This window comes from Cavia porcellus, unplaced genomic scaffold (assembly GCF_034190915.1).
Source record: "Cavia porcellus strain 051 isolate PalLab524CR breed Dunkin Hartley unplaced genomic scaffold, mCavPor4.1 scaffold_27, whole genome shotgun sequence".
Classification (NCBI taxonomy): domain Eukaryota; kingdom Metazoa; phylum Chordata; class Mammalia; order Rodentia; family Caviidae; genus Cavia; species Cavia porcellus.
Genome location: NW_026947510.1, coordinates 30,942,500 through 31,519,215, shown reverse-complemented (window position 1 = coordinate 31,519,215; position 576,716 = coordinate 30,942,500). Strand labels below are relative to the sequence as shown.

At 34.6% G+C, this 576,716-nt stretch overlaps 7 protein-coding genes, 1 long non-coding RNA gene and 4 pseudogenes across 10 annotated transcripts; 7 read left to right on the top strand and 5 right to left on the bottom strand.

Annotated features, from left to right (window-relative positions):
• Nucleotides 1-36,986: 36,986 nt before the first annotated feature.
• On the bottom strand, nt 36,987-59,034 carry LOC100725473 (vomeronasal type-2 receptor 26-like). The gene is made up of 6 exons (XM_013152958.2): nt 58,817-59,034; nt 57,964-58,261; nt 52,236-53,045; nt 48,429-48,653; nt 47,765-47,888; nt 36,987-37,876 (listed from the first exon to the last, which is right to left on the bottom strand). Exons 1-6 carry the CDS (start codon nt 59,032-59,034, stop codon nt 36,987-36,989), a joined length of 2,565 nt encoding a protein of 854 aa, XP_013008412.2.
• A 20,381-nt stretch (nt 59,035-79,415) lies between these two features.
• On the bottom strand, nt 79,416-98,395 carry LOC100725205 (vomeronasal type-2 receptor 26-like). Its single transcript, XM_063238278.1, has 6 exons — nt 98,178-98,395; nt 97,358-97,655; nt 92,094-92,903; nt 87,816-88,040; nt 87,128-87,251; nt 79,416-80,341 (listed from the first exon to the last, which is right to left on the bottom strand). The coding sequence occupies exons 1-6, from the start codon at nt 98,393-98,395 to the stop codon at nt 79,416-79,418; spliced, it is 2,601 nt and encodes an 866-aa protein (XP_063094348.1).
• Nucleotides 98,396-122,088: 23,693 nt separating this feature from the next.
• LOC100724935 (vomeronasal type-2 receptor 26-like) lies at nt 122,089-150,550 on the bottom strand. 2 transcript variants are annotated; one of them, XM_063238129.1, is made up of 7 exons: nt 150,330-150,550; nt 141,325-141,488; nt 140,513-140,810; nt 135,293-136,102; nt 130,551-130,775; nt 129,867-129,990; nt 122,089-123,483 (listed from the first exon to the last, which is right to left on the bottom strand). In XM_063238129.1, the coding sequence occupies exons 1-7, from the start codon at nt 150,336-150,338 to the stop codon at nt 122,582-122,584; spliced, it is 2,532 nt and encodes an 843-aa protein (XP_063094199.1). In that variant the 5' UTR covers nt 150,339-150,550; the 3' UTR covers nt 122,089-122,581. The 2 variants fall into 2 exon arrangements, with proteins under 2 accessions (XP_063094199.1, XP_003470612.1); XM_003470564.2 differs by lacking the exon at nt 150,330-150,550 and having other exon boundaries at nt 141,325-141,542.
• An 18,928-nt stretch (nt 150,551-169,478) lies between these two features.
• Nucleotides 169,479-190,940, top strand: LOC134473566 (scavenger receptor cysteine-rich type 1 protein M130-like). Its single transcript, XM_063238277.1, has 2 exons — nt 169,479-169,600; nt 190,609-190,940. The coding sequence occupies exons 1-2, from the start codon at nt 169,528-169,530 to the stop codon at nt 190,938-190,940; spliced, it is 405 nt and encodes a 134-aa protein (XP_063094347.1). The 5' UTR covers nt 169,479-169,527.
• LOC100724658 (ligand-dependent nuclear receptor corepressor-like protein) lies at nt 184,084-187,183 on the bottom strand (annotated as a pseudogene).
• A 4,627-nt stretch (nt 190,941-195,567) lies between the features above and the next one.
• Nucleotides 195,568-232,345, top strand: LOC106025033 (antigen WC1.1-like). The gene is made up of 15 exons (XM_063238128.1): nt 195,568-195,986; nt 206,552-206,866; nt 219,221-219,526; nt 219,602-219,919; nt 220,654-220,746; nt 220,820-221,134; nt 222,138-222,452; nt 226,889-226,930; nt 227,019-227,333; nt 227,522-227,554; nt 227,812-227,949; nt 228,924-229,016; nt 229,375-229,458; nt 230,499-230,648; nt 231,574-232,345. Exons 1-14 carry the CDS (start codon nt 195,869-195,871, stop codon nt 230,621-230,623), a joined length of 2,610 nt encoding a protein of 869 aa, XP_063094198.1. The 5' UTR covers nt 195,568-195,868; the 3' UTR covers nt 230,624-230,648; nt 231,574-232,345.
• A 19,584-nt stretch (nt 232,346-251,929) lies between these two features.
• LOC100734065 (antigen WC1.1-like) lies at nt 251,930-374,399 on the top strand. The gene is made up of 21 exons (XM_063238130.1): nt 251,930-252,160; nt 260,317-260,631; nt 266,704-267,009; nt 267,103-267,420; nt 272,725-272,817; nt 272,889-273,200; nt 274,314-274,628; nt 278,437-278,458; nt 278,909-279,201; nt 349,244-349,549; nt 361,109-361,429; nt 364,532-364,624; nt 364,698-365,012; nt 366,361-366,675; nt 368,876-368,917; nt 369,005-369,319; nt 369,539-369,571; nt 369,914-370,051; nt 370,454-370,549; nt 372,315-372,455; nt 374,175-374,399. Exons 1-21 carry the CDS (start codon nt 252,094-252,096, stop codon nt 374,306-374,308), a joined length of 4,290 nt encoding a protein of 1,429 aa, XP_063094200.1. The 5' UTR covers nt 251,930-252,093; the 3' UTR covers nt 374,309-374,399.
• LOC100734347 (tyrosine-protein phosphatase non-receptor type 11-like) lies at nt 334,029-349,179 on the top strand (annotated as a pseudogene).
• Nucleotides 374,400-379,749: 5,350 nt separating the features above from the next.
• On the top strand, nt 379,750-406,107 carry LOC134473533 (uncharacterized). Its single transcript, XR_010043825.1, has 3 exons — nt 379,750-379,826; nt 392,161-392,232; nt 393,600-406,107. It is a non-coding gene; the product is annotated as an uncharacterized LOC134473533 (long non-coding RNA).
• Nucleotides 406,108-415,764: 9,657 nt separating this feature from the next.
• On the top strand, nt 415,765-515,906 carry LOC100733221 (antigen WC1.1-like). 2 transcript variants are annotated; one of them, XM_063238126.1, is made up of 19 exons: nt 415,768-416,118; nt 441,093-441,407; nt 445,594-445,899; nt 447,089-447,403; nt 470,252-470,557; nt 475,626-475,940; nt 495,865-496,173; nt 496,256-496,573; nt 503,407-503,499; nt 503,573-503,887; nt 504,939-505,253; nt 508,435-508,476; nt 508,566-508,880; nt 509,057-509,089; nt 509,343-509,480; nt 512,008-512,082; nt 512,434-512,526; nt 514,322-514,468; nt 515,486-515,906. In XM_063238126.1, exons 1-19 carry the CDS (start codon nt 416,052-416,054, stop codon nt 515,602-515,604), a joined length of 3,936 nt encoding a protein of 1,311 aa, XP_063094196.1. In that variant the 5' UTR covers nt 415,768-416,051; the 3' UTR covers nt 515,605-515,906. The 2 variants fall into 2 exon arrangements, with proteins under 2 accessions (XP_023420688.2, XP_063094196.1); XM_023564920.2 differs by lacking the exon at nt 514,322-514,468 and having other exon boundaries at nt 415,765-416,118.
• Nucleotides 434,163-435,024, bottom strand: LOC134473532 (ligand-dependent nuclear receptor corepressor-like protein; annotated as a pseudogene).
• A 50,893-nt stretch (nt 515,907-566,799) lies between the features above and the next one.
• Nucleotides 566,800-573,930, top strand: LOC100732937 (tyrosine-protein phosphatase non-receptor type 11-like; annotated as a pseudogene).
• Nucleotides 573,931-576,716: the final 2,786 nt, after the last annotated feature.

The following is a 576,716-nucleotide window of genomic DNA, read 5'->3' as shown; positions in this document are numbered from 1 at the left end:
ATAGCGTGCTATGGATTTCAGTGTATAGATCTTTTACATCCTTTGTAAGAATGATTCCTAAGCATTTCACATTTTTGCATGCTATTTGAAGCATGTGATCTCCCTAATGTCTCTCTCAGTGAGCTTGTTGTTTATGTACAGGAATGATATTAGGCTTGAGTGTCAGTTTTGTATGCAACCATGGTACTAAATTTGTTTATTAATTCCAGAAATTTTTGTGGAGTTTTTGTGGTCTTCTAAATAGAGAATCATGTCATATGAGAATAGTGATATTTTAACTTCCTTTTTTCTATCCTTATTCCTTTTATTTCTCTCTTTTATTTAATTGCTCTGACTAATGCTTCAAAACTGTACTTAGTATTAGTAGTGGTAGTGGACATCCTTGTCTTGTTTCTGAGTTTAGACTGAAAGTTTTTTTTTTTTTTTTTTTTTTTTTTTTTTTTTATCAGTACGGGGGATCGAACTCACGACTGCACGACTGCCTGTTTGCAAGGCAGGCGCTTAATCCGCTGAGCTAAACCCTCAGCCCCTAGACTGAAAGTTTTAAATTTTTGTCCATTTATTATGATATTAGCTGTTGGTTTATCGTAGATGGCTTTTATCAACTTGAAGTAAATACCTTCTATCCATATTTTCTGTAGTATTTTTATCTTCAGTAAGTATTGAACTTTATCAAAAACAGATCTGCACCTATGGAGATGATCACATGATTTTTGTTTTCAATTCTGTTGCTATGATGTATTACATTTATTGACTTACTATGTTGAACCACTTTTGCATTCCGTGGATGAATCCTGGTTCGCCATCATATTTCATCTTCTTGATGATTATCTTGATTTTATTTGCTAGTGTTTCACTGAGGATTTTTAAATCTATGCTCATCAGGAAGATTGAACTGTAGTCCTCTTCTTTGGTTGAGTTTCTGGTTTTGTTATCAGATAAATACGTGCCTTCAGGAATGTGTTAGGTAGACATGCTTCCTTTTTAGTTTCATTAAAGATTTTGAAGGACAGTGATGTTAAATTTTTAAACCTTCTTACAGAATTCAGTTGTGAATGCATCAGGTCATCAGCTTTTCATTGTCAGTAAAAGTGTGATTTTATTTTCAATTTCATTAACTTGTATTGGGTTATTCAGCATTTTTTATTTTCTTGAGTTAGGTTTGGAATTAATACATTTCTAGAAATCTGCCCATTTATTTTTGTTTTCTATATTATGTGAATAACAGTTTTTAAAGTGCATACTGACGATATGAATTTCCACATGATCTGTAGTGATTTCACACATTTCATTCTTCACTATATTGATTTGAGTTTTTTCCTTCCTTTTTTGTTAAAGTTGGCTTTTTTATTCTTTCAAAAAACCAACTCTTTGAATCATTTATTGTTTGTATGGCTTTCTTAGTTTCACCTGCTTTAAATTCTACTCTGGTCTTCTGCTGTGATGTTTGTATCAAGGGCATTCATGTGGTAAGAGTTTGATGCCAGTCATCTTGCCTTAAAAGTCATGTAAAAAGGCACGAGGAAAATGTTATCTATTATAAACTTGTTCTGTATTAGGAACAAAGAAATTTAGAGGAGAGATAGGTTAAAATTTTACTTTCATTAATTTTCTTAGTAATGCAAAAATTTTAAAAATAGTGATAGCACAGAGAATGCAGAAGAGTGAGAATTAGAAATGACCTCTGAAGAGTACCAGGTGAGGGAAGAATGAGGGCATCAAAAGGTCAGTGGGTACAATTGATGCAAATGTGTATACACAGGGAAATATCACAGTGAAACCCACTGACTTGTACAACTAGTGTTCGTTAGTACAAAAGATAAAATGAAGAACATACCCATATACTTTGAAAAGTGAATATTCAATTATCAATATATAGCTAATTACAAATTGAAATTAACATTGATGATTACTGATTGATGATCAGGAAAACTTTGAAAATTATAATTATTACTGATTCATATCATTAATTCACAAGATAGATCTTCTATTGTTACTAGTCAAATGCTATTTGCTAATACATATGTATTACTTATCTTTCCATTGCTGTAACAAAATCCCTGACAAAGGCCACACACAAACTAAAGAGATGCTTATTTTTTCTCCTGAATCTGAAACCTCAAGTAGAATCTCAGCCAGTCTTGTTATTTGGGTGCCTGATGAGGAAGACACTGCATGATAGAAACCAGGAAGCAGAGAGAGGCTGGGAGGCTTATTCACAAACACCTATGAACCTGCACTAGGCTTCCACTCTCACAGTCGTCAGCACTCAACAGTGTTGCCCCCTTGGGGAACAAAACTTCAAAACACGGGCTTTCGAGGACACTCACACCAATCATAGTAACTTACTTCTAAAATATTCTAATATGTTTATGGTACAATGAAATTAGAAATGAATAAGAAATTTCCCAATCTATGGAAATAACAGAAAAGGCCCTTTAGGGTCATACAGTTTCTAAAACATGGGCTCTCTGAATCATCAAAAGTGGGGAAAAAGGAATCATGTAGATTGTACTTCTCCAGTGGTACATTTGTGAACTTAACACAACTGAGGTCAGAATAATCTCATTTCTAAATATACTTAAGAAGAGAGATGGTACAAATTTAACATTCCATAGAGGTAATTCCCTCTAACTGCTTCTTTGGATATTTTAAATGTATTTCTTCTAAAGAAGATAGCCATGCAGGATCGAACTTTTCAAGCAAATCAACACAGTAGAATAAAAGGCCTTGCAGGTTCTATAAAGCTTCAGAAGATTTGTGAGATTGAATAGACCTGAGCCACCTGAGACCAATATGTGAGATAAACTTGCTAAAAACTTTGAGAAAAGAGACACAAACCCACAACATGAGAATGTGCAAGAGTTCCAAAGGAGGGAGAAGGCAAAACATGAAATTCTCATTTTGAAGATATGAATACACGTTCTCTCTTGTACAGCTATGTGTTAATGTAATGAGGATTTCAAATATGAGCCTCCTTAGGTGAACAGATACATGAGTAGTATAGATTAAAGCAGAATTGGTCAAGAACAAGAGGATTCAAATTATCAAGGAAAAATTGGGGCTGAGTCAGTTCTTGAAGAAAATGAGACATTTTGTCAAATAAATTAAACACTGCTTTTGGCCTCTTCTACTTCCTCTTAGCTAACCTCTTATGCTTATACTTATGCTTCATTATTTCCTCATTTTGTTTTCTACAGTGAGGAAAATTGACATGCTGCTGGGTACCCTCCACTATACACTTTATGCAAAAAGGGAAATCCTGAGTTTAGTGCCCAACCACAGAACAAGTTCATATTATAGATCTTTCATAATAGGACTTTATAAAAATATCAAATTTTCATCTTTTAAAACTGATTTTTCTCTAAAATCTTACCATTTTGGACATTTCTGTGACAAGAGAGAGGCATGTGTTAGTTACTTTTCTCTCATTGTTGAGACAAAATAGGTCATCACCCAATTTAAAGATGTATAGATATATTTCTTACAGTTTGGAGGTCCATACTCAGTTGGCTCCAAGGAAGAATGGCATGTTTGATGAGCAGCTGTTCATGGCCACTGCAAACATCAAGTGAAAAAAAGGCAAAACAGAGCAAAGGATGCCCCCTTCATGTCCTTACACTATATGTCACCTCCACCCCCGGGCAGGTGCAGCACCCACACCACCAATCTCTGTGCTAGAGAACAACAAAGCAATCTCAAATGCTAAATTCAGCTGTATTCATGATTTCATGATCTTGGTGGCAGGGCTCATCCAACCACAAACCATAAAAAGGCAGAAGAAGACACAGAGTGAAAAAAATGAATTTTTTTTGAGTCATCACTATTGTGTATAAGATTTGCAACTCTTCTTTACATTCCATTGATCTATTATTTCTACAGGTGAAAAATTTGGTAAAGTTGAGTGACAGGAAATAAGTATTCAAGAAAGTAAAAGAAAAGCAGTTAAGAAAAGCAAATGAAAAAAGAGGGTAGAAACTGAGTCATAGAAGAAAACTTGCATATCTAAGCATGGAAGGCTACCAGACTGCTATGTCTGTCTTTGTGTAGCACTCCAGCTCCCTAGAGTAAGTCAATTCATTTCTGTAGAACTCGCTTATTTTGTAAAGAATATATTTGAAGGATGCAGAAACTACAGTGTGATTGTCAGTGTTCTGTCTAATCTAAGCAAATTGAAATAAGTGACACTGACCTGAGCAAGAATGATGACAGAAGTAGGGTGAATAGGGAAGGCATTAAAAGAGAGGAAAACTAGAGTCAAAATGCCTTCAAAGTTTTTGAAGTGGTTTTAAAAGTTTCCTTTTAACAAGAAACTTCAGACAAAAGCACACATCCACATTCACCAGTGAGTCCTCATACAAGGAACAGATTAAGCCAGTGATTCTTGAAGTAAGGCCTCCAGACCACCAGCATCAGCAGCCTCAGAGTATTCTTTGTTCTGAACAAGGCCTAATGAATTGTGATGTCAGGAAGCAGGGCACAGTAATCTGAGTTTCCGTGAATTCGCTAAGTGCTTCTCATCCATGGTTAACTTTGACAATTACTCAGTACAGTGTGATGATTGGAAGGCACAAATAACTACAAATAAGTTTCTGGTACTATTGTTTCAATCTTGTTTCAGGTAGATGGACTGTTTGTGCCGTTTTAAAAATCTCTACAGAGAAAAGATGCTTCTCTCACCAGGGCTTCTTCTGATCTGTAGTTGGCACTTCCATTCTGCTTCTCATTGGCTGTTTTATCACCAATGATGTTGGTGGATTCTGAAAGTCTAATTCAGTCAAGTCCTGTATGCTACCCTTGATTTCTCTTATCCTAAAAGGGTGTCTTTATACATCACATTTCCCTATTAATTGCAGGCTGTTCCTGAAGCAAGAAACCTCAATCAGTACAACACTCTTACCAAATTTCAGTGACCTCTGACACATTTTTTTCATGATGGACATTGTACATCTTCTTGGTATTCTGGAGTTCTTTCTTTTGTACAGCTAACATCAAAGTCTTCTCTTTGTGATATAATCATGAATCTCGTACTTACTGTACAAAGCACAGACAAAATGAATTGTATAGAAGGAAGTGTAGAGAGGGTTTGACTTGTTGAGAGTGAGTACAAACATTATTAGTTTTTCATTGGTTATTATTAGTTTCTCATTGGTCATTATTAATTTCACATTAGACTCTGGCTTTGTCAGGCATTAGACTCATCAATTAATCCTGCATTTCTTTGCTATACATTCCACTGTCAGCAGACTAGTGAAAATTGTAAAATTGTTGAATATTAATACAAATTGTAAAACTCATAGTATTTTCTAATAATGGAAATAAAATATATCATCACTGTGCTTTGAATTTAGATTTTTATTTAACTTCAATCTCAAATCTTCATTTGTTTTTCTCTGAGAATTTTGGATGGCTTTAAAAATACACCAGCACAATTTAAATGTATTGTCATGGATTCTGGCCAAGTGTTGTTTTCTCTTTCTGCTATACACTAGTATATTGTACGAGTGTTTTCTGTGAGGCACACACATCAGCAAGGCCATTCTTGGGCAGCTTATTTCTGCATCCGTCTCAATTTCTGTTTTGATACTCTGCTTCTATAATTCCATTTTTAGAGCCCTTTAAATTGCCTTACAGTGTAAGTGACTATAGCTACTTTATATTCCAGTAGATTGCATTAGTCAACTGTTGGCTATATTATATAAAATTTTTCATTACTTGCTATCACAGAAGATATTTCTCTTTCACATAATACTTGAAGCAGGTGAGCATGATTGGGGGAAAACTTTATTTAGTACTTTGTTTCATAAATAACTACTTTTCCACCTTTTGTCTGTGCTACGTCTAAAGCCTGGTCATACTCAATCAATCAAATGTTGGAATGGTAACAACAGGTGAATACAAATTCTTAGCCATCTAATTCCTGATTCCCATCTTAGTACTATTCTCATGTAAGATTGCTCAGATGGAGCCACCATAAAATCTAGAAGTTAACAACAGCTTTCACTAAGGCAGATCTTATGGAAAGAATTTATGTTTCTTGCAAGCTGTTTATTTACAAGAGAATCTGGCAAGAGTAGAACATAAAAACTCAGTTCTTACCAAGGGAAAATTTGCCTCTGGAAAACAAGGCTATGCTATGCTTTCACGGTGACTTAGTAATACATTGCCATGTATGGCACATATTGGTCTCATAATGAAATCATCAAAGATGATTTCAAAAGCTTCTATTGTACTGCTCTTATTTATATTTATCTGGCTTTAGTAACAAGATAATGCTGTTCTTCATAAAGTCTAACTGTGACAGATCTATAATGAGAACTTGTTTTGTGGCTGTGCACTTAACACAGGATTTCAATTGTTGAATATGGTGTACAGTGGATGTCACTTGGCAGCATGTCAATTCTCTTCATTCCAGAAAACAACAAAAATGAGGAAATGATGAAAGGGTAAACATCAACAAGTTCGCCATCAGAAAGTCCAAGAGATCAAAAATGTTTTATTTTGTTTGATAAAATGTCCCATTTTCGTCAGGTCCAACTAATTTCCAGTTTTTTCCTTGATGACAGGGATCCTCCTGGGCTTTTTTATTCTGCTTTTTTCTATATTGCTCACACATCGGTTCCTCTAAAAGAGCCTCAGACTCCAAATCCTCATTAAGCTTAATACTGAACAGTAAAAATTTGTGTATTTATGACTCAGGCATGAGAATTTCATGTTTTCTCTTTTCCCCTTCTCCTGGATATTCTCATAATATGGATTTGGGTTTGTTGTCTCAGAATGTTAACTACAAATTTGTGTTGTATATTGGTCTCAGCAGGATCTGTGACACACAAACTCATAAAGTTTCTGAAGATTCTGAGTCCCTGCAGGGTCTTTAATTCTACTCTGCTAATGTCTTTCAAATTTCACTTCTGTGTGGCTGTTTAGGATAAATGGAATTAAATGTCAAAAGAAGCAATTACAGAATAAGACTTCATTGGAATGTTAAATATATACCATCTCCCTTATTGAAGATAATCAAGATTAAGATTATTCCAACCTCAGCTGTATTAAGTTCACAAATGTACAAAGGGAGAAGTATGACCCTTATGACCTTAATTCCCACTTTTGATGATTCTGTCACTTCATGTGTTAGAAACTATTTTTAATTCTAAAGAAAGTTTTTCCATTGTTTACATAGATTGGAAAATTTCTCATACATTCTCCACATCACTGCATTATACATATATTAGATTGTTTTAGAACTATCTAAAGTAAGTTTCTATGATTGGTGTGAGCATCCTCTAAAAGTTGATATGTTAAAGTTTTGTTACTCAGGGAGGCAGTGCTGGGAGATACTTTGAAAAGAATGCACCCTTAGTATTTTGAAGATGGAATATCATTGAAGGCAAATATAGTCATTCACAATGTCCAATTAATTAAGCAGTAGTGCTGATTTAGCTCCCAGAGCTACATTTTGGAAACATTGTTTTTCATTTCCATATTAATTACACTAATTAACAAGTTATTATTATTAAATTGAACAGAAATTGCCATACATATCACTGATACAGAACTCAGCTGGCAAAACAGCACAGTCGCATTAATTCATGCTCATAGAAAAATCCTATTAGTACACTTGTTCCCCTATCACACAAAAAAGTGTACTTTCACCACGTTAACATTATTTTCCAAAAGAAAAATAGCATACAAGTAATTTTTTTTATGGAATCTCTGACCTAGAAGATAGAGTACAATGAAAATTTATTTGAATGTCCATATTGTTTTCCAGTGTTAGCAGATAGTAAGTCTTTTCAGCATTAACGTAATGAATTTCAGAATTTAACAACAAATGATGGGATTGATTGCTAGAGCCAGAAGAAGGCAATATGACTCCAGAAACACAACTTAACATGCCTACTAATTACAGAACAGCATTAGCTTCTTCACCTCCTCTCATTATTTCTGGTTTTGTCAGCTACACTGTTCTTGAAATATCCACTGTGCATGGTGCTTAGTCAATAAATATTTAATAACTCAACAAACAAGTAATTAGTTTCAAAATTATGTGGAATCAAAAACATTAGATTAGGTAAGTTGCTTGAGCCTGTGAAGCTTAGATTTTCAAGTTCTTGGCCCTCACACTGATATTCACTGCAGCACAACAAATCAGGGGGGCGGGACAGTGCACCCATTTCACACTCAAGGTTCTGGCGACCTTGTGAGTAAGGAGACCTTGCTCCCACTGCAGGGCTCTGCAGTCTGTGATAGTTCACTCCTCACCGAGGCCTTCCTTAATTATTCAAAGATTCATTTCCCAGCTTCTAAGAAATTGTTTTCCTATTTTTCTCTATTATTTTTCTCTCCATATCAGTTATCTCCTAATGTATAATGTAATTTACATAATTATTTGACTTATTATTTTTTCACTCATGTCAAAATGTCTCACCTGAAAGAAAGGATGCTGCACTGATGATGGTAGTATACCCTGGTGCAACCACTGGGCAAGTCAGTCTGGCGATTCGTCAAAAAACTGAGAAGGAAAGTTCCATGTGACTCAGCAACTCCACTTCTGGGCATATTTCCAGAAGAACTGAAAACATCATATTGCAGTGATATATTTGCACCCATTTTTCAGCAAGATAATTTGTAATAGCCAGATCTTGGAAACAACCTAATTGTTCAGCAACTCAGGAATGGATAAAAAAGTTGTATTATTTATATAATGGTGTATTACTCAGGTATAAAGAATCATCACACTGAGATATTTAAAATAAATGGATACAACTTGAGACCATACTCATAAGTCATATAAATCAAACTCAATGTACAAATACAATAGTCTCTATGGTATAAAAAATTTTAAGAGTACATAATATATTATGGTAATCATGGTTCCCCTCAAATTGCTTTGAAGTCTTATAATATTTTCATTCATTGGTTGGAATGATTTTATTCTGTTTTGTTTGATTTTATTATGTGTGATATAAACAGCTACTTTGAGGAAAACAAGTTTATGGCATCCATTGCTGATGTAATGTCATCTTGCTTTGTTGAATTCCTACCATGCTTTTGTTCTTCTGTTTCTTTTGGTTCTACCATGGTGTTTCTTATTGGATTTTATATGTGTCACAGTATAAAAAATTTTTTAAGGAAAATGAGATATCATTGTAGCTATTGTTCATTATTTGATTTTGAATGTCTTATAATATTTTCATTCTGTTGAATAGTTTTATATAATATCTTGTTATTTTTGATATTATTGTGTTTGGAGCTATGCTCAACTATTTCAAAGAAAAGAAACATTATGGTGGTACAGTTGATATCCAGTTGTCTTGTCATGAAGTGCTGTGTTGCTTGAAATGTTTTGTTCTGTTTTGTTTTGCTGTATTCTCTTAAAAATCAAAAGAAGTTCTTAACAAACTTCTAAAACTTTACTTCCAGAAAGATAATAGTGTTACAGTAAAGGCTCACAATTATTTAAGAAATTAAGTCTTCATATTCCATCAAAAACATTGAGAGATACGCTGGCTAAATGTCAGGATTACAATCAATTTTACAGGAAACTTTACACTTTGCACATTTTGATGATCATAGTAGATTTGAATGAGAAACAGAGTTCAGGGAATGAAGTAAATGGAAGATGGTAAACCTAAATGTGTAAAATTTTGTATATTCTTGTCTTGGACTTCAAGACTCTTTCTAGTAAAAGTAAAATTTTGTTACAATGCCTAAGAAAATACACAATAGCAAAACAACATATACATTATAATGACATAAATAAAAATGATGTGCAAAACAATGATTTCCACACATTACAAAAGATGTCAATAAAATATCTCAGAAATAAAAAGACTTTTCATCTATACAGCACTTTGCAACTCTGCTTATGTATTTAGGAATAGTCACATACTCATATACCATAAGTGGTATATAAAATGTATCTTGGAATCCAAATTTGCTTCTCATGTTTCCAGAAGTCACTCTTAAGGAGAAGAGTCCACCGATAATAAAATCCCCATCTTGATAGTAGCCAGGAGATCCATGTGCATTTAATGAAAGAATTGAACTCTTTTTCTGAAATATACAGACAAGTACAAAAAGAAGAGGAATAATATTAGATGGTTTCATATTAGGTAATAAGGTCTAGTTTAGCTCATAAACAAGTAAAATATATTCTATTGAAAATGTGTTATGTACTGAAATTTCTCAAAAATAAGTGAACAATCTGTATTACAAACCAGAGCCTCTCCAGTGCTTGCCAGGTATTTATAAAGCACCCGCTTTGGTCTGCTGTGAGTGTGGTAATATGTAAGGTTTGCTTTGTTTACTAGAAATAGTTATTTTTGTACCTGCTCAATCTTTAATTTTCTATCTATAAGTAGAGACCCTCAAGAGTCACAAGTCTCTGTTATTCCACTTGGTGTCCTGATTCTATAATAAGAAAAACATTTAATTAAAAACTAGCTCCAAATCATAGAAAAATCCCAGAAAGTTTGTATTTTCAGGGATTTCTGAGTTACTGCAGATGCCAAGACAGAGACTGAAACAACAATATTGATGTTAACTACTCTTGAACTAAGAAGCCTCATCTGAGTGATATCTTAATTAGTATCACAGATTTAATGAAGATGCAATTCACAGATCATAGGAAGGCGAGTATTAAAAGATGAGTTGAGTAAACATGTTTGACATTTAATTGTCATGATTGTACAATCTCTGACCAAAGAGGAATGTTCAGTGTTTTATTTTATTTTACAACAAAAAACACAAAAAAACATGGCCCAGATTTTGAAATCAACATCATATGCGATCAATAATTTTTATTATATGGCATATTGTTATCTTCAGTGTAGTAGCTCAGATTACAAGATACAGGTATGGGAAATGATCAAATGATGAAAGCACAAACCATAGTTCTAGATGAACGAATATATATTAGCATAATTATTTATCATACAAATTTATGTTTATATGTATCTATAAACTTCCCCTCTTTTTTCTTCTTTCCCCAATCCCAGTTATTGTTTTCTTGTGAGCAATTTCTTCCGCTTTCCCTTTCACAAAATCTATTGTACATTTTGTGTCTTATTTCCTCTTTCACTTTTTTACACTAAGGAGACAACACAAAGTTTACGTATACAGATCTGATTTATTTCACTTCTGCTTATGGCCTCATATTGCATCCATTTATCCATAAAAATATGTCTATGAAGTTCATTTTTTCACAAATGTGATTTAATTCTGTTATTTCTTTGCTGATTTTCTGTCTGGTTGATCTGTCCCTTTGTGCCAATGGTTTGTTAAAGTCTCCTGTTATAATTGCGTTATTGCTTATTTGATTTTTCAATTTTGTTAATACTTGCTTTCTATAGCTGTGTTCTCTGGACTTTAGTGCATATATATTTAACATTTTTATGTTTTCTTTTTGAATTTTCCCGTAAGGGAATTTTGATTTTCCCCTAAATAGAAGGTACGTAGTAACCTCCTATTTATACTTTTATTTAAAGATAAAAAAACATAAAACGGTACAACTAATACATAATTTCAACAAAATAAACAGTAAGAAATCACTAGTTAATAGATTAAATATTGTCATCTTAGAAATAGTTGTTCAAATTACAAAATTAAAGCATAAAAAGTGGACATTCAAACAGTGAGCCTGAAAACAGTTCTGTTCAATGATTCAACAAAAACTCAATAATATGGTTATCTATCTTAAACACTTAAATATACATGCAGTTATATCCTTGAGAGCACTTTCATTCCCTCTATTTTTTACAATAACAATTACACATTTTGGGTTTTATTGTTCCCACAGTTCTTATTACGTTTTTTGCAAGAGAATAAAACCAAATATGGGGGCTGGGGATTTAACTCAGCAGCATAAGCGCCTGCCTTGCAAGCAGGCAGTCATAAGTTCGATCCCTGGTACCGATAAAAACAAAAAAGACACACACACAAAAAAGTGACATTACAAAACAGAATCAAACCAAAAGGATGAACATAGTACATGTTGTAAAAGCAGAATACAAGGTGATCAACAATGGTTACCATACTGTCTCTTGCTATCTTACGAAGAATTGCCTATATCATCAGTTATAATAAAATTGAACAAAACAGTACAGAACAAAACCAATAATACCAAATCATTGGAGATATTACAGGACTTCAAAAGAAGATAACAGTCAAAACAGAATGAGCATCATAGTGAATCTTACTGTCTTCAAAGTAGTTGCCTATACCCTCAAACTTGATGCTATCACACAAAATAGAATAGAATAAAATTAGAACAAGATGGTGAGAGCAATACAGGGCTTCAAATTCAGTTAGTAGGAAATCGAAGTTGTTATTATATTATACCCTGCTGTTTTTTATTTTTCCCTTAGTTAAAAAAATAAAAATTAAATAAATAAATAAATAAATATGAAAAAAAGGAGATTGAGATAAAAGAGGACATAACAACACAAAAGCACAGGTAGGAACATAACAATTTAAGTAACATATTGTTTCACCACAAGATATCGTGACATAACAGTGGTTACCATAGTGTCTCTTTCCTTGAAATATTTAAGCATAACTTCATATACTGTAGCATCAAACATATCAAGTCAATGTAAAAGCATTCAAGGGAATGACAGTATTACAGGGTATTTAGAACCAACTAACAGAAAATGAATAATGCTTTCTATATTTTGTCCTTTTCTATAAATTTTGTGTTTGTATTATCACATATAATAAAATCCAATAAGATACAACATGTTAAGACCAATGGAGATAGAAGAACAAAGCTTGATGGGACTTCAAAACAAGATGATATTAAATCAGAACTAGCTATTATGATGTCTTGTTTTCTTCAAAATAGTTGTTCATACCATCACAGACAATAAAATCAAACAATCCAGAATAAAACTGTTCTAATTAATGAATGAAAACATTATAAAGCTTCTAAGCAATATAATGGCGAATCATGATTACCACATATTTTTATGTATTCTTATCATTTATTAATTTAGGGAAACTTCAGTATTTATACATGTAGGTTTGATTTATCTCACTTATGAGTATGGTCTCAAGGTGCGCCCATTTATTTATAAATATTTCAATGTGATCATTCTTTTTTTTATTTAAAGAGAAAAACAAAACTAAATGAAGCAAGACAGTAAAAGGCTAGAAGCAACACAGAGTTTCAAGAGAAAAATCATACAGTAAGAGTTCACCAATTAATAGATCACACGTAGTCAACTTACAAACAGCTGTCCAGATTACAAAATTAAAGCATACAAAGTGGAGATTAATACAGTGAGACTGCAGTCAGTTCTGTTCAATGATCCAAGAAAAACTCAGCAATATGGTTCTCTTTCCTACACATTTAAATAAACTTGCAGTTATACCCTTGAGATCACTTTGCTTCTTCTCTTTTTTACACTAACAATCGCGCATTTTAGTTTCCATTACTTCCACAGCTTTTTTTTTAACTTTTTCTTTGAAGAGGAAAAGAAAAAAGATTGAAAAAAAGGTCAAAAAACAAAAAACAAAACAAGACGGACCAAAGAAAACCCCATGTGACAAAGCAAAACAGAGTCATTTAGATCAGGAGTATGGATATAGCATAAAATGAAAAAAAAAATAAAGAAAATTAAAAAAATAAAGGGGGGGTTACTAGGTGATCAACATTGGTTACCATTATGCCTCTTGTTATCCTAAAAAGAGTAGCCTATATCAGCTAGTATAAAAGAATTGAGCAGAACTGTACATAAGACCAATAAAACCACATTGGAGAGCTTACAGGATTCCAAAGAAGATAATAGTCAAATAATAACAGGCATCATAGAATATCTGGTTGCCTTCCAAATGGTTGCCTATACCCTCAAACTTGATACTATTAAGTGAAACAGAATATAATAAAATCAGTCAGAACAAGATATGGAGAACACTACAGGGGTTCAAATCAGGTTAATAGGGAAACAAAATATTATTATAATCTATCGCACTATTTTTAATTTAATTTTCCCTTAGTTAAAAGATACTAAGAAATAAATTAATTTAAAAAAAAGAAAAGAAAAAATGGGGGGGAGACTGAGATTAAAAAAAAGAACGTATCAATATAACAACACCGGTCAGAATTGAAAAATTTAACCATCGTTGTGTTTCACCCCCAGATAGCTTGACATTAATAGTTACCATAGTGACTCTTTCCTTGAAATATTTGAGTCTAACTTCATATACTATAGCATCAAATTTATCAAGACAGTGTGAGACCGTTCAAGAGAATGAAATTGTTGCAGGGAATTTAGAACCAGCTAGCAGAAACCAAACATCAATTTCTATATTGTCTCTTTGTCTATAAAAAACTTGCTTATACTATTGCATACATTAAGATATAATAAGGTACCACATGTTAGAACCAATGGAAACAAATTAACAAAAACTTGATGGGGCTTCAAAACAGGATGATATTAAATCAGCGCTAGCTATTAAGCTCTTATTCTCTTCAAAATAGGCATTTGTAGTATCACAGACAATAAAATAAAAACACCCAAATTAAAACCATTCCAAGTAATGAGTGAAAACTTTAAATGGCTTCAAACCAGTGTGACTGGGAATCATGATTACGACGTACTTTCATGTATTCTTATCGTTTCTTATACTAAGGAAACTATTCTGTATTTATACAGGTGAGTTTGATTTATTTCACTTATAAGTATGGTCTCGAGCTGCATCCATTTATTTATAAATGTCTCAATGTGATCATTCTTTATAGCTGAATAGCATTCCATTGTATAAAAATACCACAACTTTTTTATTCATTCCTCAGTTGATGGACACAGGTTGTTTCCAAGATCTGGCTATTACAAATTGTGCTGTTATAAACATGGGTGCACATATATCACTGTGGTATCATGCTTTCAGTTCTTCTGGGAATATGCCTAAGAGTGGAATAGCTGGGTCAAATGGGGCTTCCAGTCCCAGCTTTCTGAGAAATCTCCAACTGACCTCCACAATGGTTGCACCAGTCTACACTCCCACCAACAGTGCAGGAGAGTTCCTTTTTCCTCACAGCCTCTCCAGGATTTGTTATTGGTGGTTTTCTTGATCTTGGCCATTCTTTCAGGAGTGAGATGAAACCTCAGTGTGGTTGTAATTTTCATTTCTCTAATCACTAGTGATGCTGAACATTTTTTCATATATTTATTTGCCATTTGTATTTCTTTATCTGAAAATTGTTTATTCATCTCCGATGCCCATTTTTGGATGGGGTCTTTGCATTTTGGGGGTCTGATTTTTTTTAATTCTTTGTATGTTTTAGACAGAAGTCCTTTGTCTGAGGGACAGTTCACTAGGATTTTTTCCCAGTTTGTGGGTTTTCTTTTCACTATGTTAGAGATTTTTTTCAATGTACAGAAACTTTTTAATAAGATGTGATCCCAGATATTGACTCTGGGAAGTATTTCCCATGCGGTTTGAATCTTGTTCATGAATTCTCTACCTACCCCTATGTCTTCAAGGTTTTTACTTAATTTGTCTTCCAATTGATTTAGTGTTTCTGTTTTAATATTTAGATTTTTGATCCATTTAGATTTTATTTTAGTATGTGGTGAGAGGTATGGGTCTAGTTTTAGATTTTGGCATATGGAGAGCCAGTTTTTCCAACACCATTTATTAAAGAGACTGTCATTCTTCCAGTGAACCTGTTTGGCCTCTTTATCAAAGATGAGGTGGTTGAGTGTGTTTGTAGTTGTAGTTGTATATTCTAATCTATTCCATTGGTCTTCGGCTCTGTTTTGATTCCAGTACCATGTTGATTTTACTACAGTTGCTTTGTAGTATAACTTCAAGTCAGGGATTGTGATGCCTCCTGCCTTGCCTTTGCTGCTTAGAACTGTCCTTGATATTCTAGATCTCTTCTGGTTCCAGATGAATTTTAGGATTGATTTCTCGAGATCTATGAGATATGTTGATGGTATTTTTATCGGGATTGCATTGAATCTGTATACCAGTTTTGGGAGAATGGCCATTTTCACAATATTTATTCTTCCTATCCATAAGCAAGGGATGTCTTTCCATTTCCTGAGATCATCTTCAATTTCATTTTTCAATGTATTATAACTTTCCCTGTATAGGTCTTTCACTTCTTTCGTGAGAGTAATTCCTAAATATTTCATTTTCTTGGTTGCTAGTGTGAAGAGTGTGGCTTCTCTTATTTCTCTCTCTGTGATTTTGTTGTTAGTATATAAGAATGCTATTGATTAATATTGATTTTGTATCCAGCCACATTGCTGAATTTATTTAATATATCTAGGAGTCTTTCAATGGAGTTTTGGGGGTCTTCTACGTAGAGTATCATATTATCTGCAAATAGTGATAACTTAACTTCTTCTTTTCCTATCTTTATGCCTTTTATTTTTCTTTCATGTCTAATTGCTCTGGCTAGTATTTCCAGTACTATATTAAATAGGAGCTGTGACAGAGGACATCCTTGTCTTGTGCCTGATTTTAAAGTAAATACCTTCAACTTTTGGCCATTTAGTATGATACTGGCTGTTGGTTTGTCATAGATGGCCTTTATTATGCTGAGGTAAAGACCATCTATTCCAATTTTTTGTAAGGTTCTTATCATAAATGAATGTTGTACCTTATCAAAAGCTTTTTCTGCATCTATAGAAATGATCATGTGATTCTTACTTGTGACTCTATTGATATGGTGGATTACATTTATTGATTTATGTATATTGAAACATCCCTGCATACCTGGAATGAATCCCACTTGGTAATGGTGTATAATCTTCTTGATGTCTTGCTGCATCCTATTTGCCAATATTTTATTGAGTGTCTTTGCATCTGTGTTCATTAGAGAGATTGGTCTGTAGTTCTCTTTTTCAGTTGGGTCTTTCTCAGGTTTTGTTACTAGAGTAATATTTGCTTCCAGGAATGACATAGGAAGGATTGCTTCCCTTTCAATTTCATTGAACAGTTTGAGCAGTGTCAGCATTAGGTCCTTTTTATATTTGTTGTAGAATTCTGCAGTGAATCCATCTGGGCCTGGGCTCTTCTTTGTAGGTAATGACTTAATTACATTTTCGATTTCATGAATAGAAATTGGGTTATTCAGCAGTTTTACTTCTTCTTGACCTAGCTTTGGTACTTCATATGCTTCTAGAAATCTGTCTATTTCTTCTGTGTTATCTAACCTTTGAGAGTAGAGGTTTTTGATATAGGTGTTGATGATCTTCTGTATTTATATTGGGTCTGTAGTGATTTCACCTTTTTCATTCCTTATTGCATGGATTTGAGCTTTTTCTTCCCTTTTTAAAATAAGGTTGCCTACGGGCTTATCAATTTTATTTATTCTTTCAAAGAAGCAACTCTTTGATTCTTTGTATTGTTTTCTTAGTCTCTATTGCATTGATTTCTGCTCTGATTTTTATAATTTCCTCTCTTCTTTTGGCTTTGGGCTTGACTTGCTCTTCTTTTTTCTAGCTATTTGAGGTGTAGCATCAAGTTATTTATTTGTATTTGTTCTGTTTTCCTGATGTGGAAACTCAGTACAATAAATTTCCGTCTGAGGACAGCTTTCATTGCATTCCACAGATTCCAGTAAGTTGTATTTGTGATTTCATTTGTTTGTATGTATAGTTTAATTTCCTCTTTAATTTCCTCTGTGACCCACTGATTACTCAAGAGTGTGTTATTCTGTTTCTATGTGTTTATGGGATTTTTGCAGTATCTTTTATCATTAATTACTAATTTCATAGTGCTATGATCTGATAACATGCAGGGGATGATTTCAACTCTTTTGCATTTCTTTAAATATGTTCTGTGAGCTAATATGTGGTCTATTTTAGAGAATGACCCATGTACTGCTGAGAAAAATGTGTATTCTGTTATTGTTGGGCAGAATACTCTGTATATGTCTATCAATTCCATTTCTTCACAGGTGTGATTCAGTTCTTTTATCTCTTTGATGATTTTCTGTCCTGTTGATCTGTCCATTGGTGACAATGGTGTTTTAAAATCTCCTGTTATAATTATATTACTGCTAATTTGGTTTTTAATTTCTGATATTACTTGTTTTATATAACTGGGTGCTTTGGAATTTGGTGCATATATATTTAAGATAGTTATCTCTCCCTCTTGAAGTTTTCCCGTAACCAGTATGTAGTGACCTGCTTTGTCTCTTCTGATCATTATTGGTTTGAAGTTCACATTGTCTGCAAACAGAATAGCTACCCCTGCTTTTTTTGGGGTTCCTGTTGCATGAAGTATTGTTTTCCATCCTTTGACTTTCAGTCTGTGAGTATCCTTTTGGGTTAGATGGGTTTCTTGTAGGCAGCATATGGTTGGATTTTGTTTCTTGATCCATTCTGCCAGTCTATTTCTTTTAATTAGTGCATTGAGACCATTTACATTAATGGTTATAAGTGTTATATATTGGTTTATTAGTGACATGTTATATTTCTGCTGCTACATCTTTATCTTTCTGTTCTATTTAATTGTCTGCTTTGTTAAGTGGTTTTTTTCTTAAGTGTATCTAGACTGTCTTTCAGTATTCTTTGCAGGATTGGCTTGGTGATCATGAATTTCTTCAGCTGTTCTTTTTCGTGGAAGTATCTTATTTCTCCATCAATTTTGAAGGACAGTTTTGCAGGGTACATCAGTCTAGGTTGGAAATCATTTTCCTTTAGGGTCTGAAATACTTCACTCCATGCTCTGCTTGCCTTTATTGTTTGTGTTGAGAAGTCTGCTGTAATTCTGATAGGTTTTCCTTTATAGGTGATTTGTCTTTTATCTCTGACAGCTTTTAATATTGTATTCTTTTGTTCGATTTCTGGAATGGTGATTATTATATGTCTGGGTATAGTTTTAGTTTGGTTATGGCTATTTGGAATTCTGTATGCCTCATTGATCCTGATATCGGTTTCCAATTTCATGTTTGGGAAGTTTTCAGCAATTACTTCTCTAAATATCCTCTTGACATCCTTTGTATTGTCTCCTTCTTTTTCATTTATCCCTATCAACCTGATGTTGTTTTTCTTTGCGTCATCTTGCAGGTGTTGTATTGTTATTTCTTGATTTCTTGTTATTTTTAAAAGATCTTTCCTTTCTTGTTCACTGGCTGCAATCTTGTATTTGAGGTCCGAAATCCTATCTTCACATTCATTCAGGCGATTTTTACAGCTTTCAATGTTGCTTTTGATTTCCTGTATATCTCTTTGCATCTGTTTTATATATTCTGTTTGTTTCTTATATTATTCATCCAGAGATTCTGTCCTTTTGTTTAGTTCCTCCAATATTTTAGCTGTGTCTTCTTAGATATGTTCAGCATCTCCTTCATTTCTTTTATTATTTCTTCTTTTACCTGATATACTATTTCTAGTTTGAATTCCTTCAAAGCTTGCCAGAGCTGCTTCTTTATTTCTGTTACTATTGTTTCAGGTATTTCAGGTATATGGCATGTATTTTCTTCTATGTACATGGCTCCTAGACTTTCTTGCGGGGATGGGTTGGCTGTTTGAGATTGCATTTTGGTCTTTCGTTTTGTCATTTTCCTATATTACTGTGTTTCAAGTGTTGTTTCAGAGTTTCTCCTGGTTGTGTTGTAAATTGACTCTTGTGTCCTGGGTTCTTGGGACTCCTCTGGTAGTAGCTCCCTCCTGGGGCAGTGGAGCTTCTGGATTAAAAGAGGCTTGCCAGGCTCCTCTCAGGTAGACCTAAAGCTTCCTCAATTTGCAGTTTCAAGGCTGGACCGGAGTCGCCTCCACTCAGCTGGATGTGCACCTTCCAGTCCCTAGAGGTTGTAGTATGGGCCCCGGGTGGAAGAGGTGGCAGCAGGGCCAGTCTCTGCTCAGCTGGATGCGCACCCTCCAGTCCCCAGTGGAGGCAGTATGGGTCCTGGGCGGGAGAGGCAGCAGCATGGCCGGCCTCTGCTTGGCTGGATGCCAATGTGTTCATTCTTTATAGCTGAGTAGCACTCCACTGTATACAATTACCACAAAGTTTTTATCCATTCCTCAATTGATGGACATTTAGGTTGTTTCAAAGATCTGGCTATTACAAATTGTGCTGCTATAAACATTGAAAATTTCCCCTAACTAGTATGTAGTGATGTTCTTTATCTCTTTGTATCATTCTTGGTTTGAAGTCACATTTTCTGCAAACAGAATAGCTATCCCTACTTTTTTGGGATGTTCGTGGTGGCTGAAATATTTTTTTTCTGTTCTTTGACTTTCAGTCTATGAGTTTCCTTTTTGGTTAGATGGGTTTCTTGTAGACAGCATGTGGGTGGGTGTTGTTTCTTGATCCATTCTGCCAGTCAGTTTCTTTTAATTGGTGAATTGAGACTATTTATGTTCATGGTTATAGCTGTTGTACATTTTTTTGTTGTTGACATACTGTTGCTGTTGGATCCTTACCTTTTTATTCTGTTTAATTGTCTGCCTTGCTTAGTGGCTTTGTTCTATGTGTATCTAAACTGTCTTTCAGTATTATTTGTAGGGTAGGTTTGGCGATCATGAAGTTCTTCAGCTGTTCTTTGTCATGGAAATGTCTTATTTCTCCATCCATTTTGAAGGATAGTTTTTCAGGGCACATCCGTCTAGGTTGCAAGTCATTTTCCTTTGGGATCTGAAGTACTTCACTCCACACTCACCTTGACTTCATTGCTTGTGTTGTGAAGTCTTCTGTGATTTTCATAGATTTTCCTTTATAGTTGATCTGTCTATTCTCTCTAACAGCTTTCAATATTCTATTGTTATGTTGGTTATCTGGGATGGTGATTATTACATATCTGGGTGTAGTTTAATTTTGATTATGGCTATTTGGGGTTCTATGTGCGTCACTAATCCATATGTCAGTTTCCATTGTCATGTTTGGGAAATTTTCAACTATTACTTCTGTAAATAGCCTCTTGATATCATTTGTATTGTCATTTTCTTTTTCATTTATCCCTATCAATCTTATGTTGTTTTCCTTTCCATCATCTTGCAGCAGTTGAATTGTTATTTCCTGATCCCTTGTTATTTTTAAAAGATCTTTCCTTTCCTGTTCACTAGCTACTGTCTTGTCTTTGAGGTCTGAAACTGTATCTTTACTTTGTTGAAGTGGTTTTGACAATTTTCAATGGAATTTTTGATTTCCTGTATATCTCTTTGAATCTGCTTCATATATTCTGATTTTTTTCTTATATTTCTCATACAGGGATTCTATATTTTTGCATTGATCTTCTGATTTTTTAACTATGTGTTCTTAAGATGTGTTCAGCATTTCTTTCATTACTTTTATCATTTCTTCTTTTACCTGGGTGATTATTTCCAATTTGAATGCCTATAAGCTTCCTGGAGTTGCTCCTTTATTTCAGTTGCTATTATTTCAGACATTTCAGTTGTATGGCTTATATTTTCTTCTATGTACATGGTTCCTAGACTTGCTTGGGCTGGGCTGGAGGTTTGAGATTGCATTTTGCCTTTTGTCTTGTCATTTTCCTTTTTTTCCGTGTTTCAAGTGATGTTCCAAAGCTTCACCTGGATGTGTTGGAAATTGTCTGCTATTCCTTTGGCTCCTGGGACTGAATGTAGGTTACTGATCATGGTCCAGTCCCTAGGACTTCCTGTGCCTCTTCTAGTGTTCCAGGAAGCTGGCCACTCTCTGAACCACTGTGGTTGATGGTCCAAAGCTCTCCCTGCGCTAGAGCCAATGTGCTGGAACTCACCTTCAGTGCCCTCTGCTCCCATGATTGAAAGAAGATGACTGTGTGTTGCCTAGTGGGGCCCATGAAACCTCCATAGCCTAATCTAGTGTGTCTTGAAGCTGGGCAGGAACTTAACCACTGGGAGAGATGATCTTAGACTCCTCCCGGGCCCACCCTTAGATCCCTGGGTTGAAAGAATGTTGCTGGGGATGGTTCAATTAGGCCTGGGATACCTGTGGAGCCTGGTCTAGTGTGGTTGGAAGCTGGGCAGGCATTTGACTGCTGGTAGTGATGATCTTAAATTCTCCCTGGACCTGCACTGGTGCACTGAAACTCATGTCACCAGTGTGCTGGAACTTACTTAGTGAGCCTCCAGCTCCCTGGATTGAAAGAAAGTCACTGGATATGATCCAGTTAGGCCCATGAAACCTGCTGAGCCTAGTGTAGTGTGGCTGGAGCAGGGCAGGCACTTAACCACTGGGAATGATTATATTAAATTTTTCCTGGCCCACACCAGTGTGCTGTAACATCTTATTTATTCTCAGCTCCTGGGTTAAAAGAAGGTCACTAGGGATGGCCCAGCTAGGCCCAGGAAACCTGCTGAGATTTGTCAAGTGTGGCAGGAAGCTGGATGGGCCAATATATAAAACTTTTACATCATTTGTAGGATTGACTCTTAACTGTTAATTTTTTGCATGTTATTGTAAAGCATGTGATTTATCTGGTGTCTCTCTCAGTGAACTTTTTTGTGTACTGGAATGATATTGGCTTTTGAATGTTGGGTTTTTGTGCAACTATGCTACTAAATTTGTTCATTAATTCTAGAGTTTTTTTCATTCTATGTAAAGAATGAGGTCATCTGGGAATAATGATATTTTAACTTCTTCCTTTTCTATCCTTATTGCTTTTATTTGTCTCTTCTATCTAATTTATCTAACTAATGCTTCTGGAACTATGTTAAATAGGAGTGGTAATAGTAGATATCCTTGTCTTGTTTCCTATTTTATATTGAAAGCTTTCAATTTTTGTCCATCTATTATGTTAGCTGTTGCTTTGTCATAGATGGCTTTTTACAGATTGAAGTAAATAACAACTTCTTTGATTTGCTGTTTTTATCTTGAATGCATGTTGAACTGTATGAAAAATTTTATGGGACTTATGGAGTGTATCATAGGCTTTTCATTTTTGATTGTGTTGCTATGATGCATTATATGTATTGGTATGCATATGTTTCACTACCTCTGCATTGTTGTATGAAGAGTATTTAGCCATGTTGTGTAATCTTCTTAATGATACGTTGGATTGTATTTCCTAATGTTTCACTGAAGATTTTTAAATCTATAATCATGAAATAGGTTGCCTTGTAGTTCTTACTTTTTGATTAGGCCTCCAGTTTTTTATTATATATATGCCTTCCAGAATTTATTAGGCAAAATCATCTGTCTTTAATTTTCAGGAAAGAGTTTGAAGAACACTGATGTTATTTTCTTTTAATTTCTTATAAATTTTAGTTTTGAATCCACAGAGGTACAGGCTTTTCATTGCTGGTAAATTTGTAATTACATTTTCAATGCCAATAACTGATATGGTTTATTAAATATTTTTATAATTTCAGCTTTGAAACTCATAAGTTTCCAAGAATCTGTTCATTTGTTTTGTGTTTTCTATATTTTGTGAATAACAGTTTTTAAACTACATACTGATGGCATGAATTTCCACAGAATCTGTAGCGATTTCATCCTTTTCATTGCTCACTGCATTGGTACAAGTTTTCTTTTCTTTTTTTTATTAGATTGGCTAGGGGTTTATCAATCTTGTTCATTTTTTCAAGAAATCCACTCTTTGAATCATTTATTATTTGTATTTTTATAAGTTTTAGTTGCTTTGATTTGTGCTCTGGTCTTCTGCTCTAATGTTTGTATCAGGTAAATATATGTGGTAAGAATTTGATGACAGTCAATTTGCCTTAAAATATATCTTAAGAGTTATTTAGGCATGAAGAAAATGTTATCTGTTAGAAACTGGTTCTCTATTAAGAAGGAAGAAAATTAGAGGAGAAACAAGTTAAAATTTTATTTTCATTAATTCACTGAGTAATGGGACAGTTGATAAAATTAATGCTAGCAACAGAGAAGACTGAAGAGTAAAGAATAGCAAGGGCCCTGAAAAATGCCCAGGTGAGGGAACAGTGAGGGCAGAAGAAAGGGGGGTTGATACAATTGGTGCACAATCTGTACACATAGGGAAATAACACAGTGAAACCGACTGATTTCTAAAACTGTCATATGTTTGTAAAAAAAGATAAAATGATGAACGTGAACATATATTTTGGACAATCAATATTCAAATATCAATATATAGCTAATTACAAATCGAAAGTTATTAACATAGATGAATATTGATTATCAGTAAGACTTTGAAAATTATAATTATGTAGAGATAAATACCATTCATGCTCAAGATAGTTCCTTTTTTGTTGTTAGTCAGATGCAGTTGATTAATAAATATATATTAATTATCTTTCTAACACTATAACAAAATTCTTGACAAAGGTCACAAATAGATTAAAGAGATGCTTATTTTATCTAGTGGATCTGAAGCCTCAACCTCAGCGAGGGTTCTTGATGAGGATGACAGTTGAAAACACAAACCAGGAAGCAGAGAGCCCTGGGAGGTTTACTCACAAACACCTTTGAACCTGCTCTAGGGTTCACGTCTAACAAGTCCTCAGCAATTAACAGTACTGCTCTCCTTTAGAACCAAATTTAATATACAGCTTTTGGAAGATACAGCAGTCATAGCAACTTACTTAGATAATTCTAAAATGTTCTAATATGTTTATAATATAATGAAATTAGAAATGTATAAGAAAATTCCCAGTCTACTGAAATAATAAAAAAAGTCCCTTTATGATCAAAAATATTTTCTAATACATGTTATCATCAAAAGTGCTGAATCATCAAAAGTCCTGAATCATCAGAGATGGGAATTAAGGAGTCATATGGATCAGATTTCTTTCTTTCTTTCTACATTTGTGAACTTAACACAACTAAGTTCTGCAAAATCATATTCTTAGATATCATTATGGAAGGAGATAGTATACATTAAAAACTACAGAGAAGTGCTACTCTCTGATTGTTTTTTCTGACATTAAAATTGTTTCTCCTAAAGTAGACTACCATGCAGGACTAAACTTTTCAAGCAGATCAGCACAGCAGAATTAAAGGCCCTGCAGGTTCACTGAAGCTTCAGAAGCTATGAGCTTAACCAGAACTGAGTCAGCTGATACCAATATGTAAGATTAACTTGTATTTAACACTTTGAGAAAAGAGACACAAATCCACAGCATGAGAATGTTCAAGGCATCCATATGAAGAGGAAGATTGGGAGATAAAACATGTAATCATTATTGCTGAGTCATAAACACACACTCTGTGTTTACAGCTATGTTGATAGTGAAATGAGGATTTGGAGTCTGAGTCTCCTTTAGGTGAACACATATATGAGTAGTTTAGATTGAAGCTGAACTGGGAAAGTACAGGAGGATTCATATTAACAAGAAAAAAATTCGATTTGAGTTTGACCTTGGAGAAAAAGACATTTTGTCAAACAAATGAAACACTGTTTTTGGATTCTTGTATTTCCTCATAATTGTGCTCTTGCCTTGATTCTTGTTTCATCATTTACTCATTTTTTTGTTTTCTGGAATGAAGGATATTGACATATTGCTGGGTACACTCCACTATACACTTTATGCAAGAAAGGAGCTCCTGAGTTCACTGCTCAAACATAGGACAGGTTAACATTCTAGATATTTCATAGTGGCATTTTATAAAAACCAATAAAAATTTCATATTTCAAATCTGGTTCTCTCTAAAATCTTATTAATTTACACTCATGTGACAAGATACAGAGAAGAGAGAGCAGGCATGTCTTGTTTACTTTTGTCTCATTGTGATACAAAACACATGATAACAAAAATTAAGGAAGGATTGATTTAATTCTCACAGTTTGGAGGTTTCAGCTCTTATGTACTTGACTCCAAGGCAGGATGGCATGGGTGAAAATCAGCTGTTCCTGAAAACTTCAAACAGCAGGAGAGAAAAGGCCTAAAGACCCATTTCTGTCCTTACACAGTGTGTGTCACCCACAACCAAGGGAGGTGCTGTGCACAAACAACAAATTCAATGTTAGACAACAAACCAGTCACAAGTGCTAGATTCAACTGTGTCCATGATTGCATGGAATGTAGCAGAAACACAAAACATAACAAGACAGAAGAAGACAAAGAAAGATAAAAATTAATTTTTCAGAGTCTTCTGCAATGTGCATAAGATTTGCAAAACTTCTTTCGATTCCATTGATCTATTATTGGAAAAGGTGACAAATTTCATACAGTTAAGGGACAGGAAAATAAAAAGTATTCAATAAAGTTTAAAAAAGGGGACTGGCAAGAAATGAGATGGAAAAAAAAAGATTAGAGACTGAGTCATGGAGGAAAAACTTCCTGATTTGAGCACAGGGAAAGCCACCAGGCTGCTATTTCTGTCTTTCTGTAACACAGCACCTCCCTACAGCAAATCATTTCTATGGATCTCACTCATTCTGTAAAGAGTATGTTTGAAGGAGGGAGAAACTACTGTGTGATTGTCAGTCTTCTGTTTAATCTAAATGGAAGATTGAACAATATAACACTGACATAAGCAAGAATGATGACAGAAGTAGAGAGAAATGGAAAAGCATAAAAAAGGGAAAAACTAGAGTCAAAACCTTTTGAAAAAATTTTTGAGTTATTTTTAAAACTTTCCTTTTAAAAAGTGACTTCAGTCATGTTCACCAGTCTTCATATAAGGAATAGATTAAACCAGTGGCTCTTGAAGTATGACCTCCAGACCATCAACATCAGCAGCCTCAGAATAATCTTTGCTCTATTTAAGGTCTAATGAATAATGAAGTCAGGAAGTGTGGCCAAGTATTCTGTGTTTCAGTGACTTCTTTAAGTGGTTTCATCCATGGTTAGGAATGAGAATTACTTGGTGCATTGTCAGTGCAAAATTAAAAAAAAAACAAAAAACAAAAACTAAAAATGAGATTTGTGTACTATTTTTTGAATCTTGCTTCAGGAAGATGGACTGTTAGTGCCATTTTTATCTCTACAGAGAAAAGGCGCTTCTATCACCAGGGCTTATTCTCTTCTGCAGTTGGCCCTCCATTCTGCCTTTCACTGCTTGTTTTATCACTCATGGTGTTGATGGATTCTGAAAATCTAATTCAGTCAACTCCTCCATGATACCCATGATTTTGCTTCTCTTACAAAGGGAGTCTCTATGTGTCATATTTTTCCATTAGTTCCATGCTGTTCATCAAGCAAGAAACCCCAATCACTATAACACTCCTAGCAAATAATCAGTGACCCATGACACAGTATTTTTATGGTGGACATTGTACATCTTAGTGTTCTTGAGGTCTTTCTTTCATTGCATTAACATCAGTAAAGTCTTCTCTTTGAGATACAAGCATGCATTTTGCACTTACTTTGAAGAGCACAGATAAAATTAATTGTTTAGAAGGAAAAGTAGAGAAGGCTTGATTTGTCAAGTCAGTGCAATCATATTAAACTCTCATTAGGTGGGTGAGTCAGAATTAAAATGTATCTATTTTTACAAATCTAGAAAACTATATTAATTTTCTATTATTTATTTGGAGATGTGAATTCCAGTGATTCTGCTTGTGGAACAGTACACAGTAAAACTGATCTAAATTACTGATAATTATGTTGTGTATACAAAACTGAAAGTTTGTTTTATGTTTCATTATTGAACTGTGTTTTTATCTTACAGTAAAATATCTGAGGTTTGAAATTTGCAAAAAAAAAGTGTAGCTACAGGAATATTTCCTAGAAATTTCCTGTGACAATGATTTGTAATTGTCACCAAATTAGAACATCAAAATTTATACACATTTTGTGTAATCTTGACTGACTCGAGTGCGTGATGTTATGCCCTATGGTTTTCAAAACCAAAATGTAATATCCCACAAATGGTATGTGAGGAATTGGAAAGAGTAAAGGTACAGAATTTTAGAATTAGTGTAAGGGCAGGAAATCTTAGGGACATTATAGTTTATTTAGAAAAATTTTGCTAAATTACAGTTATCCCCTTTCATTCACTATTTCAATGGAGAAAAAAAATTACAGAGAATTTGGGAGTAACTCAGAAATACACTCCAGATGCTCTTGTTGTGCTCTGTCTTAGCAAAAAGCTGGTAAGACATCAGGAGAATAACTTTGTCTACTAAGCTATAATTTCTGCATCACTAAATGAAAAGGAAGTGGACTTTTAAAAAATTAACTCCAAAGATGTGTCTTGTATAATTACAAGAATGTTAATCATCTTTGCACTAGTGATTTTTGTGACTTTAAGCACTAGTACATAGGTGGTTTTCAGTCACCAAAAAAATGTATTACTTAAAATTTCTCACCTTAGCACACTAAGAGAAGATGATATAATCATATATCAATGATATTCAGAAGATATGTTGCATATACTAAGGCAAAATTATTGTACCTTATCTCAAAATTATAATTGATCATGCTTTTTCTAGGATATATAAAAGAGATTTGACCCCTGCAACAGCATAGGTTCCCATTACATGTTGGTATCAGTGTCTAAAAACTAAATCTTACATTCAAAAGTCAAGAAAATTGCTGTTTATGTGTATTGACTTTGGAATATCCATGGCCCTGGATAATAATAAGATGTGATATATGAACAAAGGATTCAAAAGTTTCTAATTATGAATGGATTATTAATATGTGATTCCATATGATATGAAGAAATTTTAAATTGTATCACTCAGTTCAACTGAAACATTCACTGAATCTTTTCTTGCAGGTTCTGTAATGAATTGATGTGCAGTGCAATGGATTAATTTTAAATCTAGTTGCAAGCTCTTTCTGTGAGCACTATGACCTGTATATTAAGATTAAAAAACTGCTCAGACATGGGTGTTCAGATTGTGCTTATCAACACAGAGAAGGACAGGTAATTAAAAGTAGACCCACTGCTGGTGTGACATATTTCTCAGATTCCCACTTTTCCCTATAGTTATTTGATTCTTGATTAATGTTTGTTCAATAAGTATATTGATTTGAATACTAATCCGACTACCTCTGTAAGTCAATGTGTATCTCAATTGTTCTTAATTACTAGAATAACATAATAAAAAGTTGATTTTTAAAAAAAATTATTTAAAGAATTACTAAACAAAACACAGTGGGTAGAAATGATACGTACTTTCAAAGAAAAATAAACAGTAAGAAATCACTGGTTGATGTTTACATATTGTTCTCTTAGAAATAGTTGTTCAAGATACAAAAGTGGTGAGTTATATTAGTTTGACAGAAAAAAAAAAAACATGATTTGGTAGTTAGTTGTTTAAGCACATTATATCAGATAAAGCAAGAGATTATTTTGCATTATCTCTAAATTGTGATTGAAAATGCTTTTACAAGAGATTTGACTTCAAAAACCATATATGAACACTACCAAAGAATTACCAAAAATATATGGTGAACTGACTCTTTCAGTTTGCTTTTGCTATTAGTATTTACCACAGTAAAAATGTAATAGACAATCTCAGATGATCCTATACTTTCAAGATTCACTTATACCTCCAGATTTAATCCTGTATTCTTTTATTTTTGCAACAATTTCTTTTAATTTCTCTTCCAGACTCAAATAGCTATTTTCCTCTCTTTTGATTGTGTTTCTTTCATAGCAATTACTTTCCTACCTGAAACCAAAAAGGGAAGAGAATTACATTGGATTGAGGAATCAGGTGGTTGAGGGTCAGTGACAATCAGTAGATGGCACGATTTTCTCTCTGAGGTAAGAATTTTCACACAGCTTCCATTTGTGATGTTAGAGCACTTTTGAGGGAAGTACTCAGAACTTCCCTTTATTACGTGACTAAACTCAAGATCCGTCTTTTCTGCTATTAGCCAGAGAAAGAGGATGAGCTATAGCAGAGGAGAAAAATAGAGGTACAGTTCCCGACTACTCTGATTCCTTCAGTCTGTCAAGAGTACACAAAAAATAAATAAAGCTGAGAAGAAGATGAGAATTGAAGAATCTATGAGTGAAAATGCAGAAGGGAGAAAAAGTAGAATTGAGTCTTATCTCCAAACTCATGTAAATTAGAAAACAAATCACAATTTGAGTTAGAGAGCAGATTCCTACAGTGTGAAAATGGAAATCACTTCATCATAAAATACTTTCAATAACGCCTTGCACCATTAAAACAAAGGATATTAGAATTTTCAAAGTTGTTTTTCATCCCAGTTTACCAAAATTACCAGTGTGTAAAATACATCAAAGTTGCTAGTCCTTACTGAGCATTTGAAAATCTGAAAGTACAGAAGCACTAAATGACTTGGCTGACACCTCTAGTCAGCCCAGATGCTGATCTCTAGGAGTCTTGCTTTGCTCTAGGACCATAATGTTGAATAATGCAATTAAAATATTGAAAATATTCCGTGGAAAAAGGACCACTGACTGACATGAGATAGAGAGCTGAGAAACAGACCCATCAGGATATTAATCTGCTCACTGTGTATTTAAAATCTTCCAGGAGCATAATAATCTAGAAAGTGAGATGATAATCATTTGGTCTCAATACACACATACTCTAAGACTTGTATCAGTGGTCTAACTTTTCTGGAAATCATTTTCTTTGCTGACAATTGAAGATTAAAAATCAGAATGAAGAATGATCAGAATACATGGATAAAGGTCACATTTGACCCAGATACTCCCCTTGTTAGTATCCTCCTAGAAAAATCAAAATGATCACATTATGTTTGTAACAGCACATTTAATAATAGTTAAATTTAGGAAACAAAGCAAATGCCCTTCAACTGAGAAATGCATAAAGATGCATCCATTTACCTAGAAAAGTCTCTGCCATAAAAAAAGGAAATGAGACATTTCTAAGTAAATGAATGCAACTTGAAGCCATATCTTACATAAAATAAAGCAGATTCATTTGTGTAAATATCATGTTCTGTCTCTTATGAGAACGTGAAAGAGTAAATAAGGACCAACATGTACAATAGATATTAGTAAATGGGAAGGAATTTTTCAAAGAAGGGAGATGCCCTGGAGAGGCCTGCTTGGGCCTTGCCAGCATCTGTCTCTCAGTCCTGGGAGCACCATTGACAAAGCCTCTGTTGGGAGGAGGGAGGTGCCCTGCGGAGACCTGCTCAGAATTTGCTGGTGACCATCTCTTGGTTCAGGGAGTGCCGGGGATGCTGCTGCTACCATCTGAGGGAGGGAGCTATGCTGTGGAGAAAGTTTGGGGCCTGTCTTGTCTAAGCAGGTGAACTTCTTTCAGCCTGGGGAGTTCTACCACCGAGGAGGTGGTTACCTGCACAACATCTGATCCTCAGGAGAGTTTGAGATCCTTGCTCTGAGTGGTTGGGGACTCATCTGTCTTATGGCCACACTAGATTGGGCTTGGCAGAATTCAGGCCTGCCTCAACCGAGTTTGGTGGTCTTCTTTCAGTCCAGGGAGCATTGATGCAATAGGGGGGAGCTGCATGCCTTGGGGAGTCTTTAGACCTACTTGAGCCTCCCCTGGTAACATTCTTTTAATCTGGGGGTCTCGCTGACCCAGGAGGGATCAATGGTACCAGAGGAGTCCCAGGAGCCCAGGACATAGGAAACAATTTCCAACATGCCCAGGGGAAGCTTTGGAACAACACTCAAAACATGGAAATATAGGAAAATGACAAAATGAAAGACCAAAATGCAATCTCAAACATCCAGCTCATCCCAAGAAAGCCTAGGAGCCATGTACATAGAAGAAAATATATGCCATACACCTGAAATACCTGAAATAATAGTAATTGAAATATAGAAACAATTCTGGAAATCTTTAAAGGAATTCAAACTACAAATAATCTCACAAGTAAAAAGAAAAAATGATAAAAATAGTGAAACAGATGCTGAACACATCTAAAGAAATCACAGTTAAAAATTAGAGGAACAAAGCAAAAAGATAGAATCCCTGAATGAACAATATAAGAAACAAACAGAATAAATAAAACAGATTCAAAATACAGAAAGCCAAAAATTCCATTGAATGTTGTCAAAACCGCCTCGGTTAAAAGTGAATATAGAACTTCAGATCTCAAAGACAAGATTGCAGCTAGTGAAGAGGAAAGGAATGATCTCTTAAAAATAACAAGGAATCAGGAAACAACAATCAAAGACTCAAAGAAAAACAACATAAGATTTATAGGGATAAATGAAAAAGAAGGGGACAACACAAATGATAAAAAGAGGCTATTCACAGAAGTAATAGCTGAAAATTTCCCTAACATGAGAATGGAAACTGACATTAGCATTAGTGAAGAATATAGAACTCAAAATACCCATCACCAACACAAAACTACACCCAGACATATAATAATCAGCATCCCAGAAATCAAACATAAAAATTGAATATTAAAAGCTGTTAGAAGAGACAGATCGTCTATAAAGGAAAGCCTATCAGAATCACAGCAGACTTCTCTACACAAACAATGAAGTCAAGAACAGCATGGAGTGAAGTATTTTGGATCCTACAGGAAACTGATTTCCAACCTAGACTGATGTACCATGCAAAACTATTCATCAAAACTGATGGAGAAATAAGATACTTCCATAAAAAATAACAGCTAAAAAACTTCATAATCACCAAGCCAACTATGCAAAGAGTACTGAAAGACAGTTTAGATACACATAGGAAAAAACCCACAAAACAAGAAAACAAACAGAATGGAAGATAAAAAATGCAACAATAAAATGATAACATGTCAACAATAAACCAATATATAACAGTTATAACCAATAATATAAATGGTCTCAATTCACTAAATAAAAGAAACAGACTGGCAAAATGGATCAAGAAACAACATCCAACCATATGCTGTCTACAAGAAATGCATCAAACCCATAAGGAAACTCACAGATTCAAAGTCAAAGGATGAAAAACAATACTACATGCAACAAGGACCCATAAACAAGTGGAGGTAGCTATTCTGTTTGCATGCAATATGAACTTCAAACCAACAATGGTCTTAAGAGATTAAGAATGCCATTACATACTGGTTAGGGGAAAATTTTAAGAGGAAGAGATAAAAATCTTAAATATATATGCACCAAATTCCAGAGCACCCAATTATACAAAGCAAATAGTAATATAAATGAAAAATCAAATAAACTATACCACAATTATAACAGGAGATATTAACACACCATTGACATTAAACAGATCAACCAGACAGAAAATCAGCAAAGAAATAACAGAACTGAATCACACTTGTGCACAAGTGGACTTGATAGACATATACAGAGTGTTCCATTCAACATCAGAATATGCAATCTTCTCAGGGGTACATGGGGCATTGTTTAAAATGGACCATGTACTAACCCACAGAACATATTTAAATAAACGTCAAAAAGTTGAAATTATCCCATGCATGTTATCAGATCATAGCACCATGAAACTAAAAATTAATGATAAAAGAAAGTGCAAAAACCACACAAACAAATGGAAATTTAATAATACATTCTTGAGCAATCAGTGGGTCACAGGGGAAATTAAAGAAGAAATTAAAAAATATACCTACAAAAAATGAAAATACAAATACAACTTAATGGAATCTGTGAGATGCAATGAAAACAGTCCTGAGAGGAAAATTTATTGCACTGAGTTCCCATATCAGGAAAACAGAATGAATACAAATAAACAACCAGATGCTATACCTCAAACATCTAGAAAAAGAAGAGCAAGTCAGCCCAAAGCCAAAAGATGGGAGGAAATTATAAAAATCAGAGTAGAAATTAATGCAAGACAGACTAAGAAAACAATGCAAAGAATCAATGAATCAAAGTTTATTCTTTGAAAGAGTAAATACAATTGATGATCCCCTACCAACTTTATTAAAAAAGGAAAGAAAAATCTAAAATTCATGCAATAAGGAATGAAAAAGGTGAAATCTCTACAGACTGTGTAAATGCAGAAGATCATCAATGTCTGTTTCAAAAACCTCTTCTCTCATAGGTTCAGTAACATGGAAGAAATGGACAGATTCCTAGAAACATCTGAACTACCAAAGCTGGGTCAAGAAGATTTAAAACTACTGAATAACCCAATTTATATTAATGAAATTGAAAATGTAATTGTCCTTACCTAAAAAGAAAAGCCCAGGCCCAGACGTAGTCACTGCATAATTCTACAAGAAATACAAAGAAGACTTTATGCCGTCACTCCTCAAACTCTTCAACGAAATCTAAAGGAAAGCAATTCTTCCTAAATCATTCCTGGGAGCAAATATTACTGAAGTACTAAAACCTGAAAAAGACTCAACTAAAAAATAGAACTACGGGCCAATCTCCCTATGGAACACAGAATCAAAAATCCTCAATAAAATATTTGCAAACAGGATGCAGCAAATCATCAAGATGATTATACACCACAGCCAAATGGGACTCATCCCAGGCATGCAGGCATGGTTCAACATACATAAATCAATGAATGTAAACCACCATATCAACAAAGCCAAAAGTAAAAAATCACATGATCATTTCTATAGATGCAGAAAAAGCTTTTGATAATTTCTAACACACATTCATGATAACCTTACGGAAAATTGGAATAGATAGTCTTTGCTTCAATATGATAAAGGCCATCTATGACAAACCAACAGTCAGCATCATATTAAATGGCCAAAAACTGATTGCCTTTGGTCTAAAGGATGTACCTTATCACCACTACTATTCAACATAGTACGGGAAATACTAGCCAGAGCAATTAGACAAGAGAGAGAAGTACAAGGGGTAAAGATAGGAAAAGAGGAAGTTAAATTATCATTATTTGCAAATGACACGATACTCTACATAGAAGATCCCCTAAACTCCATTGAAATTCTCCTAGATATAATAAATAAATTCAGCAGTATAGCTGGATACAAAATCAATACTCAAAAATCAGTAGCATTCATATACAATAACAACAAAATCACTGAGAGACAAATAAGAGAAGCCACACCTTTCACACTAGCATCCAAAAAATGAAATAACTTAGGAATTAATCTCATGAAAGAAGTAAAAGATAGACATAGGTAAAATTATAATTCCCTGAAAAAAGAGAAAGAGAAAGAAAGAAAAAGAAAAAGTGAAAAAGAAGGAGAAAGAGAAAGATCAATGGATGAAGGAGATTTGCTTTAAGGAATTGGGACATACAGTGAGCAGAGATTTACAGTCCTAAAACCTACCGTTTGCAAGCAAGATGCCCAGGAAAGTTATGGGTATAATTTAGTCTGAGGGCAAAGGCCTGCGAATAAAGGTATATGATTGTGTAGAGGACAATAAGGGAAGGAAGAATATGTTTTCCCATATCCACAGATATCAGTAAGACAGGAAAAAAAAAAAAAACATTTAGTTTTCCATCACCCTCTTTGCTATCATTGCCCTATACAAATTTGCTGAAGCCCACTAACACTAGGCAAGCTAATCTGACTTTCTTATCGTATGTAGTATATATAAAATTGAAACAAGACAAACTCAATCATATATATATATATATATATATATATATATTTTTTTTTTTTTTTTTTTTTTTTTTTTTTTTAAATCGGAGATCGAACTCTCAACTGCATGCTTGCAGGCAGGTGCTTATGCCACTGAGCTAAATCCCCAGCCCAGTCATATACATATTATTTGGAGAAGAAATACAATTTTAAAAGCACATCAAATAAATTATTGACTCTATGTTTAAACTAAAGTATATCTTTAGAAAATTTCAGGAAGAACAATATCCATAGGAAAGTATACACAGGGGAATTCACATGCACTGGTATTTCTGAAGCAAGGAGGAAAACTGGATGCTATACAATGAAAATTATCTCAGTGACTTATGGATGATACTTACATTTCATATATCATAGAGAGTAAAATAAATCTGGCTACTTTTAAAAGACTGCTGCATGATGGGGTATGTTTAAAAGACATGCATTGATTGCTGCATGGTATAGCTATTTACAATATACTTCAGTTTAACATTTAGCATATATATGTATACACACAAATACATACAGACACACACATATGTGTATATATATATATATATATATATATATATGTATATGTCATCACTTACTCATGGTGATAAATTCCTTTCAGAAAACTGCATTTATGCCAATCAATCAACACATTTCTGAAAAATTCTATTCCTTCTGTCTACTCCATATATATTAGTGCTTGGGTCACCGAGGAATAGGCTGATATCATAAGTAATTTTTTATTTTTCTCAAAAATGTATTAATTGCAGTTTATTAGCAATGAACATTTAGACACAAAAATAGAGCTTCATTTTAAGTTATTTAAACATACATCTAATGGAATTGCATGCTGTCATCTGAAAGTAAGTAAACTGAAGATCTGGATAAATGGAGAAACACACGACATTATGACTTGGATCACAACAAAGTAGTGATGTCAGTTTCCCCTAACTTTTATTTAAATTGACATATCAATGCAATTCATACAATGATCTAGGCAGGCATTTTGAATACAGACAGGGCTATAACAAAATGCACGTGTGGTGTCACATCTAAGATAAATTTGAAAAACTGAACAGTCTACCAATCTGATTTTGAGATATTTCTTAGATACTGTATTCAAGGCATGGTATTGGCAGAGAGATAGACAGAGAACAGTACAAAAAAAAAAAAAAAGAACACCAGAAAACTCATATATGCACACAAAATCTTGGACAATAACATGAATAATATGTAATGTAGGAAAACTTCACCAAATAGTTATAGTTTAGGTCTAAAGTGACTTCCCCAAATTTAGGAGACAATCAAAAGTTTTTTTTTTCTTTGTAAATTGATTTATATTATAAAAAAGACAATGATAAGAGTTAGACAGAGGGGAAGCACAATTTTCAGCACCCATGGTATGTTGAAGTAATCATTTATCTCAATATAAACCTTTGTTATACTTGCTACAAGTTGCTTAAATATAAGGAAGCTGTGATTCAAGAAAATGTTTAGCAGACACACTGAAGATCAGTCAGTCAGCATTAGCATTGAACAGCTGACACCATTTATGTTGACTGTTAGTATCGCCTTCTCACTGTGATAAGGACATTGTTTAAAGAATAATTTCTGAAATGCCATACATTAAATTATTTAGTTCGATGTTATTGTTTTCTTTCATATTAATCACATCACTTAAATTTTAATTTCTCTTCCAATGGAAGGAACTGGTTAATGTAAGTTTTTCCTTGAAATATTATCTGATCTCAGAAGAATTACATAACACTTGGGGAGAAATATACAACCCAGCAATCCAGCACTGGAAGACAGGATTGCAAAAATTTCCAAAGCCACCATGGTCTTTCCTTTAGAGCTCAGGTAGGAAGGTATAAAAGAAATCCACACGCTACAGAAGACCAGCATGCTAAATGTGATCATTTTTGCCTCATTGAATCTGTCTGGAAGTCTCCTAGCCAGAAAAGCAAGAACTAAGCTCAGAAATGCCAGAAATCCTAAATAACCCAGAACACAGTAGAAGGCAACATTAGACCCTTCATTACACTGAAGTATGATTTGTTCAAACTCCGATTGTGTGTCAGTGTCTGGAAAGGGAGGAGAGATTATTATCCAGGCTGTGCAGATGCACACTTGAATGAGTGAGCAACTGCAGACTATAACATTTGAAAATCGAGTAACCATCCACATTTGCATTGAGTTTCCTGGTTTGACAGATTTGAAGGCGACAACCACAATGAAAGTCTTTGCTAATATAGCAGACACAGCTATGGAAAATACAACTCCAAAGAATGTTTGTCTCAGAATGCAAGTAACCGGACTGGGAAGACCAATAAATGTCAAGGAGCAAAAGAAGCAGAGGATTAAGGAAATGAGGAGAATATAACTCAGGTTCCTATTGTTTGCTCTCACAATGGGTGTATCTCGGTATTGGACAAAAAGTCCAAGAATCAGAGCTGTGAGGACAGATAAACTAATGGCTGTAGAGGCCAACGCAACTCCCAGAGTATCTTCATAGGATAAAAATGTCATGACTTTGGAGAGACACTGATTTCTCTGCATATTTGGATACTGGTCTTCAGGACACTTGACACATTGATCCATATCTGAAAGTGAATGAACATATTTTATTACATCAGGCCCTTCCTTACTATATGTGTAGAAACACTGCATCTTGAACTGTTTTTCCAATCTGAAGAAAAAAATCAAGTTATAGTCACTGAATTATTACATTGGAAGAGATGATGATTCTTGATCAGAGGAAATAACTGAATACACTTTGGAATCATATGAAATACAAAAATTAAATTTAATTGAACAATTAAAGAAATCAAGAATCCAGAATTTGGCAACTGATGAAGAAAAAACTTCAGACTTCATGAAAAAAAAATTTGATTGCAAATGGAGAGAAGAAAGCCTCTGATAGTCAAACTTCTAAGTGTGGGAGGCCATGAAGAGAAATTTTCTTAGTGTTTAAAGAGTATCAGCAAAAAGTATACCATTATTCATCTAAAAAACAAAATACTGATAGAAATAAGTTTCCTTGGACAATATACTTCCTCATCAGAAAATGTACTAATTTAAGTCTTTAAAAAAAAAAAAAAAAACCTTCACTGTAATTTCAAATGTAATATAATTGGGCACTAAACTTCTAATGTGTTTATTGCAATTCCCTTTGCTCAATCATTCTTAGTTTATCCATATTTTCTTTAAAGAAATGGATATATAGAAGTAAATATTTGTAGTAAATTTCAAAAGAAATAATGTAAGTTAAATTTTATCTTTTGAGCTTTGACATCACTTATTGTGATAGAAATGCAAAGGGGATTTGGCTGTTGTTATTTTTCTCTTCTTCAGGCAGTGTTTCACTGTGATGTTCACGCTGGACTTGAACACACTTTGTGGTCCACCTTGGCCTTCAACTCACAGTAATCTTCCTTCCTCGACCTCCTGCGTGATGGAATTACAGGTTTGTATCACTATGCTGGCCTAGAAGATGTTATTAATTAGAAAATAATTAAATATTTCACCAAAACTGTATTTCCCAAAATATTCCTGATTGTATGGAATTATTTATTGATTTAATTATATATTGTTTATAAACCTTGCAAAGAGTGATGTGCATTAATTGATAATTAGGAAAATGACTCTGTTTTGGTCCTTATCAAATATATCTAAAATTTGTCATTACCTGTACTATTATTTGATTTCTTATATATCCACTTTAACACGTGTATATTGTTCAGCTTTCCCATCTTTAGGACCAAATACATCACACATGCAAGTTAAAAGAACAACAGCTTAGTTTGCTCCATATATTCAGATGTTTCAATCCAGGATTGACTGAATTCAACACAAATTATTATAGTAGAAGGCAGCATAAAGCAGACATTTTCACTTCATAGCTGCAGTTAACAAAAGCAGAGGAAACATAGCAATTGGAAGATGCCAAGGGACAAGATTTAATGCTTTCACCCAGAGAGATTCAGAAGTGTAGTTTACTAATCTTAGTGCCTCTCATCCTGAGCAGGTTGACAGTGCATGTTAACTGATTCTTTCCAACTCTTGTCAACTTCATATTCAAACACACCTCTTTTAACCATACATAAACTTCAAGTAAACACAAGGTGGTTAACTCTACTTCCCATGATACAATAATCCTGGATACAACCAATGTATTAATTTTTTCCTCAAAATTTCAGCAATGCTTATGTTTTCTAATTCTCCTCATAGAATCAAAGTAAACTCTTAGCTCTAAAGCATAGAATTTTTTTAAAAAAAACTTAAGTATTCCCAATATACAAATATACAGGGTAAACATTCCAATTTCTGAAAGGAAAAAATAAGGAACTAGAAAAGAATGAGACCACAGCAAAACTGAAACCCACCAGAGCAAACGGTAAGTACTCTGACTCATGCCTGTTGATGAGGCAAGTAATGTGGTGATGAGGTATTAGTTCCAGAGTATTTTGTGGGGGAGAAGATCCTTCAATGATGACCTAGCACAGGGCTAGCAAACTTGTAGCAGAAGTGCTGCAGCAGGCTTTTTTTTTTTTTTTTTTTTTTTTTTTTTTTATCACTGAAAGCTCTGAGATGTTCACCATTACGGGCCTCCCCTATTGTTTATTGTACCTAGTATGGCCTTTTGGGCTGGCATAGCTTAATCTCAAAAGCTTTCCACATGTGACCCATATTCTTGGCCTCTTCGATGTGTTATTACCTCCATTTGTGCTTTAATTTCATTCCTGAAGCTTCATGCATCCACTTGTCAGGGATACAATGCCTGATATCACAGGCTGTCCTTTAAAGAGTAGGTTCCCCAGCAACTCTTGCATCCATAACTCTCATAACTCTTATGAAACCTGTGTTACATGTATGGCAGCCAGAGGAGTAGGCAGGAACCCTTAAACTGTGGCTGCAGTCGCCTCTGAATCCATGAGAAACTTTGAAAGACCAAAGTGAAAGCCTGTTAGAAGACCAAGGTTATATGCTGCCTTTCTTGAGCTGGAGGCCCTGGAATGCTCTTCACAGAGCAAAATTTGGCACTTTGGACTGTAGCCTCCATTTCCTTTCAGAAATGGAGTTTTGCTGATTCTTGCAATACTGCAAGTCATCATTCTTCCTATAATAGTACAAAATACTTGGATTCTTTTCTTTAATTAGTGCATATTTTCTATGTAAAACAGTTATATTCATTTTACAAAATGGCACATGTATATGACCTTTTTTTATTGCTTTTGATCCTTTTTCCCTCTCTCATCACTGTCTCTCCTGCCTCTGGTCCTCTTCTCCAAATAAAAATTTTGTCTTTGTGTTTCCTTCAAATTTTAATTTTAATTGTTTTTTATGTCTTATATAAGAGAAACCATGCAATATATAACTTTCTGTGTCTGAGTTGTTTCATTTAACATTATCATATCTCATCCATTTTTCTTCAAATAACACCATTTAATTCTTTATGATGGGTAATTTTAAATTGTTTGTATATACCATAGTTTCTTTGTACACACATCTACTAATGGCCATCTAAATTTGCCCATATTTTACACATTGTAAATTGATCTGGTAGAAACACAATTATTATTGTATCACCACAGGAATATGTCTTTGTTTTTTTGAGAATATACTCAAGATGAAAATATCTGGGTAAATTGTAATTGCTAGTTTTAGTTTACTCAGGAATTTCTATCGCAGTTTCCATAGTGCAAACCCTGGTTTACAATCCCACCAAGAATGCAGAGAGGTTGCCCGGTTTCTACAACCTCATATGCATTCAGTGTTTTGGATTTATTCATAGTCAATCTGACTCAGTCAAAATGGAATCTCAGAGGCTATCTTTCTTTGATTTTCCATAACACCTAAAACTGATACTTTTTTCAATTTCTTACCAGATGTTTGTAATTCTTTGAAAAGTGTCTGTTCACATGATTTTCTCAATTTTGAGTGGGTCATTCCTTTTGAGGTGCTATTTTTATAGTGCTTTGTGTGTTATCATTATTATTCTGGCACAAGTGTAGTTGATAAAATTATTTTTCTCATTCTCAGAAATGACTTTCAGTATTACAGGTTGTTAACTTGCCACGCAGAAGCTTTTTAATTTGATGGAATTCCACTTGTGTATTTTCTATATTCTTAAAGTTTTGTTCAGCAAATACTTGGCTATGCTTATGTCTTCAAATGTTTACCATATGTTATCTTCCACTGATTCCAAATATTCTACCTTTATATCTAGATCTTAGATGCACAATTGTTTTGCTATTACTACTGATTGAAATATATGTATCTATTAATTTCTTTCACAATAAATCTCCCTTAATTTCAAATTTACCAACGATTCATTCTGGACAAAAATTTAACATTTGCCTATGTTGTTCTGGTTTCATTTCTCATCTCGTTGTAAATCTATCTAAAATTAGGCAGCAGTTCCATGTGACGATGTGGATGTATTCATGCTTGGCATTCCTCTGCCAGGTGCGCTAATTTATAACTCTTAAATTTAGCTTTCTGAAAAGTCTCAGGACATGGGCAAAATATAAACAAATAATCATAAAGAATGTAACATACACTAACCCTAGGCCATTTTCCAGCGGAGTTTGTATCTGGATTCTTATGAGCCTCACCTTACTGTCTATATTCCTTTCAGCATTCTGTTCCAACCTCTACCCAGGACTCCTCTATCGGGGTTTGTTTACAATATCCTAGTGATTCTTTAACCCTCTTCTTCAAACCTCTAAAAGATCTGGATGAAAGCACACTCAAAGGCTTTGAAAGCACATATTCAACTCATGGTCATGGCAATGAATCCATTTTTAATACTATTTACCTATGTTGTTCTCATCCCTGATGTTTTCCTTTTCAGCAGTAATGGTGTGAGAATTTTGTCTCTACCCACACTCTTCTGCCATCAGGTTTCTGCCTTGAATTCAGCCAACCATGAACTGAATCTGTGATACCATAAGCATTAAACTTAGGCTCTTCTTAGTTGTGATTCTTGTGTATCATGTCTCAACATCTGGAAAGCTGCACAATAAAGTAAGCACACATATATTGAAGTTTCCAAAAAAAAAAACTAAAGAACACAGGAACTCTGAATGTAGTAAATTCAAAGGAGTGAAATCATGCAATTAATTATTACAATAAAATTTTCTCAACGTTGAAATAAGCATATCAATAATGATAGGAAGCTAATGGACAGCAACAATGTCCATGGCACCTCCATTTGATCTCCATTAAGTACCCAAAATTTTATGTGCTCTAAAAACCTTCCAAACTGGAGTGTTTCTCCAAAAGATTTTCCTCCTTCCTGGACATAAATAATACATAATTATGTACCTAGTTACTGAAACTTAAATTGGAATCACTTCATTTGAGTTTAACACCATTTCACATACCCTATGCAGTATATCAGGTTGTTTCCCTTTCATATATTGTGGATCATTTTACTTTTGAACAATTTCTTCTCATTTCACATGTTTATTGTATACTGTAGACCTTACTTAATCTTTCAGTTTCTCATATAAGGGATATAATATGTTTACTCATGTGATACTGATTTGTTTCACTTGAAAATATGGTCTCAAGTTGAGGAATGCAAGGAGGGTTCAACATACATAAATCAATAAAAGTAATACACCATGGCAACAAAGCCAAAGACAAAAATCACATGATCATCTCAACAGAAGCAAAAAAAAAAAAAGAACACGCTTTGCCTAAGTCCAATGCTCATTTATGACAAAAATGTACATAAAATTCTAATACATGGTCTTTATTCTGATCTGGTAAATCCATCTAAGATAAATGTATGCAAAATAGCTAAAAATTTGAGGATTTCATTCTCAAATCAAGAACAAGACAAGAATGTCCACTGTCACCTTTCTTATGCAATATAATTCTGGAAATAGTATAGCAATTAGACAAGTGAGAAAAAGATTAGGCATTAGAAAGGAAGAAGTCAAGTTATCATGACTTCCATATGACATGATACTGTACATAGAAGAAACCAGTAAACTCCCCCCAAAATTATCATTTTAATACATGCATTCATTGTGAACACAGAATTGAAAATTATGATGGAATTCATACAAACAGCAGGAAGAATTTGTGTTGGCAATACTCAAATATTAAGTAGTTGGAATAGTTCACTGACTTACAGTTATGACACGTACATGTGCTCTGCTGATGCTCAACTGCTGAAGAGCCCTTTATTTGAGAAGAGGCACCTGAGATTAACTCTAATTATAAAGTAAGAGTTCAAAGAGATACTTTCTCACATCACTTTTGAGATTAGTAAATATTTTGCTACAATACAGCTTTATTTTGGCTGAGAGCAAAAGTGAAAGAAGGGAGTATGGTTAAAATAAAAAAAAATACTCCAAGAACTATAATACTTTTACAAAGAAAATTATTCAAAAAATATTCATTTATGAAATATTTACTTACGAGGATTCTATGTTGAGCTGGGAAGAGTATCTAAAGCATTGTGACCTTAGGCTACCAGAAGAGTAATGATGTAGCTGTGTATAATATAATGTTCTTAAGACAAATTCTGATGTGACATTGATCTGGATTTTGTGTCAACTGTGTCTTATTACATGACCTTGGCAACTTGTATAATCTTTCTGAAATTAAATTTTTTGAAAAATTTTATTTAAAGAAAGACTAAACAAATCAGAAAATGAGTAGAAGTAATACATATGTTCAGAGAAAAAATAAACAGTAAGAAATCAGTAGTTAATATTTACATACTGTCCTTTTACAAATAGTTGTTCAAGACCCAAATGTGGAACATATAAAGTGGGAATTCAAACAGTGAGGCTGCAGACAGTTCTGTTCAGCAATCCAACAAAAAATTAGTAATATGGTTATCAATACTATATACTTAAATGCACATGCAGCTATCAATATATTCATTTATGTTGAGATTAAACAAACTCAACCAGGCTAAAATCATTCTGAGCAAAGAGTAATAGTATTGCTGGATTTCACATCATGACACTCCAGGATCAGCGCTCGGTATGGTGGTGTCTTTTAAAAATTTTACTTAAAGAAAGACTAAAAAAAAAATAGAGAATTGGTAGAAATAATACATACTTTCAAGGAAAAAAATGAACAGTAAGAAATCACTAGTTGATGATTACTGGTTTTCCTCTTACAAATAGTAAAGTGCAGCATATAAAGTGGGGATTAAAACAGTGAGACTGTAACCTGTTTTGTTCAACTATCCAACAAAAACTTAGAAATATTTAGCTCAGTGGCATAAGTGCCTGCCTTGCAAGCAAGCAGTGATGAGTTCGATCCCTGGTACCGATAAAAAGACCAAAAAAAAAACAAACAAACAAACAAACAAAAAAAAAAAAAAAACCCTTAGAAACCTAGAAATATGGTTATCAATCCTATACACTTAAACATACATACAGTTATCAATTATGTTGAGACTGAACAAACTCAAACAGACTAATATCACTCTAACCAAAGAATAGTACTATTGCTGGGTTTCACATTATGGGTTTTAAATCCTGATACACTATTTACAATATCTTCTGACATCTTATTAAGACTCTCCCTCCCCTTTCACTTCCCCAGGGTACACTGTGCATTTTTGGGTCTCACCAAACTCTTGGTTTTAAAATGGGGTGGCGCACAACCTGCTATTTACCTAAGTGGTTCTGAATCTTCTCTCTCCTGAATTTGATCTCTAATTGTGTTCCTTTACCTGTTAAAGCCTGTCTTTCCAACCTATCCATAAATACTGATCTAGTTGCCCTTATTACTCTATGGTTCTCTTTCACATAGAGCATTATTTTCTCATATTTGATTTTCAGTCCATGTGCTCTTTATCATGTTAATTATATTTCCCATAAATACCATCTTGATGGACCCTGCCTTCTGATCTACTCCACCTGTGGTTCTTTATTTTTTTTAATTTAGTGTATCAAGGCCATGTATATTAGCGATTATAACTAACCTTCTCTGTCTCATTTCTGCTAAGCTCTTTTTTTGCCATCAGTTGTCTGCTTATCTTCTCCATTCTGTTTTGTGCTGCATTCATTGAGGCTTCTCTGCCACTGTTCCTGGAATCCTAGTATTTTTCTCTCTCTCTAGAATGCCGTGAAGTATTCTCTATAGAGTTGGATTGGTAGTTGTGAATTTCCAAAGTTCCTCTTTTTCTTGGGAGCATTTGTTTCTCCATTAATTTCTAGAGACAGTTTAGCAAGATATATCAATCTGGGTTGGAGGTTATTTTCTTTCAGGGCATGGAATATTTCACTCCAGGCTCTTCTTGACTTGATGGTTTGTGTCAAGAAGTCTGCCATTATTCTGATGGGCCTTCCTCTGTAGGTTATCAGTTTCTTGTCTCTAACAGCTTTTAATATTCTGTTCTTATATTGAATTTCTGGGATCTTGATTATTATATGCCTGGGTATAGCTCTGTTTTTGATGTAGGTGGCTGGAGCTCTGTATGCCTCATACATCTTAATATCATTTCCTTTTCCTGTGTTTGAGAATTTTCCTTAATTATTTCTGTGAATAGACTTTGTAGTTCCTTTGTTTGTACCCCTGCTTCTTCATTCACATTCTTTATTCTCAAGTAGTAGATCCTCTTGTCATCTTCCAGCCTTTTCATTGTTACTGCTTGTTTCCTTGTTATTTTTAAAAAGATTTCCCTTTCATACTCCCATATTGCAAAACTGTCCTCCAGTTTGTATAATCTATCCTTAGTTTGTTTCAATCAGGTTTGCCATCTTTCCATAGAGTTTTTGATTTCCTGGTAATCTTTTGAATCTGCTTCATGTGTTCTATATTTTCTTTATATTCTTTATCAAATGAGTCTCTCCTTTGTTTGAGTTCCTCCTTTCTTCCATCTGTGTCTGGTTGAGGGGTGCTTAGCAACTTTTTTTTTTTTTTTGTCTTTTTCGTTTTTATCAGTACCAGGGATCGAACTCACAACTGCCTGCTTGCAAGGCAGGCACTTACGCCGCTGAGCTAAATCCCCAGCCCCTTAGCAATTCTTTTGTTACTCTTCTTATATCTTGCTTTACTTGGCTAAATATTTCACTTTTGAACTCATCTCTGAGGTCCAAAGATATCTCTCTATGTCCCCTGGTGCTGTGTCTGATATTGCATATTTGCTGTTCTCATTTTCCTTTGTATTTACTTGTCCTGGGCCATTGTTCTCAGGATTGGGATCTGGGGACTTTTTGTTGTTGCTTCCTCTTCCCATCTTTTTGTTTCTTCCAGGAGGCCCCAGTTTCTTTCTTTGTTTGTTACAATTCTTCTGAAGCAAGCTGGCTTGGTGACCCTTCCCACTGCAGTGTGCTAGTGAGTTGTAGAGATGGGCAGCACATGCTGGCCACTCCCATTCAGATCAGTCAAGCTGCTGAGGTCTGCACTGTATTACTATGCACCTCTTCCCCTCCAGATCAGTCAAACTTCTGAGGCTTCACTTCATTAGTGTGGTTAGTGTGCACTGCCACCATAGAGAATTGATTTTGGATAACCTATTTTGTCTCCGCCATGTCACATGGACCCAGGTCTAGCTCACTCCAACAATCATGTTTGGGAAGGAAAAACTGAATGAAGTCACTGCTGCTCCTTGTATTTGCCAGTCCTGCTTCGTCCCAGAATGTCATCCGCCAGAGCCCCCCTTCTGTGGAATGGCTCCACTCCTATCATTCACCACAAGTTGATGCAGGCTCCCAAACAGCTCAGTTGTCCATTCAACTGGCCGACCCCTGATCTTTGTGTGACTGCACCTCCAGTGATTTGAAGCAGGGGGACCTCAAATGGCTCGGCAAGTGACCCGCTGTGGTGGGAACACTGAACCTTTAGCTGTTCCAATAATATCACTGGGACTGTATGTTTGATTAGTTCTTCTCACCTTAGTTTCTTCTTGGGATGAGAGAATTCATCTCCCTCTGTTCAGGGCTCCCCATGCTGTATTATGTTGCATTCTAAGTTGACTATCTCAGAGAGCCTTTGTAACTGCTGTTATCTATCCACCATCTTTGCTCTCCCCCATGAAGTTCAATTTATTAATGAGTGAAATCTTTTATATATCTTGAAGTGTCATTTTTATTATAAACAATATAATGTTTTTACATTAAACATTATAGATTTTAATAACTCAGGAGGTCTTACTATTTGTTAGGTACAGTTATACTGTAGCTACAGTAAAGCAACTAATAAAAGTATGTGTAGTAAGAGAACTGAATTCAATAGATAGGCTGAAAGTATAGGTGAGCCACACACCATGATGCACACATGTGTTACCAGCTACACAGAAGGCTGAGGCAGAAAGAAAAGTTGACCCAGGATTTTGAAGCTACAATAAATAACATTATATGTAAAAATAAAATTAAATACATAAATAAATAACTTGAAATCAAGAAATTAGAATATTGTCAATTAATTATGTAAGTATATACTGAGGCATTACAGAGCCAGTTCACATTGTATTATCTCTACATTAAAAAATAAATTTTGGAAACATTTACCTGTTTTATTTGCAATCTCCCTATTAGGACAGGGAATGCAATCAAAGCAACAGAATGATTTTCCTTCCACAACGGTTTTTCTGAATCCAAGTGGGCAACTTGGGCTGCAAACAGCAGAAGGAGTCTTTGCAAGATGTAGGAGAAAGGAAATGTACTTCATAAACAGTAGCAGCAGACAGGTAGGAGTTTTCAAGAGAACTTTTGTGCAGTTTAAAAACTTAGCCAAAGATTAATAAAATTGTGCTTAAAATTTTGAGGGGGTACAAGTGATAAAGAAGGTTAATGGAATTTAGTGTTAATGGTAAACATTGTCTAAAACTTCATGATATTTATCCCCAAATACTCATCTTGCATCTATTTCTTAAGTCTGTTATTCTCCTTAGTATCAATGACATAAAATCTGTGATATCTATGATCTAAAATATAGCCTGAGTTGATTTTCTCTTACCTAGGCAACTATTTGATCATGATAAATACAGGCAATTTCCCTCATGACTCAAAAGTAATGCCTGATTCAGATCAGGTGTCCAATCATTACAGTAAACAAACAAATAAGGTGTTGTCTGTCTTATAGATTTCAAAGCTTTACTTAAATTTTGTGCTTTTTACACATTTTGCTTTGAGGATGGTTACCATAATGTGTACTTTTGAAGACAGTGCTTACCTCATTACGGTGTTCACCCCACATCATCAGTTTATCATTGAAGGATAAATGTGGAGCCTTATGTGATTCAAAGATGAACTCTCCAACTTTCACTTGAGCTTTAGTACCATTCAGCAAGGACTGGTAATTAAAGATGTCAAGCTTGGTTTTTGAAGTTCTCTCATTGACATTTTTCTGCCTACTGTTACTTCTTTCAAGTTGGGATTCTTCCAATAAAGGATGGAGCTAAAATTGAAAATTAGTTGTCAGAAATTGAGGAAACAAGGCATCAAAGCAGGAATAAACCTTATTATTTCAATAATATTCTTTCCCTCTATGTTATCTAATAAATTGCTTTTATTGGATTATATATCAAACTTGGTCCAGTAATGTGTGTGTGTGTGTGTGTGTGTGTGTGTGTGTGTGTGTGTGTGTATAATGTTTGTTACATCAGAAAAAAAATTAACCAACTTAAGAAACCTGATTCTATATGAAATAGCCTTTCTAACCAGAAATTAGGAAAATAGAAGCAAAAAATAAAAGGAAAAATGGAAATTTCACAAAAATATGAAATTTAACATTTGTGACATCAGAATAACAGTAAAAAATCTATCTTAACTCAAAATTGTAAAGACAGCATGAAAGAAAATAAAACAAAAGCACTTCCTTTTAAAAACAACTTACAACAAGAAATACATTAAGGATAAGGTAAAATCATAGGATACTACACTTCTAGGAACCAAAAATAGTAATATTTGCAATATTTTGAAATTTTGAATTGAAAAGAAAATTCACAAATATATTTTATAAGTCCATTATTATGCCCAAGAGGTAAAATGTGGAAGCAATTTTAAGTCTCACTTAGGAAATGAATATTTTTTTTAAAACCCACATATCTAAAAAGGAATATTATTCAGTCTCAAGAAAGCAGAAAATTCTGTGATTTTTGCATAATTTATGAACTCAAAATGACAGGAAATACATGTTAAGCTATCAGGGATTGAGTAATGTTAGAAATGGGTACATGCTGCTCAAATAGAAGAAACTTGTAGTTATACAAAGAGCTGGTACTGGAGACCTAAAATAAGCCTGGTATCTATTATTTTATTCATATTTTATATTTGAAATCTGATAAAAAGTACACACACACACCCCAATGAGTAACTATATGAAGCTATGCTAAGCTAATTAGCTTAATTTTAAAAGTGATTTCACAATGTCTACATATGCAGTGGACACCAAAAATTCACAGGGATTGTGCTCCCACATCATGCTTGGCTGTGAAAAGCTGAATTTCAGATATGATCAGCAAAATGCCTGTAGAAACTTTTATTAATATTTTAAAACTTATTGTATTATTTTATGTAGTTATGTACTTTAATTTAATAAAATACTATTTATAAAAGTATAGAAGATTCAGGGCATTGTGGTGGCATCTTAGAGCTTTTGGGGCTTTTGGAAGAAAAAAGCCAAGGACACTTTCTACAGCAACATGTTATCATGAGCAAATGCAGATGCTTCTCTCTGAGACAGGTTACAAGGCACCAGCCAGAGAGCATCAAAGAGAACTTAGTCACTCTCTTGCATTGGCTACTTGCAAACTTTATATGAAAAGCAATTACTGAGGATATTTATGGTTTCCAGTAAATTTCTGGGATTTCAGTGAACAGCTACTAGTTAGGTTGCAAGGAAAATATGACAAGGATTGAGGCCACGAGCTCTGAGCCACTTCACAGGGCTGTATTGTAGAAAAATGTGTTGATTCCCTGGAATATGCAAAATTTTGTCAACCATATCTCAGTGAAACTGGAAAGAAGTGAAAAGTACAAACAGATCTTTCTCAATTACATGCAAGCAAATGAAATGTAACAAAATAAACTGCATGCATTATAACTAAGCATATTTTAACAATTTGAAATTAAGGAAACTTATTTTGTTCAAGCATGAAATAATATTAAAATTGCATTCCCATTATTATAGATTTAGAATTCCTTGAAAATTTGGCATAAATATAGCTTTCATCACTTAGTAAATATCATTAACTATTATCAAATTTTTCTAATGAAGGTCGCAAACAAACAAGAATATGTTCCAGCTATCTCCACTTCAATTCAGTGCTTAGAAAAGGGTCTCTAGTCTAACAAGCTAAAAAGGAAATGCTGTAGAGCCATAAGCCTAGAAATAAAGTAGTATCTTTTCAGGTTTTCTCATGATGCACAAGCAAAACTGCAAGCATGTGCACAAAACCATTGAACTGCAAGCAAATAATTTAAATATTTATTACACTTTTATAAAATTTTAAGTTACATTCAAAAATTTAAAAATAAATTAGGAACAGTTTAAGTAAACTATAAATATGTAATTAATTTTAACAATATAGAAATTAAATTGAAAAGAAGTTGCATCAACTTCTATATTTCAGGTGATTCACTATTTAGAACTGCAAAATGTGGAACTGACTAGGGAAGAAAAATAATGAGTCAAGATATGTACACAGAAATCACTAATTTAAATGTGATAGTACAAAGGAATAGATAAAGAAGTTTTTTGTTTCATTATTTTTTAGGCTAACTGGTTTTAAAATTAGCTTGGAAAATAATTTTACTGGAATGCTTTTTTACTGGAAAACATTATCTTGTTCCCACGATGTGCTTGCATTATTTAACAATAAAGACAAAAATCAGTTTCACATCTATTGTTGTCTAAATTTAAAAACAAACAAACAAACAAGCAAAATGTTTAGAAGAAAGCTAAGGTGCTAAAGAATACCCTTCACTATTGTTAAGCAAAGAGACCACTCAAGGACAGGAAGAATAATGTGGAAAAATAAGTTAGAGTATTTTAAAATTAAGTATTTTTCTTAGCCATAAATGAAAATGAGAAGTCTATTCACAGAGGAGAACATATTCTCAGTGAAAATAATGAAAAGAATATGGTGAAATACAATTTAAACTTTTATAAATGAAAAAGGTAGCAAAAATATAAAATTATGCTGAAGAATGAAAAATGAATACATGAGAAAGAGTTCTGTTCTTGATAAATAAATGATTGACTGCTTAAACAGTTATCAGTACCTATGGTAAAGTGCCAAACAACAAGATAAATGAGAATGAATTATTCTTATGCTAGCCCATTTTCATGCACCAATAAGGATAATATTTAAACTATGAAGCAGATTATTAATATTTTAAAAGTATTTACTTTCCCATACTTACCTATTTGGACATAGATTTTAGGTGTCGCCAGAAGAACACAGGACAACCTTATCTTAGTTCACTAAGAAAATTAACACCATTGAACTTTTGCTAATAGGACAAATAGATTGTGCTGCCTCTTGCCCAATAACACGAAATAGGATAGTTTGGGATGCACCATTAAAATTTTAAAGCTATCAAAGGTTAAATCATGGGATATTGAAGTTATGAATAATGTGTATAACAAATGGACAGTCCTTAAGTGGTCTTCCATAAACTGCAATACTTAGGCTTCTTTTAATTGCCATAGTAAAAGGAGAGATGTTCCTGGAAATCATTCAGAAGTAATATCAGAGCAAGGCTTTGTTACACTTTAGAAAATCTAGCATTTTGATCTTGAAAACAAAAATGACAGGATATTTGAGTGTCTTGAAACAAGACTATAGAAGGAAAGAAACATGGGCTTCATACAAAGAGTGTAAGCCTACCTAGTTAAATGAATTAACTCATACTGCAAAGTTAAGTCAGTTTTATTTCTAACATAGAATTTAAAAAAAAAAAACAGTGAAAAAGACAGAAAAATAACAATTCATGGCACGTTGTCTAGGTATGTAGAAGAAAGAATTTTGGTTACCTGCCATGGATGAGGAGTCACATAGGCACTTTGGTCCAGTGGTTCTTCTTCAACTCTGAGTGAGAGTTCTTTGTGAAGAGCCTGGGCAATTACATACACAGCAGCATAAACATTGAAACTCTGGGGTGATGTGTTCATATCCCAAACATGGAGAGTATGAGTTTCCAGGCTACTATTTTGTTCACATTGACTCAATGTCTTGATTCCATCTTGATCCAAATATGAACATTCAAATAATGTAGACCAAACATCCTGGAGAAAGATATCATTAGGGTATTTTGCAGGCTGAACAGTTCTAACAAAATCTTTAAAACCGAGAATCTCTTCTGTGTGGAAAGAAAAAGATAATCCTCCTCCAAAATACTTGTAACTCTGACTTTGTTGAAAAGGTAATGTAGTTATATCCCAATCAGTAGTTGTGACCCAGATATTACCAAATGGAATAAAGCAATGGATGTTGTATACTAATCTTAGAAGAGAGTATGTGTCACCAAATGCAACACTGATGCTTGTAGACATGAATCTTTTAAAAAAGAGTTGCCTGTTTAGTGTATCTTTAGCAGGAAACTCTGGAACCCTTTCTGCAAATGCCACACACAGTCCATTGTTGTTCATTTCTTGTGTCATGTCCTGGAGAAATATTTCTCCCCTGATGTCATCTGGAACCACAAGTCCGACCCAGACCCAGCCAAAATGCAGCATGAGTTGAATGAGGCCCTGATACAGAGCTGCAGTGTTCGTAGGAAACTGGTAAATAGACTGGAGCTGGATATTTTCTCTGAGACTGCGGTCAAATGGACCATAGCTGATCTAAACAGAAAACATAGGTACTGCTTACAATAATTTTGAATATTTATTCACTAATGATTTAACTTGTCTTATCTGTTACATGAACTGTAATAAAACAATGGAGTGATTAAGAAGACCCATTTATCATATATAATAATTCTATAAAATTTCACTACTAATATTACATATATTCCTTTCTTTATTGTTTTAAGAAACTTATCCAATATAGAGCCATAAAAAGTGTTAATCACTTTGAGTTATGAGAAAGAAATAGTGAACATACTTTGCAAACCCAAAAAATCCTGTACTAAGTTCTACCATTTTTGGATCATGGAAATAAGTAACGTTTTGTGTTGAAGATATGAATATAAGCCAAATTATAGGAAACAAAATATACGAAGCATTTTTCAATTCACTAAAAAATGTTTGTATTTTGCTATGAATTCCTATGCTTTCCTTTGATGACTATGTTTTGTATGTCTAATTAACTGTCCCAAGATGAGACAGCTTGGAATACACCTAGTTATTTTATCTCTCATTTGGTATAGTCTCCCTCTAGTACCCTGTAGTTTCCAGCATGTCACAGCGCTGTTTACCTAAAACTCTTTTTATTAATTGTCTATGGAGCTATCTCCAATTATTTCTCAACTTTCAAGTATCTTCATTACTTTTCCCTTTTTAAGGCATAAAGTCACTGAATTTGTAACAGGTTAAATGACATGACTTATTCTCAGAATTCGTTTTGACTAATCTACCTTAAAAATTGATACTTGTGTTTTTATAGAAAAATCTTCCATATTCAGTTTTCAGAATCCCATTTCCTTAAGTAGTATGCTTTCAGAATATAAAGTATATTATCAGTCTTTTTTTTACCAACACTTACACTTCTCCTCAAGTTCTTAATATCAGAATTACAGGATTTCACTTTCTTTTTAATTTTTAAAGAGAAAAAGAAAATATAGAAATAAATTTAAAAAATAATTTCAAATCAAGCTAATAGAATAATTAATGCATTACGTATTTTTCTCTTCACAGCAGTTGCCTTGGTTACAAGATACAGGCATGAAACATTATCCAAACAATACTAGACAAAAGTCTGTTTTCAATGAATGAAGAGAAACTTATTCTATAACTGTTTTAACTATTTTTTGTTTATGTATTTCTTTTTCCTTTTCTCTCCCTTCCTATCACCTCTTCCCAATCAGCTTCTTTTCTTTTGACCTCCTTTTCTTCCAAGTTTACAATATGTATTGTTCATTTTGGATCTTACTCTTTCAGCTTCTCATACTAGGGAGAAAACACAGTGTTTCCACATGTGAGTCTGACATATCACCTATGAGTATGTTCTCAAATTTCATCCACTTGCCTAAATATCTCTCAAGTTTATCTTTCTGGCTGAATACTACTCCATTATATAGAATATAATACATGCTTTTTATCCATCAATTGGTCTATGGCATATGTTTTCCTTCCGAGATTTAGTTATTAAAAATTGTTCTGCTATAAACATGGGTGCAGATATATCTCTGTGGTAAATGTTTTTAATTCTTTTTGAAGAATAATCAGGAGAGGGGTGAGTTATTTTGGTCCCCTAATCCTAGATTTTATGCAGTCTCCACTGTGATTTCCACTGTGGTTCTACCATTCTACAATTTATGCAGTGGTACAGGAGGGTTTCTTTTTCCCCACAACCCACCTTACCAGCAGTTGCTATTGGCTGATTCCTTGATGGTAGAAATTCTTTCTAGAGTGAGATGGAATCACAGTGTTGTTTCAATTTGCATTTCTCCAATGACCAATGATTTTGAAGTTTTTGGCACATAGTTATTTGCCATTTGTATTTTTTTTTTATCTGTGAAGTGAATGTTCATCTCAGATGAGCAATTTTGAATTGAGATATTGAATCTGGGTTTGCCTGATTTTATTCAGTTCTTTATATGCTCTAAATAAAAGTCCTGTGTCTGAGATGCATAAAATCCTCAAGAAGATAATACAATATGACCAACTAGGACTCATCCTATGGATGCAGGGATGTTTTTATATACACAAATCACTCTAAAATCAAGAAAGAGATAAAGATGTCAACTATCATTGCTCCTGTTCAATATAGCTCTGGAAAAATTATCCAGAGCAAGCAACAAGAGAATTAAGTAAAGGAAATATGGAAAAAAAAAAACAGAAAAAGTTAAATTATCATTATTTACAGTTGACATGATACTCTATGTAGAAGACTCAAAAATCACCAAAAGACTTATATATTTAATAAACAAATTCAGTATTTTAGATGGATACAAAGCCAGCATTCCAAAAATCAGTAGCATTCTTGTATAAACACAAAGAAGGATCTTAAGGATACCATACCCTTCACAATAGAATCCATAAAATGAAATTTTAGGAACTGATTTAATAAAGGTGACCAAATAGCTATTATATTGAAATTTATATTACTCTGAAATAGGGACAGAAGAAGATATTAGAAAATGGTGAGATATCCCTTGTGCTTGCATAGGAAGAACCAACTGTGAGAATGGCCCTACTGTTTTGCAGCCTGTTATATAGAAATGCAGTATCATTCAAAATATCACTTTCATGCTTCATATAACTAGAGAAAACATTGCTAATATTTATTAGGAACCAGAAGAAACCTTGAATAACAAAAACAAAAACAATTCTAGGTAACAAAGGCAAATCAGAGGACATTACAATCCCTTACCTAAAAATACCCTACAAAGCTACAGTGATAATATCAGTGTGGTACTGGAAAGCATACAGATATGAGGAAAAGTGGAACAGAATATAAGATACAGGTGCAACTTCAAACACACTCAACCGCCTTGTCTTTGACAAAAGAGTCAAACATGTTCACTGGAGGAAAGGTAGTCTCTTTCACAAATGATGATGGAAAATACTATTTTTTCATATGTCAAGCATTAAAACTAAACCCACACCTATCACGATGTGTTAAACTAAAACCAGAATGAATCAAAGATCTAAATATTAGAACAGAAATACTAACTCTATTGGAAGTGAAAATGGGTACAAATATTGAAAACATAGGTGTTGGCAGAGCCTTCCTCAATAGGACCCAAACAGAAGGGCAATTACTTCAATGAATCAACAAATTGAATCTCATCCTAAAAAGCTTTTCCACAACAAAATAAATCAACACAGTGAAAAGGCAATCCACAGAGTGGGAAAAAACTTGTACCCAATTTTCTCTCTCTTTTTTTTTTTTTTTTTTTTTTTAGGAAGTACACATTCTCTGAATATTCTCCAAATTTGTGTCTCACCTCCAAATGTTAACCCATATAAAGGTGCTGATCATTAAAGTTCAATGTTTAAGTGTGCTTATATAAAAGTCTTCAAAATGATAATCTCTGTAGAGGCTAAACAACTGTTTTAAACCTAACTAGATGACTAAATGATGCCTTAAAAAGAGAGAAGAGAGAGAGAGAGAGAGAGAGAGAGAGAGAGAGAGAGACAGAGAGAGACAGAGAGAGAGAGAGACAGAGAGAGAGACAGAGAGAGACAGAGAAACAGAGAGAGACAGAGAGAGACAGAGACAGAGACAGAGAGACAGAGAGAGAGAGAAGAGAAATCATAAAGGCTTAAAATAAAGGTAAGCATATACTTTTCGGAAAAAAGCAAAGCCCTAAGAAACTGTATTTAAACAGATCTTTGTTGAAATAAGTCAACAAAACTGTCTTTATTTGTATTTGTCAGCACTCAAGGAATATGTGTTATTCATCAATTTAACTTATCTTTAAAATTCTTTCATATTATCTAAAAATTGTGAAAAATTTTTGGTCTTTTAGTGATTTTATTAAAATTATTAATGCTTATTCATTATTCAAATTAAAGAGTTTCATTCTTATGTTTTCATACCCGAGTAAGCTTCGCTCTGATTTTATACACTCCTCCACCATCTATTATCCTCCTGTTGTCTATTACTCCACTTTGTCACCTTCTTCTAACTTTATATAATGAGCTGAAAACTATATACATTCGAGAGTCATATGATAAAAAAGGCTTACTTTCTTTAATATTATTTGAATATTAGCATTTATTCAAAAGAACTGATAAAAAGGAAGAATTGTTTTGAATTAGAAGGGAAAGAATAAAAGTATTCCTCACCATAATATAAGCAAAAAATAAGATTAAAAATACACAAGAATAGAAATAAAATCGCCACATGAATAAAGAAAATAAAATTTTAAAAAGGAAAGATGCAACCTTAGGCTTAAAAAATTTTTAAAAATCACTCATATAGGGAGGATATGCAGATCCTCAGTTGTTGGCTGAGTCAATTACATTTCTAGATAGTAATGATTACTTTATTATGAGCCTTAAAACATGAATAAAATTGATTCAGATGTTTCACCACCAGAAAACTATTTAAAATGTTTCCCTGGATCAAACACACATTTCTGAACAAGATCTTGGGCTGAAACACTTTATAATAGAAAAATACAGAAAATAAATGTCTGAACATCATAAATCACTGAAAAACATTTTTGTAGAAAAATATTATGATGCAATTTGAAATGATGTTAAGTGATCTAACGAAAATTTTAATTACATTTATAGTTTAAAAAATCAAAAACCATGTGTGAATGAAATGTCTGTATGATATTTATCATGCTTTATACTTGCATAGGAAAACACAAAATTGAATGCTAACCTTAATAAATAGTATAAACTTTTATAAGATAGTGAGATTATATAGTATACTTATTTTGTCTATATAACTTTTCTTCAAATGTTTGCAAAGGAAACATTATTTTAGAGATGATTTATGTTATGAATAAATCACATTAGAAGAAAAATTTAAGCCACATGTAAAGATGTCACAACTTTTTATAACAACATAAATTGAATTACTGGGCCTTCATTACTGTCTGTTTTCATTTTGGCTCAAATGCCAGAATTTTCAATCTACCTGTGGAACGCTGTAAAGACTTAATACTCGGGAAATCTGGGTTGATATTCCTGTGGAGATGCCTCCTATCACAGCCACCAGCTTGTCCCTCTTCTCAGGCCTGCAGTTGTAATTAGGAACCGGAGGACTCTCTCCTGAAAGCAGAGACAGAGAACTCTCCACGGCCTTCATCTCAATGTAGTCAACGTTGAAGAGGTAGTACCCCAGGGACATATTGGATAGCAGATTAAAGTTCTTATTGATCTCTTCCACAGCAAAAACCACAGCCAGCAGCTGCTGATAGTGCTTGGTAAGTACCCTAAAATACAATGGTGAAAAGATAGTTTTCTATACATTTATTTCCAAGAATATTAATAATCTTGCAATAAAAGCTCACAATTATTTAAGAAATAAAGTCGGCATATTCCATCAAAAATTTTTAGAAATATGGTGGCTAGAAATTCAGAACTACGATCAATTTTACAGTCAAATTCACACATTGCATGTTTTGATAATCATTGTAGCTTTGTCTTAGAAACTGAATTCAGGGAATGAAATAAATAGAAAATGGCAAAACTAAAAGTGTAACATTTTATATATTCTTTTCTTGAATATTAGGATACATTTCAATAAAAATAACATTTTATATTACCCAATAAATACACAAAATAAATGACAACATACAAATTAAAATGACATAAATAATATGTCCACTACAGTAATGTCAACACAATACAAAATATGTCAATAAAATGTCTAACAAAAGTATATATTTATCAGCTGTCAAGCACTTTGCAAGTCTTGTAGGCATTTAAGAAAAATCACAAATGTGTGCATTTTCATAATGTAATACGTAAGGAAATCACACACTCACGCATGTACATACGGTAGAATGTTAAATGTATGTTGGAATTCAAATTTGCTTCTCATGTCTCCAGAAGTGACTCTTAGGGAGAAGAGTCCACCAATAATAAAATCCCCATCTTGATAGTAGCCAGGAGATGCAGGTACACTTAAAGAAAGGTTAACACCTCGCTCGTGAAATATAAAGAAAAGAGCAACAAGCAGAGGAAAAACATTAGATGATTTCATATTAAGTAATGAGGACTAGTATAACTGGCAGAACCAGAGAAATGAATTCTATTAAAAATCCTGCTATGCACTTTGGAACAGCATGTGTTCCAAACCAGAACCTCTCCAGTGAATGCGAGGTATTTATAAAGCAACCACTTTGGTCTGATGTGAATGTAGTAATATGTAAACTTTGTTTTCTAGACAGTTTTTCATGCACCTGCTCAAACTTCAATTTTCTTTCCATACATAGAGACCCTAAGGAGTCATAGATCTCTGGTATTCCATCTGGTGTCCTGTTTTTATAATAAGAAAAACATTTAGTTAAAAACAAACTCCAAATCATCGAAAACTCCCAGGGACTTTTTTTTTTTTTCAGGGATTACTGTAGATACCAAGATAAGTATTGTAAATTACAATGTTTACTTTAACTTCTCAGGAACCAAGAAGCCTCATCTGAATAATGTGTTTATTACTCCAAGGCATTTAATGATGAAACAAATCTCAGATAACAGGAAGGCAAGTATTTAAGCATAAGTTGGATAAACATTATTCATTTGATGTGTAATCATGTCATGATTGTACACTCTCTGGCCAAAGAAGAATTGCATAATATATTGTTTCTATTTGATTTTACAACAAATAATAAGAAAAACCATGGTACAGAATTTCAAAGGGGGGGGGGCTTGGAATTTAGTTCAGCGTCATAAGCTCCTGCCTGCAAGCATGTGGTCGGGAGTTTGATCCCTGGTACCAATTAAGAAATCATAGAATTTCAAAGTAACAATAACAGGAAGTTAAAAATATTTATTGTAGTGCATATCATTATCTTCAATGTAGTAGCTCAGATTACATGAAAGATGATTGCACACTGAAAGAGCAAATTGTTCTTTTGGATGAACTAAATGATATTGCATAATTGATTATGATGCATATATATGCATGCATGTATCTGTAATCTTTTCCCTTGTTCATCTGGGAAAATACCTAAAATGGGAATAGTTGGATCAAAAGAAACCCTCAAACCTAGTTTCCTGATGTATCTTCACCTTGACTTCCACAGTGGTTACAATAGTCTACACTTCTTCCAAAAGTGGAGAAGGGTTCCTTTTTCCCCATAGCCCCTTCAATATTACCTATTCATTGATTTCTTTAATGTTGGCCTTTTTTGGAGTGAGATGAAATTTCAGGGTTATTTTAAATTGGATTTCTCAAATGACCAGAGATTTCAAATATGTTTTCCATATATTTATTTGCCAGTTCTACTTCTTGATCTCAGAAGTAAGTATTCATCTCAGATGCCTATTTTTGTACTGGGTCTTTGAATTTCAGTTTCTGATATTTTTCCATTCTTTATATCTTCTAGATAGAAGTATTTGAGGGGCAGTTTTGTAAAATATTTTCTCAATATGTGTGTTGTCTTTTCACTCTGTTGATGATTTCTTTTGATGTGAAAAATATTTTTAGTAAGGTGAGATCCCAGCAATTTATTCTTTTAAGAGCTCGCTAAGAAGTTTGGGTTTTGTTCATGAACTCTCTGCCTAACCTGTGTCTTCAAGATTTCTGCTGAACTTTTCTTCCAGTAGATATACTGTTTCTACTTTAATATTTAGGTATTTCTTCATCTTTAATAATTTATTGCTTTATGATAAGTATGGGTCTAGTTTAATCTTTGGCGTGTGTAAAGAAAACTTGCCCATCGCCATTTATTAAAGAGACTCTCTTTCTTCCAGTAAACATGGCTTCCCCTTTGACAAAAATGAGGTGGCTGACTGTTTTTGTAGTTGTGTCTGCATATTTGATTCTGCAGTACAATCAGCTAGAGGAGATAAGTTTCTGAAAGTCAGACAGCAGTCAGATGGTTTTAGAGACTTTGGATGTGATCAGTTTTTAAACAATGCAGATACTCAACAGATAGACCATGGGTTATTTGAACTAACTTCAAACCTTTCTGCAGGAGGATACTGTACTCTTTCAGAGTGACCATTGTAGCAGCATGACCACATAAAAGAGTGCATAGAGTTTGCTGGTAACAGACCAGGGTCTCTGACTGAATGGAAAGTTGTTTGACAAAGTCTACACAATGAAGATGCATATTCTGTGACTCAGTGTTTCCTTTGAGGCCTCCTTCAAAACCTGAAACTGCACACAAAGGAATAGAGGATCAGATAGATCAGGCCTGTGTAATGGCCTTCTCACTACAACAAGATCAGTAGAATCAAGAGATCAGTACACAAGTCTCAGAGGGTATCAGTGATTTGGAATAGAAGACAGATTCTAACAGAGACAGATACCAGGATCAGCAGCTTCTGTCATGTCTCTACAAGCCCAACAGGGCTGACAGGCAAAGCTGCTCCATCAAGTGGAAGACAGTCTGCAAACAGTGACCATTAACAAAAGCAACCTCAGAAAATATAAAGAAAATGGAAAGAAAACTCCGGCTGCATTATTTTAGGATTATTTTTCTCTACAATTTTTTTATATTTCCTGTATAAAACCATTGATACAGTAAATTATAATTGAATTTATAAAAATTAAAGAAAACTGAAAGCCTTTACTCTAAAATCACAAACAGGACAAGGATGTCCATTATCACCACTTCCATTCAATATAATGTAGGAAATACTAATGAGAGCAATTAGAGGAGAGAGAAAAATAAAAGGAGTAGGATAGGAAAAGAATTAAATTATCATTATTTGCAGATGATTTAATACTCTACAAAGAAGACCCCCAAAACTCCATGAAAAAGACTCTTAAGTAAAATAACTAAATTCAGTAATGTAGCTAGATACAAAGTCAACACTCAAAAATCAATAGAATTTCTATACACAAAAACAACTCACTGAACAAGAAATATCACAACCCACACCCTTCACAATTATATCCAAAAAATGAGATACTTAGGATTTAATTTAACAAAAGAAGTAAAATACCTATTCAGTGAAATTATAATATCCTGAAAATAGAAATTGAAGAGGATCTCAGAAAATGGAAAGAATTTCCTTGTTCATGAATAAGAACAACTATTGTGAAAATGGTCATTCTTCTAAAATTTTATACAGATTTAATGCTATTCCAATCAAAATGCCCCTAGCATACCTCAAAGATCTAGATAAGGCATCTAAAAATTCACCTGGAACCAGAGAAAGACCTAGAATATCAAAGGCAATTCTGAGCAACCAAGGTAAGTCAGGAGGCATCACAGACCTGACTTGATCTTATGCTAAAAGCTATGGTAAAATCCATGTAGTACTGGAATAACATGAGACCTGAAAAACAGTGGAAAGGATGAGAAGATAAACTACAACTACAAACACTATCAACCATCATATATTTAAATATCACCCTATATATCAATCAATATTATACAAGAATGGGTCAATCATGATGACTGGAAAAAGATAGTTTCTTTAATAAGTGGTGCTACAAATACTGGCGCTCCACATGTCAAAAAATAAAACTATACTGAAGCCTATCACCATGTACTAAATTAAAGTCAAAATGTATCAAAGATCTAAATATTAAAACAGAAATACTAAATATGCTGGAAGAAACAGTAGGTACAATTCTAGAATACATAGTGGTAGGCATACAATTCATGAAAATATCACACTGCATGGGAAATATGTCCCAGAAACAATAATAAGTGGGATCCTATCTTATTAAAATTATTTGGATATCAAAAGAAATGTCCAAAGGAGTAAAAAGGAAATCCATTAATTTTGAAAATGTCTTAGCATACTCTTCCTCAGAAAAATGACTTCTGCCGAGAACATATGAAGAATTAAAATTTCAGATAACCGAAATTCAAAGATCCAACCAAAAATCAGCAACTTAGATGAATAAATAGTTCTCAGATGAAGAAATACAAATGTCAAATAAATACATGAAAAAATAACCAGCATCATTGTTCATTAGAAAAATGAAAATAAAACCACATGAAGATTCCATCTCATTCCAGAAAGAATGGCCAGACTATATAAAAAAAAATACTACCAACAACAAATGTTATGGAGGTTGCAGTGAAAGAGGAGATTTCTATCCTCTTGGTGGGAGTAGAGGCTGGTGAAACACTGTGGAAATCAGTCTTGTGGTTCCTCAAAAAGCTAGAATTGTAAGTCCCATTTGACCCAGCTATTCCACTTCTGGGCATATTCCTAGAAGAACTAAAAACATCATATCACAGTGATATATGTACATGCATGTTTATAGCAGCACAATATGTAATAGCCAGATATTGAAAACAACCTAAACGCTCATCAACTGAGGAATGAATAAAAATGATGTGATTCTTTTATACAGTGGAGTACTACTCAGACATAAAGAATGATCACATTAAGATATTTATAATTAAATGAATGCGACTTGCGACCATATTCCTAAGTGAAATAAATCACACTCACATGTGTAAATACCATATTGTCTCCCTAGTGTAAGAAATGCAAGATTACATAAGATACAAAATCCTCAAAAAATACAGTGAAATAATAAGAATCTGCCCAAAGTGGAAAAATATTATGTCAGATAAATAGGAAAAAGAAACAAAATGGAAAAGAAACTTATTACATTTGTATAAACATACTAAGGATAGCTCAGTTGATTGTTCCACAAGTTCTATGAGTTCTTGGAACAAAGCAGTTTATTCATAGGATTGGTACAATTTTGTATGTTTGTGTCTGGTGATCTGAGCAACTCTTTTGAAGACCACTATGTAAAATAACAACCTTGGTTATGTTCTTACCACCTTGTTTTGAAGGTTTATATCGTCATTGATTTGGGATGTATGCAATTCCTATTTATTTGAAATTTTGTCTTGTTTTTCTAGTAATGTATTTTGTTTGGTTTGTTTTCCCTGTAATGAGGAAAGTATAGGTATATATTTAGAGGCTTATACAAGCCAAGAACTTCTCCTAAACAGTTTATAAGAATCAATAGTATTATACGTGATGAAATGAACATCCATTTTGAAGAAAAACAGACCTTGTGGCATCCAATGCTGATTCTATATCATCATTCTGTAAAATCCAATAATGTTTTTATTCTTTGTTCAGAGGGGTTTTATTCTGTTTTGTTCTATTTAATTTCAATACACATAAGGTATGCACAGCTATTTTGAAGAGAAAAAGTGACATTAGGGTAGCCATTGTTCAGTTTCTTATTGTTAGGTTTTTGAAGGCCTGTAGTGTCTTCATTACTCTGTTTTGATCAGTTTTCTACTGTTATGTTTTGTATGAATTTATTGTGTGTCAATATATAGACAACAACTTAGAAGGAGACCTTTCCATTCTTCATAGATTTTGCAATTCCTGGTAGCCATTATTCTCCACTATTTCTTTGAGATCTTTTATTGAATTGTATACATACATGATGGTGTGGTGATTGTCTTTCTGTTCTAGTCTTTACTTAACATAATGATTTTCAATCCTGTTCTTGTTCTCAAATCACAAGATAGTATTACTTTTATGGTTGTCCATTAATTTTATAGATCTCTACACTACACTCTCCCAATGCCTTCATTCACTGAGGAACTTTTAAAACAATTCCATATGCCAGCGTTATGAACAGTTCTACAATAAATGTGACAGTTCAGGTATTTCCTTCATAATTTTGGGTATTATCTTTTTGAGATACATAGCAAGGGGGGTATTGGGAAATCACATGAGTTGCCTTTTCAGATTTTTAGAAAATATCCATAGTATTGTACATATAGTCTAAAATATTTATATTAATTTACATCCCTATCAACTATAGATGGATTTTTTCTCTGCAACTTTATCATCATTTTTATTGCTATCTTTTCTGGGAACACACATTTTTCTTAGGTCAAGATACAGTGTCATGATTATAATTTGTTTTCACTTGATGGCTAGAGATGTTGAACATTTTTTCTTCTATCTGTTCATCATCTGGAAAATTTCTTCCAGAAAATGTCTACTTGGATCTTCAGCCACTTTAAATGGATTATTGGGTTATTAAAAATGTGGACCTGTTTATTATTCAGTTGTTTTAATTTCTTATATATCAAATCCATGTCAGATACATATTTTGCAATTATTTCTTCCCATTTTGGAAGTTTCTTTCAGTTCTATTGATTGCCTATTGTTTTCTGTAATGCACAGAAACCACTGATATAATTCTTTAAGTTAATATTTTCTTTTGTTTCATGTTCCTGGAGTGATGTCCAAAGAATTTCTGTTAAAGCCAACATTTTGAATTAAATTTTCAATGAATTCTTCTAGCAGTGTCCTAGCTTCAAACCTCATCCTTAATTATTTCATCCATTTGGATTATTTATTTGCAATTAGTGAGAGACAATACTCTAGTTTCATTACTGAACAGATGTGTAACTCATTATTCCACCACCATTTATTAAACAGACTACCCTTTTTCCATGGTGTTTTTTTATTCTATGTAAAAATTCAGAAAGATATAAATGTATGGGGTTATTTAATAAATTTGTATTCTTTCTCTTTGTTTTTATGTCCGGGCCATACTGATTAAATTTTTATAGATTTTTTCCAAATTTTAATGTCAGTTAATATACAGTATTATTGTGTTTGCCTATGATTGTTTTTGCTATTTGAAGTGTTCTGTGATTCAGTATAAATTTTAGGAAACTGCATTCTATGTCTGAACAAAATAATAGATTTTTTTGTGAATTGTATTGACTCCGTGCTTGCATAATATTGATATTGTAATAATATTTATTCTTTCAATATACTAATATAAAATATATTTCCATTAAGAAAGCAACACTTGGCTAGGAGCTATGAGAATATTTCTAAAATTGTGCTGGTATACTTTGGAAGGTATTCAAAATTCTCAGACTGAAAAGACTGAAGATTTGAGAATAAGGCCAGCTGAAATTTCAAATTCAAAGCTCAGTAATGAATATATTTTATTTCCATTATTTCAAAATATTATGAATTTTTCAGTAGGTGCATCTGCATTTTGTATTAATATTCAACACATTTTACAATGTTCACAAGTTTCCTGAAAGTGGAATATGTAACAAAGATAGGCAGAGTTAATTAATGAATCTAAATCATGACAAATACAGTGTTTAGGTATTAGAAATAAAAGTTAATTTTCCGTATTTTCCAAAACATATCGTTGTAGCAAAAGCTTTAACTGACCCATATGTCACAAGCCTTCAAGAAAAAGACATTTGGTTAGCAGCTTCCAATAATTTGTTATTCTATTTCCTGTTTTATTTTTCTCTCCATATTATTTATTATCTTATAATATGTAATATAGTTTATATAATTATTTGATGTATTAGTTTTCACCTATGAAAAAATGTCTAACCCAAAAGAAAGATTACTGTTTCCTCCATCACTCTTGTGTATCCATGATACATACTCATTACAGGACCAAAGATAGTTCATAGTGGTAATTCTCACCACCATGTGGCTATTGAAGTGGACAAAAACATATTTCATAATGTTTTCCAATATCTCAAGTAGGCCAGCAAGTCTCTCTCTCTCTCTCTCTCTCTCTCTCTCTCTCTCTCTCTCTCTGTCTCTCCTCTCTCTCTTTCTCTTTCTCTCTCTCTCTGTCTCTTTCTCTGTTTCCTGTTTCCCTCTGTCTCTGTCTCTCTCTTTCTGTTTCTCTGTCTGTTTCTCTGTCTCCCTCTGTCTCTGTATCTCTGTGTGCCTCTCTTTCTTTGGCTTTCTCTATCTTTCTCTTTCTCTTTATCTTTTGCTCTGTCTCTCTCTGTGTCATAAATTGTCCAGCTGCCATTTAGCCTACTGAGCAGTAAGTTAAAAGTCTTTTCTATCATGGTAAATCATGTGACTAGTCTCTGGCACAGTGGCCAAGTCCTGTATTACTGGCACTGGGCTAAGACTTAGAAAATAGGATCGCTTGATTTCAAAAGTTCAAGACTTATTGTGCAACAAAAAAATACCTTGACTATAATCGAAGGAGAGGAGTAGAGAAAAGGAAAAGGAGAACGGGAAGGAGAGGGAAAAGAGGAAGAAAGGAAGGTGTTAAGGAAGGAGACAAAAAAGTAAAAAAGAATGAGAGGGTGAGACAGAGGAGTGGGGAGAGATAGAGAGGGAGAGAGAGAGGGGGAAGGGGAGAGAGGAGGGAGAGAAGAAGAAGAAGGAAATAGAAAAAAAATCTATCAATAAAGCAGATTTATTTTAATGAATTGGATTACACAGTAAACAGATGTTGAGGAGTCCCATAATGTACCATTTGCAAGCCATATGCCCACTTCCACATGTTGATTAATGTTCAAATGATTGGCATAATTCAACTTTCTGAAACACATTAATCAACATGTGGAAGTGATTACTCAACAGAATATCCATATCTATATCTATATCTATATCTATCTATATCTATATCTGTCAATTGCCACAGTAAAATGAGAGACATTCCTGAAAATAATTCAGAAGTAATTTGAGAACAAGTCTTACCAACTCTAGAAAATCTTGCATTTTGAACTTGATGACCAAAACGCAAGAATATTTGAATGCCTTAGAAAAAGACTATCAATGAGAGAAATGGACATAATATAAAAAAGAAAGTTGGCAACATCAATTAATGCATTCTGCACCATTTTTGCCAGTTTTATTTTCAATATGTGGAGAATTATTTAAAAAACAATGAATCAAGAGAGAGAAATAATTCATAGCACATTACTCTAGGTATGTGGAAGAATGAATATTTCTTACTTACCAGGGAAGAGCAGTCATATAAGCACCTTTGTACAGTGATTCTACCTCCACTTTGAGTGGGAATTTTTTTGTGAAACACCTCGGCAATGATATACAAAGCAGCATGAACACTGTAACTTTGGGGTTAAGTTGCCATATCCCAAACATGCAGAGTCTGAGTTTCCACGCAACTATTTTGTTCACATTGACTCAGTGTCTTGATTCCATGTTGATCAGTATATGGACATTCAAATCATGGGGACCACCCATCCTGGATAAAGATTTCATGAGGAAATTTTGCAGACTGAACAGTTCTAAGAAAATGTTTAAAGCCAGGAATCTCTTTTGTTTGGAAAGAAAAAAAGATAATCCTCTTCCAAAATATGTGTAATTAAGCATTTGGTGAAATGGTAATGTAGTTATACCCCAATTGGAAGTTGTGACCCAAATACTAATGAATGGAGTCTAGCAAAAGATGTTATATACAAATCTTAGAAGACAGTGAGTTTCACTAAATTCAACACTGATTATTGTTTATTGTGAATCTTTCGGGAAAAAAGTTGCCTGTTAAGTGTATCTTTAGCAGGAAACTCTGGAGCACTTTCTGTAAATGCAATACACAATTCATTGTTGTTCATCTTTTGCATCATGTTCTGGAGAAACATATGTTCCCTGATGGCATCTGGAACCAAAAAGCCAACCAAGACCCAGCCAAAATGCAGCATAAGTTGAATGAGGCCCTAATATAGAGCTCCTGTGTTCATAGGGAACTGGTGAGTAGATTGGAGCTGGGAACTGTCTGAGATTGAGGTCAAAAGGATCACAGCTGTTCTAAACAGAAAAATTAATTTCTGCTTAAACTAAATCAGGATATTTATTCACTTGTGATTTAATTTGTCTTATCTGTCATATGCACTGTTATAATAAAACTGAGTGAATGACTAAGAAATACAAATTTATTATATATCAGGAATCACTTAAATTTCACTGCTAAAATTTCATATGTTCCTTTCTTTATTGTTTTAGGAAATACAGGCACAAAATGTGTTCATCACCCTGAGGTATGATAAAGGAAATAGTGAATGTGCTTTGCAAACCCAAAAATTCCTGTACTTGGCTCTTTCCTTTCTGGATCATGGAAATAAAAGACTATTTTCTTGAAGATATAAATATAAGCCAAATTATTGAAAGCAAGAACATATGAAACATTTGCCAACTCACTAAAAATGTCTGTATTTAGTATGAATTCCTATCTTTTCCATTGACAGCAAAGTATGCCTACTTAACTGTCCCAAATGAGACAGATTAGAGCAAGTCCTGGTTATTTTATCCCTCATTTGATATAGTTTCCCTCTTGTACCTCCAGTTACCAGCATATTACACACTTGCTTTCCTAAAACTCTTGATTTTAACTATCTATGCTTCTATCTCCAGGCTTTTCTCAACTTTCTTTCAGATACCTTCATTACTTTTCCTTTTTAAAAGCATTATGTCACTAAATATCTAACAGGTTAAATGACATGGCCAATTCTCAGAATTCATTTTGACCAATTTGCCTTAAAATGTTGATACTTCTCTTGTTTTAGAAAAATCTTCCATATTCAGTTTTCAAGAGTACATTTCCTTGAGTAGTGTACTTTCAGATATGTCTTTTTATCAACAGTCATAAATCTACCCCAGGTTCATAATATCAGAAAAGATTACAACTAAGGGAATTCTCTTTTGTTTTTTAATTTTTGTTATTTTAAAGAGGAAAATAAAAAGTATAGTAATAATTTTTTAAAAGATTCAAATTCAGCTAATAGAATAACAAAAATTAATACTTGCATATTATTCTCTTCACAGCAGTTACTCAGGTTACAAGATATAACATAAAAAATTGTCCAAATCATATTAGCATAATACTTTGTTTTCAATAAATGAAGAGAAACTAATTCTATAACTCACTTAGGTATTTTTGTTTATGTATTTCTTTTTTCTTTTCTCTTTCTACATGTTCTCTTTTCACCATTATTGTTATTTCCTTTGAACACATTTTCTTCCAAATTCATAATTCTTACTGTTTATTTTGGATCTTAATCTTACAGGTTCTCACACTAGGGAAACAGCACAGTGTTTACACATGAATTTGACTCATGTCACTTATGACTATGGTCTCAAATTGAATTCATTTACCTATAAATGTCTCAAGTTTATCTCTCTTTATGGCAGAATAATACTCCATTATATAAAATGAAATCCATGCTTTTCATCAACTGATTGGTTGATGCATCATATGGTTTGCTTCCACGATTTAATCATTGCAAATTGTGATGGTATAAATATTGGTGACTATATATCTCTGTGGTATGATGTCTTTAATTGTTTTTGAATGATACCCAGAAGGGGGCTGAGCCAAATGAAACCTCTAATCATATGCTTTATGGAATCTCCATGGTGATTTACACTGTGCTTCCACCAGTCTACAATTCAAACAGCAGTGAAAGAGTTACTTTTTTCCAAGATACAAACCAGCAATTGTTATTGGCTGATTGCTTGATGGTACATATTCTTTCTGAATTGAGATGGAATCTCAGTGTTGTTTCAATTTTCATTTCTCAATTGACCAATGACTTTCAAATGTTTTTCACATATCTATTAGCCATTAGTATTTCTTTACGTAAAAAGCTGAATTTTCATCCCACATGTGCAATTTTGGATTGAGTTATTGAATGTGGATGTCTGATTTTACTCAGTTCTTTATATGTTCAAGGTATAAATCCTGTGTCTGAGATACAACAAATCAACAAGATTATACACCCTGGTCAACTAGGTTTAATCCTGTGGATACAATGATGTTTCCACACAAATCCCTCTAATGTCAGGAAAAAGATAAGGTTATCAATTGTAATTGTTCCAGTTCAGTATAGTTCTGGAAAAATTATCTGGATCAAGAGATAAGAGAATTAAATAAAGGTAATATGGATAGGAAATGAAGAATTTAAATTATCATTATTTACATTTGGCATGATGCTCTATACAGAAGACCCTAAAAACTTCACCAAAAGACTTGTCGATTGAATAATCAAATTCAGTAATGTGCCTGGATACAAAGACAATGCTCAAAAACCAATAGCATTCCTGTACACAAAGACACACATGAAGAAAGAAATTAGGAAACAATATCCTTCACAATAGCATTTGAAAAATAAAATATGAGGAATCAGTTTAAGAAAGGAGGGAAATCATCTATATTTTGAAAATTATAGCACTTTGAAATAGGAGATTGAAGAGGATATTAATAATTGAAATATATCTATTGTTCTTGAGCAGAAAGGACCATCAGTGAGAATGGCCCACTTGCAGTCTGTTATACAGAAATTCAATCTCAATCAAAATATCACTTGTATACTTCATATAACTGCAGACACTATTTCTAACATTCATTAGGAACCAGAAGAAACCTAGAATAACAAAACAATTCTAGGTAACAAAGGCAAATGAGTAGATATGATAATCCCTGGCTTAAAATTATGCCTAAAAGCTCCCATGATAAAAGCAGCATGATAATGGCAAACATGCAGAAATGAGGATAAGTGGAACAGAGGAGAAGATCCAGGTGCAACTACAAACACACTCGACCAGGTTATCTTTGACAAAGGAGCCTAACAGATTTACTAGAAGAAAGACAGTCTCTTTAACAAATCCTAAAATCAGAATGGATCAAAGATCTAATGATTAGGACAGAAATTCTAACTGTATTGGAAGAGAATGTGGGTAGAAATTGTAAAAACGTGTTGATAGAACCTTCCTGAACAGAACACAACAGAAGCAGAAATATTTCCAAGAATCAACAAATTGGATCTCACCTTATTAACAAGCTTATCCATAGTAAAATAAATCAACAGAGTTTAAGGATAACCCATAGAACGGGAAAAATATTGCACTCATTTGTCTCTCTTTTTATAACAAGCACACATTCTCTAAACGTTCTCCCAAATTGATGTCTCAGCTCTAGAGTTTAACCCATAGACAAGCACGAACAATTACACTTCAATGTTTAAAGGTGCTCATATTGAAAAATCTTCAAAATGATAATTTCTTTAGAGGCTAAACAATTGGTTTACACCTAATTGGTTTACTTAATGGATGGATTAAACAGAGAGATAAAAAGAAGTGAAACCACAAAGGCTTAAAATAAATATGAATATAAATAAAATAATATAAATATATACTTTTAGAAAAAACACATACGCATAAAGAAAACAATTTGCAAATTGATTTTTGCTTGTTGAAATAAGTCAATAAACTTGTCATTATTTAGATTTGCCAGCACTTCATGAAGAGCATGTGATGTTCATCAATTTAACATCTTTGTAGTGCTTTAATATTATCTTAAAAATAGTGAAAAAATTTTTGGTCATTTGTTAATTTTATTACTATGATTAATACTTATCACATACAAATTAAAGGATTTCACTCTAAAATTTTCATATCTGAACAAGCCTGACTTTAACCCTTCCAACTCCTCTACCATGTATTGTCCTCCTGTATCTCTATTAATCCCTGGATCTCCTCCTTCTAAATGTCTACACTGTGAATTTAAACTATATGTTTTTGAGATCATTTGATTAAAAAGGCTCTTTCTTCAATATTATTTGAACATTAGCATTTCTTCAAAAGAACTGATGAAAAGGAAGAATTGACTTGAATCAGAATGAAAAGAATAAAAGTATTCTTCATCATAATATAAGCAAAGAATAAGGTTAAGAATACACCAATAAAAAAGAATTAAACGTAACACATGAATAAAAGAAAATAAAATTTAAAATAGGTAAAAATGCAACATTAGGCTTAAAATTTTAAAAATACTTTCAATCAGAATAAATAGGGAGTAATGAGGATTCTCAGTTGTTGGCAAAGTCGATTACATTTCTAAATAATAATATTTATTATTAGCCTTAAAACATGAATATATTTGATTCAGATGTGCAATCATTAGAAAAATATTTACAATATTTTGAGATGGGTCAATCACATTTTTCCTAACAAGATCATAAACTGAAATAATTTATATTAGATTAATATCAATAATAAATATATGAACATAATAAATCACTGAAAACTTCGTGTAGAAAGAAATATCACGATACAATTTAAAATGATGTTAAATAAAATAAATGACTAATGAAAATTTCAATCATATTTATACTGTAAAAAAGTAAAAACAAAGAGTTAATAGGTCTATATTTTAATATGTGTAGAATGTTTCATACTTGCATAGGAAAACACAAAATTCAATGCAAACTTTAATAAATATTTTAATCATTCATATAACAGTGAGATTATATATTATCATTATTTTTCTATATATCTTTTCAACCACCTTATTTATTTTCAAAGGAAATATAGCATTAGAAAAAATTTCATGTTAAAAATAAAACATATTAGAGGAAATAAATTAAGCTATATGTAAATATGTAACAAATTTTTCTATAAATTGACTTTTCCTAGGCATTTATTACTCTATTTTTGTATTTAAGCTCAAATGCCAGAATTTTCAGTCTACCTGTCGAACACTGGAGAGACTTAATCCTCAGGAAATCTCAGCTGATATTCCTGTAGAGATGCCTCCTATCACAGCTTGTCCCTCTTCTCAGGCCATTATCGTTAGGACCAGGATGCATTCTCTCCTGAAAACAAAGACAGACAGGTCTGCACAAACTTCATCTCAATGTAATCAAGGTTGAAGAGGTAGAATCCCAGGGACATATTGAATAGCAAAGTCACCTAATTATTGATCTCATCCACAGCAAAAATCATGGCCAGATGCAGCTGATAATGCTGTTTCTTAAAATACAATGATGAAAGACAGTTTTCTAAAATTTACTTCCAAAAACAATAATAGTGTTGCAATAAATGCTCACAATTATTTAAGAAAAAAAGTCAGCATATTCCAGAAAAAAAAAAGAAATATGGGGGCTACAAGATAAGGGATGCAATCAATATTAATGCCAAATTTAGACTTTACACATTTTTGCCAATTACTGTAGCTTTTGACCAAGAAATAGAGTGGAAAATGGCAAAACTAAATCTGTACAAATTTATATATTCTTTTGATGGACATCAGGATACTTTTCAGTAAATACATTTTGTTAGATTACCTAATAGTACAAATTATAACCAAATAAATGAAAAAGATGTCCCAAACAATGATTTCCATATAATACAAAATATATCAATAAAATATCTAACAAACAAAACACTTCTCAACTGTAGAGCACATTGCAAGACTGACTATGCATCAAGAATAGTCTCACACTTGTGCATGTTCATATAGTTGTAGGTAGGAAAGTCACACACTTATGTATGTACAACATGTGGGATACAAAATGTGTCTTGGGATCAAAATTTGCTTTTCATGTCTCCAGAAGTCACTTGGGCAAGGAGTCCACCGATAATAAAATCTTCATCTTGATAGCAGCCAGGAGCTCAAGGTGCATTTAATGAAAGAGTAAAGCTTTGCTCCTGAGATATGAAGAGAAGACCAACAAGCAGAGAAAAAGTGTTAGATGCTTTGATATTAATGATAAGGACTACTGTATCTGACATAACCAGAAATATAAATTCTACTGAAAATGGTGATATGGACTAAATTTTCCCAAAAATAAATGAACAGAGCCTGTCCAGTGGAAGAGGGGTATTTATAAAGCTCCTACTTTGGTCTGATGTGAATATAGTAATATGGATACTTTGCTTTGTTTTCTAGAAATAGTTTTTCATACACCTGCTCAGTCTCCAATTTTCTTTTCCTACACAGAAACTCTAAGGAGTCACAAATCTCTGTTATGCAACATGGTGTCCTGATTTTATAATAAGAAAATCATTCAGTTTAAAAAAAATCCAAATCATACAAAACTCCCAGGGATTTTCTATTTTCAGGGATTTCTGAGTTACTGCCAAGACCAAGATAAGTACTGTAAAACTACAATGTTAACTTTAACTTTTCATGAACCAAGAAGCATCATCTGGGTGATGCATTTCTTAATGCAAAGTATTTAATGATGAAAGAAGTCACAGATAACAGGAAAATCGAATATTGAAGCATACGGATAAACACTGTTCATTTGACATGTAATCTTGTCGTGATTTTACACTCTCTGACCAAAGAAGAATTGCTCAGTGTTTTATTTTATAAACACAAAGTACTAAAAATGGTACGGAATTTCAAGGCAACGTAACAGGAGGTTAGCAATATTTATTAAATGGCACATTGTTATCTTCAATGTAGTAGCTCAGATTACAAGGTGTAGGCATGAAAAATGATCAGACAATGGATTCACAGACCATTCTTTTGGATGAACTAACATATTAGCATAATATGATATGATAAATGAATCTATAGTCTTTTTCCTTCTTTTTTATCTCCTTTCCCCCATCTCAATTGTTATTTTCTTGTGAGCAGTTTTTTTCCCCTTTCACTTATATAATACCTATTGTACATTTTGGTCTTATTTCCTCTTTTACTTTTTGAAACTAAAAAGACAATACAAAGTTTACATACGTGGATGATTTATTTCACTTATGATTATAGTCTCGTGTTGCATCCATTTATGTATAAAAGACGGAAATTTTTCCTTCACAGCTGAGGAGTATTCATTATATACAAATAACACATATTTTTTACCATTCCTTGTTTGATGGAAATTTAATTCTAAGATATAGTTATTACGTATTCATGGGTGCCTATATATCACTGTGGTATAATGTTTTCAGTTCTTCTCAGAAAACACCCAGAAAGGGAATAGTTTGAACAAATGAGACCTCCAAACCTAGTTTTCGGATGAATCTTCACCTTGATTTCCACAGCGGTTGTAACAGTATACCCTCCAACCAAAAGTGGAGAAAGATTCCTATTTCCCCATAATCCTGTGAGCATTAGTATTGGTTGATTTCTTGAATATTATCATTCTCTCTGGAATGAGATGGAACTTCAGGATTGGTTCAATTGCTTTTCTCAAATGACCACAAATGTCAAATGGTTTTTACATATATTTATTTGACCTTCGTATTTCTTCATCTCAGATGTGAGTATTCATCTGTGATGCACATCTTTGGATTGGGGCTTTGAATTTCAGTTTCTTACATTTTTCTATTCTTTGTATGTTACTGATAGAAGTTTTGCCTGAGTTGGTTAAAATTTTTCTAAGTATGCACATTGACTTTTTACTCTGTTGTTGATTTCTTTTGATGTCACATAATATTTTCAAAAATGTATAGTGGCCATTCTGTATTGAATTTCTTATCTAGAAGATAGAGTACAATAAAACATATTTGAATGTCTACATTGTTTATCAGTGTTACCTTATTAGTTATATATAGCATGTTAGTTATTTCAATATAAACACATTGAATTCCAGCATTTAAGAACAAGTTATGGAACAGCATGCTTGAGCCACAAGAAGGCATTATGACTCCAGAAACACAACTTAATATGCATCTTAATTACAGGACAGCGTCAGATACATAACCTCTTCTTATTATTTCTGGTTTGGTCAGGTACAGAGTTCCTAAAATATTCACTGGCGTGGTAGTTAGTAAATAAATATTTAGTAACTCAATGCACCAGTCATTACATTCAAAATTATGTGCAATCAACAGGATTATATCATGAAAATTTCGTGAGTCTGTGAAGTTTATATTTTTAAGTTCTGCCCCTCAATTTGATCTGCACTGCAGCAAAACAAAGCAGTGGGAGGACAGTTGACCCAGCTCACGCTTGAAGCTCTGGTGACACACTTGAGGCTCCAATGGAATGGAAACCTCACAGTCCACTACAGAGCTCTGCTGTCTGTGATGGTTCACACCTCACTGAGAATTTCCTTGATTATTCAAAGATTGTTATCCTATTTTTCTGTTTTTATTTTTTCTGCATATGAGTTATTATCTCCTAATATATAATGTAGTTTACATAAATATTTCATTTATTATTTTTTTCACTCATGAGAAAAAAACTTGAAGAAAAAGATTATGGCCTCCTCCTTCATTCTGAATATCATAACAGGAGCAAAGATAGCTATTGCATGGTGATGATTCCCACCAGAAGTGTCTACTGCATTGGATCAAAATATATTTCATAATTCTTTCTCGTATCTCAGGTAGGACAGAAAGTCTCTCTCTCTCTCTCTCTCTCTCTCTCTCTCTCTCTCTCTCTCTCTCTCTTCCTTTCTCTCTCTCCCTCTCTCTCTCTGTAATATTTATCTGCGTAGTAGTAATTTACCTTTTTAGCTATAACTTAAATATTTTTTTAACATGGTAATCACTTGTCTTATCTTAAGCAGATTGACTAAGCCCTGTAGTTCTGGCATTGTGCTGAGACTTAGTTAGGAAGATCACTTGATTCCAACAATTCAAGACAAATCTGTGTAATAAACAAGACCCTGTTTAAAATCAAAAGAGAGAAGACGAGAGAAGTGAAGAGGAGAGGAGAGGAGAGGAGAGGAGAGGAGAGGAGAGGAGAGGAGAGGAGAGGAGAGAGGAGAGGAACAGAGTAGAATATGAGGGTCAATGAAGAAAGAGGAAAGAAAGGGAAGGGAGGAAAAAGAGAGGGAGATAGACAAGGAAGGCGACAGAAAGATAAAAGGAAGAGAGAGTGAGAGAGATAAAGAACAACAAAGAGAGAGAGAAGAGAGAAGAGAACAAAACAGAACAGAACAGAATAGAAGAGGAGAGAAAGAGAGAAAGACAAAGACAAAGGCAATGTGAAAAATCAATTGATGAAGAAGATTAGGTTTAAGGAATAGGATCACAACTTGCGCAGAGGTTGAGTAGTTGCATAATTTTCCATTTTCAAGCCAGACTTCCAGTAAAATTATGTGCATAATTCTGTCTGTATGCAAACACATGAGAGTTAGGGTATCTCATGGCATATAGGGCATTAAGGGAAGGAGGAATATATTGTTCCATATCCAATAATATCAGTAAATTTTCCTTCACCTTAATTTCTCTGCAAATTCATGGAGCCAATTCAAACTCAGCAAACTATCTGATTTTCTGAGTCTATTTATTCAAGTGGAAATTTCATATTGACATACCCACAAAGACATATCCAGATAGCTGGGTACCCATGAAATAAGCAAAGCGACATATATGGCAGATATATTCTTTTCTTAGATTATAAAAATCACAGAAGATAACTTGCAATACCATATATATATATATATATATATATATATATATATATATATTTGAAGCAACACAAAATTTAATCAAATATTTATTATTTGGAGAAGGAATATATTTTAAATACACATCAAGTCAACTATTGATTCCAGATTGAAGCTAAGATATCTCTTTAGAGAATTCAGGGAAAACAGTGTCCTTAGGAAAATATACACAGGCAAATTCTCATGAACTGATATGTCTGAGGCAAGGTGGAAAAACAGGATGCTTTATAATATATATTCTCACTGTAACTTATGGATAGTACTTATATTTCACACCTCATAGATAATAAAATAAAACTGGCTACTTTTTAAAAGAATGCTATGTGATGGCCTATTGTTACCAGTCATGTACGGATTGTGCATGGTGTAGCTATTTTTAAAACATTTAATTTTGCTAATATTTAGTTTCATATATATACATTTATATGAGTGTATGACCGTCTAATGAATTCCCAGATTTTGATGAGTAACTTTCAGAAATTTGAATTTATACCAATTATTTGAACTCATTTTTGAAAAATTCTATTTCTTTTTTGACTCCATATATTTTAATACCAGGTATCAAACTGAGAAGCTGATATCATTTGTCAGTATATATTTTGCACACAAATATTAATTGCAGTTTTCTAGCAGTTAACACATAGGCACAAATATAAAGTTTCATTTTTAATTACTTAACTGTAGATGTATTGGAATTGCAAGCTGTCAACTGTATAATATCAGTAAAATGAAGATTTGGATAAATATAGAAACATACTACATGATGACTTGAGTCAAACCAAAGTAGTGATGTCAGTTTTCCCTAAATTTTATTTAAATTGGCAGGACCCATGCAATTAATAGGCAAGTTTATACCAGTTTATAGGTGTAGGCAAGCGTTTTGAATACAGGCAAGTTTATATCAGAATGTTTGTACCAGAATATGCGTGTCAGTAGCTAAGACAATTTTGAAAAACAGAAAAGTCTGCCTATATTTCATAGATGCTGTACTCAAAACATGGTATTGGCAGAGAGAAAGACATAGATGAGAGCAAAAACCACACAGCTCACATCTATGCACACAAAAATTTTGACAATGATATGAAACGAGTTTAATGTAGGGAGGCTTCATTAAATAGTTATTTTTTAGGTCTAAGGTGTCTGCCTCGCATATTAAGGACATCTACAGAAGATTTTGAAAAATGGATTTCTATTATACAAAAAGACCATGATGAGAGTTAGAGAGAAGGGAAGCACATTTCTGAGCACTCATAAAATGCTGAAATAAATCTTTTATTTAATCTCAATACAATACTTTGTTAGACTTGCTACAAGTTGTTGAAATGTAAAAAACTTGAGATTCAAGAAAATGTTGAGCAGAAACACTAAAATTCAGTTAGTCAGCATTAACATTGAACGTCTGATTCCATTTTTGTTTAGTGTAAATAGTGCCTACTCACCCTGACAGGCACCTGCATTAATGAAAATTTCTGAAATGCCACAACTTAGCTTATTTCCATGTTTTTGTTTTATATCACATTAATGACATTACTCAAATTTTAATTCCTTTTCTAATGGAAGCAACTGGTTCATGTAAGATTTTTCTTGAATTGTTATCAGATCTCACAAGTATCAAGTAACACTTGGGGAGAAATATACAACCTAGTAATCCAGCACTGGAAGACAGGATTGCAAAAATTTCCAAAGCCACCATGGTTTTTCCTTTAGTGCTCAGGTAGGAAGGTATAAAAGAAATCCACACACTACAAAAGACCAGCATGCTAAATGTGATCATTTTGGCCTCATTGAATCTGTCTGGTAGTCTCCTGGCCAGAAAAGCTAGAACCAAACTCAGAAATGCCAGAAATCCTAAATAACCTAGAACACAGTAGAAAGAAACAGTTGACCCCTCATTACACTGAAGTATGATTTGACCAAACTCTGACTGTGTGTCAGTGTCTGGAAAGGGAGGAGTGGTTATCAGCCAGATTGTGCAGATAATTCCTTGAATAAGTGAGCAAATGCAGACTATAGCATTTGAAACTCGGGTCACCATCCACATTTGTATTGAGTTTCCTGGTTTGATAGATTTGAAGGCCACAACCACAATGAAAGTCTTGGCTAAAATAGCAGACACAGCTATAGAAAATACAACTCCAAAGAATGTTTGTCTCAGAATGCAAGTAACTGGAGTAGGCAGACCAATAAACATCAGAGAGCAAAAGAAGCAGAGGATTAAGGAAATGAGGAGAACATAGCTGAGGTTCCTGTTGTTTGCTCTCACGATGGGTGTATCTCGGTATTGGATAAAAAGTCCTAAAATCAGAGCCGTGAGGACAGACAAACTAATGGCTGTAGAGGCCAAAGCAGCTCCCAGAGTATCTTCATAGGACAAAAATGTCATAATTTTGGGGAGACACTGATTCCTCTCCATATTTGGATACTGATCTTCTGGACACTTGACACATTGATCCATATCTACAAGAGAATGGTATTATTGTGTTAATACAGGAAATGCTTGATTATACGTGTAAAAGCAGGGTAAATTGAACTGTTTTAATTTTAAAGGAAACAAAACAAGTTATAGAAGCACAAATATTTCATTGGAAATTGATTAAACCAATGAATTTCTTGATTGGAGGATGTAACTGTACATTTGAATCCATATGCAATACAAAGAGTAACATTAAGTGAACAATCCAAGAAGTCAGGAATCAAGAATTTGGCAACAGATGTAAAATAAAAAGTGAACATTTCAAGAAAAAATTTGTTTCTGATAATCATAATTTTAATTGTGGGAGTCCATGAAGAGATATATATTTGATGTTTAGAAAATAAATGTGAATAGTATACCATTATTTGACAATTAAAATTTAACAATGAAAAAAATTAATTTTCTTGGACAATTTATTTCCTTATGAGAAAATGTAATCTAAATTTTTAATCTTCACTGTCAATTAAAAATCTGTTCAAATGTAAAATAATTGGACTCATATCTTCATATATTTGTTGCAATTTCTTTGTTCAAACATTCTCAGTTTTTCACATAATTTCATGAAACAGATATATTGAAGTAAATACTTTGAATACATTTCAAAAGAAATGAAGGAGATGTTATATTGTTTCTCTGAGATTTGACATCTTTTACTGTGAAAGAAGCATATAAGAAATTATTCTACTTCTGTTGCTTTTTCTTTTTGAGACAGGGTTTCTCTGGGCAGTTCAGGCTGGCCTTGAACTCACTTTGTAGTCCAGACTGGCTTTGAACTCACAGTAATCTTCCTGCCTCAGGCTTCCGAGTGGCAGGATTAAAGTGTGCAGCACCATGCCTAGCATAGAAGATGCCATTAATTAGAGAAAGAGTTACAAATGTCACTATGTGTATTCCACCACATTTTCCTAATTGTGTGGAGTTTTATAGTTATTTAAATATTGTTTATAAACCTTGCAAAGAACTGATGTGTATCAGTTGATCATTAGGAAAATGACTTAATTGTGGTCCTTATCAAATGTATCTAAGATTGGCCATCACCTGCACTCTTTGATTTCTTCTAATCTTTTTTAACACTTGTTTATAATTCAAGTTTTCCAATCATTATGATCAAATACATGACATATGAAAGTTAAAGCAAAACAGTTTATTTTTCTCCATATTTTCAGAGGTTTCAGTCCATGACTGACTGACTCCATGACAAAATATTATGGCAGAAATGGAGCATGAAGCAATCTTTTTATCTTCATCATTGCAGTTAAGGGAAGCAGAGGGACAATAGCAATGTGGACAAGTCCAGTGGACATGATTTACCAAAGGTCACACCTCCATAACTCACTGAGAGACACTTAGAAGCATAGTTTACGAAATCTAGGTGCCTCTCATCCTGAGAAGGTTGACAATGTACATTAACCGTTTGTTTGCCAACACTTGTCAACTTCACACTCTTACAAATCTCTTTTAACCATATTCAATCTTCAAGTAAAAAGAACGTAACTCTACCTGCCATGATACAACAATCCCAGAGACAATGTACTAATCTTGTTCCCTCAAATTTCAGCAATGCTTATCTACTTTCCACCTAGAAACCAGACAAACTCTTACTGTAAAATATAGAAAATTTAAAAATAAATCAAGTTAAGTATTCCCCATATACAATCATACAGGGTAAACATTCCGCTTTCTCAAGGGAAAAAATAAGGAGCTAGAAAAGAATGAGGGCAAAAGAAACTGGAAAACATCAGAGCAAATGGTATGTAGTGACTCTTGCCTGTTATCTAAGTAACATGGTGATGAGGTATTACCTCCAGAGTGATTGATTTGGAGAAAGGATTCCTCCCTGATGGCCTACCACAGGGCTACAAACCAGTAGTAAGAGTGTTGGAACAGGACTTTGGTTATCAATGAAAGCTCTAAAATGCTCCAAACTGATAACAAGCCAAATATGTATCTATAATTGTCTTTAGAGCCAGCACCACACATTCCCATTTCTTTTCACATCAGGTGATCCATATTCTTGGTTTCTTCAAATTGCTATGACCTTTACTACTGATTTAAATTCGTTCCTACAGCTTCATGGAACCTTGTGTTTGGGATAAAATGTCTGACTCCGCAGGCTGCCATTTGAATGTAAGTTCCCTGGCAACTCTTGATTTTATCACTTGTGTGAAACCTGTATCATATTTATGACAGCGGGAGGATTAAGCAGGTCCCCTAGATCTCAGAGAGGACAAGCTTCAGAGGCTGCAGTGGCTTCTGAATTCATGAGCAAAGTTGAAAAAGCAAATTAAAAGGACGTTAGGAGACCAAGTTTATAGGCTTCCTTTCTTGAACTGGATGCCCGGTGGTTCTCTTCACAGAGGAAAATTTGGCACCTTTGGACTCTAGCCTGCTGTGGATTGAATTTTGCTGAGTCCTGAAATACTTCAAGTCATCATTCTTCTTATTGCATTACAAAATACTAAGATTCTTTTTAAATCAATGCATATTTGTAATGTATAACAGTTTCATTCATTTTAGAAAATGGCACATGTATATAATATTTCTTTAACTTTTTAAAATTATTTCACCCTCCAGTTACTCACTCTATTACTTCTTGTCCACTTTTCCAAATGAAAAAAATTTGTTTGTGTATCCTACTTACATTTTTTATTTAAAAATTATTTCTCTTCTAAGAGAAACCATGAAATATATAATTTTCTGTGTCTCACTTATTTCACCTAACATTATCATAACTCATCCATTTTTCTGCAAACAACACAATTTAATTCTTTATTGATGAGTAATACTAAATTGTGTATACACAATACTTATTTTATACAAATCTATTGGTGGGCAACTAAATATTCCCAGAATTTATTCTTTGTAAACTGAGCTGGTAGAAACACAAACATTAATGTATCACTGTAGGATTCTTTAAATTTTTTGAGAATATACTCAAGATGATCTATTAACTGGTGATTTCTTACTGTTTTATTTTTTAATTCTGTTTTACTTGTACTCTTACACTGCTCTGTTTGTTTTGTTTTTTCTCTTTTTCCTTTTAAATAAAATTTTAAAAAAGAATACCTGAGTAAACTGTAATTGTTTCTTTTAGTTTATTGAAGATTCTCTATGGCAGTTTCCACGTGCCTGCCCTGGTTTACATTCCCACGAATAACGCAGAGGTGTTGCCCATTCTCTACACTCCCATAAGCATTCACTGATTTGATTTATTCATAGTCATTCTGAATCAGTCAAAATTGAATCTGATAAGATTTTATTTAAATTTCCATAATCACTAAAAATGATAATATATTGTAAACTTAATTGACATTTTTAATTTTTTGAAATGTATTGACTTAGATGATTGGTACAATTTTGGGTTGGGCCATTCATTGGGGATGGTAGTTTTTATAGTTCTTTATATATATTTGGTATTTGTCTTCTAGCTGAAGAGTAAGTGATAAAATTAATTTTCACATTCTGTAAAATGACTTTCAGTATTACAGGCTGTTAATTTGCCACATAGAATCATGTCAATATGATGCAATTCCATTTGTGAGTATTTTATGTTTTTTTAAGAATTCTGTTCAAGAAACCTTGCCTACACTTACATATTCAAAGGTTTACCGTATGTTATCATCCATTGGTTCCACATTTTATGATTTATGTTTTTAGATCTTAATGCACATCTTTGATATTAATGCTAAATGAAATATCTGGATTTACTATTTTCTTTCAAAATAAATCTTCCATTACTTCAGTTTTACCCATGGTTCATTTTAGAGAAAAATATCACATTTTACAATTTTGTTCTGTTTTCACCTGTCATTCTTATTGTAAACCTGTGTAAATTGGTCAGCAGTTCCATGTGACAATGTGGATGTCTTCCTACCTTGACATTCCCCTGCCAGGTCCATTAGTTTATACCTTTAAAACTCAGCTTTATGAAAAAAATCTCAAAAGATGGGAAAATAAATCCAAATAATTAATCAGACTGTACCATCCATAGCCCCTAATCCATTTTCCAGTGGACTTTGTAGTTAATTCGTATGAGCCTTTCTTTACGATGTATATTCTTTTCAATATCCTCTTCCAAACTCTAACCAGAACTCATGTATTGTTTTGGTTACAACAATTCAGCTATCAGGCTTGCTTACAAGATCCTAGTGCTTCTTTGAATCACTCCTCCAAACCCCTCCAAAAATCTGGAAGAAACCAGACTCAAAGGATTTAGAACCACGTGGTCATGTCATGGTCATGGCAATGAATATATATATATTTTTTAAAAACTAAGTTCCTATGTTATTCTCATCCCTGATGTTCTGACTTTCAGCAGTAATGATGTGAGCAGTTTGTCTCTACCCACACCAATCTGCAACCATGTTTCTAACTTGGAAGCAGCCAACCGCGGATTGAATCTCTGATATCGTGAAAATTAAGCCTAGCCTCCTCTTAGTCCAGGACCTTGTGCGTCACGTCTCAACAACAGAAAAGCTGTGCATTATAGTAAGCATGTATATAGTGAAATTTCCAAAAGAAAAAAAAAAAAAAAAAAAAACAGAAACTCTGATTTCAGTAAAGATTGAAGAAGTGAAATCACGCCACAGCTTATTAAAATGAAATTTGGTAAGTGTTCAAATAAGCATATCAACAGTTATAGGAAGTTAATGGCAGGCAATAATATCTTTGACACCTCCATTTTATCTCTAGCAAGTACCAAAATCCTACTGTGCTCTAAACAACTGCTTTCAAACTACAGTGTTCCTGCAAAAGCTTTGCCTTCTCCTTTACTGCTAGAAATACGTAATCATGTATCAAGTTGCTTAAACTAAAACAGGTATTGCTTCACTTGAGTTTATCAAGATTTTGCATTTCATATGCAGTACATCATGTGGTTTCCATTTCACCCATTCTATTTCTTTTTTGCTTTGGCACAATTTATTCTCATTTCACAATATGCATTGTACTTTGTAGTTCTTACTAAGTAATCTTTCAATTTCTAACATAAGGGAGATAATATGATGTTTATATGTGTAGTTGAACGAGTATGAGACAAGTATGGTCTTAAATTGAGGAATGCAAAGAGGGTTCACATACACAAATCAACAAATATAATATACCATGTAAACATAGCCAAAGACAAAAATCACATGATCATCTCAACAGATGGGGAAAAAAATGACATTGACAAAGCCTAATGTTTATTTATGATAAAAAATCTACGTAAAATTGAAACATATGATCTTTATCTCAATCTGATGAAAATCATGTAAAATAAACCAACAGTCACCATCATATTAAATGGATAAAAACTTGAAGCTTTCAATCTGACGTCAGGAACAAAGCACAAATGCCCAAAGTTACCATTCCTAAACAATGTAGTTCTGGAAATATTAGTCAGAACAGTTTAACAAGAGAGAGAAATGAAACAATTAAGGATAATAAAGGAAGAAATTAGATTATCATTACTCCTAGATGACAAGATTCTCTACATAGAAGACACCAATAAACTTCACAAAAAGAATTATTGATTTAATACATGCTTTCATTGTGAACATAGAATTGAAAAAATTTATGAAATTCAAACAAGAATCAAGGATAATTTGTATTAGTTTCCAATATTAGATACTTGGAAAAGTTCAATGACTTACAATTATGACATGCACATGTGCTTTGCTGATGCTCCACAAATACTGAAAAACCAGTTATTTGAGAAGAGACAACCGAGAGTAACACTCAACTATAGAGAACTTTTTTTAAAAAACCTTTCTCACATCCCTTTTGAGATTACTAAATATTGGGCTATATAGTGGCTTAAGTTTGATGTTTATAATCTTTTTTTTTTTTTGTCTTTTTGAGACAGGGCCTCTCTATGCAGCTCAGACTGGCTTTGAGCTCACTTTGTAGACCAGACTGTTTTTGAACTCCCAAAGATTCACCTCCCTCAGCCTCCCAAGTGCTGGGATTACAGGCATGAGTCACCATGCCCAGCAGCTGTGTATAATCTTAAGAAGATATTTATTTGAACTGGGAAAAGAATCTCAAAATTCATGATCTTAAGTTACTAGAAGAGTAATGAAGTACCTGTGTATAGTATGATGTTCTTAAAAGAAAGTCTGATGTGATATTGATCTGGATTTTATGTCAACTATCTCTTATTATATGATCTTGGCATGTTGTGTAATCTCTCTGAAGTTTAAATTTAAGTAGTAAATCTTGATTATTTTTGTAACTCTATATTTTTTGTCTTTTTCCTTTTTATCGGTACTAGGGATCGAACTCACGACTGCCTGCTTGCAAGGCAGGCATTTATGCCGCTGAGCTAAATCCCCAACCCCTTATTTTTGTAACTCTTGAAGTACCATTTTTATCATAACAAGACACTGTTTTTATATTACACGTCACAGATTTCACTATCTAAGGAGGCCTTAGTAATTGTTACTTACAGTTACAGTAGCCACAATAACGCATCTGGTAAAATTTACAGGTCGTGAGAGACTTGAATTCAATACAGATAGGCTGAAACCAGAGGTGAGCCACACATGATGATGCACACCTGTGTTCCCAGCTACACATAAGGCTAAGGAAATAGTTGAGCTGATCTCAGGAGTTCCAAGTCAGAATGAGTAACATTATATACAAAAAAATAGAATTAAATAAATATATATTAAATAAATTGAAATGAAGAAATTAGAATATTGGAAGCTAGCTATAGAAGTATATCCTGAGGCTTAACAGAGCCATATTCTATTATATCCACATTAAAAAGAAATTTCAGAAACATTTACTTGTTTTATTTGCAATCTCCCCACTGGGACACGGAATGCAATCAAAGCAACAGGATGATTTTCCTTTCACAGCAGTTTTTCTGAAACCAATTGGGCAACTTGGGTTGCAAACAGCAGACGGAGTCTGTACAAGAGACAAAGTAAAGGAAATGCACTTCATAAGCAAGATTCAGTAGCAACAGGCAGGTAGGGTGTTTTTAGCGGAACTTTTGCACGATGTGACAACTTAGCCAAGGGTTAATAAAATTGTGCTTAAAATATTTGAGGTGTAGATGTGATAAACAATGTAACAAGCAGTTAATGCACCTATATTCATTAGTATCCATGGTAAACAATGTGTACAATTTGATAGTATTCATCCCCAAATTTTCATTTTATATCTATCCCGTAAATCAGTCATTTTCATTAGTACCAATTACATAAACTCTGTTATCTTTCCGAACTAAAACATGGCCTGAGTTTATTTTTCTAATGATCCTTGTAACTATTTGATCATGATAAATACAGGCAATGTGTTCCATTACTCAAAATTAATTTTTGATTCAGATCAGGTGTTCAAACATTACAGTAAAGAACCAAATAAGGTGGCGTCAACATCATGGAATTGAAAACCTTACATAAATTTTGTACCTTTTATAAATATTTTTCCTAGGACAATCAACACAGTGTGTAGTTATGAAGGGTTTACCTCATTATGGTGTTCACCCCACATCATCATTTTATCATTGAAGAATAAATGTGGAGCCTTATGTGATTCAAAAATGAACTCTCCAACTTTCACTTGAGCTTTAGTACCATTTAGCAAGGACTGGTAATTAAAGATGTCAAGGTTGGTTGTTAAAAGTTTCTCCCTGAAAATTTTCTGTTTGCTGTTACTTCTTTCAAGTTTGGATTTTTCCAAGAAGGGATGGAGCTAAAATTGAAAATCAGTCATTACACTTTAAGAAGTAAATTATGCTAACAGGAATAAAGCATTTCTATGGTCTATTCCTATTTCTGTTCCAATACATTAATTTTATTGGATTACTGGTTAAGCTTCATTCAGGAATGTATATATTCTTAATGTTTCTTATGTCAGAAAAAAACGTTAACTAGCTTAAGAAATCTAAAATAACATTCTAACTATATATTAGTAAAGTAGAAATGAATACTAAAAGGAAAAATAGAAAATAAACAAACATGAGATTTAACATGTTCATTGCATGAGAATAATAGGAAAGTCTATCTTGATACTAATATGAAATGGTAGCATGTTACAAGATAAACAAAAACGTTTCCTGAAAATAGCACAATAAAAAATACATTGAGGATAAGAGAAAAATCTCCATACAATACTATACTTCTAGGAGCTAAAAAAGCAATAATCTAATTATGCAGTTATGAAAAGTAAATACATATAACCAGAAATATAATATGTGAACAATACAGACAGTTAAAATATAAATGAAAGTAAGATTATTTTAAATGATATATTTTTACACAGAAAATTTCAAAAAAAATAGAAGATACTAATATTTTAAAAGCAAAACTTGAAAACAAAAAAGTGAAAGCAATTAAGATGTATGTACTCATACCGACTCCCCGCAATGAATGTAATTATCATGAATTGCAATCATGTGTTAATAAAAATTTAACATTACAAAAAACAAGTATAAAATCTAATACAACATGTATAAAGTGACTTATAAAAGACTTCTACAAACACCTCTACACAGATTAGATAATCTATAAATAATGAATTACTAGACTCATCAATTTATCAAGATTATTATCAAAAGTAGAAAATATGAATATATCAATAAAAGAAGCAATAATCAAAATTCTCAAAGAAAGAAGGTCTCAGAAGAAAATTGCTTAATAAGTGAGTTTAAAACATCTTTAAGAAAAAGTTTTCCAAAATATTGAACTGAAGAGGAAACTCACAAATATATTTTATAAGGTCAGCATTATGTCCAAGAGCTAAAATTTGGAAGCTGTTTTAAATGTCACTAGTAAATGAGTATAATTTTTAAAAGACCCATGTATCGAAAAGAATATGACTCAGTCTCAATAAAGAAGAAAATTCTGTGATTTATTGCATAATTTATGAACTCAGAAAAATAGGTAATACGTATTAGGTTCCCAGGGATTGAGTAAGGTTAGAAATGTGGACATGCTGGTCAAAGAGAAGAAACCTGCAGTTATAAAAACAGTAAGTATTGGAGACCTAATATACAGCCTGGTGGGTATAATTTTTAAAATACTTTATATTTGAAATCTGCTAGAAAGGAACACACACACAAACCAGTAACTACACCAAGTTATAGATATGCTATTTAACTTAATTTTGGCCATTATTTCACATTTTCTACAAATGCAGTAGACACCCAGCATTCACAGGGATCATCATGATCTCAAAGCACCTTTAGTTGTAAAAACCTGAATTTCAGATATGACCAGAAAACTACCGTAGAAAGCATTCTTAATAATTTAAACCATAACTATACAGTTTGCTGCAGTTATTTAATTTAATAAAACACTATTAATAAAACTTGGAAGGTTCCAAGCGTTGTAGTTGCATCTTAGAGCTCTTCCAGCTTTAAGCATAACTAAACCAAGAACACTGGATACAGTAGCGTCTTATCTTGGGTAAATACAGATGCTTCTCCCTGAGACAGGTTACAAGGGAACAAAGAAAGAGCATCACAGAGAACTTAATCATTCTTTTGCAATGGCTGTTTGCAAACTTTATCTCAAAATCAATGGCTGAGGATATTTGTGATTTAAATAAAAGTGCTGGGATTTCAAAAAACAACTATTGTTAGGTTGCAATAAAATATTAGAAGAATGGAGGCCATGAACTCTGCAGCATTTCACACAGCTATATGGTAGAAAAAATGTTATTTCCCTGGAAAATGCAAAATTTTTCAACCAAATCTCTGTGACACTGGAAAGAAGTGAAAAGTACAAATCAATCTTTCCCAATGACATGCAAGCAAATGAATGCTAAGAAAATAAACTTCATACATTATAATTAAGCATGTTTTAACATCTTGAAATTAAGGAAACTTATTTTGTTAATAGATGAAGTAACAGTAAAATGTCACCACCATCGTACTATATTTAGAATTACTTGAAAATTTGGCATATAAATAGCTTTCATCACTTAGTAAATATTATGAACATTTAACAATTTGCTTACAGAAACAAAAGTTATCAGAAGGATAAAATCCTGAATTTTTCTTATTAAAATTGCAAACATGTATGTGTTCCATCTATGGTCACTTCAACTCTTAGAATATATTTTCACTAGAAAAACAAGTTAAAAAAGGAATAGGGTAGAACTATGAAACTAGAATTACAATAGTATCTTGTTTGATGATGCAGAGAGCAAAGCTTCAGGCATTCTTAGAAAAACTTGGAAAAACAAGAAAAAATTAAATGTTATTTCACTTTTACAAAATGATAATTACATATATAAATGCTTAAAATAAATTAGAAATAATTACTTTAAATCAAGTAAAATTATACAATATGTATTACATGTATTATAAAATTATAAAATGTAGGATACAAAATAGTAATGAAATTGAATAGAAAAATGCATAATCTCCTGTAGTTCTGATAATTCATCATTTAAAACTTCAAAATAGGGAAATAACCACTGCAGTGAAATAAAGAGAAAAGTATACAGGGAAATTCCTAATTTAAATTGATAATACAAAGGAGTTGATAAAACAAAAGTTTTTGGTTCCACGATTTTGATTAGCTAACTCTTTTTCCACACTGAAGAAAAATTAATTTGTTCTCAGTATAAGTTTGCTTTCGTTTAAAACACACAAAAATATTTTAGATATATCACTCCCTAAACTTGAAATAGAAACCAATAAAATGTTCAGATTAAAGCTAAGGTGCTAAACAATAATCTTCAATATTGTGAAGTAAACAGACCTCTCACGGGGCAGAAAGAAAAAAATGGAAAAATAAATTATTTTGAAATTAAGTATTGTTCTTATCCATAAAGTAAAATGAGAAGTTTTCACACAGAGGAGAAGATATTTTCAAGGAAAATAACTGAAAGCATACACTGAATCATAGTTGAAATTTTGATAAATAAAAAAGTAGCCAAAAATATAAAATTTTGCAAAAGATCTATACAAAAAGTGAACACACTAAAAAGTATTCTGTATTTCATAAATAAATGAATGATAGGTTATATAGTCATCTAAATCTAGAGTAAAGTGTCAAATAGAAAAAAAAATGACAATTAACTATTCCCATGCTGGCCCATTTTCATGCACTAATGAGGAAAACCTGTAAAGTAAAGCATATTATTAAATTTAAAAACATGGCCACCTTCCCATGTTTGCCTGTTGTGTACATAGTTCTCAGTGGTAACTAGAAGAGCACAGGAGAAACAATTTAGTTGTCACTAAGGAAATCAATACTATTGAACTTTTGCTAATAGATAAAATAGAATGTACTACCCATTGCTCAGTAAGATGAAACAGAATAGATTGGGATGTGCCCTAAATATTTAAAGCTATTAAAGTTTAAGCCATGGAATATTAAATTCATAAACAATGTGCATAATAAAGGAGCAATCCTTGAGTGTTCTTCCATAAACTTCAATGCTTACACTTCTGTTAATTGCCAGAGTTAAAGGAGAGACATTCCTGAAAATAATACAGAAGTAATTTGAGAACAAGGCTTTGTTACTCTTTATAAAATTTAGCATTTGGGGCTTGAAGACAAAAATGAAATAATATTTTAATGGCTTAGGAAACCATTACAGAAAGAGAGAAATGGACAATATAAACAGGATGAGGAAAGCTAGCAACATACATTCACCCATGCTTCACAGTTTAGTCAGTTTTATTTCTAATATAAGAAGAATTATTTTAAACGAAAAACAATGAATGAGTAAAGAGAAAGAACAATTTACAGCACAATGCCCAAGGTATGTAGAAGACTGACTTTTGGTTACCTGCCATGGACGAGAAGTTGCATAGGCAACTTTGTCAGGTGATTCTTTTTCTATTCTGAGTGTGAGTACTTTGTGAAGAGCCCAGGCAATGACATTCACAGCAGCATAAACATTGTAACTCTGGGGTGAAGTATTCATATCCCAAACATGAAGAGGCCGAGTTTCCAGGCTACCATTTTGTTCACATTCAGTAGGTGTAATGATTCCATTTTGTTTCAAAAATGGACATTCAAATAATGTAGACCAAACATACTGGATAAAGGTATCATGAGGGTATTTTGCAGGCTGAACACTTCTAAGAAAATTTTTAAAACCAGGAATTTCTTCTTTGTGGAAAGAAAAAGATAATCCCCCTCCAAAATATGTGTAACTATGACCTTGATGAAAGGCCAATTTAGTTATATCCCAATCAAGAGTTGTAACCAAGATATTACCAAATGTACTACTGCAATAGATGTGATATACAAATCTTAGAAGAGAGTATGTGTCTCCAAATACAATACTGACTGTTGTCGTTGTAAATCTTTCAAAAAAGAGGTACTTGTTAATTGTATCTTTAGCAGGATACTCTGGAATCCTTTCTGCAAATGCAATACACAGTCCATTGTTGTTCATCTCTTGTGTCATGTCCTGGAGAAACATTTCTCCCCTGATGTCATTAGGAACCACAAAACCAACACATACCCAGCCAAAATGCAGCATCAGTTGAATGAGGCCCTGATAGAGAGCTGCAGTGTTCACAGGAAACTGGTAAATAGACTGGAGGTGGACACTGTCTCTGAAACTGCGGTCAAATGGACCATAGCTGATCTAAAAAGAAAAGATAGTTACTACTCACACTAAATCAGGATATTTATTCTCTAATGATTTAATTTGCATTATCTGCTACATGTATTTTATAAAACAATTGAATAAATGTCTAAGAAATACCAATTTATTATATATCAGTAATCACATTTAATTCACTACTAATAATACATATATTGCTTTCTTTAATGTTTTAAGAAAAAAATCCATAATACAACCACAAAATGTGTTTATCATACTGATGTATGTTAAAGGATACAGTGAAGGTTCTTTGGAAACCAAAGGTTCCTGAACTAAGCTATCTATGGTGCTATCCACAACCATTTCTCCTCCTTCTTTCAAGTATCGTCATTACTTATCTATTTTTGTAGCATTAAGTCACCAAATATCTAACAGGTTAAATTACATGACTAATTCTCAGAATTCATTTTGCCTAATCTGCCTTAAAAGGTTGATACTTTTTTTTTTCCTAGAAAAATGTTTCATTTTCAATTTTCAGTATCCCACTTCCTTCAATAGTATACTTTCATAATATAAGATACGTTAGTCATCTTTTTACTAATGCTTCCATATCTCCCAAGTTCTTAATATCAGAGAACATTACAATTATGGGATTTCTCTTTCACTTTTGTTTTCATTTTAGAGAGCAAAAAAATATAGAAATAAATACAAAAGTGTTTCAAATCACGCTAATCGTTTCATAATATTTAATGTATTTCATATTATTGTCTTCACAAAGTTACTCAGGTTACAAGATATAGGCATGAATAACTGTCCAAAGGATATTAGCACAAAATTTTAGTTTCTTTGAATGAAGCGCAACAAACACTATAACTTTCGTAGCTATATTTCTTTATCTATGCCTCTTTCCCTTTCTCTTCCTACCTATTCACTCTCCACCATCACTTTGTTTTCATTTTATTCATCTTCATCCAAGTTTACCATACTTATTTTTCATTTTGGATCTTACTCTTCGAGCTTCTCATACTAGGATGACAACATAGTATTCCCACAGGTGAGTCTGATTTATCTCATTTTTTAGTAAGGTCTCACGTATAATAGTCTCAAGTTTTTTTCTTTATGGATGAATACTACTGCATTATATAAAATGAAATACATGTTTTATATCCATCAATTATTTGATGGGCATTTGATTGGCTTCTAAGAGTTAATTATTAAAATTGTGCTGCTATACACTTGGGTGCACATGTATCTCTGTTGTACATTGTTTTAATTCTTTTGGAAAGATACCCAGAAAAGGTCTGAGTCAAATGGAACATCTAATTTTATGTTTTATGGAGTCTCCAGCCCGATTTCCACTGTGGTCCTACCACTCTACAATTCAACTTACAACACAGGAGGGTTTCTTTTCCACCCATATCTCCACCAGTACATGTTATTAGCTGATGCCTTGATGATAGATAATATTTGTGGAGTGAGATGGAATCTCAGGGTTGTTTCAATTTGTATTTCTCAAATTACAAATGATTTTGAACACTTTTCACATAATTAGGAGTTGTTTTCATTACTTTATCTTAAAAGAGCATGTTCATTTCAGATGAGCAATTTTGGATTGAAATGTTGAATCTGGGGTTGTCTTATTTTACCCACTTTATGTATGCTGCAGATATAAGTTCTGTGTCTGAGATACATCAAATTCATGCTATGGATGCAATGGTGTTTCTATATACAGAAATCATTCCTAAATCAATATCAGGAAAGGACAAGGATGTCAAATATAATTGTTCTTTTTCAATATCATCCTGGAAATATTATGTGGAGAAAGAGACTAGAGAACTAAATAAAGGGAATATAGATAGGAAAGGGAGAAGTTAGATTAACAGTATTTTCATTTGACATGATTGATACTCTAAATATAAGATCCCCAAGTCTCAAAAAAAAAAAAAAGACTTGAAGATAGAATAACCAGATTCAGTAGTGTAGCTGGTTACAGACAACACTTAAAAACCATAGCACTCCTGTACACAGACTCAAAAAATGAGACTTTAGGGAAACCATAACCTTCACAATAGAATTCAAAATATGAAACATTAAGAATGGATGTAATAATGGAGAGAAAACATCTATATACTTTCATTGTAGCACTCTGAAATAGAACACTGAAGAGGATATTAGAAAAATGGAAAGATAGCCCTTGTACTTGGATAGGAAGTATCAGCTGTGAGAATGGCCCTACTTCCAGTCTGTTATACAGAAATGCAATCCCAATAGAAACATCACTTGCATACTTCACGTAACTAGAGAACCTCTGGTTCATTAGGAACCAGAAGGAACCAAGTATAATAAAAACAACTCTAGGTAACAAAGGCAAATCTGGGTACATTACCTTCCCTGACTTGAAATTATGTCACAAAAATACCATGATAAAATCAGCATGATACAGGCAAACATGCAGACATGAGGAAAAAGGAAACAGAATAGAGGATACAGGTGCAACTCCAAAAACAATGAAACTCTTTATGTTTGACAAAGAAACCAAACATGGTCACTGGAAAAAAGTTCTAGAAAACAGTGCTTGAAAATCTGCCTTTTTTAAATCCCAAAACTGGAACTAGACACATGCCTATCATCTGTACTAAACTAAAGTCAGATGGATCAAAGATTTAAATATGAGAAACGAAACACTGAATCTATTGGAAGAGAAAATGGGAAGAAACCTTGAAACCATAGGTGTTGGCAGAGCCTTGTGAATAGAACCCAAACAGAAGGGGAAATACTTCAAAGAATCACAAAATTGGATCTCACCTTAATAAAAAATTTTCCACAACAAAATAAATCAAAAGAATGAAAGAACAACCAAGAAAGTGTGACAAAATTGTACCCGTATTTGTATTACATTTTAAGAAGCACACATTCTCCAACTATTCTCCCAAATGTATGTCTCACCTCTAGAGTTAACCCATATACACGTTCTAATCCTAAAAGTGCAATGTTTAACAGAGCCAATATTGAAAGGCTCCAAATAATTATCTCTGTTAAGGCTAAACAACTGATTTCCAGCTAATTGGAAGACTAAATGTATGATTTAAACAGAGAAAGAAAGAACAGAAATCATAAAGCCTTAAAATAAACATAAAAATAAACTTTTAGGAAAAATGCAAACGTAAATAAATACTCAATATTCAACTTGATTTTTGATTGTTGGAATAGGTCAATAAAATTTTCTTTATTTGGATTTGTCAGTGCTCAGTTATGAATTATTTATGTTCATCAATTTATTTTATCTTTAGAGTTTCTAAATTTATTTTAAATTCATGACAAAATACTTTATGTGATAATTTTATTAAAATTTTAATGCTTATTAATTATACAAATTAAAGTGTTTCACTCAAAAGTTTTCACACCTAAATAAGCCTGGATTGACCCATCCACACTCCTCTACTCTCTATTTGTTCTCCTGTATCTCTAATACTCTTCTGGGTCACCTCTTTCTAACGTTACCGTTGTGAATTTTTAACTATATGTTTTCAGGACTCATATGATAAACAGACTTTCTTTTTTCAATGTTATTTGAACATTAGCATTTCTTCAAAACAACTTATGAAAAGGAAAAATTGTTTTAGATCCGACAGAAAAGATTAAAAGTATTCCTCACCATAGTATAATGAAAGAATAATAATAAAACTACACAGATAAATAAGAATTAAAATTAACACATGAAGAAAAGCAAATAAAATTTACTACCAGAAAAAAATGCAAAGTTAGAATTAAAATTTTAAAAATAGTTTCACTCATAATAATAAGGAGTAAACAAAGAATCTCAGCTGTTGGCAGAGTCATTTACATTTCTAAGTAATAATGTTTACTTTATTGTAAACCTTGAAACATGAATATATTTGATGCAGATATGCCACCATTAGAAAAATATTAACAAGAAATTACCGTGATCAGTCACATTTTTCAAAACAAATCACGAATTGAAACAGTTTATATTACGAAAATATCAAAGATAAACACCTGAACATGATAAATAACTGATAAGTGGGTGTAGGAAAAAAATGTCACCAGGCAATTTAAAATGTGAAACAAAAGAAATAATCTAATGAAAATTTTAAATTTTAAATAATTTTACACTTTAAAAGAGCAAAAACAATGTGTGAATTGAATATCTATATTTTAATATATTTGTCATGTTTTATAATTGCATTAGTAAACACAAAATGCAATGGAAACATTAATAAATAATATAAACATTTATATGGAAATGGGATTATATATTATCATTATTTTGTCTAAATAATTTTTCATACACTTCAAATATTTTCAAAAGTAACAATGTTTTAGTAATAATTTCATGTTATACATTATATTACAGGAAAAAGTTAAGCCATATGTAAAAAAGTCACACTGTTTTCTATAAACACCAATTGAATTTTGCTAGGTATTCATTACTCTATTTTTGTATGTAAGTTCAAATACCTGAATTTTCAGTCTACCTGTGGAACGCTGTAGAGACTTAATACCCGGGAAATCTGGGTTGATATTCCTGTGGAGATGCCTCCTATCACAGCCACCAGCTTGTCCCTCTTCTCAGGCCTGCAGTTGTAATTAGGAAATGGAGGACTCTCGCATGAAAGCAGAGACAGAGAACTCTCCACGGCCTTCATCTCAATGTAGTCAACGTTGAAGAGGTAGAACCCCAGGGACATATTGAATAGCAAATTCAACTTCTTATTGATCTCATTCACAGCAAAAACCATGGCCAACAGCTGCTGATAATGCTTAGTAAGGTGCCTAAAATACAATGACAAAAAGACAGTTTTAAAAGTTTTACTTTTAAAAGTGATCATAATCTTGCAATAAAAACTCACAGTAATTTAGGAAATAGAGTCAGCATATTCCATCAAAAACGTTCAGAGATACGGTTACTACAAAGTCAGGGTTCCAATCAATGTTGCAGTCAAATTTACACCTTGCACATTTTGACCATCATTGCAGCATTTGTCTGAGAAACTGAGTTCAGGGAAGGAAGTAAATGGAAAATGGCGAAAGGAAAACTATAAAATTCTGTATAATCTTGTCTTAGACATAAAGATAGTTTTCAGTAAAAATAATATTTTATTAGATTACCTAAGAAAATACAGAACAGAGAGACAACATACATATTATAACAACATAAATAAAATAGATGCACAAATCAATGATTTCCACACAAGACAAAGATGTCAATAAAATGTCTAAGAAACAAAAAAAAAATCTCAAATCTAGAGCATTTTACTAATATGCTTATGCATTTAAGAATAGTCTCATACATACGCATATTCAATAGGGGGGATGTAAAGTTTATGTTGGAATCCAAATTTGCTTCTCAAGTCTCCAGAAATCACTCTTAGTGAGAAGAGTCCACCGATAATAAAATCCCCATCTTGATAGTAGCCAGGATTTCCAGCTGCATTTAATGAAAGAATAGAAATTCTTTTCTGAAATATACAGAGAAGAGCAACAAGCAGAGGAAAAACATTAGGTGATTTCATATTAAGTGATAAGGACTAGTGTACTGATAAAACTGGAAAATAAATTTTATTGAAAATGGTGTAATGGATTGAACTCAAAACTAAATGAAAAGTCTCTGTTCCAAACCAGAGCTTATCCAGTGAATGTGGGGTGTTTATAAAGTACCTGATTTGGTCTGATGTAATATACTATAATGTAAACTTTGAATTGTTTTCTAGAAAGAGGTTTTCATGCACCTGCTCATCCTTTAATTTTCCTTCCATACATGGAGACCCTGAGGAATCACCAATTTCTGGTATTCCAGCTGGTGTCCTGATTCTCTAATAAGAGAAGCATTTAATTAAAAACAAACTCCAAATCATAGGAAACTCACAGGTACTTTTATTTTCAGGGATTTCTGAGTAACTGTGGAGGCCAAGATAACTACTGTTAACTACAATATTGATTTTAACTACTCATGAACCAAGAATACTCATTTGAATGATGTGCTAACTAGTACCATAAATTTAATGATGAAAGAATTCACAGGTAACAAAAAGGCGAGGATTAAAGCATAAGTTGGGTAAACAATGTTCACTTGACACTTAATTTTGCCATAATGATACAATCTCTGACCAAAGAGGAATGCCTGGGGCTGGGGATCTAGCTCAGCGGCATAAGCGCCTGCCTTGCAAGCAGACAGTCGTGAGTTCGATCCCCGGTACCAATAAAAAAGAAAAAGACAAAAAAAAAAAAAAAAAAAAAAAGAGGAATGTTCAGTGTTGGTGTTTTATTTTTATTTGTGTTTACAACAAAATCCATGGTACAGATTTTCAAATCAACATAATATTAGGTTAACAATTTCTACTGTATTGTATATTGTTATCTTCACTGTAGTAGGTCATAATACAAAATACAGGCATGGAAATGATCAAACAATGAAAGCACAAATTATTCTTTTGAATGAATTGATATAAGCATACTTATTTATCATGCATGTGTATGTATGTGTGTATCTATGATCTTTTCCCTTTTTCTTTTCTCCTTTCTCTCATCTCACTTTTTATTTCCTTATGAACAGTTTCTTCCAATTTCAATTTAACATTATCTATCATTACATATCTATTGTACATTTTGGGTCTTATTTCCTCTTTCATTTTATAAACAAAGGAGGCATTACAAAGTTTACATATGTGGGTTTGATTTATTTCACTTATGATTACAGACTCATTGCATCCACTTACATATAAAAGTCTCAATTTTGTCCTTTTTATTTGAGGAGTATAAAATCACAGCTCCAATGTACAATAATAATATATCATTTTATACACTACTTGGTTGGGATAAATTGATTTTGAAGATTTAACTATTACAAATTTTATTGCTAGAATCGAGTGCCCATATATTGTTGTGATATAACATTTTTAAATCTTCTGGGAAAACAGCCAGAAGGGGAACAATTTGATCAATTGAAACCTCCAAATCTAGTATTCTGATGACTCTTCACCCTGGTTTCCACAGTCGTTGAACCAGCCGACACTGCAACGAAAAGTGGAAAACGGTTAGTCCTGCCAGCATTAGCTATTGGGTGATTTTTTCAATATTTTCATTCTCCCCTAAGAGATATGGAATTTCATGGTTGTTTTAAATTGGATTTCTCAAATGCTCTGAGATCTCAAACAATTTTACCATTTATTTATTTGCCCATGGTATTTCTTCTTCTCAGAAGTGAGTATTCATGTCAGATGCCCATTTTTGGTTTAGGTTTGTGAGTTTCAGTTTCTAATATTTTTCCATTCTTAATATGTTCAAGATAGAAGTCTTTATTTGAGGTCAGTTAGCTAAATGATTTTCTCAGAATGTGCATTGTCTTTTCATTTTGTTGATAATTTGTTTTGATGTGCAAAATCATTTTAAAAAGATGAGATACCAGCTTTTTATTTCTTGAGGTGTTCCCCATGCATTTTGAGTTCTGTTCATGAACTCTCTTTCTACTCCTATGTCTTCAAGATTTCTACACAACATTTCTTGCAGGAAATTTACTGTTTCTGTTTTAATATTTAGGTCTCCTGATTCTTTTTTTTTTTTTTTTTTTTTTTTTTTTTTACTGTGTTGCATGATGACAGGCACGGGTCCACTTTTAGTGTTTGGCATGTGTAAAGAAAATTTTCCTAGCACAATTCATTAAAGAGAATATCTTTCTTCAAGGGAACACGTTTGCTCCTCTGACAAAGATGACGTGCCTGAATGTCTTTTTATTTGTTTCTGCAATGTCTACTCTTTTTCACTGATCTTAAGTTTGTTTTTTGACATCACCATGCTGATTTTGACACAGTAACTTGAAAGCATTATTTGAAGTCTATGAGTGTGCTACTTGAGTCTTTGTTTGTTGTCTTTCTTGCTCAAGATTAATTTCACTAGGGGCTGGGGATTTAGCTCAGCGGCATAAGCACCTGCCTTGCAAGCAGGCAGTCGTGAGTTCCGTCCCTGGTACCGATAAAAATGAAAAAGACAAAAAAAAAAAAAAAAAAAAAAAAAAAAAGATTAATTTCACTATTCTACATCTCCTCTGTTTCCAAATATATTTTAGCAATATCCTCTCTACATCTGTAAAATATACTAATGTTATTTTCATTGGAATTGCCATAAATCTGTATGAAATTTTTTAGAGTATGACCATTTTCAGTGTCTGTTTTAAATCATGATGAAGGGATCTCTTTCTATCTTATGATATCTTTTTGATGTCTTTTTATAGGGTGTGGTGTTTTCCAATGCACAAAACTTTTACATTCTTTGTAGGATTGATTCCTAAGTATTTCTTTTTTTTTTTTTTCATGCTATTCTGAAGCATGAGATTTCCTTAATGTCCCTCTCAGTGAGCTTTCTGTTTTTTCACAAAAATAAAATTGGCTTTTGTGTGTTGGTTTTGTATGGAACTGTGCTATTGAATTTTTTTTATTAATTCTAGAGGTTTTTGTGGAGTTTGGGGGGTTTCCTATGAGAATAATGATATTTTAACTTCTTTTTTATCATTACTCCTTTTACTTTTCTCTTTTGTGCAATTGTTCTAACACTTCCAAAACTATATTAAATAGGAGTGGTGATAGTGAATATCCTTACCTCATTTCCTATTTTATATTAAAATCTTTTAATTTTTGTCCATTTATTGTGTTAGCTGTTGGTTTGTCATACATAGGATTTTTCAGATTTATGTAAATATCATCTTTCCTGATTTACTGCAGTGTTTTTATAATCAATATATGTTGGAATTTATCAAAAACTTTTTTGGACCTAAGGAGGTGATCACAGGATTCTGTTTTTGATGAAGTTGCTGTGATGTACTATATTTATTGATTTACATTTGTTGCACTACCTCTGCAATTCCATGCATGAATCCCACTTGGCCATGGGGTATAATCCTCTTGATGACTCTTTGGATTCTATTTCCTTTTGTTTCTTGGGTAACTTTTAAATCTATTTTCATCAAATAGATTTTCATATAGTTCCCTTTTTTTGTTTGGGCCTCCAATATTTTTATCAGATGAATATATGCCTTTCAGAATATGCTAAGCAAAATCGCTTGTCTTTCAAGTTCATTAAAATCTTTCAGGAACACTCGTGTTATTTTGCTTTAATTTCTTATAATTTTCTGTTGTGCATCCAACTGGGTGTGAGCTTTTCATTGTTGGTAAATTTGTAATTACATTTTCAGTTTTATTAACTGACATGGCTTATTGAATATTTTTGAATTTTCTTGATTTCAACTTTGAAATTCATGTTTCTAGGAATGTGTCCATCTTTGTGTTATTTATTTTATGTGAATAACAATTTTCAAACTACATACTGAATGTGTGAATTGCCAGAACATCTGCAGTGCTTTCATCATTTTCATTGCTTACTAACTGGATTTGAGCTTTTTTTTTTTTTTTTTTTTTTCTTTCCTGTTTTCATAAGGTAATTCAGTCAAAGAACCAAATCCTCAAATCATTGATTGTTTGTGTTGTTTTCTTAGTTTCAGTTGTTTTAATTACTGCTCTGGTCTTCTGCTCCAAAATTTGTATCAGGGAAATGCATGTGGCAAGAGTTTGATGCCAGTCAAATTCTCTTAACAGAAATCTTAAAACATCCTTAGTCATGAGGAAAATATTATCTGTTAGAAACTGTTTCTCCATCAAGAAGAAAGAAACCAAGAGGAGAAATAGGTTAAAATTTTATTTTCAGTCATTCACTTAGTAATGGAACAGATGTTAAAAATAATGCAAGCAACAGAGCAGACAGAAAAGTAAAGTGTATCAAGGGTCTCTGAATATGAGGGAAGAGTGAAGAAAGAAGAAATGTGGGTGGATACAAGTGGTGCATAATCGGTACATAAAGAAAATACCCTGTAAACCCACTGATTTGTATACCTGGCATCTGTTAGTCCAAAAGATAAAAAAATGAACATAAATGTATATTGTGGACAGTAAAAATTCAACTATCATCATCTAGCTAATTACAAATTGAAAATATTAACATTGATGATTACTGATTGATCATAAGTAAAAATTTGACTAAAATGTAATTGTGTATAGATTAATACCAATCATTTGCACAATAATTCCAGTCTTGTTTCTTGTAGAACGCCGTTTTCTGAAAAGTACATACTACTTGTCTTTTCACTGCTACAACAAAATTCCTGACAAAGGGCACACACAGACTAAAGAGATAATTATTCTCATGGATCTGAAGCCTCAAGCAGAATTTCAGCCAGGCTTGTTATTTGGCTGCCTGGTGGGGATGACACTTCAAAACAGAAAGTGAGATCCAGAGAGAGACTGGGAAGTTCACTAACAAAAAGCTAAGAACCTGCACTAGCCTTTACCCCTCACCAGTCCTCAAATCTTAACAGTTACTGATCTGCTGGGGTACAAAACTTTAACTTACAGGGTTTTGGAAGATATAACGATCATACTAACTTACATTGTTATAAAATATTCTAGTATGTCTATAATAAAATGAAATTAGAAATGTATAAGAAATTTGCTAACCTATGGAATTAATCTAAAAAGTCCTTTATCATCAAAAATAGTTTCTCACACCTCAGAACCATGAATCATCAAGAGTGGGGATCATGGTGTCACGGATCAGACTTCTCACTTTGTACATTTGTGAGCTTAACACAACTGAGTTCTGAATAATCATATTCTTAAATATCATTATGGAGGGAGAAGGCATACATTTAAAATTGCAGAGAAGTGCCACTCTTTGATTGTTTTGTTTTTTTTTTCTAACATTAAATCCATTTCTCTTAAAGTAGTCTATGGGGAACTTTTCAAGCAGAGCAGCATAGTAGAATTAAAGGACCTGAGGGCCCTTTGAAGTTTCAGGAGCTATGTGAGACTGAGTAGAGCTGAGCCAGCTGAGAGCAATAGGTGAGATAAACTTTTATTTTCCACTTTGAGAAAAGAGACACAAATCCATAACACGAAAATGTTCAAGAGATCCATATGAAGGAGATGATACAAAACATGAGATACTCATTTCTGAATCATAAAAACACACTCTATGTGTAGAGCTCTCTATCTGTACAGTAATGAGAATTTGGAATCTGAGTCTCCTGTAGCTTAACAGATGTGTAATTTAGATTAAAGCTAAACTGGGAAAGAACAGAAAGAATCATGTTATCAAGGAAAATTTGGAAGTGAATTAGACCTTGAAGGAAATGAGACAGTTTGTCATACAAATAAAACACTGGCTTTGCCTTCTTTATTTCTTCATAGCTATGCTCTGTGTTTATGATTATGCTTCAACATTCCCTTGTTTTGTTGTTTTTTGGAGTGAAAAAATTTGACATGTTTCTGGGTACCCTCCACTTTTGCCAGAAAAGAAATCTTGAGATCACAGCACTACCACAGAACAAGTTCATATACTAGATCTTCTCAGTAGCACTTTACAAAAACTGATAAAACTGTCATCTTTTAAAACTGATATCCTCTAAAATCTTATCAATTTGCACATTTCTATGACAAGACACAGAGAAGGCAGAAAAGCCACATCTAGGATAGTTTGCTCTCATGCTGAGACAAAACAAAGGAAGACCAAAATTAGTGAAGGATAGGTTTAATTCTTACAGTTTGGAGGTATCAGTTCATACACAGTTGACTCCAGGCAGAATGACATGGCTGAAGGTCAGCTGTTCCTGATCACTGCAAACTGCAAGAGAGAAAAGGGTAAGAGAGTGCAAAGCATGCCCCTTTCCAGTCCTTACACTGTGGGTCAGGTATGACCCTAGGAAGTTGCAGCACTCACACCATCAAATTCAATGTGAAACAATGAATTAATCACAAGTAATAGATTCAGCTGTGCCCATGATTGCATGAGGGTTTATCTCCACAGAGAAAAGGTGCTTCTCTCACGGGATTTCTTCTGATCTGTAGTTGGCACATCCATTCTGCTTCTCACTGCATCACTCATGGTGTTGTATGGATCTGAAGGTCTAATTCAGTCAAGTCCTGTTCTACCCATGATTTCTCTTCTCCTACAAAGAGATGTGTCACTTTTATGTGACATATTTTATATGTCACATTTTTCCTATTATTTCCATAGTCATTTATATTTCCCATTTTTCCTATTTTTCCATCTGTTTTTTAAGCAAGAAACCTCAATTGCTACAACACTCTTACCAAATTTCAGTGCCCTCTGTCACATGCATTTCATCATGGACATTTTATATCTTCTTTATTGTCTTGAGTTCTTTGCTTTCTACTTCTAACTTCAAGAATGTCTTGTCTTTGAGATACCAACATGAATCATGGACTTTCTTCAAAAGCACAGAAAAAATTAATTGTATAGGAGGAAGGGTAAAGAGGGTTTGACTTGTCGAGGGTAAGTGAAAGCATATTAATTTCTTATTGGGTGGCTGAATCTTAATTAAAGTAAATCTATTTTTACAAATCTAGAAAACTAAAAATGTGAATTACATGTTATTTTTTTGATAAGGTGAACCCCATTGCTTCTGTTTGTGGTAAATATGTTCCACATTATTGGTAAGTATGATTCAAATTATTGGTTATTATGATCAAAATTCTTGGTAATTAGGTTGTGCATACAAAACTGAAAGCTTGTTTTCTGTTTTATCAATGAACTTTGCCTTTTGTCTTACAGTAACATATCAGAGTTTCCAATTTGTGATGAGAAAAAGTTGCAGCTACATGAGTATTTCGTAGAAATTTCCTGTGACAATGATGGGTCCTTTGTAATTGTCACCAAATTATTTAAACATCAACATTTTCTGTATTCTGAACTGACTCTGGAACACGGGATGTTATGCCTTATGTTTTTCAAAACTAAAACGTAAAATCCCACATATGGTATGCAATGAACTGATAAGAGTAAAGGTACAAAATTTTAGAAAGGTAATTAGTATTTGGGCAGGAAATCTCAAGGATATTATAGTTTAATTTTAAAAATTGTGCTAACATGTACTTTTCCCTTTCACTCACTATTCCAATGGAAAAAATTTACAGATAATTTGGAAGTAACTCAGAAATACACTTCACAGGCTCTTGTTGCTTTCCATGTCTTAGCAAAATCTACATGACATTAGGAGTGTATCTTTGTTTACTAAGCGATAATTTCTTCATTATTAAATGAAGAGGAAGTGTAAAAACTTCAAAAACAAATTTCAAAGACTTATATGGTATAATCACAGAAAACTAATGTTATTTGCATTAGTAATTTGAGTGATTTTAAGCACTAGTAGGTGGTTTGGAGTCATCAATAAAATGCATAATTTAATTTTCTGATCTTGGCAGAGTAAAAGCAAATGATAGAGTCATATTTCAATAGCATATGCAAGGTATTTTGCATATACTAATGCACAATTATTGTGCCTTATCACTAAATTGTGATTGATGATATGTTTTTTAAGAATATATAAAGATATTTGACTACCTACAACAAGGTAGGCTACCAATGCATATTGGCACTGGCATCTAAATCTAAACATTACATTGAAAAGCCAAGAAAATTGTTGTTTATGTTTATTGATGTTGGAATTGTCTATAGCCCTAGATAATAAGACATGATATATGGAAAAGAGATTCTAAAGTTTCTAAATATGAGCTATATATTAATGCAATTGAATATGATAGGAAGAAACTTAAATAGTATTGTCTTTCTGATATGAGAACTTAAAAGAGTAAATAAGGACCAAAATGTGCAATAGATGTTATGAAATGGGAAGAAATACTTCAAAGCAAAGAGGGGCTACAGCGGATGAATGGGGAAAGGAAGAAATGGAAAAGAAGAAAGTGACCTTTTACAAAGGATAAAATGGAAACAAAGTTTTGTGAATAAGGAGGGGAAGAAGGGTTTTTGAAAGAGAGAGGGATGCGAAAAAAGCAACCAAAATATATCTTGTACAAGTATGAATTCGCTATTAATTATATGATTATATATGTGGATATATATTTATATGTATCCAGAATATAGCAGTAATCTTAATTTTTTAAAGTAATAGAAACAAAGGAAAAGGACAGAGACTGATCCAGTTTTGTTAGACCCTTCATAGTTCCTATAAGAGTGCGTTGTTTTACAAATGAATGTGTCTGGCTTTTCAGCCCTTCCTATTACCTGTCACACAGTGTGACTATGCTCACCCTTTCACATGTGCTTCTACCATAATGTCATGTACTACACTGCCAGTGAACAAGAGAGCCCTTGTCAGAGAGGAATCTGGTGAGATCCCTTGAACTTGCATGTTCTGCCTGAAAACCATGAGCTAAACTATCATGTTTTTTTTTTTTTTTTTCTTTGTACGCTACACAGCACAGGCTTTTAGATATAGCAGTAGAAAATGGACAAAGAAAAGGCTTGTTTTTCTTAAAGTATTACTGTGTTTGATTGCTAGATTTTGACACATGTATATGCATGTACATTATTTTTTTAAAAAATATTTTAGCAGGGTTGTAGTTCAAAAGAGTTGTATGTTGCCTATTTCTGGTCTTAGGCCTAAGCAATGCAATCTATCTATTAGATGTTAAGTTATCTATTTGAGTTCCATGGTTCCATTGTAAATAATTTCTAAATGCAGTTTGTTCTCTGTATACATCTTATTTTTCTAAATTTTATATTATTCTATTGTTTCCACTCTGCTAATCAAAGAACATCACTGTCCTTATCAACGTCACACATATTGAGAATTACTATTATTTATTATCACTTTATGATACTTTTTAAATTAATAGTCAAAACTTATAATGTTATAATTTATAAATATTCACACCTTAATAATGTACTTACTATACGTATAATTGCATATGTGATATTATACTACATATTCTTGACCGTATTTTGCTTTTCATGTACTTTAGATTGGCATCATTTTCATGCTCATCTAATTTTTTATGTCAAACAGAGTTGATGTCCCTATTCTTGTGATTCTTTTTTCATCTCTTAGTGTGTGCTCAAATAACACACTTTTAGGATTTTCTTTGGAATTTTTTCTTGTTTTTTTATTTAAAGAGGAAAAAAAAAGAAAGGACATAAAAAACAAAGCAGTAAAAGGGTACAAATAATACAGTATTTCAAGAAAAAATATACAGTAAGAAATCACCAGTTAATAGGTTACACATTATCTTCCTAGAAACAGTCGTCCAAATTACAAAATTAAAGCACATAAAGTGGACATTTATACCGTGAAATTGGAGACAGTCCCATTCAATGATCCAACAAAAGTTCAGTAATATGGTTTTCCATCCTAAACACTCGAACCTACCTGAGTATATATCCTTAGTCCACCTTCCTTTCCTTTCTTTTTTACAATAACAATTAGACTTTTTGGGTTTTATTACTCCTGCAGTTCTTATTACTTTTTTTGAAGAGAATAAAACCAAATGTACCTAAGCAAAACAGAGTCAGTTATAACACAAGGGTGGGCATAGCACATGATGCAAAAAAGAAATACCAGGTGACCAAAAGTGGTTACCATTGTGCCTCTTGATATTTTTAAACTGAGTTGCCTGTATCATCAGGTATAATAGAATTGATCAAGACAGTACAGAACAAGACCAATAAAACCTACACTGAAGACCTTGCAGGACATCAAAAAAAGAATAATAGTCAAAACATAATGGGCATCATAGTATATCTTATTGCCTTCCAAGTGGTTGCTACCCTCAAACTTGATACTATCAAACAAAACAGAATATAGAATAATCAGACAGAACAAGATGGGGAGAGTAATACTGGGGTTCAAATCAGGTTAATAGGAAAACCAAGAAAGTTACTATAATATGTCCCGCTATTTTTAATTTTGTTTTCCCTTAATAAAAAAAAATGAGAGAAAATAGATTAATTTTAAAAAGTGGGGGAGATTGAGATAAGAGAGGACATTGTTACAGAACAATGCAGGGCAGAACTGAACCATTAAACCATCATTGTATTTCACCACCAAATAATCTAATATAATAGAGGTCGTCATACTGCCTTTTTCCTGGAATTATTTGAGTGTAACTTCGTATGCTATAATATCAAGCATATCAAGACAGTGTGAAGCCATTCAAGAGAATGCAAGAATTACAGGGTATTTAGAACAAGCTAATAGAAAACTAACAACCGTTTCTTTATTATCTCTTTGCCTATAAAGAATTTTGTTTATAATATAGCATATAGTCAAATACAGTAAGATACAACATGTTAAAACCAATGGAAACAGATGTACCACAGCTTGATGGGACTTCAAAACAAGATGATATTAAATCAGCACTAGCTGTTATGTTGTGTTGTTTTCTTCAAAATAGCTATTTGCACTATCATAGATACTAAAGTCCAACAACTCAGGTAAAAACCATTGTGGTCAATGAGTGAAAACATTATATGGCTTCAAACCAATATGATTGGGAATAATGATTACCACATATGTTTATGTATTCTTATCATTTCTTACACTAGGGAAACTACTCGGTATTTATACATGTGAGTTTGATTTATTTCACTTATGAGTATGGTCTCAAGCTGTGTCCATTTATTTATAAATGTCTCAATGTGATCATTCTTTAGAGCTCAGTAGTACTCCATTGTAAAAATATACCACAACCTTTTTATCTATTCTTCTGCTGATGGACACTTAGGTTATTTCCAAGATCTGGCTATGACAAATTGTGCTGCTATTAACATGAGTGCTCACATATTACTGTGTTATGATGCTTTCAGTTCTTCTGGAAATATGCCTAAAGTGGTATAGCTGGGTCAAATGGGGCTTCCAGTCCCAGTTTTCTGAGAAATCTCCAGGCTGACTTCCACAATGGTTGCACTAGTCCACACACCCACCATCAGTGCAGGAGAGTTCCTATTTCCCCACAGCCTCTCCAGCATTTCTTGTTGGTAGTTTTCTTGAATTTGGCCATTCTTTCAGGCATGAGATGAAATCTCAGTGTGGTTTTAATATGCATTTCCCTAGTGACCAATGATGATGAACATTTTTTCATATATTTATTTGCCATTTGTATTTCTTCATCAGAGAATTTTTTATTCATCTCAGATGCCCACTTTTGGTTTGGGTCTTTGAATTTTGGGGGTCTGATTTTTTTTAATTCTTTATATGTTTTAGACAGATGTTCTTTGTCTGAGGGGCAATTCACTAAGATGTTTTCCCAGTTTGTGGGTTTTCTTTTCACTATGCTGAGATTTCTTTTGTCATGCAGAAACGTTTAATAAGATGTGACCCCATTTATTGATTCTGGGAAATATTTCCCGTGCAGTTTGAGTCCTATCCATTAATTCTCTACCTACTCCAATATCTTCAAGGTTTTTACCCAATTTTTCTTCCAGTAGATTTAGTGTTTCTGTTATAATATTTAGATCTTTGATCCATTTAGGTTTTATTTTAGTACATGTTATAGGCATGGGTCTAGTTTTATTGTTTGGCATATAGAGAGCCAGTTTTTCCAGCACCATTTATTAAAGAGACTGTCGTTCTCCCAGTGAACATGTTTGGCCCCTTTATCAAAGATAAGGTGGTTGAGTGTGTTTGTAATTGTGGTTGTATCTTCTAACTTATTCCACTAATCTTCAGCTCTGTTTTGGTTCCAGTACCATGTTGATTTTACTACAGTTGCTTTGTAGTAGAATTTCAAGTCAGCGATTTGATACCTCCTGCCTTCCGTTTGCTGCTTAGAACTGTCCTTTCTATTCTATGTCTCTTCTCACTCCAGATGAATTTTAGGAGTGATTTTTGGAATTCTGTGAGGTATGTTGATGGTACTTTTATCGGGATTGCATTGAATCTGTATAAAAGTTTTGTGAGAATGGCCATTTTCACAATATTTATTCTTTCTATCCATGAGCAAGGGATGTATTTCATTTTCTGAGATCATCTTCAATTTCATTTTTCAGTATATTATAATTTTCCTTGAACAGGTCTTTCACTTCTTTCGTGAGAGTAATTCCTAGATATTTCATTTTTGGGGATGCTAGTGTGAAGTGTGTGGCTTTTCTTGTTTCTCTTTCCATGACTTTGTTGTTAGTGTATAGGAATGCTATTGATTTTTGAGTATTAATTTGATATCCATCTACATTACTAAATTTATTTATTATATCTAGCAGCCTTTCAATGGAGTTTTGGGGATCTTCTATATAGAGTATCATGTCCTCTGCAAATAATGACAGCTTAAATTCTTCTTTTCTTATCTTTACACCTTTTATTTCTCTCTCTTGCATAATTACTCTGACTAGTATTTCCAGCACTATATTAAATAGGAGACGTGATAAGGGACATCCTTGTCTTGTGCATGATTTTAAAGTAAAGGTCTTCAATTTTTGGCCATTTAGCATGATATTGGCTGTTGGTTTGTCATAGACGGCCTTTATTATAATGAGGTAATGACCATCTATTCCAATTTTCTGCAAGGTTCTTATCCTGAATGAATTTTGGACCTTATCCAATGTTTTTTTTTTTTTTTTTTCTACATCTATATAAATGATCATGTGGTTCTGACTTTTGAGTCTATTGATATGGTGTCTTACATTTATTGATTTACGTACATTGAAACATCCCTGCATGCCTGGGATGAATCTCACTTGGTCATGATGTATGATCTTCTAGATGATTTGCTGCATCCTATTTGCCAAAATTTTATTGAGGATTTTTGTAACTGTTTTCATTAGGGAGATTGGTCTGTAGTACTCTTTTGCAGTTGGGTCCTTTTCAGGTTTTGGTACTAGAGTAATATTTGCTTCTAGGAACCATTTAGGAAGGATTGCTTCCCATTCAACTTCATTGAATAGTTTGAGGAGTGTTGGCATTAGGCCTTCTTTGTATGTCTTATAGAATTCTGCAGTGAATCTGTTTGGGCCCGGGCTCTTCTTTGTAGGTAAGGATTTAATTACATTTCTGATTTCATTAATAGGTATTGGGTTATTCAGTAGTGTTACATCTCCATGACCTATTTTGGTACACCGTATGCTTCTAGGAATCTGTCCATTTCCCCTGAGTTATCAAACCTTTGAGAGTAGAGGTTTATGAAATAGATGTTGATGATTTTCTGTGTTTCTATAGGGTCTGTAGAGATTTCTTCCCTTTCATTCCTTATTGCATGAATTTGAGCTTTTTCTTCCCTTTTTAAAATAAGGTTGGCTAGGGGCTTATCAATTTTATTATTCTTTCAAAGAACCAACTTTTTGATTTGTTGATTGTTTGTATTTTCTTAGTCTCTATTGCATTGATTTCTGCTCTGATTTTTATAATTTCCTCTCTTCTTTTGGGTTTGGGCTTGACTTGCTCTTCTTTTTGTAGCTGGTTGAGGTGCAGCATCAGGTTATTTATTTGTATTCGTTCTGTTTTCCTGATGTGGGAACTCAGTGAAATAAATTTCCCTCTGAGGACAGCTTTTATTGCATCCCACAGACTCCGGTAAGTTGTATTTGTGTTTTCTTGTGGGCAGTGTTTAATTTCTTCTTTAATTTCCTCTGTGACCCACTGTTTACTCAAGAGTGTGTTATTCAGTTTCCATGTGTTTGTGGGAATTTTGTAGTATCTTTTATCATTAATTTCTAATTTAATAGCGCTATAGTCTGAAAGCATGCAAGGAATGATTTCAACTGTTTTGCATTTATTTAGCTATGTTTTTTGAATTAATATATGGTCAGTTTTAGAAAATGACCCATGCACTGCTGAGAATAATGTGTATTCTGTTGTTGTTGGGTGGAATACTCTTGTATATGTCCATTAAGTCCATTTGTTTGCAGGTGCGATTCAGTTCTTTGCTTTCTTTGCTGATTTTTCTGTCTGGTTGATCTGTCCATTGATGTCAATGGTGTGTTAAGATCTCCTGTTGGAATTGTGCCACTGTTAACTTGGTTTTTCATTTCTGGATTTTGGTGCATATAATTTTAAGATAGTTATCTCTTCCGTTTGGAGTTTTCCCCTAACCAGTATGTAGTGACCTTCTTTATCCCTTCTGATCATTATTGGCTTGAATAGCCACCTCTGTTTTTTTTTTTTTTTTTTTTTTTTTTTTTTTTTGGGGGGGGGTGTTCCCATGGCATGAAGTATTGTTTTCCATCTTTTGACTTTCAGTCTGTAGGTATCCTTTTGGGTTAGATGGGTTTCTTATAGGCAACATATGATTGAATTTTGTCTCTTGATCAATTCTGCCAGTTTGTTTCTTTTAATTGGTGCTTTGAGACCATTTACATCAATGGTTATAATTGTTATATATTGGTTTATTGTTGACATGTTATCTTTCTGCTGTTGCACCTTTACCTTTCAGTTCTGTTTAATTGTCTGCTTTGTTTAGTGTTTTTTTCCTAAAACTATCTATGCTGTCTTTCAGTATTCTTTGCAGGGTTGGCTTGGTGATTATGTAGTTTTTCAGCTGTTCTTTGTCATGGAAATATCTTATTTCTCAATCCATTTTGAAGGACAGTTTTGCAGGGTACATCAGTCTAGGGTGGAAATCATTTTCCTTTAGGATCTGAAATACTTCACTTGATGCTCTTTTTGACTTTATTGTTTGTGCTGAGAAGTCTGCTGTGATTCTGATAGGTTTTCCTTTCTAGTTGATCTGTCTTTTCTCTCTGACAGTTTTTAATATTCTATTCTTTTGTTTGATTTCTGGGATGACCATTCTTATGTGTCTGGGTGTAGTTTTATTTTGGTTATGGCTATTTGGAGTTCTATATGCTTCATTGATCTTGATATCAGTTTCCAGTCACATTTTTGGGAAATTTTCCGCTATTACTTCTCTAAATATCCTCTTGACATCCTTTATGTTGTTCCCTTCTTTTTCATTTATCCCTATTAAGCTTATGTTTTTCCTCTTTGCATCATTTTGCAGTTGTTGAATTGTTATTTCCTAATTCCATGTTCTTTTTAAAAGATCTTTTCTTTCCTGTTCACTTGCTGCAGTCTTGTCTTCCAGATCTGAAATTCTATCTTCACATTCATTGAGGTGGTTTTTACAGCTTTTGAAGGAGTTTTTGATTTCCTGTATATCTCTTTGCATCTCCTTTATATATTCTACTTGTTTCTTGTATTGTTCATCCTGGGATTCTATCTTTTTATTTATCTCCTTGAATTTTTACTGTGTCTTCTTTACATATGTTCACCACCCCCTTCATTTCTTTTATCATTTCTTCTTTTACCTGAGAGATTATTTCTAGTTTGATTTCCTTTAAGGCTTCCCAGAGTTGCTTCTTTATTTCAGTTACTATTATTTCAGGTATTTCAGTTATGTGGCATGTATTTTCTTCAATGCTCATGACTCCTAGGCTTTCTTGGAATGGGCTGGATGTTTGAGACTGCATTTTGGTCTTTCGTTTTGTCATTTTCCTATATTTTCGAGCTTCAAGTGTTGTTCCAAGTGAGGGAGAGAGGTCATCCAGGCTGGGATGGAATTCTCTGCCCTCTCCTTACTCACCGATCTCAACCAGAAGTCCAGTCCTGGTCCCCAGGCAAAGAAGATAGCTCCACCAGGCTGGGACAGGGCTCCCCGTCTCTCCTGGACACACTCCACCCGACAAGAAGCCAGATCCTGGCCCCCAGGTGAGAAAAAGTATTCGCCATACTGGGGCAGGGTTCCCCGCCTCCAATGGACTGGTTCAACAGAGAGCTGGACCTGGCCCCCAGGTGAAGAACAGTACTGCACCTCCGCGGGATCCACTGGTCCCAACAGGGTGCTGGATCCTCGTCCCCAGGTGAAGAAGACAGTTCTAGGCCTCCACTGGACTTACTTGACCCATCCTGAAGCCAGAGCCTGGCACTCAGGTGAAGAAAAGAGTTCACAGGGCTGGGGCAGGGTTCACTGCCTCACCTGACTCACTCATTCCACAGGAAGCTGGAGCCTGTCCCCCAGGTGAGGAGACAGTTCTGTGCCTCTGCTGGACTTAACTGTTCGACAGGAGGCAGGGGCCTGACCCAGAGTAGAAAAAGAGAGTTTGCTGGCCTGGGGCAGGTGTTCCCTGCCTCCGCTGGACTCACTTGTCTGACAGAAATGATTTTTTTTTTTAACATGGGATTGCTCTTTGCTTTGTCCCAGAAATGTTTGGAGGATTTTTATTATTTACTGGAAATATTTTGTAATACTAAGATGATTTTAAATTATGATAACAAAGTGAAGCATCATTTACAAATATAGAATACAATATAAAACAGTTTCCAAACTATTTTTATATTTTAAAAAGTTTTTTGAGTATGCAGATAATATTTGTATAATCATAAAAATGTAAATATAAATACTATGTATTTATGTAGTATTTACATAGTATGTAACTTTCATATGACAGTTTCTATAAAGATACTTATACTAAACATAATATAATTCATATGATTTGACATAGCTACATGTAGTATATATAAACACACCTGAAAACTGTAATAAAACCTGGTGGAAATAGTTGCCCTGAAGAGGAATTAAGGGATTGGATATCAGAGATCAACTTCAAACATTTATCATGTATTTATTGTTTGCTTTTGAAGTACACATATGTATTATTATGTCAAAAATAAAATACTGAGTGAAATTCTTCAATTGTTAAGTTTTATGTCCAGTTTAATCTTCTAGAATAAGTAGATAATGTTTTCACTTAAGCCTGGTCAGCTTTCTTACAGAAGTCACAAAGAATACATTGAAAAGACATGGAAGGTCGAAAGTAAGAGACCAGTAGATGGACCATCTCATTAATCCAGGTGGCAGAGATAGTGGCTTTTGGTATGCTTACACTATTGGAGTTAACAAAAGATGGTCAGGTTGGGGGAAAACAGTAACAGATATGACTGTTGAAACAGATGAATGAAGTCACATGGAGACAATGCAGAATCTATGAGTATAAAGTTTTCTATGAATTAAATATAGGTATCACCTATACAAATTCCAATTCAACTTATTAAAAGGTATTTCAACAAGTTTTGTTTTTTACAATATATGAGTGTGGAAAATACATTTACCTAACAACACTTTAAAGACCCTGCTTTAACTGTAGACTGTAAGCATACATACATAGGCATTACGATTATCATTATCTTCATACATCACCACACATAATCCAACAGTGAGTCTTGAAACAAAAATCAACAACTGATTTACAAAATAAATATTAGATTTTTTAAAACAAAAATAACTAAAATGTTAGCTTCACAAGCTACTGTTTAATTTTTTTGATCTTTGATCAAAGAGAGAAGCAAAATATTAAGACTAACGTATTTTTAATATGAATGTGATTATTATCAACATATGAATGGGTCCAAAATGTGAGTCTAATACACATTCTAAATGATAACCTCTAATTAAAATGCACCTTCAAATAATTAAGAACTTTTAAGGCATAATGAAGAATTCAAGATATCTCCATAAATGTTCTTACAAAATCAAAGGAGATACATTCATCTCTAGTGAAGGGCAGATGTAGCCCTGAAGATGTGAATTACAAGCAGCATAGAGAATCCCTCAACTTCACAGGGATTTTGGTTCTCCAGCTACATAGTCGGGATTCTTTCCAGTAGCCTGTGATGCTCTTTTCCACTGAAAGAGAAATTAAATCACCACTTTATACTACTTGATTTCAAAAGACTTTTAGAATACAGTAAAAGTAATCCCTTGATTTCACAATGAATTAACATAATTTAGAAATGATCTATGTTGCTGCTCTTAAAAAATAATTGGTGACATTATGTCAAAATAAAAACAAAATTTTTGAAATGAGTCATCAAGGAGCAAAAACATATTTCTAACATTGTCTCAATTTCTTTTACGTTGGGTTAAGCATGATTCAACACTACCAGTTAGAATGTCCTATCTTATATTTTAAGAGATAAGAATTACAGCATGAGAAAAGCAACAAACAGGTTGCAATATTCAAGCTATTGTGTGAGATATAAAATCAGTGCAAAGAAACTGAAAAGTAAATACCTTGAAGTACCATCAAGAAAGCAAATCTAAGCAAAACTCATTCATACATAACATTTTTATCTCTCAAAGCTACATTGACTTCAACACACACAGGAATCATCTTGAATGATTATAAAACTAAGTAAAACCATATGACTAAAAATACCTCCTGGCAAAATATGTTCTCTCTTTTTTGGTAATGGATGGTCCTGGTGGTATCCAATTGACTCTTTTCTGTCTCAACCAATAAGATTTTTAAATTCTTACATGTATAGTATTCCAGGTATCCTGCAAATCCGACTTGTTTTCAAGTAACAAGGAAAATCTTTCCAACCCCATCTGTCTCAGTGAGATCAAAATGTTGTCTTCTCTATTCAGAGAACTGATGTTTGCAGATACCGCTTTATTCACAGAAACCCCAGGCAGGCAATAGCATTTTTCAGTACTCAGATGTAGGTTTCTACATGTTTTCAACCTTTCAAGGGCCCAGGTTTGATCCCTTATAATCTGCTCAATGGCCTACCATTTCTCTAATATCATGATTTGAAAAATATCACACACACATTGTGTTTTATTTTCTGTTGGGGAGCCTTTTCTATCAGCCTGGCCACTATTGAAATGCTGGCTATCCCCCTCAGGATACCCAGTGCCTGCTGAAGATGGTATGTACACCAGACCTTGGGTAGAAGGGATGCTATGGTCCTATCCTTGTCTGGTTTCTGTTTCTAAACCTTCCCAAAGTTGATTTTCCTTCAGGGAATTTCTCTTGCTGGTTGGTTTCGTATATGTGGGTATTTTAATCACCTTCTCCCAGTGTCTGCTTTTCTCTGGTCATTGTGTTGGAGCTTCTTCCCCCACTGCCACCACCTACTTGGCTATGGTGAGGCTGTCTGTATACTTCATCTTAGTTTTGGGCTGTTCATATGTGTTTTGTAGAAATTAACTTTTGTGCCCCAAGCTTTTACACTTCAACCTACTAGACATATTAATTATAATAGGTTTTTAATGATTCAGAAGAAATTTCTGCACAAAAATTTTGTCATCATCAGGTAGATATCATTTTCTATCTAAAATAAGTGTCATTTACTATTCTCTTGTCCAGTAAGTGTGGCTAGAATCTTTAATACATCAAGGAGATGTGTTAATTTTAAATGACCTTTGTCAGCATGAAATACTGATGAATGGGCAATTATGTTGAGCATTTTAAAGAATTGTATTTATTGATAAATTCATTAATAAAGAATTCTTTTAAATTGACAATGCCAGAGAAGAGCACTGTGGCGCTCATGGGGAGGCATCATGAGTTCTACACCCTGACTGAGGCCAGTCCCACAGTGCTAGTGGACCCCACAGCAGAGGCAGCAATCTGAGCGTGTCCCTGTAATCCTTCTCCAATTCGTTATCTTGAGGAGGTGGTGGCTGCATAGTGATTTCCTGACAGTCTGTTCAACAATAAAGTGGGTTCAGAGGAAGGACAGCATATCCTTCTTCCCCCACAGTGAGAGTGGCCCTGCCCTTCGATGCCCATCCTCAGTGTTTTGATTCAGGCTTGGAAGGGAATACTTCCACCAATGATGAAAATCGTAACAGCTGATGGACTATTTAGGCCACTACATGCTAGGTGAAATCCTAGGAAATTTTAAAAATTTGCATTTAAATCATGACTAGAATGCCAGTGATGTCACTGGATCCTTCACAATTTGTAAGCAGGCCTAGGTTGGAATGTGAAGGTTACAGGTGTCACAAGGTTTAGTACAAGCAGGAGAGTATAATGTTTTGACTCTCCACATTCCTTTGTATCACAGGTGGCTGGTGGATCCTGAGAGTCATAACTGGAGAAGGCACTGTGAAGTGCAGTACAGTGAGCTGGTGGAGAACGTTATATTCTGGAAGGCAGACAGCAGTCAGTGGTTATGAAGGCTTTGGATGTGAATAAACAATTCAGCCACTCAACAGACAGACTATGGGTATTGTGGGCTAACTTTAACCTCCCTTACTGATGACCTTGTGTTTTCAGAGTACCCATTGTAGCAGCATGACCTCATACAAGGGTCAACTGTATTTGCTGGTAAGAGACCAGGGTTCTCTGACTATAGGGAAAGTTCTTTGACAAAGCCTACAAATGAAGACTGGGATTCTGTTACTCAGCATTTCCTCTGGGACTTCTTGAGACCCTGGAACTTTATACAAAGAAACAGAGGATCAGACAGATCAGGATGGTCTAATGTGCTTCTTGCTACAACAAGACCAGTAGATACAAGAGATCAGTGGCGCACAAGTCTCAGAGGGGATCAGTGATTTGGAGCAGAAGATTGATTCTGCCAGGGACAGATACCAGGAACAGCAGCTGCTGCTGTATCTGCACAAGCCCTGCAGGGCCCGCAGGCACAAGTCTCTCCATCAAGGTAAGACCGTCTGCAAACAGACTGTCCATAGCCGTAAACAAAAGGAGCCCCAGAAAATATAAAGAAAAGCCTGGCTGTGTCATTTTGTAACAAGTATTGGATTTGAATGGAACAATTTACAGTATGTCTTGAGAAGTAAAACCACAAAATGGAAGGAAGAAATCCTGACAAATACCATCTGTACCTCATTTTCCAAAGAATTTCACCCTATTTTTTCAGAGGAAAGGTGGTTACTTTGTCACAATTAAACCTTCTAAGTCCCACAACATTTTATGAATTGGAGTTTGATTTTACAAGTTAGAAATGCTTTGTTTTGGCATTTACAAAAATACTGACGTTTTAACCAAATAAGTAAGTCATAGAAAATTTTATGTCACAGTGACTATCGTAATTCCTATAAGTTAGTAAGGCAATTTATCATCTCCTCTAACTAGAGGTAAAGGTAATTAACTTAATCAGATATAAATATCAGCACCATAGTTTCTGAAATTTTTAACTTATATTTTATATTTTAATTTATATTTAATCCAACCCAACATGGAGTTTATAAAGGATTTTTTTTTAAAAATAGAAATAAATAATATAAATTATGTAATGATCTATTTCAGACCTTGAATTTTCTTTAATAACGTACATTCTAGAATTTGAGAACCCAAAATGGAGCCTTGATTGTATTTAGATAGAAAAAATAAGATTTGCATTTGCCTTCCAATAGCAAACATAACAGTAACTTCAAAACTGTCCACGTGAGAATTTAATCACTTGGAAATGTTGTGAAATGTTAAAGAATTTTGAAATGTTCAAATATTTAGGCTGGACTCCAGTGTATTGCACATCATAAACACATACCAATAATTTTTTAAAAAAATTATTCAATTCCTTTGAAGAACAACATTCTAGAACAAATGATGTGTTAATTAATTCACAACAATGTTAAATGCCTCACCGTATTGTGATCCTGTATATTTCCTGGCATAAACTGATTACTATTTGAAAAGTCACTGTTCTGTGTGGCGTCATGAAATGTAAATACCACACATAATAAAAGCCAGTTGAATTTATTTATATAATAAATTGCAGTTAATTTAATTACTACAATATTTGCACTTAATGACTAAGTTTTCCATTCTTCGAAGTTTTGCATCCCTCGTAGCCAGTGCTCTACACTTTTTCTTTGAGATCAACTTCTTTTTAATTGCATACATACATCGTGGTGTTCAGATTGCCTTTCTGTTGTAGTTTACTCTTAACATAATATTTTTCAGTGCAGTTTATATTCTACACATCATGAGATTTTGTTTTTATTTCTGTTGTTTATGTATCTCTACACCACACTTTCTCTACTATTTAAGCCACTGTGGAACATATATCCTAGCAATTATAAACAGGGCTACAGTAAACCTGGCAACTCATGTGTTTCCTTGATATTTCAGTATTATACTCTTCAGATATACATCCAGGAGCAGGAATGCAAAATCACATGAACTGCATTTTCAGTTTTTGAAGAATTATCCATAGTGTTGTACAAACAATCTATAATACTTATATTAGTTTGAATCTTAATCAACAATATATGAAATCCTCTCTGCAATTTTGTCTGCAATTTCTATTGCTTACTTTCTAACAACACACATTTTTCTTAAGTTAACATACTCTGTTATGTTTGTAATTTCTATTCCTTTGATGGCTAGAAATGGTGAACATTTTTTCATATATCTGTTGATAGTTTGGAAAATTTCCTTCAAAATATCTAGTCTGATCTTCAGCACAGTTAAAATGGGTTACTGGGCTTTGAAAAAAAACTTCACCTCTTTACCGGAAAACTCCATATATAAATTAGTTTCTATGATTGGTGTGAGTGTCCTCCAAAAGTTGGTATCTTTAAAGTTTTTTTTTTTTTTTTTTTTTTAACCCAGGGAAACCTTACTGTGAGATGCTGTGAACCGAATGCAGAATTAGTATATTGAAGATGGAATATCACTTGAGGCAAATATAGCCATTCACAATGTCAAATTAATTAGCAGTAGTATGGACTTAACTTCTAGAACCACATATTGGACACACTATTATTGATTTCCACATTAATTACACTACTTAACAAGACATTATTACTTGAATTAAACAGCAATTGTCATACACACCACTTATACAACATTCAAATGGGAAAAACTGCGCACAGTCTTATAAATTCCCGCTCATGGAAAAATCCTGCTTTTAGCACACTTTTCCCCTATCACACAAAAAAATATACTTTCACCACATTGATATTATTTTCCAATAGAAAAATGGTATGCTGGTAATTCTGTATGGGATTTCTGATCTAGCTGATAGAGTACAGTAAAAACTTATTTGAATGTGCATATTGTTTTTCAGTATTAGCCTACAATAGGTCAAGTCATTTCAGAATAAACAAGTTGAATTCCAGAATTTAAGAACAAATTATGAAACAGCATGCTTGAGCCAGAAGAAGGCAGTATGACTCGAGAAACAACTTAATAAGCATACTAATTACAGGACAGCATGAGATATATAACCTCCTCTTTTTTATTTCTGGTTTGGTCAGCTATATTGTTCCTAAAGTATTCACTGGGCATGATACTTAGTCCAAAAATGTTTAGTAACTCATTGAACAAGTCATTACATTTAAAATAATTTGGAATTTACAGGATTAGTTAAGGTAAATTTCTTGAGTCTGTGAAGGTTAGATTTTCAAGTTCTTGTCACTCTCTCTGATATGCACTGAAACAAAACAAAGCAGTGGAAGGACAGTGGGTCCAGCTCACACTTGAAGCTCTGGTGACACAATTGAGGCTCCATTGGAATAGAGATTTCGCTATCCGCTGCAGAGCTCTGCAGTCTGTGATAGTTGACTCCTCACTGAGGCCTTCCTTGATTATTTAAAGATTCATTTCCAGGATTCTAACAAATTATAATCCTATTTTTCTGTTTTCATCTTTTCTCCTTATCAGTTATTTTCTCCTAATATATAATTTATTTTACAAAATTATTTCATTTATTGTTTTTTTTTTCACTCATGAGAAAATGTCTCATGAGTGAAAAGGATTATGGCCTCCATTTTATTTCTGAATATCATAACAGGAACAAAGATAGCTATTACATGGTGGTAATTCCAACCATAAGTGTCCATTGCTTTGGTTCAAAACGTATTTCATAATTCTTTCTCATATCTCAAGTAGGCCGGAAAGTGTCTCTCTCTCTCTCTCTCTCTCTCTCTCTCTCTCTCTCTCTCTCTCTGTAACATTTATCATCTTAGTAGTAATTTAAAAGCTTTTAAAAATTGTTATTTAGTGTAACTAGAACCTACTCACCATGACAGGGACATACATTAAAGAAAATTTCTGAAATGCCACACTTTAGACTCTTTACTTCCATGCTGTTCATTTATTTCACTTCCATGCTATTCATTTATTTATTATAATTCCTTTTCTAATGGTTCCTAAGTAAATGGTTCATGTAGTTTTTTCCTTGAATTGTTCTCAGGTCTCACAAGAATCAAGTAACACTTAGGGAGAAATATACAACCTAGTAATCCAGCACTGGAAGACAGGATTGCAAAAATTTCCAAGGCCACTATGGTTTTTCCTTTAGTGCTCAAGTAGGAAGGTATAAAAGAAATCCACACACTACAGAAAACCAGCATGCTAAATGTGATCATTTTGGCCTCATTGAATTTGTCTGGTAGTCTCCTGCCCAAAAAAGCAAGAACCAAGCTCAGAAATGCCAGGAATCCTAAATAACCTAGAACACAGTAGAAGGCAACAGTTGACCCCTCATTACAGTGAAGTATGATTTGGCCAAACTCTGACTGTGTGTCAGTGTCTGGAAAGGGAGGAGAGGTTGCCAGCCACACTGTGCAGATGCACCCTTGAATGAGTGAGCAAATGTAGACTATAGCATTTGAAATTCGGGTCACCATCCACATTTGTATTGAGCTTCCTGGTTTGATTGATTTGAAGGCCACAAGCACAATGAAAGTCTTGGTTAAAATAGCAGACACAGCTATAGAAAATACAACTCCAAAGAATGTTTGTCTCAGTATGCAAGTAACTGGACTGGGCCGACCAATAAACATCAGGGAGCAAAAGAAGCAGAGGATTAAGGAAATGAGGAGAACGTAGCTGAGGTTCCTGTTGTTTGCTCTCACGATGGGTGCATTTCGGTATTGGATAAAAAGTCCTAAAATCAGAGCAGTGAGGACAGATAAACAAATGGCTGTAGAGGCCAAAGCTGTTCCCAGAGTGTCGTCATAGGACAAAAATGTCATAACTTTGGGGAGACACTGATATCTCTCCATATTTGGATACTGATTTTCTGGACACTTGACACATTGATGCATATCTGAAAGGGAATAAAATTATTGTGTTACATCAGGACACTTTTGATTGTATGTGTAAAAACAGTGTAACTTGAAAGGTGTTTAAATTTTAAGGGAAAAAAACAAGTTACAGAAACAGAATTATTTCATTGCAAGATGATTAAAAAAATGAATTTCTTGATTAGATGATATGTCTAAATCTATATTTGAATCCACATGAAAAACCAAAAGTAACATTGTTAGAACAATTAAAGAAGTCCAGAATGAAGAATTTGGCAACTGATGTAAAATAAAAAGTACAAAATTCAGTAAAGATATTTGTTACCAATAATCAAGGTTTTAATTGTGGGAGTCCATGAAAAGAAATATTTTTAATGTTTAGAAAGTTAATGTGAATAGTATTACAGGACTATTAAAATGTAACAATGAAAAACATAAATTTTCTTTGACAATTTATTTCCTTATGAGAAAATGTACTAATCTTTCATTTTAATCTTCACTGAAATGTTAATTAAAAATCTGTTCAAAAGCAAAATCATTGGACACTTATCTCTTCATGTATTTATTGTAATTTCATTGATCAAACATTCTTATTTTTCAAATAATTTCATGAAACAAGTAGATATATAGAAGTAAATACTTTTAATACATTTAAAAGGAAACGCAGGACAAGTTAAATTATGTCTTTGAGCTTTGACATCTTTTATTGTGAAAGAATTCTATAGAAAGTTTTGCTCTTGTTGTGGTTTTGTCATTTTGAGACAGGATTTCCCTAGTAGTTCATACTGGACAGGAAGTCACTTTGTAGTCCAGACTGGCTTTGAACTCACAGTAATCCTCCTGCCTCAGACTCTCAAGTGGCAGGATTACAGTATGCACCACCATGCCTGGTATAGGAAATGCTATTAATTAGAGAAAGTGTCACAAATTTCACTGTGTGTATTCTGCCACATTTTCATAATTGTATAGATTTTTATATTTATTTACATATTGTTCATAAACATTGCAAAGAACTGATGTGTATCAATTGATCATTAAGAAAAATGACTTCATTGTGGCCCTTATCCAACACATCTAAGGTTGAGCATTACCTGCATTATTGGATTTCTTCTATATCCGTTTTAACACATCTGTATAGTTCAATTTTTCCAATCATTATGATCAAATACATGATATATGAAAGTTAAAGGAAGAAAAGTTTACTTTTCTCCATATTTTTAGAGGTTTCAGTCCATGATTGACTGACTTCATGACAAAATATTATGCTAGAAGTGCAGCACAAATCAGATTTTTTCACTTCATCATTGCAGTTAAGGAAAGCAGAGGAACAGTAGTAATGTGGAAGATGTCAATGGACAAGATATAATACCATAACTCACTGAGGGACACTGGAAAGTGCAGTTTATTAATCTAGGTGGCTCTCATCCTGAGCAGGTGACAATGTACATTAACTGGCTCTTTCATATCCTTGTCAACTTCACACTCAAACTCATCTCTGTTAACTATATTTAATCTTCAAAAAAAAAAAAAAAGAAGAAGAAGAACAAGAACAACCTAACTCTACCTTCCATAATGTAACAATCCCAGATACAAAAATTGTACTAATCTTGTTCTCCCAAATTTCAGGATTGCTTAAGTTTTCTATTCTCCTCCTAGAATCAAGACAAACTCTCGCTGTAAAGCATAGACAATTTAAAAATAAATAAAGGTAAGTATTCCCCATATACAAGCATACAGGGTAAACATTCTACTTTCTCTAGGGAAAAAATAGGTAGCTAGAAAGAATGAGGGCAAAAAATACTGGAAACCCATCAGAGCAAATGGTAAGTACCCTGACTCACGCCTGGTATCCAAGTAACATGGTGATGAGATATTACCTCCATAGTGATTGATTTGGGGAAAGGATTCCTCCCTGATGACCCACCACAGGGCTACAAACCTGTAGCAAGAGTGTTGGGACAAGATTTTGGTGATCACTGAAAGCTCAAAAATGCTCAAAACTGGCGACAAGCAAAATATGTATCTATAATTGTCTTTTGAGCTCTTACCGCACATTCCCAATGTCTTTCCTCATCAGCTGATCCATATTCTTGGCCTCTTCAAATTGCTATGACTTCTACTACTATGTTAAATTCATTCCTATAGCTTCATTTAACCATGTGTCAGGGACACAATACCTGACTCCACAGGCTGTTCTTTGAGAGTAATTTCCCTGGCAACTCCTGATTTCATCACTTGTATGAAACCTGTAATGATATTTCTGTCAGCTGCAGGAGTAGGAAGGCCCCCTCGAACTGTGGCTTCACGGGCCTCTAAATTCATAGGCAAGGTTGAAAGAGTGTAGTGAAAGGATGTTAGGAGACCAATTTTATATGCTTCCTTTCTTGCACTCGAGGCCCAGTGGTTCTCTTCACAGAGGATAATTTGGCACTTTTGGATTCTTTAGCAAGCTGTGGATTGAGTTTTGCTGAATCCTGAGATACTTCAAGTCATCATGCTTCCTATTGCAGTGCAAAGTACTAAGATTCATTATTTTTTAATCAAAGCATATTTGCAATGTATAACAGTTGTATTCATTTTAGGAAATGGCACATGTAAAGTTTTTTCATCATTTCCCCCTCTCACTACTCACTCTCCTTCCTATTGTACTCTTTTCCAAATGAAGAATTTTATGTTTGTGTATCCTACTTCTTTGTTTTATTTTATTTAAAATATATTTCTCTTGTAACAGAAACCATGCAATACATAACTTTCTGTGTCTCACTTGTTTCACTTAGCATTATAATATTTCATCTATTTTTGTGCAAATAACATAATTTAATTCTTTATGATTGTGTAATACTAAATTGTGTATATACATCATACTTTCTTTGTACACACATCTATTAGTTGGCATCTAAGTGTTCCCAGATCTTATACTTTGTAAATTGAGCTGGTAGAAACATAAACATTAGTGTATCATTGTAGGACTCTAATTTTTTTGACAATATACTCAAGATAAGAATACTTGAGTAAATTGTAATCGTTTAATCTAGTTTATTGAAAAATCTCTATGGCAATCTCCACGGTGCCTGCCCTGGTTTACATTCTCACCAACAATGCAGAGTTGTTGCACATTGTCTACACTCCCATAAGCATTCACTGTTTTGGATTTATTCATGGTCATTCCGACTCTAAAAATTGAATCTGAGAGGTTTTTTTAATTGCCATAATCACTAAAAATGATAATATTTTGTAAAATTCATTGACATTTGCAATTTTTGAAATGTGTTGACTCAGGTGATTGGCACAGTTTTGGTTTGGGCAATTCATTGGATACGATACTTTTTATAGTTCTTGTATATATTTGTATTAGTCTTCTAGCTGAAAATCAGATGATAAATTTAAATTTCAGATTCTGTAAAATGACTTTGAGTATTACGGATTGTTAACTTGCAACACAGAATCTTTTTAATGTGATGGAATTCCATTTGTGAGTATTTTCTGTTTTAGATTTCTGTTCAGGAAACATGGCCTACACTTATATCTTTCAATGTTTACCATATGTTGTCTTCCATTTGTTCCACATTTTACGTTTTTATATCTAGACCTTAATGCACTTCTTTGATATTAATGCTAATTGATATATATGGATCTACTATTTTCTTTCACAATAAATATCCCATTACTTCAACTTTACCCATGGTTCATTTTGGAGAAAACTTTCACATTTTCCAAAGTGGTTCTGTTTTTACTTGTCATTTTCATTGTAAAACTCTCTACATTGGTCAGCAGTTCCATGTGACAGTATGGATGTGTTCCTATCTTGACATTCCCCAGTCCAGTCCATTGGTTTATACTTTAAAACTTATGTTTGTGAAAAATCTCAAAGGGTGGGAAGAATATATTCAAATAATTAGCCACACTGTCACATGTATGGCCTCTAGTCTATTTTCCAGTGGACTTTGTATGTGAATTCTTATGAGCCTGGTATTAGCATGTATATTCTTTTCAACATTCTGTTCCAAACTCTAACGAGAACTCACCTATTGCTATGCTTACAACTCACCTATCAGGCTTGCTTACAACATCCTAGAGCTTCATTAAATCACTCCTCCAAACCTCTCCAAATATCTGGAAGAAACCAGACTCAAAGAGCTTAGAACCATTAGGTCATGTGATTTCCATGGCAACGAATCCACTTTTTAAAAACTAAGTTTCTAAGGTGTTCTCATCCCTGATGTTCTGTTTTTCAGCAGTAATGATGTGAGCAGTTCATCTCTACCCACACCAATCTACACCCATGTTTCTGCCTTGGATGCAACCAACCATGGACTGAATCTCTGACATCATGAAAATTAAGCCTACATTCCTCTTAGTTCTGGATCTTGTGCATCTTGTCCCAACAACTGGAAAGCTGTGCTAATAGTAAGCATATATTTAGTGACGCTTCCAAAATTTAAAAAAAAAAAAACAAAAAACAAAAAACAAAAAACACACAGAAACTCTGAGTTCAGTAAAGATGCAAGGAGTGAAGTCATTCACAGATTATTAATATAAAATTTGGTCAGTGTTCAAATAATCATATCAACGATTATTGGAAGTTAATGACAAGCAACAATATCCTTGACCACTACATTTTATCTCTAGCAAATACCCAATTCCTACTGTGCTCTAAACAACGTTTTCGAAACTAGAGTGTTCCTGCCAAAGCTTTCCCTCCTCCCTAAACACCAGAAATACATAATCATATATCTAGCTGCTTAAACTAAAATAGGTATTGCTTCACTTGAGTTTATCATCCTTTCCATTCCATATGCAGGATATCATGTGGTTTCCCTTTCATCCATTCTAGTTCTTTTTTGTTTTGGTACAATTTATTCTCATTTCACCATGTATTCTGTACATTATAATTCTTACTTATTAATCTTTCCATTTCTAACATAAGGGAGATAATACGATGTTTAAAAGTGCTGTTTGACACGTATGAGACAAGTATGGTCTCAAATTGAGGAATGCAGCGAGGATTCAACACACATAAATTAACAAATACCATGTCAACATAGCTAAAGACAAAAATCACATAATCATTTCAACAGATGAAAAAAATGACCTTTTACAAAGCCTAATGTTTAATCATGATAAAAAAATCTACATAAAATTGAAATATATTATCTTTATCTCAATCTGATGAGAGCCATCTAAAATAAACCAACAGCCAACATCATACTAAATGGATAAAAACTTGAAGCTTTCAATCTAACGTCAGGAACAAAGCACAAATGCCCAAAGTTACCATTCCTAAGCAACGTAGTTCAGGAAATATTAGTCAGAACAAATAAAAAAAGAAGGAGAAATGAAATAATTAAGGATAGAAAAGGAAAAAGTAAGATTATCATTACCCCCAGGTGACATGATTCTCTACACAGAAGACACCAATTAACATCCCAAAATAATTATTAATTTAATACACATTTTCATTGTGAACATAGAATTGTTTTGGAATTAAAACAAGAAGCAAGGATAATTTGTGTTGGCAACACTACAATATTAGTTACTTCAATATTAAATAGTTCACTGACTTACAGATATGACATGTTCATGTGCTCTGCTGATGCTCAACAAATACTGAGAAACCGTTTATTTGAGAAGTGACAACTGAGAGTACCACTCAGATACAGAGAAAGTGTTAAAAAAAGAGCTTTCTCACAGTCCTTTTGAGATTACTAAATATTGGGGTATATAGTGACTTAAGTTTGGCTGTGAATAATCTTAAGAAGATATTTAGTTGGACTGGAAAAATAATCTCAAAAATCCTGATCTTAGGTTACTAGAAGAGTAATGATGTACCTGTGTATAATATGATGTTCTTAAGAGAAATACTGTTGTGATATTGAACTGGGTTTTATGTCAATTGTCTCTTATTATAGGATCTTGGGATGTTGTGTAATCTCTCTTAAGTTCAAAATTTAAGTAGTAAATCTTGATTATGTTTATAATTCTTGAAGTAGTATTTTTTTCATAACAAGGTACTGTTTTTATATCACACGTCACCGATTTCACTATTTAAGAAGGCCTTAGTAAATGTCACTTACAGCTACAGTAGAAATAAAGCATCTGGTAAAATTTACAGGTCATAAGAACTTGAATTCAATAAAGATAGGCTGAAACCAGAAGTGAGCCACACATGATGATGCACACCTGTGTTCCCAGCTAAACAGAAAGCTCAGGAAGATAGATGAGTTGATCCCAGGAATTCCAAGTCAGAATGAGTAACAATATATACAAAAAAAATAAATACATATATATTAAATAAATTGAAATCAGCAAATTAGAAATTGGAATCTAGCTAGGTAAGTATATCCTGAGGCATAACAGAGCAATATTCTTTTATCTCACATTAAAAAGAAATTTCAGAATCATTTACCTGTTTTATTTGCAACCTCCCCACCAGGACAGGGAATGCAATCAAAGCAACAGGATGATTTTCCTTTCACAGCAGTTTTTCTGAAACCAATTTGGCAACTTGGGTTGCAAATAGCAGATGGAGCCTGTACAAGAGGCAGAACAAAGGAAATCCACTTCATAAACAAGATTCAGCAGCAGCAGATGGGTAAGGTGTTTCAGCAGAACTTTTGCATGATGTGACATCTTAGCCAAGGGTTAATAAAATTGTGCTTAACATTTTTGAGGAATAAATGTGATAAACAGTGTTACAAGCAGTTAATGTACCTATATTCATTAGTATCCATGGTAAACAATGTATGCAATTTGATGGTGTATATCGCTAAATATTCATCTTATATCTATCCCATAAGTCAGTTATTCTCATTAGTACCGATGACATAAACTGTTATTTTTCTGAGCTTAAATATGGCCTGAGCTCATTTTACTAATCATCTAGGCAACTATTCAATTATGATAAATACAGGCAATGTGCTCCATTAATGAAAATTAATATTTGATTCAGATCAGGTGTTCAAACATTACAGCAAAGAACCAAATAAGGTGACGTCAATATCATGGAATTCAAAACCTTACATAAATTTTATACTTTTATAAATATTATTCCTAGGACAATCAACATAGTGTGTAGTTATGGAGGTTTTACCTCATTATGGTGTTCACCCCACATCATCAGTTTATCATTGAAGGATAAATGTGGAGCCTTGTGTGGTTGAAAGATGAACTCTCCAACTTTCACTTGAGCTTTAGTACCATTTAGCAAGGACTGGTAATTAAAGATGTCAAGGCTGGTTGTTGAAAGTTTCTCACTGGAAATTTTCTGTTTACTGTTACTTCTTTCAAGTTGGGATTTTTCCAAGAAGGGATGGAGCTAAAATTGAAAATTAGTTATTAGACTTTAGGAAGTAAAGCATGAAAGCAAGAATAAGACATTATTTCAATAGTATTCTTTTCCTATTTGTATTCCAATAAATTAATTTTATTGGATTATCAGTCAAACTTAATACAGAAATATATATATATATATATATATATATGCTTAATGTTTCTTAGGTCAGAAAATAAACCTTAACTAGCTTAATAAAACTGAAATAACATTTCTAACCATATATTAGTAAAGTAGAAATAAACACTAAATTGAAAAATGGAAATTAAACAAACATATGAGATTTAACATGTTCATCACATGACAATAATAGAAAAGTCTATCTTGATACTAAGATATCATGTTACAAGATAAACAATAACATTTCCTTTAAAAATTACAATAACAGATACATTGACAATAAGAGAAAATCGCCATACAATGTTATAATTCTAGGAGCTAAGAAAAGCAATAATCTAATTATGCAGTTAGAAAAAAGAAATACATATAAGATCAGAAATATATCATGTGTGCAATATAGACAATTAAAATATAAATGAAAGTGAGATGACTTTAAATGATAAATTTTTATACAGAAAACAAAAGAAATAAAATTTACTAAAATTTAAAAACAAAACTTGAAAGCGAACAAAAAAGTGAAAGCAGTTAGGATGTATATACACATACATACTCCCTACAATGAAAGTAATTATCAATGTGTTGCAATTATGTATTGATAAAAAGTTAAAATTACAAGAAACAAGTATAAAATCTAATACAGCATGAACTAGTGATTTAAAAAGACTTCTACAAACAGCTCTATACAGATTAGATAATCTGTAAGCAATGAATTACTAGACTCATCAATTTATCAAGATTGAGTCATCAAAAGCAGAAAATATGAATAGATCAATAAAAGATGAAGCAATAGAAGCAATAATCAAAAGTCTCCAAATAAAGAAGATCCCAGAAGAGATTTGCTTAATAAGTGAGTTCCACACAATTTTATGAAAAAGTTTTCCAAAATATTGAACTGAACAGAAAGCTCACAAATATATTTTATAGGGTCAGCATTATGTCCAAGAGCTAAAATTTGGAAGCTATTTTAAATATCACTTAGTAAATGAGTACAAATTTTAAAAGTCCATGTATTTTAAAAGGAAAATTACTCATTCTCAAGAAAAAAGAAAATTCTGTGATTTGTTGCATAATTTATGAACTCAGAAAAATAGGTAATACATATTAGGCTTTCAGGGATTGAGTAAGGTTAGAAATGTGGACATGCTGGTCAAAGAGAAGAAATTTGCAATTATAAAACAGCTTTTACTGGAGACCTAATATAGAGCCTGGTGTGTATAATTTTTAAAATCTTTTATCTTTGAAATCTGCTAAAAAGGAAGACATGCACACACACTGATAACTACACCAAGTTATAGACATGCTATTTAACTTAATTTTGGTAATTATTTCACATTTTCTACAAATGCAGTAGACACTCAACATTCACAGGAATTATGATCTCAAAGCACCCTAGGTTGGAAAAAAACTGAATTTCAGATATGGTCAGAAAACTCACTGTAGGAAGCATTCTAAATAATTTAAACAATAATTATACTATTTCTTGCAGTTATTTAATTTAATAAACACTATTAATAAAACTTGGAAGGTTCAGGGCATTGTAGTAGCACCTTAAAACTCTTTGGGCTTTAAGCATAACTAAACCAAGAACACTGGATACAATAGAGTGCTATCATGAGGAAATACAGATGCTTCTCCCTGAGACAGGTTACAGGTCAACAACCAAAGAGCCTCAAGGAAAATTAATCACTCTCTTGAAATGGCTATTTGCAAACTTTATGTCAAATCAATGTCTGAGGATATTTGTGATTTAAATAAAATTGCTGGGATTTCAGAAAACATCTACTAGTTAGTTTGCAAGGAAAATATGAGAAGAATGAAGGCCATGAGCTCTCAAGCACTTAATATAGCTATTTGATAGATACACATGTTGTTGGCATGGAATATGAAAAATTTTGTCAACCAAATCTCAGTGACACTGGAAAGAAGTGAAAAGTACAAACCAATCTTTCTCAATGACATGCAAGCAAATAAAATCTAAGAAAATAAACGTCATACACTATAATTAAGCATGGTTTAGCATCTTGAAATTAAGGCAACTTATTTTGTTCAAAGTTGAAACAGTATTAAAATGTCACGGCCATCATACTATATTTAGAATTACTTGAAGATTTGGTATATAAACAGCTTTCCCCACTTAGTAAATATTATGAACAGAAACAAAAGTTATCAAAAGCACAAAATCCTGAATTTTTGTTGTTAAAATTGCAAACCAAGTCTGTGTTCCAGCTATGGTCTCTTCAATTCTTCGAAGAAAGCTTTAGGAGAATAACAAGTTAAAAAGAATACTGTAGAACTATAAGACTAGACATGCAATCGTATCTTTTTTGATGATGCTGAGAGAAAAGCTTCAGGCATCCGCAAAAAAGTTGGAAAAGCAAGAAAAAATTAACAGTTTATTTCAATTTAAAATGATAATTACATATAAATACTTAAAATAAATTAGAAATAATTACTTTAAGTCAAGTAAAATATAAAATCTGTATTACATGCATTATAAAATTATAATATGTGATATAAAAATAGTACTAATTTAATTGAAATGAAAAATGCATAATCTCCTGTAGTTCTGGTAATTCATTAAAAACTGCCAAGCACTGGAGCAAAATAAAGAGAGAAGAATTATACAGAGAAATTTCAAATTTTTTGATTTGACTGACTCTGTCCTAGTGTGTCACATTTGGTTTTACTTTCTTCCAAAAAAAAAAAAAGTAGTAAGAACTGTGGGAGTAATAAAACGCAAAATGTGTAATTGTCATTGTACAAAAGGAAGTTCTCTAAAAGATATAACTGCATATATATTTAAGTGTATAAGATAGATAACCATATTACTGAGTTTTGTTGGAACATTGAACAAAACTGTTTGCAGTCTCTCTCTTTGAAAGTCCCCTCTATATGCTTTAATTTTGTAACTTCAATGACTATTTCTAAGATGACAATATGTAATTAAGTAGTGATTTCCTACTGTTTACTTTTTCTGAAATTCTGTATCACTTGTACCTTTTTTCTGTTTTTTTTCTTTTTTCTCCTTAAATAAAATTAAAAAAAATAAATGTGATAATACAAAAGAGTGGATAAAAAAGTTTTTTATTCCATGAATTTTGATTGGCTAACTGGTTTTCCACACTGAGGAAAATTAATTTGTTACCAGTATAAGTTCACTTTACTTTTACTTTTAACACACACACACAAAATATTTCTGAGCTATCATTTTATAGAGTTGAAATAGAAACCAATAAAATATTTAGAATAAAGGTTCTAAACAGTAATCTTTAATACTGTGAAGTAAAAAGACCTCTCATAGGGCAGAAAGAATAAAACGAAAAAATAAGATAAATTGTTCTGAAATTAAGTATTTTTCTTAGCCATAAAAGAAAATGAGAAGTTTGTGCACAGAGGAGAATATATTTTCACTGAAAATAACTGAAAGTATACATGTAAACACAGGTGAAACTTTGGTAAATAAAACAGGTAGCCAAAAATATAAAACTGTGCAAAAGATCTATACAAAAAATGAACACACTTAAAAGTGTTCTGTATTTCATAAGTAAATGAATTACAGGTTATATAATCATCGAAATCTTGTGTAAAGTGCCAAATTAAAAAAAAAAACCCTGATGACTATACCTATGCTGTCCCATTTTCATGCACCAATAAGGATAACCTGTAATTTATAAAGAAGATTATTAAATTTAAAACAGTTTCTACCTTCCCATGTTTGCCTGTTGTGCACATAGTTCTCAGTGTTCACAAGAAGAACACTTTACTGTTACATGTAGTTTTATAAAACAATTCAGTAAAGTCTAAGGACAAACAATTTAATTGTCAATAAGGAAATCAACACTATTGAACTTTTGCCAATAGGTAAAATACAATGTTTTCCCCATTGCTCAGTAATATGAAACAGAATAGTTTGGGACGTGACCTAAATTTTTAAAGCTATTAAAGCCTAAGGCATGGACTATTGAACTTATAAAGAATGTGTATAACAAAGGAACAATGCTTGAGTGTTCTTCCATAAACTTTAATGCTTACACTTCTGTTAATTGCCAGAGTTCAAGGAGAGACATTCCTGAAAATAATACAGAAGTAATTTGAGAACAAGGCTTTCTTATTCTTTATAAAATCTAGCATTTGGGGCTTGAAGACCAAAATGGAATAATATTTTAATGCCTTAGGAAACCATTACAGAAGGAGAGAAATGGACTTAATATAAAGAGGATGAGGAAAGCTAGCAACATGAATTCACCCATGCTTCACAGTTTAGTAACTTTTATTTCTAATATAAGGAGAATTCTTTTAAAAGACAAACAATGAATGAGGAAAGTAAAAGAACAACGTACAGCACAATGTCCACGGTATGTGGAAGAATGAATTTTGGTTACCTGCCATGGATGAGAGTTTACATAGGTAACATTGTCAGGTGGTTCTTCTTCTGTTCTGATTGAGAGTAAATCATGAAGAGCCCAGGCAATGACATTCACAGCAGCATAAACATTGTAACTCTGCGGTGAAGTATTCATATCCCAAACATGCAGAGGCCGAGTTTCCAGGGTACCATTTTCTTTACAATCAGTAAATGTCATGATTCCATTTTGATTCATATATAGACATTCAAATAATATAGACCACACATGCTGGATAAAGACATCATGAGGGTATTTTGTAGGTTGAACACTTCTAAGGAAAGTTTTAAAACCAGGGATTTCTTCTATGTGGAAAGAAAAGGATAATCCCCCTCCAAAATATGTGTAACTTGGACCTTGTTGAAAGGGAATTGTAGTTATATCCCAATCAAGAGTTGTAACCAAGATATTACCAAAAAGACTACTGCAATAAATGTGATATACATATCTTAGAAGAGAGTATGTGTCACCAAAAGCAACACTGACCCTAGTCGTTGTGTATCTTTCAAAAAAGTGCTGCATGTTAATTGTATCATCAGCAGGAAACTCTGGAATCCTTTCTGCAAATGCAATACACAGTCCATTGTTGTTCATCTCTTGTGTCATGTCCTGGAGAAACTTATCCCCCCTGATGTCATCAGGAACCACAAAGCCAACCCAGACCCAGCCAAAATGCAGCATGAGTTGAATGAGGCCCTGATAGAGAGCCGCAGTGTTCATAGGAAACTGGTAAATAGACTGGAGCTGGACACTGTCTTTGAGACTGTGGTCAAATGGACCATAGCTGATCTAAACAGAAAACATAGTTACTGCTTACACTAAATCAGGATATTTATTCTCTAATGATTTAATTTGTCTTATCTGTTACATGTATTTTTATAAAACAATTGAGTAAATGTCTAAGAAATACCAATTTATTATATATCAGGAATCACATTAATTTCACTACTAATAATACATATATTGCTTTCTTTATTGTTTTAAGAAACAAATCCAAAATAGAGCCACAAAATGTGTTTATAGCTCTGATGTATGATAAAGGATATAGTGAAGGTTCTTTGCAAACCAAAAGGTTCCTGAACTCAGCTGTCCATGGTGCTATCCCCAACCAATTCTTTCTTTCAAGTATGTTCAACACTTATCTATTTTTAAAGCATTAAGTCACTAAATATCTAACACGTTCAATTACATGACTAATTCTCAGAATTCATTTTGCATAATCTGCTTTAAAAGCTTGATACTTCTTTTTTTTTCTTAAAAAAACTTTCATTTTCAAGTTTCGGATACCACCTCCTTCAGTAGTATACTTTCATAATATAACATACGTTATTCATCTTCTTTACCAATGCTCCCGTATCTCCCCAAGTTCTTAATATCACAGAAAGTTACAATTATGGGATTTCTCTTTCACTTTAATTTTTTTTCATTTTAAAGAGAAAAATTATAGAAATAAAAATAAAAACCTTTCAAATCAAGCTAATCAATTAAAAATATTTAATGTATTTCATATTGTTATCTTCATAAAGTTACTCTGGTTACAAGATATAGGCATGAATAATTGTCCAAATATTAGCACAAAATTTTATTTTCTGTGAATGAGGAGCAGCTAACACTATAACTTTCCTAGCTATTTTTATTTATGTATGTCTCTTTCCTTTTCTCTTCCAACCTATCCACTCTCCATCATCACTGTTTTCATTCAAAAATTTCCATCCAATTTAAAATAATTATTGTTCATTTTGGATCTTACTCTATGAGCTTCTCATACTAGGGTGACAACATAGTGTTCACATTGGTGAGTCTGATTTATGTCATTTATTAGTAAGGTCTCATTACCTATAAAAGTCTCAAGCTTATTTTGATTTATGGCAGAGTAATACTGCATCATATAAAATAAAATACATGTTTTATATCCATCAATTAGTTAATGGGCATATGACTTGCTTCTAAGATTTAATTATTAAAAATTGTGCTGCTATGCACTTGGGTGCACATAAAGCTCTGTGGTACGAAGTTTTAATTCTTTTGCAAAGATACCCAGAACACGTCTGAGTCAAATGGAACCCCTAATTATATTTTTTATGGAGTCTCCAGGCTGATTTCCACTGTGGTCCTACCACTCTACAATTCAACTTACAGTACAGGAGGGTTTCTTTTCCCCCATATTTCCACCAGTAAATGTTATTGGCTGATCCCACAATGGTAGATATTATTTCTAGAGTGAGATGCAATCTCAGTGTTGTTTCAATTTGGATTTCTCAAATGAGAAATGATTTTGAATAGCTTTTCACATAAGTAGTAGTTGTTTGCATTACTTTATCTTAAAAGTGTATGTTCATCTCAGATGTACAATTTGGGATTAAGATGTTGAATCTTGGGTTGTCTAATTTCATTAACTTTATATATGCTGTAGATATAAGTTCTGATTCTGAAATACATCAAATCATCAAGAATATTATAAATCATGACCATGTAGGATTCATGCTATGGATGCAATGGTATTTCTATATACAGAAATCATTCCAAAATCAGGATAAGGACAAGGGTGTCAGCTATCATTGTTCATTTTCAATATCATACTGGAAAAATTATCTGGAGCAGGAGACAAAGATAACCAAATAAAGGGAACATGGACAGGAAAGGAGAAGTCAGATTAACATTATTTTAATTTGGCATGATACTCTGCATAAAAGACCTCCAAGACTCCAACAAAAGAACTGAAGATTGATTAACTAGATTCAGTAGTGTAGATTGGTTCAAACAATACTTAAAAACCATAGCATTCCTGTACACAGTCTCCCAAAAAGAGATTTTAGGGAAACCATAACCTTCACAATAGAATTCCAAAAATGAAATATTAAGAATCAATTTAACAACGAAGGCAAAACATCTATATATTGTCAATTATAGCACTCTGAAGTTGGACACTGAAGAGGATATTATAAAATGGAAAGATAGCCCTTGTGCTGTAATAGGAAGTATCAATTGTGAGAATGGCTCTACTGTCAGCCTGTTTTACAGAAATTCAATCCCAATAGAAACATCACTTGCACACTTCACATAAATAGAGAAACTTTTGGTTCATTAGGAACCAGAGGGAATCAAGAATCATAAAAATTCTAGCTAACAAAGGCAAATCAGGGGACATTACATTCCCTGACTTGAAATTATGTCACAAAAATGGCATGAAAAAATCAGCATGGTAGAGGGAAATACGCAGACATGAGGAAAAAGGAAACAGAATGGAGGATACAGGTGCAACTCCAAAAATACTGAGACACTTTATGTTTGATAAGGAAACAAAATGGGTTAACTGGAAAATGTCTCTTTAAAAAACAATGATGGAAAATCTGCTTTTTCATAACCCCAAATACTAAAACTAGACACATGCTTGTCACCTGAACAACACTAAAGTCAGATGGATCAAAGATTTAAATATGAAAACAGAAACACTAACACTATTGGAAGAAAAAATGGGAAGAAACATTGAAAGCACAGGTGTTGGCAGAGCCTTTTGAATAGAAACCAAACAGAATGGAAAATATTTCAAAGAATCACCAAATTGGCTCTCACCTTAATAGAAAATTTTCCACAACAAAATAAATCAAAAGAATAAAAGGAAAACCCACAAAGTATAAAAAAGTGCCCATATTTGTATTATATTTAAAAAAACACCCATTCTCCGAGTCTCACCTCTAGAGTTAACCCGTATACACGCTCTAATCATAATTTTGTAATATTTAACAGAGCTAATATTGAAAGGCTCCAAATGATAATCTCTGTTGAGGCTGAAAAACTGATTTCCAGCTAATTGGATGACTAAATGGATGATTTAAACAGAGAAAAAGAGAAAGAAAATAAATCATAAAACATAAACATATACTTTTAGGGAAAAGGCAAAAGCATAAAGAAATATTCAACATTTAACTTGTTTTTTCACTGTTGAAATAGGTCAATAAAATTGCCTTTATTTATATTTGTCAGCCCTCAGTTTTAATATGTGATGTTCATCAATTTATCTTATCTTTATAGTTTCTAATGTTATTTTAAATTAGTGACAAAAATTTTGTCGACGTGATTATTTTATTAAAATTATTAATTCTTATTAATTGTACAAAATAAAGTGTTTCATTCTAAATTTTTCACACCTAAATTAGCCTGGATTGACCCATCCACAATCCTCTACCCTCTATTTGATCTCCTGTATCTCTAATATTCCTCCGGGTCACTTCTTTCTAAGGTTAACATTGTGAATTTCAAACTATATGTTTTTAGGACTCATATGAAAAAAAAAGGCTTACTTTCTTCAGTGTTGTTTGAACATTTCTTCAAAAGAACTTATCAAAAGGAAAAATTGTTTTAGATCAGACAGAAAAGATTTAAAGTATTCCTCACCATAGTATAATGAAAGAATTAGATTAAAACTACACAAATATATAAGAAAAACCAGTAAAATTTAATACCAGAAAAAAATGTAAAGTTAGACTTCAAATTTTAAAAATAATTTCACTCCTAACAATGGTGAGTAAACAAAGATTCTCAGCTGTTGGGAGAGTCAATTACATTTCTAAGTAATAATGCTTACTTTATTGTAAGCCTTGAAACATGAATGCATTTGATTTAGATGTGCCACCATTAGAAAAATATTCACAAGAAAGTGCCATCAATTAATCAATTTTTTTTCTAAACAAGATCAACAATTGAAACAGATTATATTAGGAAAATATCAAAGATAAACACCTGCACATAATAAATGACTGATAAATGGGTATAGAAAGAAATGTCATGAGGCAATTTAAAATGATGCGAAACAAAAGAAATGATCAAATGAAAATTTTAAATTTTAAATATCTTTACACCATGTGTGAATAGAATATCTATATTTTAATATATTTGTCATGTTTCACAATTGCATAAGTAAACACAAAATTCAATGGAAACAATAATATAAACATTTATATGGCAATAAGTTTATATATTATCATTAATTTGTCTAAATAATTTTTCCTACACTTCAAATATTTTCAAAAGAAATAGTGTTTTTAAAATAATTTCATGTTATAAATCAGATTACCAGAAAAAATGTAAACAAGATGTAAAAATGTCACTCTGTTTTCTATAAACCCAAATTGAATTTTGCTAGGTATTCATTATTCTATTTTTATATGTTAAGTTTAAATGCCTGAATTTTCAATCTACCTGTGGAACACTGTAGAGACTTACTACCCGGGAAATCTGGGTTGATATTCCTGTGGAGATGCCTCCTATCACAGCCACCAGCTTGTCCCTCTTCTCAGGCCTGCAGTTGTAATTAGGAACTGGAGGACTCTCGCATGAAAGCAGAGACAGAGAACTCTCCACGGCCTTCATCTCAATGTAGTCAACGTTGAAGATGTAGAACCCCAGGGACATATTGAATAGCAAATTCAACTTCTTATTGATCTCATTCACAGCAAAAACCATGGCCAGCACCTGCTGATAATGCTTAGTAAGGTGCCTAAAATACAATGGTGAAAAAACAGCTTTAAAGATTTTACTTATAAAAATGATCGTATTCTTGCAATAAATGCTCACAGTAATTTAGGAAATAAACTCAGCATATTCCATACAAAATGTTCAGAGATACGGTGACTACAAAGTGAGGGTTCCAATCAATTTTACAGTCAAATTTACACCTTGCACATTTTGACAATCACTGTAGCTTTTGTCTGAGAAACTGAGTTCAGGGAAGGAAGTAAATGGAAAATGGCAAAAGGAAAACTTTAAAATTCTGTATATTCCTTTCTTAGACATCAGGATACATTTCAGTAAAAATAAAATTTTGTTAGAATACCTCAGAAAATACTGAATAGAGAAATAACATACAAATTATAATAACATAAATAAAAAAGATGCCCAAAACAATGATTTCCACACAGGAAAAAAGATGTCAATAAATATCTAAGAACCTAAAGCACATCTCAAGTACTTTACAAATCTGCTTATGCATTTAAGAATAGTATCAAACTTACGCATATGCAAAAGGGGGGATATAAACTTCATGCTGGAATCCAAATTTGCTTCTCAAGTCTCCAGAAATTACTCTTAGGGAGAAGAGTCCACCGATAATAAAATCCCCATCTTGATAGTAGCCGGGAGATCCTGGTGCATTTAATGAATGAGTAGAACTTCTTTTCTGAAATATACAGAGAAGAGCAACAAGCAGAGGAAAAATGTTGTGTGATTTCATATTAAGTGATAAGGACTAGTGTACTGATATAACTGGAAAAACATATTTTATTGAAAATGGTGTAATGAAATGAACTAAAACTGAATGTACAGTCTGTGTTCCAAACCAGACTTTCTCCAGTGAATGTGGGGTGTTTATAAAGTACCTTCTCTGGTCTGATGTGAATGTACTAATATGTAAACTTTGAATTATTTTCTAGAAAGTAGTTTTCATGCACCTGCTCAACCTTCAATTTTCTTTCCATACATAGAGACCCTGAGGAATCACAAATTTCTGTTATTCCACCTGGTGTCCTGATTATATAATAAGAGAACCATTCAAATTAAAAAAACAAAACAAAACAAAACAAAACAAAACAAAACAAAAAAAAAAACTCCAAATCATAGGAAACTCACAGGAACTCTGTATTTTCAGGGATTTCTGAATTACTGCAGAGGCAAAGATAAGTACTGTAAACTACAATATTGACTTTAACTACTCATGAACCAAGAAGCCTCTTTTGAATGATGTCTTAATTAGTGCCAAGAATTTATTGATGAAAGAATTCACAGGTAACAAAAAGGCGATGATTAAAGCATAAGTTGGGTAAACAATGATCACATGACCTAGTTAATATTGCCATGATGGTACAATCTCTGACCAAAGAGGAATGTTCAGTATTGGTTTTTTATGTTTATTTGTTTTTAACAACAAAATCCATGATACAATTTTTCAAATCAACATAATATGAGACTAACAATGTTTACTATAAGGTATATTGTTTTCTTCTATGTAGTAGGTCAGATTACAAGATATAGGCATGAAAAATGATCAAACAATGAAAGCACAAAGTATTATTTGGAATAAACTGATAGATAATAGCATAATTAATTATCATCCATGTATAAGTATGTATGTATGTATGTATGTATGTATGTATGTATGTATGATCATATTTCTTCTTTCTTTTCTCTTTTTTTCCCATCCCTCTTGGTATTTCCTGGTGAGCAGTTTCTTCCATTCTCAATTTACCAATATCTGTTGTACATTTTGGGTCTTATTTCCTCTTTCAAATTTTTATATTAAGGAGGCATTACAAAGTTTTGATATGTGGATCCAAATTATTTCAATTATGATTATAGTCTCATGTTGCATCCAGTTATGTATAAAAGTCTGAAATTTGTCCTTCTAGGTTGAGGAGTGTAAAATCACAACTCGTTTGTACAAATATAATGCTTTTTTAATACACTTTGGTTGAGGTTAATTGATTTTGAAGATTTAGCTATTACAAGTTCTGTTGGTAGAATCGTGGGTGTCCATATATTGTTGTGATATAACATTTTCAAATCTTCAGGGAAAACAGCCAGATGGGATTAGTTTGATCAAATGTGACCTCCAAACCTAGTATTCTTAGAACACTTTACCTTGATTTCCACAGTCGTTGAACCTGTTTATGTTGCGACCAAAACTGGAAAAGGCTTCCTATTTGCCCCTAGCCCTGCCAGCATCAGCTATTGGTTGATATTTTGGAGATTTTCATTCTCCCCAAGTGAGAGGGAATTTCATGGTTGTTTTATATTGGATTTCTCAAATGACCAGACATCTCAAACAGTTTTTCCATTTATTTATTTGCCCATGGTATTTCTTCTTCTCAGATGAGAGTATTCATCTCAGATGTCCATTTTTGGATTAGGTTTGTGAATTTCAGTTTCTGATATTTTCCCATTCTTTACATGTTTTAGATAGAAGTCTGTATCTGAGGATGGTTGGCTAAATTTTTTCTCAGATGTGTATTGTCTTTTCTCTTTGTTGATAATTTCTTTTGATGTGCAAAATCATTTTAATAAGATGAGATACCAGCTATTTATTTCTTGAAGTGTTCCCCATGCAGTTTGAGTTTTGTTCTTGAACTCTCTGTCTATTCCTGTGTCTTCAAGATTTCTATCCAACATTTCTTCCAGTAGATTTTCTGTTTATGTTTTAATATTTAGGTCTCTGATGCATGTTGATTTACTGTATTGCTTGATGACAGGCACTGGTCCAGTTTTAGTGTTTGGTATGTGTAAAGAAATATTTTCCCAGCACAATTTATTAAAGAGAGTATCTTTCTTCCAGTGAACATTTCCCCTTTTACAAAGATGACGTGCCTGAGTGTCTTTTTAGCTGTTTCTGCAATTTATACTCTTTTTCAATGATCTTAAGTTTGTTTTTCGACATTATTATGCTGAATTTGACACGGTAACTTGAAAGAATAATTTCAAGTCAGTGATTGTGATGCTTCCTACCTTGTCTTTGTTGCTCAAGATTAATTTCACTATTTTACATCTCTTCTGTTTTCCAAATATATTTTAGCAATATTTTCTCTACACCTGTAGGATATACTGAAAGTATTTTCATTGGGATTGCCACAAATCTGTATGAAAGTTTTTAGAGTATGACCATTTTCTGTGTCTGTTTTAAATCATGATCAAGTGATCTCTTTCTATCTTCTAATATCATTTTTATGTCTTTTTACAGATTGTAGTGTTTTCCAATGTATGGAAATTTTACATTCTTTGTAGGATTGATTCCTATCTATTTCTCTCTTTTTTTTTGTACGCTTTGAGAAGCATGTGATTTCCCTAATGTCCCTCTCAGTGAGCTTTCTGTTTGTTCACAAAAATTAAATTGGCTTTTGAGTATTATATTTGTATGAAACTGTGCTATTGAATTTGTTTATTAATTCTAAGAGGTTTTTGAGGAGTTTTGGGGGTTTTCTATGCAAAGTAATATGTCACCTGAAAAAAAAATGATGTTTTAACTTCTTTTTTATCATTGCTCTTTTTAATTTTCTTTTTTGTGCAATTGTTCTAACACTTCCAAAACTATATTAAATAGGAGTTATGATAGTGAAGCTTTCAGTTTTGGTCCATTTATTATGTTAGCTGTTGGTTTGTCACACATAGGTTTTTTCAGATTCATGTAAATACCATCTTTCCTGACTTCCTGCAGTGATTTTACTTTCAATAGATGTTGAATGTTATCAAAAATTTTATTGGAACTATGGAGGTGACCACGGGTTTCTGTTTTCTATTATGTTGCTGTGATGTATTATATTTATTGATTTACATATGTTGCACTACCTCTGCGTTTCATGCATGAATCCCACTTGGCCATGGTGTGTAACCTTATTGATGACTCTTTGCATTCTATTTGGTATTGTTTCTCACATTATTTTTAAATCTATTTTCATCAGATAGATTGTCATGTAGTTCTCTTTTTTTTTTTTTTTTTTTTTGGTTGGGCCTCTAGTCTTTTTATCAGATGAATATATGTCTTTCAGAATATGCTAAGCAGAATCACTTGACTTTCAGGTTCATTAAAATCTTTAAAGAACACTTGTGTTATTTTCCTTTTATTTCTTATAATTTTCTGTTGCGAATCCACCAGGGTATGGGCTAATCATTATTGGTAAATTTGTAATTACATTTTCAGTTTTATTAACTGACATTGCTTATGGAATATTTTTGTTTTTGTGTTTTCTTTACTTCAGCTTTGAAGTTCACATGTTTCTAGGAATGTGTCCACTTATTTTGTGTTATTTATATTAAATGAATAATAATTTATAAAACTGCATACTGATGGTGTGAATTTCCAGAAAATGTGCAGGGATTTTATCATTTTCATTGCTTACTGCCAGGATTTGAGGGTTTTTTTTCTTTATTTCTTTTTTTTTTTTCATAAAGTAAGCTAGGAATTTATCAGTCTTGTTAATTCACTCAAAGAACCAAATTTACAAATCATTGATCATTAGTGTTGTTTCCTTAGTTTCAATTGTTTTAATTTCTGCTCTGGTTTTCTGCTCCAAAGTTTGTATCAGGCAAATACATGTGGCAAGAGTTTGATGCCAGTCAAATTCTCTTAACAGAAATCTTAAAAGATCTTTTGTCATCAGGAAAATATTATGTTAGAACCTGTTGCTCCATCAAAAAAGAAGAAAACAAGAGGAGAAATATGTTAAAATTTTGTTTTCAGTAATTCACTTAGTAAAGGAACAGTTGTTAAAAATAATTCTAGCAACAGAGCAGATAGAAGAGTAAAGGATAGCGAGGGTCTCTGAATATGATCACATGAGGGAAGAGTGAGGAGAGAAGATATGTGGGTGGATACAATTGGTGCACAATCTGTACACAAAGGGAAATACCTTGTAAACCCACTGATTTGTATACCTGCCTTTTCTTACTCCAAAAGATAAAATCATGAACATAACCATATATTTTGAACAGTCAAAATTCAATAATCATCATCTAGCTAATTACAAATTGAAAATATTAACAATGATGATTACTGATTGACCATCAGTAAAACTTTGACTGAAAAATGTAATTATGTACAGATTAATACCATTCATTTACACAATAGTTCCAGTCTACTTACTAGTAGAATGCCTCTTGCTAATAAGTATATACTACTTGTCTTTCCATTGCTACCACAAAATTCCTGACAAAGGTCACACACAGACTAAAGAGATGCTTATTTATTTTCGTGGATCTGAAGTCTTAAGTAGAACTTCATCCAGGCTTGCTATTTGGGTGCCTGGTGTGGATGACAATTGAAAACAGAAACTGAGAACTAGAGAGAGACTGGGAAACACACTAACAAACAGCTAAGAACCTGAAGTAGCCTTCACCTCTCACCAGTCCTCAGATCTTAACAGTTACTGCTCTGCTGGTGTACAAAACTTTAACGTACAGTGTTTTGGAAGATACAACAATCATAGCAACTTACATTGTTATAAAATATTCTAGTATGTCTATAATACAATGAAATTAGAAATGTATAAGAAATTTGCTAATTATAGAAATAATAAAAAAACTCCTTTATAATAAAAAATAGTTTCTCAGACCTCAGAACCCAGAATCATCAAGAGGGGGATTAAGGTGTCATATGGATCATACTTATTCCATTGTACATTTGTGAGCTTAACACAACTGAGATCTGAATAATCATATCCTTAACATATCATTATGGAGGGAGAAGGTATACATTTAAAATAGCAGAGAAGGGCTACTCTCTGATTGTTTTTTTTTTCTGATATTAAATGCATTCCTCTTAATGTATACTACCAAGAACTTTTCAAGGAGAGCAACATAGTAGAATTAAAGGCCCTTCAGGTTCTTTGAAGTTTCAGAAACTATGTGATATTGAGTAGAGCTGAGCCAGCTGAGAGCAATAGGTGAGATAAACATGTAGTTGCCACTTTGAGAAAAGAGACACAATCCACGACACAAAAATGTTCAAGACATCCATATGACGGAGTTGAGGAGAAAAAAAACATGAGATACTCATTTCTGAATCATGAACACACACTCTATGTGTACAGCTATGTGATAAGTGTAATGAGAATTTGGAGTCTGAGTCTCCTGTAGGTGAACAGATGTGTGAGTAGCTTGAAATTGCCTACATGTTATCAACAAAATAATTGATAAATAAAATGTACACTGCTAATCCATAAAGAAATTCAAATTTTGCCTCACTTTCAGTGAATAGATAGCTCTTGATACGATAACGCAAAATAAGATTAAGTCAGATAAAAAGTTATATATCACATGAACTCTGTAGTATGACAACCTATAAAGTAAAATAAAGAGATATGTTATCTGTTAATAGGAAAATAAACTTTATAACTGGAGAGAACATCTGTGGAAGGATGTCTAAAACAGGGCAAGGAGGAAGAGTAAATAGGACCAAAATGGAGCATGTCAATGTAAGAAAATAAACTGCCTAAATGTAATGAGTAAATATCACAAAGTAGCAAAAGTTAACCATAATGTACAATCACCTGGAGGTATTAAAAGAACTAAATTGAAATAAATACTGACTACCAGATAGAAAAGTGGATAACAAAAACTCATTTCTCTCATCGATTGCTGGAGAAAGCATTTCCTGGTTTTGATATGATGCTTTTGTTTTGAAGGTCGTGGCCATTGGATCAAGCTAGGTGACTGGAACAGAGATATCTGCCTTCACAGCTTGCTGTGAATCAATTATCCTTACAAATAAAGCAATTTAAAAAAATAAAACTGTCTCCTCATATATAAAATTCAAATACAGACAGAGATTTTGGAGTAATAGGTGGGAAAATATATGAAATCTAAACAATAATCATAAAAATATGGTGAGTACATTAATATGATAAAAAACAGAGACTAAAATGAAAGCTATAACAATAATTAAAGAAAGACAGTAAATAAGGATAAAACCAAAATTTCTAGGGCAAACAAAACAATCTTAGGTAACTATGCCAACAATAATAGAGAGTCACAATGCCTGACTCACACTGACAGAATTAAGCGGTGAAAAAGCATCATAGTTTTAGATGCCATGTCTAAATTCCATATTTCTGTAATTGAATGACCAAGGAAATAGTACTGCAATGGGCAGGAAAAAATGACCACAACAGTGTTACAACATTAACCTCTGATTCATTTATAAAACACTATATGTAATGAAATCACAAGCATTCACTTCAAGTGCATTTTCAACTATATGGAATGAATGGATCAGAGTAAGGTGGGTGAACTGGTGTAGAAGAGTAGAATTTATTTTACATTGCATATCTACATGCACACATTTACAATCACATAATTATATACACCTTGGACAGAGACTACCATAATGCAGTGAAGTGGAAGTATCTCTTGAAATCTAAAAATCAACATTACTTCAACCAAGATAAAATTCTAACTGTACAAAATTTTGCAAATTTGTACTGACACTTTGTGACTCTTTTTTCTTCAAAGAGAGGTGGGTCTTCATGAGTGATTCAGTACTAGCTTTGAAGGCAGACAAGGATCCAACTGTGGAGATTTCAGAATGTGCCTCCTATGGTCAAATTTTTCTTTCATTTTGGGAACTTGAACTTGTCTTGTGTTATAGTAATTAACCTGCTGTTAGAAAAGCATGGACTTGTGATTGACTTTATTGTGAATTGTTTCCCTTGTACTTTCTAAGGCTCTACATGAGATATGGTCTCCAAACCATGTGTGTCCCGGTAGAGTTCCAGATACTTGTTTTTTTTTTTTTTTTTTTTTTTTGTATTTGATCTCCTCAAAGAAGGATAAGTGACATATGTACAGCAGTGGGTATTCTCCTTGTGTGTGATTGTTCTTCTTTAACTTTTCTCCCTTTTGTTCATTTTTGTCTATTTCAAGCATTTCCAGGCAGAAATCTCTGCTTCTCATCACCGGGAAACTCTGCTCTCCTAAGAGAAAGAACTTCAACTCTTCAGTCTTTATCCTGTGCCTTGCAATATCCAGTTCCTTTAGGTTTCACAATGTACTGATGACTGTTGTTCTCAAATTCTGATGGGCCAAAACATGTAGTTGCACTCTCAAAATGAAATACAAGAGTTGTTCTGATTACACTTTCATCTCTCAAGAAATCAGAATAGTCAATTTTTTTATCAGACTAAGAAGAAATCAGACACATTTGAGCATAATTTTTCTTAAGAAAGTTCCTTTTTGGAGCACATCATAGAAGTACATACTCATACATTAAGGCAGGTAGTTGACATGAGAATGTCCCACCTATTGTGAAATTTCAGCAGTCTCAAAGAGCATTAAACATTTCCTGAGTGTAGATCTTGTTACAAAAGCCTCAACAGAGAAATTTAAAGGTGCCCAAAGGTGCCTCAATTTTTTCAGTCCAGGGGTGAAGGTTTTCACATACGTAACATTTTTTGCCAGATATCTCAGAAACTATGTTTTAATTTCCCCAATTATTCCTGAAGGCACAGAAAATGTCTGATCACTTCACCATTTTATATTTCTTCCTGTTATTTCCTTTGAACTCTGCATCTGTGATGTTTGGAAGGCATGTACAGTTCTTACAGGTAAACAGTTATTTATATATATATATATATATATATATATATATATATATATGTTTTGTTAATTTGTTATTTTAAATAACCTTGGATAGGCTCTTACTGTGCAGTTTAGGCTAACCTTGAACACACTATGTAGCCATGGCTGACCTTCAATTCACAACATTTCTTTTGCCTCCCAAGTGCTGGGATTACAGCTGTGTGTCACCACAGCCAGAATGATTACTATTTTATTAATAACTTGACATTTATTTAGGCTTTTCTTATAATGTTTACCTGCTCAATTTTTCAAAATGTTTAATGTATTCTTGAAAGAAAATTTTATATTACTTGTATGTACATAGGAACAAAGGAACAAATAACATTTTAATGGCATAAAGTCTTTTAAATTGGTTAATTTTATCTACCTGCCCTGTCAATTACTAAGATAACTATGTTCTCTTGGACTTATTAAATACTGAAATGTATAATTTGAATCTTTTTATTCTACACATATTTGTTTAAATCACCATATATTCTTAAAGAATTAAAGTATTTTCATTATTTTTGGTTTTTAATATTGTTTTTAATTTAATTTTCTGATATTTCATTATTACTTTATCTTTCACTTTTATTTATGCATTTGTACTTTGTTTCGTACTGCACCTCACCAGGGTTTCATTTATTTCTCATACATATATTCTTTGTAGTATTTGTGTCTGTTCTTCTAATATTTTCTCCTTTTTGGACTTCAAAATTGAATAACATTCACACATCTGATATTAATCATGGACACAATGAGTAGTTTAGATTGTTTCCACAAATTCTTGTGGCTACAGCAAGGAGATGAATCAATTGGCAAAAGTCAACCTTTTCCTGCTATCTACAGCCACATTCCCTCCTGTGTCCTTTCCCCACCTTGAAGCCATTCCCTCCTATTCCACCCAGTGCCTTCCACTTACCAGGTTCATTCACTCTACCCAGACATGGCTCATTCTTTCCATACTTAATTCCTTTGCCACTGCTGTTGTTTCTCCATAGATGATTTAGGAGTGGGTATCCCCTCTTAATTCACGATATGGGTAGGAACAAAGAACAACAGAAATTTTGTCACTTCAGTAGATATAACTTGGAAATACAGTAAAAGACATTCTTAGTCAAACTGTAAGAAATATTATCAATTAATGCTTCAACTTTAGATACATAAAACTCAGTATCTCTTTATATCTGTGAGAGATCAGTAGTGTGGCTGCTGGTAGAGGAAACTGTAGATGTGGAAGATATTTCAAAGATAAGCAGACTCACCACACTTTTCTATAAAGTAGAGATCACACACCCACTTGCATCACTGTTAATCTGATATCTCAAAGGTACAGGATGTTTTCAGGGCAGTACCATACACATTCACATTTTTAACTACAGAAAACCAAACTTTTGCTATCAAAAGCAAGCAGTGGTTTCTTTTGCTTTTAGGAAAAAAGGTGGGTGGTAGGAAAGAATATTAAAGTTAACACTGTGTGTACTGTATTATGTAAGGCACTCTGCCAATTATCACAAATATATTTATAATTCTTTAAGTTTACTATGTGAACAAGGTTGTAGTTCACACATAGAAATTTAACTGAATGGTATACATCTTAAACTCTATCTGTGTTCCTGTGCAGAAACTTGAAAATAATCTGTTGGCCCAAGCCCAAGTCTTGTCTAAACTCTAAACTGACAAATTCCAACAAATCTGCGAGGTCAAATTGTTCACCAGAATCATTTATGGGTTTAAGAATTCAAACGTAGTTCAAGCAGTGACTGTTGCCTGTGAATAAAGTTAATGATCTGAAGTGGACAAAATTCCACTTTGTCTCTACTTGAGGAACATCACTTAGACCATCATCACCTCTCATATTTAAGCAGGAGTGTCAGTTTCAATGTAATGAGCCATTTCAAAATTCAGAAAATATAAATCTAGGAAAATAGGAGAAGTCTCTAGTAAGTAATGGCTCCAATCAGGAAGCAAAACAAAAGAGATAAAAAGAGATTTTTTTGGTTAGCATGGGTCACAGTAACCACAATGAAACACCTGGTTAATTCAGTAATGTTTGCACCCTGCTTGGCAATGTTTCTCTTCATTTCTACCAGCAAAACATCAGAAATTCTGACTATCCAAAATAAGTTTTTATCAGTGATTTTGTAGAAAAATGAAGTAGTAAAACATCCATCCATTATGCAAAATGGTGAAGAGAGGATGTAGGCATAGAATTAAGGAAGAAGAGGAAAAAGTTGAGAGAGAGATCAACACAGAATATGTATGGGATAGCAGTTGGAGGCATGATACCCAGCACACACAAGAACCATTAGCCATCCTACAAAGTATGTGTGATTACAGCATCAAACATGATACTTCTATTATTGAAGACTTGAAAACTTGGGCTTGTTCTTTGCAGATGTTACATTTCTGCTTACCCTATAATGATTTTCCCAGCACACTAAGACAAACAAATCTGATCCTTTTCTGCTCCAGATGTGTTCTATGACTCTACTGTGGCAGATCAGAAATTAACAATATTGTTTTCTTTCCTTCAATGGAAGGATGAAATTTGGGGATAAAAGTAAGGACATTCTTTGCTTAAGAGTTTTATCATTTAAGTGTAATCATTCTTTTATTCCCAACTTGAACTACAAGGTTATTTCACTCATTCAACACAAGCAATTAAATGATAGTAGAATAAAAAATTTAGAGATACTATATTTACTTAAAGTTCTCATACATCAGTGTTTTATAGTACAAATGTTGAGTATCCTACTGACACACTTCTTGCCTTATAACATGATGAAAAAAACAGCAATTCTATCGGAGACCTGGTCTAGATCCACAGTTTCACAAATGAGTGTATAATGATGTCCTAAAATAAATGAGAAAAGTGGCATAATTTTAGGGCTCCATGGGGATCAACCCTCTGCAGAGTTTGCGACACTGGGAGCTAAAACAAGGAATGTCTCTGGGCAGTCTGTATTTATTTTTCTGTGTTTTTTCATTCAAGGAAGGGATTAGAGTGGAAAATCCAGGAAACAGCAGGATCTTGGGAGTAGTTCAAAGTCTTTTCCAAGTAGCAGATTATGTTAATTAAGGAGAAGAATCTTGACTTTGAGTGTAATCCTGAGATGACTCCCAAAGCTTAGATGATTTTATACTAAGAAGAATCAATGGGAAATGTCAAATGGGCTTTACCAATAATACCATCTCTTCCTTTTATCCCATATGGAAATACACAAAACCTATCACTGTGAATGTGTGGTCCCCCAAACACATATACACTAACATAAAGGAATGCTCATCAGTGAGAAGTATAGAACAAAAGAGGCCTTTCTTCTGAGAATGCGGAGAGAGAAAAACAAAACACCCCCGTCTGGCTTTCTGTCTTGTGGACCAATGGCATGAGGGGTATATAAGTAGCCTTGGTTTGGGGTGGAATCTAAGGGGGCATTAGGGATGCATGGGTAGCCCATTGGTCTTTGGCACCATAGGTAAATTCCTAGGGACAGGGAAGATGGAGTCACAGGTAAATTCCTAGGGGTGGGGGAGATAGGAGCTCCTTGGTTCCACCTCTAAGGCTTCACTGCCTACAGTGTCCTGTCTGGGCCAAAACTCTCTCAACCAGATTCAGTTTTATATGTAAAATAACATCTGTTACTGCAAAAATTTTACATTCACTTGTTTTTGTGAAGCTACCATCTTGGTTTGGGAAATTATTCAAGTTTTCTACTTTAAAAGCACATATCTGAAACTAACAGAAAAGTTCAAAAAAGGTAGACAAGACTGTTTCTGCCTGAGTCAAGTGCCAAAGCTGTCATATAATTGCCAGAAAAACAGAAGTGTTTCAAGTGGTTAGAGAAATCTATTATATTCCATAAAATTGTTACTGATAATTCAAACACTTCATACAGAAAGCAGTCCACAATTTCACAAAACTCTGTTTCTTTTTTGTAGCTGGAATTTAACTCACATATTGGGACTTGCCATGCCAACACTTAAGTCACTGAGCTAAATCCCAGGCCTGCTATGTTTCCTTTAATTGGAGTATTGCCTGGAAATAATCTTAAAGTCATCCCATTCATGAGAATATATCTATCAGAATTGCCCAAGACATCTGCAAAACAACCTGATCGCCACACTCCTCAAGGGCCCAGTGAGAACTCAACCAGGAGCCATCTGACAGTAATAACTATTCCCAGAACAGACATGAAGAGAAAAGCTCACATGTGGGCACTGGGAAGAAGTTAGGACTGAAATTTGACCTTGATACATTTTATTCTAGATAAAAGACTCAGTGTGTTCTGGGGATGAGCAAGCAGGATTTCTTGGTATCATTAGAACCTGTGATTCTGAGGTGAGCATCAGAATGCAAAGTGCAGATCCCACGGATACAGACAATATAAATCATCCTGACTGATGGTTTATAGATTAAAGAAAATGCAAGCTAGGAAACACAGGGAAATCCTCCTCACCGCAGGTCTTTCTCCTTCCTGATCTCATCACTATCATACAGGTCCTCACTTGAGCCTCACATATGATACTCACTTGTAGATAAGGTAGTGACAGAGGTTCTGACAGAGAAAAATCTTATCTTTAAACACTATTCAGTCATCCCACCCCTTGAGGTCACTGCACTATATTCTGATCAACAGTTTCCACAACCTTCACATGCTTTCTTGACTCATCTCAAATTCTTGTCCAGGCCCTAACCTGGACCAGTATTACTATAGATTATGGTACTTGGTTAGGTTTACTAGCACTAAAGTTAGTACTGTCATACCAGACACATTTACCTGAAGTTTCTAATCCAAGAAAATTATTACTTGGTTTTCAGAGAAATACAGGTATCATTTTCCAGAAACTGCAGTGAGGATTGAATACAGATTTAATTGTTCACCATTTAGTGACTCCTTTCTACCCATTAACCCCACCTTTCCACACTGCAGCTTCCTGTTTTCTTTCTCCTTTGATCAGTCACAGGAAAAGTAAGAAAAAAATAGAGCTAAGTTTTTAGGATTAAATTTTGGATACATGTTTTAAAAAATATCCTGTGGCCAGGATTTGAATGGGTCCCCAAAAAGAACAAATCTTGAGTACGAAAAGACCAAAGGGAAATTCTTCTCATTACTGTTATCAGGTGCTCAGAAAGGTTAAGTCACAGCTTCAGCAAAGAAAGAAATTGTGTAATAGATACAGAATGATAAGCTTCTATCCTTAAAGGATTAAACTCAAATCTGGTATTACCTTGATGTTTTCAAAAACAGAGTTTTCACCAATATCTGGAGCCACAAACTTGAGAGGTTAGAAGCACAAGACTCAGATATTGTCCAGGGATGGAACACTTTTAAGCATGGAGATAGCTTAGTCACTAGCACTGGTTAGTGATTGGCCCTAAACTAATCAAATACTGTTTTTCTCTATATGTCTGTATAAATTTCCTCTTCTTATAAAAATCAGGCACAAAATTAGAGGCCACCCTACAGAATCATGTTTATGTTAGTCTGACTTTATCTGAAAGGTTACTATTTAAAATGAGGTAACATTCTTAGGAACTGGAATGGCAGGCATGTGAGGGGATGCTATTGATACCTTCCTCACTCCTCAAGCTCCCAAAATTAATACTCATTTACAGAATTTCAACTCCTGAACTGATGAAGGGTACTTACCACCCTACCTCAATGCAGCATAATCCTTGACCTTGTTGCCTGTGTCACAGTGAATAAATTTCAGGCCTATATGGTGGACTCTGTGTTCTGTGTTGTACCAGTACCCACCATGTGCTATTGTCCTAAGCCAGACACGGTTTCCCAGGCAGCCAGAGATGAATACTCACTCTGTGATAGGAATCAATAAAAAAGACAAACCATACCACCAGACACACTACTTTGTATTAACACATCCTGTAAATCATCAGAAGTAATCTAGAAACATATGTTCAATTCTCTTTCAGATTCACAATAGAACTGGGAACATAAATCTAGAATCTGCAAGGCCTCATCCCTTGACTGTCAATGTTACTCATCTGTCTGCTGTTAGAAGAAAATAGAGGAAAAAAACCCTTAAAACTCCGTCAAAAGTTTAGGGGACTGAACAGTGTCATCTCCTCTGTACTATTTTCCCAGCCACTTTTTCAATTATCTTAGGACATAAGGCCTCTACACTTTTCAGGCTGTATTTGAACTTATAGTCCTCAAGTCTGAGTCACAATGGTTCTGCCACACTCCTCTTCCTGATGATCCTGGCTGATGATCCATGTAATGAGGTGTTCTTTATTACTGATAATTTTTCATAGTTGTCTATAAATGATAAATTAGCATCAATTTTTTTTTACAAATGAGGATAATGGCCTCTAAATCTAAAGTGTATTACCATCAATGGGAACCCTAAATTCCTCAAATGCACTACTGAGGATTAGATAAAACACCTGGAGATATGATGGGGTGGTAAACAGCATAAAAATAGCCTTCTGAGATTGAAAGCCTACATTCTGAAATATAGTAATGTGAGAAAGAGTAAGATAAAAGTGGATCCCCAAGACCCAGTAAGGTGGAGTCCATGGAGAGAGAGAGAAGACCGGGACCACAACACAGAAAGAAGAAGAAGAAAGCAGAATTGCCTCCCAGAGACCTAACTCATAGCATAGGAGATCAACACAAACCTGCAGATGCATGGTAACGACTGGCAACCCCAGAGGCCTCTACAGAGAAATGCAACCAAAGAACAGAACACTGGATGCTGTAAATAGCAGTGGCTGGTGAGTTATACAGGTTTGACATCCTCCAGGAGAAGGCATTGGCAAGCGACCATTTTGGAAAGGGGCTAACTGAACTCAGAATCAGGCTGCAGTTTGGTTTCATCTAGTAGCTCCCAGCGTCAGGATGGGGCACACCCCAGTTCAAAATTGCAAGAGGTCATAGAGCTGAGTTCAAACTAGTTAGAAGATAGAAGGGAGCTGAGTGTAATCTGGCAGAAGGCACCTGAGTGTTGCAGGCTGAAAAGCTTGGGTCACAGTTTTGGAGCCAGAAGCAAGGCTTATAAAGCTTTTCTACCACCCTGCTGTAATTCTACTACTGGCTTGCTTCAATCAGTTAACATGGATCTGCGCTCTGTCTGCCCCTTCTATGTACCAGTACCAGCAGAGACATGCTGTGAAATTCACTTTTTTAATTACTGATTTTATTTTCTTTTTCTTTCTTTCTTGACTGTGTATTCTTATTTTCTTATGAATGTGAACAATGTTTCGAGATTTTCATTGCTATTTTATTTAGTCCTTGCTTCTGTCTCTTCCTTGTTTCTTTCCCTTTTGTTTTCTTCATTCATCTCCCAAAGGTTGTATAAACTTCCTTTATCCTCCACTCTTGCTTCTCACCTCCTTCTCTTCTTTTATTTCTCTATTTTCCTCATCCTCTTTTAAATTTTGATCCCTGACAGTAAAACTGCAACACTGAGTGGGTAATTAACCTATATAATTTTGTGTTTTGTTTAAGATTGTGTTACAAATCTACAAATCTTGTTCCTATGGTTAAAAGTAGCAACTTATTATTTACATGAGTTTAACATTTTCTAGGCAGTGTTTGATGTTTTATTACCAACTGTACTACTTAAATAGAGGTGCTGATAAAGTAGTCTTCTCCTAAAGTTTCCCAGTATCTATAAAGATATCGACTATGAGCAAATTGCAAGCATGAATGTAGGAGTTAAACTAATTAAAAACAACAAAAAATGAGATCAAATGGGAGTTAAACACAACCACAGGCCTACAGTTCATAAAAGGAAAATGCAGGGTTCAACAATGTGGGACAATTAGAAAGCCACCGCCCCCCTCGAATTGCTGAAGTGGTAACAGTAGAATTAACAATGCAAATAAATTAGACCCTAGAAAAAATATCAAATCAGAAATAATTTCTGAGATATATACTGAGATGATGGCCATAATGAAAAACATGGTTAATGAATCTATTATAGATATAGGTTAAAAAAATAGAGGAGCTTAGAAACATGATGGAAACCATGACCACCCAACATAACAAATAAATGTTACCAATGAAACAGATATCCAGGAGATTAAAACTTCTATTGGAAATGAAAAGCAAAGAAAGTGTTCAAAAAGAAAGAACAACTGGGATGGAAAATAAAAGAAAAGATTGTATGTATACGACTATAGATATATATGTATAAATGTGTGTGTGTGTATATATATATATATATACACACACAAGATAGATAACTACAGTACTAATCTCTATAAGTTCATCAAAAAGAACAGTTTGTGCTTTCATTGTTTGATTGTTTGATCATTTCTTATGCCTAAATCACCTGAACAACCACTTCTAAGATAACAACATAAAATATATTAACTAGTGTTAATTTCCTATTTTATGAAATTTGATATCTTGATTTAAAAAATATATATATTGAAAGTACACACAGCAGAATGAGCCAATGTACAACAGAATATCAGATATAAAATACAGGATTGTGGTTAAGAATGACAAAAATAAAGATTTCCTAAAAATAGCTAGGAACCATAAAAATTTGATCTAACAGCAGCTTGATGATTCAAAGAAGAATAACGTAAGACTGACTGGAGTCCACTGAAAATCACATAGCAAATAGTGTTCTGAAATCTATTTATAGAAGTAATGAAGTAATGGCAGAAATTTTCCCTAGCATGGGTAAATAATTTGACATCCAGATATTTGAGTCATATAGATTTTCAAATATTCATGATAAAAAGATCAACACTAGTGCATATAATAATCATAATTCCAGAATCTCATCACAATAACAGAGTACTAAAAACTGTTAGATGAAAGAATTCACATCAGAATCATGGCAAACTTCTCAACACTAACCCTGAACAGAGATCTAAGTGTTAAGTATATCAAATGCTTCCCAAAAAATACAAAAAAAAAAACACTCCTCCAACCCAGCCTGACATACCCTCAAAACTTTCCTTCAAATTTCAAGGAGAAATAAGATATTTCCAATACGAAAAACATCTAGAGAATTTCAAACCTCCAAACCAGCAATCAGGAATATAGTAAAGGAAATTCTAGAAAGAAAAAGAACACAAAAATTTCATAAGTCACAACAAAATGAATCCACCAAAAGGGCAATTAATAAAATAGGGGAAAAAAGAACAGGAACCAACAACAAGAAAGTAACATGCAAAGATAAGTCAATATATATCAGTAAAAACCATCAATGTAAATGGTCTCAATTCACCAATTAAACAAAACTGATTTTCAGTATGAATCAAGAAACAAGATCTAAAAATATGTTTAATTAAACATATTTAATTCAAAAAGAAACTTAAAGGCTGAAAGAAAAAGAATGAAAAAAAATTCCTCCAAGCATCATTACCCAAGAAAAAAATTAGGATAGCTATTTTGTTTGCACACTAAGTGGATTTGAAACCAAGACTGATCATGAAAGACAATGTCACTACTTGCTAGTCAAGTGATCAATCCAACAGCAAGAGATCGCAATCATAAATATATGCATCAAATGTTAGTGCACTACACTATATGAAAAAATACAATATGATATGGAGAATCAGACCATCACTGATACAATGGTAATGGGGTAATGGGAACCTTAATTAACTCACTGTGGCAAATAGACCAATTAGAAAAATTTGACAAAGAAATATTAGAATTGAACAATGAAATTAATAGATGTCTATAGAATGCTCTGGCCCAAAACAAAAGAATAAGCATTATTCTCACCTGCACGTGGGATATTCTCTAAAACAGACCACAAAGTAGCTCACAGCACACACTTAAGTAAATTCAAAGAAACTGTAAATACCCTATGCATATTATCAGACCATAGTAGAGTGAAACCGGAAACTCGTGGCAAAAGAAACTATAAAATGTTCATAAACATATGAAAATTGAATAACACTCCTTGAACAACCAATGGAACACAGATGAAATTAGAGAAAAAATTAGGCAGATTTACCATTAAATGATAATGCCAGTACAACATACCTAAACTTACAGCATGCAATGAAAGCAGCCCTACCAGATAAATATATAGCAGTGAATTCTCATATCAGAATGCAATCAAATAATCTAATTTTGAACCTCAAGCTTCTAGAAAAAGAAGAGCAATTCAAGCCCAAAGCTTGCATGAGGGAGAAAATTATAAAACTGAGTAGAATTTAATGCTACTGTAAATAAGACACAAATAATCAATGAACCAAAGTGTTAACTATTTGAAAGCTTAAATGAGATTGGCAAACACTTAGCCAAATCATCAAAAAAAAAAAAAAAAAAAAAAAAAAGCAAAGACCCCAAATATATACAATTAAGAATAAAATGGATTAAATCAAAACAGAAACTTCAGAAATTCAGAAGAACAGTAACTACATTGAGAAACCATTGTCTACTTACATGGAAAGCACAGAAGAAATGTGTTTCCTAATAACCTATGGATTACCAAAGCAAAAGCAAAGATATATAAAAATTCTATGCAATGAACCACTAATGAAATGAAGAAAAGAGATGAAAGAAGGTGTTAGAAAACAAACCTAAAACTTGTTCTTGAATAAGAAGAACAAATATAGTGAAAACTACAATAGATCCCAAATTAATATGCAGATTTAGTGCAATTCCAACAAAATTATCAATTGCAGCTTTCACAGAATTAGAGAAAACAAACGTAAAATGTATTTGAAAACAGAACACATAGCATAGCAAAGAAAATTCTGGGCAACTAAGGTAAGGAAACATGCATCAAAATCCTTGAGTTGAAATTATACTACAGTGCTACCTTGATAAAGAAAACAGCATGGTACTAAAAATAAAACCTACTTGAAGATCAACAGAAATGATTAGGAGATGCAGAAACAACTTGAAAACCATTCTGCCACTTTATATTTGAAAAAAGGGCCAAACAAATTCACTGGAAGATAATGTCTTAAATAAATACTTCATAAAAGCAGCATTCCAAAAGCTGAGGGTAAAAAGTAGATTCATATCTGTCTCCATATATTAAACCAAAATGGATATGAATCAAATATCCAGTATTGAAACAAGAAACTATACCTGCTGGAGGAAAACAGATGGAATTCTTGGAGACATAAGTAAAGGCAAGCTTTTATGAACAAAACCCTCATGACACAAGAAATACAAATAATGAAACTGATTTCATCTTATTAAAAAGCTTTTTTAAAGCAAAATGAACCATTTCCAGAGTGAAGAGACAGCACACAGACTAGGAAAAGCTTTTGTCAGTTCTTCTTCAGAGAAAAAACATATAGAACATATGAACAAATCAAGAATAAAATAACAACCCTCCAAAATAAAGGATGCAATCCAAAATAGGCATCTGAAATGCATAGACATTTCACAGATAAAGAAATATAAATATCATATATATGTAATTTTTCACCAGCACTGCTCATTTAAGAGATGCAAATTAAAATAACAATGAGATTCCATCTTACTCCAGAAAGAGTGTGTCTTATGAAACCAATCAATAACAAGTGGTGACAGGATTTTGGAAAAAGTAATTTCTCTACTATTGTTGGGAATATAGATTCCTATTGTAGAAATCTGTGTGTAGATTCCTCAAAAAACTAAAGCCAGTGGTTCCCTTTGATCTATTTATTTCTTTTTTTTGGTATCACTCTGAAAGAATTAAAAGCATCATTCCACTATGACATGTGCATATCCATAATTACAGTGGCACTGTTTGCAATAGATAAACCTTGGAAATAGTCTAAATCCCTATGAACTGGTGAATAGATACAGAAAACATTTTTAATACAATGGAGTACTATTTCCCATAAAAATTATAAACTGGAGAAATTTCAGTGTACATGGATACACATGGAGACCATATTCTTAAATTTAAAATGGTTGAATACACATGTTTAATCATCACATTGTTTTTCTGTTGGAAAAAGACAAAAAAGGGGGTAAGCCAAGATGAGTCCATCTGTCTCATAATAAGACACTAACTTTCAGTAGTAATATACGCTATATGTTTTAAGTGAAGGAAGTGATATATACATTAATAAAATAGAATAGTAACCTGAGAAATAATGTTACAAGAATACATCCAATTAATTTCTTACAAAGGTGTCATGCATTTCAATGAATGAATAAAAGATTGCCTTTTTTAATGAAGGAACCAGGTAACTCTAAGGGAAGAACACAAAAAGGAAAAATAGAAGCAGTCTTTCAATGTAAACCTTACACAATATAAACTCAAAATATAGTATGATTTTAATTGAAATATTAAACCAAAAACTTTCAAAAAAATCGCCAAGGGGAAAATCTGTATAAAGGAACAGAGTTGTACTTGAAAGCAAAATAGCAAGTCACAAAAGCAAAGTAAGTGGATTGCAATGTATCATGATTAATAGCTCTTAAAGGAAAGACAAGTGGCACTGAGGAAAAGAAAACACTGCAAAACATAGCTGTCAAACCAATATCTACAGTATGATTTAATGTCAAAAATTATCAGTAAAAAACAACAACAACATATCCATCCAGAAAATTATCAAAAGGCTGTAAGGGACACCCCATCAGAGTGGACAGGCAGATGGGAAGTTACCACCAGCCTCACATGAAAACATCCTATTTTATGACTGGAATGTTAGTTTTAATTTAAGATCAAGTTTTGAGTTATGACTCAAATCCAAGCTGCTTGTATGGTCGTAAACAAGACTCACGATGCCAGAAAAGCAATTGCAAGCATATATGAATGTCAATTTGACCCCAAGTGCTCACGATGGTGGATGTTCAGTCAGGGCTTTACCTAATCACTATCATTACTGCTCTCAGTATTGCCCCAAAAAGCTAGAAAAGAAGCTAAGGAAGGAAGGGAAGGTACACAAGGCTGTCACAATTGAAAAGAACAGTATTAAAAGATAGAAACATACAAATTTAGATCACCTTTTGTTCTCAAAAGTTTGAGAACTAGTGAGCTAGAAGCAGGTCCTAGTGGACCACAGATTCTCCCAAAGACAAAAAGGACACAAATGAGCAAATTTCCCAATATTCTTATGAGAGTGGACTCTCTTTTCATACAGTAACCATCTTCTATTTCATCCTGGCTTTTTCAAAGTCAGAGACGTCAACTTTAATGGTGATTATAGTATGAAATTATTCTTTCTGGTAAACTCAGCATAGTTTATAATTTTTTCGTGAAAATGCTAGGAAACATAATGATGTTTGTGGTAAACTGTGGACATTTTAAAACCCTTTTTGTCATGAAAATATTACTTAAGTGGTGCTTTGTGAGATTTGTAACACATTATTAGTGTTTCCATTATTTCATATAGAAGAAATAATCTTGACCTACAACGCACTTGAGTTTATAAGAACGGGTCCACTGAAGTACATAAATTTGTGCTTATTAGAATTAGTAATTAAATACAATTTAAAACCGTGGTACTTGTTTTCCATCAAGGCTGACTACAGGCAGGTATATAATAGGGAATCTCTGAGTATGTGCTCTGGAATCCTGAGATACATGGAAATGATGGGAGGAAAGAAAGCCAGAAATAGACACACTGAAGGAGAAATGCACTAGATCGTATGCAGTTTCAGGTTTAGAAAGGGAGGCTGGACTGCCTCTGGACTGAAGAACCTTTTAGACCCTACAGACAATGGGCATGGCCACTTTGGGAGAAGAGCTAAAGCCTGACAGAAACAGAAAGGCTCTCAATGGCACCTAAGCCTCTGGAACAGACTCATTTTCTCTCTCCCCATTGCAAAAAATAACAGTCAATGAGGTATTTACAGATCAAGACACTGAAGAAACTGAAAGCCAGCAAACAATGAGAAAGTGCAGCAACCTACAGAGCTTTTGAGGTTCCTGGTGAGGAGGATTGTGAAGGGTATTGAGAAGATGAAGAAATAAAGAGACACAGAAAACTGGGATCACGTTGAACCTTCTATAAATAACATTGTGGTGTTTATTTATAGATTTAACAAGACATATCATTGGCACCCTTTTGCATAGTAACCCACTGCTTGGATTGTGAAGGAGCTTGGTGTTTTCTGGGCTGCAGCAGTTTGTTCATGTGTTTTGCCCCAGGTGCTCTTTTTTCTTCCAGTGCATAGTGCCACATCCCTGTATACGGGATCATTACCAGCTTCAGTGGCTTTGTACTTGTCCCTCTTTTCTGTTTTGTATTTAGGAGCAACAAGTGGTCAGTTGAACCTTGAGAAGCTGTGTCTGGAGAATTCTGTGGAAGACACTTTTATTCTTAAACTCTTTCTGTTTATAGTAAACTCTCATTTAGTCTAAAGATTTCCAGCCCAAGAATTTTGAGTCCTGCATTTAGAAATTGAAATTCAGTAGAGTCTATTAATACATAGCAGTAGTTAGTTGCCAGTATATCTAGCAATTGTTAGAAAGTGTTGGTTATTAGAGTTTCCTTCACAGCTCATATTTACTATAGCATTTTTTATACCTCTTATAGTTGTGTATTGAAGACTAAGTTAAGGTGAGAACTGCTTTAAAAACAATTAATTAATTTAATTACAATTAGTCTATTGCTGTCTATCAAAATCAGTTAAGTTTTTCAGGAATACATTGAAACCTTGCATAACATCTCTGAGATCTTCTGTCACTAACAGTCATCTGGATGAGTCACAGCCATTGCTTGATTGGTTTCTTTCTGTTAAAGATAAAAGATCTTTTCCTTCTGGTGGCTCCTCTTAGGCACACTACACATTGATGATCACTTTCCTCTGTGATCTCACAATCTTCTTGATCAGAAGACCAGGGAATTTCTTAGTATAGGATTCAGCAGAGGTTCTCTTATGCCCTGGGTCTTCATTGACCTTGGAGGACTAGGGCCAAAATATTGGCTCTCCACTTAGCCTATCTTTCTAATTTTGGGTTTCAAATTTCAGTTATTGAACATCCAGACAAAAAGATTGATGACATTACAGTTTAATGTCCTAATGATCTAATTGCCATCAACTGGATAAAATACAAGGGAAGATTTTCTCCTCTCTCTTGTTGCTTTTCTTGTTTTCTGCTACCATGTACTGTTGTCCCTCTGCCTTGTGTCACTCTGGCTTGGAGCCAGATTATGGACCAAAAATCTCTACAAACACCAAAATTGTCCAATATTAATTTGGGGCTTTGGGTATTATATCTCAAATACAAGAAAAGTAACTAATAAAATGACCATAGCCCACTTCATAAAACAAAAGTAGCAGGACATTAAAAATCAGATAAACATAAAAATATCATAATGAGGACTTGAATACTCCTCTGTCATAATTACACCAATCTACTAAACAATGAGTTAACATCAAAATATTAGAGTCAAATTATAACATTAAACAAAGGATCTTAATAGTTTTACAATCAACAAAGAGAAAGCACACATTTTTCTTGACAGAACAGGTAACTTTCTCAAGAAGGACCACATACTAGGTCATAAAGCATTCTTAGACAAATACAGAATAACTGTATTATCAGGTCACTAAGAAATAAACTAGAAATCAATGAAAAACATACCACAGAAAGTATACAAATATTTGGAGGTTTCATAGAAATCATGGATGTAATTAAAATGCTCCCATCATAAATTAATAATGGCTCTACTGCATACTACAACTTATGGGAAACAATGAAAGCAGCCCTAAGGAGAAATCTGTGTCTTTAAATGTTCACATTAAAAAAATTTCAAATAAATAAAACATTTATATGCCTCAAAGTTCTAGAAAAACAAGAAAAATACAAGTACAAATGTGGTGCGGAGAAGAAACACTAAATATGCAGGCCAAAATTAGAAAAGCTGACACTAAAAATTACCAAACAAATGAACTAAAAACTCAGTTATTCAAATGGATTAATAAAATAGAAATCTTAGCCAAGCTGAACAAAAAGACTTGTATCAGTGCAATTAGATTAGGAAAAATCATTAAAAAGCTCATATGCCAGGGTTTCAACAAACCCAAATCAATAAATGTAACATTCCACATAAACAAATATAAGAATAACCATCACATTGTCTTCTAAATAGATGTAGGGGGGAAAAATAAGCTTTAATGAAATCCCCCAGACATTCATAATTAAAATCTTGATAAAATTGACTGAGAAAACTATACCTTAAATGTGTAAAAGTCATTTTTTACAAACCTTCTGAAAAAATCATTTTAAATGGAGACAACTGAAAGTATGTCCACTAAAATTAGGATCAAAACAAGTTTGTTTAATGTCACCGTTCCTATTTAATATTGTACTTGAAACGTTAGACACAGCACTTAAGCAAGAAAAAAACTAAGTAAATTTGAATAGAAGAGTAAGGTGACATAATTATTCATACACAACATCTAAAGAATTCTACCACGATGTTTTTAACTCATTAACAAATTCACTAAATGACAGGATACAAAATAAATATGCAAAAGTTAATAGTATTTCTCAACACCAAATGAACTGAAAAACAACTCACTAAGAATGGAATTCTGAATACAATGCTCATCATAGCCTCAAAAAATTTAAACACATGGATTGACTATAAACAAGAAAGTGAATGAGTACTATGGTGAAAAATTCATTGCTCTGAAATAAAAGATTGAAGAGGGGATTGGAAAACAGGAAGAAATTCTTTGCTTTTGAATAGGCAGACATCATCTTCAAAGTAGTCGTAATTCTAAAAAATGTAGAGATTTAATGGAATCCTAATCAAACATTATGAGCTGCTCTCTCAGAATTAAAAAAAAAAATGTTAATTTTATATGGAAACAGCAGTGACCCAGAATAGGCAAAGCAATCCTGGGAAACAAAAGCAACACCGAAAGTATTACCATCCCAGGATGCAAATTACAGTATTGAGCAACTGTAGAAAAAAAGCATGGTACTGCCACAGAAAAGACATACTGAAAACAGAATAGAATAGGGGACCCAAAACAGTCCCACAGCACCTTCCGTCAACGGATCTTTAACAAGTGGGACTGATACCATATATTGTGGAAAAGATAGCATTTTAAAAACTGTTGCTGCGAAAACTGGTTATCCACATACAGAAAGATGAGTCTTCATCCACGTCTCCCACCGTGCACACAGATCGTACTGAAATAGAATGATGTATAAATATAAAGATAAAAAATAAGCTATGCATAGATATAGATAAATATTGAAATAAATAAAAAAAGAGAGAGAAAAGGAGAAAGAGAGAATCACGATCTACTACAAAATATTGGTAAAACTAGTGCAATTAAGACATAAGTTTAAGCAAAGACTTCATGAGCAGGAGCCTAATAGCACAATAAATAATATCAAGAATCAGTATAGGAAATTATATTAAATTAAAAAGCTCCTGCACAGCAAAAGACACATTCAATGAACAAAGGGGCTGCTTACAGTATAGTAAGAGATTTTCATCAGCTATTTCATATACAAAGGAAAAATATCTTGAACATATAAAAGTTGAAAAAGAAAATAGACATCCAAAAATAAAAGATCCAATATAAAAATATACAATTGGAAAAAATAGACAATTTGCAGAAGAAATAAAACATCTTAATCCATTCATAAATGTTCAGCAACTTCAATTCTAAAATAAAGGCAAACCAAAAAACAAAACAAAAACAAAAACAAAAACAAAAACAAAAACAAAAAAAACACTGAGCTTCAGCTTTATGCTATTCACAATAGCCATTGTCAAGGATTGAAAAACAACACATTCTTGTGGGGAGATGGAGAAAAATGAATCTTTGAAATTATTGGTACAGATGTAAACAAGTGTGACTAGTTTGGAAATCAGTATGAAGACTTCTCAAGAAAATAAAGGGTAAATTGATTAGAAAAAAATGGAAATTTCATATACAGATAAATACTCTCTTGGGTATCTTCACAGATAGCTAAAGCCATGCTGCTATGTACATAAATACCCATGTTTATGGCAGCAAAACTTACAACACCAAAATGTAGAAAACTACCTATATGTGTATGAACAAATGAATGGATAAAAAAATATGGTACACTATTTAGGTATAAATAAAGAAAAATTTATGTCATTTGTAGGAAAAGGGTAGAATTTGAGACCACAAACTATTGAATGAAGTCAGTTAGCAAAGGTTAATTATTACACAGTATCTGTAACATGACTCACAATATAAACATTCTAAAAAGCTAAATTAAAACCTGTGTTAATAAACAGGGAGATAAGCTCTATGAATTGGAAGGAAATCTTAGAATCAGGTAGAAGAAGGGAAGAGAGGAAATCAAATAGAATAAAATTGATCAAAAATGTAGTATTTATATGTATGAAACCAGATAAATGTAATCAGTATCACCAACTCATAGTAAAAAAACTATGGAAGTAAAGCCAACCATAATGCAACATCATCATGACGTATTAGCCAAAGGAATATTAGCAATGTAAAGCAAAAAGGAAAAAAAAAAAAAAGCACTCCTAAGTAGAAAAGTAAATAGTAAGAACTCAAGATTTCTCATTTACTGCTGGAGAGAAGGCTTATTTCCTAGTTGTGACAGTGTGCTGTTGTTTTAGCATGTGTCAGCATTGGGTGAATCTAGGTGAAATGCACATGGGACATCTCTATTTCTGAAGTTATCTGTGAGTCAGTTAATATAAAATGTTTTTTTTTTTAAATAAAATAATATGTTTTATCTCATATGAATTTGAAATATATACATATATAGTTGTGCCAATAATGGTAGAGATTCACAATTCTTAATCACACTCATAGAATTAAAGAGAGAAAGCAAAATCAGTCTTAGATGCTTTGTTTTAACTGTCATGTTTCAGTGAATGCTAGCTAAGTTGGTAAAGAGAATATCCTCAACAGTGTTATCGACAAACTTAACTGCCATTTATAGAAAAAATACATTCAATATTTGTTTAATATAACACTTAAGATGCATTAAATACCTATCATTTTTCAGGCATGTACAAAGATATATATTTTATCTTAGTTCATCTTCACAACCTGTATTTTAAGATTACTCCTGAAGTTTTGCTTATCTGCAAAAATAGCAAATAAACATTTAAAGAGACAACATGTTGAAATATCTGCTATGTTTTTTGGTTGAAAGTATAGCTTATGTGAACTGATTCTCTGGGCATGTGATGAGAGACATCTTCTTTAGATATTGAGTAGAAGCCAGAAAAACATAGGAAAATTGACTGACTGGTTTCTATAGAAGTGGAGGGAAGAAAAACAGGCACAGAAATAAGACCAAAAAGGAAGAACCAGGAGAAGTAGGATTCCACTCTCCAGGCTGTGAAGAATGGAGTCAGGGCAAACACACATGTAACACTGGGGCTCATGTTTTAAATACTTGGTAATCTGTGAGTGCTGCATGTCCCTGGGGAGAATGCCCAATGACTGGGCAAAGTGTCTCTGCATGTTGTGATAGCCTTGGTGGTGAACATTTCTCTAAATATGTGAGGAAAGGAGAGGAGAGACAGATTGCCAATTCAGATCTTCTTTAGTAGAGCTTTCTGTCACTCAATCTTGATTCATGTTTCAGAAAAGCAAGCATAAGTCAGCTCACTTGTGGAATCTACACGCACTAGTACTTTTATATGTTCATCATTATAGTTTTCTCACATCTCCTGTGCATTTATAAAACTCATCAGCCTTTTTTTCTTTTTATTGCTAAGTACATTTTCATCTTTGTCCCACAATTATGCTGGCTGTTTGACCTTGCAGTCCTAGGACTCCTGAAACACAATCCCCATTTCATTGATGCACAGGGCAATGGAATTGAGCACTGCGCAGTTCCCCTGACTAATTCTATAGCTGAGTCGAGCCAGCCATTGAGCCAGACATCTGTGGCGGAGTGCAGAAAAAGCCACATATATGTGTATATTGATGTCTATGTCAGCCTAGGGAGCAGAAAGACACCTGATGTTAGAAGTTTTTATCTCAGAAATGGAGATATTGAAGATTGAGCAAGTAATTGCTGTTTGAAGTATAGAAAGTTTCCTCTTGATACAGTCTCTGATGATAGGTAAAACGTTAAGCAGAGCTTCTATTGGCTCCCAACAGGTGCTAATGTCAGGGGATAGAACTATATACCCTCCTTCCTAACTGTAACAGCTGTGTTAAGAACTGGAATTACTCTATGATCTGAAGAAGCTGAGGCTGCATTCTGCAGGCATAAGAACCAGGGTAGCCATGACTGTGCTTGGGTACTGCTTTCTCCAGGGAATTGCTTCTCTCATCCTCTGTGTCTCAGTGGGTGCTCAAGGTAAGCCTTGCCTCATTCCCTAAAACTTGAGGGATACACAATTAGATCTGAGGATCTGGGATTTTGATGCAGGATCTTAAAGAAGCCTCTCTGTTGATTAACTTATTTGGACTTGATATGATCCTTAGTGATATTTTATGCTGATTTTTCAACTCTAATGGTTTGGTTTTCTTAAGATCAGGAGTGAGATGTTGCAAAGATACAACATTGATTCTTAGAGTTCCCAGAAACTGTTTTAAGTTTCCCCAATTATACCTGAAAGCACAGGAAATCTTTGATCGTTTCCCAGCTTCCCTATAATGCTCACTGGCTGGAAGACGAAGTGAGTCTCCAATCTGATATTACAATTGTCTCCATTACTTTTTTCCAAAAAAGGGGGGAAGATGACGGAGAGCTTCGTTGTTAAATGAATGTGCAGAATTAAGACTGGCTGAGGCAGCTAGTCATGAAAATAACTCCCAAATTTGGCACTGGATTTGATTGTGAAAATCATGGTGACAACGAGGACACTGTTGTACTAGTATTCAAGCTTCTTAAGTGAGAATAACTTAATCACATATCTGAAGTGTTAGCTGGTCTCACTGAGGGAGGGGGCTGCCGCTGGATGTTTCTAATTCTCACCATTTCTCTTTCTACACTCTGTCCATTTTTCTTCTCTATTTCAAATCCCTTCAAGCAGAAATCTCTGTCTTTCATTTAGAAATTCAACCCTTTCTAAGAACAAGAACCTCTGATCCTCATTTCTTATTATTCATCTTGCAATATCTAAGTTCATTACTATATACATTTTTTGAAGTTAGGAGAATTATACTGAAAATAAGAAGAAATGTCACAGTACCTTTAATTCTGATCATGTGTAAATTATTATTGATTTTTCCAAGGCTTGGTGACCCACAAAGATAGAGGTGGACTCTTAAAATGAATCCAAAAGTTAGTATTCTGATTATGTGCTTGTCTTTCCAGCAATGTAAGCACTCAATATTTTATCAGGCTAAGAAGAAATTATATCATAGCAAACATAGCTTTCCTCAGAAAGAACAGTTTTTGTGGAAGCATATCATCAAAGCACATATTCATTTATTAACTTAGGTTGTTCATTGAGTTTGTCCCACTGAATTATGAAATAACAAAATCAGGATTATGGACTCAAGGGGCATTAAATATTTCCTGAGTGTAACTCTTTCTACCAGAGCCTCTACAGAAAAATTGAAGTGTACTAGCTCATTTTATATTTCTTTTGCACACTAAATCTGTGCTTTATTTGAAATCTTTTCTCAGTTCCTAGAAACAAACATATACACATACATTCACACACACAATTACACACACACATATTTGCACATTCAATTAGATCATAAATTCTTAATCATTATTTTACATTCATCTTACATCACTAACAAACAAGAATATATTCTTTCATTTGTATGGTTAGTAATATTTACTTTATTATTAAATTTTAACACATTTTATTCCAATTCTTGTCTATGTTTTCAATCAGAATACTGGCAAATTTCCTATGAACATGTACATTGCCCTAATAAAATGTCTTTGAAATTGTCTCTAATTAATGTATTTAGAGACCTCTAATTCATTCATTATGCCATTTCACAATGGTCTTGTGGGTCAATTTTAATCAATTCTAATCTATATCTCTTCCTATAACTTCCAACTTATATAATTTTGTCTAGTTGTCTACTCCACTCAAAAAATACACATCTCACCTTATCTAGTCCAAAAAAATCTTCATTTTTATCCCATTACTTTCATTCCTCCCACCCAAGACTTCCTCTGAACACAGCTTAGGCCAAATTGTTATAGTCTCCTCAATTCTGCTATTTCTGTCACATCTGTCATCAAAATTATCTAAATCGCCCCATCTTGGAACCAAAAATTTTTTTTCAAACATTTTACAGTTTTTGAAATTATTATTTTCAAAGAATCACTTTGAAACTTATTTTCTACTATATTTTCCTTAACCTACATTTTCTTTTTTTTTTTTTTTTTTTTTTTTTTTTCTTCCATCTACTCTTGCTGGAAGTATTTCTTTACTTTTCTGGATTAATTTAAAGTACCCTTTACTGAACAATTTTTTATTTGTAAAACTATATGTATAAATATCTATGTACAGCTTTATCAGCATTTCATTGTATAAAATTAATTTCCATTTTGATCTATTTTTCTATATTATTTCCTTTTAGACTCTCAAAACATTGTATGTACATCAGTTTTCAACTTATAATTTCAAATTTGAGGGAATTTTGATCTACCTTTATATTTGTATGAGATATAATTAACCCAGCAATATGAGCAGTATCTCATTGATTAGTTGGCATTTATTTAGTCAAATTTTATTAATGTATAGTATCTTCATTATAGAAATCCAAACATTAATGTTCATATATAGGAACAATAGCATGTTAACAATATAAGTAATGTTTTTTTTAAGTTTGTTATTTTTGTCTCCTTGATCTATCAGTTATTAAGATGTGTATCACCATGTTATGTTAATTTCTTTTTTAGCACTGGGGATAGACCTCAGCACTTTGTACTTACAAGGCAAGCACTTAAGCCACTGAGCTAAATCCATTGCTTCATTTTGGGTTTATTCACTTAATTATATATTTTGAATCTTTTTATTTTAATTTTAAATTAAGTTTATTAGTACATGTTACTGTACATAGCAATCAAATTTATTTGAATTTGTATACATACAGGTATATTAGGTATATTTTCATAGCTCTTTCTCTTCCCAATTCCATCTCATCCCTTTAACCCATCTTTCTTTATAAAATTTTGTTTGCATTTTATACTTTTAAAATCATTTTAATCTTTCTTATACATAGATTTATATGTTAAGAAATTACTATATTTTCAATCTTTGTGTATCTTCTTCTTTCTATTATAATAACATTTTGAAGTTTGTTTTGTTTTCTATTGCTATAGATTGTCCAGGTTTTATGTTTTTGTTTGTTTTGCTGGTTTAAATTTATTCCTAAATTTGCAGATTTTTGTTGCTTTAGTATTTAATATTTTTCTTACAAAGTATATTTGTTCTTGACATATCTATATTATTTATTGTTATCCAATTTTGTAGTTGCCTATTATTATTTATTATTGGACTAAATTATAAAGGCTTTATTTCATTATTTATGTAATTTATGTCCTCAACATACTTAGCAGTTACTATATTATTGTAATTTCAAATGAAATCACTCCCAAATTCTTCTCTCTGTTTGTGTCTCGTTTTCATTTTCCTCTTCACCAGTTACTTATCCACTTAGTTATTTTTATATTTTTTACCTCTGATTTTTAATAATTACTTTCCTCTGCTTTTTATTCATAATGTTTTGACCTAATCTGGTTTGGTTACTCTTTTTTTTAAATTTCCATCTACTCTATACTTAATTCACAAATGTTTATTTTAATAATTACTCTTTTAATTAAGTTCTACTTATCTTTTTTTAAAAAATTTGACTGTGTAATTCTCATAATGTGTTGTAGTTTTATGAGTTACTTAACCTTATTCTCTTTTTAAAATAATTCACATATAGCTCTATAGTTTTTGCCTAACAGATTTGCCTAAAATCTGTAATCTCAGTTTGTTGGAGTTCTAAAACCATTATTTTTTATTGGATCTCTCATTAATGTATTATTCACATAATTACTGAAATTATGTGTCAATAATTTTGAGTTGTCCATGATATAACAAAGGACAAAATATACATTAAAATAAAATTTTATCATAGATCAGATTAGGCAGAAGTATTTGTAGACACTGTGACTGCTATAAGAACGCATAACATTTTAAAAGAAAGCAAGTAGAAGAGTTCACCATTTTTGTGTGCACACATAGATTTTTCTTAGTTTATATTGTACCTTCTTCCCCCTTGATTATTTCTATTTTAAACATACAAACATTAGTGACTGTAGGAAAGAAAAGTTTAGAGTCATGATAAGTGCTGAAAAGATAATGTCAACTGATGAAAAACGTAAAGTAACTGTAAATTTTATTCAATTCTGGTCATAATGTAAGACTGTGCTATTAATTTTGGAAATTTCAGACTTTCTAAAAGAAATAAAATATGTACTGACAATATTATGCAAAAATTTCAGTATGACAGAAACAATTACAATTATATGCTCAGAGATTTAGACATGAATGTCATTAATGGTTTTAGTTATAATAACAAAACCTGGAAACAGCTCAACTGTTTTTTAGAAGGTGAATGAATGGACAAAAATTGTGATGCAGAAAAACTGTGGAAAAGTGTCTTGCAATGAAATAAATAAAATTAGTTTTAGATAAATTCTGCTGTATACACTTAGTAACACAATATTATGGGGTGCATATAATTTATCACAGTGAGGCAAACCAACACACCCATCAACTCACTTAATTATTTTTGATTATTTGTTTTCATGGCAAGAAATGACAAATCCTTTTAATTATTACCAGTCCCATGTATAGCATTATTTTGTTACCTATTGTCCTCATGATGCATTTTAGACATTCAAATATATTCATACTTCATACCTACTATTATCATTAATTATATTCCATTAGTTTTACAATTAGATTGCAACCATTTTTAGATTGATGCAATAAATTACAATTTTTCATGGTATGTTATTTTATTTATTATTTTGTGAGTTGTCAGAGATTCATTTCTATTAATGAGAAATGTTGTTTTGTAGTTATTTTATCAATTTATAATTGCCTTTCTTTTGACAATATCATTACATTGATATAGTAAAATAAACTCTAATGTACTCATTCTTGTAATATTAACAAAATTATAATTCATATGATATCTTTACTTAGTTACATGATTTGATTTTGCACTGAGGTTTTACTTTATGAATTCAATTTTTAATTTTTTTTTAATTTTTAAAATACATATACTGAGATACTATTTAACAAATATATTAAAATATAAAATGTGTACATATTTATGGAATATCCTGTAATATTTTCATGCGTATATATTTTGTAATATCTAATTCAGGTTAAACATAACATTATTCTCAAATACTTATCATTCTTTTATGTTGAAAGGTTTGAAAACTCTTTCCTATAGATTTTGGAACAACATAGTACATTGCAATTATCCATATTATTCTCAAGTTCACTAGAACAACAGAACTCCCATTTCTTTTCTAGAAACAGCTCAGTATCCACTGAAACTTTCTTAAGCATTCCCTACCCACTATACTTTCCAGCTTTTAGTGACCATTAGTCTTTCCACTTCCTTGATTAAATTTTATATTTCACATTTGTAATGAGTACACATAGTACTTATTTTTCTATAGCTAGTTTATTTCAGTTAACAACTACGTCTATGTCCATCCACATTGCTACATATGAGAGGATTGCATGTAATATTTAGTCCTGAAAAGGATTCCATTGCTTATATGTGATATGATTGAAACACATAGTGAATGTTAAGATTTTCAAAAATTACAGAGAAGAGCCCTGTACCCTAATTTTTCTCAAAATAATTCCCTAACTTTTTTAATGCACTGATTTCATTGCACTTCTGAGCAGTTTGGAAATCCTCTTTCATGAGTGCCTTCAGTTGTACTGTCCTGGCTGCTGTGGTATTTTTCATTACATTCAAAACATCCACCTTTCATGGTCATTCTGAATCTGGGAAAGAGTCAAATATCACACATTGCTAGATCTGGATTTTTTTTTTTTTTTTTTTTTTTTTTTTTTTTTTTGCTTTTTGACTTTACTCAGAAGGACAATATTAATCCATCGCTTCACTGGTATTCTATGTGTATTCTTAGAAGCAAAGTTATCTTCTTGTATGAATAATATAACTGTGGCTTTTTAAAATTTTCCATTTGTTAACTTCAGTACAGGTAATCTTTGACATTTTTGAATTGAATACATCAATTCTTTCAAGCCATTCTGAGATTTTTTTTCTAGCTTTATTGTAGTTTCATTCTTTCCGGTCCTATGGATTTCCATTTTGATTCACTGATTTAATATATTATGTTTTCATCCCTTAATTATTTTTCCTTTATATTTTATAGATTTTCCCTAGGCAGTTACTGTGAGGGCTAAAAAAGTTGTGATTCAATTACAACAAACTATTTTAAAAGAAAAGAAATTAAGATAACCATAAATAGACACAGAAAAAAGATGTAGAAACCTATGCACTTGTACTTCATTATTCCCCATATTTTGCATTTTATGTCTTTTTACATTTATATTTTGTTAATATATTAATATATTTATAAAATTATTATTTTTGCTTTAGTTTTTAGTGTTCAGTGTAAAAATATATTTTATACTTTTTTTGTGACTCTGGGGATCGAACTCACACTCTTGTACTTGCGAGGCAAGCGCTTATGCCACTGAGCTAAAGTACAGCTATTTTTAAGAAGACAAGACAACATAATAGCTAATGCTGATTTAATATCATCTTTTTTTGAAGTCCCATCAAGCTTTTGTTCTTCTGTCTCCGTCGGTCTTAACATGTGTGTTACTGGATTTTATTATATGTGATAGTACAAACAAAAACTTTTATAGACAATGAGATAATATAGAAACCATTGTTCATTTTCTGTTAGTTGTTTCTAAATACTGTGTAATACTTTCATTCTCTTGAATGGTTTTACACTGTCTTGATATGTTTGATGCTATAGTGTATGAAGTTATACTTAAATATTTCAAGGAAAGAGACACTATGGTAACTACTGTTATGTTGGGATATCTTGTGGTGAAACACTATGTAGCTTAAATTATTATGTTCTGACCTGTGCTGTTGTATTTCTGTGTCCTCTTTTATCTCAATCTCTTTTTTAAATTATTTTTTATTTTATTTTTTAATTAAGGGAAAAAGTAAATAAATAAAATAGCAGGATATATTACAGTAACTACTTTGATTTCCTATTAACTTGATTTGAAGCCCTGTATTGCTCTCACCATCTTGTTTTGACTGATTTTACTCTATTTTGTTTTGCTTGATAGTATCAAGTTTGAGGTTATAGGCAACTACTTTGAAGGCAATAAGAATCACTGTGATGCCCATTCTGGTTTGAGTATTATCTTCTTTTGAAGTCTTGCAAGGTCTTCAATGTTTAAGTTTTATTGGTTTTGTTCTGTACTGTTTTGTTCAATTTTATTATACCTGATGATATAGGCAATTCTTTTTAAGATAGAGGCATTATGGTAACCATTGGTGGTGACCTTGTGTTCTGTTTTTACATCATGTATTATGTCCATCCTTTTGATTTGGCTGACTCTGTTTGGTTATGCCACATTTGGTTTTATTCTTTTCAAAAAAAGTAATAAGAACTGTGGGAGTAATAAAACCCAAAATGTGTAATTGTTATTATAAAAAAGAGAAGCAAAGAAAGTGCTCTAAAGGATATAACCATATATATTTAAGTGTATAACATAATCATATTACTGAGCTTTTGTTGCACCATTTAACAGAACCGATTGCAGTCTCACTATTTGAATGTCCACTTTGTATGCTTTAATTTTGTAACTTGAGCAACTATTTCTAAGACGACAATATGTAATCTATTAAGGAGTGATTTTGTATTGTTCATCTTTTTGAAATTCTGTATTACTTGTACCCTTATTTTGTTTTTTTTTTACTTTGAATAATATATATATATATATATATATATATATATATATATATGCTATACTTATAATGTTAAATGAGAATTTTGAATTCCATACACATAATCAAAATTTCCCAAAAGCTTTATAAATTCTAATATTTTGTTCTTATAAATTATGATATCTTTCTTTTAATTTGAATAACTTCCTTTAGTAATTTCTTTTGGGAGGCTCTGGTTCATATATTTTATGACTTTTTATCTTAGGATATCTGTCTCTTCATTTTAACAGATTGCTTTGAAAGATGCAATATTCTTGGTTGAGAGTTGTTATATTTTTCTTTTAATATTGTCTAAATCTCACTCTTTTCTTGCTTATAAGATTTCTTTTCAGAGGTCCACCAGTAAGTGAACTGAGATATCATTTGTCCAATTTCATATTCTTTTCTCTTGCTGACTTGAAATTTTTCTTTCCTCTTTCTTTCTTGAGGTGAATGGGGTTTTCTTATAATTTAATGGGTGTGCTTTAAATTTGATTTTTATATCTGTAAAAAGAAAGTCATTATAAACCTTTCCCTATGTTTGGAGCTTTATGTTAACTCTTCGAGTAAAATTGAGGGTCTTCAACTTTGTCAAATTTATCTTGAACTTGAATAACTAGAATTTTTGCACTTTTACTGCTGTGCCTAATTTACCATAAGTTTTCTTCATTCACGTTTCTCCTCCAACTATAGTTTTGATATCATGTTTTTGGTATCATTATTTTTTTTCTTGTTTGATGTGTTTTATGTATACATCTTAATAATTTTACAGTTTTAATAGTACATGCTTGCAGTACATAGTGATTATACTCATTTTACAGAATCAGTACACGCATATAACACATCTCAAGGCATTTTTCTCTCCCCCTGACTCACTTTTATTTTGCCAGTATCAATTTCAACTATCTTTCTTTAAGTCCATATAAAGTTATTTACCACACATACAGATTAAGAAGCAAAATAATAGGTCAAAAATATATGAGACACAACAACAGTTATGCTATATCTATAGGCACTTTCAGATGCATAGTGCTTAACTTTAATAATGTTTTTCTCCAACTCTGCTTCCTATTATCTTTTTTATTTTACATTTTATTTATATATTGAATGTTTCATATAAAACAAGCCATGTGATATTTAAATTTGTGCATCTGATTTAATTACTTACACTATTATCTCTAGTGATTTCCTACAAATTACTCATTTATTCACCTTTAGAGAATAGTATTACATAGTGTATGAATACCACATTGTTATGGACTAAGAACTGGTGGTCAATATAACACCGACTGGATTACATCAGCATGGCACAGAGTGTAGATGCTCCACCTGAGGAGTCAGCACAAATAGAAAGATAAAAAGAGAAGGAAGGTGTTACTGCGTTGTTGTGTTGAGGCATTGTGGGTTCTCCTATGAGTTGCTGTTTGTGCCGTTGTTTCTCCTGGAGAAGCTCTGGCCCTCACATAGAGCATTGCTTCCTGGCTCCGGAGGGAAAGACATGTGCTGTTTGGTCTCCAGGATAAACTCATCATGGTGGCTTCCTGGAATGTACCTGACTGTGCTTGTCATTGGAGGACCTCGGGGCCTCCATGTCATTGAGGATGGCTGTGGTGCTTTCAAAGACAGCCCTGAGCTTTGTTGTGAGTGTGACTTCTCAGGTCCAACATAGAACCCTCGTCCCACCAGCACAGCTCCTTCACCCCACTGGCATAGGCTTTCTGGCTTTCACCACTGACCTTTGGACCTTCCTGGCACCAATACATAAAAGAGACAGGTATAAGTCCTTCTTGTGGGTTCTGGACTTCCAGTTGGACTCGTGAGAGGCATTGTCATGAGCTCTGGGTTTTCATCTGAACTCACATGAGACATTGCAGTGGGAATTAGGCCCCTGACTAAATATTCTATGTCTTTGGTGTTGCAGATAGATTTCCTACATGTTCTTGTGTTAACTCCCAGTGACCATTATAAAAATAATATTATAAACTCAATGTTCTGATTCTAGTTGTCCTCCACATAACCGCTGACTACAACACACATTTTATTTATTCATTCATCTATTGATAGACATTTAGACATTTTCCAAGATTTATCAATTTTAAATAATGCTCCTATAAGCATGAATATGCACACATCACTAGGGTATGTTGTCTTTTCCTCTTTTGAAAAGCTACTTGGAATGGAATAGCTGAGCCAAATGAAATTTTTATTTTCAGTGTTTTATGAAACATCCACACTGATTTCCACAGTATTTATATCAATATACTTGTTCACCAACAATGTAAAAAATATCCTTTTCCCAACATCCTCTCCAGAATATGTTACTGGCTAATTTATTGATGACAGCCATTCTGTCTGTATTAAGATCAAATTTCAGTGTTGTTTTAATTTCAGTTTTTCAAAAGGCCAGCAATGTTGCATGTTTCTTTATGTATTTATTGAACATTTGTATTTCTTTTTCTGAGAAATCTCTATTCATTTCAGATGCTCATATTTTGATTGAATCTTTATATTGGGGAATTTCTCTTTTTTTGTTCTTTATGTGGTCTAGATATTAATCCTTTATCTCAAGTAGCTGGTAAATTTTTCCATTTTATAGATTGTCTCTTCCATTTTTTGTCGCTTCCTTTGCTATGCAGAAGCTTTTTAATTTGATATTATGACATTTTTATTTTTTTAAATTTTATTTAAAAGGAAAAAGAGAAAAACACAAAACAAAACAAAGCGGTATAAGGGTACACGTAATACAGAACTACAAAAAAAAAAACAGTAAGAAATCACCTGTTAATAGATTACATATTATCATCTTAGAAATAGTTGCTCAAATCACAGTATCAAAGAATACAAAGTGGACATTCAAACAGAGAGACTGTAAACAGCTGTGTTCAATGATCCAAAAACATTAATATAGTCAGCTATTTAACACCTCTAAACACACTTGCTGTTACAACGGATCTAACTGACATTTTTATTTTTGATATGATTCTCTGTGACACTGCACTTCTGCGCCGGAAGTCTTTATCTACACCTATACTTTCAAATACATTATTTTTTTTTCTTCCCACATATTAAATATTTCTGTTCATATGTCTAGATTTTTGATCCATTTTAATTTTAGTTTAGGGCATGGCAAGAGATGTTGTTATAGTTCAATTTTTGACATATCTTACCAGTTTTCCAAGCACCATTTTTCAAAGACATTGTATTTCCTCTAGTGAAAGGCTTTGGACCATTTGCAGAAAATAAAGTGACTGAGACTGGAGTCATTTATACATCTTCTTTCTGTTCCATTTGTTCATGAATCTGGGTTAACTGATGCATTAGTTCTTTTGGACTTGGTGGGATTGGCGGCATACTTATCTCTTTCTAGGATATCCTTAAAACTTTTAGAAATGTTGGTTTGATGGCTATACATTTCTTGTGGTGCTCCTTGTCATGGAAATAACATGTCTCTGTATTTTTAGAAAGAAAAAATTGCAGGATACGTAAGTGAGATTTGGAAGTTGTTTTATTTTAGAGTTTAAAATATTTCATTTCAGGTCTTCCTGCCCTAAAAGCTTTATATTAAGAAGTGTGAGGAAAATCAGATAGGTTTAGTTTAATCTGCTATCGAGGCCTTTCTCCAACAGCTTTTAAGATTTTGTCCCTTATGTGACATGGAGCAGTTTTCTTTTGATCATTCTATTTCGGTTTTCAAATGTCAAATTTTCACTTTCTTGGTTATATTTTAGAAGTTTTCTGCCATTACCTTTTCCTTTGCTTTTCTTGTTTATCTCTTTGCTGAATGAGTAAGTCAATCACACACCAACAATATTGTAAATTTAAGTGCAAAAGCATTGAAGAGTTTTACCACAAATTACAAACTAAAAACACACTAGCCAATTAAACTCATGCAGTCACATTTAGATATTGAAAAACACAAAGTAGAGACAGAATTACAGTACATTTACAACACAAGAAGATACATGAGTTTATTAGAAAATATTGTAATAAATAACATGGATTACAATGCAATTTATTTATGCATAAATATAAGCAATGACCTAATAATCAGTTTATAATAACAAAATCTGTCAAAATTAAAGCAGCCACAGTGTTTTACTAAATTACTAAGGCAATGAGAACACTACAATTTAAAAAAAAATACAAGTATGTGTACTATAAACAACTAAAAATCAGTCTCACTAAAGTTAGTACACAATACAATGTAAAATTGCTATTAGCTACCAGGAATAGTTTTCAACAACTTTGCTGAACAGGAGTGTTCTAACAACAGAGGTACTGTTCTATTTTTTCCTGCTATTTTTAAATATAAAATGCTTAAGGAATATTCAAAAAATATGTTATAAAGTTGATTTTACCTTCAGTAAATGTCTCCTGGATTTTTCAGAAAATTGACAGTTTAACAGTAAGTTAAATTTCAAAATTTAACATAAAGAATATCTTAACAGGCCCACAGGAGACAAGGTGCTTATGAAATTTCCTGCCTTTCTTAGTCTGTGTAATCTAAAAGTTAACTCAATAATAGAAACATTTTATTTATTTCAAAAGCCATGGATTAATCATTACTTATAAACAATCAATATTTTTAATTTACTATATCAGGCCAAAATTAATAATAAAAATATTAAACTGGTGCAAATTATATTTCCTATAAAGTTACTGACCACTGTGAATTCAACAGCAAAGTGACCCCTGATTTACTAGTCCTGTAAATTTTTTGCTCAAGTCATCATTTAAATGATATAAAAGTTCTGTAAATTTGCCTGTACTGTATACTTCTCAAAAAATTTATTAATGCAAGTATAATGTAAAGAATAAAAAGCTCAATGGAATCTAAATATTGAGCAAGGAATTCAAGCCGCCAAAGTTTTGCAAGTAAAATTTTGTGTGAAGAGGTAAATAAAATTATTTTGAAACATTAACTTTGTTTTTAAATGGGGTAAGGGAAAATATATAAAATAATCCACGTTCTAGCCCTCACGAAATGTGATTTAATTTTTTTTTAAATGAAGATGACACGGAAGTCTGCTTTTTTGTAACATATTTTCTATATTTTTGAGAGGGTGTTATGAGGAAAAGGATGCAAACCCTAGTACACAGATTTACTTTAAACAGATTAAACTTTACGATAGATCTCAGAGATCACATAACAGTGTCATTGTGTGTTATCTCACTGTTTAATTTCTTTAACTACATGGAAGAAGTTTTTAAATTTAATAGTTGAAAAGTTTTTCACTACTACATGTACATAACATGATCATTAAATATATACAAACACAAGTGTAGAAATACAAATATTTTAAAGGTACACTTACTTTTTAGTTTCAACTGTAAGAATTACTATTGAACATAGAAGAACTGGCTTAGTAAAATGACCAGAACCTAAATTTTAACAGAGAAAATGGATCACTTGGAGAATTCTGAATAGCAAACTACCATTCTTTGTATGGAGTCACGTGCTTTATAACATTTTACCACTAAAACTGCATACACCCTAAATTCAACATGAATCCTCTAACCCATATTTTAAAACTGCTATATAAAACTTACTGGCCTCCCTTATGAGTCTAGGGAAAGTTAAAATGCATTGCCCAGCTTCTCACTACCCAATTAGAAAGAGTTTACATCACTGAAAGTTCAAAACAGCTTCAGTGTTAAACATCTGCAAATCTATTTAAGGCCTTGAACAAACTGGAAATCATTTATCAGTAAAATGATAATGTATTTTCCATCAAAATGAAATTTGTAATTTATATTGATAAACTAAAAATGTTTGAAAATGTCACAGCACTAAATATATTAAACTTAGTCAATAGTAGGAATGTGTCACAATTCTGAAAATTTGAAGTAGTGATAACATCAACCAACGAGAACATATAAACCAAAATTTTGATTCTTGAACTTTTTATGTGCACATTTTAAAACATGCTCTCTTTCATTCCAATTTTCTTTTCTAACTTTATACATTATCATATTTTTCAAAGGAAAACAAAGTTAAATTATCTTAATAATTACATTTAAATTTCTTTTTGTTCTTAGTATTACATCTTATATTAAAAGATTCTTTAATAATGAGTTAATTATGTGTGTGATTAAAAAGAAACATAAACCGTATAATTCAAAGTTCCAGCTAAATCAACTACTAATTGATAAATATTAAATTTCATCATGCATAAACTTTGAGGTTTTCATTTCTATTACTGGTAGATGCACTTGAGAGCACACTGTATTTCATAGAACCTACTGAAGTGTAATAATACTGTATATACTAACTCTTTTTACACAGGAGATAGCCGCTTGTTAAAAATGTGATTTGTTCTTATAAACATCTTTATAAACTATCAATGTCATATTCTATTATAATATGGTTCAACTGAATGGCTAGAATTTTATTTTACTAAAAAAATACTTTTAAATTTTAAAATTACTTGTTTAAAATTACTTTAAAATTACTTGTTTTCTCATGTTTCATTCTATTGACTACTAAAGAAAACTTGAAACTTTTCAATAGGATTTGAAAATTCGTATCGAAGACAATCATTTGTTATCCTTTGAGTAACCATATCTGTAGACTTAGCGTATGGAGGTAACAGGAACTGGTGGAAATTATAATCAAGAGGTTTCAAGTAGACTGAGTTTTCTTGTATTCTATGAGCACTGCTGGAGCTCTTTCTCACTAAGTTGATATTTCAGTACTGCACAAGTTTCTTTACTATCTTTATATGAGTAATTATCACTGAAATTTTGAGATTTGCTTTTAAAATTTGCAGGTCTCCATGCTGGTAGAGACTTCTAAGTGGAACAATAATTTTTATTGAGGTGTGCAATAAATTATGCCTGTTTTATCTGTGTTATCTATGTTCAGTGCTTCACACTGAGTATCTTCCAAAGATTTTGAAAGCAAACCATCTGCAAACTCAGAATTTCTTTCCACATAATCATCTCCTTTCTGCGTGGTCTCCCAGTCATTGAATTTTTGATTTTTTAAAAATTTTTTATCTGTACCAGGGATCGAACTTGTGACCGCCTGTGTGCAAGGCAGGTGCTTATGCCACTGAGCTAAATCTCCAGCCCCACTGAATTTTGAGAAGGATCACATATTAGTGACTGTCCAGATTTTATGCTGGCTTTCTTCTTAGACACATCTCACACTCTGTTTCCTTGTTGAGTATTTAATTCTCTCATTCCATTCACAGTGAGGTCTAGAGACCTTCCTGAAGGGAGTTTTCTGCTTAATTCTTCTAAATACTTTCACATATGAGTTTTGTTCCAATTGAACTGTTCTATTGCCTTGAATCTTACCACTTTTTGAGATGTACTGAATTGCAAACTGATATATCATTTTTTCATTAATTCCTGAGCAACCAGAGTAATCTTAAGATCACAGTTCTGAGGAAGCTCTTTCTTTCAAAAGGGTTCATTTAGATAATTTTCTGCTTAGCATTCAATCTTAACAGTGTTGGACCAGCCCTGAGATGATAGCTGCTCTGTTGTGTTGACTTCTAAGAATCAAGAGACAGTATGCAATCACTGATAGCTTAAAACATTTGTCTTCCATAGATGAGTCAGTTGGCTCTTCTGGTTCACAGTCTTCAAATAAACTGAGGTTTTTCCACTGTCATGGTCCATACAGCCCTTCTAAACTTCACTGCCCTGATGAAGCAGAAAAGGAGAAGCGATGGTGGACAGCCTTGAATTACACTCAATCAGACAGTGAGAAAGGACCAGAGTCCACGGAGTCCATGAGAAGGAGAAGGGAAGGTGCATTGCCTTGACAACACCTCCTCATCCATTCAGACCTCCAAAGAGAGAGAAAGAACTTCAAATCCCAACCACCAGCACTCAGATAGTCCCTTCTTCAAAGGATATGACCTATACCATTGCCTCAGGCTCTATCTAGTGTCATTTGACAGAGTTGGGCACACCACTGCCTTGCACAACATCTCCTTGCCCTCCAGCTGGCCTTCCTCAGCCTTGCCTGGCAGCACCCAGTTTCCAGACTAGAAGCCATTAATTTTGGAAAATTTTTATTGCCATTTGTTTTATTTTCTGATTTTTCAGTTGTCCCAAATATTCCAACTTATTTTTCTTGAAGAAAAATATTGGAGTCATTTTTGATATCATCTTGTCTTTTTAGATGTGTTTAAGTACTTCTTTGAAGGCATTATTATTTTCTAGTGCTAAAATTCTGTGTTCACACTGGTTAGTTCTGCTGGCCATTTATTCAGTACAATACTTAATACTTATTATCTGAGATTTGTGATTAAAAACTTTAAAAAGAGTCTAATTCTTTGATGAACTGCTAATTTATATTTGATATCTTTTGTGTTTAACTCAAGCAATTTTTATTTATGTCTTTGAAAGCATTCTGAACTTTTTGGCTTATGACTTCCACTATCTGTTCAGTTATATCCCCTCTAATCCAGCTGAGTTGATTTTTGAGAAATTTTCTAATCCCCTCTGCTATTCTCTCAAACTGGCTTTGTAGTTCATGATATTCTGTTGCTTGGTGCCACCTGGATTGGGACTTTGAAAGAGACTTTGTTGTCTTTTCTTCTTTCCTTTCTATTGTTTTGTTTGGATTTGTGATGAGGTTTGCGAATGGTTATACTCTAAGGACTTTGCTTCTTATATAGAAAGATGTCTTTGGTATTTTTCAGTGAAATAATGTATGTGAGGTTATCTATAATCTTTGCCACAGCCCTAAGAACTGACTACATTTGATTAACTTGAGCTGGACAGATTCAGTTAGATTAGCCATGTAATTAAATTCTTCTAGAATATACTGTAGAATTCTCATGGTCACAAATGTGATCTATGTGTTGGCTGACAGTAAAATGGCAGCAATTATGCAAGTCTGTTAATATCAAATGAATCAGCTACAGTACTCTCACCCAAAATCAATTAGATATTAAAATACTACATGAATTGCTTTTGTACCACTTTTAATTGTACATAAGAAATCAGCAGTCCTTATGTAAATATTAAGTCAACCCAGATTTTGATTTACATTTAATATACACTAACTACAATCTCTATGTACATGATAATGATAGAAAAGAATTCAACTGTGATTTTACAATACTAGCAAACTGTTAAAAGATTCACAAATCTATATTATGGTAGTAGTACTAAATGTATAGAGGTTTGAAAGGGGGAGTGAAGGATGAAAACTTTGTAACCTTAAACTTTATGACAGGAGAGGAGTAGGGAAAACTGAAACAAAGACCTAATTGGTGAATATGAGAATGTTTATAGGATAACATAAAGGTAACAAAAAATTTGCAAGAAATAGAAGATAGAAGAAAAACAAGAAGAAAAAGAAAGAAGCTACACTGAGAGTAAAAATAAAAAAAAAAACAAGTAAAGAGAGAAATATCACAAAGGAAACAGGAAAAGAAAAACACAAGAAGTTAGGAAGACAGACAAAAGAAAACTTTCCAATCCCCAGGGGATAGTAGAGAGGACGGGAGGGAAAGAAAGAAGAGACAAAAAATTAAAAAATTCACAAACACAAGTACACACATAAACCACACTCACACCAAAAAAAAAAAGAGAGAGAAAGAAAATAAGAAAGGAAGAAAAATGAACCAATCAAACAACCAAATGAGGAAAGTAACAAAATCAAAAAGAAAAAGAAAAAGAAAAAAAAAATTCCCTGTGATTTCAAATGTGCAATTTTCTTCCAAGGTCTACAGTTTGGGGGCAATGTCCAACTCAAGAGTGTCCCTGTTCACCCAAAGGTAAAAAAATGTCAGATGAGGCCAGACTCATGTTGGATATAGTCACCAGAAAATAGGCTTTAGAGTGAGGGGACAAATTACGAGACTTTCAAATCCACAGATATGCAGGCTAAGACTGGTTTGTGACCATTTGGGTGTGGCCTGAGTAATTTATCTTAAACCTTTCTGGGTTCTCTCACCAGCCTACCCACAGTTTCGTGACAACAGGTATCTCCCATGGCTAACCTCATGCCATCACTGTTGAAGCATAGGAGGCCTAATTTGAGGTCAACCTGAGATTGGTCTGAATCCAGGTTCAGTCAATCCCTTCCTATAATGACATCCCACCACTTTCTCCAGGGAGATATAATGTGTGCTTGCACTGGAGTCACCAGTTTCTGTAGCAAAGAGCATCCACTTGGCCATATCACTGCTGTGTTTCTCTCTGAATGCCTCTGGAGACTTCTACTTTCACTTTCTCTATCAAATAAGGCTTCCTTTCTCATAAACAATGTAAGTTGGGAGCTGAGGATAAATACAGATTGTTCTTTTCTCTTTCTGAGTTGTGTGACTCTTCAGTTTGTCTGTAGGCTCAATTTTTCCAATCCCTGAGTACCAAAGAACAGCTTCCTTTTTTATTCCCCAAGTTGTTAGTATCAGGTGTCTGTATTTCAAATATTGGAGAGGATGGTTTGTTACTGCTTACACTTCTAGAATTTTCCAGAAGTCTCTAATGGTTTTTGATTTCATTTAGTCTTTCTTTAAGCCCAATAATTTGGGGGAGGGACTTTATTATCTGCTGCCATCTCTCTGTACACATTTAACATTATGGTACTATATCATGCCTCTGTGTTTATAAGACCCACTGAGATTTCTTAAAAGAGCTGTTTCAAATTTCCAGCCCAAGAATTTGTTTATGCTAGTCACTATTTGTCACTTTCAGGTAACAGTAAGTGAGGTCTGTTTTTCCCTGTAAGATGGGGAAGGTTGCAAAATGTGACTTCAAGCACCCATTAAAGGAGGAACTATTTATTAAAGTCTTAGTACTCTGGATTGAAAACTTGTCAATCTGCATCAATTGTATATATTTCTATGATATCTCTATAAAATTACATAGATTACATCAATCACACTCATCCCCCCTTATCCACCATCTCACCTGGTTTTGTTTGCTCCTGTATTTCCCATACATAATTGTACTGAGAATTTTCTTTGGGATTGTGGATAGTTCTGTATCACTGATGGTGCTGCTTTAAGTCTAAGTTTGCTTTGAAGCCACTTGCAGTATATTGTTACAGTCTAAGCACTAAAACACAGTCCAAGGTCTGCACTATCTCAAATCCACAAGTGCTATGTTGTTCAGTAATAACAAGAATATTACCTAGAAAGAGTGGTCCATCTCCAAAACCTCTCCCTAGGGTGAGCTAGATCTGGTTGCCTTAATCTCAGTATGGTCAGGCACTAGTGAATTATTCTGGGTAGTGTCACTGGAAGTGACCAGGCAATGGGATCCTTGCCATAGCTTGGTATCTACTTTCTTTTTCCACTCCAAACAGATAATTGTTCTTTGCATGTTAAAAAGCCTGATTCTAGCGGAAGAGTAAGATGGGCAGTTCAATGTCTCCTTGTGCCACTGAGCTATATACACAGCCCTTTAGTTGTAGCTCGTAGGAGCATTGTGAACTGCTTTCAACTCCTTTATTCTTCATTGTAAGAGAAGATAGAGATTTTATTCTCCACTTCACCATTTGTATGAATCACATGGATTGGCATACTTTAAACTTTCTTTGAATCACTTTGATCATGTATGAGAACAAGAGACTATTCAGAGCAAAGTGACAAATCTCATCAATCTGGGAGACTGAGGCTGGAAGATCTCATTAGAGCTTAGCCTGTAAAATTTAGCAATTTAGTGAAACTCTGTTTCAAAGTAAAATTAAAAATAAAAATCACTGGGGATTTTCAAAGTGTCAAAGGAGCATGGTTCAGTCCTCAATACACAGCCATCCGTGAAAATCAGACTAACAATAAAATGATTATATGCAGATTTCATGCTTAAGTGTGCCCACATCAGAAATCTAATCTACCTCTATTCTAATATAGAATATCAAACATATAACTTAGCATCAAAAGAATCAGAAACTCCAAATCTTGAGTAATAACAAATTCTCACAGAAAATCCAAGCAGGCAGTAGATATGTTTGAGGAATTAAAAAAAAATTCTATGATTTCTCATAAAATATGAACAGTTTTAATAACTTTTGACATTGTTTATTATCTGTGATTGGTGGATCTACTCCCAGAAGAGAAATATATGTGTAAAGCAGATATCCAGAGGTAACCTAGACTAGTATTATAAATGTCCTTGGATAAAGCATGGGTCGTCTCATCATCAGTTAACTTTCCAGCTCTGAATGAGTGTACCAACAAGAACAACTCGAATTGTTCTGATAAGCTTCTAATAAGCTGTTCCAAGTTTCTAAATTTCAAGTCTCTCCTCGAATCCTCCAAACTTCTGTGTGGTTTTATTGTGTGTGGGTTTAAAGCAATTGATTCAGGTGCTAGTCCATTGTACTATTTCTAAAGACCTCTTTGATTGAAAGACACTCTTCTCTACTTAGGACAGTGATATAGTCAGGATTTTCAAGGAAAATAATCTAATACAGGACACATAATTTATAGAGTTATTTTATAATAGTCACCTAAAGAGTCAAATATCAAATAGTGCAGGAGATCTGTCCACAGACTAAAAACCCAAAGAATCCAACTAGGAGCCTGGATCCCATGGCAATGTCCTCTGTATATCCAGCTGAAGACCTAGAGCCCATGACAATGCTCCCCATGAGCCTAACTGGAGCCCATGACATGTCTCATGCAAGTCTGTTTCATGGATCTGTACTGTGAATGCCCTAGTGTCAGTTGTGGAAGTGAGAAAGTGTGCATTAGTTGGATGAAAGACCCATACCAGCAGCGTGAGGGATCTGCACTGGTGCCAGGAAGCAACACATCATCTTCCCCTCCAGAGCCAGGAAGTGATGCTTAAAGTAAGGATCAGAGCTCCCCCAAAGTGAATTGCAGACATTTTCACTGACAACAAAGTCCTAAGCTCCTCCAACAATGAGGACAGCTAAGTTCATATCAGGAAAGCTAGCTTGTCAAATTTCTCTAGGAGAACCTACAGCACCAAGAGAATCAACATTACTTCTTTCTCTCCCATTCTCCTTTTATATCATTGGCAACAATCCTCAGATGAGTCTTCCATGCCAGCATCAGGCTGATTCAATTCAGCTGGGTTCTACAAGTTGATCATCAACTGTATCAGTCCACCACAGATAGGGATTCTGGTATTTTTCTCCCATCATTAACAGAACTCTACAAGTGAAACTTTAACTCTGGAAATTTTACTTGAGACTGTTCACCAGCTTATATTCAGTTTAGTTTCATTTCTTATTTTAAAGTCATACTAGTCCTCTGTGGTCATTTTTATTTCTAAGTATATCCATACTACTTGTGGGACTAGATCAGTGATTGTTTGTCTCATCCAGCAGCCTCTGAAGACTGAATGTGGACTGCACCCACTGTTTGGTTAAGTGCCCCCAAAAGAAAAGAAATAAACCTGATTTCCTTTATAAATGTGACTGTTGTCATGATGCTCTCTCCTCAGAGGCCCCACAGCTCCATCTGGCAGAGGGGGGCCATCGCTGTATGGGAAGAGTGGAGATTCTTTACCAGGGCTCATGGGCCACCATCTGTGATGACAGCTGGAGTATGAGTGAAGCTCACGTGGTGTGCAGACAGATTGACTGTGGCGCAGCTGTCTCTGCTACACTTGTTGGTTACTTTGGGTCCAGACCAGAGTCCATTCACCTGAATAACCCGGACTGCACAGGAAAAGAGACCCATGTGTGGCGGTGCCCCTCCTGGAGCTGGTACCAGCACAACTGCACTCGATGGCCAGCTGCAGGAGTCTTCTGCTCAGGTATAGTCTGTAATTAATCCACCGGGGTTGGGAGTAAGGTGAAGTGTGCCAGGAATATATATGTCTGAACTTGGTCATCAGAGATGGGTGGGATCTACATGACTGAGAGGTCTACCCATAAAGAGTAAATACTTGCATAGCTGATGATGCTAGGCTTCACCATCTTCACTGTCATTAAGACCCATTCTTTCCTCCATCAGTGCTATTAACTGGAAAATAGTTTATTCTAGTATCTTTCCAATTAAAATCAACCTTTATTTTTTTTCTGTAAGTAAGCTATAATTCATCTCTGCAAATTTCCATGCACACTCCCTTTGCCACAATCAGATTGTTGGAGAAAGGGCTAAGAAGGAGCCTATACATTACCTAGTTGCATTTCATGTTTCTATCATACCATAGGAATTACTTTTTATACTGACAAGTTTTACAGCTATAACAACAGGTGTAAATCAGTACAGGGGAATTTATGGATTTCTGAAAATATCCAGGTCTCTTTTTTGTGTTCAGACATTAGTTAAAGTGGTCAAAGATCTGTGAATGAAACACTCTTCATAAAATCTTCCTCCATCAATATGAAAAATGTTTCTCTGTACATTTTTCCTCCAAAAGAACGTGTACAGATGGACTCTGCCTTGTGACAGAATCTTAGTATATGTTAATTACACAATTCTGGGTAAACTGGCGCCTTCACATATACATGAAGAGTAAAGGTATCTGTAAAGATGCCACTTCTCTACATTTTTCCCAAGATCAACAGTAGCTTATTTCTAATTGCTTCACAGTATAGGAGAGACGCATTTGGGATTTTATGTTTTAGGAGGATCCGTTTGTTTTTCTCCCCACAAAATTTAAAGCTTTACACAAAAAACATGATCAGTGTTTTATGTGAGCTACATCCTCAGCACCTACTGAAGTTCTTAGTGCACTATAAAATATGAAAGGATGTCTGTATTATGAAGAAGGCACTATGGAAAGTAATTTTCAATATAACGTTCATACACTTTTATCTTACACCAATATAAATGCTGTGCAGAAAACTCAGATGTTCCTCCTCTGAAGCACTCTCTTTCCCTCCCTCTCACTATTTTCAAAACTTCCATTGTCTTGGCAAATTTCTGGGCCTCCAGGGATCATTATGATTTCTTCTTGCTGTGCTTCAATGATAAATTCACTATGTCCACTTGGCTTTCAACAGTAACTGTAGCACAAGAGTACAGGTAACTTTGGTCTTCAGGAACACACATGAATCTTTAATGTTCTCCCTGAAAGATCCAACAATGAAAAGATATTGAAATATTACAGTAATAAGACAGAAAGAAAGAGTTCTGGGAAGTAAAGAGAAAAGAGAGAGTGTTTTTTGTTTGTTTGATTGTTTTGTTTTGTTTTTTTGTTTTTTTTGTTTGTTTGTTTGTTTTGTTTTGTTTTGTTTTGTTTTTGACCAGACAATTCAAAAACGTAGTACATCAATTTTTTTTTAAAGAAATGTTCCTTTCATATAGTTCCTGGAAACCCTGTGTATTTCTGCCACTTGAAGGGTATATGCCAAGAAGCCTTTTGTTCATATGTGCCAAACTCACATCAGAAACCTACAGTTTTTTAGTTGCAAATCTCCAAGATCCTTATACCACCAGAGGAAAGATGTTTCCTTCTTGTTCTTGTTCTGTGGGCTTGGTTGCTTCTTCTCTGAAATAACATTGTATTTTTATCTTCTCATTTATGATGTGAACATATGAACTTATTTCTCAGAGATTCCAATACTTAGAATTTTGTTGCGTTTAAATTATGCTATGTGACTCCATTGGAGTTTTGTGGAATTTAGTTAAAAGTAGTTATTTGATTTTATACTAAGTAGTTATTTGATTTTATACTATGTGACTCCATTGGAGTTCTGTGGAATTTAGTTAAAAGTATTTATTTGATTTTATACTAAGAGACAGAGAGGAGAAGAAGGAAAGCAAGAAGCAGAAGAAGAGAGGAAAAAAGTTCACATCAGGTCAGGAGGACCAATTTCTTTTGAAATGACAAAGAACTAGATGGAAGCTATCAGTGTAAGTCCAGTATTTTCCCCTGAGAGATTGGGAGAGAAAGTGGAGGAGAGTTCAGGAAATCATATCTCACAATATCCATTCTGTGAAAGGACAGGTATCAGAATCTTTAACTTTATATTAAAGGAAATAACAAGAGCTATGGGATTGTATAGGAAATTAACAAAAATAGAGGAACAGAGCCCATATAATGAAAAATTCTTTGTCAAGTATTGTCTTATGACAAAAGTCAATGATCCATCATACAGAGCCTTGTCAACAACATCGTTGATTCCATTGTGTTAGTTGTGACCATTTGCACAAGATATATATAGTTTATACTTATTATTTCTGAAAGTCAGGATGACTGATGGGAAAATGACTCAGAAAAGTACAACTGAAAAGGCAAGATTGTTAATTCATTCATGTTTCAGGTACAACTTTAGAATTCTAGGCACCATTTGATGAAAATACTGCAGAGTTAACCGAGAATATGTCCCAAGGCTAAGATAGAGAAATAGATAGATGCAAATGAAGCAAATATGTGACGTTTCATTCTGTTTTATTCATTCATTGGACATCTGAATATTCAACTGAAGAGTTAGTGAAAAAATAGTATCTAAGTTTGTGTTAATATAGAGGTTCACAATCTATTGCAGTAATTGAATATCCCAGTGGGTTCTCAAATTTGAGCAGCTTGGGAAACTTGGCAAGATCCTCTCTTTAAATAAACAACCAAAATATACAATGGGAATGTGGCTCAATATGAAGGCTATGATTCAGTTACCAGTATGAAAAAAGAAAAAATCAATATGCAATATCTTATCCATTGTTAACTTTCTATTATCATGTTTTGAAATTATTTGTCTATGTTTGCATTGGTTTTCCTCTTTAAAATAAAGAAATAAATAAAGGGTTATTATAGGACATAAGGAAATTAGACCTTTTGTAATCAGGAAAGGGACCTGGGATGGATGGAGAAGGGAAAGAGAAGATTGGAAAGATGAAATGAGAGGGAAGAAAATGTGATATGCATCTGTACCAAATGTCCATGGTAAAGGCATTTACAGTTTTTCAAATAATAAACAAATGAATAGAATGAAAAGAAAAAAAAAGAAAATGTTATTATATCTGAATTCAATCCACAAATATTCTTGGGAACTAGAAAATCACAATATGTAATGAAAATATGAAAAACAGTGGTGAAACTGAAATCAAATCATGCATGGTTGGTGACCCTTGGTGGTGTTGTCATGACACCTAATGTGCAGATGGACCTCAGTGAAAACCAGAGCAGCTAAGGAAGCCATGGCTGCATCCATAAACAGTCGTTCAGAACTGTTCTCTGCCTGGGAATGGGGACCGTGGTGATTACCATTCCTGCCCCTGTCTGCCAATGTCAGTAGTGAAGTTTCAACTCACGGTTGCAAGTCTCATGATCATCAAAATATAGGAGTGTAAAATCTTCTGTAGGTGTGTTTTTACTTCAAAAGTAATATTAACCAATTTTCTATTCCTATCATTATATATATAAAGATTATTAGATCATAATGTTGAAGTTACTACCTTTTTCTAAAGTCAATACAAGGCTTCCAACTATACAATTTAAATGAGTTTATGAAGTCACTTTAGAACCTAGACTTCAATTTACTTGTTAACCATCAGAAATAGGAGCATGTCCAACTAGAATGTAAAAATGTGCTGTCCTAAAAAAATAGACTAATACATTTGCTGTTCATCCCGTATGGCTGGCTTATTGGAGAACAGATCATTGAACACTTTTCTTTTGAGAAAGACAATTCCTGCTCTAGTTATTTATTATTTTTGTCTATTATTTAACTATTCATGTTTGTAGTCAGACAACTCCCTCAATTTCTGAATCCATTTTTGAAATTTATTCCTAAGTATCTTCCCTCGATGTCTCCTAGTCTCTGTAAATTCTACTCATTAGTGGCAAGCTACTTCTTATATACTAACAGCAAAAATGATGAAGGCTCAAGGATTTAATCACTTATGATCCAGCTCCTCATTATTTGTCCTGTTATTTGTATGAGAAACAATGTAAACACCTTAGATATTTTAGAGTCCAAGCATGGTTTTTGCATTTTTATCATTTTAAATGTGAGCCTCCTTCTCATGTCTAAATAGGAAGAAAATGTCAATCACAAGATTTAAATAAATTATGAAAATATTTCATTCTTTGACAACATTTAATTATTGACATTATTATCCAGAAATAGTCTATTGATGAAATAATGAAAGCTAAGCATATTCTTTTCCTTAATTGAGGTCAAATTCACTGGAAAAATACAGACCTTAGGAAGAAAAAGTTTATAGGCAGGTGTACAGACCAATGGTAGATCAATAGATGTGCTTTGGATGGCAAAGGTATCAAAGGATCAGAATTTTGGTATTCCCCTTACCGAAAGGGAAATTTTGAACTGATGTTTTCCTGAATTCATCTTCAAACATTTTTTCATGTGATGCTAACTTTAACATCAAGTTTCAATGGATTTGCCATATGGCCCAAACCTGAAAAAAGAAAAGCTTTAGCAATGGAATTTAGCATTAACAGGTCCTAAGCCTAGATCGTGGACACCCACTATGGTTTGGGTTTTTTTGTTTGTTTTTTTTTTATACAGGGGTTAAAAATCATGACCTCATTCCTGCCAGGAAGGTGCTCATACTGCTGACCTAAATCCTCCTCCCTCACTGTGTTTTTATCTCTCACAGGATTTGTGCGTCTGGGTGGAAATTATGGACTATGCTCAGGGCAAGTGGAAGTGAATTCTGGAGGAACTTGGATTCCAGTATCTGATGTGAACTTCACATTCCCCACTGCCCAGGTCATCTGTGCTGAGTTGGGATGTGGCAAAGTTGTGTCTATCCTGGGGAACTTGTCCAGAAATGCCAACGAACAGATGTATAATGAAAAGTTCCAGTGTGAAGGGCAGGAACCTGAGCTCTGGTTGTGCCCCAGAGTGCCCTGTACTGGAGTCAGCTGCAAGCATGGTGGAGGTGTTGAGGTCATCTGCTCAGGTAAGACTCACAGACAGCAGTATTTTAACCTCCCTGGACAGTCCTCAAATGTTGTTTCTAACATTTTTTCGTCTCTCTGTGTCTATGTCTATCTCTCTCTGTCTCTGCCCCATCTCCCTCCTCCTGTCCTTTAAGCAATTTTTCCCAAACTCATTCTGTCATTCTTCTCTTCCCTGCCCTTTGCTCTATTCTTCCTCAGCTTCCTCTTTGCTGTCTAAGATGACCAGTTTTTATTTAAGACAGTTTTTTATAGGTCTCATACCTTTCTTCTACCATTTGATGTGACATTTTGTATTTGCCTTAGTGTCCTGTTGGTGGGAATTTTCTCCTCCTGTAAGAAGGATGTGGGGAGGGATAAGAATGATGAAAGGATGAAGAAAATAAAGATAAAAGCATGAAGCTGAGGTCAAATGGAGTGCTTCTTCTCAATAGGTCAAGAGACTGCTCAACTACCCCCAATGCCTTTATTTATACATTTGTCAAATGATACCCTATTGCTTAACCAGCTCCCTTCTTATGCCCCATGTTCTTAGCATTGGAACATTTGTTCTCTTCTAACAACACATTCCCTCAGGACTTTCCTTAGGTGCTCCATCCCTTTGGGACATTCCTCAGGCACTCTGTGCTTTTGACTTCCCATGTGTGAAGTATTACTAGCTCATTAGCTTGCAACACCTCCAATTTTCTGGTTTTTTAGTTGATTCAGTTGAATTTGGAGGAGCTATGTTTGTAGAACTCTTCAGATAACACTTTTCTGCTGGATGTTTAAGACCAACTTCATGTGAGACTTATTCCACTCAAAATCAATTTCTTGTTATCTATCAAGGTAAATTATCTATCAAGTTTCCTCAGGAATTATCCTGAATCCATGGACAGCACCTCTTAGTATTTCTGTCAGTGTCAGTCATATGAATGAGTTATGCCAATGTTTGACCAAACTTCTGTGAAAGTTTGGGAGATTTGTTTCTCCTAGTGACTCTTCTTAGGAACAACACATACCATAGATCATCTCCCTCTGTGATTCCATAATCTCCTTGACCAGTCTCCTTCAGACTCACCAAATTACAAGATATCATGGCAGAAGTTCTGTTATATCTCAATAACCCTGGAGGGCTGGAGCCAAAATATTGGCTGTACTCTTAACCCATTTATCTTTCTAATCTTTTGGTTTCTAAATCTCAAAACATCAAGAAGCAAAGTTTAATAACATTGCATTTTCATGGAGGCAGTAAGTTTAATATTACTATCTTATCTGAATAACAAACACCTTAGAAGATAATTTATAACCAATATTCCCTAACAATTATGGGTATTCAAATATTTCAATCTTTAAAGAATATTAGCACATAAAAGTTATATATTTTACACAGAACATTAGAAAGCAAAAATATACAAAAATTACAGCATGAAAATCATGTTGACATTTCATAACACATTTAACTTATTGTTTCGTTACACTTTTTAATTATATAGTTAATACATAAGAAGCTTTTTACCTAATTGATCTTTAATGTGATGTATTTTACATAAAGTTTAAAAGCTATTTTAAGAACTGGGCAGAACAAATTAATATTACCAAATAGAGTTTGAAAATCAGTTAGGATTGTAAGACAAAATGTCTTTGAACAGGGTGGGGCATGACATGCCTTTGTTGGATAAGGTGACACAATACATAAAAAGGTGTAGTGTTTTGCACCTTTTTGGGAACCACACCATACTGCTTCAAAAAGGATATTATCTATTTTACCAAGTACTTGATGCAAGATAAATAAGGATTCATGTGCTGGAACAATATCATCCCTATAGTGGGTAAAACAGGGAGATGAATAAGCCTGATGGACTGACGGCTGACACACACAGTATTGACAGAAAGTCTGACTATTTGCCATTCCTTGGGGCAGACAACACCACTGTGACACACAAACACATGAGAATTTCAGTCAATATTTATATGCTTCTTCTTTACAATCTCAGCCTGTTTTTGCATAAGACCATAACACTTTTCATAGACTATCTTATAAATATCTAATGCCCTCAAATTACTTATTTATTTTATGAATTCATTTGTAAATTTTAAATGCTCTTTCTTGTGAATACTAAAATTCCATTGGAAATATAATCTATTTAAAATAATTTGAATGCTGATATCTTTATTTCAAATATATGGTTTTCCCTTTTAAAAGAGGTATTAAAATTATTATTTTTCAATGAGAGACCAAGATCTTTCAAAATGTCAAAACATATAGTATTTGTTTTAACCTAATTTACCAAAAGTTCCTATTATTTTCATATACTTATTAGCCTAGTACTGGATTACAGAATGTTTGGAAGTCTCTTTTTCAGGTTCAGACATAAGTAATGTTCATCCTTTTCTTGAAAGCTCAAAAGATTTATGAATTAAAGCCACAAATCATAAGTTCTCTATCAGTATGAGAAATGTTTCTTTGTACTTTTACGTTTCCATACAATGTGTATAGAAAGTCCAGTGTGTGATACAAGCATAGCTATAAACTGCCAGGTCATACAATGATGGCTAAAATAGAGTCTTAATGTGCATATATAAGTAGAAGAGATAAAAAAAAATTATCAGCAAGGTATGACATCGCTGCCTTTTGGCTAAGATCATATAAGGTTTTTTCTTAATAGGTTCAGTAACTAAGAGGAATGCATTTGGGAGTTTATGACTTAAAAGGATCTGCTTGCGTTTATTCTAAACAACATTTAACCACACGATTGTGCGTGCACACACACACACACACACACACACACACATACACACATACATTCACATAATGTCATGTCATTATATTTATCTGAGTTATATATTCAACATCTGAAGAAGTTCCTGGTGCATTACACAATGTGAAAGACATTTGTATTTTGAAAAAAGTAGTGTAGAAATTAATTTTGAATGTGGTCTTCAATCACCTATCTCCTACACAAATATAAACTCTGTGCAGAAAGCTCTGGTGTGCCTCTTGTTAGGCCCTTTCTAAATCTCATTCACAAGCATTACTTCCAAGTGTGTCATTACCTGTGCAAATATCCAGAATTCCAGGGAACATTCTGCTTGCTCTTTGCCATGCTTTGATAAGAAAGTCACTATATGCCCTTGGCTTTCAAAGGGGACTGGAGCACAAGAGTAGAGGTAAGTTTTGTCTTCCAGAACACATGGGAATCTTTAATATTACCCCTAAAAACAACATCATGAAAAGGTACTGAAAATATTGCAGATGAAAAACACTGAGAGAGAGAGTATTAGTAAGAAAAAGACAAAAAGGGAATATATTTCAAAAAGTTGAGGGCACTTTTTTTATAGATGACATTGCTCCCTCCAGAAATTGTTTGAAATACATCCATGTTTCTGCCACTTCATATGTATTTTTTTTACTTTATAGAATAAAGGCAATGCAAAATTTCATAAAAAACAATGAAAAAATAAGTTATTACATTACATATTGTTACATTTAAAGTAACTATTCAGAATGCAATATGATGGCATTAAAATTTGTCACTATTAGCAGAAACATTCCTTTTCAATGAACTAAGAGCTAATAATACTATATCTGACTTGCATTTTTCCCTTTTCCCTTGAAAGCATTATCTTTTTCTCATGGTTACTTTTCTCTCATTGCTGAATCAAAATACTGACACCCAAAAATAAGGAAGAAAAGGCTTATTATGCACACAGTGTGTGGAGGTTTCAGTTCATAATCCAATGTCTCCAAGGCAGAGTGGCACATGGCAGAGGACAAGAGTTCATGGCCCAGAAAACAGCACAAGCAACAAGAGAAAAAGAAGAGGTGCACTGAAGGGAGGACTCTTTTCCTCCCTTATATTGTGTGTATACTATCCATCCTAGGGTGGGTGTAACACTCACACCCTTAATCCCAGCATTGGACAATGAGTCATTCACAAACTGTAGAAGCATGCCTCATGACTGCACAAGGATTTGAGAGGACATTGAGACTCAAACTGTAACAGTTGTTTCTCATCCTAGTTTCTTTTTCTTTTGAACAATTTCTTCCCATTTTACAATATCTATTTTACATTTTCGACCTTATTTACTCATTCAGTTACTCACACCAGGGAGACAATGTGAATTTTATTCATGTGAGTCTGATTTACTTCACTTAGGAATATGATTTTATGCTATATTCATTTAGCTGTAAAGGTCTTAGGTACATTCTTCTTTATGGCTTAGCAGTACTTCATTGTGTAAAAATACTACACTTTTTTACCCATTCCTCAGTTGATGGGCATTTGAATTACTTCCAAGATTTAGCTATTACAAATTCTACTGCTATCATGTGTGTTACTGCATTGCATGTGTATTACTGTGGTATTTGGTTTTTCATATTTTAAGTGGCTTTTTGAATTGAGTGCCTGAGAGATCAACAAGATTTTTTGGAAGCATCTTTTGCCTTGCTTGCTCTTGGTTTTGTAGCTTCTATGATTTGGATCAAAGATCAGTTAAGCAACAAAAATTCTCCTACTGCTGTTGGACACCTTTTAATTAGATTCTGTTTCTCTGTGATATGCCCTTGAATCTCATTTTGCTTTGGTATTTTAACCCTCTTTAACTACTTGATGTATTAGTTGATATTTTTAAGTGTCCAAACTTCTATAATCTTGATATCTCAGAGAAGAGAAAATAGCTGAAATAATGTTGATAGAGACAAACCAAATATTTACATACAATAATATACTGCCTTTTTAAAAGGCAAATATACTGCCTTTAAAAGTAGAAAGGGAATCAGGAATAAAAATATGGTAGAATGTGGACTGTATATTGACATAACAGCCAGTACAAACATCAAATATAGCACCTTAATAGGAAAGAAATCAGCAACATTGGCACATTGTACAAAGTTAAACATTAAGACTTTTAATAGTGATTTAATATTAAATAGCTTGCAAAAAGGAAAAATTAAAAATTTTTAAAAAAGAAATATGAGAAGAAATATGAGGGTAATTAGGATAAAATAATCAAAGAATAAAGAAATAGAATTAGGCAAAGTAACACAATCAATAAAAAAATAGAAAACAATGATAAAATGAATGAGGAAATAAAAAAGGAAACTTAAAGACAAAGAGAAACAGAAATAAATCAAAAAAATTATCTGCTAAGGCATTTGGGTGATTTCTTTCTTAGGTCTATAAAATTAGCGTTTACCACATACCAACAGGGTTAGTATATCACACTTAGGGACTATTGTGTTTTCACACTTGCTTTTCTCTGTGAGACTGTTTAGCTCTGCCTTGCCTTTCCCACCAGGCAGCGGTAATCCATGAAGTGTTCTCCCCTTCAAGGCCTACTAATGCCAGTAGTTTTTAGTGTTCATGCTCCTGTGTGCAACCTGCATCACTGATAACTCCAGAAGCTTTGCAGCCTGTGAAGGGCGTGTGAGGTCCCCCACTTTTTCCAAAAGCTCCTCTGTCTGTAGCAGACATCCAAGGTAAGGCATAACCCTGATCATGTTGACAGTTGATGAAACAAAAAAATCACTGAACTCAGTTCTGGAAGTAGGTAGTGAGGAACTCGAAACAAACTACTCAATGTAGTGTAATCGAGTGTCTCTGAGAAAATTCCCTGAGAATTCCTAGCTTCTTAATGTATAAGGTAGGCTCACAATGTCTGCCACACCCTGAGCTCCGCAGAGCATAAATTTCTCAGAGAACCATGAGTAGTCCTTGCATCTCTGTGACTGTCTCCTGTGGTTGTCTCCTTTATAGTCACTGAAGCAGGGTTGCCTTCAAAATACTCAATAGGGATTGTTCTGTGAATTCGGTTTCCCAGAATAGTTCAATCTTAAACAACATGTGTCTACTCCAAATAGTTCCTGATTATGTCACTTAAAATTTGTGGACCCTCCCATACATTTCTTCTTTGACATTAGCCTCCCACATAGAAAAAGTCAATTTCAGATTACAAATTCACACTATATTTGCAGGTTACAATAAATTGAACTTTTTCTATTACCTGTGGGGTTAGTACAACTGGTCCATTTTCTTAAACACTGTGGCTGCCAACTCTCATTGTTCACCTTGTGTTAGCAGAGAGTCCTCTTCTCTGTTATCCGGAATTAGTATTTCAGGCTTTGCTTTTTTTCTCTGCCTTGTCTTCAGTTTCTTTAGTTTCTCTTTGATTTTTATCATTGCTATTGTGCCCCCCCCCCGGAACTCTCCTTTTCTTGTTCTTTGAAAATTTTTTTTCAGGTTTCTTTTCCACACCCTAGAGACTATCAACTTGTTTCCAGCTTTTTACATTATCCATCTTTCTCCCTGTGAAGTTTTCTCTTGTCTTAAAGAGAAAGAAACCAAAAACTCAAGAAATAAACAGTCAGAAAATAACAGCAAAAGCAAAGTGTTGCCAAAATCCTATATAAAATACTAACAAACGGAATGCATGAAATTATCAAGAAGATTACATACCATGACCAAGTAGGATTCATTCTAGGAATGCAGAGATGGTTCTCTTTCTTTGTACAACTAATTTATAAGTGTTTGAACCCAGGGATTTATTCCTTTTCTTTACATTTTCTAATTCATTGGCTAAAGTTCTTCTTAAGAGTCCTCCTTTATTATTTACATTTCTGAAGTATGAGTTGCCCTATTTCTATTTTTATCTATGATTATATTTAGTCTAGACTTCTTTTTGCAATGCTAAGACATTGCTAATTTTATCTTTTCCAAAAGGTAGTGTTTTAATTTTGCTTCATATGTCATTTATTTTAGTTTTCTTCTGTTAATTTTCAGTTCAATTTGCTATTTTAGATGCCCCTATAGCTATTCTCTTTGATTTTTGAAATGCATTTATGGATTATATAAGATATTTCTTCTTTTGGTGAAGGTGTTTTGTTTATTGCTGTAAACTTCCATCACAGAACTATTTATGCTGTATCCTGTATATTGTTTTTGTTTATTTTAAAATGAAAGAAAATAATAAAAATTATGATGCAGAATTTCAAAGAGAAATAATAGGAGGTTAACAATGGCTAATTCCTTTAATTTATCTTTGAGTGTGCCTGGTCATTTTCTTCAGGCCTGTTGCCTTCAGGTCCTGTAGCTGAAGCCCTTTTCTTATTTTCTCTTATTTCCTTTAAAGAGGGCTCCCATAATCTTTGTTAGAGTTTTGCTCCTTTTTTCTAGAAGCCTTCAAGCTAAAGTAGTTTCCACTTAAATATTTCATCTGCAAAAAATTGTTTCGTTTAATGTACTACTTTGATCTGTTGGTTAAACAGGAAAACATTTTAGATTTGGTTTGTTGCTGTTGTTGTTTTCTTTTTATTAGTCTTACCTTGTTTTGAAATATTATCTCACTCTGTAGTTCAGGCTGGCACTGACCTCACTGTGGACTCCACGCTGACCTTAAACTCTGTACAATGTACCTGCCTCCGCATCCTGAATGCTGGGGTTACAGGTATATGCTACCACATTAGGCAGGAATATATTGTTCAATCTCCATATGTTTTTGCTGTTTCCAAATTCCTTTCATTTATTTATTTCTAATTTTATCATCACTGGATCAGAAAAGACACATGATGTAACTATGATTTTTTTTAATATCTCATCTTATTTGGGGGCTTAATATGTGACATGTCTTGAAGGATGATCAGATGCAGCTGAATTGTGTATAATGCAGTTCTTATATGAAAAATTCCTAATGTATTTGTTAAGTGAATTTGATCTAAAGTGGAAGTTAAATCTGCTTTTTCTTTGTTGATTTTTTCATCTATTACATAAAGTGTATGTTGAAGTTCCTGCTCTAGTATACTATGCTTTTTATGCCCCTTCAGATTCATGGATTTTTCTATTGCTATAGCTACCTTTTTATAATTATATCACCATCATGTATGGCTCTCTTTATGATTTTTCATATTAAATCTATTTTATTTAATATAAGTGATCTACTACTGCTCTTTTTTGGTTTCTATTTTCATGTAATATCTTTTTTCTCATTTATTCATTTTCAAACTCAATTTATCCTTATAGGGGAGAAGTAAGTCTCTTCTGTGTAGTATATAGCTAAGTAATGCTATTTTATCCATTTGTCACTTTTTGTTTTTCATATCCCTTAACACATGATTACATTTGTTTTTATTTTCATGTATTCTACATTTGAATCTTCCTCATTAGGACATGTTATTACTGTTAATAATTATGCTAATAAAATATTCTGATATGTTTGCACACTTCATATATTTTCCTGTGTATATATCATGAAATGATCTCACATTATCATTAGATGTGTTTTCCTTCCATTTGAAGAGTTCAGTTTGCCACTTCTGTAATTTACTTCAGGCATTAGTTAATTTCCTCAAAACTTTTTGGAAGTTTTACTAGCTCATTTTCTCCTTCTCTTGGTCTTGTTTTTATTATGCTTATATTAGGTTTCCTGATGATGTCTCTCTCAATTCCAATAGAAATTCTTCATTGTTTTTCTTTTCTTTTTTTTTTTAATTTTTTCTTCAATGAATAGGTAATTTCATGTGTTCTGTTTTTAATCTCTGATTCTTTCCTCAGTTTGATCATTCCAACTGTGGAAGCATTCTATTGCAAATTCCCACTGACTGTTACATATTTTTTATCTAAGATTTCATTTAGTATTTATTAATTTATTTCTTTTTGAAATATCTCACAGTATTATTAATACACTTTAATGTTCACATATTTAAAAGCTTAAAATAATTATTCTGAATCTTTTCTTTGATATTTTATAAGCCTTCCATTAGTAGAGGTTTCTTAATTTATTTTGAAGGTCATGACATCTTGAGTCTTAGTAATTCTTCTATCCTTGTATTGATTTTCATTTCTTTGTAGAGATACTCATGCATTTCAGGTTTACATGTGTTCTTCATTAACGTAACGCTTCATTATATACTGTCAATATAAATCTGGATAAGCCAGCTGGTATTTACCCCAGTAAACTGGTATCTCTGGATGACTGAATAATTACTTCCATGAATTTGAGTTAAAAAGTTGTTCAAGGCATTCTGCTCAGCAAGAGCTGTGTAATTAGGCAGCAATATTTTCTTTAACATTGCAATAGTCTCTGATCCTGCTTGCTCATAGAGGGTATTCTTTCCTAAAATGTTCCACAACTTGATTTCAGCAACTGCAAAGTGCTGAAAGAGAAACCCCCTAGTTGAGTGAATCATAAGGATAAATCACTTACTATGCTTAGGAGACATGCATGACTGAGATTGGCTTCCTTTAATATGTAGGTTCTGCAAGCGAGTTTGGAGTATTAACCAAGCATCGATTATATTCCTGAGTTGCAGACATGCTTATTGTCATCCTTTGTTTTGGGAGTTGATTTCTCTTGGGATTTGTGGATGCAAATTGCAGTTTAAAAGTGCAGGACTGGTCAAACCAGGGCTTACCTATAATAATTTCTACTGTTGTTTTTGTCCTTCCCTAGGCAAACTTCACAACTGATATGAGTACTGTTTAATCTTTCATTTGTGGCACACTTAAAATATGAATGTTGTTAAAATTTGCTGTGAGAGCCTTTTCCCTCCCTGCATGGGACTCAGTGTATGTACTGAGGCTCATTTGCTTCTCCTCCTACCTCCTGCAAATAATTCTCTTGTTTGATGTGTATGAATTGGACAATCTTAGATGCAAGATTTAAATGGAATTATGTAGTATTTGTTCATCTCAGACTGATTGATGTCACTTAGCATTCCACAGGTTCATTTAAAGTTTTGTACAGAAGGAATTTCCTTATTTTTGCCTTTTATGTATTTTTCAAATTAATTATTTGTAAATTTGGATGTAGAATTATTTGAATACTATGTAATTTATTTTGTACTACATGACATTTTGGAACACAAACTCATTAATTTTGTACCCCAAAAAAGAGATGACATCCAAAAAGGTGTGTTTTATTTAGGCTGGTAACCAGTGGCAAAGTAGCATTGGGATTTGCCAAACCATGCAACTAGGTTAGATATTTGGGAGGCTTATGAAGGAAAAAAAAAATGCAATGCGGGGGTGGTAGGGGATAAGGGTGAAGAAGGCTTTTGTTCTCTTATTTGGCTTGGGCACAGAATTCCTTGCTTAGTCAGCGGCTTTTACAGAAATTTTTGTAGCTAGTGATCTGCAAGCTCCACTTTTAGGGATCTTGGCAACTTGCGGTCAGCTAATTCCAGGAACAATTGTCTTTCACATAGAGGGACAAAGTTTGAGACAGAGTACAGGGTTACCAGGAAAATGATGCATACTGAACAGGATGGCAGCACTTTGATTAGAGCACAATTGAGATAATTAACACTCACTTTACCTAATATACTTAAAATTTCTGGTCAGAATAACTAAGTCTACTCTATGGATAATTTTCAACTTCTATGTCATTATGGCCTACAGTCATTATATTATATAATAAACTTTTCAAATCCTGCTCCTGTGTCACTGAAATTCTATATTATTTGAAGTGAATAGTTCAATTTGTGTTCTCCTCTACTGCCTCCAACTTGGGAAAATCATGATTTTATTCTTTGCTATTATAAATCTACTTTTTAAAATGAAATGTAACTATCTGCTTTACTTTCATTCTTCAGAGACCCCAAAGCTTCTCCTGGTGAACACGAAGAGTCACTGTGAGGGGACAGTGGAAATCTTTCACCAGGGTTCTTGGGGCACCATCTGTGATGACAGCTGGGACCTGAGTGACGCTCAAGTGGCGTGCAGACAGCTGGGTTGTGGAGTGGCCCTCAATTTCCTGATTTCTGCTCATTTTGGGGAGGGTTCAGAGCCCATCTGGCTGGATGAGGTGAACTGCACAGGAGAGGAGTCCCACATAGGGGAGTGCCCTTCTGCTGGTTGGGGGAAACACAACTGCAAGCACACAGAAGATGTTGGAGTCATCTGTTCAGGTATGGTCAGTACATTATCCACAGAGGGAGAAGAATGAAGAGTCCAGGGACTTATGATACCTGTGAACTAGGAGGGGAATGTGCCTTAGAGTACTTACAAGTTTGTCCATAGACCCTGACTACTCAAAGAAGCTGTGGATTATGGACCTCATTTAATTTGTACTTATAAACCTCAATTGATATTCATTCCTTCTCTAGTGATCGTACCTGATCTTATGGTAATCTACTGATAGTTATCACTCTGATGATACATTGGTTATACCATAGTCTAGAAATATTCCAGTTAGAATCAACTTGTCTTTCTTTTCTTTTTATCACATACTTATAATTCAAATCAATTGCAAATCTCCACCCACAGTCACTTTGAAATAGTAAGGCTGCCATAGAAAAAAAGGAACAATTTCTGAGTTACATTTTGCACAGTGGAATTGTTTCTACATGTATATATCATAACGCACCGTTTTCTTATACGTTAGTAGGTATATAGTTCTGAAGATATGATATATAATATTTATAAGTTTATGTGAAATTGAAAGACTTTTATAAATGCAGACATAAATATATTCATTAGACTGTAAAAATGCCTGGATCATATATTCTTTTTCTATAAATTCTACAATAGATTCTCTTAAATTTTTTTCAAAGCATGTGTGCAAACTCTAACTCTGAAGAACACTTATCCATGTGCTAAATAAGTATTGATTGCAATAACATCTTAATGTGTAGCATACTAATGTAAGAGATAACATTATATATCTGTTTTCAGTGCCTTTAGTGATGTGTGTTTGGAGATGTGTTTGATGAAAAGGGACACAGAAAGAGAGGAAAATACCCACTCTGACAGTCATTATCAAAGACATGCCCTAATGACATAAAAATCTCTTCATTCCATAATATTCCCACCACTTCTTCATAGCAAATTTGAATAAACAGCAAACCCTTAGTTTTTGGGCTTTGTGGGACTTGCCAAAGACAAATTAACACTCATGGTAACTACGTTAGCACTGAAAAAGTGAATGAAAATTGTAAAGAGTAGAAAGCTAGTTTAGTCCTCAAAGAAAGAAGATTTAATCTTTATGAACCTGAGTGATCAAGTTATCAGATTAAAGAAAAAAATTACCATATCCCCCAAAATTAGTAAGTGACGAAAACAAAGGACAGAGACACATATAAAATCAGAGGTAGGCTTAGAAAAAGAGACTCCAAATTCAGCAGAGTCAGATCACTCACAGCTACAACATTAAAGTCTACTGGGGCCACAGAGGAAGAAATAAAGATATAATAGAGATGAAAGATGGTAAGTGACACCATGGTCATCCTTCTTCTGAATCCCTATTATATTGAGCTGTATAATTCTAACTATGATGAAATAAAAGGAAACATTTCCACTTGTCAAACGCCCATATTCTATGAGAGTTGAAAAAAGTAAAAGATATTTTTGTAAGTCTTACACTTTAAGATTTTTTTGTGACTAAGGACTCTCTCTCTTGCATATAAAATATGTTTGAAAATGAAGGAAACCTGAAAGATAACACAGTAGAAATAATTACAGAGAAGTCTGAGAAATTATGTATATTAAGCATGAGATGAAGAAAGAAGAAATGTGCAGTCATATGTGGTAGGAGGTTCCATTTGGAGCACTTAACAGGGTCTCTACAGTTAAAGTCGGGTTTTAAACCATGTTCTTTAACTCTGTAACCTACACCAAGTAGCATTTTTTAATTTTTTTGTTTCTGTTTTGTTTTGTTTGCTTCTACTTTCATTATGTTTTTGTTGTTTTTGTGTTTCAAATAAACTACTTTATTGCAAGCTGTTACTATGCTCTAAGCCAGACAACTGTAAAAATCCTTTGTTGAATCTAGAACAATGGCCAATAATTTTTTAAACAAAAACAAAAACAAAATAAAACAATGGAATATAAGTAATGACATAGAATTTCAATACAAAACATTAGGAAATTAACTCTAGCTAATGTACTGCATAATGTTGTCTTCTAAGTAGTTGTTCTGATTACAGGATTAAGAATTGAAAAATGATCAGTCAAACAATTTAAGTAAAAAGAATTCTTTTGAATGAACTAAGAGATTAGTAGTACTGTTATCTATCTTGTATATGTGAGTGCATGATCTTTTTGCTTCTTTGTTTTTCCCTTTCTCCTATCCCAGTTGTTCTTTCCTTTCGATCGATTTCCTTTCCTTTCATTTTCACAATACGTATTGTACATTTTGAATCTTATTTACTCATTTAGTTTTTTTTTTTTTTTAAACTAGAGAGACAGTATGATACATATACATGCCAGTCTGATTTATTTTACTTAAAAGTATGGTCTCAAGTTCCATCCATTTACCTATAAAAAGTCTCAAGTTTATCCTTCTTTATGAGTAATACACCATTGTATTAAAAAAAAAAAAACACACATCTTTTTTATCCATTCCATGGTTGATAAGCATCTGGGTTATTTCCAAGATTTAGAATTATAAATTGGCTGCTATAAACATGGGTCCACATATATCACTGTGCATGATGCTTTCAGTTCTTCTGGAAAAATAGCCAGAGGGGAATAGCTAGATTGAATAGGACTTCCGTTACTAGTTTTTTGGTGGTATCAGTACATTAATTTCCATGGTGGTTGTACTGGTCTACATTCCCATCACCAGTGAAGAAGGGTTCCTTTTTCCTCACAGCCTAACCAGCATATGCTATTAGGTGATTTCTTGATGACAGCCATTCTTTCTGAAGTGAGATGGAATCTCATTGTTGTTTTAGTTTGCATTTCTCAAATGACCAGTGACATTGTACATTTCTTCATACATTTATTTGCCATTTGTATATCTTCATTTAAGAAGTGTGTATTCATCTCAGATGTCCAGTTTTGGATTTAGCCATTGAATTTGGGGGTGTCTTATTACATCTCTCTATATTCTAGCTAAAAACCATTTATCTGATTGACAGTTGGATAAAATTCTTTCATATTCTGTGAGGGGTTTTTACTATATAGGTGATTTCTTTTGAAGCAAAAAATCATTTTAATAAAATGAGATCACAATTGTTGATTCATTAGAGTAATTCACATGCAGTTTGCTCTTTGTTTATGAACTCTTTGCCTACCCCTGTGTCTTACAGATTTCGATGTACCTTGTATTCCAGTATATTTAGTGTTTCTCTTTTAATATTTAGACCTTTGATATATTTCGGTTTTAGTTTAGTGCATGGTGACAGACATGGGTCCAGTTATAGTCTTAGGCATGTGGAAAGCCAATTTTTCCATCACCATTTATTCAAGAGGCTATCTTTCTTTTAGTGAATACATCTGAATGCTTTATCAAAGATAAGGTGGCTGAATATGTTTGTAATTGTGTCTGCATCTTCTAGTCTGTTCCACTGATCCTCAGGTATATTTTTTACTTTGTCTTTTACTCATAACAATCTGATTTTATCACATTAACTTTGTAGCACAATTTTAAGCCTAGGATTGTCATGTTTCCTGGCTTGCCTTCGTTGACCAGAAAGGTCTTTTCTATTCCAGATCTCTTTTGCATTCCAATGAATTTTAATAATTATTTCACTAGATCTGTGAATATTCTAATGGCATTTTGTTTGGGGTTGCACTAAATCGGTAGACAGTTTCTTCGATATGCTCATTTTCATAATGTTGTTTATTCCTATCCAGTGAAAGGAATATCTTTACATTTTCTGACAGTACCTGCAAGATCCTTTTGCAGAGTACTGTAGTTTTCACTATAGAGATCTTTTACACTCTTTGTGAGATTGATTCCTAAGAATTTCATTTTTTTTTTTTTTGGATCCTATTATAAAAGTTTCATAAGTTCATAAGTTCTATCTCAGTGAATTAGTTTTTGTGTAAGAATGCTATTGATATTTAAATGCTGACTTTGTATTCAGCTACACAGTAGAATTTGTTTATTAAATTTATTTGTTTTTTGCTGGTTTTCTTTGTAGACTACCAAGTCATCTACCAAGAATGATAACTTATCTTCTTTCTTTCCTATACTTACTCCTTTTATTTCTCTCTCTTGTCCAATTTCTCTGGCTAACATTTCCAGAGCTGTATTGAATAGGAATACTGCTAGTGGACATTCTGAATTGCTCATGATTTAAGAGCAAAAGATTTCAGGTTTTGTCCATTTATTAGGGTGTTTACTGTGGTTTGTCATATATGCCTTCGTCAAATTGCGGTAGCAATCATCTATTACTGTTTTCTATATGAATAAGTGTTGGAGTTTATCATAAGATTTTTCTGCATCTATTAAGATGACCCTGTGATTTTTTGTCTTTGGCTCTGTTGATGTAGTGTATTATGTTTTTGGTTTGCATATTTTTAGCCATCCCTGCATCCCTGAATTCCCTGAATAATACATGCTTCAAGGAATGGCTCAGGAGAATTACTTCATTTTTAGTGTTATTACAGAGTTTGAGGTGTATTTAATCGTTATTAAATTTCTTTTAGAATTCAGTTATTAATCCATCAAACCTGGACTTTTCTGAGTTGGTAAGTTTTTAATTACAATTTCAATCTCTGTAAACAGATACTTGGTTTCTCAAAATTTTTATATATTCTTGATTCAGCTTTGGTAATTCATACTTTCTTGGAATTTGTCCATTTCCTTTGCATTGTCTCTTCTATGCAAGTAAAGATTTTTAAAGTAAGTGTTAAAGATTTTCTGAATTTCCACAGGATCTCTGTTAATTCTACACTTTTTATTTCTCTTTGCATGAATTTTAGTTTTTCTTTCCTTGGTAATGTTGGCTAGTTGTTTATCAATTTTTTTTATTGTTTCAAAGAACAATATCTGATTCATTAACTTTTTATTGTATTTCTCAGTGTCTGTTTTATTCATTTATGCTCTGATCTTTTTAATAACCTCCCTTCTTTGAGAATTGATCTTTACTTGCTATTCTTTTTCTAGAAGCTTGAGATATAGCCTTCGGTTGTTTATCTGTGATCATTTTGTATTCCTATGAGAATTCAGTGATATATATATATATATATATATATATATATATATATCACTGAATATAGATAAATAGTTAGATATAGATATATAAATCTGAATATATATATATATATATATATATATATCCCTCTTAAGACTGCTTTCATTGCTCCTCCAGGTTCTATTATATTGTATCTGCATTTTCATTTAAATGTAGATATCATTTAATTTCATATTTAATTTCACCTGTGACCAATTGGTTTTTATGAGGATATTATTTAATTTCAATGCATTTATTGAGTTTTTGCAATTCTTTGCCATTAATTTCCAATTTCAATGCTCTATGGTCAGATAATATGCATAGAATAATTTTGATTCCTTTGCATTTACTTAAGTATGTTTATAGGCTAGTATATATTCTATTTTAGGGAAAATCCCACGTCAAGCTGAGACAAATGTGTATTTTGATATTAGATGGAGCACTTTTAATTTCATTTGTTCACATATTTGATTCAGTTCTGTTATTTCACTGTTGACTTTTTGTCTACTTGATCTGTGTCTTTGTGGCAATGGGAAATTAAGGTCCCCTGTTAAAGTTGTGTTATTGTGTATTTGATTTTTCTCATCAATTAGTATTTGTCTTATACGCTTGGACATTCTTGTACTTGGTGCATATACATTTATGACTGTTATCTCTTCCTTTTAATTGTTTCACCTAATGAGTATGTAGTGACCTTCATTATCTGTATTGAATATTTTTGGTTTCAAATTCATATTGTTTTCAAACAAAATATCCCTACTTTTTTGTATGCGTGTGTTGTATGGAAAATTATTTTTATCCTTTGCCTTTTAGTTATGTTTCTTTTTGATTAAATATGTTTCATGTATACAGCATATTGGTGGATCTTATTTCTTTATCCATTCTGGCAATCCATTTATTTTAATTGCTGAATTGAGGCCATTTGCATTGATGATTATAATTGCATTTGTGTATGTCTATATATTGGCTTATCTTTGTCATGATATTATCCCTTTGTTGGATTCCTGCTTTTTTTCCCTTTGTTTAATTGCTTGTTCTGCCTGCTGGTTAGTTTCTGTTGTTGTTTTGGGAATTGTGGTCTGTTTTATCTCTATCTAGAATATCTTTCAGTACTCTTTGTAGAGCTTGTTTGGTGTACGTGTATTTTTTCAGTTGTTCTTTGTCTTGGAAATATCGTATTTCTCTATTAATTTCAATAAATAGTTTTGAACAATACAATTTGAAGATGTTTTGTTTCTTGCTTTTTTTCTGTCTTTTTGAGATGGGGTCTCACTATGCAATTCGGGCTGATGTTGAGCTCACCTTGTAGCCCAGGTTACTTTCAAATTTGTTATGATGCTCCTGCCTCAGCTTCCTAAGTGCTAGTATGTCAGGTGTGTGCCACCAAGCCAAGTGGAAGTTCTTTCCTTTCAGTGCTTGAAATAATTCACTGTAAGCCCAGGTTGCTTTCATATTTGTTATGATGTTCCTGCCTCAGCTTTCTAAGTTCAAGGATGTCAGGTGTGTCCCACCATGCCAAGTGGAAGTTCTTTCCTTTCAGTGCTTGAAATAATTCACTGCAAGTTGGTTTTTACTTGAGGGTTTGCGTTCAGAATTTGGCCATCATTCTAATGTAGTTTCCTTGATAGATGTTCTCTTTCTTCTCTCTAACAGCTTTTAATATTCTGCTTTATGCCGAATATCTGGGATTATGACTATTATATGTTTGTGTGTAGTCTTACTTTAGTTATGATTGTTTGGAGTTCTATACGAATGTTTGGAGTTCATTTATCTGTGTATCAGATTCTGTTCCCATACTTGAGAACATTTCTGGTATTACTTCTGCAATAATTTATTTATGTCATTTACATTGACCCCTGCGTTATCATTGACACCTATACATCGTATAATGTTTTTCTTTACATCACCTTGAAGCTGTTGAATTGATATTTTATGGTTTCTTGTTGGTTTTTTTGTAATTGTAAAAACAAAACATAAAAAAATGATAGAAATGGTACAGAGTTTCAATAAAAGCATGGGAAATTAATACTAATTAATATATTGCATATTGTTATCTTAGAAGCATGACAAAAATCCTTTCCTTCTAGCACATTTCTTTCTGGGACACTTGATCAGAATGAGATAGCTTTGCCTCTAAGTGAAATGTATACAAAAACAACATTAAATAAACCCTGCAGAAGCCTCTCAGATTTAAACAAAAAACTTTCAATAAAGCAGAGACTATTTGAGAGGGTGTTAATTTTTAGCCTACTGTCTAGGTCAGTCCTCAGTAGTGGTCTGAAGTCTTTCACTGATACTCCTCATCAAATATAACTGTGTCCTTAGGAAAGGAGGCACAGTAACAATCATAGGGAAGTTAGCCATGTAAAGACAGAGGCAGGGATTGAAGTGATGCATCTATAAGCCAGGACAAAACAAGTATATCAGACACCAGCAGAAAAGAGGGTGACATAAAAAAGAATCCCCCTCAGACCCCACATAAATGAACCAGTCCAGCACAGAACAAACAACATACAAAATCAAGTTAATACGAAACAGAGGTTTAATTATAATATTGCAAAAGCAGGGTTGGCGTGTGGCCAGTGAGCTCACTGAGAAGAACTAGCTCAAATCAATATTCTCACCTTAGAGACTTTACTTTGCCCATACATACAGTGGTAAACTGATTCCCCAAAATAATTAATTCACAGGTTTATATAATCTAGGTCAATAAAGATATTAGCATTTGTTTCTGGGGTAAGCTAAGATTCACGGGGTCAAGAGGCAAATAGCAAGTGCATGCCAAGTTCCCAGGGAGGGCAACATCCCTGTACACAATGCACTGTAAGTCACCATTATCATCTCCACCACTTTAGTCATCCAAGTCAGGCCCTATGCTACCTACTTCTCCTTGACCTTCTTTACAATATCAGTTTGTAAGTGTCTTGAAATTTTCACAATTATTTCTTGTGAACTTTACAATCTCATGCAAAATAGAATAGAATTCATTACATTGACATTGAAATTGGTATTTATGGTCATTTGTTAATGAATACATTAATTTTTTTTCTGCCTTTCCATTTAAAACACTAAGATCTTCAAAACATTCATAATATAGTTAATTTTACGTAGATCCTATATGCTATACTAGCCCTGATTTTCAGTTAAGCATCTCATAGTGTGTGGAGTAAATTCTTATGCTGGGCACTGTGTCAAGAAACCATGCTTATTCTCAGTATTCTCCTCTCCTTGGTCACATGTGCCTCCCACAAGGCAAGTGATCATCAATTGAACCATCTCTAGAATTTGTCATCTTCTTATTATCAAAGTAGCTTAGGAGAGTACAGAGGCTCAACTTTGTGGAAAGTGCTTTGTAAAGAGCAAATATAAAAAGAATGAAGCAGGAACTAGAAAAAAATGTTTAGATGAATTGCAATGGTAACCAAAATCTCATGTGCTTTTTTTGAGAAATTTACCTATTCTGTGATATCTGCCAGCTTTGTATATCAAATATATTTGAATTGGCCTTCTGCCACGTATAATTAGAATTTTTGCTGATATATCCAACAGTATATATTATATTAAATATTTTGTGCTTTAACAAATTCCTCACAAATTTGACTTGTATTATATCTCAAAATTCAAAGAAACAATTCCAATATAAATGTTGTATACAGCTCAGATGGAGCTGGCACATAATTTTGCTTCAGCCCATGGTCTTTGAAGGCAAATCTCCACCATCTGAAAATTTTTGTATCACACTCAAGCCATTATTTATTGCATTCCTCATGATCAAGTTAGAGGACTGCACGGACACATTAATCAGATATTTGTTTATCCATATTTTGGGGATGTAGATGAATCATACAACTCAAAATCTGAAATTTTGTATTTGACTATAAGTTCTGCAGAAGGAAAAATAAGTAGAATATGAAGCATAAATTTTACTTCTCAGTGGATTCTTATATGAGCAAAGAAAAGCATAAGGAAAAAGTAAACATTAAAATGGTTCCTTTTTACTCAAACACCTAGTAAAGCAGAAGACAAGAAATTATTTTCAAAGACTCAGTTACTATAATGACAGTTAAATTATAGAAGAACTTAACCAGATGCCATGGTTTATGCCAATGCCCTCTCTCAAGCCTCATAGAATCAAGGATACAGCCAACTCTAGCACCTGTGATTGGTTTATTGTCTAATACTCAGATTGGTGGCAAAAGTATTACACTTGCCCAGGGATAAATGTAACATGCAGTGTAATGACAGAAAGAAGGCCTGTCCTTCTCTTTTGCTGTTCACACTTAGTACTTACACTGGCCACTATGCCACCCTGTTGCTTGGAGCCAACTCACTATGGACTGAAACCTCCAACCTCTAAGAAATTAGCCTTCCCTTCCCTAATTTCTGGAAATGGGTTTTTGGTCCCAACAGTTAAAGAGAAAAGTAACCAAGACACCAAATATCACAGCATTATCTAGAATAGAACTTCTAAAATTGCTGGTGATGTTTCATTCAAATGTGGAATTTTATTTGTCTTCCTGAAACATAGAAATGCACCATTTGTTGGATATTTGTAAGTCTTCAATGTAAAGTATAAGGCCATTTGTAAATAATGATAATTTACCTTCTTCCTTTCCTATATTTATTCCTTTGTTTCTCTTCTCTAATTGATCTGGCTATTGTTTCCAGAACTATGTTGAATATGAATGGTAATAATGAGCATCCTTGTGATCTTATTGACTTTAGAATGAAAGTTTTCAGTTTTTGCCCATTTAATATGACGTTATCTGTTGGTTTGTTTTAAATGATTTTTTTTCAGATTCTGATAAAGACTATATATTCCAGTCTTCTGTAGGTTTTTAATTATGCATGCATGTTGGATTTTGTCAAATGATTTTCTGCATCTTTTGAGATGATCATGTCATTTTTTTGGTTCTGCTAATATGGAGTATTAACTTTATTGATTTGCATATTTTGAACCATTCCTGTATCCTTGAGGGATCCTACTTAGTTGTATGGTATAACATTCTTGATATTTTGCTGCATTTTGTTTGATAGTATCTTATTAAGAATTTTTTGCATCTATGTTCATTAGGAAAATTGGCCTGTAGTTTTCTTTTCTGGCTGTGTTCTTTTGTTTTAGAGTCAGGGTAATTTTTGTTTACAGGTATGATTGAGAAAGTACTACATCCCTTTCAATTTCTTTAAAGAGCTTCTGTATTAATAGTGGTAGTTCTTCTCTAAATTGCTTGAAAAACTCAAAATCCATCAGGACCTGGGATTTTCTTTGTCTGTAAATTTTTAATTGTCATTTCAATTTCATTGACTCATATTAAATCATCTTCTTGACTTAGTTTTAAAAATTTGATTATGGTTAGAAATCTATCCATTTTATCAGTATTTTCTATCATATTAGACTATATATTCTCACAGTAGGTATTCAAGATCTCCTGGATTTCTGTAGAATCCATTGTGATTTCCTCCTTTCTAAATTCGTAATTGACTAAGTTTGTGTCTTTTCTTTCCTCTTTTATGGATAAATGTATGCAACTTAAGGCCATATTTATATGTGAAATAAATTAGACCCATATGTGTAAGGATCATATTGTCTCACTACTTTGAGAAATTAAGTGAATAAATTAAGTGAAAATACATGGTAGATATTGTGAATTGCAAAAAAAATGTTCAAAAGAAAAGACAAGGGAAGGATATAGGACGAAAGGGAAAAATATATATTTATACAAAATATAGTTGCTAGTTACTACAACTAGGTCCTCTTAGTTCCTTGAATAGAAACTTTTGTAACAATTTAGTTTAGACAACATATTATGCTTATATCTTGTACACTAAATAACTGCTATAAAGAAAAAATACACAATGTTTTAGTTACTGTAACTCTCCCACAAACCTGTTTTAACATTGTTTTATTAATTTTTCTCTTTAAAATAAAAATAAATGTAACATTAAATGTAACCAATAAATAAAAGAGAAAAATAAATTTCAGACAAGTGTGAATACTAATTGACATAGAAATTCTGATTAACTCCTACACAACTGGCCACCCTCAATGGTTTGCTGTACTGAAAATTAATTCCCAGGTGTATCCAGCTGGAAATCAGAAGATGTAAAAAAGGAAAAAAGAAGCATCCACTGGCATTCAGGGATTTTGCATAGCCTAGGAACAAGGAAAATGATATGTATGGCACTTTCCCAGTAATACTGATGGCTATTTATTAATGACACCACCACCACTTTCATTAATTTTAATTTTAAATGACAGTGAGATTAGTTATATTAGGTTGAAATTTTTGTCTGAATTCTTATTTTCCACATAAAAATATTATAGTCATATCTTTATGATCATAACATGGGCTGAAATTCTGTTGAGAAAAACAATCAAGGCCAAGATATTTCTTTACAAAGGCTGTTACAGAATAAATATTTACCTATATTGAAGTTCCCCTTAAAAACTCTGAATCAAATCTTGAAATTTTTTCTGATCATTTTTAATATGTAGCTTCATTTATCATTCAAATATTACTCTCTAGGAGTAAAGTAATCTCTCAAAAAAATAAAGGACAGAGAGAGTGAGAGAAAGAGCAAGAGAGAGGCAGAGAGAGAGAGAGAGAGAGAGAGAGAGAGAGAGAGACAGAAAGAGAGAGAGACAGAGAGAGAGAGAGAGACTGCCCAATGCCTTAATGTCTTCTAATGTAGCTTCTAATTTTTCTTTCTTCCTATATAATAGAAATCACTTTGCAATGAAACTAATTTTTCCATCAGTTTCAAACTATTTAAATGGAAATAAATATGACTGCTGAGTGTGTACATAGGTTAAAATGACTAGCTAACTATAATCATTATTATATGGAAATTAAAATATATCTATAATAGTGTTATAGATACGCATAAATTTATTCAACATTAAGTTTATATTGAGAGAATAAATACAGAATTACAGAATAAGGTAGATTGTAAAAAACAGAAATGCAGACATGATACATAAGAAAATAGAATAACATGTCTAAATATATTTATATACTTAAACATGTATTCATATCTATATATCTACATGTACATCTAAAACTATATTTGTATCTAAATCTATCTATACCTGGTATTCAGCTATTCAGAACCAACCTGCATATTACCTCAGAATTTTTATTTAGATATTTGCATATGCAAGACTCATTTTCATTCCACTTGGTAAATTCTCATCACATGCCCAAACACTGGGGGGAAAATATTTCATACTACTGACTGTCACATGATGATGGCAAATTCCACGTCTAGACAGGTTAATTTATCTTCTCATTCTTCTTCTCTCTCTCTCTCTCTCTCTCTCTCTCTCTCTCTCTCTCTCTCTCTCTCTCTCTCTCTCAGGATACATGCATCTTGTTGGAGAAGGACGCTGCTCAGGCCGAGTGGAAGTGAATTCCGGAGGACATTGGATTCCAGTGTCTGATGTGAACTTCACTTTACCTACTGCCCAAGTCATCTGTGCAGAGCTGGGGTGTGGCAAGGCTGTATCTGTTCTGAGAAATGTGCCTTTCAGAGAGGACAGAGGATCGATGTGGCATGAAGCATTCCAGTGTGAGGGTAAGGAGTCCCAGCTGTGGTTCTGCCCCAGATCACCCTGTCATGGAGACAGCTGCCACCGTAGAAGAACTGTTCAAGTTATCTGTTCAGGTAAGACTTAGCAGAACTTCTGTATACTATACTGGTATAAGGATAAATGTGTTAAACCCTGTCTTCTTCTGCCAGATCTCACTGAAATTCGACTCATGAAAAATGGATCTTCTCAGTGTGAGGGTCAGGTAGAGGTGAAAAGTTCTGCGGGCTGGAGAGCACTCTGTGCATCCCACTGGAGCACGGCCAATGCTGATGTCGTGTGCCACCAGCTGGGCTGTGGAGTCACTGTCTCCACCCCAAAAGGAGCATACTTTGTGGAAGAAGGGGATGAGATCTGGAAAGCCCAATTTCACTGTTCGGGGCATGAATCCTTCTTGTGGAGTTGCCCTATGACTGCTCTTGGTGTTCCTGCCTGTGCCCATGGGAACACAGCCTCTGTGGTCTGCTCAGGTAAGAATGCTGTCATGGTGAGTATCTGAGCACTTCTCTGGATGTGACTGGAGTCCCATGTCTCTGAGATTGCAAGGAGAGAACAGGGAGAGAGCAGGGAAAAGTGACCTTAAACTTTAGAGTTATATAAGCATCTTACTTGTCATTAATTACTCAAATAAAGATGAATATTCAGATAAATATATAAAAATAAATGTTACCATGTTATTTCAATTTATACAGAAACAGGTGTAAAATAAGTGTAGAGTCTGTTAGGTACGTTTACCTCCACCAAAAGGAATGTTACTGCTTCCATCAATCATAGCCTGTACATATCATCAATCACTCAGCTCTCATCTCCTGCAAAGAAACCACTTTAACTTGTATCACTAAGGAATAATTTCCTTTAGTTTTTATCAGATCATTAATTTTAGCCACACAGCTGAAATATCTGAAATGGTAGCAATGGAAATAATGAGAGAGATCAATAAGTTCATTGGCAAATTTAAGGCAGACATAATGTTAGTTATTATTGTAATGTAATTCATTCTTAATGTTTGAATTTAAACAAAAAAAGTATAGAGAAGTCAAAAGTAAATATCTCCATATAGAGGTAGGAATCTGGAGATAATAAATCACCACAGCTGCTTCACAGTTTCTATTCTAGATACCATCACTATTCTAGATACCAGAATTCTATTCTAGATACCATCAATAATATAACTAAGATTCCTGATCTTTCACCCCACGTATAGAATACAAAACCAAACTGCGGCCCCAGTGCAAGGACTCCCTGCCTGACACAGCAGGTTCCACAGCCTCAGAGGTGCAGGATGTCAATTGCTCAGGTGAGCATGTCCCCAGAACACAACCTTCTCCTTTCAATGTCAACAACACTAACCTGTCTGTTACTTTCCTCAGAAAGCAGACAGCTGCGCCTGGTGAATGGGGGTAGTCGCTGTGCAGGGAGAGTGGAGATTCTGCATCAGGGATCCTGGGGCACCATCTGCGATGACAGCTGGGAGCTGAGTGATGCCCACGTGGTGTGCAGACAGCTGGGCTGTGGAGTGGCCCTCAATGCTATGGTCTCTGCTCACTTTGGGCAGGGATCAGGGCCCATCTGGCTGGATGAGATGAACTGCACAGGAAAGGAGTCCCATGTGTGGAACTGCCCTTCCCAGGGCTGGGAGCAGCATGACTGCAGGCACAAGGAGGATGCAGGGGTCATCTGCTCAGGTCTGTGCTCACACACTGTCCACAGGTAGGAGAAAAAGAAAGGGCTTCCAAGATGCCCTCTGACTATAGGATGGCACTTGGGACAGTGGCTGAGTAGGTCGCAGGTAGGAAGGCTCCTTCCCCATTGTTTTTCTTCTAGCAGAAGAAAAGATGAGATGCTTTCACTTCCTCCTGCAGTTGAGTTTCTTTTCCTTCCTTTCATCTTTCTCACATGACAGACATTTCCTACAGTATTCATCAGTTTCCTGTGGAAAACACTTTGAAGCCATTCTGTTAGATACCTATTGCTGCTGTAACAAATTACCATACAGTTAGTACCTCAAACAAAGTGAAAGCAAAGACACAATCCTCTGAAGATCAAAGAATACTCATATCCATGCCTGTACTAGATTCTAGACACTGCCTGAATTCCTCCTCTCCATCAAACCAAAACCAATACAATTATGTAATCTTCTAAGATAATAGCTCCCTGCAACCAATGTCATAAATACATGATCTCCTTGTTGGGATACAGAATAAAGATGTTATGAGATGGGACTCACCAATTAATCCAGAAATCTAGCAACTGAGATCACTAGGATAATCTAACGACTGAAATGTCTTCACTTAATCTGGGCTTCAAAGCCCTTTTGCCAAGTGAGGCAATGCACTCATAGGCTCTAAGGTTAATGAAATGAACACATCGGATTCTGTGCTGCACTAATCTATCTTCCCCCCACTGTCCTTACTATCATCCAGAGTCATTCAGGAGTTTACTTAGGAAGCAGGAATTAGCCTTTAACTGCTGTAGAGCTTTCAGGCCAGAATCTCTGCATTTCTCTACCTTACTGTGGCAGAAATTGAATGCCAAATTCAAGATGGCAAACCAGGTAAATGGCAAAGGCATTTCAGTATTTCCATGTAAAAGTTAAGCACTCCACACATTCAACAGTGAGTTTCCACTCCTTATAAGGCAAAAAGACCACAGAGAGTTGACAGATTTCTGTGCCTTGTTCTGTTTCAGAGTTCCTCGCTCTCAGGTTGGTGAGCAAAGACCAGGAGTGCTCTGGGTGGCTGGAGATTTTCTACAATGGAACGTGGGGCAGTGTCTGCCGCAGCCCAATGGATGACGTGACCTTGTCTGTGATCTGCAGACAGCTGGGCTGTGGGGATAGTGGGACCCTGAACACTTCTGTTCCTGTGAGGGAAGATTCTAGACGGCAATGGGTAGATGGAATCCAGTGTAGGAAAACTGATGCCTCTCTCTGGCAGTGTCCTTCTGATGCTTGGAAACAAAGATCTTGCCTTCCAAGGGACACAGCTTACATCACGTGTGCAGGTGACCTACTGTCCATTTATGTGCATCCATCTCACCCCTGTAGGTTTCTATTAGAGAAATTTCATGTTTTCATATGTGAATGCTAGTTTTCAATACGTCTACATAATGAATTTTGAATTTTAGTTTATTTAATCCATAGATTCCTTTCTTGTTTTAAATAGCACAAATAGGTACACCTGTGCTGACTGTAATTTATGTGAAAAATATCAAGGAGACTGAACTGAATATATGAAACATGAAGTAATGCTCTGATCAACTTTCTGATCTATGAGATGGCAGGAATGATACCTTTGAAGTATTGAAAGAAGTTCCCTGGTTAGAGCAGAAAGAGGGTAATAGAGTGTCTTACTCTTAACTCATTTCTCTCCTTGTGACCACTGAGATGTCAAAAAAGAATTATCAGTAGTCGCTATGTTCACCTTTTGGAGCTGGTAATGTGGAATTTATTCCAATTAAATGTTGCACTTTGCTACTCCTCAGAATGAGTTAGAAAATAAAAAAAAAAAACATAGCAGAAACTTATCTGTAATTATTCTTGAATTTTCATAGGCATTCAACAGCTGGGCACTCTCTCCCTTACATTTTTCCTTCTGATAACTTGGCCTTACCAATTGCTCATCTTATTGAATATTTCTCTGTGTCAACTTCTCTGTTTAGCTGCTGGGTTGAGATCCACCAAGGGCTGAGCCTACGACTCTGCATTTTTTCTTCATGGTGCTTCTCCCTGAGATAATATCTCTGAGCCCCATGTCCTCCTTAGATGTACTCATCACACCAGCAGCTCCAAAATGTAAACTTTCACAATTCATTCTGCCATGAATTCTAAAATCATGTCTCATTAATGACTGATGTCATCACTTTATACCTAATAATCATCTCAAATTTACTTTGCAAAATAGAATGATTGATTCAACCCACTCAGTTTTTATTTCTCACTTTTTCTACAAGCTATAATTTCAGTTAATCCCTCTCTGATTACTTATTGGCTGAGGCTCAATTCACTTTCATTTCTCCTTTTCTCCCTCTCTCTCCCATTTCAGTAAAATAAGTTCTCCTATCTCTATCTAAAAATATCTCCTTAATCGTCTATTCTTTAAATCCCATTATTACCTTAGATATTTGTGTTATTTCATTGGCCTCCAGTGGTTTCCTCTCTATTATTCTTTCTGTTTTATAATAAATTACCTATTTGATGCTGGAAATATATTTAAATATATTTATCATTAAAGCACTGATATGTGACAGGGTGACTTGACCTCAGAGGTGGCAGTGGAACATGGCATTCTGTATCTCAGGTGCAAAATCAATTGGAAGCTATCTGGCAGGGAGCCAGTAACTACCTTATTTAGCTTCTAAGCAAGGGAACTTATGACAGATTGTCCTCAGTTTCTGAAGGACTTTACTCTAGAAAAGAGAGAAGATGCTCTGTAAACTACTCTGGAAAATGTGAGAAACTATGAAGAGCGGACTTGTTTTCACTCTAATAAAATTCTTCACTTATGTCAGGTCCCCAGGAAGTGCACAAAGCTGTCTGCTGGTGGAAAAACAAAACAAAACAAAACAAAACAACAACAACAACAACAACAACAAAAAACACTCTGGAGGCAGGGAGGGGTAGCCCATCAAACTTCCCTTACACCCATGCCCCTCTTTCTCCTCCCTGAATTGGACAAATTTGCTGTTTCTGAATTTGTTGCTGAGCTCTAAAATGTTTAAGCTTTTCACACCAGCTATTTAAGGTCTCGAGAAGCTCTTTCCCTATTCCACTTAAATTACAAATTATTATTTACTTATTTTATAAACAAAAACAATATGTAAAATATAAAATGATAAGTTCATCATCTCACATTGCCTCTAATACACTGATATTACCTTGACTTATACATACTTAATGATTTTAAACAAACATCTCAAAAGTCATTTATTAATAAAATTGTAGACCTTAATTCTTTCTTTGTATTTCTTTTCACAATATTATTGCATGTTGTTCTTATACTTTTTTCCTAAAAATTTAAAATCAATGATTTCCATTTTTATACAGATTTGTATAAAAATATTGTGAATTTTGTTTAAAATGTGTGCTTTACATTAAAGCACACATGTATAATCAAAAAGTATGCACTCATTATATTTTTTGTCCTTTTTTCCTTCAGTATTGTTTTGTCTTTCATAATGCTCTCACTTCCTCAACATTGTTTTATTTCTCCTTCTTAGCTCTCTCCCTGTCTCTCTCTCTGTCTTACACACACACACACACAGACACACACACACACACACACACACACCACACACCCATGCACGCGCATGTACAGGCCTCATTCAGTTTTATCTCCAGTAAAGTGGTATGATGTCTCTGAAGATCATGGTAAGGTGTAATGTAAAGATCAATATTTCACAAATATTTGTATTCTCCAATGATTTTTTTTATTTGGTCTTTTGGAGATTAGTGTCTCGCTATGCAGTTCAGCTCATTTGGTAACCCATGCTGGTCTCAAACTCATAACAATTCTCCTGCCTCAGCATCCCAAGTGCTAGATTACAGGTGTCTCCACTAACTCTTTTTCTCACTGTTTTATTGTTTTTTTCCTCGTGGAAACTGAAGCTTATTAAAGGAAGACCATGTGTTGTGTCTTAGTTACCTTTCTAATTGCTGAGACAAAATACCTAACAACCCAAAGTTAAAGGGGAATCTGTTTATTTAGCATAAAGTTTGTAAAGGTCTCAGTCCATGATAATCTGGCCCAAGTCATGGTGGCTCATGGGAGAGGGGCAACAGTTCACTATGGCAGAAGACAGCAAAAGAGAAGAGAGAAACGCATACAATTACTGATCTTTCTATTATACCCAATATACCTGGATTACAGTGAGGCTGTATCCAGCAATCAACCACACTTTACCCTACACCCTTATTCCCAGCCATGAAAAGTGAGTCAATCACAAACTAAATTCAGATGCCTCCAAAACACCTATACCTCATGACTGCATGAAACTTTGGGAGGACATCCAGACACAAAACTTCTTGGTAATATTTTTCAGCAAAAAGACAAAAGAATCAAGAAATAGAAAAACTTAAAGTTTAAACTAAGCACCTTTAATGGAAAGCAGAAAAACTTAAACAACACCTAGGATTCTGAGGCAGATTTATTTATGCTTATAAGAACTGGTCACAATCATTCCCAGAAGATAGGGACCTGATCTCTGATTGTCTAGAGTTTTTATGTGGTGCACAAGTAGGAGATACAAAGGTGCGACAGAACATTCTTACAGTTCTGAATATCTAGCAAGGTGATTTCATCAATTTCAAGAGTAGGCTTAGGTTCATCAGTTTATGAAGCTTGGTACAGTGGTACAATGTGGAATCCCATATATTTAGTTAACTATATTCTTGTGGCTATGGAGTCAAACAAGTAAATACAAAGCCATAAAGCAATTACAGAGTTAGACAGTTTCAAAATAAAAAAAAAGTTTATAAAAGAACAATTCCTTTTATACATTTTCATAACCACTGAACAAAGGTACAGTAATCATTTTCAGAGATGAGCTCTACAGTAGGGAGGTTTGAAACCACAATATAGAAAATATGTACTATTCTGATAATTGACAGTAAGTGCCATGCATATGCCTGGATTATCTGTATTGTTTGGGATTCATATCTGTTTCTTATGGATTTAGGGGCTTTATGTACTTTTTTGGTCTTTACCTCTGTGTCCTGTCATGTGTTAGCTTAACTCAGAATCATTGAGTTCTCTGGAATTCACCTTACCTGCTAGCTATTGTCCACTTAAGTATCTTTCTCTTAGGTCTAATTGTTCTATTATCTATACAGAACTAAATTTTTTCTAATTTTGTAAACCTTTAAAATTTCCATTATATCTTGCTGAAATTTTGAATACAAATTGCTATTGTGATTATTTACCAGTTATATTGTAATGCTGTGTATATGTTGTTACAAATCAATAACATTAATTTCTGTTCTTTCTATCTGATTATCAAAAAGTTATAAGAATTAAATTTAGCAAAATCAACACATCTAGTCATTATTAAGTAAATATTTGCAAGCCCCTTCTCAAAGTATATGGAGAACGTTCTCTGGACTTATTTATTGATGATGTAGACCACCATGATACACACTGTGCTAACACAGGAACAAGGGAATTCAGTCATTTTAGGCCTTTTCTCTGGAATGTGTGTGTATCTGTGCATATTTGGGTTTGTATTTGGTGTGGTAATCTGGAAAGTGTTATACAATTGAAATCAAAAGTTAAAATTTGCTAAAGGGTACAAGCCAGTGATATCTCAGCAAGCAAATGACTGGACTAATTTTAAAGGTTGTTATCTTCCATTGTCATCTGGACTAAATTTAGAGATTTTTGTTTTGGTGGATACAAGGATCAGCTACTCCTGACCTGGAACTTCTCCACTGTCTCTTTCTGTAGGACTGAGACCCAAGAGCTGCCCAAACTCTGCCCACTGCACAGGTACCTAAACCCCACCTTTCTTCCCCATGCCCCTAGGAGGTCCTTCCCCACAGCACAGCAGTAACAGGGAGTGTTGCTACCTTTCCAGACACACAGAAGCTTCGGCTCAGAGGAGGAGACAACCAATGCTCAGGGCGTGTGGAAGTGTGGCATGAAGGCACCTGGGGCACAGTGTGTGATGATTCCTGGGACCTGGCAGAGGCTGAGGTGGTGTGTCAGCAGCTGGGCTGTGGACATGCCCTGGAGGCCCTGGGAAAGGCTGCATTTGGCCCTGGAAATGGAAGCATCTGGCTAGATGAGGTGCAGTGCAGAGGCAGGGAGTCCTCTCTGTGGGACTGTGCCAGGGTACCCTGGGGAAAGAGCGACTGCAAGCATGAAGAAGATGCAGGCGTGAGGTGCTCAGGTGAGTGGCAGGGCCAGGATATGATTCGGGCTGTGGGAGGCTGTACTTCCAAGTTCTCCCTCTGTCGCATGGTTCTGCAAAGGCTGTGTTCTGAATTCCTGATATCTGAGAGAGAAATATGTGCACTGATGGTGTGAATGTCTAGCTTACAAAACATAGTGATTCTGTTTTCCCTCTTTTCTCTCTAGATGAAAGGACAACAAATCCTTCCATTCATAGAAGTAAGTTGTTTTTATATCTTGAACTAGGCCATAAAGTCATGTATAGATTTTCATGCACCTACCCTAGAGTATCTATGTATTCATGCAATACTGTAGTATGCTAAATGATCAGGCTTTCAAAGCCACCATGAAATTTCCTTTAATTGTGGCAGTCACAGGGCTTCCAAAGATAGCAGGAATTCATTTTAGAGAGCCTCATCCCAGAACGTATGACTTTTGACCTTCTCTAAAGACTGATATCCTCTTTTCCTCCTCAGGCACCATTTCAGTCTCTACACCAGTTCCAGGTTTCTTTTCTTTACCTGTGATCCTCTGCATCATCCTGGGAGCCCTTCTCTTTCTGCTCCTCATTATCCTGGGGACTCAGATTCACAAATGGAAAACAGAGATCCGAGGTGGGCCTTCAGTTACTGGTGCACTGGAATTTATGGGGAAAGTGCAAGTCATGGTCATGTCACTGAAAAAAAAAATATATCTGGCTCCAAAAGCTTCAAAGGAGGAGGATATTATTTTGTCCCACAACTTTAGTGGTCTCAGTCCATGGGTGGCTAGCTTCAAGACAGAAACTACATGGCAGAACCTCATGGCAGAGGAAAGCTTTTTACTGTATGGTGGCAACGAAGGAAAGGAAAAGGGAGGAACTGCTGAGGGAGGTATTCCATCCTGTCCCTTCCACCCAGACCACTTTCTTATAACACAGTCACCTATGAACTCTTCAGTGGATGAAAACATTCATGGATATAGGGACATCAGATCAAACATCTGCAGTTTAAGTGGTCAGAGGTTTTTATATGGCTTTCCATTTAATTGGATTTAGTTCACTGTTAGTTGGAATGGCACGTTGGAAGACAACTGCCCAGTACATAGAGGTTAGGAATCAGAGAGAATAGAGAGGGGAAAAGCACAACAATAGATCTCCCCAAATCAGACTCTCAGTGACCCCACACTATCTGACCATGCCCCATCTCAGAGCATCTGTCTTTGATGGAACATTTTAGATATAAACCATAAAAGAAATGGTCAGACAAAATGTTACTTTTAGTTAGTCATGCTTTGGTCTACATTTTCACTATCTAAAAAACACGTTACTGTAGTTATGTTTTAAAATTTAAAAGACTTGAACTGTTCATTGTGGGTTCATGTGGGAGCTCTAAAAATCGCTTTTTCTGTATAAGACAGTGAGAGTATAACTGAGTAGAGAATCATGCAGATTCAGAAAATCTACTTCTATCCAAGAGTACAATGCAAAGATAGAGACCTTGTTTCCCAGAGGCGTATCCCCAGAGCCAAGTATGGAGCAACTCAGACGTTTCTGTTGGTGAGGAAATACCTCCAGGAGGGATTCCTGAACTCATGCTGCTTTTTTCAGCCCTTTCTACTTTGGAAGATCGTCTGAATGAGGCCTTTTATGAGGAGATAGATTACCTCGTGAAACCACAGGAGGACTTGATTGACAACCGAGGTGTGTACCTTATGCTCTTTGGTGTTCATGAGCTGGCTTTGGTTTGATATTTTTAGCAGCTACAATTTTTGTTACATTTTAATTGTTCATAGTGATAACATTCATCATATAACATTTGTACCTGTACACAATGTGTCTTGTTTGCTATTCCTCTCTCCTCATTTCAAATACTCTTTCCCTCTTTACTGACAAATCCTTACTATTGGAAGATGTACTCTAACCTTACATGGTCAGTCTCTTGCTAAGGTAAAATTTCAAGGCCTTACTCAACAAGTGTAAAAACTTAAAAGCTCTCTGAACAGTATATTGTACTTGTCTTGCATCTGTCTCCTGTCTGATATTTTTTTTTCCTGACCAGGAAACCTTTTTGAGGACTCAGTGACTAAGCTCCCCTATGACACAGAGGAAAAGGAGGAGAGTGGAGAGCCTGAGTCTGCCCCAGGTAGTACAGACAAGAATTGCTTTTACAGGTTATGTAAGAAGAAATAGTCTCATCTGAGGAGAATGCTCTCCTGTGATTAGGCTTGGGATGATTTTTCTTCCCAGGGAAAATAGTTATTTTTGTCTGCTCATACAGTGATCTTAGAATAGGAAAGGTGCTCTTTATATCTTTAGCCTCCTCAGCTATTTCTACAGAGCCACACATGTATAGAAAATATAATGTCATAAATTCAAAAATACTACTATTTTTTTTTTCAAAAATCACATTGTAACAAAAAAAGGAAAAGAAAACCTTCATGATAATAAAGGACAATGGGGAGTGTGTTTTTCATGCTGATACAAAGTAATAAACCAGTCATTGTGGCTTATATTAATATTGAGAGATTTTTTAAAAGGTAACTTCGATATTATCTAAAATACATGGAGTGCACAGAACCTACAATTACCATTTACCCAGAGCTCTTCTGGGCAACAGACAAAAGAGGAGAGATTGTCCAATCTGGAACTTTCTCAAGTTGTAAAAATGGACCATTTGGGATGAATCACATTAAGAAGGATGAGATCCAAATGTGAGCACAGCACTAGTAATGGTTGAAGCCCGGATCATCTACTGGAGAGTGACGTTACCTCTTTTAGCGTTAAAGAAAATGAGGTCTTTGTTTCCCTAACAACTTTATATACACTACTGCTTCAGAAAGTGCGTGGATAGCATGGATTCTTTTTTCCAGTCACATCTTCATGAGTCTCTAGTATTTACATATTATATTTTTTATAACCATAATGTGGTACCTGGAACTCAGAGCATACATTTGTTAGTATATTCTGGAGTTAGAGAATATTTTAATAAAATATTATTTACCATAATATGGTATAATATATCAAGGATTTTGTGGTGTCTAAGAGCATTGATATCGTATACTTGACTTTGGTCAGCCTTGGAATACTGTGCCCATATTCAATCATAAGAATCTCTGTATTTGAAGAGAATTACATTGCCTTGTCCAACCTATATTTTGCTCTTCTATCTTACTGTGTTTTCAGAACCGCTAGGACAACATGATCTTATCACAGAGAATGGTTATGATGATGTTGAAGAGTTACCTGCTCCTAAATTTCCTACTTCTGCTGCTGAGATGAGTGAGGTGCACTTTTTCCCAGAAAATTGAATCGATGCCAAGAATTCTCAGCCATGTGGGTAGACAACCCTATATCCCAACATGCTACTTACTTGTTATGAGAAACAAGAGATTAGACTGATCTTTCGTCAATTTTTCTTTACTATAAGAAGTTAGCCTTATATACTGAATGATGTAAGCTTTTCACTATTAAAAGTTTATTATAACTATTCCAACTATATAAGCTCATATGTATGAGCTTAATACTTTTGAACCCTTGCTGCTGTTCTTCACACCCATAACAGCATATGTGATCTGACTATGAATGTGTGTGATCCTTTTAGTGTGAGAAATAATCTGCAAATTTGTATAAAACTAAGGAAAATTTGGCCTATGAATTATAGATATCTGGACTATGAACTGTATGATTTTTTTTAGAAAACACATAAACAAATGTTTGAAGTTAATATTTTCCATTATAATTGCAGAATATACAATGGCCTTATTTAAAGAGTGATAGAATTATAGCAATAAGAGAAAAGTATATTCTCCTTGTTTTAGCTGGTACATGACATCATCTACATAGACTGGGCTTTCCTCTATTATATGGACACGTGAGCTATGGGAATCAAAATACAGTGGGGTTGGACTGGTCTGTCAAAATTTTGGGACAAAAGGAGGATGCATGGACATGAGGTATATAAAGCAAAACTAGTTGTCATTTGTCTTCATTTCTTATGGGGTATCAGACCAGTTGTTCCTGAAAGAAAATTTCCTTAATATTTCTCATTTCTTCTCAAAACTGAGCCATGTCCTTTCTTATAACTGATATGATCGCAATGCTATGAACAGAGAAGTCAGTATCAGCTCCATCTCACCTTTTAGAGTAGCTCTCTGTCTTTGAAATATTTTGTACTCACTATGTTCATGTGTTTTGTGTTTGCAAAATTACTATTCACTGTTTGTTATCACAGAAATAAGAACTTTCCTTACTGTTACAGGTATCTCATCTCAGTCTCCAAGAGAAGGTGTCAACTCCAGCTTGGAAGAGAAGCAGTCTTCACTGTCACTGAGACAAGACATTGGATATGATGACATTGAGCTCAGTGCCACGTAATGCCATATTTTTAGCAACTAAGCCTATAAAGAATTACTATGTCCTATTTTTCCCAAATAAATGTTTATTTTTAATCTAATTACTGTGAAGCTTTAACCTTAAGAATGGCCATTTTTTCCCCTTAATAGTACCTGATTGTCCTTGGAAAATTCATTCTTTCCTAATTAATATCCCTTCCTTTTTTGAGAGCTCACTTGAAAGATTGATTGCTTTCCTGTCAACTATCCAATTACCTTCCATGCTGAAAGTTCCTCCTTCCATTTGAATATCATAAAACTCTGAAATGCATCCCAGAATTTAAGTACTGACTCATTTGATGGGGAAACTCAGAAACACCAAAGAGAATACTCCAAAATGTCTCCATTGTACTTTACTAATGTCTAGAGATGTGGTTCAGAATCAATGGGATATTTAAAATGGGAAAGAAACAACTGCTCCTCTTCTAATTTTGTGAAATATTTATATATTACCGCCAGCTAAAATCTGCTGCTCCCTAAGGTTATGTTACTAAAATTAATATTCTTTTTTGCTATTATACCCTAATATTCAAAACTTCTTTCCTTTCCCATCAGATTGTGCTTTCTATCGTTCATCAAATTTTAGAACTCACATGTTTTTCCTTTAGTATCTATTTTCATCCCTTTTTCTGTATTTGTTAGAGCATGATAAATTTAAGTTCCCCTACTACAAAAGTTTCAACTCACTATTTATTTTGAATTATTCTCATCCAAATCTCTCTGCACATATTTACTGAGATTGAGATTTTATAAGGCAAGATGAATATTAATTCTCCTGCTTCACATGTAGTCATGATTAAATTTTATCTATTTAAAAAACTACACAATGCAGGTATCTCATGTCAGTATAATTAATGTTTCCATAGCTCCATTATCAATAACATATTTGTATTCACTATTTTTATTTCCATTTTTAATACTAGAAGATGAACTCAGGATCTCATACTTGCCTGGCCTGCACTGCATCACTGAGCTACATCCTTGCCCCTTATTTCTTATTTTAAAATTAAACATTTTATTTTATACATAATGTACACCTCTTACAAACATAACCATGATATAATGATGATGTTTTGGAAATTCATAAATAAAATATTCAGTTACATTTCCAAACTTCCCCTGTGTAACTTAGTTCAAAATCTCAAAAACATATCTATTTGAGAAAGCTGAGAGACCTTATCTTAGAGACTGAAGTCTACATACTTGGAAATGTACTTTTTTTCTTTCAAGCTCTTTAGCTATGCACTGTGGTCATTGTAGGAATATGAAATAACATTTTGTTCATTTTGCTCCAGACACATCAAACTCTTTTAAACCGTTGCAATTTATATATTTTCTCCACTTTGCATTAGCCCTCAGCAATCTTTAGTCTGTGTATTTTCCTCATTTTCCAAATTTTAATTATAATGTTGTATATACCAGTTATCAATTCAATAGCTTAAACAATAAGTATAAATACCCAACAATTAAGAAGAATCCTACTAGAGAATGTTTACATCTTCTTTGCTTGGTACTGCTTGAGATATTTTCCAGAAAACATATTCCTTTGTTTTTCAGTCCTTTTAAAAATATCTCTCATTTTCTTTTATGTCATGAAAAAATAAAATTCCATAATAAATTAAAAAGAAAAACACTAGTTAATACACCATGTACCAATATCTTCTAAATAGAGTACAAGCATAAATCAAAAAGATTCTCACAAAGAATAACAGATAATGTCATAAATTTTTCTTTTCAACAAGCCAAGATAAATAATTGTATAAATGGTATTAACACATACACTGAATTTTTAAAAAACTGAACTTGTTTGAGGAAAGATTTGAACTTTTCCATTATTCTATGTATTTCTCTGCTAGTGTTTTTTTCTGTCTCTCATATAAAAGAAATGTTATAGTTTTGCTTGTATGTATGACTCATTTCACTTAATATTGTGTTCTCACTTACTAACAAATGTAATCATTTACTATGAATTCCTCATGTTTGTCTTTCTTTATGGCAGACAGTACTCCATTATCTACAAATATCATATATTCTTTATGCATTTGTTGATTGATTATATATGTTGATACCAAGATCAACAGTAGCTGTTATAAATTGTGGTACTATAAACATGGTTGTGTATGTATCCCTGTAGGTTCCTCATTTTAAATCTGTTGAAAAGATACCAAAAATACATAACTGGTTCAACTGGAATTTCTATCTTCAAGGAATTTCTACATTGACTACCATAGTGGTTGCACTAGTTTACATTCATACCAACAATACAGAAGGATTCTTTCCCACCCATACACATGTTCACAAGCATTATTTTATGATGGCCATTGTTTGTGGAGTGAGATGATATTTCAGTGTAGTTTTAATTTTCAGTTCTCTAATGGATAGCATTAATAAACATTGTAAAATATATTCACTGACCATTTGTACTTCTTCTTGGACTAATAATTGCATCAAATTATCGAGAATAATTCTAAGACATGACAACTTCTATTCTTAAACTTGGAGGGAACAATTTCAGCTTTTTACCATTAAGTATGATATTAACTGGAGTTTTTTTTCATATACCTCTTTTACAGGATGAGAAAATTTCATTAAGCTTTTAATTTGGGGAATTTTGTATCAAAACAGGTATTAGATATTGATAACATTTTTCCACTTGTATTAATTCGATCATGAGACTTTTTCCTGCCAGACTTTCTTGCCAATGGCCATACCTGCATTTTTCACTTGGAATGAGTGCTTCCTTCAACTAACTCCAAATTTGGCTGCTCAGTGCAACTCATTGGGAGCCACTATCACTGCAGACCTATCTCAGAAACTGTTTGAGAGCTGCCAGCAAGTTGCCTTACATGAAGGCCTGTCCAGCAAGTTGTTAGAGAGTAGTGCTTGCCTTTGAGGTCTCCAACATTCCACTTGGGGTTGTAGGTGTCATCTGACCTAATCCATATCAGATTACTAGATACACCCTACCTCAAGATGGCTCCCCTTTTGTCCTAATGGCATAGGTTTGTCCCCTTTGGCCCCCATAATTTTACTACACTCCTATAGCATGTTGTTGCTCCAGAATCATCCTAAACCCCTCAGGATATATTTGTGCTGACCAGGGAGAAGTGTCTGGGCTGCAGGAGGCCAATATCCTTTCTGAGCTGGAGTTTCACTAGATGGCACCAGAAGTCTTAGACTCCCTCATGTCAGCTCTCCTCCAGCCTACAGGCAAAGAAGACAGCAAAACTTTCATCACCAATTCTTGCATGGTCAGCAGATATGTTGCAAGATTTAAGAGATAATAGAAACCAATTTGGAAACAAGAGAATTTTGGTTTAGATATACATTGGCTCAACTGATGAAAAGAGCAAAGCATAAAAGATAGGTTCCACTTTTTATACATTAGGCTAAGGGATTTGGTCTTTAGAAACTGGTGGGGGGGCAAACAAGGGTTTGGAAACAAGGCAAGGCAATTAATAATACAGTTTGAAAGAAGTCAGAACCTTGTGAATCCTGAAGGACAAGAAAACATAAACTTTTTATATGACATTGTGACCAATCCCATATGTAATAGAAGTCATAGCTACAGGGCAGAAGGTGGATAATTTGAGGGGTAAAAATACCCTTTAAGTCTTGATTCAATGCAATACTTTGTGAAAGTTTGAGTTTGGGGGATATATTAGATTTAATAATAAGGGAAGATGTGTAAGAAAAGAATCAAATTTATTAGCCTGGAAATTCTCTCCCATGCCTCCCTTGCATGTACTGAGGGCTGTAGTCAGGGGTTATGAGAACAGTTAAAATTGAGACGCAGAATTTATTGTTTTATGATGGTCACCCAGAGAATTAAAGGATTAGCCATGAGATAATTAATACTGCAGAAAAACTTTTTAAATGCAAATATCATGGGAATATCTGATTTCATTCAGAATCAAACCTCATCAAATACCAGAGACAATACATGAGAGACAAGTCCTTTATATGTAATGAGTGTGAATAACCCTATTATACCAAATCAAATCTTACTGAACATAGGGAAATACATATTGTCAAGAAACCCTTAAAGTGAAATCATTGTGGAATAAATTTTGACTACATCACATTAGTATCCCAATTATGTTATATTCTAAATTCAAAAACGATAAATCACACATTTGTTCAGTACATAATTTCTGTAGCTTATAATATGCTGTAAAATCAAGCTTAGTAACATAGAGGGTTTTTTTTTTCTTATCATGAGTGATAATGTTTTGATCTTTAGTATGTAACTTTACCTCAATAATTATTCAATAGCTAATTTCACAGGAATATTTTTGGCACGCTACATGGACTTTTACTTTCTTATGTGAGGATTTTACCATCAGTAGGTTGATAGTCTGTGGCTTTCCAAGTGGTTAGTTCATGGAGGATAGTGGCAGTGCCATCAGTGGACAATTCATTGACTGTATCAGAGGATCGGGGAGAATAAAGTATCTTATCAGTATCTGGATATTTCTTCACTCAGAGCTGTCTGGAAGTTCGATGATAATATGAACTATATGCTCAGCCATCTTATTGATTATTCAGATTGCTATATATCATTTCAAGGTCATCAGTCTGGGTTCCAGCTGTAAACTCCTCCTTACTCTAAGTGTCATTTGGATCCACTGAAAGAAAGACAGCTTACATCATACTGTCATTGGTGATCTTCTCACAAGAGATCGGATATGTTTCAATGCTTACAACAACACCTAAATGTTTCTCAGATACAGAATATTTATTATTAGAATAACAAAAGCATTACTAATTTGTTTTTCATGTATTGTAGTTGCTTGATTGCCAGTAGGTTTTAAGAATATAAATCAGACTCACATATGTAACCACTGTATTGCCTCTCTGGTGTGAAAAACTGAAAGAGTAAATAAGATCCAGACTGTAAAACAGATAATGAGAAAGTGAAAGGAAAAAGCTGCTCAAAAGGAAAGAAAAATGGAATGGGAAAAAGAAGAAAAGAAAAAAGGGAAGAAAGTTTACATATATATATATATATATATATATATATATATATGCACAATATATAATATTAATTCATCAAAAGGAACGGTTTATGCTTTCATTGTTTGATAATTTTCATGCCTATATCTTGTAATCTGAACAACTGATTTGAAGTAAAAAAAAACATAATATACTAACCATTGTTAATCTCCTATTAGTTTGTTTTGAAATTATGTATCATAATTTTTATTCTTGTTTCATTTTAAAATATAAAAACACCTAACACCTATTTCTTTATTACTTCTGTGAACATTATTTACAGTAATATACAAGTTAGTGAATGGTGTGTTGCATCCCTTTGGCCTCAAAACCTGCAGGCAGTATTGCAGTCCTGAAATATTAACTTATAGTTGGAAATTTCTGGGAATACCTGAGTATTGGTTGTCATGCATGTTGAATTTTTGTATGGTGAAAGAAGAAAAACTGTCTAGGTGAGAAACTGAAGTGAGGTCAGAACCTTCTAAACTGAATTTTTAATTTAAGAATTTTTTATAAATTTTCTGGGTAGTTTTCTTCACCACTAGGTCTATTTTGATTGCTGGGTCTTGAACTTCTTGATATATTCAAACTTTGAAATCATTAAGGTTCAGTGGATTCCACTCTTCATCTGGACAATACTTTTAAAAAAGTTTACTTTCACTATCCTCAGTATTTCCATCTGCAACTGAAACACATCAATGGCTTCTTCCATAGTTCAAACTATTGTCATAGAACTAGTTATGGGCATTTTAAGACAATTAGTTCTTGAGGTTTTTTTTTTTTTTTTTTTTTTTTTTTTTTTTTTTTTTTTTTTTTTTTTCTTTTCATGTTAGGTGAGATTTACTTTTTTTTCAGTTTTCAAAAAATCTAATTTATCTTTTTTAATTATTGCTTTCTATAATTCTTTTGTTTGTTTTTAACCTATTTTTAATTACTTCTGAGTTTTGCTTTTGTCTTTTATTTCAGTTCTTAGATTTTTCCTGATATTTCATTTTAAATACAGATTTTTTTTTACATGTAATGTTTTCCTTACCCTCAGTTTAACTGCAATCTCGTGACTTTTGTGTATATTATGTATTTTTTGCCCTTTGTCTGAAGATACTATCAAATTTTCTTTGACTTTTTATTTTACTTATCATTTGTGCTGATGCATATTGATTAATTTCTAAGTGACTGAGAATTTCCCAGATTTCCTTTGGTGATATATACTGTTATTTTATTTTGGTGATAGAAGTTACACAATATCATTTAAATTTTCTGAAAATATTTGTTTCTTCTTTTTTGGCTTAACATATGATCTACTTCTAGAATAGTCTGTATGCATTTAAGAAACACATAAAATCTGAGGCTGTTTAGTTGCCTGCCTCATATATATGTCTTTTGATTCATTTGGCCTTTAGTATAATTTAAGATCACACATTCTTTATTAATTCTCCATCTTTTTAATCCATTTTAGAGGATAGAGTATCAACATATACTAACTCTGTCATAGTACTGTGGTTCAAATATTTACTTGATACATTTACAGAATACTTTGAGTGCACATACATTCACAACTGATATGTTTTCACCATTGATTTCCTTTTTAACTGGTTATGTAGTATAATATCCTTTGTCTCTAGTCTAAGTTTCTTACTTGGCTTCTATTTTGTCTCAAAAATGTATACCAAATTCTGTTTCATTTAATTATCATTTTCACTGAATATCTTTTTCCATTAATTTCCTGTAAGACTATGAGTGTCCTTAACTCTAGCAGAATGGCAAAATCATTGTAAAGTTTATTTCTATTGTTAGTTTTTGTACATTAGGAAAAAAACGCCATGCAAACAGATCCAAGAAAAAATGAATACTTAGGAATCAAACTAGGTAAAATATTTCTATGATAAAAAATAAGGTTTTCTGAAAAAAAGTTTAAAAGGATAAAATGGAAACATATCCCCTTTGCTGGACAGACACAGTAATATAAAAATGGCTGTAATTTCAACATTGATGCATATAGTTAACATAATGCCAATCAAAATTCATCAGCATTCCTCAGAAAACTACCACAAAAAACTCTAAAATTCACATGGAAGCAGAGAAGAACCTAAAGAATAAAAGCAGTTCAGGCAACAGGAACAAAGGAAGAGACATCAAGATCCCCAATTTTAAATTGTATTATTATGGCATAGTGATTTAAAAAGAAAGGGTTGTTTTGACCAAAGACTAAATAATAACAACAAAAAACACTTGTTTACATCAGCAGAACAAAACAAAGAATGGAAAATCAACTCCAGACACATTCAACTGTCTCACCTGTAACATTAACATATAAAAACATACACTGGAGAATATATGGTTTAACAAATTATGCTGGGAAAGTGACTATATATATGGAGGAGATTGAAATTACACCTCAAGCTCTCCGCATGTTCTAAACTAAAATAAAAATACATACGATCTAATGTTGCAACAGAAATATTAAGTTATTTGAAAATAAAATATATAAAACTCTTGAAGACATAAGTGTCAAAAGGACTTTCTGAACTGAATCCCAGTTGTGCAAGAAATAACATCAATTATCAATGAATGGCATCATATCACAGTCAAAGCATCTCTGCAATAAGAAAACACGCAACAGTGTGAATGAGAAAAAGTTTATTACCAAGTTTTACTCAGACAAAATACTGATATCTAGAATATATAAAGAGCTTGGTAAAATTAGAGTCTTTGTAATAAGATTCAGTCAAAACCTGGGGAACTAAAATAAATAGACACTTCTCAGAAATATGAGTAGCCAAAAAAAAAAAAAAAAAAAAAAACAAAAACAAAAAAAACCCAACACACACACAAAATATGTTCGATAAGTTTGAGCATTACAGAAATACAACTCGAAAGCCCTAAGACTTTATCATTCTCCAGAAAACATGGCCATCATCAAGAATTCAAATAATAACAAATTCTGGCATATCAAGGAGGAAAAAGGAGCCCTTCTACATTGTTGGTGGGCATTTGCCTTGTAAAATTAGTATGAAACTTGAAAGCAAAATAACTAAAGCTAGAAATTCCATTGATCCAATTGTTCACCTTCTGAGTACCTTTGAGGATGAATTAAAGGTACTATCTTATGGTGACAAGAGCATACAAATGTTGTTAGCATCGTGGTGCAGGCTGTATGTCCAAGAACAGACAAATGGGTAAAGAAAATATATTTATACACAACAGATTACTATCCTGCCATAAAAAAGAATAAAAGAATCATTTGTAGGAAAACGGACTTAAATTGAGGCCATATGTAAAACAGATAGAGCATTTCATTATTTCTTGTTCTGTTAACTCAAAATTCAGATATAGAAAAGTGAAAGGCAGTTTATAGGAAATAAATATTTTGCAGTAATGAAGGAGACCCAAAGATGGCAGGAAAGGAGAAGTAGGGGGAAAAATAGGGATGAGAGAAGAATTAGAATGTGTTATACATTTGATCCAACTCCCCAAAAAGAAAGTTATCATTAATTACTACAATTATATACTAATAAAAATTATAAAAAGTAAATTACTGCACAATAAACAATTACAAAATTAAAAGTTGTGGAAAGGGAGAAAATATTTGCAAATTATACAACTGATAGTAAAATAATAATCTAAATATGAAAATGCTATGCTGAATATTAAATGTGCTCTCAAGAATAATACTAATTTCTTGCTGAACATTTTAAAAGAAGATATTGAACGTTATAAAGAAAGTTGTTGATCAGCAACTATTGTGGAGACAACAAAGCCTTATGTCATCCAAAACTTTGTTATAAGAAGCCAAAGCCTTCAGCAAACAGATGAGAAGAGCAACACTTTCACTTTAAAGTAAACGCAAAACATCCTTTGCTTCTGAGATAGGAGTAGAAGCCAATATTCAGCGGTCTTCTTAAAGGCGGAAGCAAATCTCCAACTGTGAACAAAGAGCCAGGAACTGTCCTTGTCCTGATGACCTCCATCCATGTAGTCAGCCATCCCCAAAGAGAATGTAATAAACACTAAACATCAATGCCAGCTACATCTCACTGTTATGGAGAGAAGAAGCAAAAATCCCAAGAAGACTCAAACCATTAGATCATGCAGAGATTCTTGGTTCCAAAATAAACTGAGCATCAAGTTGCAGAAGGGACACACTAGGGAAAAGAAAAACCTTAGTCTGATTAGGCTGCTACAAAGTAATAAAGAAAAGGTTGCTAAAACCACAGGTATTTATTTATCAGTTTTCATTCATAAATAGGGGAGAATACTTCCTAAATCATTCTATGGGCTAGAATTAACCTTATGCCAAAACTCACAAGAAGCATTGCAAGGAAAAAATTAGACTATAAGTCTCATGAATATGAATGAAGATCAATTGTTTCTCAAAGTATTAAAGAAAGCATCCAACAATTTTTTTTAAATAATCACACACTATGATCATAAAATTTTTCTCACAGGAATGGAAGGCTATTTAAACATTTAGAAGTCATTTTTAAGGTAAAATTTCTGTCACTAAGATATAGAAAAAATTACATGATTATAGAATCATTTATTATAAAAAACTTATCAAAGTTTTAAACTTAAATATAAAACATTAAGAATTGAAATCTATCTTGAGGCAAGACACTTATTTAGCCCTTGTCGAATTGTGGGCTCAACTCTCAGGATGCAAAGTTAAAACCTTAAGAATTTTAAACAGCATGCAAAGTTAAAGAACATTCTATACTCAATGTTGAGAAACTCAAATGTTTCATACTAGGAAGTGGAAAAATTTGAGATTTTCCTTCCCTCCACTGTTTTTTCAATATTATACAGGAAATGTGTCTACAACTGATTTACTAAGTTTGGTCTTAAAACACATTGCAATTCCCATATCATTTTACTGTTTCTGCTCAGATGAATAACAGAATAATATATTTTTGACAGTTATAAAATTGTTTGATTCATAATATATTTGTATTTCATTTAGTAATAATATTTCTGTTATATAGATAAGTCCAAGATCAAAGTTTATTTTTAAACTATATTAAAATATAACTGTATACTTTAGCAATGCAGCACAAGCCTGAAATCTCATCACTTTGGGAGGCTGAAGCAGGAAGGCCACAAACTTTGAGAGAAGGATAGGCAGATGAGTGATATAAGTGATTCCATCTTAAAATGGAAAATGAACAAGTTTGGAAATACAGCTCACTTGAAGGTCCTGGATACACTTTCCAGGACTATCCCCCTACATAAACACACACACACACACACACACACACACACACACACGCACACATGATGTTATTTAATTAGTATTTCTATTAAGAAAATTAATATCAATCCAATTCACATTTCTTGAAAGGTAATATTCCTTTTTTAAAGAAAATTTCACTTTTGTACTTCTGAAATTTCCCCAGATTTTATCCAGATGAATTTGTATATCTTATCTGAGAGCACTTCAAACTATTTTCAAATTAAGGCCTTTTTTAGTTATTTATTTTTCTTCAGAGAAATTTCTATTTTCTTCAATTCTTTTTCTCTTGGTTTTGAATCTTCCTTCCAAGACACCAAGGAAATCCTGTCTCGATGTTCTACAGAATCTCAATGACATTTTATAATTCTCTTCTTTTTTCTAGCCTTCTAGGTAAATTTATACACTATCTCAATAATACTTTCAACTGTGTCTGTTCTTTTTTGCTGTTTTTGCTTAGTTGTTTATTTTATTTTACTACAAAAGTCATTAAAACTTGCATTTCCCAGATACAAGCAATGGGCATGGAGAGTAGTTCAGATCGCTGCAGCAAATTTTATGTCTGTCTTGCAAGGAACTGAGTCAAACAGAAAATGAACGACCAAACCTTTCCTCCTGCCCCCCCCACAAATATCCCCCATGTGTTCTCTTCCTAGCCTGAAGTGACTTCACCCTCTCATGCTCCACGCAGTGTCGTCCACTCACGAGGTCCACCCAGGACTCACAATACACAGACAAGGTTATTCTTTGGATTCTTAATCCCATTTTCACTGCTGTTTCTCCAGACATGATTTGGAAGTGGCAGCCCTTCTTAGTGCACTGTGTGGACAGGAAAAGGAAGTCACAGAAAATGAAACAAATTATCCTGCTTCAGAAGTTATACTTTGGAAACTCAATCAATAAAAGATAATTTTATTTTTTTAATTAAACTAGATGTTCAAATTTAGATTTGTAAAATTGATTGCCCATTTATAACATTGAGTCATAACTGATGAAGCTTCCAGCAGAAGAAATTCCATTGATACTGTAATATTTCAGGGCAGTCAAAGATATACAAGGCACACAATTTTCTACCAAGTAAAAACCACCAAGGCTTCTTGAATTACTTTTAATCAGATGCCTTAAAAGGGCTGGAAGTTTTCTATTCCTTTACCTGAGCAACCATAGTGGCCTTTCACAGGAAGTAAAAAATCGCTATCAAAAGAAATGGCAGAACTTGCATTCACATTCAGGAAAAGGATGTGGGTTGTGGGAAGTTGGAGCATTAGCACTCTGTGTACAGTGCATTAAAGTAAGGCATGCAGTGCAATTAGTATATTTGTCTGCTTGCGTTGTTTGCTGTTATACAAGGTTTCGCTTCACACATGCAAGCTGATCTTCTTACACATTAAACCTCTATTATACTCCTGTATAGAAATTTGAACAGAATCTGTGGGATCAAAAACAAAAAAAGCCTTCCTTGGACTCCAAATTGGCACAATGCATAAAGTATGTCTAGTGAGGTCAAATTCTACACAAGATCTCACATACGAGTTTAGGAAATCTAAGATAGGCCAAAAAAGACTGTTGAGAGATCAAAGATTTCTATGATTTTCTACCCATGAACAAGGTATATGATCTGATATAGACAAACTCCTTCAACCTTGTCTCTATTTAGGAACAATTTTATTCACTTAGTGTCTTGTTACCTTTTATGTTGAAGCAGGGACATCAACCTCAGTGTGATGGGAAACATTTCAAAACTTGTGAAACATAAAAACTTGAAAAAGCCATGAGTGTGGTCCGACTGTTCACTAGATTACAGTCCCATTTAGGAGGCTAATGAACAGAGATATAAAGACAGGCTTTTTGTATGGAACACATGGGGGAGAACTTCAGAGAATCCATACCATTAAGTGGTTTTACTAATGTTTACAACCTACCTGGTCAGTGTTCCTCTTCACCTCCCCTCTAACACCAAAATACCAGGAAGTGTTGCCTACAAAACATAAGACTTTATGAGGGATTCTTGGAAGAAACAGAAGCAGTGAAATGTTCACTATTAAGTGACATGTAAAAGAGAGATGATAGCATAGAATTGGGGAATACTACAGGAAGAGACTGAGCATTCAACAAAGGAACATATTTATTCAGTAACAGTTGGAGGCTGATAGCCAAACACTCCTAAGGGCCATTGGCAATCCTGCAGAGAATGCATGGAAAAAAAAAAAAAAAGACTCAAGCCCTTGATTTCTTTTTATTGAAAAGATTTGAAAACTTGAACATGTTATTTGTTGATGTTACATTTATTCCTAGTAGATGCATGAAGTATAATCATTTTCCCAGAATATTCAGAATAGCAGATCTGACCATATTCTGGGTCATGTGCAGTCCTGTGAATTTAACAAAGCACTCGCTTTCACTTGCACAGATCAGTCAAATACTTTGATTATAGTTGAGAATAAAATCAAGAAGTACTTGTACTTATGTGTGGATCATTAAATTTTAATTCCTGCTTGAACAAAGGGGATTACTTTATTATTCAAGCAAGTAATTCAAAGACAGTAAAATAGTTTCAGAAAAAATATTGTTACTTAAAATTATTTTTCAAGATGTCTTGCATTGTTAGCTGCTATATCAAACATTAAGGAGAATCTCATATTCACCTTGGATAAAGTGTGCTAAGAAAACAGTAAAACAAACAATAATTAAACAATATTTTTCTTAACCAATGGCATTCCATTACCACACTTACTTAACAAAAGAATCATTTTCTGATCTCTTCCAACACAGACATGAGAACAGAGGTCAGAAAATGAGAAATTGGTTCACCAAATATACAGAATCATGCTACAGGGTAACTTTTTATTTAATGAGAACAGAGGTCAGAAAATGAGAAATTGGTTCACCAAATATACAGAATCATGCTACAGGGTAACTATTTATTTATTTATTTATTTATTTTACATTTTCAAATAAATTTGTGCTGGGAATGTGACTTGGAGATAGAGGGGTAAGTTACTTGGATAATACCTTGGGGTCAACCACCAAAGAAATAAAACTAAACTATTTAATAAAAAAGACAGAATAACACTGGAGATATAAATAAATGACATAAACGTAATTGAGAATTATGAAACACACATATCCAGTCTCTATTAGCATATTGGAGGTGCTATTCCCAGAAACTCAAAAACACCTAATTCACCTTGGAAATAAAATGAGTTCTGAGAATAGGAAGAGTTAAATTTTCAAAGAGTTTAAAAACATTCTGCTTCCAATTGATTTCACTACTTTTTAACTTTGCATGTAAGAAGTTATATGGTCTCTACTAGTTTGGATGGATTTAGCTTTATTCAAATTGCTGTCACACCAGCTACTATCACAATTTGACCAGACCCACAGTCTTTGTAAGAGAGATGAAAAGCATGCAAGAAATATGATACCATTCACTTGGCATATTTCCTTCTGAAGTTTCTCCTCTCCAAGATTTTCTTATTCTTAGCAGTGTGAAAAACAACTAGAAATACTTAATTTACAACCTGGTTATAGTTTTGACCCCAAGACAAAACAGTGCCTTCAAGAGTCCTTTAATTCATGGACAAGGTTAAAAAACAGCTTCCCCGGAGACCTAGACTAAGATAATTTCTATACAACAGAGAGATATAGAAACACCAATCGCTAACTTCAGATTTTTGCCTGGGAAAAACAGTCATAGAGGTTATTGGTAAGGTAGAGAATTTGTTACATTACATTTTCTCAGTGCCTAAAAACCTAGGTATATGGAATCAGAGAAGCAGATGCTGAGCATTTCAAAAAAATCAAGAACTTGGTATCAGGAAGCTTATGAGGATTAGAACTTGACTTCAAAAAAAAAAAAAGCTCACAGAAGTAACAACATATTTTTGCAAAGAATTTGAATAAAAGTACAATTCCTGTGAATTTTGTCTTTGCAAAAGACTACATTGCCTTTATGAAAGTTGCAGTTTAATGTGCTTCCAGATCTGAAACTCTATGCATCAGACCAGTGTCATAGATAAGCCTCAATTCCTCATATTTTCCAGAGACTATCTTGGTACTGTTTTCTGTCTGCTTGAATGAATAACAGAAAAAGTGAACAAACTTGAGAGGCCAGGTCCCGAGATGAAATGATGTTATTTGTTACAAAGAAGGTCTTGGGATCGGGATTTGAATGGTTCTTAGAAAGAATGTATTTTAAGCATGGAAAAGCCATGGGGAAAATTCTGCCCTTTTCCTGGTATCTACTAGATACTCCAAAAGATTAAGTTAGAGTTTCAGGGAACACAGGAGATTGTATAATAGGTAGAGATTAACCAATGCATACAAAGTGACAATCATCTGTCCTTTGGAGATGATACTTCAATCCAGTGTTATACTGAGAGGTACTAAAAGAGAGGGGCCATGAACTCTCTGGGACCTTCCCAACAGCCACAAATGTGAGGGATCAGATGCACTTTCCTGGGACAGAGAACTTTTGTACAGAAAAAGGGAAAACTTGGGGCCTAATGTGGCACTTAGTGCAAGACAAATCAAACACAATTTTTTCCTATATGGGTGTCTCTAAATTTCCTCCTTTTTTTTAAGAAAACCAGTCAGATGATTAAGGTCTACACTAGCAAATCATGAACTCATCTTAATTTGATTTTACCTACAAAGGTACTATTTAAAATTACATCATATTTGAAGTACTGCAATTATCTGACATTTGAGAGAAAACAATCGATACTCTCCTCATCCCTGAAGCTATCAAAACAAATTGTGTCTTACAAAGTTTCACCACACCACTTCTCTCCAGCATGGTCCTCAATCTCGCTGTCTTTGTCACAGTGACTGCAAACGCGACATCTGCAGAGTGACTCCATGCCCTGTATTTTATGTCTACCTGCCAGGTGCTCCTTATCCTAACCACATACAGTTTCCCTGGCAGCCAGAGGGGAACACCTGATAGGAAATTCCAATAAGACAAACCACACCACCAGGCAGCCGCTTTTTTATATGAAAATATCCTGGAAAACATCAGGAGTCCTGTCATCTACAAGACTGTGTTCAATTCTCATTTGGATGCTGAGGAAAACTGGTACCATGAGCCTGGGTTATGGAAGGCCTCAGAGTTTTTGATGTTAGTAATACTATTTTTTTTCTTTTGTTTTGCCTTCATAAAGAAATAGAGTAAAAAAATGCCCAAGGAATCCTTGTTAACTTGTATACGTAGCCCAAAAAAAAGCTCAAGCACTAATGCATAAGATAGAGGCACTGAATACTTTAAAATATAACAGAAAAAAATGACATAATGCCCCAGAACAAGATAGGAGAGTTGAAGTCAATTGAGGAACACACTTTCAAGGGAGCAAAGAAGCATATTGGGCAGTGGATGAGTGGGCCTGTAAAGAATCATTACAAAGCCTCAGAGAGGCTGGAGAGAGATTTGAAGTGGTCCTTTGTAGTTGTCCCAAATGGAGTCAGAGAGCCTAGGACTTTATGACTTTCAGAAAAAGACAATCTCCTAGGAGTAAACAGCCCCAGTACCCACAGCACCTAGAGAATATGTGCTTGTATCACAGAAAAGTAACATACCATTGCATCCCATCAGTCCTTTCTTTGACTCTGATTCACTTATTTTGAACATTAAGTGTATATTATACAATAAGTTCAATAACTTTATTCTTCTTGGATTCTAGTGTGTCCCTTTTTCTGGAGAAATGTGGGAAAAAATTAACAGAACAAGGTACAGAACCCAGCACTACACTGGTTTCTCAAGCCCCAAGCTATGATTAAACATCTCCCTCCTCTTTAACATTCTTGGTTTGCCTTTCCTCCTGTGAGGTTCTCTACTGTTGTACATGTATTAGTATGACTCACTTTCTCTGTCTGAGGTATCTAAGATCTGGACACCTTGCTTTTTCAAACTGTGTTGCCCATACCAAACATTTCTTATCAAAATTGGAAAATGGAGTTCCAAGAGAAACCAGAATAGATTCTTTGGATGAAAAATATGTTCTTTTTTGAACATTTTTATGGAGAAGCTTTCCTCTTGATGATGAATGTAAAAGAGATAAGTGATTTTTTCCTTACTGAAAATTTTCATGAGGATCAAGAAATAAAGCTACAGCTCTCAAACTCTTAAATTTAAAAAGACACCTACTGTGTAATCTGATAGATCATTTTCTTCCTGTTAATTCATAACTTATAAATCTACAAATCCTGGAGCTAAGAATGGGAACCCTAAATTCCTCAAAATGTGCTACTGCCCATTCATGTAACTTGGCCCCTCTTGCCTCCCCTGATGGTCAGATCCATGTGTCCAGACCTATTTGAAACCTGACACCATATCATTGTTGTTGACTTAGACAAAATACACGGAGCTTTAGAGGACAGATCCATCACTCCTAGTGCTGTGTTCAAGCTGGTACTTGCAGCTGTTCTATCATTTGTTACCAGGGATGATATTGAGTGTGTAATCAGACCTCGATTCCTTGATCATGGATTCTTAGCCAAAACTCAATCATTAAAATGAACCCATTTATTCAAAGCAGTGGGGTGCAGGATCCTCCATCAATGTAATACACACCCTTGTAAGACTTCTCCAGTAAGAATAAAGTGCAGATGGATAAGCCCTTGTAAGTAATAAAGGCAAACTTGAAACTCAAATTGCTTCTGATTCTAGTGAAGTTAAATCACTATCCATCTGATGGAAAAAGAGCACAATGAATTCAACTAAAGACCAAGTACATCATTGGTAACCATGGGGAAATTAGAATCTAAGATGTTCATTCAGAGTTGTCCTTATACAACTCTGCAATGTTTGGTTAAGGTCCCACTTTTACTAGGCATTTATCACATGGCTGTTGGCAGAAGTGTGGCCTTCAGTGAAGAAATTCTCTGTAGCAGAGGGTCGTTCCCAAAGAGGAGCTCAGATGAAAGGTTTGAGATGATTTCTCTCTAAATACTGGTCAAGGAGTGCTTGCTTAATTTGTAAAGGTGATGTCCTGCCAGGGAACCAGGGATTCCAAAATATAGTAATTAAAGTCCTAAACAAATAAGACAAATACAACAAAAGATACAGAGGACAAAAATTGAAAATTCACATGACAGGAAAAAACTATGTATGTATCAATAGTGAAAACAAAAAGGCCTTGAAATCTGTGGAAAAGCAAACATTTAACCTTCATGCAGTTTTAACTACAGAAAGAGAGAAACACTTGAGATTAACGAATACTGTCAATATTAACAAATGAAGTTTTCCCAAGTTTTGCAAAGGCATCAAACTGCAGCATGCAAAACAACATAAATGCAAGGAAACTGGCAAAAGACAATACATAATTCAATATCTGAAAGTGAAAAACAAAGAAAAACATTTAATGTTAGGAAAATAATACATTGTCTAGGAGGGAGCAACAGTCCTCATGACATTGATATCTCATGGAAAATGTCCATCAACAAATAAATGAAAAAAACAAGAATATATGGATTACTATGCACACCTAAATGGAATGAAATCCAATAAGTTACTCCATTCAATGTCAGGGCATCTGTCAGTTACAGCAAGGAGGAAATGTGTTGTTGGTCAATGCGAAAAATAGAGAACCTAGAAATAATTATATAAAATATTAGCATTTGAAAAATACGCAGAATTCCAAAAGAAGTTAGTCAGAAACAGAAAGAGAGGGAAATAGTGAGACACAATTTGAACCAAGTGGACATGGTCAGATCCAAAAAAAAAAAAAAAAAAAAAAAGAAAGAAAGAAAGAAAGAAACCAAAGGCTTACATTGTTTCTCCTACACCCACATACTTATGACCACAATGTTTCATCTGTGTTTCCCTGCTTTCTACTTTAAGCTTAATAAAATCAAATAGAATTATCTCTTAAACTATGAAGCTACCATTTTTACAATTGAAACAAAACTCTCATAGTTTACAAGATCCTCTTTCCATTCACCTTTATGTTCTCCACCAAATCTTGTTCCTACATTCATTGTTTTATATGTTTCAGGGCTCCTTACCTTGTAATAGATCCCATAAAATTAGAAGTCTTTCCTACCTCAGGGAATTTTCATGTACTTTGCTACTATCTAAAGTACTTTCCACCCTCCTTGACTGCCTGACAAGCTCCCACTAATTCTTCTCTAAATACTGGTCAAGAAGAGCTTGCTTAATTTGTAAAGGTGATGTCGTTCCAGGGAACCAGGGATTCCAATATATAGTAACTTCTTTCAAATACCGTTTTTGAAGCAAACTTTCAAATCTTTTCAGTCTTCTTTCAAATAGAGTTTTCGAAGGAAACTTTTCTGTCTTATCTTTTTTTATTGCAGATACCATGTAAATACTTGATACCCACAATTTAAAAAATGAAATGTTGAAGCTGGATCATTGCTTTAAAGATTCAATGCAGAGTAGTCTGGATCCAGGGAAGGAACATGATAGTCTAAGGAGAAAGCAGTGCAAAGCGCTTGGTACATGGAAGCCCAGGAAGTGAAGGAGGGAAGCAATGCAGGCGGGTGCTGGTCCCTGATAAAATACTTAAGGTCATGCCTCCATGATCTACTCACATTCACACAGGAATTTTCTCTGCCAGGTCCTCCAGAAGTTTCCCAGCCATCCAAATTCAGACAGTGATGTTTGACCACCTCAGATTCTGTGATCATCTTTCAACCTTTCTATTTATATTTCCAAAATCTATGTCAATTGTGTTTCTTCTGTGTAAGAGCTCATTTTTCACACTGCTTTCCCTTCGTATCTCCTCTGTAACCTATTTCAGTCCATTTGTTACTGTATTTACTAGTATAATTTCAGTTTTCATAGCTACCTGGAAGATTCAGATAATTTCCAGCTTAACATTTTACCATATATCTAGGATATGTTCAATGAAGAGTTGGACGTAACAGGTGAATTAAAAGATTTGTGGGATTCAATAATTAACCTTAATTTATTTCTCAACATGTGTCATTCAGGGCATAAAGTCCCTCTGTATATTATTTTATATAATCTGCACAACCTATGATTTGTGATTTCTGCAATTCTGAAGATAATTATCCTTGTACAAAAAAGCAAATAAACTTTTAAAATGATAAATGGTTGAGAACATGTTTTTTTTTGATAAGCAACAGTGAGACATCAATGTAAAACTGGTTCCACTTTTGAGCACTGTACTTAAAGTCATCCAATTAATTGTTGAGCACAAACAACAAAAAATTGGAAAGTAGATTGTATGATTTCTACAGAAATAAATGTAAGGTGGCACACAGAGAAAATGCTGAAAAGCAGAGCCCGTCAGGAGGAAGCCCCTGTGCAGCCTGGAGTGTCACGTAAAGACAGCTTATTCATATTATGGGATCTCATCTCATAACAACTTTGTAATCTGTGATTATAAGAATATGATTTATTCCCAGGCAGTGTCTGTACAAGCCAAATGCAGTCTTTTGAATAAAAAAGTTCTCTGATGGGTGAGGAAGGACTGACTTCATAAATTCACACATTTTACCAAGAGAGTCCTAAATTCTATGAGGATTCTAGTATGAACCGGCAATGAGAGGAAGGGACAGTGAACCAGACAAACTCAATGCTCACATCCACTTAACATCAACCTGTTTTTTTTTTTGTTTTTTGTTTTTTGTTTTTTTACATTTACCCCATATTTTTAATCTTTCTAATCCCAAATTCCTACTCACTTATTTTTAACCATTATGTACTTTATATTTTTTGTGTTCACAAAGTATTGGTTGTCTAACGTTTGTTTCCTAGGCCTCATTAAGAAACAATTGCCACTTTTTTCTTGAGACTACAGGTAAATGGAACCTAAGTCACCTGGTGTTGAATCAGCATTGAGCCAGACCCCTGGTTATCAAAAAAGCCATGTATAATTTTAATATGGTTTTTGTGTCACTATTGGGGACAAAAAGACATCTGATGTCAGAAATCTTTGTATCTCGTATGCTGAGATAGTTAAGACTCAGCAGCAGTGTGCTGTTTGAAGCTCAGAGAGTTTCCTTTCTTGCTGTCTCTGATGATGGGGAAGATGTTAAACAGAGATTCTGTTGGTTCCTAGCACATGGCCATATCAGGGGATAGGACTATGTAAGCCCTTCCCTTCTGTAAGGGCCCCATTAAGGGGTAAGCACCTCCCTGTAATATCTAAACAAGCTGAGACCACGATCTACAGACAGAGCCACCATGCAGGGACACTGCCTTATCTGGGGACTTCCTTCTCTCCTCCTCGTTGTCTTAGCAGGTGCTCAAGGTAAGCAACAACTCATTCCTTAACAGCAGCAGAAATACTGTATTAGCTCCCAGGCTCCAGGGAATGATCTTGGGATAATCAAGACAATGCTTCTTAGCTGATCATTTGATTCAAATATTTTCTATACCATTTTTAAAATTGCTAAAATTTCATTTTATTATTGAATTATAAATTACTTATCTCTCTCTATTTGTTACATATTTACATTTTCATTTACAATGCTGTGACAAAGAAAATTATTAGAAAACTCCACTGCCATGGCAGAAAAGCCATTCATATTGTCTCTGTAGTTTGATTCAGGAGGCTTCTTATACACATTGCCTCCTGATCCATCACAATAGTTTTCAATAATTTTAATTCTCAATAATATTAATTTTATATCATTTTACATTATGTAGTTTTGTTATGTTTTAGTTTATATTAACACTGTAATTAAAAGTTCTTTTCACTGCAGTCCTGAGATATCTGCTGAACTAACTCTTGTTTTTCCTACAATGTTCATCATCCTTACTGATTTACGGAAATTGTTTGTATAGTCACACCAATTACAGTTTTCCCACACATTTTAAAAATATTTTCCTCAATTTTTTTCATATTAATTTTCTCATGGTCAAGTAAAAGGAAAAGTGTTTTATCTGATCAAAGCTATAATATTTTATTTTCAGGACTTCTTTCAATGTGTTACTTAATTGCTATTCTTCATCCTGAAATTTCTATTAAGGAAGTTTTATTGCTGTAATTTAATTTTTTTTTTTACTTTTACTAAAGAGCAATTAAATTTTATTTTAATATCCATCTCAAATAAAAGAAAAAGAAGTGTAGCTTAGTGTATCTGAGTTTATTTTAATGCATCTCAAGTGTTATATCATTTGCACTAGTAAGAAATTACTTACTGTATATGTGATACGTTAGTTTCATTACAAAGGAAAAGTATACAGGTATAACACAAGCTTCACTAGTCTATGATGAAGTAAAAAGAAGCACATTAGATCACACAATGACCAGGCTAAAAGCAAATAAGCAATATTGTGATTCCAACACACAGCAATCAACAAAGCTTTTCCAAGATACTTACCACTACATCTATTAATATATCACCAATCGCTATCCTCTTTTTTGTATTAATTAATTAATTCATTCATTCATTCATTTGACTCTGAAAACTGGGTGTCTCTATGCTGCTCAGACTAATCTCAAACTCTTGGGCTCAAGCCATCCTCCCACTTTCTCCTGTGAGTGTGGATATGATAGGCACTCACACACCCTGAGGTTTAATTATTCTTTGTATAGAGCCAATACATCCACCATGTCCACTCATGACTGTACTTCAGTAACACATCCCCATCTCTCACATCTATGTCACCCACATCTCTTTAATTTTCTGTTTCTACTCTTTACCAATCTACAAATATGTCTCCTCTCTAATCTTAACACAATTTCATACACTTTTCTTGATCTCACTGCCTCAACAGTGACTGCTCCTTTTTTGTTTCCTCTTTTCAGCAAACTCTCACAAAAGCTGTCTGCACCCATTGTTTGCTCTTTTATTCTCACCACTGGTTTTCAAATGTAATGAGAGCAAATATTCTTGTCGTTCACCTCCTGAAACTTCCAGTTATGATTCCCAACAGTGATCCCCACACTTGTAAATTATCAATTTTCAATCATCATTTTCCTTTTGTTTGGCTTTTCTTAGGAGATAGACATAGTAAATTATTCACTTTGTTTTCTACTTTTATTCAGTTGTAAGGTGCCACATTTATATTTTATTCTACGTCAATTACAGCTGTTATTGATTGCTAGGGCCACCCCTTCTCCCATAACTCTTCTTTTGGAGTTTCTTATGGATAAGTCCAGGGACTCTTGGCTTTAATTTTCCCACTGTGCCTCTGTTGATCATATGTTATCTCATGGTTCTAAATCTTTCTCTTACAGCATCAACTCACAAATTTATATCTCTACCCTACATATTGCCATCTAAATCTCAATTTGCATATCCCTTGTCTACTGGAATACTACACATGAATTTCAGATAGATGATATAGATTAATGTGTCCAAACCTGCACTTGGGTTTCTTCTTTCCCCTCCCTAAAAAATATTTGTCTCACCAATGGGTTAAACCAAAGTCATGGGTCATTCCTGACTCACTTTCTCTCTCATGGTATGCAAAATCTGTCAGAGAAATCCTATCATCTCTACCTACAAAACATAACCAGAATTTGACGTATCTTTTTCTTTTATGAATCTCTAAAAGACTATCTTTTAATATCATAAACATCTCTATATTACCACCTTCCTTGTCATAAGTTTTTTCTATTATTCTGTCATCTACTTTCTTTTAAGTGATTCATTTTTCCATTAAATTGAAGTACTTATGATTGAATTAATTTGTAAGGTTTTTATCATATTATTGCATAAATATTTGAAATCACAGTTTTCTATGTATTGCCTTAGCTGAACTTTACATATTCAATACAGTGTAATTTCATTTTCCTATAAACCATTAATGTGTTATTATTTGTTTTTTGACTTAGAAATTAGTGAAAAGTTTTTTTTTATTAATCTGTTTTCCTTTCTCTTTTGAATTTATTACTAACATGATTCTATTATGGTCAGAATATTTAGTTTACATTCAGTAGAATTTTGACACATGCTTAGAATTTTATGGGGGACCACGGTGATATTCCAACTTATTTGGGGGAATGAGTGCTGGGAACTGAATCCATACTTTACAAATGTTCTACCACTCAGTTGTAATCTTCATATTCCATTAAGTGAGAAATATGAACTGCATGTATTTGCCAAGTACAAGGTGTTTCTTTGAAATAGGGACACATTATTGAATGCCTAAACTGAGACATTAACATATGGGCTACCTCACACACTTACCATTTCTGTTGTTTTTTCTTGTGTTCTTGGGAAAAAGATATATGCTCTTTATTTTGTGTATAGAACCAACAGCATGTTAACAGCCTATTCAGGTTTTCAAATTTTGCTAGTAATTTTTCTGGTTTATCTATTATTTCCTATGTTAATCGTGATCTTCCTGAGTGGATTCATCATTGAATTATACATTTGAGACTTTGAATTATATTTTCACAGGTTCTTAATTATTGTGCTTTTGTAATGAATTGAAATATTTTTATTATTTTACAGTGCAACTACTAATGATTCTGGAATCTCAAATTCTAGAATATTTCCTGCTACCATGAATATTTTTGGTTTTACAAGTTTTCTTTTGCACTGTACAGTGTATCTATCTTCACTTTATTATTTTCATATTTGCTATGTTCTAATCTTTTAGATGTTTCTCTTACAAAGAATATTTGACCATATTTCTTAAAATATCTAGCCTGACAGCCTCTGTCTTCCAGCACTAAGTATAATGGATTTATTTATCTCATTAAATATGCAATTTTAGTTTTTGTGTTACTTCAAAATACACACTGTTTTCAAATACAACTTTTTCCAAATTCTTTCTCTTATTCTCTTCCCACTTCCTTTCTGCTTTCTTCAGTTTGAATTACACATTGTTTAAAATAGATACTCATGATAATTTCCAAAATTCTTAACTCTTTTCAATTATCTTCATTTTACTTTATATAAATGGTAATATTTTACATTTTTCCCAGTTCTACTTTGTTTTCACCTGTACACATGTAAGGTATAGTTCATCAATTGAATATTTTCATAAAATTCTTCCTAATTAAAAGTTCTTTCATTTCTTTTTCAAATATTTCTGATCATTTTGAACTATCTTTTATAATTTTCACATACTGTATTTTATTTTCTACTTTAAAACTATTTAATGTATGGCTACATATTATTATACTGCAAATCCCTTATCTGACTTTGATGGGGCCTAAATATTTCTTGTTATCTGTTGATGTATTTGTTCACTCATTAATATACTCTTCAAATATTTCTTAAGTTTCAAGTGTCAAGAACACTTGAGGGCACTTGTAAAAATAGCACAAAATTAAATCTAAAGAAAACTTCCTGTCTTCTTGGAGCTGATTGTTGGAATCTACAGGAGCATTTGAAAGGAAATAAAGAAAAGAGAACAAGAGTTAGATGGCAAATGGGCAGATTTCACACACTCTGGGAAGAAAACTCTTTCGTTGATGGTATGTTGTCTCCTTCTGGCCTATAATTTGTTGCTCATAAACATCTCCATTAGAAATGCTTTCATTAAGAGCCTTGGTTCAGCACCCACCAGCAGCCATAACAGGACCACATCACATTTGACTCTTGTGTGACACTGATTTAAAGGATTGCCATAACGACTCTTGAACTGCTCTTCAATACCAGTCTAGTGCATCACATCATTGAAAGGGCTCCTGTCAGATCTTGTCCCAAAGCTATCTGTTTTTCTGACTTCCTCATGGCTCCCATATCAGACATGCAGGCTGCTCTCCTCACTTGTTCCTGACGTTGTTTGAGTATTTCCTCTGTGTATACCAGAGCATCCCCAGAGATTTTAGTGCAATCCACTGCTCAATACACTACTCTTTCACTGTACTCTAGTTGGAACCAGTGTTACAACAGAGAAATAATTCACAACGAGCACTAAACCTGAGTGAAAAAGTGATCAATCTACCAAACAACAATGATAAACTTATCAACAGAGTAATTAGGAAAGTAACTGCAGATTTAGAACACAAAATAAAAACAACAAATCTACTCTATTGTCCAAACATGAAAATATATATATTTAAAGAGATACAATAAATTTCATGATTCAAGTTGTTTTTAGATATAAAGTTAAATCTACATGTATAATAAATACAAAATATAACAAAGTTCCCATATTTATTCATATGTGTAAACACACATTTTTGATAAAAATCATGACATTAATTTTATTTTCTTTATAATTTCTCAAATGTTAACAACTCAGAATAATATAAATAAATAAGTTTTCTATTACTCATGGAGTTCTGACAATTTATCCTCCCATATTTAAAGTTCATCATTTTGAATCAAGACAATATTTTGTCAATGATGAATAATAACTTTTATATTAATATGATAGTTTAGCATAATAATAAAGTTAACCTTAAAAATTTGATTATAATCTAAAACTTTAGTTCAAAATTCATATTCAAACATAAAATACAGAAAATATACATAAACAATACATGAACATTTTGTAAAATCAAGAAATTGAGGCACATATTGTCTTCAAGAAGATTACCTCATACCTCTGTCAAAAAAGTTGAGCAATTCCCTGACTTCAAACACCATTTAATAACCAGATGATTTTTCAGTTTTACATTTCTGGAATCATACAGTGCATGTTGTTTCATACTTGATTTTGTTCCTTTAACATTACATGTATAAGATTATCCATATTATTGAAGGTATTTGTAGTTCATTCATTCTGTTTGTGTGACAACGTTCAGCAGTTTCAAGTGACATTTTTGCAAATAATGCTTCTATGAACCATTCTTAAACATCTTCTGAAGAATACAAGCACACAATTTTGTCGCTATATACAAAAACCATATTTGCTGTCACAGCCTTCTCCCTCCCTCCCTGCATGGGACTCAGGGTGTGTACTGAGGCTGTGCCTTGGAATTAGCAATCTAAAAGTTTGAATCAAGTAAAGCTCCACCTTGTTCAAGAGAAAGCAGCCTAGCTTTGTGAGTGAGTTGTGCTTTCACGTGGTATCTCTGATCATCTGCTATTCATAGCAGACACTATGAATATTACTAAAACTGACAGGTAGGTCTCTGTGGATTATAACTTCTGCCTTGTTTCTTTTTTGGCTCCAAGTATTCCACTCTTTGGCATCCTTCTTTATTTCCCATGAGGTAAAATAGCATAGATGCTGAGAACTGTTTCATAACGCCTCGTCTGTTCTCCTTCCCTTTTGGATACCCTGGGTCCTGTGAATTTCTGTTTGTCTTCCGGTATGGCATCTCAGTGGAGTAAATGAATATTGGAATCTAAGTGAAATCATTGATTCACTCAAAGTATTTTGTTTTAAAATGAAAAAAAAAATATTTACAACGGTGATACAGAGCTTCAAAAACATAATAGATTAACAATGGTTAATGTATTGCATATTGTTATCTTCATAGTAGTTGCTCAGATTATAAGATATAGACATGAAAAATGATTCACTTATACTTTAAATGTGAATTTTTACTCAATTCACAGAACACATGGTCGTTGCCACATTTTTGAGATTTCACCAAGGTGATTTCAATAGCTTCCATGTGATCTTTCTATGGAGACGGGAATTCTGCACTTTTATCATCCTTCTAACAAAAAATAGAGCCTTTTTTCTGATTATTTTCAAACTGCAGTTATTTGACTTCATAACTCTCTATGTTGTGTGTAAGATACTCACCTTATACCTAAGAGCAAAAGAAACATTAAATGATGAAAGCAATATAAATTTTAAGTATAAAATGTAGGAAAACTAGTTTAGTCATATAAATATCTCAAAATTTACAACCTACAACAATTTACAACCAGATGTACTAGTTTAATTTATGACAGAATTTTTCAGCATTATAATGAGGTAAATAAGTGTAATTTATAATACATATCAAAATATAAGAAAAATGGCAAAGCACAGTTTGAAACACAGAATAATATTTCACAAGGCAAAAAAAAAAAAACACATTCCATAGTAGAATGAAGAAATTGTGATATTATTCTTCAAAAGCAAGTAACCCAAGTAAACTAAGAGTATGTAAGAGACATAAACAAACTCAATCTACAAATTTAACTGAATACCACACTTTTAACACTCAAAAGAATAGTGAAAAAATTTGCATTCATGTAAATTCACATGGAATATCTATCCATAACATTTTGCCATATGATAGTGTAAAACCTTTCAAATGACTGAAATCAGGAAAAATATTCTCGCCATAATAAAATCAAATCTGTAACTTAAGAATCAGTCCAGTAATTTCCAAATATTGAGAAACTAGACAACATTCATTCAAATATATGGGGATCTATGAAAAGAAAATTGAACATCAGCAAATAATGTTAATGAAGATGTGATGAAATTAAATTTTTGTAATGTAATAAACCATGTCTAATAGAAATCTATAACCTAGAATCCAAGAGTTAGAAAAAAACACTGATATTGTAAAATTCAAGTAGCAAAATAGAAGAGCTCCCCAAATTTGATTGGTATACAAGATTGAAACAAAAATTAGAAGAAAAATTTAAAACAGAGAAAAAAATCTTCAACTTTGGTTAGTTAAAAATGTTAACATTGACACATATCAGTTGTTATCAATGAAAAGCACGAAGAAATTCAACTTACTGATACCAGGAAAAAGAACAGGAAAAATGTAAACCATAAAGCATTTTTCAGTAACAATTTAATCAAGATGAAAAATAAACACATCACTAAATGTGTACAATTCAATAGATTTTACACACTAAAAAGTGTGAGAATATTTATATTTTGATGCCATAAGTTGTGGTATGAATATTTAAAAGTAAGCCATTGATTTTTATTTATGCAATTTAATGTTGTTATTGAGCACTTCTCTAGAACTTTTCATTTTACATACTTCAAAATTTATAGCCGATTATTAATAATTCATCATTTGCTCCTCCTCCTAGCTCCTGGAAACAATTCTCATTTTAGATGTGCGTGAGTTTCACTACATTACATACTAGGTATAAGTAGATTTACAAAGTATTATTTAATTTAGTTTTTCACAGGCCCATTTAAATTGTTGCACATCGCAGGATTTCCTTCTTATTTTCTTCATCTTTTACATAGTTAATTTCAAATTAATTAATATTTTCAAATCTGGATATAACATTATTTGGATGCAATTTACTAAGTACTTCATGACATTTCAGGATACATACACACTGAGATAAATAACACTCACTTTACCTCATATACTTAAAAACCTTGGTGAGAATATCTAAATTTGCTCTGTGGAAAATTTTTAACTTCTGATCACTATGAACTATAATCATAATATTGTACAATAAATCTTTGCAACTTGCTCTTCCTATTTACTGAAATTTTTTGTTTGAACTGCGTAACTCCATTTCTCCCCTTCTTGACTGCCTTCAACTGCTGAAATCATGACTTAATTTTTTGCTTTTATATACCTCCTTTTTTAAATGAAATGAAACTATCTGTTCTTCTTTCTTTCCACAGTGAGCCCACAACTTCGCCTGGTGAACACGCAGAGTCACTGTGAGGGGACAGTGGAAATTTTTTACTATGGCTCTTGGGGCACAATCTGCGATGACAAATGGGATCTGAATGATGCCCAAGTAGTGTGCAGACAGCTGGGCTGTGGAGTGGCCATTGAAGCCAAGCACTCTGCTTTCTTTGGTGTGGGATCAGGGCCCATCTGGCTGAATGAGGTGACATGCACAGGAAAGGAGTCCAACTTGGGGGAGTGCATTGCCTACAGCCAGGAGAATCGCAACTGCGGGCACAATGAAGATGCAGGAGTCATCTGTTCAGGTATGGTCAGTACCAGTATGCTCCCTGGCTAGGAGAAAACTGAAGAACTCCAGGGACTTTTGATCCCTGAGGAGTAGGAGGTAAATGTAACCTAGAGCAGTTACAAGTCCGTCTATAGATCCTGACTGCTCAAAGAAGCTAAGGATGAGGAACTCATGTAATTTCTACATAAAAGTCTGAATTGATTTTCTTTCCTTCCCTAGTGTCGTACCCTGGTCTTCCATAGATCTCACCGATCTCACGGTAACCTATTAGTGGCTATCGCTTTGACAGTATTTTGGTTTTTACCATATTCTAGAAATATTGCAATAAGAATCAAATTTCTTTACTTTTCTTTTTGTCACTTACGTATAATCCAAATCAATTGCAAAACTTTGTGCACAGTACCTTTGCAATAGCAAGGCTACCATGGAAAAGGGTCACATTTTCTAGTTCCATTTTTCTTAGTGAAGTTGAGTTTCTATGTATATAGCATGAGACACTATTTTATTCTAGATTAGTAGGTGTATGAGTCTGAAAGTAGGATACAAAAAATTTATGAATTTATGTGAAATCAAAGGACTATTATAAATTTAGACACAAGCATAATAAGGACAAAAGAGCTGTGAATGAAATGCCTGGATCATGTATTTTCTTTCCATAAATACTACAGAAGATTCAATACTTTTCCTTCAAAGCATGTATACAAACTCAAACTTTGAAGACACACTTATCCAAATACTAAAAGATCAGTATTACATATAATAAATTCTTAATATTTACCTACTATTGTAAGAGATGACATTATATAGATTTTTCTAGTGCCCTTTTTGGAGATGTGTCTGTGGATTAATTGATGAGAATGAAAATGAAGACAGAAAACAGACACACATATAGAGGGAAAAATATTCCACTCTGACATTCTCTATGGAGGACATGTCACCATGACATAAATCTCCCCATCCCATAATATTTCCACTATTTCTTAACAGCTAAATGTAGTAAGAAGGAAACCTTTATCAGGTGTGTATGGTAGGACATGCCAAACCTATACATCAGTCTTGGTAGCCATCTCAGGTTTGAAAAGGTGATTGAAAAGCCTAAGGGTAAAAAGTTAGTTTAGTCTTCAAGAAAGCAACTTTGATCTTCATGAACCTGTATAACAACCTTCATGACCAAGTATAACAAATACGATAGAGAGATTTTTACAAGCAAAGTATTGTGTTATTCCCAAGAATGGGTTACAGACTGGAATAAAGGATAAAGACACAGATAATCAGAGGTGAGTCTTAAGAAAACAGACTCAGTGTTCAGTAGATTTAGATCTCACAGCTACAGCAAGTTAGTGAAATCCACCTGAGCCCCAGAGAAAGAAACAAAGATGCGGATGAAAGATGGTAAACATCAGCATGGTCATGGTCATCTAGTGAATGCCTAGAATATTGAGCTGTATGATTCTAATGATGAGGAAAAAAATTGCTCTGATAAAAACTCCCTATACAGATTAGAGGTACAAAAGTTTGAAGATCTTCTGTAAGTCTTTTACTGCAAGATTTTTCTATGACTGAGGATAATGTCTCACTTTCAGAGACTCAGCTGTGTTGAGAAGGATTTCTGAAAACCAAACATAAAAGTAAAGAAGCGGAAACTAGAAAAATATATACATGGAATTTTCTGGAAGCATCAAATCCCCATTTCTCATGCAGTGTCGAGAAATTGATCTTTTCTCTGAACTCTTCCAACTTTGTATATCAAATATATTTGAATTGGCTTCCTGCCATTTATAATTAGAGTTGTTAGGGATACACTATGTATTTTACATTTTTTATTTAAACAAACAAAGCATAATAAAAGTTTGAAGTGATACAGAATTTTAAAAAAGAAAAATAGTAGAGAACACTAGTTAGTATATTGCATATTGTTATCTCAGAACTAGTTATTCAGGTTACAAAATCTATGAAAAGAAGTGATCAATCAATGACAGCAGGAACGTCTTCTTTCTGATGAACTAGGAGAGATTAGTAGTATAGTTATCTATCTAGCATACATACACATATACACATTTATATATGTTTACCAACATACATATAATCTTTTCCTTTCTTTAGTTTTTCCTTTCTCATATCATACTTTTGAGCACTTTATTTCTCTTTCATTTTTCCAGGATCTACTGTATATTTTGGATCTCATTACTCCCAGATTTTTATCATTTTTTTTGTACTAGGGAAACAATGTGATATTTATAAATGTGAGTTTGATTTACTTCGCTTATGAGTATGGTCTCAGGTTGCCTCCATTTGCTTATAAAAGCCTCAAGATTATCCTGTTTTATAACTAAATAATATTGTATTGTATAAAAATATAACTTTTTTACCCGTTCTGAGTTTGTTGCCATTTTGGTTGTTTCTAATATTTAGCTATTACAAATTATGCTGCTATAAATATGAGTACACATATATCACTTGTTGCATTACCTTTTCAATTTTTCTGGGAATATATTCAGAAAGGAGTAACTGAATTAAATGAGACTTCTAATTCTAGTTCTTTTGTTTTGTTTTGTTTTTTGTTTTGTTTTGGTGCCAGGGATCAAACGTATGACCTTGCACTTGCCAGGCTACTGAGATAAATCCCTAGGCCCTAATTCTAGATTTTTGAGGAAGCTTATATATTACATTTAATGTCTTATGTTTTAATAAATGCATTAGATGAGCTCACATTATATTATATCTCAAAACTCCAAAAATAATTAATACAAATGTTATTTACAACTCAGAGGGAGATGGCACATGTCATTGTTTCAGTCCATGAAAAATGGTAATTGAAGGCAAATATCCATCATATGAGGCCTTTTGCATTATGCTCAATCCATGATATACTTCATCCCAAGAATTAAGTAAGAAGACTGCACTGAGGAAATAATTGAAAATTTTTTATCCATATGTTAGAGGCCTACATGAATCAGACAATTCAAAATTTGAAATTTTGTGATGATTATTGTTTGTGCAGAAAAAGAAATAAGTAGTATATGGGTCTTCAGTTCAGCTTTTCAGTGGGTTCTTAAATGAACAAAAAAATAAGAAAAAATACATGAAAATGGTGCCATTTTGTCTCAAACACCTGGCAAAGTGGAAGACAAGAAATCATTGTCAAAGCTTTAGTTACTATCAAAATAATTCAACTAGAGCAGGCTTAACCAGATATTCCAGAAGCCTCTAATACAGTAATTTCAGAATTGGTGGTGATATTTCATTCAAATTAAGAATTTCATCTGTCTTCCTGGGAGTTAGAAATGAACATTTTGGTGTAATTTTGGAGGTTTTTTCTGTAGAGTATTATATCATCTGCAGATAATGGTAATTCAACTTTTTCCTTTCCTGGTTCTATTCCTTTTATTTTTCACTTCCCTATTTGCTTTGGCAATGTTTTCAGGACCATATTTGAATAGATGTGGTGATAATGAACATTATTCTCTTGTTTCTGATTTTAGAGTGAAAACTCAGCTTCTGACTATTGAGTATGGTGTTGGCTATGTTGTGTCATAGATGGCTTTTATCAGATTGATATAAAGACTATTCCAATTTCCTGTAGGATTTCTTCATGAATTGGTTTGGGACTTTGTCAAGTGCTTCTGCTTCTATTGAGATGACCATGTGATTTACGTCTTTGATGTTGTAACACATTTATTGATTTGCTTATGTTCAAACCTCCTTGAATCCCTGAGATGAATCATGCTTGATCATAGTGTATTCTTCTTTATGATTTGCTGCATTCTTCTTGACAGTATCTTATTAACTATTATTATATCTATGCTAATTATAGAGATTGACCTATAGTTTGCTTTTTTGGTTGTGTTCTTCTTGGGTCTTGGAATCAGGGTAATATTTTCTTCTAGGAACGAGTTTGGATATATTTCTTTACTTTCAAGTTCTTTAAAAAGTTAGTTTCCTTAGTTCTTCTCTAAATTTTTGTACAGTTCAGCAATGAATCTGTCAGGTCCTGGGATTTTCACTGTTGATACATTTTAACTGCATTTTCAATTTTATTGACTAATGTTCAATTATTTAGAATTTCCATTTCTTCTTTAGATTTGAAAATTAGATTGTGTGTAGGAACTTGTCCATTTTGTCTGTGCCTCCCATCCTATTAGAATTTTGGTTCTCACAGTAGGTATTGACAATCTCCTGGATTTCTGTGGGATCCATTATTCTTACCCCTTTTCATTTCTAATTGCTTGAATTTGTGTCTCTTTTTACCTCTTTCTTTCTTTCTTTTTTTTTTTTTTTAACTAGGGATTAAACTCACAACCTTGCACTTACCAAGCAACTGCTTGAGCCAATAAGCTAAATCTCTGGCTCTCTTTCCTTTTTTATAGGCACAGGAATGTGACTCCAGGCCATACTCATATGTGAAACATTTCAGCCCCATAGATTTATACATCATATTGCCTCACTAGTGTGAGGAAACTGTATGAATACATTCCAGAATATACAATAGATGATATGAATTTGGAAGCAACTGTTGAACAGACAGACTGTGATGTGCGAAATGAGACAGGAAGTAAGGGAAAATGGAAAAAATGTATTTATACACAAGATAGTTACAAAATTCTCTTAATTCGTTGAAAAGAAAGCTTAATTCATTGAAAAGGGCACACTCAGGGGTTTTGCTATAGGGATGATCAAGGTGCTGGTACACCTAAGTGGAAAACAGTAGATATCAAGGAGGAAATAAAGGTGCATCCATTGGTATTCAAGGATTTTTCTTTGTCTAAGAACAGGAACATGGTCAGTATTGCATTTTTCCAGCAATACTGATGGCTATTTATTAATGACACTATGCTGGTCTCATTAACATTAGTTTTGTATGATTGTAAGATAAGTGGTATTAGGTTGAAATTTTTGTCTGCATCCTGAATTTACATGTAAAAAATATTACAATCATCCCTGTCTATGCATGACATGAACTGAAATGATCTTACAGAAACTCTTCAGAATCTCAGACTTCCTTTTAAATATCAATATCATAAAAATATACTAGCATGTTTAACTATAATTTCTACAGTCACTATGTTAGAAAGTAGAGTAAAACTCATTCTTTTTGTCATAAGTAATCCTAAAGGATTAACTGAAAAACAAAATATTGCCCATTTATTTTTCTGTTGAGAAAAGCTATCCATCCTGGAATTCTTTTTACAAATACTGTTACAGAGTAAGTCTTTATCTGTATTCAAATGGTTCCTAAAAGCTCTAAACTCAAACTTGAAATTTCTCTCTGATCATCTTTAACATGTAACTACATGGACATTCATATATTACTTTCTAGGAGCAAAAAATGTCTCTCAAAAATGAAAGGAGAGAGAGAGAGAGAGATTGCACAATGCCTTAATCTCTTCAGATGCAGCTTCTAATTTTTCTTTCTGCTTAAATAATAGACATCATTTTGTAATGAATCTAGATTATCCCTCAGCATCAAAACATTTAGTGCACAATTTTCTTATGTCAAAATGGAAATAAATGTGAATGTTAAGATATGCATAAATGTCAAAATTACTGATTAACTATGTTATCATTACAATATGGACATTAAAAGATATTTATAAGTGTTTTATACAAGCATCTTCTTTTTTACATTAAGATTATACTTCATGAATTACACATAAATTACAAAATGAAGTAGACTGTCACAAAAAGACATGCAGACATGATACATAGGAAAAGAGGCTAACATGTCTTTATAAATATATCTAGACTTATACCTATATCTATATATCTACATCTACATTTACGTCTACATCTATAAACATAGCTATGTTTAGTCTGTCTATTCCTGGGATTCAGCCATTAAGAAGCAACCTGCATATTCCGTCTGAATTTGGTTTTAGACAGTTCACATGCAAGACTCATTATCAATCCACCTGCTGAATCTTCTTCACATATCCAACCGTTGGAAAAAAGAAACTTTCATATTATTGACTGTCATATGATGCTATCAGATTCCAGATCTGGATACTCACATTTTTTCTATTCTCTTAATTTTTTATTTAATTTATTAATATTATTATAATTATTAATGTTATTATTTTGCCTCCTTTAGGATACTGGCGTCTGGTTGGAGAAGGGCCCTGCTCAGGACAAGTAGAAGTGAAATCTGGAGGAAGTTGGATTCCAGTATCTGATGTGAACTTCACTTTCCCCACTGCCCAGGTCATCTGTGCAGAGCTGGGGTGTGGCAAGGCTGCATCAGTCCGGGGAGATGTGCCATTTAGAGAGGACACTGGACAGGTATGGGCTGAGCAGTTCCTATGTGGAGGGCAGGAGGCCAAGCTGCAGTTCTGCCCCACAATCCCATGCCCCAGATGCAGCTGCTACCATGGGAGGACTGTTGAAATCATTTGTTCAGGTGAGACCATCAGCATGAATTGAACCTTCCTCAATATACTGCTGTAGAAAGAAAAATATTAGATGTGCCTGAAATATTGTCTTGTTCTGCTAGAGTTTACTGAAGTCCAGCTCATGAAAAACAGTACATCTCAGTGTGAGGGTCAAGTAGAGGTGAAAACTTCTGTGGGCTGGAGAGCGCTCTGTGCCTCCCACTGGAGCATGGCCAATGCTGATGTTGTGTGCCGACAGCTGGGTTGTGGAGTGGCTGTCTCCACCCCAAAAGGAGCATACTTTGTGGAAGAAAGGGATGAGATCTGGAAAGACCAATTCCACTGCTCAGGGGATGAGTCGTTCTTGTGGAGTTGTCTTGTGACTGCCCTGGGTGTTCCTGCCTGTGCCCATGGGAACACAGCCTCTGTGGTCTGCTCAGGTAAGAAAGTAGCCAGTGTAAGTAACTAAGTAACTCAGATTCTCCTGAAGTCCCACATCTCCTGGAACAGATATCAGGTCAAACTGACTTCAAAACTATAGTGACAATCTTCTTACTTATCATTAAGCATTCAGATCAAGGCAAAGAATATTCAAAGAAACACTTAAAATACATGTTATTATTTAATTTCACTGCATACAAAAAATGTGTAAAATAAATATAAAACTGTGTTAGGCACATTTACCCAGATCTCCAAAAAAAAAAAAAAAAAAAAAAAAAAAAAAAAACATTAGCCCTTCCTTCAAGTAATAACCGATAAATCTCTCCAATCAGTGTGTTCCCGTCTTGTGCGAAGAAAGCATTTTAACTTGTCCCATTAAGGGACAAGCTTATTTAAAACACATTTTTTTAAATTTAAAAACCTAGTGTGTACCCTGAAGACTTCTTTACAAGCTTATTTAAAACACATTTTTTAATTTAAAAACCGAGTGTGTACCCTGAAGACTTCTTTGTCTCAAAATTATGCTTGGGATTTATGTTGCTATTGCTGTTGCCCGAACATCATTAATTTTAGCTACATGTGAAATATCTGAAATGATAGAAATGGAAGTAACAAAAGAGATCAATAAGAATTTTGGCAAATTCAAAGCAAACATAAATGCACAGATAAAGAGATAATGGCCCTAGTAAAACAAATGAATACTGAGTCTAAAGAAGATACTGATGAATAGTTAACAAAAGACAGGCAAACCATGAATGCTCGACATAATAAAGAACAGAAATCTTTAAGAAGTCACAGATAGAAATACTGGAGAGCAAAAATTATTTTGAAGTTTACACAGAAGAATATACAAATGTGAAGGCAGAATATTAGATCTACAATGCAGATTTGTGATTGTTGATAAACTAAAGATAGATCCCTGTAATATAAGCAAGGGCTAATGACAATTTGATCCAGCAACTGCTAGATGATACAAAGAAACTAATATAAGATTAATTGAAATAAATGAAAAATGAAATGATAGTATAAAGAGCATTAAAATCTTATTTATGTAAGCAATAGCACAAAAACTTTCTAACAATTTAACATTCAGATAAGTAAGACATATAGAACCCCAAATAGCCCTGATCGAAAAAAAAGACCAAGGCACAGAATAGAAATATTCTAGAAATTCAACACAACAGCAGAATCTTAAAAACTGTTAAATAAATAAATCACCTGTGAAGGATCACCTATGAGAGTTATAGCAGACTTCTCAACACAAAGATCAAAGTTCAAAGTGAACACAAAGATCAAAGTGAAGTGTCTTAAGCCTCCAAAACAATTTCCAACATGAACTGATATATCTCCAAAAATTATGTTTCCAAATTGATGGCAAAATAAGATACTTGCATGATAAAAAAGACATAAAGAAATCCATGATCACCCATCCAACACAATGAAAACTTTTCAAGAATATCCTAGAAAGAGACAATGATGATAAAAATGTCAAAATGCCCAATGGATTGAAACACTGAGGCAAGGTAAGCAATTAAATAGCCAGAAAAGAAAGAGATCAACAAGAAGAAAATAAGTCAATACCAATCAGTAATAAGCATCAATATGATCATCTCAATTTACCAATCCACAAAAAATTAGCAAATGCATCAAGAAACAAGAGCCAACAATATGATGCATGCACAAAATATTCAACCCAAAACAAAAATCAGACTAAGAGTCAAAGAATGGGAAACAATACTCCATGCAACAGAAACCTGGAAAAAGGTAAGAGTAGCTATGCTAATTTTAAAGTGGATGGCAATTTAGGTGTGATCAGAAGAACAAAGAATGTATCTATTGTTTTATATTATTCCACCAAATGTTTCTATTGAAATTATGGTAGAGATTTCAGTGGTTTCAAATTCTTGAATATTACAAATAATGAGGCTATAGATTACCATGGGAATTATTTTGAATCCAAATACATATTTATTTATTTTCAGTTGTTAACTTCTTTATTTTAACTCTCTAAATGACATGGTCTTTTTCAAAATCAAATTCTTAATCTTAATGAAGCCAAACTTATCAACATTTTCCTATATTCTTAGTGCTGTTGTTTATTATGTAAAGGAATTTACCTAGTATGAAATCATTAAAAATATTCACTAAGCATATTTAATCATTTTCCTTTGCATCTAATTTTATACTCTGCATTGATCCTGTGTATGGTGTGCACTTATGCTTGCTTAGATTTACCTGAGTCTGAGTACTTTCCTCTCTCCCTGTAGTTACAACATTTTCAAAAACTGTGCATGTATCACTCATTCTGTTTCTATATTCTTTTCTATTCCAATATATCTTGTGTCTGTCTTTTTCCTAATACCATATTATCTTAATTATTATAAATTTACACTATGTTCACACAACTGAAAAGAGTTTCTAGTCTTTTTTGTTGAATGTGCTAGTCATTCTTGGCCCATATAAAATGCAAAATCACCTAGACATAATTAGTTCAAAAACACATTTTTATACTGAATAAGAATCAATTTAACCACTATATGAATTTAGAGATGATTAACTAGTAATATTGAGACCCCACATTCATTTACATACCCTAGACCTCCATTCATTTAGGTCTTAATATTATCGTAGAGTTTTTAAATACTTTTATTGGGTTTCCTTCGGTTTAATGATTTTGATACTATTCATATTGATTTCAGTGAAATTTCTTAGTGGTGGATTTTAAGCTTGTTTTAAATTTTCTTGTTTGTTTTTCTTTTAAATAGCTATCATAAAATTTCAGAGTTGTAGACAAGTTGTAAGCATATGTCTCCTCATATTCTCAATTATTAATATTGTCCTATACTTACTATACTCTGTGGCTTGACCTGCCACATCCCTCACTGAGTATGTGTGGTTTCTGAATGACCAATTAAATAAGTGTGACTGGTATGATGTCCATTTGTTCCTAAAATTTTTCCTCATGCGTGACTGCCAAATGATACAATTTAACCTTGTGATAATAGATGGTCTTATCCAGATTTTATTCATTTCCCCAAGCATATTTTATTCAGTAAATAATTCAAGCAGTTTTGTTTAATTCACTTGTTATCTGTTCTTAGTAATTTTCATGTGAATGAAATGCATGAAATCTTTCTTTGTGTCTGAAGAAATTGTTATTTTGAAGGATACAGACCTAGAATAGTATATATTGTTCGCTGCTTGAACATTGGCCATAAATAAAATAATAAATACTATAATAGCACAGTCAGTCGACATTTAAGTCTATCCTACATAAATGCAATTTGGCTTTGGCTTCTTTGAAAAGTACACATTAAAAAGAAAATATTTTTAAAAATTACCACAGCATATCGAGTTTTTCTTACATTGTTGTACAAGACAAATTGTAAATATTAATTATTTTTGTTTACTGCTATGAGTACTACTTTCTACTTTGAGTACTACCTTCTGCCTGTAGTAAACAGAGACAAGTCCACTAAAGTCAGTAGGTTTTAAGCTTTTACATTTGACAATTAATTTTGGTACCTTTCTTTATATGTCTGGCATATTTTATTTCTCATGATGTTTTTCAATTCCATCCATTTTGTTGTAAATAACATAATTGTATTATTATTTATTGCATATACATTCACATGATATTCATTTCCCTGCTGTTGAGAGCCTCTGTCGATCCTGTACCTTAGTAACTATGAGTAGTGCTACACTAAACATGGCTCCACTACATGCTTTGCTTGTTAGCAATTCTCAGAGATCAATCCAGATTCAAAGGAAGAATAACAAAGTTCACCTATCAAAGGATGCTGGATCACAGATTCTGTGGGTCTGATTAAAAACCACAGATGCATTAAGCATGTCATATTATGCGTTTTTCTACTTTCTGCTTTTACTATCCCAGTTATGTGCCTGAATCCTGAACAATTATGCAGTAATCTTAAGTCTTCCCCTCTTTCTGTTATTTGTCTTATATATTTCCTAATCTTCTGCTGTTCTGTGCTTTCTTGTATTTCTACTTTTCTTCCATTACATTGTTCCATTACATTGTTTCTATCTTGCTATAATCTAGATGAACTGTTAAATTCCAACTACAAATTTTTAATTTTGGTAGTAGATTATTTCAATGAGAAATTTTTCTTCAATTTTTTATTTAATTTATCTGCCAAGCTTTGTAAAATATCATTTTATTTTCTTAACGTTGCATTTATTTTTAATGTTGTTTTATTTTATTAGTACGTTTGCAGTGTTGAAGAATATATTAAATTTGAGAGTAGGTCCACGTATATAACACAGCTTAATTCTTTTTTATTCCCCTTCCCTTTCCAGTCACCTCCCTGGCTCAACTTTACATCTCTTTTACATATATTCATTTTCAATGTTATTTTCATTGTTAGCAATGTTTATGACATACAATGCTCATATTCTTTGAGGGTATTTGGAATTTTAATCACAGTAATGTAAAGTCCCTGAAGTAACTGCAAGAGTGGGAAATTACATGAAAAAATTTTCTTTGTTTTCCTAGAAATTCTCATTAAGTATACTTTTGGTTGATGTATATTTTAGTTTAAAAACATAGAAATACTTCTGAAAAGGGTTAAATGTTCTTCTGAAAGGCAAAGAAATTTAAGGGTAAATCACTTTATTCAATTATAAATGAAGGGGCCTGGGAAATAGCTCAGTGGCAGAAACCCCTTTCTGACAAGCACAAGGTTCTGAGTTCCATTCCCAGTACCACACAAAAAATGTTCTCAAAAATAAATGAAGTGGTTAGAAATTACACATTCATTCTTTAGAATTATAACACACTTTTAGTTCATCTTTGGTTATGTGACTTACATATTTGATTTTCACCTATTTTATCCTGCTTAAACTATCTGGTTTTTTAACCAACATATGTGATTCTCTTCAGTCAACTTTGAAATCCCAAGCACTGTGAATCTGTTGACTACTCTGTTGATACCTCATGTCTTAGCAATTACTTGTGAATGAGTACATTTCTCAGGGGAAGAGGGCTCCCCTGGCCCATTATATCTCAATGACATTTTGGATGAAAAATACTTCCTGTCTTAGGAACTATATATTTATTTCAAATAACATTATTCTCAAAAGTGATATTCTTGCTTTCCTAGTCTTTTTAGTATTTGACTTCAACCCAAAAGTCTGGTCTAGTCAATAATAAATATCTCCATGTAGAAGTTGAGCTCTGAAGACAGAAATTAACTGCCCCTGTTTCACAGCTGCTGTCTCAGATATCATCGCTAAACATCCTTAATGTAACTCAGGTTCCTGCTCTTTTGTCCTATGTATAGGAAACCAGAGTGAGACTGTACCCCAATGCAAGGACTCCCTGTCGGATTCAACACATTCCACAGCCTCAGAGGTACAGGATGTCAACTGCTCAGGTGAGGACATCTGCAGGAAAATATCTTCTCCTATCTGCCTCAGCACAGCTGACCCAACTGTGTCTCCTCAGACAACAGACTGCGGCTGGTGAATGGGGGCAGTCGCTGTGCAGGGAGAGTGGAGATCCTGCATCAGGGATCCTGGGGCACCATCTGTGATGACAGCTGGGACCTGAGTGATGCCCATGTGGTGTGCAGACAGCTGAGCTGTGGTGTGGCCCTTAATGCCACAGTCTCTGCTCACTTCAGCCATGGGTCAGGGCCCATCTGGCTGGATGAGCTGAACTGCAGAGGAGAGGAGTCCCATGTGTGGGACTGCCCTTCCCACGGCTGGGAACAGCATGACTGCAGGCACAAGGAGGATGCAGGTGTCATCTGCTCAGGTCTGTGCTCACCTTGTCCACAGATGAATGGCTGTGGGAGGGTCTCCAGGATGGCCTCTGTCGGTACAATGAGAGCTTTGGAGGAAGGCTCCCTCCCAGGTGTTTTTCTGTCTAGTGAAAGAGAAGAGGACATGCTATTACTTCATCTTTCAGTTAAGCTTGTTGTCCTTCCTTCTCATCTCTGTCACCTGACAGTCATTACTATAGTCTTCATCAGTTCCCTGTGGATACAAATGTTGAGTCCCACTATATTAGATTTTATTGCTGCTGTAACAAATTACCGTACAGTTAGTAACCTCAGTCAACATGAATTATTATGTTAAATTTATTTAGGTAGAAAACTGACCCACATCTGATTGGGCTGAATGCAAGGTGTCAGCAGGCTTATACTCCTCTGATGCTAGGAGAAGATTTATATCCATATCTTTTCTAATGTTTTGAAACTTCCTGCATTCCTTAGCTCCTTCAAATGCCTTCAGATGCCTTACAATACTATGGTCATTCTTACATGGTAACGCCTTCGGGTAACCAACATCATAAAAGAGTGATCTGATAGTAAGAATGTAGTATAATAATATTATGCAGTTGGGATCATCTAGTTGATCCAGGAATCTAACTTTTGAGATTACCAGGATAATCTCAAAGGGAAAGACCTTCACGTAATCTGATTTGCAAAACCCTTTCACCAAGTAAGAAATGCATTTATAGATGCTAAATTCAGGATGTGAAATATTCAGTGCGCCACTAAACTGCTTTCACCAAGTAAGAAATGCATTTATAGATGCTAAATTCAGGATGTGAAATATTCAGTGCGCCACTAAACTGCTTTCCTTCAATGGCCCTTACTACACTCCAGAGTCTTTCAGATGTTTATTCAGGATTTAGCTTTTGCTCCCAGAAGAACCCTCATCTCTACCTTTCATTTTTCTCTATCTCACTGTGGCAATTATCCAGTAAACTGATTCAGGACTGCAAAATAGGTGAAAGGTAAAGAAGCCCCAGTAATTTCACATAAAGTTTATCTTCTCAGCATAGCCAACAATGACTTTTCACTCCTTATAAGTAAAAAGTGCACTAAGTGTTGCCTGATTTCTGTTCCCAATTCTGTTTCAGAATTCCTGGATCTCAGGATGGTGAGCAAGGACCAGGAGTGCTCCGGGTGGCTGGAGATTTTCTACAATGGAACCTGGGGCAGTGTCTGTCGCAGTCCCATGGAAGATGTGACTTTATCCGTGATCTGCAGACAGCTTGGCTGTGGGGACAGTGGGATCCTCAACACTTCTGTTCCTGCCAGGGAAGGTTCTAGACCCCAGTGGGTGGATGGAATCCAGTGTCGGAAAACTGATGCGTCTCTCTGGGCATGTCCTTCTGATACTTGGAAACAAAAGTCTTGCCTTCCAAGGGACTCAGCATATGTGACATGCACAGGTGATCTACTATCTATTTATATACATCTGTATCACATCCATAGGTTTCTATTAGGAAAATTTCATGTCTTTTCGCGCAACCATTGAGTTTCAATATACTAAAAAATGAATTTTGAATTTTAGATTATTTAGTCCATAGATTCCTTTCTTGTTTCTAAAGTAGAAATAGAGATGTATCTGCTGACAGCAATCTTTTTGAAAAGTACCAGGGAGACTGAATCGAGCATTTGAAGCATAAAAGAATTCTCTGGTAAACTTTCTTAGCAATGAAAATTAGAGATAGGATCTCAAAATTCACAGTGCTTTTGAGGTGTTGAGAAAATTTTTAGAGCAAAGAGTAAATGGCAGTCTTACTCAACTCTTTTCCCTACTCATGAGGGAAACCTCCAAACCTCCAAAAAGAATTGTTTGCTTCATTGACTTTTGTAGCAGGTAGTGTGCAAGTTCTTCCAATTAAAGCTTAGACTCTGCTACTCCTCAGAATCAGTAAGAAAATAAAAACATAGCAGAGAATTATTTTCTAATTATTATTGACTTCCAAGCAGTATGCAACAACTTGACAGTCTCTCCCTTACATTTTTCCTTCTGATCACTCAGCCTTATCAGTTGCTTTTCTTATTTTATCTTCTTGGGCCACAACTTCTCTGGTCAACTGCTGTATTGAGACCCACAAAGGGCAGAGCCTCTGACTCTCTAAATCTTCTTTCCTGATGCTCCTACCCCAGAAGATATCTCTGAGTCCCTGGATTTCAGATGCTGTCTTCTTGTCAGCAGCTCCTAAATGTAAACTTCCACAATCCATTTTGCCCTGAATTCCAAACTGGCATCTCATTATTGACAGATGTTATCACTTGATACCTAAAAAGCACCTCGAATTTAGTTTGTAAAATAAAATGATTAATTCTACACACTCAGTTTCTGCCTCTCACTTTTTTTAACCAACTTTAGTTTCAGTATCTCTCTTTTCATTTATTGCCAGACTCAGTTCACCGTCATTTCTCCTTTTCTTTCCTTCCCATTTCAATATAATTGGAAGTTATTTTATTTCTATCTAAAACTAGCTCCCTAATCCTTCTACCTCTTCAATATCACTATTATCTTAGATGTTTGAATTATTTCACTGGTCTCTAGTGGCTTCCTCTCTAGTATTCTGTTTTACAATATATTATTACCTATTTCATGGTGGAAATATACTTCAATTACCAAATTGATTAATGTGATGTATGACAGGCTGACATCACTTCAGAGGTGACAGTGGCACATGTCATCCTGTATCTCAGGTGCAAAAGCATTTGGAAGCTATGTAACAGGGCATATATATAACTATCCTATTCAGCATCTATGCAAGGCAACATGAAAGCAGGTTGTTCTCAGATTTTCAGGTGTTTACTAGAGAAAACAGAGGAGATGCTCTGTAAGCTCCTCTAACAAATGAGTGAAGATTGTAAAGAGTTGGCTTGTTTTCACTCTAATACAGTGCCTCACCCAAGCCAGGTCCCCAGGATGTTCATGAGGCAATCTGCTGGTAAAAGGGCATTGGAGGCAGGGAGTTGTGGCCAGTCCAGCTTCTTTTTGACCTGTGCCTCTTTCTCTTCCTGAAATGGGCACATTTGCAGTTACTGGGTTTGGAGCTGCTGAGCTCTAGCGAGTTTATGATTTCCACACCAGTTGTTTAATGTTTCAAGAAAAACCATTCCCTTTCTTTTTCACTTAAAATACAAATTATGATTCACTTATTGTATGTCAAAAAATATGTAAAAAGTTAAAAAGACAAGTTCATCATATCACATCACTTCCTATCCACTAATATTACCCTGTTATATATAGTTAATTATTTTGGAGAAACGTATCAAAATTAATTTATCCATAAAAATGTAGACATTGACAACATCCCTTTTTTTATTTCTTTGCAAATTATTATTTTCAAAATATTACATATTATTGTTAATGTGCTAAGACATCTTGGAAGATCACAGTAGATAGCAATATAAAAATATTTCACAAATGTTTGTATTCTTCATTGACTCTCTTTCCTCACTTTTTTGTCTTTTCCCTGTGGAAACTGAAAGTAATTAAAGTAATAGTGTATGTCTTCTGCCTTAGCTGCTTTTCTCTTGTTACTGAGACAAAATACCCAATGCCCAAAGTTAAAGCAGGAAAATTTTTTACCTCACAGTTCGTAAAGGTCTCAGTTCATAATAGGCTGGCTCCAAGGCAGGGTAACTCATGGAAAGTGGTAACAGTTCATGGTGACAGAAGACAGCAAAAGCAAGGGCAAAGAGAAAAAAAAAAATCCTCTTCCTGTCCCTTACATGGTATCCAGGCTACTAGGAATAGAGTGGTGCAAATACTGTCAGTGAATTGATGCAGAATTCACCCAGCCTTAACCCCAATAATCTTACTCCCAACATTGAACTGCGAGTCAACACAAACTAACTTCAGTTGCCTCCAAAAGCCTGCCCCTTCATGACTGCATTAAACTTTGGGAAGGACATACAAGCATAAAACATAACGCCTTAGTAATGTTTTTTATATAAAAAGACATGGAGAAAGATAGTTTTTCAGTATACATCAATCTGGGTTGATAGTTGTTTTCTTTCACATCTTATTCTTTATTTCATGCCTACATCTTGTAATTTGAACACCTATTTCAAGAAAACAATTTGAAATATATTAACTAGTTTTAATTTACTATTTTTTGAAACTCTGTATCATTTTTATCCTTGTTTTGTTTTGTTTTTAAGAACATGAAAATGAGGTTGTAAAATTTTTAACATTTAAATTGAGCAAAAGGAAGAGCAAGCAGGAGCATCAAAATGACACTCAGGATTTGGAGGAAATGTATTTATTTTGATGTGTACTGGTCAAGATCATTCCCAGAATATCAGGTCCCAATTTCTAGTGACCTAGGGTTTACATACAATGCACAAGGAAGAGGTGAATTACAAAGATGAGACAGAACAGCCTGGAAGTTCTAATTAGCCAACAAGCGGAAATCATCAGTTACAAGGATAGATCAGTTTATGAAGCTTGGTACAATGGTACAACGGTCGTCCTATACGTTTGGTTGTATTTTTGTGGTTAAAGGGGTCAAGAATGTAATTACAAAGTCATGAAGCAGTTACAGAGCTAGGCAGTTTCAAAAGAACAAAGTTTTAAAAAAATTTTTTCTTAAACAGCTTTTTTTTTCCTTTCACAAACACTGCAAAAAAATCCATTCATTTATTTCAGTAGGGAGGAGATATGATAGGACAGTATAGAAAATGTGTACAATTCCGATAATTTTGAACAAGTTCCATGTATATACTCGAATTACCTATACCTTTCTAATGAATTCAGTTGTTTTGTGTAATTTCTTTGTCAGCATCTCAGGGTCCTGTCATGTATTAGTTTAGCTCAGGAACTTTAAGTTATCTGGAACTCACCTTATCTGCTAGCAATTGTCCAATTAGCTGTTTTTCCATTGGACCTTACTTATTCTCTTCTTCTTACAGAATTATAATTTTTGTTACTTTGTAACTTTTACAAAGTTCATTAAATCTTCATGAAATTTTGAATACAAACTGCTTTTGTGAATAATTAAAATTATATATCAATGTTCAATATATATTACTACAAATAAGTGCCATTCATTTCTATTCTCTTTCTGAATATCAAGAAGTGAAATGAATTAAATTTAGAAGGATTAATACTTCTAGTCATTCATTCAATAAAAATTTACAAGTTCCTATTCATAGCATACAGAGCAGATTCTCTGTACTTTTTTATTGATAACATAGACCTCTGTGATAGACACTGTCCTAAAACAGGAAGAAAGGAATTGGGACTTGTGTGGTCTTTCCTCTAATGGAGCTTGATTTCAGATCTGTATATGTATCTGTGCAAATTTGAGTTTATGTTTGGTGTGGGAATGTAGAGAGTGTTATGCAAATGAAATGAAAATAATAATTTGAAATGTTGATAAATATATGGACCTCTTGTCAGCAAGCAAATAGCTAAACTAATTTTACAGGATGTTGTATATCATCAACATCTGAATTAGACTCAAGATTTAGAGATCTTTGTTTTGGAAGAGGACCAAGAACAGCCACTCTTGACTCAGTGCTATTCCACTGTCTCCTTCTGTAGGACTGAGACCTAACAGCTGTCCAGCGTCTGCCCCCTGCACAGGTACCTCAGCCCCTCCTTGTATCCTTGTATTCCCTATGGGCTCCTTCCCTCCACCAATGCAATAAGAGGAGTTGTTGCTGCCTTTCCAGACAGACAGAAACTGAGGCTCAGAGAAGGAGACAGTAAGTGCTCAGGACGCGTGGAGGTGTGGCACGAAGGTTCGTGGGGCACTGTGTGTGATGACTCCTGGGATCTGGCAGAGGCTGAGGTGGTGTGTCAGCAGCTGGGCTGTGGCCATGCCCTGGAGGCCCTGGAAAAGGCTGCATTTGGCCCTGGAAATGGAAGCATCTGGCTGGATGAGTTGCATTGCAAAGGCAGGGAGTCCTCCCTGTGGACCTGTGCCAGGGCACCCTGGGGACAGAGTGACTGCAAGCATGACGAGGATGCAGGTGTGAGGTGCTCAGGTGAGTGAGCAAAGCTTGGGGCATGGGGTAGGCAGTGGAAATGTGTGTGTTCAAATCTGGCCTCTGATTTATGCTATGGTTCAGAAAAGGCTGTTGTCTAAACTCCTGGTGTAGGGAGAGAAACATGCACTGATGGTGTGACTGTGCAACTAACAAAGTGGTGTGATTCTAAATTTTCTTTATTTTCTCTTTAGATGAAAGAACAGCAGTATTCCCCATTGATAGAAGTAAACAGTTATTCTGTCTTGAGCCAGGCCATAGAAACATGGTTAGAAGTTCAAGCATAAGCAATAGAGAGTCTACATATTTATGCAGTACTGCAATAGGCTGCATGGTCAAGTTTTCAAAGTAACCATGAAATTTAATTAAGTACGGGCTTCCAGGGTAACACAAATTTATTTTAGAGAGATCCTCATCCAAGAAAATAGACCTTTGACCCTCTCTAAAGACTGACAGCCTCTTTTCATTCTCAGGCAACAGCTCAGGCTCAACACCTGTTCCAGGTTTCTGTTCTTTACCTGTGATAATCTGCATCATCCTGGGAGCCCTCCTCCTTCTGGTTCTCATTGTCCTGGGGACTCAGATGCGCAGATGGAAAACAGTGATCCGAGGTGGGGCTTCAGGTTATTGATAACCTGGAATTTATATGGTGAAAGTGTTGGTGACTTTCCCATCACTGTAAAAAATATATCTATTTCTCACAGCTTTACTGAAGGAGAGGATTATTTCATCTCACACTTTCAGTGAATTTTAACCCATGGCTGGTTAGCTTCAATATAGAAACTATATGGCAAAAGATCCTTGCAGAAGGAATCTGTTTACTTTGTGTGGCAGCAAGCAAAATAAAAAGGGAGGAACTGGTGAGGAGGTATTCCTCTAAAGGCAGGGATCCTGCTTCTTCCACCAGACCCATAGTCAGCTATGAACTCTTTAGTTGATATGAACATTAACAAACCTAGGTCCTTGTGACACTGACACATGAGAATTATGGCAGACATTGTTTATCTAATCCCTGACATTCAACCTGTTGTCTTGCAAAGCCTCATATGCATCTTATGCAAAATGAACAAAGTATATCTCTTAGAGTCACTAGTATCTTAACAGTGCCAGCATATTTGATAAGTTCAAGTCCATAATCTCCTCAGACTCAAGGCAACTTTTATCTCTGAGTTGCTGTGAAAACAAAAATAAAAATAAAATACTTCTACAATATATGTAAATATGCCCATTCTGAAAGGGAGGGATAGGGGATATAAAGGAATGAAATCAAAGCACAAACATAACTGAGTAGACCAAACATTAAAACCTGTTCCATGTTCAATGCCTGGGAGAAGCTGTGATAAACTGTGAACCTGAACCAAAGGTTGTAGCCTATAAGACCTTTCTCTTGATTTGGCTACAGTTACTGCCTATGGCTTTATTTGGCATGGATTTTGTGTTCCTGGCATCTCTAGCTTTCCAGTCTCCACTCTACCTTTAATTTCACTTTCAGCTTCACACACTGCTTTCTTTGGATTCCTTTAAAATAAGCATAGAAATCTCATAATCCTATATTCTAGCAGCCTACACGCCTGCAAATATGGATTATACCAAGGTTTACCATAGACTAAGAAGTCTTGTATCCATGGAAAATGATACAGTGAAACCTGAGTATCTAGATGGCTGGGCAAACTGAAAAGAATTGCAGACAACCATTTCTATAGGAGGCCCTTTTTAAGCAGGAGTCCCAAGGACTCTCTTCTTCTTGAATTAAAACGTTACAGTTTTGAACCTAAGATAGGTGGGATCTTACTATTACTGATATGCTTTCATTACAACTTTTCCTTTGAAAATGATGCAAAGCATTGTTTTCTTTTTAATGCTAATCTTCTCAGGAGCCATCCCTTCTCTCTTTGACACCAACTATACTGGCCACACCTTTCCTGAGAACTTGAAATTTTTTAGATCATTCAGCAGATCCTTTACTGATCCTCATTCTAACTGTAAATGTTCTTAAACAGCAGCCAGGTATACTTATGCTTTAGCCTAAATACTACTTTCCTTAAAATTTCTTCAGCCAGGTTAATAGATTCAACACCCATAATCTCAGTCCCCACAAAGTCTTAGGAAAGGAAAAGTGTTCTGCTAGACGATAACATACAAGTATTCTATCACTGTAAAAAGTTATACTTTTTCAAAATGAATCCTTTTGAGTTTGTGCTTTGACCTACATTCCTAACATCATTCTGGTCTTCTGAACTCTGAGAAGATTTTCCCATCAATCTTTTCTTACACTGCTTTCAGCATTCTAAGGCTTCTTTAGCTGGTAACTCCAAATCTTTCCACATTTCTCAAGGAAACCAGGTTGAAAGGCTCTGAAATATGTAGTCACGTGCACTGACAGAAATGTACTGTGTGTGACAATTTTCTGCTTGTCAGTTTTGCATTCCTAGAGCAGAATGATCAAACACCTGCAACTTGAAGGGGCATAAGTTGTATTTTGGCTCACAGTTTAATTGGATTTAGTCTATGGCTAGCTGACTCCAGGGTAAAAACTATGACACAATGGCATACATAGATGTGAGGAATCAAAGAAAAGTGCGGGGGAAGACACAAGAATACACCTCTTCAAGTCAGTCCCACAGTGAACCCATCCCATTTCATAGGGCCTGATCTCAGAACATCGGTCTTTGGGGTGATGTTATATATATAATCCATAACAGGAAGCATCATACATAGTGTGACTTATAGGTAGTAGTCATGCTTAAATCCATGTTTTCATTATCTGAAAAATATTTTCTTTTAATCACATTTAAAGATTGAAATTATTGGAATATGAGTTGAATATGGTACTCTAAAAATTACTTTTTCCATGTGGATAGTGAGAGTTTTCTTGGACACAGGATGCATGTATGGTCAGAAAACCTACTTCTGTCCCAAAGGAGCACTATACAAATGTAGTAATCTTTCAGTCCAGAGACATGTCCATAAAGCTAAGTATAGGGAAAGACAGATATTTTCTGTTGTTGAGGAAATGCCTCCAGGAACAATCCTTAGACTCATATGACTTTCTTCAGCCTTTTCTACTTTTGAAGATCCTCTGGATGAGGCCTTTTATGAGGAGATAGATTACCTCGTAAAACCACAGAAGGAGGAACTGCTTATAAGCTCAGGTATGTACCTTATGTTCTTTTGTAGTCATGAGTTGGCTTTGGTTTTGGTGTTTTCAGGAACTAAAATTTTTAAGTCAGTTTTATTGGTGCATTTTAATCATACACAGTGATAATATTCACCATATAGAATTTGTACTTGTACCTGATATGTGTTGATACTACATGTCTCCCATTGCTCTCCCCCATTTAAAACCCACTTCTTATTATTTACAAAAGCTTTACAAATTAAAGATGTAATCTAACTTTCCATAGTCAGCCTTTTCCTAAGGTAGAAACTCTATTCCCTTGCTCTGCAAGTGTGGAAACTCAAAATCCCTCTGAACTGTAATCTTACACTTCTGTCTCTGTGTCTGTCTGATGTTTTTCTCCCAATCAGGAAACGTGTTTGAGGACTCCATGACTAAGCTCCCCTATTACACAGAGGAAAAGGAGGAAAATGGAGAACCTGAGTCTACCCCAGGTAGTAGAGGCAAGTCTTCTGTTATAGGTTATGGGAGAAGGAGGAGTCTTATCTGTGGAGAATGCTCTCCTGTGATTAGGATGGAGATGATTACTTCTCTCCAGAGTAAAAAAATGTGCTTTTGTTGCTTAAACCATGATTGTGGAATAGGAAAAGTACTGCTCTATGTTCTTTGCCACCCAAGAAAATTCTACGGAGCCACAAATATACAAAAAAATATACTACCAAAAATTCAAAAATATTTTTTTTTCAAAAATAGCATTACAACACTAAAAAAAAACATGATGATAAACAACACTCTATACTGGTTTACTTTAGCATAGGGTGGCAAACCAGTCATTCATGTTTTATATTAATATTGAGAATTTTTTAAAGGTAGCTTAAGAATTAACTAAAATACATGGAGTGCATAGAACCTATAGCTACCATCTACCCAGAGCTCTTCTTTACAAAAATTCAAACAATGGAGATTGTCCACACTGGAAATTTTCCAAGCTGCAAAAATGGATAGCAGGATGAGTCACATGTGGAAAGGCTCTATGGAGATTAGATTCAAATGTAAGAACAGTACTAATAAGCACTGAAATCAAGATTACTTAATTGGGAGTAAAACTGTCTATCTCAGTGCTACACAAACAAGGCCTTCTTCTCGCTCGTGATTCTACATGCCCTAATGCTTCAGAAAGTATATGGATAAGACCAGCAATATCACTCAGCAATATAGCACCTACCTGGCAAGCACAAGCTCCTGACTTGAGTTCTTGGTACAAAAAGACCTACCTGAATAGTCTGGATTTTTTTCTTTCAGATTCATCTCCTTTAGTCTTGAGTATGTACATATCACATGCTTTAATCTAGCTTATAACCATTACATAGTACTTGCAACTCAGGGAACAAATCGGTTAATGTATTCTGGAATTATAGGATATTTTAATAAAATAATATTTACCTTAATTTATTATAATGTTTTAATGATTTAATGGTTTCTAAAAATACTAGTATCACATATCTGCCATTTAGCAACCTTGAAACATGGTGGCTATAGTTGGTCACTAGATTCTCTGCATTTGAAGACACTTACATAGTCTTGCCTGATCCATATTTTGCTCTTCCACCTTATTCATTGTCTGTTTTCAGAAACTCTAGCACAGCATGCTGTTATCACAGAGAATGGCTATGATGACGTTGAAGAGTTACCTGTTCTTGAAATGCCTTCTTCCCCTGAGATAAGTGAGATGCACTTTTTCTCAGAAGATGGCGGTGGTGCCTGGAATTCTCAGTCAGGTTTGTGCATATCTCTGTTCCCCATTGTGTTACTTATTTATTATGGGAGCATGAACTTAAACCCATAACTCATCAATTTTTCTTTTCTATAAGAAATTGAGGGAAAAACTAGTTAGGCAGCCATGTATGCCTAACGATATCAACTTTTGCCTATTAAGAGTTTATTACACTTACCCTGACTTGCTGAGAGAAAACAATTGGCTTTTTTTCCCATTCTATGTTCATACTTTCTGCTCACACGTATGAGCTTAATACTTTTGTGGCTTTGCTGTTCTCCTTCCCAACCAAAAACACACATGATCTGCCTATGAATTTGGGTGTGCTTTCTAATTGTGAGATGTAAACTGTAAGCATTTAAAATAGTAACACAAATTCGGCCTATGAACTGTAGAAAGTAAATCTATGTACTATATAAATTTTGTAGAAAACATATAAACAAATGTATGAAGCTTCCATTCACCAACTTCATTTTTTCAGAATGTGCAATGACTTTAATTAAAGAATGATAAAATTTTAACAATATAAGAAAGAAAAGATTTATTCTCTGCATTTCAGTTGCCACATGACATCATTGACATGTAGTGGGCTTCTGCTCTTATATGAATGTGTGTTGTGGTCCATGGGGATCTAGAGACCGTGGAATTGGGTTCATCTGTCAATTTTTGGACCAAGGCAGGATTAGTAAACACTTTGAGGTCATGTTGTCTGCCATGAGATATACTGTAAATCTAGTTATCATCTCCTTCCTTCATTTCTCAAGGTATAAGACCAGCCATTTCTGAGAGTGTCATACTTCTTTCTCATTTTTTGTCATTATTAAACAATTTTCCTTCTCATTAATGACATCATCACAATGCTGTGAACAGAAAAGTTAGTACCAGTTAGCTCTATTTCACCACCTAGAGTAGCTCTGTGTCCTTGAGCTGTATTGTATTCACTATGTTCATAGGATTTCTTCTGCAAGAGCACTGTTGACTTTTTGTCAACACAGAAATAAGGACTCTCCTTACTGTTACAGGCACCTCATCTCAGTCTCAAAGAGAAGGTGTCAGCTCCAGCATGAAAGAGAAGGGATCTTCACTATCACTGAGACGAGAAGATACTGGATACGACGATGTTGAGCATAGTGTCATGTAATGCCATATGTATAGCAATTAAGTCAACGAAGAATTCCCCAAATAAGTGATTCTTTCCCCCCAAATAAGTGATTAACTGTCATCTTCATTACTGTAAAGTTTTGACCTGTAGGCCAGTGTTCTTTTTTTTCCTTCATAATGGGTACATTGAATCTAATGGCCTTGTAAAATTCATTCCTCAGTCATATCCGTTGTCTTTTGTGGAATGTCAGTTGAAAGATCCATGTTTCCTCTCTGGCCAACTACTCTATTTCCCTCCATGTTGAGTGTTCCTTCTTTCTTTGAATATGATAAAACTCTGAATTACATCCCAGAATTCCATGCTGATTCATAAAATGGGAAACTCAAATACAACAAACAGAATATCCTAAATTATCTCTTTCATTCTTTACTAATGTCTAGAGATGTGGTTCATAATCAATGGAGTATTTCAAGTAGAAATGAAAAAAAAAAAAAAACTGTCCCTCTTCTAATTTTGTCAAATATTTATATGATACCACTAGCTAAAATCTGCTGCTCCCTAAAATTATGTCACAAAAATCATTTTTCTCCTTTCCAGCCATGCATGCATATTCAAAATCTCCATTTCCATCAGATTGGGCTTTCTATTGTTCATCATATTCTACATTTCACATTCTTTTCCACTACTGTCTCTTCTCCATCACATTGTCTGTATTTCTTAAAGCCTAATAATTCCAAAGTCCACTACCACAAAATGTTTAAATGGTTGTACTTACTTAGAATTAGTCCCATCCAAATCACCCCTAACATATTTACTGAGATTGTAAGGCAAGTAAAACTAATTCTCATGCCTCAGATGCATTTCTGATTCAAATATAACTATTGCAAAATTTACATAATTCAGTTATTTCATGCCAATACAATGAACGTTTCCATACCTTCACTCTAACTGTATGATGAACTAATATTTTAAATTCCATATTTTTATTTTTGCCACCAGCAATCATACTCAGGACTCATGCTTGCCCAGTGGGTGATGCACCACTCAACTTAATACCCAGTCCAATATTCACTATTTTTAAATTGAACATTTCATTTGATACATAATATAAATCTCTTATAAAAATACCTATGCTATTATGATAGTTTTAGAAATTCATAATTAGATATTCAGCTATATTTTCAAAATTTCCCATGTACAACTTTGTTCAAAATCTCAAAATCACTTATCTAATTGGAAAAAACAATGGATCTTATCTTAGTTAACATAGAGTCCATATTTGGAACTGTACTTTCTTTTTTAAAACTCAAGCTATGCACTGTGGTCATTATAGGAAGAAGCAATAACAATTTTTCCACTTTGCTCCAGACACATCAAACTCCTTTAAATCTTTGTGATTTGTATTTTTCTCCCCTTTGCAGTGGACATCAGCAATCTTCAGTCTATATTTTTCTCACTTATTATTATCCATTTTAATTTTATTTTGTGTTTCTCACATACACCACTTATCGATTCAATAGATTAAACAATAAGTATAAACATCCAAAAAACAGGCAAAATCCTACTTGAGAATATTCGCATATTCTTTGCTTTGTAATGCATAATATATTTTCAGAATAGATATTCCCTTGCTCTTCAATACTTTTGAAAAAATGTTGTTATTTTTATTTTATTTTATGAAAAAAACAAAATTCCATAATCAAATATTAATAAAAACTGTAGAGAAGACCTACCTAACAAACAAATGCAAAGCACTTGATCAGAAGATGAATTGAGCATGACTAAATAAATATGAATGTGGAATCTGCTTAAGTTATGGTAAAACAGCAAATACTGGCTGCTTAAATCCATAGGCACTTATTTATACTTTTTCTTCATATATAAAAGGAGAAAAAAAATGATTCTTATCCCATTCAATGGACCAGAATTGCCTTATAAACAATCAGAAAAAAATGCAGGTAAAGAAAAGCACAAACAAATGTATGTCTTCAATATACAGTGAAATCATGATTAAATCATTAATAAAATAATTTAATCACATTCAATATAACAACACACCATGAATATGTCAAACATTTTATAGCGCTATTAGGCTTTGCATATATTACATAAGATTAATTTATAATTATACACAGTAATAGGTTAACTGCAATAATTAACAAAGAAATAAAGAAATTAAAATAATATAATATAATAAAATTATATTAATATGGTTGTTCCATTTCTCTCAAATTCCATGCTAGACACAGAGTTGAAATTCATTGTTGCTGAGAAAAATGGAGTGGTACATCATTTGACTATGCTGATCAGAGTACTGTCCAATTGAAACATAACAAAACCCAAACAAACCCTCATGATTGTAAGACACAGAAGAAAAGACACATGATTACATAAAACATTAATCATCAAAATGGATAGTTTTTAAAACAAAAACTTCACAAATTTATCTAATAAAAGTCTAAAAAATCTATATGAGAATTGTACTTACGTAATACAAGTCTAAAAATATCTACAGGACAATCCTTCTTACCTAATACAACTCTAGAAAAAGCTACAAGAGAATCAAAACATTCTCACCTATAGGATGGACAAGGCAAGACGCCCAATTCCACCACTTATTTTCAATATCATTCAGGAAACAAATGAAATCTTTACCAAGAGAAAGGAGGATGGGTCAGGAATTTTGTTCAGCAGCATAAGTGCCTTCCTGGCAAGCATGATGTCATGAGTTGAATGCCCAGTACCAGAAACACACACACAGAGAGAGAGAGAGAGAGAGAGAGAGAGAGAGAGAGAGAGAGAGAGAGAGAAAGAAAGGGAGAGAGAGAGAGAGAGAGAGAGAGAGAGAGAGAGAGAGAGAGAGAGTGAGAACACAGATTTGGATTAGGGAAATCAAATGATCTTTGTCTAGAAATGAAATTATTATCTATTCAGAAAATCTGAAAAAGAAAAACCATTAGCTAGTAAAACAAGCTATTTCATAAAAGTCAGTGAATGGTAGAATGGGAAAGAACATATGGGATTAAAAGTGAAGAACTCATTACTACTCATCTTAATTTCCCAAATATAAATATTTAGGCAGAAATCTGATGAAATATCTATGATACTTATTTAAAGAAAATCTCTAAAACTCTAATTTAACATGTGGAAGAAAAATAAATATATTCAATGTTCATGAGTAAGAAGTCACAAAAATATCAAAGAGGAAATTCAAAACTCTAAAAATCACTACATTTCAATTGGAAAATACTCTAATAAGCTTAGTCAAATGACGTACCATTCCAATTTTTCTCAACAAAAATGAACATAAACTCCGTGTCTAGCATGGAATTTGAGAGAAGTGGAACAACCACATTCATATAATTTTATTAAACTATATGCTTTATTTTAAAAAATTAAAATAAAAGAGGACCTAACAAAACATGTCAGAAAAGACAATTTAAGCAACATAGTGTTTCACCACAAGACAACTTGATATAAAAGTAGCTACATGGTGTCCCTTTCCTTGCCTTGAAATATTTGAATATACCTTAGTATACTATAGTATCAAACATAATCAGACAGTGTAAAACCATTCAAGAGAATGAAAATATTACAGGGTATTCAGAATCAACTAACAGAAAACAAACAATGGTTACTGTATTATCTCCTTGTCCATAAAAAAATTTGATCTATACTATCACATCTAATAAAATACAATAATATACAACATGATAAAACTGATTGAGACAGAAGAACAAAAGCTTGGTGGGACTTCAAAACAAGATAATATTAAAAGGAAACTAGCTATTATAATATCTTGTTTTCTTCAAAAAAAGCTCTTCATACCATCACAAACAATAAAATCTAACAACACAGAATAAAACCCTTCCAATTAATGAATGAAAACATTATAAGGCTTCAAACAAATATAATTGGGAATCATGATTACCGTATACATTTATGTATTCTTACCATTTCTTAAATTAGAGAAACTATTTGGTATTTATACATATGAGTTTATTTCGCTTATGTGTATGGTCTCAAGCTGCGTTCATTTATTTATAAATATCTCAATGTGATCATTCCTTTAACTGAGTAATCCTCCACTGTATTAAAATACCACATCTTTTTTTATCCATTCCTCAGTTGATGGACAATTAGGTGGCTTACAGGATGTGGCTATTACAAACTGTGCTGCTATGAACATGGGTGCACATATAACACTGTGGTATGATGTTTTCACTTCCTCTGGGAATATTCCTTGAAATGGAATAGCTGGAACAAATGGGACTTCCAATCCCAGCTTTTTGACAAATCTCCAAACAGACCTCCACAATGGTTGCACCAGTCTATACTCCCACCACCAGTGCAGGTGAGTTCCTTTTTCTCCTACAGCCTCTCCAGCATTTTTTGTTGGTATTTTTCTTGATCCTAGGCCATTTTTTCCAGGAGTGAGATGGAAACTCAATGTGGTTTTAATTTGTATTTCTCTAATGAGTAATGACGATGAACATTTTTTCATGTATTTATTTGCCATTCGTATTTCTTTATTTGAAAATTGTGTATTCATCTCAGATGCCCATACTTGGATTGGGCCTTTGAATTTTGAGGGTTTGATGTTCTTGAATTCTTAATATACTTTATACAGAAGTCCCTTGTTTGAGGGACACTTCACTAAGATTTTTTTCCCAGTTTGTGTGTGTGTGTGTGTGTGTGTTTTTTTTTTTTTTTTTTTTTTTTTTTTTTTTTTTTTTCACTATGCTGAAGATTTCTTTGGACATGCAGAAACATTTTAAAAGAGGTGATCCCATTTATCGATTCTGGGAAGTATTCCCTGTGTGGTTTGATTCCTGTTCATGAATTCTCTGCCTACACCTATGTCTTTAAGGTTTCTACCCAATTCATCTTCCAATAGATTTACTTTTTCTGTTTTAATATTCAGATCTTTGATCCATTTAGATTTTAACTTACTACATGGTGTTGGGCAAGGGTTTAGTTTTCATTTTCAGCATAAGGAGATCCAGTTTTTCCAACACCATTTATTAAAGAGACTGTTGCTCTTCCAATGAATATGTTTGGCCCCTTTATCAATGATAAGGTGGTTGAATGTGTTTGTAGTTGTGCTTTTATCTTCTAATGTATTCCATTGATCCTCAGCTCTGTTTTCATTTCAGTACCATGTTGATTATACTACAGTTGCTTTGTAGTATAACTTCAAGTCAGGGATTGTGATCCCTTCTGCCTTGCTTTTGCTGCTTAGAACTGTCTCTCCTATTAAAGGTCTATTCTGGTTTCAGATGAATTTTAGGAGATATTTGTCTAGATCTATGAAGTATGTTGATGGTATTTTTATGGGGATTCAGTTGAATCTAAATAACAGTTTTGGAAGAATGGCCATTTTCACAATATTTATTCTTGCTATCCATGAGCTAGGGATGTCTTTCCATTTTCTGAAATCCTCTTCAATTTCCTAAGTCTATTATAATTTTCTATATACAGATCTTTCACTTCTTTTGTGAAAATAATTCCTAAATATTTCATTTTTTGGTTGCTAGTGTGAAGGATAGGCTTCACTTATTTTTCTCTCTCTCTCTGTGATTTTGTTGCTAATGTATAGGAATACTCTGGATTTTGTGAACAGCTACAGTGCTGAATTTATTTATTATATCTAGGAGACTTTGATGGTCTTCTAAGTAAAGTATCACGCCATCTGCAAATAATGATAATTTAACTTCCTCTTTTCTATCTTTACCCTTTTAATTTCTCTCTTTTGTCTGATTGCTCTGGCTAGTATTTCCAGTACTATTTTAAGTAGGACCAGTGGTAATGTACATTGTTGTCTTTTGCCTGATTTTAAAGTAAAGTCATTCACTTTTTGACCATTTAGTATGATACTGGCTGTTCATTTGTCATAGCTCACCTTTATCGTATTGAGGTAAAGACCTTGTATTTCAAATTTCTATAAAATAATTATCATCAATGAATGCTTGACCTTATCAAAAGCTTTTTCTGCATCTATATAAATGATCACGTGATTATTACTTTTGGCTTTATTTATATGGCGGATTACATCTATTGATTTATGTATGTTGATCCATCGCTGCATGCCTGGGATGAATCCCTCTTGGTCATGGTGTATAATATTCTTGGTGATTTGCTGCATCCTATTTGCCAATATTTTATTGAGGATTTTTGCATCCATGTTCATTTGGGAGACTGGCCTATAGTTCTCTTTTTTAGTTGGGTCTTTCTCAGGTTTTGGTACTAGAAAAATATTTGCTTCCAGGAATGACTTAGGAAGGATTCCTTCACTTTTGATTTCATTGAAGAATTTGAGGAGTATCACCATTAAGTCTTCTTTTTATTTGTTGTAGAATTCCGCAGTGAATTCCTCTGGGCCTGGACTCTTCTTTGTAGGTAAGGACTTAATTACATTTTCAATTTGCTTAATACAAATTGGGTTATTCCACAGGTTTACATCTTCTTAACCTAGCTTTGGTACCTCATATGTTTCTAGGAATCTGTCTATTTTTTCTTTGTTATAAAACCTATGAGAGGAGAGGTTTTCAATATAGATGTTAATGATCTTTAGTATTTCTACAGCGTCTGTAGTGATTTCACTTTTTCATTCCTTATTGCATGAATTTAAGCTTTTTCTTCCCTTCTTTTATTAAAGTTGCCTAGGAGCTTATTCATTTTATTTGTTCTTTGAAAGAACCAATTATTTGACTCATTGATTCTTTGGATTGCATTTCATTAATTTTTTCTCTGATGTTGATGATTACCTCCCTTCTTTGATTTTGGGCTTATTTGTTCTTCTTTTTCTAGATGTTTGAAGTGTAGCATGATGTTATTTATTTGTATTCACTCTGTTTTCCTGATGTGGGAACTCAGTTCAATAAATTTTCCCCTGATGACAGTTTCATACCGTCCCACATTTTCTGGTAAGTTGTATTTTTATTTTTGTCTGTTTGGAGGTGTTATTTAATTTCTTCTTTAATTTTCCCTGTGACCCACTGATTGCTCAAAAGTGTGTTATTCAATTTTGATGTCCTCATGTTTTTTTTTTTTTTTTCAGTTTCTTTTGTCATTAATTTCTAGTTTCATGGCGCTTTGATCCGATAACATGCATGGGATAATTTCACCTCTTTTGCACTTATTTAAATATGTTCTGTAGGCTAGAATATGGTCTGTTTTAGAGAATGTCCCATGTACTGCTGAGAAGAATGTGGATTCTGATGTTGTTGGATGGAACTCTCTGTATATGTCGAGCAAGTCCATTTGTTCACAGGTGTGATTCAGTTCTGTTGTTTGTTTGCTGAGTTTCTTTTTGTTGATCTGTCCCTTGGTGGCAATGGTGTGTTAAGGTTTGCTATTATAATTGTGTTACTGATAATTTGGTTTTTCATTTGTGTAAATACTTATTTTATATAACTGGATGTTCTGGAATTTGGTGCATATATATTTTACATAGTTAACTCTTCCTCTTGAAGTTTTACCCTAACAAGTATGTAGTGACCTTGTTTATCTCTTCTGATCATTATTGGTTTAAAGCTCATTGTCTGCAAATAGAATGGCTACCTCTACTTTTTTCAGGGGTTCCTGTTGCATAAAGTATTGTTTTCCATCCTTTGACTTGCAGTCTGTGAATATCCTTTTGTATTATATTGGTTTCTTGTAGACAGCATATGGTTGGATTTTGCTTCTTGATCCATTTTTCCAGTCTGTTTCTTTTAAATGGTTCATTGAGACCATTTACATTAATGGCTATGATTGTTATATGTTGGTTTATTGTTGACATGTTATCTTTCTGCTGTTGCATATTTATATTTCTCTTCTGTTTAATTGTCTGCTTTGCTTAGTGGTTTTTTTCTTAAGTATATCTAAACTATCTTTCAATTTTCTTTGCAGGGTTGGCTTGGTGATCATGAAGTTCTTCAGCTGTTCTTTGTCATGGAAGTATCTTATTTCTCCATTGATTTTGAAGGATAGTTTTGGTGGGTACATCAGTCTAGGTTGGAAAACATTTTCCTTTAGGATCTGGAATACTTCATTCCATGCTCTTCTTGACTTCATTGTCTGTGCTGAGAATTCTGCTGTGATTCTAGTTGGCCCTCATTTATAGGTGATCTGTCTTTTCTCTCTAACAGTTTTTAATATACTGTTCTTATGTTGGATTTCTGAGATGGTTATTATTATATATATGGTTTTAATTTTATTTTTATTATGACTATTTGAGGTTCTATATGCTTCACTAATCTGTATGTCAGTTTCAATTTTCATGTTTGGGAAAATTTCAGCTATTACTTGTATAAATAGCCTCTTGATATTATTTGTGTTATCACATTTTCATTTATCCCTATATATCTTATATTGTTTTTATTTGCATCATCTTGCAGCTGTTGAATTGTTATATCCTGATTTCATGTTACTTTTAAAAGATCTTTCCTTCGCTGTTCACTAGATTCAATCTTGTCTTCAAGGTCTGCAATTCTATCTTCTCTTTTGTTGAGGTGTTTTGACAACTTTCAATGGAATTTTTGATTTCCTGTATATCTTTTTGAATGTGCTTCATGTATTCTGTTTCTTATATTGTTTATCCAGGGATCCTATCTTTTTGTTTAGTGCCTTCAATTTTTTGCTTTGTCTTCTTTAGATGTGATCAGCATCTCTTTAATTGCGTTTATCATTTCTTCTTTTACCTGGGAGATTATTTCTAGTTTGAAATGCTTTAAAGCTTTCCAGAGTTGCTTCTTTATTTCAGTTGCTATTATTTCAAGTATTTCAGGTGTGTGGCCTACATTTTCTTCTATGTACATGGCTCCTAGGCTTTACTGGGATGGTCTGGAAGTTTTAGGTTGCATTTTTGTCTTTTGTTGTAGCATTTTCCTGTATTTCCATGTTTCAAGTTGTGTTACAAGGCTTCCTCTGGGCAGGTTGGAAATCATTTCTTATGCACTCGGCTCCTGGGACTGAATGGAGGTTCCTGAGCACGGTCTATTTAGGCCCACAGGACCTCCCATGCAACCTCCAGTGTTCCAAGAAGCTGGATGAGCCCCTCACCACAGTGGATGATGGTCCAAAACTCTCCCCATGCATGGACCAATGTGCTGGAAGTCACTTCACATGCTCTCCACTCCCTTGATTGAAAAAGGTCACTGGGTGTAATCTAGTTTGGCTGCAAAACCTCCCATGGTTTGTCTAGTATGGCTGCAAGATGGGCACATCCTTGACCACTGGGAGCTAAGATCTTAAACTCTCTTTAGGCTCGGGTTGGTGAGCAGGAACTTACCCAGGCTGGCAGCCCAGTGCCCCCCCCCCTTAGGCAACACAGTTCCCTGGATTGAAGGAAGGTCACTGGCCTTGCCCAGTCAGGCCTGAAACCTGCAGTGCCCAGTCTAGTGTGGCTGGAAGCTGGGCACATCGTTGACCACTGGAAGCAATGATCTTAAACTCTCCATAGGCTTGAGATGGTAAGCAGGAACTTACCCCAGCAGGCATCCTAGATCCATCCTCCAGGCAGCATAGTTCCTCAGATTGAAAGATTGTCACTGGGCATGGCCCAGGCAGGACTGAATCCTGCCAAGCCCAGTCTAGTGTGGCTGCAAGCTGGGCACATCCTTGAGCACTGGGAGTGATGTTATTAATCTCTCCGGGATGGTGAGCAGGAACTTATCCTGGCAGGCAGTCTGGATGTTGTTTCTTGATCTATTCTGCCAGTCTGTTTCTTTTAATTGGTGAATTAAGGCCATTTCCATAAGTGGTTACAACTAATATATATTGGCTATTTTTTTGTCATGCTATCTTTCTGCTGTTGATTCTTTCACTTTCCCTTCTGTTTAATTGTTTACCCTGCTAGATGGTTTATTTCTGTTAGTTTTCTTAAAGTCGTAGTTGTTTTTATGTCCATTGAAAATATCTTTCAATATTCTTTGCAGGTTGGTTTGTTGGTCATGAAGTTCTTTAGCTGTTCTTTATCATCAAAGTATTTTATTTCTCCATCTGCTTCCCAGTTACTTAGAGTGCAGTTGATTTTTCACATCTATTATTATTTCTTATATACTTGGGTGTTCCCCGATTGTGGTGGATATATATTTATAATTGTTATCTTTTATTCTTGAATTTTTCTAACAATTATGCAGTTATTTTGATAATTTTAGTTTGAAGTTCATATTGTTTGCAAACATAATAGCTACCCCTGCTTTTTTCTATGTTCCTGTTTCATTGCATTGAAAATTGTGTCCATCCTTTGTCTTTCAGTGTGAGATTTTAGTTAAATGTGTTTCATGTATAGAGCATATTGTTGTATCTTGTTTCTTGATCTGTTCTGCCAAATTATTTCTTTTAAATAAATTGAGGCCAGTTACACTGCTGATTATAATTGATATGCATTGGCTTATCTTATTCATGGTATTTTCCTTTTGTTGTGACCCTGATTTTCTCTTTGTTTGTTTGTCCTGCCTGGTGATTTGTTTCTGTTCTTGTTTGGGGAATTGTGGTCATTTCTCTACTTAGAATATCTTTTAGTGCTCTTTCTAAAAGAGTTGGTTGGCCTGGCATTAATTTCTTCAGTTGTTCTTTTTCGTCGAAGTATCTTATTTCTCCACTAAATTTGAAAGATAATTTTGCAGAGTACATCAATCTGATCTGGAAGTTCTTTTCTTTTAGGACTTCAAATATTTCACTCAAAGCTCTTCTTGACTTGAGGGCTTGTGTTGAGAAGTTGGTTGTGATTCTAATATGCTTTCCTTGATAGATGATCTCTTTCTTTTCTCTAATAAATTTTGATATTTTTATGATGAATTTCTGGGATATGGATTATTGTATGCCTGGGCATAGTTTTATTTTGATTGTGATTCTTTGAAGTTCCTATATGCCTCACTTATCTGTATATCAAATTATTTTCCATGCTAGAAAATTTTCTGCTATTATTATTATAATATGTTATTATTACTAGGTTATTTGCATTGATTCCTGCCTTTTTATTGACATCTATCAGCTTTATATTGTCTTACTTTGCATTGTCTTACAGCTATTAAATTGTTACTTCATGGTCCCTTGTTGTTTTTATGAGTCCTTTCCTTTCATGATTATTAGCCATGATCCTGTTTTCAAAGTCTAAAAGTCTACATTCAGTTTTGTTCCAGTGGTTGTGCCAGGTTTCAGTGCAATTTTTGATTTCCTGGATATCTTTTTTAATTTGTTTCATGTATTCTATTATTTTCCTATACGGTTCATTTATGGTTTACATCATTTTCCCATGCTCTTGTACTTTTTCATCTATGTCTTCTCTAGCTATGCTGAGCAATTGCTTCATTGAGATTGTCATTTCTTTTTTTTTAACCAAGAGATTATTTCTGATTTGAGTTCCCTTATACCTCATGGATTTTTAAAATTTTACTTCACTTGCTCTTTTTACAGAAATTTAAAATGTGTAACTTTCAATATCTTCTATGTCAATATCTACTGTAACTTGTTCCACAAGGGCTGGGGGTTTGAGACTGTAGTTTGCTTTTTTGTTTTCATTTTTACATCTTGGTTAATATTTTGGTTTTTTCAGTCTTGATATCCCCCCCAGACTGTTAAGTGTGTTTTATGGTGCTACTGCGAGGCAGATATACACCCAGTTGCCATGTAGAGGAGGGACCAGTCACCAAATTCCTACTGTGGAGCCAGTTAAGTGAATCCTATATTCTTCTTAGACTGACTAGCCTAGGAGTATTGACATAAGCCAAACTTTATCTTGTATTGTTACCATAGTTTCAGATTCTTCGAGACCTCCAGACTCACTTGACCATGGTGTGTGCCCCAGCCAGGCCCCTACTGTATCATTGGAGTCTCACAGGTACATTTGGGTTTTTGCAAGGGGGTAAGGCCTAATTAGCATGTTATCCTGCCTACCTTATGTCCTCTGTATGGAAAAAGGACTCACATACTTGTCAACCTGCCAAACTCCTGCAAGTGGCACAAGGGGTTTCCAAGGCTCATGTAGATCCACTGAGATCCTCTGTGGGAATGGACTCACCTGTACTCTCTCCTGCCATTAAGTTGGACAAGTGTTTTATTCTGACAAGATTCTGTCTTATAATTCATAAAACAAGAACACAGTGTTAGATAATCCCCAATGTTGTACACAGTTTTTGATTTTTGATCCTGGCCTAAAAAGAGACAAGGAGAACAAGACAATACAGGACACATAATTCATAGTATTATTTGTAATGTTCCCCAAAGGAATCAAATACAAAAAAAAAAAAAAAAAAAAATTACAAACAAACTTTCCACACACTAAAGACCTAGCGATACTACAGCAATGTCCTGCATGTCCAACTGAAGGCCTAGAGCCCATGACTCATTCAAGTCTGTTGAACATGCACTGGAAAGGCCAAAAGGTGATGAAAGTTAGAAATTCTATGCCAGTAAGATGAAGTATCTGTGCCTGTAGGTTGAGAGTTCTTCACTGAAGTCAAAAAACAACATTGAAAGATGCTAGAATTGAACAACATATAGAATAGCAGATGAAAGGAGAAGGATTCTCATGACCCAGGAAAAAATTGAGGAAAAAAAAGAAAGGAAGGAAGGAAAAGCGTGAATGAAAGGCTAGAACCAGACATGCTCACAGAGACTGGTCCCACACTGTGCTGGACTTGCCATGGAGTTGGATGATTCACAGTCACATAGAACTTGCAACTGCTGATAACGCGAGTTGGTAAGTCTGGGACCCGGGCTGAGAGGATGCAGCCCAGTGTAGAGTATAGCCAAGCTGGAGAGCCGCATTAAATTATGATGAGTGCTGGAAATTGGGTTCCATGGTAGGTTGGCCAGCTGTAAGACATATTGGAGTTGGGAAGAACAAAGCCTGAACCCAGAACTGCCGTGGCATCAGTCAGAGACCCCAGGCCCAGAAAGGACTAGTGGAATCTTCTTGGGCTGGTTCAGATCCCTGGTCAGGACCAAATAACCAGGGACAAAACTGTCCTGAACCTCTGACATCCACACAGCACACACTAACATGCTGAAGGCACCTGCCACTTGGACTGGCTCAGAAAAGAGGGGCCAGCCTGCATCATTCCTGCATACACCTCAGATAACAATAAACTGGAGAAGGCAGCAAGTACACTTTAGAAAAACCATAATCAATACGGAGAGGGCCTGACATCCACCATACCCATCTGAAAGAAACAAGAAAGATGACAAGAGAAAGAAAGAATAAAAAGCCTCCAGCCACTGACCATGGAAAATAATTCTAGGAGAGGTTTATACAGAAGAGATCCAGGGCAGAAGCATGCAATATTGGCCACAACATCAGTGAATTTAAAGAAATAACTTTGAAGGGCTGGGGATTTAGCTAAGTGGCAGAAGCACCTGCCTTGCAAGCACACAGTCATGAGTTCAATCCCCGTTACATATTTTTAAAAAGTAAAAAAAAAAAAAAAAAAAAAAAAAAAACTTTGTGAAAGAAAATAACCTCCAACCCAGATTGATGTACTCTGAAAATCTCTCTCAAAATTAATGGAGAAACAAGGTGTTTCCATGACAAGTAGTAACTGTGGGAGTTCATGACCTCCAATCCAACCCTACAAAAAAATACTGAAAAAGAAGGACAACTGCAGGCTCCTTGCTCCTACACTGGGAAAAGCCCTGCATTTGGTTGGACCAAGCAACTGGTAGAGGAGTGTGTGATTTATACACGTCCCAAAAAGAAAAATACTGGGAGAGAAAAAATGGTGGCTTGCTAGGGGGCTGGATGGAGAGCCTCTGTGGAGAAATCAGATCAGATGCTAGAATTTGACAACATGGAAAGGGCCAGACAATTGGATAATGATTCTTATTAACCAAGGCAGTAACCAAAGGGAAAAATTAAACTAGGAAGAGGACGGAAAAGTTCAGGTGGAGAACTGAAATCCAACATACTCACTGAGACCTGTTCCGCACTGAACCAGGCAGGCCCAGATGATCCAAAGTTGTACTGAGACTGTAGGTGCTGATAACAGGAATTGGCAAATCCTGGGCCCTTAATGGGAGGATGTGGTGCAGTGAGCCATGGATCCAGTGGGAAGAGCTTTATTGGCTCTTGGTGAGTGCTGGAAATTGGGTCCTGGGGCCCCATGAAGCAGCCAGAGCCACCTGGTTGCACCGGAGGAAACTGTGAGAGGACCATACACCTGGGAGCTGAAGCCAGCACCATGCAGTTTTCTGACCAATCAGCACTGTGCTGTGTATGGCCAATGAAGACACACAGCACAGTGTGGAGTGGACCCAAGAGGATTAACTGCATTGATTCCCAGTGAGTGCTAGGGATTGGGTTCCATGGCTGCTGTTGCTGGCTGGAGGACATCTTAGAGTTGAACAGAGCCTGGTACCATGGCAGTGTCATCCGGCCATCCCTGACACAAAGAGAACTGGTGGAGGACTTCTTGGAATTGGGCAGAGCCCAGAGCCACAGTGACATCAGTCAGCTGTCCCTAGCACAGAGAGAACTGGCAGGATTTGCTGGGGCTGAGCCATGCCTCTGGTTGGGACTCAATAATCAGGTACAAAATTGTTGCAACAATGTGACGCCTGTAACACATTTGGAAGAATAGAGGGACTCAGAAAAGAAAGAGAAAACTTTGATGAAGAATTTAAACATAATCTAGAATACATGAAACAGATCCAAAGAGATTACCAGGAAACTAAAAACTCCACTGAAAACTAGCAAAATGCTTTGACAGAAGCTAAAGTTAGCCTTTTAAAACTTGATGAGAGATTTATGATATATGATCTCAAATGAAAAGATATCTTAAAAATAATGAGGAACCAGAAAGAAACAATTCAAAGGCTAGACTACAACAAAAGGATATATAATAAGAATAAAACACATAAGGGAAGAAGCAGGAGTAACCAAAAATGAACTACAAAGACTATTCACAGATATAATCAAGGAAAACCTCCCAAGCAAAGGAAAAAGAAATGATATCCAGATAAATGAGGCATACAGCACTCCAGCCACATACAACCAAAACAGATCTACACCCAGACATATAATAATCAAGATTCCAGAAATCTACCAAAAGAATAGAATATTAAAATCAGCCAGGGGAAAGAAGCAGATTACCTACAATGGAAAAATTATCAAAATAACAAAAGACTTCTCAACACAAACTCTCAAAACAAGAAGAGCCTGTGGAGAAATAGCCCAAGCCCTGAAAGAAAATAATCTTCAACCAAGACTGGTTACACAGAAAAAAACTCTCCCTCATAATTAATGGAGAAATAAGATGTTTCCAAGACAAGGAGGAACTGTGGGGGTTCATGGTCACCAACCCAACCCTACAAAAAAATACATCCCAGAGGGAGAGAGGAAAAAAAACACCAGGATTACAGCAACAGTGGCAGAGAGGCCTCAATGAATGGAGCAGACAGTGGAGTGAAGGAGTAAAGTGCACAAACTATAACAGATAAATAGAAGAGCAAACATGAGGCAAAGACAGTAAGCTACAATCTTTAATATACATTGCCTTGATACACTAAAATTAAAAAAAAAAAAAAAAAACAGTCAGAGTAGATTAGGAGGCAGGTTCCACCGAGATGCTCTGAATGGGAAGTACACTCAACTTGAAAGAGGGTTAGTAAACTGAAAACCAAAGATGAGAAAGCAATGCTATATGTGACAGGAAACCATAGAGAAATAGGGACAAATCATCCAGCAGCTGCAGACAGGTTGGAAAGCTATGACACTTTTTGGCAGTGTAGAACTACACAGCTGGAAGGAAGGGAAACCCTGTGACTTTAGTAAGTAAAAGAGTAGAGTTCAAGATCAAGCTCAGGGGTAAAACGTTTCAGAAACACTCAGATAGACAATAGGCTGGCCCCCTAATCTAAAAACTAAAGGGGCTAGTGGGACTCAAAACATATAAAGCATCTTGAGAAGAGGAAAGTTGAAAAATAGCCTAAAAAAGGAAGGCAGAGTTCATTGTTAATTGTGTATCAGGATTTGGCTGGGGATTTAGCTTGCCTTGCAAGGGCATGGTCGTGAGTTCGATCCCTCGGTACTGATAAAAAAAAAATAATGTATCAGGATTTAAAAGTAACAGTAGCCCTATTTCTGTGTTTAGTCTGATTTTATTTTGTTCCAGTCTGTCCACTATATCAGATTTGAGGGCACAGACATCTAACCAAAAAATAGCAGGTTATATATTATGGTAACTATCCTTAGTTTCCTATTAACTTAAACTGAAACCTTGTATTACTTACATTGTTTTACTATGACTGATCTTATTTGAAGCTGGTTTGTTAGACAGTGGTTTTACCTTGGCTGATTTTATTCGAATGTGGTATGCTTGATAGTATTAAGTCTAAGAGTAGAGGCAACTACTCTGAAGATGACAAGATGTAAAAGATATCCATACCAGTTTTGATTATTAACCACTTTCAAGTCCTACAATGTCTTCAAAGTTGTGTTTTTTTATAAAAATAGCTAGTAATAAAATATAAATATAAAGTATAAAACATAAAAATACTATGTTTAACTGTATTAAGCCTGATGATGTGGACAAGTCTATTGAAAATAACAAGAGAAAGCATAGTAACTATGGTACATCACCTAATATTGTGGTCTTATGTGTCTTTTACATTGCATTTTTTTCTAGGAATTTGTATTGATGTCTTGTTATGATCTGTTTTTCCCTATAATACAGACATAATAGATATACATGTAGAAATTCACACATGAGAAGAATTTTTTAAATTATTTTTGGAACAGATTATATATTGCATGATGTAATAAACAGATACACTGAAGAAGAGACACTAAGAAACTCATTGTTAATTCTGTAACATTATGATATAAAATATAGCAATACTATTATTCACTATTCAGAGTGATATTAGTCTAGTCTCTTAAGTTCAATTTCAGCATACATAAAGATAAGGACAGCTACTACGAAGAGAATGAGGGACACTAAAGTAGTCATCATTGACTTCCCCAAGGGCAGATCTTGAAGAGCCTTCATCATCCTACAATTATTTGATTAGTTCTATAATATGCAGTACATATTCAATGTATGTGACCACTTTTTGGAAGAAAACTAGAGACAATAAGATAGTGAAGGTCTCCAGTGGGCTTGCTTTGAAATCTGTATTTCTTTAAATTGTTTATATATTAACTATTTTGTTCTGTTTTAGTATGTTTAATCTTACCTTCTTTAAGATAGAAAACAAGTGTGTAGAACTTATTACCATATTACTAAGTTTTTGTTGGATCATTGAGCAGAACTGTTGGCAGTGTCACTATTTGAATGTCACTTTATATGATTTAATTTTGTAACCTGAACAACTATTTCTAAGATGACAATATGTAATTAGTGATTACAATTAGTGATTTCTTACTATTTATTTTTCTGTAGTTGTATATTATTTCTACCCTTTTTTCTGGTTTTTTTTTTCTCTTTAAATAAAAAAATACTGAAAGATATTCTAGAGAGAGATAGAAAAAAAAATACCAAGATCCCAGCAACAGTAGCAGTCAGGGCTCAATGAATGGGGCAGATAGTGGAATGAAGGAGAAAAGTGGACAAATAATTGTAGAAAAAGAGAATAGCAGAGATGAGACAGAGAATCTTTGCTATAATCTCTAACATAGATAGCCTTGATACACTAACAAAAAGAAACATAGCCAGAGTAGACCAGGAGATAGGATCCATCGAGATGCTCTGAATAGGAAATATACTCAACCCAAAAGAGGGTTAATAAACAAAAGTCAAAGATGAGAAAATGATGCTCTCTGTGACAGGAAATCAGAGAGAAATAGGGACAGCTCATCCAGCAGCTGTAAACAGGTTGGAAAGTCATGACAATTTTGTGCAGTTGAGAACTACTCAGCTAGAAGGAAGGAAAACCTTAAGGCTTTAGTAGGTAAAGGAATACAGCTCAGGATCAAGCTCAGGGATTAAAAAGATTCAGCACCACTTAGGTAGATAATGGGTTGCCCCCTTAATCTAAAAACTAAAGGAGTTAGTGAGATCCAAAATATACAAAGCACCCTGAGAAAGGGAAAGGGGAGGAATTATCTAAAAAAGGAAGGCAGAGTACATTGTTAATAGTGTATCAGGGTTTAAAAGCCACATTAGTCTTATCACTCTGTTTAGTTTGATTTCATTTTGTTCCAGTCTGTCTACTCATACTAGATTTGAGGGCACATACAGCTATGCATAAAAATAGCAGGATACAGTATGATAACTATACTTAATTTCCTATTAGCTTAAACTAAAGCCCTGTATTACTTGTATTGTTTTACTATGATTGATCTTATTTGAATCTGGTTTGTTAGACCACTGTTCTGTCTTGACTGATTTTATTCGCATTTGCCATGCTTGATAGTATCAAGTCTAAGAGTAGAGGCAACTACTCTGAAGATGACAAGATATAATAAAATACCTAGTCCGGTTTTATTATTAACTGCTTTTGAAGTCCTACAATGTCTCCAATGTTGTGTTTTTATTAAAATTGCTATCAAATGCTATATTCAATTATGCCTGATGATAAGGGAATTCTGTTGAAAACAACAAGAGACAGCATAGTAACTACTGTAGATCACCTAATATTGTGGTTTCATATCTTTTTCATTTCATTTTTTTAAGGAATTTGTTCTGTTGTCTTGCTTTGATCTGCTTTTCCCTGTAATACAGAAAGGATAGGTATGCATATAGAGATTCACAAATGTGTAGAATTTCTAAACAGTTTACAGGAACAGATTATATAACACACAATATAATGAACAGATACTCTGAAGAAGAAGAGACATTAAGATACCCAGTGCTAATTCTGTAGCATTATGATATAAAATCTAGCAGTACTTTTATTCACTGTTCAGAGTGATATGTGTATGTTCTCATGTTTAATTTCAAGATATGTAAAGATATGGACAACTATTTCAAAGAGAACAAGAGACATTATGGCTTCCATTGTTGACTTCCCTATTGTCTGGTCTTGAAGACTTAAAATACCTTCATCATCCTGTTCTGATAAGTTTACTACTATATTGTTCAGCATGTATCACTGTAAGTGAAGATGTGGACAACTATTTGGAAGAAAACAAGAGACAATATGATAGACAGTGAAGATTTCCAGTGCTCTTTCTTTGAAATCCATGTTTCTTAAAATTGTTTACTTATGACCTGTTCTGTTCTATTTAATTTTATCCTCTTTAAAATAAAATAAACATAATAAACACTCAAAATAAGAACCAGGGCTCTTCTGAAATGTAGCAGTTCCATCCTCAGTGACAGTGAGGTCCTGAGCACACTAATGATAAGAACAGGTAAGTTTATATCAGAAACCCAGCATTACAAGCTTCTCCCGGAGATTGCGAAGCATCCATCAGAGCATCCCCTCAAGCATCCCCTGCCGAGCCAGGAAGCAATGTTCAACATAAGGACCAGGGTTCCCCCAAAATGAACCACAGTCATTCACAGAAAAAAAAAAAAAAAAAAAAAAAAAACAAGATACTGAGCTTCTCTGAAGATGAGAACAGATGAGCTCATATCAACAAAGAAGCTCAGTAAGCTCCTCCAGGAAAATCCACAGCAACAGGAGAACCAACAGCACCAAACAAGACAACATGCTTCCTATCCAAGTCTCCTTTTAATACTGACAACAGTCTTCAGGTGAGCCATCTACACTCAATACCATGCTGACTCACATCAGGTGATGTTTTAATTGTTGATCAATTTTCAACCCACCACAGAAAAAATTTAGAATATTGAGTAAATAAGTCTCCAAGAGAGAGTTCTAGTAAATGAAGGGAACCAATTGGGAATAGATTTATGATAACCAGAATCACATGCTACACTCATTGATTAAAATGAAATTAGACCTTGCAGATATCCCCAGGAGAGCTGACCATTTTTTCCTGCCACACCAAAAATAGGCACCAAAGAGACCTTATGTTTTCATGTGTCAAATACTCACTAGGAAACTAGTTCATTTAATTTCCTTGGACTAAGCTCTTTTAGCTTATGGAGGAGAGAAATACCTTGTTTGATCTGGACTGCATGTGTCTTTTTCCTTCTTGACTAGAAGTACCAGTGTGTCTCTGTCTTGTAACTTTTGACACCAAAAATATGATCTGGTTCTGTAGAGTTAAAATAAAGATACCAGTATTGAAACATTTCATTATTTTTTTTTTTAATTTTTAGCATGACCTTTATGGTTTTGGGGGAATTAGGATAAAGCTTTCACTGATTAACTTATTGGTTATTAATAAAATTTATTTTTTGTCTAATATTTCTTCTAACTAAACTGTGTTGAGGTGTATTCCAGGTTAGGTCAGATCAAAGAGACTGATTTTCCTTTAAATGATAAGAAGCTGAAAAGCAGAAGTCAGTGTGAGTCCAGCATTCAACCTCCGAAAAATCACCACTTTTGTCTGATGAGTTGTCAGACAGTTCTCCACATTGTTAGGCATCAATAATGCCCCTCAGATAGAAAAAATATAAACTTTTAAATTAATACACATATAAAGAAAAATAACATAAGTACACATGTACCTTGGGTAGAGTGTCACACACCTATAATTCCAGCATCCAAAGATGCTCAGGTCCAAATTTAAGCCTACCTTGAGCAATTTAGTGACTTAGTGTGACCCTATCTCAAAATTAAGAATAAGTAAATAAAATTTTCCAGTACTATAGCTCTAGGTAAAATTTTGAATTTAATCCTGGTGTCGCAAAGTATATAAAAAGCACCAAACACATTTTTATTAATAGTATTTCAAATAAAAGTATAGATAAGTCTGGCCCAAATTCTATTTTATTGCCCCTGACAATATATTTGAATATTAGACTATGAATACTTTCATTTCTTACTAATCTCATCAACTTGAGTCAAAACTTACCATTCACACATTATTTAATTGAAATTAATTGTTATAATCCAAAATATTTAATAACCTGTAATGAATAATAAACATTTTCTCTTTCTTAATTTTTGTTCTTTTTGTAAATCACTACTTGCTCATTCCAAGATAACCACTCTTGCCTTCTAGAAAGTTCTTTCTTCTAGAACAGTTGTTCAAACTGTGAGGTATCTGTGCCTTTAAGTGAGATATGTCAAAGAAGAAGATTAATTAATCTCCACTAAAGAAGCTCAAATTCTAAAGAAAAGCTTTCAATAAAGCAGAGAATATTTGTGAGAATGTTAATTTTTCTTTCTATATATGACAGTCCTTAGTAGTATTCTAAAGTCTTTCACTGGTACACTTAATCCAATGTAACTGTATCCTTAGAAGGAAATGCAGAGTACTAGACACAGGAAAGGTGGCCATGTGATAACAGAGGCAGGGAATGAAGTGTCACATCTCTAAACCAAGACACAACAAGGATATCAAACAGCAAAAGGGAGGGTTACACAAGGAACAATCCTACCCAGAGTCCTACAGGAATGAACAGAATGAGAAACACAAAAATGAAATTAATATGAAGCAGATGTTTAATTATAATAGTTCTAAAGCAGGAGCTGCCAAACAACTAGTGGGCCATTTGATGGGCTCAAGCTGAGTCTTTGCTTTATCCATATTATTTGAGTAAACTGATTCTTGAATATAACTATTTACAGATTATTACAATATAGGCCAATAAGGATCTTAGCCTTTGTTTCTGAAATGAGCCAAGATTCACACAGAGTCGACAGGCAAATAACAAATGCATGCAAAGTTTCCACAGAGGGCAGTTCCCAGATTACACCTTCCACCATAAGCACCTAGTCACCTTTATCATCCCTCCATGGTAGCCTTTCAGGTCATGCCCTATACTGCCTTGTTCCATTTAACCTTTCCTCCAATATCATCCTTCTACTACATCAGTTTTTTTGGAATTTTCACAATTATTTCTTGTGAACTTTACAAGCTCATTCAAAATTAACTACAACGTTATGTTGACCTAAGTTTTATTATTTACATTCATTTGTTAAGGAAGACACAAAAATACTCTGGCTTTCCATATAAAAGAATAAGAACTTTGAAAATGTTCATAATGTAGCTGCTTTTACATAGCTCTTACACGCTTGCATTGTTAGCCCTTACTCTCACATAAGCATCTCTTAGTGTGTAGAGTGAATCCCTATGGTGGGCTCTGTCCAGACACTGTGCTTATTCTGAGTTTCCCTCTCCTTGCTCACATGGGTGGACACACAAGGAAGGTGGGTCAGTAGGACCCTCCTCAGAATATATCCTCTCCTTAATCAACAAAGTATCATGGCAGGCTGTAGAGACTCACTTTTGTGGAAAGGGCTGTCGAAAGAGGAAATGTAAAAAGAAAGAAGCAGAAGCTAGAAAAAAAAATCATATAGCTGGAAGGTACTGGAAACATCAAATTCCCATTTCTGATGCAATTTCTTGTCTTTTCTGTAAAATTTCCCAGCTTTGAATATCAATCATTTGATATTTATAATTACAGTTGTTATTGATAGATCCAGCACTATATATTATATTCAATGTCTTGTGTTCTAACAATTCCTCAGATAAGTTGACTTCATATTATATCTCAAAACTCAAAGAAAGAATTCCAATATGAATGTTAATTACAACTCAGAGGGAGATAACACATGTCATTGTTCCAGCCGATGGACAATGGTCGTTTAAGGTGAATGTCCACCATTTGAGGCTTTTTATATCATGCTTAAGACAAGGTGTATTATTCAGGATCAAGTAAAAGGGTTGCACTGAGGAAATAATTGGGCTTTTTTATCCATATGTTAGAGGTCTAGATAAATCAAACAACTCAAAATCTGAAATTTTGTAATGATTATAAGTTGTGCAGAAGGAAAGATAAGTAGAATATGATGCCTAAATTCAGTTTCTCAATGAAATCATAGATGACCAAAGAAAAACATAAGAAAAAAGTACATTAAATTTGATCCATTTTCCTTAAGCCACCTGGTAAAGCAGAAGATAAGAAATTATTGTCAAAGTTTCAATTACTATCACAACAGTTCAACTAGAGCAGATCTTAACCAGATATCCCAGAATCCTCCAAAAAATGGACTTGCAAAAGTGGCGATAACATTTCATTCAAATTTAGAAATTATTATGTCTTCTTTAAATTTTGAAATGCACCATTTGGTGGAGTTTTATAGTTCTTCAAAGTAGAGGATCATACCATTTGCAAATAATGATAATTTAACTTCTTCTTTTCCTATCCTTATTTCTCTTTTGTTTTGCTTGTTGAATAGCTTTTGCTAATGTTACCAGAATTATACTGAATGTCAGTAATGATACTAGTCATCCTTGTCTTCTTCCTTATTTTAGAATGAAAGCTTTTAGTTTCTGTCAATTTAATATGATGCTAACTGTTGGTTTATCATAAATGGCTCTCATAAGATTGAGATAAAGTTCATTTATTCCAGTTTTCTGAACGGTTTTTATCATAAATAAGTGTTGTACTTCATCAAATGCTTTTCTGCAGCTATTCAAATGATCATGTGATTTTGCCCTTGATTCTTTTAATATGGTGTGTCACATTTTTGATTTTCACTTGCTGAGCCATTCCTGCATCCTTGAAAAGAAATTTGGTCATGATGTATGATCTTAATGGTTTGCTGCATTTCATTTGAGAGTTTCTATTAAGGGTTAGGGAAAAGAATGTTCCTGGCCTTTGTGTTTTCTTCCAACAGTAGGAGGCCTATAGCCCACTTGAGGTGTATCTCCCCTTTTCTTCTCATTCTTATTTTGGCTAAATTATTGGATAAAGTCATTAAACAAAAGTCAGAGATCCTGTTACTAAGTCATTTGCAAATCAGAACATTCAGGTGTCATGTGTATGGCTTAGAGTTTAGTATGCATTTATTATTTCAAGTTTCAATCTCCAAGTTACTTTCCTCAAACTTCTCATTCTTTTGGAGAAAAATAGCTGCTGCTAAATTGATCTCCTACCTTAGTAGCTGTGTATTCATGTCACTCCTTTAGGACTCAAAATTCCATCCACACTATTCCCATAGATGCCTTTTCCTTCTCACAGTGTTACTTGGTTAGGGTCACCATATTCTTTTCTGAAAGATGGTCTGACCAATTCTTCTCTAGTCATGTGACTGGCCACATTTTTGGATTAACAACAACATGCTCTCATAGTGTAAGTTGTAATTTTTTCCCCTTTCACTTGGATCAGACTGACACTGTAAGGTCTTTTTCTTTCCCTATCTTTACTAAAACTCTCCTGTCTTTAAATAAAAGAGAAATGAAGCTACAAACATGTCAATAGAAATTGATGCTATGCACAATTTTAAAACAAAAAGCACATTATCAACAAATGATTCAAAAAAGGCATTGAGATCTGTATGGAAACAAACAAACAAAAAATCAATGTTTATATAAGTATATAAAAGTAGTTATAAAGTGACTACAGTTATAGAAAGTAGTTATAGAAAGAAATATGTAGTTATAGGAAGAGAGGAAAAATGTCCTGAGACTAAAAAAAAAAATTCCTAATATTAAGGCTTGAAATTTTTCCATCTTTTGCAAGAGTTATCGAACTGCAAATTGCAATAAGCTTAGTGGAATGAAGACAGGATTAGAGTAAGTTAATAGACACAAAGAATAGGATAACCAATCATCTGCAAATGAACAACAAAAATATTTAGTGAGTTAGAAAACTAACACATTTTCTAGGATGGAAAAATGTCAATGGCAATGATTTCTCATAGAAAATCATAAAGAACAAGAGAAAGTATTACAATTTGTTTTTTTTTTTTTTTAATTTTAACAAAATGGCACCGCTGTCTCACAATTCCACATGCAGAGAAAATATCCTTCTGGCATGAATCTGAAATAAAGACATATTCACAGAGACAAATAAAAAGTGTATGATTAGTCAGAATATCCTATGGAGAGGCTAAGTGAAATTATTCAATTAAAAGAAATACTAGGAAAGAAAGTTTCATAGATCATCAGTGAAGGCAAAGGAATTGGTTACTACATTGGCAAATAGAATACCTGTCTCCCTTGAATGTCAAAAATATATGTAGATGACATATTTTAATAACAAGATTTCAAACGAAAGAGTAATCTGTCTTTAATTGGAACAGTATGTATTTCACTAGCATATGTTAGCACAAGTATAGTTTTACACTGTACAGTTTAGCTTTAGTTTCTCTACTAATTACCCTAGGATTTAAACTGCATCATGTTGCAAAATCTAGAAGAAATGACAAACTATGCACACAGCAATAACAATGTACTTTTAAAAATATAATGGGAAAATCAGAAAGAATTCTAATAAATGTTCAAGCAGCCCATGAAATAGTTGAAAAAGAAAAACCAAAGTATAGGAAAAAAACAAGCAGCAGATAATAATAAAGGAACAGATGCTGGCCCTAGAATATCAGTGATTATGGGAATGTAGGGTTTGTGTGTGTTTAAAAACTGCGATGATCATATTAAGTATCCTCCTTTTATTGCTTTTTTAGCTACTTCCAAGACAGGTATGAAAGAATAATCTGCCTCTAAACTGGAAGGTGGTCAGCAGAACAAAGTACAACTCAGACAAGTCTAGGGGGCAAAAAATGAGTTTAGCAGAGTTACTCACATGTCAGGTGTGCAGTCCTACCAAAGTCACCACCCTCCCACGTTAAACTATTGGTTTCATAAGGCACTATTCGTAACAGCAGAAGGAGGATCAAAAGCAAAAAGGTCCTCAGGAAAAAATGTGTAGCTCACTCCCTTCTCAACTTTACCAGGATTCTCCAATGCCTCAATAAGTATTGTCCAATCACAATGATGTTAAACTATACTAACTCCACATACTGACCATACACTGCCACATCACACGCACACCTCCACTTTTCCTATCATATGAGAACCACTAATTTTTCTTCTCCGTTTTTGCTAGAATATTTTCATTTAGAGAATCACACTATGTATAACATTTAGAATTAGCTATTTTTTATTGTCAATTAATAGTTCATTTATTTTCACTGCTGAATAATACTCGAAAACAGATAACCATGGACAAATAGAAGCCAATACAGCTTTTTCAAGGGTTTTGCTGCTGAAAATAAAGTGACATGAGATGTTTGTGTACACATTTTTGTGTTGTAGTGGTTGATTGATTGTGTCAACTTGAGACATTTAAATGCTTAACTAAATGGGTTTAGCAACTTTATGCCCGAGAATGTAAAAGAAGACCCTCGTAGGGTGATTCCTCACCTGAAGGTATAAAGGAAAAGGAAAAAAGACAAATACATTCCATTCTTGGAAAAAGCTCCAGTCTTCACCTTTGATTTGGACATCATTTCCTGGCTTGCAATGTAGACTCTTCAGCTTTCTGGCATAGACTCTTGAGCCTTTCATCGTAGAGCCTTCAAGCCTTCACAGCCTGCTGGTGTAGACTTACACAAGACACTAGGATTAACTCTGGACCTTAAATTAAATCCCTCAGCCTCCAGTGTGTAGACACCTTCTACATGCTTCCTTATCAGACTCTGTGGCTGACCATCATAAACAAATCTTGTTGTTTCTTTTCATCTCTATATATGTTATATCTGTTCTCTCTAGGAAAACCATGACTAACACATGTGTGAATGATATTTTTTGCAATTTCTTAGGGATAAAGACCTTAATGTGCAGCCATTCCATCATATGTTATGAGCATATTTTTTAAAAGGAATTGCCAATTGCATTTCATGGTGGTTCTATTTGCACGATATGAGAAATCCATTTTCTCTTCCTTTTTATCAGAGTTAAGTATTAAGAATATTATTAATTATATCTGTTACAGTTGTTTGGTTTTAATTTTATCTGAATGTTGCCAACACTCTGCATAGTATTCAAGCTGCTTTGCATCATGGATGGATGAGCACTGTGAAAGCAGCCCTGAGTAAGCAACTCCCTGCTCAGCCATTAACTATGAGGTGTCCTGGGGCAGTATTGTCAAACAAAATGCTACAAAATTGTTTACTTTGACCATTTTACACCTTCAATTCATTGAATGTAAGGTCTTATTAATTCCTGAGGTGCCCTGAAGGCATTTTTCCTATTGTTTTGATATTTAATGCTAACCTTTTCAAGAACAAAGCACTCTAAGGCTTGAATTTTGCAGGCACTATTTTGCTAATGAAAATAACAAGTTCATATCATTTAACTGGCATTTATTATGGCTTTTATTTTAGATCTGCCAACAGAACAAGCATTATCCATGTTGTTGTCTGTAAAAGTAGATGCTTTGAAATTTCATAAAGCAGATTAATATCAATATTAGCCTTTAATATTAGCCTTCTGAAAATTATGAGGATATGAGCAAAATATAAAGCACATGGAGGAGTCAAACTGGCAACAGAATTTTATTCTGAAATTAACTCTCTTAATCTTATACTTTTAATTTGCACTTCTTTCAGTATTCTTGTCAGAATCCCCTGTCAAATTTGGGTCCTAGTTTGGAAAGTCTTCTCTAACCAGCATCCCTAAACCTTTCCAAACTCCTCATGCAAACTCACTCTGAAATCTTCTAAACTACATGGTCAGAGAGTCTTAACAATCACACTTCTTGGGTACCAAGATCCTAGGCATTTTTTCATTGCTGGAATAAAATACAAAATACAATTAAAAGGAAGCAAGTTCTATTTAGCTAAATGTTCTTGTTCCAGGCAGCTGGTTTCCTAGCAGAGGAAACCTGAGTATGCCTTAGGAACCCTAGGGAAAAAAGGGGCTGGCAAGGAGGCACATGCTTCCTGAACATGGCCCTAGTAAACTGTCTCTTCCAACAGAACCCCACCTCCCAACAGCACATTTAATGTTTCAATTTAAAAGTGGGTAAATCCACTGGGAAGAGTAAGACTCCCATGATCTAATCACCTCCCAAAAATGCTTTCAGATCATTCTTGGTCCAACAGACAGGAATATGTATTTTCCAAAATCTGAAAGTAAAAAATAAGTTTTTTGTAGTTTCCTAAAAGTTTCCATTTTACCATCCTTATTGTTTCTCCATGTAGATACTGGTTTCCACCATATGTTATTTCTTTTCAGTCTGAAGGATTTTCCTCAGCATGTCTTATAGGCAACATCAGTTAATAAAACCTCCCAAATTTCATTCATCTTAAAGTGTTTATGTTGCCTTTCTGTTCAGTTTATTTTCAGTTAATTTGGTGCTCTAGATTAATAACCTATTTTCTTGCATTACATTGGAATTGTACTACTGCATTCTTTAATTCTAGTTAAATTAAACTATTTATTTGATAAAGAATGAAAATTTTCAAGGTATACAATGGAAAGGTTCACTATATGTATGTTCTGCATAATGACTGTCACAATCAAATATTTAGCATATCTTTCATTCTTTATGATATATATCGAGCATTTTGTAATTTCTTCATTTTAAAGCTAAACAGTTATGTTTTCATCAAGATTTTTTCCATTTAACTTACCATCAGCCCTTTTAACAATTATTATACTCTGTCAAGTGATACAGTTTTCTGCTTCTCCTTCTTCTCCTCCTCTTTTTCTTCTGTATCTTCCTCCTTTTTGTGGTACTGGGTATTGAATTCAGGGCCTTATGAATATTAAGCAATTTCTTCATGTTTGTGGCTGAATAATACTCTATTGTTCATATGTGTAGCATGAAATATACATAAATATATATATATATATATAAATTATTTATTTTTATATACTATTTTATAAAATATATATTATATAAATATATATATATATCGTATATAAATATATTATATGAAATATATAACATGTACTATATAAAATATAATAGATATTATATATAGAATATATTTTATATGTATAATATATTTATATATAAATAAATATATATATATATATATATATATATATATATATATATATCGTGGCAAGTACTGAACATTCTTATGCCAAGAATAAAATGCAGCTCTTGCACCATATACAAGTTAACATGAAGTATATTAACTGTTTGAAGAATGAAATTCTCAAGTGCTTACAAAAGACATAGAGTAAATCTCCTTGACCTTGAACTTGTAACCGTTGTTTTTGGATTTCACACTTAAGCCATTGAACAAGAAGAAAACAAAGCGGGGGCTGGGGACTTAGCTCAGCAGCATAAGTACCTTCCTAACAAGCAGGCAGTCATGAGTTTGATCCCCGGTACTGATAAAAAGGAAAAAGACAAAAAAAAAAAAAAAAAAAAAAAAAAAAAAAAAAAAAAAAAAAAGAAGAAAACAAATCAGGGCTATGTTGAAGTAAAAACAGTGCAGAAAATAATCAACAAATATGTCTTATTTTATTTTAATCTTTTTAAAATAACTCAAAGGTAGAATGAAAGAAAATATTTCAAATCATACAGTGATAGAGGTTAAAACTAAAATATTTAAGAAACTCATACCATATCAGAAAACAATGAAAATAAAATATTCCAAATTACTTAGTATGAATCTGTGTTTATTATTCTACATTTTCTTTGATCTGGCAATTATGTATACTTCCAATTTATGTAGCTTGCTGTTTTTCTTTCAGTTTTTTTTTTTTTTCTTCTGTAAGTTCCTATGGATGAAATTCAAATCCTGACATATGCTAGGCAAACATGTTAAAACTGAGTTATTTACCTGCATCTATCCTGCTAGATTTTCTATCAATCAAATGATTTAATTGGTGTCTTTTGGTCCACATTCAAGTTCTAAGATACTTGTTGTATTACTTTTCTTATGTAGTTGCTTTTGAAATTAACGCAAATGTCCATCACTTTAAAAGCTTGTACAAATTACAGCCTTTTACATTTCAGTCAATGCTAAAACCTGTGTAGTCAATAAAACCTGTAAATACAAACTATAACCAGGGTGATGGTAGATTCTACCCAGGTAGAATTGAAAGTGATGGTTTCTTTAGTGATTGGTTATGGCCAAAATTTTGGTGTCATTTTCATGAATGCATATGTTTATATACAAGTATAACTGAATGAGCCAGTTCAATTACTATGACTCTAAAAATTTTTAAGATGGAAAATAATATTGCAAAAATTTTACACTGGAGCCTATGTTGCACACCTCCTGAGATATTATGCTAAGTCTTATTTACTAATTAGATCTTATTTGAGGACAAATACTGTATAGGACTCTCCTTTCACGTAGAAGAAAATCATTGGGTAAATCTAGTCACTACCATGGAGTTAGGGATATTGATTTCTCAGGATGATTGTAATATAAGCACTGTTTTAAAAAGCTCCCCACTTAAGAACACTAGCCACAAGGACAGGTTTAGTGTGTCTGTTGAAATGAACTATGGACATATTGAATTATCAAGTAATAATATTAACATAATTAATGTACATAATTAATATCATCAACATTATTAAAATAAATTATGTATTAAAGTAAGTATTTGTAAATATCCAAGCAGGAACCTCTGGAGGACAGGTAAATTCCTATGTGAAGAGGTGAACTGGAGACTTATTGCTAAATGACCAATCAGAGTACTGACACAGTACATGAATACATGCACACTTCATAATGACGGGATGTGGTTTGGTGTAATATGAGTTTTCATCATTCAATTCATTATTTTTAATGCACTGATGAGATTAAAAATAGAGCACTTTCTGAATTTCAGTGCATGTAATTTTTGTCAGTATGATATTGACATTTTTCTTTTCTTGCTGTTAGCTTTAGAATTATTTTCTTAGTACACATTACAGACATTATGATGTCTACAGAAATTATAGACTTGTATACACTAAATTACCAGCACTGACCCAAGAAAATTTAAAAATACTAAACAATTTCATAGCAGGCAACAAAGTGAGGCTATTAAAAGAAAAACTACCTACTACAAAACTCCACCCATTAAAATCAATATATTCATGCTGCATTTCATAAATATTTCTTGGAAGAACTAATGTCAATTTCCTTCAGCAATTTCCAGGAAACCAAAAGGGAGGGAACACAGGCCAGGAAGCTAGAATTCACCTGAAAGCAAATGCAGAGATGAAAATAACTATAAAAGAAAATTATATGCCCAATTCCTTAATGTATATACCTGTAAAAATAAAAATGTTTTCAGAGTATGACAAGTCATTAAAATTATTGTATGTCATTGCCCAAATATTTGAATTCAAAATGGATTAAATTTTTCAACATAAAAACAGAAACAGGGGGCTGGGAATTTAGCTCAGCGGCATAAGTGCCTCCTTGCAAGCAGGCAGTTGTGAGTTCGATCTCCAGTACCAATAAAAAGGAAAAAAGACTAAAAAAGAAAAATTAACAGAAACACTGTGTCAACTGGAAGAAAACACCAATAATATGGTTGAAGACAAAAACATAGTCCAAGACTTCCTGAACAGAACCCAGCTGATAATAAATAATTCCAAGAATCAACAGGTGGAATTATATTAAATTCAGAATCTTCTACACAGGAAAAGAAATAACCAATAGAGTGAAGAGCCAGTCTAAAGAACAGGAAAATTTTTGCTAGCTATTCCTTGGACATATGGCTAATATCTAGAAAATACAAAAATGTGAAACAAATCACAAAAATAAAATATCCACTCAAAACAACAAAGTGAATGAATAGAAATTTTCAGAAGAAAAAATCTGACCAGTAAATTTATGAAAAAAAAGTCAATAGCTTTAGTCAGTAGAGAAATGAAAACCAAAACAAGTGATTGCGCCTTACTCCAGCAAGAATGGCCGTTATCAAGGACTCAAAAGACAACAAATTCTGAAAAGGTTAAGGGGAAAATAAATCTCTCTGCATTGGAGGTAGGTTTCTAAACTAGCATGACTCCTTAGAAATCAGCATAGAGATTTCTCAAAAGTCTAGCAGAAGAGCTAAAGGCATCCTACTACTCTATATACATGCGTATCAAAGCACAAGTCACAACAGCTAATACTGGAAATTTTGAAAAATTTCCAAAAATAGATAAAAGGAAAATAAAATGTAATGAACTATCCAGTAATAAAGAAGCAAAATCTGAGTCACTTGTAGGAAATCAAGGCATTTTGAGCCCATAATGTAAGTAAGAAAAATCCAAATGTGGCACCATTTCTGTAACATTATTCATAACAGAAACATTTAAGAAAGTTAAATGAAGAGCTTCATTAAGGAATAGGAAAGTAAACTCAACAAATGGACAGGGCATCTGGGACACAAGTTAGGGCTAGAGGGACCCAGGGAATATAAAAGTGATCAAACACACAGTTTGAATGTGTGTAAAACCCCAAAGATAAAGGTAATCACTATATACCACAAACTCATTTTAAAAGCAGTGGTTAAATCACTACAAAGTTCAGTATAATATAAGTTAAAAGAGAAAAAAACCAACTACTAAATGTGAAAGTGAATAATAAGAATTAATATCACTTCTATTTGTGGAGAGAATGCCTATTTCTAGTTTTGATACCAGGCTATTATTTTCCCAGGTATAACAACTGAGTGAATCTAGATAAAGGGCACATGAGACATCACTACTTCTTCAGCTAACTATGAGTCAATAATCATAACATAAAACATTTATTTAAAAAAGATGTATTTCTTCTAACATGAATTTTAAGCATAAGCATAAATAGTTGAAAGTAGTGGTTGATAAAGATATGAAATGAAAACCATAATCATTAAAAGTTGAAGCAATTATTTAATAAAGAAAAAATCACAGTCAAGCATGATGGGCATAACGATAAATAAAGAAAGACCTTGCATAATAATAAAAGCATCATTTTACAGGGAAATAAAACAATCATATAGTTATGCTAATGATGGTGAAAAATACATTTCTTGAAGTCACAAATAAACTGACAAACTCGCAGTCAAGGATGCCTTAACTTGCCTGATTCAGTCATTCAACAACCAAGTAAATGATAGCTATGTAGGGAAAGGGAAAATCCACAACAATGCTAACAACATTGACCTAAGTGTCAATTACAGAAAGCTTTACTAATTTAAGGCAGAAGTCTGCATTTCAAATTCAGCTAAGTGGACTGCATCAGAGACACACTTGAAGAAAATTCAACAGTATGGTGGCCCGTATTTTACATTGTTTCTTTATACTCACACAGGTTGAAACCACTTAATTATCTCCACATGTCTAACTTACAAATTAGACAGAATCATACTATAGTCAAAGGGAATTATCACATGAAACACAAATCATCATTACTGAAGTTGAGGGAAAATTGTTATTTATTAACTTAGTTAGCAATAGCCTCTTTGCACTCACATTTATCTTCATCAAATTTTGCTTTTGTTCTTCTGGAATTTCTTGTCTTAAGGGCTCCATGACCTACTTAAAACCACGTGAAAATAAACTAAAACATTTCTGTATCATTTGATATTTGCATGCACCACTATTACTTAGAAAGTTTCTACAGTCCCAGAGTCCATCAAATCTCAGATTTCAGTTTAAATATAGCTGTTTAAGAGATGATTTCTTCTATCAGTCTTCACCTCATTTACCCACAGGACACTCTTGATAGTTAGGTCCAATTATAAACACTCTGCTCTCACTGGGATTCTCCTCCATGATTCTTCTTTCAGCTATTGTAATTATCATATTGGGTTGCATGCTACTAGTCTTCACAGCTAAACTGAAGTTCTAAGAATATTTCTGCTAATTTAAAATATTGCCACACCAATTTCTAGCAAGTAGTAAATAGAGGAAAATAATAGTTAGAATAAAAATATTTATTTTATACCAAACTCGCATTAATTAAATATGAATATATATAAACATATTAGTCCACCTTAGTTCATACTCACAACCTAGAGCTTGTGACTATCCCTGAAGGTTGTTCTCACTGCAGTGGAAAGAAAGCAAGTAAACTTTTAAGGTGACAAAATACAGGACTCTATTTCAGTGACATTAAGTTTGAGGAAGAGAATTGATTTAAAACTGAATCTTTCTCTGGGAACCGAAGACAACCATCTTATTTAGATATTGAGTAGATGCCAGAAAAATAACAGTGGACTGAATGGTTTCTATGAAAATGAAGGAAAGAGAAGACAAAGAAAGAACAGCTGAAAAAGAAGACCCAGGAACTGGAGAGTTTCCCCTCTCCATCCTATGAAGATTGGAGCCAGGTCAGACTGCACATGGTGACATGGAGACTCTGTTTGTAACTACTTAGTAATCTTTGGTCACTTCACATCCATGGTAAGGATGGTTATTATTGGTCAAACTGTCTCTACAAATTATATTCACCTTGGGAGCAAAAATTTATCTGAAGATGTGAGAGGAGGAGAGAAGAAACAGATTACACAGACAGACATTCTTCAAGTGGAGTTTTCACTACATGGCAGTTAAGGATAGTGCAACCCACCTATGCCAACAATATCCACAAGTTCTTGATCACATTTCACTTTTTTATATTCAGAATAAAAATTCTCATGCCTCTACTTTTCATTTATAACTCTTAAGGGTTTTTTTTTTGTTTGTTTGTTTGTGTGTTTTTATTGCTAGGCACATTTTTTAATCTTTGTACCCAAAACATACTCACTATATGACCTTGCAGTCCTAGAACTCCTTAAACAACATCCATGTTTCATCGGGGCACAGGGCAATAGAATTGAGCATCAAGAAGTTCCCCTGGATAATTCTACATCTGAGTCAAACCAGGCATTGAGCCAGACATCTGTGGTAGAGTCAGGGGAAAGCCACATGTATGTGTATATTGCTGTCTGTGTCAGGCTAGGGAACATAAAGACACCTGATGTTAGAAATTTTTATCTCATAAAACAAGATATTTAAGATTGAGGAGCTAATTCCTGTTTGAAGTATAAAACGTTTCCTTTTCATACAGTCTCTGATGATAGGAAAGACGTTAAGCAGGTTTTCTATTGGCTCCTTGCAGGTGGCCATGTCGGAGGATAGAACTATGTAAACCCTTCCTAACTGTAGTGGCTGCATTGAGGGCTGCATGAAGGGCTGAAAGTGCTTTCTGTATGATCTTCAGAAGCCAAAGCTGCAATCTGCATGCATAACAACCGAAGTAGCCATGAGTATGCTTGGGTACCACTTTCTCCAGGGAATTGCTTCTGTCCTCTTCTGTGTACTGGCAAGCGCTGAAGGTAAGACTTGCTTCATTCCTTAACACTTGTGGAGATACTCAGTTAGATTCAAGGATCTGGGGATTGGACCCAGGATCTTAAAGACAATACCACTGTGTTGTTTATTTTTCTTGAACTACACGTGGCCCTTAGTGACAGTTAATATGGAATTTTCACCTGTGAAATCTTAATTTTTTTAAGATCAGCAGTGAGATGCTACAAAGAACAAATTGAGTCGCAGATTTCCCAAAAAATGTGTTTTTAAGTTTCCTCAAATATAACTGAAAGCACAGCAAGTGTTGGATCACTTTTAGCTTTCCTATGATGGTTGCTAGTTCAGGCTGGGTCATCCTATAATGCCCATTATGTCTTTTCACATGTAATTCTCCCCCCTTTCTCTCTCTGTGTCTGTGTGTGCATGATTTGTGTCTGTTTGCAGACAGATAAAGAAACAGAGAGAGAGAGAGAGAGAGAGAGAGAGAGAGAGAGAGAGAGAGAGAGACAGAGACAGAGACAGAGAGAGCCAGAGAGAGACAGAGAGACATAGAGACAGAGAGAGCGAGAAAAAGAAAGATAATTTTAATTTCAATGTTAAATTGTTGGTCACGTATAAGGCTGCCCAGATAAAGGTTAAAATTACTCCCAACCATGCTATTTAGTTTGATTCAGGTCATCGTGATCAAAGTGGTACTGACAAGGTACATGGCCTGTATAAATGTACCTAAACAGGGCAAATGAAAACCTTACTGCCAAGGAAGGACACACTTTGAACATCTTCTGTTATTACACACAGAAAATTTTGCTCTTGAAATCTAGATCTAACTTTGAGTTTCTTTCAACCTCCTCCCAAAACCACTCCTCAGGCCTTTTCTTCTTTACTGTGGTCTTTCACAAGCCCTGGTTTCTGGGAAGAGTTTTGTGTTCTTGTCTATATTGTTTCCATTGGTAGCTCTAGGGTTGGTGATTCTCTAATCCCATTTGCGCTGCAAAGAAAACTGATGTGAGACATAGGTGCTCATCAATTATTCAATATTAGTACTGAAGGAAGAACTACAATCCAGCCTTGAAGGTTTCTGGATTTGCCTCTCCTGGTCAAATTTTTTCCTTCCATATTGGGTAATTGAACTTGATCTCTGTCATGATAAATACAGTAATTTACTGCTTCGAGGAGCACTTTGCTTGTGAGCACTTTCACAGTGACTCATCTCTCTTATTCTTTCCAAGAATATGATCTCTATTATGGCTGTGCCTCTGTGCATTTCCAGATAAATTTGTGCTTCTGCTTGAGTTCCTCAAGTGAGAATAATCTAGGCACATACCTGGTCTAGTGAGACTCTTACTCCCAAAAGCATCAACGCTGCACCTCATTTCTCTTTCTCCATTCCATTTTTTTCTCTATTTCAATCCTCTCCAGGTAAAAGTTATCATTCTTTCATTGAGAAACTCTACCCTTCCTAAGAGAAGAAGGAACTTCTGCTCTTCACTGCTTATTCTGTGTCTTGCGGTACCTAGTTTCCTTATTTTTACATGTGTAAATGACAATTGCCTTTTTCTAAGTATTGATAGCTATAAAGATGGAGTTTCACTCTAAAAATAAAGTTCATAATTGGTGTTCTGATTACAGTTTCACCTCTCCAACAATAAGAATGGTCAATGAATGTCTTACCAGGCTAAGAAAAAATTATACCATTCATAAATATATTTTTTTTCATAAGAACTCTTTTGGGGATCATATATCAAAGCACATATTCACGTATTTAAGCATTTAGTTCACTTGAGTTTGTCCCTTCTACATGTGAAATTACGTTATTAAGATGGCCTGAAGAGACATTAAACATTTTCAGCCACTTCTAGTTACAAGACCCTCTACAGAGAACTCCAAACATACAGCAGCTCCATCTGTACTTCTTTTGAGCTCTAAACTTGTGCTTTATTAGAAGGCATGTGTTAGCCTCTACACGCCATGATTTATGTACAGGTATTTACACACACAACTAGATTTTATTTTATTTTATTTTATTTATTTATTTATTTATTTATTTATTTATTTATTTATTTTTGCTACCGGGGATAGAACTCATGATCTTGCACTTGCCATCTAGGCTCTTGTGCCTTTTAGCTAAACCCTGGCCCTAGATTGTAAATATTTAATTATTGTTTACTGTGCATTTTACATCAATAATATTGAAACATTCCACTTTGTATAGTTGTTAGTATGTACTGTACTATTAAACCATAGCTTGTATAGTCCCATTATTTTGTGTTCAATTACAATGCCATCAAAAATGACTTGTGAACACATTTATTGACTTCATAAAGAGTTATAATTGTCTACACAAACTTCATCTAAAGATCTTTGTATCACTGGTCACTCATTTCTACCATTTTACAAGATCAGTTTTAATTACTGTTTTTTTTTTTTTACTGTTTTAAATCCTCATCTCAAAATTTAACATCTGCAGTCTACATTTCTCTCTGTAAATTATAACTTGTATATTTTTGTTTACTTGACCACTCCACTTAGATCAATATATATCTGGCATCAACAAATGTGAAAACTTAATTTATCTCTTCATTCTTCATTGTTGCACACACAAAAAAAATAGTCATAGCTCAGACTAAATTCTTGGAGCCACTTCAATTCTTTTCAACTACATTTTCTCTATTTTATTTATCATACTTTATTTCATATTTGATCCATAGGTAATTTAAAAATAAGTTCATTTTCAGTTACTTGCCAAATTTCTTCTTGTTATTGATTTCAGTTTCATTATAAGAGCAGTGATATAATTTCCATGCTTTTTGGACCTTGCTTTGCTATAGGTCATAGGATCTATCCAGGAGCATATTCTTTGAGTTGTTGAAAAGCATATATGTGTCTTGAATGGACTGCTTTATAAATAAATGTGAGGCCTCCTTTTATAATAATTTATCTGTCATCACTCTATTTTTCTATCTAGATGAACCGTTCATTGAAAGCAGAGTGTGTTTTAGGTCTTTGTATCTGGCATATCTTCACTCTACCTATTTCTCCTTCACTTCTAACTGCCATTGCCTTACTCTGTGAGACACCTTTCCATCTGCAAAAGCTCTGTTCCCTTGTATCATTCTGCCCTGCCTTTATTTTTCTCTTAATTTTTATTTACCTTACTCAAATGAGAAATATGATTTTCAGTATTATGTGTCTCATTCATAAATATAAGCTAAAATTAATAATAACAAATAGAATGAATATTGCAGAAAAGGGAACTAGAGAAAGAGGAGGAGAGGGGAATAATTTAATGATTATATTCATTGTGAGGCATTGTAAGTATATACTAATAAAAATAAAATTAAAACAATGGAAATAAACAAATGTAGAGTGTTTTAAAATCTCCAACTGTGTTACTGTATTTTAGTTTCTCTCCCATTAGGTCTATTAATATTTTCTCTGTATGTTGGAGTCTACCACATCTACATTATCTGTACATAATTTGCAGAATTGACTCTTTTATCGTTATATTGTGACTTCCCTTTTCTGTTTTTTTTTTTTTTTCTTTGTTTTGTTTTGCTTTGCTTTGTTTGTTTGGAGACACAGTCTTGCTATATACATTAGTCTCAAAATTGCATTTGCTTATATAACGCAGGTAGGCATCAAACACATGGTGATCTTTCATTCTTGGCCTCCCGAGTGCTGAGATTGCAGACATGCAGACATTCACCACCATTGCCTGGGTTCTCTTCTTATTTTTCTCTAGTTAAAATCAGTTGTACTTGGGGCTGGGGATTTAGCTCAGCGGCATAAGCACCTGCCTTGCAAGCAGGCGGTCGTGAGTTTGATCCCCGGTACTGATAAAAATGAAAAAGACAAGAAGAAAAAAAAAAAAATCAGTTGTACTCAGTACAGGTACAGTTTCTTACTTTTGGATCCCATTCACGTGGGAAATGTTACTCCATCCTGCCACTTTCAGTCTATGTATGACCTTAGAAGTGAGGTGACTTTCTTGTAAGAAACAGGCGACTACATCATTTCATTATATTCAAAGCAATAATATGTGGGTATTATTTCTTTCATCCATTCTGGTTTTTTCTTGTTTTGTAGCTCCTTTCTTTTGTCCTGTCTTAATAGGCTTTATGTGAGATTAAACCATGCATCGATTTAATAGATTTTAATCCATTGTTAATTATTTTTGGTTTATCTTTTATAGATTTTTACATTGTGGTTACTCTCAGATCTAGTAAAAGTAGTGATTTGAGTGCAACAAGATATTGTGCAAGCATAGCAAATTAACATGACTGTAAATATGAGGTAAAAAGCAGGTACTGTATAGTAATAAAACCCTGCACACTTGTATTTCATTCTTTCCACATTTTGAGCTGGGTACATTTTTCAGTTTTTATTATTTATTAACATTTTCATGTTGTTACTATTTTTAATTTCTTTAGGGTTTTTTTGTGGCCAAAATAAAAATACAAATGTTTTATGTGCTCATATTCACAAATGTTAAAAAAAATCCTGAATTCTTGTGTAAAAATACTGTAAGCAATGAGTTTCATAATTTTGAATGTTTCTTCTTATCCATTAAGATCTTTTTCTTTCAATTTGAAGAACTCCCTTGAGCATTTCCTGTAGGACTTCTCTGTTGGACATATATTTTATGAGCTTTTACTTATATAGCGATATATTTCTCTTTATTTCTAATGGATAGACTTACAAGGTCCATACTCAAGGTTGAGAGTTTTAATTTCTTTTCCCTTAATCCTGCCTAAATATTATTCCACTGTTTCCTGGCTTATAAGTTTTCTGATTAGAAGTCTACAAGTGAATTGGCATAGCTTACCCATAGAATCTAATTTTTTTATATTAATTTAGTATGTTTTTCCACATAACAATGTCTCTTTTTTTCAGCTACTTTCATCTCTGCATATATTTCCCATTATTCCACTGAATTATTTTTCTATGTTCTTCAAAATCAGGCAGATTACTTAAAAGAATCATTGCTGGGGAGTTAGCTCAGTGATAGAAAATGCCTGCCTGGCAAGTGTGAGTTTGTAAAGTTTCATCCCTCGTACCAAAAAAAAAAAAAAAAAAAAAAAAAAAAAAAAAAAAAAAAAAAAGTTTCAAATTTCAAATTCAAAAGTTTGTCCTTAGCAGTCACTATTCATCTGTTTTAGGTCTAATATTATGTTAGATGAGAGATATTATCGCTGGGAGGTTGTTGAATCATGTTAGCATGTGACATCGCCCCACACATTAAAGGAGTAGGTATTCATGCTAGTCGTCCTTAACTGGCTTCAATGTGCATTAACATATATTGTTTGTACATATTTCCAAATTATTTGCACACACATACATAGCATGTATTAATGGAATTCAACATCCCTCTATCGACCATTTCACTTGATTTTACTTGCTCTTTCTTTCCCAGAACTAACTGAGTTGAGGTACTCGAGGTGCTCTGTTTCCAGCTTTGCTTTTAATGCACTATCAGTGTACTGTTACAATTTAAGCACATTCTGTGTTGTCAAACGTGACCAAAGATGTTTCTCAGAAAATATGTTCATTTCCAAAAGTCGTTCTCTGGGTCTGAGGCAGGTTTGCTTGCTTCAATCACAGTCTGGCCAGGTGCTGTAAAATTCTAACTTGGTCGGGAAAAGTCATTCTTAAGTGACAGGTGCAGGGTCCATAATAGTCTGGTGGTATACTTTCCTTTTTCTCCTCAAAGCAAATGGTTACTCTTTCTATGTTGTGCTTCTGGAAGCTGTAGAAAGCATAGAATGGGCAGAGATGTCTCCACCAATTCTGCACATGTATGTCATGGCTGGAAGACACAACCTGTCAAGACCAGCACAGCACAGTGAATGTAAAAAGTCACAGTCCTACGAATACTTCATGGCACAAAACTGCTTCAAATTACCTACACATGATGTGACCCAAAGTAAATTCCAATGATCTGAGGCAATGTGTCTCTACCTTGTACCACAGCTGTTCCAGAAGGTCCAACAATGGGATGGGGGAAGGCAACATGAAAGTCTGCATGGTACTGTATTCAGCCAGTGATGCAGTGCGTTCCAAGACAGATTCCCATGCTTATTATGTAGCCCTGCCTCATACTTCATGGAACAAAGTTTGAGAAGTGATGATGACCAAAGTACAGTACACTGGGCATCAAGGCTGGAACTAATCTGAGTCACACCTGGTATCCATAGTCACAAGTACCTGCCTAATATTGGGTAACATGGAATGCCATGCAGCAGCTGGTGGTGATGGTGCTAACACAGGAATCTTTTCCACAGGGATGCAGGTCTCTACCTAGAGCTGAGGCTACAGCTCCATCCGTGAGGGAAGTTTAGAAGGCAGTTTTTTCAAAGGCCCACAGTTGCTGCCCATAAAGAAATCTAATGGGTTTAATATAGTCTCTCTTAAAAATCAAGACACAACTTATGTAAAGATTAATAAAACTCTATAATTCATGTTAAACTGCGCCGCGCGGCCTCTGAACCCCCGACCGGCAGGGGAACTGACTCACACGACACACCAGAATGCAGAGACAGAGGTCGCGTTTATTGACTCTCCACACAGGTCGTCCCCGGAACGTTCCTCCCTGATCGGACTCTCCAGTGGGGCTCTCTCTGTTGAGTAACCCCGCGTAGTCCTCCACTCTCTATGGTCTGCGTGTCTTCTCTTCCTCTCTACCTCCTGCTCTGTCCTTATATCTATAGTCCTGTCCTATAGGGTAACAAGGCGTGGCAAAGTCTGATTGGGGGACATCAGCTGTAACTAGGCAGAAGCTGAGGGTAAGAATACGGAAGTAGGAAACGGGCGCCATCTTGGCATCATTCGATGGGAGGGGTAATCTACTGAAGGCTTCGCTCTTTCCTACAGGCCTCATCTGCTTAGGCAGGTCCTCTGGCTCGGCTCCCGACATCTCCCCCTTTTTTCTTTATTAAAGGCGGTGGATCTAAGGGTCCCTCCAAGGTATGATGTTGTTAGATACCTGGGAGTGGGCCTACTTTGTAGGCCACGGCATGAGAGAATGTAGAGGTCTATACCCCGCTGTGCATCACCTCATTTCGATGCATATCCTCGCGCTAGGACCATGCTTGAGGTGAGTGGTTCATTTTTTCGCAGGGCCAGGCTTTTGTGAACCGAACCTGGATGCATATAGACATTCATTCCTGCCTTCCCCCCAGCTTTGGGGCGGGTGGCACTGCAGTACCCTTGGTCTCGCATCTCAATGCCAACAACTTAGCTCCATGAGAGGACCCTAATAGAGTGGGGTCTGTCTTAGGTTGGTCGGGAGAGCCCCTCCCGCCTTACCCGTCATTGACTCCATCACTCATCTCCTCGGGGAAGAAGGATGCCATCCAGAGGCACCTGTCTTTCTCGGTCCCCAACTGATGCTTTCCTCAGTAAACATGATCCAGTTGGGCAGCGAGGAAGCATTTGGGGGCTTAAAGGTGGAGAAAACCACCATATCATTAGAGAGGGGCACAGTGATATTGAACTCATGGGAAGTAATCGGGGCATCAGGAAGGCATGGCAATCTAGCTGTACAGTTGTGGGCATAGGTTCGCGGGAGGGTTGGAGATGTAACTGAAACAATGGACAGGGCTGGGGGATGTAGCCCCCCATACTATTTCAGCATAAGCACCGTTAATCAGCAGTAGTACCGCCAGGCATATTTTATGCCAGTTGACAGGGCGCGGTGCATGAGCAAACAAGAAGGCGCTCCGTCCCAGGCAGACCCCAAAGAGGAATACCAGAGTATACATTACCACACCCAGCAGTAGGTGGTTCGGTGCCTTGGCTAGGGTGTCATTGTTCTCCTTCTGCGTTGTCAAGTTGGTCCTTAGCATTATGGTCCCCTTCTCCTTTTTCTTCCTTTGTGGGGCTTGGAGTCTTTCTTATCAATCGCTCCGGTACCCACAGTGGTTCCTTTTCCTGTGGGGACACACAAACCGCGCCTCGGTTCCAGCTGACCACTGGATCCGGGCCCATCCACTGTCCCGTTAGGACATCCTTCCACTTTACCCATCCTTTGTTGGCGGGAGAAGGGCTACAATGCTCCATCGCCGGGGAGCGATCATTGCAGTTTTGATTCAAAAAATTATATGTAAACAGTGCCATGGATAGTCTTGCTTTTGGGGTCAGGCTGTGGCCTATTCCCCCTTTTTGTTTTGTTAAGATGTTTTTGAGGGTTTTATGGGCTCTCTCAATGATGCCCTGTCCTTGTGGGTTATAGGGGATTCCATGTTTTAACTGGACTTGCATGGTTTCACAAAATTTTGCAAAAGATTTCCCAGTGTATGCTGGGCCATTGTCTGTTTTGAGATGTCTGGGTTTTCCCCAGGCTGCCCATGCTGCCAGGCAGTGGTTAATCACATTAGACACCTTTTCCCCTGTTTCCGCTGACGCAAAGATTATATGAGAGCAGGTGTCTATGGAGACATGAACATACTTTAGAGAACCAAACTCTGCCACATGAGTGACATCCATCTGCCAAATGTCGCCGGGGGTCAACCCCCTAGGGTTAACTCCGACTGACACTACAGGCGAATGGGTGTCACATGAGCCACAGAGTCGCACAATGTCGCGTGCATCTGCTCTGGGGATATGGAATGTATTGGCAAGAGTCCTGGCATTAACATGAAATTTGTCATGAAATTGACGGGCTTGTTCCAGTGGGGACAGTATATTGAGAATCCATAGCGGGCGAGTAGCCGCATCCGGCCGCATTGCTCTGCACCATGGGCCCCGGTAGGTGCGTATGTGCTCTTATATGAGTGATAAACACTTTATGGTGTCTACTCGTGAGCAATGCCTGGATAGATAAGAACAAGTTTGTTACTTTAGAGGTTGGCTTGATTGGGCCCGCAGTTTCCAGGACCTGTAGGGCATTAACAACGTATTTCGAATCAGAAACAATATTGAGGGCCTCTGAAAATTTTTGGAGAACTGTTTGTACAATCAACAACTCTACCACCTGTGGTTGATCTGGTTCAAACTGTATGGTAACCGGAGACTTACCTGAGACTACATAGGCCCCTATCCCGGTTTTCGACCCATCAGTATAGATAGTTGTTGCATGAGCAAGAGGTGCGGAGGCGGTGATCTTTGGGAATATCACCGGATGTTGAGTAACAAACTGTAGTATGGGGTCCTTAGGAAATTGATTATCTATATCCCCGGGGAACACGCATCTCAAGATGGTCCAAGTATCCAGGCAGGCGGTCAGGGTCTTTATCTGAGAAGCAGTATAGGGCACCCGAATGGCATAAGGCGGGGAACCAAGATGTTGGATCGCTCTACTGTGCGCCTCCAATGCCAGAGAAGCAACTGATTCCGGGTAGTGTTCAATGACCTTGGCAGGTGAGACCTTAGGGTGCACCCACAGGAGTGGTCCCTTTTGCCAAATCACCGCCGTGGGCTGACATCTGGTCTGCAGCAAGCAGATTTTGAAAGGCTGTCCTGGGTCAATCCTCTGTAAAGTAGCTCTACTTATGGCCTTTTCAACCCTTTCTAAGGCAACCCTGGCCTCTGGGGTGAACTCTCTGGGGGAGGCAATGTCCGGGTCCCCCTTCAAGAGATCAAACAGAGGCTTTAAGTCAGAATTGGAGACATGTAAGTAAGGTCTGACCCAGTTTATATCTCCTAATAACTTCTGCATGTCATTTAAAGTGGTGAGATTATCCGTTCTGATGGTTACCTTCTGCGGAGAAACCAGAGTAGAGGAGAGTTTGGCACCCAAGTAGGTCACCACTTCTCCCCCTTGAATCTTGTCAGGGGCAATGTTCAAGTTAGCCTTTCTCAGGGCCTTGACCAGTTGGCCTAACATATCTTCTAACATTTTTGTTTCCTTTGCACTGATAAGCAGGTCATCCATATAATGAACGCATCTAATCTTGGGGAAGGCTTTTCGTATAGGGGTCAGCAAGGAATCCAAATAGATTTGACACATAGAGGGACTGTTGGCCATACCCTGAGGTAGGACCACCCATTCGTATCTGAGATCAGGGCTCTCCTGGTTAACCGTGGGCAGGGTGAAGGCAAATCGATGGGTGTCTTCCGGATGCAGGGGAATCTATGACATAGACTGGCCAATGTCTTGGGATCGCTGAGAGTGCCGGAAGCCCCCTTTGAACTGCCCCTAAGGGTTGCATCTGCGCATTGATAGCTCTCAAATCATGGAGCAGCCTCCATCTGCCTGATTTCTTCCTGATGACAAAAATGCGGGTATTCCATGGGGAAGTCGACGGCTTTAAGTGTCCAGCTTGAAGCTGGGTTTTTATTATTTCCGTTAGTGCTGAGAGCTTCTCCTTGGGCAGGGGCCACTGAGGTACCCAAACTGGACTTGGGGACTTCCAAGTGATTTTAATCGGGGTGGGTAGGAGAACTTCTTCAGTGGCCCCTAGAAAAAACCCAGGCCATGTCTGCCTTCCTTCTTCTCCATAGGTACAGGGGAAGTCTGGCCCTGTAGGGCAGAGCCCAAGCCCTTGCCGGGGATATACCCTTGATTCTTAAGCATGCCCTTGGCCTGAGGAGAACAATTGGATGTAAGGGTGACGTCCATCTGGGTAAGGATGTCTCTCCCCCACAGAGACACTGGCAGTTGTAGGACAAAAGGCTGGAAATGACCCTGGTGGCCTTCCTCATCACACCAAGGCAGGGTTATGGCGCTAACCTGAGGAGCTGTCACCATCCCTAACCCTTGAAGTGTGTTGTCTGCTGTATTTGTGGGCCAACTAGAGGGCCAGTCCTTCTTAGAGATGATAGACCGATCGGCCCCAGTGTCCAAAAGCCCCGTAATTTTTCTCCCATTTATTCTCAATGATAACATGGGTCTTTTGTCAAGTGTCAAATGCAGCCCTTCGAAAATCCCCGACCCCGCGCCTGGTCCCCTACCGCCCCTGATCCTCTGCTGAGAGGGGAATTTTCCGTGAAGGCTGGGGAGCAACAAAAGCTGCGCTATCTTATCTCCCTCGTTAATGACCAGAGTTCCGTTAGGGGATCGGACCAGAATTTTTATGCGGCCTGTGTAGTCAGAATCAATGACTCCGGGGACAACAATGAGACCTTGCAGGGCAGCTGAAGCTCTACCCAACACCAGTCCAACTGTCCCCTCAGGCAGCGGTCCACAACATGGGGTTTCTACGATTTGGGTACCCAATTCAGGCGTTAGTATGAGTCTGGTGGTGGCACAGAGGTCCAGTCCTCCCGAGCCGAGCGTGGCTCTTATGAGGTTTGGCTGTCTCGAGGGGACATTCTCAGGGTCCGGGGGCCCACTCCTTGGAGGGGCCCCCTCTGGCCGTTTTTTGTCTCTGATAGCTGTCTGCCACTCAAGCGGTTTCCGTCACTATCAAAGATGGAATGACAGTCCTCAGCACGGTGAGCTCCTTTCCGGCAGCGCCTGCAAATCTCCCCTCCCCCTTGGACGGATCCGCCGGAGCGATTCCTTTGGGGGCACTCACGCTTCAGATGCCCTAGCTTTCCGCAAGTGAAGCAGGCGCCTCCTTGGGGCCTCTCTCTGGCCTTTATTTTGTTATTGGTAGCCGCTGCAAGCAGGGCGGCCACACCTGCGTTGGAAAGGGGGCCCCCTATCTCCCTGCAAATTCTTATCCAGGTGTTTAAGTCCTTGTTCTTATGTGGTGCGATTGCTGTCCTGCATTCTTTAGTACATTGTTCGAAAATCAGTTGCTTGACCAGTGGTAGAGCTGTCTCCTTACTAGGGAACTGCTGCATCTTGCATTCTAGCCACAAAATCGGGGCCAAAAGTCGTGACCGCGCTTTTCAACTCTTAGTAGCCGCCAGTCTCCTAACCTCACTCTGCGCCCCCTAGTGGCACAGTTCCTCACGGCGCACCGCCTCCGGAAATAGGTCCCAAGGTGGGGCCGAAGGTAATTTCTCCTGTCGCCAGCAGGGGTCAGCAGAGGGTTTCTCTTTTTCTCCCTCCGCGTCCCCCATTGAGATGGCGCGGAGCTCGCGTCGGAGACCCCCGTAGATGCTTTTCCTGGACTGTGCTTCTTCATAATAGGAATCAGACGAGTCCGATTCCTCCCCCCTGGGGTCTTCCTCCCGAAGGGAACCTTCCCTAGAGTTTTCAGCTTTCGCCCGTTCGAAGGCTTCTCTCACCTCTTCGATACCTGCACCATGGACAGCGGGCGGGAAACCCTCGTTTTCCTTCTCTAAGCAGGTATGTATCATCTCCCACAAGGGGCGAACGGAAGGGGATAAGTCCCCGCCGAGCTCGGCAGAGGCCAGATCCCCCCCCAACCTCTCCCATGAAGGCAAAGTCAAACGTCCCGTGGGTAGGAACCACGGGGCTATCCGGTCAATCTCGGCAATAAACAGCTCGAGAGTGGCACGACTTACCCCAAGATCTTTTGTTTTTAACAGTCTCTTAAGGGCCTTGGCTAAATCCCCAGCCTCTTTGCTCGGTAATTGGCCCATATTCTATCAAAAGATACCCTCGGGTGGCTAAGATCTGCTCACCTCGATACCTGGCGTATGTACACCAGGGGAGTTAAGAAACTTGCCCTGTAGGTGCGCGCCACCCAGGGCCCAGGCGTACTCCCAACTTACCTGGCCGACGACCTCTGCCGTGTGGTAAGCCAAAAGCAGTCTGTCTCTGCAGTACGGGGGTGATCAGCTCCCCGTACGGGCCACCAAAATGCGCCGCGCGGCCTCTGAACCCCCGACCGGCAGGGGAACTGACTCACACGACACACCAGAATGCAGAGACAGAGGTCGCGTTTATTGACTCTCCACACAGGTCGTCCCCGGAACGTTCCTCCCTGATCGGACTCTCCAGTGGGGCTCTCTCTGTTGAGTAACCCCGCGTAGTCCTCCACTCTCTATGGTCTGCGTGTCTTCTCTTCCTCTCTACCTCCTGCTCTGTCCTTATATCTATAGTCCTGTCCTATAGGGTAACAAGGCGTGGCAAAGTCTGATTGGGGGACATCAGCTGTAACTAGGCAGAAGCTGAGGGTAAGAATACGGAAGTAGGAAACGGGCGCCATCTTGGCATCATTCGATGGGAGGGGTAATCTACTGAAGGCTTCGCTCTTTCCTACAGGCCTCATCTGCTTAGGCAGGTCCTCTGGCTCGGCTCCCGACATTAAACTACAAATATACCCAACAAGGCAAAAATGATCTTGAAAAAGGAGCAAATCCCTTTACAAGTCCTGAATTTAATGTATATTTTGAGTATGTACCAGCATAAAGACAGAAATTCGAGGGCTGGGGATTTAGCTCAGCGGCATAAGCGCCTGCCTTGCAAGCAGGCAGTCCTGAGTTCGATCCCTGGTACAATAAAAATGAAAAAGACAAAAAAAAAAAGACAGAAATTCAAAACAATGTGATAGCAGAAAGTCCACACATAATTTCATGAGTACATACTCCACTGATTTTCAACAAGGGTGTCAAAGGCATACACTAGGAGAAGGATGATTTCTCCTCAAAAATGTAAGTGACAATATTACATGTTTACTCCCAGAAGAATACAATTAGATGTTTTTCTTACATAGTACAGAAATTCAATTCCATGAGTACTAAAGATAAAAAAACAAACCTCTTTCAAGACAACATAAAAAGAAAATCATGATATTAGTCTTGGTGACAACTTCATAGATATGAAATAAAACACTGAGACTGGAATACTATAGGGGATAACATCAGACTAAAACACTTCAGCACAGAAAACAAACAGTCGATAATAGTGAAAAATCAAACAATGAAGGGGAAAATATTTGTCGGTGCCATAAAAAATAGTATGCAAAATGTTTTAGATGCTCCAAAAATTGATAGCAAAACTATCAATAAAACTTTTTCCAAGTACTTGAGACACATTTCACCAAGAGACAGACACATTGCCACCATGTCTGCAGCAAGATGCTCAACTTGAAGACTCATCAGGGGGATGAAAACGAAAGTGAGACAGCACTTCACATTTATGAGAATGAGTATATAGTTGGCAACGCTATGGAAAAATTAAAACCTTTTTACTTTGCAGATGAGAATGCAACAAGTCAAAGGCATTATAGAAATGCTGCTCACTTATAAAGATATAAAGATAGATGCAGTATAATGATCCAATAAGCCCATTTGTGTATAACTATTTAAAAGAATTAGAATCAGAGTCACAAGGAAATATGATGCTTATTGTTATTGCAGTTCTGCCCACAATAGCCAAAATAGAAACAATGTAAATGTCTATTAACTGATGAATTGATGAAGAAAATATGGTGTAAAACTATGTTTTTAATGCAATGGAAGTTCTGTTTTTTATGACAATTTGAATGAATCACAGGGAGCTAAGCTAAGGTAAATAAATGACCTCCCATTCACAGAAGGACAAGTACTGAGTGATAAATAGTCCCTAAGATATATAAAAATAGCCAAATTAATGCAATCTCAGAATAAATATACAGTATTTTCCAGGGGATGAGAAGAGGAGAAAACAGGAAGTTTCTAATCAATGGGTATATTTCCATGTATGTTTATTAAAAGGATTGGCCCATATTTCTCTTTTTTTTTGGTTGGGTCTTTCCGTAGTTTTGAAATCACAGTAATGCTCAATTCTTAGGGATGACTTTTTGGTGTGTTGCATTCATTTCAATTTCATGAAGAAGTTTGAGGAATATTGGAATTAGACCTTCTGCTCCGGTTGCAGATTATTTAGTTATATCATATCTCACAATATTTCCTCAGGATTTTCTGCTCTTTAAATACTTTCATTTGGGGCCTGGGGATTTAGGTCAGTGGCATAAGCACCTGCCTTGCAAACAGGCAGTCATGAGTTCCATCCCTGGTACCGATAAAAAGGAAAAAGGGAAAAAAAAATACTTTCATTTGAGTGATTGAGGAGTGGTATTTAATTTTCTAACATTTATGAATTTATGGCTATATTTACATTTCGATTTCTAATTTATTTTTTTTAATTTTATTTAAAGAGAAAAATTTATAAAAGCAGAAAAAGGGTACAAGTTATACAGAATTTCAGAGAAAAAATAAACAGGAAATCACTAGTTAATGGATTACATATTGTCATCTTAGAAATATTTATTTAAGTTGCAAAATTAAAGCATATAAAGTGGACAAACAGTGAGACTGCAAACAGTTCTGTTCAATGATCCAACAAAACTCAGTAATATCATTGTCTATCATATACTCTTAAATATACATGCAGTTATATCGTTTAGAGCACTTTCTTTTCCTCTCTTTTGTACATGACTATTACACTTTTTAGGTTTTATTATTCCCACAGTTCTTATTGCTTTTTTGGAAGAAAGTAAAACCAAATGTGACATAACAGAACAGAATCGGTCAAATCAAAAAGGTAGATATAATAGATAATGTAAAAACATAATACAAGCTGATCAATAATGGTTACCAAAATGCCTCCCGCTATCTCCAATAGAATTACCTATATCATCAGTTATAATAAAATTGAACAAAACAGTAAAGAACGAAACCAACAGAACCAAAACATTGGAGACATTACAGGCTTCAAAAGTAGATAATAGTCACTTTTTCAATAGTGAAAAGAAATACAGTTTGACTTAGATTATTTGTATTCTAGCCAACAACTGATTTCATTCAGTATCCATTTACATTTACTTTTGATCTCTTCTGATTTGTTCTCCTTTTATTTTTATTAATGCATATCTTTCATTCATAATAATTACATCCTTCATTAGGAATATATGCCTATGCAAAATATATTGTAATACTTAATATTTGCCATCCCATTCTCTACCTTAAGTACTTTTTTCCACCTCATTTACAAAAGTTTATTTCTAGTTTTCTTTTCCATTTCTTTCCTTTTCTCTTCCTGCTACTGACCCTCCCTTTCCCTTCATCCTCTACCAGTGTGAACTTGTTCCTCCTGATTCCCAATGTCTACCTCCAGTTTTCTCCTTTGGGTTTCTCACAAAAGAGAAACAATTTCTGTTTAAACTTTTCTGTCTAATTTATTTCACTCAAAATTATGATCTCAGAATGCATTCATTTACCTAAAATTTACTTAAGTGTATCATTCTTGATTACTCCATTGCATATAAACACCGTATTTTTATCCATTTATTTGTTGATGGGTATATAGGAGTTTCCACGATAGAACTATTATAAATCATGTTGCTATAATCATAGGTATGCACTTATCACTGTAGTGTGATGCTTTTAACTCTTTGGGAAAAATACCTAAAAGGGAAGCAACTGGGTCAAGTTAAACTTCTAGCTTTAGGTTTTTGAGTAAATTCTATATTAATTTCCATAGTGGTTCTACCAATTTAAACTCCCACAAGCACTTGAGAATTGTCCCTTCACTCATCCACTGCCAAGCCTCACCAGCTTTGGTAGTGGTTGATTTCTTCATTGTAGACCTTCTTTCTGGAATGAGGTGAAATCACTGTTATTTTAATTAGCATTTCTCAAACTACCAGTGATATTAAGTATTTCTTCATGTATTTATGTGCTGTTTGTACATCTTTATCTGAGAAGTATCTATTCATTTTTGGTTCCCATTCATTGATGGAATCTTTAAAAATTGGGGGGAGTTCAATTTTTAAGTATTTTATATATAATAGATATTAGATCTTTGAGGAATGGGAGCTTTTTAGTATGAAGTGGTGTTACTTGTTGATTCTTCGCAATTTTGCAGAATTTCTAGGTCTCTGCTGGTTCCTTATTTATTTTAGGATTGTTTTCTCTATTTCTGTGAGAAATTCTTTACATATATGTATTGGTCATGGTTTAAATCTCTATAGGAGTTTTTAAAGTATGGACATTTTCGCTACATTGATTCTGTCTATTCATGAATGGGAAATATCTTTCCATTTTCTGATATCTGCTTCAATCTCCTTTTTCAGAGTACTGTGGTTGTCAAAGTATGTATCTTTCACATCCTCTGTTACATTGATTTCTGTCTCATTTTTCTTACTGCTATTTTAAAATATATAGTTTCCCTAAATTCTTTCTCAGTGAATTTATTATTCATGTACAGGAATGCTATTGATTTCTGTGTGTTAACCTTGTTATCATGTTATGCTGCTGATTTTGGTTATTAATTCTAGCAGTCTTCCAGTGGAGTTATTGAGGTCTCCTATGTAGAGAATCATGTCAATCAGATAAAAATAATTAAACTTTTTCCTTTCCTACCCATATTACTTTTATTTCTTCCTCTTTTCTACCTGTTTTATATCAAGGAGCTTCCCTAAATCCTCAATTTCCCATGCAAATGTACATGAGATATGTGGTATAATTTTAGGGCTCTAGGAGGATCAGAATCCTCTGCAGAGTTTGAAATGCTGTGGGCTAAGACAAGCAATGTCTCTGGAAGCCTGTATTTATTTTTTCAGTCAAGGAAGGGATTAGAGTGGGAAATGTAGGAAACTCAGCAAGATCTTGGGAGTGCTTCAGTGACTTTTCTAAATAGCAGAATATGGTAGGTAGGAGAAGTATCTTGACCTTGAGTATAATCCTGAGGTGACTCAGGAAGGCTAGATGACCTTAAACTAAGAAGAACCAATGGAAAATCTCAAATGGGTGGTACCAATAATCCCAGTTCTTCCTTTTATCCCATAAGGAATTATGTAAATCTGTCAGTATGAATTTGTGGTCCCCAACATTCCGGCTAATTTTCCAGAACTGTATTAAGCAAGAGTAGTGAGAGCTGACATCTTGTATTGTTCCTGATTTTATGGTGGAAGCTTTGTTTTTCACCATGTAGTATTATGCTAGCTATTGGTTTATAATAGGTGGCTTTTATAACATTGAGACAAAGAGCTATTCCACAATTTTTAGGGATTTTAACAGGAATAGGTGTTGATCTTTGCCAAATACTTTTTCTTCATGATCACATAGTTTATATCTTTTTTTTTCTTTTAATGTGGTATATTACATTTATTGATTTGTGAATGTTGCGCTGTCCTTGCATGCCTGAAGTGAACATTACTTGGAAAGGATGCATGAGTTTTTGAGAATTTGCTGCATGCTGTTTGATAATATCTTATTAAAAATTTTTGGATTTATGTTCATTAGAAAGGTTGGCCTGAAGTTTTCTATTTTGGTTGGATCCTTGTCTAATTTTCATATCATTGTCATGCTCACTTCTTGGGATGACTTTAGGAGTATTGTTTCCATTTCAATTTCATGAAAGAGTTTGAAGCCCAGTGGCATAAAATCTTCTGTAAAGTTCTTGCAGAATTTAGTAGTAAGTCCATCAGGACTGTGCTTTTCTTTACTGATAATTTTTATTACTTCTTCACTTCTTGATTCAGTTTTGGAAATTCCTATGTATATAAGATTCCATCAATTTCTTCTGAGGTGTCCATCTTATCAGAATACAGTAGATAGTGATGATGGTCTTCTGGATTTATTTGAATTTGTTTGATTTTGCCCCTTTTTCACATCTTGGTTCACGTTGGGCAATTCCTATGTATCTAAGAATTCATCCATTTCTTCTGAATTGTCCATGTTATCAGAGGAGAGTAGGTAGTGATGATGGTCTCCTAGATTTCCTTGGATCCACCTTGATTTTGCCCCTTTTGTACCTAACTGTCAGCTTCAGTTATTTGATCTCCATTTTTATATAAGGTTGGCTAAGATTTTGTTTTTCGTATTTAATCTTCCAAAGATCCAAATCTTCAATTCATTGTATCTTTGTATTGATTATTTAATCTAAATCACATTAATATCAATTAATATCTTTATAATTCCCTCCTTTATATGTTCTTGGCTAAACTTGCTCTTCTTTTTCTAGAATTCTGCATTTAAACATTAGGTTATTTATTTCACCTTGCTTTGTTTTTCTGAATTTGGGATTCACTGCTATAAATTTTCCTTGTAGGACCGCTCTCATTGCACCTCACAAATTCTCATATTTCATACTGGCATTATTACTTAATTGCAGAAACTAATTTATTGTTTACTTTTATCTGTTAACCACTGGTTGTCTAGGAATATGTTACTTGACTTCAGTATATTTATATAGTTGTGTGGGGTTTTTTGCCATTAATTTCCAGTTTCATTGCACTACATTCAGATAATATATATAAAGTAATTTAAACATTCTCTGGGATTTTCAGGCCTGGAGAAGGGTCTATGCACAGCCAGATCACTTTGCCCCCATCTAGTCCCTAGCTGGCCTTCCTCAGGCCAGCCCAATATGACCAGGCCCGCTGGAGCTTAAGCAAGTAGCAGGTCCATTAGGGAGCTGGAGGGCAGAAGGAACGTAAAATTGTGGAGATGGTTTCACCCATATATTACCAGCATGGAGGCAGAGAATCTACTGTTGACCAGAGGAGTCAATGTCAGTTTTTTTGTGTGTGAAACCCAGTAAAAGTAACACTGGAGACTTCATACTTTCAGTTAAGAAAAATGGAGCTGCTGTGCACATCAGGATTCAGAACTCAAGTGACTACTATCCCTTTTTTGGAGGGGAAAAGTTTGGCACTTTGGCTCACCTGATCCAGTATTATGTGGAATGTTGTGAGCAATTGAAAAACAAGAATGGAGATGTTATCGAGCTCAAATATCCACTGAACAGTGCAGATCCTGCCTCTGAAAAATGGTTTCATGGTCACCTCTGGGAAAGAGGCAGAGAAATTACTGACTGAGAAGGGAAAACATGGTAGCTTTCTTGTCCAAGAAAGCAAGAGCCACCCTGGAGATTTTGTTCTCTCTGTCTGCACTGGTGATGAAAAAGAGGAGAGCGATGATGACAATTCCACGGTGATCTATGTCATGATCCACTGCCAGGAACTAAAATATGATGTTGGTGGAGGAGAACAGTTTGATTCCTTGACAGATCTGGTGAAGAATTACAAGAAGAATCCTATGTAGAGACATTAGGCACTGTACTCCTGCTCAAGCAACCCCTCAACACAACTCATATCAGTGAGGCTGCAATTGAAAGGCAGATTTGAGAATTGAGCAAATTGGCTGGGACCATGGAGTCAAATAAGGCTTCTGGGAAAAATTTGAGACCCTACAGCAACAGGAGTTAAAACTTTTGTATCATCAAAAAGAGGGCCAAAGGGAAGAAAATAAAAACAAAAGTAAGAACAAAAATATCTTTCCCTGTGATCACACCATGGTTATCCTCCATTGTGGTGACCCCAACAAGCCTGTGTCTGACTACATCAGCACCGACATTATCATGCCTGAATTTGAAACCAAGTGCAACAATTCAAAGCCCAAAAAAGAGCTACATTACCATGCAAGGATGCCTGCAAAACACAGAGAACACCTTTTGGTGAATGGGGTTCCAGGTGAACTCCCAAATGATCATCATGATGATGAAATAAGTGGAATGAGGAAAGAGCAAATGTGTCAGGTACTGGCTGGATTAGTACAACCTCAAAGAGCATGGGGTCATGCGTGTCAGGAATGTCAAAGAGAGTGCTGCTCATGACTGCCTGCTAGGAGAACTTAAACTCTTGAAGGTTGGAACACAGAGAAAATGGTTTGCCAGTATCACTTTGAGACCTGGCCAGACCACGGTGTGCCCAGTGACGCTGGGGGCATGCTGGAATTCCTGGAAGACGTCCACCTCAAGCAGGAGAGCATCATAGATGAGGGTCCCTTTGAGATGCACTGCAGTGCTGGAACTGGTTGGACAAGGACATTAATCATGATAGGTTATTGACATCATCAGAGAGAAAGGTATCAAATGTGATATCAACATTCCCAAAACCATTCAAATGGTGTGTTCTCAGAGGTTAGGGGTGGTCCAGACTGAAGCACAGTAGTGGTTAAATGCATGGCCATCCAGCATTACATTGAAACATTACAGTGAAGGAATGAGAAAAGCAGAAAAGCAGGAGGAAAAGGCTCAATTATACCAACGTTAAGTATTCCCTGCCTAGCGGACCAGGTAAGTGGTAATCGGAGTCCCTTCAGGCTGTGCCCACCCACAACACCCTGTGCAGAATTCAGAGTATCCAGTCTGACCTACATCTCCAAACTCTCAAGTGAGTGTATGGAGAAGGCTTATATAAATGTGACAAGTAGTATGATTTTAGGGCGGGGGGAGGGGGTGGTCAAAACCCTTAAGCTGAGTTTGAGACTCTGAGGGCTAAGACAAAAACTTCTCTGGACCATCCATCTTTATTAGGTCCAAACAAAGATTGGGGAAACTGAGGAAAGTAGGCAATGAGTAAGACCTTGGGGGTCAATTTCAAAAACTTCTCCAAGTAGTAAATTATGCCAATTCAGAATAATCATATTATCTCCATGATGTTTAAGGAGTGAGACTGCAAGAGTGAGATGCCTGCAGCTGCAGTCTCTATCTGCTTAATTGCTGTTTGAGCCAAGCGTCCACATCTGTGGCCTTATCTTCCCCTTTAAGGTATCTCTGGTCTCAAGCACCATTACAAACCTCAGCTAGGACCAGTGATTCACAGAGGTTCATTTACTATGAATCAGCTCCCATCATCAGACAAAGAGCCTAGGCCTAGGACAGACTCACAGATAAATATACATATTCAATTAGGTTTTAAATCCTGCTCAGAGCTGTTTGTCAGTGATCTCCAACATGAGAGAAGATAGTGCCAGAGTCTACAAGAGGGTGGGCTTGATGCAGCAGCAGAAGAGCTTCAGAAGAGAAAAGCTGCAGAAACTTCAGCACAGCAAGAAATGTGAACTTTCACCCTTTCTCTCAATGAAGACCTGACACACAAGAGAGCTTTCACAAAGGATGAGTTTGGATCTGGAAGACTCACTTTGTGGATGACTAACTTTTCACAAACAAAATTCAAAAATCACTTAAAGGCCACTGTATTGTTATTCAGTATTGCCTGTGCTAAGAAGACATTAGCTCTACAATGTAGAAAATGCTACATTTTATGGAATTTTATTTTAAATTGAGGAAGCAGTTAAATTGTGCTCTGTATTTTACCAACTGTGAGTATACAAATTCTAATTTATTTTCTCGTTTAATAACCTTAACCATTTTATTTTATTTTATTTTATTTTTTATTTTGCTGAGGGATGATGGGGACTGTTGTAAAAAGAAATAATTTGGGAAAGTTAAGTGATAAAAAATAAATCAAATAAAATGAAGTAATTGAAATTCCTTTACATATACTTAAACATGTTTTGTGAGCCTGTATGTAGTCTGTCTTGGAGAAAGTACACTGTTGAGCTAAGAAAAACCTGTATGCTGCTGGTGTGAGGTGTTATACTCAGCACAAATATACAAAGTTCATTTGTTTAAAGATTTGGTTCAGCTCTGATATTTCTTTGTTGATTTTTATGTCAAAATATTTGTGACAGTGAGTAGCAGAGGCCCCCAATTACAACTGTATTAGTGTTCATCTGATTTTTCCATATACATTACTTATATTTTATGTATATTTTCACCTATATTACTGCATGTTCTATATAGTTGGGTGTGCTGGCATTTGGTGTATAGATATTTATGATTGTTATGTCTCCCTCCTCGATTGTTCCCTTAACAAGTATACAATGACATCCTTTCCTCTTTTAATCAATTGATTTAAAATCCACATTTTGTCTATAAATAAAATAGCTACCATTTTTCAGGTTCCTATCACATGGAGTATTATTTTCCATCCATTGCCTTTCAATCTATGAATATCTTTTAGTGTATGAATGAATCTCTCATACATATCACATTGTTACATTTGTTTGCTGATCATTCTGTCAATGTTTCTTTTGACAGATGAATTGAGATCATTAACATGGATGGTTATAGCTGATAGATACTCATTTCTACTTGTCATTATATTTCATTCCTGTTGTTGGTTCTCTTTGCTTCCTTTCTCTTTAGTTGCTTGTCTTGCCCGGTGAGTCCATTCTATTGAGATTCATGAAATTGTTGCTTTCATTTTCCTTTTCAAGAATATCCTTAAGAACATTTGGACTAGTGATTGTGAATTTCTTCAGATTTTCTTTATAATGGAAATATCTTATTTTTATTAATATTGAAAGAATTTTGAGACATATATAAGTCTATTATAAGTTGTTTATAGAACTTGAACTACTTCACTCCAAGCTCTCCTTCATGTAAGGGTTTGAATGTTGAGAATTTTGCTATAGTTCTGATGGTTTTTCCTTATAGGTGGTTAATTTCTTTTCCCTAATAGATTGTAATATTCAAGTTTTAAGATTCTTTTCTCGTGCTGTTTTGGAATCTTGATTATTATGTACCTTGGTGCTATGGATTAAGAACTGGTGGTCAACTTAATGTCAGCTGGATTATATCAGCATGGTGCTGAATTTAGATATTCCACCTGAGGAAAGTTGCCAGCATAAATGGAGAGGTGGACAAGCAGAAGGAAGGCATTAATATGTTATTGTGTTGCATTAAGGCATTGTGGGTTCTCCTACATGTTGCTGTTTGAGCAGTTTGGTTCTCCTGGAGAAGCTTTGATCCTCACATCGAGCATGGCCTCCTGGCTCTGGAGGGGAAGACATGTGCCTCTTGGTCTCCAGGATGAACTCATCATGCTGGCTTCCTGGCATGTACCCAACTGTGCTTGTTGTCAGTGGAGCTCAGGGACACTTTGTCACTGAGGATGGCTGTGGTGACTTTCAGGACAGTGCTGGTCTTTGTTGTGAGTGTGACTTCTCGGCTCCAGTGTACAACCCTCATCCCACCATCCCACCATCATCACAGCTCCTTCACCCCACTGGCATGGACTTTATGACTTCCACCGCTGATTTTTGGACCTTCTCAGCACAGATCCATAAAACAGACTGGTGTGAGTCCTTCTTGTGGGCTCTGGACTTCCAGTTGGACTCTTGGGAGGCATTGTCACGGGCTCTGGGTTTTCATCTGCATTCATATGGGACATTGCTGTGGGATTTAGGCCCTTGACTAAATATCTTATGTCTTAGGTGTTGTTGATAGATTTCCTGCATTTTCTTGTGTTAACTCCCAGTGACCATTATAAAAATAATATTATAACTCCATGTCAAAATTCTAAGTGTTCTCCGTACACTGACTATCACACTTGGTGTACATTTTTTTCTGATCAGATCTAATTGTAATTCTCTATGACTCTCTTATCTGTGCACTTTCAGTGCTTAGAAAGTTTTCTGCTATTAATTCTGTGCACAAATTTTCATGTGTTCTGTGAAATCTTTTGATTCTTTACTGAATTTATTAAGTCTTATATTATCCTTCTTTGCATCATCTGGAAATACTTGTATTGATATTTCACGACACTTTCTTAATTTTAAAAAGTCGTTATTTTATGAACAGCAGCCAGAACCCTGTCTTCTAAATCTGATATTCTATCTTTGCATTGTTTTACTCTGCTCTATATACCTTAAAGAGAATCCTCAATCTCTTCTACCTGAACCTGTACTGTGGAATTCAGTTTGTTTTTCTGTTGGGTTTTATGAGTTGCATATTTTCCTAAGCTTCTCTGTTATTTTTAAATCTGTATCTACTCCAGATTCACTGTTTCCTTCATTGTGGCATTATCTCTATAATCGTCTGTGCAATTATTTGTTTATTTATTTATTTATTTATTTATTTTTTAATCGTTACAAGGGATCAAACTCAGGACCTCCTGCTTGGAAGGCAGGTGCTTATGACACTGAGCTAAATCTCCAGCTCCTGTGGGATTTCTTTTTTTGAGACTTACTTATCTGTTTTGCTATTCTCACGGCTACCATTTCAGAAAATTCTGCTTGTTGACTTTTTCTTTGAGGTTATGGTTAACCCTGAATGCAGAGTGTACTAACTGCTTGGTTCAGTGTTTCCAAACAGACCAAAAAAGCAACTGGATGTCCTCTATAAGTTCCACATCGATATGATTCTCCTTTCTCAGAAAGCCTGCATCTCCGCCTGATGGATGGTGGCTATCGTTGTTTAGGAAGAGTGGAGATTCTTTACCAGAGTTCCTGGGCCACAATCTGTGATACAAATTGGGATAAGAATGATGCCAATGTGGTTTGCAGGCAGCTTGGCTGCGGAACTGCCATCTCCTATACTTACAATACTCTCTTTGAACCTGGACCACAATCCATTTTGCTGAAAGAACCAGGCTGTATGGGAGACGAGACCCATTTGTGGCATTGCCCTTCCTGGAGCTGGGGTCAATACAACTGCAGTGGTCTACCAGATGCAGGAGTCGTCTGCTCAGGTATGGTCTGTACTTAATGTGTGAGAGAATGGAGAGTGCCAAGAATGTAGTTTTCTGATCATGGTAATAGGAGATGGGTGGGATGTAGAGACTGAGAGGTCCATCCATAAAGCTCAAGTACTTACAGCAGCTGATGATGGTCTTTTAGGTTCCCTAGCATTAATTCTCAAATGTCTATTCCCAGTTCAGTGGTTTTATCTGACACAATTATTGATTATATTATTTTTCCAAATACAATCCACCTATATAATTGTGTATGGGATTCTATAACTAACACATAATTGAAAATATCTGCAAATTACCACACATTCCCTCATTATCAGTAAGGCTCGTAGAAAGGGGGATAAGAATGAGACTGAACATTAGCTGCTGGGAATGCAAGCTTCTGTGTGCATAGCACAACAAATTTTTTTATAGTAAATAGATGTGCAACAAGCAGGACAGGGTTAAACAGACACAAAGGACTTTACCTATTACTGCAAGTTTACAAGTCTCTTTTTCCGGTTGAGTCTTAAGCTGGATTCATGGTTTGGCTAGAATGCTTCTTTGGCTAGAATGATCTATAAATAAAAGACACCAAAGTATAAATTCTTTCATCAGTATTAAAAAACATTTTCCTCTACATTTTTCTGTCAAAATCATTTGTATAGTACACCAATTTGTGACAAAAACTTAGTTATATACTGCCAGGTCACACAATACTGGGACATAAGAGAGTCTTAATATGTGTTCATTATGAGAAAATACAACATAGTTAATCCACAATGGCTTCAGAAAAATAAGGAAATTCAGGAGTTTCTTTAACAATAATGAAAATGAGAGGCAATTGGAATTATTGAAGAAGATGGAGAAGCTTAAATTATTTGTATTAAGGTATAAAGGGACTATAAAAAAGCATGTGAGGAATTTATGAGTTGCACTGGATTCCCAGGAGAAGTATGGAAAAATATCATATTTACATTTGTGTGAACTTACTACATCTACATGTAAAAAAGAATGAATCATAGGAGCAACTTAGGATTGAGACAAGATTCAAAGGATGACATTTTTGATACACTTGACTAAGGGTACCAATGCAACCTAGACCAGATAAAGATACCTTTCACTGCATTTTTCATTTTATCTCAAATGTAACTGATTCGTGTATATCAATAGCCATCTGCAGAGGAAGTATTTCTTTTCTGGCCAACAAAAGTTCCCTTGAATTTTCCACATGGCTTAAAAGGCTACCTTTGATTTTTTCTCACAACATATAAGCCGTTGCACAAAAAAGTCATGATAATTGATTCCTGAATTATACTGTGAACTTTGGGTGTCAGGTATTTTTGTCTCAAAAATGAGAAATTTAACTAAGTAAGAAATGAGTATATCCACAATATCCATACCAGGAAAGAATAGGTGAAAGCATCCTTAGCTCTGAATTCAAGGAGCTAACAAGAGATTTGGGTTGTATATAGAGTGAAGAAAAGTAGAAGGAAAGTAGTATGTACTATTACACTGCCTTGCTGACGTCATGTTGGACTTCTGTAATCCCAGCACTCAAAAGGCTGAGTCAGGAAAACCCTTGCAAGTTCAACACCAGCCTGGGCTACAAACTGAGCCCAAGGCCAGCCTGAACTGTATAGTAAGATCCTGTGTCAAAAAGACAAATAGTAATAATAATATGGCCTTTTTCAACTTATATCTAGTTGATTCTGTGTTCAACTTACATCTAGTTGATCATAATCAGAGTTTTGTCAAACACGGCCTAGCTAGAAATAAAATATAATTGTTGGCACTGGGTTACTTTAACACTTATTATAAAGCATATATTTATTAGACTTGTTATTTCTGGAATCCAGGCTGACAGAGTGAAAGATGAGCCATAGGAAAACAAGTCCAAAGAGAAGCTTGCATTCATTGCACCATGTTTAAGGCAATAGTAGAATATTAGGAACCATTTGATAAGAATCTGGCAGGATTAACCTGAAATATGCCCCCAAGATTAAGCAAGAAAGAAAAGAGATGAAAAATGAAGCAAAAATGTGAATACTTTATGCTCTTTTATTCTATCTTGGAATTCTCTAGACCTAAGTTAAATTTCACAGTTTCTGCAAATGCAGACTATATGTCTGTGTTAAAGTTAAAGTTCAAATGTAGGGCCAGTAATCAGATATCACAATAGGTTCTGAAATTCAAGCTCAGCCTGGGCAACTTAGTGAGACCCTATGTCAAAATAACATAAAATAATAAAATAAAATGCAAACTGTTCTTTTTGATGAACTTATAGAGATCATTTTTCATGTCTAAATCTTGTAACCTGAATAACTACCTCTAAGATAACAATGTCAAATATATTAAGTAGTGTTAATTTCCTATTCTGTTTTTGAAATTCTGCATGAGATCTATCATTCTTGCTTTGTTTGTAAAATAAAAAAAAATTGAAAAATATATTAAAATAAGGGATATTGTGTGTAACTGAGTATAGAGGCCCTGGGATCAATCCCAAATTCATATTGAAAGAAGAAAGAAAGAAAGAAAGAAAGAAAGAAAGAAAGAAAGAAAGAAAGAAAGAGAGAGAGAAAGAAAGAAAGAGATATGTACTATTACTTCAGAAATGAATCATCCCACAAAATTCTTGTGAAAATGAAAACCATAATTTACCATGGAAAAAATGCAAATAAAATGTGGAGATTTAAATCAGGCTTGACTGTCCTCTTAAGTCACACACTTTGAGTCAGGTCCTGCATGTTTGATGACCTAGCTGGTGGTACTGTTTCCCTCTAGTGTGCAGGTGGACCTGAGTGGAAACAGAGCTTCCAGGGAGGTGGTGGCTGCAGCCACAGGTAGAGCATACAGCTGCTCTGAGTTCTGCTCGGCTTGGGAGTGGAGAGTACAATCCTCACTATTTCTCTTCATAACGTGGCCATAGGTCTCATACTCTTAAAAGCTATAAAACTGTAGATAGTTTTGCAATTTTATCCTTATTTTTCTATATATATATATATATATATATATATATATATATATATCTCCAATATTGTGTTCTTATCATAATATGAATTTAAATGAACTTATAAAGACACTTTGAAACCTAGACAGTTTCCTAAGCAACTCTGAGAAATTTCAGCCTGTCCAATTGGAACATGCTAAGATACTATTAAAAAAAAAATAGATGAATATATTTGCTGTTCATCCCATTTTGCTTGCTTGTTCAACAACAAAATGCTGCTAAATATGCCTCTCTCTTGAGAAAGTCAGATGTTGATATAGCTCTTCATTACAATTACTCATTATTATTTAACAGTTCTTGCTAGAGTTCATGCTTATAGTCACATTTCCCCCAAGATTTTTGAATGCATTGTTGAAATTCCCTCCAGATCATCATCCCTAGAAGTCTCTTGGTTTCTTAAAATTTTACTTCATAGGAACAAAATACTCTAAAAAAATTAAATAAGTTAATTTAATTAAATAAGTTAAATAATCTCAAAAAATTAAAAAGAAACAGCAAAGAAAGACAAAGTCTCAAACAGTTTAATTAATTCCAGTCTAGTTCTTCACTATTCTTTCCGTCTTCTGTTGGGAAGTGTGTTTTTAATACCTTGATCATATTACTGTCAATAATCTGATTTCTACCTTAGTCTCTTACTGCATTCATGAAGTTCAAAAATATTGAAATTTTTTCATGGATTTACAACTGTCCACATAGTTGTCATTATAACTTAGGCATTGAAGATTTTGGAACTGATACAATGAAAATGATAAGCCTAATCTGTTTCTTAATTGAAGCAAATTCAGTGGCCATAAATTTTGCAATGATCTTGCAAGTTCCTGAAGAATTGTCAAGCCCTCCCTCACGTGAGTTTAACGTTAACACCCCTTAAGAACCAACTTCTCCTAATTCCCAAGATCCAGCCCAGGGCGACACCAGCTCTACCACATAATCTCTTGCAGATTCTAAACCGGAGTCATAAAACTCACTGTGCTGTTTTGTTTTTTCTTCCTCAGGATTTGTGCGTCTGGGTGGAAGACAAGGACTTTGCTCAGGACGAGTGGAAGTGCATTCTAGAAGAGGTTGGCTTCTAGTGTCTGATGTGAACTTCACATTCCCCACTGCCCAGGTCATCTGTGCAGAGCTGAGGTGTGGCAAGGCTGTGTCTGTTCTGGGGAACGTGTCCAGAAATGCCAGTGAACAGATGTGGGCTGAGGAGTTCCAGTGTGAGGGGCAGGAGCCTGAGCTCAGCTTGTGTCCCAGAGGGCCCTGTCCTGGAGGCAGCTGCCAGCACAGCAAGGCTGTTGAGGTTGTCTGTGAAGGTGAGACTCACAGCAGGAATTTCACCTCCCTGCAGTCTGCAGTTCTTCAAACTTCCTCTCCTCTCTTCTCCTCTCCCCTCTTCTATTGTCTTCTTCTCCTCTCCACTCCTCTCCTCTCCTCTTTTCTTCTTCCCCTCTCCTCTCCTTTTCTCCCCTCTCCCTCCCTCACCTCTGCTACTTCCCCCCACACTCAGCCTTGCAGTCTCCTTCTCCTATCTTGTCCCTGCATTTCCTATTCAGTCCTCCATCTGCTTTCAAAGAGACCTATTTTGCATTTAAAAGTTTTTATACATCTCAATTGTTTCTTGTGATGAAATGTCTTTCTAAAAATCTTTGTGTTTGAGTGTCTTTTGTGTAAAATATTTTCACTTTAGTTTTCAATCAGTAATTCTGTCTTCAATTGTGTCTAAAATCTTTTCAAAACTATTTTTAATTTTTACTGCTAAACAATTTATTGTCCATTGGATCCTATTTCTTTTATTTATTTTAACAATTTGGTGTTAAAGTGTTTTTTTCCATCTTTTAAACAATTTGTTCTTCCCATATCATTTCTTTTCCAAATTCATATTTAAAGTTCTTGTTATGATTTCTGTCTAGATGTCCCCATAAAGCCTCATACATTCCATTTTTTTTTTTTTTTTTTGGTACATAGATTTGAATTCATGACCTTATTCTTATTAGGCAGGTGCTGTGCCATTGATCTATATTACTGGCCTTCTCATGTCACCTTAGATAGGAAATTTACAGAGGAGGCTGAATTAGAGTGAGTGCTGCTGGGTGTAAGGGTAAGTGATCAGTGTTTAAACCTATTGAGTGGATTGGTTTAGCTTTGGCTAGGACTAAGGTTGTGAGTGCTACATGCCCACTAGCCCTCATTTAATATAAGGAACAGAAAGAGACTGCCTTCCCTTTCCTTGTTGCTTTTCTGCCTTTTGACCCATGAATTCTTTCCCCTCTCCCATGGGCCACCCTGCCTTAGAGACAGCTGACTGTGCAATAAAACTTCTAAAAACCATCACCCAAGCAAACTTTTCCTCTTTTGTTTTTGGTTTCAAGTATTTTGTCTCTGAAAACAAACTAAGACACTTCTTTCCTGCTAACGTCAACTTCTTTATTAAGGATGGTTTTGGGTTTTTTTGTATTTTTTTTATTTTGTTTAATTGGTATGTCATATAATATGCTATCTGTAGATAATGCCTGTTTTCTCATTGAGTACTAAAATTTTATATGAAATTTGAGTAAAAGTAGATATATTTCCTAACACTTGAAAAGATTTATCTTTGATTCTCCTATGCACGATGTAGAGAGTGTGCTATACAGGATGTAGAAAGTGTGCTGATTAATCAGATATTTAAACCCAAATAGAGCTGATCAGGAACAACTTGGGGTTATAGTTCTCAGTGCAATAAGTTGATCTCTGGTTTCTCTCTCTTCCTAAGAGCTGGGTTTCCAGGAATTTCTTTGTAGATATTGAATGATTCTGTTGTCTAGTACTGAAGACAATAACAAAGTATCTACTCTTCTTCTAGTGTGTTGGACCTTAGTTTTGGCCTGGTTGCTTCCACAGTTTCTATGTCAAGAAAGCATTATATGAGAAAACCTGCACTAAGATAAGACAGAGGATTTCAGATCCCAAATTTTATAAGTCAGTTCAATGTAGTCCCAAATTTTCTTTTGTCCTAAACACAAGGAATATCTTTAAGACATATTTCTGGAAGCCTAGATTTTGAGTTGTTAGCATGAGAACTAAACTATGGAGCTAATCTTCAAGAAAACTAATCTGTAAAGCATTGGTTTAAATGATCCCTCCTCTTTAAAATTTTATACTTTGATTTGTTACTGATATGTTAGAGATTGAACCCAGATTGTCGTGCATACTAGGCAAAGATCTGTCAGAGTAATCCTCCCAGCCACTATATGGTATTTTAACATACTCAGGCTCTATTTGGTACACAGACATCTAATAATTTTAGTTGTTTTACACTTTCAAAATTTTAGCTATAACTAGTAGGAGCACTGGTGCCTTGTGAGTTCTTCCATCCTTCGTAGGAAGACATCCATGGTTTTATTTTCTATCCCATAATCTGCTTAAATTGTAGTATGGACGGGCATTACTTAACCTCTCCTTTCATGTATAAAGAAGAAAATAACGGAGGGACACTGACATGCTTTTGTTTATCAAGTGCTCTGGCAAGAATAATATAGCCTAGCTCTGAACTAAGTTAAGTTTAGAAACAATTTCCCACCAGAAAATAAGAAATTCCAATCTTGAGTACTAACAACTGTGGATACAAAGGCAAACAGACAGTAAGTGTATTTGTGAAAGCAGTTACATTTTATTGTTTTTCATGAAATCTGGCGAGAGTCATTATCATTTAATATTTTTCCTTATTTGAGACTGCCCAATCTATTCAGAAACAGAAAAATTTTTGAAAATAATCCAGAACTAGAATTTGACATCTCAACCCATTAGTAAAATTTTGTTGTATGAACCATAGTCTCCATCATGATTCACTGATTTTAAACACTTAATAACTGCACCACCAAAAACAACTGTGACATGTCTAAGATGCTGGGCTGCTACCTGAGGATTATGATGAGCTCAGCTAAATTCCTGACTTCAATTCCTGTATTTTTATCTTCCTAATTCTCAGGTCTATGCCATTAAAATGGTTTATAGGAAATCAGTTGAGATGTAAACCAATTTAGTGTCAATAAGTCCTCAATCATTGAAATACATGATCTATTCAGGGTAGGGGTTATTGTGTCATTTCCAGCATACTTTTCCTCAAAATCTACACACAACTGTAGGAAAAGAAGCTTAAGTTTGGTAGGAATTTTAACAGTGGCAACTTGGAAATAGTGAATTATTTCCAGTTCAATTTTATTTCTTATTTTACAATCATACTAACACTTTCTGAATGTTTAATTTTGCAAGGATCCATACCATCCACTACCTTTGTGGAAAGATTCCTTGTGTGAAGGAGCAGGCTCTGTAGACTGAATATTCATTGTACACAGTTCCTGTGTGAATTTTTCGCACCAGACAAGAAAACCAGTGTGATTCCCTTTATGATTGCAAATTTTGACATTGTTTTCTGTCCTCAGAGATCACACAGATCCGCCTGGTGGATGGGCGTCATCGCTGTGAAGGAAGAGTGGAGATTCTTCTCCAGGGTTTCTGGGGCACCATATCTGAAGCAGGTTGGGACGAGAAGGCTGGTCAAGTGGTGTGCAGCCAGCTGGGCTGTGGAGAAGTACTCAGTGTTACACTGGGTTCTTACTTTGGGCCTGGAAAAGGGCGCAACGTGATGAGGATGGTGACCTGTACAGGAGAGGAGACCCATATGAACAAATGTTATTCCTTTGGCTGGGTAAAGTCCTTTCGCAACTACCAGGAAAATGCAGGAGTCATCTGTTCAGGTACAGTCAGTGAATTATGCACTACATGAGTGAATGTAAAGTTTCAGAAATATAGATGTCTATTCTCTGGAAATGCACCAACACTACAGGCCTGAGAAGTCCTTTCACAAACCATGATTACACAGAATAACTGATGTAGTAGGCTTCCCTTGTTCCCATAGTATTAAGTGTCATCTGTTTTCCTTTCCTCTTTCAATGATCTTTATGACAAGATAGCTAAGTCTAATGAAATCATTAAAATTAATCTTAGTAATTATATTTTTAAAATTTATTCCCAATAAACACGGACATTTATTTTAAATAAATGCATGACCTCTTTACAGCAGTTATGTCTGTTAAGTGTAAGACAAAAATGAGGCTATAAAAAATAAGAGTCTTCTTTACTTAGTTGAGTTGAGTGTTCTCATAGGTATAGTGTGAGACAGTGTTGTGGACCAGAGTTTCAGGTGCACAGGCACAAAGAGTAGTGCAACTTTCTAATGATCCAGAAATTCCTCATTAAAAAAAAAAGGGGGGGGGCTGGGGATTTAGCTCAGCGGCATAAGGGCCTGCCTTGCAAGCAGACAGTCTTGAGTTCGATCCCTGGTACCGATAAAAAAGAAGAATACAAAAAAAAAAAAAAAAAAAAAAAAAAAAAAAACTGTTTCTTTTACCAAGAGACTTAAATTTTGGTGAAAAATACATATATCCTGAGTCAAAATTTCTTCAACCTTTGCTAAAGAGGTTATTTATTCATTTGTCTTCTATCTATAAACATATACATTCTAACATAAGAGGGACACAGCCATACGTTGGTGGGTCAATGTGGAATGCAATGACACCTTAATGTGCAAACACTAACAATTAACATAGATTCTAGAGTTAATATAGACAAGTGATATATGATAAATTAACACTGAAAATTATTTGATAATAGGAACAATGGACAAATTTTTGCAGATAATGATCAAAGGCCATATTAGGTCTTGGTTTGTCAAAAGGAAATAACATAGTAAATATTTCTGCGAGCAGCACTGAGACTCCATAGGGCGTAATGGAGAATTTTATATGCACATTTCTGTGAATTCTACACATACAGTTTTCAGAAATGAGGAAGACTTGTAAGGGTGACTCAATATTGAGGTATGGAACAGATCAGAATGTTGGGAAAAATGATCTGTTTTAAATTTTATGAAAATACACAAAGACATTGCAGATGTCTATATAACAAACTTCCAGGAAGCAATAAATCTGGCAGTGACTTTCATTTTGCTTTAAGTGAGATTGAGTCATATAAATCAACAGACTTTTTCAGAGGAAATTTTTTTTTGTGCACTAAAGTCTTTTGTGAGAGATGCAAATGAGTTAGAAGAGTATGCTTGATTTTTCCCCAGTGATATAATTCCCCCACTTCAACAAATCATTTTTCCTTATGATTTATACTCCTGGCTATTGTCAGCATTTATAAATCTTAAAATCCACAGCATTGAAATTTTAAACACTTTTAAAGACGTTTGGGAACTGAGTGTACAACATGGATTTTGAATTTTAGCATTGTCTTTAAATGGCTTTTTCAAATCTGTGCAAAACTTAGTTATACCTTCTTTGAAGACTTCTCTCCTCTCTGTTTGTTACCCAGTCTTTGTCCTTCTGTAACAATTCTTGAACTTTTCTGGGTCTTACCTTCTCTTCAGCTTTCAAATATGACTGGATTTTGAGGTGAACACAGAGCAAGTTTGTTCTTTAAGAAACGTATTCAGATCTTTGTGGTACTTTGAGTGTTCTAGAACCACACTAGATGGAAACATTCCTAGCAATCAATGAACACCCTAATATGTCTCAAAGAGTATAGTATATTCTCAAAGTAGAGGACAAAAAAAACGTGTATACGGCAAGTAGTATTATCAGAGAAAATCACAATTATGAAGATGAGTAAGAGTTACAGCTAGAGGCACTGGAGAAAAGGCAATCTTGCTCAAAGATGAAGAGCAAGAACTGAGGTCTTGTTACATGATGAAAACCAATCTGCTTATTCTTACTGACTTGGAAAACAAAACATTAAAACTCACATACTTAGTGCAGCTAAAAGCGGACATTTGCTCTGACCAAAAGAGCCCCAAGTGAAAGCTGACATTTGAAGAATTGGAATCTCCAGGCTCAGGCCCAGGTACAGAAAGAGCGACATCCTGACACTATGGCCCCTAGAATGTTCCTGTGATTCAGTGTGGTGTGTCCCTTGCACATGAACAGTGGAAAATGGAGGTCAGTTTTGGAGGGGGTTACACCCAGGAGACTGCTATGTGATATACTCACACTAAACCCAAGCCTGAAGGAAGAGTCCTTACATTACCTGGAATGCAGAGCTGCTACTGTGACACATAAAATAGAGACACCAGAGATAGTCTGGATGTCAGTTCTGTTCACCCACTCAGTAACCTAAACATGTGCTTAGGCAATTTTGTCACTCTGTCATAAAAGAAGAACGAACGTTTTGAGGACCCCATATGTTATTTTAGCTTCTAACATATGGTGACCTTTCCCCTTACCTAGCAATAGACTGTTGCATGATGACATTTTTATATTGCAGAATAAAGATATGAAGAACTCTAGGAAAGGAAGATGACACTGAGAATATATTTTTGATAAACAAAAAAAAAAAAAAATGTCACAGGGCCTTATTTGCTTTAAATGTAGTCAGCCCCAATCCTTTTATCTTTCCATCTTTCAGCAAATCCAAGAGTGGGTATGGAAAGCCTTCCCCTGTCATGTGCTAAACAAACACCATGTACATGCAGTCCTCTCAATCTCAATACATCAAAGTTTTCAGACCCTAGAAGAGAGTCGTATCACTTTGGTCTAGGCCTGGAAGGCTTCTCTTTCTCGACTGAAGCAATGGACTATTTCAATCTCTTCCAATTTATGAGACAAGATATCTGAAAGGCTTGATGTGTTTTAAGATATAGAGCTTTTTGCTCCTTTTAACTTTTCTATGCTCCTTTAGTGTTTTTGTACGCTGTATTAAATGTATGCCCAGAGTCTGGCTGTAGTAATACATGCCTGAACTCCCAGAACTCAGGAGGCTGCGGCAGGAGGGTTGCTGCAAGTTGAAGGCCAGCGTTGGCTCCAAAGTGATTTCAGGGCCATCCTGAATTGCTTGGAAAAACTTACCTCAAAAACACAAAAGTAACTAAAAAATAAATATAAAAGTACACTGTTTTAGCAAAATTACTTTTTTATCTTTTACTCCTTGTGAATAAATACATATGTGGACATCATCTCTGACAGGTCAGTCAGACTGGTTAAATCTAAGTATGATGAGCTGGACAAGAGGCAGAAATTTCTTCTGCTTTCACTTTCACAATGTCTATTTTACATTTTGAATCTCACTAACTCCTTCAGTATTTTTTTTTTTTTATAGGAGGGAGACAGTGTGAGGTTCACATATGTAAGTCCAAACTATTTCCCCAAGGCAATGAGCAGAAATTGCATCCATTTACCTACAAGAGCCTCACGATTATCCTTATTTTTAGTTGAGTAACTTTTCATTGTATAAAATACTATAATTTCTTAACCATTCTGCAGTTGATGGGAAAGTTACCCCTTTTTTTCTGGTTTCTTGTGACACAGAGCATTGTTTTCTCTTTGACTTTCGATCTATGAATTTTCATTAGTTACTGTCTTTCGTGTATACCACATTTGATGGATTTTATTACTTGATCTACTCTGTCTGTGTTTCTTTTTATTGCTGAACTGAGGCCATCTTTGTGAAAAGTTATGGCCAATATGCACTGGTTCATTTCTACCATGATTTTTTCCCTACTATTGGCTCTACTTTTCAGTTCCAATCAATTGTCTGTCTTGCTGCTATTACTGGTGCCATGGTCACTTTTATTTCTCTCTGTAGAATGTCCTTCAGTATTCTTTGTAGGTTTGGTCTTGGTAGTCATGAATTCCTTCAGTTGTCGTCTTGTAATTATCTTATTTCCCCATTAACTTAGTAAGGTAGTGTTTCAGGGTACATCAATCTGGGTTGGAAGTTGTTTTCTTTCAGGATTTGAAATACTTCATTCCAAGCTTCTCTTCACTTGATGGTTTAGTGTGAAGTCTGTCATGATTCTGGTGGTGTTTTCTTTGTAAGTGATCTGTTTATTTTTCTCTAACAACCTTTAATTGTTCTTGGGCTGAATTTCTGAGATCTTGATTAATTTCTGGGTGTAAATTTATTTTACACCCAGAAATTAATGGCTGTTATGGCTGATTGTATTTCTATATACCTCACATTGGTATGTCAGGTCCTTTCTCGGTGCTTTAGATGTTCTCAGCTATTACTTCTGTAAATAGCACTTTATGTCATTTGTGTTGACTCCTGCTTTTTTGATGACACCTATCAGTCTTAAGGTACTTTTACTTGCATTGTCTTGCAGCCATTGTATTCTTATTTCCTGATCCCTTTTTATTTTTAAGATATATTTCCTTTCATGATTAGCTGCCACCATCCTGTCTTCAAGATCTAAAAATCTATCTTGAGTTTTGTTCAAATGGTTTTGCCAGATTTCAATGGAGTTTTAAATTTCCTGGATATCTCTTCGAGTTTGTTTCATGAATTCTGAATCTTGTCAATATTGTTCATTCAAGGTTTCACTCATACTCCTTTGCTCTTCTTTTTATAAATCTGTTTCTTCTTTAAATCAGCTCAGCGACCCTTTTTCATGTTTGACATTTCTTCTTTTACTTGAGATATTATTCCTGATCTGATTTCTTTTACAGCCTCATAAGGTAGTTTCTTTACCACAGTTGCCATCATCCCAGAAATTTCAGGTATGAAACTTATACTTTATGCCATGCGTGTGAGTCCTGAACTTATTCTGTTTGGGCTGCAGGTCAGAGATTGTCTTTTGCTCCTTCATCTTGACAGTTTGCTGGATTCCTCCAGATGAGTATGTTGTGGGTCCCAGGCACTTCCCACATTGCTAACCAGGCCACAGTGTAGGGGGATGGGTCAAGCACCTGTGTTTCTTCTAACCCATGTTCCCCAGAAGGCAGCGGGGTGTGGGGCAGGTTTCTCCAGACATTCACAGCTTCACCAACGCATAGCTGGCTGGTTTTCCCTGTCAATGCTGGCTACTCATGGAAGACTCCCGATGGTGGCTAGCATGCACATGGGGTCCAGGCTGGCTGCTCTGTGTTAGCCACCCCCAGTATTATTTTTCAGATAACATATTTTTTTCATGTGATACAATTCATTTAACATTTATAGTTTTAACTACTGTAAATTTACAAAGTGGAAAGAAATATTAATTGGGAATCAGATTTTATTAATTTTGAAACTAATTAAATTTACTAATTATATACAAATATACATATACTAAATCTTAAATGCTAACTCCTTATGGGTATATATAGGTGTGTGGATAATTCACACAAACACAAATGAATTTGAGTCCACATTCATATCTTGCTTATTACAATCTGTTGTCACATAAGAGCATAGTTTTTTTTAATATTCCATGCACATCCTATCCCCTTACATAAGCTTTGTATTTTGTAAATTTTCTTGTAATGTTCATGCTCACATTCTTCCTTGTGAATCTTAAAATTTCATCAAGACTGAAAAATTTGTACTTATTTGAAAATTGAATTTTTGTGCACAACATATATGTCTTCAAATTTTAAAATTACCTGTTCATTGATAGAGCAAGGTGTTTTCAAATTTCAAAAAATATTGTACCTTTTTAAACGTATTTCTTATATCTTTCCTATTACATTCATAACTCCAGTATGCTAGTCCTTATTTCTGCCAAATGCCTCTCTCTTTAAGGAGACAGCTTTCATGTTAGGCACTATTGCAAGATGCTGAGCTCATTTCACTGTCCTTGGTCACAGGTTTTGTGATTCAACATGGATGGGGTCAATAAAATCCCTTCCCAGAATTCACCATCAAAGATTTTTGCTCTGACTGGGAGTGAGTAGCATGATCAATATTGTACCTGGTTATATCCACTGTATTGATGGCTGATATTCATGACACACTCCAGATCTCATTCCATTTAATCACTCAAATATATATTGAATTATTTTAAATATATATTGAATCAAATATATATTAAATCTTTTTGGAAACTCTGCATTCTGACTTCCCACGCAAGGTACATTTTCCAGAGTCCATTCTTGTCACAGTCTTCCTTGAAATGGTCTTAATAAGGAAACCATTTAGAGATCCAGACTTCACTTAAAAACATCAAGATCAAAAAGAAACAACAGCATGTGAAAGTAGAGTATATGAAGTCATCACTTTAAGAAACAAATCAATTCTTTCACTGTTTGTCCCATTTTGGTGTAATACTTGGTAACAAAGATTTACTACTCACATTTTTCTCTTAAAAAAGACAATCCATGCTAAACATTTCACAACAAATCCTACACACAGGCTCATAGCAGTTGTCTAATGCCTCTCCTTGGTTCTGCATCCCAGAGTTGAAACTGGTTCCAGTGATCTTCACTAAGAATCTCCTGGTTTCCTGTATTCTATTTATTAGTAATAAATCAATTCTTCAAATTAAAAACAAAGGAAAACCCAAAATAAGCATGTAAACATACTCCAATGTCTTAATCACTTCTGAAGCACCATCTAAATTTTCTGTCTTCTTTAATGGCAAGAATGATGTAAAAACTCCAAGTAATTTTAGTTTCAATAACCTCGTTTGTGCTGTAGTCTACTTACTGGACCTTACCCTTATCACTAAATGGGAACTAAATACAAATTGTGAGGTTTAAATGAATATAGACATTTTTCATTCATCAGTAAATGTTAATATAGAAAATTTATTATCAGTAGAACTGAAATTTCAAGGGAAAAATAGTGAAGGGGGGCAATGAAGCTCTTGTGGTTGATACATTGTGTCAATTTGAGAAGTTTAAAAGTTTAACTAATAGATTCAGCAGGGATCCAGGGACTTTACTAACCCCATTCTATGCAAGAGGAGGACACAAAGATTTTGAGAGTGCCCTAGGAGGCAAGTGGTGGACTGCATACACTATAAGAGGGGCAAAGAGGCTTGTTCCATCCCCATTTTTCTCTGGCTGCTTTTACTGGCTGCACCTTGAAGTGTTTCTCCTGGCTATGCCACCCTGCCTTAGTGCCAACTGATTATGGACTGAAACCTCTACTGTGAGCTAAATATACCTTTCCTTCCTCCATTTTGTGTGTCAAGTATTTTGTCCCAGCAATGAGAAAAAAGTAACCAAAGCAGGGACAATAAAGATTCATAAAATCCTAACCAATTTAATGACTCAGGATGATCCTGTCTACTAGAGGGAGGGGTTTGTAAGTGGCCAATGAATGTTGTCAATGTGAAAGCCTGAAATTCAGTTCCTAGGAGCACAAATACAGAAAAGTGTGAAAGTGATAAACAAAGTCTACTTCTTAATGGTGTTCATATTCACTGGATACTGAATTTATAAAAGGATGTATAAAAGACAAGAGATAGAAAACCCTCACTTTAAAAATGGAATAATAAGTTATTACAAAATTGTCATTCTAAACTTAGCCTACAAATTCCCTTGGAATTTGTCTTTAAATGCATGCTACTTGAGGTCCCATTCTGACAACAATTGTTGAAAATTCACCCCAAACACCAACTCTGAAAAAAAGTCATCTTTCATTGCTGTGACTATTACTTTCAAACTTCAAAACAAAATACTTACATGGTGTGTGTGTGTGTGTGTGTGTGTGTGTGTGTGTGTGTGTGTGTATTTTTCTTCCCTTAGAATTTGTGCGCCTGGTTGAAGGACAGGGACTCTGCTCAGGACGAGTGGAGGTGAATCTTGGAGGAAGTTGGACTCCAGTGTCTGCTGTGAACTTCACATTCCCTAGTGCCCAAGTCATTTGTGCAGAGCTGGGTTGTGGTAAAGCTGTGTCTATCGTGGGAGGTGGGCCCTTCAGAGACTACACTGGACGAGTATGGACAGAAGAGTTCCAATGCGAGGGGCAAGAACCTGGGCTTTGGTTCTGCCCCAGAGCACCCTGTCCTGGAGGCAGCTGCCAAGACAGATGGACTGTTCAAATTGTCTGTTCAGGTGAGACTGAACAGGACTTCTACCACTGCATACAGTATTGTTATAAGAACAATATGCTGAAACCCTGTCTTCTCCTCCCAGAGTTCACCGAAGTTCGGCTCATCAAAAATGGCACCTCTCACTGTGAGGGTCAGGTGGAAGTGAACACTTCCTCAGGCTGGAGAGCACTCTGTGCCTCCCACTGGAGCATGACCAATGCCAAAGTTGTCTGTCACCAGCTTGATTGTGGACTTGCAGTCTCCACCCCAAGAGGAGGAACGTACTTTATGGAAGGAGGGGATGATATCTGGAAAGACCAATTCCACTGCTCAGGGTCAGAGTCCTTCTTGTGGAGTTGTCCTGTAACCGCCATGGGTGTTTCTGCCTGTGCCCATGGGAACACAGCCTCAGTCGTCTGCTCAGGTGAGTGGTCAGGATGACTGGTGCTCAGGATTCTCCTGGAGTGGTACATCTCTCATAGCAGACAGCAGGGACAACAGATTTCTGAGTGAAAGGTTATACGACCTTGAAAAGGTGAAAGATGGTTTGCTCACTCATCAATCATCTTTCAGACCAACTAAAAGGAAATGAAAAGGAATTTTCTCAAAATAAATATTGTTATTCAATTGTAATCCATAGAGAACAAAATTAACAATATATACATGTAGGTTCCTCCACCCAGGTCATCAAATGTTACACATCATGCCAGTAGGCATACCGTCTTCCACTCTAAGAATACGAAACTTGTGGTAAATCCTGCTGCAAAAAAATTATTTTATGCCTTTTGACCTTTATGCAATATCAAACACGATATTGTCTTTTGTTTGTAACTTATTTGACTCTACCTAATAACATACTTGAAACACAAGTCTTTAGGGCAGATTGATGCATTTTATTTACTGTCGAATATCCCACTGTATTCACATATCCATCCACTCATATGATGGTGGAGACTGCAGATATTTTCTCTTCTTGAGTATTAAGACAATGATTTATGTTACAGACAGATATGCACATATTCATTTTGGGTTCTTAGCACATCAACTTTTGTTTTCACTTTTAATGTTCTTTTTTGAAGAGTTATACTCCTGGTTTTAATGGGGCACAATTTATTTTTTTTCCTTTACACTCAGTGCTCTTATACTCTTTTAAAAAGAACTATATGTATCCCGAGTTCTGAAAGGAATGTTCTCAAGAATGTCTTATAGAAATTTAAATACTTTGTCATATAATAGTTTAATACCTCTGAGTTGCTATTGTACATGATGTTTAATGTGACAGAAAATACTTCATTCACTTCCTTGTTTAGATTCATTTGACTCAGAATTCTCTCTACAAAAATGACACCTGGGTCATAAATGGAAAAGAACTGTGTCTGAACTTGTTCCTATACATCCTACACTCTGTCCCGTTCTACATTTAATCTATCCGTGTGTCAAAAGTATCACTTCTTATTTGATATTTTTAGTGAATCTATGTATGATTCTGCTTTATAGAAAATACTTTCAAGTAACTCCTATAAATCTCTTGATTTTTTTTCAAAAATGTTGGTCATCGTATAAATAAGTTTTAGAATCATTTTCTTATATTTAATAACAAGAAATTCTGATATTTTTTATGAAATTGAATTTAACCTACATATGAATGTGGAGATAATGGTAAGTATTTCATTTCTCTCAGGTTTTCCACATTGTACATGGTTTTCTGCTAGTAGCTTTAGGATTTTTTATATTATTATTTCCTTCAGGAAAACATTCTACAAAGGAATTTTCTCTGAATTGATTTCAAATTTGTTCTTATGTGTTATCTTCTTTCTTAACATTATATGCAAATTACTGAAAAGTTCTTTGATCAGTACAATAAATCATACATAACTTTATCTAGACACCTAATATTAATATCTTAAAATATCCTCTTCCTCTATCTGCTTTATTCTTTCCTAAATATGCAAAGACTATTATTAAATACATGTACACGACATAATTTCCCTTTAAAATTAAAACATTTTAAACAATTTCCATAGCTAACCACAATGTAATTTTTGCATTCTATATATTAACTTTGTTATAGTGCTATTATCCTATCCATACACTTTAGTATATCACTCAAAGTAAAAGATTAAAGGATTTCTTGGATTTCTGTATGTTTGTTTATCCAATGTGATATGGACTACTTGAATTCCCTTTGAAAATGAAAAGAAAACATTAGAAAAATGAGCCACAAAACATCGTGTTTCCATTATTTCTTGAAAAGCATGTATTATCAATACCATATGGGACAAATCTAGTGTTATGAGTACTTCCTACACTCTCCAGTAATCTCTACACTACATTCAAGACAATTTTTCTCAGCTTTCACATAATGAGATAGAATGAATGGTGTTTGTCAATCTTTGACTTTTTTCAAATAACACAATGACATCTAAATTCTGTTGTCTTGCTGTGACTTAATTTGATTCATTTTTAGGGTTAAAGAATTCTTGATCGTGTATATATACTGTATTTGCTGTTTCTATGAATCTATTGATGAGCTGTGGGTTGAATTGTCATATTAATCATTGAATAGTTCTGCTGCAGTGGGGAATTGTTTCTGCACAGTGATTACTCAGAGACAGGGTGGTTCAAGCACCAAGAACTCAAATGGCTGCCTCTTGGGTATATAAGAGCTAGTAAAACTGCATCCACTGTGGTTATTTATTAGTAACTCAAGGCCACAAGAACAAAAACATAGAAGAAAGGCATGTAGCAACATACTGTATTCAAGTTTTTGTTTGGGAGTAGGACCAAAATAGGATCGTTGTTACATGACACAAGTCAAGTTAGTCCACCCAGGCTTACTGGATGAATCCACACGCTGGCCAAAGGAAACCTCTCTAACAGTAAATTGCTCTTAATTCTGTGGACTGATATTGTGGAGATTCTTTTCTAAACTTTACTCATGCATTCCATGAGCATGAGAACTATAGTTCCCACACTTCTTTCCCTTAACACACTCAGGTTCAACCAATTCTTTCAATAACATCTCCCTATCTATTCCAAAGTAATAATGGTTATCATGGCAACCATGTGTCTCTGATTTATACTTTCCAGGCCAAAAAATATAACCAGAAAATAGACAAAAACATATTTCATTTTTGTTCATGATTTCCTGCCTCAGGAATCTGGGAAGAGCTCAGCATTACTTTAGTCTACTGCAGTCTTTAATGATGTTACATACACTCATCCAGGGGTGACTGAGGACATTTGAAGACTTGATGAACCTGGAAATTCAGGAGAGCTCATCCCTTAGCTGAAACTGGAAATTCATATGGGGCTGCTGATGGGACCACCAGAAAATATAATAGTCATTTTTAGTATTTATCTTTAAACATAAAATCTGTCTTGATCACAAGTAGAAATGTGCTAGTCAAAGATAATATCCAAAGAAAGGAAACCACTGTTCTTGTGTCTAAACTTCTATCCAAGGTGTGAGCACTAGACTGTTATTAGTGTGACTTAGGATCCTCCTTTCCTGTCTTGTCTGCAGGAAACCAGACCCAGTTGCTACCCCAGTGCAAGGACTCCCTGTCTGATCCAGCAGGCTTCACAGTATCAGAAGTGCACGCTGCCAACTGCTCAGGTGAGGATATCCCAAGGACAGAGCCTGCTCCTTCCCATGTCAGCACCACTAATCTGACTTCATTTCTTTTCAGACAACAGACAGCTGCGCCTGGTGGATGGGAACGGTCGCTGTGCAGGAAGAGTGGAGATCCTGCATCAGGAATCCTGGGGCACTATCTGTGATGACAGCTGGGACCTAAATGATGCCCACGTGGTGTGCAGACAGCTAGACTGTGGGGTGGCCCTCAATGCTACGGTCTCTGCTCACTTTGGGCAGGGATCAGGGCCCATCTGGCTAGATGAGCTGAACTGCACAGGAGATGAGTCCCATGTGTGGCATTGCCCATCTCAGGGCTGGAAACAGCATGACTGCAGGCATAAGGAGGATGCAGGCGTCATCTGCTCAGGTCTGTGCTTACACAGACCACAGGATGGGATGCTCATGGATGGTGTGGATGGCAGTACCTCAGCCCTAGGGTGGGCATGGGACAAAACCTGCAAAGGCCAGAATTAACTGCACCTGTCTTTCTAGCAATGAAAATGAAGTGCTACCACTTTCACCTTCAACAACTCATGAGCTGGTCCAGTTCTATGTCTGACAAAGTCAGTCACACTTAATTTCCCTGTAGGTGAAAAATCATGAACATTAGTTCCTATTTTGTAGAAACAAATCTCTATAGACATAATGACTAAAACAACAAACAGGAATCTCTTAGAATTGTGGAAGAGGTCAACTTGGACCTGCTCACACTAAAAACTGCATGTCAGCAAGACTGCATTCCTCCGAAACTCTTGGAATTCTCATTTTCTTTCCTCTTATTTTGTTTTATTTTCTGTTTTTTTTCCTTTCCTTTCCTTTCCTTTCCTTTCCTTTCCTTTCCTTTCCTTTCCTTTCCTTTCCTCTCCTCTCCTTTCCTTTCATCTCCTCTCCTCTCCTCTCCTCTCCTCTCCTCTCCTCTCCTCTCCTTTCCTTTCCTTTCTTTTTCTTATCAACTTCTAGAACCAGCCGGCATTTGTTGGTTAGATATTCCTGCCTGCACTGTCAAATGAATCCCTTGGAACAATTTGGCAATTCTTTCTTGATCACATCTCGTTCTAGGCAAGGTCCGCCAAAAATATCAGCTCATGGGATGCAGATCCATAGCTATGATAAGTTTGGCCTCAACCTCCAGTAAAGCTAGAATGATCTCACTATGAAAATTTATTTTCCTTAATCATGTCTGAAAACCTCTGCCATATAAGACAACATGGGCACTCAAAGATTCAGGACATATTTCAGGCTCTGCTACTGTGCTTGGCACAACCCACTTGTGCTCTCTCTCAAGGAGTCTGTCAGACATTCTGTCAGGAAGCAGGATTCAGCTTTCCTCCTTCCCAGAAATAAAATCAGTATTCCTTCCTGTTACTTTCTTTCTGTATTACTGAGTTTGAAAGAAAAAGATTCATTCAAGTTGGCAAAACAGGTGAAACACAAGTAATGTTCTTTTTCCCCGTTAGTACATTCCATAGCAGAGCCAGGAATAAGCATTCACTCCATGTGATAAAGAAAAGCAAAGATAGAGAAAGGTAAATGTAGGAAATGAATAAATACTTGAGACATATTATGTATATATACCAACTTCCCATGAAGGACTTCATCGTTATGTACTGCAAACACAGATTCAAAAATAAAAATCAAACAATTTTTGAAACCTGGCAGCATCACACTAACAGTTGGCTGCTCACACTGTGCTGTTTTGCTTCTTTCTGTTTCAGAGTTCCTAGATCTCAGGGTGGTGAATGAGGACCAGGAGTGCTCTGGGTGGCTGGAAGTTTTCTACAATGGAACCTGGGGCAGTGTCTGCCACAACCCTATGGATGATGTGACCTTGTCCGTGATCTGCAGACAGCTTGGCTGTGGGGACAGTGGGAACCTCAACACCTCTGTTCCTGCAAGGGAAGGGTTGAGACACCAGTGGGTGGATGGAATCCAGTGTCGAAAAACAGATGCTTCTCTCTGGCAGTGTCCATCTGAAGCTTGGGATCCCAGATCTTGCTCTCCAAAGGGCGAGGCTTATATCACTTGTACAGGTGTAGATGACAGTCATGGAATCTTATTTTTATTTCCAAATTGAAAGAGTGAATTACAGTATATCTGCACAAGGAATTTCACATGGGGTTTATTTAGTCTGCTTATGCTAATTTGTTTCAAGGAAAATACATAAATATGCACTGAGAGTAATTTATGTAAAAAGTACCAGGGAGTTTGAATAAATTATGTAAGAGCATGAAATCTAGCTTATGCTGTTCTAGGCAGTGTTAATTAATATGTATTTCATTTTGAATACAAGAGTTTGGACCTCAGTTATACAAACCATTTGTTATTTCGTTGAGTTGTTCCACATGTAGTGAAGTTTAATTTGGCAAGGTGTTGGTTAAAGTTTTATTCACACAAGGAAACTGAGTTTACTATTAACTATTGTATACAGACTATACAATATACAATATATAGTAATAACTATTGTATATATTGTATCAGTTAAGTGAAAGATGATATAGCAATTCAAATTCTATTTGGCTGGCTTTTGAGTTCCTGATCTTTTCCTCTGAAATAAATCTACACCATTCAGATAATGTATGAGGTCCTCTGTTTTCAGAAAACAATTGAATTCCTCATAGATAGAAACTTAATTCCAGGCAAGAGAAGAGAAAAACAAAAGGAATATAGTATCAGCTCTCATGATGTTTATGCTCCACTGCTGAAAGCCTTGGGTAGAAATCTGAGTGTCAAGAAGTAGAAGCTCAGTTCCTGGGCAAAGGAAAAAAACTAAGGTTAAGACATGATGCATGCTCACAGTCTACTGAAGGAGGAGGGTATAGAGCACATATCATTATTGTAAATGCTGAGGTACAAGGCAACGTAGTGTCCTTTGGGTGCTGAGAAAATACCACCAAGTTCAGAGAGAAAGATAATGAAATAACTGGACAGGTATACCTGAAAGTCAACAAAAGCTCCAGGAATTTCATTGAGAGGGTGTCCCCAAAGCAGTTGTTTTCAAGAGGTATCTGTCTTATTGTGTGACACATCATGGGAAATAACTAGAGGCCACATAATGCTGACCGTACATTCATTTGTTAATTTATCTCTTTCTGAATCCCAGTCTTCTTGGATGGCATTTCCTCCTCTGAGCTGTTATGCTTTTATTACTGTGAACTGATAGGCCCCTACTCTCAGTCACACAAAAAGTGCATGCCTGGAAATGAGCCTGCCATCTCCTGATTTCATTGTTCCTGCAACATCCTCTTCAGTTTCATATTGTGATTACAAGAAATCCTGTCGTCATTTATAGAGTTGATCTCTGCAGAGGATAGAATTGTTGTTGGTATAAAATAGGATGGATTTCAGTGTTTTGAATAAGCACTGTACATGTATTTGTTTTCTGAATATGGTTCTACATTTACATGTACTCATTTTGATTTTTTCATATATTTCATTTGTGTTCTGTGTTATGTCCTTGTCCTATTGTGCATTACATTCTTTTGTTGTTGTGGAATTTTGTGCTGACACTTCTCACTTTCCAACTAGCCATGTTTAATTCCCATTCTCTGAAAATTGTTTTAATTGTTCACCCCAGAGGATAGAAGATGTCTATCATTTCTATATCATTTGAGATATGTCTCTTTATAAAATAAGACAAATATGAAATAGAAATTACTTCTGTGGTAATTCAATAACCATATTTTAAGTGCATATTTATTACCACCAATTATGACACTAATTTTTGTTACTTTTATTATCTTTCTGATGAGTAACATATTAATGGAATTATTTTAACAGTTCTCCTGTTTAATAAATTTCATGCTCTATTAATCAAATTCACAGATATTATTGACACATCCTTTTGATAAATGAATATAACATGTCACTCACATACTGTTCTGACTCTGGAAAAGAAGAAATGACCTAGCTAATGTGCCTTCTCCAGTGGAGCGTGCATTTAGAAGTGTGTGTGTGTGTGTGTGTGTGTGTGTGTGTGTGTGTGTGTGTGTGCATCCTTATGGCTGTGTTTCTTGTGTAAATACAGAAAGTGATTCATAGTACTATAACTGACACAATCATTTCAGCAGTTATTCAGGGCTGTGCTTCAGAGATGTCTCAGTCATAGCCTACATCTGAAAGTTGCTTTCTACCCTCTTGTCTTGTCTGAGCCCCGGACCCTAGAATCTTGTGTTAGCTCTGGACCAGACCCAGCCAGTGCTGACCCAGTGCTTTCCCTGTTTTCTCTTGAAGGACAAAGACCCAAGAGCTGTGCAGAGTCTGAATCCTGCACAGGTATTTTAATAGTTTTCAATCCCACATAGTTTCCAAGGGCCCCTTTCCTCCACCAGGCAGTAAGAAGAAATGCTGCTACTTTTCCAGACAAAGACAAGCTGCGACTCAGAGGAGGAGACAGCCAATGCTCAGGGCGCGTAGAGGTGTGGCACGAAGGCTCCTGGGGCACAGCGTGTGATGACTCTTGGGACCTGGCAGAGGCTGAGGTGGTGTGTCAGCAGCTGGGCTGTGGCCATGCCCTAAATGCCCTGGCAGAGGCTGCATTTGGCCCTGGAAATGGAAGCATATGGCTGGATGAGGTGCAGTGCAGAGGCAGGGAGTCCTCCCTGTGGGACTGTGCCAGGGCTCCCTGGGGACAGAGTGACTGCAAGCATGAGGAGGATGCAGGTGTGAGGTGCTCAGGTGAGTAGCAGGCCCAGGGACATGGACTTGTGTACAGGAGTGTGTGCTTCCAAGAGCCCTTCCTAAGCTGCTTTCTATACTGTGCTCTGTCTGTGGAGAGCTGCACTCTGAGCTCCTGCAATCCGGGAAAGAACTTTATGCATTTGTGGTAGGCATGACCCCATGAATGTTTAGTCAAAACAGTTTACTGGCTCTATTTTTTTCCTCTTTTCTCTCTAGGTGAAAGAACAACAGTACCCTCAACACCTATTGGTAAGTGCTGCATCTATTTTTAGCTGTGCAGTAGAGTAGTTATTCAACTTGTCAGGAAACTGTAGATGGAATCTTCATACTTCTGGAAAAATTTTACTAGACACATATTCAGATGTGAGAAACAGGGTATGCGATGCTTACCAGGATTCATTTAACACAAATCTCCTATAGTTAGATGTAAAAGGCAAATTGACCAGCTCAGGGTATAGCTGAATTCGCTGTATCTTGGAGTTCAGGCAGATTCATTTTCTTATGTTCATGAACATAGGATATGACTAAGATACTTGAGTTTTTCTAAACTTTTGATCTTTTCCAAAAATGATGAGAATTTTTTCTCCTCAGGAAACAATTCATTTCTACCTCCTGAACCAGGCATCTTGTCCTTACCTGTGATTCTCTGCATCACTTTAGGAGCCCTTATCTTACTGGTTCTCATCATCCTGGGAACTCAGCTGCACAGATGCAGAGCAAACCTCAGAGGTAGGATGTGGGATACTGGTGGCCTGGAAAGAATATAAGGATAGGACTGGACCATTTGTAGTTTCCAAAATTCACATATTTCAGTCTTCATTCTCACTGTAAATAAATGCTTTGATACCATAGACTTCAAGATTGAAAACATTTGAATACTTTTCCTGAGTTGACTATGAAATGCGTCCATATTATAGAACCACACATGCAGTATGTCATTGAGACAGGGTGTAAGTTGAGAAAGGATGAACACACTGAGTTCTGGGCCAACACAGAAGAATGCTAAAGAAAGACGCACTAGCAGAACAGAGGGTTTCTGCCATAGTGAGCTTTGGAGAGCACAAAGGCTTGGTTGCTTCGCAAGACAAAGGTTTTGCAAAGCATCTTGTGAATTCACATTTCTTTTGCTAGCCTCATCATCTTTTGAAGATGCTGTTGAAGAAGCCTTGTACCAAGAGATAGATTATCTCATAAAACTGGAGAAAGAGGACCTGCTGGATAAACCAGGTGGGCTTGAAAACTTCCTTTTCCTATGGGAGCTGGCAGAGGTAATGGCTGTCTTCAGTAACCACAAACCATTAATCTACTTTCACATTGCTGTAGTAGCTAGTTTCCTATTACTGTGATTGAATTCATCACATAAACCAAGTACAAGGGAAATGCCTTGTGGTTCATTGTTTTCAAAACTATTCTCCCATCATCATTTTCTCCCTTTAACGTTTTGACTTGAACAAGGGAGTACATTATGGCTGGAAATACAGGATGATGAAAGTGCTGAACTCATGATGGGCAGATGCAGAGACCTAGAGAGGAAAATGGGAGTGTTCAATAGCTCATTAAGGGAGCACCCCCAGTTACTTCAAGGACCTGAAATATCCAAATAGGCCCAACTTCCCCAAGTTTCCACCACCCTCTAACAAACCAAGCTGTGGACCAACCATTTAATTTGTTGTCCTCTAGGGAATGTGAGACTGAAACTTTAGTACACTGTGATCCTCTTCGTAAGGCATGGGCAAAAAATGTGTTTTCTACAATTCTGAAATTTAAGTATTCTTCTAAACCATGACCTCAGGCCTCTAAATGTATAGGTGTTCATGATTTTCCCCCCCAGGAAGCCTGTGTGATAAACCTGTAGATAATCTGCCCTATTATGCAGAGGACAATGAGGAAAATGGAGGCCCAAAATCTTTCCCCGGTAAGAGAGAGGTTTTTTCCTAGCACAGGAGAGTGAGGAAGAAGAATATTATATGGGAAGGTATCTTCTGTGCTTGGAATAAGAAGCATCTGTTCTCTCCAATTTATAACAGTTTCTTCACTCCACCTAGTCTTAGACCTTACTAAAGCAAAATTCAAGTTCTTTCAGTACCCAAGATACCTCTTCTCTGTCACAGACATACAAAAAATGTGATAGTATAAATTCAAAGGAAGTCCATGATTTTTAAAATAATATTTGAAAATGATCATCTGAAATATCCCATGGTGAGAAATAAAACAGGAGAAATAATGTTGAGTCTACTGTAACAGATGAATTAATTTGTAATTTATATAAATTACATTTGGTCAGGTCATGGTTATAACTAATGTTGATTTGATAATCACTGGAATAGCAGAATACATGGTGTCTCTACTTAACCGTTACAGGGAGCTCTTTTCATAGGAGGTAAGAGAGTAGAATGTTTACTATGGATTTTCCCCAGTTGATAAAGATGGACCGCTCTTAATATGAAGTTCATCCACAATGGCTCTGTGGAAATAGGATCTGAAGTTCAACAGAGAACTAGGATGGTTGAAACCCACCTCCTTATGAGGGGTTTGTAGAACTAGCAAACTACGAGTGAGAGCAGCCTAGGTTTCTCTGATCCTCTCTGCTTCATGTCTCTCCCTGTTTAGTGCATAAAGATAACACTGGGTTGTCTTAGTGCAGACTGAATCTCGTTCTATCACTAATCTATACATTTTAATGTATTTTATTTTAATTTATGATTCATATTCTTATAAAGAAAACCTGAAACTCATAGCAGGATCAATTTTGTTGCTATTTTGTCATATGATAGACTATTTTAGTAAAATATGACTGCCTTTAAGTTATTGAACATTTACAGGGTTTACATATTTTCTGTAAATACTGAGAACACATATGAGTCTTTGGAAGAGCTTTGGATTGTGTGGCCATGTTTACTACTCACTAGAATTTCTGCCTTATTAGAGAAATCAACTAGTCTAACCCATATTCTGCTCTTCATCTTAACATTGATATTTGCATAACCCACAGAACAACACATAGATGCTACAGGAAATGGTTATGATGATGTTGAAGAGTTACCTGCTCTTGAAAATCCTCTTTGTTCTGAGATGAGTGAGAAGAACCTTATCCAAGAAGAGGGAGGTGGTGGTTCTAGATGTTCTCAAACAGGTTGGTGTGCCTGTCATCAGTCTTCTTATGCCCCTGAAATGAAAACAATGAGCTAGAATCCATCAATTATCACTTTCTCTTTATTAATAGCTTTATGTAGCCTTCTACAACTACACAAGTAAACTCTTCCCCTCTTCCTAACTGCTGGTTTGTTATACCTACCCTAAATCTTCTGTTCTCTATTCCCATTGTCTATTGGATGTAGACATTGTAGACATGTATGTATGAGTTACAGATTCTTTGTTACTTTACTCCACTTTGCATGTTCCAAACCAAGATTTGATCTCAATAATAATGAACTTTTTCAAGTGATCTCTAAGAATTTATAAAGTTTTCAATATAACATATGTATGCTAGATTATATATATATATAATTTGTTTGGAAGGAAATGTTGAACTACATGTTTAAACGTGACGCTGCCCCCTATTATTTCAGAAGATGCAATGCCCTTAATTACAGACCAGATTTGATCAATCAAAGGAAGGAATAAACTTTTCTCGGTGCTTCAACTGAACATATGACATCTTTCCACTTAACTAGGCGTGTGCCCCTTGTATGGTGTGGGAAGCCCTGTAATTGGCTGCCACCTTATATCTGCAGGCCATATGAACTTAACATCTGCAGTCTGCTCCCCCTTAACTCCCTCTAGAAGTTAAGTTTGGTAGTTAAGTAGCACCTTGCCTACATAGCTTGTTTGGCCTATTCAGGAATTATGTTAATCAGCCCACCTTATGAGCCCATGCCCCGGAAATTTGAATTGACCTATAACCCTCGATCTTGCCACTGTTGCTAAGTTACCTGCTGACATTTAAGAACCCAAATCCCTCCTCCCCAATACCCTATATAATTGATACTCCTTCCTTGAATAAATGAGACTTGATTGTATTTCTTCATCTTGTCTCCATCAATTGTGTCTCTTGTTCCTTTTCATCCCATTCCCTCTGTAGGGTCTCCATGGCCTTCCTGTAGGCCCAGACATTATGGGCCCATTTTTCTTGAAAAATTGGACCCTAGAATTAGTTTGGGTTACTGTCAATTTGCATTGCACAAGTGTCCCAAATTGTTCTTATAAATACCCAAGTTTCAATTTGGTACTAAGGACTAAAGAGAGGTGCCATGGTTTTTGTAGGTGGACCCCAGGTTCATGCACTTGCATTGTGCATTTGTGATTGGTTCATTGTCTAGTGCTTGGATTGGGTATGTGAGTGCCCCACTGGCCTAGGTGTGGAGCCAGGATGTGATGTAATGGCAGGAATAAATGGTATCTCCCTTGCCTGTTTCTGTCTTGCTGTTTACAGCTGCCATGAACTGTGGCCCCTCCATGGCACCATGACTTGGAGCCAACTGAGTATGTACTGAAACTTCCAAAAACTCTAAGAAATAAGACTTTCCTTTCTCAACATTGGGAATCAGATATTTTGTCTCAGTGATGAGTAAAATGTAACTAAGGTAATCCCCGCCTTCAGTCTTAAAACACCAGCCTGATGTGTAAGAAACTATCCATGTCTGCTTCCTATGCCTTCCCATTGTTCATCTGTATCCATTTCCATTGTTCAGACCAAGACAAGTTTTTGCAAGGAGTAAACAGAATATGATGTCTCTCTACGTTTGCAACAAGGCCTATATATACATATAGGCCTTTCTGAATTAGGCTTTTGTTCTACAATTGCTCTCTGTACTCCTTTTCAATAAAAATAAGATTCTCCTCATACTTTCAGGCACCTCTCTTCTTTCTCCTGAAGAGTCTTCTAAATCTGTTATGGAAGTGAAAGGATCTCCATTGGTGTTGAGACAAGAATCCATCACTGAGTATGATGATATTGAACTGAACACCATGTCCTGTCATTTTTAAAGCAAGCCTAAGAAGATCTTCTCTTTGTATCCCCAAATAAGAAATCCTTTCATTCTTGTAATATTTTTATATACACTTAAAGTAAAATAAAGTTATATAATAAGAATTTTCATTTAAAGACTTGTGCTATGCTGGTACATTCACCTCCAATGACTGTAATTACTTAGTTTTCAAGAATCTACTAATATAAATGGACTCTCAATTCAGTCATCTTGTTATGACCTTCTAGAGACTAACCTCTTGTCTTTAGATGCACAGAAGTTTTCTCTTTTTTGAGTAGCATGAAACTGAAATATAGTCTTAAATTAAGTGAAATATGGCCTCAGAAATACATAACTGAATATTCCAAAATATCTCAGCCATCTTGTGCCAGGAAATGGAATTTCAAAATAAATGGGATAAAACAGTCATAAGGGACACAATTTCTGTCTCACAGCATTGTCCAAATTTTATGGGATAGGAATCTTACATCACATGAGGGTAGGTTTTTACCTAGGATTTTTAAAAAATAACTTCAATAAAAGAATGAGAGACCTAAGCTCAGAAGCTGAAATAAAATCATTTTATTGTAAAGGAAAGGAAATTGAGGAGGCAAAATTTTATTGGGAAGTGGAGAGAAAATAATTATATATATAGCAATCTTGTTTGATTATATTTGGAGCCCAGAGCTGGCACTTGGGGAAATTTGCTCTTTTTTATTACGTGACAATGAAGGGATTCTCCTCCCTTGATAGTTGTTATAACTTGATTGTCTATTTTATATTCTGAGACCCTTGATTGGGCTATTGCCCCTTCAATTATTTATGTGTGCATTTTTGTACAAGCACTTCTGTGATCTCTGTGCAGTGTTCAGATGCTTATTTTGTGGGATTTACAGCAGAGTTATATTCAAAGCTGAATTAGTAAAAAGGATACATGTGATTTTCAGTGTATTAATATACTGAGAAATATGTATAAAATATAATACATAAAACATATAACACATCTAAATATTGTTGTACATATTAAGTGAGTTTTGTTATGAAACTCTCTCCTAAATTTATTTCTTTGATGATTAAGTAGAGATGAGAGTAGGAGAAAATTAAGCTTTAACACAAAAGGTTACAGGTCTACAGTGAGCTAGGCTGCCTTATCAGCTCTGTTTTTTTGTTTTGTTTTGTTTTGTTTTGTTTTGTTTTTTTAAGCTGTTCACTTTAGCCAAAGTTCAACTCTTTTGCCACTAGAAACCTCATTGAGACCCTTTTACTTTCCCTGTTTGTATCCGAAAGTCCTTGTATCTCAGTAACTAGAATCTGCTCCCTGCCTAATAATACTGTGTATGCCAAAGTCCTTTTACTCCTTTCCAATTTATTGCTCACACTTACACCAACAAACTGTAATTTTGATAGTTCAACAAGTTTTATGGATTTCTATTTTTTTAAATTAGTATCTCTATTCCTTTCTCTTTCTATTTATAATACTGTTCCCAATAGATACATAGTTGACAGTATCAACTGTAAAATATTCCAGTCATAAGTTAACCTCACATAATTACTAAAGTCGATGTTGAGAGACACAAGCCACACACTGTAATTTTGTCAAAATATGCAACTGTCTTATTGTTAATTATACAAAAGCATTTCAAAAGGCAGCCACTCTCCTACCTCAGAGTAGAGACAGAATATACTCTAACTATAAAAAATGTGGATAGTAAATATAGTCAGAAGAATTTACACCATTATTTTTGTACATAAAATGATGCTATAAAAACTTGTGACTTGATGTCCAAGAATTGTGATTTCAATGAATAAAATTCAAATAAAACTTCAGCTACTATGAAAAATGATGAGTCATAGAATGCTACTAATCTATTAAGAAAAGCTAGAAAGCAGTAGGTGAAAATTACAAAAAAGAAACATGTATTAGAGACAATATTGATTAAGCACCCTAGATTTTTTTTTTTTCGGGATTTAAAAATGGTTGTTTTATCATACCTGGTAACTATTTCAAACACTAGAAAGATTGGTTATTGACTTATTTTGGGAACAATGAGCCATGCAGGACTTCAGTTGAAATATCAGAAGTTTAATGTCACTGGATGTTGGCAGGAAAAGTGTACACTGATGGCACCAAATTGCATCAAGATTTGTACTATCTGCACTATAGACTGAAATTAAGCATTTTATTTTCCAGCTCTTTCTAATATCTTCCATCCAGAACAAAAACAAATTCCTTCCATGTGTTATAAAAACCTATTTACTTTTTCACATATAATTTCTAGCATTAGTAAAAAGTATTTTTAAAAAATGGGACCACATGAGATATACAGAAATGGAAATACAGAAGCAAATATGATTTTAAAAATGATGAATTATTTACCTTGAATATTGAGAGGTTAAATACATGAAAAGTTAATGTTTTTTTGTTTTTTGGGGGGTTTTTTTTTGTCTTTTTCCTTTTTTATCGGTACCGGGGATCGAACTCACGACTGCCTGCTTTCAAGGCAGGTGCTTATGCCGCTGAGCTAAACCCCCAGCCCCAAAGTTAATGTTTTTTTAACAGAGACTGATAAATGTATAAGAAGCAGCAAAAACATAAATTTAAATACTTCACAGTTAAGAATGAATAAATTGATTTAAAGGATGGGATTTTGGAATAACTAAAAATGTGGCTTAAATAACAGGTGAACAATAATAAAACAGAAATAAAGATATAAATATTATCAGATAAAAATGGGGCACAGGTTTAATATACAGAACTGGAATCCTGCATAAAACAGATAATTAAAGAGAATAAGAAAATGAAGGAAAATGAGTAAGATAACAACAAAAGAAATACTAAAAAGAATAAATGGTAGGATTTATTTTATTTTATTTTAAAGAAAAAATAAGACAGAATTTCAAAGCACAACAGTTTGGGGCAAAAAAAATTATGTATACACTGTGTATGGTTATCTTCATATCAGTTACTCATAGTGCAAGAGGTCTGCATCTAATCATCCAAACAATACTAGCAGAAATCTTTCTCTTCAATGAGCTCAGAGAAAGCACATGTACAAAGTTTCTTTCACCTTCTCACACTAATGAGACAATATGATGTTTGCACATACATTTCTGATTTATTTTACTAATGCGTATTGTCTCAAATTGTATCCATTACCTATAAAAGTCTCAAGTACATATCTTAGATTATGAGCATTTCAACATTTGAGTATTTTAGCTGTTTCCAAAATTTAGTTATTACAAATTGTACTGCTATAAACTATGGTGCATATGTATCACTGAGGCATGATGCTGTCAATTCTTCTGAAAAAAACACCAAATAGGAAATGAAATAAACAAAATAAATCTAATCCCATGATGCCAGAAATTCAGCACAAAAACAGAATAATAAAAGTTGTTAAACAAATCATCTATCAAGGAAATCCCATTAGAATAACAATTAACTTCTCAACACAAACTCTGAAGTCAAGAAGAGTCAAGGACAAAATGGTCATCTTAATCAATACAGAAAGTCTTCTGATAAAGTTTAATACTTATTCATGATAAAAATCCTACAGAAAATCAGAACAGATTGTCTCTACCTTAATCTGATTCAAGTCATCTATGACAAACCAAAACCCACATGCTAAATGGAAAACCCTGAAATATTTTACTCTAAATTCAGGAACAAAACAACAATGTGCACCTCCACTCCTCTTCAATATAGTTTTGCAAATGTTAGCCAGAACAATTAGACAAGAGAAACAAAAAAAAAAAAAAAAAAAAAAAAAAAAAAAAACAAGGATATGAGAAGATAACATGATATTCTACATAGAAACCTCCAAAAACATTGTTTGCAGATGACATGATACTCTATGTAGAAGACTCCAAAACTCTATCAAAAGACTGCTAGAGTTAATAAGCAAGTTGATAGCTGGATACAAGTCAACACTCAAAAATAAATAGCATTCTTGCACACAAACAGCAAACTCACTGGAAAAAGAATGACTGTCCTCAAATAATGAGACAATAATAAATAATGTTGGAGTTGTGGGGGAAAGAACACGTCTTCACTGTCAGTAGTGTGTAGACAGGTACAATCACTGTGGAAATCAATGTGGAGCTTCCTCAAAAAAACTAGAATTTAAGATTCCATTCAATTCAGGCATTTCCGTATTGGGTAATTTCCCAAAAGAATTGAAAATATCATGCCACAGTAATACATGTGCACCCTACTTTATAGCAGCATAATTTGTAATAACTAAACTGTGGAACAATTCAAATGCCTACCAAAAAGATGTGATTTTTTTTACAATGGACTACTAAGTTATAAGGAAGGATAAAGCTGAGGCTTTTATAGGTAAATGCATGAAACTTGAGACCATACTCATAAGCGAAATAAGTCAGACTTATATGTATAATCATCATATTGTCTCCTTAGTGTAAAAAACTTAAAGAGTAAATGAAATTCAAAAGGTACAATAGATATTCTGATAGTGAAAGTGAAAGAAACTGCTCAAAAGAAAAGAAAACCTGAGATAAGGGACAGGACAAAAGGGAAAGAGAAGAATAATATATATATATATATATATATATATATATATATATATATATGCAATTGGATATCTATACTAATAATCTGTTAGTTCATCAAAAATAACAGTTTGTGCCTTATACTACTACTAGAGTGCACGCTACTAGAGTGTACTAAGGTTTTGAGGGTCAGAGTGTGAAAATTCATCGCATCAGGACAGAAGGGAAGCCTGATCACTTCAGCAGGAGGTGGGAAAGTATTTAGTAATTTGATTTGGATCGGGTTTGATCAAACTTACAACTCCAAGTGGAATGCTAGAAGCTGCCAAGGCTAAAAGTGCTAACAACTTGTTCACTGGCCTGCATGGACAGCAGCTTGCCCGCAACTCTCAAACAGTTTATGAGACAGGTCTACATAAGGGTGGCTCCTCATGAGGTATGTTGTGTATTCAAACTTAGCGAGAGTCAAAGGAAGTCTAAAACCCATCTAGAAAGCACAGGTGTGGTCATTAGCCAAAAAAAAAAAAAAAAAAAAAAACCTGGCAGAGAGTATCACAAGTGTGGTAATGGCCCAGATGGGGGAGACTAAATAATCTGACATCTGAATTAATACAACTAGGAAAAGCGAAGTAGGTGAGCATGCCTGTCTGCGTGTGTGTGTGTTTGTGTGTGTGTGTGTGTGTGTGTGTGTGTGTGTGTGTGTGTGTGTGTGTGTAGGGAGCAGCTTTGAATAGCTGCTGCTGCCCTGCCCCTCCTGCCTGAGGGCATTTTGTGTGTCAGCCTACATTTCCCATGCTCCTCATGTCCGCCTACATTACCCATAATCCTCTCCTGCTTATGTCATATATCCGGATATGATGATGACCTATTAGATAACACTCTGTGTCCTCTTCCTGCCTTTGGCCCGCCCCGCACCCTATATAAGTTGTAGCCATTTTGAAAATAAACGAGACTCTATTGGAATCGCATCCTGTCTCCATCTCTCTTTTCTCTTGCCCTGCCCCCGTCCCCTGTCCCCTCTCCAGGTGAGACCCACGGACTGGTCCGCAGGCTGGATCATGTGTGCATGAAAGGAAGCATGTGAGTCCAAGGTTGCCAGGGTTCAGGTGGGCACTAAGCTAGGAAAAATGTCTGACTGGTCTAAAAATGAAAGTAATTGAAAAATGATTTTCACTTAACACTCAAAGACAAAAAAAAACTGCTTAGCTTTAATTTGCTGAGATATACAGCTGGGGCCCTGCAGATAGGCTGATAGAGGAGGAAGATAAATCACACTGTAAAATGTGGTAATGATGACCAGCAGTTCAGATAGAAACCAAGACTAAAAGAAAGCCTAAGCAGCCAGCTTGTCTGATGGCTTGGCTGAGACAGACACAAGGCTAAGAGTCTCAGGCACAGCTGTGCCCACAGACATTGGAGGAGTGAAACAGAGATCATTTGTTCATTTCAAAGTGAGTGTGAAGTGAGACAATGCCCAGGGTCTCCTCCTGGCTTTTCAAGCCCAAGCCAGATCTCATTTGGTATCACCAGGCTGGTGTTGCTGGCAAGAGACTGAAAACTGGAGTATCTCGAGCATCAGTGTCCAAAGTCCTATTGGTTGGGTTTAGCAAGGGTTTACAGGAGAAAATTTGAGCTAATTGGTAAGCGAGCTTGTCTCATCCAATCTGATATTATTTTTCTCAATTTAAAATGTAAAACATTTGTTGTTCACTGTAAATTCTTAAATTGTAAGTACAGGGTTAACTTGCTCTTTTCTCTTTTCACTGATGCATGAAGATAAGAACACTGATCCAAGTTTACTAAAAGGTCTGTCAGTTTTACACAGTAAAAGTCTGGTAAAAAGAAAAGAAAAAAAAGAAAGTTTTAAAAATACAAATGGCTACAATAAAGTTTAGCAAGAAAAATATCAAAATAAAATTGGTATTCTTTTCATATGAGAGGATTTTTTATGATGAAAAATTTTTCTCACTTAAGAAAAGATAAATGACAAGACTAGAAAGCTTACATTGAGTAAAGCTTATAGAAGCATTTATTTTAAAGATTTTGGGATTACTTGTTAATTTGAAATTCAAGCTGTTCCATCTAAAAATTTCTGTGAATGGAACAATATGATCTGAAACAAAATTACTTGATGTAATGGCTTGTGCCATACTTGGGTGGAGATGGGAAGAAAATCTTTATCGCTCACCAGATTAAAATGTATGCTGAAAAAATCTACACAATGGTATACTGACAAATATAGATATATTTAACTCCCCAAAGATTGAAAACTCATGAAGTAAGCCATTACTTAATATAAGGTGGCTGAAAGGGGACAATTGACAGGCCAACTGACAGGCTTTATATTGCTTAGTGGAGCCAAGCACTGTAGTGACACAACCCAGTGGGCCACTGTCTAAAACAATATGACTATTATGGGAGCCACCACAGTTAAGAGATCATTTTGCTGGCCTAAAATGTGTCTCATAGTGATCAAAAAGTCTGACTTAATTTTATATCTTTCTCTAATTTTAAAAACAATGAGGAAAAACTTCAAAACAAAATAATAGGAAATTAATAAGTGGTTAATATATTACATATTGTTGTCTTCAAAGTAGATGTTCATATTAGAAATTGTAGGTATAAAAATTGTGGCTATAATTTTGATCTGACCCAATCCACATCAAATTACTAGGCACATCCCTCTCCCCAATGTGATCAGGTTGCCCCTCTGTCCTAATGGGATGAGTTTCCCCCTTTGGCTACCTTAGCGCACTCCTATAACATGATATTGTTCCACAGTTATCTTAAATCCCATCAGGCTCTATCTGTGCTGAAAGGGGAGAATTCTGTGGCCTGTGGGAGGTCCAACATCCTTTCTGAGTTGAAGTGTTACTATGTAGTACCAGAGGTCTCAGGACCCACTTAGTTCATGGCTTCTCCTGCCTACACGCAAAGGAGACAGAAAATCCATCATCTTCAGTCCTTTTATAGTCACCAGAAATGATGGAGATTTAATGGATTGTAGAGACTCATTGGGAAACAGGTGAATTTTGCGTTATATGTACTTTAGCTCAACTGGTAAAGTCCAAACAGATGAGAAAATAACAAAAGGTAGGTTTCAGCTATTATGCATTTGGCTGAGGGTTGGTCTTCAGAAAATTGGGGGCAGAGGGCAGGGGAAGTAAACAAGGGTACAGAAGCAAGACAGAGCAATTAATACCTTAGCCTATTAAAAAGGCACAGCCTCATGAATCCTGGGAGAGCAAGAAGACATAAACTCTGTGTATAGGACATATTTACCATTCTTATCTCTTCCAGAAGAAGAAGTTACAGCAACGGGGAAGTGTGTGGGGGAGTAGTTTGAAGGGGACTGTTTTTTTAAGTCCCACTTCTATGTAATTTCTCTGTGAAATTTGGAGTTTGAAAGAAATTTTAGAGTTAATCATGAAGGAAGAAGTGTAAGAAAAGAATCAAATTTATTAGCCTGGAAATTCTCTACCAAAGTTTACTTCTTTTTTTAATAAACACTTTTAAATCAATGAGGAAATGCCAACTATTACAAACAGTTTATACTCTGAGAGCACAACATTTTTACTGGAGTGAGACACTAGGAATTTACTGAATGTGGGTAAATGATCTTTAACGTGTCACACTTCATTAGATTTAGAAGTCACGCTGTAGAGAAACCCCGTGCTTCTAAGAACCACAGAAAAACCTTTAGTTAAATGACAGATTTCATCTTAAATAAGAAAATTCACTCCGCATAGAACTAGTGAATGCAATTATTGTGGAAATTCATTTAACTGGAAGGAGAATCTTCTTACCCATGAGAAAATTCATACTGGAGAGAAAATATTTTTTTTTATTTTAACAAGAATAAAATAAAACAAAGTAACATATTTAAATAAAAATATTGTGAGAAAGTTCTCTTTCAGGAGTGAAACCTCAACAAACACCAGATACATTACTTGGGAGATAGCCCTTTATAAAAAGGAGTGTGGGAAAATCCAGGATGAGATCAAATCTTACAGAACATGAGAAAATTCATATTGCTGAGAAACCCTTTAAATGTAATCACTGTTGACCAGATTTTGGCCAGAAGCACTATGTAAATAATAAAAACATCATATTGGAGAGAAATCCTTTGAATGTAATTAATGTGGAAAAGCCTTGTCTCAATGAACATCACTTATTGGGCATGTGGGAATTCTTTCACTCAATAAACCTTATAAATTCAGTGTATATAAAAAGTCTTCCCTCAGAATTCCTCTCCTGGGCAATTAAGTCATACAGATGAAAATCTCTATGGTTGTAATGAGTATAGAAAATGTTTCTCCTATTCTCAACCCAGCCCTGAATTTGAGAATATACATAGGAAGAAGGACGTATCAATGTAGTGAATAGAGGAATTTTTTTGAAGTTACACCACGTTAGATACCAGAAAATTCATACCCACTAAAAACCCCTTGAATTTCTCCAGAATGGAAACACTTATGCCAGAAATTTGCATCTCATGGTACCATACACATATTTTGAGGCAAGACACCATAATTGATGTGATCTTTAACAAATGGTAAAACTTAGAGGGCCCCAAAACTTCATATGGAAAAAGACATAAGATGTTCACATCATGTGAACACTGCTCAACTGAAATCAAACAAACAAACAACAACAAAAAAAAAACTTACAACTGATATAGCACTGTAAAGTTTCATTCATTTTTTCCTAAAATTGAAAACAAAAAACTGAGACCTATTATGGCTCTCAGAGTGAATCTGCACACATTCACCATCATAAGAAAAATAATGTATAGGTATTAGAAAGGGTCTTAGTTAATTTTTCATTTCTGGGACAAAATACCCAACACCTGAAAGATAAATGTATGAAGATTTATATTTATTTTAGCTCACAATTTGTAATAATTTCAGTTCATGGCCAGCTAGATTCAATGCCGAGGAGCATGGCAGAGGTACATCACAGAGGTGAAACAGTTTATGACAAAGCAGGTAGGAAGCAATGCCCTTATTTTTTTCCATTTTTATACTACTAATGTTACAAAGCTATTGGTTAGTGCCACCCACACCCACAGTATTTTCCCCCCTGAGTAAATCTATCACACACACTGAGAACTATGCTAAACCTATCAGTGTACTAATCCACTATCATGCATTCATGACCGAATGTCCTGATAACTTCTATGAGGCTTCTTAGATTAAAGTTCTAAGACAGAGAATTATTGCACTTCAAGCACTATTTTTTCACACAATTCTTATTCAATAATGACATAAAATCTCAACAACAATGTATACATGCTAGGCACAGGAACACAGTTTGTGTCCCTCAGAGAGTTTTCTAGGAATTGTTACTTTAAAAGGTCCTCTCAAGGGAGCGCAGTTTCTATAGCCAATACACTTTGGTCAGTGTCCAGTGATGCATAGTTCAGTGGCATAGAGTTTCACTGGGAGACTGACAGTTTCACTGTAGAAGTCCAATTCAACAACTGTTCCTTGGAGCCAGAGTATGAGATGAGGCTCATGTGGTGCAGAGATCTGCTGAATACCCAAGCCTGTTTGACCAGTCCTTTCCAGGACAGATTTAGGGCACTGTCAAGGTCTAATTGCACATGACTTATGTGTTATCAATCAGATTTTGGGTAAAAAATTATATTCAGATATTCTGGGTTCCTTGACTCACATCTGCATGCTGTCCTTGCATCATCATGCTAAATAATAGAGGAGATAATTTGTTTTCATTTCATTTAATTTTTATGATTTTCTACTCGTTCCATTCCTTTGGTCCTGCAATGTTTGAAAAGGAAACCAAAGGAGCAGAGATGCTTACAGGCTCATTTTAACAGATAGAGAGCACAGGTAAGACAAAGACTTATGGAACAAAATTAAACAAATCCAAATCACAACATTTCAATGTAGAATCATATAAAATCCTGATAGTGCCAAATCCAAACAAAAGAGGTTTAATCCACAAGAAAGGAGACTAATAAATGATTGTTTCCTTACAAACATCAATTCAATATCTCTTGTAAAGAAAGTAAATACTGAACAAGCCTTGTTAAGATTTTTTTAGCCAATTCAGTCTTATTTATTACACCTGAATTAAGAATATGAGCACCATCATCAACAACTTTCAAGATACTTTATACAATTGCAAGTACTAAAGACAAGTATCATTGGCTTTTCCTAATAGTTTTTTTAATTTGGTGCATAACAATAGTAGACAGAGAAAATGCAATAAAAAATAGGATCATTGTCAAGAGTACCATATCATATTATTAGCCCAAGTAATAGTAAGTTCCAAACTGAAAAATGATAAATCAAACATGGGTTCAGCTCCTCATTTCCAACCTTACAATATGCTGTAAAAGCAAGGAGAATAAAATAAGAGGGTTTCTTTCATATGTTCCTTTCATAATATTGTTTTTACCTTTAAGTACATAATTTTCCTACCATAATTGTTCAACAGCCAATTTCACAGCAATAATTTTAGCATGGTGTATGAACTTCTACTTATTTTGTTGTGTGAGAATTTTACCACCACTAGATTGATGGTCTGTGGTTTTCCAAGTGGTCACTCCACTGAGAATAGTGGCAGCATCATCAGTGAACGACGTATTGACCATGTGTTGACCAGCAGGGAACACCCAGTATCTTATCAGGAGCTGGATTTTCCTCCCCTCAGAGCTATATCTGAAGGTCTAATAGGAGATAGTTGCTCAGCAATTGTACTTATTCTTCAAAATGACTGAGAACATGTTCCTTTATATATCATATCCAGATTATTGATCTGGTTCCTTCTGTGCATCCCTCATTACCCCAGGGATCATTTGGATCCAGTGCAAAACAGACAGCTCTCACTGCACTGTTGGAATGATCTTCGCACAAGAGGCTCTATATGTTTCAATGCTTCAAGAAGCATCTGAATATTTCTCAAATAGAGGATGATTATTATTAAAATAAGCAAAACAGTAATTTGTTCTTTATGTAATGTAGTTGCTTGACTGCCAGTAATTTTTAAGAAAATAAATCAACTCGCATGTACAAAGATCATATTGTCTCCCTAGTGTGAGAAGCTCAAAGAGTAAATAAGATCCAGAATGTACAATAGATTTTGTGAGGTGAAAGTTGGAAAAGACTGCTCAAAAGGAAAGAAAAACTGGGATTGGGGGTAGCAAAAAAGAAAGAAGGAGAAATTTGATTTTTTTTTAATCTGTCCTATTGGTTGTGCTGACATATATTAATTATTTTGTAAATGATACAGACTTCTCCAGTTTTTATTGTTACTAATATCTACCTTTATTTTCTTTTAGCCAGATAAAATACTCAATATCATTTAAATTTTCTGAAAATATTTGTTTGCCCTTTTGGTGTTAAACATACAACCTAGCTGTAGAATGTTCTACATGTGGTTACCTATAAACTCTGAGGCTATTTGGTTGACTACCTCACATGTCTTTTGAATCCCTTTAGCCTATAGTATAAAGACCTGATTGTTTACCAATTTTCTGTCTTTTTGTCCACTTTAGAGGGTAGACTATATTTATTATTTTTGTAATAATGTTGATACTCTAATGTTGGTACTCCAAGGGTACATATTTCATTCTTAGTTTTATCAGCATTTGCTTGATACATTTAGGGAATATTTTGAGTGCATTCACATTCACAATTGATATGAGTTCACAGCTGACTGCCTTTTTAAATAGTTGTGTAGTGTAATACCCTCGGTCCTTTGCCTAAATTTCAGACTTGAAATCTGTTTTGTCTCATAGAAGTATACCAAATCCTGTTTCATTTTGTTGCCAGTTTCACTGAATGTATTTTTCTGTGAGTTTCCATTAAGTATGAGTGTTTTAACTCCAATGCCATGACAAATTGATTGCAAAGTGTATTTATTTACTCATTTATTTATTATACAAATTTCTGTACATTCAACTATGTGATATTTGATAAGGGAAATAGTTTTAAATTTAAAATATATATTTATTTATAGGAAAGTGATTATGACGTTTTGTGTTTACATGTTATCTTATCCTTTTTCTGTCCTGGTTTCATTCTCTTCCTATCTGCCTTTGTGATTTTTTGTTGCTGTTGTGATATGCATTGATCCCTCTGCCATTTTTAGGTGTCTGTACAATGTGTATTTCATAATTTTAATGCTTCCTTTCCTCACCACCTCTAACTTAACATTATATTTTATGGGTCTTTAGATAGTAAGCTCTATGCTATTACCTTTGAATGTTGGTCTCTTTAAGTGGCAATAAAGTTGTTTAATTTAGTTGATGTATTTACTGTAGGTCAATATTGAGTTTGTCTTAGTGTTTATGATATAGGCATACAAATCTTTTCAATGATTGATGGTAATATACCATTGACTATCAGGGTATGTCAATACGCAGTTTGACTCTAATGTTATTATGTAGTTGATGATTTTCTTCTTATAGCCAAGATGACATATTGGTATCAATTGTTTTCTCCGTATGCCAATGTATGTAATGCCAAAATATCATTAACAATATAGTGGTCAATTCTTTGTGAACTAGGTAATGAGACAAAAAATTCTGGTCTTCACTCCTAAATCAATAAAGATATGAGGACTCTGAGGCAAAAACACAGGCCTGTAGTTGCTATACCCAGAATTCATCTCTGAAAGCCAGACACTGAAGAGATTGCAAACTCACAACAAAATCTTCCAAACTAATAAACCCGAGAGCCTCATCACAGAAAGAAACAAACACATAAATAATAAAATATGAGAATATAAGACAAAGAAATGTCTCCAAAAGTTTCCAACTCCCCCATGGTTAACTGATGAAATATTTGGAGTGAAAAAAATAGAAATCCACTGAGAATTACTTGAGATGAAAAAAGAGAGCTAATAAGTCAGATTAATAAGGTACCCGGTAATTTAAAGACAAAATGATCACACATGATGATGAAGTCAACTTCACTCCAATGACACAAGGATGAATTAAAACACACAAATCAATGAATATAAGCATAAAAATGACAAAGATGACATGATCAAATCTACTGAATCAGAAAATTCATTTGTAAATCAAGCACCAATTTTGATTTAAAAAACTGAAAGAATACAGGACATAGAAAAACTTTATCTCTACCTGACAATAGACATTTATGATAAGCCTACTGCTAATATAATATTAAGCAGCAACAAACTAAAAACTTCCCTTCTAAAATCAAGAACAAGACAAGAATAGCCAGTGATACCACTCTATTCAACATAATCCTTGAAACATTAACCATAGCAATCAAGCAAGAAAAATAAATAAACTATATGTATCTAGGAATACAACTTATCAAATAATCATTATTTACAGGTGATTGATCCTCTACATAGAAATACCCAAAGATCTACCAAAAGACTGCAAGAATGAATAAACCAATTCACCAATGTAGCAGGATAAAAAAAAATCAAAAAAAAAGAAAAATGACTAGCATTTTGTGTATACCAATAAAGAATTTATGAGAAAAAGTTACGAAAAAAAAACCATGCATATTATTTAAAAGAAAACAGTAAATAGTTGGCATTTAAAAGAACCAAGGATGTGAACTATGCCTACAATGAAAATTAACATATTCTGGGGAGATAAAAAGATAAAAGAGGGCACAAGAAAATGGAAGCAAGCCATTTGTGGACTGGAGGGTAGAGATAACAAGGCCACATCAGCAAGGAAGCCCAGTGTGGGAATCAGCACCATGCCTAGACTGAATCCTAGACTGGGAACAGACATACCCCAGTCTCTCCCTGTGAGTCAGCACCATTCATGGACTAGAGATAGACTGAACAAGTCCACACCAGCAAGCAAGCCTGCCTGGGAACCAGTACCATGTGCAGGCTGCTGCCAGAATCAGAAATGACAGACCTAGGCTACTTCTGACACACAGGCTGGCAAACAGAAAGTAAAAATCTTCCTACACACACCCCCAAAAGCGACTAGCTTATCCAGAGAAACATATCCTGTGATGATAGCTATCACGGTGAAATTCAATTGGATACATGTGGTGCTTTGATGTTGCCCTAATATTGCAGGTCTAGGGCCAGTGTTCTAACCATAGGTTCAAATGATAGCAATATGCCATGTGGCATCTAGCAGCAATTTCTTTCTGAGGGTTGTAGCCATTGTTGATTCTCTATGGTCTTATTCTGAAGTGCTATATCCTTTCCATTGTTTTTATGGGTTGGGTTTTACTCTCTTTTGTTTCATTATGTTACATCTGATGTGAAGAGCAGCTATTTCAAAGATAACAAGATATACTATGGTAGCTACTTTGGATTTTCTATTGGCTTGTTTTAAAATACTTTATTGCATTCATTGTCTTTTTTTATTGCTTTTATTCTATTCTGTTCTGTTTGATTTTTACTATGTCCAAATTTCTCCGCAGCTTTTTTGAAGATGTCACAGAGCATTATGGTAACTATTAATACTGTAATGTTTTGCAGTCCTGTATCTCTTACATTTATTTGTTTTGATTGGTTTTATCCTGTTTTACCCATTTTAAAACAAACAAAAAAAAAAGAAAATGGAAACAAATTCCCTATTCTGGACAAACAGAACCAGTAATATAAAAAGGACCATACTTTCAAAATTGATACATACAATTAGCATAATTCCAATCAAAATTCATCACCATGTGTTAGAAAACAACAACACACAATTCTTTTTTTTTTTTTTTTTTTTTTTTTTTTTGCTTTTTCGGTTTTTTATCGGTACCAGGGATCGAACTCACGACCGCCTGCTTGCAAGGCAGGAGCTTATGCCGCTGAGCTAAATCCCCAGCCCCAACAACACACAATTCTAAAATGCACATGGAAGCAAAGGAGACCCTAAAGAACAAAAGCATATCAGGCTACAGGAGCAAAGTAGGAAGCATCATAATCCCAAATGTTAAGTTACATTACAGTGCTACAGTGATTAAAAAAAGAAATAAACAAACAAACATAATGTTGGCAAAAAACAAACAAACAAACAAAAGAACTCACTTGGTTCCACAGAACAAATGCAAAATCAACTCCAGGCACACTCAGTAATCTCATCTTTGACATTAGTGGTCAAAAACATATACTGGAAAATATACAATTTAAGACATTATGCTGGGAAAAGTGGTTATTAATATGAAGGAGATTGAAACTACACCTTAGTTCTTCTCATATACTAAACTAACATAAACATATTTGTTATCTAATGTTGAAACAGAAACACTTAAACTACATGAAAACAAAATACTAAAACTCTTGATGATATCAGTGTAGGTCAAGACTTTTTGAACTGACCCCCAATTAAACAGGAAATAATGTCAAGCATCAACAAATGACATTGTATCAAACTAAAAAGCTTCTGCACAGAATGGAAACAAGCAAAAGTGTGAATAAACTGCCCATAGAATGGGAAAAATTTATTGCCAACACTTCCTCAGACTAGGAACTAATATCTAGAATATATAAAGAATTCTTCAATAAAACCTAGATACAAGTGAAAATCCACTTCATTCTGTTAGGGTCCAAGGAAGGAGAATCGTATTATTTGTGATATTTATCCTTAAATTAAGCAGGGATAGGAAAGAGCATTATCTAGGATTAAATACTGTTGCATACTCTTATTTCTCAGTGGTGGACCAATGGAAAGGGACAGAAGAATGACTCCAACTATGACAGAGGAATTAATCTTAACTATCTCAGGTATAGAAAGACAAATCAGATGCAGAGCTTTCTCAGGCTCATCTATAATCCTTAGCAAAACATAGCTATAGGAACAGAAATTATGATTGACTCCAGCTGCATTGTCAAACAGAAAATCGAACCAATAATCAAAGAACCTGAATATTTTTTTAATATTTTGAAAAAGTGAGATAAAATGAAAGAGTTCCAGTTCTATCCTTAGTCTTAAATGTTCATAAATAACTCTGAGTCAAACTTTCTAAAGTATCAGCCTTAAACAAGATCAAGTTTCAGGGTATAGGCAACCACTTTGAAGGCAATATGATTCACTAAGATGCCCATTTTGGTTTGATTATTATCTTCTTTGGAAATCCTGTAAGATCTCCAGTGTAGGCTTTATTGGTCTTGTTCTGTACTTTTTTGATCAATTCTATTATACCTGACGATATAGGCAACTTTTTTTAAAAAATAGCAACAGGCACGATGGTAATCATTTTAGATAACCTGATATTCTATTTTTCTACAAACTGTACTATGCCTATCCTTTTTTTTTTCCTAACCGACTGTTTTGTTTAGCCACGTTAGGTTTTATTCTCCCCCCAAAAATAACAAGAATTGTGGGAGTAAAAAGACCCCAAAAGTATAATTGTTATTAAAAAGAGAGGAAAGGAAGGTGGTCTAAGAGATATAACTGCATGTATGTTTGAGTGTGTGGGATGGAAATCCATATTCCTGAACTTTTGTTGGATCATTGATCAGCACTGTCTGCAATCTCATTGTATGAATGTTCACTTTAATTTTATAATTTGGAAAAATGTTTCATAGATGACAATATGTAACCTATTAACTAGTGATATATTACTTTATTTTTTCCTTGAAATTATGTATTATTAGTACACTTTTACTAATTTTTTTTTTTTTTTATTTTATTTCTTTGTTTTTTGTCTCTCCTTAAATAAAAAAAAAAAAATCTATTGCCTTGAAGAACAGACAGAGTCAGGTAATAGTCCAGAAGAAATATCAGCTCTAGGGTAAATAAATATTTGAAACACTTTGGTTTCTCTATCCAGTCACCTTTTATGGCAATGCTGGCTAGGCTTTCTCTAAACTCACTCTGAACACATGTAGTGTAACATATTACACCTCTAAACTACATTATAGGTCTGAGCAAGTCCTCTAAAGACTTAAAGAGGAAAAGCTGAAATTTTTTCTAGATCTTTTCTGATTTGTTTTAGGACACAGAGACAAAAGTCATGGGTAGTTCTAGATTCACCATTTACTTTCAATAGTGGATATTTACTTTGAGAAGCTTGAAAAAATCAGCTGGTGGATACATCCTTGTGGGGGCTTCAATTATGGCTGGCCTAGAATCTTCACCATGAAAGTGTGAAGAGCAAGTATGAGAAGCCTCAGATTCAGTAATAGTGGATGAGGTTTGGATTAAAGTTTTCTTGGAAATCTCTCTTCGGATTCTAAAAATTGAGGAAGAGTATCTTCAGGCTAAGTGAGAGTGAATGCCTTAAGAACCAGAGGTATATGGGTTTTCTGTAACACATAGTTAAACTTAAACACAAGTAAGCATTTATTGCAAAGAAAGGCTGAACATAAGGCAACTTTGACCATTTTTAAAATAAAATTCTAGTTGTGAAGAAGCATCATAATCAATATTTTCCTTACAATTAACAGTGATTATAAAAAGGAAGCACTATTGACATGAAGATATGGACCAGGACCACAGATGAATCTATGGTAAATGATGTGAGTTTAACTATTTAATGCACTGTTTTAATTTTTAAATCAAGCACCTGATGTCCAGGAACACGGTAATTTTGATTATTTGAGATCATGTCAACTACCATGGGGGAAACAACAACAACCTGTTGGTATTTAGAAATACAAGATTTAGAATGTTTTATTTTCAAATAGCCTGAAAACACAAGCTGAAGAGTATCGAAATCGCATGGCTCTAGCTCTGAGCCAGGGCACTGGGTGGTTTTAGCCAGTTGTTTTTCAGGTTCTCCAGAAGTACAGATGAAGAATTTTAGGCAGGCCCAGGAAGGGACCAGTGCTCACAATACAATACAATAAATGATACACTCAACTGAGACATGAAACTATGGATACATGGGGAACACAAGATTGCACAGATAAAGACACACAAAACCCAGGTAGTATAATCCAGCCCAACAGAAGGAACTGCAGTCTCCTAATTTCAGGCTCTGAATCAAAATTTGATTCCCACATTCAGGAATCAGAGCCCAAAGTCTAGGTGTTTTAGAGTTGGAGAAATAAAAAGTCCCTGAATGAAACCAAATGAAATCAAACCTGACCTAACTTAGTGGGAACTGTCTTGTTTCTCTTATTACAGGACTATGAGTCCTTCCACATTTTCCGTGTTACCCAGGGAACTGCTTGAACTCAGCCATGGTAGCTTTGTTTCCATAGTAATAGTTTCCAGGTTTGGAGGCCACCAGCTCCCCAGTAGGGAGCCATCCATCAAGACTCACTGTTGCCTCCAATATATTGCAGCACATTCAAAGATTCGTAAGCAGATGCCCAGAATATGGCAAACAAGCTTTATTTACAGGAAGAGGACATGTGACACAGAGTTTGGAATGTCAATACTTGGGGTAGGGTTGCTGCACATTAAATAGGGACTGCTTTCTGGAGTTGAGAAAAAGTTTGAATACATTCTTATTTGGTCTGAATGTTGGCTGTGTGGGACAGGGATTAGTCACCTTAGTCAAAAGAGGGGTGTTTTTAATCGGAGGAACTTTAAATAAATTTGGTCTATTTATTAATTAATGAATTTAGAAAGATAGAATAAAGATAGAGAAGACCCAGTTTCTGAACAGAATTCTCAGCCCCACTTTATTGTTCTTTATTGTTGGTAATATATTACTACATCATTTTAATGATTTATCTCATATTCACTGTCATTGTTTATGTTGATTGCCCTCAGGCCTTATGCATTTGCACTGTGCATTTGTCACAGATGCACAGTTACTGGTTCATTGTTTAGTGTTGCATTGATGGTGTCAGTGCTACAATCATCTAAGAGTGGAGCCAGCATGCAATGTAATGACTGTAAGAAGACTTGTCTCTCTCTCCTTCTCTCTCATTAGATTCTGCCTTGCTGTTTGCAGCCACCATGAATTGGAGAAACTCCATGCCACTCTGTCTTGGAGCCAACTGAATACTGACTGAAACCTCTAAAAAGTTTGGGAAATAAACCGTTCCTTTCCCAACTTTGGGCATCAGATATTTTGTCTCAGTGGTGAGTAAAAAGTAACTAAGACATAATTTGGTACCAAGAGTGTGGTCGTGGCTGTGACTATACCTTGAACATGTTTTTCAAGAGGCTTTGGAAATGGTTTGTGGGCAGTTTGGAAAGGTTTGGACATGTTACCTGGATGTATACAGCTGGATGTAACAGCCCTGTTCTGTAGAGGAGATTCCAATCAGAGCTCAGGAGACCAGAAGGCTGACAGAAAGCCTGAAGTTAAAGACCAGGTTTAGTAGCTTTCTCTTGGGAAGAATGATTGCACTGGCTGTTGAACTCTGAACCATGTGTATTCCAGCTTAGCAGAAAGTTTGTCTGCATTTTTTTTCACACCCAGAGACTTTGCCTGAGACTAAGACTAAGGGCAATGTTGAGGCTGTGGCATGGCTATGGTTGGGGAGTTTTAGCCAGATATATGTAGCAAATCAAGAGCAAAGATCCCAGCAGAATAACTTAAAACACAGTGAGTTTGACCAGAATAAAGCTTCAGTAAAGCTGTGGATTAAAGTGATAGAGCTGAGACTTTGATTGCTGAAAGGGAACAAAGAAGTAAGGAAGATGGCCAGGGTCATCCCAAGAAGTAGGGGGTCTCCATCCTTTACAGCCTCAAAAGGGCAAAAGTGAAACAGCGTGCTCACAGGAGAAAGCTTCAGAGCACCATGCTTCAAAATGGTGACAGAGGTCACATGAGGTTCCAGAATGGTGGCAACATAGAAAAACTTTTCATCACAATCAGGAAAACAGAGCCCAGTGATCCAGACACTGGACCCCTACAGCCAAGAGAAAAGCCTGGTGACTGCTCCAGCTGGCAGCAAAACTGGGTGACACCCACATGGTGCTGATTTTAGGTACATGGAAAATGCACAAATTCTGAGGGTAAGATGGCTTCCTCCTCCATTGCAAAGGGCCTGGGAGGCCAAGCAGTGTTCCTCTGAGAGGGAAATTTGTAAAGATGTAAAGGTGAAGCCAAAGGTGTAATGGAGACCCCAAAAGTTTGGAAAATCCAGGAACATGGATCATCCAAGAAGAGCTGCAAAAAGGGAACAGAAACGGTTAAGAGAGAAGTGGTAGGAGTTGAAATCTTTGGAAGTGCTGTGGGGGGTGGAATCACGCAAGCTTTTTGGAGCTTGCAACCAGATTGCTTCAAATGGGAAGCATGGAACTCTCTTTCACCCTGCTGGATGTTGGACTTGCATTGTCCCCAATGCTTTATATTCTCATCTGTAACTTTTGGAATGGTAATGTTTACTTTGTGCCTTTGCATTTCAGAAATGTTTAACCTTGTTTCATTTGTACAGGGGTTTACAGTTAAGAGTTTGCCATAGATATTGGAGACTTGGGACTTGGACTTCTCAGCAATGCTGCAAATGTTAGAACTTTGGAAACTCTTGGAATTGGACTAAATGTATCTGTATAAAGAAAGGACATGATTCTTTGGGGATCAGGGGTGAAATGTATGGTTTACATTGGGCCCCCGGCCTCACAAGTTTGTATTGTGCATTTGTGATTGGATCATTGTCTAGTACTTCGATTGACAGTGTCAGTGCTACACTCGCCTAGAGGCAGAGACAGCATACAGTGTAAGGGCTGGAAGAAAGAATGTCTCTCTTGGAAGTTTCTGCAATGCTATTTTCAGCTGCCATGAAATGTGGCCTCACCATGACACCCTGCCTTGGAGCCAACCTAAGATGGTTTGAAACCTCCGAAAACCATATGAAATAAACCATTTCTTTCCAAACTTTGGGCATCAGTTATTCTGTCTCAGAGAAGAGTGAAAAGTAACTAAGACATTCACCAAGTTCTGGAGTACAGACTCCATCAATGTAGGTATTCATTTACAAGTTGGTGCTATTTCCAAACCTTCTACAACTGTCTTTTGACATCTGATACTGTGGAAGACATTGGGAAGACTTTCATATCATGGTCATATAATTCCTGCAATTTTACTTTCCAATAAACTGGAGCCCCTTGTATGAAGCAATGTGGATCAAGATTCCATTTGAATGGATCAAATGCTTTATAAGACCCCTCCAGATATCAATACATTGGTGATGGCTCATATATTACAGCCAATAGAGGGAAATGTACACTAAAATAAGTGCTGAATATATGAAGGTGAATCCTCTACCTGTGGTGAAATGAAGATTTCAATACTTTTTTCTGATCAACTTATTTCTTTTTCCTGACAACGTGGAGCTTGAGGTCTGTAATGGCCCTTCAGAACTGTCCTAAACTGAAGGAACAATGCTATGCCTGAAACTAATTCTTTGATTAGGCATTAGTTAGGAACTTGTACGAAAGGGAATGACTTTATATCAGGAAATTTTCCACAGCTGATAGTAATTCATATAGAGGACTTGAGTGAAAAATGTCACTTGTCATCACATGAAACATTACAGGAAGAATGCTTCATCAAGAAGGAACTGAACTGGACTATGTCTTCAAAACTAAAGATACAAAATTTAAATAAAAACCAGTTGGTTTTGATACAAAAAAATAAGAAGAAAGGAACAAAGAATTTAAAGGTATATCAATCAAAATTTGTTATTCTGAAAAACCAAAGGACAAATATAACTATATCTATCTATCTATCTATCTATCTATCTATCTATCTATCTATATACATTTAGTTATATAAATACATAAAATTTCTCATACATGTGAAAATTTGACTTTCATAATATTGAAGCTATAGTAATAGAGAAAAAAACATGGTGAGCTTGACAAACACTCACAAAAATAATAGTTACCAATTTTCTGAATTTGTCAAGAGGCAAAACATCAATAGTAGCATCACATAGAATTTATTAAATCACCTACATACAAAAACCATATAACAAATAAACTACAAATGAAAGTGAAAGAAAAATGATTGACATGAATTAATAAAATAAACAGGTCATTATACAGAAGCAGTACTTCCAATGTCAACTAATTGTTCAATGGAAATCATAGAATTGAGAAAGATAACACATTTCCCGAGTGTTAACAAACTATCAAGTAAGAATCCTATGTTGAAAGAAACTGTATTTCTGGAATGAAAATGTTAAAAAGACAATCTCAGACAAAGGGAAGAAAATTAACTTGCATTTATCAGACTATCAGAAAAAAAAGGTTGCTGATTGTAGTTTTTCAAGGAAAAGAAAATGTAGAGCATCAGCAAAGAAGGAAGAGAAACAGAATGAGTGTGACATCAGAGAATAAATAGACCTTCTTTCACCAAGTGAGCTTTCAAAATGAGGTTTGGTTTGGAACAAAAGATATAGCATTCTACTCTGTATTTCAGAGTCTACAAAAGTTTTTACAACACCTCTATTATGAGAGAGAGAGAGAGAGAGAGACAGAGAGAGAGACAGAGAGAGAGACAGAGAGAGAGACAGAGAGAGAGAGATGCAGAGACAGAGGGAGACTTCAGGGAAACGTTTATATATTTACTTAAAAGTATGCAGATGTCAACTCAAATTCCTTGCAATAAGGCAGATGGCTTAGTTTTAGTTTACTCAATGCCCAAACACTACAGTAACTCACAGTTCAAAACATAGAGCAGGCACTAAAATGTTTGCATCTGTACAAAGAAATATATTTTAAAACACAATAAATAGAGCACATAGATTTCTAAATATGTTTAAGTAACATGACAGCTGTAACATGAGGAACACAAAAATGAAAAATAGAATTTTTAGAATACAACAAAAAGGCAGACAGAAGCCTTCATGTATCAATTACATTGACTGTATTTGACCTGTATTAGTTATCCTTACTAGAGAAATGAACAGAAGATATAAAACATATAAGAATTTACAAAATTAACCTGCAGTGACTATTCACACAGAGTGGGAAAAGTATGTCTGCAAACTGCAGTTGTGGAGGATCCAGGCGAAGGCCTGCAGCTCATTACAGTGTTGCATGTAAATCCATATCAGGAAGCAAAAAGGTCTGCACCAAAGGCTGAAGGATCTATGATGGAGGCTAAAATGGCTACACAAGAAACCAGGAGATAGTGCCCAAGGTAAAAATGAAAAGTAAAGCTTCTCCAAAGGGAACAAAAGAAGTCTTTCCTTTTTAGTTTCCCTTTTCACAGCATTCTGGGGAATAATTCTCCCCAGAGTGGATCTTCCACACCTAGAAATATGCTGAACCAATTTAATTCTGGTTGACATACTCAATCAGCTGTTACATGACTTAACTGCATCAATTTAAAAACTGAAATCAATGACAAGCATTCCTTCCAAATTAACTAAAAATATTGGTCTCTACAAGAAAAGTCTAAAAATATTACAGTTTCAAGAAAGTGAAATAATTGAGAAGCATATATCAATTGACTTCATGCAGATCAAAGAAAAGCAAAAGAAAAAGTCTCATAGACATGGCATAATAAAGGATAAATCATGTAATACACTGACCATAAATGCATGAGATCCAAACAAAATGCAAAAATAAAAACTCTGAACTCAATGTAAATAGATCAGAGTGGCCCTCAGCTCCCTGTGCTTCCCCTTGTGAGCTGAAAGTGTACACAATGATTTCCAGCCCACAGGGAAGCCTTGGCATACAACTCTGAGACTGGCAGGCCCCCACCCCGCATCCCACATCACAGAAGGACCCACAGGAAAGTCCCTCAGCCCTATTTAGGCTCCATTCAGTAACCCCCCAAATGGCCCAGAGACACCTGTGTTCCACATTGTGAGCCAAAGTGTGTGCAGCAACCTCTAGTCCATAGGGAAGCTTTGGCACACTGCTCTGAGACTGATAGGGCCTTGCCCAGCATCTTCCATCACAGGCTCTCCCCTGGACCAATTTGGCCCCACCAAATGATCCCCAAGATGCCTGAAGGTGCCTGCAGTCCACTTTGTGAGCCAAAATTACATGCAGCAATTTCCATCCCGTGAGACAGACTTCACTTGCTGCTCCAAGACTATTTGTGCCCCACCTAGTGACCCCAAGTGGCTGGGAGCCACGTGGTGAGATCTGTCTAAGGACTTCCACATAACTTGAGGAAACTACCTGGAGTAAGGAGAGATGTTCCCAACCCCAGAAACAACTGAGACCTTGCCTCAGCTTCCCTAAAGGAATAAAAGAAAAGGACAAGGCAATAGAGCAAAATGCAATCTCAAACCTCCGCCCATCCCTAACACGCCTAGGAAACATGGATATAGAACAAAATGCAAGCATACACGTGAACCTCCTAAAATGATAGTCACTGAAGTAAAGAAACAACTCTGGGAAGCTATAAAAGAATGCAGGTCAGAAATAATCTCCCAGGTAAAAGAAGAATTGAAAAATATAATGAAAAAAATGTGGAACACGTCTAGAGAAGACATAGTTTAAAATTAGAGACAATGCAAAAAGATGGAACCTTGAATGAACAATACAAGAAATAAAAAATGCATGAAACAGATTCAAAGAGATATGCAGGAAGCCAAAATCTCCATCAAAGTTGGCAAAAGAGCCTCAATGAAAATGAAGATAGACTTTCAGACCTAAAAGACAAGATTTTAGCTAGTGAAGAGGAAAAGGAAAATCTTTCTAAAACAACAAGGAATCAAGATATAAAAATTTAACTGCTACAAGATGATTCAAAGAAAAAACATAAGCTTGAAAGTATAAACAAAATGAAGATGTCAACACAAATTATATCAAGAGATTATTCACAGAAGTAGTAGCTCAAAATTTCCCAAACATGATAATGCAACCTGAGATAAAGATAAGTGAAATATATAAAACTCCAAATAGCCATAACCAAAATAAAACCACACTCAGACATGTAATAATCAATATCCCAGAAAGCCAACTTAAGAAAAGAATATTAAAAGCTGTTAGAGAGAAGAGACAGATCATCTATAAAGGAAAGCCTATCAGATTAAGAACAGACTTCTCAACACAAACAGTGAAGTCAAAAAGAGCATGGAGTCAAGTATTTCAGATCCTAAAGGAAAACAACTTCCCACCAAGATTGATGTATCCTGCAAAATTGTCCTTCAAAACAGATGGAGAAACAAGACAAAGAACAGCTGAACATTTTCATCACTGCCAAAATAACCCTTCAAAGAACACTACAAACATTCTAGATAGACATAGCAAAAAAAAAAAAAAAAAAAAAACACTAAGCAAGGCAAACAATTAAACAGAGAGGAAAGATAGAGGATCAACAGCAGAAAGATAACATATCAAAAATAAACCAATATGTATCAATTATAACCATTGATGTAAATAGCCTCAATTCACCAAGTAAAAGAAACAGACCAGCAAAATGGATCAAAAAACAGCATCCAACCATATGCTATATACAAGAAGCACATCTAGCCCAAAAAGAAACTCACACTGAAAGTTAAAAGATTGAAAAAATCTTTCATGCCACAGGATGTGGGGACGGGCACATCTCATTGCATGCTCAGCCTTCCTGACACATTCCTTGCACCCCTTGGGACCTCCACTGGCATACAAGGTTTGGCTGCTTCTGCATCCCACTGTCCTGTACATGGCCACCCTTTGTTCCACTTCCTGGGTCTAACATTGCTGTTGATCTTTAGTTTCCATTCCTTCTCCCAGAAACTTGGACTGAATTGGATTAACTGTGCTGGATTGATGGGAGACTTGGTAACCTATCATTCAAAAAAAGACATTAGCAGGCTTCCACCAGTGTGGTGAGTTTGCCCCTAAAACAGAAGTCTTCAGTGAGTAAAAAGGAGCAGTGGTGAAGTTCTCTTCAGCTCTAGGACCTTGATGAGCTTGTCGAGTGTGAGTGAGTCATTCCTCCACACAGAAAACATCAGGTAGGCTGAGGAGTGAGCAAATAAGGCCTCCCTCAACCTGGAGAAAATTAAAAGGGCTTATGAGACACTCACTGACATAGTAGGGTCTCACATAAGACAAACACTATAGACAAAGGGATCTGGTGACCAAGCACAACCTGAAGACATAGGAACAGCAGGAACTAAGGACTGACTTGCATCAATACTTCTAGGGTAGTCTGCATAGGAAGAATATAGGACTCATCCCATAGGCCCTGTAGGTGGAATTTAGGTGACTACACCTGTTCTGCATTGTGGCACCCAGAAACTGGACAAACATAAAGCACACAGTAGGACCCTAAGATACACATTATTGAGAGTTGAGATGAGTGGGATTGAAACCAAAAAATATTAGCCTGAAAGATAAAAATGACAAAATGTGAAAGCAAAATGTATTCCAGCAGGTGCATGTGCAGGAGACATTGAAATAGAGGGCTTTAAAAATCATACATCAGAAATCTCTAAAAAAATAACAAAACTAATAAATAAATCCATGAGGCTACAGAGGAAATCAAATTATAAATATTTACTCACATAAAGACAGAAATAAGAACTTAGGAAAGGAGTTGCTCAATGTAGCTAGACAAGAAATAGATGAAAGAAATTGTATTGGATCATGGGAAACTAATTGAAACATTGAATGAACAATACAGAAAACAACCAGAATCCCTGAAGCAAATTAAAAGAGAAAGACGAGGAACAAAAAATTCTATTGAAAGCTGGCAAAATCATTTAAATGAAGATGAAGATAGAATTTTGGACCTTGAGGATAGGATCACACTTAGCGATCATGAAAGGATAGAACTTTTAAAAGTAACAGAGCAGCATAAAATGATAATTCAGCATCTTCAAAATGATGCCAACAGAAACCACATAAGACTAATACGCATCAATGAAGATGCAGGCGTAAACACAAATAACTCAGGTAAATTATTCACAGAAACAATAAAAGACAATTTCCCCAACATGAAGAAAATTCTGATAAATAGATAAGTGAGGTGTATAGAAAACCAAACAATCACAACCAATATAAATCTACACCCAGACATATAATAATTAAGATGCTAGACATGCAGCATTAAAACAGAATGCTAAAAGCTGTTAGAGAAGACACAACTCACCTATCAAGGAAAGCCAATTAGAATCATGGCAGACATTTCAGCACAAACCCTCAAGTAAAGACAAGCTTGGAGTCAAGCTCTGAAAAAAAAATAACTTTCAACCGAGATTGATGTAACCAGAAACTTTCATGCATATTTAATGGAGAAACAAGATCCTTCCATGAGAAAAAACACCTGAGGAAATTTGTGTCCACAAAACGAACCCTAAAAAGAGTACTGAAAGACATACTAGACAGAGACAAAAATGACCACAATTTAAGAACAACAAAAGAAACAAACTATCAGGCAGGGCAATCAATTGAAGATGGGGAAAAAGCAGAAAAGCAGCAACAAGAACATAACATGACAAAGTTGAGCCACTATATATCAGTTACATCCATCAATGTAAATGGACTCGATTCACCTATTAAAAGAAATGTGTTGACAGAATGGACCAAAAAACAGGATCCCACAATATGCTGTATAAAAGAAACACACCTGACTCAAAAGGAAACTCATAGATTAAAAGTCAACAGATGGAAACATTTTTCTTTATAGTTGGGTTCTCTTGTATTTGGTGCAAATATATTTGTAGCTGTTAGTTCTTCCTCTTGAATCTTTCCACTAACGAGTATGTACTGACCTTCTTTATCTCTTTTAATCACTTTAGGTTTGAAGTTCACATTTTCTACAAATAGTATAGTTACTCTTGCTGTTTTCTGGGTTCCTGTTGTATGGAATCATCTTTTGCATCCTTTGAATTTAATCTATGAGTTTCCTCTTGGTCAGATGTGTTTCTTGTATACAGCATATTGTGGGATCATGTTTCTTGATCCATTCTGTCAATTTATTTCTTTTGATTAGTGAATTCAGGCCATTTACATTTATGGATATAACTGATACGTCCTGGCTTGACTTTGCCATATTATGTTCCAGTTGTTTTCTTTCTACTTTCCCCCCTTGTTTAATTGCTTCCCCTAACTGGTGCTTTCTTTCTGTGGTTGTTCTGGGGATTGTGGTCATTTTTTTATCTCTACCTATTATGTCTTTCAATACTCTTTCTAGGGTTCATGTGGTATTGTGTATCTTGGGGTCCTGCTGTAAGGTTGATTTTTTGCTAGATTCCACAATGAAGAAGAGGTGGGCCAGTCACCTGACTTCCCACTGCAGGGCCTGTTGGGTGAGTCCTATATTTTCCAGGGATGACAAGCCTAGTAGTGATGATATAGCTCAGCTTTTAGTTGCTGCAGTTTCTTTATCTTTAGATAATTCCAGGTCACCAAATCTCCCTGTCTATAGTGCTCATGCCAGCTGAGGCTCTGCTATGTCCCTATTGTGTGTCTCTGTGTGTCATAAGCCCTTTTGATTTACTGCAGGTTGGCGAAGTCCTTATTGGCACACACCTTACTCTTCTTGTTGTCCTCTGTGTGCTTGAAAGAATCGGCCACACTCTTGCCAGACTCACCAAGGTCTAACAGTTAGTTGGAGGGAGCTTTCCTACTGGCACTATTTACCCAGTGAATGCCTCTATTTTAGGGGTATACTCACCACACTGACTACAGCCTAAGGAAATCTTCTGTTTGGGTAAGGAAGTTACTGAATCTCCCTTCAAGCTATCACAGTTAATCTTTTGTAGTCCAAGATTCTGGGAGACAGTGTGGGAGATGAATATCAACAGCAGTATTAGGTCCAGGAGGTAGGGAGAGTTCCCGAGGTGCTAGCAGGTGTCCTGAGTCTGGGTATCCACTGGGTGGGTGGGAAGCACAATGCAGCAACATAGATGGTCCTGAGCCAAAGAATGGGCCAATGGCATCAGTCTGGGTGTCTGAAGGCTATGCAGGAAGAAGGGAATGGCAGCGTATGTGTACCTGGGCCACGGAGCAGGCAGCGGCATCAGTCCAGGCATCTGTGGGGTGCTATCTTGCATTGAAATCCTATGTTGCTTTCATGGTTTGTTCTGAGTGGGTTCATTCTGTTTCATCCTGTTTGGGCCTGTTCTACTTAGCAAAGCTGTAACTTCAACTGGTTGTTGAAGTTTTAGGGTAAATGCCAGGAAAGACATAGGAGCATAGTGTTTGGAACCTGCTGAGGTCTTCTGTTTGGGTGAGAGGTCACTGAGTCTCCCTTAAACTTAGCATTGTTAATCCACTGCAGTTTATGTTCTGGAAGGAGGAGTGGGGGCCAAAGAGCAAGTACCTGGCCTAGGAGATGGGGAGCTTCACTGAGCGGGCAGCCATTGGCGCAGTCATTCTTTCAGACCAGTAAGAGTCACACAGGAAGTGCATGGAGGCACAGGCCAAGGTCTGAGAGCTGTGCCAGTCCCTCAGGGATGACAGGGGTTGTGCAGGAAACACAGAGCATCAAGGTCAAGGTCCAAGGGTGGTTTGGCATTCCTCAGTGTCAGCGGGAGTCATGCAGGAAGCACACAGATGCATGGGCCAAGCAGGTTTTGGTATTAGTGCTCTCCGTATACCAAAAACTAAAACTGGATCTGTGCTTATCACCATGTACAAAACTAAAGTCAAAATGGATCAAAGATGCAAATTTTAAAACAGAAACAGTAAATCTGCTGAAAGACAAAGAAGGTGGAAATCTAGAAGACAGGGATAGTTAGAGAAGTCATGAAGAAAAATCAACCTATACTGGAAACACTTCCCAGAATGAATAACTAGCATCTCATCTTATTAAGAAGTCATTGCATGTCAGAAGTAATCTCCAGCACAGTAAAATGGAAACCAATGAATTTTGAAAATATCTTTGTCAACTTTCCTTCAGACCAATGACTTCTGTCTAGAACATATAAAGAATCTGAAAAAACCAGACCCTTGGAACTCAAAGACAAAATCCAAAAATGGGCATCTGAGATGAATATATAGTTCTCATATAAAGAAATACAAAAGGAAAAATACATGAAAAAAATGCTCAGAATCATTAGTCATTAGAGAAATGCAAATTAAAACAGCATTGAGATTCCATCTCACTCTAGAAAGAATGACCAAGGTAAAGGAAACTACCAGCAGCAAATGCTGGTGAGGTTGTGGGGAAAAAGAAACATTTCTGCACTGTTGGTGGGAGTGTGGACTGGTACAACCTCCATGGAGGTCAGTCTGGAGGTTCCACAAAAATCTGGGACTGGAAGTCCCATTTGATCCAGCTATTCCACTTTTGGGCATATTCCCAGAAAAACTGAAAACATCATATCACAGTGATATATATGTACCATGTTTATAGTAGCACAATTTGTAATAGCCAGATCTTGGAAACAACCTAAATGCTCATCAAGTGAGAACTGAGTAAAAATTATGTGGTACTTTTATACAATAAAGTACTACTCCACTGTATAAAATGGAGCTATACTCAGCTATAAGGCATGATCACATTGAGATATTTATTGGATGCAACTTGAGACTCATAAGTGAAATATATCAAATTCACCTGTGTAAATACTGTATTGTCTCACTAGTGTAAGAAATGGTAGAGACACAAGACATAAGACACAAAATGCACAATAAATTCAGAGAAATAGTAAGAATCTGCTCAAAGTGGAAAAAAGTAATATCTCATGGAAAAGGAAGAAAAAGTAAGAGAAAAGAAAAATATCTAAATTTGTATAAACACATGATAGTTAAGATGGCTGTGCTATGAATTCTGTAAGTTCTAGGAACAAAGCAGTTAACATTCATAGGAATGGAACAATTTTGCATGTTTGTACCTTTAATCTGAGGAACTCTTTTGAAGATAACTGTAAAATAACAACCTTCGTCATGTTCCTAATACATTGTATTGAATTCCTATATAATTACTATTTTGGGCTCTTTGCTATTGTTATTTATTTTTTTGTTTTGTGTCTTGTTTTTCTAGTAAGCTGACTTTCTTTGCTTTCTTTTGTATTTCCCTCTAATACAGAAAGGTTTGATGTACATGTAGAGGCTTATACATTCCTAGAACTTTTCCTAAATAGTTTGTGAGAACTGATTTTATTTTGTGTGATGAAATGAACAGCTAATTTAAAGAAAAAGAGACATTATAGTAGCCATTGATGATTTCCTATCACCATGCTGTAAAATCCAGGAATGTTTTTATTCTTCATTCAGAGTTGTTTTAGTCTGTTTTGTATTATTTAATTTCAACATACAGGAAGGTATGGACAGCTATTTTGAAGAGAACAAGAGATATTATGGTAACCATTTTTTTTTTATTTTCCTATTGTCCAGTTTTGAAGGTTCATAATGCCTTCATTATTCTGTTTTGATCAGTTTTATACTATTTTGTTTTGCATGAATTATTTGTGTGAGAAGATATAGACAACTGGTTAGAAGAAAACAAGAGACATTATGGTAGCCACTACTGAGCTCCTGTTCTTTGTGTCACATATATTATCTTCTTCTGGTCTGCTTTGTTCTGTTTTATTTTATCTTTTGTTTCACCCTCTTTAAAATAAAAAAAAATATTATCTCAATTGTTTCATAAGTATTAAACAGAACTGTAATCAACCACCTTTCAAAAAAGGATGATATAGTCACAAGCTAACATAATGAGTGACTGCACAATAACTTGAGGAATTCACAGTATTACACATCCTTAAGCCAAAAATTAAGTATGCACAACCTTCAGTTACTTTGATGAAATCATGATTCCACTGCTCCCAAAATTATAAAAAGACGGTAAAGCAACAAACAGTAGGAAGCAGAAGACAGTCTGACAAAATTCAACACCTATTCATGATCTCCCAACAAGCTAATAATTAGGGAACGTTTTCGACTTGATGAAATGTTTCACAAAAAATCCACAGATATATTTATACTCAATGATCGACCAACCAAATGTTTAAGTCCAAGTCTGGAAGAAAGCAACAGTGTGCACTCTTTATTCACTTATTCACTGTAGTTACTGAAAGGATACTCAGTATTACAAAACAGGAAAAGGGCAATAAAATTCATATAGGTAATGAATAAATAAATAAGATACTCTCTGTCTTTTTTTATTTGCCACGGTGATTTATTAAGAATTCCAAAATAATCTACACACACATAAAACTTGAAGCTAATATTTTCAGGAAAGTCTCAGCATACAAGTTCAATATTATGACCACTATGTATGGTGATTTATCAAAATATGAAAAACAAAAATATTTTCCTGGCAACCATGAGATCCTGAATTTGATTCCTAGTACAAAAATCAAAACAAAACAAACAAAAACAAAACAACACTACCAAGTGACTTTGAAAACTCTGCTGGTTAGTATTCAAAAGTATTGAGCATGAGGTCTTAAGAAAATTTGCACACTTGTGTTTATACAGATCTTTTCACAATAATCTGGAAGCAAACTAAATGCACATAAACTAGATAATAGATAAAGTGTGCTTTGTATGTGATAAACAATACTGTGCTGCCATAATTGAAAGAAATTTCTGTGTATGCTATTAAGGGAGTGAAGCTTGAAAACAAAATGTTTACTAGTTGTTTAAGGATATGTGGTTTTTATCAAAACAATCTACTGTGTTTACATATATAATCATTTTAAATTTAATATAAAATTTTAAATATAATCACAAAGCAAAAATAGAAACAATCTTTAAAATTAAATCCTATACAATATAAACTCAAAATGGATGATGAGTTTAATTAAAATATTAAACCATAAAACTTTTGAAATATAACCAAGGGAATAAGTTTTACAAAGGAACATGCAATTGTAACTGAAATCAAAATCACAAACCACAAAAGCAAAGTAGGTGAATTGCACTATCTCATGATTAATAGCTTTTCAAAGGAAAGATGAGCTGCAGACCGAGGGAAAACACTGCAAAATGTAGCTGTGAAACAATATATACAATATGATTTAATTATGAAAAATTATCAGCAAACACAAAAAATCCATTCAGAAAATTATCAAAAGGTGTGAAGGGATTCCTCATCAGAGTGGACAGGTGGCAACTTATCACCAGCTTCACATGCAAATAACCTGATTCATGACTGGAATGTTAGTTTTAATTTAAGACCAAAGTCTTAAGTTATGACTCAAACGCCAACTGCTTGTATAGTTGGAAACAAAGACTCATGATGCCAGAAAAGCATTTGCAAGCACACATAAATGTCAACTTGCTCAGCCCATGCCTTACATAATCACTATGATATTGCTATCAATATTGCCTCAAAAAAGCTAGAAAAGAAGCTAAGGAAGGAAGAAAAGGTACATAAAGCTATTACAATTGAAAAGAACAGTGTTAAATAAAAGACATAAACATGCAACTTTAGACCATTTTAGTTCTGAGAAGTTTCAGAACTACTAAATTAGAAGCAGGTCCTAGTGGACCACAGATTCTCCCAAAGACAAAAGTGATTCTAAAGAGCCAGATTCCCAATGTTCTTATGACTATGGACTCTCTTTTCACACAATAACCATCTTCTATTTCATCCTCACTTCTTCAAAGTCAAAGATGTCAAATTGAATAGTGATTATGATATGAAATTGTTGTTTCTGGTAAACTAGGCACATTTTATAATTCTTTAGGAAACCTTAGGAAAGTTATTGGTGTTTTTGGTAAATTGAGGACTTTTAGGACTTTTATAAACCTTTTTATCATGAAAATATTATTGTGGGAGCTTTGGGAGATTTTGAACACATTGGAAGTTTTTTCATTATAACTTACAGGAAAAATAGTCTTGACTTACAAGTAACTTGAATTAGAACAAGTTTGATTTTGTAAGTCAAGTGTCAACTGTAAGCCTATAAATCAGTGTTTATTAGAATTAACCATTAAATACAATTTAAAATTGTGGTATTTGTTTTCCACCAAGTATGACTAAAGGCAGCTTTAGAAGAGGGAATCTATGAGTAGGTGCTCTGAAAACCTCAGATACTTGGAAATGAGGGGCAGAAAGAAAGCCAGATACAAAAAGACAGATGAAGGAGGAACCCACTAGATTTTATACAGTGTCAGAAAGGTTTACAAATGGAAGCTGGACTGCCCCTGGACTGCAGAGCCTTTCACACTCGACAAGCCATGAGCATGGCCACCCTGGAAAAAGGGCTAGAGCCTGAGGGAGACAGAAAGACTCTCAGTGGCACCAAGCCTATGGAATAAGCTCATTTTCTCACTATCACCGCTGTGAAAAATAACAGCCAAAAAGGTATTTACAGATCAGGACACTGAAGAAACTGAAAGCCAGCAAGTAGTGTTGAGAAAGTGCTGCAACCCACACGGCTCTTAAGGTTCCTGGGTGAGGAGGACTGTGAAGGGTGGTGAGAAGATGAAGAAATAAAGAAGAGACACAGAAAATGGGGATCAGGTGGGACCATCTCTCAGAATGAGAGGAAAAGAACTGAGCCACCACCATAATGGTGTTTATACATTTAGCAAGATAATATCATGTGACACCCTTTTGCCTAGCAACCCACTGCTTGGATTGTCTAGGAGTTTGTTTTCTGGGCTGTAGCAGATGGTGAATGTGGCTTGCCCTGGATGATCTTTTTTTCCAACCCATAGTGCCCAGCCCTGCATGTGTGATCATTGCCAGCTTCAGTGGCTTCCTACAAATCCCTCTTTCCTGTTTTTATTTACATGTAACAAGAGGTCAGTTGAAGCTTGAGGAGCTGTGTTTGGAAAACTCTGTTAAGGATTGTTTTATTTATGTTTTGAGTGAACTCTCAGGTAGGCTAAAGATTTCCAGTCCAAATATTTTAAATTCCACATTTAGAAATTGAAACTTTGTACAGTCTATTAATAGCTAGTTTCCACTATAACCAGCAATTCTTAGGTGTCAGTGATTTGAATTTCTTTTATAGCTCACATTTACTGTGGCATTGTTTAACCTCTTATAGTTGTATATTCAAGACCAATTTAAGGTGAGAACTGTTTTAATTTCAATCAGTCTCTTGCTATCTATCAAGGACAGTTAAGTTTCCTCATAAATACCCTGAAAACCATGCACAACACCTCTTAGCTCTTCTGTCAGTGTCAGCCGTCTGGATGAGTCAGAGCCATTGCTTGAACAAGTTGCTTTCTGTGCAAGATTGGGAGACCTTTTCCTACTGGTGGCTCCTCTTAGGCAGACTACACACTAATGCTCTCTTTCCTCTGTGGCCTCACAATTTCTTGATCAGAATACAAGGGACTTGCTCAGTATAGCTTGATGCAACAGCGGTTCCCTTATGCCCTTGGTCCTCATAGACCTTGGAGTTCTAGGGCCAAAATATGGGCTATCCTCTTAGCCTATTTATCACTCTAATTTTTGGTTACCAAACCTCAGTTGTTGAACATTCAGAAAAAAAAATGACATTATAGTGTAATGTCCTAATTCCAATAGACTGGTAACTATAAGGGAGGCTTCTCTCCTCTCTCCTGTTGCTTTTGTTGTTTTCTGTAGCCATGAACTTTGCCCCTCTACCTTTTGGAACTCTGCTTGAAGCTAGACGATTATGGACCAAAACCCCTACAAATAGTGAGCTAAATGAACTTTTCCTTCCTTAATTTGGGGTGCTGGGTATTTTGTCTGAAATACAAGAAAAGTAGCTAGGAAAATAATAATATCCCACTTAATAAAATAAAGACAGCAGGACATTAAAAACCAGGTAAACATAAAAATATCATAGTTAAGGACTTGAATACCACTTTGTCACAAGTACACAGATCAACTAAATAATCAATGAAGAAATATTAGAATTGAATCAGACCTTTAAACAAAGGATCTTAATAGACACCTCTAGAGGTTTCCAATCAACAAAGATGAAACATATTTTTCATGACAGAAGAGGGAACTTTCTCCAAAAAGACCACATACTAGGCAACAAAGCATCCTTTGAAAAATACAGAAGAATCATGTTACCAGCTCTTTCACAAAATAAGCTAGAAATCACAGGAAAAGATACCATAGAAATTATGTAAATATTTGGAGATATGATATAAATCATGGATGTAATTAAAAGGTTCCAGGCATCAACTTATAATGACTGTGCAGCATACCATATCTTATGGAAAGCAATATAAACAGTCCTGAGGAAAAATTTGTGTGTGTAAATGTGCACATTAAAAAAAAAAAAAAAACAGGAATCCCAAATAAATATAGAGCATTTATATTTCTCAAAGTCATAGAAAAACAAGAAAAATACAAATCCAAATGTGGTACGGGAAGGAGATCCTAAATATCAGGGCCAATTTTAAAGAAACTTAGGCTAAAAATTACCAAAAAAGGGAACTAAAGAGTCAGTTCTTTAAATTGATTAACATAATCTTAGCCAAACTCAACCCAAAAAAGACCTGTATCAATGTATTTAAAAATGAAAGGAAATGATATCCAAAAGGACACACCCTGTGTCTAGCCATTTGTAATGCACAGCAACACAAACATCATGAAGGTACAAATCATTAAAAATACCATACACCATTAACAAGCTGGTTTCATCCCAGGGTTTCAATGATAGTTCAACACAGTCACATCAATGAATGTACTATCCCACAAAAACAGATGTAACAATAGCCATCACATTGTCATCTCAATAGATGCAGCAAAAAAAAAAAAAAAAAAAAAAAACTTTCACAAAGTCCTATAGTCACTCGTGATCAAAGTCTTGATAAAATTGATATAGCAAGACAATACCTTAAAGGCATAAAACTCATTTATTACAAAGCCTCTGACAACATCATATTAAATGGAGAAAAACTGAATGTATTTCCACTAAAATCAAGAACAAGTCAAAGGTATTTACTGGCAACACTCCTGTTTGATATTATATTTTGTAAACTTTAGACACAGTAATTAAACCAGAGAAAACAAAATAGATTTGAATAGAAAAGGAAAGAGACAATATATTCATTCTTGAAAATGATATAACTATTCCTATAAAAGATCCAAATAATTCTACCAGAGATGTTTGTAACTATTATCAAATTCACAAAATGATAAGATACAAAATAAGTACACAAATATTAGTAGTATTTCTCCACACCAAAATGAACTCTCTGAGAAAGAACTATCTGAAAAAGAAATTGGGAGAACAACCTTCATCATATCCTCAAAAACAGAAATATATGGAATTATGGTAAACAAGGAAATGAATGATTTCTATAGTGAAAAATGCATTGCTCTGAAGTAAAAGATTGAAGAGGAAATTGGAAAATAAAATAAATCTTTTGCTTTTGAATAGGCAGAATTCTCATCTTCAAAATAACCATATTTCAGAAAAAGATACATAGGTTTAATGAAATCCAAATCAAATGAAATCCTTGAGCTTTATACACAGAATTTGGAAAACATTTTTGTTAAATTTGTATGGAAACAGCAGTGACCCAGAATAGGCAAAGCAATACTGGGAAACAAGAGCAAGGCCAGAAGTTTTACCATCCCAGGATGCAAATTATACTATAGAGCAACTGCAGTAAAAACAGTATGGTATTGTCAAAAAGAAAGCATACTGAAAACAAAATAGAATAGGGGACCCCAAAAACAGTACCATGCACCTTCAGTTATCTGACATTTAACAAGCGAGGCCAATACTATACATTTTAGAAAAGACAAATTTTAGAAAAGACAAAAAAAATGGTGCTAAGAAAACTGGTTATCCACATAGAGAAGGATGAGTCTTCACCCATATCTCCCCCCTGCCCTAAGATCCTGTTGAAATGGATGAATGGCATACAAATATCAACATAAGGTATGATTATAGATATAGATAGATATTGAGAGAAAAAAAAATTCATCTACTAGTAAATACTGGTAAAACTAATGAAATGAAGACATAAGCATAAACAAAGTGTTCCTTAACAGGAGATGAATAGCACAATAAATAGTATCAATAATCAGTATAGAAAATTATATTAAATTAGAAAATTTCTGCACAGTAAAAAAAAAACAATTTAAAGAGTGACAAGGCTGCTTAGAGAATAGTAGAAGATTTTCACCCTCTATCTGTTAGACAAAGACAAATATAGAGAACACATAAAGAACTAAAAAGGAAACTAGACACTGAAAAAAAAAAGATTCAATCTAAAAATATACATTTGGTAAAAATAGATAATTTACAGAAGAAATAAAATGGCTAATCTGTACATAAATGTTCAGCAACCTTTGTCTTAGAGAAAAGTAAACCAAAAAAAAAAAAAAAAAAAAAAAACTGAGATTCTATCTTATGATATTGACAGCAACCATGATCAAGGACTTAAAAACAACAAATTTTTGTGAGGATGTGGAGAAAAACAAAGCTCTTGCATTGTGTGCATAACTAGTTTGAAAATCAATATGAAGATTTCTCAAGAAACTAAAAATGGAAATCTCATACACAAGTATACTTCTCTTGGGTATCATCCCAGAAGAGTTAAATTCATGGTGCTACACACACATATGCCCATGTTTATGTCAGCATAATTTACAATAGCTAAATCTAGAAAGTTACCTATATGTTTATGAACAGATGAATGGATTAAGAAAATATGCTGTATTATTAAATATAAAGAAAGCTAAACTTATACCATTTACAAGAAAATTGGTAGAATTTGCAACTGGAATATGGAGTGAAAGAAGTCCATTAGCAAATGTTAATTATTACCTTGTATATGTAATATGTCTCACAACAGAAACAATCTAAAAAGCAAAATTAAAAGCTGTCTTAAGAAAAGGGAAATAAGCTCTATGAATGGGAAGGAGACCTTAGAATGAGGTAGAAAAAAGGGTATTAGATGGTCAAGGAGAAAAATATTGATCAACATGTACTATATATATTTATATGTGTGTGTGTGTGTGTGTGTGTGTGTGTGTGTGTGTGTATGAAACCTAGCTAAAGGTAATCAACATGTATCACAAGCTAATAGTAAAGAAAATTATGAAAGTAATATCAACCATAATGCAACATCACTGTGAGGCATCAGTAAAGAAAAAATTCCAACTCCTAAAAAGAAAACAAAATAGCAAGAACTCAGATTTCTCATTTATTGCTGGAGAGAAAGATGATTTCCTGGTAATGATAGTGTGCTAGTGTTTGGAAGGTGTCACCATTGTGTGAAGCTAGAGGAGGGGCACATGGGACATTCCTATTTCTGCAGCTAGCTGTACATCATTGTAACATAAAGTGATCATTAAAATTAAACAGTATGCTTTTCCTTCAGATATAAATATGAAATATGGACATTTATAGTTATGCCAATAATAGTAGAGGCTCATAATTCTTGAGGTCACACTCATAAAATTAAAGGGAGAAACAAAATCACAGTCATAGATGTCTTTTTAACTTCCCTGTTCAGTAAATGGCACTTCACTGTGTAGGGAGAATATCCTTAACACTGTTAACAACCTAGACCTAACTGTTATTTATAGGAAAAATATATATTTGTTTATTATGATACTAAAATTAATTATATACCTATCATTTCACATGTATGTACAAAGATATATAATTTATCTTTGTTCATCTTTGCAATCTATAGGTTGGGATTAATCCTGAAGCTTGGTTCATTTACAACAAATAGCAAACATTTAAAGAGATAAAATTCTGGAGTATCTGATTTGTTACACTATTGACAGTGAGATATGTGGTTGATGTGGACTGATTTTCTAGTCACTGTGCTGACAGTCATCTTATTTACATAATGAGTAGAATCCAGAAAAATGGAAAAATTGACTAACTGGTTTCTGTAGAAATGAAGTAAAAAAGAAAAGGCACAGAAAATAAGGTTAAAAAGGATGAGTCAAAATATTTGTCTCTTTTGTTTTTTGTTTTTTTTTAGTAATTTGTTTTTCCTTGCTCTGTTTTTCCTTCTAATACAGAAAACCTAGATGTACATGTAGAGGCTTATACATGTCTAAAACTTCTTCTAAACAGTTTATGAGAATTAATTGTTTTAATGTCGATAATATGAATAGCTACTCTGGAAAAAAAAGACATTATGGTAGCCATTGTTGATATTCTATCGTTATGCTATGAAGTCCAGTAATGTTTTTATCCTTTTTAGAGTCATTTTGGTCTATTTTGTATTATTTAATTTCAATATATATGAAAGTATAGTTGGCTATTTTGAAGAGAACAAAAGACACTATGGTAGTCATTGTTGATTTTCCTACTCTCTGGTTTGAAAACCTGTCATGTATTCATTCTTCTGTAGGTATCAGTTTTTACTATTTTGTTTTGTTTAAATTTATTGAGTGTGAAGATTAGATGACCATTCTTTATAGCTGAGCAGTACTGCATTGTATAAAAATACCACAACTTTTTTATCCATTCTTCAGTCGATGGACACTTAGGTTGTTTCCAAGATCTGGCGATTACAAATTGTGCTGCTATAAACATGGGTGCACATTTCAAAGAAAACAAGAAAAATTATGGTAGCCACTGTTGCTCTCCTGTTGTCTTGCTTTGAAATCCTGTGTCACTTGCACAGCATTCTGATCTGCTTTGTTCTCTTTTGTTATGCTTTGTATTACCCTCTTTAAAATTAAAAAAAAAAAAAAAAAAAAAAAAAAAAAAAGGTAAGTGGATCCCACTCTGCAGCCTGTGAGGACTGGAATCAGGACAGACTGCATGTGATAATACTGGGTCAGCTTTTAGGTTCTTGGTGTCCTGTACGTCTCTAGGGAGCACAATCAAAGACCCGGCATAGTATCTCTGTGGGTACTGATAGCCTTAGGAGCAAAAGCTTCTCTATATATGTATGAGAAAAAGAGAAGAAAGAGACTATAAATTCAGACATTTTTCAGGAGAGCTGTCAATCACTAGAAGTCTTTATTTATGTGCCAGAAAAGCAAGCAGAAGGCAGCTCAATTATAGCATCAACATTTCCAAGTGTTGATACACTACTCATCCTTTTACAATCACCATTAGAGTTTTCACACTTCTATTTTCAATTTATAACTCACCAGGGTTTTTTTTTTTTTTTTTTGCTTTTATTATTAGGTACATTTTATAATTTTTGCACCACAACATACTGGCTCTATCACCTTGCAGTCCTAGGACTCTTTAAACAAAAGTAAAGTTTAAGTTTAAAGTTTGAGGAAACAAAATGTTTCATTGGTGCACAATGCAGTGTCCCTAACCAATTCTAAAGCTGGGTTGAGCCAGCCATTGAGCCTGACACCTGTGAAAGACACAAAAAGCCACATATATGTTTATATTGCTGTCTGTGTCAGGCTAAGAAGCAGAAAGACACCTGATGTTAGAAATTTTTATCTCAGTAAAGGAGATATTTAAGATTGAGCTATTTGAAGTATAAAATATTTCCTCTTGATACAGTCTCTGATGATAGGGAAGACGTTAAGCAGGGTTTCTATTGGCTCCTAGGAGGTGGCCTTGTCAGAAAATAGAGCTATGTACCCTCCTTCCTAATTGTGAGAGCTGCATTAAGCACCCGAGCGTGCTCTCTGTATGGTCTGAAGAAGCTGGGGCTGCAATCAGCAGGCATAACAACCAGAGTAGCCATGACCATGCATGGACTTTGCTTTCTCCAGGGACTCACTTCTCTCCTCCTCTGTGTGAATGCTCAAGGTAAGCCTTGCCTCATTCCTTAAAACTTGCAGAGATATTCATTTAGACCCAAAGATATGGGCATTGGACCCAGGATTATAAAGACAATGCCACTGATTATTTAATTTGATGTGACTCTTAATGATATTTAATGTTGATTTTTTTTCTGCTAGGAGTTGGGTTTTTAAGGCCAGCAATGAGATGTTGCAATGATATAAAATAGATTCTCTGATTTCCCAGAAATTGTGTTTTAATCTTTCCCAATTATAACTGAAAGCATAGGAAATATTTAATCACTTCCCATCTTTCCTATAATGCAACTTAAACTGGATCTTCAATCTAATCTTCCAATACTCTCCATTCCATTTCTCCGTGGAGAGAGGGAGGGAGGAAAGGAAGAGAGAGAGGGAGAGAGGGGAAAGAGGGAGAACGAGAGAGAGAGAAGAGGGACAGACAGATTGACAGACAGAGACAGAGAGAGATGGAGAGCAGAATTAAGATGGAGAGCAGAGATGAGTGAGCAGAATTAAGACTGATGTAGCCAGAGAGTCATGAAAATGACTCAAAAACTTGATACTGGATTTGATTGTGAAGATCCTAGTGACAATGATGACACTTTTGTACTTGTGCTAAAGTTCCTAAGTGAGAATAACCTAATCACATGTCTGAAGCTCTAGCTGCTCTCTCTGAAGGTCTTGCTCCTGGTTGCTTCAATAATGCTCATCATTTCTCTTTCTCTACTCTATTTTTTTCTCAATTTCAAACCCATTCTGGCACAGATCTCTCTCTTTGAGAAATTCCACCCTTCCTAAGAAGCACGGGAACTTCTGCTCCTTGCTTTTATTCCATGTCTTGCAACATCCAATTGTCTACTCCACTTAAAGAATACACATTTCAACTTACCGCATTCAAAATTTAAATTTTATGTCCCATTACTTTCACCTCCCACCCCAGGCCTTCCTCTGAACACAGCTTAGATCTTGGAGGCTCCTCAATTTTACTTCTTTCATATTTATTACCAAAACTATTTATATCATCTCATCTTCTAACCAGAAAAATAATTCAAACATTCTACAGTTCTTAAAATTAATCTTCCCAAAGAACCACTTTGGACTTTGTTCTTTATTATATTTCTCCCATTATACATTTTGTTCTCTTTATTATTCTTTCATGCACTCTGGCTTGAAGTATTTCCTTATTTTTCTAAATTAAAGTGACTTTTTACTGAAAGAATTTTTAGCATTTTTTCTTTGTAAAGGTCTGTATACATAAATATTCACTTACAGCTTTATCAGCATTTCATTTTACAAAATTAATTTCCATTTTGAACAAGTTTTCTTCACTATTTCCTCTTTGACACTCGAAATACTGCACATGAGTTTTCAATTTCTAATTTAAATCATGAGATAATTTTTGTGTGTTTTTTAAAATTTGTGTGATATATAATTAATCCCATAACCTGTGTAATATTTCATTAGTTCTGTGGCATTTATTTACTCAAATTTTATAAATGTTTAATATGTTCTGGACAGAAATGGAAATATTTGTATTTATATACAGGAACAATAATGTTAAAATACAGATACAGGAACAATATTGTTAAAATACAGAATAATGTTAAAATACAGGTAAAGATTTTTGTTATTTTTATTGGCTTAGAAACCTATCAGTTTCTAAGATATATGTGGTCACATTGGATTTATTCATGAAATTTTATATTTTGAATGTTTTTATTTTACTTTTGAAATTAATTTAGCTTGTACATTTCAATGTACACAATAGTCATATTCATCATTAGGAATTTGTACCCATACATGGTATTATTTTAGTCCTCTTTCTTTTCCCAAACCCTCTCCTACCTTCAACCCTTTTCGCCTCTCCCTATTTACAAAGATTTGTTTCTACTTTATCTTTTTTTTATTCATTTTTTGAATATTTTTATTACACATGTGTTTATATATTAAGGAATTGCTATATATTCAATATTTGGCCTTTTTCTTCTTTTTAATGATATTTGGATTTTAAAATGTGTTTTGTTTCCTACTCGTAAATCAGCTTGGTTTTGTTTGTTTGTTTTGCTGGATAAATTTATTCTATTATTTACTGATTTTGTAGTTTTGATATTTAAAATTTTTCTTACAAAGTGCATTTGTTCTTCACAATGTCTGTGTTATATATTGTTACCTAAGTTTATACTTTTTATACTAATAATTATAAAAAATTTATTCAATTATTTACAATTTTCTATGTTCTTGGCATATTTAGCAGTTACTATATTATTGTACATTTAAATACAACCTCTCCCAAATTTCTCTGTTTCTGTGTTTCCTTTTCCTCATCCTCTTCATCACTCATCCATTTAGATCCATTTAGGTGTTTCCATGTTTTTTTTTTTTTTTTTTTTTTTTTTTTTACCTTCTTAGATTCTTAATATATCTTTCCTCTGTTTTGCATTCACAACAGTGTTATGGCCAAATCTGATTTGGTTATTCTTTTTTTTTTTAATTGCCATCCATTCAGATTTATAAATAATTAACAAAAGTTTATTTTAATAATTATGCTATTTTTATTGAGACTTACTTATCAAATTTGTTTCTTTGTTCATTAAAGTGTGTTGTAGTTTTATGAGTTATTTAACATTATTTTCCTTTTTAAGTAATTCACATATAGCTCTATCGTTTTTGCCTAACAAAGTTGTTGTCTCAGTTTGTTGAGATATAAAATCATTCTTTGTACTGAATCAATCTTTAATCTATTCAAATAACTACAGAATATTGTGTGTCAGTAAAGTTTGTAGTTACCCATGATATAACAATGAAGAAAATATACACTGGAAGACATTTTCATCATACAACAAATTCTGCCATAGTATTAGTAGTCATCATGATTATTATAAGAAAGTGTTATAACATTTGAAAAGAAAGAAAGGAGTAGTTCTCAACTTTTGTGTGCATACATAAACATTTATTAGTTTGCTTTATACCTTCCTCATCCCTGGGTGTTTCTTGCTATTTTAAGCATACAAGCATTAGTAACTGGAAAGAAGTAAAGTTAGAGTCACAATAAGTACTAAAAAGATTACTGTCCAGTGTTGAAAAACATGCACAGTAACTGGAAATTGTACTCAGTACTGGACATGGTATACGATCATGCTATTAATTTTGGAAACTTCATGTTTTTCCTTGAGTAAATTAAAATGTATATTGCCAGTTCTATACGTAAATTTCAATATAACACAGAAACAATTAAAATTGTGTACTCAGAGACTTAGACATAAATGTTATTAAAGGCTTTATTTACTATAATAAAACCTGGAAAAAGCTCAACTGTTTTTTAATGGGTCAACAAATGAACAAAAATGGTGATATAGCCAAACAGGTGGCAAGTATCTTTCAATAAAATAAATAGAGTTATTTAAGTAAGTAATGTTGTATACAGTTAATGAACAGAATATTATGGGGTGTATATAATTTACCGCAGTGAAGTGAATCAACATACCCATCAACTCACTTAATTACATTTTTGGTTATTTGTTCTTAGGGCAAGAAATACTAAATCCATTCAACTAACTCCAGTCACAAGTCCCAAATACATTATTCTGTTACCTTCTGTCCTCATGCTGCACATTAGATTTTCAAATTTGGTCATACTACATATCTACAACTTACATTCTCTTGTCTTTGTTTACCCATTTTCCCCCTAAAGTCCCTGCTCTTCATAACCATTAATTTGTTTACTATCTATCATCCATCTGCATATGCATATCTATGTATATCTATGTATTTTTAGGTTCCATATTTAAAAAGATAATGAAATATCTTTCTTTCCATATATGGCATATTTCCCTTAATATGATGGCTTTTGTGTTTATGGATGTTATAGCAAATGGTAAGAGCTTAAATATTGGGTGTGAATAATCAGGACGAAATAAACTACTGTTGCATGTCGTGACATAGACTGATATAAAACACATTTTGTAGAAGCCATGGACCTAACTATATATATATATATATATATATATATATATATATATATATACCATAATATTCTATTTATATGGGATTCTAGAAGATGTACAGCCATTCTAGAATGGCCAAAACTGAATAAGTGACATCTTGCAGATTATAGTGAGAGAACTTAACCATAAAACTGCTGAGAAAAGTTGTTGATACAATAGAAATATTCTATATCTCGATTGTAACGCTTACAGTTATACATGCTAATATATATTATAAAGTAAATTAGTTTATGAATTTTACCCAATACAGTTATAAAATTAAGAGATTACATATACTCAATGCATTACAACTTGCAGGAGTATCAAAATCTTCAAGTACTTAGAAAATGTGTAAGAAAATATGTATAAGGTAATGAAAATTAGTAGAAATTAAAGACTGAAAAAATGAGACAATTTCTTCATGAAATGGAATATCCAGAGCTAGAATTATCCTCAAACTGACCTGGGGAGCATTAACTTCTCCCAAAGAGATCACAACAGGTTGTTGGTTTGTTGTTGTTATTGTTTTTGTTTTGCCTTGGAGGCTAGAGGGACTATCAGGTTTATTCTTCACGTGAGACCATCAGGCATGTTCTAAAGTGCATTTGAAGAAGTAACGAATATTCAAAACTAGAAACAAGCAGGAGCAGAAATAAATCATTACATCATGAGGTAATTAATGCACCTTACCCTGATGAAGACAATGGTTTTAAGACAGGGAGATGCAAACAATGAAATGGCACAAGGGGTATGTCAGTAGAAACTGAGGCACAGGTGGATAATATCTGAATTATGATGGTGGATTTGCCACAGTTCACTCACAGGAAGAGTAGATATTAAACTAATGGTGCTGGGTTAATTAAAAAACATATGGAAAATATATTATTTTCGTATCATAAATTAAAATGCGTATGTATGTACAGCTCTTCTAATTTGAAATATAGAATTATAAACCTCAAGAATAAGGTTTGATGAAACATTTTCATGACTTCATAATACATGTTTCCAGAAAATGATGATTGTACTTCTGTAGTACCTAATGATTACAGTTATCGTGGGGTGTTTGAACATGCACACAGTGCATTTCAGTACTTTGTTTTTCATTGTATTTTGAAATAAGAAAAAACAGGTACACCAACATCATTCTTTCTTAAAACTTTATTATAATTTCTGTTTATTGCTACTACATGTGGATAATTTTGTTTTTATACTGACCTTCAGCTTTCCAGACTCATTATTCTTTAGTCTTTGTGTATTTTTTGTTCTCAAAGACATAATAGCCTTACTGAGAACAAACAATATTTTAGTTCATATTTTATAAGGTTATCAGGCTTGAATTTGTATTTCTTGTATTTTGTCTAAACAGCCCTAAATCAACTTTTTAGAAGGGTCTTTTATAGAGTAAGGAGTTTTTTTTTTTTTTTTAACTTTTTTCACTGTTACTATAAGCAGCTTTTAAATTTTTACAAAAGAAAATTCTGGATCTATGCAGCAAATTCTGCTGATCTCTAATGTGTTCTACTAATTTCATGGATTGCATTCACTTAGTTTTAAAATAACAATCACATCTAGCTTGCTGAGATAAACTATAATTTTTGTCATGTGTTATTTAATTCTTGTTGGATGCAGTATTTTGTGAGTCGTCAAATATTTCTATTTAAGAGAAATACTGTTTTGCAGTTAATTTATTTTATACTGCCTTTATTTTGACATTAATATCATGTTGACATAAGAAAATAAATTCTAAAGTTCTCATTCTTCCTTATCTAAAAAAATCAGCATTTGTATATTTTCACTTAAATACATATTTTGATTTTCCACTGAGGTGATTTTAAATTACAAATTCAGTTTTTATTTTATTTTTCCATTTTTAAAACATATATTGTGATACTATTTTAACAGATATATTAAAACATCAAATGTGTGCATATTTATGGGATGTCATGTGATGTTTTCATGCACATATATTTTGTAATGTCTAATTCAGATTAAACATAACATTCTTGTCAAATATTTATCATTCCTTTATGTTGAGAGGTTTCAAAACTCTTTTCTCTATATTTTGGAAGAGCATAATATATTTCAATTATCCACATCACTCAAATGTTCAGTAAGACAACAGAGCTCCCATTTCTATTATAGATATGGCATACTACCCAGTGAAATTTTCCTCATTATTTCCTACCCCCTATAAATCACAGCTTCTGGTAACCACTATTCTTTCCACTCTCATGATTATTATTTTTTTTTAGACTTCACTTGTGAATGAGTACATGTAATACTTATCTTTTTGTGGCTGATTTATTTCAATTAACAGCTGTGTATACCCACATTGTTACATAAGAGAGAATTGCATGGAGTTTGTGGTTGTGAAAAGTATCCCATTGCATATATGTGATATGATTTAAAAAAAAACATAGTGAATGGGTAAGATTTATAAAAAATGCAGTGAGGAGCACTTTGTCATAAGTTTTTCTCAATGTAATTCTTCACATTTTTAAATACAGTTATTTCGTGCTACTTGCCAATCTCTGAGCAATTTGGAAACCCTTCTGCATGAGTGCCTTTAGTTTCCCTATCTTGCCTGCCTTGGTATTCTTGAATACATTCAAAGCATCTGCTTATCATGGACATTCTGAATTTGGAGAAGAACCAGAATTCACACATTGCTAGATCGGGTACTGTAAATAAGGCTGAATAGGACAACTTGTGAGATTGTTACCAACCTGCCTTTCTGTTGGATGTTCCTTGGCATCTACATTCTTTGTATCTGTTATCACACTTGGCAAAGATACTCATGAAAGTGGATTTATAGAACTGCTTGAGGAAATGGACAGAGTAAAGAATATTCTTACTTGGGGTGTTTGAGAGGAATTATTGAAAATGTGTCTTTTACATTATTAATTTTTTTTAAAAATTTACACATGCATGAAATATTTTAATGATAGTTCATATAAATAATCTTTCCCTTTTCTCTGTATTCCCACTAACACTGATTTTTTTGTTTTACATAATCAGCATTCTTGCTTTATTGGGATGATACCACATTGTGTTTTTTTCAGTTCTAAAATAATAATAGAATAATTTTTCAGTTGACGACTGTATTATTTTCTCTCAAAAAATTTCTGCTTGCATCTATTTCTTATTTTTAAATCAGGTTTCTTTTTCTCTTGATGTTTTGGAGTTAGGTATAGATAGTGAATATTACCCTATTATAATTGTACAGTCCATTAATACCTCTTTCTTCCATTCTGTAGATTGTATCTTCATTTTGTTGACTGTTTCCATTATTTGCAGAAGCTTTTCAATTTGATGTGATTTTATTGTCTGTTTTTGCTTGTTTTGTGTTTTCTACTGTCTTGTCCAAAATAACACTGCCCATTCTTGAAGCATTTTTTTCCTGTTTCCTTCTGGTTTCACAGTACTAGGTTTTATGTTTCTGTCTTTAATCCATTTGGAGTTTATTTTTGCAACTGGAGAGCACTATAGTCTAGCATTAAAGCAGAGAATCAGTTTAGCATGTAGATATCTACTATTCCTAACAACATTTATTATAGACACAATGTTTTCCACTATGAGTGTTTTAAACACCTTTATTGAAGATTTGAATTTGACTATACATGTGTGAATTTTATCTAGCTTCTGCATTCTGCTTCATTTTCTATGTGGCTGTATTCACACCACTGCTATAAAGTTTGATTGTGGTACATTTTTAAATCTGGTAAAGCAATCAGTTCCATAGTACATTGTTCTTTTGCTCAAAATCATGTTATTTTGATCACAGGTCATTATGTACCATATTTGACTATTGTGGGTTATTTTTGTAACTCCGCATGAATTCTAGGATTAAATTTTTTTTCTTCTTCTGTGAATAATGTCATTAAATTGTTGGAGATTGCTTTGAACTTGCAAGGAGCCTTCCTTAGACAGAGTATTGTAAAATTTTTGAGTTTTCCTCTCATACATAAAGATTGTTTATCCTTTGGCATAGATTAAGTGAATATGTCCTTTTTAATTGCTTTTATTATGATTTTATTTTCATTATAGAAATATTTCATTGTATAAATTATATTTATTCATAGGTAATCTTTTTGGTAAACAGTGTAAATGAGTCCTTTCTTGATATTTCAGTCGTTACAAATTTTTACATATTGATTTTTAATTTGTAATTTTTACCATTTATTTACCTAATTTTAATAGATTTTTGTTGGATCTTTTTAACATGTTCTCAATTTGCTAGAAATTTGTTGAAGACTTTTACCGCTGCATTCATCAAGCATACTGGGCCAGTAGCTTTCTTTTTTGGTGAGTCCTTTTCTGATTTTGATATCCTGGTGATGCTAGCCTAGGATAATGATTTTGGAAGTATTCCCTTCTCCTCTATCCACTGGAATAAGTTAAAAAGAATTAGTACTAGTTGTATTTTAAATGTTTGGTAGAATTCATCATTGAAATCATCTGTTCCTGCACTTCACTGTGATGGGAGTCAGTTTGCTACTGATTTAACTGGTTAGTAGTTATCAGTCTGTTCAAGATTTATAGATTTTCACGATTCCATCTTGAGAAGGCGTATGGGTCAAAAGATTTTTATATTTCCTCTATATCATCAAGTTCTTTAGCAGAATGTTGCCTATAAAATTTTGCAAATATGCTTTGAATTTCTGTGTTGAATTGCACTGTGTCTCTGTGTCTCTATTTATTTTAATCTTCCCTGTTTTTATTTTTTTTGTATAAGGCTTTGATAAATTTACTTACATTTTGCTAAAATAGCTCTTTGTTTTGTTGATCATTTGTGTTTGAATTTTAACCAGTACTCATTTATTTCAGCTTTGGTTTTTGTTATTTCTCAAGTATAATTATAAGTTAAGTTCCTTTTTCTGTTTCCTTAAGATGAATGATTACGTGGATATCTGAAAATTATCTTTACTGTCATAGAGGCACTAAATGCTGTAAATTTTCTTCTTGGTATTGCTTTTACATTATTCCATATATCAGCATATTTTGTACCTTTAATTTGTGTCCAAGAATGGTTTTATTGCTTTAATTATTTTTGATCAATTGTTCATTCAAAAATAATTTCCCGGTATATGTTTTCTAAAACTTTTCTTGTTATTGATTTTTAATTCTATTACATATGATCAGAAAAGATGTATGATATAATTGTAATTTTCAAGTTTTTACTTCTTTTCAGTTGTTATATAGTCTACCCAGGAAGATACTCAGGAGATGTTGAGAAAAATAATTATTGTACAATTGGTGGATAGCATAGTCTTAGTCATCTGTTAGGTCCATTAGGTCTAGCATGAATTTTAAGTGGTCATAACTTTATTTTTCTATCTAATTGAATTGTCCATTAATAATTACATTCATTGTAGGCAACTACAAGCATACGTATCAAAAAACACTTGAAAAAGAAGATTGTTAAAAATTCTCAGCCTTATTATTATATTGGAATCTTCTCTATTCAGGACTATTTATATTTGCTTTAGATAACTGTATGCATTTAATTGTGTTTATATATACACAATATATAAATATAGTATTTTATATATAATTGACTAAATTGAATCTTTATCATTACATAATGAATTTTTTTCTCTTGTCAACTGCTTTTTAACAAAACCCTGTTTTATTTCAGTCTAAATCCTTTTTTTTCTTAATTTTGAATTTCATTCAGAAGGAAAATATATTCCATCCCTTCACTTTTATTCTATGTGTATCCTTATTAGTGAGGTAACATTCTTGCATGAATCGTATGACTGTGTCTTTTTTTAAAATTCCATTTTAATCACATTATGTTTTAGAATGAGATATTTTCATCTGTTTACCTTCAGTGCAAGTATTCTTTCCTACAGCCATTCTGACATTTTTTTTACCTTTATTGTACTTCAATTTTTGTCCTGTTGTATATACTTCCACTGTGATCCACTGAGTTACTCTACTAACATGTTTTAATTCCCCACTTACTATTTTCCCCTATATATTATAGATTTGCCTTTGTATTACTATGAGGCCTAAAATGTTGTCAGTTAATTAAAACAAACGTTTTAAAAGGAAGAAAATTAAGATGACCATATATATAGAAACAAAGAAAAATAGAAAGTTATACTAATAAAAAACTGTGCACTTGTACTGCATTATTCCCCATATTTTGGATATTGAAAATTTTTTATTATTTTGAAGGTAGTTAAATACAACAGAACAAAGCCAATTTAGACAGTGTAGAGAAACTGGTACAGAACTTCACAACAGATTACCAGGATAATATTAATAGGTACAATTTATATATCTCATTATCTTCAAAATCATTGCTATTTCAATCAGGTATAGCAAAGTAAAATGAAATACAGAACATTCTAGAACTTGCCAAAACAGAATATTGAATAGAGCAATATTATTAATCAGAATAAAGTAAAACAGTGGTAAAAATATTTGCCTTTAATGTAATGGTAGAAGGAAATCCCCCTTATTTGCTATGTTGCATGTGTTCAACTTCCCAAGAGACACTCAGATCTCTGGTTCCAATTTGCTAATGAGGTCGGGGAAGATGGGATGTTTGATTCTCAGCCCATGCGCCCATAGGCTCACTACCGCTTAGCAGGGAGGGGGGCTGGTTGCTTGTTTTTCCCAGCACCCAAAGTTCCAACATGGCATGGATCCCAGGAGTCACTGGTGGTTCTCCCGTAGGGGCAGCAGCAGCTGCCACATCAGAGCCACTTATCAGGGAGGTTAGCTGGTTGCTTGGTTTCCCAGCAACCTAAGCTTCAACATCCATATTTTGGATTTTTATGAATCTTCTTATATTTCTATTTTGTTTATGTAGTAGTGTGTTTATTAAATTATTATTTTAATTGTGTTAGTTTTAGCAAAGTAAAAGTATATTTTTGAAGTACTTTTAAAATGTTAGAGAATTCAGAATTCATCAGTATAATCACTGTTTCCAGTAAGATTTATAAATTCTAATATTTTCTTTTTATAACTTATGATCTCTTTCTTTCAATTTGAAAACTCCTTATAGTGATCCCTGTAGTGACTCCCTATAGTGGCTGATAGCTCTGGAAGATATATTGTATAAGTTTTTATCTTGGAATGTCTTTCTCTGAATTTCTAACAGACTGTTTTACCCCGTACAAGTACAGTAATTTTTTTTTTTTTTGTACCAGGGTCCAAACTCATGACTGTGCACTTGCAAGGCAGGTGCTTATGCCACTGAGCTAAATCCTCAGCATCCAAAAAATTTCTTTTTTTTTTTTTTTTCGGTATCAGGGATTGAACTCACAACCTAGTTTTGCCAGGCAGGTCTTATGCCATTGAGCTAAAATCAGTATTCTTGATTGAGACATTTTATATTTTCTTTTAATACTGTCTAAATATCATTCTTACCTGGATTTTACGATTTCTTATTCAAAATCTACCAGTAAGTGAATTGAGATATCATTGTCGGATTGCAGTTTCTTTTCTTTTGTCAACTTGAAATTTTTCTTTCCTTCTTCTGTCTGGAGGTAGATGGTGTTGTCCTATATGTGGGTGGATGTGCTTTAATTTGACTATTCTATCTATGAAAAGAAAGTCAGTATAAAACTTTCTGTGAGTTTGAGAACTTTCTGTTAACTCTTTGAGTAAGCCCACAGGCCTGTAACCTTCTCAAATCTACGTTGAAAACACAAACAACCAGAAATTTTTGCTCTTTTAATACTGTACCAAATTTCACATATATTTTCTTCATTCTTTTTTCTCCTCCAGATATAGAACTTCTGATATCCTGCTTTTGATATCATTATTTTTCTTCTGTTTGATATGTTCTATTTCTAAAATCTATTATTTTTAAAGTTTCATACTACAGTTTACCCTACATAATGATTGCATTCATTGTAGAGAATTGGTAGATTTCCATAGCATACTCACGACTTTTTTCCCTCCCTTTCACCTTCTTTTACTTTGCCAGCATCGATTTCAATTATTTAGCTTTTAAACCCATTATTTATCACACATATAGATTAACAACCAGACTAATTGGCCAAAAAATATAAGAAACGCAATGATATTTATACTATATAAAGAAGCACTTTCAGATGTGTAGTGCTGGAGTACAATAATGTTTACTCCCTCTCTTTTCTCATTATTTGTCTTTCATTTCACACTTTATTTATATGCTGAATTTTTCATATAAAGAAATCATGTGATATTTAAACTTGTGCATCAGATTTATTTACTTATCATTGTTGTACCTAGATGTGTCAATTTTCCTACAAATGAGTCAAGTTTATCCATCATTAGACAGTAGTATTCTAGTGTGTATAAATACATTGTGTTTCTTTATTCATCTATTGATAGACACATGGACTCTTTCCAATATGCAGCAATTTTAAATCATGCTCCTATAAAAATGGGTATACACATGTCAATGGGATATGCTGTCTTTTACTCTTTTGCAAAGATACCTGAATCGAATAGCTGAATCAAATGGAATTTTTGTTTTCAGTTTTTTGGGGAATATTCACATTGTTATTTCTATTGCAATTATATCAATATACTCTTTCACTAGCAATGAAAAAGAGATCTTTTTACCTACTGCCTCACCAGAATTTGCTACTCGTTTTTTATTGATAGCCATTCTGTCGGTAGTGAGATTAGAATTACAAAGTTGTTTTAATTTGAATTTTTCAAAAGGCCACCAATGGTGCACATTTCTTTATGCATTTGTTCGCCAGTTGTATTTGTTCTTCTGAGGAATTTTTCAGATACTTGCAGTTTGATTGCATCTTTATATTTGGGATGTCTAATTATTTTAGTTCTTTACATAGTCTAGACTTTAATTCTTCATCTCTAGTAGTCGGAAAAGTTTTTTTTTTTTAATTTGATATTATTCCATTTGTTGATTTTTGTTATTATTTCTTGTGCAACTGGAGTTCTCATTTAGAAAGTCGTTACCTATATCTGTGTCTTCCAGTATGTTACATTTTTTTAACTTTCACCATATTAAATGTTCTTATTCTCATGTTTTCATCTTTGATCCATTTTGATTTTAGTTCAGTGCATGGCAAGAGATGCAATTCTAGATTCAATCTTTGGCATTTTTCAACAGTTTTCCCAGCAATATTTGTTAAAGATGCTGTATTTCCTCTAGTGAAAGGCTGTGGCCCATTTGTGAAAAGAAATGAATGAATGAGAATATAATTATTTATGTAATATCTTTCTGCAACATTTGTTCATGAGTCTAGGTTTTGTTAACACCATTCTATTTTACATACTGCAACTTGTAATAACTTTGAAGTTCAGCATTGTGTGTGCCTCTACCTGGCTGTTGCTCCCTGGAATTGTTTTGGCAATCCTAAATCTCTTCAGCTTCAGAATGACTACTTCAATCCCTTTTTTTCTTGTTTTCATTTCTTTTGGTTTCTAGGATCCTATTACATGAAACATTGCTTTGCAACTTCTGTATTTTAATCTTTTTCTTTTTTAATTAACTAAAAAATTTAATTAAATATATTTCTATGTGTTTTGACTGGGGAATTGAGAGTTGCTACTGAAAATTGTTGATTTATTGCTCTCCTTGCATTATTTTCTCTTGCTGATTTCTTCATTTCCTCCTTGTTGTTTCACTGCTAACTCTGCCTAATATATTAGTTCTTTTGGACTTACTGGCAATTGTGGCCTCATTATTCCTTGTAGGATATCCTTGAAAATGTATTTCAAATGCGGGTTTGATCATTATAAATTTCTTGTGTTGCTCCTTGTCACAGAAATTATTTACTTCTCCATATATGTGGAAATATAAATTTTCAGGATATTTAAGTGAGTTTTGGAAGTTATTTTACTTTAGGACTTGCAGTATTTCATTCCAGGCCCTCCTGTGCAACAATATTTGTGTAGAGGACTGTGCTGAAAAATCTGATGGGTTTAGCTTAGTTTCCAATACCTTTTATGATTTTGTCCCTAATGTGACATACAGCAGATTTTTTTTTTTTTTTGGTCATAGTATTTAGGATTCTAATGCCTCACTAATCTGTATTTTTATTTCTTTGGTTATATTTTAGTTTCTTACCATTACTTTTTCTTTAAATTTCTTTATCATTTTACTGGATAAAAATTAACCACAAAGACAGTGTTGTAAATTTAATTGAAAAGAACTTAAGTGCTTTACTACAGATTACAATCTTACAAGTTAACTGAACAAGTAAACTCAAAGAATGAGATTTAGATTTTTAAAAACACAAAGCAGCAACAGAATTACAATACATTTATCACACAAGACAGATCCATGAATTCATTAGAAAATACTGCAATAAATAATACATGAATTATAATGCAATTGATTTATGCATAAATATAACTAACTGCCTAGCAATCTGTTTATATTAACAAAATTTGTCAAAATCAAGGCAGCCACAGAGCTTGACTGAATTACTGTGACAATGGAAACACTACAGTTAAAAAACAAATACTAGCATGTGTATGATAAACAACTTAAAAAAATCAGTCTCACTAAAGTTAGTATACAATTTAATATAAACTGGTAATTAGCTACCAGACATTGTTTTACACAACCTTACCCAACAGTAGTTTTGTAGTGTATGTATCACTAAGTTGAGCACTGAACAGTTTTCTAAAAACAGAGGTACTGCTTTTTCTTGTCCTTCTTTTATTAAAATATAAAATATCGGAGGATCACTCAAATAAATAGAAAGCACATAAAGGTTCCTTTCACCTGCATTAAAAGTCTGCTGAAATGGAGATTTTCAGAAAATTCTCAAACGGTAACTGGCTACTAAATTTATTAGTTACTGTAAAAGTTTAACATAAAGAACCATGGGCAAGAAGGAACCCATAAATTTCCCTGCCATTCCCAGTATGTTTAGTGCAAAAGTTAACTCAATAATAGAAACATTTTGTTTCTTTCAAAATTATGGGTTAATCATTACTTAAGAACTAGTATAAATATTTTCATTTACTATTTCTGACCAAAAATAAATAATACAAATAGTACAATGATACAAATTAACAATAATAGTACATGTAAAACTACTGATCACTGTGAAGTCAAATAGAAGAGTGATCCCCGATTTATGAATCCTGTAAAGTTTTTGGTCAAGTCATCGTTTCTATGATATAAAACTGTTGTGTAAGTTTCCCTGTACTATACATTTATCAGTTAATTTATTCATGTAACTAAAGTGTGAGGAATAAAAAGTTCTATTCAATATAAATATTATATAATGTATTCAAATGCCTACAGTTTTGCAAGTAAAATTTTGGATAAAGTTGTTTTGAAACATTAGCTTTGTTTTTCAATGAGAGAAAGGAAAAATATATGCAATAATCTAAATTCTGGTCCTCACAATATATGGTTTAATTCTTTGAAAACAAAGATTACACTGACATATGCTGTTCTGTAATCCATATGCATATTTTCTTGGGAGTATAGAGTAAGCAAGAGGATTCATATGATAGTATGCAAATTAACTTTCAACAGCAGAAAAGTTTTCAATATAGATCTCACAAATCAAACAAAAATGTGGTTCTGTATTTTCTTTAACTACATGAATGCAGTTTTTAAATTATAGCTGAACACATTTTTACTATTACATGAATACAATATGATCATTAAATACATACAATCAAAGGTACAGAAACATAATTATTTGACAAGTGCACTTATTTTTTTTTAATTTCAGCTTTAAGAATGCATTTTGTACATAGAAACACTGGTTTAGAAAAATGATAAGAATCTGAATTTTAACAGAGAAAAGAAAGCACTTTGAAAATTCTGAGTATATAAGCAAATCCCCATTCTTTATATGAAATCATATGCTTTATATCATCTTACCACTAAAACTGCATATTCCCTAACCAACATAAATACTCTAGCCCATATTTTAAAACTGCTATTTAAAACTTAATGGCCTCTCCCATGAGTCTAGTAAAAGTTAAAATGCACTGCCCAGCTTCTGACTACCCAATTAGTCGAGAGTTTACATTACTGAAACTTCAAAATAGCTTCAATGTTAAACATCTGCAAATCTATTGAAGACCCTGAATAGACTGCAAATTTGGTCATAGCAAAATGAAAATGTATCACTCACTAAAATGAAATCTGCAATTCAGTTTTGATAAACAAAGGATTTGAAAAGTCACAGCACAAATATATTGAAGTTATACTGAGGTTTTTTAATAGTAGGAATGTGTCACAATCCTGAAAATTTAATGTAGTCATAACATCAACTAAACAGCATATTTAAACTAAAATTATCATTCTCGAACATTTTCTGTGCACATTTTAAACATGCTATTAAGTTGCATTCCAACTTAATTTAAGGTTAGAAATTTCTAATCTTAAGATTAGAAATTTCCTTTCTAACCTTACTCATTACCTTTGTTCAGATGAAAAATAAAATTAAATTATTTTCCTTATTAAATTGCATTTGATGTTAATATTACATCTCACATTGAAAGCTTATGTAGATGCTGGGGTTAACTATGTGTCTGTTTTTTTAAAAAAAGCATAAACCTTAGAAACACCAACTTCCTGCTAAATCAACTACTATCTATTGAATTTCATTACATGTACCTTTAATGTCTTCTTTTCTATTCCTAATGCATGCACTTGAGTGCACTTATTATTTCATAGAATGTAGTGTAGTGCATTAACACTGTATATATTGTTTTTTTTTTCTTAAGGGGCTAGCTACATAATTAAACTTTGATTTGTACTATAAAAATGTTTATAAATTATTAATATCATATTTCCATTACAAGATGGATCAACTGAATTGTTACAATGTTCTTTTGCCAATAAAACCGTTTAAGTTTCCAATTACTTGTTTTCCCAAGCTTTGTGCTATTGATAACTAAAAAAATCTGAATCTTTTTTCTGCTATTTATACCAGGTTTAACACACATGACCAGAATTAAGTAAACAACTATATGAACATGTCCAGAGTCCAAATAAAATTTTTTTTTTCAAAAGACAGGTAAGTGTTTTTTGAAATGCAAAATTTTATGTCGCCTATCATAGTGAGCATCTGTAATTTCCACACATCTGTTTGTAGACACAAAAATACATACTTGGACACATACACACAAACATGCCTACAAACACACACACACACACACACACACACACACACACACACACACTTTCCTAACAAGTAATGTACACAGGCTAAATCTGTCATATTTTATAATCCAGTGTCTGGTAATCAAGTATCTTCTTTGGAGGAGTCTTCAGTGTTCCAGTTCTTTTATCTTGTATTCTAAAGTGCTGTGAGATGTCCCTTAAATTCCCTGTGCAGTGAGAACACTTGTTTTCCCACTCATAGCCATTTCAATAGCTTCTTCCATTATTTTATAATCATACTGAAGATAGCAGCCAAGTTTTTTCCCACATTGCCTCCTGTCTTTTCGATCCAATCCACCTTCACTGTTTGCAGAGGTTCCATCAAACGTTCCTTTTTTAGAATTAAGACACAAAAGAGAGATATTCTCATGTATAAAATAAGAGTCAACACTTGAGAATGTGACAAGCCAAGAACATTTTATTTTAGGGAGCATATTTTTCAGTTATTGAATTGAGAGCTTATCATTCTAGTACTGAAGAGTTTTTGTAAACTTGGTATATAACATCCAGCAGACCAAAACCATCAGGATGTGATATTGAAACAGACCTTAAATATAGCTGAGGAATTTCTAATTGTTCAGTAAGATTTGAGGTTTCATATGGAAGGCTTTGATTTTTTTCTTTAAATTGAGTAACCATATTCTGTAGAGATGACTGATGGAGGTAAAAAGCTTCCAGCAATTTTGATTTTGAGGTTTCAAGTTGATTGGATTTATTTTTTTTTTCTGTGCTGTCTGCTTGAGCTCTTGCCCACAATGCTACCTTTTGTAGTACTGTACATTTCTTTACTGTCTTTATATTTGTAAATATCATTGAAATTTCAAGTTTTATTTTTGAAAGATGCAGGCTTCCCTGCTGGTAAGGTTTTCAAGTGGATAAGTAACTTTTTTTGAGGTGTACCATAGAGTACGCCTGCTCGGTTTATGTCCAGTGTTCCAGACTGAACGTCTTTCAAAGTTTCTGACAGTGAACCATCTGCAAACTCAGAACTTCTTTCCACATAATCCCCTCTGTTTCTGTGTGATCTTCCAATCATTGATTTTCAGCAGGATCACCTATTGGTGACTCTTCATATTTTATGCTGGTTTTCTTCATAGAGAGATCTAACATTCCATCTACTTGCTAAGTATTTCATTCTCCCTTTAAATTCACAATGATATCTAAGGGGCCTTCCTGATCTTCCTAAAATTAATTTTCTGCTTGATTCATCTGAATACTTTTACATAAGAAACTTGGTCCAACTGTTTCTGTTCTCTGGAATTTTACCACTTTTTGAGATGTACCCAATTGCAAACTGACATATCATCTTTTTCATTAGTTCCTGAACAACTATCTTAGGATCAAAGTTCTGAGGAAGATCTTTCTTTTAAAAGCATACATTTAGATAATATTCTGCTTGACATTCAATCTTAACAGTGTTGGACGGGGCCTGATACGACAGCTCCTCTGTGTGTGGACTGCAAAGAATCAAGAGACAGTATACAAACACTGACTGTATATCTGTACAAAATGATTATTTTTCATCTATATATCAATCAATCAGCTCTTCTGGTACAGTCTTCAAATAAACTGAGGTCTCTTGTTAGCCATGATCCATAAAGCCCTTCTATAAAACTCTTAAACCTTACAATCTTGGTGGACATCCATTATGAAGCAGAAAATGAGTAGTGACAATAGGCAGCCTTGAATTGTATTCAATGAAACAGTAAGATAGGACCAGAGCCCTTGGCTCTGAGAGAAGGTGAAGTGCATTGCCAAGGCAACACCACCCTCAATCTGTTCAGACTTCTAAACAGGGAGGAAGGACTTCAAATCTCAACTGCCAGAGTTCTAGCTGCTCCTTCTTAAAAGGGTACACACCACACCTCCACAGCTGCTTCCACTAAGAACCAGAGGATAGAGTTGGGTGTACCCTTCTTTCCCCTTCAGAGACAGGTCTGCTGCACCTTGTCCCTAGCAGGTCCTCCTGCAGCCCCAGACCCACCAGCACTTCGGGGTCCCTGGGGAGAGATCTAACACACACGGCACAGGTCTGGGAGCCCAGCAACCTCGGCAGGCTGGCCCCCATTGGGGAGAAGAGGGGTGTTTGTGCATTCAACAAGACCAGCCTGTCTTCCTGCACCCTCCTCTGGCCTCTGGCTCAGCCACAGCCTGCCAAACCCTGCCTGCTGAAAGGTGATTGTTAATTTTGTAAAATTATTAATGTTTGTGTTTTCTGATTTTTTTATTGTTCCAATTATTCTTAGTTTATTTTTCTTTGCATCATCTTGCAGAAAAATGGATTCATTTTTCATATCTTCTTATCTTTTTATGTGTCTGTTATTAGTTTTTCTTTCAAGACATCCTTGTCTTCTAGTGTTAAAATTTATACTAACATTGGTTTTGCTTGACATTCGTTCAATATGATTCTTATTATCTGGGATTTTTGACAGACTCAAAGTCTTTTCACAGACTCTGATGCTTTGCTGAATAGCTTATTCATGTTTGTATTATTTTGTTTCACTCAAGCAGCTTTTTGTTTCTGTCTATGAAAGCATTCTGAATCTTTTGGTTTAATGGTCCAATTTGGGCTATTTTCTAACCTCTGCTATTCTTTCAAGTAAATTGGCTTTATGGTTTGTGTTGTTCTGCCTCTTGGTGTCACCTGGATTGGGTTAAGGGTACTTGAGTCTTTTGAAAGATTTTTTCCCTTTTTTCTCACATTTCTATTGTTTTTGTATGGTCTTGTGCTGAGGATTGTGAATTCTTATAGTCTAAGGACTTCACTGGTAATATAGAGATTTCTTTAGGTGCTTCTCTGTGAAACAATTTGTGTATGGTTAACAATATTACCTACAGCCCCAAGAGCTGATCACTTTGGTTAATTTGAGAGCAGAAGATGGAGAGTAGTTTGCTCATCAAGCAAGGTTTTCTGAAGTGCATTGTACTTTTCTTGAACTTCTGAAAAAGAAACAGCAACAATTATGCAATTCTGTTAATATCAAATAAATTGGTTTTAATATTGTCATTCAAGACAAAAATACATATTAAAATACCAGACAAATTGAGCACTCATAATTCTACAGAAGAAATTGGCAGTTCTTAAGTAAATATTAACAACCCAGGATTTGAGTTACATTTAATATATACTAAATGCAACTACTATATCCCTGGTAATGTTAGAAAACTATTAGGTGATTATTTTACAGTTGTAGCAAACTATTAAAAGATTAGCAATGCTTGTGGTGGTACTATTAAATATAAGGGACTTTAAAGGGAGTAGTGAAGCAGGAAATCTTTGTAAACTTAAACTCTGTGATGCAAGAGGCATATACAGCACTGGAACAAATATCTAACTGAAGAGCAGAACAATGTTTATAAAACCGGATAAAAGTAAGAGAAAAACTTGTAAGAAGTAGAAGCTAAAAGAAAACAAGAAAAAGAAGTTGTATTGAAAGTAAGAAAAGAGAAAAGCAAGTAAAGAGGGAAACATTAAAAAGAGAGAAGGAAAACATAGAAAAGAAGACAAGAAGCACATAAGAAAGACAAAGGAAAATTTCCAAACCCCAAAGGAATAGTAAAGAGGAGTGGAGGGAAAGAAAGAAGAGAAAAGTAGAAGAACCAATATGAAAATACACACACAAGTACACAGCACAACTATGCTCACATTCACCAGAAAAAGTAAAACAGAAAGAAATAAGAAATAGAAAGAAAGAAAAAAGAAAGAATGAAAGAAAGAAAGAAAGAAAGAAAGAAAAATGCATCAAGCAAACAACCAAAAACAATAATTCCAAAAACAAAAAGAAAAAAATTCTCTCAAATGTGTGATTTTTCTTCCAAGGTCTACAGTTTGGGAGCAATGTCCAATTCAAGAATATTAGTGCTCACACTGGTGGAAAAAAAGTCAATCAGATCCAAAATTCATGTTGGATACAGTCACCAGCAAGCAGTTATTAGGCTTAGAGTGAGGGAAGAAATTATGAAACTTTGAAATCTGCAGGTATTCAGCTGAGCCTGGTTTGTGATCATTAGAGTGCAGTCTGAGTCAAGTAATTTAAACCCTTCTCGGATTTCTAATCAGCCTACCCAAGATTTCCTGATGGCAGATGTCTATCATTGCTGTACCTCACCTAGTCACTGTGGTAGCAGTGGTAGACTTAATTTGATGCCAACCTCAGACTGCTCTAAATCACAGGTTCAGTCATCCCTTCCCTATAATGCAATCTAAACACTTTCTTTAGGAAGATAAGACATTTGGTTGTACTGGAATCACCAGTTTCTGTACCAGAGAGCATCTACTGGGCCATGTCACTGCTGTGTTTCTCTCTGAATGTTTCTGAAGTCTTCTACTTTCACTTTCTTTGTCAACACACTCTTCCTTTCTCAGGATTCAAGAGCTGGGGATAAAGTATAGACTTCCCTTTCCTCTTTCTGTGTTGTGTGACTCAACTTCTCTGTAGGCTCGAATTTTCCTATCAGAGTTCTGAAGAACCACCTCCCTCTTTTTATTCGCCGCATTGTTATCCAGTATCTGGATTTCAAATCTTGGAGAACTTTGTTTGTTATTGCTCATCCTTTTACCATTTTTCCAGAAGACTCTAATTGTTTTTACTTTCAATTAATGTGACTTTCAGCTGAAGGATATATGCTTTTTGAGTTTTGTGGGGTTTTTATCTGCTGTCATTTCTCTCTACATATTTAACATTAGGGTACCAAATCATGTCTCCATGTTCTTAAAAATCATTGAGACTCCTTACAAGAGCTATTTTAAATTCTAAGTTCAAGAGTTTTTCATAATAGTCACTACTGGTCAGTTTCAGACATTATTGGCCATTAGGTGAGGTATGTTCTTCCCTGGAAGATGATTAAGGTTGTGAGCATGTGATTTCAAGCACCCTTTAAAGAAATATTTATTTAAGTTATACTACATCGGCTTAAAAAGTTAGCAATATGTATAGGTCATATATATTTTTATGACATCTCCATGCAAATACATAGCTTACATTAATTATACTCATTCTTCCTTTTTCCACCATCTTACTTGGGTTTTTTGCTCTTTTCTTTCCCACATGTAACTGCATTGACAATTTTCATTTAGCCTGAGGATAATTCTATTTCACTATTAGGTGGTGCGTTAATTCTAAGTTTACTTTAAGACTATTCTGTGTATTGCTACAATTTAAGTACTAGAAGACAAAACAAAGACTGAACTACTCAAATTCACAGATGCTGTGTTGTTCAGTGAGAACAAGAATACTACCTAGAAAGAGTAGTCCATCCCCACAAGCCTCTCCCTGGAGTGAGGTAGGTCTTGTTGCCTCAATCTCAATATGGTCAAGCACTGGGAGAATGTTTGTTGGATCTGGGCAGTGTTACTGGAAGTGACCAATCATGGCACTTTGCCAGAGCTGGATGTCTACTTTCCTTTTCTTCTCCAAGAAGATATTTTTCCTTTCCCTGATGGGAAACCTCAAAGTAAAGGAAGAATAGAATGGGCAGTTCAGTGTCTACTGATGCTGCAATGCTATCATCCACCTGGAATCTGCAGTTTGTGAAGGCCAGTGGAACATTTGTAGTGTAATAAGGTCCACGTTGTTAAGAGATGATTCTGCTGTGCAAATTCATGGTACAAACTTGCTGCAAAGAAGCTACAGGTGATGTAGGCTAGAATAAAATTCCAATGCAGTAGGAAGATGTGTCTCCACCTTACACCAGCTCTTTTCTATAAGGTTCATCACAGAAACTGTGCTGAGCAACATGAGGAACTGTGCAGAATTATATTTAACCAGTATAGCAATTAATTTGAAGGCCAACTTCTGTGCTTACTAGCCAACAAATAGCCTTGCTCCATACTCAGTTGTGCAATGTCATAGTACTAATGATGAACATAGCACCTTGGGCATGAAGACTGGACATACATAGGCACAAATACCTGCATAATCTCAGGGACTTCTGGGGTCATGCTGCAACTATTAGTGAAGCAGCCAAAATGTGTGTGAACATTGGGGTGAATGACACACATGAGTGAGAGAGAGGATAATATTCCTTCAACAAATGAAGCTGATATGTCGATACCCCAAAGAATGAAATTTTAGGCTGTACAAAATTCAGATAATATAACCAGTAATAGAAAATTTGCAGCTTTTTGCAGCTGACCAAGTACCTAAAGGCTGAAGACATCTGTTCCATTCAGATAAACATTTCAGAGAGAGAATATCCTTGAGAGTGGTCAGACCTAGAAAGAGTTCTGCTCATATCCAGATGCTCAGGCAGGCATCCTAACATTCACCCCATAGAACAAGATATTGCAGCACTGCTGTGAATAGGCAACATCTTTCTACACTCAAACTAACCTTACTTTAGTGCAACTAAACATAATGAGAGTGGCTGCTGTGTCCTAATGCAGTCCTCAGCTTGACAAAACCAGATTGTGAGCCATTAACCCTTGAGCAGAATCAAGGATTTCTCTTAGAGAAAAATAACATGGAAAGCTCTGGTTAATAACTGAAAATTTTTGAAATGTTAGCATGTACATTCTCTTCTGTGGAAATAAAATGCAATAACTTTAATAGTTTTACATTTCCAATGTCTTTAGTTGTACTCAGTGAGAGCTTTGTGAACTGCTTTAAACTCCTTCCTTTCCATGGTAACAGAAGATCTAGGTTTTATTCTCTGCCTTTATCATTGGTTTGAATAATGTATATTGACATTATTCTACCTGAATGATTTGTTCATATATGAAAACAACATACTATTCATAGGAAAGTGGTTCACACCTATCATCCCAGACATTTTGGAATCTAAGACAGAAGGATCACAAATCGGGGTTTAAAAAGTTAATTTAAGCAATTTACTGAGATACTGTTTCAAAATAAAAATAAAGTAAAAATCACTAAGTAGTTCAGTGTGAAGGAGCTTGATTGTCCCCAAAAAACAGCCATTCATGGAAAACAGACTAATGCTAAAATGGTTATACTCAAATCTTCTGCTGAACTGTGCTCATATTGGAAACCTAACCCATATGTATTCTGATATAGAATTTGAAACATATAACTTAGCATCAAAAGAAAAAGAAACTCCAATCCTTGAACAATAATAAGACTTGGCAGAAAGCCAAAGTAATCAGTAGATGTGTTTAAGGAAACAATCAACTTCCTATGATTTCTCATTAAATATTGCCATTCTTAATAATATTTGACACTGTCTCCTATCTGTGATTGCTGGATCTGCTCCAAGAAGAGAAATATACATTGAAAGTAGGTATCCATAAGTGAAAATTGAAAGTTAGGAATAATGTCTGTGGGTAAATCATGGGCTGTCTCATCATCAAATAATTTTTCAGCTTTGAATGGGTGTACAAAAAAGATTAGTTCTGAATTACTCTGGTAAGCTTCTGATTATCTCACCTAAGTTTCTAAACTTCATTTTTCTCCTCTAAATCCTTCTAACATCTTGGTCAGTGGCATGAGAGTGTGAGGGTATTTTAAGAAATCATTTCAGGTGCTCACCCATTCAAAAGTCTCTAAGACCTCATTCGTTGAATGACGCTGTACTGAGGACAGGGATTCTGACATTTTCAATGTATCTTTCTCACATGGTCTAAAGAATACTTTAAGAGAAATTTTAACTCTGTTAGGAAATTTTCCTTGAGACTGTTCACCAGATTATTTTCAGCTTAGTTTGATTTCTTAATTTTCAATCATACAAATCTTCTGTGGTCATTTTTATTTCTGTGGGAGTCCAGACTATCTGAAGCCTGGATCAGGACTCTGTCTTACCCAACAGCCTCCACAAACTGAATGTGGAGTGTACCTACTGCTTCGTTGAGTGACCCACAATAAACAACAAGCTTGTCTGATTTTCTTTACAAATCTGACCATTGTCACGATGCTCTCTCATTAGGAATCCCACAGCTGCATCTGGCAGAGGGGGGCCATCGCTGTGTGGGAAGAGTGGAGATTCTTCACCAGGGCTCATGGGCCACCATCTGTGATGACAAATGGAGCATGAGTGAAGCCCACGTGGTGTGCAGACAGATTGGCTGTGGAGAGGCTACCTCTGCCACACTCAATGGTTACTTTGGGTCCAGACCAGACTCCATCCATCTTAATGACCCAGGCTGCACAGGAGACGAGACCCATTTGTGGCAGTGCCCCTCCTGGAGCTGGGATCAGCTCAACTGTACCGGATGGCCAGCTGCAGGAGTCATCTGCTCAGGTATGGTTTGTAATTAATCCAAGAGGAGGATGGATAGACAGTTCCAGGAATATACGTGTCTGTTCTTATAATAGGAAATGTGTGTGGGCATTGCAGGGCTAAGAGGTCCATCCATAAAGCATGAGTACTTACATGTCTGATGGTGATGGGCTTCACTGCCCTTAAGGCTTGAACTTTTTTTTTCCCACTTAGATTATCTTATCTAGCAAGATAGTTCATTCTAGTGTCTTACCAATTAAAATCAAACTTCATAATTTTATTTCTGTAATTTACATATAATTCATAACATTGATAAATTACCATGCATACGATCAAATTGGTAAAATAACGTCTGAGGAGAAGCCTGTACATGATCCATTTGCATTGCATGTTTCTGTGTGTATAGAAGGAAACAATGTTTAAAACTTAGGAGTCGCTTAGTGATAGGAGCAGGGTTAATCAGGCACAGGAAAATTTACAGATTATTGCGAATTTCTAAGTTTCTTTTTCTTCAATTCACACATCAGTTTCAATGGCCAAAGATCTGTGAATGAAAGGTCCTGAATCATAAATTATTTCTGTATCAACATGAGAAATGTTTCTCTGTACATTTTTCTTTTAAAAGAATATGTAAAGCTTTGAGTTATATAAAAAAAAAAAAAAAAAAAAAAAACTTAGTACCTACTTCCAGATAATACAAAGCTGGATACAAAGGAATTCTCATGTACCTATATAAGCAGAGAGATAAAATAGTATCTGTGATAATACCACTTCTTTACATTTTGCCTAAAATCAAGTATAGCTTATTTCTAATGGCTTCACTGTAATTAGAGAAATGCATTTGAGATCTCTGCTTTTCTCCCAAAGATCTTAAAATTTCCCATTAAATAATGATCATTATTTTTACCTGAGTTACTTAGCACCTACTGAAGTTTCTGGTGTGTTATAAAATTTTAAATAGGGGGCTGGGGATTTAACTCGGCGGCATAAGCGCCTGCCTTGTAAGCAGGCAGTCGTGAGTTCGATCCCTGGTACCGATAAAAAGGAAAAAGACAAAAAAAAAAAATTAAATAATACTCATATTTTGAAAATATATTATGGAAATGGTTTTCAATATGGCTTTCAAACACCTGTTTACTACACAAATAAACCTGTTCAGAAAGCTCATATTTGTTCCCTAGGCAGCACTCTCTCTCCATCATTTTCATCATTTCCAAATCTGCTATTATCTTTACCAAATTGGGATCTCCAACAACTATTCTGTTTTCTTCATTGAGTGCCTTAATGAGAATGTCCACTGAGCTTTCAAAAGTGACAGAAGCCAAGAGTATAGGTAATTTGGTCCTCAGGAACACATACAAATCTTAAATGTTATGCCCAAAAGACACCAAAATGAAAAGACATTGACAATAGTACACAAGAAATACAATAACGAAGAGTTCTAAGAAGAGAAGTGAAAACAGAGATTGGTTTTTCACTAATTTAAAGGTAGAGAACATCACATTTTTAAAAATAATTACTCCTTTTACACAAGTGCATTTCTTTGACTTTAAGGGTACATACCATGCAAGGCTTCTGTTCATATGTACCAAACTCACATAAGACACCTACAAGTTTTTTTTTTTTTTTTTTTTTTTTCTCTTACTGAGACAGTATCTTGCTATGCAGTTCAGGCTGGCCTTGAGCTCACTTTGTAGCCCAGGCTAGTCTTGAACTCACAACAATCTTCCCGCCTCAGTCTCCCGATGGCTGGGATTTTAGGCGTGAGCTACCACGTCTGGCTTTCTCACCTACAGGTTTTAATTACAGTGCACCAAGATCCTTAGGACAGCAGAGCAAGATGTTTCCTTGATGTTCTGGGTCTGTGGACATCCTTTCCCTATTTGTCTGAAGTAACGTTGATGTCAGTTATTATGTAAATATATCAGCTTGTTTCAATACTTATAATTTTGTATTTTACATTTAACTTTTGCTGTATGAGTCCATTGGACTGCCTGTGTAATTTGATGAAATGTAGTCACACTATTCTGTACTCAGTAGATTTTGCATATATATATATATATATATATATATATATATATATATATATATTGGCAGAGAGAGACAGAGAGAGGCAAAAATTTCATATTAGATCAGGAAGACTGACTTGAAAAAGCAAGAAAGCAAGGAACTAGATGGAAGCATCAGTGTAAGTTCAGTTTTCCCTGAAAATTGGGAGAGAAAGTGTCAGAGAAATCAGGAAACAATTTCTTCATAGGATTTATACTGTGAAGACTCAGGTGTCAGCATCTTTAATCTTAGATCAGGGAGATAGCAAGAACTAAGGGATTGTACAGGAAACAAAAGGAGTGATATAAAGGTCATAGAATGGGAAATGCATCATCAGTAATTGTCTAATTGATCAAAGTCAAGGATCTGTCATGCAGAGCTTTGATAGCAGGTTTAAAATTGTTGGGTTCACTATGTTAGTTTTGACCCTTCTCACAAGATATATATATATATTTGTTATTTCTAAAACCCAGGGTAACAGATGGGATAATGACTCAGAAAATTATAACTCGAAGGGCAAGATTGTGTGAATTCATTCATATTTATGGCAGGACAGTAGAATCCTAGGACCATTTGATGGAAAATTGCTGGGTTAACCAAGAACAAGCCTCAAGACTAACGTAGAAAAAGAGGCACATACAAAACAATACAAAGATGTGAAGGATTTGTTCTGTTTTAGTCATCCACTAGAGATCTGAGGACTCAGGTGAAGAGTGACTGTAAAAACAGCCTCTAATTGTGTGTTAGTAAAGAAGTTTAAAGAATAGTGCCAGTGACTGCAAATCCCAGTACATTCTCAAATTCACATTTAGCCTGGGTAACATAGAAAGACTCTGTCTCTCGGTTAATAACCAAAACTATAGAGCTAGGAATGTGACTCAATAGGAAGGCTCTGATTCAATTACCAATATGAAAAAAAAAAAAAAGGTAAAGAAAAAGAACATGAATACAAAGAAAAATAAAATGACATTCTATCTCAGTTTATTCAATCTATCACTCTTTTTGTTAGCTACAAAAGTGCAACATGTAATGAAAATATGAAATATAAATGGGTAGACTGAAGTCAGGTCCTCCATGACTGGCGATTTTTGGTGGTGATCTTGCATGGGCCCCTAATGTGTAGCTGTACCTGGGCGGAAACCAGAGCAGCCAGGGGAGCTGTAGCTGCAGAAGTAGGAGCACATCCAATTAGAATTTCAAAGAGCATTGTCTTAAGAAAATAAACCTATACATTTTATGTTCATCTCATATTTCTGCCTTGTTAGAGAACAAAATATTGGACACTTTTCTCTTGGAAAGACAATTACTACTTTACTTAAGTATTAACATCTTTTGTTACTCAACAGTTCACGTTGTAGTCAGATATCTCCTTGGATTCTGAATCCATTCTTGAAATTGCTTCCTAAGCATCTTCCCTAAGTGTTTCCTGGTTTCTTTAAATTTGACTTAAAAGTGACAATTTACTTATAATAAACTATCAACAATGAAGAAAATGAAAACTCAAGGTGATTTGTTGCTTCTGATGCAGTTTCTCAAAATTCTTTCTGGTTTCTGGATGAAAAGATTAATGTACACAACTTAGATATTTTAGTGTCAAAACTTGGTTTCTGCTTTGTTTGCTCTCTAAATTGTGGGCCTCACTCTCATGTATAAATGGGAAAATAATGTAAATTGTGAGGTTTAAGGATACTGAAAAGATTTCATTCTTTGTCAACTGTTAATTGTTGACATTATTATGCAGGTACAGAAATATTCTAGTGATGAAATAATGAAAACCTAAGCCTAATCTTTTTGTTGTTATTGTAACTTTAGCTCAAATTCACTTGCAGAATACATATCTTAGAAAAAAGGAAAATAATTTTTAGATAGGTGCATAGATGAATGGTAGATCAATATGTGCTTTGATATCAAAGGCACCAAATGATTAGAATTCTGATGTTCCTCTCACAGGATGAAAAATTCTGAACTGACTCTGAAAATTCTTCCTGAATTTATCATCAAACACTTTCCCTTGTGGCTCTAATTTTAATAAGTTTCCATCCATTTCCCATATGAACCAACCCTGGGGAAAAAAAAAGCTCTAACAATGGACACTCTAACATATCATTTAGAGATTCTAAGCCTGGATCAAGTACACTTACGTTTTTATTTTCCTCAGGATTTGTACGTCTGGGTGGAAGTTATGGACTTTGCTCTGGAAGAGTGGAAGTGAACTCTGGAAGAGGCTGGATTCTGGTGTCTGATGTGAACTTCACATTCCCCACTGCCCAGGTCATCTGTGTAGAGCTGGGGTGTAGCGAGGCTTTGTCTGTTCTTGGAAACTTGTCCAGAAATACCAGTGAACTGGTGTGGAATGAAGAGTTCCAGTGTGAGGGCCAGGAGCCTGAGGTCTGGTTGTGCCCTAGAGTGCCCTGTCCTGGAAGCAGCTGCCAGCATGGTGGAGGTGTTGAAGTTGTCTGTGCAGGTGAGACTCATGGACAGCAGAACTTTAGCCACTCTGCATAGTATTCAAATGCCATATTTACCATACATACTCTCTCTCTCTCTCTCTCTCTCTCTCTCTCTCTCTCTCTCTCCCTCTCTCATCTCTGTGTTCCTCATGTTTCTTAAACACTTCCTCCCATCTTCTGTCTTTCATCCTCTTCCATTCCCTGTCATTTGCTCTGCTTTCTGCTACTTTTCTGCTGTCTCTTTGCTCAGATGACCACTTTTATATGTCCCAGTTCTGTCTTACACCATTTGATTTTCAGTGCGTTTGTTGTGTTTATCAGTGATTCTGTTACTAAGTCAGTAAATTCTATCACTGTGTCCCTTAATTTTATCCTCAAAATGCTTTATTTTCAAATAGAAATGATTTGTTTGATTTTTTAGCAACTTGATGTGAAAATTGGCTTTCATGTTTTAAATACATTTACTGTTAGTTCTATTTCTTCCTATATACTTTGGTGATATTTAAGCTTTTTGTCTACTAACTCCAACATCTTTATGTTGTATGTTTATGCCTTGTTTAATCTTCTTTTAAAATGTTGCTGTTTTGTGATGTTCTATTTGTACATAATATCTGATGTATTGTTGAGTACTGAAAATTTTATATGAAATATGAATTAAACCAGATGTATTTCCCAACCTCTGAGAAGATTAAACTGTGTTTGCATTATGCAAGTTGTGGTCAATGTGCTGACTATACAAATATCTGAACTCAACCCTTGTAAATGGCAGTAAGTGGTTTATAAGAAATGAATTCAGAGGCTATACAAATATAGTGTCTCTAAGGATTCATTCAGTGGAATGTACTCCACTCAGCATAGATTGTACAATGAAATTTCCAAATTATTTTTTGCATATCCTCATAGAACTCTGTGACAAAATTTTGGTAGGAACATTTACCACTGCCTACATCAGGTTATTCATTAGGTTATTTTCAAATTAGTTCCACTAATTGTTTTTCAAATCCATTTGTCATCACTCATAACATTTATTTCTGTGGGACTGCACACATCTGCTGGCTTGGAGCAGTGGCTTCTTGTCTGACCCAGCAGGTTCTGCAGCCTTAATGTGAATACCAGAAAACGAATGCTTGTTTCCCAAGAGACCAGAAAATCAACCTAATTTCCTTTATAAAAGCACCAATTGATATGATTCTCTTTCCTCAGAGAGCCCACAACTCCGCTTGGTGGATGGGGGTCATCGCTGTGTGGGAAGAGTGGAGATTCTTCACAATGACACCTGGGGCACCATCTGTGATAACGACTGGGACAAGAGGGATGCTGATGTGGTGTGCAGGCAGTTGGTTTGTGGAGAAGCACTTGGTGTTACAATGTCTGCATACTTCTCATCTGGATCAGGACCCATCTTCCTCAGCCATCTGAGCTGCACAGGCGAGGAGCCTCATGTACGGATGTGTCCTTCCCAGGGCTGGGGCAAGGCTTACTGCCTTCATAGTGAAGATGCAGGTGTCATCTGTTCAGGTATAGTCCATGCACTGTACACTGTAGGAGAATGGAAAGTTGCATGAATTCATATATGGAAGTTCTTGGAAGTCCATCCATAAAACATGATTATTCAGATACACTGATATGGTGGACTTTACTTGTTTCCCACATATTAATTCTCTAATGTTTGAAGCTCCATTTTAGTGGTCTTAAAGTTAATTATGATGTCTTATAAATTATAATCAGCCTTCATAATTTTATTTTTGAAATTTAACCTGTACATGAGTAAATACCTGCAAGTATAGGCACACACTCTCTACAGTAAGGGGTCTGTGAGTATAGGACACCTTTTTTTTTTTTTTTTTTTTTTTTTTTTTTTTAGTGGAATTTTACGATTCAAGAGTTATACTGTGAGACATTGTTTGGCACCTGGGTTTCAGGTGCATAAGAAGAAAGGTGACATACAACTCTCCAGTGATCCATGAATTCATTGTTATATTTAGTCTTGTTTTTAGAGCTTGTACATTCAGTATTTATAGCTTGCAGAGCTGTAAATTACATATTCTTTACATATTTATGAGTCTCAAATTCTTGAATCAGCTACTGAAATGGCTTTATGGTTTTTATTTTTCTTCTACAAATAAATTATATATCTATGCTTGGCACTGACATTTAACCATGTGCTGGTATATCAAGGAGAAATGTAATAAAACCTTAACATATAAATATTATGAGATAATGTAGATTCTACTTGATGGATTCAGTAAGATTAAAAACATTCATATGGAGAATTGTTTCAAAATAATATCAATAAATGGGCAAACATAATTCTGAGGATCTGTGGAAAAGCCATTATTAAATATTGTGTTGGCAACAGGAACTGTCAAAATGCATGTAACTATGCTCTCAACATCACTGAAGACCCAGGAGTAATATGGATAAATCCATATGTATATTTTTGGGAACATATTGTTGCTAAAAGGTAGAAGGAGTTGAAAGAGGGATTCTATTGAAGGACAGAGTAGAATAGAGCTGTGAGGGAAAAAGTTTCATTGAAGAAATGTTATTAAATATTTACTCAGAGCTACTGTATATCTTATAATAAAATGCTAGCAAAAGATAAATAAATCATTAATTGTAGCTACTCTTCTACTATTGTCAATAAGATCATTAACTTCTCCTGGTTAGGGGCCACTGAGGAACCCATTTAAGCTCTGTAGTTTTCCATTGAATTGGCAGTGCAAAAATAGGCAGAGAAGTGCCAATGACCCCTGCTACAAATTTGACTCATATACAATTCCATATCTACCTTGTTTTATTAAAGGCTCAAGTGGAAGTGTACAGCCATGTAAGTTCTTACTCAAATCTTTGTTTTCTTGACTTTCCATCTTAGCCTTTCTTTTGTTAGTAGACTATATGCTCTTCTGAGGAGCAGATGTAACTAGGACATGGCTCCACTCTTTTATAGGGTCTCTTCCCCATAAATTGATGGAAATTTAAAAATAGTGTTATAATGCCTGTCTGCCCACAATATATGGAAGTGGAATGGCACTCTGTAATACAGACTGAGGGCAGCCTAAGTCTATCAAGGACGTGGAGACAGGTCTAGTCAGCTAAGCAGATGGCCAAGATTGGCTACTGACTATAGTGATAGCAGCTCTTGTATCAATCAGTCTAATAAAATATTTTCCATTTAATTTAATTATGAAAGTAGGTCTAGGAGCACTAACAGCTTGAGAAAAACAAATTGACCTGCTCAGATACTTATTGGTACCAGACATGATTGAGGTGTAGAGAACAGGAGTTAAATTGATTATTGGAAAAACTAAAGTCAGAGAATTTGGTTCAATTATCCATATGTTGGTGGAGCACATCACAACTGATATTTCTTGATGACAATCACTACTTATTATAGTAGGAATTGCAGTAAGTCCTTTAGTAATTTAGATTTATTTTCCACGACTAATTCTATAGTCCCTTCTGGCAGTGGCCCATACATTCCAATGAGAGTTAAAAATGTTCTCTCCCTTGCCAAATGAATTCTGGGAGCTTCTGGTAAATCTAATGTTGCACTCTGGGTGGTTTCTTGCAAGAAGGATTGAATGTCACACCTTGTACTCATCCCAGCAAAGAACTGATGTTTGCTTGGTTTGGAGAAGGTGTAACTAGTTCAAATGTGCATAGAAGGACACTGTTTGATACCATCTCCTGAGTTTATGGCTGACCCCAGGGAAGGGCCAATTCTCTGTTTCCCTGGAGCAGGGTTTGCCATCCTTATGAAACCTCGACCTACAATCTTTTGCCCAGGAAAAAAAACTCACATGCAATAAAGGCACAGAGTACCTGATAGATTTGATGCTGGCCTAATCATATTATGCATAGCTGGAGGACTTGGTGCCTTTATACACTCCAGGTAGAGTCAGCCAGTGTGTCCTTGATTGCCACAATTCAAACATTTGATCATATCAGGCTTCTGGGAAAGATGTTGGGGTATAGCCTATGCCATCAGTGCAGAAGTGTGAGTGGTAGAATGAGTAATTTTGGCATGCTTGTATGAAGTTGATAACTCGTATGAGGCACTGAATATAAAACTCATTTTCACTCCTCTTTGGCATTCTCATATGCTAGTTGACAAAAATATTTTAGCTGCATTGTCATAAGAAATATGTCTATTTATAACTTCTTTCCACCTAGCTATAACCTAGAAATAAGTTTCTGTAGGACCTTGAAGTATCTAGACAAATGACTTATTGGCTGTACCATCTTCTGGGACAGAAATCCATGCTATTATTTGCACTGTGTGAAGAGAAAGGAAGGGCAAATGATTGAACCTTTAAATCAGCATATCTGCCTGTGTCAGACAACATTTCCTGAGTAATAGCTTGTAAGTTTTTATCTTCACTATTTTGATTATCTTGAGCTTATTCAAAAATGATTGTCTTTAAATGTGATTCAAAATGTAGGAAATGTGCCAGTGATAGACATGTGCGAGCAAGATGGGTTACATCACCTGGAACTATTTGGAAGCCTTAAATTATGTTACCTAAGGAGCCCTAAACTCCATTATCAAGCACATTTTGTCTCAGATGTTTCAAGAGTAAAATGTTAAAAAGCTATGTGCATATTGCTTTTGTGAGCTGGGTCTTTGAGATCTCTCTCTTCTATTATTGGCAAGCATAATGCCTGTGGATATAGTCTCATGTTCCTAGACTTTGGCTTCCTTGAGGAAGGGGAAAGAGGGGGATCGTTTTCAATCTGAGTCCTTGGTACTGGAGAGGAGTGTACTGGAGGAAGCACAGGAACACAAGCACTGTTTTCCAAATAGGGTGCAGAGAATGATTCTCAGCTTATAAGTAAATTGAAAAAGTTTTGGATTTTATTAGGAATATCTTGCAAAAGTGAATATATTTGATTATCCATATTTTTTAAACATGCTTCATTTTTTCTCTAGCGGCCCATCAGAAGTTTTATCATGGTGATCTGACTTTTTAATTATGCTTATATCAATGTTCTTTTCCACTTTATTTTATGTATTATGAATACATAATCATTTTGTTAGCACTGCTAGAGCGTATTGTCATGATAACTTACTGTTCATCTGCTCTATTTTCTAGGTTATGTTGCAATGATGACAGAGCCATTTTCACCAAGTTAAATATAGGTATTATTCTGGGGTGGATTTTTTTTTTTTTTTTACCATATTGTAGCTATATAAAATTTTCACCTATTTTATACCAATCTCTTATATGTGTGCCCACTGTAGGAAAGGAAGGATAGAATTTTGGAATCTAATGGAGTAAACTAAAAATATATTTTGATGGGACTTGGAGGTTTGCATCATTTAACATCTGCATAATCAATTGGCTAAATTCTTTCTCTTCAGCAGACAAAGAATGCCATAGTTATGCAAACTATGATTGCCATAGTTATATTTAACAAACAGTACCCTACAACAGATTCCTATTTGCTAATTGCATCTGAGCTATATAAATAGTAAAATGCTCCACCTACCTTTTAATTTGTTCATACAATGTCTGGTGGATTGTCAGCACCTTGATAGTAGTTATTATGGTTTGATGGTCACACATTCTAATTGGATCGAGTGCCAACTATCAGGAACCCAGCCAAGAGTCCCAATTGTCAGTCTCAAGAATGCAGCAAAAAATAAATAAAATAAAATAAAAACACAGAGACAAGTTCATATTCCAACAATAGCTGGGAAGTCAATGTCTCTGGAATCGACCTATTCACTCCCAAAACAGATATTGTTCATTAACTGTCTACAGTGATAGGTGGGGATAGCAAAGAATTACAATTCATCCAAAGGCTCCAACTCCAGAGAGCATAGATAATTTTATGTCTAGAAGCATCTTGACCCAGAGTGATGATCCTATGATGATTTAAGAAATTGTAGATGATCTAGAGTACATTGCAAAATTTAAATATATAGGAGGAATTTTGTTAATTTTAACATTTATTTTTTTTTGTCTTTTTCATTTTTTATTGGTACTAGGGATTGAACTCACGACCGCCTGCTTTCAAGGCAGGTGCTTATGCCGCTGAGCTAAATCCCCAGCCCCTTTAACATTTATAATATAAATTGTTTGGAAATTTATAAATATCAAAACATTAATTTCACACTCAGTGGGGTTTTTTGTAAAATTACTTTTCTTCTGATATTCCTTGTGAAAAAATATATTGAACATATTTATGAGGTCAGGTAGTCAGGTTTACATCAAGGACATAAAGCTGAAGAGCAGCAACCATTATGCCGTCCTCACCCTGAAAATGCACTCAATAAACCTAAATGTGTTAGTGCAAATTCATTGAGGAGCTGCAAATAAGCATCACTTTGCTTTTGCTGTGGCCCTCATGTCTGGAGTAACTATATTTATGCTCTTTCATAAATCTATAGGTGATATCAGAGAAAGATATAGAAATATAAAAGATACTTTCATATAAATATAGATGTTTCTGGTGGGCTCATATTCTATTTTACCTCACTAGATAACATTGATGGAAATAATAAATTATTAAAACTTAAACAGTCACCAGTAATGATAAGTATTGCAGATACTAAAATGTGCTTAACTTGTGTTATCTAATTACTTGTAGTCAACATTATTAAAGGAACCATGAGGAAAAGAAATTCCTTTACTTTACATCTATGTTGTTCTTTTTTTTCTTCCTCTCTTTCAAATGAAAAATAATTATTTTTTCTTGTTTTAACATTTACTTAAACAAAAAGGGTAAAAATAATACAGAATTTCAAAAAATTAAACAGTGAGAAATCACTAGTTGATAAATAACATATTATCCTCTTAGAAATAGTTGTTCAAGTTACAAAATAAAGATTACAAAGTGAACACTCAAACAGCGAGACTGCAAAGAGTTCTGATCAACAATTCAACAAAAACATAGTAATATGGTTATTAGTCCTACACACTTAAACATACGTGCAGTTACATCCTTTAGATCACTTTCTTTTACTCACTCTTTTACAATAGCAATTACACGTTTTGGGTTTTATTATTCCTAAATTTCTTATTATTTTTTATATTAGAGACACAATGTGATATTTATAAATATGATACATATTTATTTCACTAACGAGAATATTCTCAAGCTGTCACCATTTACCTACGAAGGCCTCAAGATCATTCATTTTTATAGCTGAGTGATATTCCATTATATAAAAATATCACATCTTTTTCATCCACTCTGAGGTTTATGGGCATCTTGGTTGCTTCCAAGATTTAACTATTATAAATTGTGATGCTATGAACACGATTGTACATATATCACTGTTATATGTCCTTTTCAGTTTTTCTAGGAAAATACCCCGGAGGGGAATAGCTGGATTGAATGGAGCTTCTAATCCTAGTCTTCTGAGACTTCCTACTGATTTTCATAGGGGTTGCACCAGTCTACACTCCTACCAACAGTAAAGCAGTGCTCTTTTTTCCCGCAGCCTCGCCAACATTTGGTATCAGTCAATTTCTTGATGGCAGCTATTCTTTCCAGAGTGACATAAAATCTCAGTGCTGTTTCACTTTGCATTTCTTGAATGACCAGTGATGGTGAACATTCCTTTATGTTTTTCTTTTGCTATATGTATATCTTCATCTGAGAACTGTGTGTTTATCTCACATGCCCATTTTTGGAGAGGGTCTTTGAATTTGGGGCCTTGATGTTTTTCAGTTCTTTATATGTTCTTGATAAAAGTCCTTTGTCTGAGAGGTTGCTGGCTAAAATTCCTTCCTATTCTATGGGTTTTCTTTTCATTCCATTGGTAATTTCTTTTGAACTGCAGAAAATTTTCAATAATATGAGATTCCAGTTGTTGATTCATTGAAGTGCTTCCCATGCTGTTTGCATTTTGTTAATGAATTCTCTGCCTACCCCTATCTCCAAGACTTCTGCCTAAACTGTCTTCCAGTAGATTCAGGTTTCTGTTTTAATATTTAACTCTTTGATCCATTTAGACTTTAGTTTTGTGCATGGTGATAGGCATACACCTAGTTTCAGTCTTCAGCATGTAGAAAGCCAATTTTTCCAACACCATTTATTAAAGAGGCTATCCTTATATCAGTGAACATATTTAGTCCCTTTGCCAAATATCAGGTGGCTGAGTATCTTTGTAGTTGTGTTTGCATTTTCTATTCTGTTCCATTGATCCTCACGTCTATTTCTTTGCTGGCACCATGCTTATTTTATCACTATGACTTTGTAATATCATTTCAAGTCAGGATGTGAGATGTCTCCTGCCTTGCTTTTGTTGCCCAGAATTGCCTTTGCTATTCAATCCCCTTTTTTAATGCAACATATTTTTCAGCATTTACCTCTTTTACATTCTTAGGTTGATTCCTAAGTGTTTCATTTTTTTAGATGCTATTGTGAAGGGTTGATATTTCCATAATTTCTCTCTTGGTGAGTTTTTTGTTTGTGTACAAGAATGCTATTGATTTTTGAGCATTGACTTAGTATCCAGCTACACTGCTGAATTTGTTTATTACCTCAGGAAGTTTTTTGATGGAGTTTCTTGGGTCTTCTATATAGAGTTTCATGTCATCTGCAAATAGTGCTAATTTAATTTCTTCCTTTGTTATCTTTATTCCTTTTATTTCTCTCTCTTTTCTGATTGCCCTCGGTAGTGTTTCCAGAACTCTATGGAATAGGAGTGGTGATATTGGACATTCTTGTCTTGTTCCTGATTGTAGAGTGAAAGCTTTCAGTTTCAGTTCATTTAGTATAATGCTGGATGTTGGTTTGTCATAGATGGCCTTTATAAGTTTGAGGTAGACACGGTGTATTTCAAGTTTTTGAAGGGTTTTTATCAAGAACAGGTGTTAGACTTTATCGGGAGTTTTTTTCTGCATCTATTAAGATGACCATGTCATTTTTGTTTTTAGGTCTGTTGATATGGTGTATTACACTTTTTGATTTGCATATGTTAAACCATCCCTGTATTCCTGGAATTAATCCCACTTGGGTGTGATGTATAATCTTCTTGAAGATTTCATGCATTTTATTTGCCAATATTTTATTGAGAATCATTCCATCAATGTTCTTTAGTGAGATTGGCCCATAGTTCTCCTTTTAGATTGGGTCTTTCTCTGGTTTTGCTATCAGAGTAATATTTGCCTTCAGGAATGATTTAGGGAGATTTTCTTCTTTTCCAATTTCTTTGAAGAGTTTAAGGAGTATTGGCATCAAATTGTCTCTACATTTCTTGTAGAATTCAACAGTGAATCCATCAGGACTTGGGATTTTATTTGTTGGTAAGTTTTTAATTATATTTTCAATTTCAATACCTGTTATTGGGCTATTCAAAATTGCTATGTGTTCTTGGTTGAGCTTTGGTAGTTCGTATGTTTCTAGAAATCTGTCCATTTTCTGTGTTTTCCACTCTATGTGAGTAGAAATTTTCAAAGTAACTATTCATAGTCTTTTGAATTTCCATGGGATCTGTATTAATTTCCCCCTTTTCAGTCCTTATTGAGTGAATTTGGGTTTTTTTTTTCTGTTACTTTATAAGGTTAGCTAGAGGTTTGTCAATTTTGCTTATTCTCTCAAAAAACAGCCTTTTAATCCATTATTTCTTTTTATTTTTTTATTTTTTGTTTTGATTGCATTCATTTCAGCTCTAATCTTTTCAGTTTCCTCTCTTCTATGAACTTGGGTTTACCTTGCTCTTCTTTTTCTAGAAGCTTGAGATGAAGCATTAGTTTCTTTATTGGTTTTCATTCAGTTTTCTTGATATGACAATTTATTTCCATATATTTTCCTATTAAAATTGCTTTCATTGCATCCCACAGATTACAGTATGTTGTTTCCACGTTTTCATTGAATTGTAGGTATTGCTTTATTCCATTTTTAATTTCATCTGTAGCACACTGGTTCTTCAAATGGTATTTAATTTCCATGTATATATGCAGGTTTTACCATTTCTTTTGCCATTCATTTCTAATTTCAGTAAACTATGGTCACATATTATGCATAGGATAATTTCCATAACTTTGCAGTTACTTAAGAATGTTTTATGGGATAATATGAGGCCTATTTTGGAGAATTTTCATGGTCAGTTGAGAAGAATGTGTGTTCTGATGTGGTTGGGTGGAACACTCTGTAAACCTCTATTAAGTCCAATTGCTTGCAGGTGTGATTCAGTTCTGATTTGGCCCGTGGATCAATCCGTGGGGTATATACCTGGAGGGGGAATGGGGATGAAATAAAACAAGGTCATCATCACATCCGGGTATGTGACGTAAGCAGAAGAGGATTATGGTTAATGTAGGCATGCGCATTATGTGCCCATAGGAGAGAAAGGTGGGGAGGCAGTAATGGGGCTGTCCCGCCACTCCCTACATCTCCTCCCTTTCTATATTATTTAATCAGGAGTATGGCAGGCCCTATGAGGACAGTGCCTTTCTTAGGTCAAGGACCTCTTTACATGAACCCAACCAGGCCTTACCTGTCATAGGCATGCAGGACAGCAGTTGGTCCTGTGCCTGTCTTAGGCGGCCAGTGGTGTAACATGTTTGTCCTAGTTGCCCGTCTCTGGCTGCTTGTCCATTTCTTCAAGGCAGTTAGGCCGCATCATCATATGGGCCACTTGTGGGAATTCCTTCCTGGTAGGTTTGTTGATCTGCTATCGCCAGCTGGTGATAGTGTACCTGAATGGGCTTTGCCATAAACGTGTCTATCCAGTTATTAATGAGCATCATAAGCCTCTGAAAAATACAAGGACCCACAGAGAGGAGAAGCAATAGGGCAGCTAGGGGACCCAAAACGGGTGCTAGGTAAAGGAAAAGTCTCCCACACATCGAGGAGAAGGGGTTAGCAGCCATTCATGATGGGAGGTCCAAATCCACCATTGGTCAAGGGTGGTACAAGGAGGTTCTCAAGAAGGCACCACATAATCTATCGGTTTGGCATTTTCTGTAAGGAAACACAAAAAGTTGCCTCAGGGTATGTGCTTACTCCTGGGCCTTCTGGGGTTATCATTAGTTGGCTCATTAATTTGCCTAACGAGGCTTTTGGGGAGCCATTTAGCCTCTTTATCTTGGCAGGAATATGCACACACTGAACCATTTCCCCATATGAGAATGGGGTCAGGGCCATGCCATGAATTAGTCAGGGGGTCTATCCATAGTACAGAAGCAAATTGCTTTTGTGTTTCAGGATGCCAAAAACACATGGCTGCTGACTGTCCCAAAGCATCCAAATTTAAAATATTAAGGATGAATAAGGCATGAGATATAATATTTTAGGTGTCCTCCTTGTTGAGTACCATCCCCCCTTTTTTATTTTATCAACAGTGAGTTTTAGGGAGAGATTGTGCCCTTTTAACTATGCCTTGACCTTGAAGGTTATAAGGTATGCCTTTCATATGATCAATATTAAGATGTTGACAGAAATGAGCAAAGGCAGAACTAGCATAGCCTGGACCATTATCAGTCTTTAATTGTTGTGGGCATCCCAAAACTGATAAGGTAGTTAACATATGGCTAATAACATGTTTGGTAGCTTTGCCAGTCTGGGGAAAGGTACAAATGAAACCACTAAAGGTATCTATAGTTACATGAACATATTTAAAATTGCCAAACCCAGGAATGTGAATGACATCCATTTGCCATAATGCATTGAGGATAAGTCCTCTAGGATTAACCCCAAAGTGTGGAACTGGGAGGTGCATAGCGCAAGAGGGGCAATTTTTATTATCTGTCTGGCTTGTTCTATAGTGATCTTAATACAGCATTACAGAAAAATAAATGGTAAGAAATCACCAGTTGATAAGTTATATATTGTCATCTTAGAAATAGCTGTTCAGGTTACAAAATTAAAGTATGTAAAGTGACATTTAAATAGTGACACTGCCAACAGTTCTGCTCAATGATCCAACCAAAACTTAGTAATATGTTTATCAGTCCTACACACTGTTTTTTTTTTTTTTATCTCAAAGAGGGCAAGACCAAACATACCAAAACAGAACAAAACCATTTTTAAACAAAAGATTTAAAGAAATACAGATTTCAAAGCAAGTCAACTGGAGATCTTTACTGTTTATGTACTTGTCTCTAGTTTCCTCCAAACAGTTGTCCCCATCTTCTCGCACATGAAATACACACTGCATATTATAGAACTAATTAAATCATTACAGGATGATGAAGGCTCCTCAGGTCTTTAAGATCTGACATTGGGGAAGACAATAATAACTACCATAGTGTCTCTCATTTTTTTCTCAGCAGCTGTTCCCATCCTTATATATGCTGAAGTTAAACTCAAGAGACAAGACCAATATCACTCCTATTAGTTAAATGAGTCAAAGTAATTGACATTGGAATCTCTATCTCTGGAGTCTTTTTTTGTAAAATGACCAGTCTCTCTACAGGTAAAACAGTTTTGTTTATGCTTTTGAGATAAGAACTGTTTAACTGTAAACCCTTGCAATGTGGCAGCCATAGCAAGGCCTTGCTGACAAGCAGTTCCAGTGTCACAGCAAAGGTGTATATATCCTATTAGGTCTGTTTTATTTTTATGAGGTCTGATAGCAGCCTGGCAGGTGGTGTTGGCGTTTTTAAAAGCTAGCTGTTTAATAAAATCAGTGCCTGCATCAGCGTGGCCAAAGATTCTGTTAGCAGCAGTAATCAAATGATCAACAAATTCTGAAAAGGGTTTATCTGGGCCTTGCTTAATGCTAGTGAGAGAGGAGCTCATATTATCTTTTGCAGTCAGCTTTCTCCATGCTCGAGTAGCTGCTGTTTGAATTTGAGTGAAAAATGCTGGATTAAATTCCTTTGAGCTTCTCTGCACACATAGGCACCTTCCACTATTAACATATTAAGATCTCACCCATTGCCAGCTTGTGTATTGTGCCTGGCAGTCTCTTTGCAATTTTTTGTGTATTCTGATTTTTATAAAAGATTATCCTGACCCTATAAAGTCACTCAGGCCAATCTTTGTCAATCTGTAGGTGTGAGCCAGCCGTCAGCCAGAGAATTTAAAACAGCAAGAGTGAAAGCAGATGTAGGGCCATATTGGACGACTGTTATCTTTAATTGTTTTAAACCTGCCACTGTGAATGGCGTATGAGTCCCAATGACTTGTGGAGCTAGTGGCGTGGCACCCGTGGTGGCAGTGTGGCGCCATCTTGGGGAGGTACGTTTGTTTCCATCACCGGCAATGCCATTTCAAGGAGGGACCCACCCTGATGTGGCAGAAGTGAGGCAAGTGCCATTTTAAAGAGTTGTGGCGGGCCTCAGGTGGTATGGGCTCAGATGGCGGTGGGCTGCCATCTTGGGGCTTTTTTGTTAAAATATCATTTGACTCACCAGAGGGGCAAGAAGATTTAGATTTGTCTCCTGAAGGAAGCGATGTTGGCGAATTGGAAGCATGTAAAGCAACTTCACTTTGGGTGATTGTTTTATCAACTTGAGGGTCTTGGTAGCGCTATGTAGGTAGCTCCGAGATTAGGTTCCAGTATGCAAAGGCTGTAACCAGGACCTTTTTAGGACCAAATATCCTATAATAATCTTTTAGAGTATCACCTACACTTTTTCACCTCTTGGTATCTATAGAGCCCTCTAGGATGAACCAAGGGCAAACTTTATGGATAAACTGAAAATACTGCAACAATTCTTTTGTTCTAACCTTTATCCCTCGTGTCTTTAATGCCTTACTAAGGTCTCCCACAAACAATTCATGTTCACTCAATGCTTGACCCATATCAGGGAAAGGGAATGGGGTTGCCATTTGCTCACCATGACTTGGGCGGAATGCCAGGCAGTCGTCTGCAAAGGCCTCGGTCCTTGAATCAATGTGCTTTCACTTTTAGCCTTGGTCCTTGATTCAATTTGCTTTTACTTCTAGCCAGCATTCTCAAATAGCTCCCTCATTAACTCCGCCATGCCAGGAGCCCCCACGCTGGACACCACTTGATCTGGCCCACGGATCAATCTGTGGGGTATATACCTGGAGGGGGAAGGGGATGAAATAAAACAGGTCATCATTATGTCCGGGTATTTGACGTAAGCAGGAGAGGATTATGGTTAATGTAGGCAGGCGCATTATGTGCGCATAGGAGAGAGAGGCGTGGAGGCAGCAATGGGGCTGTCGCGCCACTCCCTACACAGTTCTATTATGTCTTTGCTGAATTTTTGTCCAGTAGATCTATATCTTTGTAACAAAGGGCTGTTAAGGTCCCCTGATATATTTGTGTTCTTGTGTACTTGGTTTTTCACGTCCATTTGTTTTTGTCTTGCATAGTTGAGTGCCCCTATATTTGATGCATGTATATTTATAATTGTCAGTTCTTCCTCTTGAATTTTCCACCAATGAGTATGTAGTGACCTTCTTTATCTCTTTTAATGATTTTTGTTTGAAGTTCACAATGTCTGCAAACACAATAGTTACCCCTGCTTTTTTCTAGATTCCTATTACATGGAATACTGTTTTCCATCCTTTGACTTTTAATCTATGAGTTTCCTTTTGAGTCAGATGTGTTTCTTGCATACAGCATATTGTGGGATCATATTTCTTGATCCATTCTGTCAGCCTATTTCTTTTGATAGGTGAATTGAGGCCATTTACATTTATGGAAAACACTGATATATACTGGCTTGAGTTTGCCATGTTATGTTTCAGTTGTTTGCTTTGTGATTTTCCCACTTGTTTAATTGCTTATCCTACTTAGTGCTTTCTTTCTGTTGTTGTTCTGGGGATTGTGGTCATTTTTATCTCTATCTAATATGTCTTTCAATATTCTTTCTAGGGTTGGTTTGGTGGACATGAATCTTTTCAGTTGTTCTTTGTCATGGAAGTATCTTGTTTCTCCATTAAATCTGAATGAATATTTTGCGGGGTATATCAGTCTTGGTTGAAAGTTGTTTTCATTCCAGGATTGAAATACCTTACTCCAATTTTATCTTGACTTGAGAGTTTGTGATGGAAAGTCTGCTATGATTCAAATGGGCTTTCCTTGATAGAGGATTTGTGTCTTTTCTCTAACAGCTTTTAGTATTCTGTTTGTATGCTTTATGGCTGAGATCTTAATTATTGTATGTCTGGGTGTAGATTTATGTTGGTTGTGACAGTTTGGCATTCTATATGCCTCAGTTATCTGCATATCAGAGTTTTCTCCATGTTTTGGAAAATTTCTGCTATTACTTCTACAAATATTTAAATATGTTACTTGCATTGACTCCTGCACCTTCACTGATGCCTATTCATCTTACATTGCTCTTGGCATCATCTTGAAGCTGCTGCATTGTCATTTCATGCTGCTTTGTTATTTTTAAAAGTTCTACCCTTTCATGATCACTAATTGCGATCCTTTCCTCAAGGTCCAGAATCCTATTCTCAGCTTCATTGAAATGTTTTCTCCAGATTTGAGTGGAATTTTTTGTTTCTTGGATGTCTCTTTGGGTTTGTTTCATGAATTCTGCTTGTTTTCTATATTGTTCATTCAAGGTTTCAATAAGTTTCCCATGCTCCTGTACTTTATTTCTTCTTTAGCTATGCTTAGCAACTCCTTTAATAAGGTTGTTATTTCTGTCTTTTCATGGAAGAGCATTTCTAATTGGATTTCCCCTATAGCCTCATGGAGTTTTTTTCTTTCTTTCTTTCTTTCTTTCTTTTTTTTTTTTTCTTTCTTTTTTTTTTTTTTTTTTTACTTGCTATCGTTTCAGAGATTTTCAGTGTGTTACTTTTGAAGTCCTCTATTTCAGTGTGTCCTGTACTTGCTCCTGGTGGACTAGATGGTTGAGATTGTATTTTGCTTTTTCATTTTGCCACTTGCCCTTTTCGGGTTAGTATTTGGATCTTTAATCCTACTAGTGTAAACCACCGGTACTGTGTATCTTGGGGCCACCCTAATGTGAGGTTGATGTTCATTCAATTTGCTGGATTCCTCAACGAATAGATGAGCCAGTCACCTCACTTCCCACTCCAAGGCCGGTTGGGTGGGTCCTATATTCTTCCTGGGCTGACAAGATTAGGAGTATTGATGTAGGTCAACACTTTTCTTGCTATTACTTTGTCTTCAGGTTATTCCAGGTTATCAAATTCCCATGTTTATTTTGCTTGTACCAGCTGAGGCCCTACTGTGCCCCAATTGTGTGCCTGTGTGTCTCATAAGCTCTTTTGATTTTCTTCAAGATGAGGGAGTCCTTATTGGCACACTCCTCACCCTGCCTGATCTTTTCTGTGTGCAGAAAGGGGTCATGCACACTCTTGTCAGACTCACCAAGACATTATAGTTAGTGGGAGGAAGCTTTTCTGCTGGCCCTATTTACCCACTGTACACCTCGATTTTAGGGGCATTCTCACCACACTGACTAGTCTGCTGAGATCTTCTGTTTAGGTGAGGCAGGTACTGAATCTCCCTTCAGGCTAGCACACTTAATCTGCTGTAGTTCAAGGTTCTGGGAGAAAGGTTGGAGCTGACGATCAAGAGGTCCAGGAGGTAGGGCACATCCCCGAGGGTCCAGTAGATGTCCTAAGTCTGGGAGTCTTCTGGGCATGGGCCAAAGTCCTAGGGAGTCCTGGCATTCCTCATTGGAAGCTGGAGTTACACAGAAAGTTCAACGCTTTGTGCACCAAGGTAAGAAAGCAGCATGCATTGCCCAGGGCCAGTGCCAGTTACAGGGAGTCCACAGCGGCCTGGGCCAAGGTCCTAGGGCGGCAAGACTTTACTCCCTGGTGACTGTAATTGCACAGGAAGTGCAGGACTGCATGGGCCAAGGTCCAAAGTGAGCACACATTCCCCAGGAGTGGCCCCCCCATATGATAGCTTCAAATACTTTATATTTTTCCTGTTGTTTTTAATCATTGTATGCTCTCTAAGTTAAACTTCCTTCCTCCAAAAGAGGAAGGAAGAATATTTAAGAATAACTCAAACTCTCTAAGTGCAGGCATGGTGACTCATGTCTGTCATCCCAGCACTCAGAAAGCTGAAGTGGGACAAAAATGCAAACTGTTGTACATGTGATCATAATATGAAGTTTCTCTGTGAGGTCTCAAAGCAAAAAAAAAAAAAAAAAAAAAACAAAAACAAAAACAAAAACAAAACTTACACTCCACTGAAATATCACAGATGGTGGAGAATCATTAGTCTGCAAAGCAGAATGGACTTGACGCTGTTTCTAGTTTCCACCCAATATTTACACTTTTTCAATCATTTTCCAAAACCTTGAACTGATGCTCTGAACTGAATGTGACTGTTGTCCTCAGAAGAGGAGAAAAGAGACAGAAACAGACACAGAGAAAATTGCCATAGGAAAACAGATGCAGGGATTGAGGTGACACATCTACAATCCAGGACACAATCATGATGTCAGAAATCAACAAGAGTAGCGGGAAAAATGCAATAATCCTGCCATGCCCTAAACCATCAGCTTTTAGTTCTCTATATCATTCTCCAATACTATGAGACAAAAAGTGTGTTTTAAAAAATATAGACATCTCCTAAACACTAGAGAAATTTCTGTTATATTACCGAAGTGAAGCTGAAGATCAACAACAGTATTTTGTCCAGGAGGTAGGACCTTCAGTCAATATGAAAAATTGTGACCCTGTTAAATAAAATAACCAAAGGCTTATGTTTAACAAAAAGATCTATAATTGGTCTTCCATACAATCAACTAGCATGTTTTTCAAATTAAAGATATTTTCTCTTTGTATGATATGATTTACTTAACATTCATATAATTAATTTCTGTAATATTTTAAAAGAAAGCAATATCATTAACATTATTGTAGTATTTTAAAATCTATCTTTGACTTTTTAAATATAAAATTTTATATATTCCAACTTTTAAAGTATAACTTTTCAACTTCTTATGTTTGTATATTCACAGAAACACACCAAAATGAGTCAATATCTATATGCTGCTTCATTACACTCTCAACTTACTGTGACTTAAGATCATAACACTTTTCATACAAGATCTCATGCAAATCACTTATTTATTTTATAAATTTCTTTGTAAATTTTATGCATTTTCTTCCTCGTGTATATCAAAAGTCCATTGAAAATTCAATCTATTTAAGAATAACTCAAACCAGACATGGTGGCACATTCCATAATCCCAGCTCTCAGAAGATTGAGACAGGAGGGTCACTGCAAGTTTAAGATGAATGTGGAATACAACGTAAACTAAAGGCCAGCCTAAACTGCATAATGAGGACTTGTCTCAAAAATACAAAAAGGGCTATGCCCAGTGACCTCCAAGCAGCTAGCAGCAGCCTGAATTCAGTCCTGGGAGCTGAATGTTCATGAGTTGATTCTCAGTGCATGGGGGAAGCCTTTGAACATCTCTCCTAGCTGGTAAAACCACATCCAGCATCTCAAATCACTGGAGGATCACACAGGAGGTCCCCATAGGCATAACCGGGCCATGCCCAGTGATCTCCAAGCAGCTAGCAGGGACCTGAATTCAGTCCCAGGAGCCAAACATGCATGAGTTGATTCCCTACACACATGGGAAGCTTTGGAACATTGCTCCCAGCTGATAAGACCACACCCAACATCCCAAATTACCAGCGGACGCACAGGAAGTCCCTGCAGGCCTACCTGGGCTATGCCCAGTGACCTCCAAGAAGTTTGCAAGGGCCTGCATTCAGTCCAGGAGTCTAAAAATGCATGAGTTGATTCCTTGCACATGGGGGAAGCTTTGAAAGATTGCTCCAAGTAGGTAGGAACCTGCCCGACATGCCAAATCATCAGAGAATGCATGGGAGGTCTCTGCAGCCCTAACTGGGCCATACCCAGTGACTCCCAAATGGCGAGAAGTTGCCAGCAGTTTGCCTTGGGAGCAAAAAGTGATTCCCAGTGCACGGGGGAAGCTTTGGAACATTGCACAAAACCCAGAAATATAGGAAAATGACAAAACAAAAGAGTAACATGCAATCTCAAACATTCAGCCCAACCCAAGCAAGCCTAGGAGACATGGATATAGGAAAAAAAAAAAAAAAAACTGTAAGCTATACACCTGAAGTGATAACAATTGAAGTAAAGAAACATCTCTGGGAAGCTATAAAAGAACTCAGATTAGAAATGATCTCCCAGGTAATAGAAGAAATGATAAATATAATGAAACAAATGCAGAACACATCTAAAGACGACATAGTTAAAAAATTAGAGGAAGAGTGCAAAAAGATAGATCCTTGAATGAACAATGTAAGAAACAAACAACGCATGAAGCAAATTCAAAGAGATATACAGGAAATCAAAAATGTCATCAAATTATTGTTGTAATGGTTTCATTCTGTTTTGTTTGATCTTATTATGTCTGATGGTATGAACATCTATTTTGAAGAAAACAAGACATTATGGCAACTATTAGTGATTTAATGTCATCTTTCTTTGAAGTCCTATCATGCTTTTGTTCTATTTCCATTGGTTCTATCATGTTGCTTTTAACATGTGTGATAGCATAAACAATTTTTATGGAAAATGAGATATTATAATAGCTATTGTTCAATTTCTGTATTTTTGGTTCTGAATATCCTTTAATACTTTCCTTCTCTTGAATGGTTTTATACTATTTTGTTATGTTTGATATTATTGTATGTGAAAATATGCTAAGCTATTTCAAAGAAAAGAGACATTATGGTAGCTACAATTAATATCTGATTGTCCTGTTATGAAGTGCTGTGTGGCTTACATTATTGTGTTCTAATCTGTTTTGTTCTGTCCTCTTTTGTTTTATTCTATTTAAAATAAAAAAATTAAAACAAATTCCATCAAAAGTTGGCAAAACCACCTTGATGAAAGTGAAGATAGACCACATTGATATATTTATAAGTAAATGGAAGCAACTTGAGACCATACCCATAAGTGAAATAAATCAAACTCATGTATAAATATCCATAAGTGAAATAAATCAAACTCATGTATAGTCTCCCTAGTATAAGAAATGGTAAGAGTACATAAGATACAAAAACTCAATAAATACGGTGAAATGATAAAATTCTGCTTAAAGGGAAAAATAATATCTTAGGGAAAATTGATGAAACAGAAGAAGGAAGAAAAAAGAAAATTATCTAAACTCTAAACACACAAGATAACTAAGATGACTGTGCTACAAATTCTTTAAATCATTGGAACAAAATAGTTAACATTCATAGAATTGGAACAATTGTGCATATTATGTTTTGGTGACCCAAGGAACTCTTGAAGATCATTATGTAAAATAACAAGACTAGTTATGCTCCTACCACCTTGTTTTGAAGGCCTATATTGTCAGTGATCTTGGGATTTTTGCTATCGTTTATTTATTTGTCTTTTTGTTTCATGTTTTTTTTAGGAATTTGTTTTGTTTTATGTTCCCCTCTAGTAAAGAAGGATAGGTATATATGCAAAGACTCATACAGGCATAGAACTTCTCCTACACAGCTTATGGGAATCTATTTTATAATGCATAATGAATGAACAGCTACTTTCAAAAAAAAGAGATGCTATGGTACCCAGTGTTGATTCTGTAGTGTCATGCTGTGAAATCCAGAAATACTATTATTCTTTGTTCAGAGTGATCTTATTCTGTTTTGTACTGTTTGTTTGTCACATACAAAAAGGCATGGACAACTATTTGGAAGAGAATGAGAGACATTATGGCAGCCATTGTTGATTTCACTATTTTCTGGTTTTGGGTGCATTCATCATTCTGTTCTGATAAGTTTAACACTATTTTGTTTTTTATGAATTCATTGTGTGAAGATATGGACAACTATTTAGAAGAAAACAATAGACAATATGATAGTCTATGATTATCTCCTGTTGTCTTGCTTTGAAATCTGTGTCACTTACATTGTTTACTTCTGATCTGCATAGTTCTGTTTTGTTATGTTTAGTTTTACCCTCTTTAAAATAAATTTTTAAAACAAAGGCAAAAAGACCAAAAAACAATAATTTGAAAATTTGTATTTTTGCTTTAAATATTTGTTTTTTAAAAAAAGAATATTAAAATTATTACCTTTCCATTGAAAGAAGAAAATACTTTAAAATTTCAAAACTAGTTGCTTTAACCTAGTTTTTAAATCTGCCCCATTATTTTCAGAAATGTGGTAGAAGAGTGCTATATTACACTATTTCAGAAGTCTCTTTTTCCTATTCAGGCATAAGCAGTATTTCTCCTGCAACTGGAAAGCCCAATGGCCTGTGATTTACAAAACAAAAATCATAGGAACTCCAGCTCCAATGTATCCTAGTTTATCTATATACTGCTGAATCATACCATACTGGATATGTTCCAATGTGTGTATATAATGGGAAGAGATAAAAGATTATCTGTGATTGGACTGCTTCTTTGCCTTTTGGCTAAGATCAAGTATAGTTTATTCCTAATGGCTTTAAGAGCTAAGATAAATGCATTAGGGAGCTTAGGACCTAAAAAGATCTGTTTGTTTCCCCACTCAAAAAGATTTAAGGCCAATCCTGCGCCTCCTGCTCTTAAAAAAAAAAAAAAAAAAAAAAAAAAAAAAAAAACATAGCCAGTGTTTTTATGTGTGTTACATATTCACTACCCACTGAAGTTTCTAGTGCATTAAAAAAAAACTTGAAAAAATGTTCAAATTTTGAAAAGGTATGTGGAAATGGATTTTCAGTATGGTCTTTAAACACCTGTCTCCTACAAAAATATAAACTCTACTCAGAAAGCTCAAATTTGCCTCTTGTGAAGCACTTTTTGGTCCACACTTCATCATTTCCAAATCTGCCTTTATCTTCATCAATCTCAGGGCCTCCAGAAACCATTCTGTTTCTTCTTGCTGTGATTTGATGAGAAAGACACTATGTCCACTGAGCTTTCAAAAGAGACAAAGCTCAAGAGTACAGGTAACTTTGGTCCTGAGGAACACATGTGAATCTTAAATGTTATACCTAAAAGACACCATAATGAAAAGACATTGACAGTAGTACCCAAGTAATACAATAACAAAGAGTTCTAGGGAGAGAAGGGGCAACAGAGATTGACTTTTCACTGGACAACTCAAAGGCTTAAATATGTAATGCTTAATCTTTTTGAAAAAGTAGTACTACATTTACATATTTCCAGGAATCCATGCGCATTTCTGTGGCTTTAATGGTACAAGAAGCTTTCTGTTGATATGTGTCAAACTCTCACATGAGACATCGATAGGTTTTTGCTAACAGGGCACCAAGATCCTTAAGCCAGCAGAGCAAAGATGTTTCCTTAATGTTCTGGGTCTGTGGACATGCTTTCATTTCTTGTCTGAAATGCCATTGATGTCAGTGAAGTGCAGGACAATTCAGGAAATGATTTCTTCATAATATCTATACTTTGAAGACTGAGGTGCAAGTATTTTAACCTTGAAATATATACATGGGTTACATTTGTTATTTCTGCAATGCAGTGTGACAGATAGGGAAATGACTCAGAAAAGTACAACTCAAAAGACAAGATTGTGTGAATTCATTCATATTTTAGGCAGGACAGTAGAATCCTAGGACCATTTGATGAAAAGTATGGCAGGTTAACCAGGAATTAGCCTCAAGATTAAGGAAGAAAAGGAAACAGATGCAAATAAAGCAAAGATGTGAAGGTTTCATTCTGCTTTAGTCATCCACAAGAGATCTAAGGACTCAAGTGAGGAGTGAGTGAAAAAATAGCCTCTAAATCTGTGTTACTATAGAAGTTGAAAAAATAGGACCAGTGACTGGAAATCCCAGTACCTTCTCAAATTCGAGCTTAACTTGGGTAATATATTAATATCTTGTCAATATCCTATAATCAAAACTATAGGGCTAGAATATGACTCAATATGAAGGCTCTGATTCAAGTATCAATATTAAAAAAAATGAACAAGAAAAGAACATTAAACTTAAAGAAAAGAAATTGGTGTTCTCTCTGAATTTATTCAGTCTATCACTCTTTTTGTTAGCTAAAAAGCAAAATATGTAATGAAAATTCAAACAAGAAATGGTTAGAATGAAGTCTGGTCCTGCATGGTTGGTGATCTTTGTTGGTGATCTTTTAGGAACCCCTAATGTACATATGTACCTGGGTGGAAAGCAGAGCTCACAGCCATTCAGAATTATTCTCTGCCTGGCAGTGGGGATCATAATCACTATTGCACCTGTCTCTGACCACCAGTGTCAATAGTGAAGTTTCAACCCACAGTCGCAGGTCTCCTGATCTTCAAATCTATAAAACTTTAAAAACTTATGTAGTTTAGTTGTATTTTTACTTCCCAAGTAATGTATTTTACCAACATCCTGTTGCTATTATGAAATACCTTTTAAATAAAGCTTATTAGATCGCAGTGTTGAAGCTACCACCTAAGTCAAAAGTCAATGCAAAGCTTCCTATAATATCATTTAAATGACCTTATAGAGACACTTCATAACCTGGACTTTGATGTTCTTGTCAACCATCAGAAATAGGAGATACCCAGCTATACTGTCAAAAGGCAGTACATTAATAAAATAGACTAGCATATTAACTATTCTTTTCAAATTACTTATTGGAGAACAAAACATTATTGGATATCTTTTTCTTGAGAAAGTCAACTACTGCTTTACTTAATTATTAATAAAGTTTGTTAGTAAATAGTTCATATTTGTAGTCAGATGTCTTTATGGATTCTGAATTCAACCTAAAAATTACTTTCTAAGCAACTTCTCTAAGTTTTTCCTGATTTCTTTAAATTTAACTTATGAGTGACAATTTGTTTAAACTAAACTATCAACAACAAAAATGATGAAGGCTCAAGGGCTTAGTTACTTCTGATCCAGTTTCTCAATATTCTTTCTGTTTTCTGGGTGAGAGATTAAATATATACACCTTAGACATTTTAGTGTCACAACATGGTTTCTGCTTCATTTGTTCTTTACTTTGTGGGCCTCACTCTCATGTCTAAATGGGAAAATAATGTAAATTGAGAGATTTAAATGAATACTGAAAAGATTTCATTCTTTGACAACTGTTAATCATTGATATTATTATGCAGGTACAGAAATATTCTAAGTGATGAAAAATGAAAACTAAGCCTAACTTTTTTGTTACTTGAAGCTTAATTCACTGGAACTATATAGATCATAGAAAAGAGGAAAATAATTTATAGATAGGTGCACAGATGAATGGTAGATCAATAGATGTGCTTTGATATCAAAGGCATCAAAGGATCAGAATTCTGATGTTCCTCTCAAAGGTTGGAAAATTCTGAACTGACACTGAAAATTCTTGCTGAATTTATTACCAAACACTTTCTCCTGTGGTTCCAATTTTAACATCAAGTTTCCATCCACTTCCCCTATGAACCAGCTCTGGAAAAAGAAATGCTTTAACAATAGAATCTCTAGCATATCATTCACAGAGTCTATGCCTGGAACAAGGACGATCATTGTGTCTTTACTGCACACAGGATTTGTGCGTCTGGGTGGAAGTAATGGACTCTGTTCTGGAAGAGTGGAAGTGAACTCTGGAAGAGGCTGGATTCTGGTGTCTGATGTGAACTTCACGTTCCCCACTGCCCAAGTCATCTGTGCAAATCTGGGGTGTGGTAAGGCTGTGTCTGTTCTTGGAAATGTGTCCAGAAATACCAGTGAACAGGTATGGAATGAAGTGTTCCAGTGTGAGGGACAGGAGCCCGAGCTCCGGTTGTGTCCCAGAGTGCCCTGTCCCGGAGGCAGCTGCCAGCATGGTAGAGGTGTTGCAGTTGTCTGCACAGGTGAGACTCACAAACAGCAGAACTTAAACCACTCTGCATAGTCTTAAAATATCATATCTACCATATTCTTTTGTCCTCCTTCTTCTTGTTCTTCCTTTTCTTCTTTTTCTTCCTCTTCATTTTACTCCTCCTCTTCCTATTCTTCTTCATCATGCTTTTCTTCCTGATCTTTATTCACTTCCTCCCACATTTCCCCTTTCATCCTTCTCTTCCTTGTCTGTTACTCTGCTTTGTGCTCCTGCTCTGCTTCCTCTTTGCTGTGTAAAATGACCAATTTTGTTTAAGACAACTTTATATTTCCAAGTATTCTATTACACTTTTTGATTTTCATCATTCTTGTGAAATTTTTATTTGACTTATCATTACATTCAGGAGAGCTAAGTTCCCAGAGCAGGGAATGGGGGAGGATAAAGAAAATAAAGATAAAGACAGAAAGCTGAAAACAGGTTGAACCCTTCCTCTGGGTGGCAGGCAGAAACTGCTCAACCTCAATGACTTTAGTATACGTTTTTAATGTGATGCTCACTTGCTCAATTAGCTTGCTTGTTTTGTCCTGAGGTGGAACATCTGTTCTCCCTGGCCCTCCATGACCCTAGACCATTCCTTAAGTGCTCTGTACCCTTAAGGTGTTCCTCAAGTTGTTTAGCTAATATTGATCCAATGGCAAATCATAGATGGGTGTTTGCGGGACTAAACTATGGTCAGCCAATATGCTTAAAAGTATAGTATTTATCAAATGAGAAAACATTCTTTTTTTAGCTCAACTAAAACTTTGATGATTTTATCTTTAACAAAAAAGCATCTCTTTGTAAGTTTTGGTATTTATTTCATTTATTTGCAGTCTTATCTTTGTTATTTCTTGCCTACTACTAATTTTTAGTTCACTTTTTTCTTATTTTAAATGTTCCTTTATTCTTTTTGTTTTTTTGAATGCTTTAGTAGGTTGTTTAAAGTATTTCTTCTTTAATTGAAATTGCATATTGCTATAAACTTCCCTCATAGAACTATATATGTTGCATCCTGTAAGTTTTAAATTGTGTTGCTCTTTCACATTTCAAATGTTTAAAACAAAAATGTTCTTTGAGTGAGTTGGATCATTTTCTCCTTGAGTTCCTGAAGTTGAAGCCTCTTTCCCATTTTCTCCTATTTCAACTGAACAGTGCTTTCTTACTCTTGTTAGAGTTCAGCTCCTTTTATATAAAAGTCCTCAAGCTAAAATGTTTTTTTTTCCCAGTCAAAGATTCCATCTATACGACATTATTTTCTTTAAATTTCTACCAGATCTACTGGTTGTTCAGGAAAACATTTTAGAACAGTAAAACATACTGTTGCTGTTGTGATTGCTGCTTTTATTTTGTTTTGTCTTTATTTGTCTTCTCTTGTTTTGAAACAGGATCTTACTCTGTCATTTAAGCTGGGATTGAACACATCACAGAACCCAGGCTGGCCTTAAACAGTACAATTTTTCTGTCTCCACATCCAAGGTCCTGGGATATAGCTGTGTGCTGCCACATCAGTTAGAAACACATTGTTCAAACTCTGTATGTTTATGCTATTTCCAAATTTCTTTAGTTTGTTTATTTCTAGTTTTTTAATCACTGGATCAGAAAAGAGACATGATATGACTATGATATTTTTGAATATCTTGTTTTGGATTGTGGCATAGTATATATCCTGTGTTAAAGGATGCTTGTAGCTGACTTGTGTATTCTGCTCTTATATGAAAGATTCTGTATGTAAGTGTCCAGTCAATTTGACATAGAATAAAAGTGAAATCTATTTTTTTCTTTGTTGATTTTTTTTTGCCCAGATGATCTTTCTAAAGTGATTTTGAAGTTCTTGTTCTATTACCGTATAGTTTGTGTGTTCCTTTAGGTTAATCTTTGTCTTGCTGTAGTGACCTTACTATGATTATATGACCAACTTGTATGGCTCTCTGTATTCTTTTTCACATTAAATGTATTTTATTTAATATAAAATTGTTACACCTCTTTTTCAGTTTCTATTTACATGGAATATCTTTTTTTTCCATTTATTCACTTTCAGCCTCAATTTATCCTTAAAGTTGAAGTCTCCTTTGTGTAGTATATAGTTTTATAATGTTACTTTATCCACTTGTAATTTTTATTTTGCATATTCCTTAACAAATTATTACATTTATTATTTATGTGTTCTATCTTGGAATATTTCCCCTTAGGATATGTGATTAATGATATTAATTATGCTATTAAAATATTTTGAAGATTTTGGCACACTTCTTACATTGTTCTAGAGGTGTATGTATATGAATATATATATATATATATATATATATATATATATAATTTTATTTAAAGAGAAAGGACAGCAAAACAGAAACAAGGTAGAAATAATACAGAATTTCAAAAACTAATGAACACTAAGAAATTACTAATTGATAAATTACATATTATCATCTTAGAAATCGTTGTTCAAGTTACAAAATTAGAGCATAAAAAGTGGCCATTCAAGCAGTGAGAGTGCAAACAGTTCCCTTCAAAGATCCAACAAAAACTTAGTAATTTGGTTATCTACCTTACACACTTAAACATACATGCTGTTATATCCCTTAGAGCACTTTCTTCCCCTCTCTTTTTTATAGTACATGTTTTTTGATCCATTCTGTCAACCTATTTCTTTTGATAGGTGAATTGAGGCCGCTTACATGTATGGATATAACTGATATGTACTGACTCGACTTTGCCATGTTATCTTTCAGTTGTTTGCTTTCTGCTTTTCCCACTTTTTTAATTGCTTGTCCTACCTGGTGGTTTTTCTCTGTTGTTTTTCTGTGGATTCTGGTCATCTTTATCTCTATCTGGCATGTGTTTCAACACTCTTTCTAAGGTTGGTTTGTTGGACATGAATTTCTTCAGTTGTTGTTTGTTACGGAAGTGTCTCACTTCTCCATTATACTTGAATGAAAGTTTTTGCTGCATACATCAATCTGGGTTGAAAGTTGTTTTCATTCAGGGCTTGAAATACCTTACTTCATGATCGTCTTGACTTGAGGGTTTGTGCTAAAAGTCTGCTGTGATCCTGAGTTTCCCTTGATAGGTGAACAATTTTATATTAAATAAAATACATTTAAAGAGGTGATGATTATGGTTTGAACGATGTAGAAGGTTTATAAAATGAAGGTTTATAAAACCTTCCCATGAGAGGTGTAACAATTTTATATTAAATAAAATACATTTAAGCAGGTGAACTGTGTCTTTTCTCTAACATCCTTTAGTATTCTGTTTTTATGCTGCAGGTCTGGGATCTTAACTATTGTATATCTGGGTGTAGATTTATGTACGTATGACTGTCTGGCATTCTATATGCCTCACTTATCTGCATATCAGATTTTTCTCTTGTTTAGGAAATTTTCTGCTATTACTTCAGAGAAGAGTTTACTGATGTCATTAGTGGTGACTCCTGCATCTTCACTGAGGCCTGTTAGTCTTAGACTGTTTCATTTGGCATCATCTTGAAGCTGCTTGATGGTCATTTCATGCTGCTTATTAATTTTTAAAAGTTTTATCCTTTCCTAATCGCTAACTGCGATCTTGTCCTCAAGGTCTGAAATTTTCTCCTCAGCTTCATTTAAACAGTTTTTCCCACTTTCAATAGATTTTTTTGTGTCTTGGATGTCTCTTTGAGTTTGTTTCATGGATTCTGCTTGTTTTCTATATTGTTCATCGAGGTTTCAATAAGTTTCCAATGTTCCTGTACTTTTTTATCTATTTCTTCTCTTGCTATGTTGAGCAAATCTTTTACTAAGCTTGTTATTTCTGTCTTTATATAAGACATTATTTCTTATTTGTTTTCATCTATAGCCTCGTGAATTTGTTTATTTTATTTTATTTGCTGTCTTTTCAGAGATTTCCAGTATGTGACTTTTGAAGTCCTCTATTTCAATGTCTCCTCTACTTGTTCCTGATGGACTAGATGTTTGAGAATGCACTTTGCTTTTTCATTTTGCCATCTTCCCCTTTCAGGTTAATATTTGGTCTTTCAGTCCCACTAGTCTCAACTGTTGATAGTGTGTATCTTAGGGTCCTACTGTGAGGTTGATGTTTGTACAATTGCTGGGCCTCACAATGAAGGTCAATCATCTAAATTCCCCCTGCAGGGCCTGATGAGTGATTCCTATATTCTTCCTATTAAATTATACTATCAAAATATTCTGAAGTTTTGTGCAGACTTCTTATATTGTCGTGGCTCGGTGTGCATGTGTGTGTGTGTGTGTGTGTAGAAATGTTTTTATATTACACATTAGTTATTTTCTTTCCATAAAAAGAGTTCTTTATGATGGATTTGGCATTATTGAGTTCTCTCAGATTTTTTTTTAAAGTCTTTTTCTAGCTCATTTTCTCCCTCTTCTTCTCTACATTTTATTATACTTAGTTTAGGTTTCCTGATAATGTCTTTTAATTCCAATAGAAATTGTTCCCTGTTTCTCATTCTTCTTTTTCTTTTTCTACAGTGACTAGATAATTGTGTGTTCTGTTTTCAATCTCTGATTCTTTCAATTGATCACTCCAATTGTTGAAGCATTCTACTGCAATTTCTCATTCACTGTTACGTTCTTTTCATCTAAGATTTCCTTTAGTATTTATTATCTTTACTTTTTTGCCAAATTTCTTACTTTGTTACGATTTCTGGACATAATGTAATTATTTTATATATTTGAGAAGTTTAAAAATGATTACTCTGAATATTTTCTTTGACATTTTGTAAACCTTCATATTTTTTCTTTTGTTTTGTTTTTGGTAATGGAGATTTAATTCATGATTGCACGCTTGCAAGGCAGACACTTAGACCAATGAGCTAAGTCCTCCGTCCCAGTTATCAACTTCTACATCGTTCAAACCATAATCATCATATTGTAAAAAAATCTTTTAGTTTCCTGCTCTCACTGAAATTTTATATTATTTGAGCAACATAGCTCCATTTCTCTCATTCTTGATTTCCTGTAAATACTGAACACCATGATTATATTCTTTTCTATTGTAAATCTATTTTTAAGTGAAATAAAAATATCTGCGCTATTTTCTTTCCTAAGAAATCCCACAACTCCGTCTGGTGAACACAGAGAGTCATTGTGAAGGAAATGTAGAAATCTTTCATCATGGCTCTTGGGGCACCATCTGTGATGACAGCTGGGACCTGAGTGATGCCCAAGTGGTGTGCAGACAGCTGAACTGTGGAGAAGCCCTCAGTGCCACGTTCTCTGCTCACTTTGGGCAAGGATCAGGGCCCATCTGGCTGGATGAGGTAAACTGCACAGGAGAGGAGTCCCATGTGTTGGAGTGCCTCTATAAAGACTGGAGGAACAATGACTGTGAGCATGAAGAAGATGCTGGAGTCATTTGCTCAGGTATGATCAGTATACTGTCCACTGGCTAGGAAAAGAATGAAGAGCACCAGGGACTTCTGATCCCTGGTGTGTAGGAGGTGGATGTGCTTTAGAGTTCTTAGAAGTCTGTCCATACACCCTGAATTCTCAAAGATGCTGAGGATGAAGAAACATATTTAATTTATACTTACAAATCTAAATTGATTTCATTTCCTTCTTTAGGGGTCTTATATGGTCTTATAGTAATCTTTTAGTGGTTATCACATTGGCAATATGTTGGTCGCACCGTATTCTAGAAATATTCTGATTAGAAGCAAGCATCCCGACTTTTCTTTTTAGTCACTTACTTATAATTCAAATCAATTGCAAATCTTCAATCCCAGCCCATTTGTAATACTAAGCCTGCCATGTAAAAGGACATTTTCTAAGTTACATTTTCCTAACTGAAACTGAGTTTCTCAAACAAAACATTACTGTATCCCAAAAAATTAGTAAGAGATCAGAATAAAGGTTAAGACACAGATAAAATCAGAGTTGAGGCATAGTACAAGAGACTCAGAGTTCATTAGAAGCAGATCACTCACAGCTACTGAAGAATAATGCAGCCTAACTGGGCCACAGAGGAAGAAATGAAAATATGATGTAGATGAAAGATACTGAACAACATGACACTCATCCTTATCTACTGAATCCCTACAATATTGAACTATATAATTCTAACCATGAATCAATAAAAGCAAATTTTTCTCTAGGCATAGCTCCCTATTCAGCTTAGAGATGCAAAATATAGAGGATATTTTTGTGAGTCTTGCAGTGTAAGATTTTTCTGTGGTTGAGGATGCTGTTAGTCTTGCATATGAATTATGTTTAGAAATGAAGGCTACCTGAAATATGACATAGAAGAAATAATTACAGAAAAGTCTGATAAATAATATATATTGAATGTGAAATGAAGAGCAAATGCATAGTTATGTGGGGTATGGAGGTGTAATTTGGTAGCACTTAACAGGGACTCTCTAGTTAAAGTTTCAAATCATATTCTTTAAGTTTGAAACCTGGACCACGTGGTTTTTTATTGTTATTGTAATTGTATTGCTATTGTATTGTATTGTATTGTATTGTATTGTATTGTATTGTATTGTATTGTAATTGTATTGTAATTGTTGTTGTTGTTTTCTTTGTGCTTCACATAAAGCCAACTTTATGGATACTTGTTACTATGTTCTACCAGAGATAAATGTGAGTATTCTCCGTGCAAGCAAAAGCAATGGCCAGTTATTTTTTAACAAAAGAAGAATAAAAACAATGACACAGAATTTCAAAGTAAAGCAAAAAGAAATTAATACTAGTTAATGTATTGCATATTGTTATCTTCAACGTAGTTGTTCAGAATATAAGGTTAGGCATGAAAAAATGATCAAACAGAAACTTTTCTTTTTGATGAACTAAGAGATATTAGCAGTATAGTTATCTATCTTGTGCATATGGTAGTATAGCTATCTATCTTGCATATATATGTAGTTATCTATCTTGCATATATTTTATATTATAGTTATCTATACAATATAAATAATGTATATTTATATATTGCATATATGTAATCATTTTCCTTCTTTTTTTCCTTTCCCCTATCTAATTGTTCTTTACTTTTAAGCACTTTTTTTCTCTTTCATTATCACAATATCTATTGTACCTTTTGGTTCTTATTTGCTCTTTCACTCTTTTATACTAGTGAGACAATATGGCATTATACGTGAGTTATTCCACATATGCATGTAGACTCAAGTTGCCTTTATTTACCTGTAAAGAACCGTTTATTCTTTTTAGCTGAGTAATACTCCATTGTATAAAAATACATCTTATTTATCCTTTCTGCAATTGATGGGAATTTGGGTTGTTTTCAAGATTCAGCTTTATAAAATGCACTTCTATAAACATGGGTGCACATACGTCATTGTGCCATGATGTTTTCATTTCTTCTGGGAAAATACCCAGGAAGGGAATACCTTTATTGAACAGGACCTCTAATCTTAGTTTTCTGAGGAATCTTCACATTGATTTCCACAGAGGTCTACATTCACACTAAGAGTGGAGAAAGTTTATTTTCCCACCAGAATTTGTTACTAGTTGATGTCTTGATCTTTGCCAGTCTTTCTGGAGATGGAATCTCAGTGTTGTTTTAATTTGCATTTCTTTAATAACCAATGATGTCAAACATTTCTTCATATATTTACTTGTCTTTTGTATTTCTTAATCTCAAAAGTGCATGTTCATCTCAGAGCCTGTTTTTGGTTTGGGCCTCTGAATTTGGGGGTATGGGGTTTTTTCAATTCTTTATATGTTCTGGATAAGAGTCCTTTTAGGGACAGTTAGTTAAATTTTATTTTCCATTCTGTGGGACTTTTTTCATTCTGTTGGTTAATTTCTTTTGTTCTGCAAAATCATTTTAGTAATATGAGATCCCAGTTGTTGATACCTTGAAGTAATTTCCATGCAGTCTGTGTTTTGTTCATGAAATCTTTGCCTACCCTAAGTCTTCAAGATTTCTACCTACCTGGTCTTCCAGTACATTTATTGTTTCTGTTTTAAAATTTAAATCTTTGATATGTTTTGACTTTAGCTTAGTGTATGATGGTAGACGTGAGTGTAGTTTAGTCTTTGGCATATGGAAAGCCATTTTTTTTTTCTTTTTCCTTTTTATCAGTACCAGAGATCGAATTTACAACTGGCTTGCCAGGCAGGAGCTTATACCCCTGAGCTAAATCCCCAGCCCCAGAAAGCCATTTTTCTAGTATCATTTATTAAAGAGGCTATCAGTCTTCCAGTAAAGAGGTGCCTTTATCAAAGATAAAGTGGCTGAGTGTATTTGTAGTGGTGCTTGCATCTTCCAATCTGTTCCACTGATCCTAAGGTCTATTTTTCTTTCTTTCTTTCTTTCTTTCTTTCTTTCTTTCTTTCTTTCTTTCTTTCTTTCTTTCTTTGACAATACCTTGCTGATTTTATTAGAGTAGCTTTGTAGTGCAATTTCAAGTCAGGGATTGTGATATCTCGTGCTTTGCCTTTGTTGTCCAGGATTGCCTTTGCTTTTCTACATCTCTTCCATTTCTAAATGAATTTTAGGAATGCTTTTGCTAGATCTGTGAGGTATGCTAATGGCCTATTGATTGAGATTGTATTAATCTATGTTATAGTTTTGGAAGTATGGCCATTTTCACTATATTGGATCTTCTTACTCAAGAGCAAGGGACATATTTCCATTTTCCGACATCCTCTTCAAGCTCCTTTATTAGAGTGCTCTAACTTTCATTATATAGAACTTTTACATCTTTGTTAGATTGATTCCTAAGTATTTCATTTTGGGGATGCTACTGTGAAAGGTGTTATTTCAATAATTTCGCTCTCACTTAATTTGTTGTTTCATGTAAGAATGCTATTGATTTTTGAGTGTGGAATTTGTATTCAGTTAGGCAACTGAATTTGCTTATTAACTCTAGTAGTCTTTTTGTGGCATCTTCTTTGTATGTCATCTGCAAATAATGATATCTTAATTATTATATTTGATATGATTATATCTTTGATATACTGATTCTTCCTTTCTTATTCCTGTTTCTTTTATTTCTCTCTGTTGTCTAATTGCCATGGTTAGCATTTTCGGAACTACACGGAATAGAGATAGTGATAATGGACATCCTTGTCTTGTTCCTGATTTTAGAGTGAAAGTTTTCAGTTTTTGTTCATTTAGTATGATGTTGGCTATTGGTTAGTCATAGAAAATTTTTATCAGATTGACTTGTGACAATCTATTGTAATATTTTTATCATGAATGAGTGTTGGAGTTTATCAAATGATTTCTCTGCATCTACTGAAATAATCATATGATTTTTGTATTTGGCTTTCTTGATTTAGTATATCATGCGTATTGAATTGCATATTTTGATCCATATCTGCATTCCTGGAGTGAATCTCCCTTATTCATGGTGTATAACCTACTTGATAATTTTCTGCCTTCTGTTTGGTGGTATTTCATCGAGAATTGTTACATCTGTATTCATTAGAGATATTGGTCTGAAATTTTCCTTTTAGAGTGCATCTTTTTCTGGTCATGGAATCAGTGTAATATGTTCTTTTAATAATGACTTAGAATTGCTTCATTTTCAATTTCTTTAAAGTGTTTGAGGAGTATTGTGTTAAGTCATCTCTAAATTTCATATAGAATTCAGCTGTGAATCCATCAGGGCATGTGTATTTCTTAGTTGGTAATATTTTAATTATGTTTTGGTTTCTGAAATTATTATTGGGTTATTCAAAATTTTCATGTCTTGATTCAGTTTTGGTAATTCATATATTTCTAAATATCTGCCAATTTCTCCTGTATTTTCCAGCCTATGCAAATAAAAATTTTCAAAGTAGGAGTTAATGATTTTCTAAGTTTCCAAGTGGATCTATAGCAATTTGACACTTTTGTTTCTTCATTGCATGAATGTCAGTTTTTTCTTTCATTTTATTGTAACATCAACTAGGAGTTTATCAACTTTGCTTATTCTTTCAAAGAACTAACTCAATTCATTAATTATTAGTCTCTATTATGTTCATTTCTATTTTTATAATTTAGAGAGAAAAAACAAATAGAATAAAAGAGTAGAAATAATACAGAATTAAAAAAAACAGAAATGACTAGTCAAAAAATAACAGTAAGAAATCACTAGTTGATAAATTACATATTGTTATCTTAGAAGTAGTTGTTCAAGTTACAAAATGAAGGCATAAAAATCAACAGATCATCAAACAATGACAGTGCAAACTATTCTGTTTGATGAACTAATAAAATCTTAGTACTATTGTTATCTATCTTGCATACTTAAACTTATATACATTTATATACTTTAGAGCACTTTATTTTCCTTTCATTATTATAATATCTATTATAAATTTTGGATCTTATTACTCTTTCAGTTTTTATTATTATTTTTGTACTAGAGAGACTGTCATATTTGCTCTGATCTTTATAATATTCTCCATTTCATGAGTTTTTGTCTTGACCTGCTCTTTTTCTAGAAGTTTGAGATGTAGGATTAGGTTGTTTATTTTTGTTCATTTTGTTTCCTTGATATGAGAATTCACTGCTAGATATATTTTCCTCTTAGAACTACTTTCATTACATTCCACAGGTTCTGATATGTTTTGTATATGCATTTTCATTGAATTGTAGAAATTTCTTAATTTCTTCTTTCATTTCCCTTGTAACTCATTGGTTGTTCAAGAGGTTCTTATTTAATTTCCATGGTTTATGTAGGTTTTATAGTTTCTTTTACCATTAAATTTCAATTTCAGTGTACTACAGTCAGACAATATGCATGGAACAATTTCAAACCCTTTTAATTTACTTAAGAATGTTCTATGGGATAATATATGGTCTATTTTACAGAATGTCCAATGTTCAGCTGAGATAAATGTGTATTCAGATATTGTTGAGTGGAATACTCTCTCACCATCTAAGCATATTTATTTGTTCATATACTTGATTCAGTTCTGTTATTCCTTTGCTGAAGTTTTGTCTAGTTGATCTGTCTCTTTGAGGCAATGGGTATTACGGTTCCCTGATACAATTGTGTTGTGAAATTTATTTTTATTTCAAAGTGAATAAAACAAAAAAAAAAAAGCAAATCAGAGCAAAACAATGCAAGTAATACAGGATTTCAAAAACAAGACAATAGGAAATCAACAGTGACTACCATATTGGCTCCTGTTATCTCCAAAATAGTTGTCCATATCTTCATGTACAATAAAACACAACAGTGTAAAATCAATCAAAACAAAAGAATGAGAGTAATACTGCCCTTCAAAACCATACACTAGGAAATCGATAATGGCTACAATATGGTCTCTTTTTCTCTTCAAAATGACTATTCATAGCCTCACACATATTGAAATCAAATAATAGAAAACAGACTAAAACCAATCCGAACAAAGAATAAAATGATTATTAGGCTTCAAAATAAAATGATAGGAAATCAGCAGTGGTTACCATGAGGTATGTTTTCTTCAATGCATTTGTTCATACCTTCACACATAATATAATCAATTCTTGTAAACTCTTTTGAAGTTCCAGGCACTTATAAGCCTATACATGTATAGCTATCTTTTCTGTATTAAAGTTGAAAACAAAACAAAACAAAAACAGTATAAGAAAAACAAGAAACAAAAGAGACGAATAAATAAAAATAACAAAGAGCCCAAAACAAAAACAATGTAGGCTTTCAAAACAACAAGGTGGTAGGAACACAACAAATTTTGTTGTTTTGCATAGTTATCTTCAAAAGGGCTATTTGAATTACCAGATATACACATGCAAATTGATATAATCCTACAAATGTTTACTGTTTTGTTCCAAGAACTAATAGAATTAGTAGTACAATCATCTTAGTAATCTTAAATGTATATATACAAATTCTTATATTTCTTCCTTTCTCCTCCTTTTTTTCTCCTTTTCCCTATCTGAGTCATTTTTTTTCCTCTTTAAGCAGTTTATTACCAATTCACCATATTTATTGCAGATTTTGTATCTTATTTACTCTTCCAGTTTTTATACTATGGAGACAATACAGTATTTACAGATGTGAGTTTTATTCATTTCACATGACTTTGGTCACAAGATGCATACATTTACCTATAAAAGGCTAAGTGTGGTCCTTCTTTACAGCTGAATATCATATTGCATTTTATCAAAGTAACACATCTTTTTTTGTCAATTCCTCTGTTGATGGGCATTTTGGTTGTTTCCAAGATTTAGCTACTACAAATTGTGCTGCTGTAAACTGGGTGGGCATGTATATCAATCAATGTAATATGATGTTTTCAATTCTCCTGGGAACATGCCCAGAATAGAATAGCTAGGTCAAATGGGACCTCCAATTCCAAGTTTTTCAGGAACCTCAGATTTCAACAGTGGTCGCACAGGTCTACATTCCCAGCAACAGTGCAAAAAGGTTCCTTTTGCCTCACAGCCTAGCCAGCATTTATTATTGATGCTTTTCTTAATCCTGGTCATTTTTCTGGAGTGAGATGGAATCTCAGTGTGGTTTTAATTTGGATTTCTCTAATGGTCAATGGTGTCAAACATTTTTTCATGTTTGCATTTGCCATTTGTATTTCTTCATCTGAGAAATGTGAATTCATCTCAGATGCCCACTTTTGGATTGGGACCTTGAATTCCTGGGCCTTGAATTCCTGGGGCCTGATTTTTTTTTAATTTTTTATATGTTCTAGACAAATGTCTACATCTCTTGGAGAGTTGAATAAGAGGTTTTTTTTTTTTTTTCCCAATTTATTGGTTTTCTTTTCTCTGTTGGGGTTTTGTTTTGATATGCAAAAATTTTTAATAAGATCACAGTTATTCATTCTGGGAAGTATTTCCCAGGCAGATTGATTTTTGTTCATCAATTATCTGCTTACTCTTATGTCTTCAAAATTTCTACCTACTTTTTCTTCCAGCAGATTTAGTGTTTCTATTTTAATCTTTAGCTCTTTGATCCATTTTTATTTTAGTTGAGTAGGTGGTGATAGGCATGGGTCTAGTTTTAGTTTTTGGCATAGAGAGAGCCAGTTTTCCAGCACCACTTATTAAAAAGGTTTTCTTTATTCCAGCGAAAATGTTTCAAATTTTTATCAATGATAAGATGAGTAAGTGTGATTATAGTTGTAGTTTTATCTTCTAATCTATTCCATTGATCTTCAAGTCTGTTTTTATTCTAGTACCATGTTGATTTTATTACAGTAGCTTTGTAGTATAACTACAGGTCAGGGATTGTGATGCCTTCTGACTTGCCTTTGTTGCTCATAATTGCCTTTGCTAGTCTAGGTATTTTCCGATTACAGATGAATTTTAGGAGTGATTTCTGTAGATCTGTGAGATATGCTACCAGTATTTTTGTTGCAATTGCTTTAAATATGTATAACAATTTTGGGAGAATGGTCATTTTCACAATATTTGTTTTTTCTATCCATGAACAAGGAATGTCTTTCCATTTTCTGAGATCCTCTGCAGTTTTTTTTTCAAGGTATTATAATTTTCACTGAATAAATCTTTCACTTCTTTTGTTAGATTTATTCATAAGTATTTAATTTTTAGATGTTTTTGTGAAGAAAGGGACTTCTCATTTCTCTCTCAGTGAGTTTGTTGTTTGTGTAGAGGAATGCTATTGATATTTGAGTACTGACTTTGTATCCAGTTACGTTACTAAATTTGGTTATTGCATCTAGAAGTCTTACAGTGGAATTTTGGAAGTCTTTTATGTAGAGTATCATGTCAAATAATGATTTTGTAACTTTTTTTTTCCTTTCCTATTCTTATTCCTTTTATTTCTCTCTCTTGTCCAATTGTTCTGCCTAAGATTTCCAGCATTATACTGAATAGGAAGGGTAGATCATCTTATTCCTAATTTTAGAGTGAAACCTTTCAGTTTTTGACAACATAATATGATACTGGCTTTTTCATTTGTCATAGATGGCTTTTATCAGATTGAGCTAGAAATCATCTATTCTGATCTTTTTAGGATGCTTATCATGAATAAATGTTGGACTTTATTAAAAGCTTTTTCTTCATCTATTGACATGATCACGTGATTCTTGTCTTTGACTCTATTGATGTGATGTATTACACTATTTGTTTTGTGTATGTTGAACCATCCCTGCATTGCTGGTATGAATCCCATTAGGTCATGGCAAAGAATCTTGACGACTTGCTGTATTCTGTTTGCCAATGTTTTATTGAGAAATTTTTAATCTATATTCATTAAAGAGATTTGCCTCTAGCTCTCTTTTTGGTTGGGTCTTTCTCTTGTTTTGCTATTAGGATGATACTTGCTTCCAGGAATGCGTTAGAGAGAATTCTTTCCCTTTCCTTTTTATTGAAGAGTTTTAGGAGTGTCAACATTGTCTTCTTTGAATTTCTTGTGGTATCCATCAGGACCTGGACTGTTCTTTATTGGTAAGGTTTTAATTATATTTTCAATTTCATTGACTTAAAGTGGGTGTCTTAGTTACTTTATTCTCGTCACTGAGACAAAAATACCTGATGCCCAAGTTGGGAAAGGAAAGGTTTATTTCTTACAGTTTTTGAAGGTTTCAGTCCACACTCAGTTGGCTCCAAGACAGGGGGGAAGGCCTGGCCTGCAGTTCATGGCGGCTACAAACAGCAAGCTTGAACCAGCAAAGAGCAAGACTTCTTCCTGCCATTACATCACATCCTGGCTCCACCCCTAAGTGGGTATAGAACTAACACCATCAATCCAAGCACTATACAATGAATGAATAAAAAATGCACAATTTAAACTCATGAGTCCTGGGGGACACAAACATAAACCATGACAGTGGGTTATTCAATAGTTTCACACACTCTTGATCCAGCTTTGTTAATGCATACATTTCTAGGAATCTGTGCATTTCTTCTGTATTATCAAGTCTATGAGAGTAAAGGTTTTCCAGGTAGGTATTGATTACCTTCTTTATTTTCACATGGTCTGTAGTGATTTCACCCTTTTCATCCTTTTTGCATGAATTTGAGGGTGTTTTTTTTAAACAAGATTCCCTGGGAACTTATCAGTTTTATTTATTCTTTCAAACAACCAACTTCTGGATTCTTAATTCTTTGTATGTTTTGTTAGTGTCCATTGTATTAGTTTCCAGCCTAAAGTTTACAATTTCTTCCTTTCTTTTGACTTTTGGTTTGACTTGCACTTCTTTTTCTAGATGTTTGAGGTGTTGAGCATCAGGCTATTTATTTGTTTTTGTTCTGTTTTCCTAATATGGGAATTCACCATAATAAATTTCATCCTGAGGACAGCTTTCATGCCATTCCACAGGTTCCAGTAAGTTGTAGTTTCATTTACTTGAAGATAATGTTTAACTTCTTCTTTACTTTCCAGTGACCCACTGAATGGTGAGGGATGTATTACTTAATTTCCATGTGTTTATGGAGTTTTTGCAGCTTCTTTTGTCATTAATTGCCAGTCCCAATTGGCGCTAAAGTCTTCCCAAATGGTGCAGTGTGTCAAATGGACCTTTGTCACACCCCACATGGCTCACCAAAGCTCCCCAGCTCCTTCAGGTTACTAGGAAGGACCTTACCAGGTTCTAAGTGGTGTATGAAGGCGGGATGATAGATGGAGTACACTGGAAAGGCTGTCAGCTAATGCCACTTACTGCAAACAATGCTCCTCAGATTCTTTGTGTCTCTGGGTGAATCTCTACCAGTTTCTGCACAACATACTATGGTTGTGCAGCGAGGTTCAGTTCATTATCCATGCATTTAGTTCACACCATGCAGCCCACTAAAGTTACCCAACTGCTTGGAGTCACTTGGTGGGGCCCATCCAAGACGAAATTGACGACTCAAAGATCTTGGACTGTTTGGAGACTCTGGGTGGGACATTACCAGGTTCCAAGCAAGGCCCAAAGGCTGTACAGCTAGGTAGAGTTCATTGTGGGGGCCCTCAGCATGTGTTACAGCAGTAACTGTTCCCCAGTTACCCAGAGAGCTTTTGATTTTTCATGTCTATTTTTATTTATCTTATATAGTTGGTGTTCCCAGATTTGGAGCAAATATATTTATCATTCTTATCTCTTGAATTTTTCCCCTAACAATTATGTAGGTGAACTTCTATACTTCTTTTGATCATTTTTGGTTTCAAGTTCATATTGCTTATAAACAAAATAGCTACTCCTGTTTTTTCTATGTTTCTGTTGCACTGAAAATTGTTTCTATCGTTTGTCTTCAGTGTATTTTAGTTAAATGTGATTCATGTGGATAGCATATAGTTGTATCTTGTTTCTTGATTCATTCTGCCAAATTATTTATTTTCATTAAATCAAGGCCATTCACATTGTTGATTATAAGTGATCTGCATTGCCTTATGTTTGTCATGGTATTTTCCTGCTGTTGGATCCCTGTTTTTCCATTTAATTGATTGCCCTGTCTGATGATTTCTCTCTGTTCTTGTTTGGGGAATTGTTGTCATTTTTCTACCTAGAATATTTTTCAGTACTCTTTCTAGAGTTGACTAGCCTTACATTAATTTCTTCAGTTGTTGTTTGACATAGAAATATCGTATTTTTCCATTAAATTTGAAAGATAATTTTGGAGAGTATATCATCTGATTTGGAAGTTTTATTTTAAGACTGAAAATATTTCACTCAAAGCTCTTCGTGAGTTGAGGGTTTGTGTTGAGAAGTTGGTCATGATTCTAATGGGCATTCTTTGATTGGTGATCTGTTTCTGTTCTCTAACAACTTTTAATATCCTTTTATGATGAGTTTTTGGGATCTTGATGATTATATTCCTGAGCATAGTTTTATTTGGGTTATGGTTCTTTGAAGTCCCATATGCCTTACTTATCTGTATATCAAATTCTCTTATTCTGCTAGAAACTTTCTATTACTTCTGCAAAGAATTTATTTATGTCATTTGCATTTGCTTCTGCATTTTTTGACATCTATCAGCCTTATATTATTTTATTTTGCATTGTTTTGAACTATTGAATTTTATTTCATGGTCCCTTGTCATTTTATCAGTTCTTTCCTTTCATAATTACTAACCATGATCCTGTTTTCAGTCTGAAAGTCTACATTCAGTTTTGTTCCAGTGGTTTTGATAGGTGTCAGTGAAACTTTTAATTCAATGTATTCTATTTCTTTCCTATATTGTTCATTCAAGATTTAAGTCATTTTCCCATTCTCTTGTACTTTTTCACTTATGTATTCTCTAGTTATGCTGAGCAATTTCTTGATTGAGGTTGTCATTGCTTTTTTGCCCAAGAGATTATTTCTAATCTGATTTCCCCTATAGACTCATGGATTTGTTCTTTTACTTCACTTAGTCATTTTTCAGAAATTTCAAGTGTATGACTTTCAATATTTTCTATGTCAATATCTTCTGTACTTGTTACACAAAGACTGGGAGTTTGAGAGTGCATTTTGCATTTTTGTTTTTTTCATTTTCACCTCTTGGTTAATATTTTGGACTTTTTTAATCTTTCTAGTCCAACATGACTCTTAAGTGTATTTTATGGTCCTCCTTTGAGGCTAATATCCACACAGTTGCAGTGAAGGGGAGGGACCAGTCACCTGAATTCCTACTGTGGAGCCAGTTAAGTGAATTCTATATACTTCCTAGACTAACTAGCCTAGGAGTATTGATGTGAGCCAAACTTTAGCATGTATTATTACTGAAGTTCCAGATTTTTCAGGCTTTCAGGCCCATCTATCCATGGTATGTGCTCCAGCCAGGACCTTATTGTGTCAATGGAGTCTCACAGGCCCATCTGGGCTCCTCCAGGTGGGGTGAGGCCTCACTACCATGTTCTCTTGCCCACCTGGTGACCCCTGTATAGAATAAGAGCTTACATACTTGTCAGCTTGCCAAGGTTCTCAAGGTGGCAGAAGGGGTTTCCAAGGCTCATGTAGATCTACTGAGGTCCTCTGTGGGGGTGGACTCACCAATACTCTCTCCTACCCATCAAGTGGAACAAGTGTCTTATTCTGACCAGATTAAGTCTTCTAATACATAAAACAAATATACAGTGTTAGATAATCCCCTATGTTTTACAGCCTTTGACTTTTAACCCTGACTCAGAAAGAGACAAGGAAAACAAGACATTATAGAAAACATAATCCATAGTATTATTTGTAAAGTTCATACAAGGAGTCAAACACAAAGAAAGTGCAAATATTCTTTCCACACACTGAAGAATTAGAGAATCCAGCCATGGACTTGAATCCTACAGCAATGTACTGCATGAGTCCGACTGGAGGCCTTGGGGCCCATGACTCATTCAAGTCCATTTTATGAACATGCACTGGAAAGACCAAAAGGTCAATGGTGGAAGCTAGAAAATCTGTTCCAGCAAGTTAAAGGACCTGTGCCTGTATGTTGTGGGTTCTGCATTGGAGCAAAAACAACAACACTCAAAATAAGGATCAGGGATCCCTTGAAAACTAGCATAGCCCTCCCCAATGCCAGGGATATCCTGAGCTCCTCTAATGATAAGAACAAGAAAGTTAATATCAGGAAGCCAGCATGACAAGCTTCTCCTGGAGACTGAGAAACACCTATCTCCCCTGTAGAGCCAGGAAGCAATGCTCAACATAAGGACCAGAGCTACCCCACGTGAAACACAGCCATTGTCAGCAACAACAAAGGTTCTGAGCTTCTCTGATGATGAGAACAATGAGTTCATATCAGGAATGAAGCTCAGCAAGCTCCTCCAGAATATACAGCAACAGGAGAAACAACAGTACCAAACAATACTACATGCTTCCTGCCAAAGTCTCCTTTTTATGCTGGTAACAATCTTCATGAGGGCCATTTACAATAAGTATCATGCTGATTCAAATCAGATGATATATTAATTGACCATCAGTTTTCAACGCACCACGGAAGACATTTAGAATACTGAGTAAATAAATCTCCAAGCAAGTGTTCTAGGAAATGAAGGTGAGATTGGGAGTAGATTTACGATAAATAAACAGAAACATATGGTACATTCATTAATTAAAATGAAATTAAACCCTGCAGATATCCACAGGGAAGTGAGCCATTTTTTCTGCCACACCAAGAATAAGCACCAAAGAGAACTTATGTTTTCATATGTCAAATACACATGAGGAGGTTTCATTTCATTTAGTGTCCATGGACTAAGTTCTTTTAGCTTATGGAGGAGGGTAGTATCTTGCTTGATCTGGACTGAGTGTGTGTTTTTCCTTCTAGACTAGAAGTAAGTGTCTTTGTCTCACAACTTATGATAACAAAACGACCTTTTTCTGTAGAGTTAAAATATAGATACCAATATTGAGAAATCTCATTATTTTTTAATTTTTATCATGACCTCTGCAGTTTCTGGGGAACTAGGCTAAAAGTGTTACTCCTTAATTCCTTTGTCATTAATAAAATTTCTTATTGTCTAATATTTCTTCTAACTACACTATGTTTAGATATCTTCTAGGTTAGGACAGAACAAGGAGACTTATTTTCCTTTAAATGATGAGAGCTGAAAAGCAAAAGTCAGTGTGAGTCCAGCATGAACCTCTGAAAAATCACCACATTTGTCAGATGAGCTGTTACTATCTTTTCTCCACATCATCAGTCATAAATAATGTCCCTTAGAGAGCAAAAAATTGCTGATATTAATAAATATAGAAAAAAATATAAGTACAAATGTACATTGGGTAGAGTGGCATACATCTATACTTCCAGCATCCTAGGATGCTCAGGTCCAAGTTTAAGCCAAGCTTGAGCAATTTAGTGACTTAGTGAAACCTTATCTCAAAATTAAGAATAAATACTTAGCCAGGATTTTAGCTCACTGGCATAAGCGCTTGCCTTGCCAGCACGAGTTTGTGAGCTCAATCCATAGTACAAAAATAAATAAATAAATAAATAAATAAATAATGAAAAGAATAAATAAATAAAATGTCTCAGGACTATAGCTGTGAGTGAAAGCTTTGAGTTTAATTTCTGATATCACAAATATAAATAAAAAGCACCAAAAACATGTAAAATGTTAATAGTATTTCAAATAAAAATATAAATAAGTCTGGCCCAAATTCTACTTATTGTACATGCTAATATCTTTAAAAATATTGGACTATAAAGACATTTACTTCTTACTAATCTCACCAACCTTGAGACAACACTTAAATACTATTAACATATATTATTTAGTTGCAATTAATTGTCATAATCTAAAATATTTAATAATTTATAATAAAAAATAAATATTTTCTCTTTCTTAATTTTTGTTCTTGTGGTAAATCACTACTTGCTCATTCTATGATAATCATGCTTGCCTTCTAGAAATTTTTTCTTCCAGAACAGTTGATCAAATTGTGAAGCAGCTGAGACTCTAAGTGAGATACGTTAGAGAAAAAAGATTAATTAATGTCCAATAAAGGAACTCAAATTCAAAAGAAAAGCTTTCAATAAAGCAGAGAAGATTTGAGAGGGTCTTCATTTTTAGCCTTCTGTCTATGGTACTTAGTAATATTCTAAAGTGTCTCACTGGTACGCTAAATGCAATATAACTGTGTCCTTAGAAGAGAAGGCAGAGTAACAGATATGGGGAAGGTGGCCATGTGATGACAGAGGCAGCAGTTGAAGTGACACATCTTTAAGCCAGAACAAAACAAGGATATCAAACAACAGCAGAAAGGAGGGTTACAAAAGGAAGAATCCTACCTAGAGACCTACAGGAAGGAATAGAATGAGGAACACAAAAATAGAACTAATGTGAAGTAGAGATTTAATTATATTTCAAAAGCAGGAACTTCCAAACAGTCAGTGTGCTATTTGACAGGGACGAGCTCAAGCTGAAGTTCTCACCATGGAGGTACTGCTTTGTCCATATTATTGGAGTAAATTGATTCCTGAAAATAACTATTCCACATATTGGTACAATCTAGGCCAAAAAGGATCCTAACCTTAGTTTCTGGGTCACGGAGTCTACAGGCAAATAACAATTAAATGCAAAATTTCCACAGAAGGAAATTCCCAGAGTACACCTTGCCCCAAAAGCATGTGGTCACCTTTATCATCCCTAACATGGTAGCCTTTCAGGTCATGCACTATACTGCCTTCTTCCATTTAACCTTCCCTCCAGTATCATCCTTCTAGTTCATCAGTTTCTTGGACTCTTCACAACTATTTCTTGTGAACTTTACAAGCTCATGCAAAATGAAAATAATTAACTACATCCTTGATATTTACCTGTTTTATCATTTATATTTAATTGTTTAGTAAGACACAAAAATATTTCTGCCTTTCCATATAAAAGAATCATAATTTCAAAATGTTCATAATGTAGCTGCTTTTACATAGATCCTACATGGATTGTAAGCCCTGACCCTCAGAAAGGATCTCAGTATATGGAGTGAATCCCTATGCTGGGCTCTGTCCAGACACTGCTTATTCTGGGTTACCCTCTTCTTGATCACTTTGGTGGACTCACAAGGAAAGTGGGGTCAATAGGACCCTCCTCAGAATATACTCTCTTATGCAACAAAGTATCTTGGCAGGGTATAGAGACTCAGGTTTGTGGAAAAGGCTTTCTAAGGAGGAAAAGTAAAAGGAAATAAGAAGAAGCTAGAAAAAATTATATATATGGAATGTACTGGAAGCATCAAATTCTCATTTCTGATGCAATTTATTAAGAAGTTTATCTTTTCTGTAAAACCTGCCAGCTTTGTACATCAAACATATTTGGTCTTCAGCCATTTATAATTACAATTGTTATTGACAGATCTTGAACTATATATTATAATTAATGTCTTGTGTTCTAACAAATGCCTCAGATAAGTTGACTTCATGTTATATCTCAAAACTCAAAGAAAGAATTGCAATATGAATGTTGTTTACAACTCAGAGCGAGATGGCACATGTCATTGTTCTAGCCCATGGAAAATGGTCATTGAAGGCATATGCCCACCATTTGAGGATTTTTATATCATGCCCAAGCCATGACGTATTGCATTACTCAGGATAAAATAAGAGGCTTGCACTGAGGAAATAATTGCGCATTCTTTTTATCCATATGTTAGGAGCCAAGGTGAATCAAACACACAATTCAAAATGTGAAATTTAGTGATGATTATAAATTGTGCGGAAGGAAAGATAAGTAGAATATGATGCCTAAATTCAATTTCTCATTGAACTCATAGATGACCAAATAAAAACATAAGGAAAAGGTACATTAAAATTGTTCTATTTTCTTCAACCACCTGGTAAAGCAGAAGATAAAAAATTATTGTCAAAGGCTCAATTACTATCATAACATATCAACTAGAGCATGTCTTAACCAGATATCACAGAATCCTCTAAAAAAGGACTTCCAAAAGCAGTGGTGATATTTCATTCAAATTTGGAATTCCATTTGTCTTCTTAAGACTTTAAAATGAACCATTTGATGGAGTTTTGAGTATCTTAAATGTAGAGTATCATGTCATCTGCAAATGATGATAATTTAACTTCTTCTTCTCCTATCCTTATTCCTTTATGTTTCTCTTGTGAGTAGCTTTTGCTAATATTACCAGAACTATATTAAACGGCAGTAATGATAGCAGTCATCCTTGTCTTCTTCATTTTATAATGAAAATTTTGAGTTTTTAACCATTTAATATGATGTTAACTGTTGGTTTCTCATAGATGGCTTTCTTAACATTGAGGTAAAGATCATCTATTCCAATTTTCTGTAGGGTTTTTATCATAAATGGGTGTTGAACTTCATAAAATGCTTTTTCTATCTCTATTGAGATGATCATGTGAATTTTGCCTTTGATTCTTTTAATATGCTGTATCATATTTATTGATTTTCATATGCTGAACCATCCTGCAGCCTTGAAATAAATCCTACTTAGTCTTGATGTGTAATCTTGATGATCTGCTGCATGTTGTTTGAGAGTTTCTCAGCAAGTATTTTTTTCATCTACATTCATTAAGGGGATTGGCCTGTAGTTTTCTTATCTGGTTGTGTTCTTCTCTTGTTTTGGAATCAGGATAATATTTGCTCCCAGCAATGGTTTTGAAAGCACTGATTCCTTTGTATTTCTTTAGAGATTCAACAGTACTAACATTAGTTCTTCTCTAAATTGCTTGTAGAACTCACCAATGTGTCTATCAGGGCCTGGAATTTTTTGTTGATAATTTTTAAATTTTATTTGCAATTTCATTATTGATATCAGATTAGCATTTTTCATATTCTTCACTTGCTTTTGGCAATTATATACAGGAACATTTTCCTTTCTTCTGTTTTCTATCTTATTAAAATATAGGTGCTCATACTATATTTTGAGCCTTTGGATTCCTAAAGGCTTCATTGTGACTTTTGTCTTTTCCTTCCTAATTGCTTAACTTTATGTATTTTCTTCCTCTTTTATAAGCAAATGGATTCAAGTCAACACCATATTCATAAGTGAAATAAATCAAATTTTTAAGATCGTATTGCCTCACTAATAAGAGAAACTAAATGAGTAAATGAAGTCCAAAGTGTGCAATAGATATGATGAGTTAGAAAGAAACTGTCCAAAAGAAAAGACAAACTGTGAAAGGGGAAAGGGTAAAGGAAGGAAATAAGAGTACAGGAAAGGAGTACATTTTTACACAAGATAGTTAAGATAGTTACACAGGGAGTTTCTGTTCCTTGAAAAGTTTTTGCTAATATTTCTTGGACAAAATGTCATACCTAAGTCTTGCACTTTGAACGGCTACTGCAAAGAAAACAATATTCAATGTATTAATTAATGACTGTAACTCTCCTGCTCTGTGTTTTGAAATTTTATTGTTATTTTTATGTTTTGTCTGTAAAATAAAATATGCTATTTAATATAACCAATAAATAAAAGAAAAAATAAACTGCCATCAAGTCTGAATACCTAAGTAAACCAGAGGTTTACTGATTCACTCCTGCACAACTGGCTGCCCTCAGTGTTATTGCTGTACTGACAATTAAAGAGCTGGTGGATCCAAGTAGAAACAGAAGATATAAAGAAGGAATGAAGGTGCATTCTTTGGCATTCAAGGATTTTGTTTTATCTCAGAACAGGGATCATGATCACTACCTGAACTTCCCCAACAATATTGATGGCTATTTATTAATGAAATAATTGCCAGTCTCATTAATTTTGATTTTATGTGTAAGATTGGTTATATTAGCTTGAAATTTTTGTCTGCATTCTGACTTTCCATGGAAAAAATATTACAATCATCCCTTTATAATCATGACATAGGCTGACATGATCTTATAGAAACTCTTCAGACTTTTAAGACTCCATTTTAATATATTAATGTCATAAAAATACAGAAGCATGTTTACCTATAATTTCTACAGTCACTACTTGAGAAAGTAGACTAAAACTCATTTGCCTGTCCTAAGTAATCCTAAAACATTATTTTAGGATTACTAAAATAGGATTTTAGTAATTTTAGGGTTACTAAAACATACTACTGATTATACTTTTCTGTTGAGAAAACAATGCAGGCTGAAATTCTTCTTTACAAATACTTTTACAAAATAAGTCCTGATCTATACTGAAATGCTTCCTAGGTGCTCCAAACCTAAACTTGAAATTGTTTCCTGATCATATTATTATTTAATAACAAGGACCACTTAAATATTACTCTCTAGGAGCAAAATAATCTCTCAAAAATTAAGAAGGAGAGAGAAGTTACAAAACAATTTGTTAATCACTTCTGATGGAGTTTCTAGTTTTTCTTTCTGCTTAAATAGAAATCACTTTGAAATGAGTTTTTGCCTCAGTGTGAACTATTTAAATGGAAATAGATATGAATATTGAGTAAATGTTACAATTACTGATTAACTGTTATCATTATTATATCGACAGTAAAAAATATCTGTAATGGTGTTAAAAATAATTATATCCATATTCCACATTAAGTTTATATTGAGTGAATAAGTGCAGTATTTACCAAATCAGGTTGACTATCACAAACAAACATGCAGACATGACACATAAGAAAATAGAAAAATACAACTGTAAGTATGTCTACACTTATACCTCTGCCTATATCTATGTATCTATACGTAAATGTATATCTGTGCTATATCTATAACTGTATTTTTATATTTATATAACTTCGTCTATCTCTATGTTTATGTCTGTGTATATCTACCTATTCCTGGGATTCAGAATAAACATGTATGTTCCTTCTGGATTTGTTTTTGGACAGTTCACATGCAACACTCATCTTCACTTCACTTGTTGAGTTCTCTTCAAATTCCCAACCACTGAGGGACACGGAAACTTTTCATATTTTTGACTGTCACATGATATTGCCAAATTCCAGTCTGAGAATCACATTTTTTAAATATTTCTTCTATTTTTTTCTTTTCTTTTCTTCTTTCTTTCTTTGTTTCTTTCGTTCTGTTTTTTCCTCATTTAGGATACTTGCGTCTCGCTGGAGAAGAGGGACCCTGCTCAGGGCGAGTAGAACTGAACTCTAGAGGAAAATGGGTTCCAGTATCTGATGTGAACTTCACGTTCCACACTGCCCAGGTCATCTGTGCAGAGCTGGGGTGTGGCAAGGCCGCATCTGTCCTGGGAAATGTGACTTTCAGTGAGTACACAGGACAGATGTGGCATGAAGAGTTCTTGTGTGAGGGCCAGGAATCTCAGCTATGGTTCTGCCCCAGAGCACCCTGTCATGGAGGCAGGTGTCACCATAAAGGGATTGTTCAAATTGTCTGCTCAGGTGAGACTCAGCAGATTTTCCATCTTTGCATATTATTCTGGTTCAAGAACAAATGTGATGAAACCCTGTCTTCTTCCACCAGAGTTCGCTGAAGTCCGACTAGTGAAAAATGGCACCTCTCAGTGTGAGGGTCAGGTGGAGGTGAACACTTCTGCAGGCTGGAGAGCGCTCTGTGCCTCTCATTGGAGCATGACCAATGCCAATGTTGTGTGCCACCAGCTCGGCTGTGGAGTTGCCATTGCCACCCCAAAAGGAGAATACTTTGTGGAAGAAGGGGATGAAATCAGGAAAGACCAATTCCACTGCTCAGGAGATGAGCCCTTCTTAAGGAGTTGCCCTGTGATTGCCCTTGGTGTTCCTGCCTGTGCCCATGGAAACACAGCCTCTGTGGTATGTACAGGTAAGACAGTCGTCAGGGTGAGTAGTTGAGTAGTATTTAAGATGCATTCAGGTCAAGGCAAAGTATATTCAAAGAAGTTTCTAAATTTACATGTTATCATTTAAACTCAATTCATAAAGAACAATGTGTAAAATAAATGTAGAACTCTGTTAGATACATTCACAAGATCACCAAAAGAATGCTAGCAGTTCTCCCAATCACAGTGCTCTCCTCCCCTGCAAAGAAAACACTTGAATTTGTAACATTAATAAGTAATTTCCTTATGTTCTGATCTTTATTTAAAAGCAAAGTATGTACTCTGAAGACTTCTTTAGCTCAAAGTTATTTTTGGGTTTGCTTTGTTGTCAGAAGAATATCATTAATTTTAGCCACAACTCTGAAATATCTGAAATGGTAGCAATGGAAGTAACAAAGGAAATCAATAAGAATGTCAGCAGACTCAAAGCAGACATAGTTTCTCATATAAAAGCAAAACAGTAAAAAGAGTAGAAATAATACAGAATTTCAAAAATAATAGTAAGAAATCAACACTAGTTAATATTTACATGTTGTTATATTAGAAGCAGTATTCAAGTTACAAAATCTAAGCTTAAAAATGAATAGAAAATCAAATAATAACAGCACAAACTATTTTTTTTGATGAACTAGCTGAGAATTAGTAGTATTATCCATCTTGTACACTTAAACATATGTACAGATAGATGTGTATACCTACAAGTTGTTCATTCATTTTGAGTACTGTATTTCACTTTCATTATTATGATACATATTGTATCATAATTTGGATCTTATTACACTTTCAGTTTTTCATTAGTGTTATTTATTATTACACTAGGGTGACAATATGATATTTAAAATGTGAGTCTGATATATTTCATTATGAGGATAATCTAAAATTGCTTCCATTTACCTATAAGATTTTCCTTTTAATAGATTAGTAATATTCCATTGTATAAAATTATCTCATCTTTCCCTCCATTCTGCTGTTGATGGACATTTTAGTTGTTTCCAAGATTTATTGATTACAAGTTTTGCTGCTAGGAACATGGGTGCACATATACCGCTCTGACATGACATTTTCAATTTTCCTGCAAAATCCCAGGAGGAAATTAGTTGGATTGAATGGGAATACCAAACCTAGTTTTTTTAGGATTTCCACACTGGCCACAGTAATTTACACTCACACCAACAGTAGAGAAGGTGTTCCTTTTTCCCCACAACCTCGCCAACATTTGTTATCAGTTGATTTCTTGGTGGCAGCGATTCATTCTGGAGTAAGACGATAACTAAATACTGCTTTAATTTGTACTTCTCAAATGACCAGTGATGGTGAACACTTCTTCTTCATGCATTTATTGGCCATTTGTATATCTTCATCTGGAAAATGTGTGTTCACCTCAGATGACCATTTTTGGAGTGGGTTTTTGAATTTGTGGGGCTTGATGTTCAATTCTTTGTATGGTCTGGATATAAGTCCTTTGTCTAAGGGACTGATGGCTAAAATTCTTTCCCATTCTATGGGTTTTCTTTCCACTTTGTTGATGCTTTCTTTAGAAGTGCAAAAATTATTTAATAAGATGAGATCCCAGTAGTTGATATTTTTAAATAATTCCCATAAAGTTTGCATTTTGTTTATTGAAGTTTTTGCCTCACCCAAAGTTTCAAAATTTCTACCTACATTGTCTTACAGTAGATATAGTGTTTCTGTTTTATTATTTAGATATTTGATCCATTGTCACTTTAGTTTAATGCACGGTGATAGGCATGGGTATGCTTTCAGTGTTCAGCATGTTGAAAGCCAATTTTTCCAGCACCATTTATTAAAGAGGCTATATTTGTTCCATTTAAAATTTTTAGCCCCTTTGTCAAATATAAGATGGCTGAGTGTCTTTGTAGTTATGTTTGCATCTTCTAATCTTTTCCATTGATCCTGAGGTCTATTTCATTGCCAGTACTATGCTGAATTTACCACTGTAGTTTTGTATTATAATTTCAAGTGAGGAATTGTGATGCCTCCGGCCTTGCTTTTGTTACCCAAAATTTTCTTTGGTATTCTAGGTTGGTTTTGTTTCCAAATGAATTTTAAAAATGATTTTTTCTGTAGAATATGTTAATGGTATTTTTATTGGGATTATGTTAAATCTATATAACAATTTTGGAAGTATGGCCATTTTCACAATGTTGATTCTTTCTAACCAAGAGCAAGGGATATTTTTGCATTTTTCAATATTCTTTTCAATCTCCTTTTTTAGATTACTATAATTTTCAGCATATAGTTCTTTTACATTCTTGGTTAGGTGGATTCCTAAACATTCATTTTTTGATTCCTAAGTATTTGTTTTTTTGGATGCTATTATAAAAGGCAATATTTCCATAATTTCTCTCTCAGTAGTTTGTTGTTTGTTTACATGAACACTATTTATTTTTAGTGGACTTTGTAAGCAGATACACTGTTGAATTTGCTCATTAACTCTAGTAGTCTTTTGATAGAGATTTTAGGATCTTTTACATACTGTAAATAGTGAGAATTTAACTTCTTCCTCTCCTGTTCTTATTATTTTAATTCTCTCTCTTGTCTTATTGTTCTGGTTAATGTTTCCAGAACTACCTTGAGTAAGAGTGGTGCTAGTGATCATCCTTGTCTTGTTCCTGATTTTAGAGTGAAAGCTATCAGGTTTTTGTCCATTTAGTAGAATGTTGGCTGTTGGCTTGTCACAGATGGCCCTTAGCAGACTGACATAGATAGCATCTATTCTGAGTGTCTTTAGGGTTTTTATCATGAACAATTGTTGGATTTTATTAAAAGCTATTTCTACATCTACTGAGAGAGTCATGTCCTTGGCTGTGTGGATATGATGTATTACATCTTTTAATTTGCATATGTTAAGCCATCCTTGCATTCCTGGGATAAATCTGACTTGGTCTTGATGTATAATATTCTTCATGATTTGCTGCATTCTCTTTGCCAGCCCTTTTTTTGAGAATCTTTGCAACAATGTTAATTAGTGATGTTGGCTTATTCTTCTCGTTTTTGGTTGTCTTTCTCTGGGTTTGGTATCAGAGTAATACTTGTCTCCAGGAATGAGTTAGCGAAGATTGCTTCCCTTTCAATTTCATTGAACAGTTTGAGAAGTGTTGGCATCAAATCTTACCTAAATTTCTTATAGAATTCAGCTGTGAACCCATCAGGACTTGGGCTTTTCTTTGTTGGTAAGTTTTTAATCATGTTTTTAATTTTAATAGCTCTGGCTGGGCATTTATTTCAGTGGCATAAGTGACTACCTGGAAATTGGAAGGTCATGAGTTTGATCCCCAGTACCAAAAAAAATTTCAGTGGCCAATACTGGATTATTCAAAATTGTTATATTTTCTTGTCAGCTTTGGTAATTCACACATTTCTAGAAATTTGTCCACTTCCTCTGTGTTTTCCACCCTATGCAACTAAAGATTTTCAAAGCAGGTATTCATGATCTTCTGAATTTCTAGGGGCTCTATAGTAATATCTCTCTTTTCAGACCTTATTGCATGAATTTGAGTTTTTCCTTTCTTTTTCTTGATAAGGCTGGCTAGAGGTTTATTAATTGTGTTTATTCTATCAGAAAACCAGCTCATTGATTGATTCTTTAAATGTTTTCTTAGTCTCAGTTGCATTAACTTCTGCTCTGATTTTTATAATTTTTTTTTCTATTAGCTTTGAGTTTCACTTGCTCTTCTTTTTCCAGAAGGTTGAGGTGTAGCATTAGGTTGTTTATTTATGCTCATCCTGTTTTCTTGATGTGACAGTGCTATATATTTCCCACTTAGGAAAAATTTTCCTTGTGTTCCACAGGTTTTGGTGTGTTGGATCTGTATTTTTACTCAATTGTAGGTATTGCTTAACTTCTTCTTTAATTTTATTTGTAATCTAGAAGTTGATGTTTCAACTTCTAGAAGTTGATGTTTAATTCCCATGACTTTATGTAGGTTTTGCTATTAATTTCCAATTCCAGTTCTCTAAAGTCAGATAATATGCATGGGATAATTTCAATCCCTTTACATTTACGTAATAATATTCTATTGGCTAATGTGTGATCTATTTTGGAGAATGTCCCGTGAACAGCTGAGAAAGATGTGTACTCTGATGTGAACACTGTGTTGACATCTACTAAGCCCATCTGTTCACAAGAGTGAATCAGTTATTATTTCTTTACCAACATTTTATCTAGTTGATATATCTCTTTGTGACAATGCAGTATTGAGGACCCTTTTTACAACTGTGTTGTTATTTGGTTTTTCATATCTACTAGTTTCTGTCTTATATATTTCCGTGTTCCTATATTTTGTATATGTTTATAATTGTTAGCCTTTCCTCTTGAGTTATTCTCATGACAGACATATAGTGATGTAATTTGTCTCTTTCAATCATTTTTGGTTTCATATTTACATTGTCTACAAATGGAATACCTACCTCTGCTTTTTTTCTACCTTCCGGTTACATTAAATATTGTTTTCTATCCTTTGACCATACTCTATGAGTTTTGATTAAGTCATATATATTTCTTGCATACAATAAATTATTAGATCCTGTTTTTTCATCTATTCTGTCAAACTATTTTTTTTAATAGTTGATGGATACAGCTAACATGTATTGGTTCAATACATGTTTCTGTGGTGTGTTTCCTGCTTTTCCGCCTTGTTAAATTTTCTGGTGGTTATTTTTGGTTGTTGTTTTGGGAAATGCAGTCATTTTTACCTTTATCTAGAGTGTCTTTCAGTACTCTTTCTTCGGTTGGTTGGGGGGACATGAATCTCTCCAGCTATTCTTTGTGAGGGAAGTATCTTATTTCTCCATTAAATTTGAAAGAAAGTTTTGCAGGGCACATCAATCTCATTTGAAAGTTGTTTTGAAACATTTCCCTTCAAGCTCATAGTAACTTGTGCTAAAAGTGTATTGTGATTCTAAAGGGATTTCCTTGATAAGAAAGTTGTGTCTTTTCTCTAACAGCTTTTGGTATTCTGTTTTTATGCTGCATTTCTGAAATTTTAATTATTATATGTTGGTGTAGATTTATATTTGTTTTGACTGTGTGGCATTCTATATTCCTCATTTATTTGTCATATTTTTCCCCCTTGTTTGGGAAATTTTCTACTATTACCTCTGTGAATAGTTTTCCTATGTCATTTGCATTGAACCCTGCATCATAATTAATGCCAATCAATCTTATATTGTTTCTCTTTCATCTTCTTGAAACTGTTGAATTGTCTTTCATACTTTTGTTTCTTTTAAAATTTCTTTTCTTTCTTGGTCACTAGCTGCAATCTTGTTCTCACAGTCTGAAATTATACCCTCAGCTTCATTCAAATGGTTTTTCTAGCTTTCAGTGGACTGTTTTATCTCCTGGTTATCTCTTTGAATTTGCTTCATGATTCTACTTCTTTTATATATTGTTCATTCAAGGTTTCCATCATTTTCCCATGCTCCTGTACTTTTTCTAATGTCTTCTCTTATGCTGAGCAGCTCCTTTATTAAGGTTGTCAGTTCTTTTTTACATAACAGATTATTTTAATCTGATTTTCACCATAGCCTCATGGATAAGTTTCTATGCTTCACTTGCTACCTTTGCTTAAATTTCTGGTGTACAACTTTTAATATCCTTGATTTCAGTGTCTCCTGTACTTTTTCCAGGGGACTGTGCATTAGATATTGCATTTTGCTTTTTCATTGTGTAATTTTCATCTCTTGGGCCAATATTTGGTCTTTCAATATCACTAGTCTCAACTGTCTGTTGTGCATGTCTTAAAATCCTACTGTGTGGATGATGTTTGTCCAATTGTTGGGTCCCACAATGAACTAGAAGGCCAGTCACCTGAATTCCTCCTGCAGGGCCTGTTGGCTGAGTCCTATATCCTTCCTAGGTTGACTAGCCTAGGAGTATTAACATAAGCTAACCCTTAGTTCCTGCTGTTACTATGGCTTCAGGTTGTTTCAGGTGACCAGATCTACCTGATTATGGTGTTCACCTCAGCTGGAACCTTATTGTGTCACTGGGGGTCTGGCAAGCCCTTTTCATTTCCTTCAGCTTGGACCAGGGGCCTTATGAGCACACTTCTAAACCCACCTGGTGTTCCGTATATGGAATAAGAACGCACCCACACTCTTGCTAGCCTTGCCTAGGTCCTACAACTGGGGGAGACCTTCCTACTTCTCCTGCTTAGAGGTTCTCTATTTGATGGGAAAACTATCCACAGTCTCACAAGTCCACTGAGGTTCTCTGTGAGAATGAGGGATTTCTAAGTCTCCCATAAGCCCAGCAAGGTTCTGCAGATGTTAGGTTTACTGATTGTCAGTAGTCTGTTGTAGCCTTTGGGGTAGAGAAGGATAGCCTAGAATCTGTTGCTATCCAAGGCTTGGGGGGTAAGGAGGAGAGACAGTCAATAAGCCAGGGTGGTTCCAGGTCTGAGAGGTGAGGAGAAGGTGTAGCAGCTGGTGATCTGTCTTGGTCCCAGGTCACAGGGATGAGGAAGAGGAGGAGTAGCCAGTGAACCATGGCCATCTGAAATCCACGTGAGCAAGAAGGAGGGGTACCCAATATTCTATGGCCACTGTAGGTCTAGGGGGCAAGGAGGAGGGGCAGTTGACTATCCTCAGTCATCCTAGGCCAGTGAGGCAAGTAGGAGGGACTTCCAAGACATTATTAGGGTTTGACTTCAAACTAAAAAGTCTGATACAGTCAAAAGTAAATATCTACATATGAAAATTCAGCTCTGAACAGGAAATCAGTCTCCTCCTTTAGCTTCTATCCTAGATGCCATCATTAGTGTAACAGGTTCCTTCTTTTTTATTCTGCATTTAGGAAACAAGACTCAGCTTCTGCCCCAGTACAAGGACTCCCTGTCTAACTCAGGAGATTCCACAGCCTCAGAAGTACAGGACGCCAACTGCTTAGGTGAGGATGTCCCCAGGAAAGAATCTGCTCCTTACTGTGTCAGCACAACTGCCCTGACTCTGTCTCTCCACAGATAGCAGACAGCTGCGTCTGGTGAATGGGGGCACTCGCTGTGCAGGCAGAGTGGAGATTCTGCATCAGGGATCCTGGGGCACCATCTGTGATGACAGCTGGGACCTGAATGATGCCCATGTTGTGTGCAGACAGATGAACTGTGGAGTGGCCCTTAATGCCACAGTCTCTGCTCACTTTGGTCAGGGATCAGGGCCCATCTGGCTGGATGAGCTGAACTGCACAGGAGAGGAGACCCACGTGTGGAACTGCCCTTCCCAGGGCTGGGAGCAGCATGACTGCAGGCACAAAGAGGACGCAGGGGTCATATGCTCAGGTCTGTGCTCACACTTTCCAAAATAGGAGGAGGTGAGAGGGTCTCCAAGATGGTCTCTGACCACAAAATGAGTGTTCAGACAGTATCTCAATGTGCAGAGGTAGGAAGGATCCTTCCCATATGTTTTTCTGTTCAGAAAAAAAAAAAAATAGGATGTGCTATCTCTTCCTGTTGTAGTTGAGCTTCTTGCCCTTCCTTCTCATCTCTGTCACCTGACATTCATTCTCTAGTGTTTGTCAGTTCCCTGTGGGTGCAAATGTTGAGTCCTCCTGCATTATATTCCATTGCTGCTGTATCAAATTACCACACAGTAACATCAAACATGAATTATTACATTACACTTGTTCAGGTAGAATTTTGTCCCATTTCTGGCTGGGATGAAAACAAGATGTTGGCAGGGGTACCCTCTTCTGATGCTTAAGGAAAACTCATATTCACGTCTTTTTTAATTTCTAGAATCTGTCTTCATTTCTTGGCTCCTTCAATCCAGATACCACACAATTCTCTGACCATTCTTCTTTGGTAACACCTCCTTGTAACCAGTATCATAAAAATGATAGTAAAGATATAGTATGAGAACATTATGAGCTAGTGATCACCTAGTTAATCCAGAAACCTACCTATTGAGATTACTAGGATAATCTTGCAACTGAAAGGCCTTCACTTAATCTGGCCAGCAAAGCCCTCTCATCAAGTGAAGAAATGCATTTATAGGCCATAAGTTCAGCATGTGAACGTATTCAGTGCTCCACTATGCTGCTTTCCCTCCACTGCCCTTACTACCTTCCACAAGTTTATTCAAGAAACAGCAATCAGCCTTTGCTTACCTGCAGTGACCTCAGGTCAGAGTCTGTCTTTCATTTTTCTCTACATCACTGTGGCAGTAATTGAATAACTTATTCAGAATTGCAAAATAGGTAAAAGATAAATAAATTTCAGTATTTCTATGTAAAGGTTATTTTCTCAGCATAGTCAACGATGAGTTTTTACTCATTGTAAAGTAAAAAATGTACTAAGGGTCTCCTTATTTCTATGCCTCATTCTGTTTTAGAGTTCCTGGATCTCAGGATGGTGAGCCAGGACCAGGAGTGCTCTGGGTGGCTGGAGATTTTCTACAATGGAACCTGGGGCAGTGTCTGCCTCAGTCCCATGGAAGAAGTGACTTTGTCTGTGATCTGCAAACAGCTTGGCTGTGGGGACACTGGGATTCTCAATACTTCTGTTCCTGCCAGGAAAGGTTCTAGACCGCAGTGGGTGGATGGAATACAGTGTCGGAAAACTGATACCTCTCTCTGGCAGTGTCCTTCTGATGCTTGGAATCAAAGATCTTGCATTCCAAGGGACTCAGCTTATGTCACATGCACAGGTGATCTACTGTCTATTTATGTGCATCTCTCTCAATCCTGTAGGCTTCTATAGGAAAACATCATGTTTTCATATGTAAGTTCTGTGTTTCAATATGTCTACAAAATGAATTTTGAATTTTAGATTACTTATTTAATGTATTTCTTGTTTCCAATAGAAGAAATAGAAAAGTGATAACAGTAATCTATGTGAAAAATATCAGAGAAACTGAATTGGGCATGTGAATCATGAACTAATGCTCCAATAAACTTTTTGAGCAATGTAAATAAAGAGGTGGGAGGAGCAGGGCGCCTTTCAGGTTTTGAGAAAATTCTTATTGTTGGATGTGATAGGGTGAGGGAGAGTCTAACTCAACTGTTTTCCCTCCTCATGACCTCTGAAACTTCAAAAGAGAATTTTCATTAATAGCTAGGTTTAATTTTTGTTATGCTGGTAATGCTGAACTTATTCCAATTAAATTTTGGACTCTACTACTCCTCAGAATTCGCAAGAAAATAAAAACACAGCAAAAAAATTATCTTGCAGTTATTCTTGTCTTCTCAGTGGCATTCAACAATCTGACACTCTCTCCTTTACATTTTTCTTTCTGACCACTCAGTCTTAGCAATTACTCTTATTCAGTCTTCCTGCATTGTATCTTTTCTGTTCGACTGCTAGGCTGAGATACACTGAGGGCTGAGACTCAAACACTCTACTCTTCCTTCATGATGTTCCTCCCCTAGATGATGTTTTTGAGCCCCACAGCCTCAGATGCTGTTATAACATTGACAGCTCCCAAATGTAAACTTACACAATCCATCGTGCCCTGAATTCCAAGCTCATGTTTCATCACTGATTAATGTCATCACTTGATATCTAATAAGCTTCTCAAAGTTAGTTTGAAGAATAGAACAACTGATTCTACCCACTCAGTCTCTACCTCTCACTTTTTCTACCAGTTGAATTTCCAGTCAGTGTCTCTCTTATCACCATTGACATAGGCTCAAATCACCTTCATTTCCCCTCTTCTCACTCTCTCCAATTTCAATAGGAAGTTCTTCCATCTCTATATAAAAATATCTCCTTAACCCTTCTATCCCTTCAATCGCATTATTGCCTTAGATATTCTGGTTATTTCAGTGGTTTCCTCTCTAGTATTTTTTCTGATTGATAATATATTAGCTATTTCATTCCAGAAATATATTTAAAATTCCAATTTGATTAATTTGCTGATGTGTGACGAGGTGACATAACCTCAGAAGTGATGGTGGCACATGCCATTCTATATCTCAGGTGCAAAATCAATTGGAAACTCTATTGCAGGGAGTCTATAACTACCCTATTTAGCCTATATGCAAATGAACATGTAGGCAGATTGTTCGTAAGGACTTTACTCAAGAAAAGGAAGAAGATGCTCTGTAAGTTCCTCTGGAAGATTTAAGAAGACTATGAAGAGTGGAGTTCTTTCTTCACCCCTAATAAAGTGCTTCCCCCATGCCAAATTCCCAGGAAGTGTTCAAAGCAGTGCACTGGTTTAAGAGAACTAAAGGCACAAAGGGGTGGCTCGCCCAACTCCCCTTACACCCACGCCCCTCTTTCTCTTCCCTAAACTGGGCACACTTGCTATTGCTGAATTTATACCTGCTGAGTTCTAAGGGGTTTATGCATTTCACACCTGTTAGTTAAGGTCTCAAGAAATGACAGTTCCTAGCCAGGAGTTTAGCTTGAGTGCTTGGATTTAGCTTGCCTTCTTGGCAAATACAAGGTTGTGAGTTTGATCCCCAGCACAAAAATAAATACATAAATAAATATAAAAAAGGAAAGAAAAAGAAACACCATTCTCTATTTTACAAATTATTATGCACTTATTGTAAGCAAAGAAAATATGTAATAAAAAATGTTAAATTTATCAGATTACATCACCTTTTGTCCACTAGTATTACCTTTAGTTATTTATACTTAATGATTTTAGAGGAATATCTCAAAGCCATTTATTTGTAAAATGGCAAATTTTTATTATCTTTTATTCGTTTTTTACAATATTAGTACATATTATTTTATATTATATTTTCTTAACAATTTAAAACCAATGATTTCTATTTTTATATTCATATTTATATACAAAATTGTGAATTTTGTTTACAATGTTACATTAAAGCACACATATGTACAGGATCAAAAAGTATGCACTCATTATATCCTTCTTCCCTTGCTTTATTTTTTATGTGCTCTCGTTTCCTTCAACATTGTTTCTCTTTCTTATCTCTCACTCTGTCTTTATCTCTGTCTCTCTGTCTCTGCCTCTCTCTCTCTCTCTCTCTCTCTCTCTCTCTCTCTCTTTCTCTTTCTCTCTCTCACACACACAGACCTCATTCAGTTTTATCTCAAGTAATGTGCTGAGAAATCTCTGAAAATCACAGTAAAAGGGAATGTAAAGATAAATATTTCACAAATGTTGGCATTCTCCATGGTCTCTTTTCCTAACTTCTTATCTTTTCCCTGTAGAAGCTAAAGTTTACTAAAGGTAAAGATCATGTTTCTTAGCTACCTTCTCTCATTTCTGAGACAGAATATACGACACCCCAAAGTTACATGGAGAAATGTTTAGCTCAAAGTTTGTAAAGGTCTCAATCATAATAGTCTGGCTCCAAGGCAGGGTGGTATATGCTCAGAAAATAGTACTACAAATCAGTACCATTGGTTTCTATTATCTTTCTATCTGATTATCAAGAAGTGAAATGAATTATATTTAGCAGCATTAACAAATCTACCTACTCATTCAATAAATGTTTACAAGCCCCTCTTCAGAGTACATAGAGAAGGTTCTCTTTAATTATTTATTGAGGACTTAGACCACCATGAAACACACTGTTCTGACACAGGAACAAAGGAATTGGGACATGTGAGCCCTTTCCTCTATGGAATTCGGTTTTTGATATGTGTAAGTATCTGTGTATATTTGATATTGTGTTTGGTGTGAGCAAGTTGTAAGTTATGAAACTGAAATGAAAAAAATTAATTTGAAATGTTGATAAACAAATGAGTCAGTAATATCTCCGCAGGCAAACTGCTGAACTAATGTTAAAGGCTCTTGTGTGTCATTGCTATCTGAACTGCACTCAATACCTAGAGATCTTTGTTTTGGGGGAGGACGAGGACCAGCCACCCCTGACTCAGTGCCATTCCACTGTCTCCTTCTGTAGGACTGAGACCTAAGAGCTGTCCAGAGTCTGCCCCCTGCACAGGTACTTCAGCCCCTCCTTGTTTCCTCATATTCCCTAGGGGCTCCTTCTCTCCACCAAGGAAGTAAAAGGAATTGTTGCTGCTTTTCCAGACACACAGAAGCTGCGGCTCAGAGGAGGAGACAGCAAGTGCTCAGGACGTGTAGAGCTGTGGTACAAAGGCTCCTGGGGCACAGTGTGTGATGATTCCTGGGATCTGGCAGAGGCTGAGGTGGTGTGTCAGCAGCTGGGCTGTGGCCATGCGCTGGCGGCTCTGGGAAAGGCTGCATTTGGCCCTGGAAATGGAAGCATCTGGCTCGATGAAATGCAGTGCAGAGGCAGGGAGTCTTCCCTGTGGGACTGTGCCAGGGCACCCTGGGGACAGAGTGACTGCAAGCATGAGGAGGATGCAGGCGTGAGGTGCTCAGGTGAGCGGCAGGGCCAGGTGTGTGGGCTGGGGCCATGGGAGAGTATTGTCCAAAACTGCGTCTGCCTTGTGCCATGGTAGAAGAAGCTGTGCTCTAAACTGCTGAGAGAAACATGCACTGATGTTGTGAATGTCTAACAAAGTGGAGTGATTCTATATTCTTTCTTTTCTCTTTAGATGAAAGGACAACAGTTTCTCCCATTGATAGAAGTAAGTAGCTCTTCCTTGAGCCAGGCCATAGAGACATGTTTTGATGTTCATACCTGTGCAATAGAAATGTACATATTTAGGCAGTATTGCAATAGGCCAGATGGTCAAGCTTTCAAAGTAACCATGAAATTTCATTCCACTGTGGCAGCCACAGGGCTTCCAGTGCTAACAGAAATTCATTTTAGAGAGATCTTCATTCAGAAGATAGACCTTTGACCCTCTCTAAAAACTGACAGCCTCTTTTCATTCTCAGGTACCAGCTCAAGCTCTCCACCTGTTCCAGGTTTCTTTTCTTTACCTGTGATCATCTGCATCATCCTGGGAGCCCTCCTCCTCCTGGTCCTCATTGTCCTGGGGACTCAGATGCGCAGATGGAAAACAGTGATCCGAGGTGTGGCTTCACACTTTTGGTAATGTAGATTTATGTGGAAAAAGTGTCTTTAATTTTCCCATGACTGGAAAAAGTATACCTCATTCTCACATCTTTAGAGGAGAAGTGATTATTTTGTCTCACATTTTAGTGAATTTTAATGCATGGCTGGTTAGCTCCAAGACAGAAACTATAAGGCAGAATCTTATGGCATAAGCTTTTTACTTTATATAACAATGAAGCAAAAGAAAAAGGGTGGAATTTGTAACTGAGATATTCCCTCCAAAGGCAGGCCTCCTGCCTCTTCCACCCAGACCCACTTTTTAACAGCATAATCACCATGAACTCTTGAGTGGATAAAAATATACATGTATGTAGTTCTTCTCTCATAGTAACACATGAGACTTTTTTTTAGGGGGGGGGGAGACATTTTTTTTTTTTAATCTAAGCCCTGACATTCAACCAATTGTCCAGAAAAGCTTATGCAGAATGAACAGAGTGTATCTCCTGGGGTCACTGGTATCTTAATAGTGCCAGCAATTTTGACAAGTTCTACTCCAAAATCTCCTCTGAGACACTCAAGACAACTTCTTTCTGTGAGTTCCTATGAAAATCAAAGATAAAATTAAACACTTCAAAAATATATGGGAACAAAGTGAATATGCCTGTTCTGAAAGTGAGATATAGGATGATATAAAGAAATGAAATCAAAGCAAAAATATAACTGAGCAGGTCAAACATTAAAACCTGTTCTAGGTTCAACACGTAGGAGAAGTTGTGACAAGTTTTGAACTTGGCCAAAAGATTGTAGCTTAAATGGCCTTTGTCTTGAGTTGGCTACAATACTATCTATGGCTGTACTTGGCAAAGGTGTTTTGCTCCTGGCATATTCAGCTTTCCATTTCCCTTTAGTTTCACTCTCAGCTTCACACACTACTCTGTTGTGGATCCCTTTGAAATTTGGATAGAAGTCTCTCTAATATCATAACTCTAGTATCTTACATGCTTCCAAAATTAATACAATGTGTATTGTACCAAGGTCTGCCATGGACTGAGAAGTCATCTTGTATCTGTGGACCATGGCATACATGAAATCTGAGGGCATGGAAGGCTGGGCAAAGTGAAATGAATTCTGGGTGACTATTTTTGTAGAAGGACATTTTTGAGAAGGAGTCCCAGGGACTCTCATCTTCTCAAATTAAAAGTTTTCAATTTTGGACCTGAGGTAGACTAGGTCTTTACTGAGATGCCTTTATTACAATTTTTCTTTTGAAAATGATGAAAAGTAGTATTTTCTTTTTTATGCTAATCTCTCCAGCAACCACTACTCTCTTTGACTCCAACTATACAGGTCCTTCCTTTCTGGAGAAGTTGTGAATTTTTCACACCATCAGGGTGATCCCTTTCTGATCTTGCCTCAAACTATTAATCTCTACCAGCATCCAACTGTACCCATGCCACAGCCTAAATACTAGCTACTATAAAGTTCTGTCTGCCAGATTAATACATCCACCACCTACAATCTCAGTCTCCTCCAAAGTCTTAGGACATGGACAAAATGAAGATAAGTTTTCTGTTAAGGTATAATGCACATTTCTATCACTACAAAAGGGATCCTTATTCCCTACTGAAACCTTTTGAGCTTGTCTTTGGCCCACATTCCTAATATCATTCTGGTCTTCTTAACTCTGAACAAAATCTCCCATCAATCTCTGACTACTCTGCTTACAGCATTCTGAGGCTTCTTGAGATTTATATCTCCAAACATTTCCAAACTTCAGAAGAAAACAAATATCAAAGGCTCCCGAAACTCGTAGTCAGGTACACTGACAGAAAAATCTGTACTGTGTGCAGCAAGTTTCTATGTTTGCCACTTTTCCATTCCTAGAATATATTGTCCCAAAAACTGCCACTTAAAGGAACAGAAGTTGTATTCTGGATCACAGATTAATTGGATTGAGGCTATGGTTGGCTAGCTTCAAGGTAAAAACTCTATGACAGAATGGCATGGTGGAGGAAATCTGTCCACTAAATGGAGATGAGAAAACTGCAGGGAAAAAGACAAGAATACAACTACCAAGTCATCTCTCAGTGAACCCATTCCTTCTCACCAGGCCCCATCTCAGAGCATCAGTCTTCAGGGGTGATATTTTAGATATAAACCGTAAAAGAAAGCATCATACAAGGTGTGACTTTTAGGTAATTGTCATGCTTCCATATACATTTTCATTATTTGAAAAATATTTTCCTCTAATTACATTTCAAGATTTAAAAGACTTGAATTCTTCATCATAAATGAATATGGGAAATCTAAAAATTACTTTTTCATATAGATAGTGAGAGTTTGACTGAGCATAAGATGCATGTATGGTCAGAAAACCTACTTCTGTCCCAAAATAGCACAATGCAAAGATAGTGACCTTGCAGCCCAAAGGAGTGTCCCCAAAACCAAATATAAGGGAAGTCAAATACTTTCTGTTGGTGAGGAAATGCCTCTAGGAGCAAACCCTGAACTCATATTACTTTCTTTGCCATTTTTTCTTTGAAGATCCTCTGAAGGAGGCCTTTTATGAGGAGATACGGTACCTTGTAAAGCCACAGGAGGACATGTTTGACAACACAGGTGTGTACCTTACAGTCTTTTGTGGTCATGAGCTGGCTTTGGTTTTGTGCTTTCAGTATCTAAAAAATTTAGGTCAATTTTATTGGTGCATTTTAGTTATATAAAGTGATGACATTCAGCATATAGAATTTGTACATGTAACTGGTATATATTGATACTTCTTGTTTTCCATTTCTTTCCCTTCACTTCAAACTCTCTATCTCTTTGTATTTGTAAAAGCCTTGCAATTTGAAGATGAAATCTGACCTTCCATAATCAGCCTTATCTAAGGTAGAAACTCCAAGTCCTTATTGTGGACCTGTAATATAATTACCTCTCCTGTCTCCTGCCTGATGTTTTTCTTCCTATCAGGAAAACTATTTGAGGACTCAGTGACTAAGCTCCCATATTACACAGAGGAAAATGAGGAAAATGAAGAGAATGAAGACCCGAGGTCTGCCTCAGGTAGTAGAGATAAATCTCCCTTTTATAGGTTATGGGAGAAGAAAAAGCCTTGTCTGGGGAGAATGTTCTCCTGTGATTAGGATGGGGATGATTATTTCTTCCTGGGGTAAAACAATGTGCTTTTGTCTGCTTACACTGTGATCTTGTATTGGGCCCTGACCTAGATCCCCACTCTCTCAAATGAATGAGAGAAGAGGCTTAAATAAAATAAGATAAGTGGTATTATTTTAGGGGTCCAGGAAGATCAAAGCCCTTTAATGGAGCTCCAGGCTCTGAGGGCTAAGAAAAAGACTTCTCTGGACTGCCCATCTTTATTAGGTCCAACAATAAGGGGCAGGAAAACTGAGGAAAGCATAGGAAATTGCAGGACCTTGGAAATTATTTCAAAGACTTCTCAAAGTAGTGAATTATGCCAATTTAGGAGGACCATCTTATCTCCAGGATGATATTTATGGTAGGAGTGCAACCGCATGAATGAAATGTCTTCAGCTACAGTCGCCATTTTCTTCATTAATGTTGCAGCCAAGATGTCTTCATCTGTGGCCTTAGCTTTCCCTTTGAGATATCTCTGGCCTCACAGGCCACTACAGGCCTCAGCCAGGACCATTCATACAGGTTCACCTAGTATGAGTCAGCTCCTCTTACCAGGCAAGGCCTAGGAGAGATCTAGGAAAGACTCACAGATAAACACAGAAAGCGAATTAATTTTAAATTCTGCTTAGAGCTGATGCATAGTGTTTTCCAACAATCTTGGAATAAGCAGGGTCATATTTTATGTTCTTGGCCTCCACAGATACTTCTACAGAGCCACAAATATACCACAAATTAACTACCATAAATTCAAAAGCTATTTTTTTCACAAATAACATTGCAAAATTTAAAAACTCCATGATGATAAAGAACAATGAGAAATACATTTTACACATTCACATAGAGCAATAAATCATTCATATTAATATTACAAGATTTTTTGAAAGGTAACTTAAATATTGACTAAAATACATGAAGTTACCGTCTACCCAGAGATCTTCCCTACAAAAGACCAAAGAGGGGAGACTGTCCACCCTGGAAATTTCCCAAGTGATAAAAAAATGCATAATTTGGGATGAATCACATAAAGAAAAGCTCTGTCGAGATGAAATCCAAAGGTCAACACAGTACTAGTAGGGGTGAAATCATATCATCTAATTGGAAGTGAGATTGCCTATCTCAGTGTTGCACAAAACAAGGTCTTACTGTCCCTCCCAACTCTATATGCCCTACTGCTTCAGAAAGGACATGCATAGAACTGGAGATATAACTCAGCAACCAGCACCTACATGGAAAATTCAAGGAAATACCCTGACTTCAATTCCTGGTATCAAAAAGAGAAAGGAAGGAAGGAAGGAAGGAAGGAAGGAAGGAAGGAAGGAAGGAAGAAAGAAAGAAAGAAAGAAAGAAAGAAAGAAAGAAAGAAAGAAAGAAAGAGAAAAATTGGATTTTTACCAGATTCATCTAGTATATACATATAACATGTTTCAATCTGAATCATAACCATAATGTAGTACTTGCAACTCAGATCACTAATTTGTTAATGTATTGTAGAATTAAAGAATATTTTAATAAAATATTATTTACCTTAATATATTGGCATATTTTAAGGATTTAATGATTTCTAAAAATACAAATATATATCTGTCATTCAACAACCTTGGAACATGGTGGCTATTATATTAGAGTCCCTACATTTGAAGACATTTAAATAGTTTTGCCCAATCAATTTTGCTCTTCCACTTTATTCATTGTCTGTTTTCAGAACATCCAGAACAGCATGCTGTTATCACAGAGAATGGATATGATGATATTGAAGAGTTACCTTTTCCTAAAATTCCTTCCTCCCCTGAGATGAGTGAGATGCACTGTTTCCCACAAGATGGTGGTGGTGCCAGGAATTCTCAGTCAAGTTGGTGTACATCTCTTTTCTCCACTGTGTTACTTAACTGTTATGGGAAACATAAATTTAGATCAAGCAATCATCAGTTTTTGTTTACTATCAGTTATGGGTCAAAAAGCTAGTTAGATAGACATGTATACTTAATGATGTCAACTGTTCACTATTAAAACTATTATTATAAATATTATTCTAAATATTCCAATTGTTCTGAGAAAAAATATGGTACTTTCCTGTGTTCATGATTACTTCTCATATATGTGAACTTAATACTTTTGTGCTTTTACTGCTATTTTTATAGTAATAACAACACTTGATCTGACTATGAATATGGGTGCTCTTTCTATTTGTTGGTATACTCTGTAAATTTTTCTAATAACAAGGCAAATTTTGTTTATGAGCTGTAGAAATTTAGCCTATGTACTATATAAATTTTATAGAAAACAGTAAACAAATATTTGAAGTTGAAATTTTTCATTATACTAGCAGAATGTGCAATTGGCCTTAAGTAAAGAATGATAAAATTTTAGCAATATGAGAAAGAAAAAAATTAGTGCCCTTGTTTCAGTTGCCCCGGACATCATTGCCATGGACTAGTCTTTCTGCTCATATATGGACATGGTGTTCATGGAGATCAAGACACAGTGAGACTGGGTTCATCTGTCAACTTTTGAATCAAGGAGAGTTAATTAACACTTTGAGGTCATGTGTGGTCTGTCATGAGGCACAGAGCAAATCTCGTTATCATCTCTTCTTCATTTCTTAGGGTATAGGTTCAGCCATTTCTGAAAGAGGCTTTTCTTCCTCTTTCTCATTCCTTGTCATTAATGAACTATTTCTTTCTCATTGCTGACATCATCACAATGCTATGAAGAGAGAAGTCAGTATCAGTTAGTTCTATCTCACCTTTTAGAAGAGCTCTGTGCCCTTGCATTACTTTGTACTCACTATGCTCACACGAATTATTCTAAAAAAGTACTATTGATTTTTTTTTCATCACAGAAATAATGACTCTCCTTACTGTTACAGGCACCTTCCGTCAACCTCCAAGAGAAGGTAGTAACTCCAGCATGGAAGAGAAGGGATCTCCATTGTCACTAAGACAAGAAAACTTTAGATATGATGATGTTGAGCTTAGTGTCATGTAATGCCATATTTGTAGCAACTAAGTCTACAAAGAACTTTGTAATGCTTTTCCCAAATAAATGAGTATCTGTCATCTTCATTACTGTCAAGTTTTGACATGTAAACCAGTGGTATTTTTCCTTAATAATGTAGGTACATTGAACCTGATGGCCTTGGAAAATTCATTTTTCAGTCATAAACCTTTCCTTCTGTGACACCATATGACCATATCTTTAAAATGATTACAGTACAAACATAAACCAAAGCAATTCTCACAAAAAAATAACAGATAATATCACAAATCTTTCTCTTCAACAAAGATAAACTAGGGTAACATGTATATTGATTTTTTTTACATTGAACTTATTGTTTGAGGAAATATTTGAATTTTTCTCCAATTCTATTAATTTCTCTAGTATTGTGTTTTTCCTCTCTCTCTCACATAAGAGAAACCATGTTGTAATTTCCACTTTTGTGTATGAATGACTTCACTTAACTTTGTGTTATCACCTACCAACAAATGTTATCATTTACCAATGAATGCCTAATGTTTTTCTTTCTTTATGGTAGAACAGAACTCCATTTTATACAAATACTATGTTCTCTTTATGCACTTGTTGATCAATTATAATGCTGATACTGAGATCAACAGTAGTAATTATAATTTTTGATAACAGAAACATGGGTATAGAGGTCCCTTTCTCACTCTCATCATGGCCCAGAAAGTTTATATTTGCAATTCCATGGAGAAGTTATAGAATTCTAGCATGCTAATTCCAGTCTACCAGTTCCAGTGCAACCCAAGGTGAGAATAAAGATAGAAAGATGTATATACAATTATAGGGAGCCAAGGATGATGGTTCACCAGAACAGAAGTCAAGACCCAAGACCCAATCCAAGTTTTATTAATTCTCCATGAAAGTAATGGCTGGAGGATGAGTGAAATTGAGAGTGGCAGGAAATATTTGACTGCCGTGAACTGGACTAGGTAGGCCTCCTACGATCACCTCTGATATTTAGAGGTCTAGAAATGCTGAAGGAGTACTCTGCATAAAACAGCAGAAGTAGTGTCTGATATTGTGAGGCTGATGTTTCACCTCTGTTATGAAAGTTGTAACTTTCTTTCCAGGCTCAGTCCCAGCTGACGGCGTGGAGCAAGGCTCTCCATATTGCCTGGAAAAACATGTATTTGGGGAGCCACTGGGTAGGGAAGCAGCATCTGTCACCTTGTTTCAAAGATTACACATGAGCTCCTCATTTAGGCCAATCTACATTGCATAAATCCAGTTGAAGTGACAAAAAGAAATCCCAGCCAGCTCTGCACATATGAAAACATGGATATAGGGCCAATTTGTGCAAAATAGATATTATTGCTCTTTCAGTGAGAATCAAGAAGAGTCCTCTGAGGGCCAGTGTTTTATCTCAGCTGTCTTAAGTGCCTTCTTGGCAAATACAAGGAACTGAGTTGGATCCCAGGCACACACACACACACACACACACACACACACACACACACACAAAGTCCTCTGGTTCTTCCCCCCACACACATAATTATGTAAATATCCCTGTAGTCTTCTCATTTAAAATCTTTTGGGAAGATACCTAGAAAAGGACAGCTGGATCAAACAGAATTTCTATTTTCAATGAATCTGCACATTGATTGCCATGGTGATCATCCTAAATTGACATTCCCTCCAACAGTAAAGAGGGATTTCCCCCCAGCCACAAACAAGTTCACCAGCATTTTTTATAATGATCATGCTTTGTGAAGTAAGATGATATCTCAGTGCAGTTTTAATTTTCATTTCTCTAATGGATAGCACTAATGACCATTTTTAAATGTCTTTACTGGCCATTTGTACTTCTTATAAGAATTGTTTATCAATTTTAAAAGCCTATATTTTAAATAGGTCTTTTATTTTGAGGCTTCTAATGTTTTGGAGTACTTTACAGTGTGAGATATGATTCAATTTTTATTCTGTTGCATGTGAATTTTTCACTATCTCAGCAATACTTTTTTTAAAAGTTTTATGTCTATTAATCTATTTTTACATCTCATCAAAGCTCAAATAATCAAAAAAAGAAGGACTAATTTTTACCTCTCAATACTATTCTGTTATGTGCAGTATAATATCATTTTGATTACTTCGGCTTAAAAGTAAATATTGAAATTTTTTTTTTTTTGTCTTTTTCGTTTTTATCGGTACCAAGGATCGAACTCACGACTGCCTGCTTGCAAGGCAGGCGCTAATGCCACTGAGCTAAAACCCCAGCGCAAATATTGAAATTTTGAAGCAATACTCTTTACACTTCTTTTTCAAAATTGTATTGGGAAATTCTAGGTATAAATTATTTCCACATAAATTTGAATATGATTTAGTCAATTTGTGCAAAAACAGTTAAGATTTTGATGGAGATTTCATCAAATCTAAAGATCAGTTTGCAGAGTGAAAGAGTTTTGCCCTAAAATAAATTACAGGACAATATGGCAGTTGTTCAACATGGTAGAAAACAAAATTGGGGATGCTTAACCTGATGACCACTTCCTCCTTCTTCTGCAATTACAACTTCCTCCTTCCTTTCCCAGTGCATGCAACCAAAATTCAAATCAGCTCCTCCAGTGTCATCAATGCCTGCCCCAAGAACCACATCCAGTCAAAGGTTACAAATACCCCACATTCCCAAATACTGGCAAAGGAGAAAGCCAAATCCTTGCTGGTTGTGGGCTCCTCTCCATATCCTTTAAACAAAGAAGTCACTTTTACTTTTTCTTATATTCCACTCCTTTATTGTGCCAGAAAACTCTAACAAATAGTATGCCATCCTCATAGTTCTGAGTGCTTCAATCTATGATGAAGGACAAACTTTCCACTTATTCAGCACTTTTTAAAGCTCTTCAGAGATGTTTTTTTCACTTTCAACAAATATTGAATTTTTGCTGCCAGGCAGTTCACTTATACTTACTTTTCCCTCCTAACTTCCTGGACTGTAATTCTATCAAATTACTGAGGAGAATTATAACACAAGAGGTTTGTCATTCTTTGTCTTCTCAGGAAACAATTTCAGCTTTTCACAATTCAGTAGGATATTAACTAGATATTCTTCTTACATGTCTCTTACATGGCGAGAAAATTTCATTAATTTTAGTTTTGGGGGATTTTTTTCACAAAAGATATTAGACACATAACTTTTTTCTTACACTTGTTATTTTGATCGTTTGATTTTTTCCAAATTTTAATAATGTATATTATATTGATGTATTTATAAACTTTACATTTCTCAGAAACTTAAATTGGTCATGTTGTATACTTTTTTCATATGTAACTGATTTTGGTTTATAATATTTTATTGAGTAATTTTATGTACACATTTTCCAATATCGATCTGACTTTTTATTTCTGTTGAAAAATTTATTGTATTTTGTGAGAGAATTACTCTTGTAGGATGAGTTGGGAAATGTTTTCTTCTCTGGTATATTACAAGTTTTTTAAGTACATTAATTTACTCATTCATTCATTCATCTTTGCTGATAATGAGAATTGATCTCATGACCTTTGATCTATACACGTTGGCCATTTTATATCTGTTAAGTTTCTGGTAAGTTTCTCAAGTTGAATTTGAATTCATGGTCCTCTCATCTCAGTCTCTCACAGTGCTGAAACTTCAGAAGGAAGCTACCATGTCAGTTTTGATGCTACTTCCTAATGTGTTTGGTAGATTTTCCCAGTGAATTCATCTGGCTCCTTCTCTTCCCATTGAAAATTTCAATAAATCCCCATATCATGCAGATCACCAAAATTTCTCATCTCTTCCAGCAAGCTCAAAGGAGTTACTTTCTATGCTGTAAAAGGTAAGCAGAGAACACAGGTAGTACAAATGCCCAGGGATCTGCTTATAAATCAGAAATACATACTGAAAACAATTAGGTTCTATTACCATCTCCAACACAGTGGCAAGCTTCTTCTTAATGATTTAGTTCTAAAATAACAGAGAGTCCATAACAGTCCTTAAGGAAATTGACTTTATTTGGAACATAGTATGAGAACAAGTAGGAAAATACCAAATTAAAAATATTTTGAATGGTAAAAAAAATCATGAAAAGACAACCTGTGGGGGGGGGAAATATATATATATATATATATATATATATATATATATATATGATAAGGAAATAATAAATACTTTATAAATAAATTGAACATTAACTTCATACTCAGGAGTGATAATTCTGATTGAGACTGCAATAAAGCTATAGAAAAATTTGAGAGAATGGTCATTTTCATTATGTTTGTTCTTCCTACTCATGAGAAAGGGTTATGTTTCCATTTTCTAATATACTCTTCAATATTTTTTGGGAACACTGTAATTTTCAATGTATACATCTTTTACTTTATACTTGACAAAACTAAAAAAAAAAATCCTAAAATTCATTTGGACGATGATTATACACAGAATAAAAAGAAATTCTAGCTAACAAAGTTAAGGCATAAGGCATCACACTACGTGACTTGAAATTATGTTGTAAAATTACTGTGACAAAATGACATGGTACTAGCAAATAAAAAAAAACTGACCTCAGTATCAGAAGAACATATAGAAGATGTATAAACAACTCGAGACACACTCAGTGTCCTTATCATTGACAAAGTGGCAAAACATGATTGCTGAATGAAATGTAGCCTGTTTAATAATTGACTGTGCAAAAATTGGTGTTCTACATATGAAATGTGAAATCTAGATGCAACCCCTCAGCTTGAACTAAACAAAAATTCAAATCCATCAAAGATCTAAACATTATATCAGAAAAGGTAACTTTGCTGGAAGATAAAATAGGTAGAACTTTCGAAGACATAAGAACAAAAATTCTGATTGCATGGGAAATAATGCAAAGAATCAACAACTCTGAAATCATACTGTTAAAAGCTTTTGCACAGCAGAGCAAAGTATTCATAGAGTGAAGACACCATTCACAGTAGAAAAAAATCTTTAGCCAGCTGTGTCTCAGAAAAAGCACTAGTATCTATAATATGCAAACTGTTGAAAAACATCCAGACTCCTCTCCAATTTAAAGATTCAATCCAAAAGTGGACAGGTGAAGTGAATACAGACTTCTCAGAAGAAGATATACAAATGTTTAAAAATTTGACAATACTAATCATGCCAGAGATGCAAATTCCAGAGATGCTCAGATTCTATATCATTCCAGAAAAAATGGTTATTATCAAGAAGTCAATCACTAACAAATGCTGATGGGGCTATGAAGAAAAAGGAATGTTTACTACACATTGTTAGTTATTGTGTAGAATACTACAGCTCTATGAAAATGGAGATTCCTCACAGAAGTAGGATTAGCGTTCCACTTGACCCAGCTATTCCTTTTCTAATATCTTCTGAAAACAATTAAACACTTCATACCACAGCAATATAGGTTCAACTAAGTTTATAGCAGTACAGTTTCTAATAGCCAAAACTTGGAATCAACTCAAATGTGCATCAATTGAAGAATGCATAAAAAAGATGTGAGTTTGTTTCTATAATGCAATATTAACAAGCAATAAAGAAGGATGAAGGAGACATGTCTATGTAAATGGGTAACACTTGAAATCATACTTACACATGAAATAAATTGAATGTAGATGTGTAAATATGGCATTGTTTTGCTGGTGTGAGAACCTGAAAGTATAAATAAGGGCCAAAGTGTACAACAGATATTGTGAGAGAGGAAGAAATGGTTCAAAAGAAAGGGAAATAGAAAAAAAGGGAACAGGAAAGAAAAAAAATAAAGACAAAGGGAAAAAAGAGATAAATGAAGTATAAAGTGGAACCAAAGTTTTGCTAATAAAAAAATGAAGGAAGGGGAATGGGAATCAAAGAGGCATCAAGATATATTATATAAACATACAAGTTTGCTTTTGACGAATATGATAATTCTGTATACTTAAACTGTACCAATAAACTTATTTTAAATTTTTAAATGATGATTCTTATAACAACTAAGAGGAAATTATAGTTCTGTAAAAAACACAGATAACTATAATCCATCTAGATTAACCCTGGAAAAAAGGCAACACATGACTAAGTTTAACAGTCATACTATTAAAGTAAACTTCAAGCAATAGTTCAAAAGTGGGCACTGCAAAACTAAATTATTATGAATACCTTGTAGAGAAATTTATACTCCAGGGCATTAAGAAAAATATAATAAAGCTAAAAATTCAAAATACTGGAAAATAAATGTATAAAAACTGTAAGCAAACAATTTAACTATTTGAAAATCAGTGTGTTTAAGTAACACATGTAAAACCCAAACCACAAAAGGAGAAAAACAAGACTGAGTGCACATTATAATGAATTTGTGTGCAAATTAATTAAAAAAAAAAAGTTCAGATTTTCACTGGCTGTGACGTAAAAAAGTAAACAAAGAAATGACCTTCCAAGTGTAGGAGTCCCCAAATTCCATTGAAGTTGCAGGAGTTCAGGGCCATAAAATGATAAACCAGAAGTAATCCTAAACATAACACAATTATTATGAAAACTGACTTTTTTCTGTTTAGATATGATTATGTTTCTTAAAAATAAAAGAAACATAGTCAAGACAATAGAAAGTTAAGTGGCAAGAAAATATTGAAAGTGTGTAGGCAACAATACATAAAACAAAGCAGAGGGAAATAACAGAGAAAAAACATAAACAAATTACAGTATCATATAAACAAGTAAAACTTTAAAACTACAGTCATTGAGATTTCAAAATAATACCAGTATTGGAGAAAGCTAGAAAGAATGTTTTCTCTGCCTCAGTAGCAAAAAGGTAAGTCACAAAATCATGCGTTTTTGTTTTTTCTCATTGTTCTTCAAAACAAAATGACAAGACTTCCAATTAATTCAAACTTCAAACTGAACAATCAGTGCATAACAGAGCATTAGGTAAAAATCTAATGCATAGTGGAAGATAAAGTGAGGGCCCCCTTGGCATTCTGGAATAGTGGAAACAGCAGATATAGGGATTTCCACTCTAGAGATCTCAATGGGTTTGCACTGAGAGCTCAACAGAAAGAAAAATGGCTGTAACTCTTATAAGCCTATTGACACGAGTATTTCAGTAGAGAGAGAAGTGATCAGCTACTGTGACAGAGAGCACAATGCCTTACCTTATCCTCCAAAATTTTATGTTAGAAGAACAAAATGTCTTCCATCATCAGATAAGAGTCAGCAGAACTTTTACTGTAAGATAAAAGCAAAAAGTTGATTGCACCTGACACAGGAATAGAAAAAAGAGAAAGCCAATCTGCAACATTATTATAAAGTATAAAGCAATGGTTGTTGCTCCTGTTAAAGTTTAAAGGATAAACTCTACCTTTGGAAGTGGTTCAGAATACCATCTTGGATCTTAGAACTAACAATACCAAGCAAAATCTAACTCCTAGGGAGTGGAATAAAGTAATTACCAAAAATCAACCACTGGCACAGTTCAGAATTTGACTCCTGTGAGGAGGAGCACAGATGCAGAGAAGACCTAGCCAATCAGATCAGTGTAAGCACTTGATCCCAAGATGAACTGAGCATGACTAACAAGGGAAGAGAATGACAGTCTGGTTGAGTTGTGGTAAAACAGAAAATACTGGGCCTGGGGATTTAGCTTGGCAGCATAAGCACCTGCCTTGCAAGCAGGCGGTCATGTGTTTGATCCCTGGCACAGGAAAGAAAGAAAAAAGGAAAAAAAAAAAAAAAAAAAACAGAAAATACTGGTTGCTTAAATCCATAGGAACTTATTTTCTAGTTTTTTTTTTTTTTTTTTTCATATATACAAGGAGAAGGAATGATTCTTATCTCATCTTATGGAGTAGAATTGCTCTTGCTCTTATAACCAATTGGAAAAAAATACAGGAAAAATAAAACAAATAAATGTACAACTTCAATGTAAATACAAATCCTGACTAAATCATTAATAAAGTAATTTAATAATATTTAATATAATTATACCTCATGGCTAAGTGAAACTTTTATAGGGCTCTTTGGCCTGTTCAAAGTTCAAAATTCAATTAAACAAACCATTATGAATGTTAGATATAGAAGAAAAGACACATAATTGTATAAAACATTATCAAAATTGATAATTTTTCAAATAAAAACTTTACGATTTTAAACATGACACAGACCTACAAAAAATCTATAGGAGAGTGATACCTAGAGGTAAGAAACTCAAGACATTTTCACTAATGGGGGAACAAGATGAGACGCCCCTCTCACCACTTCTTTTCAATATCAATGGGAAAGAAATGAAAATTGAATAAAGAAAAAAGTAAAAAAAAATGTAGATTCAGAAGAAAGAAATCAAGTGATCTTTGTCTAGAAATAAAATGATTATCAATGTAGTAAATTGGAAAAAAATTTCAACTAATTAGTAAGTGATCAAAGCAAGCCTGCAGAAAACAGGAAATCCCACAAAAGTTGGTGAACTATACACCAGGAAAGAACATGTGGAATTATAAGTGAAAAACTCATTACTACTCTCATTTCAATTCGTCAAATGTAAACATGTAGGTAAAAATCTGGTGAAACATGTATGAGATTTTTAAATGAATACTCTAGAACTCTTATAGCCCCTGATACAGGAGGCGTGCCAAAGAAAAAAACAAATATATTCTATAAGACGTTACAAAAATATGGAACAGAAAATTCCAAACTTGAAAACATTTCTAAGTTTCAGTTGGACAACATGCTGATCAGCATAAGCAAATGAGTTACAATTCGACCTTGTCTCAACAAGAATGGGAATCAACGGAGTCTAGCACAGAATTTGAGAGAAAATGAACAACCATATTCATATAAAATTTATTATACTATATTGTTTTATTTTCTTTATTTCATTATTAATTATTGTAATTAATCTATTACTGTGCATATGAATTAAATTTAATGTAATACATATTATATATGCATATATTAAAATAAATAGTGTATACAAGCATTTGTAGAAGTTTCAGTTTTTCACAGAGGGTCTTAGTATTTAACCCATAAACACAGTGGCTACAACTTCTGTAAATACAATGAGACATATTTAGAAATAAACAATAAACACAAACGTAAAACTCACAAATTTACAGCAGATTTAAACAACTAGTGGATCAAAAAAGAAATGGGAAGGGTAACCAGAAATAATAATATTCAAAACAATATCCAAAATAATTCAATAAATGAAAATACATCATTCTGTGTTGGGAATTTAGCTCAGCAGCACAAGTGCCTACCTGGCAAGTGTGAAGTTGTGAGTTCAATCCCTGGGACAAAAAAAAAAAAAAAAAAAAAAAAGGAAGAATATGCATCATTGTATAATTTATGGAATAACACAAAGGCAAGTATCAAGTAGGGGATTATACACATGCATGCTGAAGAAAGAGAAACCAGGCATGGGGGTTGTACCTGAGATCTCAGAACTCTATATGCTGAGAAAATAGGGTTACAGTGTCAGCATAGCCAAGGGAACTTACAACCTTTGAAGACCCTGCTTCACCAAAAACAGGAAAAACCAGAAGAAAAGCCCAAGAACACAGATGTGTACAAAGGCCTAGAATCCATCCCACTGTGCAACCCCTACTAGTTCCATTGCTTAAAAAAAAAAATAGAAAAATCTTAAACAACACAATGTAAAATTTGGAAACTAGAAATAGAACAATTTTAACACAAAGCTAGGAATGGTGTGAAAATACCAAACATTAGAGCACTGGCAAACAAAATGGAGACAAAGAAAAGAGTTGGAAAAGAATAAATACAAGTGTATTTATTGGGAACACTGGATGTTCTGGTCTCTGTTCACTGCTATGATGTGAATCTGAAAAGAAAAACTCAGACACAAGGCAAAAATGAAATAGGGAACTAAAATGATCACTGCTGAGTCACCAAAGACTATGAAACAGCCAGATCTATGGTATTTATTGATTGTAAAATCTATACAAAAATATGAGAATGCCATGTGTGGTTGTTGGTGAGAAGATGCTGACACAAAAAAGGCTTGGAAAGCAGGGAATGAGAATTCCTTGCATCAAGAATAGAAGAGACCAGAAATAGTTCATGATTAATGAGAAACTCATTTTTCAAGTGAAATGCGCTACAAATCTGGGAAAAGAAAAAGAGTCAAAAAGTTCTCACTTGTGTGTTCTCATATAAAAGACTCACAACTTCATAGACCATACCTCTGATCTTTGCTGTGCAGGTTGATGGGAGCATAATGTAACCTAATCTGCATATGACTGCAGTGCTGCTTGAGTTCTGTAGGCTTTGGCCTAACTCATTACTTAAAGCACATTTATCAGGTACCTGGCTAAAGTCCCCAATCTCCCAAATGAGTGTACAGCAAAGGCTTGATTAAATGACACAAGTGGTGTGATGTTAAGGCTCCAGGAGGATCAAAACCCTGTAGCCTAGTTTGCAACTCTGGTGGCTAGACAAACAGCTTTTCTGGGTGCCCATGTTAATTAGGTCTTCAAACAAAGACAGGGAATACTAAGGAAAGCACATGAACTAAGCAGGACCTTAGGAGTCACTTCAAAAACTTCTCCAAGTAGTAAATTATGACAATTTAGGAGAACTGTCATATTTCCATGATGACATTTATGGTGGGAGTGAGACAGCAGGAGTGAGATGCTTAAGCTGCAGACTCTATTTATTTGATTGGTGTTTGAGCCAGGTGTCCTTGGCTGTGGCCTTACCTTGTCCTTTGAAGCATCTCTTGCATCAAAGGCCTTACAGGTCTCAGCCAGGACCAGTGATTCATAGAGGTTCACTTGTTATCAATCCACTGCCCACCTCTAGACAAGGGACTTATGCCTGGAACAGACTCATAGATAAACATAGAAAGTCAATTAGTTAATTTTAAACCCTGCTCAGAGCCACTTCATAGTGGTCTGCAACACAGCTCCTATAGCCTACTCTAGACATCATCAATAAGTTGGTTTTCCACAATTTCTTCTCTTTTTTGTGATTGTAGCAGTTGAAACACTGTGATTTGAAGTTGGATAGCTCAAGGTATTGTTGGGTTCAGTCCCACTTGTAGCAGATTGGAAGAAAAATTAAAGTCACAAGCATATTAATATAATTAGTCCAATGTAGAATCTAAAATGTATCTGGTGGGAGCAAACTTCAACATGAGTTTGGAGTACAGCATTTGACCCATAGCCATGTCCATCAATTCATATTTCTGCCAGTGAAATTTCAAGGGCATGTATTAATTTTCTGCAAGCAGATTTGAATAAAAATTAGAGTAAGACTATTATCTTCTTTTAAAGTCCTGTAATGTCTCCAATGTTTTGGTTTCATTCTTTAATGTTTTGCTCAATTTTATTATAACTGATGATATAGACAATTTTTTTTAAGAGAGCAAGAGGCAGTATGGTAACCATTGTTGATCACCTAGTATTTTGTTTTTACATTATCTATTATGTCCATCCTTTTGATTTGACTTACTGTTGTGTTATGATACATTTGGTTTTACTCTTGAAACAAAAGTAATAAGAACTGTGGGAGTAATAAAACCCAAAATGTGTAATTGTCATTGTACAAAAGAAAGGAAAAGAAATATAAGAATATAAGTGCTTATATATTTAAGTATATAAGTTAGATAACCATATTACTGAGTTTTGTTGGATCATTGAACAAAACTCTTCCCAGGATCACTGTTTGAAAATCCACTTTATATGCTTTAATTTTGTAACTTGAACAACTATTTCTAAGATAACAATATGTAATCTATTAACTAGTGATTTCCTACTGTTTATGTTTTCTGAAACTGTGTATAACTTGTACCATTTTCTGGGTTTTTTTTCCTTTTTCTCCATAAATAAAAAAAAAAGAATAAAAAAAAAATTAGAGTATGAAGCAAGGATTAGTTATGTTTGTGGAAGGCAGCTGTATGCACCTTTTTGTTTATTAAATTAAATTTTAAGAGAATTTTTTAAAAATTTTGTTATCTTTGGCCGTGATTGTTTTTTTGTTGTTAGGGTAAAGTCCCGTTTATCTGTACCATTTATAGCTAACTTAACTTTCTATGACATTTTTCCCTCTGAAGGGCTGTGCCTAAGTGAATTTTGCGTAAACCAAGTGTAGTTTCTATCAAACTGTTTTGAACAGAGAATGGTTGAAGTACGGGAAATGACATTTAGAAATCCTCTCCAGAGAGCCCACCTAATACTCCTCAGATATAAATCTTGTTGTAGCTTAGCAGTTGTTAATTTTTTTACAAGGCTAATCTCATGAATCTCAGTAGAAAAGTCTTAGCACATTTACATTGGTTTTATCTGAATAAACATTTTGAGATTTGCACTTTCTAGACAAGATTTTTTGAGAAATTTGTGCATATGTATTCAAAGTAAGGGCACTAGAATGGAAAGACAGGCTGGGGAAAGAGCCAAATCTAGAAAATGTTTTTTGGTTGTGAAATAGTGATGTAACCCATTGCATCTTAGACCTCTCTATTGAGGTCTAAAGGGTCTATGGGGTCTGATATTTTGTCATATGTCTTTCTTGTTTTAGTCAAGTTTAGTAAAAAAAAAGATTTTCATTGAGCTTCATATATTTTATAAATTCTACTTTAGTTTTTTTTCATTGACCCATAATAGTGTTTATTTATCAGTGTAGCTGGAAAGTGCCAGATGTCAGCAATTGGAGGTACTTTTTTATATATAGCATAATATTATGGCATTATTTCTTTATATCTTTTTATATACTTTTTCTGGATGTTCAAGACCCAGTTAAATTAGGGATCCATGTTAATTAAAATTAACTTCTATAGATGTAAGTTGAATCTCATCAGGCATTAGTTGAGAATAATGTAAAGTATCACTCAGCTTCTAAATCAATGTCAGCCATTAGGATAGGTTGTGGCCTTGTTTGACCATTTTCTTTTCATGAACACTGTAAGGGTTTTTTTGTTTGGTTTTGGTTTTTGTTTTTGTTTTTGTTTTTGTTTTTGCTTTGTTTTGTTTTGTTTTGTTTTGTTTGTTTTGTTTTTTTTCTTCTAGTGATTGTGCTTTGGCACACTGTACATCCTTTTTCCTGTCCTCTGTTATCTGTCAATCTCCCTGCTCAGGAGGTTGGTTGACTTACCAGTGTTAAAGGAAGTCATAGAGTAGGTTCCACCATGTCTTTAGAGTAAATGGACCATCTCAAAAGACACGTATCTATGAAAAAATTATATATTTAAGCAGAAACTTCACCTTAAAGGTTTATGTATACCAGAAAGTTGCAATGCAAAATTCTACTGAACATTTTTTTTAAAAACTGACAATTCTAAACAAACTCTTATAGTTATTGAAATAAGAATGCTGCCCAAATTTTTGTGTGAAAGAAGGATCCGTCAGGTACCAAAAAGCCACAAATGAATGAAAGAAATAAAATTTAGTTTTAGCTAGAGTAAGAAACATTTTAACAGAATCCAACACTTATTCATGAGTAAAAATCTTGCAAGTACCTGCAACATAATAGAATTTTCTAATATTGATTTTTTCAAATTCTTAATAAACACCAAAGCTAACTTTGTACTGATGTCATGTGCAATGAAATGCTTTCACTCAGGTGTGGAATACTGCAAGAAGGCCCACTCCTACAAATTTCAAATAATGTAGTGCTTGAGAACATGCACATCAAAACAAAAGGAGAAAACAAAAATAAATCTCACAAAGTTAGAAAAAATAAAACCATCCCTGATTTCATGTGTCATGATTATTTTTCTAGAATTTTGAAGAATCTACAAACACACATACACACACGAATCAGAGAATAAATACAAGAGTTCAGTAAATGCCCAGGATACCAGATCAATATTGAAACCACGACGGAGAAAGATGTAATGATTCATCAAACTACTATGAAAAGAACCACTAAACAATACAACACTCATAGTTCTGCCTAAATTCAGACATTAAACATGAAATCCCAAGAACGTACATGCATATGTATGTACACAGTTGCAGTATTCATGATAATCAGAGGTGGAAGCAACTTAATATCCATGAATAAGAGAGACAGTATGGCTGAAAAGAACAGCAGCCTCACTCAGAGATACTCAGAGAAATGTAGCTAAAAATACAAGTAATTAGAATAAGGGAGAGGGACATACCTTCTGTCACCAAAATCAATCTGAAATGAGAAACACATAGAACCAGAAAAGCATAGCTAAAGCACTTAATAAATTACCCAGTCTGCCAAATCAACTTCCAGTGGATAACCAGATCACAAATGAATTTCTGCCATACTTGAAAGCTTAAAAGAAACACAGAAAATTATATACTAAAATAGTGTGGCCAAATCAAGTCACAAGAACCTAGTTGGGATATAAATTCCCTTCCTCTTTTGTCTGCCTTCAGAGTATGCTGCAGTCCAGTAGTAAACTTCACAGGGACACAGAGGAGTGAGTGAGCTTCTCTTTCCCTTATGATTGCCAGCTTTCCTTTATACTTTTTATTTTCTTGTTTTGTTTTGTCTTGTCTTTTATTTGCTTCCCATTTCTTTTATGCACCAGACCACTTAACTGGAACATCTAGGGATAAGATTAATAAATGCAGGGGTGAAAAGTCAATGGAACACTGAATCTATTCCCTGTAACTTATGCTAGAGAAGTGTAGAAAATAAACAACTTTGCACTTTTAGACTATGTAATCCAGGACTGTCCCTACACGCGGGTCAGGAGCAGAAAGACGTCTCACAGCACCTCACCTCACAATGACTGATGAAGTAACAGAATTATTGAAGGTAGTGGTGGTACTGGCAGACCTTGTAAAAAATGAGTGAGAAGTTAACACTCCTCCCTTAGTAATAATTGGGACAACACAGCCTTGGATGAGAGCATAAGGTGAGATAACATCTCAACATCCCACCACACCCTGCAACAAATTACCTAAGATGACAGAGACTTACCAGTGAAGGAGAACTCAAAAGGCTGAGCAAGGATCAGGAAGGCAAACTGTGCATGTGACTGGGAGCAGCCCCCTGTGTCTTTCTGAAGGCACTACAGCAACTGGGAGAGAGACATCAAGAGAAACAGGGTAATGAGTGGGCAGGGCATTAATGGACATAAAATATTGACTGAATAATCTGGCCCCCAGATCCTCACATCTGGAGGCCAAAATCATCCCCACAGCCAGCACAACTCTTATAAGCATGGTAGTGTTATTCAGTAAATTTGAACTGTTGGTTGACACCAGAAGAATTTAGTTTTTATTACTATTTTTGGATTTGTCTTTTTACTTTGCTAGTTTGTTTCCAATGCCTTTTTTTTTTTTTTTGGCCTTTACTCATATTTTTGTTCTATTCATCTTACTTCCCGCTTTTCTCAATTTATCTGTATGGAATTGATTATATTTTCATATGAACAAATAGTCTCTAGTTATTCCGGTTAACTTGAATGATCCCTTGCTTATCCCTTCATTCTTTATCTTCTGCCTTCTTCTCTCATTTCATAAAGCTTGTGTGATTGTCATTGATTTCCATCCCTGATTCTCTTCAGTTATGTATTTTATCATTCTTAAATTGCCCAAAGACAGAGCAAAACCTTTCTACCAAAGGGAAACACTACAATCAAGTTATAATGGGTTGTTACATAAATGTAAATTTTGAAAATTTCCCAAACACGAGATTGGAAACTGATATCAAAATAAGTGAAGCATATAGAACTCCAAATAGCTTGGGCTGGAGATTTAGCTCATAAGGCATAAGCTCCTGCCTTGCAAGCAGGCAGTCATGAGTTCGATACCCAGTACCGATAAAAAATAAAAAGACAAAAAAAAAAAAAAAAAAAACTCCAAATAGTCATAATCAAAGTAAATCTACACCCAGACATATAATAATGACCATTCCAGAAATTAAACAAAAGAATAGAATATTAAAAGGTGTCAGAGAGAAAAGACAGATCACCTATAAAGGAACACCTACCAGAATTACAGCAGACTTCTCAGCACAACCAATAAGTCAAGAAGAGCATAGAGTGAAGTATTTCAGATCCTAAGAGAAAATGATTTCCAACCTAGGCTAATGTACCCTGCAAAACTGTCCTTCAAAATCAATGGAGAAATAGGATACTTCTATGACAAAGATCAGCTGAAAAACTTCATGATCACCAAGCCAACCCTGCAAAGAACCCTGAAAGACAGCCTAGATACATTTAGGGAAAAAAACACTAAACAAAGCAGAGAATTAAACAGAGCAGAAAGCTAAAGATGCAACAGCAGAAAGATAACATGTCAACAATAAACCAATATATAACAGTTCTAACTATTAATGTAAATGGTCTTAATACACCAATTAAAAGAAACAGGCTGGCAGAATGGATCAAGAAACAAAATCTAACCATATGCTATCTACAAGAAACCCATCTAACCCAAAAGCATACTCACAGACTCAAAGTCAAAGAATGGAAAACAATACTTCATGCAACAGGAACCCAAAAAAAGCAGGGGTACCTATTCTGTTTGCAGACAAAGTGAACTTCAAGTCAATAATGATCAGAAGGGATAAAGAAGGTCACTAAATACTGGTTAGGGGAAAACTCCAAGAGGAAGAGCTAACTATCTTAAATATATATGCACCAAACTCCAGAGCACACAGTTATATAAAAAAATACTAACAGGTATTCCACCGAACAACGGAATACACATTCTTCTCAGCAGCATGGGACATTCTCTAAAATAGACCATATATTAACTCACAGAACATATTTAAATAAATGCAAAGAGTTGAAATTATCCTTGCATGTGCTCAGAACACAGCGCTATGAAATTAGAAATTAATGATAAAAGATACTGCAAAATTCCCACAAGCACATGGAAACTGAATAACACACTCTTGAGTAATCAGTGGGTCACAGAGGAAATTAAAGAAGAAAGTAAGCAGTGCCTACAAGAACATGAAAACTTACCAGAATCTGTGGGATGCAATGAAAGCCATGCTCAAAGGAAAATATATTGCATTGAGTTCCCTCATCAGGAAAACAGAATGGATACAAATAAATAACCTTATGCTATGCCTCAAACAGCTAGAAAAAGAAGAGCAAGTCAAGCCGAAGCCAAAAGCAGAGAGGAAATTATAAAAATCAGAGCAGAAATCAATGCAATAGAGACTAAGATATCAATCCAAAGAATCAATGAATCAAAAGCTGGTTCTTTAAAAGAATAAATAAAATCGATAAGCCCCTAGCCAACCTTATTAAAAAGGGGGAAAAAGCTCAAATTCATGCAATAAGAAATAAAAAGGTGAAATCACTAGAGACTCTATAGAAATACAGAAGATAATCAACACCTATATCGAAAACCTCTATGCTCAAAGGATTGATAACACGGAAGAAATAGACAGAAACATATGAAGTACCAAAGCTAGATCAAGAGGATGTAAAACTGCTGAATAACCCAATCTCTATCAATGAAATTGAACATGTAATTAATTCCTTACCTACAAAGAAGATCCCAGGCCCAGATGGATTCACTGCAGAATTGTACAAGAAATACAAAGAAGAATGCCAACATTCGTCAAACTATTCAATGAAATTGAAAGGGAAGCAATCCTTCCCAAGTCATTCCTGGAAGTAAGTATTACTCTAGCACCAAAATTTGAGAAAGACCCAACTGAAAAAGAGAACTACAGACGAATCTCTGTAATGAACACAGATGCAAAAATCCTCAATAAAATATTGGCAAATAGGATGCAACAAATTGTCAAGAAGATTATACATCATGACCAAGTGGGATTCATCCCAGGCATGCAGGGATGGTTCAACATATGTAAATCAATAAATGCAATCCATATCAATAAAGACAAAAGTAAGAATCACATGATAATTTCTATAGATGCAGAAAAAGCCTTCAATAAGGTCCAATATTAATTCATTATAAGAACTTTACAGAAAATTGGAATAGATGGTCTTTACCTCAATATAATAAAGGCCATCTATGACAAACCAACAGCCAGTATTATACTAAATGGCCAAAAGTTGAAAACTTTTACTTTAAAATCAGGCACAAGACAAAGATGTCCTTTATCACCACTCCTATTTAATATAGTACTGGAAGTACTATCCAGAGCAATTAGACAAGAGGGAGAAATAAAAGGGGTAAAGGCAGGAAAAAAAGAAGTTAAATTTTCATTGTTTGCAGATGACATGATACTCTACATAGAAGACCCCCTAAACTTCATTGAAAGACACGTAGATATAATAAATAAATTCAGTAATGTAGCTGGATACAAAATCAATACTCAGAAATCAACTGCATTCCTATATACTAACAACAAAATCACAGAGAGAAATAAGAGAAGCCACACTCTTCACACTAGCAACCGAAAAAAAAAAAAAAAAAGAAATATTTAGGAATTTCTCTCACGAAAGATGTGAAAGACCTATACAGGGAAAATTACAATACACTGAAAAAGAAATTGTAGATCATCTAACAAAATGGAAAGACATCCCATGCTCATGGATAGGAAGAAAAAACATTGTGAAAATGACCATTCTCCCAAAAATGTTGTACAAATTCAATGCAATCCCAATAAAAAAAAATACCATCAACATACCTTATAGATCTAGAGAAATCACTCCTAAAATTAATCTGGAACCAGAAGAGGCCTAGAATAGCAAAGGCAGTTCTAAGCAGCAAAGGTAAGACAGGAGGCATCACAATCCCTAACTTGAAGCTGATCCAGTAAACAATTTTTTTCAGTTTAGAGAAGTTCAGCATATAACTTGAATTCCTTACAATCCTCAGGGACAAGCAATTAACTTTACATTGAATCTTGAAACAACAGTTAACAAAACAAAATGGAAATATAAATGTCCCTGAAAATGCAGAAATGTTCAGTAATATATTTTTTTTAGATTTTTGACTTCTGGACCCTCCTCAATCCTGAATGTGTTTCATTGACAGCATTCTTTTTCCTATTTAGGCAAAGGCAATCTGCCGTGAATCCGGTGGCACAATCTTCAGATAGGTACATGGAAAGGTCCCAAGACACAACTAACATGGTGAAGAAGGGATTTTTGTGTGGTAATAATGAATCAACAGTGTGACTGCTTCTAGGAATATATGACCATGAAAAGAGAAATAGAATGCAACTCTGGTGGTACTTGCCAAAAGCAAGATCACAGTCAACATGATGACAAGAGTGCTTGCTGACATGACATTGACGGAGGCCCCAACTCCATCCAAGGTGCCTGCTCCTCCAGACATTAGGTCAATAACAATGAGATAACTAAAGAAGACAGCACAAGACACTAGAACACTGGTGTCATGGCAGGGCATCCCACCTACCCCTGAAAATATGCTCATTTCTATTATGGCTGTTATAGCCTGCAATTTATGTGTAACACAACAGAAGAATGAGAGTATTATACACATGTGCCTAATCCATATATGGCATATATCATGTGTTTGGACAAAGTAAGTAGTATTCAGTGTGGCTGTCTTTTCTGTTGTACTGCTTACTTTGTCCAAACAGCTCACTTTGTAGATAATTAGATAAAAATAACTTATGAGTCTTGGAGAATACAGGACATGATATATGCCAAACTTGAATTACAAATAAGCATACTGGAGACCATGGCTTTTTGGACAAGATATCAAAATTAGAACATAAAAACACAACAAGCCTTAAAGGATCATTATAAAGTTATACAATTTTATATAACCCTCCTAGTCAAAACTCAGTATGCTCTGATCTGGGAACATAGTAAAAAAAATATAATACATTGAGAAACCTGGGCATCAAAATGCAACTCTCGGTCTTGATGCACTGTGAAAAGACATTGTTTATGTCTTAACAAACTCAAAATCCTAATGAACAAATACTGGATCTGGATAAATTCTGTAAAACTTTGAGGAATGTTCACAAAAGAGAATGACCTGTAGTTTTTGTTGCTCTTTGTTCTGTTATGTTTAATTTTGTTTTGTTTTGGGGGGGTACACATCTGGTGTCACATCTGCATAATGCATGGTATGCTATTGTTATTTTGATCAGTGTTCCATTTGATCTGTTTAACAATTTTGGTAGTATTGTCATTTTCATAGTGTTGGTGCTGCCTATCTGAGAACAAGCAGTATCTTTCCATTTTCTGGTATTTGCATCAATCTACTTGTTCAGAGTACTGTAGTTTTCAATGCAAGATTTCTTAGTTTCCTTCATTAGATTTATTCTTAAGTATTTCATTTCTAAATTTCCTGTAGAATTCAATCATGTATCCGTCTGGACCTGGGATTGGCTTTGCTGTAAATGTTGATTTACATTTTCAATTCCATAATCTTGCATTGGTTTATTGAGAGGTTTTATGGTTTCTTGATATAGTTTGGGCATTTCAATTATGTAAAAGGAATCTGTTCATTTCTTTGGTAGCCTCCATCTTATTAGCATATAGGTTCTCACAGCAGGCATTGATGATCTGCTAAATGTCTCTGTGTTCCATTGTGATTTTGCCTTTTTCATTCCTAATTATTTGAATTTTTGTTGTTTCTTTTTGACCCAGCTTTAGTATTTCCTATGTTTCTAGGAATCTGTCTCTTTCTTCTGTGTTATTGAGCCTGTTAGAATATAGATTTTCAAAATAGGTGTTGATTGATCTTCTGTATTTAACAGGGATTGTAGTGATATCACACTTTTCATTCCATATTTCATGAATTTGAGTTTTTTCTTCCTTTTTAAATAAGGTTGACTAGGGAATTATCAATTTATTTATTCTTCCAAAGAACCAACTCTTTGTTTCATCATGGTTTGTACTGTTTTCTTAGTCTCTATTGCATTGATTTTTGCTCTGATATCTATAATTTCCACTATTCTTTTGGCTTTGGGCTTGATTTGCTCTTCTTTTTATAGATATCTGAGGTGTAGCATCAGGTGGTTTATGTTCATTCTGTTTTACTGATGTTGGAATTAACTGCAATAAGTTTTACTCTGAGGACTTCTTTCATTGCATTTAACAGGTTCCAGTGAGTTGTATTTCTATTGTCATTTGCTTGTAGATATTGTTTAATTTCTTCTTTAATTTCCACAGTGACCCACTGATTGTGCAAGTGTGTATTATTCATATTTCCATGGGTTTGTGGGGTTTTTGCAGTTTCTTTTGTCATTTATTTCTAGTTTCATGGTGCTATGATCTGATAAAATCCATGAGATAACCTCAGTTCTTTTGCATTTACTTAAGCATGTTCTGTGGGCTACTCTGTGTTCTGTTTTAGAGAATGTCTCATGTGCTGCTGAGAATATATATTCTAATGGTGTTGGATGGAACAATCTGTATATGTCCACCCAGTCCATTTGTCCACAGGTGTGATTCAGGTCTGTTATTTCTTTGCTGATTTTCTGTCTAGTTGATCTGTCTGTTAGTGTCAATGGCATTTAAAGGTCTCCTGTTATAATTGTGTTATTGCTTATTTGAATTTTCATTTCTGTTAATATTTATTTTGTATAGCTGAGTGTTCGAAAATTTGGTGCATATATATTTGAGTGTTATCTCTTCCTCTTGAAGTTTTCCCCTAACTAGTATGTCATGACGTTCTTAATCTCTTTGAATAATTCTTGGTTTGAAGTTCACATTGTGTGCAAACCCCTACTTTTTGGGGGGAGAGGAGATTCCTGTTGAATGAATTATTGTTTTCCATCTTTGACTTTCAATCTGTGAGTTTCCTTCTGGGTTAGATGGGTCTCTTGTAGACAGTATATGGTTGGCTGTTGTTTCTTGATCCATGCTACCAATCTGTTTCTTTTAATTGTTAAATTGAGAGCATCCACATTAACGTTTAAAGCTGGTATATATATTATTATTTTTAGAAATGGTATATATATATATATATATATATATATATATATATATATATATTATTTTTGACATGTTAGAGTTTTTCTGTTGCTTCTTTACCTTTACATGCTGTTTAATTTTCTACCTTGCTTAGTGTTTTTTTCCTATGTCTATCTAGAATGTCTTTCAATATTCTTTGCAGGGTTGGTTTAGTGGTCATGAAGTTTTTCAGCTGTTCTTTATCATGGAAATATATTCTTTCTCCATATATTTTGATGGTACATAAGTCTGGGTTGGAAGTCATTTTCCTTTAGAATCCGAAAAGCTTCACTCCTTGCTTTTTGTTTTTGTTTGTTTTTTGTTTAAGGAGAAAAAGGAAAAAAAAAAAAAAACAGAAAAAAGGTACAAGTTATACGGAATTTCAGAAAAAAAAATAAACAGTAGGAAATCACTAGTTAATGGATTGCATATTGTCATCTTAGAAATATTTGTTCAAGTTACAAGATTAAAGCTTATAAAGTGGAAATTCAAAGAGTGAGATGGCAAACAGTTCTGTTCAATGATCCAACAAAACTGAGTAATATCATTGTCTATCTTATACACTTAAATTTACATGCAGTTATACCATTTAGAGCACTTTCTTTTCCTTTCTTTTGTACAATGACTATTACACATTTTGAGTTTTATTGCTCCCATATTTCTTATTACTTTTTTTTGGAAGAGAGTAAAACCAAATGTGACTTAGCAGAACAGAGTCAGTTAAATCAAAAGGGTGGACATAATAGATAATGTAAAAACGTAATACAAGGTGATCAACAATGGTTACCATAATGCCTCCCGCTATCTCAAATAGAATTGCCTATACCATCAGTTACAATAAAATTGAACAACAGTAAAGAATGAAACCAACAAAACCAAAACATTGGAGATACTACAGGTCTTCAAAAGTAGATAACAGTCAACCAGTATGGGCATCATAATGAATCCCACTATCTTCATAGTAGTTGCCTAAACTTTCGAACCTGGTACTATCAAGCAAAGTAGAATAGAGGAACATCAGTCAAAACAAGATGATGAGAGCAATACAGGGCTTCAAAATCAAGTGAATAGAATATCAAAGTGGGTTACTATAACATATCCTGCTTTTTTAAAATTTATTTCCCTTTAATTAAAAGGATAAAAATAAAAAAGTAAATAATAAAATGGATATTGAGATAAAAGAGGGCATAACAACTAAACAGTACAGATCAAAACATAACCATTTAAGCAAATTAGTGTTTCACCACAACATAATCCCAAAATAAATGTAGTTACCATATTGGCTCTTTCCTTGAGATCTTTGAGTATAATTTCATATACTGTAGCATCAAATATATCAACACAATATAAAACCATTCAAGAGAACGACAGTATTACAGGGTATTTAGAATCAACTAACAGATAATGAACTATGGTTTCTGCATAATCTCCTTGTCTACAAAAGTTTTTATTTATACTATCACATATAATCAAATCCAATAAGATACAACATCCTCAGAGCTATGGAGACAGAAGAACAAAAGCTTGATGGGACTTCAAAATAAGATGATATCAAATCAGCACTGCCTATTATGATGTCATTTTCTCCAAGATAGCTCTTCCTATCATCCAGTCTTCTCTGCCTCATTTCTCTTGAGCTCTTTTTCTGTCATTAGTTGTCAGTTTGTCTTCTTCATTTTGTTTTCTGCTCCATTCATTGTGGCTGCTCTGCCACAATTTCTGGATTCTTCGTATTTTTCTTTTTTAGAATATCCTGCAGTATTCTCTGTAGAGTTGAATTGGATGGTTGCATATACCCCTAGTTCCTCTTTATCCTGGAAGCACCTTGTTTTTTCCATTCATTTCTAGGGGCAGTTGTGCAGGATATCTCTATCTTGGCTGGAGGTTATTATCATTCAAAGCTTGAACTATTTTCCCCCACGCTCTTCATGATTTGATGGTTTGTGCCTACAAGTCTGCTGTAATTCTGAGGGGTGTTCCCTTGTAAGTGATTTGTTTCTTGTCCCTGACAGTTTTTAACATTCTGTTCTCATATTGGATTTCTGGAATTTTGATTATTATATGCCTGGGTGTAGCTCTATTTGGGTTGTAAGTAGCTGGAGTCCTATATGCCTCATATATCTGAGTATCTTTACCATTTGCTAAATTAGGGTAATTCTCTTGGATTATTTCTGTGAATAGCTTTTGTAGTCCATTTGTTTATGTCCCCACTTCTTCTCTTATGTTCTTAATTCTTAAATTATATATCATCTTATCATCTTCTAGTTTTTGTATTGTTGCTGTTTGGTTTTTTTGTTATTTTTAAGAAGCTTTTCATTTCATGCTCCCATATTACAAATCTGCCCTCCAGTTCAAATAATCTGTCCTTAGTTTCTTTCTAGCTGCTGTGCCAGTTTTCAATAAAGATTTTAGTTTCCTGGTAACCTCTTTGAACCTGCTTCATGTATTCTACATGTTCTCTATTTTCTCCATCAAATAATTCTCCCCTCTTTTTCTGTTCTTCCATTCCACCATCTGCTTTTTCTTGGGTGGTGCTTAGCATTTCTCTGAATATTCTGCTTACATCTTGCTTCAGGTCATTAATAACTTCATTCCTGAACTCGTCTATGATGCTCTGGAGAGAGCCTTTTATGTCCATTGGTGGCGTGTCTGCTATCGCCTGTTTCTCAGGATTGGGGGCCGAGTAGCCTTTCTTGTTGCTCCCTCTTCCCATATTCTTTGTTCCTTATATATGCAAGCATATATAGGAGGCCCAGCTTCCTTCCCTATCAGCCACAGTTTGACTGAATTGCACTGGCTAGGTGTTGCCGCCCACCTCAGTGTACCAGGGAGTTATGGACCAGGCAGCCTATGCAGAACTGGCCCTCCAGGTCAACCTACCGAAAGGCTTCACCACTAGGGTGCACCTTCAGGTGCTGGGACCTGGGTTGTGCTAGCCTACTGGATCTCAGCCAGCAGCATCACGTAGGCTAGGCACTGCTCACCAATCCCGCTTGAGCGGGGGAAATATGTGACTGATGTCACTACAGCTCCCTGTTCCAGCAAGTCTGCCGAGTCCCAGAATGTTCTCTGTTGGTGCCTCTTAGACAATGGCAGATTCCCAGTTTCCCTCACTCACCAGGGGTCGATGCACGGCTCCCCACCCGCCCAGCTCTTAACTCCTTTCACTGATTCCTGTTCTCAGTGCTTTCGCACGTCTCTCTGCCTGCCAAGCCGATTCAGATGCAGCAGTGGTGGCAGGAAACCCAAATCATGGCTTTAAATGGCACGGTCTCCAGCTTCCATGCTCAGGCTTTATCTGTTCCTATTATAGCACCAGGATTGCATTCCCAGTTGGTATCTCTCAGCCCAGTTCATTCTTGGATCAGCCGGGTATATCTCTTCTTGGTTAGGATTCCTCACTCCGCACCATTCCTGGATTCTATGCCGGGTCTCACAGAAAGCCTGCATAGCTGCTGCTGTCTGTCCGCCATGTTCTCTGTATCCCACTCCTTGCTTTTTTTGACTTCATTGTTTGTGTTGAGAAGTCTTCTGTGATTTTGATTGGCTTTCCTTTATAGGTGATCTGTCTCTTCTTCAGCTTTTAATAGTCTGTAATCTTACTCTGGCTTTCTGGGATGTTGATTGTTTTATGTCTGGGTATAGTTTTATATTGGTTCTGACTATTTGGAGTTTTATATCTGTATGCCAGTTTCCATTGTCGTGTTTGGGAAATTCTCAGCTATTACTTCTCTAAATATCCTCTTGATATCCTTTGTGTTGTCACTTTCTTTTTTGTTTATCCCTATCAATCTTATGTTGTTTTGATTTGCATTATCTAGCAGCTGTTGAATTGTTATTTCCTGATTCCTTGTTATTTTTAAAAGATCTTTCCTTTCCTACTCACTAGCTGTGATCATGTCTTTGAGGTCTGAAATTCTATGTTCAAATTCATTGAGGCAGTTTTGCCAACTTTCAGTGGAGTTTTATTTCCTGTATATCTCTTTGAATCTGCTTCATGCATTCTGTTTGTTTCGTACATTTTTCATTCAAGGTTTCCATCTTTTTGCATTGTTCCTCTAAATTTAAACTATGTCTTCTTTAGATTTGTTCATCATTTCTTTCATTACATTTATAATTTCTTCCTTTACCTGGGGGATTATTTCTGATCTGAGTGCTTTTCCCTCCCAGAGTTTCTTCTTTACTTCAGTTGTTATCATTTCAGGAATTTCATGTGTATGGTTTATATTTTCTTCAATGACCATGTCTCCTCAGCTTGCTTGGGATGGGCTGCAGGTTTTAGACTGCATTTTTCTCTTTTATTTTGCCATTTTCCTGTATTTCTCATTTGTGTGTGATGTTCCAAAGATTTTCTGTGAACTGGGAATCACATCGTGCACCTTCTGCTCCTGAGACAGAATGGATATTGCTGGACATGGCATTGTCAGACCCACAGAGATAGCTTGTGTGTCTTTTCAGTGATTCAGGATGCTGGGTGGGTCTTACCCATTGCGAACAATGTTCCAAATCTTCCCTCATGCACTGGCAATCACCTTGCACACCTTTGGATCCCTGAAAAGAATGGATGTCCCAAGTGCATAATCTCAAGTAGATTTAATGCTTCTACATTCTTTGTTGGAGAAACAGCTTTATTCACTTAGTCTCTTGTTACCTCTAACCCTGAAGAAGAAATGTCAGTTACAGTGTGATAGGAGATATTTCAAAATATGTAAAATATAATAAATGGGTAAAGCCAAAATAGATTAGAGAGTCTGTATAGCACATTTTACTATCATTTAGGGGCAAATGAACAGAGATTTCAAAAGAGATTTGTAGGTTCCCTTGTTTTGATAATTTATTTTTATTATAGAGCCAATTAATTTTATCCTTGCTTAAAATTTTCACATGGATTCAGAAATGAATGAGCAGCAGCCAAAGCTTAAAGTCTAAAGAGACACTCTAATATGTCTTCTTGTACAATCATTTTTTCCTTCTGTTAACCATAATGTCTAATTATGCAAGTCCTGGATAAAGAATGAGAACCATAAATTTCTCAAAATAAACCACAGTAGGTAGCATGTTCCATCTCTTCTTTCTGGTTTTCAAATTCTTATGTTCTTGTCTTTTGGAAACACTACAATATTCCATTGTTGTTAACTTAGATCATACAACTTTGCTCTCTAGACTAACTTTACCCTTGCTGATCGTATCTCCAAACCGAGACTTCAGCTCTGCTTCATTAGGCTGTTCTATCATGTGATGATAGGGAGATTCTTACTAACTGATAGGATTTTGGATTCCTTGTTCTCATATCCTCTACCATTATTCTAAATCAGTCTTTTGCTGGATCCCAAATCAATGAACCAACCACTTGAAAAGACTGCTCAGTCTACCTGTTTGAATGTCCACCTTGTACTCTTTGATACTGTGATTTGAGGAACTATTTTCAAGATGATAATATGTAATATACTAACAGGTGATTTCTTACTGTTATGTTTTTTTTGTTTGTTTGTTTGTTTTGTTTTTTTTTTGTTTGTTTTGTTTTGTTTTTTTGTAGTTCTGTATTACGTGTACCCTTATACCGCTTTGGTTTGTTTTGTGTTTTTCTCTTTTTCCTCTTAAAAAAAAAAAAAAAAAAAAAGAAAAGACTGCTCAGTAAAGAATGTGGATGGTTTAAGTCTTGCAAGTAATAAAGACCAATCTGAACCTCAAGCCACTGCTGATTCAAATAAAAATAAATTGTTACCCCTCTTTTTTTTTTCTGGTGAACAAAATGTTCCCAAAGCAATCACCTAAAGACTTGTAATCACTGGTGACCAAAGGAAACTCAGGTTCTAAAATGGCCACTAAGAATTGTCCTACCCTGAACAAAGGAACTATTATTGTGTATTCCCACTTTTTACAGACATTGGTTGGTATGGCTCATGTCTCATTGTCTCCCTGAAGCCTTAGGCAATCATAGGAGGGGCTTTACCATAGGTGACTGGATCTAGAATGTGTAACACTGGAATTGATTCATAGTGCAATGCTAGGATCAAGGGCATGAGGATTAAGGATGTGAATTTTCCCTTTCTAAGAATCTTGGTTAAGGAATAAGGATTAGAAATATAAAAAGAATGGGCTGTGGTCATTTCTTGATTTTATTTACCTTCTGACTTCAATGAACTGTTTTTCCTCTATAGTGTCAATTGACTGTGACATCCTGACTTCTAGCAAACCAATTTTATACTGAAACCTCTACATACTGTGAGTTAATGAAATATTTTTCCCTTAACTTGTGGGAGGAAATTTGTCTCAGCAATCAGCTCCAGTACATTAGTTAAGGATTTTCTCTGCAGAAGAGGTGTCACATTATATGAAGAAATTTTCTATAGCAGAGCGTAATTTCCAGAGGACCATAGGTGAAAGAGGCCACTTGTAACTATTATAAACACTTCTCAAGAAGGGCTTCCCTGCTGAAAAAGTTGTCTTGACAAGACATCAGTGCTTCCAAGACACAATGACTAAAAAAACAAATACAAAAAGAACTGCAAAAGTGCAGCAGAAAGAGTAGTGAAACTGGCCTCTCTTTTCTCCCTTATATCGTAATCCACACTCATCTTACAAAGCATACTTCTTTTTCTACTTTTACTTACTCCAAACTCACCTTTCGGAGCCTGCTTCTTTTTCTATCTTTAATAAATATTTATTATCACTTGGACTTGACTGATTGTTTACTAAGGAAATGAAAAATCTAGAAACCACTGCCAGAGACTTGATCACCCAAAAATTGAGTTGCATACTTTGGCTTCTACAGCTAAAAAAGCAAGTAAGGTCCTTTTATAGTGTTTTGTTTGTTTGTTTGTTTGTTTCTCTCTAAAATGCGGTGAATTTGTTTCTTCATCTCATTGTTTTTCTCTTTTTTCTTTCTTCTATTGATATCTCTCTAACTCAATCTCTCTCTCTCTCTCTCTCTCTCTCTCTCTCTCTCTCTCTCTCTCTCTCTCTGTCTCTTCCCTAAGTTAGGGAACACCCTTCTCCCCCAGGCTATGAACACTCTTCCTATGGTTCTGGGAGTGTTTCCTGCCTTCCTCACCAAGAAGAAGAAAAGGGTATTCATGGCCTTTGTGTTTTCTTTCAATAGTAGGGGGCCTATAGCCCACTTGAGGTGTATCTCCCCTTTTCTTCTCATTCTTATTTTGGCTAAATTACTGGATAAAGTCACTAACCTAAAGCCAGAGATCCTCCCATCCAAGTACTAACTAGGCCCAACCCTGCTTAGCTTCCCAGATCAGAGGAGATTGGACATGTTCAGGGTGGTATGACCTTAGACATAGGCAATTCTTCTTAAGATAGCAAGAGGCAGTATGGTAACAATTGTTGATCACCTAGTATTTTGTTTTTACATTATCTATTATATTCATCCTTTTGATTTGACTGACTCTGTTCTGTTATGTCACATTTGGTTTTACTCTCTTCAAAAAAATATAATAAGAACTGTGGGAGTAATAAAACCCAAAATGTGTAATTGTCATTGTACAAAAGAAAGGAAAAGAAAGTGCTCTAAAGAATATAACCTCATATATATTTAAGTATATACAATAGATAACCATATTACTGAGTTTTGTTGGATTGTTGAACAAAATTCTTTCCAGTCTCACTGTTTAAAAGTCCACTTTATATGCTTTAATTTTGTAACTTGAACAACTATATCTAAGATAACAATATGTAATCTATTAACTAGTGATTTCCTATTGTTTATTTTTTCTGAAATTCTGTAAAACTTGTACCCTATTTCTGTTTTTTCTTTCTTTTTCTCCTTAATTAAAAAACAGCCAGAGATCTTGTTACTATGTCAGTTGCAAATCAGATCATTCAGGTGTCATGTGTATGGGCTAGAGGTTATTTATTATTTCAGGTTTCAATCTCCATGTTACTTTCCTCAAACTTCTCATTCTTTTGGAGAAAAATAGCTGTTCCTAAATTGATCTCCTACCTGCTAGCTGTGTACACATGTCACTCCTTTAGGACTCAAAATTTCATCCACACTATTCCCAAAGATGGCCTTTTTCTTCTCACAGTGTTACTTAGTTAGGTTCATCATATTATTTCATCTGAAAGATGGTCTGGTCAATTCTTCTCTAGTCATGTGACTGGCCACATTTTTGGATTAACAACAACCTGCTCTCATAGTGTAAGTTGTAGTTTTTTCCCCTTTCACTTGGATCAGACTGACACTGTAAGGTCTGTTCCTTTTCCTACCTTTACTAAAACTCTTCTGTCTTTAAATAAAAGATAAATGAAGCTACAAACATGTCAATAGAAATTGATGCCATGCAAAAATTTAAAACTAAAAGCACATTATCAACAAATGATTCAAAAAAGGCATTGAGATCTGTATGGAAACAAAAAAAATCAATGTTTATATAAGTACATAAAAAGAGTAGTTATAAAGTGACTACAGTTATAGAGAGTAGATATAGAAAGAAATATGTAGTTATAGGAAGAGAGGAAAAGGGGGCTGGGGACTTAGCTCAGCGGCATAAGTGCCTGTCTTGCAAGCAGGCAGTCGTGAGTTCCATCCACGGTACAATAAAAAATGAAAAAAGGAAGAGAGGAAAAATGTCCTGAGACTAAAAAAAAAAAAGTTCCTAATATTAAGGCTTGAAATTTTTCCATCTTTTTCAAGAGTTATTGAACCGAAAATTGCAATAAGCTTAGTGGAATGAAGACAGGATCAGTGTAAGTAAATACACACAAAGAATAGCATAACCAATCATCTGCAAATGAACAACAAAAATACTTAGTGTGTTAGAAAAGTAACACATTTTCTAGGATGGAAAAATTTCAATGGCAATCATTTTCTATGATTTCTCATAGAAAATCAGAAAGAACACGAGAAAGTGTTACAATTTTTTCTTTTAATTTTAACAAAATGGAACCGCTGTCTCACAATTCCACATGCAGAGAAAATATCCTTCTGGCATGAATCTGAAATAAAGACATATTCACAGAGACAATTAAAAATTGTATGATTAGTCAGAATATCCTATATAGAGGCTGAGTGAAATTATTCAATTAAAAGAAATACTAGGAAAGAAAGTTTCATAGATCATCAGTGAAGGCAAAGGAATTGGTTACTACGTTGGCAAATAGAATAGATGTCTCCCTTGAATGTCAAAAATATATGTGGAAGACATATTTTAATAACAAGATTTCAAAGGAAAGAGTAATCTGGTTTTAATTGGAAGAGTGTGTATTTCACTAGAATATGTTAGCACAAATATAGTTTTACACTATAAAGTTTAGCTTTAGTTTCTCTACTAATTACCCTACGATTTAAACTGCATCATGTTGCAAAATCTAGAAGAAATGACAAACTATGCACACAGCAATAACAATTTACTTTTAAAAATATAATGGGTAAATCAGAAAGAATTCAAATAAATGTTCAAGCAGTCCATGAAATAGTTGTAAAAAGAAAAACCAAAGAATAGGAAAAGAACAAGTAGCATATAATAATAAAGGAACAGATGCTGGCCCTAGAATATCAGTGATTATGGGAATCTAGGGTGTGTGCGTGTTTAAAAACTATGATGATTGTATTAATTATTCTCCTTTTATTGCTTTTTTTTAACCTATTTCCAAGACAGGTATGAAAGAATAATCTGCCTCTGAACTGGATGGTGATCAGCAGAACAAAGAACAACTCAGACAAGTCTAGGTGGCAAAAAAAAAAAAAAAAAAAAAAAAAAAAAGAGCTTAGCAGATTTACTCACATGTCAGGTGCAGTCCTACCATAGTCACCAGCCCTTCCACGTTAAACCATTGGTTTCATAAGGCACTATTCATAACAGCAGAAGGAGGATCAAAATCAAAAAAGGTCCTCAGGAAAAAATATGCAGAAGCTCCCTTCTCAATTTTACCAGCAATCTCCAGTGTCTCAATAAGTATTGTCCAATCACAATGATGCTAAACTATACTAACTCCACATGCTGACCACACACTGCCACATCACACACCTCCACTTTTCCTATCATATGAGAACCACTAATTTTTCTTCTCCATTTTTGCTAGAATATTTTCATTTAGAGAATCACACTATGTATAACATTTAGAATTAGCTATTTTTATTGTCACTTATTAGTTCATTTTGTTTACTGCTAATAAATAATACTTGAAAACAGATAACCATGGACAAATAGAAGCCAATAGAGCTTTTTCAAGGATTTTGCTGCTGTAAATAAAGTGACATGAGATGTTTGTGTACACATTTTTGTGTTGTAGTGGTTGATTGATTGTGTCAACTTGAGACATTTAAAAGCTTAACTTAATGGGTTTAGCAACTTTACACCCAAGAATGTAAAAGAACACCCTCCTAGGGTGACTTATCACTTGACGGTATAAAAGAACAGGAAAAAAGACAAATACATTCCATTCTTGGGCAAAGCTCCAGTCTTCACCTTAGATTTGGACATTGTTTCCTGACTTGCAATGTACACTCTTCAGCTTTCTGGCCTAGACTCTTCAGCCTTTCACTGTAGAGCCTTCAGCCTTCACAGCCTGCTGGTGTAGACTTACACAAGACACTAGGATAAACTCTGGACCTTAAATTAAATCCCTCAGCCTCCAGTGTGTAGACACCGTCTACATGCTTCCTCATCATACTCAGACTCTGTAGCTGACCATCATAAACCAATCTTGTTGTTTCTTTTCATCTCTCTATCTGTTATATCTGTTCTCTCTAGTAAAATCATGACTAATATATGTGTGAATGATATTTTTTGCAATTTCTTAGGGATAAAGACCTTAATGTGCAGCCATTGCATCATATGTTATGAGCATAATTATTTTTATAAGGAATTGCCAATTGCATTTCATGATGGTTCTATTTGCACCGTATGAGAAATCCATTTTCTCTTCCTCCTTATCAGAGTTAAATATTAAGAATATTATTAATTATATCTGTTACAATTGTTTGGTTTTAATTTTACCTGAATGTCGCCAACACTCTGCATAGTATTCAAGCCGCTTTGCATCATGGATGGATGAGCACTGTGAGAGCAGCCCTGAGTAAGCAACTCCCTGCTCAGCCATTAACTATGAGGTGTCCTGGGGCAGTATTGTCAAGCAAAATACTACAAAATTGTTTACTTTGACCATTTTAAACCTTCAATTCATTGAATGTAGGGTCTTATTAATTCCTGAGGTGCCCTGAAGGCATTTTTTCCTGCTGTTTTGGTATTTAATGCTAACCTTTTTAAGAACCAAACACTCTAAGGATGGAATTTTGAAGGCACTATTTTGCTAATGAAAATAACAAGTTCATATCATTTAACTGGCATTTATTATAGTTTTTATTTTAGATCTGCCAACAAACCAAACATTATCCATGTTGTTGTTTGTAAAAATAGATGCTTTGAGATTTCATAAAGCTGATTAATATCAATATTAGCCTTTAATATTAGCCTCCTGAAAATTATGAGGATTTGAACAAAATATAAAGCACATGGATGACAGTCAAACTGGCAACAGAATTTTATTCTGAACTTAACTCTCTTAATCTTATACTTTTACCTTGCACTTCTTTCAGTATTCTTGTCAAAATCCTCTGTCAAAATTGGGTCCTAGTTTGGAAAGCCTTCTCTAGCCAGCATCCCTAAGCCTTTCCAAACACCTCATGCAAACTCCCTCTGAAATCTTCTAAGCTACATGGTCAGATAGTCTTAACAATGAATCACACTTCTTAAGTACCAAGATCTTAGGCATTTCTTCATTGATGGACTAAAATACAAAATACAATTAAAAGGAAGCAAGTTCTATTTAGCTAAATGTTCTTGTTCCAGGCAGCTGGTTTCCTAGCAGAGGAAACCTGAATATGCCTTAGGAACCCTAGGGAAAAAGAGGGGCTGGCAAGGAGGCACATGCTTCCTGAACATGGTCCTAGTAAACTGTCTCTTCCAACAGGACCCCACCTCCCAACAGCGCACTTAACCTTTCAATTTAAAAGTAGATAAATCCACTGGGAAGAGTAGGACTCCCATGATCTAATCATCTCCCAAAAATGCTTTCAGATCATTCTTGGTCCAACATACAGGAATATGTATTTTCCAAAATCTGAAACTAAAAAATAAGTTTTTTGTAGTTTCCTAAATGTTTCCATTTTACCATCCTTATTGTTTCTCCATGTAGATACTGGTTTCCACCATATGTTATTTCTTTTCAGTCTGAAGGATTTTCCTCAGCGTGTCTTATAGGCAACGTCAGTTAACACAACCTCCCAAATTTCATTTATCCTAAAGTGGTTATGTTACCTTTCTGTTCAGTGTATTTTCAGTGAATTTGGTGCTCTAGATTAATAACCTGTTTTCTTGCATTACATTGGAATTGTACTACTGCATTCGTTAATTCTAGTAAAATTAAACTATTTATTTGATAAAGAATGAAAATTTTCAAGGTATATAATGGAAAGGTTCACTATATGTATGTACTACATAATGATTGTCACAATCAAATAATTAGCATATCTTTCATCCTTTATGATATATATTGAGCATTTTGTAATTTCTTCATCTTAAAGCTAAACAGTTATATTTTCATCAAGATTTTTTTGCCATTTAACTTACCCTCAGCCATTTTAACAACTATTATACTCTGTCAAATGACAGAGTTTTCTGCTTCTCCTCATCCTCCTCCTCTTTTTCTTCCATATCTTCCTCCTTCTTTTTGTGGCACTGAGTATTGAATTCATGGCCTTGTGAACACTAAGCAATTTCTTCATGTTTGTGGCTGAATAACATTCTATTGTTCATATGTGTAGCATGAAATATATATATATATATATATATATATGTATATATATATTTATATATAAATTATTTATTTTTATATATCATATATTTATATAATATATATTTTATAAATATATATAATATTGTATATAAATATATTATATGAAATATATAACATATAATATATAAAATATAATATGTTATTATATAAAAATATATTTTATAGGTATAATATATATTTATACATATATATATATATATATATATATATATATGTATATATCGTGGCGAGTACTGATCATTCTTTATGCCAAGAATAAAATGCAATTCTTACACCATATACAAGTTACATGAAGTATATTAATGTTTAAAGAATGAAATTCTCAAGTGCTTACAAAAGACATAGAATAAATCTCCTTGACCTTGAACTTGTAATGGTTGTTTTTGGATTTGACACCTAATGCCAGCGAACAAGAAGAAAACAAAGCAAGGGCTGGGGATTTAGCTCAGTGGCATAAATGCCTGCCTAGCAAGCAGGCAGTCATGAGTTCGACTTCTGGTACTGATAAAAAGAAAAAAAAAAAAAAAAAAAAGAAGAAAACATTGCGGGGCTTTCTCCAAGTTAAAACAGTGCAGAAAATAATCAGCAAATGTCTTATTTTATTTTAATCTTTTTAAAATAACTCAAAGGTAGAAAGAAAGAAAATATTTCAAATCATACAATGATAGAGGTTAAAACTAAAACATATAAGAAACTCATACAGTATCAGAAAACAATGAAAATAAAATAACCCAAATTACCTAGTATGCACTTGTGTTTATTATTCTACATTTTCTTTGACCTGGCAATTGTGTATACTTCCAATTTATGTAGCTTGCTGTTTTTCTTTTCTTTTGCTTTTAGTTTCTTTCCTCTGTAAGCTCCTAGGGAAGAAATTCAAATCCTGACACATGCTAGGCAAACACGTTAAAACTGAGTTATATACCTGAATCTATCTTGCTAGATTTTCTATCAATCAAATGATTTGCTTGATGACTTTTGGTCCACATTCAAGTTCTAAGATATTTGCTTTATTACTTTTCTTATGTAGTTGCTTTTGAAATTAACGCACATGTCCATCACTTTAAAAGCTTGTACAAATTACGGCCTTTAACATTTCAGTTAATGTTAGAACCTGTGTAGTCATTAAAACCTATAAATATAAACTATTATCAGTTTGATGATAGATTCTACCCTGGTAGAATTGAGAGTGATAGTTTCTTTAGCAATTTGTTATGTTCAGAATTTTGGTATCACTTTCATGAATGCATATGTTTATATACAAGCATAACAGAATGTGTCAGTTCAATTACTATGACTCTAAACATTTTTAAGATGGAAAATAATATTGCTAGATTTTTACATTGGGGCCTATGTTGCACACATCCTGAGATATTATGCTAAGTCTTATTTACTAATTAGATCTTATTTGAGGATAAATGCTGTATAGGACTCTCTCTTCACTTAAAAGAAAATCATTGCATAAATCTAGTCACTACCATGGAGTTGGGGATATTGATTTCTCAGGATGATTGTAATATAAGCCCTGTTTTAAAAAGTTCCCCATTTAAGATCATTAGCCACAGGGGCAGGTTTAGTGTGTCTGTTGAAATGAACTTTTGACATATTGAATTATCAAGTAATAATATTAAAATAATTAATGTAAATAATTAGTATCATCAACATTATTAAAATAAATTATGTATTAAAGTAAATATGTGTAAATGTCCAAACAGGCACATTTGAAGGACAGGTAAATTCCTGTGTGAAGAGGTGAACTGGAGACTTGTTGCTAAATGACCAATTGGAGTACTAACACAGTACATGAATACATGCACACTTCATAATGACAGGATGTGGTTTGGTGTTATATGAGTCATCAGCAATCAATTCATTATTTTTAATGCACTGGTGAGATTAAATAATAAAGCACTTTCTGAATTTCAGTGCATGTAATTTTTGTCAGTATGATATTGACATTTTTCTTTTTCTTGCTGTGAGCTTTAGAATTGTTTTCTTAGTACACATTATAGACATTATGATGCCTAGACTTGTATACACTAAATTACAAGCACTAACCCAAGAAAATGCAAAAGTACTAAACAATTTCATAGCAGGCAAGCAAAGTGAGGCTATTAAAGGAAAAAACTACCTAATACAAAACACCAACTATAAAAATCAATACATTCATGCTGTATTTCATAAATATTTCTGGGAAGAACTGATGTCAATTTTCTTCAGCATCTTCGAGGAAACAAAAAGGGAGGGAACACAGGCCAGGAAGTTAGAATTCACCTGAAAATGAGTGCAGAGATGAAAATAACTATAAAAGAAAATTATATACCCAATTCCATAATGTACATACATGTAAAAATAAAAATGTTTTCAGAGTATGATAAGTCATTAAAATTATTGTATGCCATTGCCCAAATATCTGAATTCAAAATGGATTAAATTTTTCAACATAAAAACAGAAACACAGGGCTGAGAATTTAGCTCAGCAGCATAAGCGCCTGCCTTGCAAGCAGGCAGTCGTGAGTTCGATCCCCGGTAATGATAAAAAGAAAAAAGAAAAAAAAAAAAAAAAACAGAAACACTGTGTCAACTGGAAGAAAATACCATATAATACGCTTTAAGACAAAAACACAGGCCAAGACTTCCTGAGCAGAACCCCAGCTGACAATAAATAATTCCAAGAATCAACAGGTGGAATTATATTAAATTCAGAATCTTCTACACAGGAAAAGAAATAACCAATAAAGTGAAGAGCTAGTCTAAAGAACAGGAAAATTTTTGCCAGCTACTCCTTGGACATATGGTTAATATCTAGAAAATATAAAAATGTGAAACAATTAAATCACAAAAATAAAATATCCACTCAAAACAACAAAGTGAATGAATAGAAAATTTTCAGAAGAAAAAAATCTGACCAGTAAATATATGAAAAAATTTCAACATCTTTAGTCAGTAGAGAAATGAAAACCAAAATGAGTGATTGCACCTTACTCCAGCAAGAAAGGCCATTATCAAGGACTCAAAAGACAACAAATTCTGCGAAGGTTATGGAGGAAAATAAATCTCTCTGCATTGGAGGTAGGTTTCTAAACTAGCATGACTCCTTAGAAATCAGCATAGAAATTTCTCAAAAGTCTAAGAGAAGAGCTAAAGGCATCCTACTTTCTATATGCATGCGTATCAAAGCACAAGTCACAACAGCTATACTGGAAGTTTTCTAAATTTCCAAAAATAGATAAAAGGAAAAGAAAATGTAGTGAAGTATCCAGTAATAAAGAAGCAAAAATATGAATCACTTGTAGGAAAGGAAGGCATTTTGAGCCCATAATGAAAGTAAGAAAAACCCAAATGTGACACCATTTCTGTGACATGATTCATAACTGAAAAGCTAACTGGACTTCTGGGAGAACATGGAGGACAAATAACAGCAGCCACGGAGGCTCTCTGAGATTACCAGTTTAGAATCTAGGAGCGGTACCGTGTGAGGAGTCCTATGTCAGGGGAGATGTACCCTGCCGACCCAGAAATGAACTAAGCTGAGAGAAACCAACTGGAAATGCGATCCTGATGCTATAACAGGAGCAGATAAAATCTCAGTGCAGAAGCTGGATCCCACGCCATTGGAAGCCATGATTTGAATTTCCTGCTGCCGATACTGCGTCCCAATCCACACGGCAGGGAGAGAGACGCGCGAAAGCTCTGAGACCTGGAATCAGCAAACCAAATGGCATTGAGAGTGGGACTGGCAAGGAGCCCTGCATCGACCTGCGGTGAGTGAGAAAAATGGGGACCCTTTCATAGACTAGGAGGCTCCAAAGAGGACATTCTGGCAATGGGCAGACTAGCTGGAACAGGGCCCTGCAGTGACTTTAGTCGCATATTACCCTCTCAAGCAGGAGTGGTGGGGAGCGCTTGGCCTGGTGACGCCACGTACTAAGATCCAGTAGGCTAGACCAAATCAGGTCCCTGCGTCTGGCGGTGCACCCTAGCAGTGAAGCATTGAGTAGGTTGACATGGGTACGCCCAGCAGAGGCTACCCAGGTCTGTGTCTCCCTAGTACACTGCGGTGGGTGGGAACACCTAGCCATTGAATTCAAACAAACTGTAACAAAGAGAAAAAAAAAAAAAAACAAACAAACAAAAAAAAAAAAACTGGGCCTCCTACATACACTTGTATGGAAGGAACAAAAGGTATGGGAAAAGGGAGCAACAAGAAAGGGTCCTCAGTCCCCAATCCCAAGAACACTGACCCAGGAAAGGTAAATGCAAAAGAGAATGAAGACAGAAAACATGCAATATCAGACACGGCACCTATAGACATAAAGCGGTATCTCTGGAGCCTCATAGACGAGTTCAAAAATGAAGTATTTAATGAAATAAAGCAAGAAATAAGTAGAATAGTTAGAGAAATGTTAAGCACCACCCAAGAAAAAACAGATGGTGGAATGGAAGAACAGGAAAAAAGGGGAGAATTGTTTGATGGAGAAAATAGAGAAAACATAGAATACATGAAGCATGTTCAAAGAGATTACCAGGAAACTAAAGTCACTATTGAAAGCTGGCATAACATCTTGAAAGAAACTAATGATAGGTTATCAGAACTGCAGGACAGATTTGTAAGGTGGGAGCATGAAATGAAAAACTTCTTTAAAATAACAAGAAAACAAACAGCAACAATACAAAGACTAGAAGATGATAAAAGGATCTATAACTTAAGAATTAAGAACATAAAAGAAGGAGGGACTCAAACAAATGAACTACAAAAGCTATTCACAGAAATACTCCAGGAGAATTTCCCTGATTTAGCAAAAGTTAAAGATACTCAGATGTATGAGGCATACAGGACCCCAGCCACCTACAACCCAAAGAGAGCTACACCCAGGCATATAATAATCAAAATTCCAGAAATCCAATATAAGAACAGAATATTAAAGCCATCAAAAACAAGAAACAGATTACTCACAAGGGAACCCCCATCAGAATTACAGCACACTTCTCGGCACAAACCATCAAATCACAAAGAGAGTGGGGGAAAATAATTCAAGCTTTGAAAGATAAAAACCTCCAGCCAAGATTGATATATCCTGCACAACTGTGCCTAGAAATTGATGGAAAAACAAGGTGCTTCCAGGATAAAGAAGAACTAGGGGAATTTGCAAAGAACAACTCAACTCTACAGAGATTACTGCAGGATATTCTAAAAATGAAAGATACCAAAATTCCAGAAACAGTGGCAGAGCAGCCACAATGAATGGAGCAGAAAGCAAAACGAAGAGGACAAACTGACAACAAATGACAGAAAAAGAGCTTAACAGAAATGAGGCAGAGAAGATCAGAAGATAGGAATAGCCATTTTGGAGAAAACAAGACATCATAATATGTAGTGCTGATTTAATATCCTCTTGTTTTGAAGTCTCATCAAGCTTTTGTTCTTCTGTCTCCATCAGTTTTAACATGTTGTATCTTATTGGATTTTATTATATGTGATAATATAAACAAAAACTTTTATAGACAAGGAGATTATACAGAAACCATTGTTAGTTTATTCTAAATACCTTGTAATACTGTCATTCTCTTGAATGGTTTTACATGTCTTGCTATGTTTGATGCTACAGTATACAAGTTATACCCAAAGATTTTAAGGGAAGAGACACTATGGTAACTATTATTATGTCGAGATTATCTTGTGGTGAAACACTATTTTGCTTAAATGGCTATGTTTTGACCTGTGCTGTTTTGTTGTTATGCCCTCTTCTTTATCTCAATCTCCTATTTATTATCTACTTTTTTTCATTTTTATCCTTTTAATTAAGGGAAAAATAGCAGGATATTTTATAGTAACCCACTTTGATTTCCTATTAACTTGATTTGAAACTCTGTATTGCTCTCACTATCTTGTTTTGACTGATTTTCCTCTATTATGTTATGCTTGATAGTACCAAGTTTGAAAGTATAGGCAACTATGAAGACAATAAGATTCATTGTGACACCCATTCTGGTTGACTATTATCTTCTTTTGAAGTCCTCTAATGTCTCCAATGTTTTGGTTTTATTGGTCTTATTCTTTATTGTTTTGTTCAATTTTATTATAACTGATGATATAGGGAATTCTTTTTAAGATAACAAGAGGCATTATGGTAACCTTTGTTGATCACCTTGTATTTTGTTTTTACATTATATATTATGTCCATCCTTTTGATTTGACTGACTCTGTCTTGGTATGTCACATTTGGTTTTACTTTCTCCAAAAAAAAAAAAAATAATAATAATAATAAGAAGAAGAAGAACTGTGGGAATAATAAAACCTAAAATGTGTAATTGTCATTGTACAAAAGAAAGGAAAAAAAATTCTCTAAAAGATATAACTGCATATATATTTAAGTGTATAACATAGATAACCATATTACTGAGTTTTGTTGGATCATTGAACAAAACTGTTTGCAGTCTCACTGTTTGAAAGTCCCCTCTATATGCTTTAATTTTGTAACTTCAACAACTATTTCTAAGATGACAAGATGTAATTAACTACTGATTTCCTACTGTTTATTTTTTCTGAAATTCTGTATAACTTGTACCCTTTTTCTGTTTTTTTTTTCTTTTTTCTCCTTAAATAAAATAAAAAAATAAATAATAGAAAAAGAAAGCTAAATGAAGAGCTTCATTAAGTAATAGGAAAGTAAACTCTACAAATGGACAGGGCATCTGGGACACAAGTTAGGGATAGAGGGATCCAGGGAATATAAAAGCGATCAAACACACAGTTTGAATGTGTGTAAAACCCCAAAGCTAAAGGTAATCACTATATATCACAAACTCATTTTAAAAACAGCGGTTAAATCACTGCAAAGTTCAGTATAATAGAAGTTAAAATGAAAATACCAACTACTAAATGTGAAAGTGAATAATAAGAATGCATATCACTTCTATTTGTGGAGAGGATGCCCTATTTCTAGTTTTGATAACAGGCTATTACTTTCCCAGGTGTAACAACTAAGTGAATCTAGATAAAGGGCACATGAGACATCACTACTTCTTCAGCTAACCTATGAGTCAATAATCATAACATAAAACATTTATTTTAAAAAATAAATATATTTCTTTTAACATGAATTTTAAGCACAAGCATAAACAGTTGAAAATAATGGGTTGATAAAGATATGAAATGCAAACCATAATCATTAAAAGTTGGAGCAATTATTTAATAAAGAAAAAATCACAATCAAGCATGATGGACATAACAATAAATAAAGAAGGACCCTGCATAATAATAAAAGCATCATTTTACAGGAAAATAAAACAACCATATAGTTATGCTAATGACGGTCAAAAATACATTTCTTTTTTTTTTTTTTTTTTTTTTTTTTTGTCTTTTTCATTTTTATCGGTACCGGGGATCGAACTCACGACCGCCTGCTTGCAAGGCAGGTGCTTATGCCGCTGAGCTAAACCCCCAGCCCCAAAAATACATTTCTTGAAGTCACAAATAAAGAGACAAACTCACAGTCAAGTATGCTTTAACTTGCCTGATTCAGTCTTTAAACAACCAAGTAAATGATAACTCTGTAGGGAAAGGGAAAATCCACAACAATGCTAACAATACTGACCTAAGTGTCAATTACAGAAAACTTTACTAATTTAAGGCAGAAGTCTGCATTTCAAATTCAGCTAAGTGGGCTGCATCAGAGACACTTGAAGATTTTCAGCAGTATAATGGCCCATATTTTACATCGTTTCTTTATACTCATATACTTGAAACCACTTAATTATCTCGACATGTCTACCTCACAAATTGGACAGAATCATACTATAGTCAAAGGGAATTATCACATGAAACACAAAATCATCATTACTGAAGTTGAGGGAAAATTGTTATTTATTAAATTAGTTAACAATAGCCTCTTGGCACTCACATTTATCTTCATCAAATTTTGCTTTTGTTCTTCTGGAATTTCTTGTCTCAAGGGCTCATGGCCTACTCAAACTGTGTGAAAATAAACTAAAACATTTCTGTATCACTTGATATTTGCGTGCACCACTCTTACTTAGAGAGTTTCTACTGTCCCAGAAGTCCATCAAATCTCAGATCTCAGTTTAAATATAGCTGTTTAAGAGATGATTTCTTCTATTAGTCTTCACCTCATTTATCCGCAGAACACTCTTGCTAGTTAGGCCCCTCCAATTATAAACACTGTGCTCTCACTGGGATTTTCCTCAATGATTCTTCTTTCAGCTATTGTAATTATCATATTGGTTTGTATGATGCTAGTCTTCACAGCTAAAAAGTTCTAAGAATATTTCTGCTACTTTAAAATATTGCCACACCAATTTCTAGCAAGTAGTAAATAGAGGAAAATAGTTAGAATAAAAATATTTATTTTATACCAAACTCACATTAATTAAATACCAATATGTATAAACATATGTAGTTCACCTTAGTTCATACTCACAGCCTAGAGCTTGTGACTATCCCAGAAGGTTGTTCTCACTGCAGTGGAAAGAAAGCAAGTAAATTTTTAAGGTGACAGAATATAGGACTCTGTTTCTGTGACATTAAGTTTGAGGAAAATAATTGATTTAAAACTGAATCTTTCTCTGGGAACTGAAGACAACCATCTTATATAGATATTGAGTAGATCCCAGAAAAATAACAGTGGACTGAATGGTTTCTATTAAAATGAAGGAAAGAGAAGACAAAGAAAGAACAGATGAAAAAGAAGACGCACGAACTAGAGAGCTCTCCCTCTCCAGCCTATGAAGATTAGAGCCAGGTCAGACTGCACATGGTAATATGGAGACTCTGTTTGTAACTACTTAGTAATCTTTGGTCACTTCACGTCCATGGTAAGGATGGTTATTATTGATCAAAATGTCTCTACAAATTATATTCATCTTGGGAGCAAAATTTTATCTGACGATGTGAGAGGAGGAGAGAAGAAACAGATTACATGGGCAGACATTCTTCAACTGGAGTTTTCATTACATGCCAAACAATTAAGGAGAGGGCAAACCCACCTATGCCAACAATACTCACAAGTTCTTGATCCCATTTCACTTTTTTTATGTTCAGAATAAAAATTCTCATGCCTCTACTTTTCATTTATAACTCATAAGGTTTTTTTTTTTTGTTGTTTTTGTTTTTATTGCTAGGCACATTTTTTAATCTTTGTACCCACAACATACTCACTATATGACCTTGCAGTCCTAGAACTCCTTAAACAACATCCATGTTTCATCGGGGCACAGGTCAATAGAATTGAGCATCAAGCAGTTCCCCTGGATAATTCTACAACTGAGTCAAGCCAGTCATTGAGCCAGACATCTGTGGTAGAGTCACGGGAAAGCCATATGTATGTGTATATTGTTCTCTGTATCAGGCTAGGGAACATAAAGACACCTGATGTTAGAAATTTTTATCTCATAAAACAAGACATTTAAGATTGAGGAGCTAATTGCTGTTTGAAGTATAAAAAGTTTCCTTTGTATGCAGTCTCTGATGATAGGGAAGACGTTAAGCAGGTTTTCTGTTGGCTCCTCGCAGGTGGCCATGTCGAAGGATAGAACTATGTAAACCCCTTTCTAACTGTAGTGGCTGCATTGCCGGCTGCATGAAGGACTGAAAGTGCTCTCTGTATGATCTTCAGAAGCCAAAGCTGCAATCAGCATGCATAACAACTGGAGAAGCCATGAGTATGCTTGGGCACTTCTTTCTCCAGGGGCTTGCTTCTGTCCTCCTCTGTGTATTAGCAGGCGCTCAAGGTAAGACTTGCTTCATTCCTTAACACTTGTGGAGATACTCAGTTAGATTCAAGGATCTGGGGATTGGTCCCAGGATCTTAAAGACAATATCAATGTGTTGATTATTTTTCTTGAACTACATGTGGCCCTTAGTGACAGTTAATATGGAATTTTCACCTGTGGAAGCTTAATTTTTTAAGATCAGCAGTTAGATGCTGCAAAGAACAAACTGAGTCTCAGATTTCCCAAAAATATGTTTTTAAATTTCCTCAAATATAACTGAAAGCACAGGAATGGTGGATCACTTTTAGCTTTCCTATAATGGTTGCTAGTTCAGCCTGGGTCATCCTATAATGTCCACTATGTCATTTCACATGTTAATTCTCCTTCCCCCTCTCTCTTTCCCTCTCTGTGTCTCTGTGTGCATGCATTTGTGTGTGTTTTCAGACAGAGAAAGAAACACACACATACAGAAGAGAGAGAGAGAGAGAGAGAGAGAGAGAGAGAGAGAGAGAGAGAGAGAGAGAGAGAGAATTTTAATTTCAATGTTAAATTGGTGGTCAGATATATGGTTGTACAGATAAAGATTAAAATTACTCCCAACCTTGCTACTTGATTGGATTTCAGGTCATCGTGATCAAAGTGGTGCTGACAGGGTACATGGGGTGTATAAATGTACCTAAACAGGGCAAATGAAAACCTTACTGCCAAGGAAGAACACTCTTTGAACATCTTCTGTTATTACACACAGAAAACTTTGCCCTTGAAAACTAGGTCTAACTTTGTGTTTCTTTCAGCCTCCTCCCAAAACCACTCCTCAGGCATTTTCTGGTTTACTGTGGTCTTTCCCAAGCCCTGGTTTCTGGGAAGTGTTTTGTGTTCTTGTCTGTGTTGTTTCCATTGGTAGCTCTAGGGTTGGTGATTCTCTAATCCCATTGTGCTGCAAAGAAAACTGATGTGAGACATAGGTGCTCATCAATTATTCGATATTAGTACTGAAGGAAGGACTATAATCCAGCCTTCAGGTTGCTGGATTTGCCTCTCATGGTCAAATTTTTCCTTTCATATTGGGTAATTGAACTTGATCTGTGTCATCATAAATACAGTAATTTACTGTTTAGAGGAGCACTTTGCTTGTGAGCTCTTTCACAGTGACTCATCTGTCTTATTCTTTCCAAGAATATGATCTCTATTATGTCTGTGTCTCTGTGCATTTCCAGATAAATTTGTGCTTCTGTTTGAGGTCCTCAAGTGAGAATAAGCTAGCCACATACCCGGTCTAAGTGAGACTCTTACTCCCAAATGCATCAGTGCTGCACCTGATTTATCTTTCTCCATTCCGTTTTTTTTTTCTCTATTGCAATCCTCTCCAGATAAATGTTATCATTCTTTCATTGAGAAATTCTACCCTTCCTAAGATGAAAAGAAACTTCTGCTCCTCACTTCTTATTCTTGTCCTGCAGTATCTAGTTTTCTTATTTTTATATGTGTAAATGACAATTGCCTTTTTCCAAGTATTGCTAGCTATAAAGATGGAGGTTCACTCTAAAAATGAAGTTCATAATTGGTGTTCTGATTACAGTTTCATCTCTCCAACAATAAGAATGGTCAATGAAGGTCTTATCAGACTAAGAAAAAATTACACCATTCTTAAATATAATTCTTTTCATAAGAACTCTAATGGATATAACAGCAAGTGTGTTTAGGGGTGTTAAATAGCTGACTATATTAATGTTTTTGGATCATTGAACACAGCTATTTGCAGTCTCTCTGTTTGAATGTCCACTTTGTATTCTTTGATACTGTGATTTGAGCAACTATTTCCAAGATGATAATATGTAATCTTTTAACAGGTGATTTCTTACTGTTATGTTTTTGTTTTGTTTTGTTTTGTTTTGTTTTGTTTTTGTAGTTCTGTATTACGTGTACCCTTACACCGCTTTGTTTTGTTTTGTGTTTTTCTCTTTTTCCTCTTAAATAAAATTTTTTAAAAAAAGAACTCTTTTGGGGAGCATATATCAAAGCACATATTCACATATTTAAGCACTTAGTTCACTTGAGTTTGTCCCTTGTACATGTGAAATTACATTATTAAGATGGCCTGAAGAGACATTAAACATTTTCAGCCACTTCTCATTACAAGACCCTCTATAGAGAATTCCAAACATACAGCAGCTCCATTTGTATTTCTTTTGAGCTCTAAACTTGTGCTTTATTAGAAGGCATGTGTGAGCCTCTACACGCCATATCTTACATACAGGTATTTACACACACAAGTAGATTGTAATTTTTTTTTTTTTTTTTTTTTGCTACCGGGATCGAAATCATAACCTTGCACTTGCAAAGTAGGCTCTTGTGCCTCTTAGCTAAACCCTGGCCCTAGATTGTAAATATTTAATTATTGTTTTCTGTGCATTTTACATCAATAATATTGAAAAATTCCTCTTTATAGTTGTTAGTATGCACTGTACTATTAAATCATAGCTTGTATAATCCCATTATTTTGTGTTCAAGTACAATGCCATCAAAAATGACTGGTGAATGCATTTATTAACTTCATAATAAACTTCATTTATTAACTTCAATTATAAACTTTATAATTGTCTACACAAACTTCATCTAAAGATCTTTGTATCACTGCTTACTCATTTCCACCATTTTTACAAGATCAGTTTTTTTTTTAAATTTTATTTAAGGAGAAAAAAAGCAGAGAAAGGGTACAAGTTATACAGATTTACAGAAAAAAATAAACAGTAGGAAATTACTAGTTAATGGATTACATATTGTCATCTTAGAAATAATTGTTCAAGTCACAAGTTAAAGCTTGTAAAGTGGACATTCCAACAATGAGACTGCAAACAGTTCTGTTCAATGATCCAATAAAACTCAGTGATATCATTTTCTATCTTATACACTTAAACATACATGCAGTTATATCATTTAGAGCACTTTCTTTTCCTCTCTTTTGTACAATGACAATTACACATTTTGGGTTTTGTTACTCCCACAGTTCTTATTACTTTTTTGGAAGGGAGTAGAACCAAATGTGACATAACAGAACAGAGTCAATTAAATCAAAAGGGTGGACATAATAGATAATGTAAAAGCATAATACAAGGTGATCAATAATGGTTACCATAATGCCTCCCGCTATCTCTAATAGAATTGCCTATATCATCAGTTATAATAAAATTGAACAAAACAGTAAAGAACAAAACCGATAAAACCAAAACGTTGGAGACATTGTAGGTCTTCAAAAGTAAATAAAAGTCATCGAGAATGGGTGTCATAATGAATCTCACTATCTTCATAGCTGTTGCCTAAACTTTCGAACCTGGTACTATCAAGCAAAGCAGAATAGGGGAACATCAGTCAAAAACAAGATGGTGAGAGTAATACAGGGCTTTAAATCAAGATAATGGAAAGTCAAAGTGGATTGCTATAATATATCCTGCTATTTTTATTTATTTTTCCCTTAATTAAAAGGATAAAAATAAAAAAGTAAATAATGGAGTGGAGATTGAGATAAAAGAGGGCATAACAGCAAATCAGCGCAGATCAAAACGTAACCATTTAAGCAGAATAGGGTTTCACCACAAGATAATCCTGACATAAAAGTAGTTACCATATTGTCTCTTTCCTTGAAATCCTTGAGTACAACTTCGTATATTGTAGCATTAAATATATCAAAACAATGTACTGTTTTAAATCCTCATCTCCAAATTTAGTATCTGCAGTCTACATTTCTCTCTGGAAATTATAACTTGTATATTTTTGTTTACTTGACCACTCCACTTAGGTCAATATACATCTGGCATCAACAAGTGTGAAAACTTAATTTATCTTTTCATTCTTCATTGTTGCACACACAAACAAATAGTCATTCTACCCATAGTTCAGACTAAATCCTTGGAGCCACTTCAATTCTTTTCAACTATATTTTCTCTATTTTCTTTCTCATACTTTTATTTCATATTTGATCCATAGGTAATTTAAAAATAAGTTCATTTTCTGTTTTCTACTTGCCAAATTTCTTCTTGTTATTGATTTCAGTTTCAGTACAATATCAGTGATTTAATTTCCTTGCTTTTTGAACCTTGCTTTGCTATAGATCATATGATATATCCAGGAGCATTTTCTTTGAGTTGTTGGAAAGCATATGTGTGTCTTGAATGGACTGCTTTATAAATACATGTGAGGCCTCCTTTTATAATAATTTATCTGTCATTACTCTATTTTTTCTATCTAGATGAACCGTTCATTGAAAGCAGAGTGTGCTTTAGGTCTTTGTATCCGGCATATCTTCACTCTACCTATTTCTCCTTCACTTCTAACTGCCATTGCCTTACTCTGTGAGACACCTTTCCATCTGCAAAAGCTCTGTTCCCTTGAATCATTCTGCCCTGGCTTTATTTTTCTCTTAGTTTTTACTTTACCTTACTCAGATGAGAAATATGATTTTCAGTATTATTTGTCTCATTCATAAATATGAGCTAAAATTAGTAACAACAAATAGAATGAGAATTGTGGAAAGGGGAACTAGAGGAAGAGGGGGAGAGGGGAATATTTAGTAATTATATTCATTATGAGGCATTGTAAACATGTACTAATAAAAATAAAATTAAAAGAATGGAAATAAACAAATGTAGAGTGTTTTAAAATCTCCAACTGTGTTACTGTATTTTAATTTCTCTTTCACTAAGTCTATTAATATTTTCTCTGTATGTTGGAGTCTACCACATCTACATTATCTGTACATAATTTGCAGAATTGACTCTTTTATCATTATATTGTGACTTTCTTTTTGTTTTCTTTTCTTTCTTTTTTTTTTGGCTTTGTTTTGTTTTCTTTGCTTTGTTTGTTTGGAGACACAGTCTTGATATATAGTTTAGTCTCAAAATTGCATTTGCTTATATAACCCAGGCTGGCATCAAACACATGGTGATCTTTCATTCTTGGCCTCCGGAGTGCTGAGATTGCAGGCATGCACCACCATGCCTGGCTTCTCTTCTGATTTTTCACTAGTTAAAATCAGTTGTACTCAGTACAGGTACAGTTTCTTACTTTTGGATCCTATTCATATGGGAAGTGTTACTCCATCCTGCCACTTTCAGTCTATGTGTGACCTTAGAAGTGAGGTGACTTTCTTGTAAGAAACAGGCAACTACATCATTTCATTACATTCAAAGCAATAATATGTAGGTATTATTTCTTTCATCCATTCTGGCTTTTTCTTGTTTTGTAGCTCCTTTCTTTTGTCCTATCTTAATAGGCTTTATGTGAGATTAAATCATGCATCGATTTAATATGTTTTAATCCATTGTTAATTATTTTTGGTTTATCTTTTATAGATTTTTACATTGTGGTTACTCTCAGATCTACTAAAAGTAGTGATTTGAATGCAGCAGGATATTTTGCAAGCATAGCAAATTAACATGACTATAAATATGAGATAAAAAGGAGGTATTATATACTAATAAAACACTGCGCACTTGTATTTCATTCTTTCCACATTTTGAGCTGGTACCTTTTTCAGTTTTTGTTATTTATTAACATTTTCATTTTGTTGCTATTTTTAATTTCTTTAGTTTTATGTGGCCAAAATAAAAATACGAATGTTTTATGTGCTCATATTCACAAATGTTTAAAAATGCTGAATTCTTTTGTAAAACTACTGTAAACAATGAGTTTTACAATTTTGAATGTTTCTTCTTATCCATTAAGTTGGTTTTTCTTTTAATTTGAAGGACTCCCTTGAGCATTTCCTGTAGGACATCTCTGTTTGACATATATTTTATTAGCTTTTACTTATATAACGATATCTGTCTCTTTATTTCTAATGGGTAGATTTACAAGGTCCATACTCAAGGTTGAGTGTATTCATTTCTTTTCCCTTAATCCTGCCTAAATCTTATTCCACTCTTTCCTGGCTTATAAGATTTCTGATTAGAAGTCTACCTCAAGTGAATTGGCATAGCTTACCTATAGAATTTAATTTTTATATTAATTTAGTATGTTTTTCCACATAACAATCTCTCTTTTTTTCAGCTGCTTTCATCTCTGCATATATTTCCCATTATTCCATTGAATTATTTTTCTGTGTTCTTCAAAATCAGGAAGATTACTTAAATGAATGGTTGCTGGAGATTTAGCTCAATGTAAAATGCCTGCCTGGCAAGTGTGAGGTTGTAAGTTTCATTCCCAGTACAAAAAAAAAAGAATTATTTCAAATTTCTAATTCAAAATTTTGTCCTTAGTAGTCACTATTCATCTGTTTTAGGTCTAATGTTATGTTAGATGAGAGATATTATCCCTTGGAGGCTTTTGAAGCATGTTAGCATGTGACATCACCTCACAAAATAAAGGAGTAGGTATTCATGCTAGTCCCTTAACTGGCTTCAATGTGCATTAACATATATTGTTTGTACATATTTCTAAACTATTTACACACACACACATAGCATGTATTAATGGAATTCAACATCCCTCTATCGACCATTTCACTTGATTTTACTTGCTTTCTTTCCCAGAACTAACTGAGTTGAGGTACTCGAGGTGCTCTGTTTCCAGCTTTGCTTTTAATGCACTATCAGTGTACTGTTGCAATTTAAGCACATTCTGTGCTGTTAAACGTGACCAAAGATGTTTCTCAGAAAGGATGTTCATTTCCAAAAGTCGTTCTCTGGGTCTGAGGCAGGTTTGCTTGCTTCAATCACAGTCTGGCCAGGTGCTGTAGAATTCTATCTTGGTCTGGGAAGAGTCATTCTTAAGTGACAGGTGCAGGGTCCGTAATAGTCTGGTGGTCTACTTTCCTTTTCCTCCTCAAAACAAATGGTTACTCTTTCTATGTTGTGCTTCTGGAAGCTGTAGAAAGCGTAGAATGGGCAGAGATGTCTCCATCAATGCTGCACATCTACGTCATGCCTGGAAGACACAACCTGTCAAGACCAGCACAGCACAGTGAATGTAACAAAGTCACAGTCCTATGACTCCTTCATGGCACATAACTGCTTCAAACAACCTACACAAATGTGACCCAAAGTAAATTCCAATGATCTGAGGCAATGTATCTCTACCTTGTTCCACAGGTGTTCCAGAAGGTCCAACAATGGGATGGGGAAAGGCAATGTGAAGGTTGGCATGGTACTGTATTCAGCCAGTGATGCAGTGAGTTCCAAGACAGATTCCCATGCTTAATATGTAGCCCTGCCTCATACTTCATGGAACAAAGTTTGAGAAGTGATGATGACCACAGTACAGTGCATTGGGCTCAAGGCTGGAACTAATCTGAGTGACACCTGGCATCCATAGTCACAAATACCTGCCTAATATTGTGTAACATGGAAAGTCATGCAGCAGCTGATGGTGATGGTGCTAACACAGGAATCTTTTCCACAGGGATGCAGGTTTCTACCTAGAACTGAGGCTACAGCTCCATTTGTGAGGGAAGTTTAGAAGGCAGTTTTTTCAAAGGTCCACAGTTGCTGCCTATAAAGAAATCTAATGGGTTTAATATAGTCTCTCTTAAAATCAAGACACAACTTATGTAAACAGTAATAAAACTCTATAATTCATGCTAAACTACAAACATACACAACAAGGCAAAAAATAATCTTGAAAAAGGAGCAAAACCATTTACAAGTCCTGAATTCAATGTATATTTTGAGTATGTGCCAGCATAAAGACAGAAATTCAAAACAATGTAATAGCAGAAATTCCACACGTAATTTCATGAGAATATACTCCACTGATTTTCAACAAGGGTATCAAAGACACACACTAGGAGAAGGATGATTTCTCCTCAAAATTGTAGGTGACAATATTACAAGTTTTCTCCCAAAAGAATAAAATTAGACCTTTTTCTTACATGGTACAGAAATTCAATTCCATGAGTACTAAATATAAAAACAAACCTCTTTGAAGACAACATAAAAGAAAATCATGATGTTAGTCTTGTGACGACTTCATAGATGTGAAATAAAACACTGAGAATGAAATACTATAGAGGATAACACCAGACTTCCACACAGAAAAAAACAGTCGGTGGAGTGAAAAATCAAACAACGAAAGGAAAAATATTTGTCAGTGCCATAAAAATAGTATGCAAAGTATTTTAGATGCTCAAAAATTGATAGAAAAACTAACAATAAAACTTTTTCATAGTACTTGAGGACATTTCACGAAAACAGACAGACACATTGCCACCATGTCTGCAGCAAGATGCTCAACTTCACGAATCATCAGGGGAATGAAAACGAAAGTGAGACACCACTTCACATTTATTAGAATGAGTATATAGTTGGAAAGGCTATGGAGAAATTAAAATCCTTTTCTTTGCAGGTGAGAATGCAACAAGTCATAGCCATTATAGAAATGCTGCTCAAGTTTATAAAGATATAAAGATAGATGTACTATAATGATCCAATAAGCCTAGTTGTGAATAATTATTTAAAAGAATTGGATTCAGAATCACAAGGAAATATGACGCTTACATTTATTACAGTTCTGCTCAAAATAGCCAAAATAGAAACAATAAAAATGTCTATTAACTGATGAATTGATGAAGAAAATATGGTGTAAAATTATGTTTTTAATGCAATGGAAATTCTGTTTTTCATGACAATATGAATGAATCAAGAGGAACTAAGCTAAGGTAAATAAATGACCTCCCATTCACAGAAGGACGAGTACTGAGTGATAAATGGATCATAAGATATATAAAAATAGCCAAAATAATGCATGCTTAGAATAAATAAACAATATTTTCCAGGGGATGAGAGGAGGAGAAAACAGGAAGTTTCTAATAAATGGATATTTTTCCATGTATGTTTGTTAAAAGGATTGGCCCATATTTCTCTCTCTTTTTTTTTTTTTTTTTTTTTGGTTGGGTCTTTCCGTAGTTTTGGTATCACAGTAATGCTCAATTCTTAGGGATGACTTTTTGGTGTGTTGCTTTAAATTCAATTTCTTGAAGAAGTTTGAGTAATAGTGGAATTAGATCTTCTGCTCTGGTTGTAGTAAAATATTTAGTTATATCATATCTTGCAATATTTCCTCAGGGTTTTCTACTCTTTAAATATTTTCATTTAGGGGCTGGGGATTTAGCTCAGCGGCATAAGCGCCTGCCTTGCAAGCAGACAGTGGTGAATTCCATCCCTGATACTGATAAAAAGGAAAAAGACAAAAAAAAAAAAAAAAGCTTTCATTTGAGTGATTAGGGAGTGGTATTTAATTTTCTAACATTTATGAATTTATGGCAGTATTTGCATTGCAATTTCTAGTTTATTTTTTCAATAGTTAAAAGAAATGCAGTTTGATTTACATTAATTGTATTCTAGTCAACAACTGATTTCGTTCAGTGTCCATTTACATTTACTTTTTATCTCTTCTGATTGGTTCTCTTTTTATTTTTATTAATACACATTTTCATTCAGAATAATTACATCCTTCATTAGGAATATATGCCTATGCAAAATATATTGTAATACTTATTATTTGCCATCCCATTCTCTACCTTAAGAACTTTTTCCCACCCCATTTACAAAAGCTTTATTTCTAGTTTTCTTTTCCATTTCTTTCATTTTTCTTTCTGCTACTGACCCTCTCTTTCCCTTGATCGTCTTCCAGTGTGAACTTGTTCCTCCTGCTTCCCAATGTCTATCCTCCATTTTGCTCCATTGGTTTTCTCACACAAGACAAATAATTACTATTTAAACTTTTTTGTCTAATTTCCCTCAATATTATGACCTCTGAGTACATTCATTTACCTAAAATTGACTTAATTGTATCATTCTTGATTACTTCATTGCATATGAACATCATATTTTTATCAAGTTATTTGCTGATGGGTATATAGAAGTTTTCATGATATTACTATTCTCAATCATGTTGCTATAATCATAGGTATGCACTTATCACTGTAGTGTGATGTGTTTAACTCTTTGGGGAAAATACCTAAAAGGGAAGAAACTGGGTCAAGTTAAACCTCTAGCTTTAGGTTTTTGAGTAATTTCTATATTAATTTCCGTAGTGGTTCTACCAATTTACACTCCCACAAACACTTGAGAATTGTCCCTTCACTGATCCACTGTCTAGCCTCACCAGCTTTGGTAGTGGTTGATTTCTTCATTGTAGACCTTCTTTCTGGAATGAGGTGAAATCACTGTGTTATTTTAATTAGCATTTCTCAAACTACCAGTGATATTAAGTATTTCTTCATGTATTTATTTGCTGCTTGTACATCTTTATCTGAGAAGTATCTATTCATTTTTGGTTCCCATTCTTTGATAGATTCCTTAAAAATTGTGGGCAGGTCGATTTTTAAGTATTTTATATATAATAGATATTAGACCTTTGAGGAATGGGAGCTTTTTAATATGGAATGGTGTTACTTGTTGATGCTTTGAAAATTTGCAGAATTTCTATTTTTATTCTAGGTCTCTTCTGGTTCCATATTTATTTTATGATTGTTTTCTCTAGTTCTGTGAGAAATTCTATACATATATGTATTAGTCTTGGTTTAAATCTCTATAGGAGTTTTGAAGGTATGGCCTTTTTCACTACATTGGTTCTGTCTATTCATTAATGGGTAATATCTTTCCATTTTCTGATATCTGCTTCAATCTCCTTTTTCAGAGTACTGTGGTTGTCAAACTACACATCTTTCACATCCTCTGTTACATTGATTTCTGTCTCATTTTTATTACTGCTATTTTAAAAGATTTAGTTTCCCTAAATTCTTTCTCAATGAATTTATTATTCATGTAAATCAATGGTATTGATTTCTGAGTGTTATCCTTGTATCCTGTTATGCTGCTGATTTTGTTTATTAATTCTAGCAGTCTTCCAGTGGAGTTATTGAGGTCTCCTGTGTAGAGAATCATGTTAATCATATAAAAACAATTAAACTTTTTCCTTTCCTACCAGTATTACTTTTATTTCTTCCTCTTGTCCACCTATTTTATATCAGGGAGCCTGCCTAAATCCTCAGTTTCCCATGCCAATGTACATGAGATATGTGGTATAATTTTAGGGCTCTAGGAGGATCAGAATCCTTTGCAGAGTTTGAAATGCTGTGGTCTAAGACAAGCAATGTCTCTGGAAGCCAATATTTATTTTTTCAGTCAAGGAAGGGATTAGAGTGGGAAATGTAGGAAACTCAGCAAAGTCTTGGGAGTAGTTCAATGACTTTTCCAAATAGCAGATTATGGTAGGTAGGAGAAGTATCTTGACCTTGAATATAATCCTGAGGTGACTCAGGAAGGCTAGATGACCTTACACTAAGAAGAACCAATGGGAAATCTCAAATGGGTGGTACCAATAATCTCTATTCTTCCTTTTATCCCCTAAGAAATTACATAAATTCTGTCACTATGAATTTGTGGTCTCCAACATTCTGGCTAATTTTCCAGGACTGTATTAAGCAAGAGTAGTGAGAGTTGACATCCTTGTATTGTTCCTGATTTTATGTTGGAAGCTTTGTTTTTCACCATGTAGTATGATGTTGGCTATTGGTTTGTCATAAGTGGCTTTTATAACATTGAGACAAAGATCTATTCCAGTGTTTTTTAGTGATTTTAACATGAATGGGTATTGGACTTTGCCAAATACTTTTTCTTCCTGATCACATAGCTTTTGTCTTTTTAAAATGTGTTATATTACATTTATTTATTTGTAAATGTTGCACTGTCCTTGCATGCCTGAAGTGAACATTACTTGGAAAGGAGGTGTTCATTTTTGAGAATTTGCTGCATGCTGTTTGCTAGTAACTTAATAAGCGTTTTTGGATTTATGTATATTAGGAAGGTTGGCTTGCAGTTCTCAGGTTTGTTTGGATCCTTGTCTAGTTTTCATATCACTGTCACGCTCATTTCTCGGAATGACTTTTGGAGTATTGTTTCCATTTCAATTTCATGAAAGAGTTTGAGGCACAGTGGCATTAGATCTTCTCTTAAGTTCTTGCAGAATTTAGTAGTGAGTCCATCAGGACTGTGCTTGTCTTTACTGGGAATTTTTATTACTTCTTCACTTCTTGATTTAGTTTTGGCAATTCCTATGTATCTAAGATTCCATCAATTTCTTCTGAGGTGTCCATCTTATCAGAGTACAATATGTAATGATGATGGTCTTCTTGATTTCTTTGGATCCTTCTTGATTTTGCCCCTTCTTCATGTCTTGGTTCAGGTTGGGCAATTCCTATGTATCTAAGAATTCATCCATGTCTTCTGAGCTGTCCATCTTATCAGAGGACAATAGGTAGTCATGATGGTCTCCTAGATTTCCTTGGAGCCTCTTTGATTTTGCCCCTTTAGTGCCTAATTGTGGGTTTCAGTTATTTGATCTCCTTTTTGATGTAAGGTTGGCTAAGATTTTGTTAATTGTATTTAATCCTCCAAAGATCCAAATCTTCAATTCATTGTATCTTTGTATTGATCATTTAATCTAAATCACATTAATTTCTACTCTTATCTTTATAATTCCGTCCTTTATATGTTTTTTGGCTAAACTTGCTCTTCTTTTTATAGAACTCCGAATTTAAACATTAGGTTATTTATTTCACCTTGCTTTGTTTTTCTGAATTTGGGATTCACTGCTATAAATTTTCCTTGTAGGTCTGCTTCATTGCACCCTACAAGTTCTCATATTTCATAGTGGCATTATTGCTTAATTGTAGAAACTAATATTGTTTAGTTTTATCTGTGACCCACTGGTTGTCTAGGAAGATGTTACTTGACTTCAGTATATTTATATAGTGGTGTGGGTTTTTTCCATGGATTTCCAGTTTCATTTCACTACATTCAGACAATATATAATGTAATTTAAACATTCTCTGGGATTCCCAGGCCTGGAGAAGTGTCATGCACAGCCAAATCACTTTGCCTCCCATCCAGTCCCTAGCTGGGCTCCCTCAGGCCAGCCCGATATGACCAGACCTGGTGGAGCCTAAACAAGGAGCAGGTCCATTAGGGAGCTGGAAGACAGAAGGAACATAACATTGTGGAAATTGTCTCACCCAAATATAACCTGCATGGATGCAGAAAATCTATTTTTGACCTGAGGAGTCAATAGCAGTTTTTTTGTGTGTGGAGCCCAGTAAACGTAATCCTAGAGACTTCACACTTTCAGTTAGGTGAAATAGAGCTCTCACCCACATCAGGATTCAGAACTCAGGTGACTACTACAACGTGTATGAGGGGAAAAGTTTGCCACTTTGGCTGAGCTGATCCAGTATTATGTAAAACGTTGTGAGCAACTGAAAAAGAAGAATGGACATGTTATCAAGCTCAAATATCCACTGAACAGTGCAGATCCTGCCTCTGAAAGGTGGTTTGATGGTCACCTCTCTGGGAAAGAAGCAGAGAAATTACTGACTGAGAAGGGAAAACATGGTAGCTTTCTTGTCCAGGAAAGCAAGAGCTACCTGGAGATTTTGTTCTCTCTCACTGCACTGGTGACAAAAAAGAGGAGAGCAATGATGACAATTCTAAGGTGACCTATGTCATGATTCACTGCCAGGAACTAAAATATTATGGTGCAGAAGAACAGTTTTTTTCCTTGACAGATCTGGTGATGAATTACAATAAGAATCCTATGTAGAGACATTAGGCACAGTATTCCTGCTCAAGCAACCTCTCAACACAACTCGTATCATTGCAGCTGCAATTGAAAGATAAGTTTGAAAATTGAGCAAATTGGCTGGGACCATGGAGTCAAATAAGGCTTCTGGGAAAAATTTAAGACCGTACAGCAACAGGAGTGAAAACTTTTGTATCATCAAAAAGAGGGCCAGAAGGAAAAAATAAAAATGAATATATGTACAAAAATATCTTGCCCTTTGATCACACCATGGTTATCCTCCAGGGTGGTGACCCCAACAAGCCTGTGTCTGACTACATCAGCACCGACATCATCATGCCTGAGTTAGAAACCAAGTGCAAGAATTCAAAGCCCAAAAAAGAGCTACATTACCATGCAAGGACGCCTTCAAAACACAGCAAACACCTTTTGGTGAATGGGGTTCCAGGTGAACTCCCAAATGATGGTCATGATGATGAAAGAAGTGAAATGAGGTGAGAGTAAATGTGTCAGGTACTGGCTGGATTAGTACACCTTCCAAGAGTATGGGGTCATGCATGTCAGGAATGTAAAAGAGAGTGATGCTCATGACTGCATGCTAAGAGAACTTAAACTCTTGAAGGTTGGCATACAGAGAGAATGGTTTGCAAATATCACTTTGAGACCTGGCCAGATCACGGTGTGCCCAGTGAAACTGGGGGCATGCTGGAAGTCCTGGAGGAGGTCCATCCCTAGCAGGAGAGCATCATGGATGAGGGCCCCTTCGTGACGCACTGCAGTACTGGAATTGGTTGGACATGGACATTCATCATTATCAATTAACGACAACATCAGAGAGAAACGTGTCAACTGTCATATCCACATTCCCAAAACCATTCAAATGGTGTGGTCTCGGAGGTCAGGGATGTTCCAGACTGAAGCACAGTAGTGGTTTAGCTACATGGCCATCCAGAATTACACTGAAACACTACAGTGCAGAAATGAGGAAGAGCAGAAAAGCTGGAGGAATGGGCTCAGTTATACCAACATTAAGTATTCCCTGCCTAGGAGACCAGGTAGGTGGTAGTCAGAGTCCCTTTCTGCTGTGCCCACCCACACCATCCTGTGCAGAAATCAGAGTATCCAATCTGACCTACATCCCCAAATTCTCAAATGAGTGTATAGTGAAGGCTTGTATAAATGTGACAAGTAGTATCATTTTAGGGCTCCATGAGGGGATCAAAACTCTTTAGCTGAGTTTGAGACTCTGAGGGCTAAGACAAAAACTCTAGACCATCTATTTTTGTTAGGCCCAAACAAAGAGTGGGAAAACTGAGAAAAGCACAGGCAATGAGTAAGACCTTGGGAGTCAATTTCAAAGACTTCTCCAAGTAGTAAATTATGCCAATTCAGAATAATCATATCTCTATGATATTTATGGTAGGAGTGAGACAGCCTGCAGCTGCAGTCTCTATCTGCTTAATTGCTGTTTTAGCCAAGTGTCCACAGCTGTGGCCTTATATTCCCCTTTAAGTTATCTCTGGCCTCACAGGCCACTACAGACCTCAGCTAGGACCAGTGATTCATAGAGGTTCACTTACTATGAATCAGCTCCTGTCCCCAGACAAGGGACCTAAGCCTAGGACAGACTCACAGATAAATATACAAATCCAACTAGTTAGTTTTAAATCCTGCTCAGAGCTGTTTCTTAGTGGTCTCCAACATGAGAGAAGATAGTACCAGAGTCTACAACAGGGTGGGCTTGATGCAGCAGCAGAAGAGCTTCAGATGTGAAAAGCTGCAGAACCTTCAGCACAGCAAAATATGTGAACTTTCATCCTTCCCCTCAATGGAGAACTGACACACAAGAGAGATTCCACAAAGGATGAGTTTGGATCTTGAATATTCACCTTGTGGATGACTACTATCTTTTCACAAGCAAAATTCAAAATCACTTAAAGACCACTGTATTTTATCCAGTATTGCCTTAGCTAAGAAAATATTAGCTCTCTGATATAGAAAATGCTACATTTTGTGGAATTTTATTTTAAACTGAGGAAGCAGTTAAACTGTGGTCTGTATTTTAATGATTGTGGTTATACAAATTCTAATTTATTTTTTTTTCTTTTAATAACCTTAACATTTTTTTAATTCTTCTGAGGGATGATGGGGACACTTGTAAAAAGAAATAATTTGGGAAAGTTAACTAGTAAAAAATAAATCAAATAAAATGAAATAATTCAAATTCCTTTACATATACTTAAACATGTTCTGTGATCTGTATGTAATCTGTCTTGGAGAAACTTCACTGTTGAGAAAGAACATATATGCTGCTGGTGTGAGGTGTTACACTCAGCACAAATATACAAAGTTCATTTGTTCAAAGATTTGGTTCAGTTCTGATATTTCTTTGCTGATTTTTATGTCTTGATATATTTGTGACAGTGAGTTGCAGAGGTCCCCAGTTGCAACTGTATTAGTGTTCATCTGACTTTTCCATATACATTACTGCTTGTTCTATATAGTTGGATGTGCTGGCATTTGGTGCATAGATATTTATGATTGTTATGTCTTCCTCTTCGATTGCTGCCTTAAGAAGTATACAATGACATCCTTTGCCTCTTATAACCAATCAATTTAAAATCCACTTTTTTGTCTATAAATAGAATAGCTATTATTTTTAGGTTCCTATCACACGGAGTATTGTTTTCCATCCATTGACTTTCAGTCTATGAATATCTTTTAGTGTAAAATGAATATCTCATACATACCACATTGTTACATTTGTTTATTGATCATTCTGTCAATCGGTTTCTTTTGATAGATGAATTGAAACCATTAACATGGATGGTTATAGCTGATAGATACTCATTTCTACTTGTCATTATATTTAGTTTCTATTGTTGGTTCTCTTTGCTTCCTTTCTGCTTAATTGCTTGTCTTGCCTGATGAGTTCATTCTATTGAGATTCATGGAATTGTTGCTTTCATTCTCCTTTTCAAGAATATCCTTAAGAACATTTGGATTGGTGATTGAAATTTTCCTTATAATGGAAATTTCTTATTTTTATTAATATTGAAAGAATTTTGAGGGGTATATCAGTCTATTGGAAGTTGTTAATTTTTAGAACTTGAACTACATCACTCCAAGCTCTCCTTCATGTAAGGGTTTGTGTTGAGAATTCTGCTATAGTTTTGATGGTTTTTCCTTATAGGTGGTTAGTTTCTTTTCCTAACAGATTGT

Excerpts from the sequence above, each read along its gene's own strand:
- LOC100725473 (XM_013152958.2), bottom strand. The coding sequence starts at position 59,034 with ATGAAATCATCTAATGTTTTTCCTCTGCTTGTTGCTCTTTTCTTTATA. Across the intron at positions 53,046-57,963 it reads GTCTTTACAGCGTTCCACAG|ATCAGCTATGGTCCATTTGA; the intron begins GTAGATTGAAAA and ends TTTTCTGTTTAG. Across the intron at positions 37,877-47,764 it reads GGAGATTGCAAATAAAACAG|ATATGGATCAATGTGTCAAG; the intron begins GTAAATGTTTCC and ends ATTCACTTTCAG.
- LOC100725205 (XM_063238278.1), bottom strand. The coding sequence starts at position 98,395 with ATGAAATCACCTAATGTTTTTCCTCTGCTTGTTGCTCTTCTCTGTATA. Across the intron at positions 87,252-87,815 it reads GGGGTGAACACCATAATGAG|ACTCCGTCTGCTGTTTGCAA; the intron begins GTAAACCCTTCA and ends TCTCTTGTACAG. Across the intron at positions 80,342-87,127 it reads GGAGATTGCAAATAAAACAA|ATATGGATCAATGTGTCAAG; the intron begins GTAAATGTTTCT and ends ATTCTCTTGTAG.
- LOC100724935 (XM_003470564.2), bottom strand. The coding sequence starts at position 141,542 with ATGAAATCACACAACATTTTTCCTCTGCTTGTTGCTCTTCTCTGTATA. Across the intron at positions 129,991-130,550 it reads GGGGTGAACACCATAATGAG|GCTCCATCTGCTATTTGCAA; the intron begins GTAAAACCTCCA and ends CCTCTTGTACAG. Across the intron at positions 123,484-129,866 it reads GGAGGTTGCAAATAAAACAG|ATATGCATCAATGTGTCAAG; the intron begins GTAAATGATTCT and ends ATTCCCTTTCAG.
- LOC134473566 (XM_063238277.1), top strand. The coding sequence starts at position 169,528 with ATGACTGTGCTTGGGTACTGCTTTCTCCAGGGAATTGCTTCTCTCATC. Across the intron at positions 169,601-190,608 it reads TGTCTCAGTGGGTGCTCAAG|AGGCCCCACAGCTCCATCTG; the intron begins GTAAGCCTTGCC and ends CTCTCTCCTCAG.
- LOC106025033 (XM_063238128.1), top strand. The coding sequence starts at position 195,869 with ATGTATAATGAAAAGTTCCAGTGTGAAGGGCAGGAACCTGAGCTCTGG. Across the intron at positions 221,135-222,137 it reads TGCAGGGGTCATCTGCTCAG|AGTTCCTCGCTCTCAGGTTG; the intron begins GTCTGTGCTCAC and ends GTTCTGTTTCAG. Across the intron at positions 227,555-227,811 it reads AAATCCTTCCATTCATAGAA|GCACCATTTCAGTCTCTACA; the intron begins GTAAGTTGTTTT and ends TTTCCTCCTCAG.
- LOC100734065 (XM_063238130.1), top strand. The coding sequence starts at position 252,094 with ATGCAGGGACACTGCCTTATCTGGGGACTTCCTTCTCTCCTCCTCGTT. Across the intron at positions 267,421-272,724 it reads AGCCTCTGTGGTCTGCTCAG|GAAACCAGAGTGAGACTGTA; the intron begins GTAAGAAAGTAG and ends TCCTATGTATAG. Across the intron at positions 279,202-349,243 it reads TGCAGGTGTGAGGTGCTCAG|GATTTGTGCGTCTGGGTGGA; the intron begins GTGAGTGAGCAA and ends TTTCTTCCTCAG.
- LOC100733221 (XM_063238126.1), top strand. The coding sequence starts at position 416,052 with ATGACCATGCATGGACTTTGCTTTCTCCAGGGACTCACTTCTCTCCTC. Across the intron at positions 509,481-512,007 it reads ATGGAAAACAGTGATCCGAG|ATCCTCTGAAGGAGGCCTTT; the intron begins GTGTGGCTTCAC and ends TTTTCTTTGAAG. Across the intron at positions 512,083-512,433 it reads GGACATGTTTGACAACACAG|GAAAACTATTTGAGGACTCA; the intron begins GTGTGTACCTTA and ends TCTTCCTATCAG.